The sequence below is a fragment of the Xiphias gladius genome, chromosome 11 (genome assembly GCF_016859285.1).
Source record: "Xiphias gladius isolate SHS-SW01 ecotype Sanya breed wild chromosome 11, ASM1685928v1, whole genome shotgun sequence".
In the NCBI taxonomy this organism is placed as follows: Eukaryota; Metazoa; Chordata; class Actinopteri; order Istiophoriformes; family Xiphiidae; genus Xiphias; species Xiphias gladius.
The window spans coordinates 15739026-16246322 of NC_053410.1; the positions used below are offsets into that span (position 1 = coordinate 15739026).

Genomic DNA, 507297 nt, shown 5'->3' on the forward strand with positions numbered 1-507297 from the left:
ACTTTGTAAACAGAGACAAAACTTGCCCCTGAGCATGTGTGACTCCACTTGAATGCGTAATTTTTGGATGGACAACTGTTTGCCTATGTGATTAAGATGGGCCATTGTGAATAGGCAATTAGTACATTTTAATACATTTATGCAAATGTGCCAATTATCTGCTAAATTTGTTCATGAGGTTTTTTTTACAGTCCAGTTGGCTTTCACTCTGGCATTCTAAGTATACTGATTTACTACTGGGACATAAGGTGAATACAATGAATTATTAATTACAATGAACTCACTGCATAGAAAACCAGAGGCAGCCTGAGTCCTGAGAACGAGGATAGGGACATCCACAACAGATGTGTTTTTGGTTCTTCTTTCTTTATTTAGATTATCTGAAACCAGCATATGTGAACACAAAAACAGTTAACTTTGAACTGATTCTCATTTTTTTCTGAAGTACAGTATATATGGTATTTTTTCTTGTCATCTTGCTCTAGATAAAAGTTAAAATTCAGTCCCACATTCAATTTGTAATGTTTCTGTTGTATTGTGTTTTACAGATAGCACAGTAAGATGTAAACAGACAGGAGAGACACAGGTGACATGCAACCACATTTGACTTTCACACAGACGGTAGCTTATGTCATGGTAAAAGTTTTTTTAATGGCAAAAAACAATCAAGGGGCACTTGTTAAATGATCTTTGGCAAACCTGACGATAAAAACCCCTTAGAGGCTGCTTTTAAATGTTTATTTATGCTTTTTAAATGCTATTCATACTGAATCTGACTGGGGAGGAAAAGATGAAAAGGTCTTCTGACAAGTCTACTGCATAAGGAGATTTTCATATTAAAAAAGCAGGTAGGAGCTTTTTCGTTTTGCAATATATCTTCTCTACTTATTCAAACGAAACACCTGCGGGGATAGTAATTCAGCAAATAGCCATAGCAGACCAGCAATTCAATTCTTATTCTGTTACTTTTATTTTATAAGGCCACTGAACAATGCAAAGTAATAAAAGTGACTGACCATTAATGGGTTTATTTGTCAGAGTGAAATAAATGTGAGAGAGCTTTAAAACAGGAGTGGATAATTCAGCCTGTAAAAAGGCCAGTATGTATTCGTAACTCATCAAGTCATCAATCTAGACCTCTATCGCAGAAAAATCCTCATCTTGATAGAGTCAGTTGTTTCCCTCTAGTCATTTTCAAGCCGGTTTGATCTTTCCTTGCTCTTTCATAATGTCCAAACATAATGAGCAGAAAATAAGCCAACCAGAATATCACCTAAAAATTTAGATAATTAGGAAGATCACAATGGTACTTCAAGTCTGAAAAATCTCCCAAATGTGGAAATGAACTGAAAAATAGGAAACTAAATTTGAAAGAGTTGGTTTTGGAACACCAATGGTGAAATTTTGTGATTATTCTTGAGAGAGAGAGCTCTATTGGATAACTCAGACAGTTTAAAACGAGGAACCATGTACTTCAAATACAGCAGCATAGGCAACACATTTAAAGGCAGCAACAACAGGGGAAGCACTTAAAGGGAAAAGAGTCAAATTATTTAAACGCACTCCTTTACAGAAACACATCACAGTGTCCTGCCTCTGGCCTGGCCAACCTTGGAGTTGGTCTTGCGACATAAAGCGTTGCAGATAAAGTCACCGGCCTCTATGACTTCAGCGAGGTTCACACCCTGAAAAAAAAAAAAAAAAAAAATTGTAGTATCAGTAAAAGTGCAGTGTCTACAAAGTGATGTAATGTGGGTCAGATGAACAAAAAGTGCAACCGTAAAGGCACGCTGCTCCTGGAAGTGTGCAACAGGTGACAGAAAACTAAGCTGCAGTGAAAATATTCCACCAGCAGGGGTAGGAATTGTTAAATAAATTGTTCCTGAGAAGGTGCATTCAACACCGTGGGCCTGTGCAAAGTTGTGTAAAACCACTGATATTATAAAATAAACATTTGCAGAGCAGTATGTTTGCACAGTGATCTGTTTATGTTAATGAGCTCAGAAAGATTGTATGAGTGTGGCTGATGTGTTGGGATTGTAAAGATATAAAATACAACAGGTCTGTCAACATGCACTGCGGAGACATACTTACTGTTTCGATACCCATGCCATGGAGCATGTAGAGGACATCCTCTGTGGAAACATTGCCAGACGAACCCTGAGCGTACGGGCAGCCTCCCAGGCCAGCTACTGCAGAATCCACCACACAGACCCCCATCTGCAAGGACACACAACAGAGACATTGAGCACGTCCACACGGGCTTCACCTCAGGTAAAATCCAGAAACAAAGATCCTTGTTCTGTTGAATTGTTCTACCCGCTGCAGCGTGCCCTGCCAGGCCTGCGGTCGTGTTTTACAGCTGTTTAGGAGAACTGTGGGCTTATGTCTTGAAGATGAGTGGGCACAGAATGTCCCACAGTATGGCTTAGTCATCCTCTTTGTCAGCTCAAACCACCAGCCCCACATAATTATGGCCTTGTTCCTATGAGAGGAACATTATAAATGCTGAACAGAACATTTCATATGTTCCTGATTCTCCCGGTTACTCATGTTTTTACAGCACTACTCTGCCCTTAACCATGGGGATTCACTTTCTTGCCACACTGAGAAGACATTTTTTCCTTGGCTGGATGGTGTCCTTTTACCCTATGCCAACAATACCGGGATTGTAACATTACTACTCAAATGTGCAGTTACTACAAATAATCATTAACGTCATTAATTATTTCGCAGATGTACTTAGGATGTAAGGGTCATTAGCTGCTTACAATCAATATTTGAAGGAAAACATTTATTTCTGTTTCTTTTTTTCTTTGTTTGTTTTTTTCTGACTACAGTATCAAATCTAATCTCAATATGAAAATTTATGAAGGGTTTCTGTTTTTTTTTTTTTTTTTTTTGAGCAGCTTACCAAACATGTTAAAATGCTCCTCAGGAAATCTTAGTTTGCTGCTTTGTTTAAACTAATTTTGACATCCCAGGGCAAGTTCTTCATTTGAGATATACTTTCAAATTTCTCTGAACGCAGATATTACATAAAGACATGGTGCTTGCCATGTAAGTGTAGAGCCTAACCACAAGTACAACCTTTGTTTTCACACCAAAAAATGAAGAAGCCAGACCTTCAGTTTTTCAGAGTCATTACGGACTAAGGTCTCGGGATGTTTTCCACATGTCCCTGGGATCGTCATGAGAATATCGAAGATGTTTTCCAGCTTCCGTGGCAGAGCCAGATTTCAGAGGATCCCTCAGTGAGACAAAATTAACACGCTGATCCTCTCAGTGGCACTGGGACGTGAGGGACTTTCACCCCATGGAGCAGGACATAGCAAGCTAAATTGAAAGAATCTCTATTGCCTTTTTTTTTAGAACAATGCTGCTAATTGGTTGCTTTTTCTCCAGACAAGAACCTACTTCTTTCAGGGGCTGTCTGAGCCAGCCGTAATTGCTGTTTGTATTGGCAAGGGAAGACGAGGAGGTGGGGTAGAAGGAGGAGGAGATCTACTCCGGTGTGTGCAGTGCACGAGATTTCCAGACCTTGGTTAAAGCCAGAGCAGGATATTGTACTAGGCAAAATTTTTGTAGTATAAACACAGAGTTGTAATCTACCATGCCAATCCTCTCGCTTTCAGCTGCTAACCGTGTAAGGCCAGGGGTCTTCAGCATACTGTTTCCAAGAGGAACAAAACAGACCCTTCAGCAGCGTGCCCCGTTCCTCTGGACCGTTATCGCGCAGGGATTGGTGGTCAGCAGCTCGAGCTTGCCAATGCTCAGTTAAGTTCACACTGCCCAGAAACCAGATGTTCACTCAGTGTGAAAAAGCCATATCCAGTGCGCTGTGGCTATATAAAAACAATACATTCCTGGGTAACGACACAGTGCATTTTCAAACTTGCATGATTTGGGATAAGCTTGTTGACATTCTACACGCTGAGTGGACGAGGCTGAAGATGGACATGCTCCCATTTTGGTTTTATAACTGCGTCAGAGAGAGAGAGGGCGAGAGAGAAAGACAGAGTGTGTGTTCAGTGAGGGATATGAAGCAGTGATGCTTTAACCACTGCTACATAAACTGGGAAGCTGAAGGAAAACTGTCACAGATATACTGCTGACACTTATATGACCTCTTTTCAGGAACATATAAATAAGTTTGCCACATGGAGAGCAAAGCCCAGATATTGGAGGGTAGCTAGGATATAGACAATACAAATGGTCTTAATATAGCAAAAATTCTGATCCTAATTTAAAATCCTGCTGCTTTAAAACTCTTCAATTTTATGTCTTTACGCCTGGGTGAAAGCCGTGTGGTCAGTAAGAGGGAAATAAAACCATATTTAACTTTATCACCCAAAAAAGTGAATGTATTTGGTCGGAGCTGCCAAAACTATAGAAAGTAAATCTACAGAGACAATCCATAAAAAAATAGTACAAAAACTACTAACTGGCACATTAAACATAACTGTTACAACCGTTAACGTGTTTTAATTTATTACAATAAAAAAGACCAGAAAGCTGTGTGTATGCGTCAGGCATCCTTAGCATTTACTTGAAAGATGATTTTTTTGTTCATTCTTGTCGGTTATTGTAAAGTTCTGAATGTGATACTGCATCTGATCTGTAATGGTTTTTACATTATATTTCCTTCTATTTATGCTTTATCCTCTTACATGTGCTTTGATGCTGTTCTGTCGGGTTTTTTATTTTATTTTATTTTTTTAAGGCTTGTTTGTTTCTTTTCATGTGTAACATCAACTCACCCAGGAGCTGCAGGTGAAAATTAGCCTTCTGACCAATACTGAGACGTTCACATCATATTAATGTCAATTAATTTGAGTTGTCCCTGATAAATAAATGAAAAAAGTTTAATCATGAAATTTAGTGCACAACATGATGTGATTATATATAACTGTATACTGTACTAAAAGAAAGTAAAACCACTTTTAATGTTTTGTTTTTACTTACCATCTTTTAGTATCTATAAAATGTATTATTTACTATTAATATTATTTTGTGATTCGATAGAATATGATTCCATAATTTTAATTTAAGGTAGAGAGTGGGTAATTATTTATTAATGGCTGTGATCATGTGGGGTTTTCCTCTGAAAACAGCACTTCACTACTGAAGAGTGACAATGACAATGATGATGATGTCGACAGTGATGATCATGATGATAGCGATGGTGAAGAACACCATGGTCATAATATGCCAATATTATAAATGTCAGTAATAACATTGTCATATCAATATCTGCAAATGAGGCCAACATAAGGACGCATGGCTGAACAGTGCCTCATGGACAGAGACCAAAGAAAATACTGCAGATGAATGTTATTGTTAGTGGAGAGCTCAAGTGTGAGCACAAACAGGTTGTGCTGTATTCCCCAGCTGCAGCAGTACATAATACAACAAAATCGTGGGTAAGAATAAATAATTTTCCTTGCCAAGCCTGTGAAATCTAAGTATATACATTGTCATTGTGTGACCTGCCAGGAGTAGGTTTGTAACAAAGCCCCCCAGACCTCATGAAAAAAAGAAGAAAGAAGAAAAAAAAAGAAAAGGTACAAAGACTGAGGAATGTCTTTATCAGGAACAAAAGAGGTGACTCAAGGCTGACAGCGCTGGGGGAATTCATTTCTCTCCCAGTTGGTGGTGTGGACGTCTGGCACACAGTAATGAAAAACTATGATAAAATCTTTCATTTCCATCTTGTTTATGGGTGAGCAAATGGTAGGCTAAATATTCCCGGCTGCTATTACTTTCTGTGGCCACGGGGCAGCTGTGATGAATCATTGTGAGTATGATCCACAGAGGAATTTCACTGTCCCTCTGAGCTTTTTCACTCCGCTGTCCAAAATCAAAGCTAACTTTAAAAATATTTGCTACTTTACACATGGACATTGGTGAGCTTTACTTCAGCACAGTGTTACATTTTAAATTAAACCATAATTTCCCACAAATAAATGCTCTGCTGTGTTTTGTGCCTTGAAAGAGTTGACTAAAAATCATGCTTTTTTGAGGATTACACTGAAAAAGGGTCAGGTGCAATAACTATTTGTTAATGTCAGTTAATCAGTTATTTAAATAGAAATTGGAAGTATAGTTGGAAGTCTTAATACAATGTCATGTATTCTTGTTTTATAACTCTCATAAACATTATTAATTTAATTTATGAGTTAATTATATTACTATTTATTTATTAATGCTACTTAAGCATGCAGATTTTATGTCGTAGACAGGAACGGAGTTAGAAGTAATAACTGGCCTACTTTTGTCTATTTAAAAAAATAAAATATCAGGAAATAATTGTGTGTTGTAAGTGAAAATCTTCCAGGTACAGCAAATAACTAGTTACTGTATTTCCCAGTATTAACATTAAGGTGCTTTGTCTTTAGTGGGTTTGTAACTCTTGTTAATTATTTGTTTCCTGGTCATAAAACTAGGTCCTTTTTATTCTTGGGTGATACTGTGCAACAGTGCTGCACATCTATGACGTTACCGCGGTAATTATGCAGTAACTTACGCAAACTAAAAGTCACAAGGCATAATTATCTTCAGCGCACAAGATATTAACAGTTCTGTGGAAATAAAGGGCTACCGGAGTTTCTCAAGTTGGGTCTGCAGCTGCGGTGCTGTTCATTGCGTGCTCAGCAGCGAGTGAATGAAGGGATCATTTTCCACTGGCCTTTAAGCACAGCATTGTCAGAGTTCAACAGCCAAGCGACAGATGAGTTAGAAGCCCCCCAGGGCCCTTCTATCCACCTAGCGCTCGGTTGCTTTGTCCAACAGACAGTGAATAGGTGAGCCTTTGTGCTGACCCCCTCACATCTGTTGACCCGCCCAGCCCCCAATGAGCTTCCTCATCTTCAATGACATTATGCTCCAGAGAAATGATACAGCCATATCTGCATTACCTCTGTTTTATGTCTGGATTTATGTCAGTTTTACACTCGCTACGGGCGACGAGAGCCCTTCGAAAGGGCTTTATAACCTAATTAAATTTTTGTGAGCTGTGTATATTAGAGTATATTACTGTAACAGTTAATGAAGGTTTTTTTTCTTCACTACAATGCATGTTTACTGTGATGGGAAGGCACTTTGGAAATATCTTCTGTTCAACAAGATTCTGGGATTTTTGTGTCATTGGGCAGTTTGTGAATCATCTTACTTTGTGGGGAGGCTCAGCTCATGTTTCTTAATGCCCCTCTTCCTTGTTGACTGATGGGTCCTGGTTTTCTGTGTGTCCCATTGTAACCTACACATTTGTTTCGGGCCTTCTCAAAACTCGCCGAACAGAGGATACATTCATAATGCCGTAAACTGACACATCGTCATTAAAGCTCAGGGCAGATTCCGGTTTACAGTGAGTTTCATAAACATTTTGGCAGCCACACATTGTTTTACTCTTCAGGTCCATACTCAAAATGACAACATTTGTTTAAGAGGAGATGTCAACAGTATTTTTGATATATATTATATTATTTATATAAGATCTAGATCATAGAAGCTCTAAAATACTTTAATTTGATTTCAAACAACCTTAAATGGCCAAAATAATTGGCCTAATTGATGTGACTTTAATTTCCTTTTGCCTGATTCCAGTGAAAAATAAACACTACTTTCCACTGCTCATTATAAAAATGAAGAAAAGATGCTGTTTTTAAATGTACTGCAACTTGTGCCTTGAAAATTGTCTAAAAAGATGGATTGGGAGCAACTTAACATATGATTATCCCCAGCAGGAAAAATGATTTAAAGTCTCGGAAAAGACTTATGATCTCTACAATGTTGGCAGTTACCTAAGGAAGTTGAAAGATATCCTGGAACAAGAATCACCAGCCCGACTTTGCTTCCACATCTGGCTGCTCCTCTTCATGTCATCATGACTAACAACACTGATGTATGCAAAGGCTGGGCATTTATCCATAGACGGCCTGCGGTTCTCCACAAGAATATTTCTATCCATCATAAGGAGAAGGATGCCCATGTGCAGGACTAGATGCCCAAAGAATCCTTGCCAAACCACGTGGAAACCAGAGGGAAAAGCTGCCAGATAATTTAACATGAGAGGATGTGAGGATCAAGAGGATGATGCATTACAGAGGAAAATCTGCACTTCCAACTCTGAGGTAAATGTGCCTCCTCTTCTAATCATGCCAGTATTTGTAAGCCCTCTATAAGCCTCCGCAAGATAAAGTATTGCCACTTTTCACATCTCTAACGCAAAGATCAAGATGCTTTTTTTCATACTTTTCTTCTCATAAAGATGTATGAATGAGAAGCATGACTCACACCTATCCTCCCAGAATTATCAGAGCTCACGTCTTCCTTTTCCTCAGAAAGGCATGGGACTTTTTTCAAACTTTCTTGCTCTTTCCTCGTCGTTTTCCCAGAATTCACCGGTCCCTCCACCCAACTTCTGGAGCAGCCTTGGAGCGGTTCCCCTTCATTAAAGGACTTCCATAAATGCACAGTCTTGCCAGAGAGAAAAGCACTTGTAAACCCTTACCACAATTTCTTTTAGAAAAATGGATGGATTATATATTAACCATAATTTTGGGTTTGGGGTCCAGGGAGAGCTGGTTTGTTTGTGTGTCTGCTTGTATTTTCTTTTGGCCCTTGTTTTTCTCTTTTGCTCTAACTGTTAATGTTTATGTTTATGTCTTTTGTGTCTAATGATCCTCTTGTAAATCAAACTGTCCATCTCATGGGGTGTATCCGTGAAGTTTGAAATAATTTATATTGGACATTTTTGGATGGGTTCATCTTAGCTTTACAATCATCCTTTACGTCATAGAACTGCTAAACCTATGAAAGTACGGAGGGTCAAGTTGAACAAGTTGATGCAGTTAGGCAAAATGCAGTAAATGTTTTAATAGACGGTTTGGCTAATGTCTTATTTTTGTTGTCGAAAACAATTAAAAGTAAGTTCTAGTTTGTTGAAAGTCTTAACTAAATCAATAGAGCCTGTTTTCCCACTACTTCTACTACTAGCTCTACTTTCTCTTCTACTAATAGTTATAAAACTCATATAATACTAATGATCATAACATAATCAATCATTATGGTCAGGAGTGATAGTATAAGTAATAGTTTGTGGGAAGAGTGGGTATATTGTATGAGTTCTTACCTGAAGTGCAGTTAGGATGTTGGGCAGTGCTTGCCCGTAGGTGTCATGGCAATGAACTGCTAGAGCGCTGGTGGGCACCTCCTTCATCACACTCTGCAGCATCTTAAACATGGAACCTGGATTACCAACACCGATGGTGTCCCCCAAGGAAATCTCACAGCAGCCCATTTCGAATAACCTCTTTGCCACCTAGAGAATAGTAAAAATGTGGCAACGATTCTCTCATTAAAAGGAAGATGTTATATTTCATCGATAAAGACAGTTCAGTCTGCAGTTACAGTAGGTAGTATGAAGAACCTGCGGCAGTAGTGGATTTTTAGTGTTAAACATTAGTTTCAAAATCCTAACAGAAGTTTATTCCTGCTAGAAAAAAACACCACCTCATTACCAGACAATTATACGTGCTGTTGAGATAAGAGCCTGCTCTCCTGTAGTTTGATGAAATGAGCATCACATCATAAATTCATTGTGCATATAAAATGAGAAAAAAATGCATGAAGATGCATGAAGAAAACTGGCAGTAACAGTTACCTAACCTTGAACGACGTAAGCTTCCAGTCTACAGTATATGTCTACAAGACCTGAGTGTAGTGAACGTTGTGTGGTTATAATATTTCAAAATGAGCATTCAGCAACACTTTCTCAACTGAATGTCTCAGTAAACATGAAGGCGTAATAGGAATGTCCAAAGCTAATCTCACCTCAGCAACTTTGGAAGGTTCAATGTGTCCCTCGTAGGGGCATCCGAGGGCACAAGAAACATATCTGAAAGAGGACAACATCTGTGAGAACTCGAATGGGTTTCTGTAACAATTGATAGCATGTGATGGTATTGACTAACCATAAAAACTAAACAACTGCTGTGGATGGAGTAGCAATTCCTGTAACGTGGAGAACTTCAAGCTGCTGATTATTTTATTATTGTGTTTTTTGTATTCCTGGTAACAGATTTATACTGTATGTAGGCCACATTCACTGAAATAAAAATCACCAGTCTGAAAAGCCAAATATTTCACTTTTGCCTGTTGGTGTTAGATGGACTCGCTCAGTTTAAATAAGGATAAGGATAAGAACATTGCTGTTGATTCTGATGTTTTTTGGGCTTTTTATTTTGGCTATTCATCTGTTTATCAGCGAGACATCTCAAAGGAACACAAAAAAAATTTTGCACGAGATTTGGTGCACAGATCGGTGATTAGGTATTGATGGCAATCCAAACCTCAATTCTTTGCCATTTGTAAATTATTAAACATTATTTGGCTCTTAGAAAGAGACAGTGTTTACACTAATCCACTCTTGTTGTAATGTGTTTGTCTGTTTTGGATGAAAAGGTTCATCTAATCTAAGAAAACATTACTTTTCCATGTTTGACAAAAGGCACAGCTATGTTCAGTAACTTACCCTGTCTGGTTTGCTCTAATGTCCATCTGGACTTGTGGTTTTCTAATGCATAGATACAGCCTGGTGAACATCTGGAACTTTGCTATAAAGGTATCATTACTGAATTGTGTGTTTTTCTCCTACATACAGAAACAGTATTTTCAACTGTTTTGTTTTCATTTGGAGTAAAAGAATAAATGTGATATTCAGAGTAAAATCAGAAAGTGTTTCCACTCATTGTAAGTAACAATTAATATATAGCCATTACTAACCCGCGGACTGGAATTTGTTGCTCTTTGGCAGTGTTAATGACTTCCTCAAATCTCACCATGCTTTCATCAATAGAGCAGTTAATATTCTTTTTATTGAAGGTTTCAGATGCTGACCCAAACACTGCCACTTCAGTAGCACCAGCTGCAACCTTAAAACAGGAAAGAAAAAAAAAAAACAGCAACTTGTGAAACCGCTTTGAACACTTTGTTGAGGTTACAATTACATAAGTGCAGTAATTATCGGGCGAAAAAGAATGTAGTGCAAACAGTTAACTCAAATCGGCAATCATGAGTAAACAGCTATGGTTTATAGCAGAGATCATCAGACTGAATTGAAAATTAATGCTTACAGCGTCCTGGAAACCCTGCATGTTAGGCGTCAAAACAGGGTACCGAACGTGAGGTGCTCTCTGGATTCCTCTGAGTACGTCAGTGTGGTCTGCCATCTAAATGAAGGGGGTGGCATATGATGTAGAAAAATAAACCTTTAACATCATCTGAACATGTTCCTGAGAATACATCAACCTGCACAAATGTTTTCGGATGCTTGTATGCAGCAGACGATCAGCAGCAGAATTCATTTTTTATGTCGCATTTCTTAGTATTGACAAAACATGTTGCCATTTGCTCTTTTTCAGGAAGTAAATAATGGAACAGTTCATGGTGAATATCTTAAAATAGTCTTTCCAAATTTTCTTTACAAGGATGCCAGAGAAGCAGATTTTCCTCAGTAGTTATGCAGACAAGGAAGAGAGCCTAATAAATCACTCAGCACCCTTTTGCCAACACAAAGAAGAGTAATTACCTGCGGTACCCACTTTGAAGAGACAAAGCTGGTGGCCTCGATCACAGGCAGGCCTGTTCGTGAGAGCATGTCTATCAGCTGGATTTTCACCCCTGTCGGAACAATTTCCTGGGGGAACAATGAAACTGAAACAGCTCTTTCTGGACTTGATTCCACTCAAGATGGAAGATACAACAAGCAGATATTTGGTAGATTTTATTTATTTATTTATTTATTTTAATATGCTGCTTGCCAATCACATTGACACCTTTATTCACATGCTGAATCTTGCACTTGCTCGATAATTATGGATTTCTCAAAATATATATATATATATGTATAACTACTGGCGCGCAATAAGGAAATGATAAAGCTGTGACATGCTAATCAGAGTAAACTAAGCCAGGAGTCGTGTCATCTTTCCTATTCAATTTCAAAGAAAATGTGAAACATATGCTCCTGGCAATTATGGCACACAAACCATATGTTATAGATTGTTTTAAGTATGACATATATAGAAAAAAATGGGGGGTTCCAGGGGTGATCGTGTATAGTAATACAAATCAAGGGCGCATATAAATGAGATTCCTTACTGAAATGACAGGGTATACCTTTTCATTTTGAAGTCCATCTCTCGGCCCAACCTCAACAATTTTAACAAACTCTGGATACTCATGTCCTGTAATGGTCTGGAAAAATATCAAAGAGAAAAAGAAAATAGAATAAGGAGAGGAACAGCATTCAACAGGATACTGAACGCAAGCACTCAGTCATCCTTTTGGTGTGGGATGCTCCAGGACATGTCATTTCTAACGACTCTCTACCTCAAAGCCAGATGAAACCTGATAACGAAAACATACCTAAGCTTGTCAGGTCATTGGGATGCAAACTAAGGAGATGTTTCATAGAGAAACAGCTGGGAAAGAAGCTAAGGGTAACACCACGTAAACCACAAAGGATATTCTGAGGATCAGGGTATTTTTTTGTTCTGGAGCTCATACTTCTAGAGAAAAAGCTCTGGATGAGCTTAAATGTAAAACCTCAACAGGGATTCAATATTACACAATTTATATAACATTAGCTAACTTCTGAAACTGAGTGATAGTGACATTCAATAAAAACACCAGGTACCTGACTAAAAACCGCCTCACTTTCTCATCAGCTTTCGTTCATTAGGTAGCAGAGAAAACAAACATGCTAACAGATTTGGCAGCTTACCACTGTTATTGCTAACAGCTAATGGGGCAGGAAATGTGAAAAAATGGGAAAAAACAACATCTGTTTAGAAAATGTATTGTATCGTCATAGACTAATATACCAAACGCTACAGTAAAAGTAACAATATAGGGTTGCAACTAATGATTATTTTTAGTAATCTGATGATTTTTTGCAATTAATCGATCAATCGTTAGTCTCTTAAATGTCAAAAATAGTAACAAAAGGACCTTTTTTATTCCCCTGAGACAAAGGTGATGCCTCAATTTGGCCAAAACTGAAACAGATTTAGGTTACTGTGATTTATGTCAAAGAAAAGCAGAAAATCCTCACATTTGATAGGCTGAAAAAAGAGAAAAATGACTCAGACAATTAATCAATGATCAAAATAGTTGTCAATTATTTTTCTGTCAATCGACTAATTGAATTATCAACTAATCGTTTCAGTCCTTTTAGGACTAGGATGAACAGTACTGTGGTATTGCTGATTCTTTGAGGGTAACAGTTGAAAAGGAAGCCTCCAGAGGTTGATCAGAACAGCTCAGACTCAACTGTTCGAGAAATGTGCAGGCCTCAAAACCAAAACAATGAGCTACAAGAGGCTAAAAAGCTACATACTATAGATGCTTCTTAACTGATTAATTAATATAAACTTAGCATTTGATCAGTGAGTAGTATCTGATTTTAAAGAACGATTCTTGGCAGTCTGTTACTTCACTTGGACGAAACAAATTTTTCTTTTTAAATCATTATCAGATAATCCTGCCTACTGGAGTAAGAAGAAACAGAAGTCTGCATCTATTGTCACATACAGTCAATTCAGAAAGATAAAAAGCAATTTACCATTCTTATTCAGAGAGAATCCCATGCATCCTTAAAAACACAGTAGTATGTAAGTAGAGCAGAATTTCAGCTGAAGAGGACCATTACATAAGCAGCACGCAGCATCCACGCTGTCATCACTGGCTGGCTGCTGTGCAGCCTCTCTGTCATGAGAGAGTCATGTGGCAGAGCATGTGCAGCAGATTAGAAACAAAAAACGACGACGCCCACCTTCTCCTCCTGCAGCCAGCGTCTCAGCCATGGGTAGTCCTGGATGAGTTGCTCATAGCTCAAGCAGTGCTTCACTGTAGTGGGTACGTTACCCATCCGAATGGCTGCTGTTCAGCCCACTGCACCTCCGTATCCTCCTTGACTAACCTGCACAGACTGCTGCGGCTAATATAGCAAACTGAAGCGTTAAATCAATATGCTAATGCAGGCCCGGGTGATGGAATTAGAGGACGCCTGCAGAGGGTGGAGGATGATTCAGCTGTTGCCATGGCAGCCACATCCCTAGCAGGGAAGGGATCAAAACAGAGAGGGATGGGGGGGATAGAGAGTGAGAGAGAGGAAATGGTGTGAAGCAAAGTGGCAAATGGAGCGATATGGAAGATTAATGCTCTACTTTGGACTGGCAATTCTTGTGGAAGCATTTTGAGAAAAGATATAAAATGTGCATCCAAAAAAGGGAATGCAGGTGCAGGACAGGAAAAGGGAACAATAAGGAAAGAAGAGTCTGCACAAATGATTTATTAACAGGCTGAGTACTGAGTGCTTTCTTCACTGTGGAAGCATTTAAAACAGTACTCACTAAAAAGCCTTACAGCTGACGTTTTTATCTTGATTCAACAACAAGATTAGATGCACATTCACCTCCCTGTTCTAGTGAGAGCTGAGGGCTTCAGGGAAACATGCTGCTTTGATTGATCTTCTGTGACCTAAACAGTTGAGGGGTTTCCATTGCCAGACGTGCCACTGCTGCCAATGTCAACTGCATGGTGTAATAAAATCCCTTGTTAAGCCAGGGCAACATTTACCAGAGAAAGAGCCATTCTTCTGAACCCAGATGTTAACAATAGAGGGGCTCAATGAAGTCCTAACATTCAACCATCTCACTACGCTAAACTGCTCTGTGATGAGAGACCCCTACCCCTCTCACAGGGGAGGAAGGCGACTCACATGATCAGCCCTGAAAAAGCCTTTTTTCTAGCAGACTTCAAGGTTGATGTCTATCAGTTGCCACCCGCTAAAATTTAACATGCCTTTTGGTGTATTACCTCTAATCATTTATTCACGGTCCTCTTACATACAGACAAACATGGAATGCAGTGGTATTAATGATTGACTTTTGAAGTATAGAACTTTTAAACCTGAAAATTACAGCAGTTTAGTAGTGCCTCTCCAGAAAAATACAAACAGATCAGTATCACCTTATCATTTTAAAAGTTTATTGTTATAACAAGATGTTTTCACATTATAACAAGATACTTTTGTCTTATTACAACTTACAAACTTATCACTTCATAACAAGAAACGTCTCTTGTTATAGCAATATACTATTTATCTTGTTGTAACGTGAAATGTTTCACGTGACAACAAGATAAATTGGTCTCGGGCAGAGGTGGACTCCGTGATACTATTTGTACTGAGGTTGTGAACTAGCACAGTATCATGCACTGTGCACAATAACAGAATCTCACCATGTCTCAGCCAAAGCATGAGGCAGGACTTATTTAAATTGTGCAAAAGACTCATATTCCTCAATTTATCTGTGCTCCACACACCATTTCCTCATTCGAGTTATAACAGTATAGGCTAAGAGATCACGTTATAATGTGAAACGTTATAACAAGATAACTGTTAATTATATCAACAGGAAAAGTTTCTTGTTATGACGTGATAAGTTTGTATGTTGTAATAACATGAAAACATCTTGTTATAACGATAAACTTCTCACGTTATAACATGATACTGATCCATTTTTCTTTTTCTGACGTAGCAGCTTTATGATCCTGTAGAAAATTTTTTTTAATTCATTCGAAATAATTTCAGGGTTTTAGTGGTTATTTGGGCTGAAAATTCTTTTCAGATGGCTGTAAATTTGTGCTTTAAAGACATCAAAGCTCAGAAATAATGTAAACAGCAAATTTTGCAAAAGCACTAAATTAGTGCAAATTATTTCTATAATAAGTCTGCTACCATAAAGCACATGGCTGGGTATACTGTATGAAGAACCTCTTAAATAAATATGTTATGGAACTAATTTTAATGCAACAATTCCTAATAATATCACAAAGTAAGGTTGAGAAACCTTTTACCACCGTAACAAATGTAATTCATCATTTATATTTGCTGTCTATTGTCAGAAAAACAACTTGTCTTTTCAAGGAAAAAGTGCCTTCTCAATGTTTCTTTTTCAGTCAGTGATAACTGCGTCAATCACTTAAGCCTAACCGGCCTTTTAACATTTCTACTTTCAAGGAAACTCGGCAGCTACAGTTTATCTTGACAAATACCAGCTGCAGAGTGTCAATTTAAAGAACTGGTCTTCAGGGGCTTTCCTGCATTTAGGAATCAAAGCAATGCAGGTGAGTAGAAACTTTAATGTTAAAGACGTGACGTAAGTAGAGGAAGATTTGACATTTTACAGAAAAACGATACCTTGAAAAAGTTCATCTGACATCTGTGAGAAAAAGAAAAATAGTTTTTTGTAAGATATCAGATAGATATTAAAAGTTGGGTGTGGTTTCAAGCTAACACTGATATGTGAAGCGTCTATAATAACATCTTTCTGTAGTTCATACATTATTTTGGTATCAGAATAACAAAAAATTTGAGATTACTTTTAATGTAATTGTTTGTTTTAGAGTGTACACAGGATGGAGGATTCTCAGGAATCTCTGTGTCAGAGTTTGGCATTTGACACTCAAATCAAATGTTTTTTTGTTGTTTTTTTTCTATCACAACAGCATTCACAGATTTACATCTTCCCAAACGTCAGAAATCACTGCCCATATGCTTGTCTTGTACAGTGAAGTAAGGTAGGATAATGAAGTGTCACAGAATGAAAGTTCAGTCTAATTGCCAGGCTACTGACAAATAAAGACAACTTCACAAACTTTAGGATGTTTTCTACAAGATTAAACTCTGTAAATGGACAATGCTTTTTTTTAGATCAGGCAAACAGATATGCCTTGACAGGAAAAACGATGTCTCTTCACCAGTTCTTAAGCTGTCTCCCGAGAACAATATATTTTTCACATGAGGGTTTTGGAGACCAAGCAGATGATGACTGCTTCGAAATATTAAATAAAAATCAAACAGTACAAATGTCACAAGATGTTTCTGCACTGGAAAACGTTGCATATAAAAGAAAGAGACTATTCTCTTTTTTGTACTGAGAAAGAAACAGATGTGAATAACAGTACTTTATGGAGTACAGGTTTCGGCATGGCATGAAAGAGGTTTTAAGCTCTCAGATATATACTGAAAACAAAGTGGGAGAAAGAAAACAGGAAGCAGATTAAATCAATTTTCATCCTCCATCCGTCTTCAATTTCTACATCATGGATTCAACTGGACTGTAACAACAAGAGAGTTCTGGTGCTGAGCGAATTGCACATTATCATCACCCCAGAAAGCAATAATCATGACATAGTCTTTCATACCCAGGGATGATGGAAGGCTTTGTTGGCTATATAGCCAGACCGATTATACCAAGTCCTATAGCAAACGACCACTTGTTGGTGTATAATAGAAACTGAATCATGCTAAGACATCCTGCACAAAAACAGCAAAGAATTAACACATATAACAAATCCCGTCTGGTGTAAGGGAAGGCATCAAGCCCATCTCGTGTCCATTATATCCAACTATGCACCAAGAGAAAAGTAGCCACCAAGACTTTTTTTTAAAAATAAAATGTAAAGCCTTTATAAAAATAGCAGCCTACCTTACAGTGTCTTCAGGAAGGCTGGCTATTCCGAGCCAACTTTCCACATCTCCCCTTAGAGACACCATGTGTGTTAAAGATTATCCTCGCAGTAATCACACCACAGAGCGTCCCGCGTCACAAAAGCCACTGACCTGTGTGTTGGGTTTGTGTCCACACATGATCATAAACAGACTGTTGAGCACTGATTTATAAGAGACAATTTCTCCTGCTTGATTTAAGTAACACTGTGCCTCTCAGGATGAAGAACATTAGTCTATATTTAATAAAGAGTGTGATCAAGAACACTTAAATCCTTGCCAGTTAATAATCAATAGTCACTCATTCTAACATGCTACAGTCTCACAAAGACACAAGCCAACACTACATTTGTCACAGACACATTCAAGCGGATTGTTTCTAAGAGCCAGATATTTATTGTACAGATTTTTATATTGTACCGTGGAGGACTTCACAGCTGGGTTATGGCTCCGGCTGGATCATAAAGCTGAGAGTTTTTCTTCGGTGTGTACAAATCCTTGGTGGGAGAAATTGAATTTCACAGCAAAATTTACAACAGGCAGAATTCACATGAATCGGGTTAAGTGGTGGCTGTTGACATCTATATTTGCGTTCTAATTAGTAGCATGTTTTGGGCATTATTTTATGTTAGTGTGAGAAGATGACAGGCCAGATACGGCAAACATCAACCTGGTAAAGTCAAATACATTTTTCTCATGAAAAGACGATAGCTGAGTCCAACAACACTTTTTGATACCTTACTTTAAACAGTATAAACACATTTTTCTACAAAAAGAAGCCCAACACTGTCAGAGTGAAATATTTATGGTGGACAGGACCCAGCGTGGGACAGTGTATTTTTCATCCTCCCACCTTTCTTCTAACACTCAACACAGTGTATTGTGCAGTAAGGTGGAAAATACCTGAAAACCCCCCATTCAGATAGCCCTAAATATTATCTTAAATATCCACTCTTAATCCTGGGAAACTTTTGCTCAACTGTTGTGTGACATCAACCCAATTTATGAATCTATAAAACCAATAAATTATAGTCGCCATTATTTAAAACCTTTTACACAGACAAGAGGCCTTTAAATACCTTTCAAAAGCTATTGAATCAAGAGGCTCTTTTAAGATCGCTAAAAGATGTGCTATTGTCTGTCTTTAATCAGCTGTAGAGATGTTACTCAGACACTGCGGTAGCTGCAGTGCTGCTGAGTAAAGTAATACCGTCATATTTCCTTTATAAACACAACTAAATACCTTTAATTACCTTGACAGTGATTACGATTAACTCGGACTCAGTCTATTAAATTCAAAGACTTGGACAAGAATGGGCTTTTTCTGAGTGTTTTCTTTTTGAAGACAACAGAGCAGCAGGTTTTAATTAAAAAAAGGGTTACCTTTACAGAATGACTTCTGTTTTCTTTCTGTCTTGCTTTGGTTCTTTATTTCTTCCTTAGTTCATAATTGTGCCCAGATATGCCATATTCCTCTGATGTACCCTGTTTTGGCTGCAAATTAAACACTGGTTTGAAAGCTCAGTGATACAATAAATCAGCATGATTTGGTTTGTTTTTTTTCCTTTGAAACTTTTTTTTTTTTTGAATTTTACGTGCTCTCTGGCATAAACTGTACAATAGATGTGTGACAGGAGGACATAACTAACCTGCACAAAAAGGAACAGCTCAGACATTGTTAGCATATCATGACAGAAGTTCTAATTTCTACTGAGACATACCCACAAAAGAATCCTGAGAGACTCATTTGATTTCCTGGATTCTCATGGAAAATATGTTTCATAAATGTTGGATGCAAAAGTAAAAAAAAGAAAATGGAAAGCCCAACCAGGATTTACTTTAAAAACACCTGCATGTAAATCCATTTTATAGCGTTATACAAAGTAAACAGAAGGTTTAAATTATAATTTATATGAATGTATTTATTGAATTATCTTGGCAGTGCTAAACAGTATTGGATAACGAAATTCACCTAGCCCATACATTTTAATGCACATGTTAAATAAACACTAAGAGCACAAGATTTGGAAATGTAGAAAAGATTTAAATGCGCAGGTGCCACCTCTAATGATAATGGGAAGTGACAGTTGAGTTCACAAACAGTCTGTTGTAACCCCAAGAACCAAAAACCCTCTCTTCTCTGGCTCGGGAAGCTAACGTGCATATGTGAATAACAAGCAAACATAACGGTGTTTCTGCGTTGCCCTCTGTGAGGACACATTCCTGGCTGGTCCTGCTGCAGCCTTGTCATACCAAACAACATGTAAAAATGTGACCCATATGGTCTCCCTTTTCAAGAGGGACTGATTGAGCTGTATGGAAGTCATAGCCCACCCACAGAATACAAATAAGGAGAACCATATGTGGGGAGATGAATTAGGTAAACTGCACAACATTTTTATTAGATACAATTTCACTTGCCTTGTGGATGGACTGCAAGGTGAGATTTTGAAAATAAACTTAGAGTGGCAGAAAGAAAAAGATCTCTGGTTAACAGAGGGTAAATCAATGAAACATGGAACTACTAAGCCAAATGGACGATAACCATTATGTTGTGTAGTTGTAATAAATTGACCCAAATGTGATCAAAGTAAGCATCATGTCAGTCATCTGACCTGACAACATTCAAATTTTAAACTCAAAGTCACAAATATAACCAGAAGTGTGCCTATACAGCAGCTGGCCTATTTAAATCCACTAAGAATGTGAACAAATGTTTAGTTTCATAGATTATGGGTATGTCCTTGCAAATCCAACTGTTCTTTTATGAAATACTGACCACATTTGATATTCGTTTCAAACACAGATGTCATCATTCAGACAACTTGTCTACTACTCAAAATACTATGAATACACAATAAATAAATCATTGATGGGAAATCAAAGTTACCGAAACCTTGAAGTAGTTCAGGAGCCACTGGCATAGAAAAATATGAAATGTAGTTTTTACTCGTTTGCCTTAAGATACTATTTCCCTTTCAATATTTCTGTTTCCTACTTTCACAAACTGTGGCTAATTATCTTGAGTTCCTTTGAATTTTAGAGGCTTATAGACTATTTATCATAGATGACTGAGACAAAACTGCACTAAAAGTGGGCTTTAATCATTATTGAAAAAGAAAACAGACTGCAAAGAATTGCAGCTTCTGTGATTGAATCCGTGATACTCATTTGTTAGAGTAGACGTCTCTGAGCAGCCTCCAAGCACGTACACCTTTTTCGGTGGTCTGACATGATCACTGGCTCGTTACAGCAGCGTTTTGTTTTTGTTTTGCAGTATTTGTCTGTGTATTTCCCGCCGGTGATGGTTTAGATTAGATACAAAAAAATGACCTGAATCATCAAGCATTTGCAACTTTTGACAGCCAGCCAGTCCCGCCTCTTAAGAGCTTCAAGATGATCTCTCCTCACTAAATATATCACATTTGCCGAACAAAAGAACATGTTCTTACCAGCCGCTCACATGGACACGTCTGTTTTCTAAATCAGGTTAAGAGAATAAACATGTTTGTGTTAGAAAGAAAATTTAATATCAGTGCCTGGAAACACATCCTGACATTATTTAAGTGTGTTTATGTAACGTCAACAGTATGTTTTGACATATATGATAAACCTGAGAGCTTGATGCATGAATAATGCACAAGAAACCCTTCATGAAAAGTAAATGGCTATGGGTTGTGACCCTTTTCCAGCTTGTTTCAGAAGTGGCCGCTGGAAGTGCTGATCTGATGAATGTCAAGGCACCTCTGACTCTCTGCAGGCTGTTTTTGACCACGGGGTCTCAGAGGAGAAGGGGCCAATGTATTAATCTACCCTGAGGATGGCAATTGTTACCCTTTCCTTTCATGTGGTGAGGAGGTTGCTGTCGAGAGGGCTGTGTAGTTTTGGAGAACTTAAATAGGAGCTCATTCACTGCAGGTCCTGCGTTACAGAAAAGGAAGAAATGTAGTTGAATTGGAAAGAATCCATGATATTAAACAGTAGATGGGATTGTGAAGTGCTAGGGGTAATAGTGCCAGGCAACAGGCCACAGGAATGCAAATCACCCTTCAAGCCAAGAGTTAAGTTAGCAGGTGGCCTCTTCTATTCACTGAATGTCAACACTCCTTTTAGATGCAGCCCACATAACATCTGGGCAGGCCAGCCACTGCTTTTAATTAAGTGAAATACAGTCACTCAATGTTCTGCCATGTCAGAGAAAAAAAAAACGTTATAAAAGTGGGAAGGTGGGGGGAGAAAAAGTGCAACAGTACATATCCTGTGTTCAGTGAAGGTCAACACAGTTGTGTAAATAAATATTAATCCTTAACCTAATCCCTACATTTCCAAGACCATTGAAAATCAGTGTGTAACCAGAGTACTTCTCTGGAAATAGCACGCTCTCTCGCACTCCTCTGGAAGTTCTGCTTCTCATGAACGAGAAATAAATGTAGCAACGTTGGTTTATTTTATGGTTTCCACTTTGTTTCCGTGGGGTGATTCATATCTCTGACCCAATGGCAGCATCCGAAATATGAGTGTGCAGAATGCAAGCAGGCACAGGTGAGCCATACATATCCCAGAAATCATGTGAGGGATAGTATCTTTCCCCCAGTATCTGGAATGGATTGGTTACACAATGATACACTCTCCCTTTCTCCGCTGGCAGCAGAGACAACAGATAATCACCCTTTTGAGGTGGCTTTGGAGATCACAGCACTGCTTTACTGCTAGCACTGTACCACTTGCATTACCACTCCCCCAAGAGTTCGTCAAAAGGCTCAAAGGGTGGACCCCAAGTTTATATCATACTTGTCAAACATTTATAAATCTGAGACGGTAGTCCGGCAACAGTGTGTAAAACATCTGCATAGCTCCAAACAGAAATTTGAAAGGACAACTTGAATTTAAAAAGGCTGGAGGACTTGCAGCTGGAATTGGGGGGGGGCTGATATACCAGAACTGTATGCAGAAAGATGAAATGCATTTCTGCATATAGTTTAGGGTGATAAATGGAGTACGAAAAGCTGTGAGGTCAAGTGAAGGAAAAGCGAAAGATAAGAGTTTTCAAGTCGTACATTTATTAAAATACACAACACTCTACATTATGGTATACTTTCCTGAAACAGAACTACAATTAGTATGGAGCAAAGACGTTTGCAGCTATGACAAATCCACAGAGGAACAAGAAACAGTGTTTATGGAAGAGAATTACATTAACATTGTGTAAAAAAAATTACATAAATAATAAAGCATTCATTAGTGAACACTCAACATAATAAGAATTTCATTCCAGACTGATATAATCCCCTTCTGAGAACACACTCCCTTATAAAAAAAAAACAAAACAAATAAAGCTGACATGGAAAAGGTGAAACAGTATCAGTGCTGAAAGACGGTGACGGCTTGAAAATAGCTTTGGGCAGTGTGGTTTATATTTGAGAACACTCACAGTTTTTTGTTTTGTTTTGTTTGGTTCTTTTTTTTCCAGTGATGCAATTTGATTTTAAATGTTTCCAACAGCCTGTTCAAGTTGTGATGTTAGTGCTAGTAGCATCATCTTGAGGTCTTCCTTGTTTATCCATTGAATTTGTGATGCAGCCCTTTGTGACAGTATTCCGTATGTATCAGTCATTTAAATTGTTGGTCCATTATGGAAACAAACAAGTTACAAAATTAGCACTGAAGAAAAACACAACACCTCTAGATAGCTCAGTGAGCATTTATAGCACATTTTATACTGGAAAAGGGGAAAACAAGCAGAAGGGGAAGTGGCCTTATGTATCATGATGACTCCAGTGAATAGTTTACTCATAAAAGTTATCATACAGATGTAACTAAGATGGAGTATATGCCAACGGACACAAAAGTTAAGAGATAACTGGCGTAAAGTAAAATCATTTTGTCCTAATCATTTAAATATCACAATATTCAGTGCTATTAAAAAAAAGAAAAATAAATTAGGTAATAAAACTTTATATACATAATACTGTACATCACATCACACCTGCAGGAGATGTGTTTTCCAGCGATTCCCGTTAACATAAATTAAAGTCAGCCCAGCCACTAATGGCAACCACAAGACCTAACTACCATATTTCTATATTTCTTGAGTATAACATTTGAGCTGTCATCAAAGTAAAGTACTGATATTGCGTTGAGCTTGGTTGGGGCACAGCATGGCTTTGGCACATTGTCAGGAAACATTAAATGGACCTATAAATGAGAGCATAAGGTTGGTTTGAAAGAGGTGCGAGAGCAGTGAGTTTCAAATGAATTACAACTGCCACGAACATTATAGTAGCTTAAAACGTGATTTTATTGCAGTACCCATGGGCATTAAACTCTAAAGAATACTTACCAAGGTCTGCACAATTGCATGATTAGTTGCGTTCATGTGTGCATTGAGTGGAAACGAGCATTCACCATCACAGTAAAAAGCAGCATAGCCCTCAGGAGCAATGATCCAATCCTTGACAAAAAGAGGACAAATTTGTTTCCTTTAATCATGACACAGGATGTGTGTTGTCAGTGTCACCATATCACCTGAATAAAAAAGTGTGTCATTCATTGTGTTATTATCATGTGTTTGTTATGTCAATGTTCTGTGCAAGAGAAGTGAAATCATTTTGTCTTACCTGCCAGCCCAAATCTCGAAAGCTGACATAAAGTTCATGCTTCTTACAGGCTTGCTTCTGTTCACTGGTGTTATAATCTGAAAATTAAGATTGCTTATTATAACAGAAAATAATGCTTCTTTATGTCTTGCTGTGTGCTTACTGTAGGAAAATTAACACAATAGCTACACAGAAGTCTGTAGAACTCATGAACAAATGCACCAAAAGTATATACGGTACTGCACAAATACACACATATGCAAATATGCACTGGGGATCTGTACATTAACATGATGCGATGTGAGAAATGTTTCCAGGCAATGTTAAACTATTAACAAACAGTGGATGTTAAAACAAATTAATTGGTTCTTGAGTCACAGGTGTTGAGAAGCTGTAACTGTAGAGCTGCGGAGAATCATCAATTTATACAAACGTCAAACTGAACACGAGGATAACAGTAATTCATCCATCAGTGTGCTAGATTATTAATTGTTCCTTGAAAATTATTAATGATTAATGAAATGTACAGCACAGTATATTAAGGACTAAGCCACTATCCATTATATCTGTATCACTCTGAGTACTAATATATTCACAGCAATGTTATTTCAGTCGGATACAGCTGACATGCAGATCAGAACTGAATGCTGAATGAAGCCTCCTTTGCTTCCAAATAACAGATTTTTATAACATTTAGTTGTTTTCTCCAGAACAAACAAAAAATCATTTTGCAGTAGGAAGCTATCAGAAAGATTAAAGCCTAAAGCTGTGCAAGTGGAAGTTCCTTCCAACCCAGTTGAATGGCCCCACAGTATATATACATATTTCAAAGATAATCAAAGTATTTTTTATTTTTATTTTATAGCAATCTGGCCAGTAATTATGGAGATATCTTGCTGAAGACATTTAAGTTGGTTTGTCTGACAGACAGATGGACAGCCTGATGGAACGAGAGCGGGGCAAATGGATGTGGTTAAATGTATATAATTTAGAGATTTAATGTCTATAGGGCAAAAGAAATTACAAAAAAAAACCTTCGTAGCATTTTAACTACATCCTAAAAGTGCACCTACCTCCAGTTTTCGGTGCCCTAGATGATTCTTGTTGAGTAGTAGATTTATTGCGATTGTGGTGCTTCTTTTTCCCACCAGCAGCTCTGACAGAGCGAAGCAACACCCCACTGGCCTTGAAGAAAGCAACCAGGAATGGCTGTTTGGACTGGGGCCCGTTCCTCCCAATGATTCCAGCAGATTTTAAGTTGATACTTCGTCCTTTAAAAATTAGCAGGTAAATAACACTTTCAAAACAAAACTAAAGAAAAAGTGGATATTTTATCATTTTATGACTGCTCTCAAGGTGAGTCTGATGTCCAGCATCTTTACAAACACAAAAACTAGGTCAACCCATTAATCTTTTTTGTGGATTTATGGTTATTGGTGGTAAATAATCACAATCCATAGACTGTCAAATTCACATGTCACATTTGTCCTGAAGTCAATGAAAACATAAGTTTTTAATCAAATGCAGACATTGTGGATTGTCTCAAAAGATGAACTTCCTGACCCTTTCTAGATTCCAAGAGTCTGAAATAAGTCTGGGAAAGGAACAAATGTCAAATTCATAGAAAGAAAAAACGAACTTCACTTGCCATCTACAGTCTCCACACAGAGCTGCAGGCCCAGGTTCTGCTGTGGGTTCATCACCCAGTGGTTACTGGTGGCCGTGATGTCAAACACCAGCCAGCCCCCATCGGATGCCTGAACGTTTTTGGAGTCGAGCAAGAACGTCTCTGCATCTCTGAATGTAAGAGAAATCAATGAAACAAACATCTGCATTAAATAAACCGTAGTTAAAATGATGCACACTCAAACAGCTTGCAAACAGCAGCTGCTATTACACAACAAAAACATACACTATGTCTTCTGATTTTATAAAATATATCATAGCCCCGTGAAAATGACTTTAATAATATTTTGTCTCTGTGGGTATGTTGGTTTTCAGGATTATTACTCCTTTGTTTCAGACAGATGGTGAGATGAATGTGGTCACTTTACTGCCACATTATAAACAAATTACAAAACATCTGTACCTGCTAAAGTTTCCTCTAGAACAAATAAAAATGGCCTGTGCACCCTAATGCTGCATAGCTTTAATGGGACACAAAAAAGAAACCATGTGCTTCTTTGAGGGCATTTAGACTTAATTAAAGAGGTCTTAACCAGTTAGACTAGAAAAGATAAAAGAGGTATCACTGATTGATCACAAATGGATGCTTTAGCCCAAACTCTGTAGCAGAAGCCAGAATCTGATTGGCTTTTATTAGCTTCCTTATCTCTTTATCCTCTTGAAACCAGACATTTTCCTCTAAAAAGCTCCTCAGTATTGAAAACTGGTGATTTGGTGTGTAAAAATAATTTGGTCATTTTTGGTACGCCGGCTTTGTGGTGGAGATAAAAAGAAAGAACACCACTATTGTTGAAGAAGCTGTGTATTGTAAAAAAAACCGCAGAGTTGTGTGGTATAATGTGCCAAGATTTCAGCTGTTTGATGGGCAAAACTTTTCAGGGGTTATGAACCTTGTATATCAACCCTTGTTTATTATTAACATGAGCCTGACATAAGGCATCCATCAAGCCTAAGTTGAAAAAGCCCCGCTCCGCAATTTGCATTGGATTCCTTTCAAGCAGCAGATCGGATAAGGCCTATTCAGTTTTTGTGGTTACGTGGTGCTGGTCGGAGGGAACCAAGATTTTCCATGGGGCCTCAGTAGTTCATGAACTAGTCATAATAGTGTTTATTACAGGTGTAATAAAACTCAGCCTCCTGTGGAATTCCACACACGGTAAATCCTTATGAGTGACTTACTACTGAACTTCCTCTTTGACGTGTACAGCATTAAGCTTACATCCTGTGATAATTTGGTTTCTGTAGGTAAGAATTCACTATTCTCATAGCCATATCCAAGAGGGAAAATTATTATCCTGCCCCTTAATCTGTGATTACTGGATGTACTGTTCCACAGAGAGTGGATACCAAGGATAGAGGTATCTAGGTAACACCTCTTTTTAGACTTTTTAGTCTTTTTTTAGTCCGTTTCCTGCAAATCCTGTTTATATGCCACTAATCTCGTTAGCAGTGTATGTTCAGTAGCGGAGTTCAGTACAGGACGTTTATATAGTGGAGTGAAAGGAGGTCAGGATGGTGTGCAGTGAATTTTAAAGTACCCTAAACTGTAGGTTTCAAATTGCTCCAAGAAAATCAGCTCTGCCCATGTCTGAAAAGAAATGAAATGCATTCAGCATGTTTGTTAGACCTCAACAATAAACACATAGCATTTTGGAGAGAAACAGCGACTGTAAACATAACTTTGTGCTGATTACAAAAAACTCTACAGGGTATTTTTAACGCCGGCATCTCGAGTTCAATCTCATACTCATACTAGTTGTGGGGAATACTTCATTTATTTAAGACTAACTGCAACCTTTACTTAACCCTAACAAAGTGATTTTTAAAGTACTGACAGGAAGTGAGGGGAGAGAGAGGCAACAAAAACCCCTGGCTGGACATGGACTGAGGACAGTGCTTTCAGAGTACACGGTCATTATCTTAAACCCTTAAAACGCCCCGACAACGTTGCTTCAATTCACCAGTGAAAACATAACTATACTTTAGTTTGTGCATGAGTGGATCTTGAAGGAAATAACTGACTGAAGACCCTTGGCTGTGACCAGATTGAGTATACAGTATTAACATTTTGTCTGCTATGTTGAGGAAAAACATAAAAGAATGAGTATGGCTTTTAAGAGCTAACAGTACTCATAACATATGAATTCATTTTGGCTTGTTAAGTTTAGGAAACCCTTGAGAAAAGTGATTGTTTTAAAATCACGTACTCCGATATTGTTTCAAAGATCTCTAGCTCTGGGAAAGCATTGCTCTTCTTTGTGAATACTAACTGAAACATACTATTCCCTATGAAAACTTGTGTGAAAACTTATACTGAGCAGTCTTCCCCTTTAAGATGGCAGAGTCCATTGACTTGGACCTTTTCAAAGCCCAAGAGGGCCATATCTCCCCTTCAATCACCCACACACATTTTTGGCAAGCAAATGTGGGCCCACTTTTAAGTACACCCTTGTGTATTCAGCTATGTCATGGTTTAAACTTCCGGTATATTGTTAAGACAGGCAGGTGGTGGGCATAACAGTGATCTCGGGAGCACCCGAGGGAGCCCCCTTCCCCCCTAATATGGGCCCCCATGGTTTCATCTGGGACACGGCCAGCTTGGCAGGCAACACAAGACGAGTGATAACTGATGGACCTTCCAAGCTTCATAAGTGGCCAACTTGCTAATGGAGCTCTCTTTATCCGAGAACTATATTTGTAAGGCAGACATGGTGCGAATGAAGGAGAACAGAGTTGGAGATAGAAGGACGTTCTGTGTGAGTGGAAAGTTTCAGCCGCGCAAGACAATAGCTGCGGGACTATTTGCCTTCTTGTAACTGTGAAATGAGATAACTGCATGGGATCAAAGTAAAGCTGAAGTAACAGCTATTTCTGCTTTCTCTCACTCAGTGTGCAATTGCAGACAGGATGATGCTGTGTGCTTTGTGTGTCACAGCATTTCAAATAACTGATAACCGGCTCGATGCAAGTCCTCAGCCCTAAATTCTTTTTTTGAGATGTTTTATTCCGCTGGGACCGATTGATTTATATGAGGCCAGATGAATTTTCTGTCAAATGTCAACGATCAACATCCATTTATCCTCAATAAGTGATGCCCCTAAAATATCGTTCACTCAGTGGTGCAAGAAGTATTGAGATCTTTTAAATGAATAAAAGCAGCAATACAAGTAAAAGGTCTGTTTTCATAATTTTACAAAACTACATTAGCAGCAGTAGCGGTTAAAGGTACTGATTAGACAACATAATGGCCCCTGTCAAAGTGTTATGTTATATCACTAGACTCATTACTGATGCACTAATGAGAAAGCAGCATATTAATGCTTTAGCTGTTTGAGGCAGAGCAATTTTTAATTACTTTATATATATTGTTAGTGGGGTAATCTGTAACAGTACAACATTTTTTAAGTTCATCACATGTTTTGAATGTAAAATCCAAACCTGCAAAGTAACTAGTAACTATATCTGTCAGATAAATGTAGTGTAGAAAATAAATAGAATATTTGCATATGAATTTTGAAGGGGTTAGTATAAAGTATAAAGTAGCAGAAAATGGAAGTAGGCTCAAAGTTGTACTTAAGTAATTGGACTTACAATCCACCACTGCACTTTGATCTTTGGTTTTGGATGGTTTGGTACTTACTTGTTTTGATATTCCTTGATGACTTGATATATGGCAACCTTCAGAGTAATATTGTCGTAGCGGGCATGACTGCGATCCTTATAGATCCGAAACTCTGCAGCGGTCACCGCCTCTCCATCTGGGATCTGAGTCAGATCAAAACGGAACTCCTTGTAGTGTCTTCGTTGGTGAGAAAAATCTTTATCTTTCTCCACTGGGAAAGAAAATATTTTATGATGAGTTTTATTTTTACTGGCTGCAAAGCTGGGGCTACACTGATCAAAAAATATGGCTATGCCTTCTGAACCGCTGCATGTGTTGCTCAAAAGAGAAAATATGCCAGCATTAACGCACAGAAAAAGAGTAATTTATTACATCTTCTTTTACATTCCAGGTCCAATCCAAACATTTTGACTACCAACAAAAGCACTTTCCAGTTCATTAAATCAGTCAACTGAATACAGGTAGCAGTTCACAGACAGGCACTCTACTGTGTGCCTAACTGCATTCTCTGGCCATGATGAATGGGCTGTCAGTTAAGAAAAACAGGCTGATTTCAATTAAAGACACTTTGGTCTGATTCTCAAGTGAGAGAAAAGACCAGACAGGATTCTACAACGTCTTGTGAGTGTCTACTCTGACCTCATTTCTGACCTTATACTGACCTCCTGTAGGTATCATACAATGCACTAAAAGTGTTTAATGACCCTTAACCTTTAAAACTAAATACTCCTTATATAATGAGCAAGGTGAGATATCTTATTAGGTCTGTAATTCTTGAAAATGTTTACAAACTCATAACGTTTAGTTATTTCATATTCTGCTGCGCTGACAAAAAAAAAGAGTTGTACTGCTTGGTTTTTCAAAATAAAGCCCCTCAATAAAATGACTTTAATAACTGTATCAAGCAGCCTCAGTGTGTCAACATTATCAGCTGCTGACCAAAGATACTTTGATGCTACTAAAAAGTGACTGCCAACTGCCTCGCACCCCTGTCCGGTAGCAGAACATAGGCATGTGGCCGAGATCAGTGCATTTTCTGACATCTGTGGTGATATGATGCAGTGCATTTCCCTGATATTTTATCAAGAGAGAACGCCTGCGGTTACTTAGCACAAAGAGGTCAGAGATCAGTTCTGGCTTTAACCCACAGAGCCTGTTCCATTATATTAGCCACAGGCAGTAATCTGAAGCAGAAGTGCCACTGAGAGCGTGGAGCATTTAACTTTCGAATAAAGATGAAATAATAATGACCTCACTCCCTGGTAAGGGTGAGCCGCGTGCGTTCTTGATGTGTTGCATATTAATTGGATTCAGCTTGTTCCATATTTTGTTAATAAGATTAATAAATTATTGTTTTGTCACATCGTTACATCTTTATTCCTCTCGCATACTATCTCACGTATGTATCTGACTTTTTTTTAAAATAGCTGACTTCTTATTTATACTTACAGTGGGCATAATAAACCGCAGGAGATCCCGCATAGATGTTTCTAAAACAGCTGAGGTCAGTAGCTATATTTGAGTGTACTGTAAAAAAGACAGAGCCCCATTGAACACTTCACTGACAGTCCCCAGAACGAGAGCAGAGCTTTCAAGGCTGACAGTGTACATGCCCTGGTATAGTGGTAAGTGGAAACAGATGGGCTCAGGCCAAGGTGAGGGATTATACTCCCAAGAAACTCTACACAAATTCACTTTTACATGTTTTGCTATGTGTTAAAGAAAATAAAATCCTTAACAATACAGTGCCGACATTATGTAAAGTTTGTTCATGGTGATTCTTTTAATCATTCATTTAGGATTCTGCAATGCTGCATCATAGTCCACTTTTGAGTAAGTTTCCATGTGGTATGCTTAATATTTCACTCGAAAATAACAGAACAATAAATGCTCTGAAGAACACAAATATGACCAACAGGGCTACTGCTCTGTCTTAATGACAGAACCAGGAGAAATACAGGCATCAGTCAATATCACTCCCCTCTTAACAACAGGAAATCATTTAGACCAATTTTCTCAAGGTCAGACAGTCATCTGATAAGTTGCTCTGAACTGCAGGGTTAAGGGTTGCAGCTACTGAACAAACACAATCATTACACAGATCAGGTGCTTTTTAATAGAAAGCAGCACAAATTGACAAGGTCAATATGTTTGGCTTAATTCTGTTAAATACAAAATATTTCACCCAAAGCTAAAGCAACGCGACACCTCTGATAATGACTGATGTCTGAAAATGACCTTACGACACATTCACGTTTAAATGTAGAAAAAAAACTACAAAAGATGAGAGGAAGTCAACAATTTTCATGTATATATATGGTTTATAGGGCAACATAGCTATGATGATTTAAACGAAATGTACATGTGTCAAATGATTTTGACAAAATGAATGAAATCCATGTGCTGATGTATCCATGTACAATACAACAGGCAGGTCATACTCGTTTATATCGGCCCAACTATTGAAAGCTGACTTTCATGCTGGAGCATGCCTTTATATTCCCTTCCCTTAGGTTTTCCACTGAGTTAAGATATTATAATAAGAGACTGAGTTGGAGTTGGGATTTTTTTTTCTTAGAGACCTGGATTTTGTGACGAAATTGCCTCACTCCTAAATGTTAATGAAATCAGGAATCACCTGCATCTGATTTCGATGACTTCCTTCATCAATTCGGATTAAATTAAAGCAGGTGGCAAAAAAAAAAAAAGAGGCTACTTTAATGCCACTTACCTAAATTGACAAAACTCATAACCATGTCGGCGTCGTTGAGAAAGCTGGTGTCCTGCGCTGTGGTGAGTGCGGGGCTGTGGCCTAACAGAGGGGCCGCACGGTAAGGCTGTGCCACGCGGGAGTATCCGGCAAGCTGGGGGCTGTAGTAACCTTTCCTGGAGTGCCCTTGAGCCTTGGCACCGAAGCTCTTCCCTGCGCCCTGCTGCACCCCCACCTCCTCCTCCTCAACGGCCATTGCGTTGTACAGGTCGAGCATGAAGAGCGGCGCGGAGGACGCCTGCTTCCCGGGAGAGAAGGGCCTCGGGCGGTGAGGCAAACCCAGGATGGAGAGGATCTCTCTCTGGATCTCCCTGCGTTCGTGGTTGCGCAACCTCCTGTAAATAAAACTGGAGTGCACATGGTTGTCACTTAACCCGCAATGGGCGCAGGACAGAAAACTCAAACAGCTCCAAGCAAGTCCAAGTACGGCACGGTTCAAAGGTGTAAGCGCTGTCATCTTGACAAATAGCTCACTCTGGGATGTGAGCTTGAACTACATCGCACTCTGTGAGAGAAATAAAGCAATTTATATCTCTGCCATCATAGATATCATAGACTCTCCATATTTGCCAGAGGCACCACAACTTTCACGGTGGTAACTGGAGGCTTTTTTTTCTTTTCTTTTCTTTTTTTTTTTTTTCCACCAGTCAAGCCTTCTTACAAATGAGGTATCAGCTTGCAGAAAAGTCGCCGCTACTCTCCCGTGCGCGAGGTTCCTCCAGCACTATTTACCTCTCCAGGGTCCCATCCAACGTCTGTGCCACACCAAGTATTTATGGACTTATGACCCCGTCCCTCACCTTACTCCTCAGTGATGAAAAAAACACGTAGGTACGCCCATAACGTCGAGGGATAACCCGGAGTTTCCAGTGGATGAAATGTGTGAAACTGTGTCAAAACCGACCAGAGAGGAGCTCTCGACTCATGCCCCGGCTCGCACTTTTCTTTTTCTTTCTTTCTTTCTTTCTTTCTTTTTTTTTTCTTTCTCCCTCGGAGTGTGTACTGGGGCTAGTTGCCCTCTGAGTCCATCCCACATTCAACTTTTGTTTTTTTTGCATCCACCTCTAGCGGCCGCAATAAAACTTCAGCCCAGTCCCATGATGAATGTGGCGGCTCGGGAGTGTAAAAGGAGACACTTGAAATCCGAGGAGCCCGTCTTAACGAGTGAAGGAACAATGACAGAGCCTTTTAATCACCTCAAGTCATTGAAGTCCGCGCGTTTTTAGGAGGGCGCTCTACTGTACGGGCTCATACACGACCCACTGGGATGCTGTGAAAATATATATTTTTGTTAAATACACCAACAACCAAGGAGGCCGGCCTGTAGTGTGCTTCACCTAAAGGGACACTACAGTGCAATCCCAATTCTCATATAGGAACAGATGAGGGAAGAGATAAAAAAAATTTAAAAAATACCACAAAGATTGATAAGGACACTGAAAATTCAGTATTAGGAATCACAGACCCACTGCATGTCTCTATATTCTACGGCGATTTCCATCTTCATGATTATATAGATTCCCCCTAAAGAGCGAAAACTTACTTTGAGTATAGAAAAGTCACTTCAAGCCAAAGGGCCTTTACGCAGAAAGCTCCATTCTCAGAGGAGCCCTGAGTAAACAGTATGTTGAAGTACGTGTGCCGGGATAATTAAAAACATAAATAGTCAGAGGTTTCCATGTGATGAGTGGCTGCTGTCCAAAATGAAAAAAAAGGAAGCTTTTACTTAGGGCGAAGTGACTGCCGGACACGCCGTGTATTGCCATGTAGCGACATCTAGTGTACAGCGCCGTAACACTTCAATTGTTATTTCTGCAGTCGCCCTCTTGCTCTCTCACACACGGACGCACACAGACACACACCGCCTACAGGGGCTTTCAGCACATGTATCCAAGTTTCCTATTGCTGTGTCCTTAGTGGAAGACCCAGGTGATGATCCCTCTCTCTCCCTCTCCCTCTCTCTCTCTCTCCTTATTTTTTTTTTTGTTCCATAGCTATGATGACACCTCATCCTTTTTGATGCTGCAGTCAAAATGGAAACATCTCACAGCGCACACCGCACCCAGACTTTCCAGGAGACAGATGAGATGGATGATGTGATGGCGTCCTGAAATAAACCTGGAACTTAAAGGCAAAGGCACTGGACAAACTAAGTTCAAAAATCATTAAGATATTTTAATTCCAGTTAAAAAAAAAAAAAAAAAAGAAAGATTCATACAAAAGTCACACAAACTAAAATTACAAGAAAAAAAATGACAAGATATGTCACTGCTGAAATACACAGTCATGACTCTTTTATAAATAACAATAAAATACCTGCTACAGTAATGAAAGGTAAGCCTGTGGAACGTAAATTACATAAAATTTCAAACTCAAATGTCAGCATGTTCTTAGATGGTGGGACACCAAACATTTTTCTTCGTAAGTGGAATAAAATGACATGTGAACGAACTGGTAATGTAATGGGGGGAAAGTATTGATTTATCTTCGATGATACAAAATTAGCTGTTGTAAGAGGTTTTCATGACAAGTGAAGTGCTTAACAGTCAAACTGGATGCTTTTGGAACACAAGCTTACAGCAGCTACAGGAAATCAAACTCAGCTATGTGCTGAAACATGCCAATTTCTGACATAATGTACGGTGAAATTACTGAACATGAGAATGTATAGATTATAAAAGTTTTGAGTTGTTTTTTAAATTTTTTTTTTATGTAACATATAGCACCGACTCAATGTGTTGTGGAAATTTAGACAGCGATAAATAATGAAGCAACACCAGGGGGCAATATGGGAAAATGTACCAGCCATACTGCCCAGAGGGAGACCCAGACATAGATTTGGTACATGAGTTCAAGATGCTAAGATGAGATGTATTAAATGGAGCCAACTATTAATTCTCTTAACGCCATTAAAAAACCTCAAAGCATGTTCAAAGACATCTAAATAATAATACAAAATACCAATAGATAAAATATGATAGGATCTAGTTCTGTTGACTGTCTGAGATCACATAAAAGGTGTTAGAAGAGGTCCGTTCTGTTTCCAAGACAGAGAGAAACTGTAAAGGTGAGATCTTCCTGAGAATGGCTGTTCCACATCATATCTAGACTGGTGCCTGCGGTGGCGCCGGGTTACGTCAATAGTTTGGCCCTTTGCTGTAAGGATCCCGCCTCATCATGCTACCATAGCACATGGATGGATCACACAGCCCAGGCTGGCCAGGGATGCCAGGATTACCACTTTTACCCTCTGCTCCATTAACACCAGGGGGTCCAGGCTTACCTGGAGGACCTGGCTTACTGTACCCCTGGGGACCCATTGGACCTGTGGAGATGAAAATACTAAGGCTTGATCAGTTCAAAGGAACAGTACACAGTAATGACAGGTGACATTAAATGTCAGAATTTTGTACCTCATTAGCTTCCACATGGTTTTCTGTAAATAAATTGAATGATAAATTCGAATGATTAGTGAAACTGAATAATTAATCCCATTACTTACCTGGAGGCCCAGGTGGCCCTTGGTTTCCAACCATGGTTCGACCAGCATCCCCCTTCTCACCCTTGAAACCTGGATCTCCTGCAAGCACAAGTGTTCTTGGTAGAGCATCCCACACAATAGATTTAACAACATACTGTTGACTAGATGCTGGTTTTACCTTTGAGCCCGTTAATACCAGGGTGCCCTGGCAGACCCGGGTGGCCTGGCTGTCCCCTGGAACCACTAAGTCCAGGAAGACCCCTGAGTCCTTTGGGCCCAGCTGGACCTGGAGGACCAGGATGTCCAGGCCGGCTTTGGCATCTAGTGCAGCTACTCTGCTGGTTGCTCAGCAACAATGAAGGCAGCTCAGCTAGGGTGATTGACAAGGAGAAGATTTTAGATGTGTGTGATGAAAACACACACAAACACATCATTTCTCAGTCTCTAACAATACTCACTCCGAATAATGTCTCTGCAGATTTGCCGAATGTGATTGTCTGACATTTCACTTGTCTGTAATAAAGTAATGGATCATATGGATCTCCAATTAATGTCAGTTCAATTTTGTCAGTCAATCTCAGACATAACATCATGATTAAAAAAAAAAAAACCAAACAAAAAAAACATTATCAACAATAAATTGTTAACACAATGTGTATCACACATACAGATCTTCCTTCAGGTCCAGGTGGGCCGGGTGGACCAGTGTTCCCCTGCAGTCCTCGGGGGCCAGTTGGGCCTGACTGACCCGGCTGTCCAGGCCGTCCCACTTGACCGTCTTGACCTCTCTGCCCTGGATCCCCTGTTGTCCCTTTCTGGCAAAAATACAAGCCCAGCGTTAGCGATGCATATGAAAATTCAGGTTGGATGGAGGAATAGTAATTCATGTATTCATCTTAACATACCTCTCCTTTTAGTCCTGTTGGACCAGTGGAGCCCTGTCAATCAAAGTCAGGGTAGGTCATTAAAACTACAGTGGGAAGCACTGAAAAAGCAATCCAACAACGATCCTCAAAATGTGTTGTTTTAATGATGATCTGCATTTAGATTTTTATTAAAAAGCACAATGACAGGCATTCATGATATCGAAATAATAGAAATATTAGGTGCAAATATTGTACAATTTGTTACGAGTCAGAATTATGACTGCTGAGTAATGACCAGCTGAAGTCATCATTTTGCTGTAGCACCACCTACAGGCTAAAGAGCGCCATATTTCTGCAGGATCACTTGGGATATGGGACCATGTCGTCTAAATTTGGTCACAGTTGCACAGTGTGTTCAAGAATGATGGGAATTTAGGTCGAACAGGCCATGCCTCTAATAACTTGCCAGCATATTATAGGAGTGTATAGATGTATGTATGATCCAATATGAAAATGTACCAAATTGGGTTAAGACAGGGTGAAAATAATTTTGCATCTAAAATGGAAGAAAATCAACTTATAGGTCATAGAAAGTGGGTTTGACCTTTATGGATAGATTACATATGAACTGGACCAAGGAATTCAGGAAAACAAGATTTTTTCTTCTAAACTTCATAGCTCACAAGTTTTAAGTGAAAAATGTATTTTTTTAAAAGTGCTTTACAAATGGCCACAGGGCGGCACTATCGACTCTCAGGACTCTTAACAACTATTTCTTCCCTGGCCCATGACTAACTTTTCCAACAAATTCCATTGTTTACCAATTATTAGATACACTGCTATTGAACAGACAAATAGACAGATAACAAACTTGGTGGAGGTACTGCACATACTGTTTAATGAATACATTGCCCAAGTTCTGTTTAATGTCACTACTTCACTCAGTACTTCAGACCATGAGACACCATCTTTCAAAATTAATTTCTGACTCTCTTCTTATCATAAGCTAGAAGCCTGCACATCATGAAAGAAAAGCAGAAATATTTGACTAAAAGAAATATCTTTGTAGGCTTTGTTTTTTTGCATCCTAACTGGTTTCCTTATTAGTGTTCATGTTTCATAAGTTGCCATCATACAACAAAGCTGATCAAAAGAAACTCACGTGATCCCCTGGCCGACCATTCTCTCCTTTTTCACCTTTCAGTCCCTGGTGAGAAAATCATTGGATAACCGTCGCAAAAGAAAATGAAACGTGTTTTTCACGCAACAGTCTATTCTGAATGTGCAGCATATAGAGCTGTAGATAGTACTGAAGGTCAAAACATGATCATTGATGTATATTTATCGTAGTATTTATGGGTGTTAATGTGGTTTAAATGCAGCACATTAACACCCATTAGATTTGATTACATTAATATGACTGCATGTCCTCTTTGCATTCCAGCGTTGATTTTGTCCTCATGAAAAAAAATTATCCAATGCAGCATAATGGAGAAACCTTGACGGAAGTCAGTGGAACAGCAAATGTCCAGTTATACTTCCAAGAGACCAAATACAGCTGACGCATTACTGTTTTCCAAACCCAAAAATTATTTGATTTTAAGTTCCACACTGTGAATTTAACAGACCAGTGGTAACGACTTCTTCAGGACCAAAATTTGTCTCAATCCAACACTCGATGGTGATAAGTGACACTTATGTTTATTTAAAGCTGCAGATGTGCTCTAAACCTCTCAATATGTATTATTACTGAAGATTAGCATTACAGACGTCAATAAGATCATTGCACGATCTGCTTGTGTGACTAATTTAGGGTTAATGGCAGCGTCATTTTGTCTTGAGTCTTACCATCTCTCCTCTTTCACCTTGATTTCCCCTTTGTCCCTGGAAAAAACATAAAGACATTGTTTATAATTTTATATATGTTTTGCAGCAGAAAATCAACCACCAGTTCCAAATGATTAATAGAAAAAATATATTGTCAGAATACATCCTTATACTTTATATCACAGTGAAGACTTCTCACATCTGGCTTATTTAAACATCTTTTGTACAAATGTCCAAAAATAACATATGGTAACGAAATTGCCTAGACAAACTACTACAGTTCTTGCCTAAAAAAGCGATTTTGATATATTTCAGCTGCTGATATTGAAGTTGTCTCATTATTAAAAATTGACTTTCTGGCAAAAGTAACGTTTATAACTAAATATCAGTGAAAATGCTTCATATTTTCTGTTTGACCAGACTGGGTTAACCCTGACCAGCAAATGAAAAACAAATTATGAATCTTCATTAGCACAAATCATATATCTGAAAAGACTTCCATTGGATGAAAGGTGGAGAGGAAGGGTCACAACACTGGCAGGAAAAAAAATCACAGCAGAAATACCTTGCTGCCCTTCAGGCCTGGCATGCCCGCGTAGCCCGGCTGACCTGCTCTTCCTGGTTCCCCTGCACGCCCCTTTAAAAGCAATTATTTAAACACCATTCATTCAGAACAAGAGCACAGATTATGTTTATACTGTTGGACGTAAAACTTTCAAAAATATTTTGTTACATTGTGGATAAATACATTTTTATTTATTCACTCACAGCATTATTGATTCAATACATTCTTACAGTGTTTTAAGTCTGAGACAAAGCCAACTGGTTCATATTAGATATTTAAATGGAAACATACCACAGGCCCTGGTGTTCCTTGTACACCTGGACTTCCACTTTCACCCTTATTTCCCTTGATTAAGAAATAAAACATGTCCTATGTTACAGAAAACATACAGTGAAATAATATCCAATCTACATCAAATCACTGACTGCAGTGCTGTTGATATTTTCACTGTTAACATAATTCATTTACTCGTTGATGCATGCAGTAAGTTAAGAATTTCAGGAATTTTTGGGATATTGCAGCTTGATGTTTAATTGTGTTTAGTCAAATGTGTTCTTTTCCAGTTGAACAAACCTCAAGCTCAACCATAAAATCAAAGTATTGCCTGCCCGTCCATAAACGAAGTTTTCGCTTTTGTGCCATTTACCGATACGCATTGGCTTGTTAAAGGCAGATCAGCTAATGAAAAGTGATTATGAAACAAAACTCCAAGACCAGACAAACCCAGAGTGTTTATGTTTCCAATAAACTTCCACTGACGAAAGCAGTAGGACTGGATCATCGATTGATTTAGCGCTGCCGGTGTGGCCAAGAGATCCTTACTTGTGATGAAGTGTATTGAAGAAAAACAGGGACCAAACAAAACATGTAATGCTGCTGTTTTGGGAATCTAATGTCATACATTAGATTTAAGTTGACTCTAAGCACAGTGTAGTGCAGTTAACCAGCTGCCAACAGCTGGTTAACTGTACTACTAAATCATAACAAGGCTCAGCCTGCAGCTTGTGTAGATTGAGCTGCAGCATTGACTTTTCTGGGTCACAGTTCGAGTCAGTGCACTCACAGCCCCAGGGATGTAGAGAGGGATAAATTCCCATTATATTTAGTGAACAGTTGATCCTTTTTAAATCTTTTTGATGCCTGTTGGTAAGATGAAAGTCAGTTATTATTTCTGCTGGCTTCACTGTAGCTTTGCATCACTAACAATACAGCAGTCTGAAGAAGCAAAAAGGGGATCTTTTAATAGGCACAAATGATTACCTTGGGTCCAGTTGGTCCTTTTAAACCAGGTACACCTGGTAAACCCATCTCGCCCTGCAGGAGAGTGTTTCGGTAACTCTTCAGATTCAATATTAACACTTTGGTTTGCACTGAATTTATGCACAAACAGTTCAACAGCTGTCAACTTACAGGCAGTCCAGTCAATCCTTTGAAGCCCTTTGGTCCAGTCGAACCAGCTTCCCCCTTAAGTGAGAATCAAATCAGTCTACTGTTATCACAAAACTCTTGGGTGACACTTATAATCATGATCAGTGTGGTGGCTGCCCAGTTGAAACACATTCTTCCTAAAACAGATTTGCCAGAGCACCAAATCTTTTCTAGGAACTCATCGGAAATTACTGATTCAGTTTCTTTTGCACATCTGTTTGGAACTTATTACCTTTTGTCCATCCAAGCCAGCAGTTCCTGGCAATCCGGGTATACCCTGGGAACAAGAAAACAGATAATACTGTAATGCAGATCAGTATATTAGAATATAAGAAAACGACATGGATGGATATGTTTGTAATGTTTCTTTTTGTATATTAATCCAGTCCAGGGTAATGTCTCCATATTTTAAAGATGCTCTACTATGCACTAGTATTATTTGCTTCTTGAGGTTTACAATATTCAACAGATATAACATTTTTAAACTGCCTATGTTTTCATATTCAGTGTATCTAAACAGATACTAAAAACAGCATGGACGTCTACAGGCTCCAGTTTACTTAATTTCACAGTTCTGAAATAATTTCTTCATTTTGTCAGGAACAACTGAAGCCAGTTGCTCAATAAAAGCAACTGATTAAGCAGGTCATGGTGCAACACGAAGTCTGCCAAAATGCTACACCCCCTCATTTATATTTTGTAATATAACCACTCCATAAAAAGAATGTCGTGTTTCATTGCCCAGTCTAAACTGCATCACTTGGTGCACCAGTGGAGCACTGTCTAAACTTTAATTAGCATGTCAAACTGTATGATCCTTAGATGAACCATATGTGTTGCAAGTGGGCTGTGCTCGTGTTTTATTTGCTGATAAATGCAATAAGAAAAAAAGGATTTGTTATTGAAATTGTACTTGAGGAAAAGAATGACAGCAGATGCGGATTTATAAATAAATATTTTAATACATTGAAAGTTCATTCGGTTCAACACATGCAGCAACAGTATCCTGGAAAGCCTCTTTAGTTTTTTGTTTTAGTTATTTTCTTCTGAGATAAATGCTTGCAGATGCTTAGTGGTTGCCTTGCACAAAAGTTTGAGTAACATATGTGCATAGTGAATGGATTAGATATGCAGGCAGAGGAACAGAAATATAGATGGAGCTACCCAGACACTCAGACTCAACCTATGGGTGGAGAAATCTCTGTACTGGGGCCCACACTGAAGTGCTAATTTCGTCTTGTTTTAACTTGAGGAAGTACAGTACTAATCCCGTTTCCTTGGACACATCGCAAAGTCTTTTGTTCTGTTGAGGAAAAATGGCTCACAGCCTTGTGGAGTGACTGACTCATCTCTTGTAGACCCATCTCAAACTTTTGGAAGACACTCATAATCATGATCAGTGGCTGCCCAGTTGAAACACTTTCTTCCTACAACAGATTTGCAAGAGCAACACAGCATTCCCCCGACGAGTTACTTTTACTGCCTTAGATTATAGCCTGAGCCTGCTTGTTGCATAACAGGGTTATCCTGGGATGAACTACAGGGGAAATACCCCTAATTTTCCTGGATGTCAGGGGTACTCTCTGCACAGCTGACAATATTTTAACACACTGCTGTCTTGCTACGGTAAAAAATGTAATGCATCTGTTTAACAAGTCTGTTACTTACAGTATTATTTCATGTCAGCTACAATTTGTATAGCATTTGTCAGTGAAGAACTTTGCGAACTGTAATGTGAAATACCACACACATATAAAGATCCCCTTTGCTTGTTTCAACATGCTTTGTTGTTTGAACTTTAACACAGTATGACTGTCTCTTTCATATGTCATTCCTGCACAATTTGCATTGCAGTTTGTATCAAATCTTCAATTTCTAGGAGTCCAAGTAAAGATGTAGGACAATACTAACAGCACTAGCGACCAACAAAATACCAAACATGTGCACTGAATACTATCTGTGTTTATGACTCACAGGATGGCCTTGCCTTCCGTCAACACCAGGAATGCCACTGGCCCCAACTTCTCCCTTAATACATTGAACAAAAACATTATTAATACATTTCATTTTCATCCACGTTTCTAGGTATGAGCCTTTAAGTTGACACATACACATCACTGTCTAATACATTTTATAATTCACGTTGGATTTATTAAAAATGACATCTATTTAAACCATGAAGAGCACCTTTGATGTTTACTAAAATTGTCAAATGGGGGTTGGGAAAAGACAGAAGGGGACACCAGCATCATATGACTCTATTTCCATGGTTGCCAAACATCAGCAGCACAACTTTAGGAAACAGTAGGGTCTTTTGAGATTGTGCAGACTGAGCCAGTCTCATGCCTCTATAATTCCCCTAATCGCAGAATGAGTTTTGTAACGAAGCTTATTCCATACAGTCAAACAAACTGACCTTTTGACCAGTTCCCCCTGGATATCCATCCTTTCCATTTCTCCCAGGAAGGCCCTGAAATCAGAGGAAAGGATTTTACACAGAATTATAATGGCACAGGAGTTTTGGATTTGATTCTGAATTGTTTTATACATACAGGTTTTCCTGGATAACCAGGTGGCCCGGGAGGTCCTATACTCCCCTTTTCTCCCTGGAAATATCATGCCATCCAAGTTACAGTTGTTATATTTCCTTGTGTCATGTTCAGTGACAGAACTGTTTTTCAGCCTTAAGGATCATCTGCACGCTTACCACTTGGCCAGTTTTTCCTGGTAACCCTGGAGTTCCTGGGGATCCTATAGAGCCCTGAGAATTAAGAGATGTAAGTTATCATTAGATGTGGTCTAAGAATAGTTCCTGCTTTTTATCATCTTAGATGGTCTGACTTATCTGGACTTTCAGACAGTGATGAATCTGCCATCTCTCATTTGAAAGTATCGTAGCAAAACAATTAAAAAACTCCTCGTCAGCCAGATAAAGAGGCTCAAGTTATACAGTGTGGGACAAGAGCACTTCACAGACCCATTGTAACGTCTGCATAGTCACAAATATGCAGTCAGTGTTTGACATTAGTGAGCGATTGACGTGTTTCACTGCGTCATTCTAGCGTTTTAAAGAAGCATGATTTTGGAACAGGGAGGGACATTACATAATTTGTTTTCTCCAGTTTTTTCTCCAGCATTCAAAATTATGCTAATCAGCTGAAGAGGGAACAAATCATCGGTCAGTGTAAAAACAGATTACATATTTATTACTGGCTGGCTCAGGGACTTTTGTGAGAGAAATCATTTCTATTGTGGCCTCATTTGCAAAAATATTTTGTATATAAAAAGACATTATAGTCAATGAGTAGATACATTTCTTTCCTCCAGTTTAAGCTGAATTCAGTGTTTAGTCAACAGACAGGTCCCAGGAACACGTATTCATTGTTCCATTGGTATCAAAACATATATGAAAAATCTCTCCAGATGCGGCAGTCACAGCAATTCTGTTTGCTAGTGAGATTCCTTCCAAAACAAATGAACCATGGTGAAGGAATTCAGAGACTCAGGGTGCCACTGACTGGCAGTGCTGCAGCAGGGCAGTAAAGACCCAAACATGGAAGCCAACTGGTAGTGTTTGTGCTTTATTTGTCTTCATGCTGCATTGAGTTTTATTGTTTAGTTGGACTGTGTTCAAATGCTAAGCTGTGTGACAACATGGATCATAAAACTTGGATAGGTGCTAGCATAAGTAGTGTAAGCAGTCACTGGTGTGTTCTCACATTTCAGGTGTGCAGGAGAGCCTGCTTTCAGTAGGCGGTTGTGATTTGGACCTTTCACTAACAGGCGTGCTCGCTCCCCAAAGCCGGCCTGTGGGTTTCCAATTAGGAAAACCAACAATGTAGTTACAGTGTTATCGATCTACAGAGATCATTAGCATAGACTGGATGCCCACATAAGTAGCTATTAGGTGTTCCTTCTTAGGAGATGAATGACTGCGGTCATGAACATGTATTCACAGACTATGAATACAGAAACATAGCTAGTTTTTGGTGAAGTGGCTAACAGTCTTTCTTCCTTTAGTGTTCTTGAATTATGTACTTCTGACTTAATTTAGGAGACATCTCATGTTTCCGCTCTCTAGATCCTATGCCAAGAAAATGAGGGTACACCCTTTGGGGGTCTGACAATATGGGAACGAGTTTGAATGTTGTAGTTTGTACTTTGTAAGTTTGTATCCAAAGAAAATCTTATACTCTAAAAGAGGATTCCCTCTAACTTCAATAGAATTATTCAGGTTGTTTTTGGATTTTGGTTCTGACACATTTCAGCTCACAGGTGCTTTGTCCTTGTGGCTAATATGCCATTGCTGTCTTTGACACTGTTATCCAGGTGAGGCACCAATTACTGTGGTTGCTACCTCAGATAGAAGGTTTTCTTATCTTTCTAGGTTTTCCTACGTATTTCTTACAATCTTGATTCTTTGGCTTTGTTTTCCTGTCATCTACTGCTTTTATTTATCGCAGTGGTCTGCATAAATCATCACCCCAGCCTTGAATGTGAAAGACCTTTAGCTGTCAGGTTTTTATCTGGTGAAAGAAGATTATTCCACATTTTACTAGGATCTGTTTATACATATATCTTCTCCCAAACAGAACGAATATTGGAGCAGGTGATGTGCACTGCAGCCAGGTTGGTCTCACTGGATTACAAAGTTTTATTTCTAACTGATGGCTTCCAGTTAGGGACATACAGTCCTCTCTGGCTTTCTGGGATCTCATGTTGCATTGATTTATATTATTGATTCACTTGACACTAACATTGATTCACATCTTCATATCTCTACCTCAGATCTTTCTGTATTTGGGAGGCTAAGGACGAGATGTATGCTAGGGGCAAAAAACAAGGCAGCAAGAGAAAAGAGATACACCTGTGGCTCCCGAAAAATAGCCAAAGAAAAAAAAAGGAGAACTGTTTGTGCTCACTAAGGAAATGGACAGAACAAAAGTCAGGAAATATGAACACATTTAAAAGTCTCTGATGGCCCTCATGCTCTCTCTGCAAAGTGCTCTTGTCCCACAGTATAGAAGTTGTATAATTTACTCTCCCAAGGGATCTGGCTTTATATTCATAACATATGGTTTCTAGAGTGATGGATGCAACAATGTTCAAGCTGATGTGTCTAGCAGGGATTTCCTGTTAATCCTATATTTGATCTCATAAAAAGAAGATTTACCGTACCTTGACAATTCAGTGTGTTTTGTACTTTTCAAATATCACTTTCTTTCAGCTTTGGTCAGTCAATACAATCAGCAGTTTGACTAATGCCTAACTTAAACAACAGCTCCTAGAGGATATTCTGTTGATGATAAAGATACGATACGGTATTACGGGGTAGACATTGTAGGTAGCATATTATGAGTACTGAATATCACTACCTGCTTTCCTGGTTGTCCAGGGAATCCTGGTATTCCAGGCATACCCCTCTCACCCTGAAATTACAGACTTGTATTAAAAAATTGGTCTCAAGTTGTCACATATTAGTGCTACGGCATGACAATGAAACCCAATGTGCCACAAGTATGCTTTTTGAACTTCCTACCGAAACACCGGGCCTCCCTTGCTCCCCTTTGTACCCGTCTGGCCCACGTGGCCCCTGGCAGAGGTAACAAAAGAAAACAACTTTAAATTTTTCTGTTCTTGATGCTGAATTTAATGTTAGAGTATAATAAGCGAAACTTTCATTACCTGTACTCCAGGTGGACCTGGCAGCCCTGAACTCCCTCTAACGCCAGGAATACCCTTAAATTTAACCAAAACAGGACAGGAGCAACACACACTTGGTTAAAAGTTTGAATCCCTTCAGCTTTGTGAACATTCTCTGAGTGACTCTAGGCTGCGGGGCAGATTCTTTCTCTGAGTTTCTGATCATGCTCCTGAACATGTGGTTCACTTTTGGTTGGTTTTCATCACACAAAATCACCACTGTGCTGCCACTATTGCTAGAATCAGATATGTTTTTTATTTACCCATTGGAAAAATAAGTAAATAGGCATATTTACTGCCATGTTTGAGTATTCTAATGCAGTCCTCACTACGTAGAATTAACAAGCAGATATTGTCACGGCCGAATTGGGTACATTAGCTCAAATGGGTGTAGCATTTTCTCAGATCCTGCTGTGGATGCTGCTGGGACAGTGTCATTGGCAGTTATGTACTGTATGATTGTATATTGAACTATGTAGTACTCACAGGCTTACCATCAGCACCAACAGGTCCAGGCTGACCAGGATACCCAGCGTTTCCTTGTTCTCCCTATAGAAAGTGGAATGCGGTAAATTAATTATGTGTAACTAAAAAGAACTGTAAATCCAATCCATTTAAAACTTCTCTGGAAACAATATGCTTTTTCAAGGTTAGAGTGTTGAATTAATTACCTCCGCCAAGGATGTTATATGATCACCCATGTCTGTTTCTTGGTTTGTACGTTTATTTTTCAACAGGATCACACAGAAAATATTGAATTGATTTGCAGTGACGTTGGTGGAGGGATGAGGCATGGGCCAGGGAAGAACCCATTAAATTGTTTGGCAGATCCAGATCATATCCTTTAAATTTGAAAATTTTCTCTGAAGTCTGGTGTATGTTGTTTGACATTGGCCTTGGCAGACTTGCATTTTCCAGTTTAAATATAAACCATCTAATGTTAGATGCTCTTGAGCACTACGTGGGGTTATAAGGAACATCTGTGAGCCAGCAACAGCCCCAGCATTTTGGATCAATTACTAAATGTAGTAAAAGAATTGCAGTGACCTTATAAATACAAACATGCCTGAAACCATCTAAGTTTTATTAACAAAGTGTTTTGTTGCGAAGGTAATATCTCTCTGAGGTCCTTGTGTAAAGGCTTTTATGACCAGGGCTGCTATTGTTTGGTCGATACCCTGCGATCAATAAAGACTGAGAAGTAGGATTTATTCCTTTGGTTGGGTAATTTTCCATTCTAACTGGTGTTTATCTTAAGCAGTGGTCTGGTTTGTTTTCAGAAAACAGTATAGTACGACAGGATCTTACAAGACTTACCATGACTCACTCACCATGGCACGCCTAAATTTGCCTGATGTAGAAAACAGGCTATTTGATGCATCCAAAATTCTTAAAACTGTACATTTTCAGCAGGTAATTGTGTATTTAAGAGATGTAAGTGCTAAAGCCTCCCACACAGCATGAAGGAAATCTGTGTTTACAGGCTGTAATGACTGTAGGTGGATTTGATCTGTTGGTTAGGTGCAGCCTCATGTGCTCATCACATACTTATCTGGCACAGAGAGCAGGATTTAGATCACGTGGTAATTCAGCACACATTTCCTCAAGGCTAAGCTATATGAAAGAGAGAGTGTGCTGCTCTCACTCCCAAACAGAAGCCATTTAGTCTCTTTGTCATTCCTGAGTTTAGACATAAACCAACATCGTTAAAGATTAAGTTATTTCTCTCTCATTTAATCTCAACCACCACTGTTTGAAGTAAATATTTAACCAGTTGTCTGAACACCAGGGTGTGCTGAAGCAGGAACACACTCTAATGTCTGATATCCAACTGTGTGAGGTTACTGTTTTGTGATGTGGTCTTCCGTGTGGCAATATTTTCTTATTCGATATATAAAACAACAACATGACACAAGACAAACAATGAGAGGAAAGAGATCAACTGACCTTCATTCCTGGAATTCCAGGGGGTCCAGGAGGACAAACACAAGGTTCTTGAGTGGGTTCGGTGTAATCAGGACTGTTGGAACACTGTAATGTAGAGGAATAACTAGACATTTTGTACAATTTTCATTATTATGAAAATGTTGTTGATTAGTTGACTGTCTGATTTTATGTCCTAAAATGTCATATGCGTGTGTATATATATGTATGTATGTATATACACTTTAGGAGCTGTGAAAAGAGCAACAATGACATTTTTAAAAAAAATGCCTTTTACATCATATATAACCTGCCTTCACTGTGTTGCGCTGAAATAGATAACTGAACTTGGAGATTCCATTGCAAATAAACCACTGTAAAGCATAAACACAGAGAGAGGAGGGAAGCGGTGGTGTTTGGCAAGCTTTTGTCATTTTAGGCTTCTCATCTTGTCTCATTTGATATTTATATCCAACAGCTTCAAGTTAAATACAGTAATTTGGCACTGGTTTTGTGATTATAGAAATTTCCAAGTCACCATAACAATGGGTCCTTGCTTCACAAACACAGTTAATGCCAGCAGACATTAAAAAAATATACTGAGTGCAGTTTGTCTGAAGCTGAGCCCTGGGCCCTCGTCCAACAAATTATTTTATTCATAAACAGATGTGACTGAAAATTAATATGCTGAGTTTACACCTTCTCTAGACAATAATACAATGCACTGTACTGGTGAAATATAAAGCATGAAGGCTACATTTCATGCCACACAATATGAGGTTTGGAGGTGACTGATGATGAAATGACTGGCTGTACCTTTCTGCCGTGTGTTTCAGAAGCATGTAGCTGGATAAGGTGTGAAGAAGGTGAGAATAAAGTTATCTTTGCTGCTTTTGGCCTGAAAAACAAGTGTGGAGCCCAGAAGACTCTTGTACTTACAACTCCAGGTATTTCACATGCAGTCTCTCGGTTATTCTGCTCAGGGTCACAGTAGATGCGAAGTTTCTGAATTTCGAACTAAATATAATTTTTTAAAAAAAAGAAGAACTTCTTGTTAAAAACATAACCTCCACTGCTGGAGACTCCAAACAAGCTAACAAAAAAAACAAACTGTAATATGGGGGTAATTTTGAAACATTTAATTCAGTTTTATCAGTACTTCGCCACTAATGGATTCAAATTGCTATTGTATAACTGTTAAAGGAAAGATAAGTGCCCTCACTGGGCACTGAGCAGCTACATGTTGCCAGACATCCCTGACTGGTTCTGCAGCAACGACAGCATTCTTCCAGTATTTGATATTTTGTTGATGTTGGTAGTAAAATGGCTCCAGTACATCAAGTGTTTCACTTCAGTTACCATGCGAGCAGAAACATAAACATCACATATTATTTATATTATTTCAAGCCTCGTCAAAACATTTGTGCAACTGCATGATTGAGGGCATAAATCAATCTAAAACAATATAGTTTACATTTTGTTAACAGTGGCTTGTATTAAGTTTGAAACACGATAACAATGTCTGGTCTGGTCTGATGGTTCTTACTAATGTAATGTTATTTATATTTGTATTGTGGTCAAATCAAGGTGTACTTTTAATGGTCCAGTTACAAAAATCTGTTTCCAGTTAGAAATTTGTTTGTCTACCTGATCCTTGTAACAGTGGGCCAGTACACACAATAACTTTTACATCATATGATGACAATTAGTGTAAATGGATGTATTGTGCAGAACTTGTTTTTTTTTCCTTTCCATAACATATCATGACATAAACACGTTATATGTTTGCACGGATGTATATATTTCAATGTTCAGCAAAGTTCACACTATATAGCCTTTTGCAGAGCTAATTACAATGCAGCACAATTATGATTTATTACAGTACAGCATTTTTGGCGCAAATGATGCCAACTGAGACAAACAAAGCAAAGATTAATAAGACCTTGGGGAGAAAAAGACAAATTTTTTCCAAGTTTTTTATTATCCACAGAGTTTAGCATGTCTCTTAAGAGGATTACTGTTGGATTACTTCTCTGGGAATGTATTTTATGAAAATAGGGTTGCTGATGGTGATAAACTTACTGGCACTGTTGTTTCTTTTCTGACGTATTTTCCAATTTGGGTTTTTCCGTTGATGAAGATGCCAACTGGGGGCTCCAAGGACAGAGTTTCTATTTCCAGGTCATCAACATAAAGAGTAACATCCTCCTCAGTGACCAGCAGCCGCAGCTGGTGCCATTTCTCATCAAACAGCTTCTTTTGTCATTGAAAAAGAATAGGAAAAAGTAGTCATTAATACAATGGCACATCCTGGAAGTGTTCTAATAAAAGCATTAAAGAACAAATAGTAAGACAGAAAACATTAATGGAAAAGGGTGTGTAAGTTTTTGAATAAAATACAATGCAGATCCGTCCAACAAAGTTCAATTATATGGTAGTTTTACCTTTTCAAGGGCAGGGACATACTGTAATTTGTTAACCATACAGATGTACAGTAGCCTTTGCTTTTGCAAAGGTTAAATAGACTTTGGAAGCTCTAAAGGCTCATACAAGCCATGAGAATGGGAGAATTAGGGTTTATTGGTGAAATAACAAGTGTTATTTGTGTCTGAAATGAAATGCTTAAACCTTGGAGGTGCGTTGATTTTAAACAGTTTCTGCCAGAATTATATTATATAAAATAATAAAAAGAGGAAGGTAGAAACAGGCAACTGTTTTACCCCAATGTGGGCAGCTTGTCTGCTGAAATGTACATTAATTACCTGTATCATACAGTATGAATGTGCTTTCACTTCGACAAGTTACAAGCATTCATACTGAGACTTTACAGCATAATTGTGTCAATCAGACCGTTAAAGGTGTATTCCAGCAATTTAGTATTGACTCACAAGATATCGTAGCTTTTATTTTCTGGTACAATATGAGTTAAACTGTCCAAAATGTTGGATCCTACATTTCCCATAATGCATCTGTAGTGTGTCTTTGTTTGAACCTTTCTGTCTGGTAATCACCCACATCTTTCAAACTCCACGCTCCCAATTTGTAAAGCAGACTTCCTGTAAAAAATGTGTATTCTCCGAGCCCCAGTGTAGAAAAAAGCCCTGATGACTCTCAGGGTTATTTTCTCAGGGTTGACAAAACTCCTGCAGAGCCACATTATAAACATGTTTTGGCAGGCTGTGTAGTAGTACCTGTGATACGTAAACTAACCTTCAGGTGCAAAATATATTTCCCCTTTAAGAGTATTTCAAAGGGACAATACACAGTGTTACGTTACCGTTGTTGTCTGTTGTGAAAATGTAACCGTTTGCGTTCCACTGGGTGCTTTACTGGATGTGGTGAACATGACGGTGCGGTCCAGTCCATTTAGAGTCACTGCCATCTGCGGTTTCCCATCACGTGTCTGTATTCTCCACAGGTCCCACTCCTCAACAGTCACAGATCCTTTATACCTCAGAGTGGCCACGAAAACATACGATGGTGGCAGGCCATCAGGGAAAAGGTTCCTGATTGACCAAATAAAAAGTCAGTCAACTTTAAATACACCGACGATGATGATGATGACAAGTATAAAAGCACGATAATTACCGTGTAGCTTCACTCAAGTCAACACGAGGCGTGACTTCATAGGCCTTAGTGCCGGAAAATGACCCTTGTGTCTTCTTTGTTTTTTTGGCCAAATTTAAATGTAACAGAATATCAAAGCCCTTCTCATCACGGGAATCTACAGGAATTCTTGCCGGGCAAACAGTCTCTGCAACAGAAAACACAATGAAATACACAAACATAGGGACAAAAAGAGGAATAGATAAAATCATGGGAACAATAAGAATTATGCTGACAAATGGAGTAGTCTGAGCTGAAGTAATACCACTGATACTGTCATGAAAATGATATTTGATATCATGATATTTGAGCAGAAAAACACTTTAGCTCCAGACACTGATCAGCAGCTGCTTACCTTCGCATAGTTTCTGTCGTATGACCTGTATGATCCTGGAAATAGCTTTGTAGTCCTCGACAGAGAAGACGTAAGTTGTAAATGGCTGGTTTGCAATGTCCTTCAACTCGGCCTCTTCTGTCTCTGACCCGACACCAATTGCAAACAGAATTACTCCTTTTTTCCTTGCTTCTGCTGCTGCTTTCAAAACTTCATCTTGAGACTTCCCATCTGTGAGGACAACAGCAATTCTGGAAATGCCTTGTTGGCCACGCTCCGAGAGGCCAAACAATTTGTCTGTAGCGAACTTAATGGCTGTGCCTGTCCTTGTGTTCCCCCCCATGTACTCAATGGACTCCATCGCTTTGATGAGGTCATTGGTGGAGGAGTACTTCCCCAGAGGTATTTCTAAAACGGGGTCATCGCTGTACTGGACGACTCCAACCTGGGTAAACTTCTGTCCAATGTTGAAGCTTGTTGTTATATTGACAAGCCATCGCTTAACTATTTCAAAATTGACATCCTCAACACTCCACGAGCCATCTAGAATAAAGACCAAATCACATGGTGCGGTCCTACAACCTGAAGCAGACCGAAAAAAAAACATTTAGCAGCGTATGATAATGGTTTCGATAAATTACATTTAAGTTGGTGGAATACATTAATTAAAATGCATTTACAGTACATGAAATCACCTTTGCCAGTTGTATGCATTTGACAGTTTTTAATGAATTGACAACAAGCGTAACAAAGTGTGAGAAAATGAAGACAGAAGCACTCTTACTTCTTATGTCTTCATCTTGAGCTGCGCTAAACAAATGGAGAAGCATGAAGCACAGGCATCTTAAGACACAATGCATGGATGTCGCTTTGTAACCCATTATGCAGTAGTACCAAGTTCCAATTGTGCACCTACAGGGAAAGGGAAAAACATGCTTTGTATTGCAGGGAAAAAGAAAAGGACAATGCAAGCATTTGTGATGTGTGGTCCCTGATTTATTTTTGCCTAGACAGAATTAATGTATTGAACCACTTTTTTTCCATTTTCGAGATGGTTTGTTGCCATTTATTTTGGCTCATCTCGTCTCCATAGACTTTAAGGCCAAATGGCTATGTTGCCAGGCTCTGGAAAATATGAATTAAATCTAACAGTAAATGAATCAAGCATTGTATACGCATGCAAATTAGCAGCATTTGTGCATTGAGGTCATGTTTTCTCTCTGGATAATGCGCCAAAGGTGACCCTGAGTGTTAGATGAGGGTGATCTGATAAAGCTCCACATGAATATGTATGACTCAAGCGTGACAGCAGGAAGTCCATGCATACATTTACCCTGTAAGCATTTGAGATGAATCATTTTCAGACATTTTTTACAGTTACTATTTTTTGGGTTTTTTTTGGTTTTGTGACTCAACAGTTCATATCATGCTTGATGCATTTAATATTGATCCCTTTTTTGAAGAAATAATGGATAAAGATACAAAACAATAATCTGAGAAGAACAAAATTGTTTCACTACTTATGGTTTTATCAACTGCCCCAACAACGATTGTGTGTTTCTTTTCATAAAACTGTATTATTTGATTTTTTTGGCAACTTGGGGGCAGTGCAACAACACTGACACATTATCAACCTGTAAAGTTGATATGGCAAATGTATTATTAAACAGTTCCTTATTTACACATCCAGCCGGCTACATAAGAATTCATTTGGAGTCACATGATTTTCCACTTGTTGAATGTTAGTCCAATATTTACTTTCATTTTATCTCTGTTTCTGGTCACCACCAATGCCTGGGGAAAATATTTGGATCTTAAGTTGCACTATGTTCAACAGGTAGTCACTAACTTTCTCTATCTTCAACTGAAACAATGAGCTGAAAGACGCTAAAAAACTCTGTAGAGCTGAGGGGAACTGCAGGGTCAGGTGATCATTAGCATAATGTGACATTACGCAGAGTTATTAGATTAAAATTTATTTATAAAAATACTGATTAAAGTGGCTTTAAACTCCAAGTTAAATGCTTCTTACTTACTTGCGGGGGCTTGTGATTTTGACATTTTTCCAGTATAGGCATCAGCCACACTTAATGGTACACTCAATTCATGTTGTCTTTCTTATAGTATTAAACCACAAAAGGAAACCATACAGGGCACCATACTATGTTGATGACCCTTAAAGAGGCTCTCAAGTGCAAATCCTATTAGCCCCTGTTTGCTTTTTCCTGAGTTATATTCACTTCTCACCTCCCGCTGCTCCCACACACATGGCTACACACAAATCCCTTAATTCGCTTGCTAACCACTAATTTATCCCAAAACTCTGCATCCATCCCCCATGTGGCACAATCTGTTTTTCCAATCCGGCTACACAGCCTCGAACCACCTCAGTGTACCTAAGCATTTTCCTTTCAGGCCTCATCTACCACATCTACACATGGCACTATCAGCTTTACTAAGTAAACAATTCGCTGAACCCCTGACCACAACTGCCCTTAAACCAGTGCTCACTGTTTCCTGTGTGATTATCAGCTGTTTCCTCAAATCTGCTGACATTTCCCACCAGAAGTGTCATTTTTGGAGTAAGATTATTTTACAGCCCTGGCAAAGTGTTTCAAAACGTTGGCATGTCTGAACACATTGGAAAGTGACATTTTGGGAAGAAGTTAGCTAAACAATTTGCACATATGATTCATCTCTTGTGGTTTGCTGCCATTTTTTACCAGTTATCCACAGTGCCAGCTCTACTAAAACAGTCTCGCTTGTGCTGATGCTCTGCCCTACAACCATTCTGTTTTTTACCTGACTGACTGACTCAATCCGTAATGCTTCCGCTGTTTTCCAAAGGCTCCCCACTCTACACCCGTGCACCATCAACCTTGATGCATTGCTGAGTGCTGAATAAACTGAATAAAATTGAAATACTTCACCTACACTCCAGAGACTCAAAACAAAGATTCCCAAATCCCAATATAACCTCTATGTTATGTGACAGTCAGATTAAATGATGGTATTCTGAAGCCCCTCGTGTAAAATATCTAGTTATGGCAACCTGACCTATCCTAACAACAATTTCTTTGTTGTTAGGATAGGTCAGGTCATTTGACAAAGCACTCAATAATAACCCATGTGAGCGCTTTCCAGATCTGGCATCTCCATCAGTAGAAAAATTCACTTTTCAGAATTTAGCCGCTGAAACGACTTGATTAATGTTACCAACAGTCAATTGTGGTCTCTTAACCATGACCACAATTGACTGTTGGTAAGAGACAGGATGCAAACTGGTCTCTGATGCTGTCTCTGATGCTGTCGCTCCAGTGACAGCATCAGAGGCCTTGTTCATCCCACCATCCACACTGATGAACATTTCAACAAACAACATACATCATATTTCTGTGAAAGCTGGTACAGATATCCATGTTGTACCAAACAATGTATCTCAGTGACTTTGGTGATACCCTGACTTTTTCCTGTAGTGCCATCATGAGGTCAAAATTTCAATTTGTCCATGGATTGCGTGATTTAACGCAAATGTTCGTATAGTAATAAGCCAAACTGAGATGGTGATCATGGTAAACATTATACCTGCTAAAAATGAGCGTGTCAACATTGTCATTGTCAGCACGTTACCATTTAACTCAAAGCAGCCTCGCAGAGCTGCTATATGGCTGTAGACTCTTAGTCCCGTTCGCATAATCACAGGAGGATAATGTCTTTTTCTGGTGAGAACAATCTTGGATATCCAGTGCTGTTCTAAATGTTAAAAGTTTTTCCTTTAACGTCAATTAATGTCAAATACAAAACAATGCTACATACGCGCTAATTACTGTTTCTTGAAAGTTTATCTTGGTAACAGCTGAACACTAATATCACTGCATGTGCTGCAGACAACATGCAGCATTATAGTGGAGGATAATGATGGTTATATTTATGCTCATGGATTGAGAGATGAAAAGGGACATTGAGAACCAGGTAAGACAATGAAAAGAGTTGTATTTACATGTGCAGCTAGACAGTTGCATGACAGCAGACATTTGATTGTATGTAATTTCTGTTGCTGCTCTATTCAATTATCTTATACAGTAGTTTCCCGCACATGTAAGAAAGAAACTGCTGACACCCTAAAAGGAAGCAGCTGCAAATGAAGAACAGATATGCTGCATACAGTATAAGAAACAAGACTTGTGGAAGGAATTTGATAGAAAGGAACTGACCATACACTGTATTCATAGCTGTTTCTGATTGTGACACGTGATGGTCAACAAAACAGTGGCCAGGATGTAACCTTTGGCCTCCCAAATGCTTCTATTCCTATGCAGCCAAATAGGGGTCACACTCTTGAACATGACTGCATTTTTCCACTGTGTAAACTCAGTTTTGAAGTAACACAGCTGAAGGAGGCGTTAAACTGCAAGCCGTTTTCCTCAGAATTTTTCCCCACTAGAGAGCTTGAGGAGGCTGTTGGAAAACACCCTCACTTGCAGCATCCAGCCAGAAAGACTTTCCCGTCGACTGACTTTCCCCAAACTGAGTATTTCTACACCTCTGCTCGAGCCAAATGGAATTCATTTACACCATCAGACAGCGAAAATCCGGCTGTGGACAGTGACCAAACACATGTAGTCATAATGAAGGGAGGCAACCTTCATCCAGGAATAAAAACGCAAAATTACGTGTGCTGTGTTATAATGCTTATAGTTGGAATGCATGCATAATGCAACAGAATTAACAGGTGCACTTGTTTTGTAGGTTAGTACCAGACCCCAGTGATCCCTGATGTTATTGGAGCAGCACAGACACTTTGTACAGTTCCAGGTTTTGGTTATGGTGATGGAATAGCAGAACTGTAACGCTGGTATGTAGAATATTTATCTATACAAATGTATTGTAAAAATAACTAAAACATGACAGTTACTCTGGGTTGAGTGATGTTTGTTGCAGTACTCTGCAGACTTAATATGTTTTATGTGAGACTTAGTTTAGTAGCAGTTTAGTTCCAGCTGGATGTGCTGCTCTGGAAGCTGCTGAACAAATGATTTCTCACATTTCACCAAAGAAGATTTTATGTTCAGGGTCAGCAACACTGAGTAAACACAGATTTTATCCACAGTATCAGACCAAAGATTTTGCACTTACCAAGTTAAACCATCTGAATTGTTGAGCTCTCTTCGTTTTGTGCCTATAATGTTTGTGCTTTTGTGTTTTTGTAATGCAACTTCAGGCTCTAGCTCCACTTGACCTGCTGAAGTTATAGTTATCTGTTGTAAATTTGGCAAAAGGAAGTTGTTCCATTCCCAAAACAACAACTGCTGTTCAGTGTGAAGCAGTTGCCACTATCAGGGGGATTTATTGCTGCCAAATTCTTCAAGCAGCAAGGGAAAGCCAAGCCCCAGCAGTATTCTGTAGAATTCTGTTCAGTTAACGCAAACATTAAATTATGTCTTGTTCACAGAGGTCTTATTGCTTTTCAGCCAACATTCTTTCGGATCCCTGATATTATCTTCTGTAGTCACAAAGATTATTGTTCTTCACATGCATGCGATTTTCACAACCTTAAACACTGTATGAGTACAATGCATGCAATGCTTTGGTGCCCCATCCAATACGCCTGCACAGATTCAAGAAATATGTGAGAAAAATCAATTTACAACAAGTGAAATGGCCAGGAAAAATCTTGATATGATTCCATTCATTCTCTGTGTGACAGTAGTACAAACCAGGGACTACTAACTGAGCTTAACCCCTCCAATATGCAACTGCTGCGGCACAGAGTGTAAGACACTAAAGTAAATGTTGACACAGTGGTAAACTGTTACAAATCTGAACAGTGTTTCCACATCGTAACACACGGCACACTGAAAAATAAATTATATCAACTAAAATCAGCCCAACAGGTTCACTTTAATGATAAAAAACAGCTTCCATAGAATGTTACACTCTGAAGTTAGCTGTCTGATAATTAACGAAATATGACATCTGTGTCCTTATGCATGACCCACACCTGCAAAATGCAACTCAGCATCTCTAAATTTCAGAAATACAGCATGATGCCTGAGAAAAATCACCCAAAGAAAGCAAAAAGTTACCGGTAAGCGTCCAAGCCCTTGTGTGAATCCCTGTTAATCCTCTCATTGAGAGCCAGTGATCAATACTGTTCACAGCCCTGGGTTAACAGAAACTGACTTTATGGGAGAAGTGCACATGTTTCTCTGCTGAATGAAAGCCTCCCCTTTCCAGCAGCTCTGTCTGTCTCCTGTGTTTCTGCCCCCCCCTCAAACACACACACACACACACACACGCACACACACACACACACACACACACACACACACACACAGACAAACACACACACTCCGGACTTTTACTGGCCTACAGCCACCCTCAATTACCATGAGTGGAAAGAGACGCAGATAAGGAGAGCATGAAATAGTGTAGCAGACAGCCCATCTCTGACTGTCCAAAAGGAAAATAATTGTAATGAGCACAGCTTCCTTCCAAGTGTTGAGGATTTGTATTGTGTGTAGGTTGCTAGGGGCATAATGAGAGAACATTGAGTTTTCTGGATGCACAACAAGCACAGATTTTACTATACTGCAACACATATACTATAATGTTCATGGTACCTTCAGCAGGACCTGAAGTGTTCAGCAATGCATTACACTGCTCTTCTGTCATTCCACTTCATCACCCAAATGGACAGCAGATTATGTTCTACAAGTCAGGAATGAACGAGGTGCGAAAAGCTACTGAAGTGCTTTTTCTGCACAAACAGCTGGAAGTGATTATAAATACAGAACTGGATCTGCTATCAGTAGAGCGGGCAGATCTCAGTTTGATCCACTCTAACAAGTTTTATCATGTTTGTACTCAGTGGCAGCCTGCTCTGCATCAGTGAACAAGAGCCCCAGTGTTTTCAGGCTCTCTTGAAGGCTCCAAAAAGCCAGATAGTGCACTGAACACAGCACTGTACAGCACTATTTTATTCAGTTAAAAATTAAAAGAAGGCTGTGTCGCTAACGACGTTGCAGTAAATAAGATTGTATAAGATAAGTCATTCAAAAGAATGCAAAAAGGAACTAATTTTGTCTAAGAGTCAAATGACAAAAAACTCAAACTTTCATTACATTAATTATTATACTTCCAATTGGTTATAAGCCTTATATAAGTCATCTTGAATCCTTGCTTGGACAACAAGTTTCAACTAATTAAAGTTTGAATTTATGATTTTTTTCATTATGTGAAATTTTCATTAAGCTTATAACCAGAAGTGGGAAGTACATTTACTCAAGTACTGTACTTAAATGTGATTTTGAGGTGCTTTTACTTTGTACTTTTAATGTTCTAACACTTTATACTTGTACTCCACTACATTTATCCAACAGATATAATACTACTATTAATTACTTTATATATAATACATACAGTATGATCATCCTATAAAATCATGCATTGTTAAAGCATATCAAATATGACCAGCTACAGCATTAACATGCTGATTACATCTTAATGCTTCAGCAATAATAATCTAATACTGTAAAATGCATTATATTATAATATAACACATCTGAAAGAGGCCATTCTCCTTCACAAGCACTTTTACTTTTTATACTTTTAGACTGTGTTGCTAATACTGGTGTTTTACATGGGGGGTTGGGCTTGACTTTTAATTAGAAAGAACATCTTCCTCCAGCACTGCTTATATCATACCTCACATGCACAGGGTAAACACAAATCATCATACATCCCTGTGACGAAACCTGAATATCACGTAACAGGCTGTACTAAAGATGCCATCCGATGTGATCTTAAACTGAGATTGAGCTGTAGTGGTTTCCCCGATGACAGCCTGGTTGACCCTGATGCTCAGCACACTCTGGTGGATCGCACAGGCAAATACTGAGTTGGTGTTTGGCGCTTGGAGCCGGGGAGTGGTCAACCTGCTGGTGAGACTAGACTTTTCCAATGCTGAGTAATGTTCTGTCTCCATAGACTGGTCTCTGGTTTGTAACCAACAGGAGGTGCACATGAAGGAAACCCCAGGGCAGAAAATCTGTGCTCACTGCGTTTTCCTACAAGAAGCCACTCTGGTTGTCTTCTAAGGCCTATGCACTCATCAATATACAGTAACTGGGAACTGTGGTCAAATCTCTCAAAAATAATGTTTAGCTAAATTAGCCCTATGCAAGGAGAACATGACAGATTGTTTTAATTACAGTTTGATCAAGTAAATTAAACTCTTTTGTTCTTCGATAAAGTCTGTTTAAAACTTGCTAATTATTCATAGTTGAGTCATTATATTAATGTGTGGAAAGACGTGAAATAATTTGTTTAAATATATTATGCAATTCAAAGTTATGAAAGCCAGGGCACTACTTAAGCAAAACAAGACAGCTTTAATTATCTTGTGCAATCAAATCCTAACAAGTGCATGAGCTCTATTTATAATGTGCACACATTAAATCTGTTTTTCAATTGCTCCCGTCCTCTGTAATACAACCTTTTTTGCTTGATACAAAGCAATGCCTTCAGCTCCTCATTACCTCATTACATGGTGCGGGTGTATGATGTGTGTGCAGTTCAGTTAAAAAGTGATTTTTTTCCCCCGAATTATTTCATTTGAATAATTGTCCAGTATTTGACATGAAAAAAGCAAAGATTTGAAAAAAAAAGTCTGTAATATAACTGAACTTTGTGTTACCTGTTCTTATTTTCAACACAGCTAATTATTATGTGACCCCTTAGGTTCATCTTGCAACCCCGTTGTGTGGGTCCCAACCCCTAGTTTGCAAACCACTGGCCAGGATCGAATACTCAGAACATCAATTTAGTTGCACATCACATGCTTTTCTGTGTATATGATGTATAAAATGTGCACTCCAGTTGCATAACGAGCATCAAAACAGATGTAACATGTGCACATGTATGAGTAAAGTCAGTTAAAGAGCTTTAAATATTGCCAGAAATCCACTCAGCTGATGACTACAAACCTCTTTTTGATAAAAAAAATTTGCTTTCAGGCCGTCTTTTGGGAAAAAGACAGATCAAAGATGCCCTAAAATCAGTTAAAAAAACCTTTTTTCTTTTTGTCTTTTCATAACTGCAAGTTAATAACTGCTCCCATTGCATGTCCCCACAGCGTCACACAGTAGGAATAAAGGCCTTTAAACAGATTTTTGCGTTGCCCTTAAACTCATTTTCCCTCATGATCATCAAAAGACTTTTTCTATTTGTGCAAAACTCAACCCCAGAGAAAAAAAATCCAGTCTCTTGTCCGTTTTGCTTTAAACAAATATGCAGTCGGTTTGCACACATGATGAAACTGTGAATTCAAATAACAAGGAGGTAAATTAACCAGAAAAGGTTTATATCATCTGCCCACCCAGCAGCGTCTCATTCTGCCGATACGTTAAAATGTGTGAATGTGGTAAAAAGTCGTTTCAGTATAGTTCATGAAATCTAGAGTTGGACCTAACAGCATCAGCGCTCTGCTCACTTTCACTTCTACAAAACACAGTAACACATTTGAATTATTACTTACATCAACTAACATTCCCAGTATCTGGCAGTTGTTCTGAAACCTTTTGAATAACTGCCTGAGGACATAACGTATAACCTCTCTGTCTAATAACCTCTGAGTCTGTGCCATCACTTTGAAACGCTATATTAAAGGGTATTTTTAATCAGCTCACTTGCACCAAGCTAGATTTATCATGATCAGTTGTAAGGTTTGCCACGGAGATAAATTTTGAGCGTGTCTGAAGCAAGTGGGTGAGCCCAGAATGAAAATTCAGAGGATAATCGTGTATTAGTAATAGTTTCCATGACAGAGGTGACCATAGCATCCTTTGATGGAACAAAACAGAGCAGCATGGCACAAACGATGCAGCTGTTGCAGAGGGGTGGAGGATGACAATCTACAGTCGGTGGGCTTCTCAGAGGAAACAAATGTGAGCCAGGAAAGACACTGAGAAGAGCCACATGCAGAGCTAACACTGTTTCTCCCTTTAGAAATGTTTTTCCATTAGATTTGAGCTGTGGAAAACACACAATCATTGTTTTTCTCAACCCATTAATTCCTTTCTGGGCTGCAGCATACATTGATCACAAATCAGGGAACTGCCCCGGACAGGGCGTCGGCCCATTGCACGACTTATAAAGATAGCCAGGCACGACACCTCATACCTTCAAGCAATGTAGAGTCTCCATTCCACCTGACGGGCAGGTTTTTCAGCTAGAAAGTCCACACAGGCCAGGAATCAACCCAGCTCAGTGTTGCTGTGACGCAATAGTGTTACAACAGTGTCTACCAAGCCACGATGTGGGAGACAATGCTGTGTGTGTCATTGTTAGTTCTCATCGCTACAACAACTTCTGAAAAAAAAAAAAAAAAAGATGCATAGGTTGGGGGTCATTAACTTTTCTGTTGTAAACTCAACTCATGTAAACTCTCTGTAGTCCAATGAAACATAACTAAGATTTGAAAGAATTTAAATTGTTACCAGAAATCATTACAGATAGGATTTCCATTTGCGAACCTTCCACTTGGGGAAATGCAGAAAACTCATCTGTCTGTGAAATAAAAATACTACATTCTCTTATTCTATTATAGCACACCATTGCACCCCCACTCTCAAAATTCAGGGATCTGGGGCCAAGATTGGGTGTTTTAAAAAAAAAAAAAAAAATAGTGAGTGTATCTTTACGGTACTACAGTGGGGGAGAAAGACACTGTATAAAGAAAATTCGATAAGAGCAGCAAAGCTGTAACAGATCCTACATTTAGGGTCTTTACGAACAATATCTGAACTATATAACATCCAAGTTATGAAGAAATTTTTAATTAAAACATACTGACTGTAAGTGTCATAAAATCTGTACTTTTCTACAGAACGGCTACAGAAAATTCCTCGAAAATGTTTTGTTTTAGTTTTTTTTGCCTTTCTGCCTGTGCACTGGTTATGACGCTGGCTCACAAATTCCATGCCAGATACAGCTGTGATCATGAACCTCAAGCAGGCTTTCATATATTAGTCTAAAATAAACAATATCATTTTTGGATTTTTATTATAAAGAACAGGTGTTTAAAGACAACTCAGGCGGAAATCAGTTAAAATAGAACTATCAAATGAAGACGGTCTTTTTATACAAATACATTTTGTTTCCACTCTCCTTCTAATCACATAGGAGCTGTTTTTGTTCCCAGAAGTTCAGTTCAGGTTTCAGTTGCATATTTACATGAAAATTTCAATTTATTTGAACAAACACATATTAACAAAAACAGTCTATCATGTTTTCCTCCTTTAAGCTCAATATTCGATTCACTGTCCACATAGACACGTTCTTCCTCTATGGGCGATTCCTAGACCGCTGCGGTGCTGGCGGAGTTGTCCCAATGGTGGCATTGACCTGAGGACACCCAGAGGTGACACAGACACCTGGAGGTCCTCTGAGACCTGGATGGCCCCTGAGCCCAGGCCGGCCTACATGTCCTCTCTCACCCTGCTTCCCTGGCCGGCCATTGAAAGCTCTGCCAGCGCGTCCACGCTGACCTGTGATTGAGGCAGAAATGTTGTTTAGGCGTCAGATTTCCCAGTTTACTCAGTTAGCTGAGTAAGACAAAGTCTCGCAGGTTCCAAGAACAGAGCTTAACAGAGAAAAATCATTTAGTTTTTAGCACACTCCTCTTACAGTAGCACACCCCCCCACCCCCTGGATTTGAAACACAGACTGACAGCTGAATATAGTTTGTAAAATGTTGCATGGGGCCCAGATGTGGACATTGAATAATGCCTCATTATCAAACAACATTAAATTCTGGAAGATGAAATTACCTTTTGGTCCCTGATCTCCAGTGTAGCCAGGTAGGCCATAACCCTTGGCTCCTTTGTCACCTTGCTCTCCAATGTCACCTGGAAGCCAGCCACAAACACAAAAACACACACACATGCACACAACCACATACAAACACACACACACATACACACACACACACACACACACACACGACACACACACACACATGCTTTTCTCTTAGCTGGAATGACACCAGAAAAGGATGAAATGCTATTCCACCGGAGTGAGCTCTACTCAAGCCATTCGTGTTGATTAAAGACCATATGTGATACTGAGATCATTGTTAAATAAATGTTTGAAACACCTCGTAAATATCCTTTGATTTCATCTGCTTGGCACGGGAATGTAGCATGGTTGTGACATCAAGCTCAGGCCATTAACCATAAATTAGAGCTGAAAATGTACGTTTGCCTATGAGTTTTACAGCGCTGCTGTACAGCATTTAACTCAGCAGGTTCATAGTTTGGTTCATGATTAAAGGTAGTCACATGGGTTCTTTCCAGTGGTGGAAAGTATGTTAATTACATATTCATACTTTCACTTCACTTTATTTTAGAGGGAAATATTGTACTTTAACTCCACAAGATTTATTTGAATATTATTCTTTACTCGTTTCTTTGATGATCAAGATTTTACATGCAAAACATGATGAGCTTATATGAAATGAGGCATTGTTTAAGATGAAACTACCCAACAGTATATAAAGAAATTACAATGCAGGTGAATGTAAAAATAATGAAATTATACAAATATAGGATAAAATGACACTCTGAATGGGGCCATTCTGCATAATGAGTGCTTTTACTTTTTATTATTTTTGCAAATGATACTTATGTACTTCTACTTTAATATTGTACTTCCATAAAGATGGGGGACCTGTGAGAAGCAGATTTCAAATTTAATGGTCCAAATTGACGCAGCAAAAGCCAACACATCCTGACTGTTTGTCCCTAACAGTAGTCCAGCTCCAAAAAGTAAATGGGAAACTACACATCCCATAATTCAACATTATAGCACCTTTTGTTAGATCATCACTACCTGGCAAAATGCCCACGTCTTTCAAACTCCATGCCTCAAGTGTGTATCACAGGCTTTCTGTTAAAAATTTGTAAAGTCCAAGTGCAGGCCAAAATAACCCCCTGATGACATTACCATGACATCACCAGGGTTATTTTTCTAAGACGTGACAAAGGACCACAGGCAGAGTAGGACTTGCCATAAATGTAAGTGATTAAGGAAGTAAAGTGATCATGGCGTATAAAATCGGTGGTGTGATCCTACAAGTGAAATTTGAGGTGGGCAGAAAAACGACTCCAAATGAAAGATAATGTTGCTGCATGTATGCTGGATGTGTAAATAAGCTGTTTGTGAACACGTTTGCCATATCAGTTTTATACAGTGGTAAACTGTCAGTGATGTTTTTATAGCTTGTTCCTCTACCCCTAAGTGGAAAAAAAATCTGTTAATGCAAGTTCAATTCTTTTCTAAAACAAGCACAGGTGAATTACAGGCCTGTTGTTAATCATATTCATAAATATGATAAACCTCACGTCAGGTTTGTTTTTCCACACCTGTTTCTCCCTGTTGGCCCAGTTCGCCGACTTCTCCGTAGAATCCTCGTAGGCCCACTTCTCCATCAACACCATCATTACCAGGGTTACCCTGACAACATCATCGATAGGAAAATATACCTTTAATCTTTTGTGTGTTTTCAGTACAAACCTTGCAGTATTTTTTTTCTTTTAGGTGCTTCGTTCCAGTCAATTAATTAAAGTTCAACTCTTCCTCTTACCAGCTCTGTAAAAAAAAGTCTGAAAAGATTTGTCTTCATGATCATTCAATACTGTGTTGGGAAAACACTGTACAGTAATGGTACATCACTATTCTTGGTTTGGCTTTAAATGCCACACCATGAGGTTAACTGGCTATAATCTAATATATTGGAATATTTTTATATAGTAATGGCTTGAAGAGCATTTGTCAGCCTGAGAGTCATTGTCATTAAAGAAGTTGTGGAACATGAGCTGGCACTCAGCTCTGCACTGTATAATAATGTGGAAAAGGCTTTCCAAATCCAAGGACAGCGTTGATACTCTCCAAAAACCATTCAACACAGACCAAGTGTCTAGTCTGTGACTCCATATTTGTCCTCATAGAGACGTGGAAAATCGTAATGTTTTCATTCCAAGCTTTTCTGCCAAATATTTTGCTCTTTTAGTCTGGTCCAGACCCTTGCAATGTGTTTGCATTTTACTGAGCCAGGGATAAAAAAATCGAACAATGTATGGAGAACGTACTGCACTCCAGCAGTGTGCCTCAGCTAAAGTTCTGCAGGAGGTGAGGTGATACATAAAGGAATTATTTTATTTAAAGGAAAAAAATGTCCCTAGAGTGTCGATGCAGGCTGATTAACCTTAAACAATGAACACCAAAACTGTAAAAAAAAAACTCACAGAAGGTCCAGGGGGTCCCTGCTGTCCGGGGGGACCAGGGGCACCCATGGGCACATCCCCATAAAGAGGACAAACTGCAGCACATGTCCTCTTCACTGAGTTGGCAAAGGTTGACATCTGCTCCAGCACCACTTTCTTACAAACCTCGATCACGTGTTGAGCAGGGAGGGTCGGGCCCTGTGAACAAATCATTACCACATCCATCACTGGAGGTGACCCAACTGTGGGACATGTAATATGGAACTACAGGACAGGGCATGCTGAAGCAGAGCAGTGGCTGCCTCTCAGAGGAAATGCAGTGAACGAATGAAGCCAACAATATTTCCTGAGGCTCATTATGGATTTATAGCCAGACTAAACAAAACCCTTGCTGTGAGTCACTACTGACTACACGCTAATGAGAAACTGTTTAAATGTGTTTTTTGACACTGAAGTACTTAATACTACTGCAAATGATTACGCTGCTGTTTCTGTGCCATCATTCACGGATAGATGAGGTTATAGCCAATTATAGCAGAGACTGAAGAGCAGTTTTTAAAGCACTACTCTACTCTATACTCTAGCAATGTAATTATTGTTGTATCAGCCAAAAACCAAAAAAGATTCAGAGGCTTGTATTTTACTTACTGGTGGACCTGGGGGCCCCTGAAAGCCGTCAGGTCCCCCTTCACCTCGAACCCCCTTGACGCCGACAGGACCTGCACGTCCAGGTGGGCCTGCCGGGCCGCGCTTCCCCCGTCCTCCCTGGGGACCCTGCTCCCCACTGTCTCCAACCTACAGAGTGGGTTAACAACATCAGCAGGACTGGACTCACAGCCAGTGCATCACTCAGAATACAATGAGAAATCAGTTTTGCATGGACACAAACTTATTGGAAAGCAGTATTATCTGATGGATTGATATTAGATTTTCCAGACTATTCAGTTTGCAAACAATGTGATGAATGTAGCATTTTCTAACCAATAAAGTGACCTAATTCATCACAGTCAAAAAGTTATGAATTATCTTTTAATCAAATCAATTATCAGATTGTTGATGAGTAGTTGCCCTTGTATCTGTTCTTGCTACTTAACATTGCCATTAAAAGTTTCTTTAAACTGTCAGTTCACTTAAACCATACCTACAGTATTTTTTCAGTGAAGGGTTTACCGAGACTTTTGAGAGGTAATATGTGTCACTATCATTGTTAGTGATACAATCTTTTAATAAAAAAACACAGTTTTATGTTTTCAATTATGCTCTACCAACAGAATCATAGCTCACCTCTCCTTTTGGGCCCTTAAGTCCGTTTTCTCCCTTTAAAAAAAGAGCAAATCCATGTTAAGAAAAAAACATGAAGAGGATGTAATGACAAATAGAGATTATGAAATGTTTAAGGCAGTACCTGTGCACCTTTAACTCCTTGGATTCCCTGGATTCCTGTGTCACCCTGCACAAGGCAAATTAAATTAAACAGTGTTGGGAAGCTTGGATATATTTGCTATATCAGGATTTCACAGCTGTTTAAGAATAAGAATAAGACAGAGTAGACAGGTTTTTCATTCACTGGTGAACTAGAGCATCTATTGAATGACCACAGCAATACTTAAAGTAATTTTAGAGTCTCAGTCAGGCCACAGTATACATAGCTTTTAACTGTCTGCACCATGAAGGGGCATGCTGTACACCACCAACATATGGTATGCAGCAGGCCCGTTCTTCACTAGTGATTCTTCTCTATTGTCTGTGTACGACCAGCACCCTACTGCATTATACGTGTGCGGATGGTTTTGGATTTGGATTGTATAATGGTTTCTGTTTTTGTTTTGTTGTTGTTGTTGGTGTTTTTTTTTTTGTTTTTTTTACATCAAATTTCAAAGTGGGAGGAGTAGCAACGTGCATTGTTGTGTATGCACGTGACACTACAACCAGAAGTTGTCAAAGTGTAGCAAAATCTGTCAGCATTTTGATGATTTCTTTGCAGTGAACTTCGCTCAGTGCTGGAATCAGTTGTTATGGCCATAAAAGCAACATGGGGCTGATCTGTGTGGGTCTCTTACACCAAACCTGTTGATCATTCATCATCACATACACAGTTCCTAGCCCTGATCTCGTTTTGGTTCGTCTACACAGGTCAGGGACCAAATGGGACATGGGACCAAACTATAACTCATGTTCATCCCACATCCGCTGTGGATTGCTAGCTTGTTGTGAAAAGGATATCAGAATCAGGGAGAGAGCAAATATTTCAGTAGGTATACATGAAACATTATTTCGTATCTGTACTTCTGCCATTCAACTTTTTACAGTAAATTCTATATTAAATATCTCAGGCTCTCTGATAAAGTGGAATAGTAAAGTGTCAACAGCCAAATGTGAGTACTTCTGATTGTACCATATGTTTTGAATGATCTGACTTCCATTTATTTTTATAACTAACTTTTACTTCATTTTAAAACAGACCATTGCCAGCTTTCTACTCCGAAAGGCAGTTTGTTTTATCTTTTTTTTATCAGATTTGTTAGTTCTACAGCATGCCACAAAAACATAAACAGCTGATCAGTGGTTTCTGCAAGAATATCTGCCCCTTTAATCAGCGCGGCATGTTCTGTAAACACCAATAACAGGTCCTGAGGGGGAGTTCAGTACAGGTTGTGACCTCCTGTCCAGGAGAATAGGAAAGACTGAGCCAACATGCCCTGACAGGGCAGCTACTGAACTGAATCACAGAATTTTTTATTGTGCCTCTTCATTGTGGTTTATTATGAGTTTGCTCACAGATGAAGCTGGGTGACAATATGGCAATCAAAAGTCTAGTGATAAAACCCGGTTTTGGAAGAGAACCCACATGCACGTACTAAATTTTAAGTGGCCCATTTACCCAGTAAATAATTCCTGAATAGCTATAGTAATTTTGCCTTCATTTTATATCCGTAATGGGTAATGGATGAAGATGTATTACCTTTGGCCCTGGTTTTCCTGGCACACCCACATGTCCCTGTGAAGAGATGACATGGTTTAATTACTTGAAGAAAACGAACTAATGTATGGAAGAGTTGGAAAAATTAAACTGAAGCACTTACAGTAGGTCCCGGTGGGCCAATAAATCCAGGTCTTCCTGGCTTTCCTGCAGAACCCTTGTAACCTCTTGGGCCCTCAAGAATAAAACATTTATTAAACCGACCTAAGGGGCTGCTTTATTCTTTGTCGTTTTCCTTTAAGAAGGCAAACTACTTTACATACAAAATGTGTTATGTGCTTGTCTTCAGTGATTGAAAAGTCTGAAAAAGTAACCTACGGTTCGGCCTTGGGGACCCATTTCTCCTGCTAGCCCCGGGGTGCCTTTCTCCCCCTGTGAAATACACAAATAGCAATAGATTTATCTGCCAAAAACTACCCATTTTTACATTTATTTACAAAACCAAACAAGATCAGTGAGTTACCTTTGTTCCAATTTGTCCAAGTTTTCCACCAAGACCTTGTGGTCCTTGATAAGCCTGTGAGGAACAAAAGAAAACATTTATAAAAATACAAGTGCGCTGCTTCCAAAATTCAACATAAGGACATTATTATAAGCAGAGTATAATACCTCTATTCCTGGATCGCCATCTCTGCCAGGTAAGCCTGGATCTCCAATAATGCCCTAGGGAGACGTTATCATTATTATAAAACAGACAAATTATTTTGGGTGTGTAAGTCAGCACTCTGGGTGTGAGGCGCTGGGTGTGTCATCAGTGGATTACCTTTGGCCCGATGGTGCCAGCTCTGCCCACAGGCCCTTGGATTCCCTAGTTTTCAGACAAAACACGTATTCCTCAAAACTCATAATAATGCATTTTGAAATCTTTGTAATGTTTGTAAATCCTAAGGGACATATAATTTTCATGTCATTATCATGTGATACATACAGGCCTCCCCTTCTCTCCAGGAGCTCCCCTCTCTCCAGGATCTCCCACAATACCCTGTGAAGTTATAATTTGAAGCAACTGAAATTAAGATTTTACATTATATGCAACACATTTGATTCATTTGGCAACATGGTGAACCAGAAAGTCTTCCTTCATATACCGTATAATAGAGTAAGTTATCGTTGTGGTTGAGGCTCTTCTTTCAGTGACTCACCATCTTATGTTAATATAGCTCAGGCCCTCGGGTCTCAGCCAGAATCCAGCCACATAAACTAACGTTGTTTATGGAGACGGCACAAAAGCCAAAAACATAGCTGTGTTCCAGTGTTTTACCACATTAAAAATGATTTACTGGTACTCCGTGCTAACATGAGGGGATTTTGAAGGTGGCAGACACAGAATTAAGAAAGTCTTATAAGGGAATCCCACAACCACCCACCTGCTTTCCTCTGCGCCCAGAACGCCCCGTTTTACCGGAAGTCCCTTTTTCTCCCTGTAAAGAAAAGCATGATGGAGTTAAATCACAAAATCGATAGATAAAAAGAAGACAGAGAAAGGAGGAAATATGAATACCTTAACTCCTTGAAACCCGGGAATCCCTTCGTATCCTTCTTTGCCTTTAGTGCCCTTCAAGGACGCCAAAATGTTAGTAATACAGTCATTACATAATCACCAGCAAAAGGGTTTACTACTGAGTCTGAAACTTACAATTTCTCCTGGTTTCCCAGTCTCTCCAATGTCTCCAGGTGGTCCTTGAACTCCCTTTAATTACAGTCAAGATGTCAACATTAAACCCTCTGAGTTTTCTATAAAGTTATAAAACTTTAACAACAAACTGCACAGAAATCCAATAACAAGTTTGTAACTTAACAAACTGGCTGCAGAATTAACCAGGTCCAATTAAAACCTGAACCCAGCAGAGACGTTTACCTTGAAGCCCGTGGCCCCTTTTAGTCCCTTCAGCCCCTTAGGACCTCTGTCTCCCTGTTAACAAAATATCTCATTAAAACACATTTGTAACATTTCAGGGAAAAGAAAATGAAATATCTGAGTGCAATAAATTACCACTTGGCCCCAGAGTCCTCTCATTCCGTTCTCCCCTTTGATACCTTCTTCACCCTAAGGACATGTGTGTAAAGTTTCATTAACGTATTTTGAGAACAAGCCATACTGAAGTGTGGGCCTGGCATATAAAGGCCGATCTTACCTTGGGGCCTGTCTCGCCACTGCTGCCATAGTCTCCTGTGTTTCCCCTGATCCCCTGAAAGACACATTGTACTTGATCACAAGACTTAAGCTGAAACAATTTGTCACTGCATCAACCACCTTGTGACATGGAGCATAAAATGTGAACGTTACAAACAACAACAAGACTCTAGCAGCAAGTCAGTGCACCTGGGCAAGTCAGCAAATACCCCCCCCAAACCATAAATTGTTGTTTTTACACCTTGGGTTTTGTAGAAAGTACAACAAATGATCTATAACATGTTAATTCATGAGCTTTGGAGCAGCAGTCAACACTCAATGTCAGCACCACAACATACAGAAAGACATAACTTATTACACAACAAATAATCATTCCAAAATTCCTAGGTGAACAAAAAAGAGCTGCACTTACTTTAAAAGGAGCCTGGCTAGCTGTTACTAGTCTTTATGCTAAGCTAAGTCAAACAGCTGCTGGTAGTAGCATTATATTTAAAGGACAGACAAGAAAATGGTATCAATCTTCTCATCTAACCTACTGGAAATGGGGAGAAAACCAGTTTAAAGATTAAAAAGCAGATTAAAAAATAAGGTCGCAACCCCTAAAGCTCACTAATTGACAAGTAAATCTTGTTTTCTTAATCTGGACAAAACAAAAGTGTGAAAAAAGACAATGTTGGTTAAGTGCAGGTTTGTTAGCCAGGCTAGCCATTTCCCCCTGTTACCAGTGTTTGTGCTAAGCTAACCAACCCCAGCAGCTTCGTATTTACAGCACAGACATTAGAGTGGTATCGATCTTCTCATCTATATCTCAGCAAGAAAGCCAGTAAGTGCGCTCCCAAAGTGCCAGAGCATTTTTTTAAGATAAGCTGTGAAAATCATACAATAAAATGAGGATGATTAAGTTTAAAATGTGAACGTGCTATAAATTTCAGTCACACTCACAGTAGTCACATTAGAGGGAAAATAGACTCCAGCCTTTTCAGCAGGATTTAGGAAAAATTAGTCATTAACACGACACATGGACCAGTATTGTTTGCACAGATGCAGACTTCCTTGGTAGTAGAGGGACAAGTGTTTTCCAGTTGGCTGTATGTTACTGATTCAACACACAGATTAAACTAGGCCAGGATGCTTTGTGTCGTCAGTTTATTTGACCATCTCACCTAACAGTTTTTAAGCAGAGTCAGCTGGGCGGAGGCTAACCTCAGAGATGGCCGACAGTATGGCGAGAGGCATGACCGTGAACTTTACGATGCTTCTAAGGCGTGTATAGCCCTGACGAGAAAAAGGACCACCCACGACTTGAGATGGACAGTTCATATATCTGTGCCAGGAAATGCCCTCCTCGGATGCCAGCAGAGGAGGAGATAAACATGTTGGGGCTCTGTGCTTCACAAGCTGGCAGTGCGTCAAAACTCTAACAAGTTACACAAGACAGATGTTTATTCCCAGATGAACTACAGCTGCAGTTCAGGACATGAATACGTAGCACGTACAGCTCTGGAAATGTCCTCTGAATGTACGTTGCTCTACAGGTATACATTTTTAAATATCAGACCATCAAATATGTGTAGAAGAAATCTTCCTCCTTTAATCACATGTTTTCTGGACTGTTTTCAAAAGACTGTCAGATCTGCCCCAACATCACAGTAACTGCTAAGGATCAAAGAAATTAACAGGTCATAAATTTAAAGTGGAAATAATCACGTCTGCGGGTCTATGAAGGGTGCAAATGTGAGTGTATTTGTTCATTCAATGATCCATGTGTAACTCCTACACAATATTTTGTTCAGTATCATTTTCTCAAACCTTTCCTCTCATTCACATTTTGGTCTTCCTGTGGTGACTTAATTAGCCTTATCCACAGAAATAAAAAACAATTATGAAACAAGTCGTCTGACAGATTTCAGCAGACTGATGCCACTTATTATCAGACACCACACCAGGGTATGGTTACTCCTCAGCTGCCTGGTTTTCCTGTGTGTGTGTGGGATTCATTACATTTGGCTCAGTTTCTTCCAAATGGAAAAGCAAAGCCATTACAAATCCCGTGATCTTTTGCCAGTTTGAGTGAAATCCTATATTCTGTCTCTTAAGATGCAAACGGCTATTTCAGATCTAAAAAAACTAATTTATTGTTACGTCCATATTACTTCGTGTTTATCTTGGCCTCCTCCCTAAATCTTTTACAAAGCGGGCATGAGTTGTCAAACTATGAAAGGAGCCCTTGTGTTTACTATCGCTAAGCACTTCTGTTTCCAGATCTGTTTCCATCCTGTCGTGTCTCAGTTGTCCTTCTATTGCCATTTTCCACAGCTTCACTGCTGTCTCACAAATGAAAGTTTTACAATGTCACAATTCAGTTTAACTCTTAATTGTCCAGCAAGAGGAAGGAGATCCTGCTCATACTAAGGTCACACCAAATAAACACACCAGAGCACACATCCAGTGGGACATAAGGTTTGATGTTTGCATGACTGAGTGATATATTTTTATTTATTTACCCAGTTTCCTTGTCTCCCTGGGTCTCCGGGTTCCCCTGGAAGACCTCTCTGACCCTGCAGAAGAATAAAAAAATATGTCAACAAAGACTCAGCTTGTCTTATCGGTGGGTTCCACCAACCTGCACTGTACAGGTACATTCACCTTTGGCCCTGGAGGTCCCTGAATGCCTGGCTGTCCATGCACACATTTGCAAGATGCTCTTCCAGCTGTTAGACCGATCTCTGCGTACCCCCCACACTGCCATGGACAAATAAAGAGACTGGTTTGGAAAACTCCACACACATCTGTTACAGAGGGAGTTAAACAATGTAGAATCATAGGTAACTCACCACACTGGAGAGCTCACAGCAGCCCTCTGAATAAGCCTGGTCTGGGTCACATGACACATCCATCTGCTGGAGGTCCACCTGGATAGAAAGAGGAGATCGTATGAGACATACAAGTTGTAAGCCAAATCAAGGGAAGCTGAAATATAACTTAAGATATATAGGATTCCAAGCTGTCAACATACAGGCACAGAACGATCTCCTGCAGCCCGCTTGACAATGGAGGTGTACCCTCGGCGGATGACTGGTCTTGACTCATCAATGGATTCCGCACTGACCTCTTCACAGTCTATCAACAGCTTCACCTGGCTGCCCTTCACACTCAGCGCCAACTTGTGCCACTCTCCATCAAACAGTTTTTCCACACCATGGAAGGTCCTCAGCATCTGGATCCCATGGGGGCTGGTGTAGAAGAAGTCTAAAGAGCGTGTGTCGCCCTGGAAACGCAGGCCGACTTGCTCTCGTCCCTCGGGGTCGCTGACCTGCCACAGGTTCCAGGATTTCTGGGCAGTTTCCTTGGTCACCTTAAATGTTGCAATGACTGAGTAGTCGGAGGGAAGTCCATCTGGATACACATCACTGTGGCACAAGAGTGGGGTTTAGAGAGCTGGATAACATCATACAGAGGCTGCTTTCTTCAAAAAAGAACAATTAAAGGCTTTTGTGGGAACATGAGGGTTTTATTTTAGAAGAATGTGCATAACTTGAAGCAGAGACACTTTATGCTTAAATTCCACATTAGCATATGAGTTGGAAAGAGTTTTAATTTCCACATTTGTTTTCAACTTTTTTTGAAAATGCACTTCTTTTCAGACTACCATTTAATATGAAGAAAGCACAAAAAGCACTAAACCTTGCATTCCTTGTCAAGCAAAAAGAATTGAAAGAAAAACTAGACTAAGTGACCTACGGCCATGCTAGCAGCTCTGTGAGGCTGTACCTCCGCACAATGGTGCTTTGAGCTAATTGCTCACATCAGTGTGCTAACATGCTCACAATGCTTACATGCTGATGTTTAGCAGGCGTAAGATTTACGATGTTTACGTGTTATTTTAGCATGTTAGCATGCTAATGCAGCCCATTCAGATATTCAAGTGTGGACTAAAGTGGTGGAGAGATCGACATGCCGACCTTGCTATCCCTAGAGCGAGGCAGCTAACAGTGTACTTTTGAGAGACCTTAAGTAATAAGATGAGTAAATATATTTATGCTGTTTAAGTATTATTATTTTCCAGTTTTGAATATTTACAGATTTACTTTCAAGATATGTACCATGTGCGTGTGGATGTTCTGGAAAAGCTCAGAAATGAGAACTTATTAAAGAGCAACTTAACACCCCCTACAAATCTTGTTTTTTCTAACCTGCAGGGCTTTAACTTCTCACCTTGCTGCATTAATGTACAGGTGTACTCCAGGGCCCTGTGACAACATTGTTGTGTGGGGTTACAGGTGCAACCCGGCTTTTCAACCTGGTGTTGAGTTACCCTTTAAAGAGTAACTCAACACCAGGTTTGAAAGGTTGAAAGTTTCAAGTCTGTTTCACATCTGACCACACACAGCACCACCGATGAGATTGTTTGGGTGTGTTCAGATGTGTGCTTAATTGCACCCGTAACTATACATGACAGTGATGTCACGGTGTACTGACATGCTGTGGAGTACACTTCTACCTCACTGCAGCCAGGCGAGAAGTTAAAATACTGGAAATCAGCAAAAAAACAGATTTTCTGTTACTGTTTAATAATTTTCCAGTTCCATTGAAATTAACTAGGCTCATGGAGTCTGGCACTGTACCTCATGGTCTTCCGTAGATGGATGGAAGGGTTGACGCGGTAGGCCACTGCCTCAGGTTGAGAGCCATCCACCCTCCTCACTCCTCTCGACTCGGGAACACGAAACTCCTCCAGGAGATCAAAACCTCACAGCACAAACACTGAGCTTAGTTTGACATCACAGTGATTCAGCATCAAAGGCGGTGGACTACTTCGAAATCTTATGTCAGCGCTGATGATTTTTTAACTAGTTACATTACTCATTGTCATTAATAGTGCCATCTCTTCACAGGTACGGTGAGGTAATTTATTAAACCCATTAACATGAAGAAGAAGTTTATTTTCTTTCATGAGTTGAATTAAATGGCTGAATTACAAACACTGGGCGCTCTGGGCTGTAGTTTGAATGAGATCAGCATGGCTTTGGTCTTTCCTGTGAGGTCAGAACGTGTGGATAGGAGCTGGTGAAAGATTTTGATTACAAATGTTAAGATATGGAAAATAACTCAGTAACCTAATAAACTAATCTACAATAATGGAAAACTTGATACCTTCTACTGTGGCATGTTAACATATTGTTCCTTTGATTTTAGGTAGAGTGTAAATGTGCAGAGAGACTTTTTTTTGTGTGTGAAATCACCTGCTGTCTATGACCGAAATCTGCACTCATATCTCACTGAAGATATGTTTTACCGTCATGTATTACAGTCAACTGGCCAACCACACCATAGGTAGGAAAAAAACATTATGTTAACTGGTTTATTTATGGTAACAGGAAGACTCGGTTGCAGGGCTTCAAAGGTTCATGCGCACAGCTTAACCCCAGTGTGACCTTCTCACCTCGGGAGTGTCTATATGGGTACTGAGAGCAGTACGATGTTGTACGATACTGGGTCAACATTGTGAAGGGAAATAATGGACTATGAACCAACAGACACTGACATCTGCTGGTCATGGTGCTGTAGTACAGTGTTTAAACTGGGAAAAAAATGAAGTAATGGTTTAAAATTATTTTTAATGACATATGTGATTGTTGTATAAGATATTTTATATAAAAAGGTGATTTAAATGGAAACTTCGTGACTGAGGTTAGAAATCTCTTCTTGCAAAGACAGCAGCAGCACATATAACATGTCCACCTGTGGGCAACTATGTAAAACCAGTATATTGTATGTGAGTTGGATCCAGTGTCAGGGTTATTTCTATGAAGCAGGAAATATGATTTAGTCCTCAGTTGAGTATGAAAAAGACTGAAACTTACTTGGCAACTTTTGACATTGGGCCAATCCCAAAAAGACAAAGAGTGCAGCAAACACCAGCATTTCTTTGTAGGCTGGCATTTTCAAATTTTGGATGTCAGGGGCTACAAGTGCCTGCAGTACAGCAATTAAATAAATCAGTAATTCAATATCAGATTCATTGATATTTGTGTATATAGTAGTTCAGTAGTACAGGTCACTCAAATTTGTTCCGAAACTGTACATTTCTAATGTATGCACAAATATTAAAGATTTAGAAAGAATAAAAGGAAGGGGAAAAAAACAACTGAGAAAAAAAAATGTAATGCCAATATTCTAATAATAATCGTCCTAAACTACTGGAAAATCAAATCAAAGCTAGTGAAATTTTCCTTTTAACTCCTTTTAAATATCAAATATTTTAATTTCTTTGATGCAATATGACCACTGACTTTTTATAATCACATTATTAAGATTATCTTCCTACGAAACCTACAACCTACCTACAAAAGCAATATTAAAAGTTTTGTCCATTGAATTGTTTTGTCATTGCAAACGTTCTCGAGTTTTACCAAATTAGAGGACACAGTTACACTAATCTGCATTGTCCTGTTTGATTACCAACCTGACATTATAGACAAACCCAATTTATGTAATTTCCCACTGCCTTTATTTATTTTAAAAATAAAGAAAAATTACAGAGCATATGAGAGTTACTCACATATTCTTGAAACAATAGTCCCAGGGCTCCTGTAGATGGATCTTTTCCAGTTCCTGGTGTGAGGATATATCCCGTCTCTAAAGTGTCATCCCCGGGCCAGTGTTTGAGCTCAACAGGAGGACCATTCAAACTAGAAGCTCTGGGTCTCAGACGAGCCTGGCTCCTGAGCTCCACTCCACCTTTGGTCCCCAGGGGATCTGTCTCTCCTCATAGGCCAGTTACACCTACAGTCACTACAAGATAACACAGTCCAGTAAACTGAGTCATCATATGAGGGAAGTGAAGTTGAACACACCAGGGCCTTTATGTAGCTTAAAGCTGTTACAAGGAGAGATTAACGGTTATGTTGAGGTATATGCCTATACTTCAGTTTTTGTTGCCGTCAAAAAAAAGTTTTGTGTATTTCTGTGCAGAGCTTTTGTACGTCTCTTTACACATCCACTGGTAAAGGTAGAAAAAACTGTTGTGGAGACTATTGAAGAAACTTTGTCTATAGTTGCTTTAAAAAAAGTCACACGGTTTTAATGTATGTTCATTCAGGACCGTGTTTTACCATCTGCAGAATCTCACTGAGAGAAAGGTGTAGTATGTCACAGCTAAACACAAGATGCTCTGCAAACATTCCACCCAGAGTAAACCACACCTTCAATCTAAAGCACCACACTGGAACCAAGCATTAGGCAGTAGGAAGATCGTGGGAGAGGAGATAAAGGCTTCAATAGATGGATACAAATAGAAAATAATAATTATTCAGAAAGCAAAGGTTCCTAATTTGGTTTTGTAAGAGATAATGGCTATTGATCTAATTGACCAATTACCCAGTAATCGATTTCCCCTTTCTTAAACCTGCGTGAAACACCCTGGTGACCTTTAATGCCCATTAAATTATTTTAGTTCAGCAGCATGAAAGGGAGAGACGTGGGAGACAGAGACAGGGACAGAGATGAAGAAAACCCTAGCGTTTACAGCCACAGCGGCTCTGTGAGGCTGTACTTAAGCTAAATGCTAAGATCAGCATGGTAACGTTCTGATGTTTAGCACGTTTACCATATACACCATCTTAGTCAGTATGCTAACATTTGCCAATTAGCACTACACAAAAACTACAGCTATGGCTGATGGGAATGTTATGATGTTTTAAGGTATTTGGTCATAAACCAGTATTGAAGAAAATTTTAATTCTGACCAGATGATGGTGCTATATGAAAAGTTAAGTAATAGGCCTCATCCTATGGGAATCATGCATGTTTGTAAAAAATTTCGTGCCAATCCATCAGGTAGAGATATTTGAATATTACACTGGATGGTACAATGTTGACCTGATGTTGGTGTTAGAAGAAAGGTCAGGGGATCACCAAAGTCAGTAGGATTCACCCCTTGGAAGCCACAATTGCGTGTACCAAGTGTCCAACTATCCAATAGCTGCTGAGATATTTCAGTCTGGTCCAAAGTGGTTGACTGACAGTCCGACACTGCCATCGCTGCTAGCATGACTAATAAAAGGAACTAAAACCAGCAAAGCAGAGAGGACTCTGTGGTTCACACCAGTCTCTGGTGTCTTTCTGCAAGCAGGTTTATTACAAAGTAATGTTACAGTAACAATTTCAGCTCTACCGAAATTAACCATACACTGACATGGATGCACACGAGAATGTCTACATGGAGTGTCACCTCGTCAAGGTCAATGCACACATTGCTGTGAAGTGGTCAAACAAAACAGGGACTGCAGCTGCTGACAAACAAACAGGACTTGAAAGCTTCATGATTACAAGAATTCTGCTACTTGTCTTAAATAGTGTTTTTCAAAGGTTTCTGCAGTGCTTATGGGGGTTTATTGTAGTATATTGCATTGCCCTTTAAATGCATGTTGGCAGTATATCATAGCACTTAAACAGATAATTGCAATGCCTCAAATGGTACCATAATGCACCATCTACTCCAAACATCAGCATACATAAATTATAGTACATTCAGTAACTCTCAGCGCTATCCTGCGTGTTGCCCTTCATTAGTGTGTAGAAATGTTAGTTTACCGTACAACGTAGTCATTCCCAGGTTTTCTAGTGTTCATCAAACCTCTACAGGTTTTGCATCAATAAAATAAAATACAATAAAAACAATTTGACATTTTTCACAAAAAATAAAATACATTAAAAACAAATACACAAGGCCATTAACATTCCATTCTCACATTAAATTAAATCATATTGCCTCTCAACAGAATATTTTACATCTTTGCAACAATTTAAATAACACTCAACACATTTGCAGTCTTTTAAGTTAGATATCTCCAGTGTCCGTTATGTGTTTAGGGTGCAACTAGCTCCTGGGTTGTTTTTTTTCAAGGCCACCGACTATCGCTTGGATCCCTTGGCCAGTTTGCTTGTGGGAGTGGCTCTTCTTTGAGGAGTGGGGATCTTTGAGGGTTTTCCTCCACGTTGGCGGGAAGCAGGGCGTGGCGTCGCTCTAGTAGACTCACCAACTGTCTCAGACACATCTGAGCACACAGACTGGATGTCTGAGATGTCGAAGTCAGAGGCGTCACTACCTCTGCGACTGCTCCCTCTGCTTCCGGCTTTACTTCCCGGTCGGCTGGAATATCTTCTTGACTCTAGAAACATAAAATCAACAACAATAATTAATAATTTCTAACAATAAATAATGAACTACTAAGAATGAGCCCACAGTTAAAGTTCACCATGACGGCGTGCATTCTTAAACCTGCAACAACTTTTGTTTTTGTTCTTTGTTTTTGTTTTTTTGCTGTGTAAACCATCTAGTTGCTATCTTTATCTTTCTACCGTTTGATGCAGGGAAGGTAGTGGTTTATCAGCATAAAGCAATAAATTTGCAGGCCCAAAAATCAAAACAAGGAGCTGAAAGATGCTAAAACGCTCTGTAAGATGAACTGCAGAGTTGAGTGATAATAATCTGTAGATTCGTCACTGTGGTAGTCATGTCAGCCATTATTAATATAAAAATATTGATTATAGCAGCTTTAATTAACTATCTAGATTAATTACTGTGTAGTCTAATGGGGACTTAATACTGATCTTTAATTTGGTGTATCCATTAAGAGTAACAGTATTTTGTAAATAGTTTTTTTTTTTTAAGAAAAGGATGATGATGTTTTTTTATACTCTGTATCTATGGAGACTTATCACATGACATAACTAATCAATGGACTAAGGAAACTCACAACAGCCTAAGACACCACCCTGTTGAAGGCAAGATAACAGACAACCTTTGGTGAATAAAGAATGGCGTACAGGGGAAGAGGTGTGCAACATGTTTACATGACGTGACTTCCTCCGAGCCTCACCCTGGTCTGCACTTTTTTTAAAAATTTAAATGTATGAAAATGTTTGTTATTCAACAGCAGCTACATTGTTTCAATTCCTTTAATTCTCTTTCATTCAAACACTGGGAAGGAGCTGTAGGGTTGCCCCAAACAACTGAAATAACCAAATTTTTCTTGGAAATATAAATAAAAAGAGTTACTGAAGTTGCTCTCTACTCACCACCTAGTGTTTGTGTTCGAGCTTTCAGTACAGCAGCGCTGATCAAGGTTCCCTCCTCACCGGACTGAAATCCTTTGCCTGACAAGTACCCAGGAAGACGTAATTTGCTGCCTTGGACTGGTGTACTCTGCAAAAGACAGACCTTTAATTACTTCCATTTGTAATCAATTGTTGTTAATTGTGCAGTATAGGGACAGTGTTTTAGAAAAGAGTCCTTAACAACTGAAGAACGTAACAAGTTCTGCCAAAAGCACTATAAATATTACTGAGTTAGTTTTAAATTTTATGAAAAATCCTTTTAAAATGCTTATATTTCCAACAACTGGGGCATTTCTTTTAGAAGCAGTTAGTGTTTGAAATACTGTATGTTAAACCTGCAGAGTTAATAAATCGTTAAACAATCATACATGCATAGATTTCATATAAAGTTGTTCCTAATATAGTGGCATTAAAATGAGGCAAGTATTTTTTGTCTGGCAAGAATTAAATATCCAGCCCATTAGTAATCATAGAAATTAAAGTTTGTAGACCCAACTGAAATCTCTTAACAAATAGAACTTAAGCTCTGTATAAGTCCAATGTGTTTCAGGTTTCTCATCACAGAATAAAATAAAAATCAGTAAAATCAAAAATACTGTATATATGAGGCTAGGTTTACGTGCTTTATTGTCTCTGTTTTCATAGATATGCAGTAGATTTCAGTTGGGTCATAAATCTGAAGTGTTCCACATCTTTTATGTGACTATACCTCTGAGGATGAACCTTGGCTCCCGAAGGAGTCTGATGATTTAAGAGGAGTGGAGGGTTTGCTGTTTGTAAGCCAGGGCTTATCATAATTGCGGGTTATGTGTTGGGGAGTCTGGGGAACAATGGCAAATCAAAAAACACAGACATGGATTCACAAATCAAAAACTACAAGAAACACTAGATGGAAGAAACACAAAAAATAAACAGTAAAGTGATTAAATTATGCAAAACAAATAGACTAAGGCAGATAATTGAGAGTCAAATCATAGTAGGGGATGATCAATCTACAGTGTGACAGACAACTAAACAACAACTGGCTCTCACAGCAGGGTGGAGCCTCTCACCTTGGGTGTACTGGTCATTGCTGGGTTTGCTGGGACTGGACAGCTCAGACTGGAGGTGGATCTGTTGGGGGAAGCTCCTCTGGACGACGGCCCAGATCTCCGACCTCGGTAGCGGAAGCTCGCCATCACCTGGGTGGTGCCCTCTGGGAGGATGAACTTCTCTCGCAGCTCTACGTTGGTCCTGCCTTTAGCTACAAAATCACACTCCAAGTGAGCCATATTGCATAAATACAACTATTATTATTTCTATAAGCATTTCTGTCTTGATGATGATTTGAGTTAACACTTTATTTTCCACTTTACGTTCCTAACAATTTCCCAGTAATTTCCAAGGAAGTTTCCTGGAAATAACTGTGTAATTTGGTCCTGATTATAGGTTAAATAGAAATTGCCTTGAAAGAACTGCTCCATTTTTATTCATTATTCATTTACGTATAGAAACTTTATTTTTCCTAAATGTCTAACTGTCTTATTGGCTGTGGAGAAATTTCACATTTTGGCACTGTCTCTATTTACCCTATGGTTAAAACCACATTATTCAGCGATTTCCAGGAAACTTATAAATAAATTATTGGGAAATTATTAGGAAGATACAGATCCTGTAAAATAAAGCGTTACCATGATGTGACAGTCGGCTTTTAAATAAGGCAGAATATTTAAAATGAATTAAAAGTTGGGATTTAAATACTGAATAAACAATGAAAACAGAAGACTCGTGCAGTTTCACATCTCATCCAACAGAAGTCCAAGTACTGGTGCAACAGCCGTGGAATAAAAGCTTTGTTTCTTAACCAGCAATAAGTCTTTGTTTGCTCAGACTGCTAATCGAATGGTGGAAAAATTCAAATAAATCAATCCACACCACAACTGCCCATATCAGAAGAATTACTAAACCAAGGAAACATAAATACGCAGAATAAACCAAACAGACTTTGCACCAGTTGTGTTACAAACAAACTGGCTTACATGCAGTTTTAATCACTAAGCCACACTGTCAAACAAAGTAAAAGATGCAATTAATACTGTTTCAGTTTTGTTGTGTGTGTTATGTAGAGACAACGTAATCATTTTTCCCCAATGACGATGCTAGACAGTTTTATTTTTATATTGTCAGCTAAGCATCTCTTGAACCCTTCACATGGTTTTCAAATGCTTGTTTGTTTGATTGTCAAGCAAACCTGAAAACTGCAAAAGAAGCTCGGCTCAGAACCGTTCTCTACATGCTGAGACAGAAAAAAGAGCTATTTTGGCACATCAAGTCCCAAAAAAAGTGCCTTTGAGAAAAGTGACAGCAGGTGATGTGACTCACACGAACAACTGCATGCATTAAAACCAGCTGGAGATGAATCACAGCTGGCTGTGAGTGGAGCTGGTTCATAGTATGAGAATGCCATTCATTCACAATGAGCGCTCAGACACAGCTACAGTAGTACACGCCAGGACCAACACAAGCAGCACACACTCGGATGTGCAGACACACATACCACTGGTGGGTTCATGGAGCAAGGTGAGTAAGTTTGAGATTTGCCAACCTATAGGAGACTGAGTAATTGAAGAGTTTGATTCCGAGCGCAACATTTTGCTCCCGTGGTGATGAACTAGAAGAAATGAAATGTTCAGCAGGAGGAAGGTTTCGCAGGAAAAAAAAGAAATTGGTAATTAATACAGTAGGTAGCAGAAACAGGCACATCAAGTTTTTGGACTAGACGTGGTCACAGATAGGATGTTTTCATACTGATACACACATTGTATGCAGGTGGCGGATTAGTCATCAGTACTTAAACTTTACACATTGACTTGGAGTTAACTGTTCTCACTCTCTCACTCTCTTCTAAGAGACCATTTGAGTCTCACTTTGTTATTTCAGTCAGTTTTTTTTTTTTTTAATATCTATTTCATTTTCAAAACTAGGTAGGTGTTGTGTTAAGATTGTAAATAGGTAGATGATAAATAACCACTGAAATGATTCCAAAATATAGTATAAATCGGTCTAACAGAGAGAAAAAGGAAAGACCGTCACAGAGGTTATTTTGTACTTATATTTAAACTGAGGATTAGGCTCCTAAGCTCTCCAAAGCCTTTGATGGATCTGGAACCAAAAATACTAATCCTTTAACTGTCAGATATTCTGAATTAATGTACTAAGTAATAAAACACAGAATTGACACAATAATCATTTAATAATATACACACACACACACACACACACACACACACACACACACACACACACACACACACACACAGACAAACACACACAAATATATATATCTCACACCATTTTGGTGAAAAGAATATCACTGATTCTAACTGAATTTTCATTCTGTATCTATTAAAATATTCATAAAATAATCTTTAGTGTCATAATAATTTTCATCAAGACTAACTATCCATACAGTGGTAGTACACAGAAATGTTTTTGTCATCAAAACTTGGACAGTCAAAATCTGATTGATGGAGACCTTAACTTCCTAAAGAGATGCAAAATGGGTTAATGACCCAAACTGTAATAATCTTGTCAATTTATACTCTCATAATGGCCAAACCATTTCAACACACCCTACCAAAGAAAAAATAAAGGAATACAGAGGTAGAGCTATGTGTAAACCTTACATCTTTCAGTGTTTTCAGGCAGTGTCTCATTTTGACTCCATGTGGTGAACTTTTGAACTCACCTCGACAGGGGTCGTTCTTCACCAGGAACTCATCCAGAGCCATCCAGCCGCCTCCCACCCGCACCATCACAGTGCTACGTAAAATACGCACCAGGCGAAGCTGCTGAGAGTCTCCAAACTACGGCCAGGGAAGGAAAACAGAGAGGGGATGTAAGCATGACCTGTGTATAGGGACTCTCTCACTGCAGGCTAGAAGCTGTGCGACACTGGAAACCAGAGTGATGTGGAGAATAAAATTTATTCCAAATAATGAATTCATATTTAAGTTGTGTGGAATTAGGTAGCTTTAATCAAGAAAATCTCATTAAGAGGCTACAATTATGCAACCATCAAAGATGCTTTATGTCCACCTCTGATTTCCTTTACGTGGTGCACAGGTTTACTCAAACAGGATTTTGACACAACATCAATTTTCAGTTTTCATTCTTAAAGACACAAATTACACAACGGTCAATCCAACTGGTTTCTTTTATTAGTGTGTGCTGGTGTGTATCAGTCTACTAAAATCAATGTAGATCCCAGTCAGGCTCTACATTGATATCTGTACAATGTTATTATTTAAGCAATTTCTGCTCATTTGTAGTTTCAGGGTGTAATAGCCGACTTTATTCAGACAGTGTCTGGCTTCAGTTTGCTGCCGTTACTGCAGGTTGAGCTGTGAAAAAAACATTAACTGAAGGCACATCATTATACCACCAGGAGGCACTAGTGTATAATAATTTGCCTTCATCTTTCCAACCACACATACCAAACATTATTACACTGGGCATGTTATGGGTGTGAATGGTTCAAGCTTTATGAGGTGATACGAGAAGTCAGCCAGTTGGATATGACCATGAGCATTAGCACAAAAACATCACAAACACAGCTGCATGCTTTCTGTCAAAAACAATTCCACATCATGATCAAATGGACAAACAGCAATCTCCTGCAATCCAGCACTTTGTTGCACTTTCTACAACTACGACTCAAATACTCAGGATGCACTGACACCAATGCAGATCCAATGCAGCTAGCTCCAATGACACACCGATAACAACATGAGGAATGGTTCAAATCATTTCTGTCTAATTCACCACAGTGTGAAACGCAGACATGACCAAACACTGATGACCCTCCACTAGGTGTCATTTATATCATGTTATCTCTTAAACTGGTCAAAATCCTGCACTTGTATGATTATCAGAATGATTTAATGCCATTGGTGATTTTAGTGATCGAATACATTAAAGGTGATGATGATCTGGAGGAAAAAGAGGCACAAGAAACATCTTAAGAATAACCATTTACCAGAATACAGCTTTCCAAAACTGCAACGTGTAGGTGGGGGGTAAGATTTTGATTTTCCCTGTTTGCTATTGTCTCATCGCCGATTAAGGAGTCATGTAAGCAGTGAACCAGACCAAACTGTCAAAAAGAATTATTTCAATTCATTGTAGTGTGATACATCAATACAAACTAGTTCATAAACCACCACTAATGCCCCTATCCCCGCTCACTAACATTATTCAGCTTAATCCAACGAGCTTCACAAAGCATGTGGCATATGAACCCATATCAGTCATGAATTTTACATTGCAACATGCAGCCTGTCAAGATATATTAACTCAGTAGGTAAAATGAAAAGTAAGGTATTCATTGAAATCATCAAGGTTGCCCAATTATGAAAATAAATAAATAAACAGTGTCAGTTACACAACAGTGTGTCAGCCAATGTTGAGGTAAATCATTCCCATGATTCTGAAGCGCCAAAGGCAAGCACACAGAAAGCATTATTTTCCCAAATGCCCAGCAGATGAATTTAGGACCAATAAGAAATATGGGCTGAAATGGTATTGGCACACTAATATTGTATTCTCTGAAACTCAAAAGCAGATATATAAACATTTACTACTCTACTTTTCACCTGGATGGTCTTCTTTTACAACAAAACAAAAACTTATGTCATCAGGACCGAAAACACATCTTAGGCCAATGTTCTGTGTGGATTAAATCAACTGGCCATAGATCTTTATTTCTACTTCTGAGTTCCAGTCTGTGAACATCAGCCAGGAATCGGGGCAGAGAGTGTTAATTGAAAAGCAAACATGGTAAATGAAAAAGGGCGTAAGGCTTGATAAGGCACACAACAGAAAGAAAGAAACAGAAGAGGACACTGATATGTACCTGGTTTCCAAGGTAGAACTGATGATGCGAGGAACAATAAAAAAATGGAAAGGTTAGAGTTTTTAACGACACATTTTTCAGCATATTCAACACTTACCATCACAAAGATCGCCCCGTGAAAATAATTACTTTAGTTTTTAAAACCTTTTATAATCATGTCATGTGTATTTGAGGAAAAAGTGAATGATCTGGCTTTTAAATAAGCCCAACAAGTAAAAATCTGCTTACCCGGTATTTGTTGGCACCAATTTGCTCCACTTGGAATCGTTTTGGACATTTGCATTTTGCCACTTGACGAGTAACCTACAAATGGAGAACATTTTGTTGAACCATGATTCTAAAAACCTGAGCATTTGAAATTCAGGGCATGAGAGTTGGTATTACCTCATCTTCAATTTTATCTGCATCTGTTAGTGGTTTGTAAGCGTCTTTGTTGGGATGAAGAGCAGCCACAAACTCATAGTAGTCAATGTAGCCATCACCATCTCTGTCAAATATGTCTGCCACAGCGCTCATCTCCAGACGACTGGTAGGGAATTCTATGGAAGGGCCATGAAGAGTTAAAAAAGAAGCATTTTGCTAGTAGGGGTGCATGTGGTTCAGTTGTGACTTCGTATGTTGGACACTTACTGGAGGAGAGAATGCCCTCTATGAACTCCTGTCGGGTCACCTTGCCATCTTGATCTTTGTCGATGCGGCGGAAGAAGTCCATGACACGAGACTTCTTATGGTTCATCCAGCGCATGTAGCGCTTCCGCCACACATCAAAGTCAAAGTTGGCAAATTCCTTCAACTGCACAGAAAAAATACGACGATATGATATGGTGAGATGAACGACAAGGAAAGGACAAATCTGCAGAGAAAGTGTGCTTGCAATAATACTGAGAGCAGGTCTGAGTGCTGGGTTACCTCCTCCAGTCTGTCCAAGGCATCATTAAGTTTCCTCCTTCTGTCCAAAGCCAGCAGCCAAACGTGCTGCCACTTAGTGACCAGAAGGTTGACCCGGGGGTTCTTGGTTTCAATGGGAACTTGTGTTGCTGACGCATACATCGCTTGTGTGGGAGAACGTTTTCCTGCCAGGGAAAACACAAAAACCTTCATAGTGACTGTACTCTCACCATGTAATCAGAGGAGCAGATTAGCAATGATATCATTCCAGGTGCTAATATGGGACAAGAGGAGGATGTCACGTCACCCTGCAGTGACTCAACACTTGGCCAGATGGCTGGTGTCACGCTCTATGAGTGGTATTTGTGGGATACATACTTCCAGTTCTTCCTTTGTCAAGCACAGGGATCTGAGACTGGATTTGGGGCTCCACAGCAGCCTTCCTTTTGTGTGTCTTGGTGATTTTGTCCACATCTGGTTGCTTCCTAGTCATTTCCTCCATGAATGCCTACAGGAAACAGCAACAAGCATGCTTCCAGTTTCTATCATGTACTTTGCAATTTGCTCATCAAAACATATAGTCAACATAAAAAACAGTTTGAATGATTGAAAAACAGGATTTTACTTTACCTGATGTTCTGCTATGAGGCTTTTGACCTCTTCGATCTCCTGCGGCAGCTGCTCCTTGTCCTTCTCGTTGAGGTTGGTCTCAGCCCACTGTAGCCAGGTCAGCAGATTCTCCAGCAGCTCCTGAGTGGCTAACAGCTCCGTGAGAGCCGTGGCCAGTCGCTGCTGGTGCTGCCGGGCCCAGGCCTGCACCTGTAACAGCAACATTACACATATTACATATACTAAACGGAGACAGAAGAGGGTCATATATGGCATCACATGTGTGAAAATGTTACGCTAAAGCTACATCAGGCAACTATCCACACCACCAATGTACATGATAAAAAAAAGGTTACTTAAATGCCCAGAAATCATGTCAGTGTCTGTTAACCGCACACAGAACCTGCATGTTTAGTGGGATCATGATTGCTTTTTCAAAATGATAACAAAATGGACGCTGTTTTGGAAGCAATGTCTATTTAAAGGAACTCTTTTTGTGTAACTTACTAGCAAATCTAAATCAACAAAACAATCTTCCCGATGCAACCCCATGTTTAATGATTTGAGCAATAAAGGCTGGAGTGAGTCTTCCTTATTGTAGCTTGAAGCATCCAAATGGTGTAATTGTGCCCTTTAATACCTATGGGTGTGACGGATCAGTAAGGCATGTATGCAGGCATGCAGCTGTGAACTGACCTCCTCAAACCGGGCTTTAATGATGGTGTTCCAGTGTTTGATGGTTGTGATAGAGTCTGGATGGCAGATGCTCAAAATGGCCTCTCCCATACTGGTTGCTTTATTTAGAGCCACTCGTTTTTCCTCCAGTTTCTTCATGAACTCCTTAAAAATAGCACATGGAAAAGAGTTTATATTTGCGACTGGATTACCTTCGGCAAACATAAAAAATGACGCATTGCTTGCTTATAAGGTTGTTTTAATATTGGAGTGAGGCAGAGCTATTTCAATCAGATGAAATCATAGTTAAGAAAAATATCCAAGATACTGCATTATTGGCATGGGAGATGACATGGCATGTAATCTTAAATGTTTACTCAAGCAAGATTTAATCAAACAAAGAATGGCAGCATATTTCATTTCTTTACTAAGACTTTCAAAATATACAATGTAAATATAAACTAGTTTTGCCCAAGATACAAAAAAAAAAAAAAACAACCCATAAATATTTGCATTTCTTGCCTTGTGTTGTTCGATAAGCGCCCGCAGAGCCTCCTCATCGTCAGGCAAGCTGCCATGGAAACGCAAACTCTGCTCTGCCTCAGCCAGCCACTCCAGCAAGATATGAACAGTAGAGTGAAACTCTTCAGCCTGCAGAAAGAAAACCCAGATCATGTCAGACTCGTAGGCTCGGTTTACCTTCTATCTAACGACCGTAGGGGCTCTACAGTACCTGACATAGGGCCTGCTCCAGTCGGGCCTGTTTGGACACCGAGAGGTTGCACACGGTCTCCCAGCGGGTGCTCAACTCCTGCATCTGGACTTTGACCCAGGAAGAGTCATCGTGACTGCTCTCAATCAGCTCCCTGGCTGAACGTTTGAGGGCCTGAACGCTTACTGTCCTCTTTCCCAACTCCTTCTGGAAAACCTGCAGAGGACAATCAGCCCGAACACAACATACTGAAATGTGACATCAAAAGTTATCCAGCTGCTTCGAAAATTACCTTTACAAACATAATTAAATATTACTTTAGAAAAAGTTTCAGTTTTGTCCTAGATGTACTAACTAAAAATGTTTGCGTTTTTCCAGGCCATCACAGTATATTTGATTAACTAAGTTACAAAGATTTGTGCAATTCAAGCCTTTTAACAGCAATAGTTTTCCCGACACCATTACTGGACAGAAGACTTCACAGAACACAAACTCTCAGTGGAAAGGTACTACAATGCTAGCCCTTCTGTTGTCAAATTTACAGTCCAACCCTGTTGTGTAGGAGTCCTTTGTCTCCTATTGTGATAAGAAACAATCGGTGATGAAAGGAAAAGGCCATGTTAACGCAGCAATGAAAACCTATCCTGGTTTTCGGAGTTAGGGTTTGATGCTGCCACTAAACGACTAGTAATCAACTAGCAGATCATCAAATGTGGGACATTCTGTGTCCTTGGTCTGGTTTTTCTACCTTGTGGTTGTCTATCAGGTTGAGAACCAGGTCTATGTCTCCATGTACGGGCTGGTCCTCAGCCAGCTGAGGCTCCACCTTGTACAGCCAGTCAATAAGAGCCTGGAGAGCATCTGTAAACTGGCCAGAGAACAACAGGGCCTCCTCCAGCTTGTTTTGTCTGCAAGAGCAAACAAATCATTCACAGTGAATGAAGAGGTCCTTAAAGATACTGCAAATAGTCTGACAAGTAGTTAGTGCGATAAAACACAGCGACAAATGTGGGAAGATGTATCCGTACCTTTCTACTGACTTGCCACAGACAGTGTCCCATTTGTCCCTCAGTTCACTCAACATGTCGTCCAGCTTCTGATTATCATCCTGAAGGGAGGTCTTGTCTTTCAGGGCCCGCCCTGTCCGAGTGGTGGTGTCGTACACTGAGTGTTTGCTCCCCAGAGCTTTCTGGAACTCCTGTATATGAGAAAAAATGTCGTAAGAGAGCTCATCCCATTCCGGTCATTCCAATAAAGTAATTTTACTGTCTTCAGAAAATGAAAAAGCTGACAAGAATTATGTTTAGAGGACTGCTGTAAATCAGTATCTTTGGATGCACACGGTTAAAGTGAACCTTCTCAAGGGATTTTCTTTTTACTACTGTTGGCATGCCAGAAAGTATGCATAATCTGTGTGTGTGTGTGTGTGTGTGTGTGTGTGTGTGTGTGTGTGTGGGTGCGTGTGTTTTGCAATTAAGAAGACAGTATTCTGTGAGGGAAACAAAAAAAAAGGGGGTCAAAACTCAAGAGCCACTGCTCTACCCCTAATACATTCGGTCCATCCGAGGATTATGACAGGATTAGCACAATCTCCCCACACAACACTGCAGAGGAAACAATGGGGACTGGATAGTCTGTAACGCAAGCAAATGCAAGACTAATGCATTCTGTAGATACTGCAATTCCTATAAATATCTTTTACTGTTGGATTTATATACTTCCAACTCTCATATATCACTTAATCTTAAAAAAATATGATTTGTTAAACAGCTGTCTCATTATTCTGGTTCGTAAAAAATGGTTTGGATGTTGACATTGTATTTGTTAACTGAATGAAACTCAGCTGTAGATGCTGTCAAAGGCCCATGGCTTTTGTTCTTTTCCCGGTAAATTGCAATAAGACGATGCTCAGTCACCTTGTGCTGCGCCAGCTGCGTCTTGATTTTGTCTGGATCATTAGCAATTTCCACCTCTGAGTCCAGAGTCTTCTCAGATTCGTCCAACCATTCCATCAGTTTATTCCAAGTTTCATGGAACTAATGAAGGGTAAAGAAACGAGCACAATTCAAAGCATTTTGGAAAAGGTATGATTTCACTTGATTTATTGCAGAGTCCTGTTTAATGTTCACATGATTAGGTTTTCAGGCCCAAGGAACATGAGAGGCCCACGCTAATGAAAACACTGCACACAGAATATGAAACAGGCTTAATATACTATTTCCAGAGCTTTCCAATGATAATAAAAAAAATCCTAACAGCAGTGAAACAATTCCTATTTCAAACCCATTATAAATAGGCAGAGAACAGTACCTGTTTGGCCCTCTTCCTGGTGTCATCCAGCAGCCGACCTCGCTCAACAGACCTCTGCACCAGCTTCTCCCAGCGGCCTTGCACGCTGAGCAGCAGGTTCTTGATCAGGACCACGTCCTGTTTCTGGCTGAAGTACTTCAAATGCGTTCCTGTCTTGTCCAGTTCAATGATGTGTTCTCTGTGGGAGTTCACCTCCGTCACAAACATCTGCACAAATGCAGTATGCCGAAGACAGGAGTAAAAGGGAATACAAGAAAATTACACACTATCATGGTAGCTGAATAAAGACAGAGTTGGATGAAAATGCTTCAACTTGGCAGCTCAAAAACTGCCTTTTTCAAAGAATAGATAAACCAATCATGCACAAACACTGAAAAGACATTCCTTGTCATCAACATTTCATTTTGCTTCATAGACGGTGTAACCCTCCTCTCTGTACAAATATTACCTTATGCTCATCAATCTGAAACATGATGGTCTCCAGTATGAGGGAAGCAGGGGAAACCATGTTGAGGGTCTGCTCTGCTTGGGTCAGCCAGTTGATGAAGTCCTGCAGAGAGTTGTGGAAATCCGTGGCCAGTGTCAGGGCTTCTTCTAGTTTTGCCTGTAGACACAACACATCATCAGGGTCCATGTATAGTGATGGAAATAATCGTGTTATCTTTTCTCTCTAATCAGAGCACTATAATACCTTGCATCACACTATACAATGATGAAAACAAAATGTCTTGTTGCTACAACATTTGAAGAAGAGGGGGAAAAAACCATTGTGCTTCAATTGTGTCAAACCTGACCTCTACTTAAACGGAGGAAGTTACAATCTCTGGAGAGGCTGATGGTGAAGCAAAAATGGATAGATGAGCTTTTAATTGAATGAGAGAAACGTCCACAGTGTCTCCACTGCTGAAAAACATCCGTTTGCTACAGCTGTGGCCACTGGCACAGGCTCATCACATGGCAGTAAAGGCTATGTTAATGACATTACAAACATGTTGAGAGCTCTGAGTATTAATATGTTTCCTTCATATATTGTGAGTCATGTTGAGAGGCTTGGTGAATATGGAATAGTAGTTTAAATCACTATGTACTTTTTTATTTAAATGCTGGGTTTGTGTTCAACTCACTACACCAGAAAAGTGTCACATTGCTGCAGAGTCGTTTGGCCAGCAGCTTCAACTCTGTGCAGCTCTAAGATTCACCAGACTTTACATTCCCGGGAACAGGACCAACGTAAATAGGAAGCAAAAGTAAAATGTTACAGTGAACGTTCAAACAGCCAGAATGAGGAGCTCCATATCTGGAGCGAGAGTGGTAAGGGAGAGATGATTTATCTTTTTGTCATGTAAAGGGTTGTTTATTTATTGTAGTAACAAAAGTGAGAAAATGTTGTACTAATGGTGTAACATATAAATAAGAGCAACGCTGTGACTGATGAGTCTTTCTTTTGGCTCAGATATTAGTTTAGCTCTATTGTTTATTTAATGCACTTGTCGACTCTTCACTATGGCAGCATATGAGACCTGACCACTTTTGTCCCATGCTGGCTCAGACAGCAACTCGCCTTCTGTGATCTACGGTGAAGCCACATCCTGTGTTTGTTCTTGCCAACACTCTGTCCTCACACCATTCATTATTGGCACTGGAATTAGAGGCTTTCAGCTGCAGAGTCATGGCTCAAGAGCATGTCAGCGATCTCTGACTGGGGCCTAAATCTCAAGTTGTGAATCATTAAGCTAAGAGCAGTGAAAGCCATTCAGTGACTCCATACCTTTCTTTCCGCAACCTTCCCCTGCACGGCTTCCCATTTCTCCTTCAGGTTGGTGAGGTCCTGCTCCGTGTTGCTGTCGGGACCCTCGGCTGTCATCATGAGCAGCTGGCGCCCCTTGTTCAGCAGCTCCTGATACAGCTCCTCCTTCGCCTCCAGGGCAGAACACAACTCCTGCAAGACAACACACACACAATCACACGGAGAGAGTGACGCTTTCGTCAAACAGACTAAATTACAGTTGAAGACAGCTCTACTTTTACTTTTGGATTCTGAAGTGTTCAAAGTTTATGTAATGAATTTGTCTGTGGTTAGTCCAAATCCAGTCCAAAAATGGTAATGAATGAACATAGTGAGGCACAGAGAGACTCTCAGCGGCATGTTCCCACAAACATTTAAACTGTATAATGTTACTAATTTGATTGCTTTCAAGCAATCCCTCTATCTTTGGTGCTTCTTTAGGGAGAGCTCACTGTGAAAGTGTCTTGAGTTTCTCCTTTAGAGAGAAGGAAAACAAAGAAGGAAAACATTCCTAAATTCATTATAGGCAGACAAGTCTGAATCAATTCGAAACACTTTAAAAGCTTTTTGTCATCTTCCGCAGGGGGATGCAAGTAGTGTATTTTGCAGCGTCATTTAATTTTCACACTTCGGATAAAACACAGAAAAGACACAGTCGTCTCCTTACAAGCCCTGCCATCTGTATGCGGCCTTTCATATTGTTAAACACATACCAGATGGGCGTTAAGCTGCTCCCTGGCCGTGTCTGGTAAGCCTCCCACAGCCTTTGATGCCAGCAGCTGACGTTCTGTGTCTTTCAGCCATTGCTGCATATCTTCTATCTCACCATGGAAACCTTGGGCCTACAACACAATACAACCTGAGTCAGGACAAAAGGTGTCACACCCACTCATTGTTAGTAACCTATGGCTCAGAGAGGAGGATGTCGGAGTTATTAATTCCTTGGATTCATTTAGCTACCAAAACAGCAGTAAGATTAAAAAAACAAAACATAAACATAGTGAATAAAGCTTTGATTAAAAAACAACACAAAAATGAGTACACTTTTCTTAACATTAACTGTTAAAAATGTTAGAATTAAATTGAAATGCAACCATCTTTGACTGGATTTTTTGGCTTCTTTTTAAAAAAAATAAATACTCTCATCTTGAAAAAGTCTCTCATTTTAGCACAGATTATGCGTTTGAAGAAACTCTTTAAAATTTCTTGAATAAAGCCAAAATCCAGGGGATATTTCTGTCCCTCATATCCTCCTTCACATTAAAGCAGCCTACTAAATGTCAAAGTTATGAATAGAAACTCCACAGGATGCAAAAGGAATGAGGAGGGGGAACAGATAAGAATCACTCCTCCAAAAAGAACTTTATGACTTTGACTTAACATACTTGTGCCCCTGGGAGAAAGGCTTTAATCACAGCTTATTAAACAATAAATAATGATTAATGAATTCCAGGTTTATCAATTCCAGGTTATTTTTATACCTGAAGCAGAGCACTCTCCAGCTGTTGCTTCCTCTGCTCCGTCTTCTCCAGGATGGCTTTCCACCGCTGGTTCAGGTTCTCCAGTTTGGTCTGCAGACCAGAAGCTTCCTCACCGGCGCTGGACTCCACCAGATCATTACCAGCTTTGTTCACCGTCTCAACTGTCGCTTTATGAGCCAACACATCAATCTGGAGAACCTGATGAAAGTAAAGCAGCAAGAAATGGCAAGATGTTGGGTGGACGGATCTGAGGCACAAAGGACCAAACTAAATCTGCTTGGATGGGCTGCAAACATAATCAAACAGATGGGATTTTTTAATTTCATTCATATTGACCAGTACTTACATTTGAGTAGAAGATCATATTGGAATAAACTATTTAGTAAAGGAGGATAAATCTACCGCCTTCTTGTTCTGTTTCCATGGATTATATAAAAAGTACAGTCCGGTGTGGTGAGCACACATTTACTCTGCTACTGATGCTCATTTGCTAATCCCATGGTTGTTTACTGAAACTACTTGTTTGAATTTGCACGAAAGAAAAAAAAAAGAGAAGAAAGAGGAGGATTGTCCTACATGGTGCTTGGCGAGCTCTATCTCAATGGCTTTGGGGTCTCCTCCGGCCTTCCTCTGCTCATTGAGCAGCTCCTCGGTGTGGCTCATCCATGCCAGCAGCTCGTCCAGCGCATGCTGGAACTGGCCCAGAGCGAGAAGACCTCCCTCCAGTTTGTGCTGGATTAATGACAGATTAAACCATTAGATACTGCAGCGAGTGAAAGCACTTGACATGCATACAACACATTCCTTGGAGACACTGTTGTGTCCGACATCATATTTGTATGAAACTGCAGATGTATATTTCAAGTAGCATTCAAAAAGATTTATCACATACTGATTAAATAGCATATAGCTAAAATGAAGAATCAGTGTAAAAGGAGATTTTCAAAAATATTTGCTTTAATTAAAAAAAATAAATGATGTGATTTAGATTGAATGAGATTGATTTAAAACTCTTTGATATCTCAATTTGAAATGACTTCTTTCCCAGTACGTGTTTCCCTCATCTAACCTGTCGGCTGATGATCTTCTCATCCAGGTTGTCCCAGAGCATCTTGAGCTCAGACATTGGCTCCTGTATGGCGCAGCGATCGGCCTCCTCCGTCACCTTCTTCAGCAGGAGGCCCGCCTGGTGGTTCAGGCGCTCCATCTCGATCTGCAGCTGGTACGCCTCTCCTTTGAACTCCTGACAAAACCAGGGCATACAGTGTTACACCCAATCAGTCAACAGAAGTACAAAGTCATACAGACAATACCAGCTTTGCCTTCTCAGCACAGGATTTGTATTATTGTACATCAAAGCAAATGGGACTACTTTATGAAGGTGTGGTTATAAAGCATCTGTGCCTTTACAAAACAGGCCAATAAGGGCATGATATGAATCAAACACTCAACATAAACACATACTGCAGTAAAGTTAAAGATGTAAATTAATTAGCCAGAGTAGAAGTCAATTATCATATTTTCAGAATGTTGTATCTTTACACAGAAATACAAGACTGTACCTTGAATTCTACAATCTGCTGCTTGACAGTTTCCAGGTCAGTGCCCACTGGTGACATTAAATCCAGTTTACTCTCCAGAATATCGACCCAGTCAAACATTCCCTGCGTACAAGGTGGGAAACCAATTGTTACTGAGAGAAAACAAAGCTTAGTGCGCGGGGAGTTCTGTTTAACACTTTGTGTCATGTTATGTAATAAATCTTAGAGATGGTCTGCAGTAAATCTATACGGTTTACAAATTAGGTAAACAAACTCGATAAAAATGAAAAACAAGCACTGAAAACAAATATTATCATCTTAAAAGAGTGTGAATTTGATCTTTAAAGTTAAAGTAAAAGCAGCTGTGTGGAAGGTTCCTTTCCCACCATAAAAAGATTTTAGAATAACTTTATATACTGGAGTTAAAGTGTGAGCCAGATATAGAAAAGCACTGTAATTGGTGTTTATTGTTTCAAAATTAATAGGTCTAACTTTAATCTACTGTAATAAAAAAAAAGCACTGTAATCTGTGGTTTCATCTGAAGGCCTTAAAAACTAGCTGACTCACTTTCAAACACATAAGTAGTGCATGTTTCTATGAACAAGTACCTGTGTTTCTCCCATTGGTTATACAATAGAAACAGGTAAAAAAAACCCAGTTATTTTAAAAATTCTGAGGTAACTTTTTGAGGCTCTTCAACAAAGTTACGAAAAACCCATAAAGACTTTTATTGCGTTCCCCTTGAAAATCCTTGAAGCAGTGATCAAAGTACCTGCAGGCCGTCTTGAAACTGCACAGCAGCCTGCATGGCTTCTTCCAGTCTCTCTACTCTCTCCTTCCAAGTCTTATTGAGAGTCTCCCACGCTGAATTCACCTGGAAAAATGTCACGAGTATCACCACGAGCCAAATGCAGACAAAGAAAAGTATCTGAATGGACCCTCCAAAGTATCAGCAAATGAAGAGGAAAAAAATGTCTTTGCAAAGATGGTTTTGAATGTAATCCGTTACCTCATCAAGACTTTTCTTTATCACAGGTTTATCAGGTTCCCCGCAGGCAGTCATAAGCTCTGCCCCCTGGTTTTGAACCACATCAAGCTCTTCCTGCAGCCCATCGATCTCCTCTTTAAATCCCTGTGGAAATAAAAAGCGGTTTTTAAAACAAAGAAATGCTCCTCACTCTTAAATATTCATTGGTTGATTCAGTATTTTTATTTTGGGGATCTGTCTACCTCCACAAACTCCTGCTGCTGTTTGACGACCGAGGGATCGACTCCAGGCTTCTCCAAATCTCTCAGCAGGTCCTGGCTGTCTTTGATAGTGACGATGAGGGCGCAGTGGTCACACCAGAACTTGTCTGCCAGGTCCATCACATCCAGCAGCTTCGCCTCCCGCTCCTCCTGCAAGGCCTGGATGTCGTTCCACAGGAACACCATCTGGTCCAGTTTGTCTTGTACAGCTTGTGGGAGAAACGCAAGCAACAATTACAGTGAATGTAAAATGAATAAAACACACATCTCACTGCATGAAAAATCCAAATCCAAACTAAATTTAAGATCTTGAGCTAAGATTTGGAAGAATGATTTTACTTGTTTTGATGAGGCTTTGTCTTTTAATTGTTTTTATTATGTGCCCTTGTTGACCTTTTATTATGCAATTTTTTTTCAAAAACAAAAAAATCACTGCTTTATTACACAAAAAATGTACTGCAAAAAGAAAAGTAACGAAATAATATTCAAAAAATATTACAACATGATATATTTACTATACCTTTAGCGGATATGTCCTTGTCGGCCCCTTCAGAACGTGCAATCATCTCCTCGCCTCGCTGTCGCAGTGTTTCATAAGAAGGCTGCAGTTTCTCCAGATCCACAGACACGGCCTTATTCTCAGTAATCTGCTCCTTGATCTTGTCCACCTCCACTGAGATGGACGGAGGCTGTCGCAGGCGTTCAGCGATCCGTTCCAGGGATTCCAGCATGGGGTCAATTTTATCGTGGAACTGGTGGAGAACGAGGAGAAGAATCACCTCAGTTTGTATGTTTTATATGAGCAATCTCATTGAAGAAAGCTGGGAAAGTGTTTGGCTATCCTGTTACAGAAAGACACTTTATTCATCACAAAAAACAAGTCCATAAAGTTCATTTGTGAAATCCATTTGTAGACATAATATTTTGAAAAAATAAATATCTGCATGCAAAGTAGAGCTGAAACGATTAGTTGATTAATCGATTAGTCAATTGACTGAAAATTATTTCACTATTTTGATATTCTAAGTAAAAATGCCCAAAATTCTGTTTCTCAGTTTCTCAAAAATGAGGATTTGCTGCTTTTTTCAAAATCAAGAAAATAAATAGTAATGAAGAATTGAAATTAACTAATTATAAAAACAATCATTTGTTGCTGCCCTAATACAAAATTATCATGTTTTATAAAGTTTTAGACTGTAAAATATGGTCATCATGTAAAAGCAACTACATTATAGCTACTATGATCTTTGTTTGAACCAGTTATTATAATAATCTATTTTCAAAAATAGCAAAAAGGTTTAATTATATCAGACAATTTTAGCTTAATTGCAGATTTTCAACATTTAAATATGTAATTTCTTTAAAATGAAATCATGGATGGACAGGACCCATGAAAACACTGTCATATATATTTTAAAAATAGCTAACATTACTTCAGAAACACCTAATAAACAACTGCTTCTCACCTGAGTGGATTTGGAGATGGCCTCATCCAGAGTGGCAGCTCTCTGCTTGACATCAGCCTTCAGTTTGGTGTAAAGTTGGTCAGTAGCTGTGTACTTCTCTCTGATGGGCACTCCCTCCACTGGACTGAGTTCAAGTAACTGAGGCCCGGTCTTATTCATCTTGTCAATGTGGGGCTTGTGCTCGGCAATCAGCTCTCTCATTTGCTGGAGAGGATATGACATGTTCAGTTTAGTTTTTCCATCATTTGAATGAAAGTGTTACCGAACTAAACTGTTGGATTCTCACCCTGAGCTCCTCTTGCTGCTGCCTGAGTGTTTCGTACTCGATGGCAGGTGGGGGCAGCTGGCTGAAGGTGGTCAAGGTTTCTTGCAGCCACGGCCACATCTCCTCATAGGTCTCCCAGAACTGACTGGCCAGAGACTGGGCTCGCTCCAGCTGCAGACAGCGCTCTGAGTTCAGCTGACTCACGACACTGTACTTCTCCAAGAGAGTCTGGGTCTTGGCCTGATTGAAAACCGAATGGATCCTTTAACTTATGTGCATATTCTTAATGAATAAGTGCTTGATTCAAATACGAAATCAATTCTTTTCACCTTCAAGATTTCTTTCTCCTCTGGATTTTTGCTGTTCATGATTGCCTTTCCTGTTTTGACAATCTCATCCACAGCATCTTTGTGCCTCATGATGTCCATGGAGAAAATCTGGAAAACCGGTAGGGGGAGATTGGCTGGATGTTACAAAATAAACCACTGTGTTTACTGTACTTTGTTGAATAGGGCCTGTGTCTAGCCATATACACACGCACACACAGTGTGACGGACTAACCTTTTGTGCTTGGAGCTGAGCTGTGTTTTGGTCTTGCTCCAGCCTGATCTCACCCATTGACAGCAGCTTTCTCTCAGCTTCAGTCAGCCAGGAGAGTTCAGTATCTGCAGCCTGTTCAAACTGCAGACAGGCAAAAATACTTGGTCTCTCATGTTTTCCATAGACGAAAACATTTCAATTTCTATTTAGAAAATACCATAAAACGTTCAACTTTTACTTTAGGTAGAAGAGGAAGAGTTAAATGAAAAAAGAGAGAAAGCGAAATTAGAAATAAGCTGTTTATTAAAGTCCCTGTTTTACCTGCTGTGACTTGAGCATGTCAGCGTTGATCTGGTCAACCTGCTGGGTGACGGTGTCACAGAAGGCTCTGTACCGCTCATTATCCTCAGTCACCAGCTTGTCCAGACCCTCACGAGTGTGCCAGGGGATCAGATCCAGGAGAGAACTGCTCAACTCATTCAGCTTGTCCATCACAGATTTTTGGTCTTTGGTCTCCTTCAACAAGGCCTTGACAAATTTGTATGACACATAGAAAACACCAGTTGAAGAATAATAATTGCAAAGATGTGTTTTGAAAGCAAATCCTTGTGTGTTACAGGTATTTCATGTTAGAGATTACATCTGGTATATATTTCTTTAAGAGCATATACAAACTTTTATTGTAAAAAGACTTACCCTCTGCCTGCTTTGTGCATGGATGAGCTGCTCGCCCACTGGCTCCTGATCAGCAAAAGCACTGATCTCAGCCTCTACTTTCTCTAGCCAGGAGCTCAGGTGCTCATGAGTGTGTTGTAGCTTAGAAGAGAGACTCAAAACACACTCCAGTTTCTTCAAAACATTGTCACTCATAGAGTTGATCTCTGCATATTTGGTTTTTATACCGTCCAGTTTGCCTTGGATAACAACCACCTCATCACCTATGAAGGGAAAGAAAATTATTATATTTTAACTTAAGGAGTTTTGTATTTCTGCTGCGGTATGAGGAGGTACAGCACAGTGGTAATCTTCTAATCTAATCTAATCTTGGCAGGAAAGCAAATAAGCATATCTCCCAAAATGTCAAACCATTCCTTTAAATAGATGGCAGATGGGAAAATGCCAGTGCTTAGATTTTAAGAAATTTTGTCATTCACGATTCTGAAAAAACTTTGCCTATCGTTGAGCTGTCCCTGAATAAGACAAGAAACCTTATCATGTGTATTACAGAGCGAGAACTGTTTGCTGATATTCAGCTGTATGAACTGTATCACAGTCATAAAGTCAGACATGCCTGTTGTTTGCTTCAGTAGCTCCAACCCATTAGAGATGGCTTGGTCAACATTCTTCTTCCTCAACTCAATATCACTTTGTAATGCCTGAAAACCAAAAAAAACAAGCTTGGAAAGGTATTGAGAGTGACACAAAACTTTCCAGTGTAAATAATGTATGACACACAAATCACTAAAATCAACGGAAACATGATTGATGGAGCTTAAATGAAAGGAAAAAATTATGCTTGGCCCGAGGAGGAGCGTATACCCGTTGTTCTGCCAGCTGCTTTTCAAGAACATCTATTTTGTAGTCCTCCACGGACACTTCACCCAGCCTTGTGTGCTCCTCATTGAGCCAGTTCATGAGAGCCACTTCATCCTCTCCAAACAGCTGGGCGTTTGCCAGAGCCTGCTGCAGCATCTCGGCTTTCCTCCTGCATCGCTCCTGGAGCTCTATGTAATTGGCCTGGATGGCGTCCAGTTTGCACTGAACAAACTCCTTATCATCCACTGAGCTCACAGTTTTGAGCACCTGACCCAGACTGACGGCCTGAAACAGGTCTTTACTGTGATTCATAATCTCCTCCTCTAAGGCCTGACCGCAAGGGACAGGAAACAAACCAAGGAAACAGGACACAAACAGAAAACACACATAAAACAAAAAAATGAAACTGAAATTTAATGATAAACAGAATGGTAAATAATGAAAAGCACAAACTTAAAGTAACAAGCAAAGTGAACAAAACTGAAATTAGCTGAACATTGTGTCAAAAACATCCAAAAACATATGCTAATGATGTAAATGATGGATATTACCTTATGTTGAGAGATCTGATCTTCCAGCTTAGATGTCTCAGTACCAACTGGCTCAGAGTTGGCCAGGTGTTTCTCTGTGGCGGCGAGCCACTCGCTCAGGGGCTCCAGAGTCTCATGGAACTGCTGAGTGACCACTAGGATACTCTCTAGTTGCTTGTGCCTAACACACAATGGATTACAAACAGAGTACAGTCTTCTTTTTCACATGGACAGACTAACAGGCAAGTTCATTTCTACCAATCCTATTAATAAATATCTATTATTGTCATGTACCAGCAATATTATTGAATATAAATAAAGTTAAATGGTGCCTGTATTCATCTATTTCCATCATTTAGTGTCATAACTTTTCTTTGGTCGTGCAAATTCTGCACAACCTTTTAGTTAGACTCTCATCTCCTCGCCGAGCACTTTGAACTGACCATCTTTAAAGGAGTAGCCTGATATTTTGGGAAGTATGCTAATTTGCTTTATTACAGAGAGTTAGATGAAAAGATTGATACCACTCCTACGTCTGTAGACATGAATCTACAGTCAGCGGCCTGGTAGCTTAGTTTATCACAAATACTGTAACAAGAGGGAAACAGCTAGCCTGACTCTGTCCAAACATAACATAATCTGAATACAAGCACCTCTAAAGGTCACTCATTAACATTTTATATGTCTTTTGGTTGAAGTTTCTGTGTTAAGCTAAGTTAACTGGCTGTTAGCTGTAGTTTCATATTTACTGTACAAACGTCTCATCTAATTCTTGGCAAAGAAGAAAAGTGGTGCATTTCCTAAAATGTCGAACTATTCCTTTAAGCTTCAGCTGAAGGAAAGTAAAGGTGACTTTAGGAACATGATACTCTTAAGAAGGTTTAAATATTTCCAGAACCAAATCTAGGCAGAAAAACACATTTAAATGGGTGCACAAAATCGCAATGCTTTAAATCTTTGGAAAACTTTTCTTTAGTAACATTTAATTTTGAAGAATTGCCTTTACAAGTGCATTAACGTAACAGGTTTTTACACAGACCGGTTTTCAGCCTTCTTGAGCAGCGTGTCCCATCTCTGCCCCAGGCATTCGATCTCTTTTGCAACTTTCTCCTTATCTGTAGACTCTGCCAGCTCTGCGACCTTCCCCCCCTCTTTTTTTATCAGCTCCACTGTCGGCTTTCGGTCATCCAGCAGTCTCTGTAAGAGCTGTCAAAGGCAAACAAAGGACGAGAGTTATTGAGCGCCTTTAACATGCTCTGACCGGGAGCATCGCTTGGTGGTGTAAAACAGTAAATCTAACAGGAACAAATTAAGTGTCTATTAAAGTAAAAGCTTTGTGTTCCATGCTCTTGTTTAACAATGGATGTCAATTAAATAAGATGAATCACAAAGTCATTCCCTGGAATTTGTAGTGTTGAAATGGAAATATTAAGATAGAACTGCTGGTGTGTTCTGAGTATATTCCTCTTTGCGTTTATGTGTTTGTACCATGTGATACTGGCTTACTTTCTGCTCTTGTATCTGTGCCTTGACTACTTTGAACTCTGCAGATGGAGGTTTTTGATTGGCCATGAGCTCCTCTGTATCAGTCAACCAGCTGAGCAGGGACTCCAGAGCATCCTGGAACCTCCCACAATGCAATAGGGCTTCATGAAGCTGGGCTGAACGTTCAGCAATCTGTAGAAAGCATGGTTAAATACAGATGTCACCTGCTATATGGCCAACTTAAACAGTAAACCAGTAACTTATCAAAGGATACAACTATAACTAATAGCAAGAATTAATGACTCATTATACTGCCAATAAATCTTCACTAATGACCAATAGTCAAGAGCAAACATCAGCCAGTCAGAGCAGTAGTATATAACAAATAACCTTTTTATTGAGGGTATTCCACTTTGCGTTGACACCCTCAAGGTCATCTTCAAGCTTCTTTGTGCTGGTGCCTTTGCCAGCATTCTGGATCAGGCCCTGGCCGAGGGAGTGGATGTCTTGAAGCCGCGTCTGCAATGGATCAATGTCCTCTTTCTGGAAAGCCTAAAGACAAATGAAACAAATCAGAATAAATATTTTATAAGTGCTCAAACTACAGTGTCATCAGTCTTATTTGGATGTTCATTCAACCAACTGGATTACTGTTCCAACTGTTTAAAGACCCATGATTTCAATGATGCATTACTAGTTTTTACCACATTCTGAAAATGAAGTATTTGACTCATTCTGGACAGTTCCCTTTTCTACAGGGATTTTAATTTCAATAATTCTCTCTGTCATGACTTTAGCCTCTAAAAATCATTTTGTCTTGAGATTTACACAAATCTGTTCTCTCAAATATCAGAGGACGCAACAATAAAATTAAATAACATTGGATGATCTAGATCTAGACTTTATAGAATAAAGTAAAGCTGCAACCATTAGTTGATTAATCAATTAGGGGACTGATAAGAATAATCTGCAACGATTATGAGAATCAATTACTCATTTTAGTCAGTTTTCATGCAAAAATAATGATAAACATTCTCAAATGGCAGGATTTGCTGCTTCTCTCTGTTTTATATCTCAATTAACATTTGGGTTTTGGACTTTTGACCAGACACACAAGATATTTGAAGAAATCACCTTAGGTTCTGATTGACCTTTTTTTCACTATGTTCTGACATTTTATAGACATAATGATTAATCAATTAATCGAAAAAATAATCAGCAGTTTAGTCGCTGATGAAAATATTCGTTAGTCGTAGTCCTTGAAAACACAATCCTGAAACACAATTGCCACGACATCACCTCAGGTTTAGTGTTAAAATCCAGCTGACATAAACAATCTCTAACCAGTCAGCAGCTTCCAAAAGGACAGACAGGGCTAACTGCTAAAGCTCAGCTGAGCACAATCACACAAACAGACTTCCAGGCTGAACTGGTAAGCAAAACCTAAATCACCAATCATGTAATCAAATATGTAAGAAAAGCCACGCCAGCAGCCCGGAAAAACTCATCTAAAAAGACGTATCATCTAGTGAAACCTGCTGGACCAGTTAATTAGCAAAACTCAGAAATGACGGGAGCATCTATTTTGGCACCTGTGGGGAGAAATAACCCATAGGGTCCATTTCAGGACACGTAGCGATGTCACTCAGTAAGGCTTCTATCTCGTGCTCTCCTGTGTGCTGGAATGCCTGTAAACTTTTAGGCAGACAGGCCTCCACTGACTGCAGAAACTCTTCTAGCTCCTCCATGTTGTATTTGGACGCTCCTTGTTGCACATTACATGGTTTTGATTGCTGGCGGCTCTCTATGGGCAGAGTTACAGAGTTTCCGTATGTCTCAGGCTCTGTCACCACCACACTGACCAACTCACAGTCATCCTGACATGACACATCCTCTAAAAGCTCAGCGGTGGATATCTCATCATAGTCTGTTAAAGTCCTGGAACGCCATCCGGAGCTGTCGTTTTGAGTCCTGGAGGCTGACCCTGAAGATGACCTCCCTGTGGAGTATTTGCATTCTCCATTGCTCAGGGTATCCCTTTCATTGAGCTCACCCACACCAGATTCTGCCTTTCGTGGCTCCTGGACCAAGCTACTACTGTGATAAAGAGACGGGTTGTCCCTTGCAGGTGAGAAAGGAAACTCCTCCTGCCCTGAGCTGAGCGATCGCAGAGTTTTCAGGTCCCCAGACATATGCATCGCCTCTGAAGACGACAGGCTCCTTGTACCGGGGCCTGCTCTTTTGTGGGGTCGATGAGCATGTCGCTCCCTCTCCACAGTAGGACTGTACAGACCTGAGTCCTCTTCAGATGTTAGTGAGCTGGTCATACTCTGCCCTCTCCTGCCATTGATCAACCCAGGCCTCTCCACACTCCCAGAGCACAAGGTTCCACTACGGCTGGCATACTCGCCCAGATTAGTGGGGGCAAAAGTCCGCCATGACCTTCGATGGTGAGGATGGTCCTTCTTCTCTCCTCCCTGGAGTCGTGACTTGGGCAGCACCGTATCAGTCGCCCTGATTATGTTCCCATTGAGTTTAAGTCCATCAAAGACCACACGCTCGTCCAGCAGGGCAGGCTTTCGGCTTCGAAGCTCAAATGAACTAGAAGCAGAGAGAACTCCATTTCCACACAGGCTGCTGAGGTCTAACGTGCGGTGTGTGTAAGGTAGGGTGCCTGTGAAGTGCCGGGAAGAAAGGCTGCCCTTAGAGCCCGAGTCTATCTGCTCGTTGAGCCGGACGGTGTCATAAATGGATCTCTGGGGCACATAGCAGTCATCAATGTTCAAGTCCTCCTCCTCCCCCTTCCCTACACAGGAAGGGTTTTGTCTGAGGCAATCTGGTCTGCTCAGCGGTTTGCCCATGTTAAAACAACTGTCACCACTCACTTCCAAAAGAAAGAAAAAGATTAAGGATGTAGTGAAATCCTTTGAGGTATATGTTGCTTTAGTGCACACGGAGTATTTTAAAAAGGAGCACAATGTGACCAATTGACATGGCAAGCAACTGTGTGCGATATAAAATTTTTTCTCCTCTTTTAAATGAGAACTTAACAAATAAATGCTAAAGGGTTTCCACTTGTTTTTCAAAATAAAATCTACAATTGCGTGTGGAGATATACAAAAAAAATAGACACAATTAAATTTATCTAAACTTGAAAAATAAAAACTTCAGAAATACAGATATGTCAAACAATATAAAAAAACCAATGCCAAAGAAACACTAGGACTGTTTAGCAGCTTCATACTCCATATTAGGAATGAAAATCCAGTCTTTCGATACAGTCACCTATCCTAAAAATATTCCTCTAGGCTCTTCTCCTTCCATTGCCAAAACTTAATTACTAGTCCTCTGGTCCAAAGTGCTTCTTCTTTTTCCCTGAAATCCCTGTAGCATCCATGAAAGCTAAAGGAAAATCTTCAGTGCAAAGTGAAAATATCCACATACAAATCCAGCACGCTCTACCAAAAACTGTGGGCAGCTCTGAGGAGAGCTGGTACTCCTGGATAAACAAAAAAGCCTGCCCTTTCTCTCTCATCGCTCCACTCCCAATGACAGACACCCTCCTGGCAGAGGGTTTCATGCCCCGCCCCCACTCATTATTCAGACAACATCTGCCACAACTCCATTTGTGCTCAGAGCCGCTCCGGCACATGTTGATTGGTGGACACATGACCCTTTTTTTTTTTCCCCCTTTCTAATTCCCCCTTATGTCTGCATGGCCCATATGACTTCACTTCTAAGCCATCTTCTGCATCCTGACACAATCACTCACTTTTCTTCTTCTTTTTCTTTCAGTGACTTTAGGAATGGGGAGGGGAAGCAGCACACACCAGCTTTTCTACTTCATAGATAAAAAACAAACAAACAAAAAAAGAAAACTAGACCTAAAAATTAGACCAGCAGGCAGCAACAGTTCCCACTCTGATGAAATCACACTATGCTGAAATAGATACACATTTTCCCTTTTCTCTCTGTTTGCCCTCTGTTTTCTTCCTATGGACAGTTGCTGTGGACCCTGCAGATATTCTTAATTACTGTGGAATGCTGAGGGGGCACAGGTCCCAGGTAATTTAACACAGACGGCTCTGCCAAGTGCATGAAGGGTTTTTTTTATGTCCAGCGACCGGGGTTGGGAGAAGAAAGGAGGATAGAGGAGATAATAAAAGGAATTTATTTTCCTTTTCCAGTTTCTCCGATTTTGTCAACACCACAGTAGCTTGGTGAGGAGCTGAACAATCCCATCTTCTTTGTCCAGTTTTGCACGCATGAGAAGAGACGGAGAGAGGGCGCTGGCAGAGATAAATAAGCAGTTAAAGATATGGTAGGATTTTAAAAAAGGATGTTCAGCCAGTGAAACCTGCATACTTTTTTTTTTTTAATATCCTGGCTTTTAGATGAATGAATACAAATGATTCCTTTAGTCATTTTCCTGGCTGCTGCAGGTCCCTTTGTCAATGCTGTCGCATATATCTTTGGCACTTTGTGAACTTCACATAAATTCTTTTTAGGCAATTCAGAACAAAAGTTGCAGAGACCAAAGGTTGAAGAGAGGACACATTTTTTGGTCAAACAACTGAATAAAGCTTTTTTAGCAGCACCACTCTTCAGCCTCTCCAAACATCAGGCACAGAGGGGGGTTTTTTCATTATCGATTAATCTGCCTATCATTTTTCTTGATTCATTAATTGTTTAATCTTGTAAATAGTCAGAGAATAGTGAAAAATGTCCATCACAATTTCCCAGAGTCCCAGTTGACATATTTAAATGCATTATTTTTCCAGTCCACAGTCCAGAACCGAAAGATGTTCAGTTTACCATCATAGATGACAAAGAAAACCCACAAACTTTTGCAAAGGTAGAACAAACAATTTGGGGCATTTTTGCATAAACAATGACTTAAAGAATTATTGAATTATAAAATTTTTTGCCAATCAACAAGGTACCACTTGCTGTGATTGATTCAGTTGTGATCCAGCAGAACAAGCAGGTTGACACAACATTCGACTTCTAATTAACAGGTTTTCATGTCATTGTCACAAATGGGCTATGGGAGTGATTGTTTTCAAACTGACCTTCTGGTTTTTAGGTCCATATGAGGACTGCTTTAACACTTAAGATTTAGGTCTGCAAAGACTAGAAACCTTCGATGGATGGAAAACTCAACATAATTGCCTCACAGCAAAACAATGTGTACTCTACCTGTACAGAAACTGGCCCATAGAGGTTTCATGTTTCACTTTCAGGAGAGTGTATCATCTCAACATGGAAGTGAGTAAGCAACACTACGTGGTCCCATTGACACTTTTTTACCATCAACTTCAATAAACCCGGTTAGCTACAGTATGATTCAGAGGATAGAAATTCCTTTTTGAATTGAGGGACACACTGATGTAATGTCTGAACTGTGTGGAAAGAAACCCCCGCCAACCCCCAGTAGTGTTGAGTCACTAATGCTGCTCTTTAAGGTACACATAAAGGTATACATACACCAGGACTTCCTCAGTCAAGCTTCCACAAATCTTGTGGAAAAACAAGAGTAAACACATGAAGTCAGGCGTGTCTCTTTCAAAACTTGACCTAAAATGGTAACAGCACATGAAAGAGATGGATCCAAGCGCTGTCTTTCTCTGTTTATTTCTTTCTCACCAGTCGCCAATAAAACCCACTTACCTAAACCAAGAGTCTGATCCAATGAATATATAACACAATATGACAAAATCATGTTTTCACGCTGCAGCTAAATAAAGAAACAATTCAAGTTTTGCTGTTTTTTTGTATTGGTAGTATTGGTGTACATGAGTACAAGGGGATTTTTCCACCAGCAGCTGAGGCCGTATATCCCCTTTCAACCCAGACTAGTGACAGGACAAAGAGGGGGGTAAAAACGCGCACCATGACAACACCGCTCAGCAACAATTTGAATCAATCACTTCTTTAATAGTTGCCCCGCAAGGCCTTTAAACTAAACTCCACTCAACAAACTGACTGATACCTCCCACCCCCTCTACCCCAATGATATTTTAATCCATGTAACTCAACAAGGGGTTTGGATGTGGGCCTACTATATGAGTAAGCACCCTCTTAAATGAAAAAAAAAAATCCCTTGACCTACATCTTAGGATATATCTGTGTCATTTGCCTATACACTGCTGTTTACATTGCTTTATTGTAATGCTATCTAATACTATAAATGAAGAAGTGTTTCATAATTTCTCCTCTAAATATAGGTTAAGCCGCTTTTGGAAAACTCCACAGGAATTTACAGGCTTTTAAAATATTTTGCATCTGTCAAATCTTGCTAATGCTTACCCCCTTGTTTTATCCCTCACTGATACCAACAGAAGCCTCCATGATTTTATAGACAATATAGAGAGTTAGAGCTGAAAACAGAACATTAGCAGGTAATTTAACTAAATTACACAACTTTTAGCACAAGCTTTAGTGGGCGCTCAGCCCTGCACTAAATATAGGGTTTCAGGACATTTTAAACATCACTAATCATCACTTTACTAACTGGTAGCTATGTCAAAAGAGTCAAATTAACACCAGGCTACTCTAAGCTTAGAGCCAGGGATAATGTCAGGCTGTGAAGGTTCAGAAGTAAAAGAACAACATCAATGTTAAGAGATCAGGATGCAGGCCCAGCTTCATTAATGAATCAAGTGACACCCCGCTGGCAACCACCTGGCTGTGAGGGTCCATCCCTCCTGCACCATCATTACATATGGGCTGCAGCTCTTTTGTTAACAACAGATGTCCTGAATGAACCGGCAGTCCCCTGAGGATTGCCACGTATGTAGCAAGAGTCCTCAGTATAGAGCCTACTTGTAATCAGCCCCAATGCAAGGTTTTGAGGATAGACAGCATCTAAAATATTATTTGTATGTTTTAGGAAAAATTTGGGGAAATGTATAAGAATACTTGAATTGATTACAGCCTTTAGTCTGGATGATTCATATCACAATAGTAGCATTTCTCAATAAGTGCCAATTTGAAATGCAAAGGGGGCACTTAACAACGAGGAAAAAAGATAATGATGTGACTTTTATGTTTAAAAACCGAACTTCTTAATAAAATCAAATGTATGCATGTTACACTTTTCATTATCTAATTTAAGTCAAAAAGAAAAACCTCTCTGGAATCTCTTTTAATGTTGCTATACTGTATGTGAACAAATTGTAAGAGTAAAAGTGTTAATTATAGTATCTGTCTAGACATTATTGCGAAGAAATATTTAACACTCTGAGAAATCATCCCGTTATTCCTACTAATCCTAAATTATTTTAAATATTGTAAAAATTGTGTTAGTTTAAAGGTATAGAGACAGCACTATCAATGTCACACTTGTAGTTAGGGCAGTATAGTTAGGGCCAAAACTGTCTAAAACAAAGGTGGCATGTTGAATGTTACTCTTCAGACTGGCCTGAAACAACAAGAGCTTATTACTGATGTGCAAAGCAAGCTAAACGGGACTCAGTGTGTGAGGAGATGCAAAGTCCCTCTGGGACAATTACATCCTCAAGTTCGCTACTGTAGCAACTCGTACTGATCCCCTGAGAGCACAAAACGAACAGGTGCAAATGTAATGTAGAGCAAGCTGTTAACATTGACCTTTCTGCTGCTGTGATTTAACATATATTCAATCATACAACTCATTCACTTTTTTGACAAGAGGAATGAAAATGAAGCAAGCTGAAATTGTGTATGTTAGCCTCTGCAACAAGATAAATGTCAAACCGGGGACACTGTACCTTAAAGGCCTCCAATTGTTGGTTGATGATGTCTGTCTCCATGCCGACCGCCTCTTGGGACGCCTCCTTCTCCACAGCTCTGCTAAGTTTATCTTCCATTTGGTGGAGTTTACCGTACAGTTCCTCTAGCTTGGTGAGAGTACTCTGAACCTGCACTTCTCTGCCTTTGGCTCTGTCCAACAGTTTACCACACTGCTTACTCAGAGTATCCAGATCTCTCTTCAGGCCTAACAGGTCAGGTGAGGTTTCAGTCTCCAGCATTTTCTTACAGCTGTCACCAGCATTTGCTGTGTTAGCCATTAGCTCTTTCAGCTTAGCCACAAAGCTCTGGATGCTCTCCTGCTGTTCTTTGAGAGTGGCCAAGTCAAGATCAACAGGAGCCATGCTGTCCAGCTCATCATCCAGGTCTGTGAAACGGGTAAACATCTCACGGATGCTGTTTTGGAACTGCCCAATACCCTGCAGTTTACCCTCCAAGACTTGGCACGTCTCCTCAAGCTTCTTGTTCAGGGTGCTGTAGTCTTTTTCAATGCTGTCAGCCTGCAGTAAGAGGTCTGTCACTCCATCAGCATCTGGGACATCTACTACAAGGTTCTTGGCCAAGCTCTTCAGGTGCTCTACTTGGTTCTGCACACCCTCTAAACTTTTATGTTGGGCTTTCATGTTGGTCAAGTTTTTATTGCTGTGACCCTGCGCTCCCTGTGATTCATATGTATCTACCTGCTTCTTAGCTCCCTCAAGCTGTCCCTTTGCCTCTTTGTAGGCATCATTAAATTCTTTAACTATGTGTGAGATCTTCTCCAGGGATTCCCTCTTGCTCTGCAGACCCTCCTCTACATTGTCCACTCTTCTGCCAATGCTAGCCTTCTCCTCTTTTATATCATGAGTGCCTGTGTTGGCGAGCTCAAGAAGGCTATCTGCAGCCGTGTTGAGCTGCTCCACCATCCCTCGGTGCTTGTCAACATCCTTCTGGAGAGCTTTAACCTGAGATAAGGAGCTCTCGACAGCAACGGGGTCAACGGTGAGTTTGACTCGGCCCTCGCTAGCTTCACACTCCTGAATCCATGAGCTGAGCTTCTCTGCATGCTCCTGATACTTCAAAGATCTCTGCAGAGCATTCTGGAGTTTATCAGCCTGCTCGGCAGAGCTCTTCTTCACATCCTCCCAGTTGGAAGAGAGGGTATTGAGCTGCCCTTGTATTGCCATCTTTTCTGCACCATCAGTGTTCTGCAGAAGCATCTCCCCTTCCCCAATGATTGTGTTATAAGCCTCTTCATGTTCACTGAGAGCCTTCTGGAGTTTACTGTGCTCCTCCAGGGTTTGTTGCAGGATGTCCACTTTGGCAGAGATAGGCTGGGGCTTAGACTGCTCCTGGAGCTTCTCACCAAGCCATGACTGGAAGTCTTTTGAAGACTGATGGAACTGCTGAGAGCTGGCAAAGGTTGAGTTCAGCTGCTCGATCCGTTTTGCTAAAACAGTGAAATGAGGCAATTATTGAGTTAAATGCTGTAACACTTTTTACACAAAAGTATAACAGAAAAGGTAGAACCAAAAGGTAGCTAGGAATAGTGCTGCAGCTGACTTTTCTAATTCATTCTACATTTCTGATGTAATTCAGTCATTAGTCTCAGTTTAAGCCAACTAAATTCCATTATACGTAAAAAAACTTGTAAAAAAAAAAAATGATGAAAAAGTTAAATGGAGCCTTGACCAGAGTTTGAATACTCCACAAGAGTGACTGTGATTACAACAGTTTAGCCTGTCAGGAAGTTGCTGTCATAGAATAAATATATTCTACAGTGATTCAACACGAATAGAATTATTTCTTCTTTCCAAACATTACAACACTACATTATTAGGTTAAATTACAAGGCCAACCTGCTTTCTCTTCCAGCTGTGTGAAAGGCTTACTGACACTCTCCAGCTGCCTGGCTAAGTCTGCTTTCAGATAGTCCTCAGTCACCATCGCCGTGAGCTCTGCGTTGATGGCCTCAGCTTCCTTCAGCTTCTTCCTCTCCTCTCTGAGCTGAGCTGAGATGTTATGGACATCCTCCAACTGCTTCTTCACAGCATCGTGCTGCGTGCTGTGGCCCTGATGGTCAGTTAGCTGATTTTCTAGCTGACTGGCAGTCTGACTGAGACTCCTCAGTAACTCTTGAAATTGCCCTGTCTTCACCACAGCTTGGTCGATGAGACTGTCTCGCTGGTCCAGCTGTCCCGTGAGGCCTTGCCACTTTTGGGTTACGGCAGCGAGCTGCTCCCTCACCAGCTTCCAGCTTGAGGGGTCCTGGTCCTGGTTGCCTGAGGAGCTTAGGATGGCTGAGGCAGCTTCCTCAAGTTGCTCATACTGAGGTTTACGGCTCTTAAATTCATTCTGGAGGATCTAAGGGAAAGGAATCGATCACAATGAGCAATCTATCAGAAAAATAGAAGAAATACTTATTCTAAAGGGATGTAAAACCCTCAAATCATTCACAGCAACTTTCACCATGCTTACCTGAACTTGCTGCTTCTGCATTTTAAGCATGTTGGGGTCTATCGAAAGGGGTCCAAGGACACTCATCATCAGTTCCTTCTCTGAAAGCCACTGACCAAGCTGCAGCTCAGTTGTTTGGAAGATGTCCAGATTCTTGTTGGACTGCTCCAGGTGCAGCTTCCTCTCCTCTACAGAGCCACTGATATCCGCCCAAGCAGCATCTGAGCAGGAGGGAAGAACAATCACACCAGTCTGCATTAGTCAGCACAATAACACCTTTCCATCCATTGTCCTACTGTTCACCTAGCAAACCTCCCACTGTGTAGGACTTGGCACTATGAATGTGTTAATTTAACTGGTGTGGCAGAGAGCAGCTACTGAGACAGGCCCACATTCTATTGCTATATATGTATTGGTGGGTAGACAACAAGATAGACACCAGGAATATAGTTGGTCTAATATCAGTACAGTATGTGCCATTTTGTAAAAGCCTTTACTCAAACGCCAGTGCTGTAATGAGATACATTTCATGGATGGGACTCAACATACGTCTGACAGTTTAATTGACAAAATTACCCAGGGCCATCTGGACACAACACCTTGGTGCATACCTATTTCTTCAAGCATCTGCTTCCATTTTGCTGCCTCTGGGGAGTTTGGATTAGTCTTAATCAAGTCGACGAGCTTCTCTCTGAGCTTTTGGAGCTGCTCCTGTTTTTGCTTCATGTCGTCCTCAAATGCCTGAGAGAATAACACAGATTATGAAAAAAGTAGTCTCTGAATCCTATGATTTCCTTAAAGCGTGTCATATGAGTACTTTATTTATTCACAAGAGAAAAAAGTCAGTGAGGACTGCGTGCAGTTTTGGAGCATAATTATATGTAACAGTCCATTTGATGAGCAACAACAACAGTTCTGTACCTTCTGCTGTTCAAGCTGTGTTTTCACTGAATCTTTCTCTGTGGCTGTATTGTTCCATGATGCTGCAGTCTTCTTCATGTCCTTCAGCCATGTCATCATGTCCTCCGTCTCCTTTTGGGCCTCTTTCACCTCCTGCACCGAGCTACTCAGCTCTTTGACTCGACTCTTTAGCGTTTCCCCGAGGTTCGCGTATCCCTCGTTGACGAATGACATGTTCTGCTGAATTACCATGAGCTCTGAGGACATTTAAAATAAGTCCATTAAGATTCCTTTCTGGGAGTGTAGTAGAGTGACATATTGAAGTAACGATAACAGCGAGGCACCATTGCCTTACGATACAGTATGTTCAGAATAGTAGTGGGGAAAAAATCTCTAACTCCTTGCCAATGGAATTCAAGAATACAATCTTCGATGTAACTGTAATCTTCACAATAAGTTATAAAAACGTGCAGGAACTACTCTTACAGTACTTGTTCTTAAGTGGCATGTGTGAGTGTTTTAAGAAAACTTGTGCACTGAGCAATACGAGCTTTACAACAGGGGGAAAAATAAGCAGATGTTTAATTTAGGAATTATAATGCCTTATTCTGATTGAACCTGGAGTTTAAGTGTTGCCCAAATAATAAAAAATTTAAAAATAAAGCAAAATTGTTTACATATATTTTTTTCATCATTTAAGTGTGACGTGCATACCCCCCCCCCCCTCTTTTTTAAGATATATTATTTAAGTGCGTACTTTGGGACGACAAATTCTCACACTCCGACAGCTATCTCTGAGACTTTATGCAGTTCGCTGTCTAGGTGAACATCCTCCACTGCACCCATCAGTTTAACTTCAGCTATAACAGAATTCTATCGTCCACCTCCATGACTGTCTCATCCCCTTGACCGTCTCCCATTTTAGTCATTGACCTCACTTCTTTATTTCTGTCACAATGCTGCTCTGTAATGTCAACGTGTTGGCAGCTGCAGTAATAATTACTCGCTTTTTTTGTTCTACAATAATTCTACTATCACTGCCAAATTTTATGTTATGTATATTCTGATTTTCAATGGCATGACTTGAAACTCGGCACTGTGAAGTTCTGCTTTTTACTCTTGTATTAAATTTTTGTGAATGAAACAAAAATGGTGCGGTGCTTGGACCCTTACACAGCTATTTGGGGGCGCTGACTATGCAAATGATCAAATTTTATAAACACACACATACTCATGACAAGGTGGCATTCATCAGGTTGAAACGGGCAATTTCCAACAGGTTTTTGCAGTTAAGAGGGTTTGGTGAATCACACTTAGAACAAGCATTATGGAAAAAAGTAAGAGAGGTTTAAGATAAAAATGTTCCTGCATGAAGCCCAATCTATGTAGTTCCCATCCCATGTGTGGGTGTGAGTGTGTGTGTATGTGAATGGGTGTTATGGGCCTTTAAATTTCGATTCATTTATGAATAAGCTTGATGGAAACTTAAAACATAAATAAAATATAATACATTAAAAATTAAAATAACTCACCCCTATGTTTTGATTGAGGCTTAATTTCTCAACTAGAGCAGTAAAAAAAACCAATAAACTCCCTCTGTCTTAGTGGCCTTGCTCCTGTCACTCTAAAACTCATAATCAGAACATACTGTTACAGTGATTTTCAAAAGTTGCTATTTTTTTGGCATAGAGCCACCACAGCCATAGTAGTGTTTTGAAAATTGGCCACAATACCTACACAGCCGACCACAAACACTGTATTTTCACAGCAGCATCCACATACACAGTTAATTACCTTTATTAGTTAGGTAGGAATGGCTCGCTGGACCACCACCATTAGTAAGAGCTGATGCAAAGACATAAGACAAAGCTTGTGTAAAAAACAGGCAGACTGACAAAGATTGCTGGCAAAAGATTGTTCCATGGTCTCTAATGGTTAGTTATTATACAATACTCAGAAGTGCGCCCAAACACCATGCTGCCAATTCCACTGAATGATTCAAGCATATGACGTTAAGTCTACTGACGTTTACCTGACTTGTTAGGTGCCTTTGTTTTGGCAGGGGATGTGAGGAAAGTAATGAGACTACACAGCGCTGATCCTTTACTGTTCAGGTCTTGGACAACAGGGCCTTTGGATGTCCATTCATCTAATAATCCCTGATGAAAGAATGATCAGACAGATAAATGGTATATACTGGCATTCATATGACAAATGGCATCTATAACACATGAAAGTAAAAGATGATGTCTGAAAAGTAAATTTGAGAAACAGGATTAAAAAAAAGAAAAATGGGTGACTTCAGTTTTTGCATTTTCTCTTCTCGAAGTACATTCAGTATCTACTTCTGTGATTTTTTTTATCTCTAACATCATTGGAAGAAAATAACATTTCTCTCCCAGATCTGTCCTGTGTGAAAACGTACGATCCATCTGTCAGTAGTTGGCAGAGAAAGCAGGTTGGGATAGTGGGGAGTATAGGGAGGATAGTCTGTTAAAACACACGTCTATCTATTGCAAAAACATAAAGATGTAAAGTATAACATCAATGGCTTCTGTTCAAGCATTTTAAGAGCAGTTAGATAAAATATGTATGGGAGTAACACTCTCTCTGTAGCAGACTTTTTATTTATCTCATGACTCACAGTGACTATCCGCAGGTCCTTCTCCAGACTTTTCTCACTGCTGCTTGGCTGAACTGCAGGTACTTTCTCATTGGTCTCCTCCAGCCACTTGGTGAGCGCACTGGCTGCAGATCTGAACTCTCCCAGCTGCTCCTGACAGGATGATACCTCTTCTTCTCTGTAGTAGACAATAATCAGTCATATCATGCATCCATCTGTACATCACCAACATTAGATAAACAGTAATGTCAAGGAAAGGAATGTACCATTAAAAGCAAAGGTGGAAATACGAAAACCCTTTTTTTTCCCTCCCTGTGTCTCAACTTACTTTTCTTTGACAGTGTCTTTAAAGGTGGTGAAAATATTCGAGAGATTGTCCATCCTGCTCTGGATCTGGGCTTTGTTTCCATCAGGGCTCATTTCAGAGAGCTCTTTGGACAGGGTCTGCAGCTTCTCCAAATCACTGGCATGTTCAGCCATCTCAGCTTTAGTACTCTACAGTGAAATTACAATAGTCAGTCAATCTTTATAAAAGTGTATAATCAAAGTCCATCATCAATATACTTACCTGCATTAGCTGAGACAGTTCATCGAAGGTTTTCCCTGGCCCGTCTGTCTCATGTAGATCTTGCGAACGCTTCACGACAAACTCCTGAACTTTATCTGCGACCGTCTCAAACTGTTCCACCTTATCTTTCAGCTGCTCCAGTTGGGAAACTTTTTGCTTGTGTTTGTCGCAAGCATCAGTGAAGCGCTGAGAGAGAGCATCCATCTGAGACTGCAGAAGCGCAGCGGCAGTGGGATCTGCCGTCTCCACAAACTTCTTCACCTTGGCTTTCATTGCTGAGATGCTGCTCTGGCGACTTGCTATGTCCTGCTCTAATGCCTTAAAATTACAGGATGGAGATTGGAAAAGTTTTAATACATAAATTAGGGTGAATATTGAGCTGGTGAAAAAAAATTAAACACTTAAAGCTTAAAATAATAGTTAGAATTAAAACTAATAGTTAAAATGGTTACAGTATGTAGATATTGCGCTGCTGAAATCATGACAAGAATACACACTGCTTCTTTGCTGAGGATATCTCCAATAGATGCAGAGTCTAGGGGAATTTGTCCTTTCTCTTTCACGCTGGCCTCCACTCCCTCCATCCATCCCATCATTGCATCCAAACCATCCTGGACACTCATGGAGCGAGTCAGAGTGATCTGCAGTTTCTCATTTCGATCACTTACAGACTTAGATAGGTTGTCATAGCGCTCCACTATGTCATCTGCAACACATGGAGACAAATGAGGTTATGTTTCTAGCTGAACAGCATCCCGCTGTTTGGGACACGCTGTAAGATAAACACTTCAAAGCAAAGCATAAACCTATTTGGCATTTATGAGTCACAAGGTTTTGGTAGAGTAAAAGCATTTTTAAATGGAGGTCAAGAAACAGTGACTGGGGGAAATGAACACAAATGAGACAATGTAAAAGCCACAGATATCTTGCGGAAATTGTAGAGAAGAAATGGTGGACACTTAGTGGTATGTTGACATTTTTGCGTGCTACTAAGAGAGAGACTGCTGGCTTAATGACCTTGCTACTTGATGACAAGTTGCATGATGAACATTTTGTAGGAACACATGGTTTTTTAATCTTAAGCTGTACTTTAAAATACTTGATTTTTGAGGACACATAAAATCATTTAAATTCTCAGATATTATGTAGACGGTGCAAAATCTGCTCCCCGCTTTGATTGCTCCCTCACCTACTGTCTCCTGGATCTCATCTGGGTTGCTCAGCAGGTCTCCTTCAGATGTGACCAAAGACTCGACTGTTTTGCGAAGTGTTTCAATAGCAGTCTGATGCCCTGTCATCTGACCTTTTAGGGCCTGTGGATCAATAAGTAAGGGGAAGTCAGAGAAAATAAAACTGCATCCAATTAAATACATGTCCTCTGTCCAAATTTATGCGTTAGTGTATTGGTTATGCATGTCACCAGTTTGATGGATTGAAGATAAAAACAACAGAGTGATGTTGTGCAAGAATGTCTGGAATATATCTATGTAATATGGAGTCATTCCACAGATAGAGTTAGATGTACCTGTCTGCCTCGACTGTTAAACTTACAGAAAGACTTAGGATTTCTGCAATGATTTGTAACCAAAGCCAAAAGTACAGTGGTCTTTGGTTGGCTCACAGGCGCCTCTTATCTCGGCATATCAATGCTGTAAGTCACTACCTCCCCTCAGAGAAATGTTAAAGCTAACTGCAGCCAAAAGCTTTGACAGAGACAGCTCTGTCAGCCTACGTTCTTATCCTCTCGTAGGAGTATGTAGGCTACAAATAACCAGAGTTAAATTACACACATGAGGTTGAATTTTTAACACACAGTTAAAAATAGCTTTGTTGTACTTAAGTCAGTGGAAATACTGTATATGGTAAAGCAGGTCTATTCTGCCATGACCTTATAACACAGTCAATGCTCCAACTTCTGCATGTGTTACTTCTAAAAAAACTATCCTTTATTTCTTTACTTGGATTATTCATTACTAACAATAATTCACAATGAATTAATTGCTTATAAAAACAAATTTTAACCACAATTAAATGCATGACATGGGAAAAAAGATCAAAAAAAGGCTTCTTCATATGTCCCCTGTGTTGGCCTCAAGAATTAGAGAGGCCTCATAGAAAATATGGAAAACTTACACCAAGATCAAAAAAGACCACAATCTGAGATAAATCTGAGCTTTTTACCACAAAGTTCTGAGGTTGGGCTTTATACCAACACTAGACCTAAGCAATACAGCCCTGGTTTGCAGTATTTCTTGCCTGGGTCTCTTCCAGCTGCTTCTGTAGTGTTTGTGGGTCAGCTGCTATGGCCTCCGATTGCTGCTTTCTCGCCTCCTCCTCTGAACTGTTGAGCCACTTCAAAAGACCAACACTGCAGTCGTCATATTTCTTGTATTTGTCAACCACATCTTTGAGGTTGTTGCCAAGCTGATTGCACTGAAACAAAGGAAATTAAATTATACTGTGTGAGTGATAAGATATAACAGAAACCAGATGATTAGGTAGACAGGCTCAATACATTCAGATAAAAATGTCAATTTGTGGAAAACTCTCACTTTCTTTGAGACTGACATTTTCACAGTGCTTACAGAGGAGTGTGAAATCTTAATTAAGCATTACACAGCTTTTTTTGATTTTTCTGTAAAGACAAATGCTCCCACCCAGTGGCAAGAATAGGCTACTGCAGCCTCTTAAAGTTCATCAGATGAACTGCGGGCTAAAATACCTGTGAGTGTAGTGTTTTGTATCGACTTGCTGCTGAGTCCAGCTTATCCTTGACAGCAGAACAGGTTCCTGAAGTATCTACGTAAAGCGGAGCATTCTTAGCCGCAGGGTCACCCAATCCACAGGCTTTTGCTACATCCAGCACTTTTTGTCCTGAAATGGTGATGAAGCGGAGGTCCCCTTTGTGAGAAATCACATCTTCTGAGAAGCTCTTCTGTCGCTGGAGTTTGTCACTGAGGATATTGAGTGATCCTGCAGGAGCGCCCAGCCCCTCGATCTCTCCTTCCGCCTGGTTCAACCAGCCCTCAAACTCCTCACAGTCATCCTGGAACTTCTTCAGCTCCTCCTGGGCGCACTGCACCAGCTTCATCTGCTGTTCAGCCTGCGTCAGTGAGGCCTCGTAGCGTCCCTTCAGTTCCTGGATGTTCTTCTGCAGTTTCTCCTTCTCCTCTGGGGACAACATGTTGGCTTGCTTGTCGAGCAGAGCCTGAGCTGACTGGGTGGCCATGATCAGATCCTGTTGTTGAGACAGAATCTCCTGATGACGAGTCTGTGGGAACAATAAAGACTTGAGGACACAGTAGCAATACATATTCCAGCAATTATTATTTTATTAATATTTTTTAAACATTTTAACATAATTTATACTAATTTTTTCTTTACTATTTCTTGCTTTTTGTCTTTACTGGCTTTAAATGCTGGTCTGCATTGGGTTTAAGATTCCATTCAATTTTCCTGTTTCTTTCATTTTAAATTTTGAGTCTGCTTCATACTATTAAAACCATATTCTTATCTATTTTATTGACATATTTCATAACCTGTATCTACATTTCACAAAATAATCAATTTCTTCATCTCCATCTCTTCCAATGTGAAATGTCATATTTTAATTTAAGCATTTTTCAGATAACAAGATTTAGTAACTCTTTAATTTTCTAATAAAACAGATTTTTTTCAACTGATTATTATTGGCTTTTGCTGTTTAACAGACTTAGAAATGTATTATACTTTACTTTAAAATTTCTGTATTTCATTGCTACTTGTGTCTTTCAACTTTAGATTTTACCATGATGATCTGCCTCAAGTAAAGGCCTGGAATTTTGTACTGTTGAGGGGGAAAGTCAAGTGCCAACATGAAAGTATTTACTACCGTGGAACAAACACTGAATGTTTTTGCAACAAACTAAGAATACCTTGACCCTGTCATACTGCTTATCGAGGTCCATGGAGGCCTCGTTCTTGCCACCGGTCTCTCTGCCAAAATCTTTTTCAGTGCTCTGTAAAGCGTTTCCATTGGCATCATCATCCTCCTCTAACAGTCCCTTGGCTGAGGTTTCCTCTGGCAGGTTTCCATTCTCTTTCTTTATATGGTCAGTTTGATCCAGGCCCTTCTCGTTTTCATTCCCTATGTTGGATATCCAGTCTAGAAGACCTTCAATTTTGTTCTTACTTTCTTCGAGCCGCTCAACAGCTGCTGCCTGAAAAGACATATAGATTGCATATAACTAAATACTCAATAGTGAACAAAATCAATATAATACATTCAATTTAGCAATATGTTAATTATACTGTAACCAAAACCATAAATTCTGATGCATAGCTTTTACATACAACACAAATGGAGGGCAATCTGACCTTCTCACTCTCCTGTTTTATGGCTGTGGTAACAACCTTCTCCAAATCTTTCCTGGACTCCTCAGCCCTCTGGTTGATGAGCTTGGCTTTGCTTTTAGCCTCTTCCAACTTGCTCTCAATGATGGCAATTTGATTTGGCATCAGCTTGTTCCGGTTTTCATCCAGAAATTTATTAGTACTAGTGATCACCTCATTCAAGGCACTGGCATTTGTCAATACGTCTTTTTGTAGAGCCTTGAGATCAGAGAAGCATAAAGCAGGAGAAATAGCATAGGCATGGAGTAAAGCAGCTTTTGATTGGCGGTAACCAACTTGGACACATTATGTGCTTCTTAAAAGCAAAGAAAATGTATTTCAAACCTGATGCTCCTGCTGGTACTGCTGCAGATCTGTGACACACTCAGCAATGTCAGCCTGTTGCTGATGACCAATAAGGCGGTTCTCTGTCAAGGTGAGATTATCACACACCTCCTCCAATTTCTCTGTAAACTCCCTGTGCCTCTCCAATAAAGACTGACACAAAAAATAAAAATAAAAAACACCACGTTAATATCACACCTGAAAACATGAAAACAAGTTATTTAAACACATTCACATCCACACAGTAAAACATCTGCATTCAACAGTATTCATAAATCCCTATATTCTGAAGTAGCTCAACAAGAACATCAAAACATGGGAGAGCAAACTATTCAAGCACACAGGGGTAACATGCAAAATCTGCTTTAGAATACATTTTCCTTAATCATAATAGAGTCAAAATCTAGTATGCTGTAAACATGCTATTTCGCCATTCGCCACTTCGGACTCGTGATGGTAATAAGCACAGGAGGACATAGTGTGTTAGTGGGTTTGTTCTGTGTGAAAGTGTTCCAACAGAGAAGTTGCATTTTGTCCACTGTTAATTGCTTGCTGCTGTCTTGAGGCCTGTAGAATACAACCGGCAGAAAGGTTAGTGGGCAGGAGTGATCGAGCATTTGAGCATGCAATGCTGTTATTTCTCATAAACATTTAGACATTGACAGTAAAACCTCCCAAATCTGAATCCTGGAAACAAAAGCCGATAATTCATTTCAGAATATACTGAACAAAATACGCTGAAATATTTGGTTAAAAATTTAAATGCTGGGATGCCATTGAGTTCTCATTACTTGGAAAAAGTCTAATTTTCGGTTAAAATCCATGAAATTCATCAGTTTCAATATTTGTATTTCTTGTCTGATGTCTGAGGTTCAGATATCTTATTCCACTATAATTTGATTACAAATAATGTCAAACCATATCTGTGAAATGTTTCGTCATTCACTGTTTGTTTTTTTTAATTCCAATCCATTATTTATACAACCAATGCTCAGACCAGTGACAGGGCTTATACAGGATACTCTACAAGGACTGTAAGCATTCGTTACCAACTTTAATTTTCACTTAACAACCCAAACATGTACACACAGTTGTTTTTTCAAGGAAACCTCTGTGATATTTTATAGCATAGCCATAGGCAGACCTTCTCCAGGTTTTCCCTCTCCCTGGTGTCCAGTAGGACATCCAAGGTACTCCTGTATGTATCAAGCCTCTCTGTCTGGTCCCTGAAAGCTCGCTGAGTGGTGCTGAGGAACTTGAGGAGGTAGCTGCTATGAGCTGGAATCAGGAACTGAGCGTGCTCAGAGATAAAGCACTGGATATCAAATGTGACATCCTCTAACTTGAGCCTGGCTTCTTTTAGCAGATTGCTCTCTGTGTCCTGGAACAAGAAAAGGTGGAAATATGCTTGGTAAGTTTCTGTAGTTACTGCAGATATTGAATGTTTTTTAACTGGACATAAAAGATACCTTGTTCTGCTGAATCAAATGTTTCAGCGTGTCCATGTCACACGTGTTCAAGTCCACGCCCTGCATCTCAGAGTTATTTTGGATGAGGCCCGCTAGTTCATCAAGATCACGGAGATGTTTCTGGTACGTTGATTCCAAATGTAGCTAAAATCACATTTAAATTAGTCAATAGCTGATGCAATTTTTACGTCATTGTAATTTAATTTCTAGCTATGAACACTGACCTTCTCTGTTTCCATTGCTTGAATTAGTGAGTGACTCTTTTCTTCACACAGTTGTGAAACAGCAGTAAAATTTGGCTCTAACTCCAGATATATTGAGGTCAAATCTTGGTGGATTTGTGCAGGGATGTCGTCATCAGCAGAACTTAAGAGCTGTTTGGCCTTCTCAACATCTACTGTCAGAACACCAGCCAGTCTAGAAAGTTGGGACTCCAAAGACTGGACACAAGAGCAGATTTAGTCAGTACCTAATGCATGCATGCAGTAAATAAATGAAAAATTGATGATTATGTGATATCAAATTATTAAATATTACATCACAGAGGACAAATGTAATTAATTATTTAATTTCTAACCTGACATTCCTCTATTTGTATCTGCAGTTCTTCCATGTTGCTGCCCAAGGGTTCCTGGATTAAAAGGCCTTTTCTGACATCATCTAAAACATCAGCGTGATCCTGCAGTCTCCCAACACACTCCAAATAATCCTGGATGGAGAACCGCTATGGAAAAAAAAACACAAAACAAAATAGGAGCAGATGTTATTTATGCAAAAACCTAGGAGACTGAGTGCTTAGCTTCACACTGAAACAACATAAAATGCACCTTATTTTTGACCTCCTCAACTTTGCAGGCATCTGAGTTGGCAGACGACTGAGGAGATGGTCTGGGACCATCTGCAGCAAAGTGACCGTCATCTGCTGACCCCTCATCCTCTCCCTCTGAGCTCTCCTCTTTGATGCTCTCCAGCTTTAGCTGCCGGTCCTCCTGAGACTCAACCCCCAGAGCACTGTTTAGAGTGTCCATCACTTCCTGAAGCATTGAAAGGTCTTGGCTTGAGGAAACAGTCTTAAGAACCTGCAGTAGTTGCAGCTGGATATTTGGAACATCCGACTTTTCTGTCTCCTCATTAACTTTCTCTTCCTGCAGTATCAATTTTGGGTTTTCTTGTTCTTTGTTGTTCAAACTGAGGGCGTTTTGCTCCAGCAAATCAATGCAAAGATCTGGGTGACTGCTCTCATGTGGTGTGTCTCTCTCATGAAAACTGCCTTCGTCTAAACTTTGTGGAGTATTCTGAAGTATAGCAATAGTGTTTTCAATGTCTTGAGTTTGTGACTTTTGCAAATCACTGACATTAGTCCCCTTTGTAATAATTTCCTCCTGGTCATCTACACGTGTCCTTACAGCATTAGAAAACACTGATGGAGCTGAAGAGGCAACATCAGATGTATTGCTGCTGTCTGACAGGAATTCAGCAACTACCTGTGGATTTTCAGAAGCATGCATATCTAATATATTCCTGTCTGGTAGAGTATCAGATCCTAACCCTTTTCTCATTCTAGTTTCAGACTGTCCTGAGTTGATGTCTGATGATGCAGAAGGTGGATTTAAACAGCAGACATTTCCATCAATATATGCATTTTCTTTCTCATTTCCTGACACAGAGATCTGCTCAGAATTGCTATACATTTCCTCATGTTGCCTCTCTGGGGAAAGCCGCTCTGAGTGTAACTCAATGTCATCTGCACCACTGTGCTTTGGGTCTAACAAATCCTTATTAGTCAGAACTGTTTCAAGAGAAACTGCAGTGGTTGTTGGAGTGTAACACTCTGCATTTTCTATATCGCAGCTCCTATAAGTGACAGTATTTGATGCAGTGATTTCACTGGAAACAACAGGTAACTGAGAGGAGGAGTTCAACTGTTGTGGAGGTCTCTGACCATTTTGAGAGCCTCTGGGCTCTGATTCAAAACTATAATCACTTTCTGAATAAAGCTGTGCTTGCTGAGGTAATGTGATTCTGCTGCCATCTTCTGTAATGTTTTTGTCGTAGTTACAATCACCCCTGGAAACTGAGATAACTGCACTTTCAACCAAATCCCTGGATGATGAGTAATCTATACTTGGAGTTGGCTCTGTGTCCAAAGGTGACTGAACAGCACTTGTGTCATTCTCCATTCTACTTTCCTCAGACAACACATTGTGATGAGATGAGGGCATGTCTAAGTCGCATTCAGTAACTGTCTGATTACCCAGTTGGGCATTGTATCCAGCGATGAAAAATTCATTATGAATGGGTAAACTGTCAGATTTACAAGAGTGATAAGTCGGGCTTTCTGGATCAGTGTTGCTGTTGGAGGTTCTGTCACTCAGACTAGATGGACGTGACTGGATGGTTGGAACAGCGTTTTCTACCACAACACTGGATACATCGGCTCTATCTGTCGGCTGGCTATTGATTAAGACCTGTGAGTCAGTGCCTTCAGCCAGTAAAGGCAATCTGTCTGTGTGATGAATACACTGTGCAGTAACCTGACTCCATGAGGAGGGTGAGATCATTGGAGTCTCATGACCCCTAACTGAGGGAGGGGAATTATGTAGATAATTACTCATCTCTTTTACATTTCCTCCTGTCACACATTCTAATGCATTTCCATTCTCTTTATCACCTTCCTCATTTGTGAAATCATGAACCATGACAGCAACCTTGCTTTCAGTCAGCTGCTGCGTGTTTTGAGCCTCATTTATATTAATTAAACCCAGATTACGATCAACAGACATGGACTTGCTGCAATGTTCTTCTGGGTAAATGCCAGCTTTGGGATCTAGGTTGAGGCTCTTAGGAGCATCAGTAACTAATCTAGACTGCAAAGACTCACTGATACTAATGGAGCAAACAGACCTTGAAGGCCTCTGCTGTTCCATTGTAGGAAGAGCGATATTTGAGGATATGGATCCATCTGATAGTGTCTGTTTTAAAACAGACATTGAGCCCTCTTCATCCCCTACAACACCTCCCTTTTCACCTGACTGTAGGTCAAGCAGTTTCAGTATTGCCGTCTCGTCAACTAGGCCCTTATTGAGAGCTGCCTCCACGTCATAATGTCTCCCAGAGGTAACATCTAAAATGCCCCCTTCCTCCATTTGTGCTTTCAGAAGATGAATGGCATAGTCTCGCTCATCTTCACCCTCCAACAAGTCCTCAGAGCATAACAACTCAGCTGGGTTAATATCGATATTTCTTGATGCACTGCAAAGTGACTCAGCATTATAGTGTGGTAGTGTATGATAGCAAGATTTCATTGAAGACTCAGAGTCATACATCCTGAATGGTGAGTCAACATCTGTGCTTTTCACAGAATTTAAAGTGGGGAGGACTGACATCTCTACAGAAGTTGGAATATCAAGACCTTCACTAACAGCACCTCCAACATCAATTTGTAATCTATTTCCACAAATTCTCTCTACAAATTCACCAGCCTTTGTCCAATTTGTGTTGTTTTGAAACATCGTTTTCTCTGCATCAGACTCTGTGGTATCGGAACATTCCTTGAAAGGATCTTTGTCACATGCATAGGTGTTTTCATCAAAGGTCATTCTTCCATCAGCCGAGGAAACAAAATCATGAGGATCAAATGTGTGTTGTGTCTTTTCATCAAAGGTAATTCTTCCGTCGGCTGCGGAAACAAAATCACGAGGATCAAATGTGTGTTTTCTGTTCTCATCAAAGTTAATTCTTCCATCGGCCGCGGAAACAAAATCATGAGGATCAAATGTGTGTTGTGTGTTTTCATCAAAGTTTATTCTTCCATCGGCCGAGGAAACGAAATCACGACAACCAAATATGTGTTGTGTGTTTTCATCTAAGGTAATTCTTCCGTCGGCCGCAGGAAACAAAATCACGAGGATCAAATGTCTGTTGTGTGTTTTCATCAAAAGTAATTCTTCCATCGGCTGCGGAAACAAAATCAGGAGGATCGAATGTGTGTTGTGTGTTTTCATCAAAGGTAATTCTTCCATCGGCCGAGGAAACAAAATCACGAGGATCTAATTTGTGTTTTGTGTTTTCATCAAAGGTAATTCTTCGATCAGCCGCAGAAACAAAATCATGAGGATCAAATGTGTGTTGTGTGTTTTCATCAAAAGTAATTCTTCCGTCAGCCGAGGAAACAAAATCATGAGGATCAAATGTGTGTTGTGTGTTTTCATCGAAGGTAATTCTTCCATCGGCCGAGGAAACAAAATCATGAGGATCAAATGTGTGTTGTGTCTTTTCAAAATCATGAGGATCAAATGTGTGTTGTGTGTTTTCATTGAAGGTCATTCTTCCATCGGCCGAGGAAACAAAATCATGAGGATCAAATGTGTGTTGTGTGTTTTCATCAAAGGTAAATCTTCCATCGGCCGAGGAAACAAAATCACGAGGATCAAATGTGTGTTGTGTGTTTTCAAAATCACGAAGATCAAATGTGTGTTGTGTGTTTTCATCAAAGGTAATTCTTCCATCGGCCGCGGAAACAAAATCATGAGGATCAAATGTGTGTTGTGACTTTTCAAAATCATGAGGATCAAATGTTTGTTGTGTGTTTTCATCGAAGGTCATTCTTCCATCGGCCGAGGAAACAAAATCATGAGGATCAAACATGCGTTCCGTGGTTTTCATTAACTCTTCTGTTTCCTCATTTATGTGCAGCGGTATATCTAAATGTAACTGTTCTGAAGGATCACCAACATTTAAAGTGTGAGAGCTTACATTTTTATCAGTGTTTTCAGAAAATATCAAATCTTCAAGGAAAATTTTAACTGTTTTACTCAGCTGTCTATCAAGTATTAGGATCCTCTTTCCTGACCCTGGTTCGATGTAACTGTTTATCATTAGGTAGGAGATGAATAACTGCCTTGACTCTGCGGGAGTAGGGATGTTGTCAACTTTTAAGCAATCTGCAGCATGATAGCATCCATCAAGTGTGAGTTTTTTATACATGAGCCAAGATGAAAACTTTCCATTAAAGTGATCAAAATCAGGAAACACATCAGGAATTTCTATAGATTTTAAAACTTCTGCTGTATAATTGTCAATCAAACCACTGTGAATGGCGGAGGTGATATCTACCATCTCCGAATTCTCTGGAATGTAAAAAGCTGCTATTTTCTGCCGATTACTGAAAAGTCTGCTGGTAAACTCATTGGGGGTGATTTGTTGATGACAGTGGAATGAGGTGGACACAGTTTGAATTTCCCCAGAGTGAGGCGACACAAGTCCCATAAACTCCTGCTGATTTCCAAGCATAACGAGTGTGCTGCTAGAGCTCATCAAATCACACTGAACAGCTGCATCCACCTTTAGCCTGTAGTCATTTTGGAGGTAACCAACATCCTCTGCCACCTCACTGGTTACACTCTGACTCTCTTTGGGGTCACCTACATCACCCTGAGCACCTAATAGCCTTGATATGGTCTCCTGATCACTTAAACCATCACAAACAGACCTCAGAGGGTTAATATTCATCCCTGGTGTCAGTGATCTATTTCTGCTGAGGCAATTTAATATCAGTCTATTGACCTCACAAGGTTCAGACTCCTCCTCAGGTTCTAAGAGTGACACATTTTCAGCGCTGCTAGGATTTATCATATCCTGACAGGTCTTTTGCCTCTGAAGAATCTTTACATAGACAGAAGCAGGTATTAAACCACACTGAAAAGCCCTCTCCAGTGTTAGTGTGTCTCCTGTGTAGCACACCTGCACTTGATCACTGACTTGTTTGACCTCTATCATCTTGATGACCAGATCATCACTCGTGGGCCCTTCCCTTGCTGCTGCTATGTCAGAGAGGGACACAGAGGAGACATGTGAACTCTGTATGCACTTATTTTCATCACTCAGCCCTGGCATGTGGTTCAGTGTTGACTTGTAAATGAGATCTTGTTTGAGAGCATCAGGGGTCATGAGTTGGGCCTCTGTGAGAGTGATCCAAGTCATCTGATCAGCCGGGCAACTGATGGTTCCAGTCCCAAGTCCAACAAAGCCATCAGGGGATTTAAAATCCTGCTGAAGATGAAAATATGTCAAATTATTGAACCTGTTTTGACATCAAAATCTGTGAATTTATGTAAAATTAAAAATTTCAAAAGCAAGACAAAATCTGTACTCACCACCACACAAACATGGGCATGTTAAAACATCATTTGCACAAGTGCAAGACTGCATCAGGGTTGCAACAGGAGATTGACGGATAATACATTTAAAGCTATCATGCATCTGGGATTGCAGTTTCCAACATCTTGCAAAAAGAGGGTTGTTAGTCACATCACATACTGTAGGGTTATGCACAGTATCTGTTATCCTGTGCAAATCTAAGGGAACTCAAGCACATCGATAATCGCGAACGTCAGACCAAAGCCGGGTGCAACTAAGCATGTTTACAGCATATTAAGATTTTCTGTGTTTCAATTGTTCAAATCTTTTCTGTCCCTAATGATCCAGTGTAAGAGAATTAAATGAGTGATGCAAAAGACAATTGCTCACACTGTACTGAGAAGAGGAAAAAGGTTAGTCATGCAACTGAACATCAGGTGGCATTGTTTTCTAACACATTATAAGACAAAAGTACAATCCACTCAATTGAACAAAGTGTCCAACCTCTTCTGCAGAGGTTGTCTGATCGGAACACTGTTGGGAGAGTTCACTGTAAGCTTGATTGAGAGCCTTCAGCTGATCCTGGATCTTCTCTCTTTCCTCTTCTGTCATTCTGTAAGACAAAGAATGAGGCTGAGATTTTTAACAGTGGACAAAGTCTTCTGCATGTCGGTCACAGCAGCTTTGCTTACTTGTCACTGTGTTTGTTCAGCATCATTTGTGTCGCCCTCAGTGCTTCTGCAATTTGTTCCTTCTTAGTGACCATTTCTTCAACTGACACCTAGAACATCAAACAGTGAAATAATAATACTTTATATGGGGTACAAAGATTCTTCTTTACTTTTGTATGTCTTTGTATGACTACATTATTGTAGTCACTAGTATAGTCAACAGAGACACATAGCTCGCAAATACTCAAACACATGCATACAGTAGAATTGTTTTTAAAGATTGAATCACATTTTTCAATTGATTCATTTTTATAAGAAATGTATCGATTATTGAATAGGACAGACTGTATACTCAAATCACGTGGTCAAATATTTACCCCTGCACAAATTAATGCAATCCAATGGAACAGCTGTGTAAGAAATATGAACTTTTTCAAACTTAAAATTCGAAATTTCGAGGCCATGATCTGTATTTATTGTTGTATTTGACTGTAATTAGCCTAAATATTTTTTCAATCCCTAAAATGAAGGGAGAGAACATTACAAACACTTTTAGTTTGTTCAGAAACACAATGGTAGAAATGGCTTCATAATTTAACAAAACAAAATTAAATTAAATAAAATAGGAAGTTCAAAGCTATCATTATTACAATAGTAATTGTATTGTAATTGTTGCTTTGGTATTCTGTTTATATTCTTGTGTACATAATAATAAATTAAAAAATATTAAATTCAATTCCAAATTCCACAATTGCTGCCCAAATAAACCTTACTGACGATTTTTTTTTGTCTACTAAAAGCATAATCTACTAATTGTTATTATTATTAGTAATCATAACAATAATATACATTGTTTTTTATTATTACTGTTGTTGTTAAATTATTATTCATAATAACAACAACAATATTAACACAGAAATTATAGCAATTTTATTTACACTAAAATATTTTAACTGTGTAATGTTGTAACTGTTTGTAATATTTGTGAAAAGAAAAATTAAATGTCCAATGCAGATGGTCCAGATGACAGCACAATATTGATTACATAAATGTATTGAATAGATGGCTAGATGGTTTAATAGATAAATACTTTTAAACTATTTAATATATAGAAAATGTAGCTAAATTTTAGTCTTTGATTATAATTCATACACTGGCCACAGAGATGCAAACCAACCTTAACATAAAGAGCAATATGTAAAATATGCCCGTGCTCTAATGTTACCTTTTTGGCAATTGACCATAGTACATTTGTAAAGATTTGTGAACTCCTTTGATGCATTAATCTATCCTCTTTTCTATTGTATTACATTGGATAGATTGAATATTACAAACTAGCATTGAAAACCCATTCCTTCAAGATCACCAAACTGCTTCTCAGCAATATTCTATCCTATCATAATTGAAGTGTTATGGTTATATCCTGTACAAATTATGGAAATTCCAATCTTTTTGAAATTTCAATTGAATAACGTCAGCTTTGGACCGTAAGTATACTGTATGTACACTGTATGTTTCCTTAGACACACAGGGCCAAAAATCTGAACTGTATTTTAATATTTCCATAACCTGTGGGGCTAATATAATTTATGAGTCAGTGAGGTTGTTCTGAAATATTAGTGTTTGTGCAACTTCTTCATTTGGTTCTATTTAATCAATTGGAAGTGATTGAAATAATCAAATAAATTACAAAATTCAAAACATTAACCATGCATTTGTGAGCCAAGTAAACAGGGGATATAATAAAGTAATTACAACCACTACCTGCTGTATAGTGTAAAATATATTTAATATACATATTACATGAATCAGAATGTAGAGTGTCTATTTATTAGAAATGATACACTGTGAGAGCAAAAGGCTGTGATATCATTTGGATTAGAAAAATACTCCTCACCATTAAACCAAAGTGTTCTCTAAGGTACAACAAATGTGTGGCAGAAAAAACAAATAGGACACACGAGGAACACCAAAAACGATACAAATTGTTTACCTGGGGTTTATTAGAAGCATCTGTGTTGGCATTGCTATCTTTCAGAGCATTCCCATCATTGTTCAGGGTCTGTTTCACATTGGACATCCAGTGCAAAAGTTTGTTAACTTTATCACCGTGCTCTCTCTTCTCCTCATCAACAGATCTCTGCAACGAAAACAGGTGGATTTTCAACAAGATTGTTTCTTTGTTACAAAAAAAAAAACCTCAAAGTGGGAATCCTAAAAGGGAGGGGCATTGCCAAACTACATTTATAATCAGACTCAAAACGCCAAAACTCAAGAATCATTGTCAATTGCATCAAACATGGTTTTAAAGTATGTGCGTAAACCATAAAATAGCATTCAACAGAAAAGTCAACGTAACTTCATTGCCAAACACAAAACCAAAGAAAATCCTATTTGCAGATTTGATTTTATGCTATGGACAACCATATATTTACAAATTTGTATTGCTTATACGCCCAAACATAATGCAATGTTGATTTGGCTCCAAAACCAAGAACATCTGTAACCTCTAGTAAGCGTAACCCGTATGGCAGTCACACAGGCTTCTTTAAAGTGCCTCTCTGAATGTGATTCTTCTCCTGGTCTTTGGACAAGTGAGGCTTTTGGTGTGGAACTTCTCATCTTTGAGTACAGGCAGTTACTTTGTCAACATGGTCACTCTGAATGACTTCCCCAAGCGAGACTCTATCATGAGTGTCGGGATTTATCAATCCTCCAGTCAGGAGTTGGAACTCGATACAGCGAAAACCGGCATCCTTTGGGAAGAGGTTATCCTGAACAGCCTGGGAAATAGACAAAGTCTTTGCAGTCTTGGGGTTAACAATGCCATTAAATGCCTGCTCAAACTGTTGGAGCTGCCGATTCAGTGGCTCAACTACAAGACCTCTTTTGAGAGCCTCTGAGACTGTAACTTTCTCCCCTGAGGAGGGGTCGCAAATACCTCCAGTGCGGGCCTGGTCCTCCATCAGCCTTAAGGCAGTAGTTCTATCAGTAAAGCCCTCTTGAAAACCCTGAATAACTGAAAGCCTCTTCCTCCGAATGATGTCCCAGAGACCAGCAATTAGGCTGTTAACATCCTCCATAACCATCCATTGTTGTTTGATACACTGTTTTTATCTGTGTGATGCCTTGTTTGAAATACTTGTTACACATTTCTTTGACCTCTTGTGATCATTTGTGTTTCAGACAGCAGTAAACTATTTCAGTTAGAATGTTCTTGCATTTCTCCAGTTATTCTTCCATCTGCTGGGACCTCAGCTGAAGGAGAGAGTTTTCTCTTTGCTTTTGCTCAGCTTCTGTTTGGGCACGTTGCAGGTTTTCTTTCAGTGTTCTTACTTCAGATTGCAATGAGATGCTTTTGTGTAGTGCCTCAGCTTTCTCCCTCTTAAGGATTGTATTCTCAGGTTTTAGATTTGATCTGGATTTGTCAAAACTATAAAATACTTCTTTGATAGACACTTTATTTTTCTGAAGCTCACTTTCCAGCTGCAATATTTTTGATCCTGTGACTTGTCTTTCTTTGCTCTCTTTAGCCAATTCATCTTTACTCCGTGGCAGGGCAGAGCTTAACTCTGAAACTTTAACATTCAAGTTCTCTTCTCTCCTTTCTGTTGCTTTCTTATTGCTCTGAAGAGCGTATATTTCCTGCTTTAGATTTTCTGTTATTTTCTCTGAGCTGCTGGTTAACCTTTTAATACTGTGCTTATGTTTGAAAAGCTTGTCTTCTAATGCCTTGATTTTATTGAGATGTTTTTGACTCTCAGCAAATTTTTTTTCCAGTTCTGCAATTTTTTCCTTTAGTATCATGTTAATTTCAGCATTTTGCCTGTGGACTTGTTGATTTACTAAATTCTTTTTAGCAATCACTGAGTTCCACTCTGTTTTCAGGGTTGTTATTTCTTTCTCATAATTGGCAATATCTGAATTGAGTGTTTTAATTTTCTCCTCCAGTTCAGTCATTTTACATACCTCCTCACTGTAACCTTGTAGTTTAATTTGAAGCTCATGGGAGGTCTGGGATTTCTTTTATAGTTCCTCCTCAATAATTCTGACCTGTGATTTGGTGCCCTCCACCTGCGACTTAAAGATTTTAATTTGCTGATCCTCGCTGTCAATGTCGACCATCACCTGATCAAGTTTAGCTCTTAAATTCCTCATATTCTTTTCCATCTCTGTATTTATCTGTTTTAACTGATCTACCTTCTTTTGCAGTTGAGAAGCAACTCATTCATTTTTTTTAAAAGTTCTGCTTCAAGGTTTTTACATTTGAGTCGGGACGCCTGCTCAGATCGGTTCATTAAAGCATTTTCCTCCTTAGCTGTTTGAAGTTGCTGTTTCCAGCTCTTTATCCAGTCTAACCACTTTATCTTTTGTTCAGCAAGTGATCTCTCTTTTTTCAATGACTCCATTGGGATCTGAAGACCTCTTATGTCACTGTCAGATGAGACATTCATCCTTTTCAGCTCATTGCATTTAAACCTCAGCTCATCTATTTTTGCCTGCTTTGAAGCTACCTCTTCTTCTAAGTTATCTTGTAAATATTCTCCTGCTCCATGGAGCTTCTCTTATGCACTTCTCCTTGAGTGATCTTCATCTGCTCTTCAAGGCCGTCAACTTCTGTACTTTGGAAGAAAGTGTTTTGTTCCAGTGAGGACTTTGCTCTTTGGAGAGATCTGATTTCCTCTTGTAGTTCATTCATGGATTTGTTCATGTTCAGTGTTTCCTGCTGGAGCTCATCCGATTTTTGCCTCATGTTGATTCTCTCAGTTTCCATGTCATTCTGAATTTTCTTCACTCTGTTATTGCTGTCATCCAGGCGCTTTTTATAAATGTGTGCCTTCTCCTCAGCCATTTCTGCTCTTTTCTGGACCAAGACTAGTTCCTCTAGTTTCTGCTGCAAGACATCCACCATCATGCTTTCATTTTCTCTAACAGCACATGACTCACGCTAACTGTTGATTGTCAACTGACTGTCAAACGCCAAAGGATGCTGAGTCATATAATTTGCTTTAGCCTGGACTTGACTTTGCAACTCTTCCTCAGTACATTCCTCCAGGTTTATTTTTCTCTGAAGTTTGGGGCTCTGTTTCTTAAGATCTTGGCCATTATTTGTTTTCTTTAAGATATCTTCTAGTTTCCTCTTAGCCAATGACCCCTTGACCTCTGGCTGTGAAATTAAACGTTTTGTGTGACTTAACTCCTGTTCACAGGCATCTTTGTCTTTAACTGCTATCTCTAATTTCGTGCCATGGTTATGAACGTCATGCTCAAGCTGTGATTTCTGAAAGTTTAGATCGTCTATTGTCTTCCATTGTGTCTCTACTTCTCCTTCCAACTTTTCCAGCTGGGCTTGTTTTTCAGCCAGCAAAGCCTTCTGTTTGTAGATCCGTTGTTTAAGTTGACTAATCTTTATTTCCCCTGCAGCTTTTTGGAGTTCCATGCTCTCTGTCCTTTTGGCATTCTCTACTCATTCAAAAGCTTTTCTGTTCTAGAATACAAAAAAATAAGTCATCCAGTGCTTCATATTCAATTAGAAATTATAAAAGGAATTGCATGAATATTTTACTTACAAGAGTGCTGATACAAAATATAGTAATCTCTCCAGGAATGTGAAATTTCTGCATGATGCTTTAGTAAGCTAGAAACACTGTGGAGGTTTGAAAATGTTAACATTCACTACATTTAACAACAGGCACTTCAATGTATTTAAAATTATTTTAATAGCACTTTTTACTAATTTGATAACTTCATCCTTTCCCTCTGACCTCAAACTTGTAACAGTCAGGTTTTCAGCAAACCAGTGTGAGAATATGTCTCAGTACCATTAATCACAAAATACTAGACAAACTCCTGGAGAGGCTGTATTTTTCCACAGAAAGGTCAACATGAGAAAGCTTTTCTTTCAAAGAATAAAAATGGTTTCCCATCCCAGCAACTCCACCACCAGCACTAAGGAGTTACTCTATGTGTAGACATTCACCGATTTTCTGCATTTTCTTTGCTTCTTTCGTGCAATGAGGCACATTATCTTCACTCATGATGAGCTGACCATATATATTCAGAGATGCACCCTCAGAGGAAGTCAAGAAGTCAAGAGGGGTAAAATACCGTGGGTGTAGAAGGCAAAGCTAAATTGGCATTGTAAGTTTAAGCAGCCACAAGCCCCAAAATTCTAAAATGTGCTGCATAAGCAACTGTGAATGCAGAAAGTATGAATCTCTCACCTCTTCGTCTTCAGTTCTCTTCAGTGTTTCACTGGCAAACTTCACATACTGCGTCATGAGAGTCACAAGAGCAGTGTAGCGGGTTCGGAGATCCATGAACTGTATAAAATGAAACAGTAAAAACAAGTCTGTCATTAAGCATTTACTGTACATAGGGCACAAATCCTGTCCTACCAAAGCTAAATCAAAGATCTACCTCCTGCTGAATGGTATCAGAAGAGCTCTGCATCCTCCGTTTCTTGAGAGGAGATTTGTGTTGGGAGTCAACCATTGCTCTGAAGGTCATCAGCTGGAGTTCATAATCCTAAAAAAATCACAATAATCACAAAACAATCCTACATATCCCTGCAGGGTCTGCAGGCTGAAGTGGTCTAAATAATAATTTTAAAATTCAACGAGTTGAAATAAATTAGTTTACCTTAATGGCAGATGAGTACTGCTCTGAGTACTTCTGACACTCATCAATTCTGCTCTGTTTTTGTTCAATTTCAGCAACAAGGACCTGAAAAACAAAGAAAATTTTAAATGTATATTTATAAAACTATACTGTCTTTATGTCAGTGTGAGGAAATTCAATCTTGTTCTACCTTCTGTTTGTTTAACAGCTCAGCCAATGCCTTGCTATCATCAGGTTTGTTTTCTTGAGCCTTTAGTTGGGCTGCTTCCATTTCTCTAACCCATTCATCAAGACTACTGTAAGAGTCTCTGTAGTGTTCCAGAGATTTGTTGATACCATCCAGGTCCCGAAGCCTGAGAATTAATGGATAACCTCAATGAAAAATACTTACGCTTTTAATACTTGCAGACAAATGTTGTAATTTTATTTTTACAGCGCAAAAAAACCCTCAAAAAAAAACACTAACCTGCTATCAATCTGGGAGTGAATGTTCTGCCATCTTTCACTCAGCTGATCAGCTTTCTCCTTGTGCCAGTCGAGGTCAAAGTCACGCTCATTGTGGGCCTTAAACATATGGTCACTGATCACTCGTGCTTTCTGCAGCTCATCCTCCATGTCATGGAACACCTCTTGCCTCTCATCAATCTCTGTTCGCCATTGCTATAATCAGAAGGAGAAATGATCACTCGAAAAGGACCAAAAACTTCGCAGATGTTGGTGAAATTTTTTATCCAAATAGTGTATTACCTTAAGTGTTGAAATGACATTCTCTATGGACTTGACATCAGAGTTCATGGCATCTTCCTCATAGAGTTTGGATTCGTAGACTTTAACTAGTGCCTCTGCACTCTGGCTGTGCTTCACCACTAAGCTCACCGTTTTCAGTCTGCGAAACAAAAGGAACATGTCTTCAATACAGCTACGAAATCCCAGTGTAATTACTTTGGGACAATGAAGGGAATGTCTTACTTGTCCATATAAATGGAAGACATGGAGTGCACTTGGCTCATGCTCTGAAGGAGGACGGTAAGTTCAGACGAAAGCGTTGGTATGGACGGAGAACCTGCAGCCTGTCTGAGGAACAGCTCACACTTCTCCTTCATGACATCAAGATCCTCCTTCAATTTATTCAGCTCTGCCGTTTTCCTCTGGAAAGTGCCGTGTAGAAAATGATGATTAAAATAACGACACCAGTAAATTCTTAAAGGTGATAAACGATTATTGATACCCAGATGTGTACCTCATGCTCCTTGATGCGCTGGAGACTCTGCTCCAGGTCGTCCCTCTCAAGTGGTGTGCGGATTTGCCTGATCAGGTGTTCTTCATGGGCCTCCAGATGCATGCGGAAGTTGCGTATTTCTGAGATGTAATTATTGTACACCGACTCCTCGCGTTCCTCTGTTCCAGAAAAATATAATTAGTAAGAACGCTGAAAAATGCCAATGTAAAAGTCTACCTCCATCTGCAAATCACAAATATTTGATAGCCGATTACACATGATAAAACAAAAGGAATGTAAATCCTGCATATATTATAGACTCGCACATTAACTGACAGTAACAGGTTACACCCCTAGGTGGCAGCATCTCCACTGCATACAGCCAAGTAAGACATGTTGCAATGAGACTAAATCAATAGCAATTTCTACAATGCTAAGGTGGTGATATACAAAAAATAGGAAAATGGCTTTAATAAAATGAGAACGTTTGTTTTAGAAAAGGGGAGGGGGGGTATATGTAAATGAATGTGTCCATCTTTATCTACACAGATCTATGTAAAATCACAACCTATCATTAAAAGTATTCTGTATTACTTTCTCCAGATATTCCACCCTATTTAAAACCCATAACCACATATTAAAAACATCCCAGTATTTAAAAAAAAAAAAAAGGCATAATTCTAAAAGGCTTTGACTGAAGGCTTAAAAGGCTTAAGCAGCCATGTGTTTCCCTAGCAGCCATGTGTTCAATATACACCAGCAGCTCCTTGTTGGGAGGGACAGGGGGGGGGAATCTGAGCCTTGCCTCTCTCAGCAGATATGAGCAATTCCTGGTAGTATTCCTTGCAGGCCGCGACGTCTCTCTCTAGCTGGGCGCAGTCTGCCACTGTGAACACCTCAGAATCCTCGCTGTCTTCCAGGAACTCGTCGAAGTGGGACTGCAGGTTGGTCAAGACCTGCTGATGCTCACCTGGCAACATGGTCTTTATCTGGATTAGTTAGAGAAAATTAAAGTGGAAAAAGGACAAACACGCATTTGTATTTTTCTTGGAATACTCATCAAAAAGGAGTCTGATGATAATAAATGATCATCACTTTGAAAAGTGGGTGATTGAGAAGAGTCTTAAAAGGAAAACAAAATAAGTCAAACATACTGAGGCCACATTCCAGTTGCGGATGGCTCGTATATCAGCCGTTAGATAATGCCAAGACACCACACTCTTCATGTTGATGTGGGAGTGGTGCCACAGTGCCAGGACATTCTGGTATAACTGCTCAGTTCTGCAGGAAAAACAAGAGGCATTAATAATGTATCCCAACAAAGTCTGGTCAGTGGCATTTGAACTCATGAGTTTACTTTACTTTTAGTGTAAGTGCAGTGTCGGAAATTCAAGACACAGAATGAATCCTAGAATCTCACCTCGTTGCCATATCAACAGCCTCTTTGTTGGGTGGAGGCACGGTGAAACAAACAGAGGGCACCATGGCCTCATTCCCTGCTGGGTTGATGACTTTCCACTTAGCCCGGTGAGAGTTATTGGCCAATACACACTCATCATCTTTATAAATAGTAATCTGAAAGAGTTGTGATATAGACACAGCATAGGTTTTTTAGGAAACTTTGAAATACACTGAAATTAAATGTGGTTTAATATGGCACAGAAAACTGTACCTCTATTTGACGATAATCACAGATGGCTTTTACAGGGATGGAGGATCTCACAGGGCTTTCAGGGTTCCTGGGTCTGAGCTGCACAATATTTTTGGCCCTGCCCACTAAACCAGCTACAGTGCTGCGGTACTGAAGGAGCTGCTCTTTCTCATCCTGGGAACACACAGCACCATTACAATGTGTTTCCTTCCTTTACTTACCTTCACATCCATGCACATTTGATTTCTCTCTATGAGTTTACCATGGACTCCTGAATGAGGTCTTCCAGTCTGTGTAGGCTGCTTGTTTGATCACAGCTGTATTTCCTTTGAATGCTATCTTGCAGGCTCTTAAGGTAGTCCATGGACTCTTTGGCATCACTGAAAAACTGCACAGGAGAAAAGAATGAGAAATTAGCTGTGTCTAATAAATGCATTTCTGCATTAACTAAAAGATAAGCAGCACCTCACCTCAAAATAAACAGCATTCTCCTTGAGATGCTGTTCGACACATGAGCAGAGCTGTAAAATCCAGCTCCACTGCGTCTGCATGGCAGCTCTGTATGCCTGGAGGAGAACCAACACAGAAATAAGACACACAATATCCAGGTGTAGTAGCTGGAAAATTACAAGCTGAAACAGCACTTCACAGTCTTTTAATCATTGTGGCAGCTGCAAGATTGAGACACTACTGCTAGTCCAAAATTTGGAATCTAGTTGTCACACTGATCGCAGAGCTGAAAATAAAGAGACAAAAAAAGGGCTTACTTCAATAGTTAGCTTGGCTGGGTGGTTCTTGAGCATAAGGCGTTCTGCCTTGTCCTGCACCGACTTGATCGCTTCCTCCTTTTCATCCAGCTCCCTCATCAGGTCCTATACAAAGACATTAAGCTGAGTATCTCTGACATCCAGCCGTGGCAAGGGACCAGTCACTCCATCCTCTCACACAATCTCATATCCTGCCTTACACTGCTGCGTATGAAGCTAATCATTCAGGCAACAATGCATAGACAAATCCCTTCAATGACATGATTGTTTTCTTAAATGAATGCAGCTGTAACGTAGCCAAGCCTCTACAACCAAAACAACTGTCTGAACAAGTCCTTGTTATTCTGTCTGCATGGATAATTTCACAGACTATAGTTAATTAAAAGACTGTTTTAACAACAAAAAAATAGTAAATGACTTACTGCATGGTAGTCTCTTTTCTTGGAGATGTTGCTGTTGCGATCACTCCAGTCAAAGGCAACCTCCTCTTCCTCCTTCTCATTCAGCCAGATGAGCTCTTGAGTTGCCTGTGACACAAAGTCGTGCAGGTTTTCCAGGTGGCTTTGCCGCTCCCTTGAACAGCTCTGAAATGAACAGGCGTCCATATATTCAGACTACAAATTACACATATATAATTAAAGCTTTTACATAACAGCGCAGATTTTAGATTATGAATGTTGAGCTCAAAAGATAACTTACTAATAGGCTTTCATACTGCTTTTCTAGTTTGTTCAGTTTGTCTGAATAAGTTAGCTTCAGGGGAATGGTCATCTGAATCTGAGAAAGGAAAAACATTTTTTATTTCTTTTAGTTTCCTATGCAGGAGCGAAGATTTAATTCAGAGAGCGGAGCAACTAAAGCATCATTCAGACTATCATTTAGGCTACAGAATATGTTATAATTATTATTATTATTGTTGATGTTTCCGCTAAGATCACAAGACGGAGAGAAACTCTGGAATCCTTACTTCACTCAGTTTGGCATCTTTAAGACTCATCTGAAATTCTTCAATGGCTCTATGTACACTCTTGTGGTTCTCTAAATGCATTTCCACACTTGGCAAATCAGATCCCCACTCGGAACGGTCCAGCTGCACCTTCAAGCAGAACAGAAAAAACAGATACTCAGTATCTTATTTTAAGTGCGTACAATTATAGCTACAGTATATTATAAACAAACTGATGATGACTGCTCACCTGGATCTCTTCCACCCAGTTCAGGAGTTCCTGAACATACTTCATGTTGACCTCCTCTTCTGTCATATTGGAGTCTGCCAGTGAGGATTTCGGTAAGGGCTTGCGGATCTGCATGTGTTTCAACTGCATGAGGCTGCCTGGGTCCATGCTGCCACCACTCCCCATGTAGCTCTGGACTGAAGCAGGCTGCAAGGCAGGGGTCAAGGACGGGGTCAGGCACGGTGTAAGGCTAGAGGTGAATGTGGACCCAGGGGTACCTAGCCCCCCTGGGGTGAGTGCAGGAGTAAGGGCTGGTGTCAGGTTTGTGCTGAGGTTCTGGGAGAAGCCAGAGTTCAGGCTTTGGGTGATGCCAGAGATCATCATTTTGGTTTGTTCTGTTGTCAGGGTTCGGCCTTTGCTGTACACAGAAGAACACTCAGCTCTCAGGGTTAGAAGGTCATCCCGGAGTTTTGATACCCTGTATTGAAAAAGGAACAACCATATGAGTTGTCTTAATGTATGCGAAAAATTCAGTCTGTCATTTTTGAACGGGGATCTACTTTGTACCTTTGGACTAGTTGATCCGCAAAGGGGAATTTCCCATCCAGGAGAATTTGGATGTCCACCACCTGTTGTCTGAGGATATTCTCACATTCTAACAAGTAGCCAGCTATCTCAGCTTCATGGAGGAACTGAATTCCAGACTCAAGACGTTTTGCATCCTTAGCAGAGGAAAAAAAGAGACTGAAAACTCAGGACAAAGAATCTACACTTAGTACTATTTTGTCATAACTTATATGAAGTCAAACATTGCTTGCACAGAACTTACAGACTGTAGGGCTGTTTGTGCCAACGCCAGCTTGTCCTCTCCGTTAACACAGTCCCGCTGGACCCTGTTGGCAATCTGCTGTAACATCTCAAGCCTAAAAAAAAAAAAAAGATAAAACAAATGATGATGCTGATTAAGATACTTCATATGTTATCACTTCAATAAAAACAAAAAAAGCTTTACAAAAGCCAAGCGTGCACACTGTAACCCCACCTGGATCCATAGGCAATGTTGTTATTAGGAAAGACTGAGCTGTTAATCTGTTAAGGTTCAGTGAGGACAGTGTCACTGGAGCCAAAGCTGGTGAAGCTGCTGTTGCTAACAGATGACATCCTGCTCAAACAGACCATCTTCTCCCACATGGTAAACAGCTATTGCCATTTCCCACCACTCAGACAATCGCTGTATCTCATCCTAACCATCCATCTGTAAAGGATCCCAGCCTCAACTTAACCTTTACAGTTTGACTGCAAGATTCGTAGACCCAACTGATGGAACGACTTTCAACTTCCTCATATTTATAGTGTCACAGCCAGGTGAGGAGTGTATAAAATGAATCCCACCCTGAAATAATATGTTGCCCTTAGGGGATAAAATGAAACAGCAGGTTGAGACGGTACACCTTCATAAGAACTGAGACTGTATAAAGCTTTGCGAAACTGCTGTAATTGTTGTTTCAGCCAGTCACCACACCCATCATTAATGCTGTAAATATAATGTGTTTTGAAGAAAGGACTGGAGACGTAAACTTGTCTAAACTACTGTTATCAGAAAATTTCCAAATCCATAAGATGACATTTGAGTTTCCATAGAAATAAAATATTCTCTGCAAAAAAAACACTGATGGACACAGAACACCAGATAGAGTTCAAAAACTCGACAGAGCCTGCCATAAGAAAGTGGTCAACCTATAAAATATCAGAAAACATCTTGACTCAAGCACGCTACGACATAAAATGCACCTATTTATGTTGTTAACATTTTCAAGCTTGTCCCTTTTTAAAGTAACTAGTTACTAGTAATCATGATGGTCAAATGTGATTTTGTTCCTGATCTGCAGTACATAAAAGCACCTCCCAGAAATACTGTGTACAACACCTCATAAATATTTTGATATAAACCATATCATAGAGTGCAACGGTTCAGAAAGGGGATATCTACTTTAATAAGGAAAATCACACTCTGACATACAGCACTAACCTTCAGCTTCTGGTTTCAGTAGAGACATTATTGAGCTTGCAACATGACACCGTATACACAGGCTTCAGAAAACGTCATGCTGACTCATGTAGTACCTTTGCTCCTTTATCTATATACCTTTCACTGAGAAAAGTAGTACTATCCAAATATTACATGGTTTAGATCCCAGTGTATGGCCTCAAACACACACATTTTGTCATGTTAAACACCAGCTACATCCCTTATGTAGTGTTTGTTAAATAGTGACTTTTTGCAGACACGTAACCCATAATATTAGGTTAAAAAGACAATGAATATTAGACTCTCAATCCAATAATGATGGGTCAGGTCAAGTGTTAATATGCTTAGTTTCCCTGCATACCTTTCCACCTCAGGCCTCAGGCTCTTCTCTCTTTCCAACATGGCAACAATTAATTTACCCCATTCCTTCTCCACATCATTGGGGTGATGACCCTGGGGTAAGTGTATACGTCCAAACTCGATCCACATCTACCAGATTCACCACAAACACAGATTGCATTATCATCACAATGTGTAACACCACAAATGTTGCCATGTGAAATTAAAGCAACGTGCTCTGCTGTTTTGCATTAGCATACCTCAAGCATTTTGTAGAGATTTTTGATTTTTGTCTTCTCATTCTCTTTCACTGGGATTTCATGTTCTTTAAACTGCAGATACTGTGTATAAAGTGCCTGTAAAAGAAAGCAGAGATTACACTAAAAATGTAGTTTTTCTACTCTAAATATGTGTCCATACTCTCTAATTGTCTTTAAATCAACTGCAGAAAGTGCCTTCACTGTTATAAGCTAATGAAGTCTTGCAGCAAATGGATGTTGCTGCTCTCTCATATCCATCAATATCATTTTAAGTCTCAGTTACAGCAGATACACGTCGGCTATTTGAAGCAGGCAATTATCCTTCACCTTTCAGACATTATATGCCGATTATAAAAGCACTCTGCAAAATGAGACAGCTTACGTTCAATATATGCAAGGTAAAATAAAAGCAAATATGCAAAATGACGTTTATTTGTTGTAGTACAATACCTTGAGTTCCACAGGGTTGTTGGGGAATGATCTGTCTGACATTATGGCCACATTGTGTTTGATCCACTGGCTGAGGTATTTGATCATGTTCTGGTATTCCACCCATTTGATATCCACATCCTGTTCAGATCAAAAGGATCATCAGCAATAAAACAGTTTTCTCCATTTTCACTCAGATTGGGGGGGGCGATACTGGTGGACCAATGCCATCGACTTACATTAGGATTGATTCCATCAACACCATCAGGTACTTTGGGGAAGGCATCGTACAGTGTTGAGACATATGTGATGACTGATTTTTCGTCAGGAGACTGAACATCTACATCTGATGAAGGAAGATAAAAACCGAAAGGTCACACATGCAACGCAGGAGCTGTACTCAGAGGAATTATTCCTCAAGCCAAAATCCAAGCTTCACTCCACATGATTTAGAGCACAACAGTGTTACAAGGGTTTCACAGTGTTTTCGGAGCCCAAATCAAACAGGACAGTGTGTATGGGCCTCACCCTCGGGGTCCAGCAGTCTGGCCACCCCCAGCTGTTCAGCTACACAAAACGCTTGCTCTAAATTTGATCGGTTGGTCTGTGTTGACACACGGCTCATGTCAACCAGGTCTGGCCTGCAACAGAAAGAAGCAGAGAGAGGAAAAGAGACTTTTAAGCTAAGTATGACAAGACAATCCAACTAAATCAATACCGACAAGATACAACACTGGAAAAGCAAGCTATTAGATCTGAAAGAATAAAATTAAAATCAGGATATAATGCCAATGACACCAACATTTTTATTCCATCCAATTAAACAGCAAATGCTCTACTGTTACGCAAAAAATGTTTCTTAAGTTTCTTGTGTGTTATTTTACCTGTATTTATGAATGAGGGCGTTAAATAGCCTCCCATCCCTCCAGGAGGTTGTGAAGTTTTCACATCGTACGCCTACATAGCCGTCTGTTATCTGTTTGGACCAGAGCAGCAGCCTCTCCTTGGCTGTCATGTCCTCGGACTCCCCTGTCACGTGGATCTCCGAAATCTGTCACAAAGACAAAAAGAAAAAGATGTTTCAAAATGCACTGACATTAAATGTGCATTTAAGGGAGCTTGGTTCAGGGACACAGAAAATCTAACCCACAAACCTGTGATGAACTACTCTGTGACAGTAAGACTTTACCTTTACTGATACTGTCTATTTTATAAGACACAAGATATATAGGAGTGGTAACAATATCAGCAAAATGTAACAACACCTCAAATTACAGCTGTAACAAAAACTACTGTGTTGAAGTGACTCAGCAAAGACTCACAAAGTTAGTAATTATTGTACGAAGAAGATTTTCCTGTAAATAATGAAATATAAATGTATTTTATTTCATAATTGACAAGAATCAGAGGATCATTATCTAGCTCACGAACAGCTCTGTTCATACTTTAAACAAGGAAAATGTCAGCAGGCTAGAAGTAGAAGTTCAAGATAGAGCTTTGTAATAAATAACCTAATAGCTTTACAGCATACAAAACAGATGAAGAGTATGATAACATAAAATAAACAGTGCCACATAAAACAGGATGTGTTCCACAGTATTTCTGGCACAACAGGTTTTAAGCACATTTATGACATCTTAACAAGACACACATTCAGTGATATTGAGTCAAGCCTTTGTAAACTTTATTTTGCTGTAATAAACATTTCAAACGACCAGAAATAATACTGTTTGCCATGACATCTTGAAACGTTTTTTTCTATTTTCCATATCACAAAAAATTTTCCTTCACGGCATGTTTTGAACAAAAACCAAGAAGCAAAGAAACAGAGAACAGTTTTTACAAGATGGCCATCATAAAAACAACGGTGAAAAACAGAAAAGCAATAACAGTCATGCATACAACACGGTGACAGCAGTCTCAGCAGGGTTTTCCAGACGTCCCTCTCCCCAGCAAGTTTTCAGGATCCTCCTGGGGGATCCGGAGGTGTTCCCAGGCAAGATGGGATATGTTATCCCTTTCAGCAAGTTTTGGGTCTATCCCAGGGTCTTTTCCCATTTCGACATACCCGGAAAACCTCCAAAGGAAGGCACTCAGGAGGCACCTTAATCAGATGTCCAAACCTCCTCAACTGGCTCCTTTCGATGCAGAGGAGCAGCAGCTCTACTTCGAGCTCCCTCCAGATGTCCCAGCTCCTCAACCTATCTCTAAGGCTTAGCCCAGGCACCTTATGAAGGAAACTCATTTCCGCTACTTGTTTCCACAACCTCATTCTTTCAGCCACAACTCAGAGCTCCTGACCATAGGTGAGGGTTAGAATGTAGACTGGTAAATCCAGAGCTTTGCCTTCCGGCTCAGCTTCCTCTTCACCACAATGGTCAGGTCGTCTGCATTACTACTGACACCAGACCAATCCGCCTGTCCATCTCACACTCCATTTTATCACCACTCGTGATTAAGATCCCAGGATACTTAAACTCCTTCGCTTGGGGCAGCAACTCACCCCCAACCCAGAGGGAGCAGTCCACCATTTTCCGGCAGAGAACCATTGCCTCAGACTCAAATTCACTCCTCACACTCGGCTGCAAACCGCCCTAGTGTGCGCTGAAGGTCACGGTCTAATGCAGCCAACAGAACCACATCATCTGCAAACAGTGGAGACGCAATAAAGAGGTTCCCAAACCAGACACTCTCCTCACCCTGGCTGCACCTTTAGATCCTGTCCATGAATATCACAAACAGGATCAGATACAAGGGGCTACCTTGGTGGAGTCCAACACCCACTGAAAACATGTTAAACGTTAAGAATACAGACACAGCTCTCACTTTGGTTATACAAGAACCGGATGGCCTGTAGCCGTTGCCCCAGTACCCCATACTCCTGCAGTACCCCTCACAGAGTCCACCAGGGGACACGGTTGTAAGCTGGTCCACTTTTCCACAGCCAGGACGGAATCCACATTGCTCCTCCTGAATCTGAGGTTTGACAATTGGTCTGAGCCTCCTTTCCAGCAACCCTGGAATAAACTTACCAAGGGAGGCTGAGCAGTGTGATACCCCGATAATTGGAGCACACCCTCCGGTACCCCTTTTTGAAAATTGGAACCACCCACTGGTCTGCCACTCTACAGATACTGTTCCTGACCTCCACGCAACACTGAAGACAGCCCAACAATTTCCCGACCCTCAGCATCTCAGGGAGTATCTCGTCTATACCCAGCACCTTGCCGCTAAGGAGCTTCTTGACTACCTCAGTTACCTCTGCCAGGGATATGGGTGAGGCTTCCCCTGAGTCTTCAGACTCTGCCTCCTCCACAGAGGACGTGTTGGTCAGGTTCAGGGGTTCCTCAAAGTGCTCTTTCCACCGCTCAGCAGTTCTCCTCCCCCGTTGAACACAGCCTGAGCAAAGCCCTGCTTTCCCTTGCTGAATCGTCAAATGGTTTGCCAGAACTGATTAATCGATTATGAAAATAATTGGTAATTAATTTTCTTTCTAACTACTAATCCATTAATCAACTAATCTCTGCAGCTCTACAACTCACAGCTCAGACAACATTTAAACAAACACACTAGACTATCCAGATTCTACAACTCTAAAGCCTGTGGCCTACAGCCACAGACACAAGGTTGATTTAGTCCTTTTAGTCCATCCAGCTGGAATCCTAAAATAACAACTCTGGCAGTAACTAAGACTTCCTGAACAAGGGATGGACTAGACAAGCCAGGATAGCCTCAACCTTCCTACAAATGTGCCTAGTATAGAAGTCAAAGAGCTGAACCTGCCCCTTAGACAAAAATGTTGAGTCTGTCTCTACTGGACAGGCTGAGGTTTCCATACCACACCACAATAAAAAAAGATAAAACAGATTCAATAAGACTGCGATAAAACAGAGCCATCATTGCGCTGTTATACTTTGTACAAACAAAATTGACATGAAATTCAAAACAAAGTTTGCTGTCAATAGCCACCCCAGGATATTTCTAATTACCAACCAGGATGATTTCAGAGCGTTGTATAACAAGTGAGAGATTTCCTGAAATCCACAACCATGTCCTTTATTTTGTTAAAATAAAGATGAGAAAATGATTGTTGGCACCATGATACAAAGTCTTTGACTATAGCCCCATGATTCCGTTCCTGCTCCCGTAAAAGACTGACATTCGTTGTATCATCAGCAGATTTTATAATGTGCCGATTTTCATAAAAAGTCTGGCAGCCATTAGTGTAAAAAATATAAAGGACACATACACTATAATATCAAACATAACAATCTATTCTAGTTAGATCACTAATAAAGATAATTAATACAAACCATTTGTGTTGTGAATGTATTCAACAAAACCAAAGCTTGACCAATAAAACTGGCTGCTATCATTCCAAAATCGATTGCCAGATCTTACAGTAAGCTCTTAAACATAAGTAACTGTTTTTTTCTTATGCTGTATATGTGTGAGAGGGAGGCAGCACTACTCCTTTCATCTCTTCCCATGGGTCCAGATCTTTGGGCTAAACTTAACAAACAAAATACTGTCTGGATGTAACTCACCTATTTTGTCATTTATGATCACTTAAGAAAAACAAAAACAGCTTATTTTCCACCAAAAATAATCACTTTTCCATTATACATACGGATATAGGTCAAATTTATTTGGTTCCTATTCCTCTTTCAACTTGTTGTCCCTGTACTTAAATACAGATGAGCAGCATAAATATTTTAACACTAGTTTCAGGTAAATCTGATTATGCAGCCAAAATCCTACTTGTGATGCCTGTGGTGTAAATACAGTCTATAATGTGTGATTTTTGAGTTATTGTGTGTAAAAGAATGGCTGTGAGTACAGAAAGAAAACACCACAATGATGATGTAATGTTCAGCTCTACAAACCATGGACCATGCTGATAGGGTATAAAATTAGGTAATGAGTAAATTAGTTTTTCAAACTGATATATATTCACTGAAGTGCTTTACTAGAATGATTTAAACTCCACCCTTGCAATGTTCAAATTGCATTTAACCTCAATCAAACCCCTTATTATTCTATCATGAATCACACCAGTAATGGCTATAAATGACATGTTATCAGTTTACCTCGTGTTGGGTGGAAATACGTTTGGCAGGAGCTGGAAGATGTGTTACGTAACCAGAGCAGGTGTAGGCCCTCTGTCTCCTCCTCCTGTGTGCTTGAGAGCCCCATATAATCTTGGCAAATGTTTCTTCACTCCCAAGTCTGTCATTACCCCTCACAGTCCGTAGCATGTGCTCCACTGCTCCAAAGCTAACAGCTCTCCTTAACTGGCGCCGTAGCAGCTTCTTCACGAGCAGACCATCCTTAGCTGAGACACCTCTGGATGTTGTGTTAATACAACGAAGCTTTTCTTCTACAGTTGACCTGCTTCTATCTCCTTCTGTCAGCTCTGGAGAAGACCTTCCCAACCTCTTGGCAAGAGTTTGATTACAAGGATCTCTGAGGATTAAAGCTGGTACCTCTCCAACATAGACACTTTTGCTGATGCTACCTTGCCTGAATAGATGTTTCTCCACCTCTGATGGTTTATCCAGCAATTCTTGTTTCTCCTCTCTGCTCCCGTGTTTGCTGTTCTGAAGCTCTGCACTGTCCGAGATGGCCCCACTTATAATGGCTTCACTTCCAGGATTCCTGAGAGATCCAGCAGGCTGAAAGTCCTCTGATTTCCTCTTCTTCCTTTGAAAATAGCGGCGACCTTTGTGCCCTTTAGATTCAGGCGTCAGTGGAGCTTTCTTGGGGTCAACATAGCATTCCTCTTTAGGGCCTCGAACACAGCCACAGATGTTTCCCATTGCTGACAGTCATACAGTCTCTTATCCATGGATAGTGTCAAAGCTGAATTCAGGAAAAGTATCCAGTGATGTCCACTTGATCTGAAGAGCCACTATCCCACTGACAGAAAGCCATTTTCACGCTGTGCAATGAGCACACAATACAGCCCGGCAGCCAGACATAAACCTTCGCTTCACTCAGAGTAGAGTTGGCTCTTTCCTTTTGTTGACGCTCAGAGACTCATAGCTGAGAACTGGTTAGCCACTCTCTCTCTCTATGTCACTGCATTTCATTCTTGCCCACTCGCTCTCTCTTGGATCTCTCCTCTGACACTGGAATCCTTTCTGACCTTTGAAACATTTCTCTGGCTTTGCTAATCCAGCACATACGCCATAAAAGCACACGCAGACATGGCCCACGTGCTCACAGCCCTCAGCTGAGCAAGAATGAAAAAGACTTGTGGACAGACCTGTTTAGGGCTGGCTAGTCTGCTTTAACTATACACTACACATGCACGTCACAGCCACTTCTTAGGTTTCCTAATGTTTGTGTCTGTGATGAGGGGTGAAGGGAGGACAAGTTTCAAACTGCAAGAGGATGCCATGCTGATGGCCATCTATTATGCTGTGAGAAATTTTGGCTCAGCAAGTTTGGCTGCATGAACCAGACAGAGTCCCAGCCAGTCAGAAGGGCTTTGAAAAACAGAACAGCGTGGGTCAACCAGAGCAGCAGAAGCAGAGGCAAATCCAAGCTGGACAACAAAGTGCTTTCACTTTGTCTATTAATCAAGCTACATACAATGGCTGAGCTAGAGGTGGGGCTTAAGTCCAATGGTTTAAACAAACACTATTATCTGAACAAATCACCACCACCGCAGTTCACAAGGGGGCAAATGCTCTGACCAGGAAGTGATTCACCGTATAAAAACCATTACAACAATTATAACATAACAGTGACTGACAAAGTGCGGCACTAGCCCACTGCAGAGGAATCTATCGGTACTTTTATTACAGGGGGAAAAGGGAAATAAGTAGCAAGTGAAAGAGTGAACATAATGTCACCACACAGCTCAACTAAAAATAACTGTCACCGTGAGCTTCCAATATTTGAACGTCAATGAAGTTTCCCTGAAGGTCAATGTCACCTGACAGCCAACACAGTTTAAACTTCAGCTTCTATTTAGGGACAGCTTATGTTCAAACTATCAAATACTGGTATAATTTGCAATATTAGATTTTGTTTGTACATGTTATATTTCAGTAAAATGTTGGCTTAAAGCATACAATATGATTTACAGCCTTAGTTGTTACAGTTTTTTTTAATGACAATGTTATAATAAAAATGAATGAATGACATGACTGAATCATGAATATGTGTTTGTGTTAAATAAGTGACAGAACAAGAGACATCACACACAGAGACAGTGACAGACAATGAGGGCAAAACAAAGAGACAAACAAGCACAGACACACCTGACAGCAGTGCACTGTCACCACCTATACTAAAATAAACATGACACAGTACAGAGAGCACACTGTAAAAATACACCATTCTCAAGTGTGAATAATAAAATAATGCCAGCTTTGTGTAATGAAATCAACTTCTTATCTGTACAGGCATGATCAAACAATGGATACTGTATGAAATTCAAAACTTCAAAAGTGAAACAGTAAACCAGCTATGAGGAACAATACACATACCCTGTCAGTAATATCACTTTATATAAGTAAATATTTAAAAATCAGCCAGTGGAAATAACAGAAGCACATACAGTAAGTGCCAAAAACAAACCCTGTCGTTTGGACAAGAACTGATCCTGATACTTTAGGCAAAGCCAGTCGTATAAAAATATATAATATAATATAAAAAGAGCGTTTGGTTCATACATGTCAATCTGATGTGAGCCATGCTTATATAATAACGCCAAAGGTGTATACTGTGACTGAAGCTCAACATTTTCTCCTGAAGTGCCCTGCTACCTTTCCAAAATCAAGGGGAAACAGACCCATCACTGCTGCGTCAACTGCTCAAGGGCTTGTTTGAAACTGACAGCAGCAGGTGTTGGCATCATCACCGACGCTACCTGTCAGCATGTTCGAGTCCATGTAAAATTATATTAACTACCCACCCCCCAATTTATTTACTGAGAGCATTGGTCAGATAAATGCATGCTTGTTTTAAAATAATATACTAACTCATTCTCGTCTCAATCAGACCTGTAATTGGAATATTCCTTTTACTAACCCACAACTGAGTCACTTGGCATGCACCAAAGATATGAAAAAGCCAACGCAGGACTGTCAGAGAGAGAGATAGAAAATAGGAGTGTAAATGAGAAGTAGTTTAAAGTATGAAATGTTTGTGTGCTATTAGATTTTTTGTAGATACTCAAATCCGGTGGACACCTGGATACACCTGGCATGTACACACAGACCAACTCACTTGACATGATTTGTGTCATTCCAGCAAGAAAATGATTACTATTCACAGAGAGAATATTCTTGACACCATTCAGGGAAAAATAAACTTAGCGAAGAACACAAAAAACATCTTGAAAACATCACAATTATCCAAACTGCAAAGCTTTTTGTCCCGTAAAAAAAGAAAAACTGTAGACTAAGTAGGCTTTGGGAAATAATGAATTACAGAGTACAATACTTTTCTCTTTTGAATAACGAAACATTTCAGCTACTATGAGCTACCTTTAACTTGTCAAGGTAAAACTCAAGCTGAATCAAATATTAAGTAAGACAGGTAAACTGACGTCAGATATTTCACTATAATCTCCAAGGAGTAAGACAAACAAGCACAGACACACCTGACATGATGTATGATGCACAGCTTCGACACCTTGTGGTCAAAAGTAGAAACATCTATTTTATGGGTGTTAACTCATTTTAAAGCAGGCTATCATGTAAGTCAACAGGCAACAAGGACGTTTTTTGGTTGCCTTCAAATAGATTTAAACCCCTAAAATCTTCTGCTTTAAAATATCTAACAGATCAGAAGTGTATAGGATGCAGAGGTTGACAAAAGTTTAAAATTAACAGCCATCATGAGAGTGACCTAATCAGATACATGTAATACAAATAAATAAAAGTAAGTAATAATCCATTATCTGGGTAATAGATCATCTTAATTACTTGGCTGTAATAAGAATTTCCAAACCATTATATGACAGCACTGACCTGAAAGTGCAGAATTATGGTCCAGATCAATCCCAGGGTCAGCTTTGGGTTACCATCTGTGATGTCGTCATTCCTGATATTTACAAGTTTGACCTGATGACAGGAAACACATGATTAATACATGCATATATTTATATCTCTATATGTGCAAGACCTGCTCTTCAGTTCTAAATTATGGTATTTACCATTATATTTGTGCAGTGTATTCAACAATAAATATGAATGTTAACGTAACTGTCCCCATGTTGCCTCATATGCCTCTCGTTTAACAAGCACCACAAGATGGCACAATAGTCATTATATTATGTGACAGAACACTGTTAGCGTACTCACAGTGTGGGACTGAGGTGACTGAGAGAGCCTGAACGTTAAATGTTATAAACCTGCCAGAACTGTTTTATGTACCACACATCAGAGTGAAAAATGATGCGTATTTGATGACATTCTTCACATAAAACCTGACACAGAAAGTACAGTCTGAACACAGTCCTGGTTTAATAAAGAGATGATTCATCTCTTGCTCCAGTGTCAGCCTGATCATCTTTAATAACTGTGATCAATCAGCTGCAGGGGTACATCTAGGAATTTGAAACAGTTACGTCTTTCTACAGAGGACGCGTGGATGTATTTGGTATGTACTGTAGCTAAAACAATAGAACGACTCATTTGTGACCATCTTTGAATCCTTTGTCTCAAGCCTTACGTCACATCTGGCTACGGCTCAGCCAGACTGTGTTCCTCATCACATCCTGACTGTGGTGGGGGAGGGGAGGGCAATCAAAGCTTTTTGAAAACCCCACTGATGGGATTTGTAGTCAGCGCTCCTTAAATGCTGCTATTACTATTAGTGGCGAATGAACTGAGTGCTAAAAATGCGTGGGGAAAAAAAATTGTGTTGGAGAACAGGCAGTATCTGTAAGTAACCACCATTGAGTGAGACTGTTCCAAGTGAACAAATCTGTAACAATACGATGAAACCTTCAAAATACAATGTAGCTGCACACATTATGTATACTCTTCAGCTGTAACCTATTATATAATTCAATATTCTGTGTCCAAGTGTGGACCTTCAGCTGGGCACTGCTATGAATCCATGAAGAAAAATCCATGGTAGAAAAATGATTTTTTTTCAGTTACATCACTGTATGATGGATTTTGTCTCAAGTCTGACAGCAGGCTGATTTCCAGTATTTTAATGCAGCAGCCTAAGCTTTCAAAGGTTTATGAAAATGTTTGCTCAAATTTGTTTGGGTCCTTAATCAAAAGTGTGACAGCACTTTTAGAATAAACTTGGACTGATTCTTACCTGCCGCCTCTTTAAATAGTCCAGTGCTATTTGTACATTCTGGAGTCTGTGGAAGCGCATCCTCCCTCTCTCCCGAGGCTGTGGACACAAAGAGGGAAGAGGAGCCATGTAATCAGGTTCTTCTCAATATCAGAGGACAAATTGTAAAAATGATTAGTAGCATAGAGGACACAGGACATGCATCTAGGTTCTTACCCACTGATCTGGTGAGGTAAAGACTTAAAAGAACACACAGAAAAACTCTACCCACAACAAGACTGGCCATTCCTGCAATTTCACTCAAAATCGGTGCATACTGTACACAAAATGTACCATCCTAGAGCATTTTCCACCATTTCCATCTATACAAATTTGTTCTGAACATGTCATAACTGATTAAGTAACCTAACCCTCTCGATAACCCACTCTGATAGCCAAAGGTGCAATTAAAATACATTTAAATTCAGTTCTCTGTGCTGTAAAGATTAGTAAAATGTTACATTATATGATCTGTTGTGGCAAATGCATGTGGACAGTCAGTGGCCACACCATGAGGTAATGAAATGGAAAATGCACTCAAGCCAGGATGCAGCAGCAGCAAAAGACTTGTGCTGCATTCAGCCGTATCTCTATGCTGATAGTAGGAAGATGATGACAAATCCTACTCATCTCAGTAACAAAGCAACATTTAATAAACCCATTTCTTTCATTCAGTGAATCGCATTCACTTATGAAGCCATCTTGAGGCTTAAAAGCAGCAAAATACTCAAAAGCAGCAGATGAAAAATGTACCGATGCTGTCATAGGTTTGGAGAGCTTTGATTGTATGGCTCAATGATGCACAAAGCTAGTGAAATGGATACAAAAAATTTCCTTTATTATTTATTGCATCTTTTTGATGCCTTTGCAAGGTCAGTATGCCAAATCTCAAAAAGCGCCATAAGAAAATATGAGCAGGAAACTGCCTGGGTCTTTGGATCATGTACACATTTCTCTGCATCGTCATTATCATCTGGTCATGTAAACAAAGATTCTGACATTATTTCCTGATCAAAAGAAGTGGCATTATGGAACATAATCTTCCACAGAAATCACAAATTTAACAAATTGGAAAAAAGGAAAAATACTCTATAAGTCTATAGAAGAACTACAATATCTGCTAAAGCAAATATGTGAGACTACAAAGAGACAAATCATACAGTGGGATTGTGGGATTGTTTCTACACTTCTGTTAGCTGGCCACAGCACGCTCTGAATTAGCTTGTTACAAGGGGGTGGAGGGGGTGAGCCACACGTACCCCCTTATCATCATCCACTGTGTCTCCATGCTGCTCAACTGCACATGCTTCTGTCCCACTCACCAACCGCAATGTCTTCAGAAAATCACGCTCCCTTGGCTTATAGGGAACACATAGGGGAAGAAAGGAGGACATGGACACACACACAGCGGCCAAATCAAAGGAAGTTAGACAATGGGCAGAAAACGATCAAAGAGGGGAGAACAGAAGACCAGGAAAGTAGGATGTAAACAGAAAATAGATAGCTACTTAGAAGATGAAAGTTAGTCACACTGGAGAGGGAGTAACTGCTGGGATTCCTCGTACAGGAATACATGCGTTTTAACTATACAGTAAGGGACATAACAGCATGATAACATTATGTAACTCAGGACTTCACAAAGACTGTATCAGAATACCTCAATATAAGATGAAATAATGACATAAAAAGAAATGAAATAATACAGCAAATAGCCTGCTGAATAACATGCAGCACTTCAGTACCATCTGTCTTAGGCCAAGGCACTACGGCTACATAAACTGTGCAGCTATACGCTCTATATGTGAGGGGTTAGACACATGCACATACTGAACTATACAGAATTTGAGCCCATATGATTTAAGTCTAAAAAAGAGGCTAGAAAATCATTACAGTTCTGTACATTTGGTTAAAATAACATGTGATTTGGTCATTGTTTACTTTCACAATCCCTATTTTTTAGAAAATAGTTCAATATTTTTGGTCGAATAACAGATAGAAAGTTATCTCTAGGGCCATTGGATTAACACATTACAAGATAATAAACCTAACTAAAAACAAATTTGAATGACATTTGTGAAAGGTTTTCGCTATTTATCATTTCCTGATCATTTCAAGTTTTGACTGACTGGAAATTCATTATATAACCATTACCTTGACAACTCCAGCTGTGCTTTAATCACCGTAACAGCTTCCCGCACTCAAAAGAAACACTGCTAATAATTGTACTATGGCTATTTTATAGAAACAATGTAACATGTTCATGCTGGCTGGTTGGCTTTCAGGTGCAGTAATGTTTGTCTTCTGAGTACCAGTAAGAACAATGTTAGCTGACATGACTTTGGATGCACAGAAGTGCAGCCACGTTTGTCTCCTGAGGGTCCTGAATTCAGGACAGTCTCATAACCAGCAGAGAACCCACAGCATTATTACAAACAGAAGTTTGAATAACTGCTAATGTAACTGGTACTTAAATACACTTCTCCAGTGGAAACAAGCATGGTGAGGTCTGTAGCAATTTGATTATTCTTGTATTCTTATTATTCTTGGACAAACTGATACATTGGGGTTGTTTCTACAGACATACCAGCAGTTTATGTTACCTATTTTCAAAAGTAACCTTTAGCAGTTAGTGAGTTAAAAAAGCTAGTTAGCAAGTTAAACTCTGTTAATGATTGATTATTGGCTGCCAAGAACTTGCTAGAAACTCCAGTGGGCAACCAGAGAGATAGTTTTCCCACTTGTTAGATTTCCCCTGCGTGTTTACATCTTTTTGACTTAAAAACAACAGCTTTTTGTTGGTACTGTATTTTGTATCCCATTCAAATTTTGTTGCCACTTGAGCATCACTACAACTACTGTCGCACAAAGTGCCCCATCTCTGAATGTGTCCTGACTGCATGTACTGGATATGTAAAGCGAGGCATACTATACCAACTTATTTCATTTATCACTTACACCTAGTAGCACGGCAAAACTAATCATGATGATGAGCACATAAGTTAGTTTCATTAATGTCCCAGAATGGACAAGGAAGAAGACGCAAAAAAAAAAAAAAAAGATAATCCTTTGATATGTTCAAAACCTGCATACTATTCTCAAAAAATGTGACTATGTGAGTGGGTTTTGGTGAATGCTAAGTCACACTAGATCTGCTTACAGACCATCAAATCCCAGGATTCCCTCCTACCATCAGTTACATAAGTCAGAAGGGCACATGCATTAATAAGGCAAAGCTGTGACAGACTGCTCTACGTGAAGAACAGCAGTTCTCTCACTTCTCTTATTGGTGTCTAACGACAATCTGAATACTCTGTGTTTTCACAAGACTGATCTCAATGGAAATTGCTCTGACTCGAAGCTCAATAGCACTGCCCAAATTCTACTTGCACCAAAACATCTTAAGTGTTTCTTAATTATGTGAGTTTGTTTTGAGCTCTTATCTCTTTACGAACGACTGACGATGAAATTTAAAATAAGAGAAAAGCGTTAACTCACCAATGTGTCTCCAGACAAAACCTCCAGCAGTGAGATCAGGTTATGTCCATCTCTTAAGTCTTCGTACAGGTCATTTATATGCTTCCGGACCTATAGACACGAGGAAGAAAGCAAAACGTGAGGAAACTGCAAATATCATATTGTTATTACATACCTGTTCATTATAACAAATATAGTTATTCCACTACTCTGCACTTAATCAACATTGGTGTTGTTTTGAAATCTCTGACCGCAGTTATTGAATCACAATAATCTAATTTGCTAAAGTACAGAAACCGTGAACCATGAAAGTCCCCCACATTCTTAGACCTGGCGTAAAAATACCTCACCCATTGCCTTTGATGTTTCTTCCTTGTGTTATTCATTCAACTTGTTGGTGTTCGGTTTCAGTTTAAGCCCAGTTTTAGAAAAACACTGTTTTAGTTCACATTTTACAACAAAAATGTTTTTGTTTTTTTATTTTATCTCACAGATCTGTCTATTCTGAAATGCATATATTATAAAACACTCTGAATAATAGTGTGAGCAGCATATCTTTGTGACACCTTATCTAAGCACTTGAGCAAGGCACTTAACAGCTCCAGTCCTTCCAGCAGGCCCATCTCTCCTTCCTGTCCTAAATACCACGCCTCTGAAGTCACCCTGCTGCCCGCTGACCTGCTTTCACACAGGGCTTTCAGCACTGTAATCCCAGATAACAGCCACAGCTGTGGAGCCAAAATAGACGTGCACCCTTATGTTATTGGGTCAGCCAAACAGACCCCAACTATTACTCAGCACCTCTGGTTTCTCATGGACTGTGCGTGTGGCCTGCTGATAAAGACCTAACGATAGGTTAAAGACGCCTGAAATATGACAGTCAACATGATATAAAAGGTAAAAATCCTATTAAACTGTTAACTGAAGTTCAACAGGTTCAAGCTACTACAGAACAGAGCCTTTGTTTTTTATGCACATGTTGCTTTTAATCTCTGTAGCTTCATTGCATGTGTCATGTTATGTTGCAGAACTGTAGACATAAAATATTATTTTCTTATTTCTTATGCCAAGATTGTGACAAAGTTTACATAATGTGTCTCTCATGAAACAGCGCGAGCTGCAGCTGGCACTTCCTGATGGCAGAACTGGAACCAACAGCTCCTAAGAGCCCCGTGCATCCCTCTAATTATTGTCATACTGGAAATAATAAATACATTCCGTTATGAAAACATCACACGCAAGTAATCATAAAACTAGTCATCAGCACTGATCCATGGGAAGTCCCATCCTCATCAAGTAAAGACAGATCTAGTAGGCAGAGACCCTTAAACTATTCCTTCAGGAAAGGTTCATGGCACACACTCAACTTTGAACATGATGATCAAAGACCCCAACCCATCCAGTAGTAGTAGAAATCCATCCAGTGGTTACTGAGAAAACTGTCCCTCAAAACTACAACTGCCAAACACATGGTGGCATTCCAGAAAAAGACAGGGGATCATCGAGTCTGTAGGATTCTTTATCTGGGAACAATCAAAATGGTGTAGAAATCCATCTAGTCTATATTGAAATATTTCACTGGATATGTGAAAACTTTGCCCTGCTGGTGGCCTTACAGGAAAGGTCAGAGGATCACCAATATCAGTGGGCTTCATCCTTTGGAGGCCATGAATATCTGTATAAAGTTTTAATAGCAATCCATCCAATAGTTGTTTAGATATTTCAGTCAGGACCAAAGTGGTGGACTGGCCAACTGACCAACATTGCCATCCTTTGACCCACACCATAAACAGAGCTAAAATTTGCATATGATTCACACCACTGTTGTCCATTATCAAAGCCTACCATTAGTTTTTGATTAATTTCCTACCGTATATGTATTTCATACAAGGTATGAAAATCAAGAGTTTCTTAAGATACTAAATTTTGTGTTTTCTTTTGATTCATGTATTTTACTGTCACATGGTACTGCATTTGCATGAATGAACTATGGACTTTCTTAAAAAATCTTCTTGATGAGACAACTTGAGAAAAAAAAAACACATTTATTTCATTGCTCATTGCTTTCACTGGCTCTACAAATTAGTAGTGACCTACCAAACAAAATGAGTAGCATCTAGCCATTGTATTTTTGGGAGTTACTGCAGCTTAAAATATTTCTGTCAGCTTGGCCCCTGCTGCTGTTCACTTTTATCTCGCAAGCCAATGACGGCTTGAAAGATATCCAATTTACAAGATTCAAGGCATCAACTACTGTGTCTATATAAATATCAACCAATCTCATGTCTAAAGATGTGAAGCGATTGACTGAATAAAGTCTCCTTGATTTATAAATCACAGAACTACAAGTTTATGCTGATTTTTAGTGGTAGCACTGATTAGTGTGCCACTGAGACATGAATTCTATAAAGTATGACATTATATATGATTCCCAGGTAGTGATTAGTTTTTTACAAAGGCGTATTAGATGAGACATGCCAATGCTTGTCTGTCTGTAAATTCCATCGACAAATGAAGAGACACAATTAGCAATTCAAATTCCTGAGTCAATAAAAGACAACCCGTTGCTGTGGCAGTGTAGAAGCACACGTCCCAGCTAAATGACTTTTAACAAAATGTAATAATATCTGGGGAGGAATGTTAGTATGTTAGGACCTAACATGGAGAGTGGTAATTGTTATTACTGCCAATACTTCTCTAATGGGTTGTTTAGAAAAAAATGTTTTGCTGATTGTTGTGGAAAAAAATTAGGAATTTTAACCATTATTTAAGTTTAATCTCTGTATTAATGAATATACTTTTCACATGAAATATATGACACAAATAAATTATATTTTCAGATCAGTTTTCATACACTAAAATTCTAAATTTTAGATGATATTGGACAGGACAAACAACCAGCACACATTAGTTCTTACCTTTAGCAGATGCTGATTTATCCATTTTGTGAATGTCTTCTTCTGCACTCTGTCTCTTTCATCTGAGGAAGACAGAGAAAAAAGAAAAATTTAATATTTCACATTATAAAGCTTTTCACATTATAAAGTAATCATCATAGGTCTTTGGGCAACACAGATCTCTTTTTGTGAAGGTTGTCATTAGAGTAAACTAATTCTGTTCTGTGTAAGACAGTTGTGTAGCCTATTAGGCTGCATTGTGTTTAATGGACCAAGGGCAGGGCAAATTACACAATGCCGTTTCAAATAAATAATATCTCAAACTAGAGACCATCTTGCAATGGGATCACACCAGCCATGTTGCTTGAAAAATTTGTAGTAATGACAACTGAGTACTCATGGGTTGGAATGTCCACATGTTCACAGGCATCGTGGCTGGTAACTAATGTCTTGGAGCGGACAGGAATGATTGAAACTGGGAAACAATGATCGTGACTTGAAACATATGTGGGGCGGGGGCCAATGGCCTCTTCCCTGCTTCCAACACCATTACTTGCAGCGCCCTTGCTTGGACCACACCCGTCTTCAAACTTGGCCTTCATTTGCATCTCAACTACACACACCTGTACAGTTTTGTGACTGCATCTTGCACAGATTTTGTCACCACTATCGCGGTGACAAAATCTGTCTAGAGACAGACAGACAGACAAACATGGTCTCAAAGACCTTATTGTGTCATTGTGACACAAAAACACACACACAGGCTCACAAAGTGAAAACAATATCAGCCCAGCTGTGGCAGCTGGTAAAAATATATAGAAAGACATGAATAACGTTCTTTTTTGACAGGTGAGCATATTAAATTTGCTCTTTAAGGTTTTGATTCATTTGGAATTTCATTTTAGTAGTTGAATCCCTTGTTTTCTGTTGCAAACAGTATATGTGAAATGTTACTTTTGAATTTATAGTTTCAATGAAAGTGATGTAGAAGGAAAGGAAGGAAAGACATACCAAGACTTCAAGTCCCTATGGCTAAAAAGACGGCTGCCACTTCCCAGAGACTGAAATGGCATCACTCTTTCCTACATGCTGTTGACCACATTATGTTTTTGTTTCCCATCACCATAGTGACCACATGTCATGCCACCAGCGACATATGTGAGACCAGGATGTAAATGGAAGCAATTAAAAAGGAAAAGGAAACATTATTCAATCTTTTTTTCTTGTACTAGCAGTAGTAGTAGTATAATGAAGAAAATTAACAGTAACTCTTACATTATTATTTTTTCTTGTCAGCATTATGAACAACCCCTAATTTTTGTCACTGTATTTTTCCTTAAGATTGTCCTTTATCCAGTGTCAGATCAGAGCAGCATTCAAGCCAGCCACCACAGTCGTGACTCAGTTCACCGCTTTCACGTGTCCCAGTCTGCCTGACACAACTCCTCTAAATTATCCTCAGTGAACACCAAAAAAATTGCGTACGATCGATCACATACACAACAACATCTGCCGCCTAGGTCACAGTTAGTTCACTGCTAATAATGACGCTGGATGACAACCAGCTTTTTCCTGAACTTTGACCATAGGACTAACAACACAGATAACCTCCTCCCTTTAATGTCCCTCAGTACGGATTACAAAATAAGTTTCGCTCAAGGATATCTTGCCTACTATTAGTAATGAGCAAGCACAGACATGAATAACCTCTCAAGGAAATAACAAGAAGCAGTAAAATAAATACTGACCCATGCAGCACATGAGAGTTACCAGGTGAGTCCTGTGCTCCCTCTCAGTCTTCAACAGGTATTTCATTCTCTGCACTAGCTCCTGAGGGCTGTCAAGAGGATCGTGGTTCAGGTAGACGGTTGCCATGTGGATAAGCAACTGAGGAAGGAGTAACAGTCTTCTTGCCTGTCTGCCTGCTTGCCTGCCTCTAGGGCAGTCGTGACTCCCTTTCTCATCAAGCATCCAGAACAAGTTCTGTCAGGTTTTCCATGGCTACTCACTATTTTGAGTTTCCACGCGGTTAAGTGTTTATCTACAGCAGCACTCAAAACCACAGAAGAAGTCTGTGCTTCTTGTAAAAAGAAAATAAAAAGGAAAAAGAAGAAAAGTTCTCTGTTAACTTGTTTCAGGGAGGTTCCCACTGACTGTGGCAGGATACAGCCAGTTTATTCAAGTTGTTATTTTAGAGGAATGTACCATAATTTGTTCTGACAGCATGCAACATTTGATTATTGAAAATACCTTATCAGATATAACTTGCGCAGTATAAACAAGCTCAACTATAGACCTCAATTTTCAGGGGTGAAGAAGCTTTCAGATCATCATCTCTCTATTGTGCAGCTGCCAAGACTCATCCAATTTTTTTTTTACATCAGCAGAAACAACTGAGAGCACATACAGACAAATAACAATCAACACTCTTCATAATACAACATGAAAAAAATACCAAAAAAGGCCTAGTAATCTTTCAATGGAAGTGGCTCAATTCAGAGTTTTTAGTGGAATTTTACTTTTTTTTCTGATCAGTATACTGAGAATACCAGTTACATAAGAAAGCTAGAGAAAATGAAAATATTTCTGACAGAGTGGCATCTTTTTTCATTCGAAAGTTGGTGTGGGTAGTCATTCTTATATAATGGACATGTCTGAATTATCAAAAAGCCCGAAACACACATTTCCAGGATAACAGGGGTACCTTAAGAGCCCTGTGACTATAATCTCTGCAGATTTTTACATTTAGTTCATCTAAAAATGGTCGATGTGTAAAAGCTGCTGAGAATTGGAAAGTGGGTTGGTCCGCCAATTATTTTGTATGATGGTCTAGTTCAAGGCCTGGCATGAAGTTGAAACATCGAATAAAAGAAGGAACACCCTGGTCTGTTAGAACAGTCTGACTAAAATGACTCTATAAAACTGATCAATGAAAGAATCCGAACAAATAAGGAAAGTAGTCAGTCTTCATATTGACAGTATGATGCTTTACCAGCAGTGCTGCTGTGTCATTGCCAATGTCATATCTGTCAATGTGACTCTAGAGTACAGCTGAATCACAGAGAAATAAAGCAGTGCAGTCTGCAGTAGGACACCAATTAGATGAGTAATGCCCATATCTAAGCTCTCTGCTGCATAATATATAAACCTCTTCTGAGAAACTCATTAATATAGATTGGCTGGGCAAGTATTCAAGGAAATTCTCCAGCTCAGAGCAAAGAACAGGCTGAAAAGAGGGTCCTCAACCAGCTGTCAGACATGGTCAGCAGTAGGCTACTGTGCTTCACATATGGCCCAGATTACTGACAAAAGACATGCTGAATACATCATATCGACATCAGCCAATGTCAGATGGTGAGACAACCAACTTTTCATTATTTCTGCCTTCATGTTAAAGCTTTAACACTAAAGATAGAGACAGAAACAGAACTAGGTAGCAGGTTAGAAAATGCTGTGAGATAAGTTATTTCTGTACCTGTGCTTCCCAAAAAAACATGAAGGTGAGTTTAATAGTACGGTGCCCTCTTGAGGATCTTGTGAGAATAAAAAGTAAGCATGAGCTCTGGTTTGGTGTCAGTCCAAAAGAAATTGAATTCATCCAGCTTTTAAACAGTGGTTGCACATTATTTGGTCATAAGAGGAAAGCAGTAGTAAAGATTAATAAAGATCAGATATCAGACAGAAAACGAAACAGGCTTCTCTTTCTAACAATAACAAAGACATAATGTCAGATCAAATATGATCCTACACCCATTCTCCTGATGTTGCGAAACCTTATCAGCTTAATAAATTTCATTCTGCTTATCACATCTAATAAATTTTGTGATTATACTACTTGGATTTTAACACCTTTTACCCATTTGATTAGCTATAAAAAACTCCTACGGTACAAAACTTTGTCTTATGATGCAGATTATGTATTTTATTTATTACTGAAAATTTGCATCTTTTCTCATTATTTAGATTTGTTTTATATGCCTAACAAAATGCATTTCTCATACAGCCACAGGAAATTACTCATTCGGTTTCAAGGTTTGTCTGGGTACAGCTTAGAATATAACCAACAGCTTGTGACCTTTGACTTTAATGGGTTGATGTTTGAAGGATCACATAGAAAGACTGACTTACAACCTCTCTCATGTTACATCTGCACTTCTTGACATTTGGGCACTGTCCAAAAAAATTTCATCATAAAGTCTCCTTTAGAGATGCAATTTAAAGTCAAATTGGTAGTAATTAAAGTATTATTTACTGTAAAGTACAGTGTGCACGCCTGTGTGTTCCCTGACTACAGACTAAGCCCAGCACTAGCCAAGAGTCCCCCACAGCATTCAAACAGAAAGCTATAGAGCTCCTGAGACACTTACTTGTAGACCTCAGCAAAGCACATGTGCATGGCTATTAATAGCTATGACCCTAACCCATGCTGCCCCTACAACTGCAGGCCACATAATCTGTGCCACTTAGGTGACGTCCTTCATTTCCTTACATAAAACATAGATGACTGAAGTAAATGTTTGCAGTAGAGTTGAATTTATAGTACAGGTGTCTTTTATGTAATTGTGGATAGGGCAATAAGTCTGTTTCCTAGTCTTCTCTTTTGGCTTTTGAATGTGATTTATCCATCCCAAAGAACATTTATTAGATGATTATTAGATGCCAAGCTCACAGTGGAGGAAAAGTCAGGGGATCACCAAAATCAGTAGGATTCATCCTCTGGAGACCATGAATATCTGTACAAAATTTCATGACAATCCATCCAATAGTTGTTGAAACATGTCAGTCTAGATCAAAGTGGTGGACCAGTCAAAAGACAGACATTGCCTTCCCTCAACCCATGTAAGTAGCATGGCTAAAAATGGTCTGAGGCAACTTACAGATTGGTCACACTGATGGTTTAGTGTACATTGCCCATTATAACAGAGACCCACAGGACCAATGACTCAGCACAAAATGGCTACCCTCTTCCACTGAATTTCAATAACTATGTTGTGAATGTGGTATCTGGTTAGGTGATAAACAAAAAAAAAATTTCACTACTCTCTGGGATGTGTTTGGCTAGTACTGATTGAGATTAAGAAAATGACACTTGTGTATCTGCATGAATGACAGTTACTTAATTGTGTCCAACGACATGGAACAAGACTGTTGGAAATGCAACCAGCAACAGAAAAGTCTACAGCACTTCACACTGGCCTGTCATTTTAACAAGATTCTTTGAATGAGATCGGATAAATTGATGTTTTCCCAAGAATGTCTGGCACAGGGGGCCAATGACACCCTTGGCATCTTGTTACATAAGGATGCCTAAAATATCCTCACATTCTGAGCAGAGCAGAGTCAAAAAGTCCTAGCAATCAAAATCCAGCCTGTGTAATCCTCTTGACCTCGTATGGGAGGGAAATCAAAACAGACATAAAGACTAAACTGAAAAGCCCTCAACCTTTCAGCATATGACAAGGACTTGCTAAACATTCTTGCTAAACAGCATCTCTTGTGTAATAACCAGCTCAGTGAGCGAACGTGTGTGTACCTCTGCTTTGTTTTGAATGCAAGGCCATGTATTGGATAGCAGTGGCAGAGATTTTGAAGTACTGGTCTTTGTCACTGTTATCCTGATCAAAATTAACATCTTACACCTCTGACTGAACAGGCTTCACTTTAATCAAATTCTAAAAATATATCTTAAAAGTACACATCAAATAGCTGACTATCACATTCTGTGGTTGCAGATGAATCCCTGGCACAAGGTAATCTCCTTCATAGCAGCATAATTGAATGTGATGCTGGGTACACACACACATTCAATGTAAAAGTATCCAAAATGGAAAAGGTTTGCAGCACCCTACAGCTCACCTCTAGATCTTCTTAATGCATCATCATGACGAGCAATCTGCAAAACACATTCTTTACTCTTCCATTGCTTGTAAAAATTGTAAAATAAAATTAATTTTTTAAGTGGGTCTTGATCTAAGCTTTGGTGTGTCACAAGCCTTTTTCATTTAGATCAAAAACCATGTTTTGTAACAAGACTAACAGTGCAAGTCTACAGTCATGCTAGCAGCTCTAAACTAGTACTAGCTGTACTTAGGGACAGCTAAATGCTAACATCGGCATGCTAACATGCTCACAATGACAATACTGAGATGCAGATGTTTAGAAGGCATAATGTTTACCATGTTCACCATCTTAGTTTGGCTTGTTAGCATGCTAAGATTTGCTTATTAAACAGCAAACACAAAGTACAGCTGAGATTGATGGGAATGTTGTTAGTTTTATCAGGTATTTGGTTATAAACTAAATTAGAGCTGCAATGATTACTTGATTAATTGATTAGTTGATCAACAGCATATTCATCAGCAACTATTTTGCTAATCGAATAATCGTTTTGTTTTGGTTTTTTTTACCAAAACTGTTAAAAATTTGCTGTTTCTGGCTTTTTAAATGTGAGAATTTGATGCTTTTTCTTTGTCATACATAATAGTCAACTGAATGTCTTCGATTGGTCAGACAAAAAAAGACATCTGATCACCTTGGACTGTGGAAAATTATAAGTCATTTTTCACTATTTTCTGATGTTTTATAGGCAAAAAGAATTATCAATCGAGAAAATAACTGGCAGATTAATCAATAATGTTCATTAGTTGCAGCTCTAACCTATAGTACTGTACAAATTTTGACCTGATGATGGCACTATATGCAAAGTGACGGGCTTGCCAAAGTCATTAGGATTCATCATCTGAGCACCATGGTTATCTTCAACAAATTCCATGGCAAACCATCCAACAGTTGTTCAAATATTTCATGAAAAATCAAAAATGCCAAGCTCATGGTGGCTCTAGAGGAAAAGTCAGTAGGATTCATCCTCTGGAGACCATGAATATCTGTACAAAATTTCATGACAATCCATCCAATAGTTGTTGAAACATGTCAGTCTAGATCAAAGTGGTGGACCAACCAAAAGAAATACATTGCCTTCCCTTGACCCATGTAAGTAGCATGGCTAAAAATGGTCTGAGGCAACTTACAGGCCGGTCACACTGGTGGTTTAGTGTACATTGCCCATTATAACAGAGGCCCACAGGAGTGGTGACTCAGCACAGAATGGCTACTGTCTTCCACTGAGTTTCAATAATTATGTTGTCAGCGTGGTATCTGGGTAGGCGGTAAACAAAAATACGATGTGATACGATGAGGGGGAAATACCTGTACAAGGATTTTTGTCATTCTTTGTAAGTGAGGATACTATAGTCAGTCTTCTCAGAAGGGTAGGGCAGTGTCTGAAATATGTGACTGGAACAGCTCAGTAACTGAAACAGGTTGCCAAGCCTTCAAAGCAGCCCTCCCACTCAGCCTTTGCTCTGTCTTAAGCCTAGAGACTAAAGTAAAGAAGACTCCAAGAAAAAAGGTACAATGCCTGAGCATCTGTGCAGAGATTATTATTATCATGTCTCTCTTGTTTTGAGCCACTGCTGCACATCATTTTCAGCATTCTCCTCTGATCAACATTATATTCCTCAACTTTAAACTAAATTACAGTGAACTGTGGCTTATGCAAATTTTAAAAAGTAAATAAAATGAAAGTACTGCACAGGCCACTATTTGAAAATACATAGTAGGTACTGGAAATGCAGTAGTGAATGAGTATATGGACAAAACATACTGACTAATTTTAATGTGTGTGGTGCAAACAAGAGCTGTCTTCTTAATCAATCATGTTACTGACATTTGTTTCATTGAGTTTCGGGCTGTTAAGATGTAATACTCAATATCCCCACCAGTGAAGCTGAAATTAAGGTGTGGCTGGCAAAGTACCAATAGCCATGAACTGTCACTAAAGAGGCACTCAGCAAAGTTGAGGAGAGGAAAGGGTGAAGCAATAATGACAGCTAATGGGACATACATACACACTAGCAGTACTAACATGAAGACTCACACAGTTGCTAACACTCCAGTACTAGCCTTCAAATGTGCAACAGCTGCAACTGCCACATTTATGTGAGTATTTACACATGGTGATCTGTTTTACTCCCCTCCTCCCTCTCACTTAGATTATGGAGAATGCTGATCAAGATTTATAATTTAAGGTAATCCTGTTTACATTTTTAGGGTGTTCTACATTTACACAGTGTGCTAATCAACACCAACACATCTCTGTTTTGAAAAAACACCACAGAAATGATGGCTAAGCACTGCCAAAATAGAAAAAAAAAACAAGAAATTTCATAGATACCCACTTTAAATATATTGTTTTTTCAATATCATCTTGTATAAAGTTACACCTTTCAGCCATGTTGAACTATTTAGGAGTAGTTCTTCTGACTGGTATGTGCATAACAGCACAGAGCTGTATCAACTACAAAGAGGGGCTACTTTAAGAATTCATATTTTTCAGACAAAACTATTCTTGACCAGCCCAATTAAGATATCAATGTGGAATAAACATGAATTCAGAAAGTTAGTAGCTACTATAAATTGATGATAGTACATCAGCAATATATAATAGATTTGCTGAATAGTTTGAGGTAGTTTTCGCATCTGGCAATAGAATTTTGAATAATCTTCTCTGTAAAAGGCAAGAAGATTTTTTTTTAATGTTATTCCTTATTATTTACAGATGGATGACAAATTATAGGAAAAAACAGCCTAAAGTGTCTCAGTAAGGTGTTGGGCCACCACAACCTGCTAGATCAGCTTCAGTGCTCCTTGAGATAGCTTCTATAACTCTCTGAAACTTTACTGAAGGGATAAACACACTTTGTCTAAAAGATATTCCCTCATTTGGTGTTTTGATTATGGTGCTGGAGAGCGCCGTCTAACACAGTGTAAAATGTGCATGGAAAGGCCATAGCATATGATTCACATCATTTTTTCATACTCATCAAAACAGTCAGTGACCCCCCGTACCCTTTACGGGAGCATCTGCATTTGTTATGTTTCTCTCCTGTATTCAGGTTTTTCCTTTAATTTCTCACCAGTCTGTAACTTAACTCTCAACCCACTTCTTAGTAATGGGCACTCAAAAGAATTAATTCAATCAATCAATCAATCAATCAATCAACAAATAAATATATCATGTAATGTTATTTTAACCATTAGCTCCTGATATAATGCGATTCATGTGAGCATAACAATTGTTTTAAAATAACAGCTTTTATGATGTGGAGCTAGATGGAGATGATCATTTCTTGTCCATCCAATAAAAAGTGGAGAAAGGAAATCTGTTTCCTGCTGCAAGTATGGCATTGCTTCCTAGCATCTGCTGCATTCAGGGGAGAAGGGTGGTGCCACCGGAGTGCGAGAGGAAAGGCTACAGAGCATGAGTCAGGGGTGGGACTCAAAAAGATGATCTCATGTTAGAGGAGCTAAGCAAAGCTGTGGAATGAGGTTCAGTCATGCTGGTCTTCCCATCACCATGACAGCATATAAATATAACATTTAGAAATACAACAGTGAGCAAGCATCACACTCACGTACAGAAATAATACAACTGCATGGGACTGCATTACAGTTATGTTTCATGTTAATAATATTAATCAAATGTATTCCATGTGCTATACATCGCTAAAAAATAAATGCATGAACAATATATGATTCAAAAATAAATAAAAACTATATTTCTGTACCTAAAGATGGATTGGAGCAGTAAAAAGCTTTCTGAGATCCCTGGATGGATTACACTGCCCATTTTAAATGAGGCAGTGTAATAAGTCTTTTGACTGGAACAATGAAGGGCTTGGCAGCAAGAACAATATTTTAGCATAAGTACTCATAGGGTACTGTGTATTTACTGTTAATGGGTTTCATTTTTTATCACTTTGTTTTCCATATCAAACCTTGACACAGTGATGGACAATAACAGCAAATACTCGGATATTCGGTTTCTGATTGCAGATAACTAGCATTCTGATCTGAGAACACATGTTGGTGAAACCTATAAAATGAAAACAGGAGCAGCTGTACTCATAGCTTCAAATCAGATTCGGCTAGAGGTTATTGTTAGATTAGGGAGCACCAAGCTGATCTTGAGTTGGAAACCGATCCAAAGATCTAATGTCGTTTATTTGCCATTGGTACTCAGCACCTCAATATCTGGCTGTGGTAGGTGTGAAATTGCACTTGATAATTAAATAGCCTAGTGATTATATTATCTAAATCAGATTTTTGTTCATATTTTTCCTAAACCAAATCCACTATATGCTAGTTCTAAGCCATTTTTTTCCCTGATAATCTACTAGAATGGAAAAAAAAATAAATGAAAATTAAATCCTACTTGCATTGAAGAAATTGTTTAATTTTATTAGAAAATGATTGGGCGGCAGGCATAAAGTGTACGAACTCCAAGTAATATGTTCATGCATTCTCTCTTCTTACCAATCTGAAAGACAAAGTTTAATTAAAACCTATTAAACATGTTCCTATTGTTTGTAAACAATATAAGTTAGTGGGTTAGTGCTCAGTTTTTGGGAGCCTACAATGGCCAGCTGTGCATGACCAATATGCAGTATGCATCATTAATCTGTAGGCTGAATTAGATGGATAGAGACCACCTCCAAACTGTGGCTCCTTGACGTTTAAACATCAATGAAAAGCCAATCAGGAGCATCACCACCATCAGTTTGACACATGAACAAGTCTGTGGAACTTGGATGCTGCTCACAAAAAAACAAAGTGTCTTTTGTACAGTAGCAGACGGTCTCCATAGAGGCAGCCTACTGCATGTGTGGGCCACTAGGCCATTTGAATGTGATGAGTAGGCTGTCGACATAGAGCAGAGGGGTTGGGCTGGGCACGGCCCAGGAGGCTGGACAAAGGCAGTGACTGTGCAAAAAACACAATGCTCCCTCACTCATGGCTGTGTTTGACAATACAAGATAATATGAGTATAAAAAGGGTGATATTAATAATTATAAGGTATTCCTTATTGTATCTACAGAAATCCCTCTTGCCATGAGAGATTAAATCATAAGGCAGACTGCAGTGATTCACAGACAGACATGTCAGAGAGCCAGTGGGAGACCACACCCTCCTACAACACACAACTTTCAGAGCAGCCATCCTACAGAAGGGTGTATATTGGTGCTCCTTAAAGGAATAAAATCTTTTTTCACACTCAGGAAATTAGCCTTATGGATGTGCTTCTGAAAAGAACTGTTGCGTTTGATGTCTAGCTGGTAGCAGTGTACCTTCCTGGGCATTTCTTTTCACATTTATCTTTTAAGAAACTGTAAAAAGACCCCTAATTAATCAAATGTAAAAATCACAAATAAAAATCTCCGTATGTGCACAGAAAAGCAGATCACAACCCTGAAAAACAAAATGTTTCTCCGGCTTAAATTTAAATTTCGCGGTATTTTCTGCAAGACTGTAATCTCTCTCAATAAGCAAAACATGCTCATTTGGGTCCAGTTATATATATATATATATATATATATATATATATATATATATATATATATATATTCTCTACACTCTAATGAAAGTATTAATGCCATATGGCATCTCAAAAACAAAATGAACTGCAAGAAGAGCTGACTGAACCACCAAATGTCTAATCCATTAAATTTTCACAGATGTCAGAGGATGATCAACTGTTGGGAAACTCTAATGGCTCCATAATGCTGACGACCTACCAAGCAGGCTCTGCTAGAACAGTGTGATCCCATATAGCCTCTATCCAGTACATTTAACCGTTGTATGTGTCTAAGAGACCATGTCTTTAACTCATTCCTCAAGTTTATAATCTTTTGTAAAGCCTGCATTGAATTTCAGCCCGACCTAAAGCAATTCCTCCGTAAAGTGTATTATTAGCTCTAATACCTAATTAGTGTGGCATTCTTACAGTTGGAGCAATAAGAACCACATGCATGCTCTCAGTCAATGGCAATTGTTATGCTTAGTCTCAAAATAACATCTTAAACTCACATTTCTTTTAAGAATAGCTCAGATTTTCATAAAGTACTTCCTTGATCTTGAAATTTGTCAATTTATCTCTAATGGTCAAGTTCCCTAAAGGTCACAATGGAGGTGAACAAGTGCATGTGTCACATCTCAAGTAACATAATCACATGGCACTCAATCACCACAATGAAGCACATACATTTTTGTCTCGGCTTCTCTCTTTTCTCTAGAAACTGAGGGCTAACATTATCCCAGAGGTGTTTGATGACTCCTGAACCAAGCCAGACCACAAATTACAGCAACCCAGATAAACATAAAGTCACCTAGTGCAGACAATGACAATAAGTTACAGTACGTTTGCCTAAACTTACACCGTCAAATATGAAAAGGATTCATGCCTATATCTGGATTTGGAGAGACAAAGAAAAAACTTCTTCCCACTTTATAGCTGGCCCAATTGCTGTTCTGTTTACTGAACCCTTTGGTTGTGTTTGTTTGGTTACTGTTGATGATTTTCGTATGAAAATGTGTCCCTTTGATACTCTAAGCATCACATGGAGAGAAGCCTGGAGCTCTGGGTGTTCCCATCAACTGCAAATAAAACATAAGTAACAATTAAAACAGGGATTCTTCCAGCACTTCACCAGTGCTCTATAGAAAAATGTCTTGGCCTTTGACAAGCAAACCACTTTTTAATGGAAACGGTAAATACAGTTTTACGCCACTTTCCCGACTGGGAAGACAAATTTACATCGAGAACTACACTGTTTTAAGACGGTAGAAGGTATTTGACACTGATGTAAAGATAAATTTCTCAGCCTTATCATCCAGTCATACATGCTCAAATACATTGTACTATGGTATTGTACACAATAACTTCTACAAGCTAAGATCTAACTTTCTGAAGCTTTCCTCTTACATAAAATCAAATGTGATTTTATTTTTGTAAATCATACTTGTGTAAATTTGCCATCATCTCACTCACCACTCTCCAGCATTATCAGACACAAGCATGCAGTGCACAACTGTGCAAAGAAATTTTGAATTGTACATGTCTATAAACTAGCTATGGTCTCCTTCCTCTCTCCTTAACTGACCCCTAGTAAATAGATTTTGATTAATTCTTTCTGCTTCAGCACTCAAAGCTGGAACTTTTTCCCCCTGCGATGGGGAGCCAGATATAAACAAAACTGGTGGAAACAGGGTTGTAGGAGAGTTTGCTAGAAGTAATGATTAGCCTGCCTACTGATCTCAAGGTTCTACCTGGATTTCTCCATAGCAAAAACAAAATCTGTGCAGAATAAAATTGATAAGCAAAAAAAAAAAGACACCAAATTCAGTCAATTTTACTTAAGAAACAGTCAGCGTGATGAATTGGTGAAGTAGATACGGCAAAGTAAAACATTAGAATTTTTGTGAGGCTACAGCGCTTCCAAAAACTTTGGAATTTGTTGGTAAAATTATCTAGAAAATACAAAAGAATGCCTTACCCTTCATTGATAAGTTCATTGTTCATGCAACAGCTGACGGTGAGTCAATTGTCTCCGAAAATCAATGCATAACATGTAAAACTAATCACAGAATGGTAGTTAGTGATAGAAGAACACAGGAAAAATAAGTAAGCTCATTGTGTGTCACAGCTCCTCTGCCTGAAGACAACAGCTACGGATTCCTAATGATGCCACATCATATGATCCCATTAGAGTCCAGTCAGGGCGTTTAAGCCTTATACCACAGCTGACTGGCCCTGCTGGCTACAGTGCTCCGACAGCTGAGAGAAAACGCTCCCGGCAAGCATTCAGTACAATAGTCCACAGTATATGTCATTTATTGTTCTGTTGTTTTTACTTTGTTTGCCCGAGCAAAAAGGGAAACACAAGAGTTAAAACCGCTGTTGTCAGTTTGAATTCAGCTCCACTGGACCTCCTCAGGCCCAGCCTCAGAATGCATGTGCACAATTTTGTCAGCGAGCTCTAGCTGTCACAGAGACTCTGATTAACATAGATCTCTTATGTGTGATTGCTCTAATTAATGAGATAGACCCAAAGGGAGCAGCCACATGAAGTGACATGCGCCGCTGGTATGAGCTAACGCCTCATCCTGCTATGTCATTGTCCTTTCTGCCTTTAGACACCACATAGGTCCCCTTCGCAATCTCTTCAATCAGTGATATTTCTATAGGCGATCACCCTAAAAACATACAAATACATTATTTACATTGTGAAAGTACAATATACTCAAACAACAGGCTTGATTTCTCTGTTTAGAACTTACAATTTGACAATAAACAATGCAGACACTGTCATTGTCGAGCTTGATGAAATGTTTTTCCAGACATATTTCAAGCTAAATATTTTCATATAACAGCTAAACAAGAGAAATAATACTCTAATCTAATGATCAGCTGTGATCATATAATAAAGCCTTTGTCTTGGCTCCTAATATTCTGCTTAAACGTGATGTCATGCAGGAAATATTCCCACTTTTTCCAGTGCAGGGATAAAGACACTAAGACCAGCCAGTCACCAGACAGAGAGGGGGCAGGCTGACATTTACCGAGGTGTCAAGCAGCAATCGGGCAATATCTTCATCGTCCAAAAGCCTAAACAACGTCCAATCGGCACTAAGCCTACCTTTGTATTTTTCCAAAACATCCTCATACGCTTGGAGGTATTCCTGTTCGTCCGAGAGCACATAAGCCTGCGGTGCGTACTGAGCCATAACCCGGGCTCCACAAACTGGACATTCACCAGAGGCGGACAGGGACACAGCGTGTGTGTGTGTGTGTGTGTGTGTGTGTGTGACACGCATGTATGTGTATTGCTGAGGGCTCGAGAGAGATCAGCGCTGTTGTTGCACTAAAGGAAACGCCCTAGATCCCTCCCTTGTCTGCGGTCTGTCCAATAGGCGACACTTCCTCTCTGGAGTTCGCTAGATTGATAGGAGGGACTGCCGGACGTGCTGCGCTGCCTAAAGCTGTCTGTTTTAACAAGTCAATTAGCCCAATACTGAGTGTAAAATTAAATTACAGGGAGATTTAAACATTGCTCTCTTATCACAAGAGGGCAAATCTCACCAAGTCTCGCCCCCCGTCTGCGCGATCTCGCACCAGTGAGTAAAATAACGTGTCAACCGGACTGAATGAATCGCCCGGTTTTAACGCCTTTCCCCCATCAGGCGTGTCTGTACCGGCTCGTAACGCGGACCGCTCTCCTTCTTTCACTGCCGTCCACCTGCCAGAGACTTTGAACATCTCCGGCACGTTCGCAAGGCTTGCAAGGCGTGTTCGCCGCCAAGTGGTCCATCCGCTGTCACTGGCGGCGAACAGGTTCCGGTGCCCCGCAAGCTTTCCCTGGAAATGCCCCCCCCCCACACCCCCCCGCAGGGGTCCGCGGGGCGATTAGAGGCTGCGTGGCCGGTCGCGCGTTATTTCTTACAGGGGGGTTTGACAGCGTTAAAAAAAAAAGTGTCAAAGTCTCGTCATACAAGCCTGTTATCAAGTATGACTCAAACAAGAGTCCGTGTCAGAGGAATTCATGTTTTGTTTTGTTTGTTTTTTAATCTGCACCAACCTGACCAGCTACTGGTTGGATGAAAAGTAACACAGAGGTTGGCTCAAAGAAAAATTTAGCTTGGTTTTTTTTTTTTTTTTTTTGTTTTTTTTTTAAATTATACCACATACCCAATGAACCCTTGGTTAATTTGAAAGCGTCACATACGGAATAAGAACAGACCGAAATACCATCACATGCACCAAAAAAATCCACCGCACCTCAGACCCTGTGCTTATGTCCCCAGATAACACTGGGGGGGCCAGGAAAAGACACGGCTTAAAAAATCGCAACACCATCATGTAGTCCCCATATACACCGATTACTGCAGCATAATCGAGCGCCGTTGTTCTCGTCACTGTACTTTACTATCTGGTAACCGGACAACAAGGGGTCAGCCCCTCACCTGCGATCCTGAGCACGGCTCTCTCCGCCGGATCCAGCACGGATCCTCCCTGGATTTTCCTCTTGGACCGCTCGTGCCTGGGCAGGTTCCAGGGCAAAGTGTCCCCGGGAGCCGGCGATGCCGACCCGGACTTCACACTGTATTCGTCCTCGTCTGAGAAATCTGCCGAGGAAGACATGGAGCAGTGCAGGGAAGGGTTCCCCGAACTGGAGCTCTGTGAGACAAAAGAAAAACGGGGGGGAGAAAGATCAAGAACAATGCTCGTCGTGATTCCACGCGCATCTCAGCCGAAATAAAACGAGGAGGCAGAAGAGGAATAACAAGCACAGATCGGATTATTTCGCACCATCGCAGGTCAAAGCAGGGAATGGGGGCGCACGTTAGGTGTGCGGACGCTCCGTGACATGAGCCACTAGCTCGCAATGATCCATAACAATAAACGGCTGAGCCAAATAAAGGCAATGTGAAATCAATAGTATATGGCTCCCCCGCCAGGTCAACAATAAGACTTACCACTGTATACATGGAGACCTGTCAGCTGGAAGAAGGAGGAAAGGAGAAAAAATAAATAAAAACCCCAATCCTATTTGTGCGTTATTAGCTTCCACCCTTCAGCCACACTTCTCGTGCGTCAATTCCCACAGAGTGCCACGCCCTTTGAGGGATGCTCCGGCCACGAGTTAGTCCCCTATCGCAGCATCATGGATGTGAGGTGATGTCAGATCTCCGGAGGGCTGAAGGGATGGTGCGCCGTGTGCTGTCGAGAGGCAGAGCTGGACCGTGATGGGAGAGCAGGCTGCATGTGTCTCCGCGTCATACCCGGTAGCCAACAACAGCGGCTCCGGCAGCAACGCTGGCGTTAGAGCGCCATCCCTGCACAAAAGGTGCTGGGTGGCTACTGATACCTCAAAAGCTGGGTGGGTGGGGGGTAATAAGGGGACACGAGCTCCCACAGTTGTCTCGTGGCAGGACGCACATTGTAAGGGTCCACACTGCTGCGAGGATTTCTGGACACAAATTACATAAGCGCCTACAGTGTAGACGGCGTGTGGTAACCAAAGAGGCTAAAGTGAAAGCATGAATTAGCCGAGAGGGTGGAGAGGACCAGGGGTGCACACAAAAAAAAAAAAAGAAAAAAGATTGCACTCGGTTTCAGTCGGTTTGACCGGGTTTAATGCCAAACCCGGTTAAACCAATTTAGCCACAAAGACACCTGCAGGCGTTTCCAATTCCATCTACATCTACAAATAACGCAGTCACTCATACTGGGGGATCAATGACTTACTGCTCAATTTTTCCTGCCGCACCCTGACGCACCTGAGACTGAGCAACCGAGCAGACGCAGGTAAACACGACCTGATGGAGCAAGAGAAGGGTGGGGCGCAAAATACCTGTATGTTGACACTTCATTTGCTTAATGATAAAACACTATTTAATGGGTAAATGCGACATAAAACCGAGGGCAATAATCCCTGCCCTAATTATATTTAAAGGTAAAATCTGGATACGTGAGATGTAAATGTGGCTGATAAACTTGAAAGCGTCTGATAGTATTGCTGCAGGGGCAAAGAAAATCGTCTCTAGTTTTAAATAGCAGTAGTAGTGGGAATCTGTTTCAGACTCAGCGTGAATCTGCAGGAGCTGATGAAAGCAACACACCGCTAATATTAGCAGCCTTTTCATCGTTGCATCACTTTTCATCAGGATAAAACTCAGTGCTGAAAAGGCAGCTTAGTGCTCCACGTTTTTATCAGCTTTCTGCTTATTCATAATTCCTCCTACTAAAAGGAAAAAGAACTCTACGGTCCGAGGAAAGTTAATGCTCGCTATTATGAAATAATGATTCGTTTTGGCTGCTGTAGGAATATGTTTTCCTCAATCTTTTCCTTGCTGTCTTTCTTGGAAGGAACAAAGCCCATGGGGATAAGAATGGTTGAAAGATTGAAGTCCCTCCCTCTTCACTTAATACACGGCTTATCCTCTCTATTAGGGAATGTACAAAAATTCTTTATTCTTTGTTAATGCCCAATATTCTGTGTTCAGGAGCTGTTGCTGTTAAAAAAAATGGACATAAGGACACCATAGTTTCCTTTCTGACTATCTTTGTCAGTAACATCTGAAAATACAGTGGCTACAGGGTATCCCTCAGTGAAATAAACCCTGAAAGAACACTTTTAATTGTCTACCCGCTAAATGTGCAGGTCCTATTAAATACATATAAGAGGAGCACAGATATCAAGCTGCATTTATAAAATATTCACTTCATGACCATGTTGTGAATAGACTGTGTAGCCGGTAGTTCCCGAACACTGGTACACAGGGTCATTAAAAGAGATTATCAGTGAAAACAACACAAAAATAAGTTTCGCCAAGACAAGGCCACCATTCTGGATTATTCATTTTTTTACAGATGCAAATATATCATGAATGATGCAATGAACGAGGCTGATCTAGGCCTGCACTAGTTTGTGCTGGTCTATTACATATTAAAGTCTGCTCCCTTCCAGCACTTCATGGCGCTCTCATGATTCCTTAAATCTATCTATCTGCTATTATTACGATAGCAGATATTAGCAGGCACAGGATTGCTTTTTTGTGCACTGCCACATTAAGTATTTAACCTGCAAAAAAAAAAAAAAAAAAATTGCCTCAATAACATCTGAAACATTTTTGATTTTTTTTTACCCGACAAAATATTTGATTTAGAGGTATCAAAAACGACAGTAACACATTTACATGCAAATATGTCTCCTAAATATTACATTCATACACTACTAAACTGTTCCCAATGACATTGTGGTTGCAACATAATCACTGGCTGGATTACATTCAGGTAGTTGTATATAAACTTATTTTCTGGGAGACAAGACTGACATATGATAACTCTGTTGTGATAGGTGGCCGTAGTCAAGTTTACATGTATGTGGTTTGCTGACAATGGCGATAAGAAAAAGCACCAAACTGTTTGTCTCTGTTGCAGTGTTGCAACACAACTAATGGAAGCATGACATTGCAACAGCTTCGCACAGATCAATAGGTTCCTTTGAACATAGTCAGTTTCAACATCAGCTTCATGTCAAGTCTTGTACCAAATTGGAATTTCATACAACAGTAGTAGCTTGAGATGTTTGCGGTAGGGATAAAAGTTGGATAGTATATTTAATGTTCTGGATACAATAAATGACATCCAAGTATTAGACATGTCCAGAAACATCCAGAGGCTTGGTGTTTTGATGATTGCAATCACTTTCTTTTCTCTGACACAAGAAAAAAAATATTCTCAGATTAGAGTAACAGTACATACAGAAAGCCCAGCAAACCCGGGAGGGGGGGGGGGGGGGGTCATGGTTATGGCCAGTCTTTCTTGTCTTTCTCCTCACCTTACGATTTGACTGCATTATCTGAAGCTGATAAAAGTATTGAATGATGATGAGGACAGTCTCATTTGGAAGCAGAGCAGATAATTCATAGGGTAACATAAATATTCAGTTATGAAAACCTAAAGGCCTCAAACTGTGGTGAGTTAACAAAAAGCTAAGGTCTTATGTTTTCATGACAAGGTGGTAAATTGTTAAAGGCCTTAGAATGGATTAGGGAGGAAACGTACCAGCATGCCAACTATGATGACTACAAACTAAGGCAAAATGAACAGATATCATGGAATCTGTCAAAATGGAGGATTATGATTTGGAATTCAAACTGGAAATCAGTAAAATCAGAGCTGATACAAAAATAAACTCTATGTTTGTACATGTTCTCAGGTAAATACCTGATAAAAACCTGTGCATCATTCACCAAGTAGTGTGAATGATGCACAGATTCACGATTTTAAATAAGTTAGTTGCGCTGAGATTTTTTTGTTTAATATACGTAATACTGTTTTTTTAATACCAAGGCTGCTACACCTTTAGAAATTGTACATTAATGTAATAATACAGGAGCACAGAGGTCCAATTTTAATATAAACCTTCATATCAAGCAACAAATATTTTTTATTACACAATACTTGTATTAGGCTAAGTGTACTGTAGTTTTATTCTTAGAAATATTTAGGATTTTTTGCCAAATTACTTAAAGTAAAAGTAGATTACCTACTGGAAAAATGTTAAAAGATTCATGACAAGTCTATAGGATCTGTTGTTAAAGATGTGACTCTGGAGCCCTGTTTTTTTTTGTGCTAAACTTGCAGGTTTATGTTGGATGAGATCAGCTAAAACCAATGATCAACATATTTGTCATATAATGATTAGTAGCTAAACGATACACCTTCGGAAATAAGGTACTAACACGGTAACTGTTCATTTCATGGGACCTGTAAAGAGACCATCCTTCAACGGCACACCCAGGGTACAAGCCCTGTAGACAAACACTTGCCCTGTATCCTGTAGCAAGTTACCGAATCCTTACCAGCTTCAAAGGCACAGTGGTGTCCCTGTGGAGGGGAGCAAGCAAAAATAGTATCACTTTATCATCACTCTTATTCATGGCTAGAATTAAGGGGGGTACCTACAGGTTTGCGTGTGGGGGTGACTTGTACAGACTGGTAAAATTCTGGTAGGACTCTCTTCTTCACTTTGCGTTTTCTTAGTGTGGATGATGAATCGGGTTCACTCTCAGCAACCTCGACCAGATTGGATTTTTCCTCTGTCACTCGAGCATGTATGCTCCTTCTTGCGTGACGTGGACTGTGCCTGAAGCCCTGGGAAACATGGACAAATGTCAAGCAGCCAGCAGATTCTACTTTCAGCAGAATGAGCGAGAGAAATTAAGACCTTCATTGTAATATGAATAATAATTGTGATGCAATTCAGGCTTCTTAAGCTAGGGAGGCACTATTCTAGTATGACCTAGATTTCGGAGTCAGAGTTATTGGAGAAAGATGATACAGCAACTCCAGTCACTACACAAAAAAGCAAACATTTCAATGTAACATTCTGACATTTCAAACTATTGCCTTCTTCTATAGACCCTGTCTGAGTTTTTCTTTATGAACCGTTGATTGTTGGACTTGATATGTTTGAAGGTAACGACCAGGGAGACTGTTCTTCCACATTAAGGCTCAGCAACCGTCCTACCGCTGTGTCCTTGAACATGATACTGAAAACCTACCAGCTACCGCAAAGGAGCTGGTAGTTATTCAGTGTCCTGTGGTTCAATAATATAACCTGCCAAGGAAGGCAAGCTTTGGAGCTTTTGATTTTGGAACAGAGAATTGCAAATATGAAAAAAGGAAAACCATAGGCATCAGTGCATTAAATGTAAATGTTACCTATAGCAATAAAACTGATAGGCCTATATGGCACTATCCATAAATAATGGGTTTATGTGTTACCCTTACTTTCCACCAACCCCTTTTTAGTTTTAGTTTTAAGGAAATTACAGACAAATCCTTTCCATTCAACAGGAAGATCAGTTATCAGGTGTTTGCTAAGACAGCCTTTGCCATGATATGCAATTATTAATTTTAACAGGCCAAATTTACGTTGGTAATCGTTTTTAAAGTCGTTTTAATGCATTTGATATATTTCCAGGCTTTAAAATATCGTATTTTATTTTGAAAACAGTGTGCGTAAAACGGAAACAGATCGACTGGAGCTGCACTTGACGCATTAAGCCAAGCATCTCACATGAAGGCAAACAGTTTAGGGATCATACATTTGAGTAGCTTTATATCGGCTCGCTTAGAACTCCGTTTGAAGCAACGTGTTTTCCGAGAATACAATGGGGAGACTTTCGACCCACCTTAAAATATGAAACTGCAAAATCACCTACATTATTTATTGATAACACATGCGCATTGCGCACATCATGGTCCCTAAAATAGCCATGCAGTCCTCGATTAAAGTCCAAAGAAAGGGGCTTTTGGGTGAAGCATTCGTCATATTATACTTGGAAAGACCACGTAGCCTGCATAAGGCTTCAACACGTTTAAAGCATCCTTTCTCCTGGCTATTAGATATCAACGACAGACTCAAGGCCATAATGTAAAAAGTTCATCCTACCTCTGATCGAAAATGGTGCGTTCGGAGGCCAACTACAGGAAAGATAACAGATGTTATGATCTGGCATTTACTATCACGTATGACATGTCACATATTAAATACACGTTCGTCTGGCAGATTAATAACTTCGACATATTTCAGGCTACATTAACTAAAACCTCAATTGCCTTTACACAGATTGACACCCTCACGAGAGTTTGTTTGCTCTCACAGCCCGGTCTGCAGATGTCTCATGGCTACTGACTGTGGCTGCGAGCTCAAGCAGATCAACGGAAAACAGACCAGGAACACATTGGAGACATTCGTGTCGAGACATGAGCCGGCAGGACGAGGAGCCGCGGCTGGCTGGCCTGCGCTACTCACCGCGGCTCTTGGAGCGTCCGGAGAGCACCGATTTTATGGGATGTTTCCCATTACGGAGCCTGCGATGCCAGCAGCAGAAGAACAAAATTGTCGCAATAGTCCCGAGCAAAAGCAGCAACAACAGCAGCACACATTGGATACTGTACGGCCGTAGCAGGACCAAAAACGCCGCAGCGATCATCATAAAGCGGGACGTGGGACGGATCCCGCAGCCTCAGACAGCCGGCTCCTCTCCCGCCGTTATATCGCCCAAAGCTGAGGATGAGAATGGAGACGCTGACAGACATACGTGAAGCATCGCACGGCAAACCGTGTCAATCGCGTAGGTTCAAAGTAGACAGTCCGGACTATTGATATCATTATTGTGAGGCACAATGTATGACTCAGCAGAGACGCAAGTTCTATTTATTTATTTATTTATTTATTTTTTTCCCCCCGACGGGGGTAGGGAGAGTCAGCAGATTCATCCGAGCATCGCGGTGATGTGCTGCAGAGCCAGCAGCCCAGACGGATCATGCTGTAACAGTAATAACAGATGTGTCTGTGAGACTCAACGGTCCACTCATATTGTGTTAGGGAACACATTTTGTATTCTTATACTATGATACACCTCGCTTGACATGGTCTATTATAAGTGCATTTTGCTGTAGAGGCTTAGTATATCCCTGTTCAACGTAGCCTGCTGCACCGGCAGGCCCCGCATGAGGCAGGTGCAATGCACAGGCACTTGCAGGATTAGGGGGGGGTGGAAAACCAAATCTAATCATAATCCAACATAGATTATGTCAATTTTTGGATGAACTGATATCATGTAGAGCGTTTTTTCTTCGGTCAGATGAAAGACTCAGGCAAACAAAGGCTGATGAGAGAAACAAAGTTTTATTTGCAATTTTAAAGGGGCAATTCTTCACCCAATTGAAAAGCCAGAGGCTGACATTGATAAGTACTAAATACAGTATGTTAGTACCATATTGTTTATGTCAAGATGTGTCCTGTTATGCAAGAAACCAATATATCATACATTGCATTTGTCAATACATTTTTTACATGATTCAAAAAAATTGAATACATCATGTTACCATACATGATTTATTGGAATGTGTGTATTGTATATGGTTATTGTCATATAGTATATATTCAGTACTGTAGCATTATTAAGCAGTAAGTAACAGATTTGTGTTATTCTTAGATGTAAGAATAGAGATAATTAAAGCGTATGTGGTGCATAGTATTTCATGTATGAGAATTTATGCTGAGTCACATTGTGTCATGTATGTTAATATACAGAAAATTCAGTGGCCACATAATTAGGTCCACCTGCTAAATCTAATACAATCCAATACAACATTTTAGCCATAAATCATACCTTTACAATAATAATAATGTTCAGTGTGCCTGGACACTATCAGAGACATATTAGTTCAACTATATTGTTATCATTGAGGTTGTAGTTTGCAGTGGTGTTGAAATGGACTGCATTATACTGAGAGATCGTTTTAATGTTGTGTCTACCCCATTTACATACATGAGAGGGGGAGAATACTAGAAACATACTTCAGTAAAATGCAGCCCAATGCAACTACATTGCTAACTACAGCCTCTGTAATAAACATAGTTAAATAAACATCTCTCAAAAAGTCTGAACAAAAACCGTCCATTATGAGAGTCATAGAGATAGAATATGTGGCAGAAGAATTGTACTGGATTACACAGGATACAGAGGGTGTACCTAATAAAGTGGTCAGGGAGTGTATCTGCAAATACAATTAACTGCCATGTGTGGTGAGTTTTGAGTATGTCTACATGTGTTCTTATTTGGTCCAATGCAAACAATTTATTAGTTCATTAATTTAACATTTTATTGTAAATATCTAACGTTTATGTAAGTGATGCACAGTTTACTCATACTTACTGCAATACATGTAAATATATAATCTTGCAGAAATACTATTATAGTTTGTGTACACACATTTTCATGAGCAACCAGACACTTGCATGGCGCTGCAGTTGTTTGCTTAGCCTACTTTTTTCTTCTTCTTTTTTTTCTTTCAAGGGTTCCTGGTTTGATTCTCATTTCTGTTTGTTCTGTGGTGTTTTTCCTGTGTTCATATGAGTTTCAACACACAGTTCGAGAAGACTAATTTAAAGAGGTTTTGGATTGGATGCTGCAAATCACTCACAGGAATGAATGTTTTGTTGAAGGTGCATAGTCACAACATGACCACAAAATCACAATGCATTTATGTACAAAGCATTTTTAAAAACATTTATGCACATACAGCTATTACTCCTGGATGGCCACCTATTTTTATTGTATAGAAGTCACATACAGTATCCTGTAAACACAATTGTGTGCAGTCATATCAGTGTCACACACGTTACGCTTGATTTCAAATATGACATGCATGGATACACAATTATGCACGGCTGATACATTTCTCAAATTAACGTTGCAATTAGTTAAGACCTACGTGTAGCTATTCATCTGTCTGGGAGAACTAGAACATTAAGACAGTGGTGGTTTGCGACAGTTTCACACTTCGGCCCGAACAACTATATACACAGGGGGGGAGTTTGTTCTCGCGTTCGGTGTGTCTCACCAGCCAGTAACCCCGTCCCTGTGCGGCACAGCCAACGTAGAAAAGGAGCGCTTCAGATACCGATACGTCGTAGACCGGACTAGCTGCGTTTACTTTGATTGGGGATGTTGTAGCTAGCCGCAACCCTTGTCAACGGAGGAATCCGCAGAAAAAAAGAGGTAGGTAATGTGATGCTCGGCTACATTCATCTGTTGGTTTTAGCCATATTTGATCAAAACTATCCTGAGTACAACTTTAGCGTGTGTACATTACTTTAGCTAAGTGGGTTAGAGCCGTTGCAACCGCAAGCGTCACAGAGCTAATGTTAGCTTACAGGAGCCCGGACAGTTGGGACCGTTCTGGATTGCTGTCAGTGTAAAGTGCCCATTTCAAGATTTCGCTTCTGATAAAGTTGCTGAACAGACCTAGTTGATAATACAAACCCGCCGGATTGCGGGTGAATCTGTCAGCGACAGATTAGGATACTTACGTCGGTGTCAAGTCTGTTTAAAGTAGCCAAAATACGAGTTACCTCAGTGGATTGCAGCTAAACGGCCATTTACGTTAAACTCAACACAACCCATTAAGTTCACTGTGGCGCGTAATTTCTTCCTCGCTCGTCCATCGGCGTGATGTTGAGCAGCTCGGCGCTCAGTGCTGCCACTGGAAGCCTGCGGCTATATTGCAACAACACTATCGATTAAGCGTTGTATGCCGTTGCAATTTAGCTTCCACCCATCAGTGGCAGCACAAAAGGGAAGCGCTGAGTGGTAAGCGATGAAGAAAATACGCCCCCATGTTGGATTTTACATGGGTTGTATTGCATTTAATGGATATGATCAGCATTGCACTGGATTAAGTCGTGTTTTTGTAACTTAACACAAGCCAGACATCAACGCGAGGTCACCTGAGCGGTTGCTGAGTATAATAACTACACTCCGATTGATTTTTCCAACGTTTCAAGACTTGTCATTTGACCAAACGTACCTTACTAATACTGCCAACGTAAGCCTGATACTAGAGCTATATCTGGGTAGCTAGCTGACCCTAAGATGCCGTTATCGTAAAAGTCTGGCTAAATCCCATGCATCCGTTGCTATAACTAAACAATATCAGCGCATTTATGTTCTGTTATTTATGCCTAAACAGTCTTTGCGCGGTTAGGTGGCGTATTGAAAAGAACGGTTACGGGCTGAAGCGTCAAAAGTTACATTTGTTTGTTGTTTTTACCACAGATAAATGTCTTCTCCGGCTCAAGCAGACGAAGATGAGGTGGAAGAAGAAGTGGAGTTTGTATCAGTAAGTCGTGTACATTTTACCTATCTAAAAAAATCAATAGGTTCAAAAGATAAGATAATCGACTGCAATTGTTTACTTTCTGTCTCTTGACAGTGATTGGACTATTTGTGCAATAACACCTCGATCTAGCCGGACAATGAACCTGACAGGCCATTTTACTTCATTCACGAATATCACATTTGACTCACTGAACAAAATAAGCTTCATATTTCATGACTGTAGCAGTGATTCAGACATAGATCACCTCTGTTTTCCTGCGCTTTTCAACCTTAAGAAGCCACCGTTTTGACATTGTACAGGGTGTGCAGACGTGTTTGATAAATTCAGGTTTGTTTTTATAACACAAAATGACATGGTGTCTTGTACTTGCTTCAGGAGGGCCCTCTCAGACCAGTATTGGAATGTATTGATCTGCTGAGTGATAGTGAGGATGAGGGATGTTCATCGTTAGCAGGAGCAGTGAGTGGCTGATTAGAGCACTTTTTTTATTAGATTGTGTGAATACCTAGTCTAGTCTCCACCTGTCTCGAATTGTCTGATTTTGCTCTGCCGTCTCTGTCCAAAATAGCTCGAAGATAAAATCACCCGTCACAAAGCACGTGTTACGTCTACACTGGACAGACTAGCTCACCAGGTGGCGCTAGAGAAAAAGGAACGAGCAGATAGGTGCAGAGCGTTCAAGGTAAGGACACTTCAGTATAAAATGAGCTGCTATCGTTTGTTGCTTGTTAGATTGTAATGAAGCTGTTAATTGTTCGGAGGTGTCTGTATCAGACCGTTGTCTTCAGTTACTTTCTTCATCTTGCTTTTAAAAGCAAATGACCTGTGATCGTCACTAGGGCACATTTTTAATACAAAAGGCAAAAAAAGGTTTACGCCAACCTTGAAGTTCCAACTTTCAAATTTTATGTAATCATTACTGAAATAATAATTTATTCTACTAGTGTTTCCATCCAAATGTTCACGTGCATTCAGCACAACATCTACAGTGACAAATGAAATTCGATATGCCTTATACATTCTGAGGGATCTACCTTGAATCAAAATTATATAATCACCCTTCAAATGATAAAATAGATAAAGAGAGATACGATATTATCGAAACATAATATTTAATTTATTAAATACTCTGCAAAAATTGTCTTCATATACTTATTCCGCTGGCAAAACCTCAGTAACAGTGTTATAAACAGCTGTTATTTGCAGTTTTTAATTTAGAGACAAAATGTAACTTTAAAAGCTCAGTAGGAATTTTCTGTGTGGTGTGTTGGTATATGGGGTCAATAAAGGCCAGTTGTAGCAGCAACAGTGCCACCTTGTGGGCAAAATGGATAGAAATCAAATTGGTGCAGGTTATAGTACCAGGATGAATAAACAGCTGTGTTTTCAGTCCATACAACAACATTATAGTGTCTGCACTTAGAAAACCGATATTAAACACTGTTGGGTTCCGCTGTAATGTAAGGCATGTGTAAAAAAGATAGAATATGTGCTGTTATTGTTCATCTCTTTATTTCTCTTTGTCAGGAGAAGCAAATCTTACAGAGAGCTCATGGACAGCAGGAGTTGGCTTTTAGTACTGCAAATGGAGTTAATCAGGAAGCAAAGCGCTGTGTAGACATGTGGTTAAAGATGCCAGGTAAATTTTTAATCTGGATCAGAAATCTGTTGCATTGTCACTGACATTGTCACTTGTAACTCTGTCAGAAAAACTTGAAGTGTTTTTCTGACATGTGCTGTTTAATATTTTTACCAGTATGTTTTTTTTTTGTGCTGCTGCAGTGACCTAATTATCATAGGGATTGATTGATTGATCGATCAATCTAGGCATGCAAATGAGACACCAAACTGTTACAGTGCTACTATGTTGTGTCACTTGATGGATTCTGTGCACCTGGTTATATTGTACCTCTGTGTGTATTTAGGTCCTCAACCTGGAGTGATCGCTGCTGGTTCTGGAAGAAGGCACAGACCTACTTCTTTCCCCAGAAACAGTTTAACTAGACACACTTGTCCAGTGATTAACTGTGGTCGAGTTTATGACAATGCATCCCTCCTTGATGGGCACTTAAAAAGGTGATCATTTTATGGTCAATTCAGTGTAGGTATAATGCTTTGAACCATTTTCCTGTGAACAATTTGTCATATTTTGAAGTAAAATATCCTGTGTGCAGGTTTGATCATTCCCCTTGTGATCCAGCTATCAATCTGAAGGGATGTCCATCTGAGCTCTTTGCCTGTGTTGCGTGTGGGCAACATTTTCAGACCAAAGAAGCATGGAGGAAACATCTTGAGACTAAGGTTCATGCACACAAGACTCCTGCTCTGTGAATGTTTTATCAATTAGTTTTGGATAGTCATAGTTGACTATTGATTTTATTGGAGTAAAATAATTCTAGACTGTTCTGTTTTGAACCTTAGGTGTCCTCATCTACTGCTGATGCTCACAGGATCACTCAGACCTATCAGCGGATTGTGTGTTTTGCCTGTCCGGCCTGCTACCTTCTCTTCAACCTCCGAGATGAGTGTCTTCAGCACATGTCAGCCAAAAACCACTTCACAGAGGCACTCGCCATGAATGGTAAAGGTTTATTGAACAATTTTATTTTCTGTACATCTTCATTGAAACCTTACATATCCAAATCTCCTAATCTTAAAGAAAGGACTCAGGAGGTATAGCAAGATTTCATGTACATTTTACTTTTCTCTTCTTGTTAAAGAACCCAGAGGGCGAGCACTGCCAGTTCCTGTCCCACAATATGTTAAGAATTATTTCATTGCTTTGTGCAAGGATACAGCGTTCAATGTCCGATGCTCTTTATGTCACAAAGTACTGATGTCGCACCAGACAGCTCAAGCTCACTTTAAGTAAGTTTTTCTTTTTTTTTTCTTTTCTATTTTTACATTAGTCTGGTATGAGGTGTTACATTTTTGCATAGCAGACACTGATGTTTGTTTAAAATTTCTGTTAGTCTTTTTTGTGGAAGTGACTTTTACTGTTTTTTGTTTTTTTTTCTTCCTTATTTTTCTGCTTCAGTGTGTACTGCAGACAAGGCTGTGCCGTGGCCAAGGCTGATAAAACAATAGTGCAGGTGATGAAACAGCTGCAAGTGCGAGGGCAGTGCTCTCTCTGCTGTAAAATCTTCCTCAGCCAAGCTGAAATTGAGAGACACAAAGAATCGGCCCAGCATGATGTGGAGGTCAACCAAACAATGGAGAAAGCACTTCTTCAGTACTGCAGGTTTGGTGAAATTCAACACACCCAGAGGGCTAAAGAGGCACAGGGGAAGAGAAAGTCCACTGGCTTTGAAACACCTTTTCAAAAACACCAGAGGAAAAGTGATTGTGAAATATTTCCAGCCAAACGGCAGAGACATAGCCCGATCGTGAATGGCAGCACAAGTAGAAACTCAGCAACAGCATGGTACTGCGAGTGTGGACTACAATTCTCAGAGGAGGCTGCGGCCAGTAAGCACCTCCTGGCTGTGAACCAGATTTTCCATCAGTGTGGTGTGTGTGGCAAACACATGGGAGAGTCTTCAATTACCCGCCTGCATATGAGTCGCTTTCATGGGGGAGCTCATCTCTCCAACTTCCTCTTCTACTGCCGTAAGTGCAGAGTGGAAATGCCCCGGTATGAAGATATCCTGTCGCACGTGTCAGAAGCTCACAGCGGACACACCTACTTCACTGAACAAGAAGTGTCTGAGGAGGTCGCCACAGTCATCGACGCCAAGCCGTCCACCAGCAAAGAAGTCCCCCTTCATTCATCCTCCAAGTCCATAGTCCAGCAACACACAGTAGAGCCATCTACTTCAAAAGCAGAGCAAACTTGGATGTGCAGGATGTGCGAGGATATCTTTGACTCAGAAGCGGCCGTCCACAAACACTGCCGTGACGTGAGCACTCACAGCTTCCAGCGGTTCATCTGTGGACACTGTCCTCAGAAGTTCTTTAAAGAGTCCACTGTACGTAGACACTGTATGAATGAGCACAATGGGCAGATAAAGAGCTCCCACTTCTGTGGCCTCTGCGACAGCATGCAGTTTGAATCTGAAGGCGAGTTCTTGGAGCACTACAAGAGTCTTCACAGTAAGGACTACTACTGTATGGATGATGTTGAAGTTGTGCAGCCTACTGTTGCTGAAGGCACCAGCCAGCTTACATGCCCATGCATGGGTTCAGAAAAGAGTAAAGAGGAAATGAAAACTACATATACACAATGCATGAGGAGTCTGGCCGCTGAAGGAAAATGTCAGTATGTGTGTACTCCTTGTTGTGTATCTATGCCTTCCTATGCCCAGATGAAGACTCATGTCCACACAAAACATGCAGCCTTGAACCTGGACAAGACCTTTGATGTAGAATGCAAAGCTTGCCAGGAGAGTTTTACGGGTGTACCGAGTTTCCATAAACACTATCACTCACGACACTGTACACTGGAACCCTGCATGAGCTCCAGGACCTGCAAGAAAGGCATGAAAGCAGAACCCACCACTGTAAAAATACTCCATGCTGTGGAGATCAAACCAGACAAAAATGGTAAATCAGTTTACAACACATTTTTGGTATATTCTATCTATGTTTGCATACAGCATTTAATTCTCTTTTACAGAGAGTGAAGACGAAACACGGGGGGAGGTTCTGAACATCTATCAAGCCAGCAAAGAGAGTGAAGCAAATGAAAGTAGGCAATAAACAATACATAACCAGTGTGTAACTCAGGCCACACAGAAAAATAGATAAGTAAGCAAATGTGTGTGAGAGAGAGAATTATTTTCCCAAAAACCTATAAAATATAACAAACGAACTGGTATTGCATCTGTAAGCTTGAAGTTATGAAATGCCTTTCATACTGTATATACATGTATAATGACTTACTCTTACCTCCACCAAGGAGGTTGTGTATATACCCATGTTGGTTGGTTTGTTTTGTAGTTTTATTTGTCAGCCACATTACGCAAAAAGTACTGAACTGATTTCCACCACACTTGGAGGGATGGGGCATGGGCTAGGGAAGAACCCATTAGATTTTGGGGCAGATCCGGATCATCTTTTTATGAATTTGATTTTTTTACACATTTTTAAATTTTTGTAAGTAATAGTTTGGATGTCTTTAAGTATCTAATAAGTACAGATTTTAATGAACCAGCTGCGCTTTTCTTTGTGTTCTATTACAGATGGTTCAGATGAGGAGATGAAGCACGCACTGTCTTTGATTGAAGACGAAGCAAGAGAGTCAGCAGGTACATTATAAAAGAATATGAATACATAAACTCAAGATAATAGTGCACTTAATAATGTTAATGACGTGCATTAAAAGATTAATCAAAAGCAATAAAATGTGGACAACTGGAGAGAAAAAAGAATCTTACACTTGTGAAGAAGTCAACATAAGATTTTCTCAATGTTGTACAATGTTGTGGCAATTTGCATTCTTTTATTTCTGTGTTTTTTTTTTTTTTTTTTTTTTTTTTTTTCACAGAGTTGGAAGAAGCTCTTAAAAGAAGTCTTCTGGAATTCTAATGACCAGAAATCTTTTTGTGACACAGTTCATCAGACATTATATTGAAATGTTTTGTACAAGGTAATTGTGTTCAGAATATATTAAATAAATGTTAGTCGTTATTTTACTTTTTCTACGTTTTTAATCATTTTTAAAATCAATATAGGACATCGCAGGCTTCATTTTAGAAATCCTCTCTACATCGAGTAGAGAGCACCACCCAGATATTACTGTCACTGGCAGATCCCACGTTTTGGAAGGTTGGTTTGCTGTCGATTCATGCACAGTCCTCTGTTTTGAAAGACTCAGCACTTCAAGTGTGTCGACACATGTGCTATAGATGGCGTTGATGACACTGCAAGATGCCATAGCTGAACTTGTGACCACATTCCTATGTGTGTCTCCAGTTGCAGTCTATCTTTTCATTGCAGGCATGGAATCCAGTGTATCTTATGCAGCAGACTTTCCTGAAGTGCTGTCACACAGGTCCTGAACTTAATGTGATGGAGTGTTAGCTCATTCTTCTGTTATGCTTGCCTGGGGTCAGCAGGATTAAGAGAGGCATTATTCCCCCTGTGCTAAGGAAATGTGATAGTGTGATGACATAATCTGGAGCACAGGGTACCATAAACACTACAGTGAAAATATTACCCATCTGGATGAAGATAAAAAATTTAGGATACCATCAGGGGTCTGTTTTTGTGCTTGTGCGCTGGCTTGAATATAAACAGTGGGAGTCCTGTATAATTTCAGCATCAGTTCTGGCAGAAGCTCTTTGGGCTCTGTTAGTTTCCTCATGTTGTCTTTAAAAGGATTATTGGAAGAATTATTGAGTGGATTAACACGATTGCCATTCAGACATATTTTGTGTTGCTGCCTTTGTAATTGGGGTATACATGTATTTCCAAAATAGGTTTCATTTTCTCTCTTGCATTTTATTTTTCACATCCTATTTGTCACATGCATAATTTGTGATTATTTCAAGTTTTATTATATGTCAAACAGATAATGAAGAAAACTGTCCAATATACTAAAATAGTTTTGAGATAGTGGCCCAGTTGATGAACAGAGAGTGTTTATAAACTCCTGAAGCAGCTGATGCGGGACTGGTTGTGGTTATTTTACCCTCGATGTTGAATTTGGCAGCAGCCGCCTAACTACAATTTCAACCACTGGTCAGAAACCCATCCAAGTCTCATTCAGCAAGTTGTGTAGGACATGACAGATGGATCTGGGTGATTTGTTTGATGATCCATAAAATCCATATACTTTATGATATCCTAGTCAGTGATAGAAATCCGTGTCATCAGTAAAATGTTCCAAGAGCAGATTCAAAGTTGAAGAGTTTTTGCCCTTTATCTAATTTATCAGATATGTTAAGAATGAACAAACGAAAACCCAGTCATCTCAAGCCCACTCTAAGCCGGGGTTTCCAAAGCCATAGTAATGAGTACTGCAACAGAACCAAATTCTGCTTTAAAAAAACAAAAAAACAAAACACCCTTACCTATAGACATTTGTGAAATGTGAAAAAAGTGACAAATGTCAAAGCAGTTATATGTAAACATCTGTAAATTAAACTAAAGCTTAGTCTAAGTATTCTTGAGGACCCAGTGGGGCTTCTCAGGGACCTGTGGGGGTCCTCGGGTCCGACGTTGGGAAACCACTGATCTGTTCCGGGCTCCTCGGGAAACTTCTACGAGGAGCGAGAGAAGGAAGTTGCAGCCCATGTTAGGAAATGTTCTCCCTGGGGCGTTACTGTTCGCCGGACGGCTCCGAGCGCTGAGCGCACACGGGATTCGGTCTTAGGCGTGGATCGTCATCACAATAATAACAGTAGTGATAAAAAAAAATCATTCACCATCATGGCTCAAGCAAAAATCCAGGCGAAAATGAACGAAGCTCCCTGCAGCAAGTTCAGCAGGACGCTGTCCATGGCAGATCGCTCCGGACGACTCCTGGAAAGTTTGGATCAGCTGGAAACCAGGTACCGTCACGTAACAGGCCTTGATATGTGCGGTACACACCGTATACTCGAGGAGCTGTTTGGACGTTGTATGGCTGCTCACGCCTCTCACAACTTCAGTGAACCCGGCTCATAAAGCAAACGAACGTAATCCTAAGTAGAGGAGAGAAAGTGGTTGTCGCAATTTTTCAAAACTGCAGCAGATCGCCTCTGATTTAAAATAAAATAAAATTAAAAAAAAAAATTAGTGGGTGTAGGTGGGGATCTTACAACAGAAAAATCACTAGTCCCTGCACCCTAACGTGGATTGATGGTGATATTCCCATTCATCGCCTGAGCATGATAAGGAAGCCGTTATTTTTTTGCAGCGACAGGACGGGGTTGTGTAAGTGGACGGCGGTGGTTGTGACTCTTTTCTGTCTGTGCCAGGGTGGAGGCTTTACGCGAGGCAGCATCGGCCATGGAGCAGGAAAGGGAGTGCATCCTGGAAATGATTCAGTCCATACAGAACAGTCAAGAGATACGCAACATCTGTGCTGGTGAGGCTGCCGACTGCGTTTTTAACAATGACTTTACAGGAAGAAGAAGAGAAAACAAAAACTACAATGGATATGGACTATAATGGTGTGTTTTTAATCCACACATTGTTTGTAGCCGTTGTAACATTGTGATCCAGTGAGGTTATGCTCGGAAGGTCGTATGATAGCTGGGTGGTGGTGCTGAAGAACCCCAAGGGATTTAAAAAGGAACAAGGCAACATGATAGTTTTTGCATCCCACCCAAGAGAAGATAAAAGCTCGCATTAACCCTGACTCCCCCTAGTAACCCATACTTATAGTGTAATGTAGGACATGCACTTCCATTCAAATAATCATACGGTATGTATCAACTATATGGATCCCAATTTCTGATTTCCCAAATGAAGTATGTCCACCTTAACTCAATACAGTACCATAGTCTAACTATAGAATACTGTACATACAGGGATTGGAAATTAGATGAACATCCCTCCATAAACACCACCATTGTGAACCTTATAATGTATTATGTATCAATTTTGTTAAGTGTATTTCGTTGCATTGCATATACACACATGCTGTATTTAAATATATAATACAATATAATGCAATATGATACTAGAATCTTGATCTGTCAACTGCATGGAAAAAAGTGCACTAAGTGCACAGAGTTGAATCATCACCTTTCTGACACAGTCTTGAAAATTAAGTTCCATAAGTTCCACAAGCGTAGTTAATTGTAGTGCAGGTATCTGCAGTGCCATCCTGTTGGATTGCGTTGCGTTAAACTAGGACTGGAGCCTATCCCGACATCGCAGCATACAATAACCAATACCATCACATTTCACCCGACTTGTTTTTGTTTGGATGGTGGGAGGAAACTCCACACAGTAAGGATGAGGACAAGAATCCTGTTGTGAGGTGACACTTTGCCACTGCTCGGCCCCTTACAGTAGATTGCATCGATGTTCTTATTATTCTGCCCACCGCTGTATTACCACTGTATTTAATTTATTTAAGGAGCATTGAATTGTCTCTTACTTTATGTCTTCTAGGGGAGAGAGAGGAGTTAAATTTAACCGCCAATCGTCTAATGGGCCGAACGCTGTCTGTGGAGATCTCTGTTGGCACAATCAGAAACTCCCAGCAGGAGGAGGCGCTGCAAAAGGCCAGATCTATAATAGATGAAATAGTGAAAAAGTTACTGGATGACATGGACGGTGGCCGGCAGCAGCTGCTGGCTCTGCACGCGGCCTGTGTGACTGAGGCGACGCCCGTCCCCATCAACCAAAAGTTTCAGGCCTTAGTGATCAGCTGCGCCCTGGAAGACCAGAAGAAGATCAAGCAGAGGCTGGAGACTTTGTTGAGGAACGTCGAAAATGCTGTAAAGAACATCAAGATTATGGATCACCAAAAACTGGAGGACCCGCAAGCCAATGGCAGTCAATAGGACGCGTCACCACAACATAAAATGTGACTTACATGCTACTAACCTCACTCTGTCGTAACCCAGACCAGTCACTAAGGGACAAATTACAGTGATACCGAACTTTAGGGCCAAAAATACAGAAAAGCACATCTCACGAGTGAACACACATTATCATTCACCCGGAAGGAATATTAAAGTGATTTCTGTGCATAATCAAGTTTTATTTTCACATTATCGTCATATACACTTACCCACTTAATACGAATCGTTTATTATTTAAATCCACTACACCATGCTTGTTCACATACACACTTGAGACAGAAAAAGATACAACAGCATAGTTCCTCATTGCAGGTTTGTTCATTTTTCTTGGAAAATCCAGTGCTGAAAATCAACGTATAAATAAGTGACCATAATGTGTCAGTATATAGTCTACCAAGGTGATACTGCAGTGTAAAAAGCAGTTAATAGCTATTTTATATCTAGGTTGCAGTCACTGTGATAAGGAAAGTGACTTATCCAACATCTGGACTGAGGATCAGCACAAGAGCATCCAAATAACAGTGAAAGAATGTGCCTGGTGAGCACTGGTTAAGGTTAGAAAATTGCTCAATGAATCCAGTGTTCATTGAGTATCTTTTTCTGTTTCACTGTCTCACCTTCTGGATCAGGCACTTGGTTAAGAATTTGGGGAGTGCATACACTACCTCTTTGTGTGAAGGCAACACAAATCACATTAAGCTGTGGATTTTAGTTCATATTTGCACAAAGCCGTTTTTAATGTTAGATTGTGTCAAAAAACTAAATAAAAAAAACACTTTGACTAATAAGTGAATGTGTCAGGGGCGTCCTATTGCTGTAACAGATGGGAATACAGTTATCAGTTGGTTCTCTATTCTACAGCCAGTAGGTTATAACACCCTGAATGAGCGCTTGTCTGCTGTCTTCTTTTTAACTATCCAGTAACATACACGAGTTAGTCTATAGACTGTACGCTGTTAGTGTCAAAGATATTTTTAAAGTGGAGACGTAGCCAAAACAATCACCTGCTGTAAAAAGCTATACACAAAACAACAACTTCAACGGGGCAATGGTAACATAGTGCTATAGTCACATGCTAGTCAGCTATAAACATCTTAGTAAGTTTAACTATAAAGTCTTAACTCAAGGCCCCCATATTAGCTTTTTAGGAGCTTTCAACCATCTCGCATGTTCTTCCTCTATGGAGAGAGCTTGAGCAAACCCCACTTGCTGATGAAGAATGCGACTTGTTGTTGAAAGAGTTTGTTTTTTTTCTGTCAAACTAGTTTCCAGGGTCAAGACTAAACTTCCACGCCCATCTAGGTTACTTGATTAACTTTCATGGGGAGCTGAACACCATCTTTTAGCAACATTTACACTTTTGTGATTATCTCGCCCTGTTAACTCTGACCAAATGCAACTAAACAAAATGTTTAAATGTGAACTTTTGGTTTAAAGCTTGTATTGACAGAAGATAATGGTCATTTGAAATTACACACTGGATGCCGAAGAAAAAAGTAGTTTTATTTAAGTCAGATTACCGTCCAACCAGCCCCAACCTGCACAGCTGTGTGGAGCGCTTCAAGTTGTGATACATCTGTAACTGTTAAAATGAAAATCCAACAATGATTGTTGTTTTTGACAGACTGTAAGCATACATATGTTGGTTTGTCTATCTAAATGTGTGAAATTGGTTTATGAAGTTGTGTGTGAAAAAGTAGAGACACAGTAAAACACAAAGATTATTACAACACCTGAGTGACAGCACATAAGTATGGTTAGTTTTAACTTATGGTTCTTTAAGATTATATGCCATCTTAATAATAAAGTGCACTAAATCCATTCAGTCAAAAAGCAAAAAGGCAAAGTAAACAACATATTACAAGCAAGAGAAAGCTTGAGAAATAATTACACATTTACTGTGCAGGCAGTTTTGAAGAAAAATCAGCAGTAGGACTAAAATGCTTACTGGTTACTGGGGGAGAATGTAAATATGGACAAGGCATCGTGGCATTGCAACCATGGTAAAAACATTCACTGATATGGAAAAAAGGCTTACATGCATTACTTACGCCACACTTTCTTTTTTTCTCAAAACAGAACTGTTAACATACAATCAAATGAGAAAGCTTAAAATATGACACAATCTTAGTACCAATGATATATTTGTTGGACACCTGTTGGGTTGTTCACAACAGACTTTGAAGTGAAAAACATGAACAAATTCAGTCCCATTTGAACTTCATCTGACTCTGGTAACAGATCTGAGATCTGTTACAAAACCTTTAAAAAGACAAAAAAATGCATGCACATGTATTCCCAGATTTCCTATGTAATATAACTCCATGTAAAATACTTTCAAGAAATGTTAATCATTTTAGACGAGAGGTTTAATATATGATATCCCACATTACCCCACATATCTTTGTGCTTGGTAAACCGGTGTCGTTCAGATAATGAGTTTTGGGGAAAAAACTGTTAAAAAAAAAAAAAGACTTGATGCAGAGAAGGCAATGACATACAGTTCACAGCTTGCTGTAATGAGAACTGAGAATTAGTTTGGGAGATCTTTTTTGGAGTATCCTCATGTAGTGAGAAAAAACGAGATTTGCACATCCAGGCCCACACAAGCACCTCAATAGAGAAATATCCAATCCTGATAGTCAGCTTTTTGTAATACCTTCAGAGAGCAAGAGTTTACGTTCTGCTCAAGACACCTCTTTCAGTCTTTTGAATTCTGTATTCCCACCCCTTCTCCCTTTCCCCCATTAAAAAGGGAGCAGGATGATATTAACAAAATAGTAATACCTGATAAGACATTACAGAGGGCAAACCAAAAAATAAAAACCAAGGTCTTGTACCATGATTATGTTTGAAATGTTAGAAGTATAGTGAAATGGAATACAAAGGTATTGGAAATGATTGATTCTTAAGGTAACCAATTAGTTATTCAAAGCTGTACTAAAGTTAAAGAAAAGCTAAGTTAAATATGAAATATGACAAATGTAAACAATTGAAATCAAAACATAGCACAATAACTGATTGTGGCTCAAAGAGCAGAGTATCATTAATTCAACTCATGTTCTACATCATAAAGTCCGAGACTTCATGAAAGTCTGAGAATTTGGTGAACAAATCTGTAAATAAGTGGATTGTAAGTAGACACAGGGGAATATTTTGTGACAAGAGTTATTGATATTTGGTTATATACAGGAGCACATTCTATTAATTCCATGTTACATCCAAATCACTGCAGTGTTAATATTTAACTACAGCTCAGAAAATGGAAATTTGGCACTATGTCAACACTTAAGTGAAAATATCGCTCAACACTGTTGTGATTGTACAAAAATACTTCTGCACAGAGAATTAACTCTGGATTCGATATTGTTTTGTCCATGATAAACAGTATAGTCTGAACCATATTCTGTTGACAGTTAGAAAAATATGGTACAAAATAATCTGTGTATCTTCTACAATGCATGCAAACATATTGCACGCTTGAAATGTCAAACATGATTGGGCAACCAGGAGCAAATGTTTTCACAGAGCAAGAGTGCAACTTTTGCTGTTCCATATTTTGATGAGATGCTTGCAAATCAAGTCACTTTTTTTTTTTTTTAAAACCCACCAGTACTCACAAACGTAACTCTCTTTTTTTTTGAGGGGTTTCATTAAATTCATGACACAGCATAATGTAGCTACAGCTGTTGCTGTTACTTAAGGCAACCACAAGGAGGACCCAAGAGTGCACAAACGTTGACAGGTTTTGTGCACAGATGACTGATGGAGATCCAAGGCTGAACCAAAGGAAATTCTACCATCATTGAGGGGATACAGATTAAACATCAGGTTATTAAAGTGGTATATAGATTAATATTTCCCAGTCTCTGTGGGCTTTGGTCTCTAAATGTGGCTACCTCGATTGATTACAACAATGACCAATCTAGTCTTAGAAACAATAGTGTGTCACTAAAATTAAAAGAATCTATCTAGAGTAGGCTGCAATTTCCAAAAGGATTTTTACTCTTCTTGGTCCTTTGTTTGTTAGGTCGCAAGGTGATGACTTCTCTGCCGTTGGTGGAGCTCTGGTTGCAGACATTACTACTTGTGGTATTAAAAACACCTTTGGAAAAACACAATTTATGATTAATGTCACCTTACTTCAGAAAAAAATTAAAATGTAACACAACAGTTGATTTACAGAAAGATTCTTACCTATTTTATTGCTTGTTGTATGGACCACCTCTGTCTCCTCTGCTGTTTGCTGTTTGAGTCGCTGAAGATACTTCTCAGCTAAGTACTTAAAAACTAAAAAGAGAGAACCGAAAGAAATGTTATGACAGTAACATTCAGAATGAGACTGTTTCACTGGCATAAGACCAGTTGTCCAAATTTTCAGTAACTCACCCTCATTGACATTAAGGTCCTCTTTTACTGAAGCTCGATAAAATCTCAGCTTAAGTCTTTTAGCCAAAGCTTCTGCTTCTTCGCTGTAATGCAAGTACAGAGAATACATATCTTGAATAAATGGTAAGGTATACTGCTTTAATTACATTTCACAGTCATTACCATTTGTCCTTGATATTCAATGGCTTTACTGTTTCAGTGTGATTTTTGCAAAAAAAAAAAAAAGAAAAGAAAAGAAAAGAAAATTACTTTTTTATAACAGTCTCTTCCAGGAGGTCAATTTTGTTCTGCACTAGAACTGTGGGAATATCTCCAACCTCTGCCTCCACCTTCTCCCTCCAGCTGTCAATAGCCTGAAATGACTCCCTGTCCGTGGTAGAGAAGACCAGCACACATGCTTGCGCGCCTGGAAAGCAAGACACCGTGACAACAATTCATGTTTCATGCTGTTAACTCATTTAAAAAAGACCTAATTTATTCTGATGCAAGTATGATGCGTAATTCACCCTCCCTGCGGATGTAAAAACTCTGTCAACTTTAAAACAGCCCTACAGGGGATTTACTATTTAGGTATGTTTGCAGTGCTGTTTGTGCCAGAGCATGTGCCTTGGTTAAATGCCGTACTGCCAGTAAACCATAAAATCTGTGTGAAATAAAAACTTAACCTCAGCTGTCAGTGAGGTCAGTGACCCCAAGGCAACAGCATTATATTTGTCACAGTTGTTGGGGTCTTACCACGATAATAGGCCTTGGTGATAGCGTCGAACTCCTCCTGCCCAGCGGTGTCCCAAAGCATTAGTCGGACCTCTTCGTCATTTACACTAAAACGAGGAGCAGGTAATGAGGGAAAAGTATGTAATAATTTCTAGATAGCCTAACAATAGCCTGACCAGCACAGCACTTTAGTGTTTTTCTGTAATATTCATGTAAGTTTACCAAACCTGCACTTGTAAGAGCTATATCTTGGAGACAGAACATTTGAACATTTTATCTTTACTGTTTCCTAATTAAATAAAATTAAAGTTATGCACCTTATGGGATCCTGATTATTGTAAACTAAAAAATCCTTTATTATTTAAGATGCAATTGTTGTCTGTAAATACAATATATGACTTAACTGTGGCACATCACAGCCCAGTAGTAACTTGATATAAAGGCTATAACTGATAGAGGAACAAGAACTTCTGTGAAACAAGCTACTTACAGTATCTGCCTTTCCAGGAAGTCCACTCCAATGGTCTTTTTGTAGTCCTTAGTGAAGATGCCCTTGCAGTATCGTTGGATCATACTGGACTTGCCAACAGCTCCATTGCCGACTACGACCACCTTGATGGCCACTTCCATGTCCTCCTCCAACATGGTGGCGATGTCTGGCTGCTTTTCTCAGTTCCACTCCGCCCAGGTAGTTTGAGTGATGTGACACAAACACATATACCACCTGAAAGAATAAAATAATTCAAACATTGATGTGTGGCACATGTTGAGGTACTATAAGTAAAACATATCCAGCTGAAACAGCAGCACGAGCTCAACTATTATATTGTCTCGTATTATTATTATTTAATACATCCTGATCTGGATTACATTTGAAGCCCCAGTGTCACTGACAGATATCTGTGTATTAATTAAGAAAATATGCTCAACTATAAGTCTGTTATTGTTTAATGGTTAGTCGTGAATCTTTGAATCTACAAAACTTTTATTCTGATCTGCCCAACTCGTGAATACAGATCAACTAGTAACATTTATAATAACTGATCTATGACATAAATATATATATATATATAATATATATAAATCAGTGGTTACATCCCATTTTATTTGAAGCATCCCAGCTCAGCACTTTTTCCACCAAAAAGCAGCTCTGATTAAATTGGTTAGATAAAGGTGGTATGTCTAAGTAGTCAACTTTTCTTATACTCATTTATTATCTAGTACAACCAAAAATTTAGAAGATACAGGTACCTTTATATTACAAGTTGCTAGGGCTGCAACAAATGTTTATTTTTGTTATTGATTAATCTTATTTTCCAATTAAACTTCTATGTCAAAAATAACAACACATTTTCAAATTACCAGGGCCTACAGCAATTGCGCCTTCTGTTTGGCCAACAGTCCAAACTCTAAAAGTATCAAATTTCAATTTTTATAGCTCATCCAATTTGAAATTATGTTACTTTCAGTACTATAGGTTACCATAAAAATTTATCTAGGGAGAAGGCACACTCTAATAAATGACTTTATATACACAATGACAGGAGTTGTCCTTTAAATTATTATGTGTGTGCTCGAATTGAACAAACCGTTGTAAATTTTACAGGGAACTTGTTCGGAGTGACTGGGCAATGTGTTTATTCTTCCATGAGCACTGAGAGCAGCAGACTACACATAGCAACCAAGTCTTCCACAGTTATATGCATGTAGCTGATGAGTGCAATGCTAAACAACATATTGTGGGAAAGCTGTTCCCGATGGACACTGACAACCTACCGTGTGACAGTGGTGTCCAACAGCCTGTCAGGATTTGAGTCACAATATGTATTGCAGTAGAAGGTATTAGTCATCAACCATAATAGAGCTGCATGATGCAGCAGTTGTTTTGACATGAAGGCAAAATACGGGTTACATTGAAACAGCCTGCTCTTTATTTATACACTCTTTTCATGTGGAGTTTTACACACAAAATGTATAGTCTGGATTTAGATTTCACCTCAACAGGCAATCTCAAAGCTGTACTAAAGTTAAAGAAAAGCTAAGTTAAATATGAAATATGTAAAATATAAACTGAAATCAAAACATAGCACAATAACTGATTGTGGCTCAAAGACCAGAGTATCATTAATTCATATTCTGGTAACAGGCAATCTCTATAGTTGATCTCACTCATTTTAAGTGAACACTCAGGACCCCCTTCTTTCTTTCTTTCAACTTGCCATCTCACAAACCAAGTTACACATTTACAGGTCTTTCAAATCTCTGCCTAATTATTTCTAGACATGTAGTTTAAATTTGTTTTATGGTCACAGAAACTGAATCAAGGTGGGGAGGCTTTGAGGCTGACTATGTACTCTCTAAAGGTTATAGACCACAGCACAACATAATTTATATTTGGAGTAGAGCTGACCACTAGTCTTAAACAGTCTGCTAAATAACACAATGACTGAAAATTTAATTTTAAATATCATGCTGTTAACATTAATAGGGTTGGGCAATTATTTATTGTCTAACACTGTAATCATGTTTTATACCTTGAATTTTCTACACAACGTGTTGTACAATCCAACAATACAAAGTAATACATCAGACTTCTCCCACAATGATTTCTAAAATACCTAAAAATGCTGGCTGAAAAGGTCAGTTCCAGTTTGACTCCCCATTATCTCCAGTATGATAAACACCAATTTGATTGTTAAACCAGTTGAACGGGTCATTTTCCATACCTGCACATATAACTATCCTATCTATATTTAGGGTCTTCTGGTTATCATATTTTTTCCACCTATAATGACATCAATACCCCATTCAAACCATATCTATTTTAAAGACATAAGAGAGAATCTCAAGTTTAGATCTGTCCTTTACATAACATGGTAGCAAGGTATCCTGAGCATTACAATGCACATATAAATGAACTCTGTTAAATATGTAGAAGATAATAAACCTAAAGATAAAACCCCTCCTAGACAGTGAGTCATATTCACATGCTCGCCGTTACTTTACCCAGGCCTCAAGGTGGGGCACCGTTAAGGCCAATATTTTAGGGCACGGGAGAATAAAAATATTATAATGTCATGAGGTGTAACTACTCCTTTCTGCCGAGGTTTACTGTTGCTGTAGGTAAGGTAGTATTTCCAAAGCGTGAGAGTGGAGGGAAGTCGTTAGACAACTTTTCATTGGGCTTTATTGGCCCATTTTAGACTCCCTCGCCTTGGTCAAGATATGACCTGTTGAATAGCAGCTTCAAGTACCGAACAGCTGTTAGTGTAGCCCGTTAAAACTGATTGAAGGAAACGTGCCGGTCAGCGAGGATTAAAAGCTATGAAACCCACAGAGCGAGCAATTTCTTACCTGTTAAAAATCACGCTGCGAGTCATCCGGTGTCCGCCAACATTAGATAAGCTAAACAGCCAGCTAACCCACAATCACATATCTACAGCCTCCCTTTGCTCTACTCTCTGGAAAGAGGAGATGCTAGTGACTCTGGTGCTAAGGTTACCTAGCTAAGGTTAGCCACTTTTCCCCGAGAAAAGAACCTTCTGCTCCTCCCGGTAATGATATCTAGCTAATATCTGCACAGAGCCAGTGTTCTCCGCTTCAAAGCAGCAGATAAAGTTTAATTAATGTCGACAACTGAGTAAAATCTGTGACATTTACGGGATGAAAATTACTATCTATCGGCATTACTATCTATCGGCAAGCCTACGTTTCAGCTAACTACGTTGCGCATGAGAGTAGCTAACCAGGCAACTGACCAGCTCGCTAATGTTTGTTGCTAGGCAGCAGAGCCAAAGAGTGCCCATTGCAAGAGAGTCGACATGAAACGCACGTATCGACTTAGGAGTCGTGAGAACACTTGTAGTTCTCACGACTGTAAATGTTGAAGTCGTTCCCATGCCATTAAATGTTTAATGACTCTTTCCTGATTATGATATTTTCTCCACAGCTATCATATGTGTTATTTGTATGTTTTTATATCTGTTGCCGACTCAAACCCAATGCCCCTATCCTCAGTGGGGGAAGAACTATTCAGAACCTTCCTCCAATGAAAGTATCAATGCGAGAATAAAAAACAAACAAACAAACAAAAAAAAAAATCTCCAATTCGATCTTCATTCAAAATTATTCTCAAGTAAAAATACAGAGATATTAGCAAAATGAGGGTAGCCCTCTTTTTCAGTGAAGCCGAGATTACATTAGGCGGCAAACAAAACAGAGTAAAACAATGAAATACATAATAAATATACTAAAAAATATTAAAATAAGTAGGCATAATAAAAAGAAAAGAAAATACAGACATGAAGATACAGACAAGAGGTAATAAAATTTGTTAAAACAGTTACAAGCTGGGGCAGGGAGGTCTGTGATCATGGTTTTAAATTGCCCATAAGATATTTGGGAATTCAAACAATGGGCTGACTTTTCTAATTCAGACTGTGCTCGGGGGAATTTGAGCATAAGCCAGTCATCTCGGCAAGTTTGATAAATCCCAAAGCTCCAGTCCAGCAACATTGCAATATAAGGTGGTAGCTTCCCAACAATGGCCTTATAAATAAACCAGTGTTTGTTTCGCCTCTCAGCCAGAGAAGACCGACCAACTATGTCACAGCGAATACAATGTTGAGTACCATAGCTGTCTATCACAGACAGGAAAACTGCTTCAACAGTCCTTTTTCTGCTAAACATAGGGGAGAAGGTTTTTCTTTTTCAGTGACAGTAGCCCTTTTTTGGGCGCAGTTTACATCATTAGCTTGTCAATACTGATTCATCAATGCATAAATAACATTTTAATGTTCGAGAAGGAAGTAGTGTAGTTTTAAGTAATTTACACACTGTAGATATATACACTCAGTGTACAAGGACACCTAGCTAAAACCAATGCAGTCTAGTACAAGAGTCCTCCCCTCATGAAGTTTATATTCAGTTTTTGTTGAAACTGTGTTAAAGAGGTGTTCGTTGACGATCGTTTTGGCAGGTGTGATGTGGCCCCGTGAGGCCGCTGAACTGCACTGCAGTAAGTTGGCAGGCGTTCCGATTATTTTGTCCACCCCGTTCAAATCAATGAGGAGAGGCAAAACATCCGACACATCTCTGTGTATAGTGCAATACAGTTCAACGGCACCACAAACTGCAGCCTCCAAAACGATCAATTAAGAAAAGGTTCTGAATACTTCGACTCATCGTGGGTTATTTTTTAACCTTAATCTGAAATGTAGCTACAATAGAACAATATTTCCCTCTCAAACGTATGGAGTAGAAGTATATTTTTTTTCATAGCATAATATACAGTAGAAAAATTGAAGTTATTTATTACATGGAATAAGTGTACTTAGTTACTTTCCACTACTGCCTATATTTGACAGCTCCCCGCTGCAGAGTTGTGGGAGTGTTATGACCGTCGACTATAAATTTCTTACAGTAATTTATATAAATTGTTAAATAAATTATTTACAGTCTATGGTTATGACCACTTATTGGGAGTCATGCATATCTATTGAGCTCATGGCTTCACAGAACAACCGAGATGATGGTTAATAGTTTTTCAAAGTTTCCACTAACTTTGATCATTAATTGCAGAAAGCGTCTCGATAGATAACGACGTAAACCTTGCCATGTATTAACAATATATTATAGAAAAAAAAATCATGCATTTTAGTTCATGGGTAAACCCACATCTTCTGGGTGCGTTTGTTATGTAGTACAGAGGCCCCCGCAGGTTGGTGTTGCACCCGGATCGACGACGACAAAAGAGTCATAAAAAGGACCCAATGTATAAACCACGACTTATTTTTAATTGGAACCCCTCCGGATACAGGCCTGGTTTATATGTATTGTATAAAATTAAAAAAACTTTCTAATGTTTCTATGGAGGTCGTCATCAACGGCAGAGGTACGGCGTGTCGGGCGGAACGACTGAACGAGCGTCCACACGTACGACAGGCTTTCTCTTCCTGAGTAGCTTGAAGTCGTCACAGTTTACCCGCGTTTGTTGAACAGCCCACCGTGTTTGGCGCCATTGACTTTAGAGGCAGCTGTTCTATCGTCTAATCGGTAACGTAACGACAATAGCGCAAAGAAAATTGTTCTGCCAGTGCTGCTTGTGTGGTAAATTCTTACAGAGCTTGGTCGTCTTCAAGTCAGTTTCCCAGGCGGTTTTTACTGTATGCTAGCTAGCATCTCACTCAGCGTATAAGTTGTTGCTCTGCGTTTGGGACATGTGTTGTTGACTAACCTAGCTAAATAGTCAGCGTGAAAGATACAGCCTTGTTACCATTAGTCTCTGTTACCGACTAAATTAAGTCTCAAGGCTGTTGGCCTGGACTCACCGCTCCATAATAAATCTCTAGCGAGTCAGATGAGTCGTCTTTCTGGTGGGCTCACAGTTGCCTGAATAGATTGTGTATCCATACTGGAATCAACTTCGTAATAGTCTTTACCGAGTTTAGTCAAGGTCAGCTTTCTAGCAGGAGTAGGGTGAAGATGCCTTATGCGAGCATATCCTCTCCTCTCTCTTCCATACTCTATGACCGTTTCTCTTTGGACTATTACGATTTGTGGTGCGTGAATTAATTTGTAATGAGACTAGTTAGTGCCACTTCTGCACAGTTTAAATGGCACAAAGTTAGTAACAGAGCTTAGGCAGTACTTTAGTTATTTTGTTTTTCTAAACAGGGTCACAGCAATCTTTGACATGTCAGACCAGATAACATTAGGGTCAGTGGATTGCTAATTGTTAGCAGTGGACCTTTATGCATGAAAAAATTAGACACACAATTCTTCTTCAGTATACCATGTTTTATTCCCCAAATGCCTGCTCCCCAGTGAAGATAAGATAGCTAAAACCGTTATAAACAGAAATAAAGCATGGTATTTGGAGAAGAGTTGTGCAACTTAATTAATCTTCATGAACTTGTATTTAGGGTTGCAGCTAACAATAATTTTCATTATCTACTAATCTGCCAATTATTTGTTTTGATTAATCTTGAAGTCTTTGAAATATCAAAGACTCAAATATTATATATCAAATATTAAACGAATAATTGATTATCAAAATAGTTTCCGCTTTGTTTTCTGTCAGTTAATTAATCATTTCATCTGTACTTCTAATGAAACTCACGCTGATCTGCAACACACGGTGTGTACGATCTCAAAATTGAAGTTTGTAGTTGCACCAAATATGCCAGCAAGGTGACCACTAGTGGACTATTATCTATTATTCTTGTTTTCCCTTACCATCAGGCACTATGCAGTTTTCTGACAGAAAAAGGAAGTTGATTACCAGCCCTCATACAGAGCTCTATGCACATGCTCTGCAGTTCTATGGGCGGCCTCCTCTTGAAAACATCTCCCTCTCTGAATTTGAGACATTTGCTGTGGACAGACTGAAATGTAAGTCCTTGGTTTCACGTCAATCAAATTAAATTTGGGTTATGAAATTTGCTGTAAGCATTATTTTCTTTGATGTTGTGAAATGCGTTCTTAACATGTTACAAAGGACATGCTATTTACGATGTCTTCTGTTTATGCCGCTGCAGTATTGAAGGCCATTGAGAATCTGGGAGTGAGCTACGTGAAATTGTCAGATGACTACACAAAGAAACTGGGGATTGAGTCTAAAAACCTGAACTTTCCTTACAGACTAGAGGCTGTGAGTATTTTAAGCGACATACAGTGAAAGTCTGCAGTGCTGCTTTTGAAAACTCTTATAAGTTACTGTGTGGCTAAGCTCCAACCTCAAAGCTTTACCATACAGGGATTTCTCTGTATTCATTTACAAGGTGTTGGCTTTCATCCTGAACTGTAACACTGCACTGATCTATGTTGGGAGTTAGAGCTGTAGGTGAGGGATGGCAAGTGCTAAATGAATGAATGGATTGATTTGCAGTGTTGATTTGTCTGGCTTTTAGGTTGAGCTTGTACAACTAGAAAATGTGTTGTTGTTTTTTTTTTGCATGAAGTCATAATCTGTATCATTGTAAATATTAAGGGTCGGAACTGCCTATTTATACATGTGTAACAATTGTTTGGAGAAAAAATGTTTAGTCTGCTACAGACAGACAAACACCCGTATTAAAACACAAAAGAAGCAATCACTGAGAAAGTCAGTGGGCAGAAAGCTGGCTTCTTACTTCCCATGACGAAGCAGAATTACAAAAGCCATGTAACACAATAAGCTAAATTCACAACAGCTAGCAAATGGGTATTGATAGTGAATTAAAATTTTCTAAATTGTTATGGCTTGTAAACATAACTGAAAGTAAAGCCTGTGATGACTCGCTTCTCTCTTGTGCGGAGAAAGTCATAAAACGCCCCTGTCAAACACTGTCTAGAACCCATTCGTAGTTGTTACTGGTTTCTGTTAAACTAAAACAGCAAATCAAATTAAAGTAATTTTAAGAATTCCATTTCTGTTGTTTAAATCAACGTATTGGAGAATGCATACTCTCCCAAATGCATCTGAGTATGTTTATTACTTCTGATGTTGCCTCAATATTCAAATTATATGAACCCTATAATTATTATTATAATCATTACCCTATATTATTGTATTATATGATACATAAATGGTAATTTTTCCAACCAACAATCTGATATAGTGTTTACCCAAAAATAGCAGCTGTATTATATAGTTTGTATGTAAACAAATACTAGAAGCCTACACCTGTGGCATGTTAGCCACTAAATTGAAGTTAATCCACAATCCCAGCAACCTAGAGGTAATTTGGGGATAACAAAAGCTAAGAGGTAGTTGAGAGACAAAAACTAATGTCACTTCTATTAACCCACAAGGATGATAAAAAATCTCAGATTGGATCAAGTGAATATGAGAAACGAAGAAAGGATCACATCTCCCACTTCATTCTCAGACTGGCCTACTGCCAAACGTAAGTAAAGTCTGTCATTATATTTAGTATGTCGGTTGTCAAAAAAAATAAAAATACAATTGCTATGGAAACAAATGAGTATTATTCAGTTGCAACTAAACAAAATATTTATTTTCAATGGTATCTTGCAGGGAAGATCTCAGGCGGTGGTTTATACAACAGGAAGTTGATCTTTTCCGCTACCGATTCAATGACCTGCTGCCACAACAAAAGCTTGAATTCCTGCACAGAAATAATCTGCAATATGACACGGTAAATATCTGGAAGTCTTTATATTGCCTGGATTAAAGATTTTCCCTTGTTACCTCAGGGTTAAATTTGAAACTGGCACCTCACCTCTATACATTTCAGTGAATAATGTTGTACATTACATTCCCAGCTTAAGCGCTGGGTGGGTAGTTGGAGACAACAAGCCAGCAAGCTGTACAAGCTGCCTCCATTCTCAATATAGTGGTATTCAGTTGTATTTTCACTAGATGGAGCTGTTTAATCAATGTAAGGGGACCCATGCATGTTAAGGGTTTTCTTGAATGTTGATTTAAAAAGTTTAAATTTTGAAAGTGTGTGAGTTTTTTTTTTTTTTTCTTGCTCTATATTTAAATGTGATTGCATGTGAGGATTAAATCTCTAATAACTGTTTAATTTCTTTTTTACTTTAAATGTGTCTGTAGACCCACCTAAGGAAAGCATGCTGCATGTTTTCTTAAAAGGAAAAGTGGAAAAACTATTAAATGATTCATCAACACATAAATTGTCAAGCATGGATGAAAACAGTGCATTCATTGATAAATGAGGTTTGGTTTCCTTGAGCCTCAACCTTCAGTGTATTAACACTGATACAGTTCTGCCTTTGCAGCTCCTCACTGAAATTCATCATCCTGATCAATAACTTTTCAGATTAGTGTTGAGGAGAAGAAGGCTCTGCAGGAAAAACTTGTCAACTCCAGTTACGCCGTCAGTGGAATCACTGTGGAGGATCAGGACTTCTACAAAGTGAGTTACTCATCTTTGTCCATTGAGACCACTAGGAACATTAAATGCTTATGCCTCCACAAGACAATATTACTCTACAGTTTCTAGTCCTTTAGTTTCCACAAGGTGAATGAAAGGTGCAGAAGCCAGCCACCTAGACATTCTGAACTTTTTGCACTTTAATAAGGAAATGACAGTTTTAACTTTTGAATCACAGTCACCAGGAAACGTTCTTATTTTAAAATCACCCTCTCCACTGTAATAATCTTCAATGGGATTCTTCCATTTACTGTCAAAAGCTCCAATATTTCCAGTTGAGGGTCATTATTAGGATCATGTTTCTGTAACTCTTAGTTGTTATGTTTAAAGTTGCATTTAAAACTGGAGGTGTGGAGTTGAAAAGTTGTGGCATTAGCTAGTCAGGGAACACCTCAAAAAATATTCTTTGGGAAATGTAGGATCTCATGTTTTTGGAGCTTGACCCATACTAGGGACTGAAGGTCAGAGATCACTGACACTGCTGCTCCAGGTTAAATCAGTCTCTTGTTAGTCCCCCATATTTATTGAAGTGCATTACTAAATTGTTGGAATAACATTACAAACTGATGTATAACAGGTTAGATGATTATTTGGATAAATTAACCTTCTGTCTACATAATTTGGGTCCCATTCAGAGATGTTGAGATATTAGCCATTACTTGGACATATTAACCACCATCACTACATGTAACAACTCAGGTCATACACTTTGCAATCTTCCAGTATGACTTCAAGTGTAAAATAAGTTGAGTAGAATTTACAGAAAAACTTAGGAAGTGTTGTAAATCCATAGGTTTGTGACTTCTGCCTTTGGTCCAGTGTTAGGCCTGGAATAATTACCGCAAGAGCTTTTTCAATAGTATCAACCATTACGTGTAATCATAACCTGCGCAAGAGCACCAGTCAAGGAGGGTAGTGAACTTTGAAGTCTTAAAAATAAAATACTGATTACACTAAAGTAAAACACTGATTTGTCTGTTTAGTTTCCCCCCCCTTCAGCTCCTCTACCTCCGGGGCCAATATTTTGTCAGATAGAGTCAGACCATCTTATGATATGAAATAAATTAGCAAATATTCCTCCCTCAGGCAGTTTAAATCAATTTATTGGAGAATGCACACTCTCCCAAATGTATGTGAATATCTTATATTCAATCTTAAAAAATGTTTTGACATAATATTGTTGAATCATTAAATATTCACACAGTGGAGGCATCTCTTAAATCAGTATGAGTGGAGAGCTTGAAAAATAATTGCCTGATTGACAGTTCACTTTCATAGCCTTTCACAGCTGAACAGATTTAAATCTACAGTTTGTCTATTCACAAAATGAAAAGGAAAGGGGAAAATGTCATGGCCTGCTACTTGACTTTAAATTTACATTTTATTCTTATTGCTGACAGTCTCTTCATTGAGACAATCTAAATTGTTACACTCACTTTATTGAACATCTTTAGAATAACTGTAATTCCTTGGGTCACATTTTAAGCAACCATTAATTAACTATTTATATCTTTTGAATGCATTAATTAATTAAAACATTTTTCTCTTTAACTCTTGTTTTATTGTAAAGGTTCCATTTCAAGATGCCCTGGATCTAGTGCGAACAAGGAAAGTGTACCTCAAAGCAGGCTACGTGTACATCCCTCACCAGGACATTGTCACCATTGTTCTCAATGATTTTCGTACAAAGCTATCTAAAGCTCTCGCAGTAAGTGTTAACAGCTCTTCATGTTTTTAGAGAGGATGAATACTAATGGATATTATGTATAATTACAGAAAGCTCAAATACGACTGAGAATGTGTACTTGAGAGAACCATGACAAATTTAAGCGTACTTCACTGCAGTCCATGGTATAAACAACTAGCACAAATTTACCTTTATGTATATAGTATGTGTATGTACAGGACTTTAAATCTATAACAGCAACATCTAACAATATAATAATTTAATATAATGCAATCCATTACAACTATGACCTAAAAAAAATAAAAACAATACCATAGATTTTAATCAACACCTTTCTTACCCAATACAACCGCTTCACTTTACGATACACTATCACAACTACTAAAGTGTTTCTGTTATGTCCACTCCCTGTGCATGTAGTTTATGTAAATGCATTTTGTGTGCACAGAAAGCCTGGTTGCATGAGACATATTATTAAATTGCAATTGTGGCTGTTCCCTTCAGAGCCCCCAAGAGAAACTGGAGAGACGCAGGGTTCAAATGAGGGGAACAAGTATGCACGCATGACATAAAATGCCTGGAGGGAAGACTGGGGACAGCGAGTGTGAAAGTGCTTATTGTCCCTAGGGGCATGGTAATTTTTTTAAAGGCTTTGGAAAGGGGTCTGTGAATTCACAATATCAGGACACTTTTGCATTGCACTGAATGCCCCAAGGGATGTGGAACATGATGTTTTGGGAACTAGAGTCATTCTTTCTAATACATGTGCGGAGACAACCAAGGTTCACTTACATCATGGTGACGGTTTCTGACTGGGGAGCAGGCACATCCATGATCAACAACCAAAGGCTGTGGCACTGTACAGTTCATGAGTTAGGCTTGTTCTATTAAGGAGGTGCAAGAATTTTACTGTGTAGGGGATTTACAGCCACAGAGAGGAAATCATTAAAATATTCCAATTTAAAGACCTGGAAATCGTTGCTGTACTGGTTGGAATCAGCCAGCCATAAGTGTGAATTTTATACCTGAAGTAACTGTTTTTTACATTATACATTTTATTATGATACAGTGTAGTGGTAATAGTGGCAAAGAGAAGGGTTGCATTGGAAAAGCCATTGCTAGATCAGAACAAACACATTTGCACAAGAATTATAGAAAAAAAAGTTTCTCCATGTTGTCCAGAGCATCAACAAATGGTACTGGTACAGGAAACTGGGAAGGCAGGAAAGGCAAAACCACATTAATTAAACTATTTTTGAATTTGTATTGTATGGTGGAGAATATATAGGATCAATATGAAGGATCAGTGTTTGCATAATTGCATAACTTTGTCTGAAGTTCATTGGTCATGCATGTGTCACAGAAGAGTTAATTGAAGCCTTAGGTTTTTTAATTTTATTTTTACTGAATGGAGTGGATACGCACCAGACACACTTGTCTGATTTGCATTTCATTTGCAGTTATTTTTTCGGAACCTACAAAGTTTATGTCAGTATTTAACCTACTTCATAATGGATTTGTATAAATCCTCATATAAAAGTATACATACAGTAAGTAATCCAAATAGTGTTGGTGTCTGGTAGACAAACTATGTAATGGTATTTCTAAATGACCCCAAACCTAGTTTGACATTTCTGTACTGAAATTTATTGTTTCTTATCTGCCAATATATACACTAATACAGATATATCTCCAATAAGCTAATATTGACGGATATATCAGGCTAGCTCTAATACCTATGCACACATACATGTCTGTCATGTGTTCTCCTTTGGCTTGATTTTTCCAACTAAAGAACAGTTTGTCAAAAGAGACGTCAGATGCATTGTCTATCCAAAGCAGCTGTTTGAGTCGACCTTGAAACTGGCAGTTTGTTGCTTTGTGGAGAGAAAATTATTTGGCATTTTGAAAAAAAGGTTTGTTTTTGATCTGTGGTTGTGTTTCGTTGTCCATCCCTTGTATTTAACTGAGTAGTCACTTTCAATCAGTGTGTTTTGAGGCATTGCCTGTATTCGTGACAGAGTGGAATCTGCTTAGCCGCTGTGCCTATTGACACACTGAGGTAATTATTAAAAACTGAGCACTGGGCAAGTTAGGTGAAGAATCCCCATGGCTTGTTACTCCGGGAAAACTACACTGGCTGTAGAATGCATTCTAAGTGTCCAAATAATGATTAGATTAGGTGCTGTTCATGGTGTAGTATAGAAAGTCATTGTCTCTGTACCAGTGTTGTGGGCAACATCTGCTTGATTTGCTAAAAGCAAAAAACATGTCCATGTCCATTACAGGAGGCCAGGCAGGATTAGAATAGGAAAAACAAAAAAACAAATAAAAAGACAACTCGGTCCAGTTCAGACATTCTCCAGTTTCCTGGTAATTATCTGGACCACTAAATGCGGGAATGGAATAATGCTCCAAACCTATTTTTCTTGTAACTGTGCCATTGTGACTGTTTCTGTGTTACTATAATGGTTATTCTCCTACACTGGGGACAGCAGGGGGACATTGCCAAAAATGTGCCATTAGAAAGGCATGAAATTGAAAGCTGCTTCTCCATATGACTCTAGTTGTTGGTTTGATGTTCATTATAACAGAGAATATACAGTGTATATAAAGCCTTTTTTTGGTTGTATTCTTAAGGCAGACCTTGAAATGGTCGAGACTGTTGCTGGGTGGAGTAGTGTTTATAAAGCAAAATCAATTAGACTAAAGCCTTTTTTGTTAGGGAGGAATGTGTGTTCATCTGTAGGTTTGCTTTTGAATATTAAAAAATTCAATCTGACTCAGAGCTGAAAAAGTTCACATCTAGCTAAAATAGACTGAGACAGTGAAAATCAATTGTCAGTAGTTTTATTCCTGATCAATATGGTACATTTACTTGTTTGGTTAAATTGTTTACCTTTTTCTGATCAGTTTGAATAATTTGGTTCCAAAAAATATATATGTGTACTTGAGTTTCATTCGACCCGCCTAAGCCATTGCCTTGTATTTTATTGTTCTGTGCATTACTTAATCTATGCCCTTAACCTGCAATGGTAGGCTGTTCTAAACCTTTGACCCACACTGTTTACCATCACTCATGTGATGCCCATCTCTCTTCAGTTGACAGCCCGCTCGCTACCAGCAGTGCATTCTGATGAGCGGCTCCAACCACTCCTTAACCACCTCAGGTAAGCAGCAGGATTAATAACTTTGTTGCCATTTTGCCAGGACTCTCTTGAAAAAGAGATTTAGCAGGATTGATCTTTGGCACCAAGGAGCGCTGGGGGCTTCTTGCTGCTCTGAGTCAAACCAATCTGTCCCTGTAAAAAAAAGTCCAGATGTTTTGGGAACTTATGGTGCCTGGCTACTTGTGTACCATCATCTATTCCTATTGTTAATTTAGTTAGTCTTGAAGTAATTAGGACTAAGCAACATGTGCATCATCTGTCGTACAATTTCTCATGCATTGTATTGTATTGTGGCTTTTTGGGGTGGATTACTTAATTGATTTAGAATTTTAAAACATAATGCATTTTCATGGTCAGATAATAAATAATAGATTAAACAGAGCTCAGTATGCAACCCTCAGAAGTTGAATTCTGTATAGTTGGAGTACCTGCTTTGTGTTGCACTGTGAGCAGACTGTCATCAGCGCATGTGATGTGGACACGCTGCAAGTGTTTTTCCATAAGACAGAAATGGTGCAGTAAAAAGTATTGCTTATCTTGATGCACTAAATCTGCATCTTGTTTTATCAGACCTACATTGCAGTATTTAAAACTGTACCCATTAACAAAACAAAAAAACACCTTAAATGTCCACATACTATACTTAACATGTTTTATCAAACAAAGGAGCTGCCGCTAACTTCTGATACTAGGGCAGCACCTCTTGTAGATACTTAAATTTAAAAACCTTAAATATGTTCACCATTGAAAATGAATGTGAATTGGCAACAGCACCCAAGTTTGCATTAAATGGTAGCTTAATAGCAGCAGTCTTCATTTCGGCTTCAAGAGTAAAGGAGTGTGACTCAAAACACAGTGAGGGTGTTTATCTTACTTTAGATAAAATTAAGAACATGAATATAGGGGTGGAAGAAGTCATGTTGCCTGATTGTTGATTGGGATTAGTGGGCAGATTGTTGAGATTAGTGGGCAGGCCACTAATCTCTGTGGTGGGGGGAACACAATGTGATATGAAGCACTGCTGCGCGGGACTCACTGGATTGCCAAAGTCAGCGACTTAAAAATCTACTGATTGAAGCTTAGGAGTTTCAAGTTTGTTTAGCAAGAGGTTACATGTAATGTATTCACTTGTTTTTATTGCGTTAAAGTTTTTGTTATTTTAGCTGTGTCCAGCGTTTAATGTCTTGTCTGTTGTGTTAGGTCTTAACCCGATTTTCTATCCAAGACTTTTTTCTTAGACAAGACTGAATTTGACTTGAGGAAACATGCCTCAGAAAATCTGATCAGTTTTCATGGCGGCCCCGATTGCCTCTAAAATTGCATTCATATTACTAAAGGAATACAGTCTAACTTGTCACAGTCCTGATATTTTCACATTTTTTTCTCATTTTAGCCATGCCTATGTGGGACAGGATTACAGCATCCAGAAGAATGTCGGCAAAATTTCCTTGGAACAAATTGATTCGGTGAGTTGCATTGACCATTTATTCTTGAAATGTCAAGTTCAGGGTTACATTTTGCCTGGGAATGGGGGGTGTAAAAGGGGAGAAATGAGGTTTGTATAGTAGCACTGGGCCCAGAGCTAGGAATGACTAGAAAGTGCCACATTAGTTTTAACCAATCAGTTCGCATTACATTTTACATGTGGTCAATAGAATCGAAATGGATATTTACAGGTACTGATAAATTATAGTATTTTATTTTTGCTTGTTAGCCATTAATTGTTGTCTGCCTCTAGCTTTCCGGAAAGTCCTTCCCACTGTGCATGAGACAGCTCCACCAGGCTCTTAGAGAGAACCACCATCTCCGTCATGGAGGCCGTATGCAGTATGGCCTCTTCCTCAAAGGTATCGGCCTCTCTCTCGAGCAGGCGCTGCAATTCTGGAGATTAGAGTTCATCAGAGGCAAAGTGGATGCAGACAAGGTAATGTTGACAATATTAGTGCTATATTATAATAATATAGGAATGTGTTGTCACAAGAAGATCACAGTCAACTAAATTTTTAGATAATAAAGACACACATGACAATTGACAGCTGTGTTAATGTCCCAGTGCCTTTCCCTCTCCTGGGTGCTATTCAACAGTTGAATTGGTGGTGCTAGTTTATTGGTGATGAAGTGATCCCATCAAAGTTGTATGGAAAAAAGAGAGTTCACTGGTTTCATTAGTTGCACACAGTACCATGATGAGGCTAATGAAGACTTAAGTGGTTGTGGGCTCAATTGTTGTGTCTATCAGTAGAAGTCAGAATCACAGTAAAGACATTAAAATTGTTATACATCAGGAGAACCACTGCTCTTATTGGGAATAATGACAGGAGATGCCACTTGATGGACCAGAACGGACAGAATTTTGTGCTGTGCAGTTTGGTAGAGATGAATTATACTGTTTATTCGTGTTGTAATGCTTTTAATATAAATGTATTGGAAACAAGCCAGAACTTCACCAACATTTCTTTAAAAGTTCTGAAATGATTTTGTTGTTTGCATTTCTGACATCAGTAGCTGCTGCATTAGGTATTGTTTCCTCAGTTAGGCCATTAGGTAGCTGCAGATTCTGTATGTTGTTACACAGTGTGTCTGACTTAGCTTGGCTGGAGTACATGGCTTTAAAAGTCTGGTCTTACAAATTTAATGCATTTCGTTGTTGACTGTCAAGAAAAAAACTGCTTGTTTAATAGATAATTGCTTGGATTGCATCAATTTGCTTTAACATACAATTCTATACACTAAGGACTCACCTTGGCTGGCCTGTCTTAGAAGTCAGATATGGCTGATTCAGACTTCCCTGTGGTTTTTGAGTATTCTTTTTTTATTTCATTTTTAAATTATTCTCAATCCTCACTGCAGCCATTTAGCAAACATGAAAATGAAATTTCACTTCAAGTGAGTTAACTTTATTCTTTGCCATTGTCTTTAGTAGTAAAAACTAAAACTCATCAAAATATATATTTAAAAAAAAAAAAAAAAAACCTTGAGGTTACAAATAATTGATTTTGACTTGTGCCTTACTCACCCATCCCCGACAGCATGTCAGTGATTTTGCTCTCAAAGGTTCCCTGAATAAAAACCAAAAACCACCAAATAAAGCATGTCCTAAAAAATTAAAAGCCACATTACAATATGAAGAGCTTTATGTCACACACAAGTGTGTTGAATTTTTGAGTGCTCGTATAAAGATGCATTATTAAGAGCATGCAAGGCGCCAAGAAATCATTTAATTGTGCTGAGTTAAATAGACCAGTGCAGCAGTCTGGCACAGCAATGTGTGTGGATGGGCTTTGATCCCCAAGCTATGTTGATGTTAATGACTTGTAGTAGTACAGTAGATCACGTGGTTGGCATCCCTACCATGTCACTCCAAGTAGTCTGCACGCTTTCCAGTCTGAGGATGTGTTTTGCATCAGCCAGACAAATTGTCCAGGCATGTCATGGGACTATCTCGAGCCTGTTTCCTGCTGGTGGCACAGTTTTTAGTATTAATGAGACACATTAAAGAATTCTGACCAGACTCTGATGTGCAAAGATACATAGAGAGGCTTTCATGTTTTCAGCTGTTTTTAAATTCAAATACTTTGCACTTGTAAGGTTGTTAACATCTCTTTGCTGAGTGCAAAAGAACAGCTTTGTAGAAAGAGAGAGCAAAGTATACTAACATGCAACTGTTAAGAGGCAGATGTGGCCTAAATTTATACAGTGCTAATGTCAGTGACAAAGAGGTACAAGCATAAAGCCATGCCCCAAATCCTTAATGAACATGGTGTGTGACTAGGAACAAATTCAGGAGGTTGGAATTACCACTTTTCTATATTAAGAAATTTAGGGAGTCTAATGTCGAACATCAATTGAACAAACACAAAACTGCATAAGTCAGTATGGGAAACTAAAACATAAAAGCCATAAAAAGCTAAAATTTGTCTGAAACATTTTACAATTTCAATCAAATATCAAAAATGTTTTGTTTTGGCACCATTTAAGAGAAGTAATTTGCCTTGCCCTTACAACATATTATAATATCGTAAGGGTTTACCTTACTCTTTAAGTGCCCTGAGATAGTGTTTGTTATGATTTGGCACTTAATACTAGGACAGGAGAAAGGGAAGGCATTAAAATTCAATAAAATTGAATGGAATTATATTGAATGTTAAAGCCTTCACTTTCTCCTGTCGTAGTATCTGTGATTGGCGCTGAGTTAGAGGCTCATGGCAACTACAGTACACTGGATTCATGCTACATCCCTCTTTGGTGCCCCATTTCTGAGGTGGCTTGATTCCCATGTACAAGCTCCCAGAGAGAGCGCGATGGGCTCTGCACAAAGCCCAGCTCTTGTTCCACAGCAGAGGCAGCAAAATGGTACTGACCAGATCGCAGCGCTCACAGTGATGTATGTGTTGTGTCAGGGAATGCACTTTGTGGCCGGCTACACAAAGCCTGTTCGTTAGTATGCGACTTGCACAGAGGAAAAGATGGGAGGCAGCGATGCCGAAAGGGAGGCCTGGAGGAAGAGGCGGTGCAATATTAGACTACAGGGAGAGAGAAAATTGATAAAATCAACTTGTTCAACCCATTTTTCTTGCCACAGATGTTAGCCTATTCGTTTGGAGGAGTGTCTATTTGTACCACATTTCAGTGGGTTGTTTTGCCTCAGGGCAGGACTGCTTTGAACTGCTTGTTTTACAGATGTGAACTTCAGGTTAATTAATTTCTACTAACTGACACCATGTATCACATTATAGGTTTGGTTTCCTCTGGTCTTTTCCAACCATAGAGGAGATTCATTAGATGAAGCTTTATATGACCTGCTCTTAAAGTTTGACTGCAAATGTTCACCATGTTACTTTAATCACTGGTATCTTCAATACATTTCAGAGTGGCCCCTAGCTCCTTCTTTGCTGTGGGTATGCCTCACTTTGGAAAAAGAAGTTTTTTTACTTGAAGAGATTGAGGATTTTGTGTTAGTGAGGTTTTTTTTTTTTTTTCATTTCAGAAAGTCCTTAATATTCAGCTGGATAGTAAGGCCATTCTTTCATCGGGATTTAGGAATTCATTAAGCCTCCAATTTAAAGTTCATAAATAAATGAATAAATAAGAAAAATCCAAATCCTTAAATAAAAAGTAAAGTGGTTAATACATCATTACTGATGGAAAAAGTCTAGAGAATTGTTCTTAGTTTTACTGCTGATTCTGAATATACAAGTTGTTCAAGTGGCATTTGCTTTCATTGAGAAACTAGGACCATGCGGGTTCATAGCTGGTATTAGCTTATCACAGATACAGTATATCAGTATAATTTGTCTCCATTGTGTTTTTGTTTAAAATCCTACTTGTTCATTGTGAGTAAATGACCATTTTAAAAAGCAGTCACTTTCTTCGTTCTGCAACATCAAACCTCTTAACATCTGTGCAGTTGCAGTATTTTCTAGTCCCTCACCTTTTATTCTTTTCAGGCTGTGAAAATGCCTGTAGTGCAGATTAAAAAGTATTTTAATGGTATTACATATAAGAGGGATTGGTGCTACAGGCACATCAGTCACCATGGACTGAGCCTAAGAAACCATGCCAAGTTTACACACATGCAAGTACACACACGTACGCAGTCCCTTTGATTGTGTCCTATTTCTCTGTCTCCATTGCCGCAGGTTTTTGTGAATGTGTCCTAGAGTGTGGGGGGATGTTGCAGTGATGTAGCCCCATGAGCCAAGATGTGCGCTAGAAGAGCTGTGGCTCTGCTCCTTTAATACATCTTTTGTGTTTGTGTTCAGACTCTCTACTCTGATTTTCTCAATTCCATCAGTTTGGAGGTCATCTGTATTGAAGTATATCCAGGATTATCTAAAGTGTAGGCTGTAGTGTAGGTGATTAGAAGAAGCACTGAAAAAATCATGTTAAATTTAAAGGAGTTGCATTGAATATGAGTAAAAATGGGACAAGAAGAGAACAAACTGCAAACTGCACTGTAAAGCATCTCAGTGCTGAGGGGACTCGGAATACTGTTTCAAGGGGAAATCAAATGTCAAAAACAGTTAATCTGTTATTACATATTATTTTCATTTTTTTTAGAGCTATTTGCAATTAATCCCAGTATGTATGAAATGGCTGTTTTGTTATCTGCTGTTCATATGAAATTTTATGTTTGGCAAAAGCCTCAGACCACCTCAGTCTTAGCAGTAAATTTGAAAGTTCAATGCCATATCAACTCTAAGTGTTTGTATCACCTTTTTAGATCACATAGGATCTTTTTATGTCCTTTTTATTTCACCTAATACATATTAAACACACTTTATTGCCAGTGGAGTTCCAGGATTCATTTTAATAGAGTAGGGGGTTCTTAAATCAGGAAACAGCCTCTTGAATTCTTAGAAGCTCTGCATAATTAATATGTGATTTACTGTACTTAAAGAAGATTTTATGGTTTTTTTAAAATTGCCATTGCAGCTTGTCACATCAGCAAGTTCAGGGTTTTTATTGCGACATTAATGTGTTATGATGGGTGCAGTCATGGTGATTGTGATCTGCCACTGTCGAAGCACACTGTTTGTATTTTACTGTTTGATTTTTAGAGGTAGGGTCCCTGTAATTCATTTTTAATGGTTGCACAGAATTACTGTACATATAAAAGGAGCTCACTGTGGAGATTTCATAGAATGACCCTCATCAAAAAGTATGAAGGGTGTTTCAGTTTGGAACAAACTGGGCAGAATATGGTATGAAGGTTCGCAGAAGTCTGGCACTTTAAAGTTTATTCATACAGTTCACTTGTGTCTTTTGATGTTTTGCTTTTCGGGAGATCATATAAAGATTTTTCAGGATAATAAATCAGGGACTCACATTGTTTGTATTCAAACCCTGGAAATCTGGTCATAGATTTTGTGTGACACTGAATGCAGCCTGTCAGTACATTTGTTTGTCAGTAATAACTTGGAGCTGTACTGTAAATCAAAAAAGGGCCAGTGGAAATTTATCCTAATGAAATGTGGATACTCAACTTATTTGTTTATTTATTCAGCTTTAAATACCATAAAGATGTTATACAAACCTGTGGCTGCAACTACTGATCATTTACATCATCAACTATTTTATCATTTTCTAGATTAATTGTTCAATTAATACAATGTCAGAAAATGGTGACAAATGTCCGTCACTACCTTGCTCATTTTATCCAACCAACAATCCAACACCCAAAGATACTTGGTTAGCAGCAAAAACATAAGAAGTACAACGATGATTTACTTACGTAAAGTATTTGCTCTACAGAAAAATGGCCTCTGTGACTGACATATTATCATATAATACATTACTAGATTGTTAATAGTGATGCATCAGTGAGTAAGCAGCATTTTACTGTTGTAGCTGGTTGAGGGTGAGCTAGTTTTTACCACTTAGGATTCAGTTAGTTAGTTCAGCCCAGTGGTTCCCAACCTTTAGATCAGCACCCCTCCAGCAGGTCACAAAACAAGTCTGAGGGGAAATGGAATGGGAAAAGAAAGACGAAAAGTTCATATATGCAATATCAAGTCTTTAAAAAAGTACTTAAAATTCTGTCAGTCGACCAACTCTAGCTCTACACTGAACAAGCCCATATTAACATTGATTTTATACAAGCCCATATACATTTAAACAAGAGTTGGTAATCAACTTTCCCAGTGACCAGTAAAATATTAAAGTGCTACATTTTTAGGTAGGAATGGTGGACACATTGCCCTGAATACCGGTACTTTATATTGGGATTTATATTTCTTTATTCAAAACATACTCTTAATATTGTATCAAGGGACTCTGCAGGACAATGGACAAAGGCACTGAGAGAGAAAGTTGGTAATATTACGGTATCCATAATTCAACTATGTCAAGTACGGCGACACCTATACAGCAGATTCTCTCTAATAGCTCTATATTTCATTGAGGAAAACATCCTGTCAAAACTGACATGATATATGAGAATGTTTCTTTTCACCCCAACCTTGTCCCTCTTACACTCTCATCCTCACTAATGCCTTCTCTTCCTCTTTGCCCTCGTCTCTTCCTCTCTCCCTCTCTGTAGTTTGACAAAGCATATGCCTACAGCATCCGCCATATGTTTGGCAGAGAAGGCAAGCGAACAGACTACACCCCCTACAGTTGCATGAAGGTGATTTTGTCAAACCTACCCAGCCAGGGCGACCATCATGGTGAGTCGACGGCTGCTGGAAGAAGCCATTACCCATGTGATAAGCCACTCAACTCTCAATACTAGGCTTTTCGGTTATAGAACTTGGCTTGGAAGTAGTGACACAGCTGACTGTGGATGTTGTCATTACCAAAATCTACTTTTCACATGCTGAGCATTGCAGTTTCCTCTTATCGGTGAAACTAGCGATATGGTATCTTAATTGTTTATTTATCTAGCAGATTATTTTAATTCATTTTCATTTTGTTCGCAGGATGTCCATTTCGTCACAGTGACCCAGAGCTGCTGAAGCAGAAGCTTCAGTTCTACAAAGTGTCTCCCAGTGGAATCAATCAGGTGGGTGTTGTCCTGTCTCAAATGGTCGGGCAGCCCTCTAGCCATTCTCCCCTGATCTCATGAAGTAAAAAATGTATTAATTTATTTTCTCCAGTGGGTTTATAAAATCTGTGTCAAGTTCATTTAGAAACTGGTAAATTATATTACTACTCACCCACACCCTCAGTGGCTGAGAGCAGTTGGTCTTAGAAGTTGAGTCTTAATAATGTTTCCTCTGCAGTATAGAAAATAGACAATTTGAAAGTAGTTGCAGCATAGACCTTTGAAAGGCAGCAGTGAAAATACTGTACAAATTAAAACGATGCCCTGATGATGGCGCTAAATGAAAGTTAATGGATCCCCAGAGTCGTCATTTCCTGCAATAGTTGTCAAGATATTTCACCCAAAACCACATGTCAACTTTATGAAAATGCCAGAGAAAATGATATTTTACAGGATAAGTGAAAACCTTGACCTCCTGGAGGCGCTACATGAAAAAGATCACCATTGTGATGAGGATTCATCCATGAATATCTGTACAAAATTGCTGCTTTCACAGGATGACCTACAACATCTTCCCGCAATCGTGGTTTATTTCTAAAATACCTGAAATGTAAAAGCTAGTTGAGGCAGTAATAGTATGATCAAGCATCTTTTGGATGTTTGACTTGTTGTTTCTCTAACCCCCCAAGGACTGTTTAAAGTAAAGCTCACTAATAGGAATTGAGGTACTAATATCACATATCAAACCTTTTATTACCACTCTCACTAATCTAACACCAGCCATAGTGGTTGAGCATGCTGGTGGCATTATCATGCTGGGGGCAGCCTTCGGGAATAAAGGAAAAAATGAAGGAGCCAAATACAAGCAGATTCTTCAGAAGAGTCTCTCTCTTAGCAAGCGCTAAAGACCTTAGATTTATTTTTTCAGCAGGTAAGTCACCTTTTGTGTGCAGTCACGCTAACCCTACAGTGGTTTTAGTACAAGAATGTGAGAGCCCTTATGTGACCCAATCAAAATCTGGGTTTCAAACTGGCCGCTCACACCCCCTTTCCTTTTCACAGAGCGTCAGAAAACCAGGAAGGGGAAAAAAAAGGAAATCCTAAAATTGAAAAGTACCAGAAGACGTGAAGGTGTAATCATTGCCAGCGGATATTCTACAAAGAGTTGACTGAGGGCATGAATATTTAAATTAGCCCAAATAAACCCTTGATCTGTTTTCATTACATTTGAAAGTATTTCCTGAAGGATTTGTTCACTGCTGTCTTTATGATTTATGAGGGATTTTTGTGTAGGTAGTTGACCAAAAGCCAATTAAAACTATTTTGATTACAAGACTGCAAAATCTCAAAATGTTGGCAGTATCTTGTATAATAGTTTAACAGTGTGGGAAATACAGTTAAAATTTCTAACCTGGTGTCTTTGAACTTATTTTTCCTCTACTCTACCTTTTTTTGCAGATCCTGGAGCTGGTTAAAGGAATGCACTATCAGCTGGCATGCCAGAAGTACTTTGAGCTGACACACAATGTTAGTGCAGATTGCGTTCGAAGTGGGGAGTAACTGGGGCTACCTCTGTCAGAGGCAGGGGTTTGGTCTTTACATCTCATGCATGAAGGCTCAGGAGAGAGACCCAGAACTGTCATCACACCCACCATTAGCTGGATGTCATAGCCACTTAATTTTTATAGGTTAATTATAGCATTCAGATCTATTTTGTCCCCTGTGGATACTTCTTTAATCTGTTTAAGTTTGGAAGCTTGAGTCATGCTTGAGTCATGCTTGAGACAAGGTCATAGACATTCATGATGTCTATGACGATGTCTATGATGATTGTCTACACACCTTAATCAATGATGTCTAAGGTGTACCAGTTATTTTGAATTCTCAAACGGAAGGCATCAGAGATCATCTTGGGAGGGAAAATCATTTTACACAATTTACCTTTTAGTAAGGTAGATTTATCTTCTTGAAGTTGATCAGTAATTACACAAACTGCCTAAAATTGTGTCCACGACAGAGGCTTGGTGTGTTCATATCACAACATGTTCATTGCCATGACTGTAACTGGTTAAAAGCAGTACCTTTCATTTACTTATTTAATACATTCAAACCTCTGCCTATGACACGTAGAAGTCATTTTTCTCATGGAAGGTAAAAGGTTTTTTTTTAATAAATAATTTAAATGCTGTCGTTTAAAGGGAGCCCACAGCATGTAAAAGCAGCCACTGTGGCCACAAGTAACAAATTAATGGTAAATGCAAACCGGTAGTAACATCAGCAACATGTAGAGAAGAGTTATAAAGTTAGCTAACTGACTCAGTGATGTCAGTTACTCAGCAATATCCATGTAAAATCTGCTAACATTAGCCACCATAAGCTGCTGGTCATACCAGACCACATAAGACTGTGGCAGCAAAACCTCTGAGTTCACTGAATAGAGCAAAAGTGTGTTTTATTTGTTATGAGTTCAACTTTGTAACAGAATGAATGTGCTATTTCTTCCTTCAAAACATTACATAGCACCACTTTAAATTGTCTCGTGAATATAGAAGACATGAAAATCCAACTGTATATTTGCTTCTAATACAGTTGTAACCCTGGGCTCCTTAGCTCGCTGACTGGTCATTCTTTTTAATGAAAAATGCAGGTGTCGTGTTTGCTCACAGTCATTACATTTACATTCATTCAGGCCATGCAAACAGTTGATGAAAAAAACAAAGATGTTGTGTTCTGCAGTCATGTGTAAAATGAAGTAATTTGCTTAACAGGACAATTTATACACATTAAATTCACATTCTATTGATGCTACTAGCTGATCAAAGCAATGATTTAACAGAAGTAATATAATATATTACATTATAACAGTTAAAGTGCTTAGTGCAGAATTCTTTCTTTCTCACTAGTAGTTCAACAGGTAGAAACAACAAAGTGAAATGTCTCCTTACTGAGCTTCATTTAGCACCTGGAAGATGCTGATACTGTTATTGTCTACAACTCTGTCGTAGTAATTTAAAACATTAATTCCTGCAGTATGAAAGGTTTTGAAAACATCAGTCACTACCAAATAACTGTTTAAAAACTAAAGGTCACAGAAGGAGCATTTGGAAGAGCAGGAAGTTCATCTGTAATTGATTCATAGGTTTTTACTCATCTTCAGTCATTTTTGACATTTTTTTTTCTGAAAGAGCATTTAGACTTTTCACTTTGCGCTGATGGAATAGTTAACTGGTGACTTAGCCGGCTAATTTGGCTGTGAAAGTTCTCAATTATTGTTAATAAATTAGTAAATTGTTAGTAAATTAGCCATGAATTAGATGTTGCATGATCATCTTATAAAAGGTGACATACTAATTTGATTTCCTCTTGACCTACCTCTCCTGTGTTCTCTCCTTTTTGAGCAGATTGAGGAGGCCAGTTTTTCGCTCAACCACCCGAACCAGTATTTCATAGAGAGCCAGAAAGTTTTGGGAGGAGGCAAAGACATTAAGCGGGAGATGGAGACTCCACAGAGGTCACAGGAATCCTCTGCTTCAAGAGGTTCCACTGCAGCACCAGACGCAGCAGCAAACTCCTCCCAGGATTTGGCTGAGATGACAGAGGAACTGGACTGTTTCTTTCAAGATGCCTGATTTTTTTCTTTTTTTTTTTCCTTTTATAGATGTATAAGTACATGTTTGTCTTTTCTATGTGGGCTGACGGTTTAGGGTTGGTCCATATTCTGAACTGAGTTGGATCTGTATCTGACATGTAAAGTATTAAAGTTGAATATGAGTTATCTTTCATTTTTTTAAGTCCACTTTAAATACTGCATGGGTTCACGTTAACCTTTAAGCGACATTTTCATAATCTCAGCATCACACCAAAGTTGAGTTTTCTACCTGGTAAAATTCCTTGTTCATGTCGGTGAAGCTGCTCATTCATTTTTCTGTTTAACCCGTGCGTTAAAAGTAGTCTCTCTGCGTTTTCTGTCTTTGTTTTCACTCTGGTCTGAACTCAGATTGCTTATATCCAGTCTCAGTGCACAGTGTTTTGGCAGGGACATGGTTTTCTGGGTGATGACTAGAACATATCCCAGCTGTCTCAGAAACAATGTCATTGTATTTGCTGGCAGGAGTATGGATGAATGGTGGCAGGAGGATGGATGAAAATAAACAATTTCCACAGTTGTATTATGCCGCTTTGGAATATTGCCTCGTAGTGCACAATGCAATTTATTCAAAGCATACGTGGTCAGGATTTATTTCCTTTCTCTTATCCCTAACTTCTGAATGCGCAATAATTTGTGAAAAATGGTGGCTGTCTGAAAGTCAAGAAGCTGTTGCACTGCTGTGGTGTTGGTAACAGAGACTGTTCCTCTAATCTCGGTTCTTTGGGAGGTACTGTTTTGAGCTCTTATCTCCGCTCTTACTATGCATTTTACAAGATAACCAACTTTAGAGCCAAGTAGAGGTGCTGAAGAGTTAGACATGAATTATATGAATACAAATGCGTTCTCCAGGAGGCCAAAGGAAATTTTGAATGATGAAGTAAAAGCCTCTTTCTGTAATTTAATTATTTAAATCTTAGTTAATTTCCCAGATGGTGTCAAATGTTTAAAAAAAAAGAAAAAAAACTTTGCATTTATGCACATTTGTCCTCCGACTTTTCGACGCATTCAGACCATACTTCATCACTGTCTCTTGCTTGTAACATCAGAGCACAAACACATGGCCTGCACCAGAGCTGCACATAGCTGGAATTAAATTAGGTCTTAAAAACCAGGCATGGTGCTTGACATAGAGAGGATTTATTCAGTATAATAAGGCAACTGGATAACAGTGCGCAGCCGGGCTGCTGTCAGCAAGAGACCCTTGATGTTTAATATTTGGCAGAGCATGACTACATTTGACAAAGCTGGCACTTTCTTAGACTGTAGGCAGGCAATTGACTAGGACAGTGTTTATCTCCTCCGAACGGATTTACAATCATTAGTCATGAACTTGCTTGCTTTCGTCTTGCGATTTGTTCTCTTCCTGTGCTCATTGCATGGGCAAGAGGTGTTCTGGGGATGGTGCATTATCCGAAAGAGCGAGAAATTCAATCCAAGACCTAACCGCAACATTTGTTTCATGAGCCTGACATGGAGGCTGACGTGCAGGGTGAATCTGTATGCAAGGATGTGCAGTGTAGCTGGAGTGATTTTTTTTTTTGTTGCAGCTCTGTGAATGTGTTGCAATCTGGAGCTCATAAATGCTGCAAACATAACATTCTCAAGTTGATTTGCATTGCATCCATAAACAAGTAATGTCAATTCAAATACAAAAAGGAACAAAGAGAGTAGAACTTCAGAAAATATATAGAGAAGTTAGTTACGAGTGCATAAAACAAAGCAGTTGTTGCTATATGATGTGAAAAGTGCATCAAAACAAATCAAAAGGTCATTTGTCAGCAGTATTGAAAACTCAACATTGACTTCATTGTACATTTCTATTCAGAGCAAGATGTTTCCCTTTGTCCTCTTCCTAATATAATTTCACCCAGGGGAACAAATCTGCAGCAGTTTGATTTGTTATTTAGTATGCCTCACCAGAAGCAGCTCTAGTTAATTTGGGGGATTTGTGTGCATTTTGTTTTCTATTTATTTTTAAGGACTAGATAACACCCCCCATGCATACTTGTACGTCTCACCCTGGAGCAGTATGAAAATGAGCACAATTTATTTGATAACTATCTCCTTCCTCATTTCAGATCTCATGAAAGGTTGTGTAGTCATGATGAAGTATTAGCTTTTCAGTGGGAGGAAGAACAGATTATTTTGAGTGGATTCTTGTCAAATTAGCTGTGCTGCAGTCACCGCCTTCATCCTCACTGCACTGGAGTCGCTGCCACACTTGGAATAAATAAAGGTAATAAAAATGTTTGAGCAGATATGAAGTAAGGACTGATGGAGTTAAAATTAGGAGAAACGTAAGCTAGAGTGAGTGTGGTGTACATTAAAAGCCTGGAATTGGACATGCTGCTTTGTTTTTTTGGGGGGGAAAAAAATACATAAAACTCTTTGGGAAAGTATTGCCTTCTTGGAACAAAAGCCATGTTTGGAAACCGGGAAGTTCAACAGGAATTGAGTCTTGTAACTTACAAAACACAAAGATTTATTTAGTCTAAATGCTCCACTGTCAAAAGTTTGTGCATTTGAACATAGTGGCAAGAGGCTGGCATTTCATTCCTTTACTCTCCAGTTTCACTTAAATGTCATCCTAATATTCTGAGTTCACCTTCCACCTCAAAGTCCCACTGGGATGTATTAAACACACAGTACTTGGATGTTTGCTGGCAAAGGAAGCAGGACATAAACTAATTTGCCATAAAAAATATTGCTTCTATCTGTTAACGACAGCCTGAGGATTATATCCAGAAACATAAGTAAAATTAAAAAATGAAAAGTACTTTTCAACTTTAACAATCTCATTTTCCCCTGAGCACTCATATTACTCATTAGAAATGGACATTTATTAAAGAAATTGCCCTGGCAGATCACTTGAGAGAGATGAGAGTAGGCTGATCATAGAAATTATATAAAAAGTATATATATATTTTTATTGCTAAGCATTGTGTTTCCAAGATTAAGAACTTTGATTATCACTTATATTTAGTTTCCTCTTCCTCTTCAACTAAAGCAAAATGATTGCATTTACTGTGTCTGAAATCCGTTACTGAAGAGCATGTAGATGCACTGAGAAAGTGAGCAGGGGTATTCACAATGCTCAGTCACACGTTTGGTTCGGAACTCTGCTCTTACTTACCCACTTTAATTATTTGAGTGATATGACTACAGTTGTTGTCTAGCTGTATGACCGGTGGATGTATAAAATGGACCAAATTAATGCATGTTTTTGGGATGTGGAAGAAAACCAACACAAACAAAAGATGAACGTGCTGGGAACAGACTTTGTGTTCCTGCTGGGAGGCGACCTTGATGCTGCCTTTGGTTTAGAATATAAAAATGAATTTAGCGGGAAAATCAATCACCGCAAACAGGCGTCATCAGACTAACTGTCTGAGCCCGTGTCCTTCCTACAAAGGTTTTATACAGTATGGCGAGGACGCACCGGCTGGCGTCAGTCCATTGGTCTAAATCCGGAGATCCACGAGTGTCCGTCACTGTCTCTTGGTGACGTTGCGTGGTATTGACTGTAACACCAGATGGACGCATCAGTTACACTCCCATCAGCATTTTGTCCGATGCATGTGAAACCTGGCACTTCTTGTTATGATGCAGAGTGTGATCTTGGTTTACAGGCACAAAATTAGCCAGGAGGTGTGACAACCCTGTTGATTGTAAAATTGGTGGTAAACTTCCTGCAGCTGTATGAAAACTCCTCATTATTCCCTAGGGCATTGTTTCATTAACCTGACAGATGTGTGAGCTGCTGCTCGTGTGATTAAGTTAGCTCTCAAACTCTTCACTCTTTCTAAGCTTCGCCTGCAGCCGTGCTGTCGCTTTGTGTTAGACTTTATGTTGGACACAACCTGAGTGAGTCCCTGCTTCTGCTTGCTTTGGGAAAACGGGTTTTAATCACTGCGGCAAAAAAATCAAGCTGGTTTTACCCTTCTTCACACTGCTGTGGATCAAACTGCTCAGTAAACACTGACCATCTTTTTGAGCCCCATCTACTGTAGAGTTTGCCCGACAGAGGAGAGAGCTTACATTTATATCTTTCTCTCTGCAGTTATTTTTCCCATGAGTTATTAAAGCTTTGAAGACAGAATTTAATGAGATCATATTGCTGCATATCCACATTTGACTTGAAAATGACTTGAATCTTATTTGGCTGTGTTTACAATACTCTCCCTCTTATTGCTTGTGAGGTACTTGTGGTTGGATTATTGTACATCCCTGACTGTGGGAATGATCACAATAGGAGTTTGACCACATTTCAATACCAAAACCCATTTTTTGTACATTCAGACTGCATCACTGAGACGATAAACCACATGTGCAATAATAGCCAGAGAAGGCTTTAACAGCCAGACTTGTACTTGATTGTGAATGAAATATGAAAAAAAAATATAGAGGAATAGTTGAACTTTCTGGGGAATACTCGTCTAACTCTCAGCAAGAATGCAAAATGTTTAAAAAACTATTCCTTTAAGCAAAAATACAGAATCGCAGTTAGGAGCTGTTTTTTTTTTTCTTTCAGATTTGTCCCTTGGGTGTGCAACACAGTGTCGATTATGTGTTAATGGCTGCCTCTCTGATGATGATTCATCCATAATTAACTGTGGTTTTACATAACACAGACTAGAATATGAGTGCCATGTTGGGGCTGAATGGCTGCTGTCATTCCAAAGAAAAAAGTCTTCCCCTCACTACCAGTTAAGTGGATTCTGTCACACATATTAAAAACAAATCTGCAGCAGAGTGTTACACATCAAAGAGGAACCGGAAAGCAAACCCTCTTGTTAATGGAGGGAACTGTGGAAGTGGGGACTGTGGGATGTTGGGGGGTACATAATGGTCCTGACAATCAACCAGATGAGTGCCCGTCCCTTTTCCCTGCAGGGGGTGTTGTTGGAGACAGAGCGCTGGAGCTTGTTGATGCTTCACGAGCTGACACGGAGTTAGCGGTCGGAGCAGACGGGTGATAAGAATCCAAAAGATGGGAACGCAAGGGACCAGAGTTAAGAGCATTCCCCCGGATATACTCTTTGACGTTGATGGATTGATGAGCCGGAGCTCGCGGAAGTCCACCAGATTGCCCCCTTGTGATTGATGAATATAAAATGCATTTCCCCCCCTTATTTTCTATGTTGATGCCCTCCTGAAGGGGTTACGTCCTGGTAAATCCCAGCCAGGTAAAAGGCTGTGAAAGAGCATTTTGTCTCACACCATCCATTCCAATTTGAAGCAATTTGAACATTTAGATGAAGATGTACCTTATATCTTCTTTTGTAAGAGCTCATAACTTGCTATTACTAGAGCCCATGTAGCTGCTTCAATTTCATGTCGTCTCTGTAAACGGTTACAAATTCTGCCTATTTCAGTGACAAAGGAATGTAATGCTCTACCTTTTAGGCATGAAATAAGACGTGCTTAGTGACAAAAAGTAATGCCATAAAAAGAAATGTGAGGACAAACCGTCCAAAAATCATTTGCGCCATTAAATCAGACCTGTCATTGAACATTTATTAAAAAATAAATCATTTTTTAAGAAATGATCTATTTGAGGGGGAGAGCGGGGAGAACAGGGAGCTCTCCCCGCTCTCTCACAGGTGCATTTGGTTAATCTCTTTTTTGTGGTTCATAGCTTCAGCCCCCCTCCGGGAGCTGGGACCTTTCACTAGTGACATGCATTTTTCATCTTCACTGGGTCTCCTGCAGCCCTCACTGGAGAGAATTTCTGTGTTCCCCAAGCCCCGTAACCATCTGTAGTTTGATGTCTTAGCCATGGTGGTCTGCACACGTGTGCAGATTTGACTTCACAATGAGACTTTCTTTTGCTTTCCTAAGTACATCACTGTGACCCCACGGCATAATGTCGACACCTCACAGGACTTAGGGGATATACAGGGTGACTGATGACTCCATATTATTGTAATCAAAATGCCCTTGAGCAACAGAATCTATTTTGGCCTTAGCCCTTGAAAATTTGTAAAAGACAATGAAATCAAAAATAGAACGGCAAAACTGAACTTTTAGTATACTTTATCACGTGATCACATTCACATAAAGTTCTGCAGTATTTTCTTTTAAAAGCCTACTAACATTTTCTTGCCATTCACACATTATGGTTGAAAAGTATGTCTGAAGGGAAGGACTGAGAAAAGTGTTAATTAGAAAATGTCAGAGTGGCTCTGTATGCAGTTCTTGTATTGTTGCATTTTATTGGATCCTGAAAAACAATTTGGACTAAATTCACTTGAGACAAAGTGCTAATATAGCCCCACATGATGCCACACTGATAAGGTGAGGTCAGTGCTGGTAATTGACTTCAGCAGCTTTCTGCATCAAACCTTCGGGCATTTTACTCAAAAAACAAAGCAGCACTGAAGGAATAATTCAGTAATATCTCAGCAAAAAGCTTTTTATTTTTCGTCCTGCCAGGGGAAAAAAAAAAAAAACTTTCTCTGCAGTTATTTTTCCCAAGAGTTATTAAAGCTTTATTAAAGAATTTAATGAGATCACATTGCTGTATATCCACATTTGACTTGAAAATGACTTGCATCTTGTTTGGCTGTTAGTAACTAAAGCATTTTAGCTGGCAAGCAAACAAACACTAGTTAGCAAAGATAGCCAGCTATTTTAAGTTTAGCATTAGTTTGTTTGACACAGTGAATTACACATCTACAAAAATCCAAGACGTTATTTCATCTTGGCCCTTATGGGAAATGAAGTTAAAGATGAAAATAATATTTTCAAGATGGAAGCCTGGCATCTCTGAACATCCGAGCAGTTTTCGATAGCTAACTTAGCTTAGCATTAGCTTTAGCACACAACAGTGTGTAGTGCAGTATATGGTTGATTAACATTATGTGCACTGGCTGTGTGTTGATGATGACAGTTAGCTCCAGCTAGGCAGCCATCTGAAAAGACTACGCATACTGGACCAATTACATGGATATGCCCATCTCATTATCATATACGCATTAAGAAAACTGGAAATGTGGCGAGGAATAGGGGATTGTCTTGGGAAAAATAAATGATTAAATGTGAGCCAAACGCAAATAAACGTTAAGACTAAATAAAAAATAAAATGAGCCTAGTGAAAGATAAATGAAAACTTTGCGTATTTACTCTTTTATTTATGTTATCAACTGAATGGTGTTAAAAGAAAAAAAAACTTTTTTTACCAATTGATTGGAAGGTAAAGGCTTAGAATTATTGAAATAATATTATCTATAAAAGAACTCAGTTATATTTTTGGCTTGTCTGATAACTTTTTATCACATTTTGTCAGTTTCGGGCTCCATATGTGACATGAGTTATGAGTTATGTCTGACGTAATGGATAGCGGCATCAGACTAAATGTGCAACATGTGCTGCAAAGTGAATGTGAGCATCTTCTTATCGTGCACTCACTCATCGAATGTGGCAGAGTTGACACATAAACTCCTTGGAAAGCAGTCGGCTCGGCATGCTGCAAAATCACATTATGTTTCCCTGTAGTATGTGAATGTAAAGTACCCATTAGTTTTTGACCCTCAGTCCCTGTGAAAAGCACTGACTGTCGTTTGCAGAGATGTGACAGGTCTGACTAAGTTCATTTGTATGGCTTTAAAGAGTCCCCTATGGAAAGAGCGGACTCTTGTCATATGCTCTTCATTAAGGTACCAGGGGACAAAAAGAGTCAAACATGACCTTGACTGACAATCAACTGCTGAATCAATAGGCGACTGTTTTTTCATGTGGGCTAGATGGATTACCTTGCACTCTGTGCAATAGTTGCTGTAGGTACTTTTGTCATCCAGATCAAATCCAACAACTGTGTATTATTTCCTTGTCTGTGAAAGGAAATACAATCTAGGCAAAACAAAAAGGCTTCATTGGGGACGTCCGTGACTCTGAATCTCGACAGCTACATCACAGTCTCGCCTGTTGGAGGCATTTATCTGACATGGCATCATGCATTGTAAGTCATGGGGGGTATGAATTGCAGAAAAAAAGCTAAAAAAAAGACCAGAGATACCTGTGGTGCCGTGTTCTTTTACAGCAATCTTAGATATAGTTCCTAAGCTGAATGGACCTGCTTGGATTTCTATGGTTGATGCAGCTCACCTGAAATAATGACTCAAATTTAGTTTACATTGTGAAACGGTACAAAAGAAGATCAAAGCTGTAACAAGAAGCAGTGAAGGAGATGGAAAAGCTTACTGAAAATGAGAGGATCCATGTAGCGGTAAACTGCTGAGGGTTAGAGTGAAGTTCATTTTCACCCCTGGCATGTCGCACATGTTGTGTGAGAAGTAACAATTTAAAAAAAACAACATGCAGAACAAATGTCACATTTTTACACTTATATTTACTTTCACAGTTTTAGGATTATAGAGCGGCGCTCTTGTGTTCTATCATGTGCGGTTTAGAAATGAATGAAACTTCCTCTATAATAATACCATAAATGTTCAGTACAAGTCCGCTGCATAATATTTCACAAACCATAATTGCTCTTTTATGTTGCTCCAAAATAAACTGCCTCAAATAGACAGGTGTTTGTGAGTCATATGCAGTTCCAATGAAACAAAGGCTTTTTGAGTACACTTGACTCAGAATAATTTAGATAAATGAGGAGTCAAATAAAAAGAATCATTGTAACTCAAGACATTATTGAACATCATTTTATTGTATACACTGGTAACGCATTGAATGGGTTTGTTTGAATCTGTTTAAGAGAAATGTTTTACACACTATGGACAGCATCACAGAAATCACCTTTGGTACTGAATGAGGAGCACTAAATCCTGAAATCCAAAATTTTGTGTGACATGTACATATGTCTGATTCAATGTAGATTTAGTGGGAAATATACATAAGCTATGCGTCACTCTAGCATCATTAGCTAGAATACTGAAGCTTATAAACACCTTGTACTGTTCACTTGTGCCTTTTGTGGTCTATAGAAGCCCAGTTATCAAGGAAATATGTTTATTCATAAATAGCTATTTGTAATCTGAATATGGTGATCTATTTAGCAGCTTGTATCTGCATTATGCATGAAAACACTCAGTGGGAAGAGATTTCAGACTCTACTGTGTGTTTGAAGACGTTATTCAGAGAGAATTTGTTGATTTTTCCTTGAGAGAGACTCAAGACAAGTTCAGACCTTGAGTCCAAACAGTTAAAAATCATAATAGTGGATATCTTTTTTTTTTTCCCAGTGGAATACTGTATTTTATGGGGGACAAAACAAACAAAAATAAGCAATGCAATCCTGCTAATAATGTTACAAGGACAGCTACGTGTGCATCAAACCAGCACTGGATTTGTTTAGATGTTTTGTGAACAAGATGACTTCATCGGTAGAAAAAATAGCTATCCCAGTTCACTTGCTGCTTAGTTTATCCAAATGCACAGTGCAACACAACATGTCAAAACTCATCATCTCTCCAAAAATAGCTCTAATGAGCTAGGGAGCAGGCTTTTGTGCAAAAGGGAGCTAAGATCAGTACTGTATACTGTAGCACACAACTTCCTAAAAACTGCAGCTTAAGCTACACATCCTCACCTTCTGTCACCTGGCTTAGCTCCCAGCCAGCTGTAGCAGGGGGAAACAACATGGAAATCATCAAAACCCGTCAAGAACTCTGACTCTGCATACCATTTCATCACAAGTGCTATGCTGGTGAAGAGACCCTTTTAGACTTGGGTGATTATAAGCGCTCATTTTCTATTCTGGCTCATCAAGCAGCTGTCTAAACAGAGCTCAGTTTACTCAGGTAGCTGTCCCTGGCTGGGGGGAAATGCTGTGTGTTAGAGTTATTACCATGCAGTGTTTTGCATCATTGAACATTTCTGGGCACTAGCCTAGATCCTGACCCACTTTGGTGTCTTTGTGTTTCCAATATTTAGATCAAGTGATATCGAGGAAGATAAACGCCATGCTGTCTAACAGGCTGTGTGGAGTGTATGTCATGGAGCAAATGAATTAAACAAATGCCAGAATCAAGGGTGCATGTTTTGATGAAATGACTCTGCTATACTGTTGAGTGGATTCATGAAATCCCTTTCCATCCAAAAAGATAAGAAACGGATTATCTTCTGCTCTAAATCTGACTCGTTAGGCCCGCAAGCTGTTCAAGTTGAGTATGTTGCGAGAAACCTCGAGATGTGCTCGGTTTACGAGACTATCAATTTATTGTTTTGTGAACCAAAAATGACCAAACATTTGCACAGGGGGATGCCGGTATTGCTTCTATCAGTCTCAAGTGTTAATCACCGTGTACCATATGTAGAGCTGCAGACGGCACTACTCATTATGGCTACCAGTCAGAAATTGACACAAGGTGTGAGCTGTGACTTGCTGCTTAAGTATATTCTGGAGGCATCTACGGGTTGGGCTCGTAAAGTAGCTGTGACATTTGGCCAGAACGCCAGCAGTGGGCTCGACTAGCTTAATGAACTAACATGTTCATGTTGGCAGCACTAAGTGAACCATTTATTAGTGAGCTGGGAGCAGACACAGGGTGCACTCGGGTTGGTAATGACAGCAGCCACCAGATGACAACACCTCTCAACACGGCTAGAATAAGGTGCAGTCGTGTGAAGTTTCTCTCAAACGTTAAAACGTTAAGTGTGTTTACTTCAGGTCATTCCATCGGTCGAAATAAAAAAAATGTTGTTATGATAAAACCGAAAAGAAGTGACATAATGCTAAAATATAACACTTGGATGCTTTAGCACAAGGTAAAAGTTTTATTGTCCACGAGGAATGCAACTTCTTGTTGTCTTCGTGACACATAACAACCTGCAACACAAATGAAGACGGAAAGTCAAAACAGAGCAAAGCACAAAATGTAGGCAAATATTGTAAGTGTCAGTTTGTAATTTTAGAGAAATATGCATATTCTCTTCTTGCCAAGAGTTAGATGAGAAGATTGCTACCATTTTCGCGTGTACGGTAAATATGAAGGTGGATTGAGGAGACGGTTAGCTTGGTTGAGCGCTTGAGTTGAGAGTGGATGGCCAATGTCTAAATGTCAAACTATTCCTTTCAGTCTATATAATAATCTGTACAACTCTTTCCGTGTCAAGCGTGTTGACATCTGCCAGAATTGATTCTGAGGATGTATGATAAATGACATTGTGCCCTTGGTGTGCAGTAGTTTGTAAATGCTGCGAGCCTTTGAGCCCCGAGTCTGACATTTTGGCTGGGTGTGCATCAAATGCAATACGGCAATTCCCCCTAGATCCACTGACTGTCTCTTTATGAATCCCCCGGTTATAATGTGTCAACACTTGTCTGACACCCAGGGGTGACATTCTGTATGGAGATGCAGCTTTTAGCCAGAGACAATCAGCTTGTCCAGGAGATGGAGATGCTGTAGATGGAGACAGACTCTCACTTCACACTCTGACCTCAACCTTTTCAAAATAGCTTTTAATGTCTTGTTAAGGACAAATAGGTGCAATTATTCGAGAAAACAAAGCACTGAGTATGAGAGTTGGCGCGAAAGGGTGTGCAGCCATCATTTATTTGTTCACACAGCCATTGACTGAATTAGTGAGTACAGCGTGTTGCATATCTGAGGATGTTTCTCTCTCTCTCGCTCTCTCTCTGCCAGTCTGAACCCATAAGCAGATGGTATCATTAAATGACTGCAGAATGTGTTTGTATCAGCTTGAGTTGTGCAACCTCTATTTTCAGTCCTACCTATTTATGCATTTTTCCACGTTTCTTGTCTCATTACTAAGCCAGTGAACACTGGCAGGGTAAGATTTAGTACACTCCTTAGAAAAAGCACGTTCTGAGATAGACACTTCTTAGCTTTCTCGCAGAGAGACAGATGAGAAGATCAACACCACTGTCATATTTGTACAGTAAATATGAGGCTACCAACAGCAGACGGACAAAATCTACTTAACAGTACCTCTAAAACTCATTATCAAAATGTTAGATCTCATTTGTTTAGAAAGTGTAAAAACAACACTTTGTGGTTTTATGGGGGTTATGTGTCAGGCTATTTCTTGGCAGGGAACAGTGAAATCCTTTGGACAGAGCTAGGCTAGCTGTTTCTCCTTCATATTTTCTATATACATAAGGGTGGAATTCATTTACTCATATAACGCTTGGCAAGAAAGCGAATAAGAGTATTTCCCAAAGTGTAGAACTATCCCTTTAAAGTAATGTTCTGTTTTTTCAAAACCTTTTGCTCATTGTTACTTACAGTCAGCATAACGCTGTCCTCACCACCATCCCTGCAGAAATGTTGAATGTGTACTGTGCTGGAAACATTTTTCTAAGAGCCCAGTGGTCAAGGAAACTGTATTCTCAAAATATCCAACCTTAACCAGTTATTTGGAAGCCTTAATAATAAAAAATATAACCAGTTATTACATGAAAAAGTCCATTTAGTGTCTTTTTTCACAACTACGTTCAGGTTTAACCTGTGTTAAACAGCTTTGTATACAGTGGGATGTAAAATGTGACCAGACATGCAGACCGTCCAAAACAAAGCAAAGGGAAGTTTTTTCTTGTGGAAGTTATAAAAGTGTTTTATTTCTGTGGCCACACTTGACCGAATGGTAAAAGCGTTTCCAGAAAAGCTCTCAAATATTTATAAAACAGTAAGACACAGACTAAAATCCCAGAATTTTATCTTCAGTCCAGATCAAATCAACTACAAATACACTGACAAAGGTTATTCTAATAGTGAAAAGTAACAGTTTACAGGTCCCACCACCTCCTTACCTGCGAGTCATTTGTCAGTCTTTGCCATCTTGTTTCATGTTTCAACATCTTTTCTCTCCAATCCAGTCCAAAATTTATCTGTGTACAATAAACAGAAGTTAATAGAGACAGAATGTATCTTTACTTTTTCACAGGAACAGATGTATAAACAGAGAGGATTCAACACATAGACTAATGCGTACTTTATTAAGAGTGTTGTGGCTGCATAAACAGTGTTGCCAAAGGTGATAAACTTGGCAAACCAACAAAACAAACAGCTGCCAGTTCTTTATTGCACCCAAGGCTGCAGCCCAGGACTGCACTAATGGACAAGAATCACCATGGATCCATGTGTGGACTGATGGCGTGGAAATGTGAAGACAGCAGCAAAGTCTTTAAACACCTTAGAATCCATTCTTTGTCCAAAACAAGAAATATGTACAATAAGTAATGGATCTTTTTTTTAAAATCCTCTTTGTAATCTGAATGTGAGAGGAGTTTTATCAGTGGCATTCACTTTAAGAAATGCATCAACATCCGTAGCAGGCTTTGGGATTTCAGCTCTTGGCTGCATTCGAGCTGGCGGCCGGCTTGTTATGAAAATGGATCTGAGAACGCTTCTGGCAAAGGCTGCATGAACATCACTGGCATACACACGGCTTCTAGCAACGCTGATCTCTTCCAGCTCATAGGTGCAAATAAACACCACAGTAAGTTTTAAGAAACAAGTCACAGAGGAAACTTAGGACACAAAAGGCTTGAAAATAGCAAATCACGAGTGCAACTACTTACAATTATCCAATTACAACCATTTATTCAACATCATTGTATTCTCAGCAGTATCTTAACCTCTCCACTTGTAACAAAACTGGACTTGGAATTAATCAACAATCCTCTGTGAAGAACATGAATCCCTCTAAACAATGGTGTCTGAACTGCTTTACGGCCGTGTTCCCTGAAATGTCCTCTGTGAGCACGTTTCTTTCTATACACGTATTTAATAAAAAATGCATTGCTGTCGCTCACTGCTGATTTGCAGTAATGTTGTCCTGAGAAAAACAGCCTTGGAAAACAAACATATCGTAGACATCTTTGTAAATTTTGCATTAAGGTGACAGTAATTCTTCCTGTAACCTCAACGGTTAATCTTTTCCAACGCACAGACAGCTTCATAGTTAGGTGCCTCATGGAGAACAACTTGAAATATACACCAAGCTACTTTCCTGACTGATGGAGGACCCGGACATGTCTGATGGCTGAGTACAGTCCTCGGTCCTCTGGGAGCTGGTTTCTGTGCTTTCCGCCCTGGAAAGAAGCACAGGTAGACAATAGCATTCTGCAAAAAGGCAATGGGAGCATGATGTGAGTCACGTTACATTGTTGCAGAACGAGAATATATTGCAGTGGGACTGTGTTGAAATTGTACAATTCAACTGAACAGCACTTCAGCCCAGTCTGACTACAGCAGCAATGTTTCCTGCGCTTCAATGTCAAAACAGCTCAACCCACTATGATGGGAGGTGAATCAGAAGCCAATAGCTTTTTTTTTTTTTTTTTGGCTCATCATTATGTAATAGTATATGAAAAAGAGAGATGGACACAAATGGAAACTTGTGTTTTTATTGCAGTTTCTCTGTCGAAAAGCAGTATTTTTTTTCTAAAGTTTTGATAAAAGTTCTTTCATTAAGTCTACAGTTACAATGCTTCAGCCAAAAAAAGGCTGTTCCTCCTGAACTTGTTCTTTAATTAAATGATGTTTCTTTTGTGGAAAGATCTCTTTCGTTTCACGCACTCAGAATAACTACAAAGCCCACACAGTTACTCTTGTGACACTTGAGACTGTAACGTGTTAACTACTGTTTGCAAATGACTATCGACCGACTCTTTGTTCCTGATGAATTATATCTGGTCACAGAATGAAGAATTAACTTCAGTGAAGCCTGTTGTAACAGAAAAAGTCTTAAGCTCTACATTTGTAAGCAAGTATTTTATTTTGATGAAAACTGATGAGAGGGCATTTAAGTTGAAAAGAAAAATCCTTAAACTCTGAAAGTTGTCTCACTCAATCCTATTACTATGCTTTGCAGCCATCCTTGCAGGCCACTGAAAGTGACGACAACTTGCTGGGTTTGCGGTGAAAATCAACAGATTTGCTTCAGTATATTACAGTTAAAAAAAAAAAAAAAAAACTAATCTCAGCAAAAATGCTGGCTTTTTGTGCATGTAACAAAATAGAAAAATGACTTATCGCCGCCTTACAGGACAAAGATAAACAACCACTGATGCTGTGTCTTGAACTTCTGGATCGGCTTTGTTCATAATTCTCGTTGTGCATTATCAGCACAAGTGTGCAATTAAGGGGGTATGCATTTGAATACATTTTCAAAAAGAACTGCACCTTTGGGATAACGTTAGTGGAAGAGCATGAATTTTGAATACAGGTAGGTCACCATGTATCTGTCCGTGGGGATTATGGAATAAAAACTACACGCACAGTGATACAATATTACAGAATGGCAGAAAGAAAATGTGCAAATAAATGGTGCAGAAGGAATAAAAAAAAAAAATACATTTGTTTGACAGGAAAGAGGGTATGTAATAGAAGGTACTATAGGTAAAATAAATATTATTTTCAATTACTACAGTGTATTGCAGAGTTCTTCAGTTTCTGCCACTGTGAAACTTAAACTGTGAAACTAGTCATTACTCTGTTGTTCCACTAAAGACAATTAACTATTTCTAAACACACTGCAGTTTTAGTGAGATTCATTTTTGTTTCTATTATTTTAAATGCATGTCCATGCTTTATTGTGTTTTTAATGAGCTGTCAGAGCTATAAAAACTGCGTACTGTAACACTTATGGCTGATGTAAATGAATGTAAATGAGCTTTAATGGCGACTTTATGAGAGATGGAAATTGTATTTCAACCCTTTATGAACAGTGTGCATGCAGCGAGCCGCAAGAAAATATTACTCTTCACAAAACAGTCACAAAGCATAACTGGAGAAGTTCGGTAGTAAATTATGATTTGAGATCCAAACAAAAACTTACTTGTTTTAACTTTCGGTCTTTTCTAAACAGTTAGCTCTGAGTCTTAGTAAACCTTTGAAGTCTTTGCTAACTGGTTGTAAGATGAATTCAGTCAGGGAGGCCGAACGCGACAGACCCGCAGATTTTCCTGTTAATTACGTCTCATTTAAGTGTTGAAATTAAACTCACTGGTGACTGCCGACGATTTCAACAAACATGCGTACAAACCATTTGCATACATGCATACAGTAGAGCCTGAGACAGTGTGACTACACTCCTGGTGAATATATACACTCACCTATTATATTCCTCTCTGCTTTGACCAAATCACACCATAGGGTGTTTCTTTATCTACAGGAAAAAGCAAAACAATATGATAAAGAATATGTCAATCCTATATATCATCAATAATAATCAAGTATAGGCTAACAGACTGCATGCAATGTGTACAATACATAGCACAGACCAGTCATTACATTCCATCACTGTGAAAAAAGTAAACCGATTCAAGGTGTTATAAATATCATGACATTTTATGAGGAGTTTTGAGCAAATTTTTGTAACTTATTTATATAACTGAGGTGATGTTTAGTTTGCTGGGCATTATTTTAGTGTCTTTTTATTAAAATTTATTATTTCTTTTATCACAGTTTAGCTGAATTCCTGGGGGCTTTAGGGGCTTTAATTTCAACAGTACATTTATTTGGGGTTAAAAAGGGCAGGTTTACTTTTTTTTAAGTGGAAGTTAGCATTTGATGATTGAATTAGTATTATTATTAGGGTTACCTGCTTAGTGTTTAGTCTTCCTTTCAGTCCCGTGACCTACACTCTTAATGAGAGCCAGGCTTCAGGTGTACTAATCACAAAAGAGAATTCAAATCGCTAAATGGACTTCAGCGCTGACGTTTAAGGCACGGAAAATTACAGTGCATATACAGCTTTGTCAGGTTGAATGACAGAAATGCAGAAAGAGGTTAGCAGAAACATTGATGAGTTGCAGATAAAAGACACTACTCACTGAGTGTGCTGTTTTTTTTTTTTTCACTCAGGAATAACATTCTAGCAGAGGTTGAAAACAAATATCTACATCCTGTATGGCCCATTATGCTCTTCATGAGGCGGCTTCAAACGCTGAGCGCATTTAAGGCATTATTATGATAATATATGAGGACTTCTTACCTCTATTAACTCCATATCATTCTCAGTGTCAATCAGAGTCTGTTTAATGATGTAAAACTTCAGAGAATGGATTAAAAAAAAGAAATGTATTAGTTTCTAAATGAAAAAGTGATCAAAGATTCAAGGACGACTGAGCAGGAATATAAATAATTTAACAAATAATTCATTCGGGACAGGTCGGTGGGCTTTCTTTATGAAACGAGTTAGCTGTTACCTGAAAGCAGATGGTAAGTTTTAGAAACAAGAAACTCAAATGGCCTTGCTTATGTTAACAAACTGTAGAAAAAATACCAATTTATAGCTCCATAGCCACCTATTTAGAAAGTCTTACACACTGTGTTGGGGTTTATGTTGTTTTTATTAAATACTTTATGTACAAATACAGATTACACACAGAACAAAGTACGCATTATAAATTATACACTGTATATTGCTCACTGTTTCAACCCAAACAAAATAAAATGTGGTTTTCACGATTACGATCTCACAATCTTATATCATTTTAAAATCACAATGTAACTTAGGCTAACTTTAGTCTGTCATATCAGCTCATTTTTAAAAGAAGTGTTTGGGACATTTAGTAACTTTGCCTTCAAGTCTTCAGTTCTGGAAAAGGTTTGGTTTCCATCTGTTGCCTTTCATGGAGTTTATCAGGTCCTTTGTTTTCAGAGCAATGTGTGATTCTCTGTCTGCTACCATAATAATGATTTTTGCGAATCCAGCCACAGTTGGAATCAAACAGGAAGTGAAGCCTCTGCAGACGAATACAAATCTGCAGCTCCAAGAGACAAATTTAACCAAAAAACAAAAAACAAAACTGCCCTTGATTTATTTTTACTTTGTCAAATAATGATTATGTTTGTGGAAAAAAAACTCAAGAGGCCATTCTGGATCTCACAAGGTTAAGTTTGCGCTATAAGGCATTAGTCTGGAAAAGATCCACTTAAACCAGACTGAGCCCACAGTCTGTGAAATGCAGAGATAGGTGAAGGAGATGAGAAAGGATGATTTTAAAGTGGATGTAAGCGTCACATTTGCTCCCCAGCTGTTGCTGGTTAAAAACTCATCCTGCCTGTAAATGAATTTTGGGTGACCTTAAATGAGCTAAGCAGGGTTGGTGTGCTGATATCTTACACTGTGAAGAATTAGGAAAAATGTACCGTAGAGTGTGCCCTTGTAAGGGCATACTCCAGGGTATTTGTGGAATTGCAGGGGCAACTCAGAAAAAGCGAGGGGAAAAAATGGACTTTTACTAGTTTTATGTGTCTTGTAGTGTGTCACAGTAGAAGTCAACTGACATGGGATGTCTCGCGATGTCCTGCCCGACAGGCTAGGGTGGGGCTTTTTTTCTCTCTCCTAGTCTGACAGCTGTGGTGGTGTGTTCTGTGACGATGACCCAAGCCTCCTATGTACTGCAAGCAAGTTGTGAAAAGCAGAACAGCTCTGATTGGTCCAAGTCCAACATGTCTCCCATGTGTCTCGGTCAAGTCACGGCGAAGAAGTTATGACTCATCTTGACTGACAAGAATATTGTGTAGTCTCTTACAGAGGGTTGGCTAGTAAACCTTGATAATCACTGCATTAAAGGCAATAAATGGAGACTAATTTGTCAAAATCTGAGATATAAAAATCTGCCGTTTAATGTGAAAAATCTAAAATAACGTTTTTTTGGGGATAAAGATGGACTGGGGGGCATTTAAACAGCCAATTTTAAGAACAACTTTCCTGTACATGGGTTTCTTCTATGTATTTTTCATAAAATGACTCTATTCTTTATGAATAAAAAAACCAGGATACTGCAACAATGTTAGATTTTGTGGATTTATGTGCTATATGGGGTTATTTTTTTATTTCAATTTCTGAAGAAGATGGACAAAAAAGTAAACACTACAACATTTTATGAGGAATTAAAAAAAAAAATATATAAACAGTTTGAAATTCGAGGTCACATATCTGGAGCACCCTCAGTATCTACCATAGGGATGTTTCCTGTAGCCCCCTCTTGTCAGCCGTAAAACAGGGGCTTTGAGACTAGGACGGGTAGTCGCCCACTCCTCCTCTGCAAAAACAGTTAAAAACACATTGTAGAAAAGCGCTGCATTCACTGTGCCGAGAGCTCATGCCACAAACTCAAACTGTGAGCTCAGCTTTCTCATAACCCATTTCACCAAAGACAAGAAAATTCAAATGTACAAATTCTATCACAGGTGCTACAGAGGCTCCGCTCCATAGAAAATTAATTTCATAAACTCTTTGCCCTCTGTTGGACCAATACTGAGATCTGACTGTCAGCAGCTCCTTCCTTAGAGCCAAATTACATAAAGATGGCCACCTCTGCTGCATGGCACATTGCACTGCTTCCAAATAAGAAAGTGTTTATGGAGCAGAAAATCAAATCATTGCCCCCTTGGTTTATGTTTGGGCCGACCTCAACACCCCAGTGCACAATTCATTGTGCTGAAAATGAATGAGCCTGCAAACCTGCAGTGGCAACCAGCTTATTGCGGCTGTTGTGACAACCTTGTAACTCCACTTTTGGTGATTTTAACATTTTTGCTTAAATTGAAGCTTTACAGGTTTTATTTAAAGGTTTGAGGAAATTTGAAGACTCCTTTGCTTATGAATTTAATCTGGAATGGGCCTATGAGGGCACATATCCAAAAGGCGAAACACTCCCTTACAACAGGCATTGGTTAGCCCCCTGAGCTTCCACTGGCACATTTTACTGTTTGTTTTTTTTACTGCCAGGAAGGTAGGAAGGGTGAAGCATGCAGGAGCGGCTCCCTGGGTGAGGATGATTATAAGTGGTCTGGAACCACAAGGCTTTTCCCTTTGTTTCCCTGCTGTGAAACATATTTTAAATATCAGCGCAACAGTGGTCGAGATTGTGTGGCCAAGAGTTTTTTTCTTGTCAGGAATAGTCTAAGGAAGGTCCAAAGTTGTTTGCTAAAGTGTTCCTGACTCATGTTTGGATCAGTGATGTTCAGCCCACAGTTCTGCTAAGTAGAAAATAAGCGGCTCTTACCATAGTTGTTGTAGGATTCATCACTGGTTCCATGTCCATATTCGTAATATTCTGAAATGCTAAATCAGAGTGGAAACATCACAGTCAAAAAAAAGGCACATTTGTTAATATTTTTGGCTTTGTAAGATGTGGAAGGTTACTGAAAGACTAATTTCAGGATAGGGCTGGAATTTATCTATATTTTTCTCATAATCAATGCATCCCAATACAGTAAACAAACAAACAGACACCGGAGGCTGTTATTGTGCCTACCATGTCTACCATGCCCAAAAGCCCATTCATTCCTACTAAAGACATAATTCTTTAAAAATGGGTCACAAATATATCACTTTAAAAAAAGGCTGAGTAATTTCCAAAAACAGCTGGACACTGTTAGTGCATTCGCTGGGGACTATTTTCAGCTGCGGATTAATACACATTCAATGCTTCACAGAGTATTTACAGCAGCAGAACAATGTATGCGGGATTATTTATGGTGCCCGCGTTGCCCATGATGTTCACTGATGTGTTTTAATAGTTTCTGGATGACAGTGGAGCTCTATGGCACAGAGGAATAAGCTATTTTAGGCCTGTGCTACACAGGATGTGTTAGCTGGATCAATTCAATGTTGTTTTTTTTTCATTTCTTTTCTTGGGATTTGTTGACAGTAAGAAAAATATAAAATATCAGCAGACTTATTCTTTAACAAAGACACAGGGTGCTTATTAATAGTTCAGGCTTAATGTTCTGAGTAAACAAAGTAATTTAAGTGGAGGTCTTAACTTATTATTAATGAACATATATAATGATGAAATACGGAAACATGATGATGATCCATAAGACACCTGCATTTTTCACATGCTGTGCTGTAAGTTACAGTGAAAAAAAAGTGTTTGATTGACTAGAGAAGGCTCTTTTTTTTGTTATCCAGCATTTCTGAGTAAAAAAAAAAATCACCTCTTTGACTGATTGCTGTAGTTATCCTCATAGGCTCCGTAACTTTCGTCATCATATTCTCCCCCATATCCATCATCGTAGCCCTGCGAGGAAGCAGACTGTAAGCATTAAAGTCGACTTGTCTCCTCATCTTTATCAAGTCTAACTGGTTAGAGATGAATATAAAAACAATCAATGCTTAGTTCCACAGGCAAAGTCCATTACTTTGTGTCCATCATTGAAGAGGAAGCAGGGAAAATGAATGTCCAGCAAAGATTATTGATTGAGGTTTTTAGGGGCACATGTCTCACCAGTGAAGCCTAATGGACACCCTCTGAGTCTTAACAGCAATATTGATCTCAACTATTGATAAGTAACTACTCAGGAAGCGAGCACAGAAAGCCAGCAAGTAACTACAGTCAAGTTCAATAACAATAAAACGGCTAAACAGCATGCAGCACAGAGTAAAGGCCTCTTCAATTTATAAACAATTGTATAGATGTTTTGCACGTCTCTCCTCCAGCCACCAGTTATTGGTAACCACATAAAAAATGAAAGACCCCATTCCGTGCAGCTGTAAAGCAGGTAAAACACCTATATATTACTTTTGTGTGTATATTTCTCATAAACACATAGCGCTGTTTTCCTCTTCCAACACAGAGGGAGTTCATTCTGTATTAGTCTTGCATTTTACAATGACAATGTGTAATGTAATTTCATTATGTAACGAGAATGAGTTGTCAACATGCAGTTGTTGTCCTCGTCAGGGCAAAAAAAATGTCTGCAGTGTGACGGCTACTCTATTACAAATCTCTGTGTTGTGTCTCAGACTCTTTTTTTTCCCAGCCTGTTAATCCAGTTAGTGACTCGTTACATCTACAGAAAACACTGTTCTCAACCCAGTTATGCAAGTAACCTGGTTTGGAACAATCCAAGTAAACATTAAAACTCGTTGAGAGAAGAAAACCCACAAGGGCTGCCTAAGAAGCCTCTAATATCAAATACGCTAACATTAAGTTGGTTACTGTGATGTGTAAACATGTCACTCCTTTCACTTTTTGTCTTTTGTCTCAATCTGCATAAACCATATAATGTTCACACAACATGACAAATTCAGCAAGGGTTGCTCCGTCTTTTCCTCTGTTCACTTCTGGTGGACTCAAGGATGCAATTTCCACTCGGGACTGGCTGGACGTGTCCCCCTCACCTGTCAAAAAAAGTGAGGTCTTTTGCCCGGGGTTTTGCCTGTCAGGCAACACTCAGGCTGCTGTGCCTTCTCAGACGAGGTTGTCGGAATTTAGATGGAACACTATTTATCATAAACGATTGGGTCTCTATCAAGGGAACTAAGAATGATAATAGGGAAAGTTCAATAATAAAGCAGTAATTTCTAATTTTTATATAATTTTCATACCACTACCTTTTTTATGAACTGCACAACTACCAGGTTCATGATAATTTGTTATTTGCTAGATTAATATATTCATTTTACTCCCCAGTTTTAAAACCAAACCTACACCTTTGATCTGTCTGAAGAAAGTACCCCACACAATATCCTGTTACATGGTTTATTCATGACAGTAGCGGTACCAATCTCAGCAGACCAAAGGTTCACGTAAACAGCTTAACCTGAATAACACCATAGCTGGAGAAAGTCCAAAGTGTGTGCAGAACGGTAAACTTTGCTATTGTCTGCTCTTGTAATTGTTGGATCCTGCTCATTTAAGGAGGTTTAGTGGAGTTTAAAGTGCTTATGTTTCTTTTCTGCCGTGATCTAATCTCTTCTAATCCTTTCCAAGCGTGATGTTTCAAATCAAGCTCCGCCATGATACATACAAGTGTTCAGCTCTTTTCAGAGATCGAATACATTTTAAATCAGAAGAATAAAATGTGTTGAAAGCTTCAATGGAGCCGGTTTATGCCAGACATGGTCTCAACAGCGCATTATTCCTCCACATCTACCTGTAACAATAGAATAATATCAGTTTGCATTAGGTGTGGTGTGCTTTCGATAATGCTTTGTGGCACAAAAGCAGACACATCAGTGTGAAGGACATCAAGTACATTTATGTGCTTGATGTACTCTCCCTCTCCTGTCGGATAATGCTGATTCAAACAGCTCTGGTTCCTGTGTGGCTTTATTTGTGTGAATGTGAATTTGACTAAATTAAAGTGAAGGATTATGTAAGGGATTAAGTTGTTCAAGGGATCCAGTACTTCTCCTTTTCTTGCATGAGTCTTTCCCCTGAAAGGCAGAGTCAGAGACCTGCATATCTCAGTAATTGACCATTTTGTTGGCAATCCCATATGACAAATTGCTCCACACTGGATAACTGTAAAGCAATCAGTGGATTAATTTCAGTCAAATGTATTATAAAAATAAACCGAACGTTACGATAGAGAAATATGTGAATGTGAAGTCACGTAAAGCTCGGGTTTAAAAAGGGTCATTTTGACCAGTGAACCCTCATAATATTTGTGCAGCCTTTAGATGTATATAAAAATGTCAGTGTTGTTCTTAGCTGTACAAAATAAATAACTAAATAAACAATAGACACACTGGATTCATTTGGACACATCCTAGCCCAGCATACTGTTTGTAGTTGTTCGTTTACTGGAGAGATGTGTGTGCGCTCAGCTCACCATGAGGAAGGTATCAATACAGTTTTCTTTATTGACACCTTCCTCATGCTGCTGCTTACATTTTCTGACACAGCAGTTGTCTAGTTCCTGTGTTTGAATCCGGGAAATGTTATTTTCCAAGATACACTTTCTAAAGAACTACTATTCCCATATTTTACTTGACTAAAACCTTAGGTCACCACTTACTGTTGAGTTTTATTTTATACTTAAAAGCTGGTAAATGCAAGTCAAATTGTGTTAGACCGAATTCTGGGTAATATTAATAATTGTTACGTAAGCAATGGACCGTTTGCTAAACCCAGCTCCTGAGCAGTGATTGTCCAGACATAGTTTAGCAACGGTAACTAGGCTTGGCAGGTCTGTCTATGGAAGTAAAATTGATGTCAAAAGATTTGAGAGAGAGAGCACAAAGCAATTTCTGAGAGCAACTCAGTCTGCAAGTCAACATTTGACAGCGCCCGGGCACAGATTTGTAAGAGCAGAATTACATTTGAGCATGCAGTCCTAATCATGTGCGCGCTGGCTTCTGAGTCTGCTCTCTCAATTTTCTCCAGCAGTTTTGACGGTTTCCGAGCACTTGAAATCACAGGAGGTTACTTGCCAACCATTATTGACTGGCAAGGTGCAACAGGACACACCCACATCTGGTCGTCAGGGTCATGTCTTCTTCACACAAGGAAACAAGTCAGCTTTTGAAAATTTTGCTCCCTGTAAGTAGCAGTTGGCGACAAAATGACCATTTAGGACACCATGGGATTTACATATTTTATGTCTGCATGTCTTATCGTTTCGTCAACAGTTTCAATTATTGTGGTCGTGTGGATCTGCACTGTACACTGAGTTATGGGGATCCAGCCGATCCCCTTACCATCACCTAGTTTATTCATGCCAGTATGTCAGAGTTGCATCATGCCTATTCTGAAAATGCTGTCATTCCCATATTTATTTATTTATTTATCTGTTGTTCTAACCATTCGTTTTTTTAATCCCACATGGAGTCGGATCAGATCACAGTAAACCGAACCGACCCAATATCAGGCTCCCTAGATTTCTGAGGGCAGAATTCTACTCAGAGGTTTAAGTGAGTCTCATTCATAAATGTTTTTCTCCTAACGTGCAAGAAGACAAACCTCTTGCACGTTCAAATCATTTGTTACGCTCACAATTGTCCCTTGTGCATAAGTCTAACTCTGACCATAGTGCTAATAAATGGTCTGTTGAAGCAGTACTCTTCGTTTGGCATCCATTTTTGAATTAATTTCGAAATGATACTTCAGATGAACTAGAACTGTATATGTTCAAAAATGTATGATGACAAATTAGACTGATGAGATTTGTCATGACAGCCAGGCACAACCAAACTCTGAATGCTGAGGAAGACAATGAGATGCGGTTGAACACTCTGGAAAAAATATTCATATAAATATGAACATTGATTTATTTATTTATTTGTTGAAATATTTAACATGGACAATACAGATGAACAATATTAGGTAGAAGCTATACAACAAATGTAATGTATGCTCAAGCCTTAACAACATTAAGCGTCAGCTTAAAGAAAACATTCAATATTCGCCACAATGGCTTCTCTTTCTGCTGACCGTAGTACTATTTTGACATACAATACAGCTTGCATTCACAATTGGACAAGGTACCATCTGTAAATAGACAGGCCCCTAATTAATGAGGCTTGTTTCCTCTAGTTTGACACTCATCTTTAAAAACAATTAACACTGGTCCTTTATAACAAGGCGGAGGAAATAAATCAAATGTTAACACAAGGGTGGAGAGTCCTAGCTCATTGTAATTAGGATGGCAAGAACCTAAAGGCCCTTAGCACTGTGCTTCATTATCAATTGACAACCTGTATGTCCCCTGACAGTGACTGATCTTCGTAGGGAGCTGCCTGTGAAAGCCTCTCCACGCAGCAGAATGGGGAGGAAAATGAGATTTGCAGCCTTTTGTCTCAGTGAATAGATGCTACTCTTCGCTGCTTTCTACCTGTGCAAATTCAATCAGCAGGCACCTTTTGTTGTGTGTTATACACTTAAAGCGGGAGATTACTTTTGAATCTATCTACTCCAATTGTGCCATAGTTATATTTGAGAAAAGGGTAAATTATAGCATAGGAAATAATGATGATGAGATTGAACCTTGATTACTTTAGTGACATTAAACAATATCATGTTTGTCATATTGGCTTTAGGGAGGCTGAAGAACAAAATAAACAAATCAGACAAGGCGTTCTCACTATTCAAATATTATTACTTGGTGTGCTTGCAGAGTTTAGTATTAGATGTAACTGCATCTGTTTGCTTCTCCCCTCACCAGCAGCGTCGGTCCCTGACGATACAGCTGAGGCCACTGTGCTTTCTACCCGAGGTATTCTTCTATTAAATAATCGAGTGGAAGTGTGTGTGTCATAAATCTGTTTTAATAAACAGGGGAGTTCTGCATGGAGAATTTCCATAATTAATCTAACAAATGTGAACTCAGCAGTGTACCTGAGTCCATTGTTATAAAGCAATTACAAGAGATGTGCATACCGTCTTTAAAGGTGGCCGGAGAAACTGCTCTCCTTCAAGAGATATACAGAACCTTACAAATCTCACGCATCTTTTATGTTCAAGAAATAGATGATATGGGGAGACTTTTCGCCCATTTCAAAAGGATGTCCTTTTGCTTTTTTCGCAGTAGATAGATTAGGCTTTTTTTTTTCTTCAAAGCCTCCCAAAGCTCTGTGTTTAATCACATTATGGCATTTCCTGCACAGCCTCGGTATGGTTGCAGGGCTCAGGTTTCAAAAACCAAGCCATGTGTTTCAATTTTTACCAGCGATTTGTACAATTCATTGTCTGCTGTCAGGGACAGAATCCTGTATCACTCTCAGATTCTTCTCTTCATCGGCCCTGACATTAAAAGATAAGATTTGATCCAGACGGGTTTTGATCTTTAACATTAAACTGCGGCCATGGTCCCAGTCTATACAAAATGTCATCCATCACATCTTTAATCTGCCTCTGCTCTCCCCTTGCACTTTTCACTAGGAAGAGCTGTTACTGATGACAGTGAAATGTCTCACTACTGCTCTTTCTAGGGGATTAGTAACATTCATTCATTAACGCTTGTTTAAAAAGTCACAAAATCAGGCTTATTAGCGCAATTCAATAGCACCTTCATCTTCTCAAGTATACCTCAGCACTACATCTAAAATGACATACTTCAATAATTACAAGAGGCAGACTGAAATACCGACTCTCTCATGTTTCAGACTGAAACTAAAACTAATGTCTGCACATGATCTGCAACAACCTTAAGCAGTATACCAACTCCAGCAGTGCTTTAAGTGGAAGCCGTAAACCTTTTATAAATGCATTGAAAATACATAGAATGAAAAACAGTGCCACATCGGATGACGTACTGTACTATAAGAGCTCAATAGTGGAAAGACATTTTCTCTGGTACAATTGTAAAACAATTAATAAAACTGTTTTACAAAAAAAAGAAATTGGCTGATTGCTGAAATAACTGATAACTTATCAGTGGCAAACAGGCCTCTTTTGACTGGATAACATCTTTATTTTAAGCACTTTCACATTATAGTACAGATGAGAAATTCCTTGTGCAGCCTTATGAAGATGGGTGGCTGACTGCTTACTTTTTTTAATGTAATGAATCTGTCAAACAATTGTCAAATACTTTAAAAAAGCTACGCCATCGTTACGTGTTTATATTTTTAATAATGTTTGCCTCAAAATGTGTTTATCAAAATGACCCGGAAGCCATTTCATGGTGTGGTACATTGCAGGCACCTAATGGTAAACCGCAAAGCAAGAAACAGCCTCGTGCTTAGGTTGACCAGTTATATACTGTACCTTGAATCTTTGAAGCCAGCTCGCACTTAAGTGCATCAGAGAGACATGTACCAGACACACAGGAGAAGATTTGGTGGCACTTCTGTTGCGATATGTTAACATCTTTAACCAGAATTTAAAGCCTGACAATTGCCAATCTCTGGATAAGAAGGATTTCATACGACAACAGGTGACAAATCTGTTAAAAAACAGTATCAGCCCAGAAAGATGAGACTAACAAAATAATGCTCACTTCAACTCGTAAAAATATCTGTAGCTCACCCCATTTACGCATACTGAAGTCTCTCCACAGTGAAGCACTGCAATCCACTTCACTTCTGAATCGTTGCTATCCGTTACGAGGCACAATAATGGTCACTGTCACTGTATTAGTTTTACGACACTGACAGCATGACAGAGTCCATTAATCACTACAGTCTCCAGAGGAACCTCTGTTGCATGATGAACTGCTCCTCAGCAGATATTTATGGGAACCCAAACTGAGGCGTAAACATCAGTCCGTCATTCATTCACTAAACAATGATTGCAAACTACAGGATGCATTTATATGTACATGTGTATGGGCTGGTTATGAATAAGCAATCCTATAAAAATTGGTTTCTGGCAGAAGATGACATAAAGGCACGAGGGTCAATGTAACTCCAAAATGCTGCGATGCAGGAAACAAAAAAGTGGCTGCATCAAAGATTTAGTCACGTGATAGATTTCTGTCATACTATCTGGTGTCCTTTTTAGAATTTCAGTATAATGAAGATAATCCACGAACAGTATATTGGTAAAATGTTGCAGTAAAATATCAATCAAGTAGCTTATAGCTTTTAATAAAAAGGAGGAACAGAACTGTATCCTCAAATACATATTTACATAAAACTACCATTGTTTAGATAAATATGAAAGTGGAATTAAAATGATTTGATCCAAAGAAAAAACATTTCCCCCAACTAATGGATTAATAATTACTGGTAATTAACTATTTAAGCCCCTTTCAGACATGGACCCCTTAACGTTAATCTGACGGCAATTTAATATGCTTGTCTCATGTCTGAATAAGCATTCTGGTCACTTTTACACAGTCACAGTGGCAATCTTATTAGGAGAGACCTAGTAACATTTCTGCAACACTTAAGTAACATTTAAGTTAATTAATAAAGAAAGGGCTAAATCATTTGCTAAAACAGCTGGACTCTCTAGATTTTAGCAAGCATTACTCAAACAGGAGTAAACTGTGTTTTTGTTGGGGACTTTTTTCAGCTGCGGATTAACACACATTTCGTGCTGTAGTAAGTTTTTACAGAGGCATTGCCCATGTTCATTGTGACGGTGAAAAATGTCACCGAGTGCAACGGTGCGGCTGACAGTTTTTAAGAGTTTTAGGGACACAATAGATTAAATAAGCAGAGGAATAAGATGTATCAGGCTTTGTATACACTGATAATACTTGTTGGTAGGATCAATTTATTCTTGGTTTTGTTTTTTTAACGGAATTAAAAAACTCCAAGGGAGATCTCGCCTGAGATTTTGCTTTTGGCAGGGCTGCTTTATGTGGTCTCAGTGAGTGATGGCCAGCAGTCTGTGCCCCTGAGTGGTAAGAGCTAACTTGAGTCATCGTACAAGGAACCGCACTCTGTGAGGAACAAAGAAAACCGAGTGCTGGATACAGCAAGGTGAGATTTGTGGGAGAAGGATAAAGAGAAAACAGGATGTCATAAATTACAAAGCAAACAATGATATGTGATAACTACCAGCTTCCTCATGCTTTCCATTGGAGTTTTAGATCAATACCGCCCTCGATTAGATGCAATTATGGATATTCTCACAGCATCTCTTTTATGAGATAGACTGACAGTTTGACAGAGTCCATCAGTCAGCGGTCTCCAGAGAAATCTATACGATACCCATACAGACTACAGTACATACAGTATCTATCCAAAGAAAAATACAGGATGTAACAACAAAGACGCATCTACTGCTGCTGATCTATTATTGTGTTTCAGTAGACTGTACAGTGCAGGATTCTTGTAGTGGAATAACAACAAGCAATACAGCAGTGATTAAAAAAAACAAAACAAAAAAACCCAACCAAACCTGGTCCTTGGCATAAAGAGGTCTTGCTACATTCTGGAAACATGCTCAGAGAAAAATGTGTAATGTAGTAGAAAAAAATAGCAAAGTGAGATATGAGGAAAGAAAATGTTCAGGACAAACTCATCTTTCCATAATCCCCTAGTCTCTGCGCTCCCACCCTCCTTTCCAACCTCCAATTACAAAGAGAAGAAATGCCTCGCTTTCTCACTCATCAGAAATACACAGGCTCTACATCAGAACTCAATTTGGTTTGGTAATGAGACTGCGCTTGTGCATTTCCCCATGCAGACAGCCCAATCTTCAATTGCCAGCACACATGGGGGCTTTGCTTAGCAGGAAGGCTCTGAGGAAATAGACTGGTAAAAGTGTTGCCTTTTTTCATTTGGATGAAACTTAGAGCTCACCTTGTGCAATCTTTACAAAATGACCTTGGGAAATTTCCAAGATCTGAGGACAAGCATACTTTTAACCAGGGCCTCGATTCTTTTTTTAATATGGATCCCAGCATTATTTTAAGTGAAGTGAACAAATGTTTGAAGGAGCCCTGGTCAAGGCACTACCTACAGCCTTCCGGGATTTGTCCTGGTGCCTTGCTGCTGGTACCAAAAAAATCCATAAAGTCTTTACCGTCCCTGTCAGTCTCTTTGCTGGCCCTCTCTGTGTGTCTGTCACTCGGGGTGCTCTGGCCAATCACAACCGAGTTTCAACCCTCAATGACTGTCAGAGCGAGTGATGGAAAGATTTGTCGCTGTGAGCAGAGCCCAAAGCTGATACATCGCAGTCTAAGATGACTGAACCTGAGCCAATCGACAGAACTAAATTCAATACGTACACTGAAAGATATTTGGCTTGCAGCTTTTTGTGGACAGGGAAAGCCAGCTGTCCCACACCAGAATGCTTCTTCTGTTGGAGAAAATTTATAAAAGTGGCGGTGGTGACAAGCAAGCTCAGGGGACGCGACACTTTTAATAGGCAGAAAAGAACTATAGAAACTAATGTATCCAATTAGCATAATTAATTGTTATTCATTGTTTAGTTAAGTATAATATTTATCTGCAAATCTGCACAGCAACATAAACAGGATGAAGTGAAAATAATCCCTGCTTGCAAATGCATTTCACTCACTGATAACCCAACTAATCAACAAAAAGATGAAGGCGATGTAACGTTCACTGGGATGGATTACTTACCCTGAGCAATGTTTAAGTCAAGTGAGGTGATTTTAGCCTTATGCTGATGTAAATGGAAACCTAAGGGCTGCATAGAGGATCCAAATTCATTACAAAATGTACAGTATGCTTTTAAAATTGAAGTTAATTAAATAAAAAAATATTTTGAAGTAATTTCCTGCTTGCCCTAATTTCTCAAACACGTCCCTGAAAGCCTTACCTCTCCGTATAAAGAAAAACTCATCCAGATCACATGAAAGGGGATTAAACCGAGTCTGATTTACACACAGTTCAAGTGAAATTACTATCAGCTATACTTCTCAGTGTGTGCAAAGAGGATTGGACTTACATAGTCGTCATACGATTCATGTGTGACTGCTAACAGCGGGACCCTGTATCCAGCACTCCCTGCCGCCCCCCTGGCTCTCGGAGCTTGTAACTCCCTTGTTAAAACAGTCGTGGGAAGTTTGCTGTGTGTCGCTGCTGCTGTCCCCCGAGGTGCTGCTGCACTCCTTCCTGTGCCCCTGTGGCCCCTGGTAGAGCAAACAGGAGGGCAGACATGGCATCAATTTGCCCATAAGAGTCTTACTTCACAACACGTGTAAATAAGCTGCGGTGGTTTCAGTGAAAAAGTGGAATTAAAACAGTCAGAAATCTGTTAAATCCCTCTTATTGCTGCATATGTGCAGGCTGCCACAGTTGGAGGTTGGTTGTAACGTCTGCTGGCACTGAGGCTCATCTCGTCTTTCTCTGCTATGAAAACATGCCCGTAAGATGCAGCGTGGTTATTTCAACGACACGATGGAGCTGTGTCATGCCCGTGTTTGTCCAAAATCACAGCTCCATCTGCCTGAATCCACTGAATGCACTCAGCTTGCAGTCAAACAGGTGTAGTGTGCAAAATGAGCACAGACTTATTTAGTATTGACCAACAGAAATACATTAAAGGCCAAAGGACTTGGGCAGGCACCAAGAATTTAGGGTGGATTGTTTCTTTTATGGAATTGCGCCTGTCCAGCAGCAGGACTGCACGAACACCACAGGGATTGCACGGTGGATTTAGTGCAAAGCAAAGCCATCTATTGTCTGCTAAGTTACATTTTAACAGCAGCATGATGTAGGTGGGCTAGGATGCGCTTTCTTCCTCTGGCACATCTTTTACTAGGTGGTAGCTCATTGTGATCCAAAAATACAGGCACTCAAAGGGGAATTACTGGTGCATATTTTTCATGGAGATTTACAATAATCGCTTATCGGTGTGCCATAAGGAGAAAATCTGGGTATGGAAGTGGTGGTGGTGACTTTAAATTGGGAGCGTCCCATGTTGCTGCTGGATTTAGAGCATCTACATGTGCTGCCTGAATTAGGCCAGGCTGCCATGGCAAACTGTACCTGCTCACTCCTGGGGGACCACCACGGCTCAGGTAGATTACGGACGATGTGCGCTAAAAACGAACTATACAGGCGACTGGAAGAGGTAGGCGTTTCACACGAGCTGCTTCATGCATGGCTAAGCCAATCAGATGCTCAGTATCATTAAGTTTTGCTGTGGGTGCTTGAGCTGCAGTACATGGAAAACAAGTAATATTTGTTTATCAAGAGGACATAAATGGAACAAAATTAAAAAGGAAAATACTGTTTAAAATGATTAACTACAACATATGGAGGAGAATAAGTTTATATGAAATACTGAAATGTCACCTTCATGTCACCATGAAGGTGAGTACTTCCTTTTTTATTCTAAAAATATTTATTCGTCATTCATAACACTGCACACTAAGTGCAAAATTACACATCATATTGCAATTAATAACAAATCTGTATAAAGCCGAAGCTGCTGACTCCTTTTGTGAGATTAAAGGGGTACTCCACTACTCAGCCTGTAACAACAGTTGTATTATGTCTTCGGTGGCTCATGGGAGCTTGCTCTCTTGCTCTCCCTCCATCTCAACTTTATGTGGAGAAACAACCCATTAACAGAAACCAGGGGGATGTCTCTACATAACAAACGTTAAAAAAAGAGCACGGATGATCATTTGATGTTTGATTTTTATCAACGAGTACCAAATACACGGGTTTTAAGTTTGCATATTTAGATTTGTGGGTGAAGTATTTTGCCAGTACTATAATTAAATTAGTCAAATACATTTCTTGAAGCTTATTTTTTTATCATAATTGTTGAAAAAAAACTTACATTTTTTAAAGATATCAAAGTCAGAAACTGTGCTCTCGCTTATGAATCTCATAATGTTTTTCATAAAGATTCTGCGCGAACAATGTCAAAATAAGAGTTTCTGTCATTCCTATCACATGTATGTCATTCCTGTACTTCTAAAGAAGTCAGGGTTATCTTGGATTTGGCTCGAGACTTTGAAGTTGGATCAATTCTGATTATTGGTTTTGTTTTTGTTTTGCTTTGTTTCATCTGTCGCTTGCAAGTTCCCCAACATTATGAGAGTGCAACACTAAATCGGTGGAATACCCATGTAACTTTTTCCCGATATAGGAACAGTGAATACATATTCATTTTATAACATGTGCAACTGAAATAATTCAGTCTTTACAACATAGCCAACGAAGTTTGAGCACAAATTTTGGCTTTTGCTGCTGACGCACTTTGAGGGAAGATTGCCACATTTCCTCCCTCGCATCTTTTTAAAAAAAAAAGGGTACCCTTCAGAATTTCTCAACGTCAAGAAGCCTTGATTATTGTTTTCACAAAAATACTCAGCTTCTTTCGGGCCGGCATTTTACCCAGCTGTAACTGGCACTGTACCTTGTGGATATTGTGGTTGCTGGTCGTACGCTCCTCCCTTGTGCACCCCTCCCTCTGCTCGACTCGTCACCGCCATTCAACAGGGAGAGCTCTCTCAGTTGCTCCTGTCTGATCTCGTCATTATAGTCCTGCAGGAACAGAAAACAGCATGTCTCTTTAAAAAACAAAAACAAAACAAAAACAAAAAAAAACAAGGAAATTTGTCTTCTGACTGCAACAGATGCTCACAACAGCAGCAAATGTCATCAAATCAAAATGATCTTGAGACACACAGGAAATATATGGCGTTCCAGAGGGGGGGGGTTAGTAATGTAGGAAAAGAAGATTCACTGTTTGCAGTTTCCATTTAATAAAAGAGAAAGAGGGAAAAAGCATTTTCTCTGTTTCTGTTCTGCAGAACTAGTGTGATTTTCTGACAATAAATTGCCTCCTGGATGGCTGGAAGACAAAATAATGTCTAACCTACAAAATCAGGACAAGATTTCCAAGTCGTTTCATAAACATTTATGTTGACAGCAGAGAGGACATAAAAAGGAAATAACATTAAAAAAAAACTCCTCTTCTCCCTTTAAAGGAACATAAAAATATTCTTTACTTTTGTTGGCACACAGCCTGTAATTGATGGTTCCAACAACTTTGTGTGGAATATTGTTATCTTGTGTCTGGACAATTATTCTCAACCTGTTATCAAACATGATATGGATCAATACACAGGAGCAGAGGAGTGGAAAAAGCAGTATCCATTATCTTGTCATTGCTGAAAGCTAAACAGGCTTATTTCTCAGAAACTCTTAAGCCAAACCCACAAGATTTGCTACACTGGACAAAATGTTTTTGTAATGACAACAAAGCAATGGCGGAAACAACTGATTTCTTTGGTTGTCTATGTTTTCGACGGCCGTGTTTTGTAGCTTTTTTGCTTGGTTCCCGTCTGCATGAGTGGGTGTCATGCACTGAGAGCAAACGAGCCCAAAAACACTTACCTCATCCAGAACAAATTTTTTAAAACATGTAGAGCTTATTACAGACAAAGTGTGACTTTTTCGTCGTACAGTAAGTTTCAGGAAATGTCAGACAGCATGAGAGTTGAAAACAGTTTCCCCTGCTTTAATCATCACTCGTTCATGAAATACGATTCTGTCCAGAGTGCACTGATAAATGAGGGACTAGATAACATTAATGGGTGTGCAAGTTCTGCGCGAGTTAGATTACAGCTCACATATACAGTGTACTATAACATTCTGGCGAACTACTGTCACATTTTCTTTTTTACAGCCTCCTTCTCATTCTCCTCTGTGTATATTCCATTATGTTTTATCTATAAGCCCACCTACACCACACTTAGTCATGAGCCACAGCAGAGTATTTGCCCACTCTGTGATTTGCATAGTTTTAACACTGAATGTAATCAAATTTTCAACTTTTTCTAAGATTTAAAGAATTTTGAAATGGTGAAACTAATTTATTGTCTAAATGTGTGAAAAATAACTCCTCTTGTAGGTTCCTTATCAGAGACCAACTTTAGCAAAATCTCTGATCACGCTTTTCGTGTAATAATTCATAATTCTCTTCAGGAGCTTTTATTCAGCTCGATAATGTTGGTGGGTCTTTTCAGCATGAGCTGCTCATTTTCAGCTTTAACCACGATATCTCAGAGAGTCCCTGTCCCATCATAAATGTTTTTTTGTACATGTAAATGTTTTTTTTTTTTGTAAACTTGGATGTTTGAGCTTTACTGTGCAGGATGATGTATGTGCAGACACTAAAATTCTTTTTCGAATTCTTCTGCTGAAGGAGGAAAGTTTCTCTGCGGTTACCTTGAGGAGGGCATAAGACATGTGCATATGAGCGTGATTTTGTGACATCACAAATTGTTTGGAAGCCAATTGTGGTTCGATATACAAGTGCGATGTGGGAACTTAATAAATGAACTTAAAAATGACTTTTCAGTGACGCGATACACATTCCAGCCAGTGGTTTCCCACTGTTCCACCGATCAACAGGTATGTGCCAACAATCGCACTGAAGAAGAGGAATGCAAGCCAGTAAACATGGAATTAAACACTGCAGGTTTCAAACTTTTAAGAAAAATCATCTTTGAAAACGTTTTATGAGGAAGGAAATGCATTCAACATTCTTGTTAAACCTCGAGGATACACAGAATGTGTCTTGGTGAGTCACAGTGAATTTAAACAGGGAAACAGGGGCACCCTTGAACTTTGTATATTCACAGACTCCAGATTTTTCAATGAGGGAACTTTTTTTTGTGAAAATCAGACACAAATGATTTCAAACGTAGGCATTTCAAGTATTTTTACATGTCGTAAAACATGTCTGGAGGGGAACTTTAAAATCCCGACTTTGATCTTGGACTAAATGGTACCAAAACTGTTTGATATTCTCCTACACAGAGCAAAATCTTGGATCAATGATGCCAAATTAGGCATTTAGCCTTTGTTCAAAGGTGGACTGTAAATATGTGACAAGAAATGATGGGAGAGAGAAGGGAAATGACGCGCAATAAAGATCCTTGGTCAGAACCGAACCAGTGACACTGTGATCAGAGTAGACTGTATGGTATGTACCGAAGAACTGCATATTTCTACACCTTACACATGTAATACCAAGCTTCAGCATCATTTTCCTCACACAGTAATACTCTACCCTGAATTCTACATGCAGAAAGTGAAAAAACAGGTGGGAGAACATGCAGAGGATGTCACCTTCTCACAGCTCTTCACCTAAAACTAAAAGGATACTGTCATACAGGGAAAATATGATGAACAGATTTTGTAACTGAAATTTTTCACACCCACGTGTCACGGAAGAAGAAGAAGAAGAAAAAAATAAATCCTCATGCTAGATTTTCAAAACATTTCCAGACATACTGCACACGTGTGCTACTCTTGCTAGTGAATTAATAAGGCCCACAGTGTTCTGTTGGTTTGGAGGAGACTGGCAGAGCTTTTAATTGGAAAGTTGGCAGCTTATCCAAAGCACAACAAATCTACCATAGCTTGTAAAAGTTGACTGTTGACAGAGGCGTTAACGTGAGTATACAGAGATAAACCCCATGCTGAAGTTTCTCGGGTCAGAGTGTTTGCTCACTGAGATGAATTCTGACCATGCATGACCTTGTACACAAGTTTGACTTTTAACACACGAAGCATGGCGGTACCGGTCACTCTTGTGTTGGGGTCGACCTGCTACACGTCTCTGTTACTGGCTGTGTTGACCGATTTCCTGTCTTGTGCATTTTGTCTGTCTGTCTGTCTCAGTGATATGAGTCTGTTGGCTAAAGGACCCTATATTTATATATCCTTTGACTTTTTTCTGGTAAGAAATACACACTAACATTTATTCTGCATTTTTGGATAATCAATCTGAGTGGATTTAATCTTTGAGTAAAGGAGATGTTGTCAAGCCAGACCTCCCCTGAAACCTTGAGGCATCAAGTGATGTGATTTTACTGTGTAAATACATTTCTCCAAATGAAACAAAATATTAAACAGAACAAAACAAATCAATGCCAGTTTTTAAATATATCTTCTGGCCTTTGTTGGATTGCTAATGTGGTCTAAGATTGTTGTGTTCCCAAACATGGTGCATTTTAGGTGAACTCAAGCTAGCTACAGGGACTATTTGATCCACACTATTTTTATTACTATAATGAGATCGCTATTATCACATAACATGTCAGATGGATGTACATCAGGAGATGCACTGGTTTCTTTGGAGGACAGAGGTAAGGATTCAGTGATAATATACCGTATATTCAGAGACTGAGCAGATTTATGGCACATGGTGTTGGTGATTGAACTGATTTCAATTTCCAAGAGCAAACAAAATCTGTGTCAAAATGTATCTTGTATTAGATCATCTGATGCAGGGGACTCCTAGCGTCCAGATCCATTTAGATAACCTCACAACCCTCTCATATCTAAAGAACGGCATGTTTCGGAAAATGCTCTCACACAGTTCAGGTCGTGTCATGTCCGCGTTGCTGGATGGGCTTATTAAAATGCGTTCCCTTACATCGCTGGCACACAGGTCTACATTAACATGCAATTTGCAGGGACATATGATTTCACAGACATACAGTCATATTGCAGAAATGGCACCCTCGCACAATAAATATGTTTCACTCCTTAAAATACACATACACAAACAAATGGTTCTGACTAATAGTGTCAAAGGACACAGTTTATTATTATATTTATTCAAACTGTTTCAAATAAATGGGATAGGAGACTTAAAGAAGTCAAATTTTATTTTGCATGTTGCGTATTTAGATTCACCACTTCACACCTCTTGGAGACACCATTAATTGTTACAGTGCGCAGTAGACGTGGTTCATGGAAGCACACAGCACCGAAAAGATGCCAGGAAGATGCCAGCTTCTGTATTTTCTTTCATCTTAAGAGGGACTTTAAAATCTTCATAGTACACGCTGTCTTGCATAACAGCCTCCTGAAAGATGTTCTTATCCTCCTAAAAGCACATCAGGCTGGTTGACCCAGAGGCACAGACGCAGCGGGAGCTGCTTATTTCATTTCTTAACAAAAGAACTCAGCTGGGTGTAGATCTGAACTTCAATTCCTTATTTGGTGATACCAAAAGTTTACATTTATTAATCTTCATCTATCCTGATTTGGACTTGTGCATTTCAGTTTTTTGTGCTGTCTCTTGACCATGGATGCTTTGATATTAAATACAGAGAAGGATCGGGGCTATTATTTCTACTATTGCACAAGTATAATAAAAATAGTTTGATACTTTTCCCATACCTGTGATTTGAATATATTTTTCATACTGTGTACTTTTCGAGAACCCAATCTGCTACTTTCAATGTTAACTCAACACAAATCGCAACTCCCTCATTCCACAGCAAAATTGGCCCTGCATTGTTAAGCACACCTGCACATTCTGGATCTATGCTGAAGATAATAATGCAGATAATGACGTGCATTAAGTATTCTCCTCTGCAAACCCAGACCAGCCTTAAGTGTTGCTGCACAGGCCTCTTCACTGGGAGCATGTGGATAGAGTAAACTGCATTAAAGGTAAAAACAAGCAGACCTGTGTCAGTTCTAATAGCAGTCATAATTTGTTTGACTTTATGCAAAAACAAATTACTGCCACGTATCTTGTTCAAGCATCTGTGCCATCCTCTATCTGCCAAAATGCTCCCCATCGCAGTTTGGCCTGAGATGGCCACAAGGTCATCCAGCTGAGAGCAGGATCGCCTGTCCCTCTCCAGTACTTCTCACTCTCAGCCTGTACACAGTAGTCCACTGATTAGGTTCCCGTTTGCTTTTTTTTCCCCCTTTCTCTGATGCGTACTATATCTCCGAGCTGACAGGACCAATAGCATTTCTGTAGTCAGATTTTGCTTCACGGCAGATCTGAGTGCTCCCATTAAGACAAGCTTTGTTTTCCCAGTCCTTTCAATGACCGATAAAGCTTGCAGTCAGATAAAACTGCACTTGTGTGTGGCCTGTGTGTTCTGTTTCTGCTCAGGTCTAAATGAATAACACAATACACACTAATTAAGCATCTTAAGTTCTGATTGGAAATGGTTGCACAGCTTGTTCATATGATAAATATTTGAGATTTATAACAGCAGACACGTCTGCACATCACATAAGGGGCGTTTTCATATCAGATGAAAGGCGTGTGTATTTATTTTTCCTGTTCTGTTGAATGTGGGAGCTCAGCAGGAAGCAGGTTTTGTTAAATTATAGGGGTGAGATGTTTCTTTTCAGAAATCATGAGGGTGATACCACATAAAAATGCATTTTAGTTTGGCAGAAGACAGAACCCGCTTCAGTTCCCATGCTTTGGTTTCACATATGCAGTAGCACTTCCCAAGACCCGTAAACAGACTTTGATGTGTAAAATCAGTGGAGATCCCCTTTAATTCCAACCGTATAAACACATTTACATCACTCAGCATGTTGTAAATATAAGAATTACAAGTTGACAATATTAACAAGTTCTTAAATCCATGTGGATAATTTACAGCCAAAACAATCCCCATTAGCACTTCACAAATGACTGTTGTTTCATATGAAGTCATACTTTGACAACACGCTCCTAGTGCACAGTGCAGCAATAAAAAATAAAATAAAAAAAAGGCAGACAGCAGAATGCCACTCTCAACCAGAGGCAGGAAATATCTGTCACTATGGATACTGACAGATGCCTGTTGTGTTACATTATAGACAGTTTATTTGCAATCCTATGAGATCCGTGAAGCAGCGAGCATATGCTATAGAATAGGTATGGTCTTTATTTTTTTTATGTTTTTATTGACACGTGTATATAGAATAAGGTGCATTTAGGGACAAAGTTATGTTTTCCCCTTTTCTGAATGCACTAAATATTCTGGGGTTTGGTCCATACTCACCATGAAAACACAATGTTGGGAGGGAAATGTAGGGTCTGATTAACAAACAAGACATAACAAGACATAGCCCCTGCTTTCAGTTTAGATTAGCCTTTATCATAATAAATCAACATTGTAGGGTTTATTGTCCACTTCCACCTGCCACTGACTGGTTCCGGTCGTCCTCGAACATGGCAAACAGAGCATTCTCATCCACAGTAATGATTTTTAAGCCACTTTGTCACTTTGTGAAATATAACTGAATTGCTTCCTTCATGGTTGCCCTGCTTCATTAGTTCTCCTGTCCGATTTCAAACTTTTGCCTGGCCTAAACTATCTGTGCTTATTGAATGTGTGCACCTATTTAAAAAGAAATGTATTACAGCCAATCCTGTGTGCACACTAATTAAAAAATGTAGGTGCAGTTCTGTAAGAATAATCTTGAATACAATACCTCCTCTTTTCTCAAGGTACTGTAATGAAATGAGAGCTGAGACTCAGCCTGCTTATTCACAGTAGAATTAAACATCAAATACAATACAAAAAAAGCCCCTGCTGATCTTTTATTGATGTGGATCACACAGTGTGAAGAACAGCACAAATGGGACACTGATTGCTGAGAAAATGCACATCTGGTGTGCACTTACAACACCAAGGTAAAAGAAGGATTTCACAGAACTTGTTTTTACATTTAAACATGTTAACAGGTCCAATATGTCCTCTGGATGCAGGCAACATGGTACAGCAGGGGCTAGTTCTCTTTGTAAGGCCAGGTAGTGAGTAAGGAGACTCTGATGGTGTGATGACTATTTTTATATCTTTGGTTTTCACTTTACTAATGTTATAGCAAATCTAAACTAATTACTCTAAACTTATTAATAACCCTGTATTCCTTTACTTGTTTTTTTGGCAGACAGTGCAAAGTAATTTGTATTTGGACGGGTAAGAACTGCTCAGTGCAGATGCAGTATCATCATCCTCCTGGCCCAGTGAGCAGACATGCGTTAAGAACATTGGCTCAGTATAGGAAGACGCATGAACTCCATAAAGTAGACTCATGCTGCACAGTTCCTCTATTAGGCTTGTCACATTTGCAAAGCTTGATTAATATTTACAGCTTAGACTCAGCAAGAGTACACAACATGCACATTAATTATTGCGAAGTTCTCCAGGCTATAAGTTGCTGGAGTCTTGCGAGTTGTTCCATACTGCACTTTAATTGCTGAATACATTATTTTTAATCTGTAAGTCTGTACTGTAGAGCAGCAGTTGTAATAAAAAACTTGTATCTTAAAACGCTTATATCTTGGTCATATGTAAACAAACCCTGGATATTCTGCAGAGTACTGGATACTGTAAACTAGAAGCTGTTTGGTTTGTGTTAATAAGCCTGTTGGAGTCAGCAATAATGAGTGATCTTCATATATGACATAGGAATAAAAATTAGAGGGAAAAAAGAAGGTGAAGTATTAAACTTACTGGAACTAGGAATTTTTTAATCTCCTCCAAGGCGTGACTCATGCGGGAATAGGCCTCTCCAGGTGGAGCAAAGACTTCAATTAAAACGTGAAGATCATTACTCAGATGGGCGTATTTGGCCTCCCCGCTTTTCCTTAATTCTTCCTCCTATGAAAATGAGAGAGAAAGTGAAAGATGTGTGTCCATAAAAGAGAACCCAAAATTCAAATGATTAGCATCCATATCGTCTAATAATATCACTATATTAAATACCACATTAAGCTTGTTTGGATTAATTACACTAATTACACTAATTACATGAATTACTTATTAAACTACTGTATAAGGACATAATCACTGAACTATTTGGAAGTCAGTTTTCTGTATATTGAACTTTGCAGGTTGACAAAACAAAGCAGGTAAACAGTACAGATGTTGAATGACTATGATGATTATTAGTTGATTTTATCTTCAGAATGTCTATTTTACAAAAACTAAATACATGTTAGGAAGCTTGGACAAATGGTTGTTGCTCTACCTGCTGAAGGTTAGATTGTCGGTGAGATTGTACTTCAGCCTGCTACCATGGTCACAGTGACAATGCTAACATGCTGATATTAAGCAGGTATAATGTTTACCACGTTTGCTATTGTAGTTTATTGAGTTAGCATGCTAACATTTGCTAATTACCTCTCAACACAAAGTGCAGCTGATGTTGAGGTAACGTTAGTAGCTTTGCAGGTATTTGGTCATACACCAAAGACCTTTCACTAAAATCCAAAAATGTCAGCCTCATGGAGGTGTGAAGAAAAGTCAGGGGATCACAAAAGACAGAGGGATCTGCCCTCCAGGGACCATGAATCTCTGCAAAAAATTTCATGGCAATCCATCCAATAGTTGTTAAAATATTTCAGTCTGGACCAGGGTGATGGACTTGGCAATGCCATCGCTAGAGCCATGCTGCTAGTTTGGATACAAATCTACATCTACCCAGATGGGGTACTTCTGCTCTAAAATCTTTTGAGAATGAAGAGATTTTGATGTGACTGACACACAGCTCCACTTTTTTTTACTCATTTCATCATAATTATCTCTTGGACATGCAGGGGACAACCTACAGTAGCGTTTAGTTTCAAGAAAAGGAGACACTTGGGCAATCACTACATTCATCCCCAGGAAGGCACTTGTACCACATTCATTCAGACATTTCTGAATGATGTGTAGCTGCTAGACAGTAACTAAAGCTCATCCGACAACTACAGAAAAAAACAACAAGAATAACAGACTAGATAGTAAAGCTTTGTCATAGATTCTGGCACCAGGGATGCTGTTGGTGAATAGTTTTCTAATAGAAATTGAAGTTTGTGATTTGTGATTGTGTGATTCTGTGTCACATCCTGCGACCCATACATGGCATTTAGATTAGTCATCTTGATGGTCAGTAAATGAATTGGTGACCACTTGTGCCAAATGGATGTGGGAAATCCTTATAAAAAAAAAAAAAATGAAGGAGAAAATGACAGAAAAAGTGCCCTTAAAAAAGAGTAAGAGAAGTCATTAGTCAAAAATGTCAACTACTGTATATGTACAAAAAACAAGGTAAAAAGGTCGGAGGCAGCAGACTGAATAGCTTATGAGGAACATGTGTGCAGCGCAGGGGCACCTGGTGGACAGGTGGGGTATGACAGGTTAATTAAATAAAAACAAACATACAAAGAGACCTCTCTGTTTGTGTGTGATTAATTTTTCTTTTTAATTAGGGGGAGAAAGAGGAGGCGGGAGGGGAAGATGATGTAGACATCACCATGGTGATAAAACATACAGTATATTAAAGCAGCAGGTGCAGTGCCTTTTCAGATAATTTTTTTTCATTAATTCTAACATTACTCTGTCTGCATACCAGGAACATAATTGCTAAGAAAAAAAGATTGGCAGGGTCTCCACATTCGCTTTATCAAATTAGAAATTCCATCATAATTATCTCCATAAATGGTGCTAAATAACTGCAGTAATGTAACAGGCCTTTTTCACAGCAGACATTTTTACTTGTTATAGCAGGAAAATGCAGGTGCAGTAAACATAAATGATACATTCCACTCAGGCACTCCAGTTTTAGTGTCCTGCGCGCGTGCATACTTGCTTACTGACATAGTTCACTGGGACAATTACAGTAAATGGCATGGGCCATCATTAATGCTGTTAGTTACACCTTTGCTTTTCCTGCTGTGACAAGTTGAAATATTTGTGAAAAGGGCCTGAAGGGATTGTCCAGTGGCGGCAAACTCCACCCACTGACGAAGACTGTGAGATACAGTTGAAAGCCCCAGAAAGAGGTAAATGGACCTTGAGACTATGTTGGTTGGTCAGTCCGCCACTTTGGTGCAGACTGAAAAATCTCAACAACTATTGGATGAATTGCCATGAAATTTTGTACAGGTATTCATGGTATCCAGAGGATGTATGCTAATGACATGCTAATGATTCCCTGACTTCCTTGTGCCACCTTGAGGTTGACATATTTGGTTTTTAGTTAGATTTCTCAACAACTATTGGATGGATTGCTATGAAATTTGGTACAAATATTCATGTTCCCCTAAGGATTAATTGTAAGAGCTTTAATAATCTCTTAACTTTAATCATCTTAATTTTCATAAATTTCACTTAGTGAATACCTGTCAAACCAATAACATTCTCATCAGTCTCAGCTGTGTTTACTGCTAATTAGCTAGTGATACAATGCTAACATGCTAAACTAAGATGGCAAAGATGGTAAACATAAATATTATACCTGCTAAACATTAGCATGTTAGCATTTACTTTAACAGCATGTTGGCATACTGATATTAGCATTTAGCTCAGAGCAACACTGCGTTAGCGTGGCTGTAGACTCTTATTCTTGTAAAATAAGATGTCCTTACTAATATATCATTCATTCCGTTGCTGTACAGTTTGCATAGCACAATATAAAACCGTGCTTACAAGTGCTTTAACAATGAGTTCAGAGCTAAGGACTCAGAAGATAAATTAAGAAATGAAGCAAAAAATTTGCCTGCTTAGTTTGGATGGGGAAGAAAGGCGCAGTGACCTTTTAGTCTTAACACATGCCCCAAGGGGCCCTACCAGAGGCTTCGCACTGGCTTTAAGGCCTTAAAAGATCTGTACTATAGCTCAGGGCCAGTCCTAACTGTGTTTTAAAAGGAACCAGTTCAATCATAAAATTCTTTATCCATTGAGCAAATAATTGGAAGTGATGTAAGACTTGCAGTGGAGACGTTTCTCCCACTTGTACTTGTACCAGCTGCTGCATTCTGAACAATGTAGGGATTATTCAGTCGTCTCAAAATAAAGACAGTTAAGGCATTTCTGTCTAAACCTATATTCATTCATTCTGCACTGCAGCAGTTGGGTGCTGAGTGCCTAATTGCTCACGACACGCTTGATTCAGAGAAGTGAGAGTGCCACTCATACTCTCCCAGCCAATCTGGGGATTCAAACGTTTGTCCTTGCAACACAAGGCCGTTCTCTTCCCTCTGGTAGAAGTCAGTTTTAATTAAAATTTGCTCCAAAATTTCAGCAGGCTTCACATTCTCTGACAGAGAGCCTACCTAGGTCATTAGGGATCAGACCAAAACATGCAGATGATTGTGTCTCTGAGTTCTTTCAGTACTGATGTTGAGGTAATGTTAGTAGTCACTGAAACGTTTGAGAGACTGTCTTACGGTAGAGAGCTATCCATCATTCACCATGACTGCAGTATGCCTGTGTGTTTAAACAATTGATATTATATGTTTGAGGACTTTAGGAACTCAGAAATGAAAATTCTCTCTAACCTTGCAGTGTTTGCTTTGAATAGTGGTACCCATTCTGGAGTCAGAGAGGTCAAACGAGGACTCTGCTTTAACACTATGACTCAGCACAGTGTTAAACAGGCTGATACCTTCGCACAAGGTGTAATATTGACCATATGGTCTAATATGAGTGGTTGGGCTGCTCAGATGCAAATTTTCAAAAGCTGAGATATTAACTCGCCACTGGACTGGTGCACCCAAATGAGGAACTGGATGAGATGGCAGAAATGTGTGATGTCAGTGTTCTTCTGCGTGTCATGGGACTTTGGCTATCTCTGTGCCACGCTGCCATGTGACCAGCTGCTTTGAATGGCAGCCAGCCTTTCAGTCACAACCTTAAGGCATTAGTCTCAGGTTGTCAGTCCTTCACACGCGTTTTGACTGTACACAAAATCAATATCACAGACTGAAAACACCAAGCTAAATCCAATTGTTACAGCCATCCTTTGGTGAGAGACAACAGTTAAGGGTCTATTGTTTTTCCTCAGTGCTGCACCCAGCATGTTTCTTCCTTAGACTGAAACTGATAGTTGCAACGCATGCTGTACAGTGCAGAATCTCAACCTAAGCATTGCATGCATGTAAATATGCTTAATAAGTTATATTGCTAACAGTTTGGCCATCATTAACATTTTAGCACCTCTCTACTTAATTTTAATTTTAAACACTGAAGAAAAGTTAATGCAGCACATGAGTAAAGTGAATGGACTTATTGGCATAAAGCCAAATTTTTAAATGAACTCTTGCACATGGCTAAGGCACATCCAAAAATCTGGTAGCAAAGAAACGTTACAGGGCTTTCAGCCACCGTCAGAATAAAGACTTTCAGTTTTGAGATTAGGCCTGAATTGAAATCCACGCGAAAGGTATTTGTTTGTAGCCACACAATTACTGAGGAATTTTTAGTTTTCATTTGGTTGACTGACTGTACCTTTTTATGGTTAAATATGGAAGTTAACGTAAGGTCTACAATTGGATGCTGGAAAAAAAACTGATAATTACAGTATATATCAGGTACAGTACATAATATAGTATAACAGGTAAAAAAGTATGAATGTTTGCATATATATTTTTATATATCTTTGCAAGGCCATGAATGACCTTTGAATATCAACTAACATTAACAAGAATCCTTAAAAGTGCTCAGAAAAAATGGAAATTCGAACATTTATATATTTCCATGACAACTGGGCAAAGTCTGCTGAGGAAGACTGTGTTATGCGATCAAAAGCTCCAGAACAGGTACCGAAAGGACCTTGTGGTGAGATTACTTATTCAGCTAAGTAAACTGCATTTAGTATTTACAGGTGCCAACTAAAACCACACTGATATGTTTAGAATAGTTGTAACAGCATCTGCAGTATTTTCCCCTGTTTTTGACGTACTGAAATGCAGCTTCAGTTTCACCGAAGAGGTGGAAAGACTGCAAGTGTTTTGCCATGTCATAATGACTGAATTGGAGGCTATAGTAATAATAGCGATGTAACTCTATAGCAGCACACTGAGAACTGTTATGAGCATGAATACCAGATCCAGCAGGATCCTGTCAATGTACATGCTCGGATAAGTTTGGCTCCAGGGGAACACAAGTCAGCAGGATAAATGACTTTGACAAAGAGATTCATTACTTTGCATTCATAATTGACTGTTACAGAATATGCCATTAAACAACACATAGAAAAACATTGCCTATTATTTTCTCCTACGTATGTTTGTCAACTGAAAGCTGTTCCTTTTTACCATGGGTGCCATTCACCTCAGTTACAGCTCAGATGTTCTTTGTTAGAATATTCTTCTGTGCTTTGGTGGAATTTCAAGCGCTTTTTTTCTGTAAATCTTTCCATTTGATCTATATTTTGGGTCAGACACACAACTATATTTCGACGCAAATCAATATCTTTCTTACCTTGCCTTTATCCCTCATGGACCCTTTGCCGAGGATGGACATCTTCACTCCCGTTTCCTCCTGTAATCTTTTCATGGAATTTCCCCGTGGTCCAAGAAGCTTCCCAACAAAATTAAACTGTGACAAAGGACAGAGAGAAGAAGCAATCATACTCCTTATCAATGATTTCAACATACAGCATGTAAGAAGAGGACAAATAATGAAATGACTGATTTGTATGAAAATACAAATATTTCTGAAGCAGTCTCTCCCTTTATGTCTTGGATATAAAAAGAATTTGATCCATTTGAGAGAGGTTTAACCATAAAATATGCTTGCTGGCCATTAGTCATCTATTATCAATATAATCTCACATTCTGTTCACCATTCATCATGTTAGAAAAAGCTGTAATGTGGCCTGCAATAAATCAATATAATTGTGCTCTGTATGTACCACATTAAAGGTGAACGGGACTCTCAACGTGTTCATCCATCCTTTTGCTTGAACTGTGCCCTCTATAGTCATGTATCTTATTGGCGTTTAGGGTCATGCATGTCCTGCCGAGAAAAAAACAAAACAGAAAAGGGAACGTGGGCTCAAACCAATAACGTTCCTGGGACTTTTTCAGAGGTCAGTGGTGAGATAAAGTCAGAAATAATAAGTTTCTTCACAGTGGGAAATTAAGTAATAGTATCCAGATGACAAACTATCAGATTCAAGCCTTGGGGCTGAGAATGTCATTTCCCTCTCGCTGTGCACCAGCTAGTGTTCATTGAGAAAAGTAGCTCTGGGTGGTCGCAGGCACAACACTGCTGAGAGGTGAAACTCATAACACATCTGTAGTCAAATGGGTTGTTTTTGAAGAAAATATGAGCAGAAGACCAATTAAAAAATGGGAAAAAAGAGACTTGCCACTTGAAACAAGCCCATAAAGGCTACTTATACTATCTCATGCAGTTTTTAAAAAAAATTGTAATAAATGGTTCGACCTTCGAGTGTTTGCTGTCGGATGAGATAATAAGAGACCACCTCCAGTGCTGAACAGGTGGTCAGCTGACCACTACAACATAGTCCGGCCAACCCTAAAACGATATTAACCTTTTCACAAAGCAGCCGCTCCCACTGTGGCTGAGCGACTAATAACTTCACTTCCCGCTGTGTGGCTGCTGCAACTCAACTCCGACAAACGCACACTCAGCTAATTTCATGAACAAGATTAACATCATGAGTGAATGCTACATCTCAAGTTAGGCAGGCGCCAGGGACACAGAGATGAAACCATCAAAAAAGCAAAGCATCCCTACTGTCCTTGCCTGTCCTCTGATCTGAATGATTAAGGCACCTTTTGTGGACACCTTTCGTCACAGGGGTTGCTTTGACAGGACTATCCTATACTGTAGCTGGCAGGGAGCTTGAGAGCAGATGGTGGCTGCGGCTACGTCGAGAACACGCTCGCTGGGCGGTAGAAGAAGAGTGGCCTGTTTTCATTAAGCTAATGAATGTCTGGAGCCACTCTGCTGCTCCATGGCGAGCAATTTGGGCTCCAGAAAGGGGCATGATTCGGTGTTAAATGAGGTTTGAAATGATGCTATGTGCCCCCTGCAGTCTCAACACTGATAACTATGCAGATATTAGAAGAAGGAGTGTTGTGAATGCAACAATTATGCACAAAGACATTGTAGACATTGAACAAATATTCAGTGATAAAATGAGTACACTCGATACTTATTTGTATTTCACAAAGAATATATTCTACATTACGGACAAGCATTGAATGAGAGCTTTTCTGGAGGATAAATTCTAATATATTAATCTGCTCAAAAATTCTAAATCACCAATTTTATGAGGTTCCGTGATGGGTACCCCAAAGTCTAAGGACGAATCTGCAAACCTGCTACAGTAGCTGAGCAAAGCACCTCTCACAAGAACCTAAGTGACTGAGGCCTGTTTCATAGTTGTACGTTTGAACAAGATTACAATGGGTTTTTTTTAAATCTCACAACTGACATGTACAGTGGCCTTGAGAGCTCAATACGCTGGAACTTAAGAGAAGCACATAGAGTAAAATGAGAAACACATTCACCACACTGACAAATGTAACATGACGAAACACAGAGGAAAAACAGAAAAGTCCTGCTAATACGGAAAACTCAAGCAAACATTTAAACGTTTTTTCCCTTAAAAATGTCAATACCAATTTTACATATCAAAGTTTACAGGTCTCTTGGGGAGTACTTCTGCATATGTGAAAAAAGGTTGTATAAAGCCTATTGTCTCAAGTGATGTCACTTGAGTCAACGTAGGTTGGGTTTGGAGACTACAAGATTTAAAATGAAAAAAAAAGCTGGGGGTGTGGATTTAGGAAGAAGTGAGCTTACCAGACCTCTCTAGCCCGCTGCTCCTCTCTGCTTGCAGCTAGTTCGTGGCTACATTAGCTGCTACCAGCATAACACACCTGAATCTCTGAGTGAACTGTTGGTGGTTGAGATACATTTTGGGTAATATAGGAGGAACACGTGGAATAAAAAAGATAATATCTCTAGTTCTGCTGCATTTATTTTGATCCCTTAAAAAAAAACAAAAAACAAAAAAAAAAACCCTTTCATTAGTCAAATACTGTTTTAGGAGTATAATGCTAAATCAGTGGAGAATGCTTTTAAGATGCAGTACATTGAGCTCTGATAGTCACCTTAGACAGGACCGGCTTTGAGGACTTGAAATGTAGTGCATCTGTTGTATGGTACAGGTAAGCCCTGCATTGTTATATGTAATCCATTTGTATTCCTTCTTTTATTTGGTTGTGCTGATGTGTGGCTTTATAAATGACCTTTGTACAGCTATGTTTAAAAAAGGGTTTCATAAGCCCCAAACTTTAATATTAAAGAAAAAGGAACAAGTCTGGAATCACACCTGTCATTGTGGTTGTTTTCCGTGTGAAAACTGGAGCTATCTGTGACTGAGACTTGACTTCATACTCTCTGTAGACATTTAAACCTGGATATAATAGTAACTGTTCACACACTCAGCTGATCCTACTGAACCCAAATTTATATTTTCTTTTTTACAAATGATGAAGTGCAACATAATGTTGGTCCGATCTTGATACACAATCTAGACAATAGTTCTTTTCAGAGGCATAATGGTGGAAAGCACGCTGACTAATCCTCTTGAAATGGTTTTACACCTGTGAAACACCACAACCTCCCTGAGCATGAAGTTGTTAATTTTCATATGGAGGTTGGTGAGTGAAGCACGACCACATCTGGCTCATCACATACAGTATGCAAAAACAATATAACCACTGTTGTCTACAAGAGGATCTATTTATTTGATGAAAGAAGCAATGTTTCTGCTGTAGGCTGCAGCATTTATGACATACCATGTCACTAATGTGCCCCACAAGGCCTGAGATCTCTATGAACACACAATACCAACTCAGTTGAGTGTCAAAGCAGCACACAAGAATATTTTTCCCTACAATAAAAAATAAAATAATATTACTATGAAAGGAATTTCTCACATTTAATGATGCTATATTTAAAGTAATAAAAAGTCATTAGATAAGAAAATCTAAATAAAACAGCAACGCTGAAAGAATGCACTCACATAAATAAGAATGAATGCAACCTCAGTATGATTTTATATACCAAACCTGCACGTTTCTGCGCTTTGAGTTCCATGGGAAGCATGAAAATACTGAAATTTTGCAACTTGTCAAGGTGCTGTAATACTGCAGATCTAATAACAAAACAAATTTTTAACAGTTCCAGTTTGTAAAATGTGCATGTTGGCTGCCCTTTGACGCAGTGAACTGAGGCCAGTCAAGATTTGCAGATGTCCTGAGGCACTTACTGCCAGGTTAGCGAGCTGTGCTATTGGGGAAGTCCAGGTCCTGTCTGATAGGAGGATTAAAGCCTTAGGTAGAGGTTTATAATTTGATGACAGCCAGGGATGACTGGGCTGTGAGCCTGTCAGAGGAGTGTGTCCTATCAACTCCACAGACATTAAAAAAAGCAGATGAGTGGTTGTTTGGTGCGTGTCTGACAAGCAGTGGAGACTTACTCTTCATCTGGTGAGCTTTTCAGAAAGGGATCCAAACCAACTGAGTGTTTAAAGAGAGGCTGTGTTAATGCCTGTGTTAATGCTTGGTATCAGATATTAAGGTATGACTTTACTCTACAAATGTTGTCTCTGTTGAGGATGTTTTTCTCAGGTCAGAACATTAATAAATCAACATCCGATACATATGCAAGCAGTCATTTTGTATTGGGACACACCAATCACCACAACAAAAATATTTAGAGAAGCAATGCATTTCCCAGAGATCAGCATAATGAAACCAGTTCAAATCCAAAAAAATGTGGAAATAGTTGTGCATTCATGTGCACAAGGTGACAAAATGACCTAGATCTTCCCGCATCTTTATCCCAACAAACAGGAGCAGAATGTCCTAATAGAAATGTCACAAATCTCATTAATATGTTAACCCCCGAACTGTCGCCCAGATGGCCTACACACACACAGACAGTAAACAAAACAAATAACACGATTACTGTAAATTCTAACAAGTGACAAACAAACTTTGACAGCCTGTGTGTTTGCTGTCAGAGCAGCAGCTACATAGATCTCCTGTTGGAGCAAAGAAAAATCAGTTTTGTACAATCTGAACTCTCTTCTTGCAAGTCTCTAACAAGCTATAGCCTTTTAAATCACAAATGACCAAAAGAAGTTATTTTCTATATTGAATCTCTCCACTTGTTTTAATGGGGAGGCAGGGTTTTTACAAATACTGCCCAAAGTATAACAGAAGAGACGTATGTAGTGAACACTTTTACCGAGTCTCAATTCCACACTATGTGCCAATACTAGAATGTTTACATTACATACAAGTCTTCATGTACATATACTGTTAGTATACAGGACGTTATATACAGGAATACACAATTTTTTCTCCATTACTAATGGGAAATATTGACACGATCGGCTTTAAAGTGAAAACAAAATGCCTTTCTAAACATATATTTCCTTATTTTTGTTTTCCCAAGTCTTCCTGTAGTTCTCTCACAATTACTTAAAATTTACTTTTATTTTCTCCAGCTGTGATCACCTCCTTTCTGCTGTGCAATTCATTTTAGGACAATAGTGTCAATCAACAGCACACTTAAGAATCAAGTGAATCTATGCTGCTTGCTGACATTCCACTTGATTTTATCACATTAGAGTGAATTCACTATGTACTGAAAACCCTGTTTGAATTAGTGTCTCAAATAGAGCTGGGACACAGTCAGTGTGGGGAGGTTTTGACATGGGGAGGCATTTTATCTTTATTATATCTCATGAGCAGCATTGTGGCAGACAAAGCCATCTCACAAACACTGAGTCAGTGGGATCCCAGAGTGGAACTGTGATCCTATCATACAAGTGCTTAATTTTAATTCACAATCTGCACTCCCTCTACTGTATTCAGCACTTATCTAAGCAAAACACCTTTCCACATGATAGGCCTTTCTTTGGGACATTGACATCTCTGGGCAGAAAAAAATGGAATTTGTCTATGGGTAGAGCACAGCTGTTGCACTATTTAAAGGTTACAATAACCTAAGACTGATAAGCTCGAAATTGTAGCACCCACAAGGACAAAATATAATTTAATGTGTTGTGGGCTGTGTATGTACCAGCAGAATGAATAGTTAAAGCAAATACCCTACAGAGGTAAAATAGCTTGTTTAAATTTGACAAGAGCAGAAAAATTCCCATTTTGTTTTTTAACTGAATAAAATGTATTCTAATTAAAAGGGCGAAAATCATTTTTATAACATTCTCGTACACATGCAGAGTAGTCCCAGTGCGGGACTCAGACTTGCAGACAGTATCAGACATTGAAAATCCATTTCATGCCCCAAGGTTATGAGATGCTAATCAAGCTGTCTCATTAAACAGCAGAGGATAAATTCTAGTTAAGCGATAATGAAAGTGACTATGCTGATTATCTTAATCATATTTTTGCTTTAGTAAATAGTGATCTCAGCGCACAATTTCAAGACTTCCATAAGCGCCCTGTGAGAGTATAATTTGTTCACATGTCAAAACGGGACAGGTACAGATTTACCTCCTCTTCTCCCTTTGACTGCGAGCAACCCTGTTTTCAAGGTTTCATCACTTTTTCATGGGTGATTAAAGAAAGAAAGTGATGTTAAGGTCACTGGAGGAACCCTTCAAGGCCAGATCCCTTTATCTTGACAGGCCGTGAAATGACAACAAACCTGACGCAGATTTTAAAGACAAAGAGTGTCGCCCAAAACACACAAGTATTGCCCTGTGAATGATGCACACACCTGGGACCAGTCTGTAAAAAGATGCATCATCCTTCCAGACTTTATCCAAATGGATCTGTGGTGAAGCAGCTGCAGCCTTACCAAGCCAAATTCATGCATCTTACACATTTTCCTGTGCAGTTTCATTAAAATTAAGTAGTTAGTTTTAATCATACATATATGCAGACATACAGTGGTGGAAAAGTAAGTACGTACATTTACTGCACGTAGGTACAGTTATGAGGAACTTGTACTTTACTTGAGTATTTCCATTTGACTTCTACTCCCCTACATTTCAGAGGAAATACCTCAGTTTTTAGGCCACTACATTAATCTAATAGCTATATTTACTTGTTACTTTTCAGATTAAGCTTTTACATAAAAAAAACATATAATCAGTTTATAAAATATGATGCATCATCATGGATTAAAGAAAGCAGTATATGAAGTAGTTAAAATGAGCTCTACTTCAACTAATCACAACAATAAAGTACCTTTTACATTTTAATATATCTATAGTAATAATACAATAATATAATTATATAACTCTGACAGATGTCATATTGCATAATGAATACTTTTACTGGTATATTGTGATGATAATACTCCTATACTTTTATTTAAGGAAGATATTTATTGTAGGACTTTTTTATAGTGTGTTTTTATGCTGTATTATTACTGCTTTTACAAAAGTAAATTATTCAAACTTGCACCACTGCTGACATTAATTCTACAGTTTTACTGACAACAGCAAAGCCGAGGAAAGCATGAATCCTTTTTTTTTTTTTTTTTTGCAAAAACAAACCTTTGTCAGCTCTCACCAGCGGCTAAGATACAGGACAATATGCCAATCACAGTTCTACAGCAGTTACAGTTGCAGTTGCAACCCCTAGAAGTAAGTGGAAAACGCTGAAATTTAAATTCCTCAGATTTATTTTACAGTGCACTCAGACTTTAAATACATAAACATTGTAGTTCATTGTAATTATTGTATTATAATTAAAGATCAGATGAATTGTTAATTGTGAAGTAATGTATTGAGGTAGGTGGTCAGGGTTGGTTTTGTTTTTTGCTGTCAGATCCAGCATTTTACGTCCATTCACTTCATACAATGTTTAATTCACCCAAACTGTCTGCTGTTGTTGAACTGCACATCACTGGCACTAGCCAGAGACTAAAACCTTTTTTATAGCTATATTTGGTGCAATAAATGTATGCACTGTCGCCACTAAACAAATGGTAAAATGAAATTAAATATTCCTGTGATATGTTGTGTTTGCATTGATTTCCTGTCATTGTTATGATAACCTGCATTTATATGTCCACACACACAAGTGTTGTGTTATTTTGTGCGTTTACTCTTTCTTTGTGGAACATATGTATTATACTTGATAACCCTGTGGGGTCTTAATGAGGAGATATGTGCGCGCCTGGGGCTTGTTTTTTTGATGTTATCATCTCTAAAATTTACCTTAAACAACAAAACTATGTATTATAATAGAACAGGACTTAACAGGCTCTTTTCTCAGCAGACATTTTGACTTGTCAGAGCAGGAGAAGCACAAGTTGAACTGATAACATGACATCGCATTTCGGCGTGTCAGTGAGCCAGCGTGCACAATACCGGAGTCGTGTAACTGGCCAATGAAATGCAGCCATCATCAATGTTATTAACAACACTTGCACTTTTATTGCTATGAGATGTCAAAATGTCTCCAGTGCAAATGGCTTGCAGTATGTGTCTGTCAGTGAACCATAAAGAAGGATTTCATCAGTACTGGCTGTTTCACTGTTAGATTACATTAATCTTCTATGTGTCACGATGTCAAATCTGAAACCATGCAGAAGAGTTCTCCCAAGTAATAATTTAATTACTTTGCATTTAATTACTTTGCAGCAAGGTGACAGTTGTAAGCTCGAATGAGCACTGTCAGATATTTTATTCTTTGCTCTGTCACCGGTGACACTGAGTAAGACTGGACATTATTGAATAGTAGACACTATTAGAATATAATGTGACCCAAAGTGTGGCTCCAATGTGAAGTAAAATAAAATCCATCAGTTTGTGCCTCTCAGTAGGGCCAGATGTCAGAGTACAAAAAAAACATATTGATCAGTGAAAACTGGCAAGAATTCATATCTGTGTAGCCACAATGTACAAACATTTCCATAGCAGTAAGTGCAATATTAATATTCATCTCTGGTCTGTAAAAACAAATAAATAAATAAATGTATATATTCTTTTAACAGAAGCGTTAAAGAAAACTGATATGAACAGTTCATCTGTGTTCTGTATCTGCCATGCAGCTGTTAAAAACTGTTTTGCGGGTGTTATGAATGTGTTAACATTTATTCTCTCACAGTATTATTGAAAAAATCAAAATGAATATGTGGTATAGCAACTGCTATTTTTGTCTGAAAACATATGTCTAGTTTATACTTGAAAACTGTGTCCTTTGGTGTCAAATTGTGTCAAGTACGTGTTTTGAACTTTGTGAGCTATTTACAGAGCGCACCATCTTACTCATCTTTCCAGTCTTTGCAATACTTTTTTTGTGTTTCTCACCCTCTTTGCAGGGCGAGCTCTTGATCAAAGAGGTACCTCATGTGGCTAATTAACCATTAACTGAAAGTGCAGTGTTACCAAGATGTACAAGATAGTGACACTGCAGTCTTGTGGGGTGCTGACTGTGCAATTAGGTCACAGAAACTGTTGTTGGACAACCGCTCCGTCCCCCTGGACTTCACCGCTGTGCTTACTTTGCAGACTTGGCACTATTATTCTCATTATAAAGAACCAGGATTTTGAGCCTGTGTACCGTACCTGTGATTTTCTTTTTTTATATTCATAAGTATGTTGTTTCGCAAGACTTTTTTTTCCCAGTTATCTATCTCAGTGGTTCTCAGTTTTTTTTCTGACTCCAAGCTCCGCTGGTTTTCAATAAACATCTAATCAGGATCTGACTTACACCTGGGACACCAATTCAGTTTGGGTCTAAAGTTTTTGAGCTGATGGACGCCTACAGTACATGCACTTTATGTGTATTTACTTCTTCACGCCCATCCTGAATCCTAACCTTAAGATAAGACTCATGACCAATACTTTTCAAACACTCCTGGAGGTCTCAGGAAGAGCCATTCCCAAAATATAGGAGGTATTTCCTTGAAAAATGCTGTAATAAATGGACAGAAAATTCACCTTAATGACAGTTCCTGAACACAGCTTAATCACTTTCTCAACGCTGATCCTAAGGAGGAAACAGCAAATGAGTTTCTAAGGAGTGTCCTGAGGGGTTCACTGGACTGAAGTGTGCTCCTGAGGCACAGTTAAAAGTTCCCCTGCCCTCCTGAAAGCCCCTTTTCTCTAGTCTTTCTCTAAGAAGACAGACAAAAATCAGTAGACTACATTTAAAACAAACATCATACGACCGTTAAGTGTTTCTGTATCAGCACAGTTGCCCCAGCTCCCCAGTATGGTCCCAAGAAACAGCTGTGAGATGTTCAAACAAGATGTTGGGGCAGGACTTGCTACCAGAGCAGAAGTGATTCATTTCAAATAAGCACATGGACACAAAACGTGTCAGAGAGTGCGAAAGCAAGGAGCGGAGCAATTGTTGACCATATATTGTATGTTTGAGACTTTAGGCGGAAGAGCTTGCTGATGATGATTGGAATATCGTTGCACGTTGACACTGAAGTACACACCTAGAACCAAAGTGTTGGTTTAAAGAAGAAGGGGCCCCTGCAGGTTTGATATGATGGGAGGTGCTGGCTAGGTCACACCGAAACCTATAATCATATTTGGTGGACAGGAAATTTAAAGAGCAAAATAATTTCAAGGAAGAGGAATTTTGATATAAACATTAAAAAGGGTTTTTTTCTGGTGTAGAAAAAATACGGCATAGATGGTAAAACATTATATCCAACAGTTTTATTTTATGGGAACGTAAAATTAATAGTCATTAGCTACTCATGGATGCCAAGTATCCTGTATCATCGTATACAGTTAGTTTTATTAGACTACTATGCACTGATAAGCAGGTGAGAGCCAATGAGTATCATTTAACGAATCTACCAAATCCGTTTGATCATATATTTCAGAATTAGTAAGATACCATTGACAAGATTTTGAAGGGTTTCATGTAAAACAACAACAACAACAAAAATGAAAACAAAATCATTCTAACAAAACTGGCACACATATTACAAATTCATATTAATATTTAATTTTTTACAATGTAATTTTTTATTGTCCTCTTGATAAATGACTTGAAACATATGACATGTATGTAATAAATGATGACAGCTTGATGCAGAGATATATTGTATTTAAAAGAAAAAATCAGACAGTAAAGCATATGAAAAAAAATACAGAAAAGAAAACTACTCCCTTGTAGATAAATGTATGAGCTAATGGTCTGGAACTGATCTGTTTGTCTACCTACAGTTACACAGTGTATGCAGTATGTTATGTCTTTGCAGAGCAGGACAAAAAAAAAATCAATAAACTACTGTATATCAAAATAAGTTCTGTGTTGCTACACTGATGCCATTATTCTTCGCTGCCTGTTGCATGGATGTGTAAATGCAAAGCCAGTGGAGCAGCCTTCCTTGATTACAGTCGCAGTAAAGCCTTTCGGATCTCCGCAAGCAGCTGTGTGTTGTTGCCTAGCTGCCCAGTGGAGCAGCCTCATTAGGCTACATTTCAAACCTGTCAGTACTGACATTGCATAACTCAGAATACCGTGTACAGTGTCACACAGTGATTTATGGTCACTGTTCTTCACTGTACCCTTGAGTGCTTTAGTGCAGTAAAAACTTTGTTTTTTGATTACGACATCAAAATAAACAGACGCTGCCTGATGGCTTTCTATTAGCCTGCTGGAGACTCAGAGGGATTTTCAGTGCCAAAACTATTAGTTGCAAAGGGTGGAGCAGGTGAAGCTGGAGTGCCCAGACTTAGAGGCTCCGTTCACCGATTGACAATTAAAATTTATGAAACAATATCGCACACATACACAAATGTAGCCCTGCTCCTCTTCCATCCTGCCTTGCAATTTGACTGCAAATTTCCATTACTGCACAATTTCTATCCTAGAAAAAAAAAAAAAAAAAAAAAAGGCAGCCAAAGAGGTGCAGTGTGTTTTTTTCAAGATAAGATGTGGTTGTTGTGCTCTTACCTTTGGATACTGTTGGACTGGAATGAGAACTCTTTCAGAGAGCTTGGTATTTTTATTGCTGATGATATCTAGGTATTTCTTCATGTCACCATCTTTTCTCAATTCATCCCCTTCATACTTTTCAATCTCTGCAGAAAAAACAAAATAAAAAAACAGACATGAAGATAGTCAGCTTGTTATGTAACTGAAAAAGCATCAGTAAACATCTTCAAGTCTGCTCTGGAGCCAACAGCAGCATGACAACCAAACAGTGTAATGTTAGGCTGGGGACAAATTAGGAGGAAATTTAACTATGCATTGTATCACACGGTGAATATTATTTTTTATTATTTTTGTTTTTGTGTCTCAGCTGTAAATATGCTCACATTGCAAACTCAATGATATCAAACTATCCCGATGACTCCTGACACGTCCTTTACACCAGGCCCTTTAATCTCAGATCCTGTAATTCCAATCAAAATAACAACAGAGGCAAACAGTCACACTCAGTTCGCTGTGCCTCCCATCACTGCACCGAGCTCTTGTGGGCTGTCAGCAGTCTCTGATCCCCGCATAGCAAAGGGCTTAAACGGATGTCGGATTAAACATATAAAACATTTGATAACAGAGTCGTTTGGGGTTAAGATTAGATCTGTGAACTATTAGGATCATATCTGCAGATCATATGATCCAATCAAATTTCAGTATTTCTCCTTATAATCTACAGGATGGGCAAATCTTGTGCAGATTGGCCCAATAGTTCTCTTGTGTTGCCCCAGCCTTACTGCAAATAGGAAAGAGGAGAGGTGGATATTGACTGTCCAGTTCAGCTTGACAGGAACACCCTGAACACTGATATTTCTTGACTAATGCATTTTATAGCACTTGTGCTGAAACACTCACAATATACTAGGCTCTTGAGAAAAAAAACTATCTGTTCTTCATCTTGCGGGGATCCTCCTCGGTTGCTAATTAATGCTCAGTGGAATTACAATTATCAGTCTGCAACACACTCACTGGACAACAAAAGATGTTCCTGAACAAGACCGAGAACAAGTCACCAAGCACGTCTGAGCTGCTATAGTGAAACTCAAAAGTTCATTTAGGCTTGAGCATTTCACCCTTAATTGAGCTGCCAGCAGTCGGCGGACAAAGCTTTGAGGGTAAAAAAAAAGCTCTGGCTGGGACAACTAAATGGCTAAAAAAAAATGTTCACTAAAGAAGGAGGTCGACTAAGTACAGTAATCCATCCTCATAAGTGTCCGAATCCAATTTGAAATCTGTTTTAAACATCTCAGAATCTGACAAATTATCAGTTTGTGTGGAAACTGTGTTGCCATTTGGGAAAAATATTCTGCTCTATGTTCCCAGTGAAGTGTCCATCTGAGACTTTTCATTGACATGACCTTCTGGACATCCATAACTCCAGCTTAACGATCCATCTGTTCCAGGCAATCCCAATATTCACTCATTACAGTTTCTAATGGCCAGGGGTTTCAGTTGTACACCATGAGCTGTGGTCATTTGTTTGATATTACTACTGCCTGTAAAATCACAGAGACCAAATACCAACTTGAAATGCGCCAACTTCTTCTTCTTCGAGACACAGTCTCTCTGATTGGGCCTGATAGTCCCAGCAAGATCATTTAAATTGGAACATTCTGTTTCCACTTTATTGCAGTTTCTCTCTAAGACTACTTTTACTGAAGCAGCAAAACTCTCTCAAAATCAGAGGTCCTTAATAAAAGGAGAGTGCAAATGAATGAATGTGAAAAATGCCTTTTTAGGTCATTAAGTGTGTAGGAGTGAGCGCCGGATGGAAGAGTCTTAACTAACAGAGATATTTGATACTAAAGTTTTGTTCAATACTTGTCAGGACTGCTTTCTAGATTAGACATTACCTGCTAAGCGCCAGCATGTTAGCATTGTGATTGTGAGCATGTTAGCATACTGCTGTTTGCACCTCTAGCATGGCTGTAGACAAGCCTGTTCTCCTCGGAAGAACAACAGCACTAATGCTAATGCAAGTAACGCACACAAACGCAAAACCAAATATGTTTATGTTCAAGTGAGAAACTCCTTTAGCGGCCCTAGGGACTATGACTCTTCTTTGTCGGGAGCAAAGGTGGACGTAGTGTGACGTTATTATATAGCCAAAAAGTCGACATACAGAAGAGTACGTTGCCTCGACAAAACATTGGAGCATAACACCGGAGACTGCTGTCTGTTTCCTGTTTACTAAAGACAGTCAATTTTGGTTTCTTTTAACCGTGACCTACAGTGGTTATTATTGTAACCATGACGATAAAGGTCCCCTAACCTTAAAAAAGTAACTTTAAACCAAATCCATGGTGTATCCCTAAGCCTAACCAAGTTGTTCCTTTGCCTAAACCTAACCACGTCATAATTGTAGCACTGCCACATCAGAAAATAGTTTTATTTTTGAAGCGGTGATTTGTTATGCTTTTGGATTGACACAGACAAATGATGTCATCCTATCGACAGAGGCTTCAGGTCAGAAAATGCTTCTATGTGTCGTTGTGGAGGGCATGAACAAGCCACATATTCCTGCATAATTTCGAGGACTTGTTGCTGCAGATTCTTGTTAAAGTTTTGGTCTTTTAAGAGTTAGCCGCAGTGAACACACTGACACTATACCTAATGCAAATTTAGAGACTCAAAAGTATATTTTCATTTCAATTAGTAAAACTCATTCTATTAAATAAGGCTCATTTAAAAGTGCTTTTTGTGCTTACTCTAGAGTCCCAGTTCCAGGTTTCATCAAGGATTTATTTCTTGATATCCTCATAGATTAGTTCTGGACTTTTAGCAGAAAATTTGTTTTGGATTACATTTTCATTGTGAAGTGTTTAACTTTCAAATGGGCATAATGTTTATATCATTTGAATAAAGTAATGATGTTTTTATAGTCCATGAAGATGATTATACTTTGCAACAGTGCATAATGGGAAACACTTTTATTCTGGTCTACAGCTTGCCAGTGAACTCAGAAGAAGATTGTGTTTGTGAGAAAGAGAGAGAAAAAGAGAATAAGAGATGCAAAAGGGAGGGAAAAGGTGGAAAATGAGCTTACAGTGTATAAATCTGGGGAAACGTTCACACTGGTATCATTGTTGTCAAAAATGTCGTAGGAAGTGGCGGGAGCCTAAGGATCAGAGAAGCGAGAATGTGCTTTGAAGGTCACTGGTTTCAGTCCACACACAGGAGGAAAAAAATCATCTCACTGGGGGAACTGAATGAGTAAAACACTCTCAGTGACTATTCTGGTGCTCTTGATCCCCTGTGATGAGCTGCCCAAACTGCTTCAGTGGAGCTGCTCAGCGGCCAAGAATGAAAAAAACCTGTGGTTTAACTGGGCAGCTCCCAGATAAATGTGTGCAACTGTACGAGTGAGGAGACAAGGTTTTGCTGAAAAAGAGAAAATGTGCTCAGTCAGCCTGCCATGGCTTAAGGTTAAATACTGTACATCTGCTTTGGTCGGTATGCAGCAACATAGAGCATCAACACAGACCGAGGAACAGTTTGAAGTTCAACATTGAAGTTTCAAAAAAATATACACAAACCTATAATAATTTAACATAATTACAGTAACTTAGCACTAGTTTCTATTAGATTTAGTAGCATTTTGATTTACTATTTACACAGGCTTTTGAAAAAATAGCAACCTGCCGTCAGTAAAACCATCCGCACCACTGGAAAAAACTTGGATATAACTCCAAAACAGGGTATTCTTGGGAACCAACAAAATCATTTTGCCTTTGAGATATGCCATGAATTCATTTATTGCGATGGACTGTGTTGCACTGATGAAGTAAAATCTTTCACAGTGCACAGACTTGAATTCCAACAATCTAAATTCAATGGAACCTCCAGTACAGTTTGCTAAAATAAATATCAAAGACAAGATCACAAATATAAATGTCTTACAATGTTTGAACTCTTATCATTATAAAGTAGAGTTCATGCAGTTCAATAAAATGAGAAGAAAGAGAATGGGAGCCGCATCAATTCTGGAAGATAGTATGTTTACTACTTGGCTGTTCGTCCTCACATTGTAGCTTTACTAGATTTAAGATATTGTTCGCCAAAAAGCCAAAGCCACTACAGCTTGCGGTTTGTCCTAATGCTGAGTAGAAGCCATTTGTAAAACGTGTGTGCTTTCAACTCTTAGATGATGTTGGTGAGATCAAATTGTCTCTTCCTACTCTGCCGGGGGGGCTTGATGTTTTTTTCTGATGGGTCAACAGAGTAACATGAATCCATAAAAAACTCACACATTAAAATACAGCCAAAGCTTGATAAAATGATTCACCACAATGAATCCAACCAAAATGAATATCTTCAAACATAGGTTTGATTAATCTCCACACCCCTGCACTGTCGTGCGACAAAGGGACTTGATGAGACAGCACAGAGGATGAAGATGAACCTCATCACACCCAAGAGTGCAAACAAACTCAGGATGTCCTGGAATTTGACATGTGCTCTGAGTAGACAGATAATGCACACGGTAAGCATCCTCCTTTTTGTTACTCTCACCTTTTATTCTGCAAAGCTGGCAAAAAGCCTGGAAACCTTGAATAACCTGCAAACTAATGGACGGACATTGAAGAAAACTACAGATAGTAAATTACTCAAAAAACATACTTGAAATCTCAGCTTCTGCCGGGTTCAGATGCTGGAAGTTGTATTTTGGCTTTGGGCTGATTTGGGTAAGTTACAGGCAAACAGCACTTTTCTGCTCGTTTATTTTAAGCTTTTCACAAAATCCCCCGTAATCTGTTTTTAAAGTTGTTAAAGTTAAGAGAGTCATTGTATTGTTGGTCGATATTAAAATACTCCTCCAAAAATGTTTTGATTTACACCTATACTGAACCAGTCAATACTGAACTGAGTTATTATTACTTTAAAAACAAAGGCTTTGTCAAGTGCTGCCATTAGCCTGTCGACAGCTAAATTATTCACTCATTTCTTCTACCCTCTGAACGTATATCTACAATGATGACTTCAAGATGGGAGCAAAAACGAATAAATCTAATTATGTGTTATTAATGCCGTTTCGGTTAGGGTTTGGGGGAAGGTTAGTCTTAGGGGTTAGTCAGTCGAGAAATGACGTGGCGTGAAATGACAAGTGAAAAGCAAAAAATGTGTAGTGATAACAAACAAAATGACTCAAGGAAATTAGCGTGTTATTCATACACCATTTGGTGACACCAGACTGAATTACTCTCGAAATAAGTGTTTGCTTGTTCACATCAAACATAGAAAAGGGTAGCAATGGCACTCCCCTAGGCAGGTTGGACCCGGTGGGGGGAAATGGACAATGAGACCTGCAATTAGATTTGCCCTTTTTCAGTATGGACTGATGAATTTAAATACATGGGGTTGGACCTATGCGCCACTGTTTGGCCACATGCTGTTTATGTGGTTTTAACTGAGCTGCACTGAGGCAAATTGCATTCAGTCGTTGACACAGTGATGAAGTATTTAATCTTCAGTGTAATTATAATGCCATCTTCAAATTCTCTGCTGAATGTGCAATGGAAAGTGAAGTGACAAAGTAATTATTATTCACACAAATGGCATATTAAAAAAAGCAAACAAATTATCCACATTATCATCATGATGGTGTTTCAGTTATCATCTATTTATCACAGCTAACAATGTACAGCCCAGACTGGTTGGAAAACATTCCCCAACTTTATCTTTGGCAGACAACATGGTCCTTATCTGATAGATAACATATACAAAATACATTATTATATGCATATTGGATCAGTTTTAATATGTATAATATGTAAGGTGTTTTTATCTTTTATAAATATAGTGTAATGTTATTATACATGTTGTATACAGTATGTGACTTAAATATACGTATAATTTACTATTTTGATACACCTGCAGAAACAGATATGCTGTATTATCTTAGGACACATGACATATAGTATAGTATGTTTGAATAGTACATGGTATTTGAGGCTATATATTATATATAGTGGATTTGAAATGAAGCCATCAAGATGAATGAAGCATAGTCCAAAAGTGACTTCTAGTCTGCTTTTTGGCTCATGGGCATTATACAATACCCCAGCTACTGCTGCTATCTGTTATTGACAAACTGAAATTTTATTTATTTATTCTACATTTTAATCTGTTTGTACAGCAGGGTGCAGGCATGGGTTTGATAAGGAGGAAATGGACATTAGGTAGGGGGTGGATAAGGGGACAAAGGTGATATATATTTTTATGGATGCACACTTTTGGATTTTTCTGTTGAATCTTCCAGAGGAAAATTTCAACTAAAAAAAATCAAAAATAAAGATAACATGGAGCACTGCAAAGTAAATAGTGGTTGATTCTTTTACTTCAATCCTGTTGACGTTAGTTGCCAATTGTTGTTTGAAGTGTTTCAGCAGGGCCACGTGAATGAGACACAGTATACCTGCAATTAAGCTTTAAAATGTTTTGTCCTAATTTCATCTGTGTTTTTGATTTTCATTTGGTTGTTTGATATATAATGGATTCATGGTATTCACATATTTTTCAATAGTTGATATTCATTTCCTGCAAAGATTACAGCAGATTATTGTACAGTGATAAATATTTATGCAAAAACAGCCATGACTGATTGATTAGTTGGTTGGTTGGAAGATTCATTCATTCAATCACAGATGATTGGTTTGGAAATCTAATCACTTTTTCAGCCTTAATTTTGTTCACTTGGCTTTCTGCTCCTTGCATTTTATTTTCTTGTCTGATGGGACAATCTGTGTAAATGTAGTTACGGGTATGTTGGATGGAACAACACACATTAAAAGTTCAGGGAAAAATGTGGAGGCTGATATGCTTATAAAACCCTGAGCACACACTGAGTAAAACAGAAAAACTGATAAATTGGTAGTTTTCTGCAGTGCCCCCCCCCAATTAATATACTATGTGAGGTTGTGATGTCCTAGAGGACCAAACATACATTGCTCGAATGGTTGACAGCTGCTTCAAATTTGCCTCTAATGACTGAAATGAAAGTAACTTGCTTAATACATTCCAATGTATTCGCAGTATATGAAGAGCTTTGTATAATAAACATCATAGAGACAGTAATTTTGCTTCTTTCGTAAAAGTCCAATGTCATCATTAATGCTGTATTCTGCCCTGATTCTGCTTGTCATGTTTTAAAAATCCCATTTCTGTCTGTCCCTTATTACTTTATTTTGAACTTTCCTGTTATATGTGAATATTCAAGGGGGCACAGTAACATAATCTGATATCTAATATCTATTGTCTGGCTGCTGCGGCGTTGGCTCATCCACTCATTTCTGTTGCTTGAAATGTTCGTGACCTTGGAATTTAATCTTATTCGACCCATGCGCTCATCGTAAGTCACTCTCGATAAGAGTGTCGGCTAAATGCTGAAAATGTAATGCAATGTCTCACTTTCCTGAAATGTAACTTTTGCGTCCTTTTGATAGGTCGTACCGCATGGGGTGGTGTTTATCTGACGCTACGAGCTGGGTCACTGCTGGATACTGAGCGGGCCATCTCATAATGGACACGCTGAAAATGTGAGCAACAATTCATAAACAAGAGAGCGAGGGAGATTAAGTGAAAATCAATTCTTAGTGTTTCCAGACAGAGCTGCACTCTCTGGTGAAGCATCATCCAAATCAATTGTAAGAATGTAAGACATGTCTCTTTTAATACAAGTTGTACTTTCTTACTGAGCAGGCAACTTGTGTGTGGATTTATGTGTTGAGGAAAGTCTACTCTCCTGCAAAAAGTACTTGTTCATTGATATTAGTCTGCTACATGCATATTCAGAGTATGGAATACGATTTATATCTCCTTAACAGTCAGTCATTAAAGCTTACCATCTCAGTTTCTAATTACCGCTCTGTGTTATCGGGCTGACTAAAGCTGAGGCTAAAACGGCTGCTGTACATTGCAAAGGTTCTCGCGCTGTCTGATTAATTTTAATAAAAGTTAAAGGATCATTGCCCAAAATGTGCTGTGAGCTTGTTCCTGACAGACCATTTGTTGAGCATTTTCGTTAGCCTGGAGTTAGTACCACAGACTTAACTCTTACATTCATTATACAAAGCATGCAGCAAAAAAAAAAAAAAAAGAGAAACTGAGACTGTGCTTAACTGCTGGCTACCTCATCGCTTTCTAAGAATATTCCCAGAGAACCACAAGAAGGCGCAGCTGAGCGCTGATGTATAAATCTGAGCTCAAACAGTTTGGAGAAAATGAACATGATGAGTTAAAAACCCAGATACGATGAGGATTACAGGGTTTTTTTGAGCTCTCGCACCGTGGTGTTTCACATCAAAAGGGGAGTCTGCACGGGTAGTTTAATCTGCAGTTCAAATATCTAACTCAAGGACTCTTAAAGACATTAAACTGGCAAAAAAAAAAAAAAATGAAATTCAATAAAGTGGAAACACTGTAAACTTAACAGATGTGAGGATTTTCTTAGGTTCTTCTCTCTTAGGTTTTACTTTACATGAGTCATGGCGTTGGTCCTCCTCCATATATATATATACTTATCTTTTATTCAGAGAAGCTTACATCGTTCGGCTCTCATGAAGGTTAGTTTTTGTTTACTGTCACTGTGCCTAGCAGCATGCGTGAGGACATGTGAGATATCATATACCCTCTCAAAATGCTTAGTGTCAATGTGACAATATAAACCAGAGCTTTTGATTGTAAAAAAAAAAGGGGGGAAATGTCCCCTTTACCCTAAAAATGGAAACACAGCGTAGCACACTCTAGCCTTAGTTTTTGTCATTAACCAATATTCCTCCCCCTCTCCATCAGACATCTCACTGCATCCCTGTCTGCTTTGCTTTCCACCTCATTAATAATCCCATCGGTTTTCATGGCAAAGCTGAGCTACTGTACGTGGCATGTAGGCGAGTACTGCAAAGAAAACCACTGGGATCAATTAAAGGCTTCCCTTTCTCGTCTCTTACTTCAACCCACTTTTAAAACGACTGTGCAGTTCTTTAGTCAGAGGCAAATTAAAGTTCATCACATGAAGGAATTGACTTTTATGTGTCAATCTGAGCAATCATTAAGCACTTACTACACTAAAATGAGCTGACTTTGAGTCCAACAAGGAGCAGTTTTGAGGAGAAATTGGGAAGACTGGTTGAAAACTAACATATAAAGTTATTCAAATAATCCTCACTGTTTTATTGTTACTTTCACTTTCAAAGAAAACAAGTAGCTCACACTCCCATTTGAAAGAGAATTATCTGCACCCAGCCCCTGGAAGAGCTTTGTCTCACACTGCTTTAAATATCTGCTGAAAGAAAGACAAATGATTTTAGAGGCAACAATAACTTAAACACATAACAAATCCATTTCATAAATAAGGAGCTGTTATGGTAAATCCATGTTCTGCAGTTTACTGTGCACATTGTGAATAATGCAGGATTACATGCTCTTGTATTCAGTGATAAATAGCTGTGAATCTGTCAGCGCAGTTTATCGTGCTGTCCACTGATATGCATGATTCTGTATTATACATGAGCATAGACTGACAAAAACGATAGCAACTGTGTGAAAGTGGTTAAAATCATGAACATTATTTCACAGGCTGCCCACAGCTGATTACGTTGAACATTTTCAGAGTTGACATTACCACTAACTGAACTGACAGTTTATTATATTGATTGTTCACTACTGTGTATGATGAATGCAGTTTTCTGTGCTGACCTTGCAACCTTGATTCTTTTCAGGGAAATACAAGATATTCTATTGCAGTGTATTACAGCGGTTTTTGTGTATAGTGTTATACTGTATTGTAGTAGACTGTACTGCACTGTATGGCATATTATTGGGAATTGCGAGTGAAGTGCAAGTGTATGTTAGTATTTCACAAGACCTGCTTTAACTGAATGAAATTAATAAAAAAATGAATTTTAAAAAAGTCGGTGGGTGAATGCCAACACAACTCCATCTTAACATGCTAATTGCTGTTCACTGTGGCAGATATGATAGAGACAGCATTTTTTGTTTTTGTGTCTTGGCTATGTGTGTCAGCCTTGGGTGAATCTGGCAAAACCTACTGTGTGCCAGATGATCCCATCTGCATCACGGTTAGCGACACGCACGGGACTGTCAGGTGTCTCATCAACACATTTCAACAGGAAAGCTCAAGGGGCAGAAGCACCAGAGCATAAACACTGTGTCCAATCAGAGCACGCTAATCTAACGCACAATTTGACTTAACTCTTTTAGCAAACATGTCAAAAACAGTCTTACTTTAAGACTCTCAAATTGGAAAATCTGGAAGAATGGAGATTACAGCAAATGTTAACATTGAAGTACATTTTACATCTGATACACTATGTTTTCATACAAGGGTACAGTACCAAGTGTTGTGTTTGCTTACCTTTTAGTATTCTAATGTAATTAATGTCCTGTACGCCCACGTGGGCTGAGCACCTTTGCCAGTATGAAGAAGTACTTTATATGCTGCAGGCTGGACCTGATTATACTGCCCCGCTGGACAAACTGTGACATTAAGGCAGAGGAAAGACTGTAGAACATATGTCTCCATGGCAGCGAGTGCCTTCTGTGACCTTGATGACAGTGTTGATGTAAAGAGAAGGTGACTCTCATGCTAAACTAAAATCACCTAAATAGTTGATTTAGCAGTTTTTCTTTGCCATATTAGAATCTATGCCTGCCTTCACAAATGATATTGGCAGTTACTAGACATTTCAGCCCGCGCTGTATGTCTCAGGTAGAGTTCTTAAAAATATCAGACTGATGACGACATTTGGTCACTGGGCTTAGTTTCTTTTAGCAAGAAAACTCGGGGAGGATGTCAACTTTGTGCAGCTTGTTTTGGTCCGATAAAGAAATTACAATAGTACACTAATTGGATATGAAATCACAGTGTTAACATAACAATCCTAATCTTCTTCTATTCTATGCTGAACAGGCATTGTAATTAGTCCTTTCACTATTTCCCCCCTTGAAGCCCTAGAGAACTGCTCTGTGAACAGTCTCAGTTGATTTTTTTGGGGGTGTCTGGTGCCAAAGCTTGACCTTGGGTTAGAATGAGAGGTGATGACTCTCTGACTTTACACACACTTTACTTCTTTTTTTTTTTTTTTTGGTCACCGCCTTTCTCTACTCGATGGTGGAAAGCCTCAGAAAAGTTCTGCACGGGAGCCACAGAGCAGCGTCTACATCAAAACGCCCAGCGCAGTGAATTCACCGCCATCAAGCGAGCGTTAAGAGTCAAGGGCAATGTGTTAAAAAAAAAAAAAAAAAAAAAAAGATCACATCAGGTCAGCGTACTTCCCCCGAAATGCAACGCAATGGTGTTTTCAGTTGTAGGGACCGTGGCAAAAAAGGCACCGATAAGCAAGTCTACAACGCTGAGAGTACAGTAAAAATACCTGACTTACCTTCTGCAAGCAGCCGCACCGCATGCACAAAGGAGGGGTCCAAGCTGTTTTTCTCGGCCACTAATTCAGGTAAGTACTTATCTGGATGCATTGTTATCACAGCCGACCTCTTCACCGGCCGCGCAGGTGAGACTACAGGACTGCTCGGCGTCGGAATGCAACTATAAACCTTCCCGCTCCTGCCGTCGGTAGCCCTCACTCCGCCAGTCCTTATGAGCACCACGAGCAAAAAAAAAATTAAAAAAAAACCCTACAAGAAAACAAAACAAAACCAAACAAACCCAAACAAAACAAACAAACAAACGAAACAAAAAAAAACAAACAAACAAAAAAACCCCAACTGGTCGTCCTAGGTCTCCGGGATGGTGACTGGAGGGCGAGTTGCGATTCAGAGGTGTGAGCCCATCTCTGCCACCGCTGCCTGCTGCCTCTCCTCGGCACCCCGCCAGACTCCCAGACTCACTGGGTCTGCAGACCGCGCTGCTCCCCGCCCCTCAGCGACATTATTGGCCATATTCTGGGACTGGCGCTGCTGGGAAACAAAGACGGTCCCCGCTGAGCGCATACCAATTGGGCAACGTGCTCGGGGGAGACGGATGAAGAAGTTGAGGTCGCAGGTGGACCGGGCTTTGGCATTGGTCCCTGCAATAATCTCGCTCCAAAATGGTGGATTCAGTTGCTTTATTAAAAGTTTTATGCAGCTTATGCTGACAACAGTCAATTATGAAGAAGAAGCAAGAAATTATAAGGTGCATTTGAGAATACTATGCAACACTATAAATGTAGTCTGGCTTCAATGGGTTAAAAGAGACATTGGCCTATAGTTAAGTTATAGTTATAGGCCACTGTAAACTTGTTATTCAGCACCAGACCATATTATAAAGATATCGTAGTGTATTTTTAGTCAGGGGAATTTGAAAGGCTATCAGCAGAGATGAAATTATAACTGACTCTGATGTGATAAAGATTAATTATAGCTAAATCAGTAATGTCATACTAGTAAGAGATAATACCTTATCAACGGGAAACATATCTTATCCAATTACTTTCTCGATTCAGCCGAGGCAATCCGTAATGTAAGGTGGCCTGTGAGTTTCTACTCGACTTCCCAGAGTTCACCACAGAGTAGCTTGTCCTTCCGTCAAACCCAGCAATGCACTATATGGTCACTGGCAGTGCAGCCTGAGACAGTAATGGCCTCTGTGTGGCTGTCCATGGTTCAGAACACCACCTGCCTGGCTGAGATTTCTCCCGCTGCTGTTGCATCCCAGGCTATCATTTTTTCATTACATGTATTCTAATTTAAAGAGTACCAAGAGAGTAAACAACATGACGTAATTACTTTCTTTAACTGGGCTCCCTTCAGTCCGCCCTCGCAGCCTCAAGGGTTATAAGACCTGATCTACTCCAACATCTCTGTTTAGCAATTCCGAGAGAAGTTTTGCTGTACTACTATGGAGTGAATGACTGTTTGGGATCTTAATGAAAAGCTCGGCAAAATTATGCCCAACTAGTACCTTTCTGAATTGAAGTTGAAGGGAGCAACATCAGTGCTCTCGTTTCTTGTTTCCCGTTTGCTGTGGATTTGAGTTTGGCTAATGTATACATTTCTGAGGATATCCCCCCGTTTGTTTTCTCACCCAGTCACTTGCCATCCCATTCCCATATACAGTCATTTTGTTTAAAGCTCAATTAAAACAAAACATGGTCACACGAAAGAAAGTATTTTCTTTCGAAAGTGACATACTGTAATTTTCTTTATTATTTACAGTAAAGCACATATGTATACCGTACCTATACAACGCCCTTATTTCATAATAAGATGTTTTTCAGTTTATATTTGTTGGCTAGTAAAAGAGCAGTGCTGCAATCCCAGCACAAGAGTCAGAATAATGTAAGATTTTCTCTTCCTGCCCTCTAAATGATTGGAGATGGCCTAAATGTGGCTCAAAGAGGTCGAGTCAAGAGGAGCTCTTTCTGTTTGGTAAGTGAATTACTTGACACTACCTACCTAGAGAAGTTTTAATGTCAAGTGAATGCTTCATTAGGTCCTCACGGAAGCAGCCTCAGTGGTGTCAGCATTGTCAGCATGAACGTTTGCACCTCATACGAAATGCCTCTCTTGTCTCCTAGCTATGATATTGTCTTGAATCCTAAAGTCATCTGCAGCGCAGCATGCTGGCTGCCTTACTTAGTCACAAATTAGTTTTGAGCAGAGGAGCATGGTGAATGACCAATTCTAGCTCTACTTCAACTTTAGAGAATATTCTGACTGCGCTGATCACAGTCATAAAGACTGCGGGGGGACTACAGACACTGGTGTTAGGTGTGTGAGAGTTGATTTTTTTACATTACTTCTGCTTCTTTTCCCATTATATGCACCGGTTTGGTCGAATGATTTATTGTTAATATTAAAACTCTTGTCAGAGTAATGACACACAACTACATTTGTAAAATATAATATTTTTATTTGTGAGGTGCTCCACTACACATTAAGGGCTGACTATTTCAATAAAATTGAGACAAATTATATAATTTCAAAGTCTGTGGATGTGCACCAAATTTTAATTATTCTAAATCGAATTGTAGCGACTGTGGGTACATGTTGTGATCATTCATTACCTGGAATTTCCGAACAGTTTCTCTCCATTGACCTAAAGTGTCTTGGCATTAAGCATGAGTATTTAGCATGAAGTTACTGTGCAGTAGATAGTTTGTTTGGGAGACTGAAAGATGTGTGTCATATGTAGGTTTGAGACCCCAGAACACCCATGTGGATTCATTTTAAATGCTATTATAGACACTATTTGATTAACCAACATTTTTTTTTCTCTGTACATCTGTATAAATATTTAGAATTACCAAGCAGGCCTAGAAGGGGCCAGTATTGATCATAACTTCACACTTGCATGTCCTCGCCACTTTTTAAAATTAACGATTCAGTTCTCTCTGAAATGAGACACAACTTTATTTTTCGGCTTGACAGCCTTGAACAAATGACTTGGCCCGTGGCGGCCGTACTGTCTTTGAGTTTCATGCTTGCTGGACCTTCATTGATGTAATTTTATTCAGTAAAATGATTCACAATCCTGCCAACATCACGGTGGTTACTAATGGTACTAATGGTAATGATGATTATGTCTGTTATTATATATTATTATGTGTTTTAATCTTGTAATCCTATAGTATGGTTGTAGCTTTAGACTAAAGCAGGCAGACTGAAATAACAAAACAGACATAAACACACAGAATGTGGTCCTTCACTGTGATGTTGAAGGAAAGGGAAAGAAAATATGAGCAGGGAAAGTAGCTTGCACAATGGTTGTCAGTGCAGAATGAAGACTTATCAGACTGTTGCATGTTAATTTGGACAGAAAGTATTGTGATCGACTCTTACAGTGTATTTTAACTTAGACACTTTATATCGACACTGAAAACATTCCAAGTTTTCCAACTATGATTTACAAGATTCTCACAGCACTCTAGTGGCCAAAGTGCAACATTACACACTTCACTGCTACAGCCATGTGATGCAGATAAGCTGTCAAAGGTCTGATTTCTCTGTGTAGTATCCCGGTTAACTAGCAGTCTTTTCCTTTATTACCAGAGGATCTAAGACGTGCCCCAACTCTGACTGCCTTCTAATGTTGTGTTCATCCCTTCTTTCTTCTTTTAAAATGTACTTTAAAACTCGATTTAAATTGTAAATGTCTGAAAAGCACTTTGAAACAACCTTGTCTAAGAATTATGCTATTCTTTTTGCCCTGCCTGTGCTTTCTTACAGTCTGTGTATTTCTACTTCTTTGCCTTGTGTGTTTAGTCATTCACTTTCAATATTCCGTGTGAAGATGAAGAATCAAAATCCATCATGTCTCTATTTTGTTAAGAAGGGAAGTGTTAAGGGTGATGGTGACTCAGACTATTATGTATTCATTGATTTTTAGCACAATTCAGGGTCTGGTGCTGCTTGTACTTGCATGGAGTTCAACCCTTTTTATATGTGCTAAGGTTTGTAACTTTATGTATCACTAGCGGCAGCTGTTCTCACGTTGCTTGTGGATGGTATAGGGTTTGCTGTTTTAAACTTTTAATTGTTTTTCAAGTCACGTTTCCTGCCTGAAGCTCCAGTGTGAGATCAACGATTAACGAAATCAACAATCTTTTGCTTTGGGACACCAATACCAAGAATTCTTCTAAACTCTGTAACCCCCCCCCCCGTCAAGTGATTTATTTCCCTATAACTTGAAGGTGGTGATAACTATGTGGCCAATGCTGAAAAGGCTGGTCCTATGCCCAATGTGCCTGCTATGCCAACTGATAAACTCTGTCCTACCAAGCTGGGCAGATTAAACTAAAACTGTGTTTTTAAACTTTGTTTTCAAAGTAAAATTCTATAATGACGATGACCTTTATAACATAACCACTACGAATGGAAATAAAGAATACAGTAGGCTAGATACTGTACATGTGTAACACAAAGTAAATATACATGTAACAGAGCTGGCCTGTGAACTAGAATAGGAAGCCAGCGGGGTCCCCAACCTGTAAACTTTATGTTTATTTTTGTTTTGTTTTTGTTTTTGTTTTTTCAGTCAAGTTTGAGTCTGAGGAGGAGAGAGATATGAGGAGCACCGATCATGTTAATGCCTATGGACACACTAGATAATGAGATAGGGGTGCAAGTCGCCCTCATCTGTTCAACATCAAAAAGCAATTTAATCAATTTCAGAGTGAGACAGAGCAAGTGAGATGGACTCTGAGAGACTGAAAGAGCTAGGGCAGGACTGGGCAGATCGCAGTTTTTCTCTCTAATATGATTTGGTATTTATTTTCGATATAAACAAAAACAAGTTCTGTTTTGAAGCCACGTCCATTGTGTACTTGGGGTGATATTACTTTTTTGTAACGGCAAAATGAAAGAGATCTGATCGGGTAGAACGAGATCATGCCTTGATGCCTGATGGGACACAACTCAGACAGGTTTATCAGGCCTACTTGTAGAGGCTTATCATGACCGGTGCCCTGTGGATAGGCTTCAGCTTTTTAGCTCGTCTGGTGAATTTTTGTTTTCTGCCTTTGTTTCTTACCAGCCCTGTAAAATAGCTGCCAGTATGACAAGTATACTTATCCATGCAGAGAACTTCTGGAAAACAGACACTACATTCCTCTCTACGCTGACCTTTTACTTTAAGATGGTTATTCTTTAAAATTCAACATTCATCGAGTAGGGCAACTCGGATTTTATTTTGAAAGGTTTTACCGGAATTATGATGTTGAATTATAGTAGACTTCACATTAGTGTGAGGACGCAAGTGGCGAGGAACGGGAGCAAAAATACTTGTCAAGTCCCGCGAAACCACGTGAGTATGGCGGAGGGTTTCTCCCCAGGGACGAAGTGTGAAGATCGGGAGAGGTAAGAAAAGTCCGGTGCATGTTACCTCAACCAGCTGTGCCCCACCAATAGCAGACTAATCAGCGTTGACAACTGTTTACTGTATCGAATAAACGGGTCCAGAGGATGTTCGCACGTGTCCTGCGATGTAGTGCTGGAGCCAGATCAACGCCCCGGGGCATGTGGGAATCACTTGAAGCTTGCACCAGATGACTGAAGAAATCTTCCAACACGAACCAACACGGAGCCACAAATGAGAGAAATGCCAATAGCGCTTGGATTACAACTACAGTGAATCAGAGTAGTTTGACGGAGGACTCAATGGAAGTGTAGACTGCATGTAAATGCATATGATTCAGTCAGAGCTGCTGCAGTTATACAATGTTATGGCTTGGCCAGACAGTTAAATACTCACTTGAAAAGTACATGTTTACATTTTTTTTTTTTTTACCTGGGCGGGTTAACTATGATCAGTAAAGGCTTGGTCAGAGACACAATGGCTTTTGATGGAAATGAGGTGGAAAGGGGAGATAATCGGTCGTATTAATGATAATCATAATAGGTCAATTTCAAGAACAAGGAGGTAGAAAACTGTGAGGGTGTTAATTTGAAAAAAGGCAGCAGAAAACGCTATTACACGTAACTAAAATACTGAAAGTGTAGTCGCACTGCTGAGGAAAAAAGTCGAATGTTTACCTGCAGATGACTGATAAGGTCAAGTTTCGAAGTTCATTTTTGACCTTGCAAACAACAGCCGACAGAACAGTCTCACCTCAAGGTCCATTTAGTAGCTTTTCCGGAGCTTTCGATCACATAAACTGATCTTGAAAAATGTTCAGTGTATCTTAAAAGGCTCTTCCAAAATATTTCGAATTGGTACAATTTTGAATTAAAACAATTTTTGGTTTATTCTAGTTTTGGGTCTTTTTTTTCAGTAATTCTTCTCAAATTGTACTTTGGTTTCTTGCTCTAAATCATAAAAAGTCTACATGAAATGGAACCCTCTGAATTTAGGTGTTTATAGTATTGATTGTGGCTCTTGGAAAACAGTGATTAAACATTAACGCACAGAGAAGAATGTGTAGACATTAGTAAACCAATATTTCCTCCGCTATGACTTTTGTGAAACTCCATAATCTAATTTGTCTTTTTTTTTCCTGCAGGAACTTAAAGATGTCAGCAGTGGTAGTCGTGCATGGTGGGGCGTGGGCCATACCAGATGAACTGGCAGAGGCCACTGTTAGTGGAGTAAAGGCCGCCGCTTGTGAAGGGTTTTCTGTGCTGGACAGAGGAGGAAATGCAGTGGATGCTGTTGAGGCAGCTGTGAGAGCTATGGAAGATAACACTGTGTTTGGTGCAGGTACACAGAATTATTCTTAACGTGTGAAACAACAACCCACCTACCTGTCCAGACAGGAGACAGCCACTGTTCACCATCTTCTTCATTTATTCAGTCAGCTTTGTCTGTTGTACACTGTCTCCATCTGCTGGTGGTGATCCCAACATCCACATAGACCCCATTAAGAATCTGGGTCAGCAGAGGTGGTGTCTGATTATGGCTCATCTTCATAATCCAGCATTAGTCCCAGTTGGAGTCTGCAAAAAAATTTAATCTACATTTCAGATTATGTCTATAAACTAGTCTGTCTTGTCCGATATATCTTATATTTGCACATCTTGCCAAAGCACATGTAGATTTCTGTCAGTGTGAACACATTTTATGCACCAAGCGAGTCAATCAGTGATGGATCAGTCGTTAGTAGTGTGCTCTTTTGCTGCTTTCTTACTGCCTTGTCACATGTGAAGATGTAGCAGGACCAAACAATAGAATACATGGTAACTGATGAGCGTTTTAGTTTTTAACCTCTGCACATAGTTGGAAAGAAAACATCTCCATTCTCTCGCCATGTTTCTAATGCCTGTTGTTGTTAGATTTTATTTAGTTGCTCAGCACTGGCTAAGGCCCTCCAGTTTACATTAGTACTCAACACTTTGCTGGCACCATTAGCTGCCTCAAATGTTTGTGTGAGCCGTTGTTTAAGTTACTTGATGATCGTGACATTTACTTACAGGACATGGAGCAGCACTAAATACTGATGGAGAAGTGGAGCTGGATGCCGTTATCATGGATGGATGCACACTTGCCAGCGGTGCTGTGTCTTGTGTGAGGAACATTGCCAACCCTGTGTCACTGGCACGGGCAGTGATGGAAAAGGTGTCAATCTTAAATGCTCTACTTTAGTCTCTCTTGAACAGAAGCAGAAGATCACTGATGGTTAGAAAGGCTTTGATTCAATTACTGATCTGGCTCCTTTTTTATAAATGCTTCTAATGGCAAACAGCGTTTGTGTGCAATGAGCTGAGTGGTTTTACCCAATGATGAGAATGTTGTAAAATACATTTTCTATTTTAACTTTTTCTTACACCTTTGCTGCCGTGGAAAAATGTCAGACTGCCCACATCATGTTGACAGGCAGAGGTGCAAACATGTTTGCAGAGAGCATTGGTATGGTCACAGTCCCCACTGAGACACTGGTGACTGAGTATGAGAGGAAAGAATGGGAGAAACACAAGAACTATATTACTGGAGTAATGGAAGATTTCAACTCTCAGTGGTAGGTATCTGCCGAATTTAACTTCAATTTCTTTATAAATCTGCACACATAGAGCACACATATTTCCAGCCTGGATAGCCTGACAATATCCTGAAAAAAAAATTAATGTACACTACTAAATATAAATGCTCTACTGTAAAGCATTACAGCTCTCCCCACCTTATCGTTTAACTTACGTGCTGTTCACTTGCAGTATGGAGGCTTCTGGCACTAAATACACAGCTATAAATTAGCTCATGTACAATGCCACACATGGTGGATGTACATTGAATGTGCTTGTTTCTGATTCTAGGGCCCATGATACTGTTGGGGCAGTTGCTGTGGACCGTGCTGGTAATGTTGCATGTGCAACATCAACTGGAGGGATCAGAAATAAAATGGTTGGCAGAGTAGGAGACTCTCCGATTATTGGTATGACTTCATTAACTCGGATTTCCTTCAAATAGCAGGTTTACTCTGTCAGCTGCTGTTAAAATCAGAATAAATTGAATAAGAAGTCATCATTACAGTTACTTAATCCAAACAAGTTATGATTTCAGATCCAATTTATAATTTCAGTTACAATCACAACTTTTTTTTCATTTTTGTTGAGTTTAATTTATGTTAGTATTTGGGGACACATTTTTTTTTTTTTTTTTTTTTTTTTAAATATGTGATTTAATGTTTTTTTTTTCCACCTCATGCTCTCTCTTGTAAATTAGGCTCTGGAGGATATGCAGACAACTTGAGTGGTGCAGTGTCGTGTACCGGTCATGGAGAATCCATTCTTAAAGTCACACTGGCCAGACTCATTCTTTCACATATGGAACAAGGTAAAACATCATGCTTTTAAACTCTCTACATACAGACTTTATCTGATCTTAATATAATTTGATGTCACCACTTGTGTTTTTAGGGATAATCATTGAAGCTCCAAACAGTGAAATTATTGAATGAATAAGATTAAAATAGCGTGAATGCTTAATGAGTTTAGTATAATTTAGAGACATTGCAGTATTGTATTAAGCTTGTCATAGTTATTTATTTATTTATCTTGTGTGGCAATGCAGAATTAATGCAGGTGTTGTTTTTGAGCAGGTTTGGATTTGATGGTATGGTTTCAACTATGGCTGCAGTTATTAATTGAGGAGTTAGTTAAATGAGTGTGAAGAAATTAGATAGGCAGAACTCAAGGAATGAAATGTGGTCCTACCTGTGTAGTCTGAGTTCCCACTGTAATAAAAAGTTGGCTGTTTTAACATTCAGGCTTTCAATAGCACAGGTTTGCAAGTTTTCAGAAGGTCCTTTTTATCTAAAAAATGGCAGCAAGCACAGTATTATATGGATATTTTAATCTGTTTTCATATTTTCTTCTTCCCTCATGCAGGTAAATCAGTAGCAGAGGCTTCACAGTTGTCTCTGCAGTACATGGGGGAACGTGTTCGAGGTGCAGGAGGTGCGATTGTAGTTTCTCCATCAGGGCAGTGGGCAGCCACATTTACCACAGAGCGGATGGCTTGGGCAGCTGTGGAAAATGATGTTCTGTGTTATGGATTAGACCCAAATAAAAGATTACAAGAGCAGTTGTCCAAATAACAATTCAGTTTTTTAGTCCTTATTATTGTATTTAACAATATAATAGGGAACTGTATTTCAAATGTGTTTTGTACTCATTTACTATGGTTTGGATCACTTGACTTGGTGGACATGTGCTACTGTTGTCTGCAGCAAAGTTAAATTAGTAGTGTTTTCTTCTGTATAATCTGTTATGTCAAAGCATACTGTATATACAGTGAAACATAAATTGTAAAAGGTGGAGAAGATAAATATTACAGTACACAAGTCTCGAGACCCATTAGTCACTGGAGCAGCTAGTCCATACATTTTACTAATTTATCTTATTGCATATGCAAATACAGGATGTCTGCTTTACTTTATTAAAATTTGTTTAAAAGTAAGCTTTTTTCCTCACTTTTTTTCCAAAGAACTGCAGGACCAGTGGGTCTGGAAGTCTCATTCTTGAAAGACTGTAGGTGCATTAGGAAAGATCAAAATGTGGATGACACATTTACATTGAATGTGCAAGTAATCAGAGGTGTATCTGTGTAAGTGTCGTCACTCAAATTTGATGGACCATCAGTATATGTCAGTATTCAGTCTTTGTGTGAAGCTCATTCTGAAAGTCAGAAAGAAAGCCATCATCCTGAGAGTGCCTCCCATTTTAGTAATTATTTGCTTGATTGGGTATCACTCAATAAAATGAGCTCTTAAATCTGAGCCGATTAATTGATACAAGTACTGTATGTCTCTGAAATGTATCTGACTTTTTTTTTTTTTTTTTCCACCAAAGGTCACTCAGTTTTTTATTTGGCCTGCAGCATTGTTGGTTTGGTTTCACCCTTCGAAACAATGGCTGCTCAACCAGAGACACTCTCTGTATGCAAAACTGATTCAGAATAAGAATTACAAAACAGGAACTCCAGGAATTTAAGATAAGAAGGAGGGCGGCTCTGAATGGCTTGCTCACATGGTGTATTTCATTTTTATAGCAGTGTCCTCCTAGACTGGATAAATCTTTCTATAGCTTATTAATTTGTTTCAACTTTTGGGTTCTATAAGTAATAGAAATGTAGATTAACATAATTTTAAACAATATTTTAATTTTCTTTCCAGGCAACAGAATGCCAAATATTTGAATGTGTCACTTTAACAAATGGAAGTAAATTAACATTTTTATTTTTTTTTTCACCTGAATAGCCTCCTTAAATTCCTCTTTCCGCCACGGAACGGGACTGCTGAATGCTTTTGAAAAGTTGACTCAGATAAACACAGTTTTCTCTTCAAGGCAGCTAACCGGCCTAAACTCTCGTTTTCTAAGCACGAAGACTAAGAAGCTACCTGCTGTGCGGACCAGAATTTGGGTCAAAGTGTTGCGTCTGTGCTCTCCGCTGCCATGCTACCTGTAAACACAAGCCACGTGACGAGCGACGCTCGCCATTCAGGGGCTTTGCAGCACCGGGGCGAATGACGGCGGAGTTTGAGGAAGTTACTGGGAGCAGCTGTGCTAGTATGTAACCTTACGCGAGTTAGATACGGCACTGCAGCAAGAGAGGGGTAAGAGTTTTATATACGTGAACAAAGATAAATCTAAATATCGAAACGGCAAGCGTTGGAACGGATGCATGTGGGCGTGCTTGCCTAGCAGCACTCAGGCTACAAACAAACTTGGTATCTAGAAGGCCTGAACTAACGCGACTTAGCTAGCCTGAATGACAGATTTAGCATCGAGCTGTGTAACTAAATATTCACACATTATGTGCAACATATTTTAGCTTTCCCGGCACACACGTTTATTGATGCAAATGCCGTTTGTAATTACAATGCTAAAGTTTAAAATAGTGAGTTGCTATAGGTGGTAACTTCCTCCATAAGTTACCGTTATGTTAGCTTGCTAACATACGTTAGCAGCGCGTTTTACAACGGGTTGTTGTTAGCCGACCTATCACGTTAGCATGCTAACTAGCAAACACCTTACTGGCAGAACCTGGCCACACGTACTCGGTGTTTCATGTGGACACTAAGTTATATTAGGTGATATTAGATCATCCCGCCTAGAGACCCGCACCAGTTTTTGAGATCTAAGTAGCTAACGTTGTTGGTTTATTCACTGCTCAGTTCTGGCCTGCTCCAGTTGTGTACTTTATTTAAAAACGTTAAGTTACAGATCATTTAACATTAGTCTCACTCTTAAAAGGCTTTCTAAGTTGGCCATAGGAATAGTTTTCTTGCACTTGCTTAAATATAATTCAAGCCCATCGGCAGTGCACGATTTAGGGCTATGTAAACATTGATGAACCACGGAAATAGCAAAAAAAAAAAAAAAAAAATGAGGAGCTAGCGACGTTGCTACAACGTAGCAGGACAGCAAACCATGTAGCATTTACAGCTGGTAGAGACAACCCAGAGGCGAAGTTTTAAGCTGTCTGTCACACTATGTACAACAACTTTGAAATTTATCTAACGTATAGTAATGTATCTAATCTAACAGTTATAAACTACAGACAATACAAAAGTACTTGTAACGTTGTTAATACTGTATGCTTACCTGTAGTTATATCGAGGAGTTGTCACAAACTAGTTTGTCCTTCGAAACTGGTGAATATTTGCTCAGATCCTCACCGGCTTGCTTATATTAGACCATAATGGTCCCCTGAGCCTAGTCAGATACATTCTGTGCTGCTAGGATGCTGCACATGATGCTGGATAGCTGTCTCGAAGCATTAACAACATAATTTAACATAATCAAAATCAGTTACTTGATTCCTTTTTTCCCTGCACTCTGTCTGTGTTGTTTTGATACAGGAAGGCAGCAGCATTCATGGATATTGTGGACACCTTTAACCATTTAATACCCAGTGATCAGTTGGATGACTCCCTGATAATAGGTCAGAATTTGGAGTGTGAAGCCAGCAATGAGTTTGGGACAGATCTCCGACTGGAAGATTCACTGAAGAACATGCTCAGTGACAAAGATCCCATGTTTGGATGTGCAAGCTCTCAGTTCAATCTGCTGGACAATGAAGACTCTGCTTTTCAGGTTACTGGCACCACAGGTATGCCAACAGACAAGATATATGGTAAAAATGTCTAAATGTAGATTTGTACTGATTCCAGACATTGATTAAAAGCTGACTAACACACAGTTAGGTCGTTAAGTATTGGGATCGTAACACAATTTTGGTAATTTTACCTCCGACAACACCACAATGGATTTGAAACAAGGCCATCAAGATGTGATTGAAGTGTAGACTTTCAGCTTTAATTCAAGGCAGTTTAATAAAAACATCACATTAACTGTGTAGGAATTACAGCCATTTTATACATTGTCCCTCATTCTCAGGCTCAAAAGTAATTATACAATTGACTGACAGTCGGTTTCGTAGCCAGGTGTGGCCTGTTCCCTCGTTATTTCATGACAGTTTAAGAAGATAAAAGGACTGGAGTTTATTCCCTGTGTTGAATTTGCATTTGGCAGCTATTCCATGGAATTCTCAATATGCAGTCCAAAGAGGTGTCGGACGAAGGAGGCGAAAATTAGACTGAAAAAACAAAACAACCCTATCAGATAGATGGCAGAAAATTACGAGTGGCCTAAATCAACAATTTGGTATATTCTTAAAAAGAAGGATTGCACTGGTGAGCTCAGCAGCACCAAAAGACCTGGAAGGCCACAGAAGAAAGCTACAGTTGATGATCACAGATTTCTTTCCTTGGTAAAGAAAAACCCTTCACAACATCTAGCCAGATGAAGAACACTCTTGAGGCGGTAACGAAACAATGTCAAAGTCTACAATCAAGAGACGCTTTCATGAATGTAAATACAGAGGGTTTTACCACAAGTTGCAAACCACTGGTAACACTCAAGAACAGAGAGGCCAGATTACACTTTGCAAAAAAAATCTAAAAAAGCCTGCTCAGTTCTGGAACAAGATTCTTTGGACAGATTAAACTAATATTAACTTGTACCAGAATGATGGGAAGAGAAGAATATGTAGAAGTAAAGGAAAGGCTCATGATCCAAAGCATACCACGTCATCTGTCAAACATGGTGGAGGCAGTGTTATGGGTTATGGCATGGGCAAGTATGGCTGCCAATGGAACTGGGTCACTGGTGTTTACTGATGATGTGACTGCTGATAGAGGTAGCAGGATGAATTCTGAAGTGTATAGGGCTGTACTATCTGCTCAGATTAGGCCAAATGCTGCAAAACTGATAGGATGCTCCTTCAAAGTACAGATGGATAATGACCAAAAACATACTACGAAAGAAAACCAAGAGCTTCTCAAGGTAAAGAAATGGAATATTCTTCCCAGGCCAAGTCAGCCACCTGACCTCAACCAAACTGAACATGCTTTTCACTTATTAGGGACAAAACTGAGGGCAGTAAGAGCCACAAACAAGCAGAAACTGAAGGCTGCTGCAGTAAAGGCCTGGCAAAGCATCTCAAGGGAAGAAACTCAGTATTTGGTGATATCCATGGGGCCAGGATTTCAGGCAGTAACTGATTGCAAAGGCTTTTCATCCAAGTATTAAAAATGAACCTTATATTTATAATTATGTTTTGTCCAAATACTTTTGAGCCTATGAAAACGAGGGGCTTTGTATGAGAGTGGCTATAATTCCTGAATGGTTAATGCTATATTTTTGTTCAATATGACTGATAAAACAAAACACCTAGGCAGGTCTCCTTAAAGTTGATCCGCAGGGAAAATCCTCACTGTCAACAGTGAGGACTGTTTTTATGCAGACACTCTAATGTCAGATATCACATTCAAGCAGTGTTTTATTTAAGTATTTAAGCTAAAAAATCACAACACTAAATGGTTCAAAGCTGAATAGATACAGCAACTGAAAGCAGTAAAATCTAATAGTGGTTCAGTGCATTTGTTTTCATTTCTATCAATTTTATTATAATTTCAAGGGACAATATACAATGATAGTGTCATTGTAAATCTGCCATACACTTTTTTTTTTGGTAGATTATGTACCCTTCATATTGATACACAGGGAGATAAGCTACACTTTTTCTTTTGCCTATTGTTGGCAGGTCTCACCGATAGTTCAGCACCCAGAGGTCTCAGCAGTGAACTGACGGCTGCAGAGACCACACAAGTCAAGCGACCTATTGGCAGGCAGAAGAAACGCCCACGTAATTTAGTATACGGTAAGGTGGTGCTCGTTTACATGTCTGTTTCCACCATATGAATTCTTTAAATTAGAGATGGCATGACCCATTTGTCCATGTTTTGCTTCTTCATGTCGAAACAGAATATAGTGGTGGACAACAGCCTGCTAACACAGCCACCAACACCATGACCCGAGGACGACCAGGAAGGAAACCAGCCAACAGGCTACAGAAGTCATTTCTCATTGAGAAAGGAGTTAAAGGCGCCCAACTAAAGAAAGAATTAACTCTGGGAGGGCGCATCAATGTTAATGATCTTGATGGTGGATTATGGTTGAATCCTATGGTTGTATTGAGACGACTGACAGTCACAATTGGCGGATTCAAGATTGAGTTGCTTCCAGGACCCTCTTATACACAAAATGTTGATACAAGTCAGTCTGCATGCTTTGAAGATGGTATTGGTAGGGGCATAGGTTTTGCTGTGTTGCCGGATGATGCTGTCAATGTACAGAATCCCATACCTGAGAATGTGGCAGAGACGGTTGTAATTGAGAAGAGCTCTGCTGCTGATGCAGCCCTTGGGCTGGGGCCGTACGTGAATCCTAATGATGTACAGACATCTAATGGGACATTAATAGGGAGCCCCTGCACGCAAGAGACAAAGCTTGACAATCAGAGTGTTACAGGAAAGCAAAAGCCAGACAGTAAAGGAAAAGATGACATAAAACAGCCACAAAGCAATGAGAACAACAGAACTACTGTTAGTAAGACTGATGGTAAGGAAAAACAACAGACTGTGGCCAAAAGTCTACTTAAGTCTAAACAAGGACTGACTTCTAACAAGAATAAGGACTTGGTTTCATGTAAACCAAGCAGCATGATTAAGGAGCATAAAGTATCCCAAAACACGCCATCAAAAATCATCCAAAGAGGTGACCTGCACAAAATGAAATCTCTAAAGGAAAAGAAAGAGAGTGCACCGTTGAAAAGGCCTGCAGAAAACCCCCAAAGTGAGTATGCTACTAAAGTGCAAAAGATACAGGCCACAGGAGATAGTAAAGTGAAGCCAAAATTACCAAGTCCACCTAGCTCAGTAGTGAAGAAGAGCCCATCATCTGGCAGCCGTGTTGGTGAGCAGCAGGCACAAACCAAACACGCTCCTCCTCACAATACCTCCAAAGTTGAGACTGCTCAACCAGCGCAAGGTCGTCAAAGCCATACATTGAAAGTGCCCGAAGAAGGGGGGCAGGAAAAGCCCAAACTGAAAAAGCCAGAAAAGATCCTTCAAAAACAGAAAAGTAGAACTGCAAGAAGCATCTCTGTGGATGAGCCACAGCTGTTTATTCCAGATAACGCTCCTGCTGTGAAGAAGGAAACAGCTGAGGAGCAACCTGCTAATAGTGAGACTGTATGGGATGGAAACAACTGTTGTGGTCTGTGCAAGAAACACCACAATAACACGTAAGTGTTGATCTTCACCTAAATATAGAAGTATTATACAATATAAAAGGAATATTGTTATATTGTTACAGACTTACTTAGTGTATGTTGTAGATTTAACTTGACAGGGTGAAACAGAACTGTGAACAACATTGAATTGATAGTTCTCATTTACTCAGCACAGCATTCAATATTTCAGGGATTTTGAGACTTGAGGTGATAGACATGATGGAGGGAAGGTGAAAGCTAATGAACCACAATATATGCACATACTGCCTTGCGCTCTGGTACTCTGGTGATCAACACGATCATTTGCAAACACATCTTTGATAACAGCCGTACTTTGTCTAGGTTCATGGTAGGCTGCGGTCGCTGCGACGACTGGTTCCACGGTGACTGTGTCGGTCTCGATCTGACAAAAGTACGTGAAATGGAGGAGGAGGACCAGATGTACGTGTGCTTGAAGTGCTGTGAGGAAGAAAGCAAAAAGGTGGAGCCTGAGCTCCTGAGTGCAACCAGACCGGAAGTTCAAGAAAAGACTGAGGTACAGGATCATAAGCTGCCTCCAAAGCCCAGACCAGGACCCTCCCAGACACTCGCATCAGGGGCGGTCAGACCAGTAAGAAAGGTAAGCACTTTCGCCATGAGTTCTTACGATAAAAATGCTTGCTCATGCATTCAAGAAATTTGTCTTTCACGTGAAACACAAATTGTATTTGTTCCCCCAGCTAATTCATCCTCAGATATTAATCATAGCCTGTGTTACCACTACACAAGGGTTTGTGGTCTTTTTGCTTTTACTTTGCAAGAGGCTTGCACATGGGTGTGTGGTTAACAGTGTACTCACCAAAGTTTAATACATTTTACTGCACATAAAACTCACTGAATTTTTTTTTTAACCTTTGGCTGAGGGGTTATGATATTTCATATGTTACCTTTTTCACGTTTGAATTTCGCTGGTATTTTCTTTCTTAATGACGGGGAATATTAATAATATGACTAATGTGCTTTTCGCACTTTCCTCTGAAAATAGGATCCTGACAGAAGGCAGTCCGCAGATGTTAGAGATGCAGCTTATAGAACAGGTAAGTTATTACAATTTTTGTAAATAAGATCAAATGAAGACCATCACAACATAGGGTGACAACAGGTTTTTTAATTTTAAATTGAAACCTTTCTTAGACCTTTTATACTGCCAATTCAGATAAGATAAATTTCAGCACTAAATATGCTCAAGACTTTAAAAAAAAAGTTCTGTCAACAAAATCAGAAAATAATTACACTTTAGGAGTCTTCTGAAGCCAAATTCAATACTGGAATGCTACAACTACCCATACGCTCGTGACTGGTGAGATTTGATTGCAATGTGGTGGTACATGTGGGTGTAGCCTGTTGCCAGTGTAAAAATACCAATGAAAGGCCGTGTATATTTAAAATGATACAGGCAGAAATTGTCTCCTAGCTCAATGTTTATATTTCTAAAACTCAACAGTTGAGTTTGAAAACATCAAGTGAGTGGGGAGTCGCAAATACTGTTGGGCATTATTAACAAACAAAACCAAAAAAGAATGAGGGACTCTTAAAATAGCTGCCCACAGTTTAGTTGTGTTGCTTCTGTTGTTGCTGTTTGCTTCAATATTGGGAACCCAATTTCAGTGTCAGTGCAGTTTGTCTACACATTGTTGTGGTCAGATCGGCTTGCTGAAGGTCATCCACGACTACATCTACAACTTGCTTGCTTTGCATTCTTTGTTCAATACAGAACAAAGGGGGGAGAAAATCTCATTATCCTTTCTTAGATATTAGACAACAGTGAAAGTGAAACATTCTCCATATCAACTGTGTGTGTATGTCACATTCTTGTATCATACAATTTTGTATCATAACTCTGCGTTGAACCTTTAACTATTTTGTCATCCTTGTTTTCAGGTTACTGTCACTTGCTCATGGGATATTGTCATTCTGTCCTCACAGGCATTCAGCTGAAACAAGAGGCAAAAAGTAAGACTTCAGCTTCAAAGAAACCTGTGTCTGTGGAGGCAATCAGGCGAAGTGTGCGTGATTCTCTGAAAGAAATCCTTATACAGAGGTAAGAATTTCATGAGAAAAAGTAATGAAAAGAATTGTATAAATGCTGAAATTTACATGGCATTCAAAGTGTTTTTATTGAAACACTTTACAATTACCTGTTTGCAACACACGTGATGCTTTCTGCATTTTAGGTTGAAGGAGTCAGATTTAAACATCTCAGTGGAGAGGGCCTCTGAAGTTGCCAAGAAGACAGAGAGAGAGCTTTTTCACCTGTATAAAGACACTGACAACAAATACAAGAACAAGTATAGAAGCTTAATGTTTAATCTCAAAGACACTAAAAATAATGTAAGTACCATTTTAAATCAGGCATGATTCACGTGTAAGGTGTCTTGGTGTTATATTTCAGTTGTAACATAAATGTAGTTCTAAATGCTTTATCCTTATTTATTTTAATTTATTTTTTAGGTCCTCTTTAAGAGGGTTCTCAAAGGGGAAATTTCTCCTGGTAACCTAATTCGACTGAGTCCTGAGGAACTGGCCTCGAAAGAATTGGCTGCTTGGCGACAAAGGGAGAACCGACATGTAAGAATTGCTTAAGTCTTTGCTGTAGATTTTTATTGCGTAAAATTACCCTAGCTCACGGTAATTCACCTAATAGTTCATAATAATTCTGATGTGAAAGTTAAGCTCAGCAATTATTTTAGTCCTTTTTTTTTAATGTCTTTTTTTCTCTAATGGATGCTTGCATATTGGAAAGCAAAATTTTCAGTAGTCCTCTAAACAGCAATAAGTTGCTGTCGTTTTACAGACGATCGAGATGATTGAAAAAGAGCAAAGAGAGGCAGAGAGACGACCCATCACTAAGATAACACACAAGGGTGAAATTGAAATTGAAAGCCAAGAACCAGTGAAAGCACCTGAGCCTGCAGAGGTAAGGGACATGTCAAATATTACTCTGCATTATATATACAGCTAAAAGTGGGTGACATGCTTGAATTTCATTTTCCCCCTCTTCTCAGCTGGAGCCTCCTCCCAAAGTGACGGAAGTCTCAGCAGAACCTCCAAAAACTCCAGAGAAGAAAGCAGAGAGTATCAAGACGGAGAAAGACACTACTAACCAACACAAGTCTCATTTATTTGACCTACATTGCAAAATCTGCACAGGTAAACCCTGAAATGAGCAAAAATCCTGATCTTAGCCATGAAACTCTGTCTTTAGCAAAACTACTTTATCGATATCACTATTCTTAGTTACTGAATTCTTACTTTTTTCTCCTATAAGGTCGTATGGCGCCCCCTGTGGAGGAGGCACCTACCAAAGTGGTCAAAGTTGCTACTACAGTTGTCAGGAGGCAGTCCACCAGAACAGAGGAAACAAAGAGCACAACCCCACCTGCAATAGACGATGACCTGCACCTCACTGTTTTAGAGGAGAGCTTTAGAAACGCTCAGTCAAGCTATGAAGGAAGGTAAGTCGTTATTTTCTGCTACGCTGCGTTGTTTTTGTGTGTAACTTGTTTCTACAAGATTGCACCATTGCTATTATATTTGTCACAGGTCAGATCATGTAGCTGGAAGAGATGAGGAGGCCGCTTTCCTTTCCAACCTGAAGTCCCTGTGGCGAGGATTCATTCACATGCACTCTGTGGCAAAGCTTGTGACAAAAGCTTTCCCAGTCTCAGGCATTTTGGACAACTTGACTGAGGTAAAGTGGACACAACTGAACATATGTAGAGTTTTAATAGCTGTTACAGTACTGTCGATAAGGTTTCTCTACCCCCCAATAGGACCTTCCAGACAGCATTCAAGTTGGTGGGAGGATAAGTCCACAGACAGTGTGGGACTACTTGGAGAAGATTCGGGCAAGTGGAACAAAAGTGAGTTGTTATCAGCTTTCCCTCTTAAAATGATCATACAGCCTATAGCTGGGTTCAGCCATTAAATACAATCACCCACAATTACATATGGTTAATTGGGATCTAGAGCAGCTCAGGCTTAAGTCCAGACATTTAACATTCAGATTTGTAATGTCGTGATGCATTTTAGAGCTGTTGCATTGAATCCTTGTTCTACTTTACTTGTACATGGATGGAAGATTTTACTGACACATGCTTTTTCTCATTTTAAAGGAGGTGTGCCTGATTCGCTTCTCTCCTGAGACAGATGAAGATGAGATCTCCTATACCCTTTTGTATGCCTACTTCAGCAGTCGTAGGCGTTTTGGGGTGGTGTCCAATAACCTGAAACAAGTGAAGGACATGTATCTCATTCCCTTAGGTGCCACTGAAAAAGTTCCACATCAGCTTGTTCCCTTTGATGGGCCAGGTAACCTGAACGCTTTTCACCTATTTCACCTATTTTCACGTGGATAATTATTTTCTCTTAGTAATTTACACAAACATTTCTGATCTTTCGAACTTAATTAATCTTTGAATTTTACAGGTTTAGAAAACAACCGTGCCAACCTTCTCCTTGGACTCATAATACGCCAGAGATTAAAAAGGGATTTTCTTCCAGTGGACGTGAGTGAAACTGCAAGGATTATTCCTGAAATCAAGCCCATCACCGTTTCCACTAAAGAAACCAGAGCACCAGAGGAGGAGGAGAAATTTTTCCTCTCTTCCTTAACTACTACGCATAAAAAAGAGAAGGATAAACCACTTAACACTACTGAAGATGTTGATGCACCAATTACAGAGGCCTTTGAAGAACCATCTGCATCAGAGGAGACCAACAATCAGGAACCACAAAAACCACTCCGCTTTCTTCCAGGTGTGTTAGTAGGCTGGGGTGGGGAATTGCCACCTCTGCCAGATGTAGGAACAAAACCTGCTACTACAGCAGAGGACACCCCGAAGACCCCGCCTGCTCCGAAAACAGAGGCATTAACTGGAAACTCAAAAAGTCCAACAGCTGCTGCACCACGAGAGCGCTTTGTCATCAAAAAGAAAGAGGCTAAACCTGCTAAAGCTGAACCGGAGCTCTCCAGCCCGACGGATACATCTACTGCTAACAACTCATCGGGAAAAGATGCTGCAGTGGTGACCCATGGTGCGCACATCTCTCTGAAAGATAAGCCTCCAGATGTATCGACTGAAGCATTCCTGGCAAGCTTGTCAACAGCCCCTAGTGGGACTGAAACTAGCAGTGCTGCCTCAGCAAACAAAGGCGATGCTGGCCTTTTGTCTGAAACTGAAAAAGGAACGCCTGAAGGGAATTCTTTGTCATTATCAAAATCCCAGGCTGCTTCAGATCACACAAATAGCTCAAAACCTCCTTTAAGTGGAATATTGAAAAAATCCTCAGCATATTCCAATGTGGATGAAGATAAAACAACGGTGCTACAAAAGGATAAAGCAAGCCAGCCAGTTCCTTCAAGTCCTAAACCTGTTACAGTGTTGAGCAGCACTAGAAATGATCCAGTTACACCATTTCACCAAGGATATTTACAGCTTTCTCAGGCCAAGAACAAGCCTGAGGAACAAAACCAAACTGCTATTCAGTCGTTTCCTAGTGAAAAGGAAGATCCTGGCATGTCCCAGACTGGTGCTGCAGTAACTCCAACAGCATATCCTCCTGCAGTGCAGGGACCACAAGCAGCGCCAGCTTTCCCAGCAAACAACAGTGCAGCACCTTTCCCAATGCAACAGCAACAGCCTCAGGTACTTGGCAGCTACGACTACCCAACTGGTCCTCCTCCTGACACTTTCTCCGCCCCTAACACCCAGGATCAGAATCATAGTACGCCATGGGCTCAGGATGGCACTGAACAAGCTCTTCCTGGACTTCAGTCACAGAACCCTGAGAGTCACTGTCAGCCATCTGAGCAACCTCCAACCCTGCCCAAAGACTACAAGCGTCTAGAAGAGCGATACAGTGACCCGTGGGAGAGACCCCGAAACACAGAGGACAGAGACCACCACGGGAGACACAGCCACCACAAGGAATCCCATCACGGGAAAAAGAGCCGACACCATGACCGGGAGCGGGAGAAAAAGCACGATCGCAGCTATGATGACAAGTACAGAGAGAGGAGTAGGCACCATGGACACTCAGATGACCGTTATGGTGAGAAGAGGAAAGAGAAGCACCACAGTGATGACTACAGCAGCCGTCACAAGGACAGACACAGACATAGACGGGACTCTGATTATGAGAATGGACGGAAAAGTTCAAAAGACAGTTACTCATAATGATGTTGTCGTTTTTTTTTTTTTTTTTTAAAAAACCCTGCTAGCGAGCGTTCAGAGCTCTAAGAAGGACTGTTAGCTTGTTGGTCACTTGGCTCGTTCAAACCACTTCAGCTATATTGGCTACTAGTGGAGATGTTTGTTTTTTACACCGGTCAGCAGCTTATATGGCATTTCCTTCATATTATTTCCATTTTATGTTATTGACAGTACACCCAAAATGAGATATCATTTCAGTGGGACTGTGGAGATCATCATAGAGAGATACTGTTCAGACCAAGAAGAACTTTAATATTGGAACATTTTCAAAATTTTAACCTTTTTATTGTGTATGTCTTGTTCATATTAAGCCGCTGTACTGACTACAAATGATCAGTAAATGTTTTCAGTCTCGTGGTAAAATACACCACACGTGTGGACCATTTGGTGAGAAGTTCAAGTTGAACTGAAACATTTGGAATGAATGTAACAGAAAACATTTAACTGAGGATAGATCTAAACAGCAGCTTTGTTTTCCTTTCAACTTAATTTCTTTTAAATTGCTTAAATATTTTATAGCTTACTTTCTATTGAAAAAGTATGTACATTTTGGCTTGTAATATACATTAGAGATGAAGTGTGCCTTTGCACTGTGTGTTTATGTACAGTTGGTAATAAAGCTAATCCTTTTTTATTGTTGATTATAAGAAAACTTCTTGTATGTCTTTGTATCGAAGGTAAAAACCTGAAAACTGAATTTATATGGTATTATTACAATGATTTTAGACAGTTGTTATCTACGAAAACAGACGCATCTGCCAAGGAATCAGACATAGGAACTTTTATGATTTGTTTTTGAAATTTGTCCTTTTCACAGTTCTGAGTCACAATTTACCCATGTCCCAGTAAAATCACTGTACTCCATAAAAATGTCAGGTGACAACTGAGCTGTAAAGTGTTGAAGGAACAAGTAGTAAAATACAGTTTAGTGTGAACGTTTCTTTTAAAAAAACCCGGTAACCTAACTACCACCAAGTGTTACACAAGTCTCCTTACAAATTAGTTTGTAGCAGGGCATTATAAAACACAAATGATAGCAAGCTTAACATTTTGTCAGGAGGGGAATTTTCAGCTATTGTAGATGGAAGGAGTTACATTTTAACCACTATTCATTTCCTTCAAAAACATTAAACCCTTCACTATTTTTGAGAAACAGCACCGGCTTGGTATCTTCAAACAAATAAACATTTCTAAGATTTCCTTTAAAGCCCTTTGAAAACAACCCAGAAGTGACAATCGATACATTTCTGTATAATTCAAACCCTCCAAAGTAAAGCTGACCCCCATAGTTCAAGGCCACATAACGCTCAAATGGGTCCACATCTTCAAAAAGGATTCTCTTGCTGTCCAGGAACACCTGAATGATGGTGCTGTTTAAAGATACAGAAACATTATGCCATTTGTTGCAGCAAAGTGTGAGATTTGTGAAGGTTAACGGGAGGGAAAGTCTCTCTCCAAGATTGACTGCGATTTTGAGGTTGCCACTCTCAAGTCCAACTGCGAGGTAGTCGTCATCTTCGTGTTCGGCCTTTCCCATCCACAGGATCAAACTGACATTTGAGCTTGTGCGGAAGCTGAAAGAAACCTGTGTGTATTTTAAATTTCTTGTGTTATATCTCGGGTCCCAGTATTTAACATACGAGTTTCCCACAAACTTGGGAGTGTCTGTGGATATTTCTGTGTCACAGTACCTCCCTCCCCATCCTAAGGGACATATGCAGCGGTACAAGGTCACGTTAGATGGAGTGCACAAGGAACCGTGTTTGCAGACGTTGTTTGCACAGCTTACAGACTGGTTACAAATAGAGCCAGTCCATGATGGTGGGCATATACATGTGAATGAATGACTTCCTGTTGCCCTGCAGTGACCTCCATTTTGGCACACCCTGTACCCACATGCTGTCCCATCCCAGTCCCCTATGTTTGCTCCACTTACTGCCCCCATCTCTGTTAACTCAAACTCGTGTCCGTTGAGAATAAGTTCTCTTAGGCCGCCAGTGAAGCCCATTGGTTCTCCCTCAGTTGCCTCCGTCGAGACGAAACTCAGGGTGGACGCACCTCCGACAAAGATGTCTGTGGCAACGTCGAGGGTGGTCATCCCTTCAGTCACATTCTCTCTAACCTCCTTGTTATCCAGACTGAGGAAGCCTTGGTGACCAATTCGTCCAGCCTTCACCGTGTGCCAGGACCTGCCGCTTGAGTCCACTTGCTCAACAGACTGCAGGATGTGGGTGCCATCCCCCAGACTATATCGCAGCTGGACAAACCCAGATTTCAAGGAGAGGCAGAGAAAGTCTCCTGTAGGAAGAAAATGAAACAGTAGAACATTTTATAATAAGTTCTGTAACCTAAAAGGCTCAGTTCGCCTATTTATATGGTAGAAAATAGTTCCAATGTAATCTGTTCACAGCAGTGTCTGGTGATTATCCAGAGTTAAAAGGACATTACTATTTCATTTTTTTAAATGTAACCTTTAAATGCTCTGAGCAACACGCATCTCCATCTTAAAGCTTGGAAAAATAAAAGCTAGATTTTCTACATGCCTGGATACTACAACAGCAGTGGCTCAGAGCCCTTTTGGCTGGTGAACCATAAAGATGAAGCAATGTCTGCTTGTGACCCCTCCTCACAGGCTGAATATGACTTGGGATTGTTTAACCAAAGACTTCTTTCCTCCTATGAGCCTCGCAGAGCGGCATGGAATTATTTTTAATGACCTAAAACCACGCCCATATTAACTAGTATCTTTTATTGGTGAACAAAATATAAATATTTTTCTTCCAAGACTTCATTTATTTTGTTTTACATTTATCTTGTGTCTTCTCGGTTGGGAACAAATGCACTACATTTACGTGAGAAAATGTGTTTTGTTCTGACACTTTAATTTTACTGTACGTTGGCATAGTTTTTAGGAAGGTCCGTCGGTAGAGTACTGCTACTTGTGCTGTCTGACATTTTCTATAATCCCTTTTACATTGCACATTACATAGTTAGTTGCGCCAGTGACGCCGATTGAGCTAAGTATTGATTTTGAATATACTTCTATGTTAATATATTATTTGTTACCTAACATACTGGTAGTATCAAGGCACAAAATGATACCAATATATCAAAATACCTCTTTCCAGATGCCTCTTGGCATGAAATTGTTTAAAGTTTAATTCAAGGAGATTTTGTTCCTTTGAATTTATAGAATTATGGAAGGTGCCCCAAAATTGCATTATATCATCTACTCAATGGAGCGTATTTTCAGAATTAAGTGCACAGTTTCTATCATGTATTATTCTTTTGTTATATTTTTGAAAGAAAGAACGATTGGTTCATATAATCTGAGCCACGGTGGCAGGACACAGTGATCCTGTTTCTTACTGGCCAAAACACTGACATTCTGCACAGTAAACATAGTATGTTGTCTATTAATATAAAGCCTGTCCTAAATATGGAACTGAGTGTCCTCACCAGCTCTGGCACCGAGATGCTGTGCAGTGTAGACAAGGATGCCATCAGGTGATAAAGGCTGGAACTGCAGCTGCAAAACAGTCCTGTGCCTCATACTAATAGGTGCGAATGACATCCATGAAGACAGGTTGCCACTGAAGAATGGATCACTGATGGTCACAGCTGAATAGGCAGAACAATAAAGCAGTTAAATAATTGAATAGCGGGGCTCTTGTCTTATTAAATAAATAAACAACATATATAATGATACAGTTAGGGTTCAGTGATGCGACCTTTCTCGCAGTAGAGCCCCGCGGTCCCCAGGGGACACTGGCAGGTATATCCAAGTGGGAGAGGGATGCAGGTGGAGCCGTGGGCACACAGAGGAGGGGGACTGTGCTCCACATCACACACAGACACGGTCTCAGAACAGAGCGCTCCCTTCCATCCAAATGGGCACTGGCAACTGCAGACGGACACAGTCAGACACTGTGAAGAGCTTGTAGACACTGTCATTTCCTTTCGCTATACTTGCACTGTGTAACTGATTTTCTCTAGGTTATAGCGGTCTAGTCACAAAACATGGAGATATACACATAACGTAGAGGTGTCGGGTGCATTCCACTCAACAATAAGGCCTTCATGTGTTATTCATGAGTGGAATCATTATAAATAATCAGAAAATGAATCCAAATATTGTATTTTTTCCCCCCTGCTCACTACACAGATGAGCCGGAGTCCACACATGTCCCTCCGTTCCTGCAGTGAATATGAACACACGGCGTGACTCCACACTGGCCCACACTGCGCCCGAAGGCTGGATTTCCTGCAGGCTGCCCCAGCACTTGGAACTTTCCTTCTCTTCTTGTACGAAACTGCACATCAAAAATGCACCCTTTGAAAAGAACAAACACACCGACAGCAAAACTCTATGTCAGAGGGATATCTTTCATTCATCTGATAGAGGATCATCAGAGGAAACAACTGCCTTTATTTTGCTTGTATGACGATCAAAGGTGCGCACACCAAAACGTGATTAAGATCTGAATTCCGTTTCCTGCTCAAATAAGGCCAATAAAAAGGAAAACACTCCTCATAATGTGTGCAGTGTTTGAGATTAATGTCTTTGATGGCTGTTTATTTTATCATGTGAGAACACAGGGTTTTATTTCAACGATACACACTTTAATCTGCACATCTTTATTCAATGTTAACTCTTGATTTTGATGGAATAAAGGCTCTACAGTTCAAACCCAAGATTTCAGAGGTTTTAAATCCAAGTTTTTTTTCCCCATCATCATGCATCTCCCTCATAATATTTACTTTTTGCTTCCATAATTCAATTTTATCAGGACAATATTTGCTTTGGCCTGTACCCGCAGAGCACAGGGCCTTCTATAAATACAAGGCCTGAGCACAAGCCTTGTAGTCATCTGCACATGTAGACTCCCTTCACTCTGCTGCATTAGTCACTGGCATAAACAGGATGCAGGGGAAATGTCATGCTCATTCATGAATATTCATGGCATGATGCTGTCTACTTGGCGGACTCAAGTGAAGGTTGCAGTGCTGCAAACGCAGACTGTCGAAAAGCGGAGAGGATTTACGAGGAAGATTATACTCCAGAAGCTGGTTATTTTGTTTTAGGTGCACACACCGACTCTGGTAAGAGAACCATGAAACCGGAGCATCTAAGTCTGACAATTGTACTCTACAGAAAAGCCTTAAAGTAAAATGTTGAGTAAGTTTGTTTTTGCAGAAAACTTTTTCCGACAAAATTTTCAAATTGCTTTAGAATAATATTTTCTACTAAATTCCTATGGCAAGTTATTAAAAAAAAAAAAAAAAAAAAGACTGGAGTTGAAAAGGTTCACAATATTTTAGCAAATCTAATAAAATGACTGCATCAAAGGACCATGAAATCAGAGGTTTTAAATAGACAAGTTGGACAAAGACATACTTCTCCATTTCTTGTTATTTGATCAACAGCTTAAATTGAGTAACTGATTTTTTTTTTTTTTTCCCCCCCCCAGCAACCACGCTGCCTCCTCTGCCACCTTTCCACAGGGGAGTGTGGATCTGTTGATAACTGGGAGTGAAGTGCATTATCAGTGTGTTCACTGCCAGCCATCATGATTAGGGCTCGAGGAAGGTCACACAGATCTGATTAGACGCTCACGAGTTCTCATTACACCCCGAGCAAAAAGGTTATGGTTCCACCAGTGTCGGATGGCTCAGGTACTGCTTACCAGTACAGGGGACTATGACGGTCTGACACAGCGCGAGCAAACAGATCCTTTCCTATAGCTGATTTGAATTTTGAAGGTTCGTTTGGTGAGCAGAAAAAATGAATTATATGCTAATAAATAATCAAACACACAAAATCACTCCAGTCTTCAAACATAAAAAGCTCTTGTTCACCTTAAATGGATCTGCCATGGCATTTATAACAACAAGCTTCATTGCTATAGTGCAGAGATTGCTGAATGTGGTTATGATGATATTCATAGCTGTTGTCATCATTACGGTTATGGGAATTTTGCTCCACAGCTCCACACATTAGCAGGCGCAATGAATGCTCTCCAGAATACATTCCTACACCTTGTTCGAGTGACATATCAGCAGTGGAATAGATTTGCAGATTTAACTGTACGGGGTGTGAAGTCATTGAAGGGTGCAGACGCAATCAGTCTCAAAGCTCTGTCCTGGACTCGCGCACAGTCCGAGCCTGTAACTCCCTTCTCATTAGACACCTTCACCTCTGCTTACAGAGAGACAGAGATCCTGAGAGAAACTCCAAGCCCCAGTGCCTTTACTGCGGACAACAGTGTTGGGGCCGTAATGAAGCCGCAGCAGTCTTACCCTGAAAGCCATGACGGAACCTGGAGCCAAATGGCAGGAGTTCAGGGGTGTACTCATTATATCCGCCTACATAGAGCTGGTTGAAAACATTGAGGCCCACCAGGGGCCCTGGAGACGATCCTGTCCTGTTACGTTGTCCGTCAACCTGAGAAAGACATAGTAAAATGTCAATCCTACAGCTGGAGTCTTGCATCTGTCAGCGTCAGTGTGGGAGCTCAATTTTTTTTTTTTTTTTTTTTTTAAATCTGCCAAAGCTAAATGTATGACCTCGGACTGATCACTGCATTACTCAGTCTGTGTCCAATTATTAGCCACAGCAGGTACTTCAGTATAGTTCCATTCTTTTGCATTTGAAGAGACTAAATTCTTTGAGGAATCGATTCCCCGGGGGATCTCAGCCCTTCGTCTGACTCGACAGCATCTCACTGCTCCTGATTTTTCAACCACACTTGCATTATGCGAACATCCTGTTCTGCCTGATCATTGGAGCGAAATGATCTGCTGGTACAAGGAAACCTGATGTGTTCCAAGAAAACACTCACCTCACTATAACACCATTTACCGGCCTACACCACCAACACCAGGAAGGATAAATCTAAAGTGTTTCTGTGTGTATGTACACGGTGCAGTATATAAACTCTGTACCATATACAGTCAGGTGACAGATTAAAGGGAAAGGCTGAATAAACAAGTGGAAAGAGGGGTCGTGGAATGATATGATGAGATCAACTGAGGGAATATCGTTTAGAGAAGTGGTTCCCAACCTTTTTGGCTTATGACCCCTTTTGTATATAATTTATATGACCTAAATCCCATCCTTCTAGACTACCCCATTGGTCTATTATTCATTCTATACATTAGTTTATCTTTATATATCTGTTTGGGCGGTCTGGTTAGATTCTAAACCGTAATTTGTTGTACTGGTACTTAGTGTGTGTAATGACAAAGATGAATCTAATCTAATGTAAAGTGACACCTCATCACAGGTTATGGCCCTAGTGTGGACAGGAGCATAAGAAACCCAACTAAAGAGTTTATTTTCCTTGTCTGATTGTTTAATTTAAAGTATTTTAAAAGGCCCGTAGAGGCTGAATCATTCAGTATTTAGACCTCACTAGCTGCTTTCCTTCAAATTATCACTCATATCACTCACATGTATACAGCATGAAAGCATGTAGAGTAACCCCAAAAAATGACACTTTTCTAATCATCAACTCACCTTCAGCCATCCTGTTTTTTTGAACCTTCCAAATGTAACTGTGTGAATGTTGATCTGGTGGTTCAGGCGATCACTGACTATGGCTGCCACACCCGATCCGAGGTTGAATCTATGCACAACTCGGCCATTTCGTAGTCCCAAAACGAGGAAGTCATCTCCATCATTTCCTCCAAAATACACAAAAAGTTTGCCATTAGCCCAGCAGTTTTATATTATATAATAAGTTACATTTCCAGCTCAAACTCAAACATTAAAAGTATTTTGCTTTCAGTAAAAAAAATCATCATAAACACTACATCAGTAGCAACCATTTAGAATAAATAATACATTTGTTTGCTTAAAGGTGAAATGTACATTACCATGTGTTTTATGACATATTTTGCTTGTGTACTTGTTTAATTTTGTGTAACTTGATCACTGCCATCAAAGAATTGACTTGTTTCAATATTTGGTGCTGGTGATCAAAGACGCCACTTCCTTAAATCAATTACCACGTGAAGTGTTCGTATTTCATCTGTTCTCATACTGTGGCTTTGAATTTGTACCAATACAACCAGTGCTGCTCACTCTCTTGACAAGTGTTTCATTCTTCACATTGCTCTTGTCTTGTTTTTGTCTCAACCATGATGAATTGTACTCTGAAGAGAAAACAAGTGCAGGAGATCCACACGATCTTGTGTTTTTTTTCCTTCTTCTCCTCCTTTTGATGAAATATGCTGGTGGCAATGAGGCAGTGGTTACCTGCTACCAAATCTGACCGCACAGAGAGGAGATTCTAATTTAACGTGACGGCTGCTGACAGCATCACAGTGCCCCCACGCTTCAAAGTCTGTATAAGGAAATTAATACTCACAGTTTTGAGATGCTTGGCACACATGTTCATTTTTTCCTAGCAATGCCAACGTGTTTCTTTTGAAAGTTAAGAACAATAACAGTTTAGCTGGAAATCAGCTAATTGCTGGACTCATTATTAATGTCCCAAAATCTGCAAAGAAAGAAAACCCTTAGGAAATCCTCTTGATTAGAGGCTCTCAGAGGAGAGTGGAAATCTATTAGGTAGCACATTACCATACACAGCGGATGAGACCTCTCGAAACAGCAATTGCATTTCTTTTAAAATCCTTAATGAAATTTGACAACTAAAATCCAACTAAGGAGACATCTCAAAGTTGTTATCCTCTTTTCATTTGACTTTTAGAATTATTTTAAATTGCCGAGTGGGTATCAGGATTTTGTTCACCTTGCCCTTTATGCCCAGCGAACAGGATCAGGTTGTCTTTCACAGCTGATGAATTGTTGGCGAGTGTGAACTTCAGCTTGACCTCGTAGAAGAAACTGAGGCTCGGGATGGAGGAATAAGCCATAAAGGAGGTATAACCAAACTCATCACTTCCACCGAATCTGGCACGAGTTATATTGATGGCTGCAAGACAAACACATTTTCAACACATTTAAAAGATGATATTTGTGTTGAAATGTGACTTGGAGGTTGGATTCATCAACTCCCTCACAGGCTACCAAAAGATGGCACTATTGTTACACAATACATACAAGGGGTTAGTGAAATATTTTCTTTTCTGGATACTATTAGATGATGACCTGTTTTAAAATACTATCACCTCTTCAGTCCTTTTCTATTTTCATTAGTACCTGTTTAGGAATGGTTGTGGCAAGCAAGCATTGCTTCATACCCAATGTTCACGACGGTAGCACAATAATCCAAGTGATTCAATTACAATCTCAAGTTTACTTATTCAGCACGCATGGTTGATTCAGTAATGCTCTCTCATGTATTCCATCTCAGCATACCCATCTACTTGATTTTACTCTGGGGGTTCAATGTAAATTTCCCCTTGCTTATTCAAAATTACATGCTGCTGTGTATGTGTGTTTTGTTTTTTTTTTTTTTTTAAACACAACAGGAATAAAACACAAAACTGCTCTTCTTCACTGCCATCATCTTGCATATTTTCCTGCAGCCCCAGGCGATGGCTAAGTGGGGTTCAGAGCTCCCCTCTGCAGCTGCCCTCAGCTCTGTTTGGCTGCTAAATTATTAATAAAGCTGGAAATGCTTCTATTATCATTTATAGTCTGGTAGAGCTGCATTTGCCTATTGTTTCATTGAATGGCCACAGTGTTACAGCTACAGCTTAATTTTTAGGCTGTGGTGTGTTTGAATTTAGCATATGGTTAATGGTCTTTTTGCCCTGTAATAACAACTGAGCTATGTATATGTGTGTGTGTGTGTGTGCTTTTCCCACCTGTTCAGACCAGATATGAATATATAAACCATCATTACAAAATTAAATTACATTGAATGTGTTCATGGTAGGTTACCCCTCTACCCTTTAGCAAATTTTAGATGACCAAATTTGATATGAAACTATTCTGTTAGTCAGTGATTGTTTTATACTGCATACTATTTGATCTTGTAATTATATCATTTTATCAGAACTTGTTATCTAAACTGATTTATTTATAAACTATTAACATCTGCCATATTACATAATGGATAAATGGGAAGACATAATAACACGAACTGTACTATCAAGTGAAAGCCAAGAAAAGCTCTGTTTTAATGACTAACTTTGTGATCATTACCTTGCTAACATTTTCACATCTTTGCGGCCACAGTTTTCTAAATTTACTACAGTAAGTATCATTATATTTTTGTATATGGGATGGTTACACAGAAAAAGGACAAAATAAAGTTAAATAAACACCTCTGACCTCACAAAGTGGATATTAGAAGTGTCCATCCACCATGTCTACATCTAACTCAATGGATCCTGAAAAATTTGAAGCTCCATATTTTAAAGATTTACCTTGCGGGAAGGTTTAATCTTTATTAAGATTTTACCATTGGTTGATTTTGGGCCCATATTTACTGAGTAAATCTGTAGGTTTTTGTTGATCATTCAACCAATATTCAGACAGCCACTTATACTCAGGCATAAGGCATGAGCATAGTATTCAGATGTGTTAAGACAATATCAACAGAAATCATTCAAGCTTAGGTATACATTTAGGTGTTAATACTCATAGTTTCTGTTAGCTAAGTCATCACTCTGCGCCACTCTGAAATACTCTTTAGTGCTGGTGAAGGTAACTAGTGCTTACAAAACATAATATTAACAAAGAAGCTTATGGACTCCCTCCGGGAAATGCATCCGTGGATTATAATACCACACTCTCACTCACATAATATTACATAGTATTTCCACTTTACTGGGTATTTGTGCAATATGGTGCAAACGGCAGAAGGAGCGGCAGAAGAAAAACATAATGACATGTGGCACCGGATTGTGAAATGCATTCTGACAAAAACTGCATGTATGTGGTGCGCATTTTAGCTGCCACAGAGCAGCTGGGAAAAAAACATCTCTTGAGAAGCTGCATACAGTATATTATTATTCTTTTGACTCTCAGAACAATGCAAGGTTAAGAGAAATTTCACTAAATCAATATTAAACTGATGAACTGGTGCAGAATAATGCTGCACAGTGTTTAAGCACAAACATAAAAAACACCTGAAGATGGACTGCATAAAATTTATCTTTGGAAATATAATATTCCTAAAAAAAAGGGGGGTGTATTATATAATTGTGTAAGTATACTTGGCTGTTACTTGTGTTTTGATTATGCAGCTGTGTTGAATCAATGTTAGCATTATTTTTCTTACTTTGTGCGTTCAGACCTGACAACATTTGAAATTAAAATGATAATCGCATTTACAAGTAGTAGCACTGTGCTAGTATTGCTGTATATTGCACGTGTAGTGTATCGTTTTCTCTATTAATTCTAAACATGAATCTTTAACAGGAGGTATGGGCAACTCGTGCACAAAGGTAGACCATTAATAATTCTGAGTGAAGTTATCTTAAATATCCATTAATGTTTCATGAACTCAACTCTTGAGGCATCAATACCACTTCCTAGTCTTCCCCTTCCTCCATTTCCTGCTTGTTCACAGATCAACCACATCTATTAATGTTCACATGGGTACTAGGAACTGAAAATATTACATTTAGTAAAGATATATCACTTTTCCATGTTTCCTGGTGAACAAACAACTTAAGCTTTTTTTCAAATAGAGAAAAAAAAACAAAAAAACGGAAAAAAAAAAAAAAAACAATTACTGTGCTATCACTGGCAGTATTTTGCTAAGGATACCACATGAGGAGAAGTTCTAAAAGTACCAAGTACAAAAAAGCCCTGAGAGGCAATGAGACTTTAGGAGTGATCACTTCTCACTTTGATCTTATCTGACGATATCAGGATTAAAATTCAAATGTCAGCTATATACTCGGTGTGACACTGAAAGGTTAGATTACTCTGTTTGGGATGTGGGTGCTGAGAGGCTGACAGGGGCTGTGGCATGGCTGAGCGACTTATATGCCAAGCACCCTGCTGCTCCTACAGTCAGCTTAGTCAAGCAAAAACCCTTTGTTTCTGAGAACCACGGCCTGTGAAGCTCCCCTTTTTAATTGTATATCTGTTTAGAAAATATAATCATTTGAAGCATTATAAAACAGAAAATTACCACTTGCCATCATTTCTAGGTCTACATAGATACATAGATATATAAGTCAGACTTTGTTAGCTTTCCGTGACTGCCCTTTTTTGACTATAGTCATGCTAGTAGCTCTGTGAGGCTGTACTTAGGCACAGCTGTGCTATGAGCCAAATGCTAACATCAGCATGCTAACATGCGCATCAATGACTGTATGGTGATGTTTACCATGTTCACCATCTAAGTTTTGCCTGTTAGCATGCTAACATTTGCAAATTAGAACTAAACACAAAGCACGATATTTGGTCATAAACCAAAGTATTGGGCAAATTAAAATTTTGATGTGAAAAGGGTGCTAGAGGAAACGTCAGCGGGCTTCATCTTCTGGGGACCACGAATGTCAGAACAGAATTTCATGTTATTCCAGCCAAAGGTTAGTAAGATGTTTCGGTCTGGACCACAGTGGTGGACATCCCCAGAGACATGCTGCTAGCATACAACTTGTTTTTACAGTCAAATGCAACGAAAGTTGTCAAATATTTGGTTCATGTATTCTGTTAATTAGTTTAACAACTGCTGCTTGTAACTATATATTTTTAATGACTTGGCTTAGGTGGAGACAATTTATAACACCTGTTTTGTTTTTGTGTTTCAATATTTCAATAACTCAGTATGTAACACTGTACAGATCCCATCACTGTCTTTTTGTTTCCATCGTAGGTTAATGCATTGCTATTATAAACTGATCTGAACAAGGGTCAAAATGCTAACAGCTCAGAAATCATCATTCGTCCCGGTTAGCCAGTCATCATTTTATGACCCTTGATCAAATCTCTCTCTCTCTCTTTATTTATTTATTTTTTTACAGCTTAATATATGCCAGGGTATTGTGTTTTACAGCAGCCTACAATGAAAGGGAAAATAAGTGACCACAGACAGGCAGAAGTGACAGCGAGCTAGCTTATTAACATTTGTGGTAATCTACGAACACATAAACACACTGCTATGGTACAGCTGAAGCCTGGCATTTTTAGAAAAAAATTCTCAAGAAAAGTTACTTTGAGTCAGACTGATGAAATTACAGCTGTTTGGAAATAATAAGGTCTTATGAACTAAAAAAGGGACTTGGAATATTCAGCAAAGCAGCCGTGAGTTTTGTTTTGGTTATCAGACCTTAGCTGGAGGAAGTCGTTTATGCTTTTTCAGCAGAAATTAGTTTCATTAATCCCTTTACTTAACAATAGGCTCTCATTCTACCAACTGCTCAAGGCTCTGATTCAACAACTTTTTGCAGATCAGCCTCTTAATAAAGCTGCTAAATCTACACTGCATTGATCTGTCTGGAGCTGTTCTTTGTAACACTTACGTTCATCACACAGTAGACCTTGTCTTCCGTAGGGGCAGAGACACACGGCCTCCAATGGCGACTTTGGGATGCATGTGGCTCCATGACCGCAGGGGTTGCGCTCACAGGCATTGAACTGGCACAGCCGGCCTGTGTAGAGCGGGGAGCACTCACAGAACCAGTCCTCAGCATCACTAAATGTGTATATATAGAGGGAGACATTAGGCCAGAGGTGAGAATGGACCATGACATTGTAGCAACATGTCCAGATGCTTTATAAGCCTGCACAGTGGCCTGGTGAGCACACAGGGAGAGCATTGAGGATAAAATAACCCACACTGCAATGCATGAAAGATTTGAGAAGATGTTTAGAGTAAATGTGTCCAGCCTGATGGAATACTTGTGATATTTGAGATCTGCTGAAACACAACCATTTGAGTGAATGTAGAGATAGTGGTGGAGAAGAAGAAAGAATCATGTTAAGGATTTATTAATTCTAGTGGCTACTACAGAGGCAGAAATGACTTTACATGTTACTTTTGGTAAAGGTAAACACAAGCATTCTGAAAAATAAAAGCAGATAGCAGATGAGTAGTAGCATGTCAGAAAACTTACAACCAAGAATTGTACAAGATTTTCTGTGTTTTATTTCCTCGATTCATATGTGAGGATGATCTAGCAGGCAAAATAATATCCAGACAGAGACTCTATAAAATGCTCTAAGATGTGTGCAACTTTGAAAGGTATAATATCAGATAGAGGCAGCATTGCTGGGGTTTCAAATCTATAAATTAATAATGTGTTTTGAGCATTAGAACCGAAGGATTTATTTTTCTTCTTGAAAAACTGGCTTCTTGAAATGAAATATTTACATAGGTACTTTCTACAGCAGTATGACTTTATTGGCACAAGTTACACACTGTCGCTGCCAATTGTGACCATTATTTTCAAAATAACAGTCACCGAAGGAAATTGTCATGCATTGAACAGAACAGGCAGTGTCATTTGTATATTCTTTGACAACCTGCAGGAGGAAGAATCAAATATTTAACGGAGAACCTCCTGGTGGAGTTTCAGTGCTTTGAGTCCTGCTCATTTGCCCCTTGCATTGTCAGATAGTGTTTGTGTTTAAATACTAGTGACACACACACACGATGCGTGGGTTTCCCTCCTGATGCTCCAGTTTTCTCCCACGGTCAAGAACACATGCAAGCTGGGTGAATTGGACACTCTACATTGCTCCTAGGTGTGAATGTAATTGCGAATATTTCTGTCTGTTTTGGGTGTGATAAAGTGAGTATTTGGCGGCTCCAGCCCTCCATAGATGGATGGATACACAAATTAAATATTTACCTCTAACTGCGGTAAACTCTTTGAGACAATATTAAATATGAATGTAGAAGACTTTACAGATCTGATAGTATAGATACTGAAAAATTAGATCATGTTTACAAACACTGAATTAACTGAGTAAATCAAGGTTCAGTAAAGTTCAGAGGCAAGAATTTTCACACAATTTTAAACTTGCCTCTATGTGAACATTTTTTTTTTTTCAAATGTGGTGATTGTGGTTTAGCTGAGGATCTATCTATGTATTTCTTTTCAATAAAATTGGATTTGAAGTGCAGCACGGCTCATGTGAGTTTTGCTGAACAGAGACACAAAAAACAGCTCATGATACAATGGAATTACTCAAAACAATACTGACCTTGAAACATTTCAATACCTTCATTGGGTCAACAACTGTTCCCCTCAGATGTGTTGAAAGCAGAGTCTAATTAACAGTATGGACAAGAATCAGTCAGACGTTTTGCCTGACATGTATTTGTGTTTGTTATAAGGGATACTAATATCTCTGCATCCTCACAGAACCATTTGGTTCCTCAGAGGCATAAATAAGAAATTAAGTGTAATAACTAAGTTTAAATCCTTGTATTAAGCATTTATAAGCAGTATATAAACATTAAATAAGTGTTTCTGTAATGTAGCTGTACATTTTTAAGTGTTTCTTAATCTACAGTATTCATCAACAATTATCCCATTATTACAACTGTTGTTTACTTTATTATTCATTATGTGTTTATATACCAGCCTCCACTTATGCAAGAGTTATATTACATATTATATTATAAATATATTATTATAGTTGTTCACAAATACATTAATGAGCACTCAGATCTGTTTACAGCTATGATAAAAACTCTGTTAGGAACCTTTTTATTAAATAGGAAGTTTCTAATTTGCTTATAAATGGGGGGAATTAAAATAAAGTGTTGTCAAGTTTATGTACTAAACCACAAGTAATTTAAGGGCAGATAAAGCAGTAAAAATGAATTGTCAGATGACTTCTATATTAGCACTACAGACAGGTAGCAGATGTTTGTGGCTTAAAAAAGGTAAAGTGTAGATAGATCAGGGGAGGGAGCATGGTCGAAAACACTTTCGTTTTAATTGGCCTAATCAAACACCTGATGTGTGGGGTGACAAAAGGTTATTTTAAATTACCTGGAGGCAATCACTTTGATTACTAAATTGTGGTAATGTTTGCAGACTAATTTGAATATGTTAGTCACAAATGCATAAAGTTGGTGCTCGTCATATCTCAAAGACTGCAGTGCTACAGCACACAGACTGGATAAATTATTAAGGAGGACTACATTTTTAATGTAATGAGTACCAGATAAAATGATGAATAATTGACCGGTTATCCTATGATATCCCTGTCAGCTAGAACAATAAGCTGCATTTCTCTGGCCACATGCATTTCTCAAATTTCATCCCTTTTAAGTTATTTACAGAACACTTCTTTTCAAGTGCTTATTGGTATGCAAATACACTTCAGCAGGAAGGCACTGATGAGGCTCTGCTGCCATGGCAGTCTTCAGTTCTCTGGATGAAAGAATTTAGTCCACTTCATCCTTTGTTAAAATAAAAAGGACCACTGGGTTTAGCCGATATTATTTATAGAGAAGAACCGCTTTGGTACTGAAATGCCATTTGCTTTCCAGTAGTGTAAACAGCCAGTTGGATCCTACTACAGTTATACTACAGACACTATGATTCTTGGTTGGCGGGAGGAAAAATCCTTTCAAAGACGACCTGTTCTTCCCTCAATTATTTGTCATCTGAATTTTAATATGAGCAAAGGGATGAGGTGGGATTTACACATGGCATCCACCTAACGTACTCAAAGTCCTGTTTGAGTAGATGGCTGTTCGATATTTCCCTGACCTCTTCCAGGCACCCTTGCAAACATTCCTTGGTCGTGAAAAAGGGTGATGTCTGCTAAGTCTCCATAGCAAAGTCTTTCGAAACATGCTGCTGTAAAAAAGGAATACTTTAGATGATGCTTGAAATACAATCCTTATAGGAAGGAGGCATAAAGCATGAGGGAACTTTTCTTGCAGGATCAGCCAGTATTTCTATGGTCCAACCTAGAACATACTGTACTCTGCAGAAAGGCTTGAAACACAAGGTATATTCACATGTTCAAACTCTACTTTTTTTCTACTTTTTTCAAATGTACCAGTATATTTATTCAAGCCTCTTTTTTTTTTTTTTTTTACATTTCTAAATTCCTGATACACCAACTTTAGAGGGAAAAAAATCTTAGAATACATTCTCATGTCTGAGAAATAAAGTTGACTAACACTGATTTAACATTTTTTCTCTTACACAGGTTCAGACAGATGAATTGATTATAAAATTGATTTGCTTCAGACAGTTTTTTTTCAGATCTATTTTTTTCTATAGACACAAAACTCATCCACTACTTAGTCTGCATGCTCTCCGCAACAAATAGGCTGTACATAGGTAGCCATCATCGGGTTAAATGATGTGAAGCTCTACTTGTATAAAACATAAGTAGCGTTCGTGGAGAAAAAAAATCATGGCAAAATGTTGAGCCGTATTTTTGCTGGAACTAAAACTGAAACAAGTGCTTAAAAGGACGAAGGGAAAAAAAAAAACAGCTCAAACTGTCACTTACATGACAAAGGGATGAGGGACAAAAAAAAAAAAGTTTGAAAGAAGGAAACATAGCCATTAAGTGAAAAAGGGTGAGCACGCTGAGACTGGCTTGTGCTGGATGAATACAGTAATGAATAAAATAACGTCATTTTTTTTGTCTATACTGCAAGACACTTCCCTGTGGAGAACAGATTCCTTTAACTGGAGATCACAATGTATTCCCCACAAGCCACCTGCTGATGATGTGTGCCTGCACGCACGCACCCACGCACGCACGCACACTATACATTTATTCAATTCCCTCCAATCCTTGACACAAACTACAGAAGGTTGTGTCTAGTGTAATTACTTTTATGTTTTGTTTTCTCCCGATCACAGAAAGATTATTTAGCACATTATGTCTAATTTGGGCACTTACAGCACATTGCAGAAAATAAATATTTGATTCCTACAGATTCCTACAGGCCGTAATGTATGTCCTCTGATTAAGTATAATTACCATAGTAGAGTCTTGCACATTTTTATAATGGTTACAAGGTGACGGTTTGGGTTATACCGAGAAAACAAAATAATTATTTATTTCTTCTAATGAATTTTGAGACGTTATTACAGACTCCGACTTGTTATCTCAAATAAACTGTTAAATAAAATTCAAAACCAAACAATCTACAGTAAACTGTATGTCTCCCATTCACAACTTAGTTTCAAATAAGAAATTAGAGGTGCTTTTCTAAAGGCCTTATTCAGTCAAATCTAAAGAAGCTGGTACCCAGAACAGCAACCTCTGACACTACCAAGATGCAGAGCTCTGCTCCAATGACTGTTACACATGCTCTTGTTTGAACCTTATAAGCCCAGATAAAATTTCCAATAAAGTAGGGCTCATCTGCCTACTCAACAGTCAAAGGACAAGGCTGGTGATTTTTCTATTGTTTTTCTATTTGACCAAAATCATATTGACTCTACTAAGTACTGCCTGTTTATCTAAAGCCTTATAGAGCTTATTTCTCTGTTGTCCAAAAACTTTTAAAAACACATCATTTAGCCACATCATTGCACTGGGTGACACGTCCCCTTCATTACAAAAAACATGGCCTGGATAGTTTATTTTGAGTTGATCCCACTTACACTGTCCTACTGCCGTAAATGCTCACTAGAGCACCAAATAAGTATTAGTCAGCTGCTGAAAATAGCCCTCACTTGATGGGTGCTCAGAGTGCAGACCTCCACCAAGGCCAATGTCAAACAACACACACAAGATTTCAGACAAAAAAAAAATCAAAAAATTCAAAAGTGAATTATCCGGATCTGCCCCAAAATTTAATGGGTTCTTCCCTGGCCCATCCCCCATCCCTCCACCAAGTTTGGTGCAAATTGGTTTGGTAGTTTCTTCGTAATCCCGCTGACAAATAAACCAACCGACAGACAAAAAAACCAATAGACGTGGGTGAAAACGGAACCTACAGGGACATGGACTACACAGTTTTATCAAACAGGAGTAAATTGTTAATAAATGTACAATTTACTCCTGTTTGATAAAGTTTGCTAAAAACCACAGTTACCAGCTGTTTTAGGAAATTTCTTAGCCTTTTTTAATAATTTAATTATGCAATTACCTCTTCAGTAGGAACCAGTGGGCTTGGGGGCTGGGTGCCACAGGCAGGGTAGGAATGTTGGAAAGTATTGAAAGACTGATTAACACATTATTGGTTTTGGTCTTTTTATGGAATAGGTTGAAAAAAAACAAAAACACTGAATAATGCCAGCCTGATCCTTGAAAAACATACCGTCATAGAAGAACCATGGCTACTTTCAGTTACCATGACTTCTACTCAGTACTAAATACATGTATATGTGACAGTGCAGAATGTTCATGAGGACAAATCAAACTACCTCAAGACATCTAAATAACATATTTCAAAAGCAAATTTCAATGACCTATTCTCCTCCTGTTGTATTGTACTGTACTTTATTTGGAGTAAGAGGTCTAAATAAGAAATCTGCCCATTTGTCATATTTCTTGTTCCTGTATGGTTTTCATATTGAGTTATCTGCGAATTGTCCCCGAGTCATTTTTACTAATTGTGTAAGTACTATCTAGTTACTTTTAAGCATGTCAAGGTTACACAGTGACTAATTTTTAAACAAGAAAGTCTCTATGTGTATAAAAATAACCAATTTGGACCAAAAAAAAAAAAACCATCGCACAGTTGTTTTGAATATACTTGTCCTCCAAAATTCAAAGACACAAAAGCAATAAACTTTGTAATGAGCAAGTTTTCTCAGGAAACATCCTTCAGGGACTGCAATCACACACAGGATGATAGCAATGTTTGTTTCTCATGGTGAATTGAAATAATTGTATCTTGGACCTTGAGTTATTTCATAGGTACTTTGAAACAAGTATAGCTGGAACTCCGATTAAGATAAAATTGGTTTCACTTTCTGTGTGAACGACACTTGCAGGCAGTGAATTGGAGCATCGGGAGAATTTACTGTTAGGTGGAGTTCTGTGTGCCACTGAAGCTGGACCATCACAGAACAAACAAGACACCGTCTTTACTGCAGCCAATTAGCAAGAAGAAATTCTGCCTATGAGTTCTGCTCTGTGTGTGTGTGTGTGTGTGTGTGTGTGTGTGCGCACAAGTCAGTCCTCTACTCAGTAACACGTGGATCTATTTATTTTATCTGTGTGTCAATCTGTTTCAGCGGGGAGGTCACAAGAGGTCACATTCTGATGCAAACTTTGAAGTAGCTATGATCAGCTGTTTTATATGCACATGAAAGGTGCTGCTTGATGACAAACCCGCAGACAATTATAACCTGAGTCTGCAGTTGCTCTCAGTGTTTCAGTGTCTTTCAGCTCAATGTTTTGGTTTCACGGCCCGCAACTTTAACGTTTTGGATCATTATCACTGCTGTCAGAGTCGTTTTTTTTTTTTTTTTTCAGATGCAGCAGGCAGCTGTTTTCAGAAAAAAGGCTCTAAAAACAATATGGGATAGAATATCCACCTACCAGCACCGCTAATACTCACTAATTAACACATCAAATCTTGTTTGTTTAATCTGCACGAAAAGTGTAAAAACAAGGCAATGTGGTCTTACTTGGGGTTGTGTGTCAGACTATCGACTGGGTGCAGTAATTAACATATTAATAAAACACGCCAGTAAACACACAAATATAAAAATATCCTACATTTCGTGATTTCTATTATTTTCTTTTACAGAATGTTGCTGGATGAAGCATACATGGTCTCAAATCATAGTCCCCCCATCCTCTAACCACAGACAGGATGCTGCCACCTGCTCTCACAAAAGGTTCACTGCAAACCCAGACAGAGGCAACAAAGGGACGCCATCAGCATCAGCACCCCAGCAGGACAATCATAGTCAGGTGAACAGGGGATCGACGTGCAAGTGACACTGCACCTGCCACAACTGGTCACAAGTGCATCTTTATGTGGATAACATGGGAGGAATTCTGCAGTTGTATATATTTACATATTTGTCTAATTAAGGAGATAACGACATGTTGCATTTCATAACTGTCTGATTGTATAGCCTAAAAACAGGTGTTAACATTTTTTCTCTGATGAAATACCTTTTTTTTTCCTAGTGTTCTTGTTTGTTACCGAGCAAATGCAAAGTACTTACAGCATGAGTCTCTGTGTGCCTCTTGGAAACAATTTCTGCTTTAACATTTCTATCTGCTGTACTCACAGTTGGTCTAATGACATGGTCTGTGCAGCCCGCAGCTGAGGTTTATGTATGACACACATATCAGGCATCACAGAGCTAGCACTGAAGAATAAAAAGGCCATGGTCCTTTGGTGCTGATTGCCTGGCTTTTCACATTGGTGTCACTTAAATACCTAATATGTATGTATCATCCACCAACCACAACCCATTATCCTCTCAGGTTCAACGCAGATATTTCTACATGGCTAAGTGAACAGAAAACCACATGACAAAGGGGATAGCGCCGAAAATCGCCCCAACTGAACCCACAATCAAAATCCTTATTCATCCTATTATATTGTGGCAGTGCAATCCAGGGCGACTAACAGAATGAACGGAGCTCTGTGAACTCCTGATGACCCCTCCATGCTGTGCGGTTCAAGAGGATACTGCATTAACGTGTATTCATCACACAGATAATTGCAAGGCCCATTCTTTCACACATGACAAGCCAATGTGACCACAGTGCCACCGGCTCTTAATTGGTATTCTTAGAGCCATTCGTATTCCAATATTCATGGAGCCCTTTTTCATTTCCTGTTTAATAAATGCAACTGTTAATTGATAGTGTCATAACACAATGAAGGAGACATTTAGGGCAGTTTTCTGGATTACCTAAGGTGAAAGAGTAACATATGTAGTTAATGCATACTTAAAAAGAAAGCCAAAACTGCTGGTAAGTGGGGTGTGATGGCAGTCTGATGAGCTGTACTAGATAAAGATGAAGGGAGAACAGATCTTAACATAGCTGGCCCGGCACAAGGGACTCACTTTGGCCGAGGGATTACCTTTACTGGGCAATCAGAATACTTGAGATTTATCGAAAGAAGTGGGAAGGAACATGACATGACTATCTTATTCCATTAGTGTACAGATACTCAGGGAAATTGTCAATAATCTGCCTTACTCTATTTTTAGCAGTAGTTTGCGTAACTGACCATACATTATTACATATTTCTATGTAAAATTAAAGGTAAAGAAAGACTACAAATCTTTATTACTTGGTACATAGTCCTCTGCAAGAAAATCTAATTTGTTCATCCCTGAGTCCAAGTGAATGTTTCTGCCAGATGTAATGAAATTCCCTCAGGCATTCCTGATATATCGCGTTCACAAGAATGGGACAGACATGAAGCCACAGTGAACTTGACCTTTGACCTCCAAAACCTAATCAGTTCATCCTCGAGTCCAAGTGCACATTTATGCTAAAGCTGAAGAAATTCTCTTGGGGAATTCCCGAGATATCGCGTTAATAAGAATGGGATGTACGGACAGGCAGACAACCCGCAAAAATCTTGCCTATGGCCACGGCTGTCGCCAGCGTGGAGGGATAAAAAGATCTGGTGCGCAACTGTTGCTGACTGGCTTGTTCCAAACTTCACCACAAACACTTGAATTATGCATAATGCATATCAACATGCCTAGAAGACAAAAAAGAATAAATTTAAAACTGTAGAAATTACAATTTTTTTTTCACCCTTTATTTGATAAATAATAAAATTATATTGATTTTCTGCTGATACTGAGTCCCAGTCCAGTATTTCACATTGCACAGTTAGCCTACAGTAGGCCTACACTCAAATTAGTCCAATGTACTGTATATAAGATAAGCTTGACAACTGAACAGCTCTGGTGCTAGGATGAGGAGCTGTTGCCAAAACTGTTTTTTTTTACTATCTAGCTGACTGGGTTAGTGTGTCTTCAAAGCTCCCAAAGCACAGCCAGAGCTCCATTTATGTTTTTAGAGATTGGGAAGTCAATTTAAACTGGAATATATATTTCTGCGATGGATGCTGTCTGGCTCTGACAGTCCTGCATATTGTGTCACATGGGCATGAGGAAACAGAAGGTCTACCAATTTTTTTCATGACCTTTGTTTATTATAGCATAAGCATATCCAGTAAACACTCCTTTCTTTTCTTTGACACATGCACGTCAGTAACACTAGTTCTAGGTCACTAGGCCCTTTTTTCTGTGCTATGTCTTACTATTACAGAACAAAAATATGTTTGAGAAACTATTTTATATTCTTAGCGGCTTTCAAGTTCAAAGAGTTAAGTGATGTTTAATTAGTGTAAAAGGTGACCTAGTACCTGACACAAGTTCCTCCATTACGACAGGGAAGGTGTTGGCAGACAGGCGGGTCACAGTTCTTGATGTTTCTCCCTCTCACTGCCTCACCCACCAGGTAAATCTCTTGTGAGTTGACCTGGAGTTCCCTGATGCAGCCAATGAATCTCCTCGCTCCCTTTGCACTCCCGTCATGTATCTCCCAGTGGGACGAAACATCCCCAAGAAATATGGGTCCAAATGTTCCCTGCAAAACAACGGTTGCAAACCAGTGATCAGTGTTACCGTTTGGTAAATCACACCAAATCACACAATATAGTCCCCACTCAATTATGAACTTTACAGCTAAACACCAGGTTCTCAATATGAATATGTGTGAACATTATTATTACATTATATTCATGTATATTAAAATGAACAAGAAAGATTAACACTATCAGCTTTTAGTCCGTTACTCTCCAGCCAATATTGTTTTAGCATAACCTAGACGAGAAACTGGAGTTGTAATCTTTTCTTTTTTCAGGCCGTCTGAATTCATATGATAATACAAATCTTGATACAATGAGAAAGAGGTTAAATATCTAAAAAGAAAATGCTGCAAGCTTTCTTTGATGTGCAAGGTAATTAGGTAGAATTAATGTAGATAAATTCTGTGAACTTGCAGCTTATCCCACCATAACGGTCAATTTAACAGGCGAAGCATAATCGTGTCTGCTACCAAAGCAGAGCTGCATAAAAAAAATTTAGCACAAGACCGTTTCATATTAGCACTAAATTACATATATTTCATTCACAGCAGTGACCGCAGGTTGTTCAAATGAATATTGAATACTACTTACTGTTTAGAAGGTTTACATAACACTTTCATAGTCACACCATGCATGATGATTAATTTATGACAAATCTAGAAAAATTAATTAAGACAAATCAACATTTATCACAGCTCCATTACACATTCTTACAAATTATGTAACGTGGTGACAGTGGATTTCAAAATAAACCTCCCTTGAGTCAAAGAGATTTTCTGTTTAGTACATAAACAGTTATATACTTTATAATCTTCCATTTAGATGTTGCAGTTTATCATTAAATTAAATTATATAACAAAGATCACATTTAAATCTTTTCCTGTAGAAACACAGACCTTTCCTCGTCCTATGGCTCACTTCATTCCCGGTTAAGAATTAAAGCTACTTCAACCTTTAGCTGGTTCATATCCAAAATAATGTGGATACATTTGAAATTTTTTCCATCCTTATAGCATTTTATGATTTTTTTCCTAAAACTTGCCAAGCAAAACAACACAAAAACACTTTCTTTTTTTGACAGTTAGCAAAGTCGATACTGACTATACTCAGTGTCCCTATTTAAACTTATTGACAAGCATAATTTCATTTGATCACATCTGCTCATGGCCGACATGAGTGCTGGTTGTCATTCAAAAAGTTATTACACTTAATACCTTTCACAATGTAGACCTCCCATGTCATGTCTTCAATGGTTGAGTCACACAGATTCTGTTGTTATGGGAGGCTATATGTCAGAAACTCTAAAACTTATTTATGTGGGTCAAGGCTCAGTTCTTGCTTGACTTTTTTTTTCTCTGCGTGCTTCCTTTGGCTATGCTGATGATACCCACCTTTGTGTGGGACGAAATGTAGGATAAAAATCCTTCATAAAGAATAAAGCAAAGATAATATGACTTTTCAAGGACACTGAACATATCAAATTACACTGAATCTTGACATTTTCAATTTCACAAGAGTCGTTATGAAAAAGAAGCAGTCCTATCAGAGTCTATATGACTTTCATATCCTTCCAATGTAACATTTGTTAGGACTCCATGCTGGTGCTGGAGGAAAGGCGTTGGACAGCTGCAGTGGAGGGACAGTGAGGTGGTAGACCACATAATCATTTGAGATGTTGGCTCAGTACAAGTGTTAAATGACATAACTGCTGCCTAGCTGAAAGCCTATAAAAAGACAAGGATGAGAAGCTTCACAGGAGCACGTATGTATTGTCGCCGCAAAGTTAAGAGCCCTAAAACTATCTTTAACAAAGCTGAAGATTCAAATAAAATAAGCAGCTGTGGCTGGATACTTTTACAGTGAGCTAAACCATATTTTATGTGATACAACCAGCTGTGAGCCACTGGAGCTGCATGATGACGATGGACTGATATGGAATGACTTTATGATGCCTTCAAGTGTGTTTATGAGAAGAGTCCATTTGAAAGACCCACTGATGTAATATTCATGACTTTGTAAGTGGACTCACAGCAGCACTGAGTTCACGAGTGCCGTATGCTGATTTTTGAGTTCTTTTTGAAGACAGCTCTAGTCAATGAGGCCTCCATTATTATACAGTATCTCTACATATTCTTCTTATACATATTTAGATTAGATTAGATTAGATTTAAAACAGAATTCAAAAAATATTCTGTATTTAAAAATCTCCTTTTTCTCCAGTGTAAACTGCCAAGAATAATTCTGGCTTACTGACTTTGCAGTCCTGCATCTCTATTGTAATTTTAGATATACAAAACTGCACTGACATCTGCTAAACTGTCTGATAAGCTTCAACAGTCTAGTGTAGAAACTGACAGTAGCTAACTTCATGAACTCTCAATAATCCTAGACACAGGCTACCATGTGAACTTCACATAGTAGCCTGTCTTCTAGGAGCTCGTAGCTAGGATATTAGCTTCTTTTATTGCTCTATTCCAACATGTGGGAGTTTTTTTTTGCAGCTTTTCCTACTGCATATAATGTTAACCAAATTCGCTCAAAGCCCAACTGGTGAATGCCAGCTCTCATTTAGTTAAATTTGACTGGCGTTAAGCACCATTTAAAATCAAAACCCAATTATTAAAATATCTTTAAATGTTGGTAATACATTACTCTTATATAAATAAAAGCTGGTAAAGGTTAACCGGCAACCAGTGGGGAATATAAATGTAGCAAAGATACTTGTGTTATTAATGTGTTAAGGAAAAAAAAAAAAAAAAAAACAAAACAAAACCTCTTGGCATCTCAAATTAGAAGACCATAAATCACACTGAGGGTGGGGGAGGCATGTTGAGCCTGAGGGAAAGTTGAACCCCTCTCTGCGTCTTTGAAAGTGAAAAACAAACTTATTAATTTAATAAAAAAATACAGGTGTTGTTAATCAAGTTAATGAGCCAGAGTGAAAAGACCAGACTGCAATTAACGAGTGAGGACTAGCTTAGTGCTACTTACATGCTTGCAAAATGTCATCTTGGCAAATAATGTAACAGGTGCACATGTTTTTATGGGAGTTCCTGTTCTTCATTTATAAAACAACTGCTGTTAGTTAGAAACTGAGTGCTAGGCTGGCTTTGATAACATACGGTTAATCTATCATGATGTTGCTCTCACGAATTTTATATTTGATGAAAGGTATCAATAAATATTGTAAAAAAATCCACAGTTTAGCTGTATGTTCAAAGACGGCAGATTGGAGCTTTCAGATCATATAAACCAACCACTAACATTATTTACAGTATCCTTTAAAAATTATTTGATATTAGTGCTGATAATACTAGATTATTAAAACCAATACCAAAACAAAATCTTCTTTCAATAAGATATTTCAGTTTCCTTTTATCACCGAACAAAAGCCACATTTTAAAATGTTCTGGCAGTTTAAAATGGCACAGTTAGATTTTAAATCAGAAAATTGTCTGATCAGAGGCTGATATACTTGATAATACCCATACATTATTGTTGGTATCAAAATGTAAGCACTACATGTAGTGAGTTTGCTGGAATATAAAGAAATAACAGGGTTATTCAGAAAAAAGATCAAACTTCCTCAACTTTTGCCAGAACGTAACACAATGTCATCTGGCAAGTTGCTGTGGTGGCCAATGGTAGCCTGCTTTGAAAGGTGAATGCTGTATTTCTACTGCTTACCCCATTATTGTCATGGCAAAAGGTAAAATGAATGTGGCTGTTATAACTTTTCAGGGCAGTAAAATCTTTCCTCATAATACGATCAACTGCTGTGCAGTGATTTTAAACCGGATAAGCCTTCAAACTCGGAGAGCTGTCCAAACTGTAATTCCAGGATTATTTTCATGTTATTTTCATAGCATTCATTATGTCTCCCATGTACCGGAAGCAACGTCCACCAGCACTGCCCCTTTCATTTTTGTAACGCATGACATTCATGAAAAGAGCAGTGAATAACTGGTTGTAAAGGTTGCTGTTTGTGAATAAAGTCATATCTGATGCATTTTTCTTTGATTGTTTACTTATGGATGCTGGAAGTCATGCATGCCAAATTATATTATTGTTTTAATTAACATTTTAAGATGTCTAAGGTAAATTGTACAATAAAAGGAAAGATATCAGAGACACTATTAGGGATTAGAAATGCTAATTTGAGATAATGGCTGTACAAAGGGTTGATTTGACTGCAGGCAGGTCAGGTTACCTCTGACACAGGATGCGACACGTACTCCTCACAACGCTGAGCTGTGCCATTATCTGCAGCTATTTCAATCATACATGACCCTCCTTGTTTGCCAACAGGCAGATTGTATCTGTTGAGGAAGAACAGAGGGAGACCAGGGTTAGTTAGAGAGGGTGCTCTCCACATTATCTGATAAACACAATAAATCCAGCAAAGCATGAAAAATATTCTGATGGAGAGACACACAGAGCAGCCACAGTAATGAAGCCGCTAATGTGACCACTGAGACTATATTATAAACTGACTTTGTATGACAACATATACATTACACACTCTTTTATGAGAAACTTTATGCACTGGTGCATTTGGATGGAAGCAATGGTGCATTTGTATCCAAAGCTACAGCTCAAACCCAAGAGAGACAACAGAAATAGAGAATGTCTTCCGCAGCTGGATTTAAATAATAAAACCAGAAATAGGTTTCTGCCCAGTGCTGCAGTGATATTCTGTAAGTTTATGTGTTCCTCAGCAGATATGTAATTCACATAATAATGGCTGTAAAATCCCTACCATGACTGCGATAACCAGTCAGAACCAGTTTAATTTACGAGATCGAGCTCAAGTATATAATATGCATAACTATTTCACATATGCTAATAATAATAATAATAATAATGATGATAATAATAATAATGATAATAAGAAAAACAAATTAGCCACAAAAAACATGATGATGAGTGTAAGTGCTAATTATGTCATTCAGGATTAATTAATGATAAAAATGAGGGCACAAAACCAGATATACATTATAAACCTAATGAGAAGGAAGACAATTTTATCATTTGACCCTGTGTCTCTCTCAGGGGAAATATACAAATGTAGTAGTCATTAACGATGCAGCCATAATGTTAAGTAGCTGGTCTACTTGTGTCATATTCCCGCTATGGCAAAGTCAAGTGATTCCCTCTCTCCAATTTATCATTGGCTTTTACTGGCAACATACAATAGCAGCTTCTTTACAGGGCTGGGCATTATGCGAAAGGTTGCACACACTGCACCACACACATAAAACGCGATTCTGTTAGGGAGCATTCTACATGATGCACTTTTGTTCCATAGGATTATTCATTGTTTGCCTGTACACTTGTAACACAAGTAATGTGTTGCTTATCTGCAAATCAGATTCTGCAAAAATCATTTGTCCGTGCTTTGTGATCACACTTCTGTTGATGAGGAAAAAACCCTCAAATGTTTGTTTTAATGGCTAGATGGAAACAATCAGGGTAATTGCCCTCCTGCTAATTTGAAACAGCCTTCCAGGACGTCTCCCTAAGGCAATCACACAAATACAACTCCAGGTAAGACTAATTACAGGTATGGAACTCAAGAAAGCTGTTTTGTAGACACACACAGATAAATTAAGGCACATTTAAGAATGCAAACGTGAAATGCAACCTAATGTCCAGAGAGGACATCCATCACCATCCTTGGGGTGCCCTGTGTGCTTCTGAGGTCATTCTCCCGACATTAGCATAACAGGACGTGATCAGCGGGTGATTTCAGAAAATTACATTTCCCCACTGTTTACTTTCAAGTCACAAGAACATAACAGGATCCTAATGAAAAGACTGAAATGATCCAATATTCACAATATTAACAAACATCACAATATTGTCACAAAACTCTGATGCCGAAGGCATTTGAGGCATATTTTGGTGCTTAGTAGAGCAGCTTTTTATTTGGCCTGCTAATGCTGCAAAGACTGCCCCTGTGAGACATGGACAGCATGCTCACAAAGCAAACAGGATGATGTTACTTGATGAACTCTCATGAGCACATTGAATGCTCCACCAGGCAAATTTACATTGGTCTTGCTCGCAGGCAAAGATGACTATTTTAAGAGATGCATTCTGTATGACTATTTTACTTGCTCTAGTACTATATACCTAAGAATATGCCCCACAGTCCCACATCATCATCAGCACCACAACACACACAGACATATAAACACAAAACCACAATGGATTCTATTACAAATAACAAACAAACATATGAGTGAATCAGAAGTAAAAAGAGGCTGGGGTTTGTCTAACACAGAGATAAAGCACTATGCAATTTCTTATTGGATCCCCGTGCACCGTTCACTGCTGGGTCTCATAGGACCAACAATAGCAAATTCCCAACTTGAGGTAAACAAACAAAAATGTATTAATATTTCATGTTCTCCAAACACACAAAACCACAATATGGCTGTGATCATTTTTACTCAATCATCATTTATGCATTTCTTCATCTGGCTAATGCTCTAATCATAAGTGATTTGTCATCTCTAACATCCTCATTTAGACTGTCTGGTGTGTGACTATTTCACTGCAACTGCAGCACTGCAACTTTCTTGCGGATCCCCGCTGAAATATTACGTGCAATGTAATGGGACCTTGCAAATATTTTCAGCACATCACCTTTACACAAAGGTATCTGTTAAACCTGATGGTAGGTGTTTGTCTTTACAATCCTATTTGAACAAGCTTCCCTCACAGTCCCCTGCAAAAAATTAATAATGAGGGAGGATCATCATTAAAATATTACTATTGCATAAAACATCTATAAGTATTGGCAACAGATGGCAGTAAAACATCACGCACTGCGCTGGTGCCCTTGCAACAGTTTTCACTGGCTGATAAGCAAGATGTCACTTTTTTATGGCTTATTATTCTAATGATATTTCAGATTCTTACAAAAAAGTAAATGATAATGTGGAACATGGTAGTGGTGAGATTATAATTTGCAAGTCACTTAGTGATTTAGAGTCAAGAATCTATTAGTTCTGCAACTAGAGAATATGCTCAGTAGAGTTTCATACCTGAGAGCAGATAGAATGTAAATGGGTTACACATGTTACATATAAAGGAACCACCACCTATTACTTTGATATTCTTTTTAGCACGACAGGTTTCAGAGTTAAGCATCAGATATGACTAAAGAGAAAGAAAATAAACCCTCCATATAATCATTTACTATTCCGAAATGTAACATCGCACCGAAGCAACTACTGCAAAAGATGTCAGGACGGATCTGTTTGTTGGTTTTTCCTTGAGTGCAACAAGCTCTATATCACACCATAATCTACACCTACATTGACAGTAATGCCTGCTCTGGCTCTGGTGCAGTGACTTTCTCACACGAAGCACTGCAGCATTTGCTGCATAATTTGTGCTGTGACTGGCAAGCCTCAATTAATTTGGGGAGTCTGTGTTCTATCATTATATCTCCACCAATACAATTAGACAGCACACAGCAAGCCTCTTGGCATTGTGGGGCTTCACAAAAGAAATTCAAAGTGAGCAGGCAGGGCAGCTGGTTGCTTCTTCAATGAATCTTTTATGGCAGTACGTATCAATACAACACTGAACATAGTGTGACTGACATATGAGGCGTCAGATTTGGCATCGTGTCAAGAGGATGTGGATTTAAAAACAAAATGCTCAATATTAAGACCTAATTTTTCACCCTGTTGCACACATGCCACGAAATTTTCCCAAAATAAATGTTCCCTTCCTGATAAATCTTCCAGTACTTAAAACACAGTGGGAAAGTGCTAGAGATGGGTTCTGTCCACACTCTTAGTGTAATTGGGAAAAAGTAATGAATGACTGTTTACTAATTACTTTTCCAAATTGCAAGGGAATTACTTCACCCATTGCTCAGATAAACCTTAATTACAGCTGTGATTCTTTTAGTTTTAAGTTAGCTATAGGTCTATATGCATACTCATATGTGTTTCTGACCTGGAAGTCGAACTCAGAACACTGAGCTTCTCATGTTTTTGTGACGTTAATTCAAAGAACTCGTCCAACGATCTGAAATTGGCTATTATTTTGAAATTCTTTGCTTCTCACAGCACTCCTCTGTTTTCTTCCTCTTACAGCAGCGGTTGCTCGGCAACATTTCACAACCTCATGTGTATTTTTACATCAAAACAATATTCAATGGTCAGTCAATAGACTATTAAATATATACGTTTTCTAAAATTCATGAAATAACTGTTAGAATTCCATATACAAGTAGTAGCATGTTTATAATATCCTAGATGCTATGTCCCGTGCTGTGTGCAGCTTTAAAGCAGGAAAATACACTGCTTGGGTGAGACTTGAGGCAGGTGAGGCTGGCTGACTCAAAAATTTGTAACCTACGTGAAAACACAAGTTACAAACTTTTAAGGAGACAGATTCCGCTGTAGGAGTGGAACGGCAGGACTGATAGAAAAGCTGTGTTGGTTTTAGTAGAGTTTTGGAACGCTGAATTTCTACTTAAGCCTACTTTAATTATACATAATGAGCTCATTTGCAAAGATACACATTTTTTTTTTTCCACTTTTGTCAAAGTCTGAGAAAATAACAGTGGTGAGGGTAGCAGGGTCATCTCAGACTGAGCTACATACGTCAACTTCTCAACAGAAAGCGTTACAAACTTGGGAATAAAGTTTAAGGACATGGGGAAATCTAACGAAAGTCGTTACTGAGTTGCATTATAGGAATTTTAGGATCCAGTTTTCTTAGAACTTGCTCTATATGTAATAGAAGTCAGGACATCTGGGCCTCTGCTTCATCAATCATCCATTAGTCATAGGCTTGATTGATTGCTCCCTGGTTCATCTTGTCCACATGTCAAAGTGTCTTTGAGCAATACACTGAACCCCAAATTGTTCCTGATGAATGTGTACAGGGGAAAAAAATGAGGTCGGTGAAATGACTGTAATGTAAATTCAGTGTTTAAGCACATTTTTATTGGAAAAACGGTGGTGGTGCACGTGTTTTTGGTTGGAGTGAGAGCATTGTGAATCAATTTAACAGACATAAGTCAAGCAAGAAACAAATCAAGTCAGAATTATAAAAAGACATGCAACAATACTCTATCCCATCACCAGACAAGCATACAGGCAAGCTACTTTGGGCATTTTACTTTCTTTGATTGAGCATGACATTGACATTTTCATAGCATCCAACTAAGAAGTTTAGAAAATTGTGAGAAAATTGCTGATGTGATGGCCAAATATTCATGCACGGCTCGTAGTGAAATGGAATATTTAGTTCATTTTAAACAGATAATAATGTGACAGTCTACGAAAACATCAGCATAAACATCAAACCCATGAGTTGCTAGACACAAAATCCTCCGTCATTAAAAAGAACATTCCCAGTAAGTAAGAACCATATTTGAGACTTGAGACACTTCACCCATTCCTTTGACTGGAGAGACACAAAGCACCCATAAAAGTGGTATAAATTTGAATAATAGTATGTGCCAGGGACGCGGAGTTTACTTATGACAAGGAAAAAAATGTGATGCCACAGAATGCTATGCATCATCCTTGTTGATCTTTGACTGTGTGTGAAAGACAATGACTCCAACGGTGCATGCTAAGCACAATGGGATTCGGCCAATAATGTACACAGCCTCACAAATGACCTGGGGAGCATTTGGAGTCTGCCACTTCAAAACTTTAATCGCAGCAGTATTGCCCCAAAGTCCTCAAAGGAAAACTTCCCAACATCAAAAACCAATCCAACAACAAACATATCCTATCCAAATGAAAAATGACACAGCTTACCCCCTGCACACTCCCCCTTTGTGGAATTATATGGCAGTACAAGGCATTTCAGTACTGGCCTTTTGTCTTGCCAACTTTACAGTCCACTATATATTGGAGTGCTACAAATGCTTTGTTAAAAAAAAAAAAAAAATGCGGTTAAATATTTCTAGAAGAAAACATAATTTAGAGTTCCTGTGTTATGGCATTGTTATGTGTACTTCACAATTACATTAATTCTCCCTGTCTATTATGCATTCTTTCACTGGAAAACACAACACACCGGAACATCATTACATTAAAAAAATCGATATTGATAGTGTGGCTAAATATATGTAAGTTACTGCAGTTTTAGACAGCTTATAAAGTGGAAGTATATTAAATGCAAGCTCTTCTATACTCATTTTAAAGAATGGTCTACTTAGTATTTTTCATGTATATGGCAGCCTGTTTAGATTGTTTTGATCGTTTTAGTGCCATTGTGCTCTACAAAAGCCGCTCTATAAAAAGGAGAATGTTATTCATTCAGTTATGTTTACTGTCAGAACAGGCTGCTAAATTCTTGAGTGAACATTCACAATGTTTTTCATCCCTTTGTTGGGGTTGATTAGCAAGATAGAGTTGTGTAAGACTGTTGAACAACGGTCCTCTGGGGATCAAAGAGGAAAACTAAAACTCCGTCACTGGGTTTAATGTTGAAGTTTGGTATACATTCAATTTCTAATTTATTGAGATACATTACCTACATTTTGTTCACACTGTAGGGAACACCATGTAGAGCTAAAACATTTGAGAAGCAGTAACACCTGTGTGACCACCCACTGGAGGGCTTTTAATGTCATTGAAATAAGCCCTCCACGTTGTTTAATGTATTGTTTGGTACTCCTGCTCTTAAGTACTCGTTGCAGCAATTATGTCATTATCAAAACTACAGTGCAAAAAGGCTCAGCATGGATATGCATGAAGAAAGTGAAGTGCTATACTCTCTCACGGTATGGTACTGCCAAGTTGAACAGGGGTGTCACACCATCTCTTTATGTCAACAATGCTGCATCAGCCAAGCGTATTACATGAGCAAGTCAAAATGGTGTATCTGTATTTGTATGAAATCAAAAGGCAAGTGTTTCCTTTTCCCGATGTTCTGTGTGTCAGCAGAACAGCGCTTGACTATTCATGACAATGACAATAAGATTGGTGGGTTGAAAATAACAGTGTGTGAGTACTGAAAGAGAGAAAACAAGAAGAAAAAAGAGGGAGAGGAGTCTGTTACAGTGACATCAGGCAATTTGGATTTTCCCTGTCTGGTCACTGAAGCTTGGATTATTTACAGCTAAATACAACCACTGCCCTGCACTGCACAGATGCTGACGACAGCAAGTCGCAGCAGTTGTGTTCAGTGCTGCCTACTACCATCCAAGGAAAGCAGGTATTCACTGCTCAAACATGACTAGATGATCTCATGCGCTCATGTGCATATGAATAAAATTGCTGAAGCGATCAGGAAGAAATGGAGGCAGCAGCAGGGCCTCTCTCATTTCTCCCACTGGCTCACTCTGCCCCACGGTGCCTGAGTTGTAAGCCTGTGTGCGCACTTCGGGGACAGAAGATCAGCTGTGCATGGGGAAGCATTGTGATCAGACCCATTTGGATGAGGCAATCAAGCAGTGTAAATGCAAATGCATGTGTATCAGTTTCAACATTTGGTACCAAATCTTTTGCCAAATACGTAGGAGTCGACTGTTTTTCCCTGATAATCCAAACGAGGAGCTGCATTTGTTGCTTGTAACTTTTAAGGAAGAATCTGATCCAGGGAGGTGCCTTAAAAATTAAGTCTAGTGACAAGCACAGTTGGAAGAGATAATTGCTTTTGATTATTACATTGTTATCTAACTAAGCTACTTTCATCTGACTCCGGCTTTGTTACTGCTGTGCAGTTCATGCACTGTAAACCAGGTTCCTGGGGCACAACATAAATGCTTTTATTTACTGGGTTATGCTGGATTTTTGTTATACAGTCAATCTAAAGGTCTGTTATGGTCTATTGTTTCTTAGCATCATAATGAACATCATTTTTAATTTAGTTAGCAAAGACAGCATTCTATACAAAAATAAACTTCATTCTCCACTTACATACCCAAAATTATAACCCACCCCCTTAAATACTTCATTCAGCCTTGCAACAATTGGTTGACAAAAATTGCTCGATCTAATTGAATTTGTGACGATAACTAGCTATTTAAAATGGTATGTGAATATAATTGTACTGCTAAATGTAATTTAAAGTTATGTAAATGTTTTAATGAATTGTGCAGGTTTGCATTTGACTTTAGACATTCAACTATGATAATCTGGACAGGTATGCAGTGTCATGACTACACTGATGAATCATTGAGCTGGGTTGGCTCTACAAGGCCTCATCATGTATGCATGAACTTTTAAAATTTGGAAGTAAAGATGCATCACAATATACGCACAGTGCAACCTATACTAGATCAGAATAATTTCTAAATAAGTACAAGACCACCAAGGGGTGGTAACAGATATATTCTGAAGTAATGTTTTACAGTTTTTTTGGGTTTTTATTTGCCCTTTTTTGCTTGGTCAAGAGTTTGTATCCATAATCTGACAGTAGGTAAGCTATACAGTAAGATGAACAGTAAGCTATAGTTGTAATTTAGAATATATGTTTACTTGTGCAAACTTAAAGAAGGTAGAAGTTAAGTCTATTTATTCCTGCAGGATTAGCACAACCATGTTGAGAAGGAAAGTTCTGATATTAAAACTCAGTTACATTCAATGGGATACAATCACCAATTTGTATCTCATTGTTTCAGACAATGAATTATGTCTGTGCACAGTTTTCTGAAGGAGACAGCTGGCTGTTAGTTCTCAACATGCCAAAAGAGTGCCAGTGCACTGGGCAGTTTTCTTTGTTAATGTGACTTTGACATTTTGACACGTCAGGCACTGCACAGTTGCTGAGGTACACAGAGATCCATCCAGGGCATTAAAGTTGGGATTTCGCCGTTGGGTTGAGCTTTCATTGCAATTCTGTGTTACCGTAGAATTCTCTGATCAGCACTGATGTGGACAGCTACTGGACACCAAACTTTCTTAAGGTTTTATCAAGGAGACCGTCACGGAGACATGAGACGTGTAAAAATCCCACTGAACATAATCAAAGAAGGGAGTACTTCTCACTGCATGCTTTGAAGCATTTAAAAATAGGTACATTTGCACATTTTGAAAAATTTTATTAAAGATGAAGTTTTTATATTATCTCCATTTTTGTTTTGCCTTTTTTTGGTGTGGAAATTTTAATGTTTACAGCATCTACCTCTGGTGGCTTAATTACAGTGCCAAATACGGTATTGGGACTTGCTTCTACACTTCCTACATTCATAAAACCAAATCTATTACTCCTGCTTTTCCTCCTTTTCTTAAAGTAATAGATAATAGCATAAACATCATGTTCAGTACTCATTAAAAAAAGTGTTATTCCTAAAACAGTGATCGTGAATTTGGCAATAGAATATAAGGGAAGAGAGAGGAAAGAAGGAGATGCATATCATACCGGATTGTGATTGGCATCCATCTGTTATTGTTGATGTTCTGGCCTGCAGCTGCATTCAAAACATGACTGCCACCACACCCAAGTTCAGCAACAGGGGTTCCGTCTTGAAGGAACACATGAAGGAACTGATGCCCAAAGTTCTGCTCCTGAGCTGCAATTGTAAGAAAATGTAGTTGGTAAAGAGTCTCTTTTTCTGTAATACCAAATTCATTACATTATGTAAACTACAATATTTATGACATTACCTCAGGCTTAACATTCAAGTTACTGGCTACATAAAATGTGTGAGGTTCGAAACTTAAAAAATGAAATGAAAATATTTCTAAAAGATGATGATGGACATGGATAGAAAAATAAAATGATTTGACATAAGCATAGTTGTAAGGATGGTATGATATGATATGATATATTATTTTTGTAAATCCTATTCCATCTGACCTGCTCAGCAGCAAACAGAGTAGAACCTGATAAATGTCAATGTGTTGAGTACAAGGCCATAACCTGCTGTGATCAATAAACGACACATGAAAATCCCAGGGAGGATTCCTGCCTGCGGACAAATGCCATTGCACAGCCAATGGGTATGTCTCTGTTTAGACAGGAGTTTAGCAAGAACGTAGTTCACATTGCCGTGTGCCCCACATGACATGCCAATATGCACACAGGGCACAAACAGTGAGATGTTGCTAAGAATAATTCACAACACTGAACTGCCCCAGACGTGATACACTCTCTAAATGGTCTACGGCTTTAAGGACAGGTTCTGTCTACATGTAATACTAATCTTTTTTTTTGTTATAACCAAGAGAAAACTGCCCAAAGGGCTTGAATAGCACATTTGAAAGGTCTTGAAAATCACCATCAGTTCTTAATAAGGGACAGAGGAACTTTCCACTTTCCACATACTTCAACCTGCAAGCTTGTTTGTGATGTTGCAGGTCAAATAATGGCTTGGGTTCCCATGAAACCATTCTTTTGAGCCACTGCCATGCATCAAAGAAGGTACGTGATTTTTTTTTTTTTTTTTTTACAAACATTAGCAGGACAGTCATAAGACAAGAAGAATGGTGGCATAGCTCTGCATCTTATTGCCACCTACACTGTTCTCGGGGTAGGAAGAGTATCTGGGAAAACAGCTTCACCACATGGAAATCAGTGTGGTGGGTCTCACTTTTCTCCAGGCTCTGGTTCTTGATTGCAAAACAGGAGTATGAACTCAGTCTGACAATTAAGGCCAGAAACTGTTTCTGTTGTTAAACAGGACGCCATTATTAAAATACCACTTCCCAGAATCCAGCATATTATATCACAATGGGGGTTTCTGCCAGGATAGAAGAGTCTCTTTGCAAGTGAGACACTGCAGCGGTGGCCCCACATACAGCGGCAGCATTAATCCTCCCACACAAGCTACTGGGGTCTTCAGGAGGGAGGTGGAAAGCTAGTGCACACCAGTCCCACTCTGCTGTCTAAGATGACATGAGCAGAGGGCAGACAACATAATAATGCAGCTCTTTGAGGGAGACAGAGATAGAGAGAGAACCTGCCACTCTAGTGCCACTGTTGGGGAAAATGTGGTTGCAGGGAACGGTGCCCTGTTAGAGAGACCTAAAATGTTTCAGTGTTTTCAACGAGGCACATTTCAGCTGAATTAGAAAGAGTGACAGGGGGCCACAAATCCACAGGGAGCTACTGAAAAGGAGCAAAACAAACAGGGTTGAACCCTTGGATTTCACAGTGACATTGATAATTGAGCCAGGACTGTCAGAAACTGGCCTGGTGCACAGTTGCTCACTGGGCTAGGACTTGGACAGAGGTGTGTCGGCTGCAGAGAAAGTCTTGTGTCTTCGAAAGGCTTGACATGTCTGCCATCTCTCAACAAGTACAGGCATGGGTGGAAGATTTGGACACGAAGATGGCGCAAAACCGAGCTTGTTGTTTCAAGGCTGCATGGCAACTGATATGAAAGCTCTGAACAATTCCTCTAGGGTAAGAAGGGCATCCAGAAAATCCCCATCTCTTTGTTGGAGGGAGGCTATGCCTAGCTTAATATGCTGCACTCTGATAATGCATTTTCTAAGCTGACTTGGCGATCTTCCCTGTCATAAGACTCAACGGGGATGCACTTAATAGTGCCATATTACTAACCGCTGTTGCCGAATTGACCACCGGAGGAATATCGTGCTCAGATAATCCACCGTTTCATTATCCTTTTTCTGCGGAAGGGTATGACTCTTACACCCTTACAAAAGAACAGCAGTAAGGACAAAGTAGAAAGTAGAATTGCATGAATATATATTATATACATACACATACACACATATACATACATATATTTTTTTTTATAATTTTTATAAAAATAAAAAACTAAATTTTTTATTTAGTTTGTTTGCATCCTACTTCAAGTGACAAAATTTCACTGTGTCATTCAGTAATTTTATGTCTATAAAGGTTGACTTTGTATGTGAAGTTCTTCAGGGATCAATTCTTGGTCCCTTGCCAGCTGGCCACATCATCCAGAGGCACAGAGTTTGTTATCATAGTTATCCTATCTATACTTAATTGTACACATTCCTGTCCTTTAGAGATACAAAAATGGAAAACCCTGCGTGGCCTTGCTCCACAGTACATCGCTGGCACACGTATCAATACAAGGCCATCAGGACTGAGGTCATAGTTAAAGGTGGTGTTGTATTGGACTATATGATATTGAGAGTTATTGAGGGGGCAGAATATTAGAAACCCCTCTGAATATAATGCATTGCAATCCAACACCACCACTAACTATTAACTCAGTGCTAAAACATATCATTTATATAACACTTCTATGACAGTGTAAAAAAAAAAAAAAAAAAAAAACAACAACTTTTGTTTCCTTGCCTGTTTGAATGTAATGTTTGTGGCAAACTGTATCGGCAGAGGGGCAGAGCTCAGGAGAGCAGCTGGAGACCATACATTTTATTTTCCTACCACAATGAAGATGCAACACGAGTAATGCCAGATTTTATTGCATGTGTTTGTCCTTTGATATTTTAATATTCACCCTGTTAGCTACAGGTGTAATAATGTCTTTGGTTGTTTCTACAGGGTAAACAGGTACTAATTTGTCAAGTCAAGCCTTTAGTGTGTGGCTTGAAATTAGGGCACCTAGTGTTTCCTGCGAATTCGAAGAAACAAGGCTTTATATCCAAACATTATATCTAGCAATTACTTTTGACACTATCATTTTCTGTCTGTGATGTGGTTAAAGCACATTTTTAAGAACACTTTTCATATGTGTTAAGAACTTTTTCAGCAAAGCTTCAACATGTAACGGAAACATGCATCAGACATTGTGTTATACTGTGAAAATATTATGAGTGTCAGGGACTGTTTTTAGCAGTGCATACATTTCTTGTCTTGTGCCTGAAAGAAGGAAAATCTTGAAATGTAACTTGAGGTAACAAACAAGCAAAGATGCAGTGTTTAGTACTTTCATTTGATGCTTATTTTCAGAAAAGAAGGATTATGACTCAGGCAGCGAGTCTTCCCAAGTTTTTTGTAGTAGGAATGGAGCATCAGCAAATGAAGTCTCCTTAAACAGTGGGAAAGACTGAAATGTGTAAGCATGAGGCTGTGATACCAAAAATACAGTAAATTTACTGTACATGTACTGTATCTGTGCCATTCTTCAATTATTCTGCACAATTTCACATTTACAAAAATTTTAAACTAAACTTATGGCAATTCTTTGACAAGAAAAAATGTCTGGTATTTTACTGAAACCTTTTCAAATATGTTTTCTGTACATCTGGTAATCAAAAATTACCCTGATATAATAGAGAAAAAAAACCAAACAATTAAAACATGTTCGTGTGGATAAACGACAAGTAAAAACATAATTATGCTTGGCACATAATCATTTCCAAATTAATACCAAATTAATCACCAAACCACAGATTCTGAGTATGTCTGCAGTCAATGAATGTGGGGGCAAAGACAATGAAAAGCTCACAGACAAAACGTCCTTCTGCAACAATGAACCTTTTCAAACCAGTAGTTTCCGCTTAGCGCCATAACTTGTTTGTTGACAAATATTATTTACTATGGATGTCAATGTTACCCCGTCTTTTATTTTTCTATTTTTTCTTCTGTAAGGATATTGTTCCCCACTCTCCCAGAGGCCCTGTTACTGTGCACCAAGCCTAACAGAGCGTTCGTCCTTTTGTCAGTGCCTGTCACCTGTTCTCTTTCTTGCTCTCTCTCTGTCTCGCTCTCTCCTCTCTCACCCCACCTCCTTGCATTTCTCTTCTCGTGCTGACAATTGAAGTCCAGGGGGAGACTCACATGTTTGCTTCAGGGAGAGGTGTAAAAAGGGGAGCGGAGAATAAAGAGAAGGTCTGGCAAAGAGATTCTTGGCATTTCAATGCATGTCTTTTGGTTCTCTTCTGATTAACTTTGTCTGTTTGATCTCTGGAGTTTTCTTTTTTCAGTTCCTATCCTCTGATGTGAGAAACATGGTGCACTATAAGCCATGAAGCATCACTAGATAATAGGCACTCTGCCCTCTGTATTTGCTTTCTGAACGTTCATCTCTCTTCATGACATGACTTACAGTTTGGTTTCTGGCTCACACATGCTGCGGCAGTGAACTATTGTAAATGTGAATGATAAGAAAGAATAGGACGGATACTAAATGAGTTGAACTAACCAACCTAAAATGTGACTATGTTTTTGTATTTACAGTAGTGTTCACATCAATTCTTGAGTGTGGTGAAAGCTGGGGAGGAGTGAAGACACCGTCAAATTGACACAGCAGTCATTATTTTTCAAACTAATCTATAGAGTACATCTGTGAAGGCTTAGACAAGTGACTTAATAGCTACACAGCTACTGTAGATAAATGATGGCAGTGGATATACAAGGCAACTTGTGACAGGGTGGAGGTGAAATGGTTTTGCTTGACATCAGGCACAATCTAATTTACCTGCCACATCACATCTGATACCTCACCTCAGATATTTTCCCAAAGTGATCTTCTTTAGCTAGTGCCACTCAGATGTTCTTCATCTGTCCGTGGTGAATTCATATTTTACATTTTTTAAAAATCTTTTTATACCCAAAAGTTATTTCAAACCAATTTTTATTTTCTCTATTCAAAATAAATCTAGAAATAACAATACAAAACACATTCTATTACAGAAATATACTGTAAGCGTCCTTGTCTCTATTATGTAGCTCTGAAAAGCAAACATGAAAAGTACAAATGTACTGAAAAGCTTTTCTGGGGATAAACGTGACTGAAAAACATACACCTATGTTCCTCACAGCTGTCTTCTTTTTGTTCATGTAATGTGCTGTTTTTCCAAAAAAAAAAATCCCAACATAAACATTAATCCAGGTATAGGGTAGCATACCAAAAGCTGTGCTTTGCAATTACTTTGCTCCTCTCTTCTTAAACCTATCATTTGAAGGTTTCAAATATTTCTTGAATAATGTCTCCTAAACTTTCCAAAACTCAAACCACTGAATTCTATAACAAATGACTAACAGTCTAGTGCAAACACACACACAGACACAGACACATATATAGGGGGGCACAGGTATATTTGAATGGAGAAATGCTTGTATCTTTTAACATATTGAATAACCTCTACATTTAATTGGAAACACTTTAGATTTTTGATTTACTCTAATTGGGCACCTGTGTCCAACAGGATACTGTACATTTGTGTTAGAATTGATACTACCATTGTCTATGTATATTTAGGGCTTAGTTGGTTGACCTTTCAAGTCCACCAACTTCATAAAAAGCACAAATTTAGAGTTCTATTAAGTTCTGAGACCAGGCTAATTAGTAGCTCCTTAAATACAAAGATTTAAATCTTTGGTGGAACACTAGCCATCATTGGAGGCCAGTGTCAGATCAGAGAGAAAAAAAGTCAAGCTATTAATACTCTAAGGAATACAAGCCTGTGTTATAGTAAAACTAAGAAAAAAAACTTAAGTAACCTTTTCGTTTCATTTCTAGAAACTGAAATGAATTGTTCTTGGTCAGTTCTTCCCAGATCTACTGTATGTTAGAAAACACAGACAGTACTAGCATCAACTATTACAAAATAAAATTAACTTGCTTGAAACTGCACACAATGTCACTAACATCACATGTTTTGAATTTGAGTTTACTGCTCACCACCGAAGTTTGTCAGTTATTGGAGCCAGACAATCCAAATTTTGATCTGAACCCTGTGGTGTACTGCAATGGTTAATAGCTCTGCAAATGTAAATAAGAGGCCATGAAGCTGTAGAGCATGTCACAGATACGGGCTGGATCTAGATTACAGCAGAGGGATGAATGTTGTGATGTCTGTGCCCAGTTGGTGCAGAGTCAGTCACCTGTGATCACCGCACGATGCATGGCGGTTACAGTTCTGCTAGACTTGCACCTGACTTGCTGTGGTGTCACACGGGGACAGAGATAGCTTCACGAGATCAAGGTGGCTGCAGTTTTTTAGCTCGAGGAGCTGCAAAAGTGTTCCACTGAGACACACAGTCAGAGTAATTAGAGGACCCACAGCTCAAGGCATTCGTGCAGTGGCTTCACCCCTAAGCTGGCTAGTACTTAATATATGCATACATACTCTGAACAGTCATAGAATACACATAAAGCTGGATAAATGGAACAAAGTTCTCATGGCTCAGCTTTCTGAGTTCCTAAAAAAATACCACAAATCTGTCCAACTCCTCTCCTCACAAAACAATGCTCTATTGTTAAGAGGGTCTACTCAGTGGCTGTCTGGACTACGTATCCAAATCTCCTCCTGTAACAAAGGGGGGTGTGCATCTGTGTGTGTGTGTGTGTGTGCAGGTGTGGGAACAAAGAGCTAGCAGGAGGCAGACGTACAATGTAGAACTCATGGTTGACATAAAGGGTCAGCCCAATCCTCGCTCCCCCATGTGAGCGACCAGCTCTCACCCGATTATGAGAATTCCTTTGTTTGCTTTTAGGTTACAGCTCATGTTGCTGTCCCAAAGTAACATCTTTATATCAGTCCAGTGATATATAATATTTATAATGTTAACAACTGATATTGATAAGAATGCATATGTCTTAGGAAAATTATATTGCATCACCACAGGCAGCTACTTTAATTCATCTATTGTGTAACTGCTGTTTCAGCTCAGATTTAATTCTTTGTGTTTATTTTTTTCTGTGGCACCATAACTGTTGCACCGGTGCTTGCTAGCACTGAGAAACATTATTTTTAGCTTCCCATTGTAATCAGCCGCTGATAAACACAGCACAGACTGACATGTCATTTCTACATTACTAGTTGGCAAAAGATAGAAGAGGTTGAGATCGATAATAATAGTGATAAGAAGCCTAACAGTCACAAGAAGGCAAGTTTTTCAGTCAAGAAAATTTTCCTTATTCACAACATGTCTAGACACCATTATACAGCTGGGCTTACATCACATAAATGTTTAAGAGCACAAATTTGTCGGAAATATCTTGATCATAGGATCTGTTTCGCCAATCACAATTTGTTGAAGGGATGTTTTGAAAACATTAATCCAAGGACAATATCAAATATGATATTTAATAGTTTGACATTTTGGGAAATACGCTTATCTTATCTCCATACCACTCCCTTTTCTGTGCAGTGAATATGAGACTGCAGCCAGCAATCGGTTAGCTTCGCTTCGCAGAAAGACTGGAAACAGCTCGCCTGGCCTCGTCTGTACCGTGTCTGGCCAAAAAACTGTCCAGGACCCACACATTACCTTCTTATTACAGATACAACTTTAATTGATTGGATTTTTTTCAATGCGTTGTACGAAAGTGATATTGCCACATAAAATGTTTTTGCCCTTTCAATATTTTGCACATTTATGTACTCCAGACAGGATTTAGATTAGTCTAGTATATTAAGACCTTTTAGAACTGCTTTTTTACAGTATAATCTACTGTATGTCTGTAGGATGGCAGATACTGACTAGAATCCTCGTTAAAATGCACATTTATCCCTCTTACACGGCAAAGCAGCAAGATACTGTTCTAACCACTAAAAACATCATTATTTAAAGCACTAGGAGAGCTTGCTGTATGCTATAAAAAACAAGACATCCCTTGTGTACTCACACAAGAACATACATAAGGAAAAAGCCATATGAAAACATAATGGGCATATAAGTATGGACATGCATATTTTCCCAGCGTTTATTTATGCTTCCTTTCACAGTGTTGCAGTGCTTTTAAACATTTGAAATAAAGAGATTGTACTCACTGTAGAGGATGGTGCCCTGTGCAGAACTTGTTTTCACAGTCAAATAGAGAATAACAGTCATGTCCTTGACAGTAGCAGGTAAAGAAGACCGGAGAAGGAATGCAAGAGGCTTCAGCTCCAAGTAAGATGTGCCATCAAATGAGGGGATATATACTGTGGTATCTAGAAACAGAAATTACAATACAAATTGATGAAATGCATTAAAATTGAATGTGAAAAATTAGTAGAATCATAATGTTCCTTGGAAAAAAACATTTCAACACATTTGTACTTGACAATTTTATATGACTGCACTTATATCTAAATGAATGCTATACAGTGCTTTGGTTAGTAAACAGAACGATAGGAATTGGCTGGTGTTTGCCTTTGCAGCACTGATAACTTGCCTGAGAGCAGAGTCAGCAGGGCCCTGTCAGGGCTGTGTGCTAGTGAGTTATTTCCCACTGGATGACAAAGGGGCATGACTTTAAGGAGAGGTGGAGGAGGTAGCCGCTCAGGTCATCAACTCCCCAATCCAGTGATGATCTGTTGTCTTTTACACAAAGGACATTGTACACCTGGTAGATAGCTTGCTGTTCAGGTGCATGACAGTCGATTCAAAATAGGCCACCCTGGCCTCAGCTCAAGGGATTCTAATTTCAGAGTCCAGTTCTCAAGGAACAGTGCAGTTTATTCTCAGCAGAGAATTGATAATGTACAGTGTGTGTAGGGTTTCAAAAATTCTTTTTTTTATTGTAAGACAACTATGAATATCCTCTCATGACTCTAACTTTATAACTGTATTTGGCGCTTTAATGCTGGATCAAATGGAATTTTAAAGCAGACCTGTGAATGACTGACAAAATTTAGAACAGACTAGAAACTAAATGAAAAGCAAGATAAAGAATATGGACAAATTTAATGAAGAACATATAGTAAGTGGTGGTCTTAAAGTTTCCATGATCAGCTTTGCAGTGGCAGTGGACAAACTGATGTTCAATCAGTGCCAACATTTACATGCAGGAAGAACTTGCCTGGAAGTAGCCTGGTTTTCGCTGTTAAAACATGTAAATATCACAACTCAGTTTATAGGTTCATATTCTCTGATTATGTGAAATCAGGTTAAATGCTTTTTGGCATCTGTGCAAACTCAAACGAACACACCATTACACAGCATTGCTTCAAAATGAAGAACAATGCACTCTTTTGTGACCATATCTATCCCATGTATTGTAGCCTTCTATTGGTTAGCAGTTAGGAGAAGGTGGCTGCTTTACTGATGGACTGCTTGAGCTGTGAGTCCGACACCACTCACGGACAGTTAGTTCAGTGTTAGAGGGTTTATTTGTGGCAACAGGGATAAAGCAATTCCTGGATAGCAGTCATTCTTATCAACAGGCTATCACAAAAAATGGCCTTAAGGAGGCTATGAAAAGAGGCCGAGTTATATAGTAAGTGAAAATATCAGTAAGGTGCATTGCAGGGTTTGACAATGAGGACTGCTCAGTTGCCTGGGCGCCAGTAAGACGCTGATTTGGTTGGGTTTAAATGATCAGTCACCAGACCAACCAACGAGAAGAGTTTCCAAGTCATACCATTTCTCAAATGGTCATAATCCTGTTATCTTCGCCCGTGTGCCCTGCCACTTTCCACTCTTGCTCTTTTCGCAGGCAATCAAAGTGGCTGACTCCTCCGAGCTGCGCAGAGAATTGTGTGGAGCAGACAAGACAGCCAATACTTCAAATTAAAAAGAGAAAATAAAACAGTGTTTTTTTCTTGTTGTGGAAGAAGCGGTTTTCTTGAGCCGAGAATGATGACTCAATCCTGTAACATTTGTTGGCAATTTGTGATTTAGGCAGATTGAGCTGGCTCATTTTTAAAAGGCACCAGCAATTACAGCAAACACACACTAAATGCCCACAAAAAGAGCTGGCAGTACCAAGCCAGTGTGTTGGCAAAGCAGGAAGCTGACAACCCCTCATTAGGTCCCACTAATGTCATACACAAAAACAGAAAGGCTCACCACCCTAAAATCTCTTTCAGTTTGCTTTTTTAAAGAATTGGTTGTCATTTCATCTGACAACAGAAAAAATTCTCTCTGGCCCTCATCTATGAAAATATTACCTGCAATTTATATTTCATAACATGATTTTTGTAATAATTCAAGTAACTCTTGTCATTTTGCTTTTGAATCTTGTTATACATGCACAGATAAAAATGTATTTATATTGTTCAAATAGAATGAGTTATTAGTGAAGTTTTATTTGATTGGAGAGGGTAAAGGCAAAATATCAAAAGGAGAATTTAGAAGCAAATATTTTGGCAAAGCTATGTACTGAAATAGGTTACACCAAACCAAAATGGCATTTTTAAGGGGGAAAAAAGTACACAATTTTGTTTGGATTAATGTCTTGGTTAGGTAAAAGTTGTTGAAAAGACAAAGGGGACACAACTGTGCTCTTAAGTTTCACTTTACTATTCCTTTCTGGTCATCATCCTATATCTCACCTTAAAATATAAGGGAAGTAAGGACATAAGGTAATGAGCCATAGAAGGAGGTCATGATCAATACAGACAAAGTCTGAATAATTTCCTGCCTCACTGGTTTCGTCTTTTAAGCCAACTTCCTTACCTTGCAGCCATTTACTCCATAACTAATTTTTGTGATCACTTAGCTTTCAACTGAATGCTTACATACTTGACAGAAAGTCTTTGGCAAGGTCCACGACCTACTGTCTCTTCTTTGAAGAGACAATTTATCATAGCTTAAAACTCTGACATGCCCAGATGAACTGGCTTTATCTTGACAAAACCTGTCTTATGGTTGGCTACTTGATATCAAATACTCACTCAACCACCATGTACTGGCCTGGATTACAGTACACCCTATCAGAGGTGAATCCCCAGGGTCCAAACATAAAGGAGCAAGACTCACAGCTCACACATCAAGCTTCTCATGTGCAGGCCACACATAAGATACCAACTATATCTGACTGACAAGTAAATCTGAGAGTTTGGGACTGACAGCTTTCATGGGTTAAAATGGAAAAAAAACAACAAAAAAAACTATACCACTGTAGTGATTCAGTTGATGTTGTGATATATCAGACATTCTGAGTGTAATACTAACTGAGAAAGGTGTGTAGATATTTCCTAGTAATAAATATGACAGTATGACACCTGACATTTTAGCTACATATGGAAGTTTGAAGCTTTACTGGGTATAAGGTTTTAAATCCAACACTGACTAGAAAATATAGGATCTTTTCATCTACTAGATGCCTTAACGCATATGTAAAAGCCTCATTAGGGGTGGGGGCTTCAAAATTAGCTTCAGCTACACACACTTTATACATTACATCTTCCTGTGTAACAATGTTAATCTTGATTGACTGTGCTAAATAAACAAACATAAATAAATAAATAAATATATTATGCACTTTTATAATACTGGAATTCAAACGACTAACACTAGTTGTGGTGTGTGGGACTTTTTCCTAATCTGATCCATGGATCTAAGGACAGAGGATGTCATATCGTGTACAGATTCTAAAGCTTTTAATTGTCTGTTTGTATGTTCTTCATTACAAATCAAGTCAAATGATTAACTAATAGATTAGATTAGAACATCTATAACTAACATTAATTACATCAGTAACAGATTAGACCTTCAACAATAATATAAGAGGCTGCAGAGACAAATGCACAACCAAAGCTGTACCTTAAAAACATGCTGTATGACATGTCACCGTTTCATCTAAGACACAAACAAGTCACTGGGTAGGATGACATATCTATAATTAGCTAAGAGCAAGGATGACTTGCCTTATTGTTCTCTCGTGGCTATTACTTAATTCAACAAGATGGGAGGACGAGGCTGTCACCCAGCAGAGTTGCAGTAGCAGTACACATTCACAAACTTCATCAGCACATGAACAGCCGCTGGACTCTGTCTGCGGGAGTATGAGAACTAGTGGTGCAAGGCACAAGACTGGATGAGTGCTCATATGAGATTGCACTCTGTTAAACCTGGGAGACTGAACTACTTTGGAGGAACAGCAATTCCACAAACTCAGCAGAAATGACTCCGAAAGGCCACTGCTGGTATTTAAAGGCACATTTTCGGAGTGTGGCAAGTTTAGGGATAAGCAGGAACTTACTTTATGGTTAGGGAAGGAAAAGACTGAGGAAAAATCCCGTGTTTTTATTACTGATTAGCAAAAAAGTAAAAATAAAATTATACATTTGTGAGAATGTAATATCAAATCAAGGATAACAGCTGATTCTTTTTACAGATATGAATGGTGGTGGGACTTAACTGTATGTATGCATAATCACATCATATAAGTTATAATACATCTTTGGCTTATCAATTAGAGAGGTAAATGATTCAGTTAGTAAGGTTAGCATTAAGCTCACAAATCGTCACACAAGCAATACGTTCATGCAACTGGCTAATGTGTTGCAGTAACGTGATGATATTTTGTGGCACACTAATATTTACCCTTCTCTGAGCCTGAAGGCTACAATGGTGAGAAATAAATGAATGAATAAATGAGTGAAATAATCACTAAATGAATCATATTCCTTGTTCTCTAGTGGCTGTTTAGATGTTGGTTAAAGCATCTTTAATAATTGGTTTCTTTAAGCAGCATCTCTGTCATGTAAGCAGAGGGGGGCACCGCTTTCCTTGACGTAGCTGTCTCCCAAGGGAAAAACAAATGAGAATGCAGTCTTTAGAATAGCACCGTTTTTTGTTACAGTGCCTGGAGAGACAAATAACATTTCAGTAGATTACTGAAACACCTGTACATTAGCATTTTTAGAACACATGGCAGAGGTGTCAAATAAGGGTGTCAGGTGCATAGGGCTGCTTGAGCTATGTTAATGATTGTTAACATTAGCTTTGAGTGGCATTTTGTCAGATTTCCATGTATTCTGGAAATACAAGACTAGGCAATCTGCCTAAATCATACACAAAGCTTGTGAAGGAGAAAATCAATCCATCTTATATTACTGAAACCTTTTGTAATGCTAATACGAATTTCCATTGCTCGAAATATTCTCCAGGCCCAAAATGTACAGCACATTTGACATTTGGTGGCCACTGTTATCCAAAGTTCATTATTTCAAACCCATGACTGAAAGAATTGTTAGTGCAGTACTATATATGATTTGCATAAGAAGGGAAGTGTGTTTTACGTAAAGGAGCAAGTGAAGAAAAAGGGAGGAAGCAAAACCAAACTAGCTACAGGACTCCTTCACAACTGAAATCCCTGGGGGACCTTTTTCTAATAAGCAATGATATAACTCTGAATTTTTTTTCCCCCACAGAACATTTTTTGTTATGTTACAGTTAACTGACTGTTCACTATGTTCTGCCTCCCTTAGTTACTGTTGATACATCAAGCTTTCCATTCTTGCCTGTGGCAAATTCTGTATGTAGTTTACAGTGAGAATAATGGTACATTTACCACTCAAAATTCATAGCTATTTTTGAAGCAATTAATTACATTACTTACTTAATTCCAGACAAAGATATGATAAAAGCAGGATTCTTATTTCTAACCCCCGATCATGGATTTTGCAGAATGAAATGACAGTTGTTGCTGGCAGGTTTTATCAGTTGTTGCTAAGAAGAGAATTAAGCTAATGTTAGCTAAATGAGTTGGTTGAAACTGCTGCGTCCGGTATTCTTTTTAGCGTTTTGTGCTGACTCATTTTAAAACACAGATCTTGAAAAACTGTCTTAATTCTGCACTTAAGGGCCATAAACAGTTTTGTATTGTAGCTAATATGAGCTCATTTGTAAGTATAGTAAGGAGAAATGTAGATCAGACTGAAGGTTAAGTTACGTGTTTGGCAAATGTAACGCTTTTCTGGGCAACTTTGGCTGGGGTACTGAAGTATAAAGTTCCCCTAAATCAAATAAAGAGCAGGACGGAGCCGCTAACGTTACCATAAATTCTGGTAGCATCCATTATCAGCTTCTAGACTGTGGGGAAAAAACTGCACAGTGGATGTGCTAGTCATGAACAAGGCTTTTTTATTTTTTTCCAGTGTAGCCTGTATCCCCACAAACTAGTTATTAATGACATGCTCCTTGGCCTTGGAAGAAATAATTCAGTACTACTATGGGTAGAAGTTAGCATGGCATGCTAATGAAGCACAGTTTAAATTCGCTCCTTATACTTTTGCTCCTGTTTTAAGGTTGGAAAAAAATTGGGACAGACCTTTCGTGCCTAGTTATAAATGCTAAGCTATGATTGGTCACTCACTGCTTCGGGGAGGGGTTTAGCAAACAGTTTGAGATGATTTGCATACCAGTCATAATGTACCTAAATCCTCCTACATAGTAAACACGCAGTTACATGTAATTAACTATTACCATATTTAATCTGTCCGAGGTACCTTTTTAATCCATGCTGAAAGGATTAATCATATACTGTAGCTGGAGTGCAGTGGAGTGAACATGGCAATCACAACACAGCATCTGTAATGTCTCTCAGTTGTGAGCAGCTTGGCTTGCCTTTCCAGGCACACGTGCAGTTAATTCACAACTCTAGTGTTACTTCTGTGGTCACTGACAGAGAATGACTACACGAGCCATCTACAGGATGCTGTCTTCTTCACTGTCAGATCGTATCACACAAGGCAAGAGAGGTAGAAAAAGACGTCAGTAGCTATATCATAAGTGCAATGAGAAGAAATCTACGAAGGAAAAAATCCTAAGTATGTGTGTCAAGTACTGCTGTCTCGTGTTGGAGTGGTTGCTACAAAATAAATATTTTTGGTGGGGAAAGGGATATGAGCTGTAGCTGAATGTTGAGCTAGTGCTGCAAGGTCGTATTCTCATTCTCAATGAGTGTTGGAGGTGAACTTGGACATGCAGTGATGGTTCAAGCTGCTTATAATCTTTCATTTCATTAATCATATCCTGAATAATTCACATCACTCAAAATTCCTAATGCACTTGACTCTGTTCTCCCTCACAGTGAAACCTATTAGCCAAAGAGGCTCAGCATATATTAACCAACATAATTTGTTGGCTGGCTCTCGATGATACCATTGTGGAGGTCACAGTACGGTAGGTTTTTAAGCTTTTTACTGCTTGTGTGTGTGTTTTTTGTATTTTGTGTATAAAAAACTATGAGGCACTGTCAGCTGAAAACATAAAATTTACAAGCCTACCTTTCTCACAAAAAGTTCCAGTAAAGTGAAGCGGGCAATGACAGGAAGGCAAGGCTCCATCGGGCAGCTGCAGCCGATGACATGTTCCTCCGTTACGGCAGAGACCGTCACGGCAAACTTGAGGTTCATGCAGAGGATGTTTTGGTGCTTGTGTGGGAACTGCCACTGTTGTTATGTTCCCTGTGTCAGGGGTGGTTGATTGAGTTGACAAACTTGAGGAGCTTGTCGCGGAGGCTTCCATGGCGTACAAAGTATATCTGTAAAATTAGACAAAACTTTGAGTAGATTAACAGGCCAAAAATCCGAATTTAACACTGCAATTTTTTGCTTTTAAGGATTAAAATATGACCATCCAACCAATGTGAGGTAAATATAATGCAGTAGTTTAACAAGTAGACAAATTTTTTGCAAAAGAAGATAGGAAAACTCAAGTTTTATGTGTCACAATAAGTGGTTGGATTTTCCCCAATGCATCAGAGAAAGCAAAATGTTACTACTGGTCCTTGTGTTGTACTAAATGATTTTGTGTCCATGTGTTGTACTAAGTGATTTTTCTTGGGTGGTTTTTTTGTGCTTGTGCACAGAAAAAAAACAACAAAATTAAATCTGAAGAAAAGATCACGATGAAGACTTTACCTGCATTGGTCTATGTTGCTGCCGGTGATGGCATCAGATGTGTAAAAGCTCCTCATGTTATTGATTTCAATTATTTCAATGCAGCCAGTGTAGTTGTGGAAAGGTTTTGCTTTCTAAGGGAAAAAAAAATTTAGAACGTTTTTTTTGTTTTTTATTATGATGCAGTTTTAGCGATATATTATTTAACATTCATATGTTTCAGAACCTTAACCAGTAGTTAGTAGAGAAACCAAACAGGACTTGTAAGCCTTACCTGATTGGGTAGATATTGTTGCGGCAGACCTCCTGTGAAGACATGGTTTGTGCTTTGTATCATGTGTCCAAGCCAGTAATTACTTGCTGAACTTTTGATTTTCTCAAAGCCGGAAAGAGTTAGCTCTGCTTCACAAGGGGTCAGGTGTTGTCTGTGAAAGAGTATGAACACTTGTTTTTTTAAATTAAATGTTTTCAACATGTCACGTCAGTTGGTGTTAACAGAAGAACTGTTTTGTACCCAGGGGTCTTTCAGTCATTATTTTCACATAAGCATAAACCGCTCAGTTCTCTCCCTTTAGAAGGTCACAGATTTCACAGAAAAAAAAAGTTCAAAAATGTCCATGTATTCCTATTCCTAAGTTAAAAGGAAAGGGACATTCTGGCTCTGATAAGAAAACACTTTATCCCCTTTTAAGAAATAAGGTTTTCACTGATATTATGACTTGTTTGGCACAAAAGTTTGAAAAGTTCGAGCAACAGTAATGTTCTCTATGGCTGAAAAAATAACTTCAAACCTTAAAACTAAACGAAACCATTATTGCAGCTACAATGCAGCGCTAAATTAAGTGCTGCAATCGACACTAGCAACTTCCTCTTGTAGATAATATTAAATGATTATTTTTAATGTGTTTTGACATTTAAAAAAAAGTATGTCTGTAGTTACAAAATAATCACTCAGCCATGTTGCTATTAGTTGCCTGAGAAGCAGAGTGAGTTATCAGATGTCAAGATTTAAAGTTTGTGGTAAATGTGTGTAGTTGTTTTGTTGACTCTGTTGATACATTCATTAATCACAATCCTTTTCTGTGGTGCTACTGCTGAACTCCATTTCGTTTCGTTCTAAGTGTCTTATGATCCTTGACACAACTATTTTGGACCCACCCCAGAGCCATTCATAGAATTCAAAAACTAATTCTCCATTTTGAAACAACAGGGGAGAGCAGATAATTACCTAAGTGCAGATTCTGGACTAACCGTCTGCAGCTTGAGGGTACTCAGGCCACAGATGCACAGTCTCCTCTTCAGTGTCTCCTGATACTCCTTGTTCCCCGAGTGGAACTTAGGAGGTCCATGAAGCAATCTAGTCTGATTTGTTAAGCTTTGCAGGCTGTTGCATATGCCGGCTAAACACTCGGGGCACTAACTCCGAGCTGCATAAGTCCTTCCTCTAGAGCCAGCATGGAGAACCGGTTAATTTAGAAGCAGTCTGCCAGAGCGGCCTGGCCAGCAGCCAGAGGGCACTGTGTTCACTGTCCTTGAGAAGTCAGCCCCACTGGGTTTCTATTTAACATATTGAAAAGCGTCTTTGACGGGAAGATATATTAAAAGTCTATAATGAGTTAGGCAGTGACGTTGAGGATGGCCATGGTGTTGTAGCTCTGGGTCAAATCAGACAAAGATGGACGGACTCGGCCGTCAGACAATTACAAAGTATTTGCTCTGTGACACCAGAAACCATTTTTCCATACTCCCAACCCTCTAGTTATGAAAGCTCTCTTTCTTGCAATGTCTCCAAGGGGTTTGTACAGAACATTATGATTGATTCATATTGCTGTTGTATTTTTCTTGCAGGGAAAAAAAAAGAGGTGGGGCCCTGTAGCCTCTTAAACCTGATTTGCCTTTCTGGATGCACTTGCATATTTAGGGCAGTGCAGCTTTCTGCCAAGAAACATGCAACCTTCACAGTCAGCTTTGTTTCGACAGGAAGTAATTTGCACACCTTTGACTCAGTGTGTTCATAATCACCTTCAGTACCTTACCTCTTATCTGTGCTAATCTCTTTTAAAATTTCATCTTCACAAAACCTTAATTTATTTCTGTCTCAGCCTTTCAATCTTATGCCTTTTAGATAAGTTTTAGAAAAAAGACTGTGTTTTGCAAATTATTATCTTTGCCCAAACAGAACTTCTGCTAAAAAAGATAAAATTACCTCTTTGTGCAATGTTAAAAAGTCTCCAGACTCTCTCCTTAAATGCAAAGTAAACTGATTTGATACGAATTGGACATTAGCCACTTTGTTTCAGCTTCCAGCTCATACATAATAAACTCTGTCTCTCGAAACTAAACTAGAATCTTTCTCATGTCAGAATGTAATGGAAAGGGCTGGCTGCAAGATTGTATATGGGCTTAGGGACAATATAACTAAAGGGGCCACAGCCTCACTTTAAATCATTTAAACATTGATTTTGTGCTCAGCTCTTGCTTGTTAATCTTTTCGTAATGAAAAACTGCAAATGAAGACTTTAGAACAGCCAATAAAACATGGTCAGTGATCACTAATGCATTTTAATAGGCACATTCTGACATTTATTTTAGTTCTTTAAAATGTAAGCCTATTTGCCCATTTGTAATAAAATCTAAATTCTCAGTCTGGTGATTCCTGCCAATTATGTGTGTTCCTCGGTATTAGTTACAGCCCTTCTATAGAAACAATTCTGCCACATTTGAAATGAGTGGATAACTAAGGATCAGGTTAATACCACCTAAGGTGCTAACAGTATTTGAACAAATTTGTATATTACTAAGACCTACTGTAACTGGCTTATCGTTGTTAATGTGCCTCTTTTTTCTCAATAGAGAATGTATTCTTGCCTGAAGCAGATACATGACACACTGCATCTGGGTTGTCTATCGGATGTCTATGTTAATACACTCTGTAAATTAAAAGCTGCAAAATGAAATTGTAACCTACGTACATCTGCTATAACATTTTTTCAGCAGCATTTCTTTTTCTGTAAACAAGCTGGGCATGAATTGACCGCAACACAGATCTGAATATTCACACCCAGACTCACAAGGTTAAATAAATACCAAAAAGAACATACCTTATATTAACAATGTGAACCATGCCATCATCAACCCGAATTAATGTACTGATCTGTGTAATGTCTTCCTCTTCATTACAGCAAAAGGCATACTGAAACATTTGACACATGGTTTAAAACTCAGGCAACAGCGGAATTTCATAGGTAAACATATATTTTCTTAATGTAGTTACTATAAACCTAAAAAACAATCATGAATAATAACTATTTCACTGGGGCTTTACCTGTAAGATTCCATCCAAGACAAAGAGTTTCATGAAAAAGAAATCACCATTACCGGGTCCTTGGTCCACATAAAATATAGTTCCCTGGGGCACTTGGGTTTGGAATCTCACAGTAATGTTGGTGAGTGCACTGAGGTCAATACCCTCAAACTCCAGGTATGAATTCCCAAAGTACTGAGCATAGCTTGAATCTAGGAAATAACAAAATATAGTTATAGAAGCTGAAGGGGGGGGGTAGTAAACAAAAGCGAGACAGACTGCAGTTTATGCATCTCTATTGAAAATTCTGCTGAGATTCTCTATTGATCTCTGAAAGAAGAATTCAACTTTTCACTCACTCACTTCCTCCACGGGGAGGTCAGGGAACTGAGTGAGATATTGAACAGCACCCTCAGAATTATTAAAGATTCTGACTTTGGATAAGGACACCGCGGCAGGACAGATGCTTGTTACCATGGAGGCTTGAATATGGACTTTCTGCTTTTGTTTCTCTGCGGCTGCACACACTACTGTATGTTGCTGGATAAAATGTAAATGTGACCTGTATACATCAAATAACCTTGGCAACATAGACTGAATAAAGCTTAAAGAGACTAGCGCACAGTGCTAGGTGATTTATTGTGGGAAGTAGAGGCAAAAAGTAGATAATTATTATTTTGAAGGCAGAACAAAAGGCTTTAGGGGCTCTTGGTAGCATCACAGTTTTTCCTTTTGATCACTGTACAGGCATACTGTAAATAGTCTTATTTGCCAAAAAGCTGTGAAGCATGCAAATGGCACTATATTAGGCGAGAGAGGAGTCTTGGCTGAAATGAACGTATTCATACAAGTTTATTACATGGCTCATTTTATAGTGGAATAACTTGGCTTATATCATCCATGAGAATGGGCAATTACGGGGTATTTCAGTAAAAGTTCGACTGCCCGCCAGCTTAGCAGGGGTAGTGACGCAGACAAACTTAAAAGACTGACTCAGACTGTCATTGAAGGCAAGCATTAAGGGTGCTCATGCTCAATATATTTCTCATTTGCAAGAAGTAGTGCAATTTGTTGTAGAAAAGTCAAACGGGAGAGCCTGTTAAAAATTAAAAGCATCCTGGTTGCACCTGTCTCATGCTCTGTCTGTTTTTATATGGAAAAAAACAAAAACAAAAAAAACCTTATTGCACTAGAGAAATCAGCAAAGCTCCTTTAAAATTCTTGCCATGATTAATCGGGCAGCTGCAAGTGAGACCTTTATCAATATTTGTTACACGTCAAGTCCTAATAGGCCAGACCCCCTCAGATCTGACATGGGGCCCCTCAGGGCCTTTGGCAAACAAGCTAACCTAAATACCCCAATTTTCTCCGGAGAGCAATACGACCAATACCCTGAGGAAAATCCCCTGACAAAAAAAGTGAGAATTATCAGGAACAGACCCACTGTGATCTGTGAATTAATGAGGATAAATGCACACAGCAACAATGCTGTGCTGTCTTCTGCTTCACTCCTGACAATCGGTTTTGCCAATGCTGATGATGGAAAATTACCCCTCAGAGACCAAGCTATTCATTAATTTTAAAGCCTTGTTTAGTCTGATGTAGTCTTTGATGCAGTCTGAGGCGGCTGCCAGGAGGCAGTATCATGCCTCATTAGCAGTTAGCTATGGTCTCTCTTTGAAAGGTCTCCTGTTTTTACTGCTACCTTACATTCTCACACTAGATTTCTCATCCACAAGTCTCAAGTAACTAGGTGGACTAAATCTAAATTGCAAATTTGTACATTATTAACTGTATCTTAATTTTTTTTTCACTTTTCAATACGCTTTTATGCACAGTATCAGTATTTCTTTTAGTGTTAACATAATGCTGACGAAGGAGTTTGTCACTACTGTACTCTGTTCAAAAGCTTTTCTAGTTTCAATAGAAAAAAAAAAGTTGTCTCAGTGGGAATATTCCTTGATATAAATCTTTCAGAACAGATATAATTAGGGCCAGTCTTAATACACGTCCATAAAAGAGCTAAGAAAATTGATAGGAGTCATATTTAGTGTAATGTCGAGAGGTTGACCGCAATGTTGCATCACAGACTAAAGCACAAGGTATGCCACTAGAAAAATAGATTTGGAGAAATGTGAACTTAAGATCAATTAATATGAGGACAGACTTTGGACGGCAGGATATAACTGATATAGACTTAATGTCCCATTTACTTTAAAAAAAAGCCAGGATGTAAGTCCTGTTCTGTCCCTGATTTATTGGTTAAGGTAATAGACTGACTGATTGAACTTGTCACAGGACAGAGATAAAATACTGCTGAGGACCATTCTTAGACCCTTGTAATTTCAGAGCCCTGGGGGAAGGCAAAAGGTCATTCTGTACCTACCAAAATGGCAGAAAAAGGTTTTATATTCAAGCTTTGTAATGTCAGAAGATTTAGTTGAATATTGCAGTTTGCTGAGATACACTGAGGAATCAAATCCTAAATATAATGTGACCTTTTTTCAGATCTAGTCTCTAATTACATCTTTGTTGTCTGGCTTTAAAAATAACTGAAGAAATTACGCCAAAACACTGCACTGACTCTTACTGCACAGGAGCACACAGGCCATAAAGTGCAGCCGAAAACGACAGATTTTTTAATCTCGCCCAGCCTTTTTCTCATGAAAATGCATAACTGTGCAAATCATGCAAATGCTATTATGAATCACTAGTAAATCTGTGTCACTGAATATATCAAAATTGTTACAGGCACACTAATCAGGTACTGCCACCTCAATTATTAACAAACTATAAAAAAAAAAATAAATGCTACCATAAACTTGTGCTGAACAGAATACAGGCATGCACGTTCAACTGGGCCATAACAAGGTGTCTGACCCAAAACAGGTCGTGCATGTTTAAAATGACCCTCTGGCTAAGTTCTTACTCATCAAGCAGATATCTGGGGAGCTTAAGTAATTTCGTTTCTGCTACACATGGCGGCAAAAGATAACACCTTCACTTGAACTGGAGTGATCACTCCAAGGAGAGTCAACCAAATCGTGGCTTAGCGGCAGTAAGCCTTCCTCCACCAGCAGTGCGCTTTCCAGATTCCCATCAGCTCTTGTGTTGTATAGCTAAAATACTGTGGAACTCGGCATTGCATGTACAGTGATGAAAAAAAAAACCCAAAAGACAATCATCTCCATCCGTGGAACACAAGTTTGCTACTGAACTGAACTGAATGTATCTTTTACATCAAGATTAAGACATTAAAAAAAAGTCAAGATTCTGACCAAATTCACATGTTCTAGTAAGAAACTGTATCCTCTACTGTCAGTGTACCATATTAATGATCTCCCCTGTGTTTAAATTCTCATTGACTTGGTATATTTCAAAGGTTGTGGAGCAGTCTTAGGTTTAAAGGAGCACTGTCTGAGTCTATTTCAAGCAGCACCAAGGGCACTGCATGTGTTTAGATGGTGACCTAGTTAGATAAACTCACGAGTTTCTGGGTCCTCTTACTTTAAAACTTATTTACTTTGATTATGCACTTATGTGTAAAAAGAGTAAAGAGATGTTTCGGTGTGTAGATGCTGGGGTTTGTTTTTCTTTACCAGTGTCTCGTGTGTAAATTTAACCCTCTCTACACCGATGTCATATGCACTGGATGAGGGCTGGATCAGGTGCAGCAGGGGAGGACTCCATTATGTTTGGCCCACAGTGATTTTCCGAGTGTCGCACTGAATTGGTTCAAGCTCGTCTGTGTTCAATAGGTCTGTTTTACAGCTCCGTGAACAGTTTCAAAGGTAGACAGACCTCATCTGTCAAGGAGTAACAATCTGCCCATTGCTCTGAATTCCTACTCTAACATAGATGACTGGAATCCAATACCAATTTTGTGTAACATATTCTATTCTGTGTATCATTTAAGTTTTAAAGGCGCCAAATAATGATTGGACTTACCACTGTTTGAAATTATTGTTGCATTCTAGTGGGCATTACACACCTAGATTTTAACAGGATTTTTTTTCCACAACTGTACCACAAAGTATAGCATTAAGGTTATAGGTGTTAATCAAACCTAATATATCATCACCTGCTATGTTCCAGAGGCTCAAAAATCACATTTGGAGAACCAGATCACTGGGAGTCTCCTCTCATTCAAAACTGGCAACCTTGTGCGGCAAAAACATTTGATAGGAAGGACAAGTGAAGGATCGGTTTGTAATTTGTAAAAAAAAAAAAAACAACAACCCTGGACCATCATTTGAACAAACTGGTTGGTGTAATGGCTTATCACTTAAAAATACTTTAGTGTCGCTTTCTTGCACACGATGTTAATAAAAGTAATAGTATAGTAATGGGAACTATGGCTTGATTGAGAAATGTTAACTTAAGATGATACACTGCCGTACTTCAGCTGATATAGCACTAAGGTTATAGGTGTTATTCTTGGTAGCAAAATAATTTTCCATTGAAAGGATTATGTTTAACATTAAAAGTATGCAAAGCCATACTGAACACATAGGCAAGTTAGAAAATGTGAACCATAATTTAAACTGAAGCACAAGTGAAACTTCATAAATGTATGCAGCCTTTGAAGTTGGGCATACGTCTTTCACAATTAAGGACTAAACTAAATTGTATTTCTATCTGCTTAAAAGAGAACTTCAGGATACTGCAGCCTCAATTGTAGAGAACCCAGTGGAGAAAGCAGTACTCAGATCCTGTAGCAGTTCAACAATGTAAAAATACTCCATCACAAGTAAAAGTTCTGCGTTCAAGTTCATACCCAGTAGACACGCAGAAGTACGATAAACAAAAATTACTTAAAAAACCAAAGTAAACCTATTCCCTCCACAGAAAAATGATCCCTATTAGTGTTCTGTTATTATATAGTATATTATTAGATTGTTATTACTGATGTAACAACGTGTAAACAGCATTTTTATGTTGAGGATGATTGAGGTGGAGCTAGTTTATCTACTTTAGATACAGTTAGTTAGGTTAGTCCACTGGTTCACATCCATTGGAGTCAGGGCCCATCCAAAGGGTCACAATGTAATATCGAGGGGTCATGGGATGATTAATGGGGCAGAAAAGACGAAAAAAAAAAGTTCTGCCAAAGAAGTTTGTACATATTTTATTCTCTCTACTTTTTTCCCTTTTTTGTCAAATACTGGATCATTTTACCTCTTTGGACCTCAAGCATTATTCAGATGAAACCATGAGAGGGGAAATGTCTCTCTTGTCAACCTGCTCACAACTCATAGACATCTGAAATGTGAAAAGGGGCCACTGCTTTATAAGGAGTCACAAGCCAAAAGGGTTGCAAAGCACTTTTTTTTTATCTAAATAGTACATTGTATTGTATGCTTGTCATGTTTTTTTAATGTAAAATTTTAATCTGAAATCTAAACAGCAATTTGAGCTGCCAGAATAAAAAGTACAATATTTCCCTCTATAATGTAGTGGAGTAGAAGTATAAAGCAGCATAAAATGGATATACTCAAGTACCAAAACTGTACCTAAGTGCAGTATTGTGTAAATGTACTTAGTTACTTCTCATCACTGCATGTCCATACACGCATGCACAGAGCGGTCCGTACCTGTGGTTTGCTCAGCTGTTGGTGCCGGGCTGGGTGTTGGCTTTGGCACTCTAGGTGAGGAGCCGCGAGTGATGTTCTTGACTACAGTCGCCAAGGGAACAGCATCCGTAACAGGAGGCAGGCAACTGACCTTGTTGATGTCATCTACACAGGAAAATGCCTCTGGACATGGACTCGCCAGGCAATCATCATAGTTGTGCTCACAGTTCTTCCCCTGTGTATTTAAAATAAACAGCGTTTAGATGTGTCGTCTAACTCTGCAATGAGATGCTAAATGGGATTTAATGTTTACAGCTTGAATAATAAAGTTTGCATCAAGTAGGCAGCATGACACTATGTAACAAAAACAAGGCTTTTTAAAATTTAATAACTATGTGATGCAAACAACTGATAACTGACAATTCAATTTCTGAATATTTTCATTTTTATCTGCAACATTAAAATTCTTGTTTTCTACATGACCTTTTGGGGTGTAAATTGTTTATATAAAGCAGTAGTAGTAGTGGCAAAAAATATCAAAAATGTAACATGTTCTGCTGTCATCTGTATGAGAAAGGCATCACATTTTCATGCATCAAAAATGGAATAAAAATGAAGATTAGACAGTAAGCAAAGTAAAAGGAAATCACACATTTTTAACAGTGCCGTGCTTTAGTGCCTAGAGGAGGACTTGAGAGTTGAGGGTGCATAAGGGTAAAGGTTAATAAAAAGAAAGAAAAAAAGATGAGAGATGGGGAGTAAGGTGGGGAGCCTCACCACAAATCCAGGGCGACAGAAACAGGTGTAGCCATAGCCTGGATCATTCTGAATGCATATCCCCTGGTTGCAGGGCTGTGGAAGGCACTCATTAATGTCATCCTCACAGTGAAGGCCTGTCCAACCTGCCAGGAACAAAAGCCCACAGAGTGCCGTGGTGAGTCCAGGCTCTCCCACTTCCACCCTCTGAAGTGAATATCAATCAGATTCTCCTACATTGATTTGCTTCTTTTTGGGTTCACACGCATACACAGACAAGAAAAGGCTTTCACTAAAGAGTAAGATGCCACACACATTTTAATGAGCCGAGGCGGTATCGTCTTTTTATCACTGTCTTTTTTAGTACTGTATGACTACAAATTTCTCCCTGGAGAAAAGTGGATGACTTTTGAATGGCTTTGAGGCACAGAAGCTACAGTATGTACGTATTATGCTGACCTTTAGCGACACTTTATATGGCCCCTTTCAATTAAATATGGGTGCTCTTTAAGTATTAAGATGGTTTATATATGGTAAACTGTACCCCAGCACATCTGGGGCAGAGTAAGAAACTGAGCACTCTTGTTCACTTCCAAAAATGTCTTGCCATCTGGGCTATGTTTTAGAAATCTTGTTCATGAGCAACAAAGGTGTTTCCATAATAGGTGTTATAAAGGGAAAAAAAACTGCTTTTTGTTACCTAATTTCGAAGTAAATGGACAAACTCACAGGATCTCTGAGTAACTCACCTGACCTGCAGTGGCAGACGTAGCTATTAATAAGATCTTGGCAAATGGCACCGTTGTGGCAGGGAGCCGAGCAACATTCGTTAACATCCACTTCACAGAAATCCCCCATGAAACCTGGTCGACAGCTAAGAAAACATGTCATACTTTAAAGCTGTGGCAGTCGAAAAGCACTCTCACTTCCTTCTTGTGGATCTGACACACTGTATCCGGGAACGGCTTGTTTTCATTAATTATCAAAAAGTACTACAAATTTTTTTTAGTCAGCTGGTGCTTCTTATTTCAAATTATGTTAAGGCCAACAAAAAAAATTTTTTTTTGGAAACTTTAGACTAAAGTGGGTTCACTTTAAACTGATGAGCTGCAGTGGAATGTTTATGCACCAGCTCACATATACCCAAGTGCCCTGTGGTCCCATAAAGTGGGATGTGAAAAAAGATTTTACAGAAGCTAAATAAATACAAACTTTATAGCCTGCTGGTTTGTGTGTTAGGAATACACATTATGCTGGGGTAAACACTCACAAATATTGTTATATTTAAAAGAGGCACTGCTTTTTATAATTTATTATCTCAAGTCCTGTATAATAATCTTAAAATGGTTCTGCAGGGACTTAAAAAATATCCGGTACTGTGTAGTGACTTTACAGTGACATCATCAAAACTTGAATGTTTTACAATAGTACTATAGTAGCATGATGTTTCCGTGACTTAATGTTAAATTTATAGCAAGAAACTTTATTGACTTTATCATCAAATGACTTCCATTCTTTATTGTTTTAGTAAATATTGTATAATACCTACGGTTTAGTGGCCCACTTTCTGTTGTATTCAACAGTATATTTTCCGCCTAACATATCAATACAAGTGTGATAACTGTTGAACTTGATTTGTATACTTTTATAATACCGTCTTTAATTACATTATTCTCTATCTGTCTGTTCATCGGGTAAATATTCGTAACAAATCCACAGATAAACAGTGACACTTCCATGCTAAAGTATTACAATACCAACTGAATGAAGTCCAGAGAAAACACTTCTCTCATCAGTTGATGTTGCCAATGCACTGCTCTCAAACTATGGGCCCTGATTGTTTAGTCCATAGTTGAACTAAACTACTGCCCTCTATGTGTTAATGGCATTAATGCTAATTCATTTCTTTGACAAAAATCTGATCCAGCATTGTTAAGCATGCCAAACACTATGAAAAAAAAAATCACTGCGGAAAACTCAAGTGAAGCTCACAAACTTCGAAGGTAAGATAACAAACGTGAAATCATAGACCTTTTTTTGAGGGGAAGATAAAACAGAATGGATTAATTCAGCAATGCACAAAATGTACGGGTAAACAAAGTGGAAATATCTTGGTGTGGTAATGGTTTTCTGTTTTGAAGCTGGCGATTTGCACAGGATAAGTTAAACCTTAAGCAGAGAGAGGTACCACTCAATTCTACAGATGTCATCCCAAAGGCTTTAAGTTTTGTAGAAGAGCAATCACTTTCCAGATGGACAATGAGCCTGATCATGCATCAACAACGGGAAAGAAAAAATGGAAATTCTCATTCTCCTACAGTCATGGGATTTCTATTGTAAACTGAGATCTGTGAGGCACAGTTGATTTAATCATGTAACACTACAACATCAAGCGTTTCATGCATAATCTCTTGGCTGACCACCATCGTAGAGAAAGAGTGGAGTGCTTTTGAGGCCATTTGGTGAACAGGTGCAGAACTGAATGTGTACCACTTCGCACACAACATGCAGATAAAATAACAGTCTTTATTTCATGTATTGTGGATGTAGTTTGGACAAGAAAACATTGCATGACTGATTTTATATTTTAAACCATTAGTCCGTGTACTAGGCCTTCTCCATCCAACTGGAATAAAGATATGTGGAACATGCTTGCCTCTAAAAAATAAAAACCTGTTAATGTGATTTTAAAGTCATAGTCCATGTTGTAAATATAAATAAAAATTTGGAACCTTCTGACATTCACCAACACATCTTTTAACTAAAAATTTAGAGACTAACAATGGACAACAGCTAAATCTGTATTAATGTTTTCTGGTAGTGTATATATCACAAATACATAAATAAATAAGCAAGCAATATACACAATGTATCCACAAAGTAATAGACTGGCAAAAAGTTGGCTTTCCATCAATAACTCAAACTCGTTAATCTCTAAATGAGGCAAATAACCCGTTAATAATGCACTAGTATAACTAATAGTGTAACAAATTTAATTTTATGTCCAAATCCAATTGAAATTCAGCAAAAAAAAAAAATCCTCTGTTGTGGTGGGAAGTGCACATAATGCACAATCACCCTAATGCAGCTCAGCAGGACATTAAAAGACATTAATAACTAGAAAGTCTTTGTATACTAACTCTGTCCTTAGTGAGCACATTTATCTGCAAAAGCATTACATACAGTATATTGCCTTCTTGTAATAGACACACAAATAAACCTACAGTGAAGGGGACATCATAAAAAATGCTAAGCTGAGGCAGTAGGCAGTCCTATGCATCAATATATAACACTATAAAGAGCAAGAACCTATTTGGAGTTGTGGTAGTCTGGGATACATTAAATCATGACACTGAGCTTACAGCAGCACATCAGCATAAGGATAGACAATGTAATTAACTGCAAGGCATCCGGGGAGCTGCTATGTCAAATCTGCACACTCTTACTTCATACACCTTGTATTCAGACACACTTCATCACTCAAGGGAGAGCAAGTCAGCAATTAAAACGTAATGATTCACTTGCAACCAACCTGGAGGACTGCTAGTGTATGGGAGTACACAGATCTACCGTAGCACCCATTCATGTGAGACAAAATGTATTTTTAATTAGAGACAAACAACATTCCTGGGACAGAGACACGGATTTCAACTCTTAAAGATGCAATTTTAGATTCTAAAATATTCTTAAAATTTTTTACCAGTTATGATACTGCGACTCCCTAATATTTTTGAATTGACCGTTCTTTAGCCCCCTAACGCTTCCCCTTCTCACACAGCATATACACAGTTTACAATGATAATGGTATCAAATTTACCATAAACATTTTTAGTAATTTTTTTCAACAATAGAATTCAGGGACAGGAAAGAAAAGAAAAAAAAAGGCTTTTCATTTCTAGCTGGTGACTGTTGCTCGCAAAGTGTATCAGCTGTGGCTTGTTAGCTAGTTAAGCTAACATTGACATTAGCTCCACGACTTTGTCATAAATGCTGTTTCCACCTGCCCTGTTTTAAAATGACAACTCAAATATGCACTTGATGGCTAGTTAGAGTAAATCATATCAGACTAAAACAGTAAAGCTAAAGCGACACGTACTAGGTAAAAAAAGCATCATCACCAGTTGGTTAGGACATGCAGCATTGTTCTCGTATTGCAGTGAAGAGCTAGCTCCTTGTATTATAAGTATGATAAGGATAAATGTCAGGTTAGACCGTTATATCATTCTAACATAACCCCATTTGGTTGCTTAGCTAAATTACCTACTTGTTTACAATTTTAAAAAGTATGTTTTCCCTCTTAATATTATAAGAGTAAGGGTTTTAGGATTAGGACTAAACAATCTGTCCAGGCTGCACTGAGCAGGGCAAGTTGTTCCAAACCACTCATATTAATGTGACTCCATCCAGGGACAATTTTTCGGGAACCTTACATCAAAACAATAAAAGACCTCTAACAGTGGACCAACTCACCTGCATGTAAAGTTGGATCCTTCACCGTCAAGGCAGGTGGCTCCATTGAAACACAATGAGACATTAAAAGCAGCCTCTTTGCAGATGTCTACATCATTCTCACAGGTTTTCCCCGTGTAACCATCCAGACAGAAACATGCATATTTATCAATGAGATCCACACATGAGCCTCCATTTAAACAGGGACTGGAAGCACAGTCCTGTAAATGAAAAGACATCAATCATTTCAGAGGTGAGGCACTGTACCAATACTACTAAATATTTTGAGTGATACAACCATAATGCCTCATTCACCATCTGAAATACATATGTGTGGTTACAAAAAAGAAAAAAAAAAAAAGAATACAACTTTGGTTTAGAATGAATTGTTGATAAAGTAGTAGTTTAAAAGGAGATGATCTAAATGCTGCTCACAGAGACCTTGTAAGCAACTCAGTGTTTCATCTCTAGAGTCCAGCACAATCTATGTTTTAAATCAAATTTAAATTAAATTCGGCAATAAACTAACCACTTTCTTTTAATCAGGTATTTTTACAATGCTTACATGATCCTCAAATTTCAAATGACTTATCTTGTGGAAAAATCAAGGGTGATCGATACCAAAGGCCATACACAGATTACAAAATTCTAGAGATTCCTCTTGACCACCCAGCAGGTTTACTAATTAAGCTCAACTCACGTCGATGTTTGTTTCACATCTGCTGCCAGTCCATCCAGATTCACACAGACAGGAGTATGAATATATTCCATCCTTACAGCTGAGAAGGCCACAACAGATGGGGTCATCAACGTTATACAACCATTTGAAATGAACTATAAAGCATTCATGTAGGTCTTTTGCTATAGTTTATGCAGAATCCTTAGAGAGAGAGATAATCTTTTGAATGAATGTGGATTTCCCCCTTCCATGGAATTAATGACTATAATTTAGAGACCACTGAGACAACCTGTAAGTGCATCACATTAGCACATGTGACATACTGTATATGTCTCCACTCACTGCACTGGAAGGGACTGTAATTAAAAATAATTCCATGCCATTTCTGCACAATTTGCAATGTGTCTGTTTTAAATGATGGAGAAAAATCTGTACCTCCCATGAAGACAAGGCGCTGACATGCATTCATCGATGTTGGTCTCACAGTGGAGCCCCATGAAGCCATCAGGACACAAGCAGTGGTATCGATTAGGCGCATCAATACATCTCCCACTATTTTTGCATGGGTTTGAAACGCACTCATCGATGTTAACTTCACACCATGCCCCTAGGAAATTAAGCATATTTTAGTAAGAAATTACATAGCAAACAACTTAATAGGAGAAAGGTCTTTTTAGAACTTCAGTAGCCAAACTGCTTCAAAAACGTTGATTTAAAAAAAAAAAAAAAATTACAATGGGATGTATATAGTAGTGGGAACAGTCAAGAACGTGGACAACCTACCTCAAAGTTGGAGAAGTTTCTAACCTCATAAAATCTGTACAAGTCTTTGTAAACTAAACAGACATCACTCTATGCGCCACGACATGGTCCCATTTTTACGATGTTTTGTTAGTTTGACACACAGAGGAATAAACTGCAGTGGCTGTGTTTAATGCAATGAGGGAATAGGCTGACAAAATGCACAGCACTTTCATGTTTTTAACAGTTTTTGGGTGCAGTGGAGGTCTACAGCACAGTTAATCTACTGTGTATTAATCCGTGGCTACAAAGAGTTGTCACGGTAAATGGATGTTTGGTTTTATTTTCATTTGATTTGTTTTTTGTTATAAAAAAAAAAATCAGCCTTATACTTATCCGTTGTTACAGTATATACCCTTTAAGTCATTAAATGATTATCTGCAAAACTGTGCATTCCACTGACTAAATGAATGAATGAATGGATTCATTTAGTAGCTACAGTGAATGAGGAAACAAGTTTTACCCCAGTAATAATAAAGTGTATTCTTTATAGTATTTTTATTTTCCAAACCTTACACTGAAAAACTATACAATATAAAAATCAATTATTATCTCAGGCTAGTTTCACAATGCATTTGACACTTCATCAGTTTATTTGCAGCGAAACATCGGTTAGTTTCTTGCTGGCATTAACTTTAACTTACAGCATCCACAATTAGTTGATTATCCAATTATTTGATCAACGCCAAAAAGAATTCCCGACAATAGTGATAATTGATTCATCAATTTAAGTCATGTTTTTGCCCTAATGGTAGAGTGCTAATAAGAAGTGCAGCACATTTAACAGAAAATAAACTACCGGCCACATTTTTTTTTTCAGGAACCATGGTCCGGCTACTTTGGATAATCCACTGAATTTTCAGTTTCCAGTGAAAACTGTTCACAGTGAGGTCTGAGATTTTTCAGAAAACAGACATTGTCTGTTGAAATACAAGTTAATTTGGAATTTTTTAATGTAATGTTTGTCTGCTGTGAGCACCACAAACAAAATTCCATTCACCTCCATTATGCTGTTCTTTTTTTTTTTTTTTTTTTAGTAATTTAGGTGACTTGCCCCATTAAAAACATTTTAGAAATATTTAACAAAATTAAGAAAATCAATTCTTGCTCATAAATAACAAGCTGGAGAAAGGCTTTGAAAAAAGTGAAAAGTATTAATTACATATAAACCTAGTCCACTAGAAGAACTGAGCATGTTGCAACAATAGCTGGCCTCTGTGCTGTCCCCGAGAGGGAGCGAAGTGCAGCACTGAACTAATGGGAAATTGTGTCATATACTGTACGAGCTGTACATCCTTACAGCTATGACTACTACGTAGAACTACTACACAGTCCAATGTCTATGAAGGCACAATCCATACAAACTGCACTGGACACAATGTGCTAACTCAAAGGGAACACATGAAAACAACTTATATCTTCACTGTCCATCAAGATAAATCCAACGACTCACAAAGTAAGTGAGCTTACTCGGAGTTGATGATTTTCCTTATTTATGCAGACCTCACAAAAATAGCAACAACATCACAGAAGAAATGAAGGGGAGGGGAGAGCTCATGCTGTGAGGGAAACACCAGACAACAGAAAACGTCAAAATAAGACCTCCTTCCAGCAAATCAGAACACAAGGTGGGAATCACACTGATGATGTTTATAGCAGTCTAAATTATAGCAGGCAGTGCTTTAGAGAGATCCACAGAAGATGACTATGTTTAAAGGAATAAAAAATAAATGAATGGGTGGTGGCTAATGCTACAACCAACAACTGATTTTCACTTAAGTGGTAAAAAGATTATTTACAAGCCCTAAAATCTATTTGAGACTTCCAGGAATCGAGAGATGAAAAATTTTGACTGACCCATCGTTAATCATTTGGTTAGCTTTTTATCTGTGGGCTGAGACAGATGTAAAGAAACACAGTGACAAGGGGAGTAAGAATTTATTTGTTCCCTCCCGTGTTTTATCATGAAAGGGAATAAACAAACTATCTTTAGGGTACACAAATCTATCACGTTCTCTCGTTACAGACTGTAAAACGATTCCTTTCTTGTCCTAAACTGATAACCTTTTTCATTTAATCAAAAGGAAAGCAAAACGGCAACTGGAAAATTCTGTTTATGGCTGAGTAGGTGACAATGCTTGATCCCAAAAACAACAATAGAGCTGCAACAGAACATGAACTATGGATAAAATGATACAGAAGTCTCAAATGATGAAATAAGTGAAAAAATGACGGTAAAAAAATCTCATTTGACAGACATTTTTATGACATATGTATTTCACATTATCCTTAGACTGATGCTCACATTAAAAACACCCATGTATCTTGATGTTTTTATTTAGGTCAGAAGTCATATGACTTTAGGTTCTGGGCTGAATCCTAAATATTAAGAGGACGGAACTGTTAATGAGACACAGAATTACATGTTGAACATTTAATTCTGCAGACTGGTGAATGAGGGTCTGGAATATCTTAAAAAAATCCTAATACTTATTACGATAAACAATTACTAGTTAATACAACTAGACTACAAAGTGGCATGAAGCTAAATGTGTGCAGTTAAAATGTAGATTGACTGCTTTCTTGACACATTGACATACTGATACTTCTGTTTCTGAGACAGTACTCGAGATATTTTAAGTATTAAGCCCCAAAACACACGTATAAGTCATGTACTAACTCTGTCCCACAGTAGCAAGAACTGTCTCGGTTTTATAATTGATACAGTTAATAGATGTACTATGTATTAATACATGTTAGCACAGGAAGTACATGTTACCCCATTCACATTAAATGTAAAATACATTTCTAAAGCAACAGACCTATGCAGAGGTTCAGCGGCAAAGACAGATATAATGGCAACATTTTATTTATCAAGTTCAGCCAGCAGAAGATTTACTGAAGCCTGAACATCAAAACAACACCGAGGGGGCCAGAACATCATCATCCAACAATGTGCTGACTGAGGAAGTTTGCCACAATGTGCTGATTGCACTGTACTATCACTCAAGGGAACATGCTCCTTGATGATGGGTGAAGAAGAGAAAACAGAAGGTGACGAATGGTGTGCTTAAACCGTGATTTATATAAACAAGATTACCCATTAATCATGTCACTCTAATGACTTCTGACCTCAGTGCCCATGTACAGTTAAATAATACATATTGGGATTACTGAGCCTTTTAAACCAAATAACCTAAATAAGGATGAGACAGCTGAGATCTCGGCAGCTGCCAAGACTGTCTTACAGAATAAGTGTTTCTCAGTGTGAGACATGGAAAACGAAATGACAATGTATAGAAAAATGAAGCATAATTACACATGATTAGGTTAGAGCCATAACTAAAGACTGTTATTTTAATGAATATGGATTCCTGACTTGCCAGGATGTGAAGAACACCACAAGATAAAAAATTACCTATTTCATCTAACACTTTTAAAAGAAAGTGGGTCACACAAACTTTAAGAGAGGTTAAAAAAATAATGATAAAAGTGGTTGGAGGTGTCAGAAATTTAACTAAAACAATTTTCTGGCTTCTTGCTTCAATTATTTCTCAAAGCTACAACATGTTACACGTATAAAAACCTTAAAAAGTTTTGCTCAGTGTTGAGAAGAGAGGGTAACAGTAAGAGCCTTTAGACAACTCCTTAGCAAAAAATTGCAATTGGCTGATTTACTCTAAGAGCAGAAAATACAGATGCACTGACTGACTCACTAAACAAAAACTAGTAGGAAAATTCAATATGGATAGTCATGCAGGTGGGAATGAAGTGTCATCATAGCTTAATCACATCTATGAAAGTGTGCAGATATAGCACTAGACTGATTTATTAGTAGGCAGCTTCAACTGTTACCATCAAAATGAATTATGGCATTCAATATGCAAAAAACATCCCATGACTTTCCCGATGGCAGGAGCAAATAATGTGAAAACACCATCAATTGACACAACAAGTTACAGCATTTCAGTGATAGAAGAGATGAGCCATCAGACCATCAAAGCAGAATAGCATTTCAATCAATTTCGATCTGGCTGCAAAAACATGATGTGCTGAATCACCCTAAGAAGGCAAATTTGCTATATGACTAGAATAAAAAGAAATTACAAACAAACAGCTACAGTAGCACCACGAAACAGTTTGTGTTCCTGTGAAAACTTGCAATGCTGTTACACGTTACCACAGCAAATATTTTCTATGAGTTCTACTCGGTTTGAGCCGATCCAAACTGTATCCTCTGGCCGCTTGCTCTCTTGGGGAACCCTGTTTCCTCAGATGAGCTTAGAGCAACAGAAAAAGTAATGACTTGTACTATGCTGTGCGTAGGCCTAATAATAAAAGCTGCTTCTGTGGGAATTGGGCCATGTGTGTCAGGTTCTGCTCTCCAGAGTAGCAATACCTCAGAGATTTCCCCCCTCTCTCAACTGGGGAAGGATAAATTGATGATACAGTGTGGAAGACAAATGAAATTAATCTTCCCAGTACCTGACAGGAATCGGCTTTAGATTTAGGACACACACACACACACACACACACACACACACACACACACACACACACACACACACACACACACACACACACACACACACACACACACACACACACACACACACACACACACGCTCGATATCCATCTGGGTGGAAAATAAGACAAATGGATTGAAGTAAAACAACAATAGCTTTGTGAGACTTAAAAGGCTGATGAAATGAAATAGAGGCAACTAACAGACACTGAGAAGTTTTCATCAGATAAAACAGGTGACATTAATTTATCTCTTGTTAGCTTTACTGAAAAGCAGGCACTGTATCTTGCAGAGGCAGGCGGGCTAATTAAAAGCAAGCATTGTGAACTAGTTTTTTTACACTAAGCCAGATCCATGTCAGAGTTGCTTCAATAGCGTGCGGCCGCAGCAGTCATGATAAGCTTTTTTCGGCTCTCATATTGATCTCCGTGTCACGAAAGGGCAAAAGAGCTACCTGAGTATCCAGGGCGACAGACACACTTGAAGCCCCCGGGCGTGTTGATACAGATGCCCTCGTGTAGGCAAGGTGAAACTTCACACTCATTCACATCCAGGTCACACAGCGTTCCAAAATAACCAGGAGGGCAAATGCAGCGGAACCTAGGGGAAGATGTGATAACACTCAATCATTAAGAAATAAAGTGAAATCCAGTGAAGACCAATGTGTCAGACGGTAAGTACAGCATACTTATATGTTTAGTTCTTACTGTTACTTTAAAATAAGCAGAATCTTTTTTTCTGTAAAAACTGCACACACACTTGCAGAATTAATTACTTGGAGAAAAACTGTGTTTTTTTTATGTATGTGTGTGTGTGTGTGTGTGTGTGTGTGTGTGTGTATGTGTGTGTGTATTCCAAACCCACAAACTCAAGTGCAGATTAAGACTTTTTTCATTTTCAAACTCTTCATACAAAAATGAACAATATGACAGCAATGAACTTTCCCAGTGTGTAACTTAATTTGAATTGTGTTTAATGACTTATTACTAAATGGAAGAGCTTAATCTGTGCAGTTTACTCAATTCAATTGCTTCCCTGCAGCTTTCGGTGCGTCTAATATCCCCTGACCACACACCTCAGAGGAGATGGTTATCCTATTTGTAAGTGAGATGATTAGAAAACATGTAATTAGACACCTCTGTGTGAGGGTGAAATTTCATCTTTTCATTATTTGAAAACAATTTTTTTCATCAGTAAGCCATTTTCCCCAATATCAAGTTTCTGTGATAAGCCACACTGTATTTTCATTGTCATGTGGCACTACAGACTGCTGTCTCATTATGCAAACGTTAAAGGCTGGACAGGTCTGAGACCAAATTATCAGAACAATCAACACTTTCCTTATTGCAATCTATTACCCCGGTGCCTGCTTACAGTCAATTTGGTCTATAGCAGTTACTTTAGTTTCATAAGTAAAAGCCTGTATTTTACATAAATAGATGGGAAGAGACAATGTGGCCCTTGCAGAGTCAAACTCTCAGTATCTTAAGGAAAAGGATGGGTAAATGTAAGACAGCAATGGCCCAGTGAGTATATCAGAGTCTGATTCATCACCACAGTACAGATGGACTCGTTCGGCTTGTTGGGTCAGGGAGACGGAGATAGTGGCTTGCGAAGTGCTCGTGGTGGGCAGCGAGGTTAAAATACACCTGATGTGAACTCCCTGGACTGTGCAATCAGAGGAGTGCTCTGCGCACGGGCCAGGTCACATGGGAGCAAAATCATGACGGGAGACAAACTGGAGACAAACCATTTAGGACTCAAATTGGCCCTGGGACTCCTCTACCCATCTGTCCGACTAAGTCTGGAAGCCCCGGGGCTCCCATTAAGCACAGCAGAGAGAAGCACCAGTGGAGTAAAGCTCAATCTAGATACATGATGTGTTCTTGCTGAATTCACTCTCTGTCTTTAGAATAACAGCTTATGTGTGTCAAGGATGAAGACAGGCTCGTTATATAAACCGGAACACTTTGAAGAGGAACACTGCAACCTCCTGTGTTTTCTTTGGAGAACAGTTTTGTCCGTTCACCTTTAAAAAACAAACTTATGAAATGAATTCTGCCTGGTCTTTATTGATATGTGCAATTTTTAAAAGCCCACAGTGAATAAGGTTCAAAGTCATAGCAAAAAAGGAGCTATATTCATACTTACTTGTTCACAAGGTCTTGACAGATGCCAGCGTTGTGGCACGGGCTGGAGGTGCATTCATTGATGTCCTCCTCACAGTGAAGGCCAGAAAATCCCATTTTACAATCACAGCTGGAACAGATATTTTGTCCCCAATTAAAAATAAAAGATCTATCTGTTTCCTACTGACACCATGCATGAGTGAAAAAAATCATTAGGAATTTAAAGATATTAACCGAACAACATATTTAGTCCGACTGCACGTACAGTAACATTATGACTAAACAAACCTAAAGCTGGCATGACAAGAGTAATTAAGAGGTAAAAGGTAGATTTTTTGTACACAATTCGACTTACATTATTAGTTTTATCTATTAAATAATGTGAAGAAAGGGCCTGAGTTCAGAACAAATCTAATAGCTCAGAGTAATCTACCGTCAAAATTACGGTATAATGACCTGAGACCTGTACAGGAATGAAGGTTTATAGCACTGATACTGTAGATTAACCAATGCTTAAAGTCCATCACTACAAACCATGACATTTTCTCGCCTCCTAAGAAATGAAAAGCTGGTTATGGATAACACTATTTACCTGTAACTGTTGACCTGGTCCACACAATTGCCCTGGTTTTGGCATGGATTTGAGTTACACTCATTGGTGTCAATTTCACACCAAGTTCCTTCAAATCCTGAAAGATAGATGAGATGGCCATGGATCAGCAAGCCCCACTACATCCTGAAGACATCAGGGCCGATGATAAAAAAGGCCCCAGTGAGTGCTGTTTTAATGGAACTAGTAGCCCCTGTAGCATATCTCATCTTCCAGCTCTCAGCACTCACTGTTTCCCCTTTGAGAGTGTGTAAGTCTAATAATACTTTAGTGCCACAGACAGATTGGTCTGTGGGTTAGTGGTTTGGGGTTTGGGAGGTTTCTGTCTGTGTGTGTGTGTGAGAGAGAAAGTGAGCTAGCAGGGGGACATCTTGTTAAGTTAGGGTAAAAAGGGGAGGCTAAGCCCCAGAGCTCTTTTGCTCTTGTTCATTAGGGGGTTGAGGGGCAGGATGGCCAAGCAGATCAGCATGGATGTTTTGTTGTACTTCTGACGGCTGCCCGGGAGCCTGTAATGTTCTGCCTGGTGGAGGTATTCCTCTAGTGCTTGGTCTGGTCCATATGATGGTTTTTGGCTGTACAAAACAAACTGCATTACTCAGTGTTATGAAGTAAAATTAATTCATGAATGAAAAAATTATAAAGAAACCCCAAACACCACAATGTATGGATGCAAATAATGGCCAAAAAGATTTGAATGTTATAAGCAACTGAAAAATGTTATTGTGAAATGTTATCACTTCTAAATATGTCATTTATTTAAATGCCATTGAAGTTACTGAGAATCACTGAACTTATCGAAATCCACAGAACACATAGCACTGAAATATTTTACGTGGAAAAACCATCTTTCTGAATTTACACTCCACAGACAGTTTATAACACTTTTTTTTGTTGACATTGTCAGAAATGTGTGAATTCAATGACATGCGGGCGACAAATTAAAGGAAAAACCTGAATAAATGAATGGAGAAGCATAGCAAATGCAGATGCCTCCCCACAGGGCAAGAGGGGTCACTGAAAGGTTTGATGAGTATGAAAATGATGTAAATCATATGCTATGGCCTTCGCAGTCACCAGATGAGGGAATATCTTTTCTAAGAATGGTGTTCATCCCTCCAGTAGAGCTCCAGAGACTTGGAGAATCAATGCCAATGAGCACTTAAGCTGTTCAGGCAGCTCGTGGTGACCCAACACCTTACTAAGACACTTTATGCTGGTTTATCCCTTAATTTGTCACCCACTATACAGAGAGGAGTTTCTAATTTTTTGAACAACACCATTTACATATATATGAGGGGGGCAGAATATTAGAAACACCTTTAAATATTATGCGGCCCAGTAAAAGACCATCAATAACTATGACTTCAGTGCTAAAACAAAAAATTTAATTATAACCTCTGTGACAGTCTCATTGACATCATGAAAGTAAACTTTATGGCAGAGTTGTTGTGTTGGATTGTATTAGACCTATACAGGTGTACCTAATAAAGTGGCCACTGAATGTATGTGGTCTGAATTCCCCTCTTTGAAAATTTCAAGTATACTTAACGTTGTACAATATCCAAAAACCATATTCAAACTGCTCAAATTCAACAAGAATCATTCAGATCTAAAAAAAGTCAAGTTTAGTCAGAAAAAGTCAGCTGATTAATTTGGTCAAATTTAGACAGTAAAATTAAAAGATATGACGTTCAGACCTGAACATCCAGGATACCATAAATAAGCAAGTCTAGCTAACTGATTCTTTATGGCCATGATTTCCCCCCATACTACTGATTTTCAGCATTCTATGACTGTTTCTGCCATTGCATCTGTCGTCGTATGAGAAGTAACACAGAGATACCATTTCCTGAACAATTCTGCTATCAAACTGCTTTATAACTCTGAGCTCAGACTTTCAAAGACAACTTGTGTGCTGTCCCTGCAGAGCACCATCTGCCACCATTAATTAAATGTGGTACAAGCATATAACAAAGGGTTAATAAAACTAGTTTATAATGAGCATTTGTGCTGTTATTGTTCCCTTGTCCCATCATACTACTCCCGCTGCTTCAAGTTAGAGTTATATATATTTGAACTAAAATGGGTTTCGGCTCATATAAGTAGTAATTCTCAGCAGAGAGAATAACTTTTATTAAGAATGAAGAGGTTGTTTAAAATTATTTTTGAGAGAAGCACATGTAGTTTAAGCCTAGTGAGTTGGATAAATATGAAGAAATGCTTTACTTATATTATATTTTTTAAGGAAATATGGATGCACTAGTATTAATAAAAATCTTTTAACTACTGATTACTACATGATAATACCATAACATGAATATTCCCATATGATGGTTTTTTCCTATTTCTGAAGTTCACCATAGAAGTCTGAGGGTCTTCTGTACTGTTTGTGATGATACCATAAATCAGGAGGTAACACTATATAATTCTCTGTAATAGGGCTGTTAACAAATATTCTGAATTTGAATTACATAATTGAATAAGAAAAAAAAACGACATTTCATTGTGAAAATGAATAATCGGGGGGGGGCTAGCACAGCTGTCTGCCTTGCCAGTTCTTGCATGGGCCTGGAACATTGCACTGAATGCACTGCATTACAGACAGGAGTCACACAACGTCACATTCACTCATTGAAAATGAGGTGCAGGTTAAGCTAAAACGAGCCAATAATTCCACAACAACCATGTGGTAATGATGGCAGAGAGTTCACAACCCAACTTGGCTGCAGAGAAAGAGATCTTGGTCAGTAGATGGCAAAATCGGGGAACCTAAAGATAAAGTTGTGTGCAAACTCTGTAAGCTGCAGTTAGCCTACCTTTCCAGCACTAGCAACCTGAGGGCACATCTCGAAAATATGCATCCAAGTAGTGTTTGTTTGCCCTCTTATGGATATAATGCACAAAAATAGATAATCACATGGTTCAAAACCACGTGTTTTTTTTGAGGAATAATCAAACGTACTTTTTGCTCAATTTGACAGCGCTACTCTGTAATGGCAACAATTTTTACCTCCAACAAGGATGTTATGTTTCACCTGTGTCTGACTGTCGGCTTGTTTGTTGGTTTATTTGTAGGCAAGACTACGCAAAAAATACTGAGCGGATTTGCAACAAACGTGGTGGAGGGATGTGGCATGGGGCAGATCTGGATCATTTACTATGAATTCTCTTAAGTCTGGTTTGTGCAATTGCAGTACTTTCAAAATCTACTGGAAACGACAGGTGGCAGAGAATTATATAGATCATCATTTTCTCTTTTCAGATGGATACACCAAGTGGAAGCCATTATTTGTGGTTAGCTTTCTAGCCACATTAAGCTCAGTACTGTTGATTGTTAAGTTTTATTGAATAACAAATTGCTTAACTGGATGGGGCTCTCCAAACAACTCTCACTGTGCATTTTTAATCAGCTGAATAACCTATATTGTATATCATTACGTTTAAAAGGAAGAAAGGAAAATTTCCAATACAACTAGAGTGATGCTACCCTAACTGACGCAGCTCTGCGCATCTTGGGACATAAGAATGAGAGGGAATCCATGAGACCACAGAGAGCACAGAGCATCTGGTGAATTATGGGACAGCACAGGTTTCACAAGTGGCCTGTCAGTCAAAGCAATGGTGGAGCACCTTGGGGACTATTTCGAATGTCACTGGAATGTAATGTATCTTCTGCCACTAAGCAGTGACTGGAGGCTTCTCTTTGACAGAGTACAGAGAGGGATACCCAGGGCGCGTGCTCACGTAGTCATTCCATCATCTGGCAGGAGCTTCAGTATGTGATCACAGCTCCTGCCAGTGAATGTCTCCAAGGAGAAGAAATTGTGGGTAATCCTTTGTGGTTTGTGAACTAACTTTGATGGATCTTTCAATAGAAAATATGAGTGACGTCTTCATTTTAACTGTGTGAATTTGGTTTGGACTGTTATATTTGTGACTATAGTCTTCTTATCAAAGTTGCTGTCAGTCTGATGTTAACAGTTTCTCAGAGAGGGGCAATTTAAAATTACATTATATTACCCACTGTGCAATATAGATTATGGGTTTTGTCTGTGGTGTCATCTGTGGGCTGTCATACATTACATCAAATGTCAGACGTCACTTATCACTTAATCTGTGTAATCTGAAACCTAAATGCATCATCATCAAGTTTTTTTTCAGTTGAACTGTGTTGAGTTCTGGTCTTCCAAGTTTAAATTTTTATTTTAAGTTGTTGAGCCTCTATTTGGCCAATCAGTGTAATGTTTTAAATGACACAACACAGTAAACAAATGCAACATCCCTCCAAGATTAATCAAAACTGGGTCACGGGGTTCTAATCCAAACTTAACTAACAATAACTGAATAATAGATGATTGAATATTTCCTTAAGGTGGATGATACTGACTAAGATATATATAAGATACACATCAATTAAAACGTACAATGAACACAGGAAGCTGAACAGATTTCATATCTGTAACGGCCTTGCTTGGCGGTCGCCAAGTGGCCTGTCAGCAAGAACAGTACGCTACCGTCTATGACTGAGCATAAACTTCCTTCTATTACAAGGGAAATTAATGACTAACATTATAGTACTGTATGTACCATGATTTTGTGCAAACACTGTGGCAATTTGAGGCGCATATTATTATATATATATATATATATATATATATATATATATATATATATACATATATATATATACACACACACACATACATCTACATAATATACACATATACACATACACACACACACACACACACACACACACACACACACACACATACATATATACACACACACACTCACTCACATTGATTAACAGGTGACACTATATGTGGTTTATAACAATTATTGACAGATTATTTTGATATATTTCTAAAAAGACAAACATTATTGAACATGAATAAAAGTTAAGGCAAGACAACAAAAATCTCAGATCTCTATAACTGAAACTATGCATTCATACCCAGTAGACCCCCTGACATCAGTGTGGCCCCTAACATCTGAAACTAAACCTCTGTGCTTGGATATTACTCATAAAATTAGTATATTCTGTCATCACTGTCGCTATTCTCCAAATATTTACCATTTGGGTATTTTTACCTGCTGCGAAGTGTTCAGGGATTAAACATCAATATGTTAAAAACTACAGAGGAGGAAAGCCTCTGATACCACTGTGTGTCCATTGAGGCTTTTTTCTGTCTGGAAACAGAGGTCTCAAAGCTAAAATGGAAGAAAAGGACCACCTTTTGCCCTCAGCAGTGGAATATCGCTAGCATGCTGAGATTTTTTTTTTTTTCCACTGAAGGGGCACGCTCCCATACTGAGACTGAACACCTGCTACATTTTAATATTTTCTTGCCTCTCTGTGTGCCATCACTTTAAGAATATTAGACCAGATACTAGTTCTCCAAACGGAACTGTCATTAACATGCTATGAGCTTGCTTAAAATGCAATATGCACTGTAAAAGAACTTGAATTAGACCTAATTCCTTACTTCTGTTAATAAGGGTTTTTTTTATTGTGATTCCAGAATATGTTATACATGAAAGGGAACAAAAGGAGGTACTCAGGTCCCACTTCAGGTAGCAATAATGAAATCAAGAAGAAAGCACACATTGAAACACGATAAAAAAAATAAAAATGGGTAGATAAATATAAAGTGTAAAATGAGCAGAGTGTGAGGACAGGAATAGATAAACAAGGTGGCCAAGTGGGCTCAAATTGCAGCAATGCCCTGACATGAGACAATCGTAATCATAGCAGCAAAGTGTTCAGTAAGATGAAGCAATTGTTCAGGGAGATTACAGAATTTTCCGTCTTAAAGTGCAGAATTATCACACTCAAAATGCATGTCCTGATACGGAGTAATATTAATCATAGTAGCAGTCGTTAAGTGAGATGCAGAAATTGTCAGTCTCACAGCATCTGGGAAGAAGCTGTTCCTCAGCCTAGTGGTTCTGGCCTTGATGCTACGTAGACTCCTGCCTGAACGGAGGGGGACAGATAGGCCATTAGCAGGGTGGGTAGAGTCCCTGAGAGATTATGCCGGAGGCCTTTTTCCTGGACTTGCTGTTGTAAATGTCACTGATGGTGGGTGGGCGGCTGCCAGTGATCCTCTCTGCAGTCTTAACTACCCGCTGCAGTGACCGCAGCAGACCAGTTGCCGTACTACACAGAGGATGCTCTCCACCATACACCTGTAGAAGGAAATAAGGACTGGAGGTGCCAAGGCCAATGCGCTTCAGCCTCCTCAAGAAATAGATGCGTTGGTGGGCCTCCTTCACTATGCTGGCAGTGCTGAGGCTCCAGGTGAGGTTATCAGAAACGTGCACCCGCAGGTATTTAAAGCAGGAGACCACTTCAACAGCTGCTCCCCCCATTTTGAGGGGAGGGGGAGTGGTAACAGTCTTCCTAAAGTCCACAATCATCTCCTTTGTTTTCTTTACATTGATGGAGACCACTGATTGCTGAGAGTCATATTTCGCACCACTGCCGGGTCATCTGCAAATTTAACAATGCGATTCCTAGGATGCTCGGCTGAGCAGTTGTAGGTCAGCAGTGTGTACAGCAGGGGGCTCAGGACACATCCCTGGGAGAAACAGATGAGATGCTGTGGATTCTAATGGACCAGGGCCTATTTGTTAAAAAGTCTAGTACCCTGTTGCACAACGATGACATCAGTCCAACTAGTGTAAGTTTGTCTATCAGGCTTTGTGGGATGATGTTGCTGATTCACACTGAGTTAAAGTAAGTCATCATTTATTGTACAATGAAAAGTTTTTTCCCCTCATGACAACTTTTACTGTACTGCTTGCAGTCACAACCAGTCCAGGAACATTGTTCCTCAATATGACCCCTGGGACTTAAATGCTTTATAGAACGATAGAGGAAGTGTCTGAGGTAAAGACCTACAGTATCTTCATCGTGGTTTAATTTTATTCAGAGTGAAGACCATCTGACTCTGCTGAGACTACAGTTATTAAAAAAAAACACATAAGAGCTTCCATCATGTAACTTTTTAATGCTTCCGAGCCGGCGACAGCCGTAGCCGGAGGCATTATGTTTTTCGGGTTGTCCGTTCGATTATCTTGAACGTGATCCCTCCGGAACGCCTTGAAGGAATTTCTTCAAATTTGGCACAAACATCAATTGGACTCAAGGATGAACTGATTAGATTTTGGTGGTCAAAGGTCAAAGGTCAAGGTCACTGGGACCTCACATAACATGTTTTTGGCCATAATTCAAGAATTCATCCTAATTCACACTAATTATGACAAAATTTCGCACAAATGTCTAATAGGATAAAACTATGAAGTGATGACATTTTATATCCAAGAGAACATCATAATGTTCTTCAGATACACTTAATACCTTTTATTAAATTCCTTCAAAGTCTTCACTACATATATTAAATGAGACTGGACAAACATGGATGTAAACTGCAACTTGACTGTTTCACGGAGGCAAACGGGGGTAAATTATATCAGAAAAAGGGATTTTTGGAGAATGGAAAGTATATGCGAATAAGACAATAGTGTTTTGTAAATAACTTAAGCTGGTGAGTTAAGAAAACGATCAGTTGGACATTTAAGTCATCTCAACTCACGATTATATGAAAGTGATAATTAAACAATATGAACTTGAAACTCAATAAATTAACAAATTTCACTTTGTTAATAATAAAAGTTAAATAATGTAATTTATTATGAGATTTTATAGTACAAATGATGAGCATGAAAATTGTACTTTCCTGCTAAAGTTAACAGAACTTTCTCGCATTGTAATGAAGGACAGATTAAGATTCAAAGGTAGCACTCACTCACTTTTGTTGAAGTAAGAGACAAAATTGAATTGTTGGCACAATTTCAATTTTTCTTTAAATTGTGATAATTTGCGTTTCTGAGGCCTAATAACTTGTAATTGTTATTTAATCCAAAGAATATATAGAATATAATTTGGCATTTTTACAGCGTGGTCACTGACCGCCTCTCTCTTTCATGGACCATTATTCTGTGGGAGAGATTGCTTTGATCGCAGTACTTGTAGAGAAAATGTTATTAAAGAGGCTTACTGTCACAGTATATTGACTGAGTTCCATTAAGCCTAGGTAATGAATCAAAATACAACACATTTTACATATTATTATAAGTATGTTAAATGTAACTTCTATGTTGTATATGCTGCTGCTACAGTATCTCAACCAGGACACTTCTTTAAAAGAGATTTTTAATCTCAGTCTGGCACTTTCCTTCTTAAATAAAGTAATCATTATTGTTATTAAACATCTTATGATAATAATAATACAAAGCAAAATAGTAAATGTGGTTCCCACGAAATTAATTTATATGATTAGAATGCATGAAGATCATACAATAAATCTCGATCTAGAATAGCACACTATAAAACACAAAAGATACAGTAAATTCAGCAGACAGGGAGTATGTTTTGTAATGCAAGCCCAAAAGTTTCAGTGCATTAAGTTCTATATCACTATTCAGAGAGAAGGAAAAAGGTCAGTGATATTCACATACAGTACATCTGCCAGGGCATTTTCCTTATAAATTGAGACACATCTACTATAACTCATATTTCCTACCTCCTCTATAAAAGAGAATAATCACTTAAAAATGAATGAAGCGAGGACGAGCTTTTCCAACACTTCTCTGGCGACACACATTCTCAACACATCTTTTTCAATATCATATTAGGTATGTGTCAGTTCTCTTGTTGGCACAGCTTCACAGTAGCTCATTAACCAACTGTTTGGTAGGACACAATCTCAATCTTGTGGAAGGTGAAGGCTAGTGTAGCATGCCATGCAAATAAAGGGGTTTGTTCTCCATCTGGCTAGGAACACCTCTGGGGATATTCTGAGCCATGGAGACCAAATGGCTTTTGCATGTAAAGGGACCACACAATGCTTCTGAATTCATTCACTATACTGCAAGAATCATATTTCTCAACTTCCAATAGACTATAGGCATACCAATTGTCCCCCTGTCAAATAGCTCATTTTTAAAACTGAATAGGCCAACCTGTACCAACCCAATGAAAAGGTGGTAATGGGCATAGGCACACTCTAAGGCATATGAAAATTACATGACATATTATGAAGTCCAATAAATCTAAACCATTAAGTGCTGCAGTGACATGGTGTTCTTTGTAATGTTGAAATACAAAAATGTGAGACATTATTCCTTTTAGTCATCAAACCAAATGCCATTTCAAGGCCCTTTAGGAATGTGGCATTAACGCTTTGTTATTGCTTTCCTGCAAATGAACATTGTCACTAATCCTAAAATTATTATTACTATTAATCTGAATGTTGCAAAGCTAAAATCTGAGTCATCACAATCTAATAAAAGGCTGTAATGTTTTCAGATGTCTTTTGTGCAAGTCTTAATTGAATGTAGTGATACGCTTTACAAGCCAGCTGATGGTGTGGTTCATCACTTCACCTATTCTGCACTTGAGCCTGTGGTGTTCATCTCTGAAAATTTTTCTGAAAATGATATGAATTGACCATGTGACAATTATTTGCTATCTGTGAGATAAAGTCCCGTAATAGTACAAAGCACAAAATGGCATTTTATAGGCATCCTTTTCAAAGATACGTGGGTAAGTAAATGAATAAAGTTGTAGTTTTGTAGCATTGCAATATGACACTTTTGGACTGACTTTTGTGTTTCCGCATCTAGTGCTAGTTGTAATGTGTACTGGATTTTCTATATTTGTGGATGTTACAGTTTACATGTGCAAACTGTTCAGCAAATTGAGAAAAGGGCACCCAAGCCTACAGACTGTGAGAACTCAGAACTCAGAATCAGCTTTAACTCTGCCTTTTACCATAACCTGTGTTGAGTGATGCTAGGAGTGGTTGTTTCCATTGTTGTGGTTGTCGGCCAGTAACCCTTGCCCCAACCTCTACCCTAACTCACCCATTTTCAGGTAGCTCTTCTATCAGGTTTGGTACTCCCTGCTGAGGCTCCTCATTAAGAGGAAAGTGGAACATCTGTGCTGGTCAGGCAAGATGACTTAGGCCTCCTGTTCAGAGTGGCAGCGGCGACTCAATGCTAGTAAGAACAAAAACTTCCCACAGGAGCCCTCTACAATCAAGAGAGGATAACTGCTTTCCTTACATTTTCTTTTAAGAAGATTCTTTCAGCTGGCTTTGGTTTGGCCTCCAGGTTCTCAAAGTATACCTTTGTGACAACACTCATTTCCATTGTGGCTGTGTTTTACAAACCACTTTCATGCTATTCCCAGTAGGCACCTCTTAATGGCTGCCTTTTACAGTATTTCCTTTTGAATTGATGAACAATAAAGTTGCCACATCACTGCTTTATAACACATTTGTTACAGCAAGATTTGAGAAAACTGATCATTAAAGCCACTGTTTAAGTGCTTATCTTTTATAAAAGAACCCTGCTGACTGCCATGAGATATTTTCATAAGACTAGCCATGAAAAATATATGAATATGAAAAATATAACAGTGACCATCCACTATCAGAGTATTAGTATTGTCTCCTGGGTGCCTTCGTATTAGATACCAGTGCCTCTTCAAACAAAAACTTGCTAAACAGCAGCATGCTGCCAGAATCTAAACAAACGACCAGAAACACGGATAAATACATATCCAAAATGGATAAAAAGATTTTTAGGAAAAAATTTAATAGTTGAGCATACTGAGGTAGTATATTCCTATTTGTAAAAATATAATTACAATAAGCACATTGGTAACATTGTCACTGAGAAAGGTTTTTAGGTTTTATCAAAGGTCAACTAGTTTCCCAACCCACCTTCAATGTAAAAAAATTGCAGCTTGTAAACTACAGCTCAACCGATACTAGATTTTTGAGGCTCTTATCAATACAGATATTTGAAATTTATAAAGATTCATCAATGATATGGCCTATACTTATATTTCTTACATTAACACATAACACACGCTAATATTTTATGAAAGAGATATGCACTGAGCATACATACATACATATATACACACACACACACACACACACACACACACACACACACACACACACACACACACACACACACAGACACACAGACACACACACACACACACACATATGTAAATATATATGATATATATAATGCTAGCCGATGTATCAGCCCAGCTGATTCACTGGTCTAGCTCTAATAGAAACATTACAATATCAGCATGTATAAACCACTGCAGTGACAGTTTGGCTATACTGCTGACTCACCCTCTACCTAAACATACATCAAAATAGATCCAATGTCATCATGTCAAATTTGGCTAAAAAGCAAGGAGTATCAGATTCATGCTGCGACTGCACCACAACACCACCTCTATCTGGAAAATACACCCATAGTCTAGACAACTGATGTAATGTATTCCATAATACAGCCTCATTAACAGCACACACCTTCATGTCTATCCTGAGGCATGTTTTATCATGGTGCAGCTGCCATGATTTCCAACTGTGCGCATGTATAAGAGCACACACACTCTGTATTTGAGTGTGGACCATGTGGGCTCCAGCTCGCTGCAGTCGAAATGTGTACCATGTGACAATTGGGCTGTACAGCAACGGTGGACCAGAGAAGTACTGTTTTCATTGTATTACTCAAGATTATGATTTAAAAACCAATGAGAAGTTTTGTATTTTAACGCAGTTTTGTTGGGCACATAAGCTTGTTTTGAGTAGATATTTCTGCCGGACTGTATTTTTGTGCCAAATACACAACCATGGTGTTTGACTGAGACGCGTATGATTTTAGGTAATATAAATAAATGAAACTCCCTCTTCTTTATTCAGTTCATTTAAGTATCCTGCACTTCTCCCACACACCATGCAAAATAGCAAATGAGCACAACGAAAAGCCACAGAAAAAGTTGCTATTGGGTGTTTATTTTATAACAATTTAACCTTGATAATATAAACTGTGTGGTGTTCATCTTGAGTGTTTGGGATAAGATCTGCTTATGGCATTAAATCTGGCAGACATGGGCAGACAATTTCTAATTTAATTACGCCTGGGAATAAAGTATTGTGTAAAGCCAACACATTTTCCTTGACAAATAACTTACACCGAATGGTAAATAACAAGTCAGTAAAAATTGTTGTACCAGGATCAAGCCATTGCTTGTATAACAGCTCTGTGTTTGATGAGTAGTAGCTATGTAGGATGAATTTATGGTGAATAATAATGGAGAGTAGTGAGTCACAATGCTTGTGTGAAGTGAAAACGACCAAGCCCACGCAAAGCTCTTGGTGTAATGTATGCAGCCAGCACCTAATTTCCTATTCCTCTCCAAGGAAGCCTTCTGAAACTAACCCAGCCACTCTATTTATATCTGGCAACATCTTTTCATCTCTGCGCTGATAGAGCCATTAGGTACACCACAACCCTATAGCATCTCGACCTGCACACTGATAATTTTGAATGTTAAAACACGTTCATCGTTACTTATCATTTATAATTGCTCAGCTATCAGGGAGTTTTTATTGATTAAACTTCCTAAAGGCAACAGCAACTAAATAAGTGGCCATTTTCATTGCTCCACGACTAACATGTTGCTTTTTTTATACATTGACAGAGATTGTGAACTGAACATGAAACAGATTCATGTGCCGAATTTCAGATCTGTGCGTGTGTGAACTCAAGTCTGACTGGATGTGAATGCCTGAGTCATTTATGAATGTGTGCTAATATCTAAATAAGGGAAACATTTTCATTTCAATGTTTTTACAACAACAGTAGTCTGATTTTGTCTTTACTATAAATACTCAGTCACTAGTTTTAGCCTTCTGACTGAGTCCATATCTGTTACTATGGATTCCAACTGTGACAAGTTTTGGTCACAAGAGACAAATGTGATCAGACAGTCACAAGAGACATACAAGCAAAAGCAAACAAGCTACAGAGTATCTTTAGCCGTATTTTTGCAAATTTGGTAAAATATGCCCATGTTGCACATACTTTGTGTGCGCATTATTTTTAATGATCATATGAATAGACAGTGAAGAGAGAAATTTTGCCTCAAGAGTGGTTTGAATGGTTTCTATTGATTGTTTGATAATCTCTTTCACCGTGAAAACGTGTCATTTGAATCCATTGTCAGAGACATGAATTCGAGTTGACCACAGCCACAACCCTCTGTGAAGGATCACACTACCATCTTTCAATAGCCAAGTTTGCATATGGTTTACTCCATGACATTTGGCATGTACTCACAAACAAAACACCAAAGGACTGGCAAAATCAGCTTTTGTATATAAGGATATCTTTTAGCATGAAGGACCTCCTTTTATAAAGCTAAAAACATATAAAACATAACATGCATTAAAAAATTAATTTGTAACTGTATTGTATTTTTGGATCTGTTGGGCCCTAGCCAGGTAGTATCATGAAAATTGGGAAATTAACAAAAGGTTCTAAAAATTTTTGGTCAGTTCTATATTGTGTTTGCAAAACTACATTTTATTGCCAATAATGTGGACCAGTAAATCAGTAATGTGGACATTGGACATTGTGAGTTGTGTGTGGAAAACTATAACAATATAGTAGTTGTTCATTTGGGTTTATTAGAATATTGTTGGTGGAACCTGCTAGTCTACTTAGTGTCTCAGAGAAAAAGTGGAGATGGAGCACATGCATTTATTTGATTTCAATTTATGGTATTTTGAAATTTTAACAGGCAAAATGTGTACAATTAATATACTTTGATATGTACACAGTTATTGTTTTGTTAACATTGGTAGAAACGTAGTTAAAGCAGCACATGGCTCTCACAATGCATATCTGTGACTACCTTTCATCCATCTCCTATCCTGCTAATTGCTATTTAGAGTGGTAACACAGTTTTGAATGGTAACACTGACTGGTCTTTATGTCAGTACATTTCCATATGTCCACAACATGGCAAATGGTAAGAGGCATGGTTACCCAGATGACTTGTTTGGACAATTAATGAGTGACAGAACGGAAAATGAGCGACAAAATTATGCAAAAGAGAAGTAACTATTTAATCAGAAATTCATTGCAATGACATGCCAAGTATACTAAGTGCTAAAAAGTACACATTATTCTAATGGGATGTAGCAAAAATAACCTATTGTATGCTTTAGGTTAGATTGTTTTGTATAAAAAAATACTATATTTATACACACACACACACAAAATATACAAGGCTGGGCGTTGGCTTGGTCCTGCCATGTATTGCTTCTATAAAAAAAATCATCATGAGTCGGTATTATAGAGTGTCTTCACATCGAGGTTAGTAAACTAGCAGGTGATTGACAAGAACAACCCAGCTACCCCTGGGTTTAAACTGGTCTTGGTTATTTATTATCTGTCATCAGGAGAAAATCAAACCAAGATTAAACAGTAGGGAAGTTTTTCTCCTAATGAGTAAAAAGGCCAAAAGTCACGTGTCTGGCTTTGTTGGCCATTCTTTGCAAAAATTTGAATGGAAAAAAAAAAAAAAAAAAATCAGTACACTAACTTTCTGGCAAGCCAGATTTGATCATGTTATTTACCACCCTTTTTAACCCATGACTAGCCAATGACCAGATTCAAGCTACAAGGACTATAAAATCCTCCTTTGATGGCAGCACAAAATAAACGTCTGATTTTTTTGTATGACTTGATCACTTTAAGTCATCCCTGTAGGAAAACTGATTTTATGTAGCACATTTTTTCAGTGTACAGCTCAACATATGATTTATGTGCAAGAACACAACAGTCCTTGTCTCTGTTGATAGCGTAACGTTTTGGAAAACCTCATACATTTCATAGAAGAGATACAAATGATGCGGGCTTAACTGTGTAGGGAATATTTTTCATCTTCTTGTCTTGCTAGAACCTTTGATCTATGATGTATATGTTTAACTTGTGATCTTTGAATAGTGTTTTTTGCCATTTTCAAAGTACTATCTACATACAGTAACCTTTGAAAAAAAAAAAAAAGATGTAGTTACGCTTTAAAGTGGGCTAAAAAAAAAAAGCACCATTAGTATGAAGCTGAGGCAGTGTGTTCACTCACCAGCTGGGCATCTGCAAGAGGCTGTTCCATTGGAGCGTGTCAAACAGGTGGAGTTGTGCAGGCATGGATCGTGAAGGGGGTCACAGGGGTCATAGGGCTGGTTGCACAAGGGGCCGCTGAAGAAGGGGGGACAGGTGCAGGAGAACTCCCCAGGTATGTCTGACTCCTGACACTGAGCTCCATTTAGACAGGGCCCAGAATCACACTCATTCACGTCCTCTGCACAGTCCACACCTGTCCAGCCTGGCAAGCACAGACACCTTGGATACACCAGAGAGGAGATATGGCACTGTACAGGTCAGTTTGACATAAATTAAAAGGAATCCCAAATAAATAAACACTTATAATTATTTAGTAGTTTTCTAAGGGTTAGGGGTGTCACATTTTTTCTGGCACAACGGTACTAAAAATGGATATAGCAGCAGTACTGTGGGAGTGCTTCAGATTAACTACCACATACCATACATGCTTTTTTTTTTCTTCAATACAAATAATCCACGGCACATTTTCACACAGTGTTACAGTACATGTATTGGCACTGTACTCCGGGATCTTTGCATGAGACAGAGTGGGGAATTTACAGGTTAATTGTACTGCTGGTCAGAGCAGCTTTTAATTCTGGACAGCTGAATGTAGGACACAGGAGGTTAGAGCACTGAGTGGGGATTAAATGGAAATGTATGCATGCTAGACGGGGCGGCACAGAGACACAGAGAGGAATCTGAAGTTTCTGCTCTTAGAGCAGGTGACTATTCCACTTGGTGGCAGTGAGTACCCGAGCACTACGAGCCACTCCACCTTGCGTTCCTTTCCATCCCCCAACTTTTCCACCTGAAGCAGTTTTACGTCTCCTCAGCGGGAGAGGGGCATTAGCTGAAGCACAAACACCAGCTTTTTCCTCCAATGAGTCACAGATCCCCGGAAACCCTTTCATGCTGTGAGCCATTGATTGACTCATTTGTTTTACCTGCCATCTGCAATTCATTATCTCCGCTGCCAGTGGAAGGACATATTGCTATCTCTGAACAGCTTCTTCTTCTGCATTTATTAAGTGAGCGATGCACCTCGTGAGGACAGCACCCTCGAGCAAGCTTGCACACCTACTTGTAGCCGTTGAGAACGTCTGTGCAGGTGGCTTTGTTTTTGCAGGGCTGTGATAAACATTCATCAATTTCTTGTTGGCAGTACTGCCCCTCCCAGCCAGAATGACACGCACACTCGTAACTCTGGAATACAAACAAAAAAAGGGAAGCACTATTAGATTATCACTGAAATATAGGGGCACCTTTAATCTGCACTTGTATAGTAATTTAAGCTATTTAGAGCCTGGTTTTTATAACAGCAATACACACCAATGAAATATAACTAAAAAGCACTGTATATACTTATGGAAGCTGCTAATTAAATTGTTATGGAGCAGTCATAAGGCATTCTGCCACTTATTTTTTTTACTTATTTCTACTTGTTACATTTGAGAAAACAAATGTATTAATGCTTGATATACTTGATTAAATTCATCCCAAATTTCTTTAAAAATATTGCGGAATAAAACCTCCCACTCACAAAAAGATCTCTCCTGTGAAAATCTGTTTAAACTGTGCAAGAGTCATGCTTGTCTTAAATTTTCACATTACTGCTATGCAGATGTATACGTCCTACCACCCACCCTCTGGATAAAATGCAAGCCTGTTTTTTCCATGCCATTCAAGGTATATGATACAAGCCTTTATTGTCAAGCATGCAGCACTGTCGCTGCATATTTTGTCTGGAAAGGAATTTTCATAGACGAGCAAACGTGTAATGTGTTTGATTAAGATTTGTCAGGATTTCTATATAGGGCCGATGAATGTTGTTTCTACTGCACATTAAATAAAAGCATTATATATATATGGTGCACCTACCCTTGCTAATCTTTTTTTTCCCCTCCATCACTTGTCCTTTATTTCATCACTGCAATCTGCATTATGATGATGATTAATCACGACACAGGAGAGGAATGGTTTGTTGTCTATTACTTTCCAAGGAACTGATTTAATTTAAATTCCTCTTTGCATACAGGATGAAGGTAGTCATATGGTCAAGGGTTTTTCAGGATTCCTCATTGCCAAGATCCTGTCTAAAGGTCCTGGGTGCTGCCGGTTGAATGCATGCTAATCTGTATTTCATACACTGGAGGGGAGCCGTTAAACTTTGTCTGATATAATTTGTACACTGTGGGCCCTATGGTGGTGGGGGGAAAATACCTTCATCTCGTGATAAATTAGATACCTCCAGGAGACTCCAATTCCTTACCCCTGGCAATAGAACATAATCTCATTTTTGCTGCTAAGTCACCTTCAGGGACCGCAATTCCCCCAAATAAGCTAAAGCTCTGTGGGACACAGTGTTCAGAGAGAGGAATAGCTGTACTGTAAACAAGACTTTGTGAGGGGGTTTCCAAAAACTGTCTTTATTTGAATGATGAGTTGAGAAAAACATACATAACGGTGAAACAGAGAACAGTGTAACTAGAAAAATAGTGGTTGAAATTTCATTATATCCCTCATATCATACCCCATTCCTTTCTTATGCAGTGTCCTTTTGTCTTTGGATTTAGAGTCTTTAGTTTAGACTATAAAATGTTTTAACCAGGATTCTGTGCTGGGATAATTGTGAAACCTAGTCGTAGACTTCCTTGTAGACGGTTTCATAATATACGGAGGAAAAAGGAGCATCTGTCCTTCAGCTTTCCGAAAATTGCTACAGCAGCACTTTCTGAAAACCAGTGTGTCTTGACAAACACAAAAGAAAACACCCTAGTTTGCTTCTGGAAGGGATTATGGATACCACAAAGTTACCAATGAAAGACCAAAGTTGGCTTTGTTGACATAAGCGTCCATGCCAGTATACTTTGTTTAATAAGTGAGTGGAGAGTACAAAAAAAACAAAGAGTTTTTTTCCACACACTGAGATGTGTGTGGTTTAGCAATCGATAATCTGACTTTAATTATTTTTGACAAAAGGTGAATTTTTGGATTTAATACGGATCATTATTGAGCAGTTGCTATGGAGGAAGTTCACTGCCATGAGCTGAAAGCTTAAAGCTTGGTTTTGAAAATCTCAGAGTTAATTTTGAAAGGTTGAAGTTTGGCATTGAAACTTTTCAGAAATTAGTTTGTGTTTGTGACAAAAAAAAAAACTACTTTGTTGTTCCATAATAACTACTGTGCTCATGAAAGGTGCTGAAATGCATGTCAGAATAAATTTGGTCTTTTTTCTTGGCTCCTACAGGTCTCACAACCGAAACATGCTGTTTTTGTCAAATAGATCACATCTTTCTCACATACATTATGCACTAATTTTCAAGAAGACACTTATTTTAAACCAGAACATTAGGTGTTGACTATACACTAAAAGGGTTTTGTCTTCGTCAGACTAATAAAAAAAACCTAACACTTTATCTATGACACATCTGCTTCACAACTGCAATCTGTTAGCAAATAAGCAGCTGTTGGAAAAATGCCCACGGTACTCATTGCACAGTTTGTGAGCAGCATGCAGCTCCCAAGGCCTTTTTGCAGCTGCAACAGATCAATATTATTGGCTAAAAAAAACACTTGAATGACTAGAGAAGTAGAGCTGAACCTTGCAAAAAGAAACTCTTAAATGTTCTTTTAAACCCAAGTGTGGGCATCTATATGAACAAAATTCAGTGCAGAAGGACCAGCACACACATAATGTACTGAGAAGAAGTCAGTCAGAAAGTCACTTGATCTTTGATGTGAAATTTACAGCGTGTATTTCACACACTCAGCTTTTATTTATTGCTTCAGCAAACATTTACAGAGAATCAACTGACCCCACAGCCGAAAGGCAAACCGGGCCTGTGTTGTTTATTCAGTTCAAACCGAGCTACGTTAGCTTCTGGCTAAGTGTATTTTTCAGAAACAAGACAAACCATGTCCTATGAGATGTCGTTTTTCACACTTGAGATTCAACATACGCATTCATAACTTCCTTTCTGTATCTACACATGCTTTACATAGCAAGGAATGGCAAACCTTGCTACCAGCACTGGTAAATATACTGTAATGCAGAGGGGCTGAAAGAATGTATAGTCACTGAAAGGTTATACATTAATCTAAAATAAAGAAGAATCAACTATGCTTTCTGTATTTTTATGTATCTATCTGTATGTTAATCCTAAAGATTACCCTTTTTTTTTTAAAGGAAAAACTGATCCAAAGGAGCTAATGTGTATTGTTTTTCTAATTGACAAAAAACACACATTCTGCTCAAAAGATGGACACTTTGATGATTATGCACTTCATACCTGATATGCATTTTATTTCGAACTATACTTTGATACTCTTTTGCTCATTTTGGCACATTAAGAGATCAGCCCACAAGGCATAACTGCCATAATTGACATCATTTGTCTATTAGCAGATAATATAATGAGGTGCATTCATTAGAAATTTTTAAACATTTGTTCCGATCCCATTTCACCCATACACCTGAAAACTTTAAATGTAGTTGCATTTCCTCATGCTGAACAAATTTCCCAATTACACCAATAAAGTCTGCCAGATTAGCCTACAATATACACACCGGATCATTGTTAGCCTGTAGACCCCAGAGACATATAGGCGTATTTTATTCTTTTTAATGATATACCACTATTTATGCTATTGCAGTTGTTTATATTTCTCTTCAATAGAAATGCTTTTAAACAGTAACTGCATGACAATCATCAAACAGGCAGTATACCCTATGTGATTTTAATGAAAAACTGTAGTGTTTGTCAATGAGTAACCCACTGTAGGAACTTACAGGGCAGCAGGTCATTTTAGAGCATTTCAAAAGGCCATTATATCACTCTGTGAAAAGTGTGTCTACTTACCAGATGGAGGTCCTTACAAATGGAGTTGCTACTGCACAAACTGTTCACGCAGTCATCGATGTCTTGCTCACATCTCAGCCCAGCATAACCAGGACTGCAAAGGCAGTAAAAGCCATCTACAACTGAAAGAATATCAGTAGGACAGTTACAGCAGCTTGCATCATAAATGAATTCCCTCAACTCTCAGTAGGTCCTGCATCTCTACACAGGTAAATGCTGATTATCAGCATAAAGCATAATCACCCACTGTGATTCATTTTTTTTAAATGGATAACGCCATTAAGATAATGGCTAAATCTATGTGACAGGTAGCCTACTACCTCCCTCCCTTCAGTGTGATGGAGCTGGACACACTAACCATCTTTAAATGAACCTGTCTGCAATGGCCATTGAGTCCTCTTCTCTCCTACTACTTTTCTCATCGACCGTCTGTCCTTCTCTTCTCAATGAGAACCTCAAAAGCCTTGTCATTTGTTTCCACACTGTCAACGCACTTGCAACACACTGAATGAGGGGAAAAGCAGTGTAACAGGAGAGAGAGCTCTTTTCAGGGTCATTCTTTATTCAGATGTTACAAATGTGCCAATTTCTTCTATCAGACATTAGAATCTCCCACGTCTAATAATGCATTCCTTCCTCTCTTTAATTATAAATGATTTTAAAGAGGGATGCATCATTCTGTTTCTCCAACACAACACCGGTGTACAGGCAGCCAGTGACAGAGGTAATTGTAGTTCTTAGAGGAGTGAATTTATTACTTCCCCAGTAAGGGTCCCAGGATTCTTCATTATCCCAAAGATTTACCACGTAATCTATGCTGTCACTCTGTCTTGGTGTGTGTAGCTGCTATTACTCTCATTAAATGCTTTAGGTCCTGGGTGGCAGCAGCATTACTCATCTCAGCCACTGTGACTATGCAGTGCTCTCCCTGGTGGCTGGCTGGCTGGCTGGCTGGCTGGCTGGCTGGCTGGCTGGCTGCTGAGCACCGGCCAATAGGTCCTACAGGCCTGCCTCACTGACCTAAGGCGAACTGGCTGCACTCAAGATTAGTCAAGACAGTTGGCCAAGGTTTACTGTAGCACAGTGAAGGACAGGATGCTCTTAGATAGTGATTCACTGCCATCACTGTTTTGTTCCAACAAAAGCCAGTTGAAACAACATTGGCAGGATTTCAGAAAGGCCATGAAAGCTGGGAGGTAACACTACAACACAAATATTTTGCTACTGAGAAATCTAATTTGACTCTGCACAACTGGTGCACAATAACTGCATGTATTTTAGAACAAAATATTTCACTTTGTTTTGTGCAGTTTCCAGCTTTTGTCCTTCCTAGTAAATGTAAAAATAATGAAGTGAAATATATTATAATCACTGACTATGGTGGTGATAAGGAATCCTCAACTTTGAGACCACTATTTTGATCAATGAGATTTTTAATAACTTATGCTAGAGATGGAATACATAGGGGAAAAATCTTATTGGATAGACACAGGAGTAAAAACAATGTTCTGCCTCGAGCTTTGATTATATTAATTTCGTCATTTATCATCCATTTTTCAAATTACAACACGTGCTTAATTGATTCCCTTTCACAGTTGTGTAAAGAAACTAATCAAGCCTGCTCCAGCAGGTAATGTCCTAGATCCTCACATCAGATAGAATAACTCCACTCTCATAACACCCTTATTAGCTGCAACGGTGACCCAATTGAAAACTGCCTGTCACACTCTAAGCAAGCAAAACAAAATTTGACATATTCACTGTGTGTGTGTGTGTGTGTGTGTGTGTGTGTGTGTGTGTGTGTGTGTGTGTGTGTGTGTGTGTGTGTGTGTGTGTGTGTGTGTGTGTGTGTGTGTGTGTGTGTGTGTGTGTGGAGATTTGCTTCAATCTTGAGTGTCTGTTATTAAGCATTTTGGCAAGTTAGTCTGTTTCATACCATCATAGCAGAAGCCATGAAAACAGGGGCTAGAGCTGCACTCATCCACATTGATTTCACAGCGGGGGCCAGCGAAGCCCCGGCGACAGTGACAGCGGAAACCCAAAGGGAAATGGTCCTGATCCAAGTCCTCCACACACACTGCACCATTCTCGCACGGATTACTGGCCTCACAGGGTAAGAACTCACAATTATGACCTGGAGTGGGGCAAAGAAGCACACATAAGATGACCATCAAGTGGACGAGAATCTGTCCAAAAATACAATGGAACTGTAGACCTGGGAATATTAAACATTAAACCCATATTGTATATTTCTTTGAACCCTACCTTGAGGTAGATGCTGTGTCAAGCGTACTCATTGAACAGAGAGACAAACAGCCCAAGAGCAAGACAGACAAGAAGTCTGACAAGTGCTCTAGCAGAAGCTGATTCTGGGCCACTCTCTTAATTTATTTAATCTCAAATTACTGTAATTTTTAGAAATAATCTTTTCTTTTTCCCATCGCAGCTATATGGTCAAACAGTTTAAAATGAACTTTTTTAAACTTTTAAAACTAATACCTGCAGTTTTGCTTTCATCCATTTCAGTGGCTGAACATTAGAAATGAAATGTCAGTGAAATAATATTACCGTACCTAAAGTATTACAATATTATTTTGTGCTTGTGACAAAACAATTACCAAATGAATAGTCTCTGTCCTTAGTTCTGATTGGCAGTCATGTTTCATGCTGATTTAAATTAACTGATAACAGCACACCTGTGGCGTTCTAACAGTCAGTTTCATTACTAATGTGCCTATTGAAAATTACCATTCGCACTATTGAGAGTTTTGTGTCAGTAACTTTGTTTTGTCTATACTGCTAGAAGATTGCATGAAGTAAACATCTGTTGAAGAAAATCACTCCTCTCAAGCACATATAGGAAAGTCATGAAATACAATTGAAGGGAAAGAAAGAAAGTGCATGCATAAAAACAAACTGTCTTAACACAGTAAGCGCAGCACATCAATCAGGACACGCAAAGCACATTAAATGAGTGAACAACAAATGCTGAATGTTGGAAAACGTGCAAAAATAGCCATAACACAATCGTTATGTGTCCTACTTCTAAAAATTTCTGTGTATAGTCACATGAAGAAAAATGTAGAGAATAAATAAAAAGGACATTCTTGCTGCAAAAATCAGTACACACACACAAAGACACACGCACACACTGTTTGTATACAGTGGGGTACTGACTGTAATTATGTAGATTATTTTAAAAATCCTGGTGAAATCAGATGCTGATTTGATGAGGAATTGCTCAATCCAAGTGGGTTCTGCATGTTTTGCTCAAACTAAATGTGAGGCACATTATGGCTTTTGGCTGAGCCAGCAGGATGTAGCAGCCTGAGACCCATCAGTTATCTAAGAATTTGACAAATTCAGAAAGTTTAGCTCTGACTATGTCAGTTTATTACAAAGAAATTAGCCGGAAAAATAAAAAAAATGCGGTACTTGTACTATGACATTTTATTTACACTGACATCATTTCATTGATGTCAGTGTAGGGCACTATTATTTTCAAACACACAATGCTTTCAATATTCTTACTTAACTGGTCATTGTATGAGAAGAGAAGGATATTAAAGCTCTATGACGCAATATTTTGATATAAAAACTGAATCAAATGACTCTCTGTAGTGTGAAAGGGTTGCCAGATCTGCCAATCTCACTGAGAATCAACATCCCACTCTAAACCTGTTTGCAGCTTTTAGTGTTTTGGAGCTCCACAAACTCCAGGACTATAATACAGCAAAGTTTCCACTGCCAAATCCCTTATTTTGTGGCTAAATTTGGAGATACTTAGTAACAATGTATGCAGTGTACATATGTAGACTTGGAGAATGGTAGCAAGCTTGTGTATTAATTCAACAAAGGTAAGAGAATGTATATTTGCTTCCGGCACACTTTGCCCCTTAATTGTGTGATCTTTAACAAGGAAGATGAATGAGGTGCCAACTGGGTCTGACAACAATCTGACACAAACAAAAGGCGTCTGCTTTTGTAAGATGTAGCTTTGACACAGCAGTAAAAATCCTCAATTACAAAGTTGAGTTCAGCTGGAGGTTTGTGCCAGATGTAATGAATTCCTTCCAGGCATTCCTGGTATATCATGTTCACAAGAATGGGAAGGACGTGAGCTCACAGTGGCCTTGACCTTTGACAACCCAAAATCTAATCAGTTCATCCTTGAGTCCAAGTGTACATTTTTCTGCCAAATTTGAAGAAATTTGAATTCCCTCAAGGCCTTTTCTGAGAATGGGATGGAAGGATGGATGGATGGATAGACAGACGGACAACCTGAAAACATAATGCCACCGGCCACAGTTGTTGCTGGCGTATAGGAATAATAAAAGAGAAATTGTCATAGACTCTCAGATCATCAGCAATCTGAGGTAGATTCTCTGTCAGAGTTTATTTGTATTTGGTTTTCTTTACAGTTCCCTCTATCTCTGACAATGTAACACAACCTCGTCATAAAGGGGCCACGACCATCCCTTACAGTAGAAATAAAGTTTCATGGGTAAGCAAGTGGGCCTCATTTTTACCATACTTTCTATAGTCCTTTGAATTACAGCTGAAGACTTCCATTTTCATTTTCATCAGAGCTCTGAATCTTTTTTTCTTATGCTGTCAGTGTCTCTTTGAAGTGCCTTTTTGTAAATTCCATGTGCCTTGTTCAGGAGTCATTTCCTCTTGGCCACTCTGCTGTAAAGCCTAGATTTGTGTAGTGCTGCCCTGACTGTTGTCCTTCCAGGCAGATCTCGCAGCCAACGAGCTCATTAGATCTGTCAGAGGGGTCCTTGGGTTTTGACCGAGGTCCTTCTTGACTGGTTTTCTCGGTTTGTTAGGATGAGCGTGTCTAGGAGTCTGCCTAGATGAATGTTTTTCGCATTTATTAATAATGCAGACTTTTGTGCTCTTGTGAAATCAAACTACCAGAATTTTATCTGCCTACAGTTCCTTAGATTTTGTGGTAGTCTCTCTACTCTATTTCTATTTCTATTTACTATTTATCAATATGGGACATAAACAAGCTGTGCCAACATCATAACATCATTAAAAATCTTTACGATTATTATTTAAATTTTCTTATCTTTAATTATCTATTTATGCAGGTACAGGTGGAGCAGTACCAGCAAAATCCTAAATCTACTTTCACCTCACTGTGGTTAAAGAGTAACAGCTGATTAAATTCAAATTTAATACATTTTCAATTATAGTAACAAATTCCTATCCTATCCAACCTGCAAAATATAAATACTAAATCAAGGCTACTCCAGCAGGTAATGTCCTAGATCCTCACATCAAATGGAATAACTCCACTCTCATAACACCCTTATTAGCTGCAATGACCCAATTGAAAGCTGCCTTTTATATATATATATAAATAAATACATAAGGTTGTGGTAAGACAAGAATTAAATGATGAAAATAGGTCTGGCTACAAACATTGATCATACATTAAATCAGGTCTTAGCTTTTCACCATCTCCTCCTCTCTTGTAAAATTAAAAAAAAAAAAAAAAGTGACACTGAATCTTTTTCACTGTTGGTAAAAATCATCATTATTTTTTTCTATTGATATGCACTGATAATGCCGTACAGTGACGCCAGCTCTTACTACACGATAGAAGTTGTCACCTGTGGGGCAGAAGCACCTACCGCAGCTTACGTCTCACTAATTACTCAAGTTTTCTTTACGTAACTACAGGTAGCAAATGAAGATGTACTAATTTTGTTCAGACATGTGAAGTGAATTCAGACAGGTGAAAATGATAGTATGTGAAGTTAATTAACTTTGCTTTGCTTTTTGTCCCCATTCCCTCAGTGCTCATTACCTTTAAATGGAGCCACACATTGGCAGAAGTAATTACCAGGCTGGTCAATGCAAGTGGCTCCATTCTTGCAGGGGGATGAAGCACACTCATCAGTGTCAAATTCACACTTTGTACCTTTAGCAGAAAAGAAGAAGAACACAGATTGATAAATATGTTATAGCGTAAGGTCACTGCCATGAATGTTTGGCAGTTAAAAACGAATCAGTGTTCGAACATATCACTGTAGGTGCTGTAAGTTAAATCAATATAGAAGCCGGGCATTTCTGTCTTAGAGACGCCAGCTTGTACTGTTGTCCATACTACAGACTTGTTAAAGAACTAAGAACTAAGAACAACCACAACCTTTCATCTGAGCATGAACATGAGTTGAGAAAACAGCTCCTCTGTGGTCATTAGCTTCAGCTCTGCAGCCAGTTTTATTGTTTGTAATGCACTGTGACTCATGCTCTGTGGTAATTATTAGAACTTATTAAGAAAAAGTTCAAATGGTGTTATTATGTTTGAGTTTTATGGGTGGAAAATGCATTCTTTGTTTTAACCTAGAGTCATTATTCATGTACTTTTAAACAGGTGGCATCACAACACCACATGCGGGGAAATAATTATTCTGCAAGACGCCAGGTCTTGTGCAACAGTATTAAAACACTCTTCTGTCTCTACACTACTGTACTTTGAGGAGCTGCTGATGGCTACTGACTTTACTTCAAAACATACCTGTTGTACTGCAATACATAAATTATGAATAAAGATGTTATTGTCTAGATGTGTTGTTTTAACTGCTGACTAACAAAGAACGAAAGTAAAGCAATCATTTTCCAAATGCAGGTAAGGTTTAACTCCACCTTTGTCAAACAAGAGAAATTACACATGGCCAATTGCATAAAGTAGACACTGCAGTGTGGTCCTTAGTTATCTGACATAAGGCTTCTAGTGCCAATTCATAAATCTTAGCATGCTAAAATGCTAATCTAAAGTGGTGACCAAAGTAAATATCATACCTACTAAAAATCACCAGTTAGCATTGTGAGCATGTTAGCATGCCCATGTTAGCATTTAGCTCAAATCCCTACTCTGCGTGGGTGCACAGCCGTAGTCTTGTTAAAAAAAAAAAAAAACCCTTACACTTTAAAGTTTCATAATTGTTAAACCTTTTGAAAAGTGCGGACTCATTTTTGGTACCATGCTTTGCATTGTTTTTGTATTGGAATACAATACAAAACTAGGTACTGGATATTTCCATATCTTCCAATATGCGAAGGATGTCATCCACATGGGTTCATATTCATTGCAAGCTCCATATCCAGTGTGCATTTCGTTTATGTGAAAAAATACAAAGATACTCCTCACCAGAACTAACCTGTGAAGCCAGGCATACAGACACAGCCATAGCCATGAACAAAGTCAACACACGTGGCATTGTGGAGGCAGGGAGAGGATATGCACTCATCTATGTTGACTTCACAGAACTCGCCTGTAAAGACATGACATTTAACAAGGTCACATTTTATGACTCACCGTCAGTTTTCAATTTTCCTTCCACATAGTAAAATATACGTTGTATTTGACTTAAAGCCTCTTCGTGTAGAATTTGAAATTTGATCACTGGTGACACTTTGAATCCTTTGGTTGCAGTATTTTAGAAAGCTGTCACAAACATTAAGTCAACCAGATATTTCACATGCACATTTTGCAACGCAGGCAAAATTAATTTGACACTGATATTTTGTTTCGAATATTCAACAAATAGAGGATTTAAATTCAAGTTTTAACAGCTATACAACTTCCTCTGAAAAAGCAACATTATTAGTGTATCATCTTTCTGTCCAAACAGCATGCTCTGTGTAGCTGATTTATATTTATTTCTATATTGTGTATATATATCACTCTGAAAATAGAAAGCAGATCAGCTGTTTACAACCTAAGCCAAAAGAAAAAAATTTTTGTACTATTTCGCACATTTAGCATTTACCTTGATTCAAAGTCCTCTTAGAATGACCTCCTCCACATTATATTGTGTTTTTTATTGTGTCTATTTTGGTCAGGTGCAAAAAAACCAACTGCTTGCCAGATTACCTTGATATCTGGAATGGAGATGAATGATTCCCAGAATAAGAATTTGGTGATTCCATTACTTTTTTTTTAAGAGTTGATTTTCCTTCCATTTCCTTAGATTGCCATGATATTAACCAGAGAAATTAATGCCTCCCAGAGAATAACTATTTTCAGTTTTTCTTTTATCTAAATTTTCCTCATTAACTTCTTCTAGCTCCGAGCTCAGGCAAGTAAGGCAACTTTGTACACAAAATGTTAAGATTAAATGGCTGGACTAGATATTCATGGTCCCCATAGGATTGCGATTTTGTGACCCCCTGTTCTCCATAATTTTATGTGATGACCTTTTATGAAATTCGGCTGAGATATTCAGGCTCCCGCATGGATAAACTCTGCTCTGGCCCTACCCTAAAGATAAACTCAACATATTTAAACTCACTACTGGTAAGCACAACTAGGGTCAACCAAAATCTTTTTCATGAATCATTTCTCATGAGTCTCACTTCGTACATTTCATAAAATAACTTCTTTTTTTTTTTAAATCACTATTGTTGATTATCAATGGATGATGTCACAAAAATAAAACCAACTTAAAACCCATGTTTATTATTCTGTGGTAATTATTTATACAATTTATAGGGCATCAAGGTTGAATGGAATGTAACCAAACATTTCACTTGCCATAAATCCCAAAAACATGCAGATTGACAGCCAGAGTGTAGTATAACTTTCCCTCTTGCCAATACATCTACAGTCCCACGTGTAGTTTGAGGGGAAGTAGAACAAGAGCTATGACTATAAAACATTAAATTCAGAGACTGAAACTAGATGGATCCAGCTCCAGGCATGAAAAGGTTTATGTACTTTAATATAATTTCCACAGTTCAGCTGTGGGCAGAGAGCTCTTGCACCCTTTGCTTTTCCTGAAGTCTGATCAGAGCCAACGGTGTTCCAAATTAATCTGATCCGTGTTTAATAGATATACAAGTAGGTACATTTTCAAGATTTAACTCTTAACTTCAATCCCCATACATTTGAAAGAATTCAACATCACATTAAGCGATAATGCATGTAGCATTAGCAAGAAGTTCTGTGTGTCATGGAATATGATGTTATACCATACTTTATGTGTAGCAGTTGATTGGCATTGAAATAGACAGTGATCACTTGGCCAAGCAGACCCTGAAAGACGCATTTCACGCCAATATGTGCTGAACACAGCTTGGTCGAAAAGTTTCATTGTGACAGCAAAATCAGCAATTTATAAAATTACATGAAACATGGACACATTGCATTTTAATTGAGTTATTATTTTTTTAATTATTATTTGACCCCAGTTAGTTTTTCAAAAGTGCATGCAGATCACTTGAGGTATGAGGCGCCTAAAGAGCTGCAGTTAAATATTTAATTTAGCTAAATTTGAAGTTCTGCCCCTAAAAGTCAGATTTTATGAGACTACATTACATGAAAATCATTGATGTATACTATATAAGGCCTATATTTTCTCTAAATTTAGATCAATTAATTTTCATATTCTCTTAAATCATTTGTGTGCCAGACCCTCATATGCAGTAGCAACAACATGAAATCTGGATTTGATCTGATTTCAAACCTGCCACACGCATTGGTATGAAGACTTGCACTGAACTTGCAGTTCACTCATCATTTGTCATATAGCAGGTTGTGCAAACAAACATAGCCATGGTAAGATTCATATAAAGTACCTGTGACTCCTAGGGGACACTGGCAGCTGAATGAGTTGAGCTCATCAATGCAGGAGCCTCCATTTCCGCAAGGCTGGCTGAGACATTCATTCACTTCAATCTCACAGTTATTTCCTGAGAAAGTATGAGAGGCGCACAACATGTTGACGTATTGTTGCTGTGAATAACATGTCACTCTAACTCACAAAGAAACACTTCAAATGGCTTTCACTTACCAATAAATCCAGGTGCACAGAAGCAATTGTAGCCATTCAGAGTGTCTTTACAAATACTCAGGACTCCACACGGCTGTTCTTCACAATCATCAATGTTTATGTCACAAAACTGTCCTGTGAAACCTGCAGAGGGAGCACAGCTATCCCTGTTAATAACTCTGCCAAGTAAAGATTTCTAGTAATGACCGCATAGTTAGTCTTTAATGATTATTATTAAACAACAAAATAACAATTTTATTAGTTGATTTTTTTTTTTGGTCTTTCCTTTCCTTCTAATGCACAAGTAAATGATAAGATGTACTATTAGTACATTAGTACTATTATAGTATATTATTAATTAATGAACAAATTTTAATTCCTGCTTTAAACACAACCTTGCTGCTTGACAAACATACACGAACCATGTGAGAATTCATGCCAAACACTTTTGAACAAAATTATTCAGATGTGATACTAAGTGATTTATAAAATGTAATTACAGTAATGACTGAAATAATTAATTATGGAGTTTTTGACCACTAGTAACTATGGAGCAATTTTTTTGTGAATGGGTCCCTGTTTCATTTTGATCTTCAGCACAAGGACACATGTTCAAGAGAGCTACACAATATATGTTTCATTTTCTCACAATTTCACCGCTGAACAGCGGGTGGCAGTAATGTACCTGCCAAAGCCACAAAGACAGAGAAGAAGAAGACTGCTAGCTAGCAAACATGGATGTAAACAATGCAGATTTTAAAACATTCAAAAAATGGATTTTGGTAATTTTTTTATGAGGGAGGACTTGTGTAATATGTTTGCTAGGCTTAAACAAGACAATATATTTTTTGTAATAAATACTGAATGCTAACACACAGTAACTTTGTTTACGAGACAATTCCAAAGTCTAGCTTTAAACATAAAATCCATATGTAACACAAAGCTGAAACTGACATTTATTTTAATTGTAAGTGATGGAATTTATGATTGTCTTTAAAAAAAAATTAGAAATTTTTGTAATCCTAAGAATGACGTGTAGTTGCTTAAGTCAGAAACTTTTTATAATTTGCCTGTTTCTCTGTTCTTTTCGACTGTTTTACCTTCTCCAGTAATGCCGCATTTCACATCGGCCATTACAGCCACCAAAAACTTAAGAAAGAGCTTGGTAGGTAATTATTAAAATTGGTAAAACAACAAAGGTATATTTAGGAAAGTAATAACCTGATATCTCCATTAAACAACATTTTAACAAGTACACTAATTAGCAAGTATTTACTATTTAATTAGGCAGTCACTGAAAAATGCTATGCTATTTTCTTTATACTTTTTAGCTATGGTTACCTTAATTACATGTACCTAGTAATTACCTGTGAACTACTGCAAAAAAAATGTGCAGCAACTAAAGTTAATTTCCTTTTTTAACTAATACAATCTAATGATTTCCTCCAAAATATCCGGTACTCCCTGTTATATACACTAAGAGTAAATGTTATGTAAAAACTGTATATGCCTTTGATAACAAACAATTTCTTTGATAAAATGCAAACAGAAGACCACTGGATCCTAAGTGGGCAAACACACATTCCCAGCATCATCGCTGCTTTGAAGTCAGCTCACAAACTGACGAACTGAGCCCTGACTTACACATTTCATAAGGCTGTTATGTGTTGTTGCTTAAGGCCAAAGAGATTAGACTCCCACTGAGAAGGAAGCTGAACAAGTGAAAGCATCAAACTGAGAGGGTGTCTTTACATGATTCATTTGAGGAATTTCCCCCATTTGAAACAAGCCCCTGCTAGATTTTGAACTTACCTGGTAAACAATCACACTTGAACCCTTTTGATAGATCCACACACACTGAACCATGTTGACACAGGCCATCAACACAGTGGTTTATAGGCGTTTTGCAGTGCGGCCCAGTGTACCCATGTTGACACACACATCTATAAGTATTTGCCAGCTCCTCACACAGGAGAGTCCCCTCAGGGTCGCAAGGATTTGACACACATTGGTTCACAGATGCGGAGCAGTCATTGCCATGGTATCCTGTAAGAGGTGGGATCAAAGAAGTGATTGATGTGCTGTGCTGTGTACAGTATCCTCCTGCCTTCCCACGTCTGGCAGACATCATGGATTGTGATTCCACGTAATGCTGTCATTGCCAGTGTTTTTCCTCCCTGCTGATTTACATATTTTATCCAGCCAGAGCATGAAGCACTAAAACCATGGAGGGATTTCAGCATCAGTACACAACCTGAAGGGAAAAAAAAGCTGTGGTGTGTGGCTTTTTTCACCAATTGTAACTAATTTGTGGATGTGTACATGCGCTTTCTATTGGAATTCATTCAGAGTTAAAAGCTTTTACTGTGTTACCACAATAATCAAAAACACTAATATGTTTTCACATGCATTAAGGGATGAATTTACAAGAGGGACTGATATAGAATAAAAATAGAGCAGCACATGACACACTGCGGTTACAATGATTATATAGATTAGTATTACTACAACATTGCATGTCTACATTTCTAGATGGAATTACGGCAGAAATTACTAAATCGCCAAACTTGATTTATATCGAAGATGGAGCTTATGAAATTAACTAACAATCTACTGTATAAATATGTTTGTTTAATACCTGGATGGCAAATACAATGTATTTCTCCAGCTAAGGTGTGGGAGCAGGTTCCTCCATTTTTGCAGAAATCAACATCTGATGCACATGCAGAGACAAATATGGAGCAATTCTTACCTGAAAGGTAAATAAGGGTTGAACTTGTTTGTGTTAATTGAGATTAACACAATTTAAGAAATAAAGATCACATCACCAACATAATGACACATATCAATAACCTGTCATTCAAAGGAGTTTGACTGCAGAGAGCAACAGCCATTAACATGATGAACTAGCATGATTGGGTATGTGTGTTTTTGGTAATTGAGCCGGTAGGGGTGATGCTACTGTATAACTGCTGAGTGTCTAGCACCGCAAAAGGCAAGTACACTTTATTTAATCTAGTTTTCAATCTGTTTATAGTGTCACAGTACAAAAACTCTGAATAAAACTGATGAGGTTACATGAAGGTTACATTCATATAACACTAAAATATAAAAATGGATACAAAATGAACATATATTAGTAATATTATTAATATACAGGTTGGCATTTTGTCAGCTTGAATCATTTATGTCCCTGTGCTGGATTTAATAAAAGATATACAGCACTATACACACAATATATCATCTTTGGATAATTACTTTGTCCTATATTCAGTTTCTACAGGAAGAGAAAGAAAGCTATCTTTATACTCAATCAGCAGCAGTCACCCTCAAATTGGTGAATGAGCTCTTACATTAGACAATGGGACCACTTTGATGGTTATCACTGCTGAGGAGTCATCAATCTGCACTATATTCATTAAAGTCTAAACTATGAAAATGATGACTCACCAGCAAATCCCAAAGGACAGATGCACTCATAGTCTGCAACCAGGTCAATACATGTGGAATTATTGGCGCAATATCCATGGACACATTCATCATAGTTGATTTCACAGTTCAACCCCCCAAACCCTAGTGTGAAGAAAAAAAAGAGTAAATCTCATCAGAGATGGCATGTGAATGTCAGTAAACACCAGACTAGAAATGATACTACTTTGTATCAAATTACACCCAAAAGCAATGTATTGCGGTTGTGAATTTTTAAATGACTTTTCACTGGACGTTCATCACAAATAAACAAGTGCATACGGTGGAAAGTAGACTGCGCCACCGTCTGTATTAGAGGAAATAAATTATATTTTTTTTCATATTGTGTCTGCCTGATTAATATTTTTTCGTGCTGATTAATTCTTAGTTATATCAGCACATTTGATATTTTAAAAATAAAAGGTTAAAGTCATCAAGTAAAAGTGAGTGCTGTCAATTTCTGACATTTTAGTTCCCCATAAATATATTCCACCGCATGGTCACGCTACAAAATGACTATCATTAGCACTGCCACACACTGCAGCTACAGGAGGCCCATGACTAATGCCTGGCTATCAGCACCATCGGTGCAGGTCAAATTCTCATCATTTCTCAAACTGACCATGGAACCAATTTCCACCTCTCTCCATGTCATAAAATTTGACAATTATCCTGACTTCATTAAAAATGCATAACAGGCTTCACCCACAATTAAAGTTTAATCAGAGGTATGTCTAACAGGTAAGATGTCAACTGGACGAAAAAAAATTATCGGAAAAGTTGCTGATATTTATTCCTTCTCACTCAAACGATGCAAGTGACAGTTTCTGAAGGAATGATTTTATGTAATCGGAGAAATTTAAAAGAAATATATTTCTTAACCTTACGGGTATTGAACTGCAAGCCAGGAAATGTGAAAAAAATCATCATGAATAAAAGGTAGCAATCAACATCATTTGCTCCAAGACAAGTTCTGTTGAGAGTATACAGATTTTATTCCAAACGAACACTACAACTACCGAGTTCATTGTTTAGTTCCTGCTCTTCAGCTAAAGTTGTGCTAATCAGCAATAAAAATTATTGTTGTGTTTGGTTAGGACGAAACTCTTTTAGCTCTCAACCCTCTATAGCATATGGCTGTATCAAGTCGAGGACGTGGAGTTGGGCGGAGGAGGAGATAAGGACCGAGTATCCTCTCCAGCTGTACCAAAACTGTTAAATCCTTGTTACATGAAGGGAGTTATCTGCTTTTTTGTTCAAGACAGACTCAACCAAACCCAGTCTACAGATAAGAAATAGTCTGTACTGAATGTAATGTGCTAGAAATGGTCTCTGCATTTGGGAGTTATAATTTATCAATATTACATGTGATATTTGATTGTCTGTATATACGGAGACGTTTATTTTTTAAAGGGGAGAGGAGTCTGAGGAATAATGTTTCAAATCCATTTTGTGCGTTAATTAGTTCTTGAGTGGATAATATAGATAATGATCAAATTTCTCTTGCAGCTGTTGAAACGATTAAAAACAAACTCATAATTATTTTAACAGTTGGTCCCATCAGAAGAATGGAAATTGGTATTAGTGCTCAATTAACTGCAATAGGAGATCTGGTTGAGTTTATACATATTATTAATTATATATGGGATTTATATACCTAGTTAGTGCAAGTAAAATCTGTATGTGTGATTTGAAAAAAATGTCTATCGAAGAGGTGTAGCTGCATTCATATCTTTTTTTTTTTTTTTGGATACTTTCTAAGATTGGTTTTTATTTGTGTGGTTGTTGAACATTAGGACCAAATGGAAGAAGGTACTCGCTTGTTGATTTGAGCTGCAGCTGCAGTGGAAACGTCTTTTCATCTCTGTTTGACCATTTATAGAATAAGAAAAACACCACCAAAAAACAGAATGGAGAAGAGGACAGACGTGACTGAATGTTTTTTTCCATTTAAACCGGGGTCATAACTCCAGGGCTGAAACCAGATGGTGATACACTTAAAAACCAACCAGGATCTGAATTAAAGACATAATCTTATCATCTCAACTATTGGGGGAACTACAGTAATTGCACTGCGACTTACCCTCTGAGCAGAAGCACTGATACAGGTCAATGCCATCCACACAAATACCCCCATTCTGGCATGGCTTTGACTCGCACTCATTTAAATTTACTTCACAAAATGATCCTCCAAACCCTGTAGCACATGTCAAAATAAAAAAACTGTTATTGGAATCTTTTTGCCTGGTTTCATTCTTCAACCAATTAGGATCAGCATGACTTTGTTTTCACAAACAAAAGGTGGTTTTCAAAGCTTGTATTGATTCAAAGAGCTTGCTGGGTACTCAGACTCAGCTCACTGGATCATTTAATCATGTTTAATAAGAGCCAGTCATTGCCCTTCTGATTTATTACATTAAACAAGTCAAATCCAGTGATTTTTAAGATCAAATTGAATCTATAAACAAACAGAACCACGTGAAACGCATAGCATGCATCAGTGCACACATGTAAATGCTCTCACACCATACACCCACATGTACACACCAACATAGTCCTTTAAAGAGAAGAAATATGTTAGTGTTCAAGTCACATTATTGCTGGTGCTGCTCAAGCGGTATGTGGGTTAACTTCACACTTAACTACCATACACATTTGTTATGTGTGTACAATGTGAAGATTCAACATGATCTCACTGGATTGCATTCAAACAACACGGCACTTTCAGGGACATTTTGCTTGTCATTTCTTCGTATTTTGAGCTTTTCGCCATTTTGGTTAGGGTTAGGGTTGGGGGAGGGTTAGGGGTTAGTAAGCAGAGAAATGACATGGCTTGAAATGACACACGCAAAGCAAAAAATGTAGAGTAATAACATGTCAAATGACTTAAGGAAATTGGTGTGTTATTCACACGCCATTAGGTGAGACCAGGCTGGATCATTTTACACAGTTAGCCAAGGACTAAACGGAGCGTAAGCGTCCTGGGATGCTCTTCAAAATTAGGCATGTAAGAAAAAGAATATAAAAAGAACTGTGGTGGAATCCGTCTTACTGCAGAATAAGCAGGTTTCCTCGAAAAAACAAACAAACTGTAGCGTTATACAAACACAAGCAAAACTGCAAAACAGAAACAGCTGCTGCTGATGCAAAAACCTGCTAGATGACAAAAACTCTCTCATGCCAAGAAGGGCTTTTGATGTAACAACAGCTTTTGGAGCTCAAATAAATTAATGGCAAAAATAAGTCTTGCACTGCAAAGCTGTTCCTTTGAAATAAATGCTAATGTAAAACAAAAAGATAGCGCTGTCAAAAATTGTCTTTGGGGTTGTGAAAACATGATTATTGCCTTGCAAAACCTGCTCTTCAAGAAAGTTTAATCGCTTACAAATTTAGGAAGAATTTCCCAAGCAACCTTCATAACAAGACAGTACTGTATTTTCTTCTCTTTTTTTGATACGTACAGTATGAATCATGCAAGATCACATATTAAAAATCCACCATTCTGAGTTCATCCAACATTCTCAATTCAAGGAATTGATTTGGTGGAAGCACTACATCCTAGGTCAAAAACTTGACAACATGGGATATACGCTATGGTGAGGAGCGGTATGAGTAACATGTTTTGCAACACATTAGGATTTAGATAATATGGATGCGAAGACTGCCGACCTGAAACATCTAGACGAGCCAGCATCTCACAGTTTGCCCTTGAGAAGTGATCAGGGGAGAGCAGTTCGCCGCAGGTTACTTTCATTTACATAGGAAATCACTCACAATCCTTCACACTGACATCTGGCGAGCATAAGTGCAACAGGAGTAATGAAGTTATGGTTATTGATTGGGTAACATGAACTTCTACGTAACAGCTGTTCATTTGAAAACAGACAGCAGATCTGGTGTGGAGTAGTGTCGACTGAATTATGACTGGTTCGGTAGGCAATTGTTTTTTTATTTCAAGTATCCTAACTCCATCCAGGAATAAGCTGCGTGACTTCCTGTGCATGTACACACAGTATTATACTGTCACTTACTGCACATACAGCCTTGACTTGCAAGACTCTGAAGCCTGGTTACCCATGGCAAGCCTTGGAGTATCTAAGAGGTCAAGCCTCTTCCACTTACTCCTGTGTTATCCCCATCACTGCCTACAGCTACTGCTGTGATAACACTGTCATCCTCACGGGGAGGAATCAGAAAGTCTTGACTGACACAGAAAATATTTTTTTTGCAGGAATTGTCGAATTTAATCAACATAAGATTATCAGATGGCTATGAAGTTGTAAAAACAGTACAGTATGCCCCAGTGCTGGGACTATTTCTCTTTTTTTTGATACATGGTCTAGTAAGACAGCAAATAGCACACGAGACAGCCTCTTGCACAGTCTTGATCTAATAAAACAAAAAGGGTTTGTTTTTTTTATTATTATTTACAGACAGTAAAGCTGATTTTGTGTAATACAGTGAATCAGCATGAGAAAAATGCACCCATTTTCACTCTTGCCATATGCGAATTTTCCTCCTGTTAATGTACCTGCATGACAAATATAACAGCCATTAAAAGGTCTCGCTCACCTCTTTCACATGTGCAAGAGACATTCTGTCCATCCTTGGTCTCAGTGCATATTAATGCGTGTTCACCGCAGATTCCAAATGAGCAAAGGTCAATATCCACGGAGCAATCTTTCCCCTTGAATCCTGAAATCAAAATGGAGTTAACAATACAAAAGGGAGAAATCCAGTAAAACCTTGGGTAACAAGCAATAAGGACTGAAATCATAAAGCAGCAGTAAAACACATTACGAAGCACATATTTATGTGGCTGTATGTTTTATTAGGTAAAGACACCTTTTCTTTAGCGGATTAATGGGGGTATTGATTCTTCCCTGTGCAATCCACCTGCTATGCAGTATGCTAATTGAGTAAATCATTGAAAGAGACCCACCCTACCAAACTGATCTATATCACATTTATCTGCCCAACCAAATGCACAACTGCATGTCACTGATAGATACCCATGTCAATACCTATTGTTGTAAATAAAGCACAGGCAGATGGTGTGACTGAAACATGTGTTTGTACAAACAAAGATGACTTAAAGGGAGAATCCTAAAATAGATGACTCTGTATCACATGCATGTGCCCATTAGGTAACGTCAGTCAAAAAAAAAAGACCTGCATCTTACATTTTGCATTTAATTGCTACATTTGCAAAGAGTGACAGACTATGAAGTCACAGAATATGAGTTTTTAAATTTCATACTTATGCTAACCCAAAACCTCTTTAAACCTGAAGCCTCTAAACAGGAAGAATGTGCCATGTCCACGTCACATTCGTCTGGGTGCAGTCAGTGTCTGCAAAGGAGGCCTCACTCACTGGCAAAAGAGTGAAATATTTCAATGATCACTTCCTAGCGCAAATTCCTTTTATCAAAGGCATGAATGTACACACAGAACATCATTTATATGAAATAATATAGCATGTTTAGCTGTAAGCAGTCTCCATTGTCTTCAAGTTGTAACCTGTATCCATAGCAGCATACTTTACATCAACACATCTATCCAGATGTTTGATGACCTTCCAACTACCCTTTTTCCATCATATTATATATTGCCTTGACTAGTTAATGGACAGCTATTGCCTCCAACAGAGTGTTTCAGAAGTGTTTAATAACCAATTGTGCATGCAATTCACTCTGAGGTTAATGTTGCATGAAGGAATGTCACATTTACAGTGTCACCATCTCCAAATGGGACTCCCTAGTCTGTATGACAGCTACTAGTGGCTCAGCCCAACTCGGCTGCGGAAAGAAAGGCAGAAGGTGAACTCATTGTTTTTCATTTTATCATAAAATGCACAGTAACAAGACATACTATGATGTTTTGTTGAAAACATTACACTCATTTACTCATCACTCATGTTCAGTGGTTAATGATAACAGCCATGGGTCTTAACTATTCCTTGGCTCTGACAACTGCTGTTCATCAGCGTATTTAGTCATTCTCATCAACAACGTTCTGGTTGCTTCACTGAGCTGAAAAAGTGAAAATCATGTTCTTGGAAAGAAATCACCAAATTCAGTTGTTACTTTTAAGTCAGTTTGATAAATCAAATGAGAGTTATTGCTATGTACAATTACGAAGACTGGATTTAGTTTGTGTAGTTCATTAGCTCCACCAGAGAGGTTATGCATTCTGGCCTTATTTCTGTGTGTTAGTTAGCAGGGGAAATACAGAATTCAGGGAAATTTGGTGAAAAGTCAGGTGATGGGTCAAGGAAGGAGCAATTAGTTTTCAGTCCTCACCAAAAACTAATAAATCTACCACGTGCCCATGTATGAAGCATTCATTTTTCCCTGGGTGACTCAGTTTAGGAAAATACATTTTAAGGTAATTTCGATTTGCAGCCAAGCAGATTTTACAACAGTTTAAATGTAACTGTTTCTCGCCCATTCCTCCTAAAATTCCATCTCACCTCGCTATATTTTTGGTACATAACTTTTTTGGATGAGCCGGTGGAAGAGTCATACCAAAACATTTTCCTGGTATTGGCTGTAAGGCTCTTGTGCCTTTAGGCTTAAATAAAATGTCGTACTTGCTGAATGTGTTCTGCTGTTGTAACCAAATTTAGATCATTATAAATCATGCTGCAAAAATTGGTCACAACAGCAACATTATGATTTTAAATGGTACTTACTGTGTGGTCATGAGTCTGACTCAGTGATGACCGGATTTAGGCATTCTCCAAAAACCCTCACTGCCATCAACTAATTAGCACCACTGACAATCACTGTGTGTTTTTTGATGCAGATCAAGATGCAGATTAAACTTCTGCAGTTGTCTGTGCAACCTTGGCTGTAGTATCCCTGAGAGTTTTCTGGTCTTTCTACCATACAACTGGACCACACATAGATCTGAATGCAGGATTGGAAAATAGTGATAGTCTTTTCTGATTCTTCGTGTGTTTTTTTGTATGTTCTTTGCAGGCAGAAGCAAACAAACCTCACAGACCATTTATCTAATTGAATTTCTGAAACGATAAAGTGATCAAAAACACCTGTCTATAAATCTGTCAGTGAAATTACAACAGGAATGGAAGCTCTACTGACACACTGGTGTTCTGTTTCTGCCCAAATCTAATTTGAGCAAAAGCCAGAAAAAAACAGTACGAGCAGATTATTTACAGTGATGCATTTGTTGTGTCCATAATGTCATAAAAACACAGCATGTAACAGGTGCTGTTCATGGTTCAAGATAGTAAATGTTTTAACGACTTCACCTACATTTGTGTTGATTTATTGTGCAGTAAAGCAGAGGCGTATTTGGCTGAGGGAAAGGCACTGAGATCTAAAGCATGACGCACAGCAACAACAAAACACTGGTGATATCTTTTCCCTACGTCAAATTCAAACTTAAGTAGGACTTTCAAAACACCACAAATGTAAAATATCCTGCATAACCTGTGAAATTCTTCTACCTTTGTGAAATATATAAATATATAAAGAAAATGATTTACCAAAACTGACTCATTGCTTAGTGCCAGAGTGTATTCTGTGTTCTGTCAACACCTATGTTTTGTGGATTTTATTTGTCAAATATTTGCCTGTCAATCCTGTTCTGGGGATTGTGGCTGTTTACTATTGAATGTGACATTGGACTTGTAATGCCAAGTGGGCTGGCTGTAGCATTCTGACTTGTGCAATCAAGTGGTGATTAGGTATTTTATTACCAGAGGGCATAATAAAACCAGCTGCACACTGACGAATGCAACACCTCCCTCCAATATGCAATGATTGTGGACCTTTCTGGAACATGTGTTATAGAATGTCGAACATATATAAATTTGTAAAAACAGGTCATTGAAGGACAATGCTGAAAAATAAATCGAAGTAGGGAAGTCATGATTAAATGCATCAGTGCTTAGCAAGACAAAAAAAAATGGGTGCTGTTTTCTTAACAGGATTTCCACCTTGATTCTAGAAAATAAAATGTGAAGAAATATTTTTTAAATTTTTTCTCTAACCCCTACCCATGATACAGATTTATTACTCCTATTTGCTTCGTGTAGAACATTTTTGGATGCTTATTTTAACGGATTTCTAAGCTCCATTCAAACTCTCAAAAGACTACTGTAACTGATTATTCCTGTCTTTGCCATCTTAAACAAAACGTGACAAATGATCACAGTAAACAAACACGTTTTTATGTAAATGAATGAGAAATGAACTTTTCCCGTGTTCCCAAGGTACAGCGTACATAAATTAATAGCATGATATTTTTGTAAACATGCTCAATAATACACAAGTAGTTGGTACTTACCAAGAGGACAATGACAAATGTAGTCATTTATCAGATCCATACACAAGCCTCCATTTAGACAAGGCTGCGACCAACAATCATTTATATTTGCAGAGCAGGTCCTTCCTGCAGGATAAAGAGAGAAACAAATAAATTCTACTTAATGTCACCTGGAATACAGTTTAAAATATCTCTCTACTAATACATTTCGCTGTCACTGTGGAAATTTAATAATTATTGGAAGTTATGAAGCTTGAATGTACAAATAATATTTTTAACCACAACAACATTCAGGAAACATGCAGTACAAATTTCTGTTTATTTTCTAAACAATAAGTGGCACCTGGTTTATTAAAGACAGGGCTTTATTTCATGAGGCAGCTGATTACCTCTGATTCTACTGGCTCACAGTGTGATTGAATGGTTATGTGCTCAGCATGTTGAAGCTTGTATGCATAAATGGTGTAACCTCAATTTTAGTGTCCTCCGGGCAAGAGTTAGATATGGAACTGATTATAGATTTTACTGACAAATTTAAAGCCTTACTAGGCCTGGCCTCTGGCGCTATGTCAGACCTCTTAGTTTTTCTACAAGCCAGAGAGCTCATAGAGAAAGCCTGACATCCTCTGGCACTGCTGTTCAATCTACACCAAAGGTAATTGTACTTTTGCCATCATGACCCCATACACTGGCAAGCAGTCTGTTAATCATGTACTGTAAGATACTCACATAATTAGGCTGGTCTGCTCACTGTACCTCAGCTACCTGAGGTATGATACTGAGCCAGCTCCTAATGTCAGCCAATATTAATTAATTTACCTGCTTACTCATTACTGCACCACTGTTCAGATTAGACATTAACATCACTCATGGCTAAGATTTACTATACAACGGGCAATGGTAGCTATCACGCTGTGCTAAATGCCCGAGAAATAGACAAACTATTTTTTAAAATACAAAAGCTCACAAGGAATCAATTTTAAGAACTTCTTTCCAGGTGAATTTAGTGTAATTCCTAATGTATGTGATATTTCAAGTATAGAAGTCTGCAGGCTTAAGTTATCTGTTACATATTAATGTAGCTGATGTCATGGTTATCTTTAACTGAGTCAATTTTGCCTTAAAAACATCCGTTAGAAATGGCAAAGGTATTATACATTGGATTTACATTTTTCAATTTACATTTATCACTGATAAATTAGCTGATTAAATAATTCTTCGGCAATACAAGTGGGATATATTGCTACAGCCCATCCATTACTGCAATGAACTGGGGCAAAGACAAGATTTTTATGTCACTATAAATCTAGTTCTTATGTAGAACGATTTACACATGTAGATCACCTTTTGTAGTACTATCAAAGAGCATTATGACAATTTAAAGACTTTTTTATTCACACAAGTGCTATATGTTTAAATATCAATCATTTCTATGTATCTACAGTAATTCAAATTTTCCATATACTGTAATTCCATATGTTACTCAACCTACATATTCGCCCTGACCACTGACACATATTAAATTTCAATGTGAAAACTGTACTTAGTGAATGCTTCATATTTCTGTTTCTAACACCTCAATATTTAAACACTAAAACCTGATAAAAGCTGATATTCCTGTGGCCGGCCATACTAAAGGCTTTAAATAGGTTCTCATTTGCGTCAGATGGTCTCATACCCTCAAACCCTGGGGGACAGTGGCACCGATAATCACTGATTAGGTCCACACAGGTGGCACCGCTTGCACAGGGGAAGCTGTTACACTCATTTGTTTCCAGTTCACAGAGGGACCCTTCAAATCCAAGCATGCAGCGGCAGGTGAAGTTATACTGCTGGTCCAGGCAAACACCATGTTCAGAGCAGTGATGGCCAACACAGTAATCAATGTCCTCTTCACAGTAAACGCCTGCGTATCCTCTGGGACAAAGGCAGCTAGCAACAAATTGAAGAGAATTTCTTAATACTGTATAGAGCAAAAGGAATTCTTTGAACCCTCAAGGAAGAGAACAGTAAATGTCACAGCTTTTACAATCATTGACATTCTGGTGCCTGAATGGCCTGAAGACATCAAGAGTTCGACACTCACCTGTAACCATCAATCTCATCCACACATGTGGCTCCATTTTGACACCAATGTTGAACACAATCATTGACATTTAAACTGCAGTTCTGACCAGACCAACCAGGCGTACAGATACAGGTGTAGCTACTGGCATTACTCAACACACAGCGTCCTCCGTTGGCACAAGGCTGTCGATAGAGGATAGAGCTGTTAGATACATATGTCATAAGAGATATGCTGCTTCATGTGTAAAATTGAAATTGCTTCATCTTGTATGGTAATATCTTATATTGGACTGAGCACATTCTGGTCCAAAATATAACCATGATTTTACAATGCAACCTCTAACTATTTCTTGCTCCTGGCTGCCTGAAAATGAGCTTCATTACAGCCACATGACACACTCATGAATACTGATTCATGCTTTGTACTAGATTCACTCAGTATGTACCATCAACATCATGTCTTACAAGACAAGATCAATGGTCATTGAGGGCTAAACCTCCCAAGATTTCCCTGTAACAAAAAGATACGCCTGCTAGCTGGTAAATGTGTATGCAGTGTATAGTAGAGGGGGAAACAATGGGGCAGAGGGAGAGCTGGCTTGTGGCTAGGTGTATAATGCTGACATGATGGCATTTCTGTAAGGGGGCCAACACAAGCCTTGCTCCACAGTGAGCGATCATCTCCATCTGTCATCCGAAGAAGCTTCCTTGTTCAGGTTCGGTTGTTTATTTTTTTTTTTTTTTAAAGGAGAGGGTTGATTCATCTTTACATAAAGAATCCTGCACATTAAAGAATACACACATTGCAAATCTTCAGCAGCACTCATCCGCGTCAGGTGGCAGAGGCCTTTTCAGTCCCTTGTCCCCGTGTGCATGCCAAAAGCGAAAGCCTGACAAACAATGACGCGATTCCAGCCTTTTTCCACCATTACTGCTTGAAATTGTGAAACCACGTTCAAAATTTAAAAAAAAGAACATAAAAATGTGCTTTAATGATTTAAATATGCAGCATATGGTATACACTGAATATACTGTATACTTCAGCCATACAGTCACTTATTAGGTGTTTCTGTATGTAGAGTTAGGTAAAGGTCAGAATCTGTTACTTGATTACTTTTGTTTATTGGTTCCTCTATGTTTCACTAATTGCCTAATTTCAAAAGTCACATGTGAGCAGAATTCCCTCATTAGTCCACAATTTAATACAACTTTCTTCCCGGGTAAACCAACATACTGTGCAGCTTCAGCACCAGCTGACTGCTGTGTTTATGGATTATCGCATTTGTTGTCAATATTCCTGTGGGATTTATGCTTATGTTTATCCCCGTGTACAACAAAGGATTAGCCCACATTTTATAAAGAATATACTGAATTAATATTGGATACCTTCTCACTTAAGTGCTCAATGTTACAATTCAGTGTGCTGTGACAGTTTGCAGATTTGTCCTAAGGTACTTTATATAGTAATTTTCTTATACAACATGTGAAAGCATAACCCATAAGAGACTGTAATTTCCCGCATTTGTATGCCAAAGTGCCACACTGCTCATGTCGAAATACATCCACAATGTACCATCAGGTGAGTTCAATGCGGACTCTGTGGTCTTATGTGACAAAAATTATATGTGGAGACTCCTTTAAATAAAATAAGGTGAGGAAATTACATAAAACCTCATTTATTTGCTTGCTATGATTCCCTGCTGTTATAATAATGTTGCTGCACCGTTGCAGAGAATACAGAGAAATTGCTTGACGAGAAATAAACAGAAGATTGTTTGTTCTTCAACCATGTATGAGACTTATGAGGAATAATTAACATGTGGATACAGAATAGCAGATGAGGACAAATAGTCCGTTAAGATATTTTTACTCACTCGAAAGTTTTGAGGGCAGGGTGCACGGCAGGTGTATTCAAGACCATCTGGGAGATCCAAACACTGAGTCTTTGGCGGACATGTGTTGTTGGGCAGAACACAAGCATCTATGTCAACTTCACAGTTCTTTCCCTGAAAACCTGCAGGAAAAGATTTCATACAGTTAATGTAACTGATGCAACACTTGACCAGCAGAAAGTAGATCTGTAATCAGTGCTGCAAACCCATCTCTAATATAGGTCTCTGTACCAGGCCATCTCTTCTACATATTTAATAAAAAAGGCCGAAATTGGGCCAATTGTGGGTTGAGTGGAGGATTGGCCCCATTTTGCAGCATAGACAATGTGTCACAGTGAATCCCTGAATTTCTATTTAACCTGAGCCTCAATTTAACATTTATCTTTAGTTTGATCAGGCAAACTTTAGTTTTGTGCTTCTTATTTTTCCTGTGCTTTCTCATCTAATCCCTTAAATTAATGCTGTAAGCTTTAGGAGAGTTAACACTGCATTATTTTGCCTTGATACTTGTACCGTTGTTGAGGACATATGTATTATTGAATTGGTACAACATAATATATTCAGTGGCAGGTAGGGCTTAAAAAAAAGAAACGGCCAACAACTTATAATTCAACCCATGTCTTAAGATTTTGTTTGGTTCCGTGGTTCAGCACTCTGCTGACTATTTCACTACGTCGTACAAATCACTTCACCATGAGAAGATGCAGCAGATGAGGCATATGAGTGGAAGAGGCTTAGGTTTACTGAGATAACAGATGAGATTTAGTAGCAAGGCTGGAAAGCCAAAATATGCCCTGTGGAATTTTGTTACCATGGATCTTTGGCCACATCTAGTACCAGTTTACTCAGGGAGTTAGGGATTCATGATCAGGGATTATGGCAGGCTGCAAAGGCTGCTTCAGAGGCAGCTGAAAAGAGCAAGCAGTGGCCCTGGCTGAAAAGAAAAGGCACCCGCTTGTGTGCAAAGTATGGATACCTATCTTGTGTTTAAGATAGAAGATACAGCAAATATCAGTGTCAAGTCAGTGGTCAAACAACATTTTGTACTCTCTGTATGATCGACTTACACATGTAAGAGCTTTTTAGCATAAGTCCACAATGTGCAATTTAGGCTTACTGTCGATGTTAATAGTGAGAGCACGTGTGTTCCTATACACACAGACAGACCAGTGCGGATGGATACAGTCCTGATCCATACTCTGAGCAGGTGTAATGGGGGTGGCACTTGGTAACTGTTGAGCCTTCTAGGGTGTCATGGGTCTAATTCAACTTGACATCTGTGATGGGAGGTCCCCACTCAATAACCCCATTGACATAGCCATCAGCCCACCCCCTCATTCCTCAAACACCACGGGTAGATTTCCACAGCGATGCTCACCCAAAAAAGCACAAGGGACAGTTACTGTACATCAGATCTGGTGTGTTGGGAAATGTGTTAAAAAGGGAAAAAAAAGAAAAAAAAAAAAAAAAAAAAACACGCTTTTGGTGTATACATGGTCATCTTCAAAAATGTTTGCTTCAACTGGCTAAACACTGTCATTCGCCTATCAGCATTACAATTACCAACACTGCTGATATAAAGAAAGCCCTCTTTGTGAAATGTTTTTCCCTACTTAGTAAATTCCTATTTGTTAATAAAGTAGGGATTCAGTTTCTTTGGTATTATTGTATTGTTAAGTTCCTGGGTTTGAAGCTGCTGGTCTTTGAAAGAGTCTGCGAGTTCTCCCTGTGTCTGAAAAAGATTTCCTCCAGTTTCTTCCCTGAGTTCAAAGACATGCCAGTTAAGTGAACTGGAAACTCTAAATTCCCTGTAGGTATGACTTTGTTTTTTGTTTCCAGGATCCAACCTCCCACAATTCTGAACAAAACAAGCGGTACAGGAAATAAATGGATGGATGGATGGATGGATGGATGGACGGACAGACAGACGGACGACTGGATATTACTTCAAGCTTTCATTCATGATCTTTGGAGAGTTGCACCTTAGACACTTCAAGGGCTGACACAATTCATCAGTTAATGAAAAAACAGTGCCACCTCTGAATGTCACCTTAAATAGTGACTCTAATGTGCCTGGCTTTCAGCAACTGATGAGGTGAAGGGACTCTGTGACCCATGTGTCATTAACACTGGTATTGTCCTTTAATGTTTAATTGAACAAGAGTAAACAAACACAACGTTTCATTACCATCAATGTTGCATTTCCCCAAAGAACAAAGACAAGAGCTAAAAATAACAGTGGCAAAATCTTGGGAGAAAAGCATCACCTGGCCCCTAAGATGCTCTGCGGCCAGCGACATTGGTCTGTATGTGCTGTGTCCAGACACACAAACTGTGCCGTGCCCAAAACAGAGTGCTCCCGCAAGTGGTGCATCAGTTTACATTCAGTGAATGTAAATTTAGACTCAGCTGGTTTGGCACAATAAGTAATTACTGGAAAATTATATTAAAATGTCAATCTCGAAGAATTTCATTTAAATAAATGTCTGTTAAGTCACTGTCTATCGCTGAATGAGGTAGCACAATGGTGATTAAGCGTATGGCCCACTGACGAAAGTACTGCAATATTTATACATTTGCAGTCTTATGAACTGCGTGTCTGTGGCGACATTCCTGGAGAAAATGCTGTATTAAGTTACTGCTAACTCAGGCCAAACATTTCCTGCTGCTGCAGCTTCACATTAAAAGCATTTAACCGGATAAACACAAGTTGACTTTTGTTATGAAGTAGCCACAGGAAACACAATGTTATTGCCAGGGAGCTTAGCGCTTACCGCTATCCCTCATCCAAAATGCATCTGCAAAACAAGACAACGGTCATTTTGGGCATTTTTGGACAGAGGATCAGTTTAAAATATTGTAGGGAGTAATGGAAAAGTCAGGGACAGCAACAGTGAGCTGTTAGATGAAGAGCTGCAGGCGACAGGCTGCACACATCCAACTACTCAGTGAGGTAGCCAACTCTTTTCACTGTGTCCTGCTGTTCGCAAAATTATGCCGTGTGCAGCATAAAAATCAGATCACGGTTGCTCACAGAATGATGGAAAAACGGCAATTATTGCCTGCCGTCTTTATCAGAACGACAACAGTTTGTTTTGTTCCCCCCAAAATTCTCTGTCCTGTAATATTATTACCACAAATACTATAGGTGTCGCCAAATCAACCTGCACTGAAATCTTCGAGATCGCCACTTTAAAGGGCGTTTCATAACGCAATATTTGCACATTTTGATTGCATTATTGAGCTCTGGCTATGTGATTTTTCTCGGCTGCCAATAAATAAATAAATAAAAAAAACAACACTGTAAACTAATACTGTGAATAATGTGACTACGCCTTGTTGCCTCTATACTGCACAATGGAGGATGCTGCAATCAACAGTGTGTTGAGAAGGAGGCTTTTTTTTTTATGATGGCTTTTTTAAGACTGATAGTTTCATAATAAAAGGCATTTCAGTGCTTTAGTTAAACCTTTTCAGAAAATAGTAAAAACATTATTTTACATATATTAACTGAATGGCGAAAACAATTATTTATAGAAAAATATTTTTAGTAAACATGGTATACGTAAAAAATATGAATAATGTGATGAATTAAATCATGCTGACTTTTCTAGCCTAATGTCCGTAGGCAGGATGTGTCACAGTCTAGGTAGCCTGCTGGCAAAGGCTAATCACCTTTAGTTTTCAGTCTACAGAGAGATGGCTGGAGGGGCCCTGCCTGAGGCTCTGAGGCCACATTCACTTCATGTAAGTTTAAAAGGTCTGCATTACTGCCCGCTACCACAGCCAACACAGATACCACCTAAATGTTATTACAAAGCTCCAGTTATGGACACAGCCCAACATACCTGTAAGACATTGGCATTTGTAGTGTCCTAGCAAGTCAGAGCATGTGCCATTGTGCTGACAGGGGCTGGAGTCACACTCGTTGATTTCAGTCTCACACTTTGTTCCTGAGAACAAAAGTAAAAAAAATGCTGTAATTAGTTGCATTTGAAATGCATCAACATCCTCACATAGTAGAGCACTTTATTTCTCTATCTCTATCTATCTATCTATATATCTATCTATATCTATATCTATCTATATATCTATATATCTATATCTACCTATATCTATATCTATCTAGATCTACCTATATCTATATCTATCTATCTATATCTATATATATATATTTTTTTTACATAAGTCATTACATGTGCATTGCATTGTTAAAATACAACCAAAATAGTTTTGGGAAATACACTTATTTGTCAGCTGTAGTCATACCACTCTCATGTCTGTATGTTAAATAGCTTAGCTTAGCATAGAGAATGAAAGCAGGGGGGAACAGTTAGTTTAGTTAGATTTTTTTTATGTTTTGACAGAGCCAGGCTAGCTTTTCTTCCCTGCTTCCAGTCCTTATGCTAAGCTAAGCTAACTGGCTTATGGCTTTAACTTCATATTTAGCATACAGGTATAAGAGGAGTATCTATCTGCTCTAAATTCTTTCATCAAGAAAAATAAATAAACATACGTCCCAAAATGTTCCATTAAGAGTTGCCTGCAACTGTTTGGTCAACTTTTCTCCTGAAACAATAATTAGGCAACGAACATAGCTTTACTAAGATACAATAGGTGAGCCCCTGGGAAAGCAAACAGAGATTTCAGGGTGCTAGTTGGAATCACTTTCTTGTTAAGAAAATGGACACTTAATAATGAGCTTTTTCTCGGCTGAAAAGAGCAACTGAGGTGTGCTTGATAGGAAATGGGTTTGGTGCTCAGCTGCCTCAGCAGCTGCTAGTTCTACCACTTTGGATGGGGGTGGGTGTCTTCCAGCACAGGTTATTAATTTAAAATGTCCTATCATCAATAACACAGCAGCAATGACATAGAGTGAAAGTCCCTTCTTGACAGCGGCAACCTCATGCTACAGCACAAACACTATGATTGATATCATCTGCACGGTAGTTGCTACAGGTCATTATATACAAAATATGGCACACCGTGCAGCAGCAAATTGCACAAATATGTCTTGCTAAAATCTGAGAAACGCCTACGCTCATTTATGACTGTGAATAAAAATCACTAATGTAGTACTGTAGGCTCTCTTTATGAAACTTAAATGATATGAAATATAGTGATTTAAGTTTTATAATGTTTGTTTAGCAATGTCTTAAAAGCCTAGAAATATTAAAAAAAAAAAAAAAAAAAAAGATATTGAAAGTCAATATGAATTGAAGTTGCAAAACACTTCTGGCTCGTGTGCACAATCAATATTTACCTACATTTTTTTTTTACAGAGGATACTAATTTGTTAGATAAAGGTTTAAATGCAAAGCCTTTCTATTGCACATTTCAGGTGGAAAAATTACAGATGGTTTCACAATTTGTCCTTTAAGCACGCTCCTGGATCTTAAGTAGATTTTGAACTTTTACTGCATAAAGTATTATACTGCATGTCTAGTTCCCACATCTTATATCATTAAGCTCACAATTAGAAGAGAATGAGAGTGTGTATAGACAAAATATAGGCCAAGAGTTTGTTGTGTGAAAAATAAAGCCTTCCAAAATGAAACCCGAATGCTGGGGCTTGGATAATGTACCCTGAGTTATGATCTATGATAGAGTACTGTGGGGTTTCTGGGCAAAGCTCGAAATTAAATTGGCCTTTCTATGCTGCATGGCTCGAAATTCCAAAGCGAAAATCCCAAGATGCCAGAAAATGATGAATTCTATCAGTCACTAAGACCTGCCATGGTGAAAGAGACAATTTTCCATTACTGAAGTGGCAACAGATTTCAGCTTTGAACAGAAGGAAAAAATCCTGTTCATGTAGTGCAATGTAAGGGCTTATCTGACTGACAGGTGAGTGTGTCAGGACTTAAGGCTAGATGGGGAAATATGCTATAGGCCAAAACCTGAGAGCAGTGGGGAAGAGAGGAAAATCATGTCACAGGTTGTTGAAGCAATAAAAAAAAAAAAGAGAAGAACAATGCTGTGCTGTACCATTATAACCCTTATACAGCACAAACGATGTTCAGACAAGGATCATAATCTGTGTTGTTCAAAACTGTCTCTTGTCAAATAATGTTTAAAATGGAAAATGTAACAAAATTTAAATAAAAGATATTATACATATTGTATAACTGACACTTGCTTATGATAAAACATGCAAGGAGAACATTCCATTCGTCTTTATATTTCTTAAGGAGAATTAACAGTTGAGATAAGCAATGCTTCAAACATGATCATCTATTATGGTGTAAAATGGCATAGCTGTGAATGAGATAAACTGTACCACTCTCCTACAGTGTCATAGTTGCATTTAGCTTATTTGAAGGTACTGCATATACTGATCTTTCTAATGCAGACTACACACTTTGTAATAAAAAAAGATTACCCTTTCATTACTAAAATATTACTGCAAACTGTGTTTTTTTTTATTTAAATGTCTGCACTGCAGCCAGGCAAGTCTTGAATCGCAGGTCTTGTGTCTCTTGTTCGCTTGTTCCCTTGTTTTGTTTTTTTTAGAACAGTTGTCACTGATAGCTTAACAAGTTTCAGCCCTGTCCTGAGCTGGCAGCTAAATAGGAAGCAGTTTGCCAGAGTACTTGGATTAAATGCAATCAGCAGCAGGCCTTAGAAATGGCATGCAGGCAAGGCTACTGGTAAATAAGCATCAAGGTTAAAAAAATAAAAAAAAAAAATCGCCTCATCCAGAGAACTGGCCTTTGCTTAAAAACTGTGGTTGGCTTGTGATTTCAAAATCACAAGCCAACCAAAGATCTGGCCTGAAATTCTCATGTTTCACTTCACTTGCACTTTACAGACATTCAGTTATGTCCTAAGTTGTGGATGCTAGTTTTGGTGTTGTTGCTTTGAATTTAGACAAGCCAAAAGTCTTTGCAATCTCAAGAAAGAGCGTATCTGATGTAGTCTAGAGGCGAAAGGCAGTAAATCAACAAGAACTACTACTAATACTATTGCTAATAACAAATGTATTGAGTTGTAGGCATTTTCTGTTTTTCCTCGTCCACCTCCTCAGGGTGGTCACAGGTCAGAGGTCAGTTATAGAACAGAAGCCCTTAAGGTGGCCGTGATTCAGTCTTTTGAGACATTAATCAAAGCAGGTGCTTGTAGACATGGCAGTTTGAACATAAACCTGACCATTAGAGAACAGACTCCCCTCTCACTCTGTTGCCCTGCTGACTCATGTCCTTTCATGGTAAAGTATTAGAGGTCATTGAATGAACCCTAATGTGGCCCCCTCTCCCAAAATAAAAACCTCCATAATGTGACAGGCTTCTACGGTCTAATTGGAGAACAGACTGCAGCTACGTGGATATCGCAAACACTTCCACAGGAAATTCTAAATAAGTTTTTAAAGATCAATGAGATAAATTAGACTTTTTAAAGCTTTTAATAAACTGGACATATATTGAATTACTGTGTATACTGTGAACTTTGTATTATGTGTCTTGTGTTTGTTTGTCTAATTCGTTTACTGGTGTCCTGTCACTATGCATACAGTATGTTATTATTGTGACCTGCCAAGGGACGTCAGACGAAAAAATAGCTTTTAGCCAACTCAGGTACAATACATCAAATGGTACCATTTATGTTTAGTATTGTAAATTAACCCTTATAAACAGAACCAAATGTAATTGTTGTCTTGGGATACTGCAGAGTGCATGATAATGCTTTTATTATGTTTATTAGTCTCTAAATTGATCATCATACACTGTAGGAGTAGAAAATGTGAACAATTTTTAGAGCTCCATAAAGGGCCATTTTTCATCTAAATGAACGAATCAAATGACTCCAGCCTGATTATATTTTAGATTACATATTAGCAATCCTGCTGAAAACCAACAACTCACTGTTACATTGCTTCAGGTGAAGAAAGTTGAACATCTAGAAGGACAAAGAACTTTCTCAGTTGGTGGAACAATTAGAGCTGAAACTCCAGTAAATACTGAGCTTTCATTCACCAGTTTGCTCATGTTACTCTGTCTCTTTTAGATGTGTAAAAAAACATTTTGCTAACACATTAGCCATTATCCAACTCAAAGTTCATTTCTTTGAATTGGGTTTTATGTTTTTCTACCCTCTAAAAATCTAAACTAAACTATGCACAGTATGGCTTTCTATAATAACAAGGTGGCAGCAAATACTGCAGTTCCTTCACTGAGCCTTTTATACATCATGAATCCTTAATGGACACCTACCACCAATTGTAAACCAGTATTTTCTGTGGACACAGAATAAGTGTATTTATTCTAGCATGATACAACTTATGCACTTTTGATGGAATACATGAGTTTCTCATGACAGGTCTAGATTTTAAGCCATTTTTATGCCATCTGCCTTAAAACACTAACAAAAGGCAAAATAGACACATTTATAATTTATAGATAGCTCTCAGCATGAGAGCTCTCTGTCAAATGTCTTTCATGCAGACTGCAGATTCACTGTCTTAAAAGGAGTAAAATATTCAGAAACTCCTTTCTTTCGCTGTATTGCATATCTGCTTCACTTTGCATAGCATTGTGCACACATTACATTTACATGTTTACATAAAGACAAAATCTGTAAATGTCAAAACAGAAAACGAACCATTGCCAATAGCATGTACATAACTGTCAAGCTATGCCAGTTCCACGTCAGATTTTTCCCAAACATTAATCAGTCATTCCTTGCCCCACAACCCACCTTCCCACAAGGGTTTGTACAAATCGATCCATATTTTGAGATATCCTGCCAACAGACAGACGGACAGGCAGATGGAAAGAGGGCAAAAAGACACGATAAAGTGAAGTTATCTCACCTGTGAAGCCGAGGGGGCATTTGCAAGTGTACTGAGGGGGAGAGGATGGCTGACTTGTTGTAATGCATGTGGCTCCATTCAAACAGCTGTTTGGTTTTATCAGGCAGGCATTGCCAACATATTGACAAAACTCTCCAATCCATCCGGGGGCACAAACACACTGCAGTGAAACAGAAAAATATTCCAGTTATCAGTGGTGCAGTATACATTAATTTATCAGCCAATACAGAAAAAAATGTTATCAGACGGAGGAGATTGCATTAGAGCAACTATATGTTTTTTATTGTTTTTCTCTACCCCAGCACATTGGATTTTGAATTTGACAATGACTATGAGGGCTTAGTTTTAAGGGTGTACAGAGCCAGCGCAAAACTGTCCAAAATGACTGCTCTGTATATCTACTAATCAAATCAGCTTTTATTCTGTCTGTTAGGGACATCTTCATGACAGGGAGAATAAAATGAGCAGCCTGCCCGTAATGAACTACTACAATGGTTTTCATGCTCGCAGGAAAATCACATCAAAATATAAATAAAAATAAAAAACACAAAAACTAGAAATGGCCCATTTGAAGAGTGCAACACTTTCTGATTACGTCCGACCCCGGCTTGAGGAGCATCAATGCGAAGCATCTAAAAGTGGATTGTAGATTAAGGACACTCTCAGTGGTCTAATGGAACAAGACTGATGGAGAATAATTAGGAGCTATGGGGCATTACGGAGCAGTCTCAGGTGTTGTAAAAAATACAGACATTTGAGGAGAGTGAGCAATAGAGAGGCAAATTAGACCAGAACCTGTCTGTCTGAGCAAAGCGTCCACAAACTCACAATGATTAATGGGTTAGAATTGGATTACTGCTGTCTGTAGACATGTTCTACCACTGACGTTTCTGTTATTCCCTTTGTGTTTTTTTTTTCCCGTTTTAATTTCAATTAATGACGGGTTTTCCCTATGCATAGAACTTTGGAGACCAAAGATGGAAAGACCTTTTATGTTGTAACATGCAGTAGCATATTTCATGTTAAAAAACAGATGTGTTCAACAGACCATATCTATCTATTTGCACAGCATTCAGAGACAAATAGGAATGTCATGTATTAGCTGCCAGTCTGAAGCATTTGTCAGTAAAATCATCATCCTTAAGAGATGACATCATTTAGTCTTTAAAAGCTACTACATGTAAAACAAACACAAACAGATTTATGGAAATTCTGATATGCTCATAATATCCTTCCTAGAAAAAGAAAAAGGTTGCTGGTGTTTATCATATAACAGTGTCATACACAATATAATCACACACAAATTGGTTAATTCTTGCACTGCATCAAAATCAAATGCAATAATAAAGAATAGACTTCTCTAATTAAGTTGTTTTTTTTTTTTATCTTAAAGTCAAATTATAAAAAGTATCGCAAAAAGATTTTTTAAAAGTATTGCCACTGAAACAAGAGATTTATTGTGTGTAGGTATCACAGCTCTGCTTATGAATGTGTTCACCTTCTGTTTATCCTGTAACCCCCATTAAGGTGCAGCGCGGGTGGTATTTTGTGGGCTTCAGAGTATTTTATTAAGACTGAAATATTGAATTACGTACCTGAAATCCGCCAATTACACTCAAGCACAATCCCTCATTTAGGCAGCTGATATTGAGCAGCCTGCAGTAGTCAATTATTTCTTCACAATTCTTCCCAGAAAACCCTCTCAGACATCTGTTGAGAGGAGGTCAGTGTCATCAAAATCAATTCTCCCTGAGCCTTGAGCACTAACAAGCCATATTTTTTTCTTTTACAAGATACATGGGGTTATAATTTTGTTTTCTACATGACCTGTTTTTGATGCGGACCTGAGTGAGATAGTGTGTGCAAATTAGTCTTGCAGTCTTTTTGACCTGGATTGCCAAATGGGTGGAGGTAGAATATCAGGACAAATTAAGTTCCATTACAAATCAGAGATTATTATTCTTCCCACAACTGTAAAAATCACTCTTTATTTCAGTGGTTGTACTGTCTAATATGGCAAGTACACCCTTTCACTTAGTTAACTTCCCTAATAATTTTTGTAAACTGTATCTTTGATTCTGATTTATTTTAAATTTCTTAAGAGTATAAGAGCTCTCAAAATGAGAAAAAACAAAATTGTCTCCCAGGTTTCAGGAAAGAGTAAGCAACATCCAGATACTGTATGTCCATTATTTAAAAAGCCACAAAAAGCACATTGAGCTGAGGCAACACTTCCTATTATTTAGTCTTGGAGCCTTGATCAGAGTTATGTGTTGAGTGCTTAAAACTAATCAGTCTTGTAATCCGGCACAGTTTAATAACTGGATTTAAAAGACATCAGATGTAAGGCAGAGTGGAGGTCTAAAAAGTAGAAACTAATAAACATGCAGTGGACCTGAAAACATATTCATGGAAATGCAAATAGTGAGTCACCAAAAACATTTGTATCTTGTCTGTTTGAAAGCTTTTTCCCCAGGGGTGGTTAAAATATATTATACAGCGGTACTTCAAGGTATTTCTATGACTCTATAACTTCAGTTTGGTTACAAGTTTAGATTTGGCCAAAGACTAGCAGTATAAACACTACCAGGAGTTTTAGTCTGTGTTTAAGACAGGTTTCAGTATGATGATAAGTCTCAAGAGATAAGTCTCTAGGCAACAAAGGCAGACCACTATCTAGTAGGAGCCTGTATCTTTCAAGAGCCAATGAAGCAAACTGTTGTAAGATTAAATTGCAAGTCTGGTTGCCTGTCTCTTTCACTGTTTTATTAGGTAGAATGGGCCCGATGCAGTATTAGATGGTTGATAATGCTGTTTTTAAAGCTATTTTTAAAGCTAACAATTTCAATAAGAGTTGAGCAGTGTCATTTTTAGTTCATTCAAAGGATAACACTGATGCTATTCGACATTTTCTTACTGTCAACAAGTCCCACATACAAACCAAAACCAACAACGCGTTAGTCCGTCTCTCACTTTTCAAACTCCCTACCCTGCCTGTGTCGCACAGGCCCAAGCTAATTTGTTTCTACTGAAGATGTGAATCTTGTAATTGCTCAAGAGTGTATGGTTTTATTTTTTTAAAAAGGGTTAAAAAATTTCTTCGAAACACCTGGGCACTGTAGTTTTTAGAAAACATTACTCAAACAGGAGTAAATGTTGCATTTGTTCGGGGCTATTTTCAGCTGTCGAATACAGATTCACCAGCCAACAATACTTGACAGCTATGTAATAGTCATAGAGCTTTTAAGTGAAATGTAAATCGTAGTCACATCAAAAAGGTGGAAAAAGAATTAAAGATCAATATTTATTCACTCAGAGAGGTACACACATTCACAAGTGTGAAATGCCAAATGTCTAGAAGGGAGACTATGAGAGTGGACTCTAGTAGATCCCTCTTTGTGTTTCACCTGCAGACATAATCATTTCCCCGGGACACGCAGGTGGCATTGTTGAGACACAGCGATGGGCTGCACAGGTTCCGCTGCCTCCTGCATGCTGGGACCACTTTGCCATCTGCACAGACACATTCAGAGGCCTGCATACAGAGGCAAAACAAAACCAGGTCATCTATCAGCTTGGGAAAACAGGGTTGGATTACACAAAAGGCTCATTAGATTACTAACTGCAGGAACATTATCAATAAAAGAAATAAAGTCACTGTAGTAAATATGATGGTTCCTTGACTGTGTCATGATGATCACTGTTACTCATATCTATGGTTTACATACAGTCAATTCTAAGTAAGCAAGTAAATAATAGGTTTCTTATGCATTGTAACATGAGTTATTGATAATATGAGAGGATAATAAAATGCTAATGTTCTTGTAATTCAAAGTTAAAAGTTTTTGAATTTCAAATTAAGCTTCTGAAAAAATATCTATGTCAAGTAGCCGCAAGATCAGGCATTATTTTGATAAATGTCCCTTTTAGCCTGCTCTAATCTGGTATTCTTAGGTGGGTTGTGAAAATCTGTAGTGCACTTGGCAAACTATAATGAACAAAACAAAGGTCAGAGAAAGACAATTAGACCAATACTGCATTTTCTCTAGTGTATCCTCTAGAACATTACAAACACTACTGCCTCTGCAAAATGTACGACCACAATAACATTTCCAGTGAAAGGTGAAAATTACAGCAGGCATCCAATTACAAAAGGCTTTTGATGAGAGCCATTTCAAACTGGCACTTAAATATGCAGTGGGACATTCAATCAAAGGGCTAGAGGAGACAAACACTCTTTCCCTTTGCTCATCTTTGGGAGGAAATATTAATTGCTGTTGCAGCCTTCAGATAGAAACCATTTGATCTTGCTTTAAGACACTATATTCATTTTCATGTGCCATTTCTTGTTTATGTCCCACCGAGATAAAACAAATAAGGGAAATTAACTCCTCACACGCTCGCCTGCAGTGCAAATTTGTTCCTCCTGACACGCATATGACATGCAATCGACGTCAGCTCTGGATTCGCAGTAGAGGCCCCCGAATCCTTCTGGGCAACGACAAACATATCCTTTGGGGCTCTCCTCACATAGGCCACCATTTCTGCATGGATTTGGACGACAGTGTGCTTTCTTCCTCTCACAAGGTGGGCCTATAAGACAAATAACACAACACTGCTGCACTCTTGTCATATGGTGGGAACTGCATTTACTTACACAAACCATAATGTGGAAGAGCTGCCCATCAAATGTTCACAGAATCTGCTCAAAACTATTAAACACCAAGTGGCTAAAATTAAAAGTAAGATTGGACATGTATGAAAAAACTTCAAAGTAGTTTGACCAAGTCTGAAAAGATATGACTGACAGGATTTATAATCCATGGAGGAAGGGGTGATTGACATGTTATATTAATAATTCCACAGGACAGAGGCATGTTCTGGGCCAGTTCCTGTCATTATGCATGTATAGAATTCAAGAAAATATTCTTGTAATTACACTAAAGGCAACTGCACATAGTGCCATTGCTGTCAGAATGTTATCTTGATATAACTGTCGACTTCCCACACCATCACATTTACACCAACTGACCAAACCAATTAGAAAATAATCAAAACTACCAAGGTTTATATCCAGCTGATGGAAATAATATTTACATCAAGATACAGAAAAGACTAACTAACTAAGTTAATTATAGTTGCCTCCACAGTAAGTTCTTCAGTTCTTGGTAACATACAAATAGCATATCTATTTTATGAAAAACATAACAAGCTGGCCTCCCTGTATTGCCATCATTTTTGTGTCTCATAGAATAACATTAATTTTTACTACTTTCACCTGAGAGACACCAAATGTGCGGTAAAAAAAAAAAAAACACTGCGAATGTCCTAAATAGCTGAATAAATAAATTATGTTCAGCTCATTTAAAAATGCACAGTTTTCTCTGAAAGCTATAAACACGGAGATGAGTGTGTGCCCTCCTTGTGTTTTTTCCTGCTTAGTCCCTCAGATGGAGAATCGCCTCCACCTCAGGGTGTTGTGTTTCATGCTGTGTCTGTGTGTCTGCGTGTGTCTGTGTGTATTAAAATTTGTGCAACATAGGAGGGTTTGATGGCATGCAGCTGCCATCCAGCGAAGTCTACACATAGCATCCAAACAGATGAGCATTTGGGTCAGCACCACAATCAGGCATGCCAGTTGTCTGTTGTGCGATGGTACTGCGACAGACTTGCAACATAACGAAGTAAAGGGATGTGTGCCACTCATCTGTGCTCTGGTCCTCATAAGAAAACTGTTTGCTGAGGATTTCAGCTCTATCTATATTTCAAGGTTACAGCATGTGTAAGTGGGGAGAGATATATTTCTATTTTTGAAGGTAAATATTTTCCTGAAACTAGTGATTGTTGGCTGAACTGATAAGTGAACAAAGAATCATGTAAAGTGATAATATGCTATATATACACACACACACACAAGAGACCAAATAGTCTCTAATGTATGAATTTTGCGGTTTATAGGACACAAATAATTCATACGGGAGGGTATATAAGACTCTTCTATATTTGAAACCTCTGTACTAAGTACAGTAATAAAAGGAAAGTTATCGTAAGATGTATAAATGATTTCAATGGAGGATTTTCACTGAACTTTAAACTAAGTAGTCAGTGCTGTAGGCCCAATTCATAATGTAAGCATTTTCCAAGATAAAGTCATTCTGAATTAAGCTGTAGCCGGTTGTTTTCTAAATACTGCAGTACCACAACACTTTCACCACCAGCAGTCAGAGACAAGGTAATGCCGTAGTGACATTGTACGTAAAATTAGGCGGAATTCACTGCAGGTTCAAGGTGAATAAAATTTGATGTTATTCCCTGGTGAGGGTTTTCATTTTTGTGTTCTTCACAAGGTGCCTACACATTTATCTTTCCAGTGACTCTTTCTGTGCATATTTTCTTTAATCCCCCTGCTGATACAAGTGCTCATATCCCAGAGGCTCCTCATAGCCTCCTCCGTGGGCATCAATCTTACGGTGTACAACTTCAGGGCTTGCTTTTGCCTCAGCTCATTCTCCGACCGATGATGAAACTGGTCCACTAAAATTTGCACTAACACAAACTAATATCTTTGTAATGTATTATTGCAAAATTCCCATCCAGCATGTATTTTCATGAAAGAGATAATGGTTGTAGCACTCTCTGCACTCAAGTGAGAATTTCCTATTAGCGATCCTTTTGGTCTAGGTCATGGATGGCATAACTACAGAGGAAACCGCTTAAAGTGATCATGTCTGTCTGGGTCAAATTGATCACTATAAGCCGATGATTATTATAACCATTTTTCTTTATTTCTCAAGCAGATTACCATCTAATTGACATTTGTATATTTATTGCAGGAATATAAGGTAATGAAACAGATAGCTTCACTATTTACTGATTTAAAGAAACAACAACATAAAAAATAACTGAGCCATGGCCCTCTCCTGATTCAAGCCCAGTCTGAATGGTCAGGATGAAAGAATTACACTCCACTCACGTAACACACCTGCTGCTGTGAGAGAGCGGGGACGATAATTACACACTGTAAAAGTCCCAAAACGCGAGCAGAGCGGGGACAGGAGGGCAAAATAACTCACTGAGCCAGGGCGGTGTGAGTAGAGGAAGAACTCGCATGGCGCGCAACTGCGCACAGCAAGTGCACGGACACAGACAGACACAGACACGGACACAGACACAGACACAGACACAGACACAGAGTGAACCTATGTTGGGAGAGCAGGCAGGGATGGTCGTTAGACACTGTGGCAGTCCAAATAAGTTAGAGGAGAGCCTAAGCATATGACAGCTCGCAGTAGTAGGCGACAACGGTTTTAATTTCTTTTTCCATATGTCGTCATGTATGAAAAGACCCAAAATGAACACTGTAAAAGAACTACTTGATTACTATTAGCAAATTATTCAAACATTATTTGTATAGGAATCATTCTGTCCCAAGCTTTTGTAACTGTGATCACTATAAGTGGTTTACGCTGCATTTCTTTTTTTATGATCATTTGTATTTCTGCTGGCATTTATTTCTGTCACAGATCCCCATCATAAAAGACCCCGACTATTGCAGTGTTTATGAACTGCAGCAGTATGATATCCATAAAAAAACAACACTATCAGTATCTAATCAAACATTTAACAAGGGTAATATCTGCATAGATAGTCCAAATTAAACTTTAAAAAATTTGATATTACTACCAACAAAATTGTAAAAACAATTAACACCTTATACCAGATGGAAATGGCCCCATAAAGATGGTAACACCTCGCAACAAATACCCTAGAGGTACTGTAGAGGAGACTCGAATCAAAAGAAAATCTCATTTGAAACGTCCCATGAGTTTGGCTCATTATTCTGTGCGCATAGACTTTGGCCTATGAGGGCAGCCAGCGCCGGAGCAGCGACTAACTTCCAGTTGATTAATGAGGCAAATGCAGGAGAGAGGTAGAGGAAGCTCAAGCTCCACAGAACTCCCAAGAAGCTGATGGGACAGGAGGACACCATGACTATGCGAAAGCACCCAGTGGAGTCTGCTTACTTGAGAGAGCAGCAGCAATTAAAGCAAATTAGATAAAAACTGCAAAGGCAGAGGGTGCGTGTAACTCACCAAACTGTTTCTGATGTGAATCATATGAATTATCCATCTCCAACTGCACAGGGGTGGAAAATGGCATTATCTGTTTCTCAGCTGTATATTAAGTCAGCTTGGCTTAAAAAGTCCTTGTCTTTTATCAGGAAATGCATTCTGTTTTATCAATAAAACAGTGCTGAAGCCAATACAATTCTTTGACATATATTTTAGGGCCGTGGGAGAAGGAATCTAAAGCATGAGGGGGTGTAATATTCCGAGGAAAAAATTTAAAAATTCAGCGATTAAGTCAGACATGAATGTAGGTAAAATCATTTCAAAGCTCATATAACATGACATGCTATGTGGTAATTCAATGTACATCAACAAACATAAACTCTCATGTCCTTAATCATGAGGCATTCAATTCAGCATGCATTTGGCATTCACGATATACAAGAGGATAAAGGCAAAGCAATATTGTTCCCTTTTCAAAGAGTCAGAGAATGATCTTGTTATCTTCTCATTTAAACGTTAAATAAATTCAGAGTTGTTCTCTGAAATGTCTAATACTTCCCTTCACTCCCTATACTGAACAGGAACTACATTAAAAAAAGGAAAAAAAAAATTTCTACTTCTGTATGGCCTTAATCTGCTCTTGTAAAAACGGATGCCAGACAGCACTGGAACTAACCTTGAAACCACATCTCCCCAAAATAATAAACTGAAAGCATGGACTGGATTTGAAAGGCAAAGCTATGACACTTCAAGAATGCTGTCAGGACAAATTGTGCTCCAAACAAAACAATGAAACCGTGTGAAGGGCCACCTGGTGTTTTTACTCCAGAAAGTTCATTGTACACTTGTTTTTACAGCAGACAGTGAAATCCAGGGCAGCCTGAGGAGTATCCAGGCCTTGTAACCCATTAGCGCATGATACCCATTAACCTAACTGTATGTTACTGGAGCAAATGAGACTTATTGCCTAAATAACTGGTGAAGCAATAATGTCTCATAAACAAGCTCAGCAGATCACAAGTGCACCCAATGTATGAGCCTTCAGTAACTTGTCTAAATCACGGGGCAAGGAACACCATTTTGCTGCCGATGAAAAATGTTACCAAAGTGGGTATTTGTTAGCTGAACACGCCACTAAAACCACGGCCATAATACAAAGTGATTTATACTTGATTTAGTAGAAACTCGGAAGAATAAAAATCTCATTTTGAACACTACCATAAATGAGATTTTTGGATCTGCTCCATCCTCTTAAACCAGGGTACATTCAATAATGAAACATCAAAAAAATTATAAATGTTGTGTTTTAGCCACGCCTTACTTTTTTCTAGCAGGCTTACATGAGTTGGACAGTATCAACGTTCTGATTTAATACACTCTGCAGAAACAATATACAATAAATTACACTTTAATTGATTGCTGTAAACCTTTGTTTTATCAACTGCGACATGCTCAGTTAGCCAGCAGTTAAGCCCTGGCTTTTTACAACCTCATGTCACTGGTCGTAACATGAGTTATTTGATTTGAAGTGGCTGCTTCATATATTACGATGACAAATATAACATCAAGTGGGATCAGGTTTAAAGCCCATAAGGAAATGCTGATCTTTTCGTGATGTATGGCTTTTGTAGTTTTCAGCTTTGACCTTTCCAAAGATAGTCATCCCTTTGAGGCAAATGACATGGTTGTGCATTTGAAAGTGGGATGCAGCAAAAATCTTTCTCACTGCCTTTGGTGTACAGCATTAGGGAAAACTGATTGTCTGTGTATGACTGGTCTGTCGGAGATCAAACCTGTGTGATAACATTCAGAGAATTTCATTGTCATAGCGACAGACCAGTTGAATAGGAACTACTTACCAGAGACTCCTGTGTCACAGATGCATTTGAAGGACGTAGGCGACACTTGAATGCATGTCCCATTTTCACAAAGTCTTCCGCAGTTTTCTTTCCCAACGACTTCAGAGCAGTTAACCCCTAAAACAAATGGCAAGTCAGTTGAATGTTACACACAGAGAAAAAAATAGATATGCCTGTATTGAAGTTTGTGTGCATGCCCAGAACTCTGGTGCTATTTATTTGAATTTCTAAGTGAAAATATGAAAATTTAATCATTACTGTAGATAATACTGCTACAGAGAGTACATGTTGGCAGCAAAGAGATTAAGAAAGAAGTCATTTGAAATGCAAGCTGTGTTAATATTAATTGTGTTTGCATTACATGTGAGTGTTGGGGCTTTTGCTGAATAACATTAACTTGATGTGTCAGATAAATAAAGTAATTAAGAAGGTGGCTTGATTCTCTTTTAAGTCTCTTTTATATTCTTTCTGTTACTCTCAACTAATCTGAGAGTAAAATTCTGCGAAAAGCATCAATCAGATTATACAAAATATACTAACATAATGGGTTTCTCTGGGGACACGGACTTCTTTGATGCAGATGTAACTCAGTATATCTAATAACATCCGATTTACAGTGATTGCATTGTACAACACAAGGTATAAATCAATGAAGTGTAGTAATAGTTTTTGATCTAGTTCTAATTCAAATAAGAGAGCTCGACAAATGGGATCAGTGGGTGTTGTCCTTACCTGTAAAATGTGGAGGACACAGACATTTATATGATCTTTGGTTTGGATCTGTGGATCCATTGCTCAAACAGACTCCTTTGTTTTCACAAGGGTTATCCAAACAGGCATCAAACCTTTCACAAAACCTCCCAGAGTAGTGGTGGTGGCATCGACAGTGGTATGCACCTTCCCAGATGTCTGTTTGACAAACACCATTGCCTGAACAAAGTCGGAGCAGAGGAGAACCTTGACAAAGTTGCGTTTTAACAGACACGTTGAGCCTTAAGCCAAGCTTGCACAGCTGCATATCTCCCTCATGCAGAGCGATGAAGTAATGATGACCCGGGAAGAGCCACTTGGCCTCAACTTGCAAACTTTCATTGATATTGTGGGGGAAAAGGAACTGATCTTTTATCTGTCCATTTGTGGAACAGCTTTCAAAGCTGTGTTTTGAAACGTTGAGGAGTCTGATTCCATATGACTTCAGTGCTTCATCAGTAGACATCAGCAGTTTGTCTCCATGTTGCAGCTGAAGTGGGCAAATCTGTGGGAAGATGAAAGAGTTCCCACTCGACTCATCTCCCCCCTGAGAATCCAAACACTCAGAAACGCTTCTACAGATGTTTCCTATGAGAGTCCAATTCATTTGGACTGTGTGTTGTTTAAGGTGCCATTCAAGTGAAGCTTGTCTGTTGCAAACTGCTTGGCAGGGGATCATGTGGACAGCCACAACGACGGCAATCAAGTGAAACAATGATGCTCCCATGTTTCCCCTCTCTTACTATTTAATCCAAATCGATCAGGGACACTGAAACCTAATTTGTGTCTTCTGGTGAATGGATGAGGGAAACACGTTGTATCGCACTTCATGAGATGCTATTCCATGTATTCCACCTGTATGTAAGGAAAAACAAAGATTTTAGTTGGTGATTTCTACTAAACCTATACGTTTTTCCATTATAATTACATTTTACAGCTTAAAATGTGATTATAAGTACAACAATGGATACAGAGCCCACATTGCTATCATGAAGATTTTGCTTCATTGTAACTCACAGACTTGTGGCTTCAGCGAGTCTAGCAGGGCTTTTTTAATCATGTACAGTGCTGCTGACCACCAAGTGTGTCACAGCAGCCTCGGCCTCCCTGAGGTTTCTACAGAGAGTGACAATGTCAGATAAAATATTCTCTCTCCCCTGCCGGTGCCTCAGTGTCAGGCAGTGAGATGAGTTAAAGCAGACAGCATTGTCTTTTTCCCTCAGGCCCTTTTCATACGTGTGCACGAGATAAAACAACAAAGTAGAGAAGCCTCCTTGCAAGTGAAAAACTCTGCTCCTTGATCAGCTCACAAGGGCTGATATGAATAACTGCGCAATGATAAGTAATAAAACGCTGAATACGGAACACCAATATCAGTAGAAGGGGGAGTGATGAAGTGAATGAGATTGCAAGTATTGTCATGGGGCCTATGTGGGCACCCATGTGACCTCATTTACATGAGATGAGGTGGAGTATTGTGTTTCACTGAACAAATCAGATAGCTGTCACCTGATTTCTGAAGAAAATAAATTTAATTAAAATTCAAATAAGAAGGACAAAATGTGGAATTGGTTTGTATATATATACTTTTAGCAGGATATTCATTAGTTGCCACAGTGGAAGAATAAATAGTATTAATAGTTTTATTATCTATTGTTAATTTAACTTTTATTTAAAGCTGCTCTAATCAATATTTTTATATTAAAAATGAATCAAATAACTACGTCTAATGTAAAAGGAGTCTCTACAGAGCGTTTTAATGTTTCTTGTTTTTACAGCCTGCGGCTTTACTGTTTGTTTACTGCCACCCCTCTAATAAGCCTCATGTTCAGCAGGCAGCGGTTTTCAGTGAAAATGCTCTAACAAAATCCACTGTATGCTATATCCTTGATCCCAAAGGGACACGGGCGAGACTCTTGACAGTCCGCTACGACCTACAAGGCAAGGGTCATATTACTGACGCAGACCGCCGACGGCGTCACTAGGCGAATTTTTGGATTTTCAGTAGCCCTGCTAGCTTGTCTACTTGTACTGTAGAAGTTAATCAGCAAAGGGACACAACTGCAATGAGTTATTAGTGAAACTCTGTACATCAAATAGAAAAAGGAGCAAATATTATTAATCCACCTGCTGCTTCTCCATTCTTTCACCTCTTCAGTTTTGTGATTCAAAAGTAACTAAAGGAAAAAGCCCACCATCGTCCAAAAATGGCTTTCTAAGCGTCATTAATATTTCTACAAATGTAACTTTGAAACCACAAAAATGATCCCTTTAATATAGGATAATCTATAATTCCTGGATTAGGGTTCCATATTTTACAATCCTTTCCCCTCAGATTCTTTAATCTGTCACCCAGCAAAGGATTTCCAGCTGCTCTGTTCACATCTGTCTGGAGAATTATCAGATACTGCAATATAAAGACAACAAATGTAATTTGGAAGAATCCTTTTCTTCTGAAATGTGTCCATTGTAACATTATAAATAAAAACTCGACAAACATCATCACACCCGCAGCCAGCGTGATTAGATAAGTATAACAGCAGCTAGCACCAGCACCAGATTAGTTCACTCGTAGTAGTTCTAGCTTCGTCCTGCAGGTCGTAAACATCCATCGAGTCTCCTCGAGGCACACTGCGAAAGCCAATAGCTGGTGTACATACATATATAGTGCAGCATTTCTGAGCAAGAAAGCATGATATGTTCCTCAGGAGTTGGGGGAGGCCATATACAGTGGTAAAAGGAGATTGAATATTCCTGGTCAATTACAGGTGACCAGAAACACGACACCTAATGAATGCTAATGTTGCTCCATGGCTGCTTGATGTGCAAGTCAGCAACAGTTTGTTAACATGTTCGCCATTTCAATTTTATGCAGGTAGCCTGTATACAGTATGTGTCGTGTTCGCAGCTTGTGGCACTGCCCCCAAGTGGCGAACAAATAAATAAACTAAACATTCAACCTGGAAAGCTTTCTTTAGATTTAAGCCAATGTCTCATTCAATATCCTGGTCTACATAGGCAGCAATAACAATGAGTGAAGGACTAATAACATAAAACCGATACGATGTGTCACAGCATCTTATATACACAAAAATGTGATCGTAAAACGTACAGTAAATAACACTGCCAAGAATCATGTAAAATATAACATCCATGAAACTACCCAAAGTGACCTGAAGTCAACCTAAACACAGTCCAAATCAATAGAAAAATGAATGAAAAAAATCTAAAACAATTCAATAAATTAATAAGACCCACACCAGATTCTAATATGCCCAACAACATTGTCAGCCAGAGCCGTTTTGGCAGCTATGTGTAGTACTGCATACAGCAATTGGACTTTGAATTGGACACTGCCTATTAGCATAATATTACAAAGCGCTTATTCTGACCCCATCTACCAACCGTAGCAAGACATTGTTCACCTCACAGCGTTCCTGTCTCACAGAGATCTGTAATACAAAGTTAGAGCAGAGAGACAGCTGGGACAAAAAGAAGACCATCTTATATCACCATGCATGTGACAGCAAACTGGCAACGTCAACAAGCAGCATGAGTAAAAGACCCATTTTAGAGGGAACACGGTGGCCAGAAAAAAAAAAAAATTCTGAAAAGCACTGCCCTGCCAGTTTTTCTTTTTTTCAATTTCCAGAGAAATTCAGCAACAAAGAAGCAAGCATGCACAGCCTCGTGGTTTATATTTTGGCCTATACATTTGATCTTAATACTGGGTTTTCATAGTAACCTTTAACGCACTGCTAATGCTGCTAATTTGTTTTAATATAACCAAAAGTGAGATATTTAGAGGCTGTTTGCATGATGGATGCAATTTAGACCCTAAAGCACGTTCATCAAATCTGAATTGGTTCAAATTCATCTAATCTGAATTACACTCAATACTAATTCATACCACTACAGCAATCTTTACTGTTGGCCTCCACTTAAATAAACAGACCAAAGGTGTTCTGGGATATCAAGACACCTTAAAAGGTATTGATCAGTCAGGATTCAATTGCACAGAGGTGGTTCAACTAATAAGGGCCATGGGGTCAGAAGCAAAGTCATGTATATGGAGGTTAACCATTTGTCTCCCTCAGCCTCCTGCCTTCATTATAGCTCATTTCAACCTACATTTTAGGATGCTAATCACGCAGGTGTTCAGAGGGCAATGGATCAAGGGAGCTGTGCTAATCCTTGGTGGACTGATGATTGAGAGACACCAAGAGGACACAAAAAATTATCACATCAAACTCGTAGGCCTACATGAGCTTTGTTTTCTTTCATACAAATAGACTACAATGGCTGAAATGCCTGGTCGATTAGTCGACTGTGCAATCGACACGAGATTCATCCACAAAATATTGATAATCAATCAATTGTTTAAGTATTTTTTTTAAGCCAAAAATAATTGGTTTAGTGTCTTAAATGTGAATTTTTGCTTGTTTTCTTGGTCTTCTAATATAGGAAACTAAATATCTGCATTTTGGACTGTTATTTGGACAAAAAAAGTGATTAATCATGAATGAGATCAGCAGACTAATCAATAATAAAAGGGACCAGAATAATCATTTGTTTCAACACTATGTGTGTACATTCAATTAACAATAAGCCCTAGATGGGCTATTTCACATAACAAAGCTCACTGAGTACAGTTTGAACATAAACTGGGCCACATCTGAAAACATTTGCTAACTTGTCACCTTAATGAGAAAGATTACGTTTTCTTTTTTCTACACAAGCAGCAAAGTTTGGCTCATTAAGCCGTCAGTGCGATGCACAGACAGTGATGAAGATGTTGGCTAGTGAGTGAGGCACAACTGCTAGTAACAGTGTAATGGCACTTATGCAAGAATGAGGACACACAGGTGTAATTTTGAGGCAAACATTGCTGAGATAAATAATGCAACCCTCCTTAGATATGGTAATCTCTCATTATGATTTCCTTGATTCAGAACTTCTCAGACCCTGACAGCTACAGTGACTGAATGTTGTTGGTTGTTTGCCACTGTACAGTACTGTGAGTGTACTCTACTGCTGTTTGCCTGGTCAGGGACTGGGGATGACTTCTTGGAATGTCATGTCTTATTGCATGTTAAATCAAGTGGACCAAAAATATCAATTCAAGTTGTAAGCCTCCCACACTGATGAATTCTGCTTTTCTGTCATTACAGTTTTCCCAGGAACACCAACAAAGAAAGGCTGCAAATCTCTTCACCTCACTGAAGCTGCTGAAATTATTAAATGAGAAACAAAAAGGAAATCATTTCTCCACTCATCACTACAGATGATGAGGTATGAGGTAGATGAACTTTATGACTGATTACATTACAGAGTCCTTGGTCTTTTTTTAATCTCTAGGGGAGCAGGAGCGTCATTTGATACCAGCGTGCAAATCCATTCTAAAAGACCAGTCCTTTCTCTGTGAAAAATAAGAGAATCTTGAGGAAAGTTATTTCACCTGAAAAGTCTCACTGCCAAGTAAGCACAGAAGCTTTAAATCAACTGGCACAGAACTCATTTCTCTGTCCACTCACTGTGTTAAACAGTCTATTTCTGACAACACTGTGCTGACGGATTTGGTAGATGATGTCCCATTTCAGAGCAGGTTAGAGCAGAGAGAGGTTCATTGCCGTCATCATCACGTGTATTGGACTACAGACGTGTTTCTTAACACATTTACAAATCAAAACCACTGTGGCTCCAGGATTTGTTATGATGTAGCAGAAACATTACCACTATTTCATGATGTGAGAGATAATAACTCCTAATGACATCCTGCAGCTGAACTTCAAATCTATAAAAATCTGTTTATTTTTCAGTGTTCTATCACCAGCAGGATGCCACTGAAACAGCACTGAGGAGCTGATGTCACTGCGAAGCCACTGGAGGACTGATTAGCCAAACGGCAGCCGGCTGCTGGCCACAGCCGCTGCCGGACTGATGACTTGTTCTCCCTGGGTAGCTATCTGGATCATCCCTAATCAGTTATAACACTGATGAGCATCCGGGACCCGCAACCCTGAAAAACAACCCCCACATCAATTTTCCTACTCTAAATGCAGTAACTGATGCCAATGGCAAAATCAATTTTAACTCGACATTCAGGATTGTTTTTTATGAACCGCTAACATTAATTACACAGTAAATTAAGCGGTTAGCGGTTCATAAAAAACAATCCTGAAGAAATTTCACGAAAAGAAAATTTCTTTTCTTCAAAAAGAAATTCACATCTTTTTAAATTATATCTCTGAATGGTTACTAAAGCATGGGATGTTACATTTAACACGTCTTCTATCACCTACACAAATATAACTTAAATATTTTGTTCTTTCTTTGTTCCCTATAACCCCAAGGAACCTTTCAAAGAAGTGCAACTGCAGGATGTTTTCCAGATCATAACACCTCAACCATGGGTTAAATTAGGCCAGAGCCAGCAGCAGCAGAGCTTCGCCAGCAAGACTTCATCTCTATGAACTGCTCATTTTTGTTTGAGGCAATACCTTCATCAGTCACTAGGCCCCATTCACCATAGTCTATAGTGTTTCCTGTTTATTTGGTGCTCTGAAGTAGAACCTCAATAGCACAAGGCTGTACGTCTTTGTTTGTTTGGAACAGTTTTGCAGTGCTTAGGGGAATTAGGATAGTCTTTCAGCCACACGGAGCTTTAAGAGCCCGGCATAAAGGAAACACAGGAAGTCCATCTGGCAGCATGGTCACATAACATTGATCCGGTGGCTGGTAAGTATGTGGTACATCTGAGCTAACTGCACCTTGGTGTAAAAAAAAAAAAAAAAAAAAAGTTCAGCTCACTTCAATCAGACAAACACACCTTAATTAAACCTCCTACTCCTTCTCCTGGAAGGCTCTAGTGCACTTATTCGAAAAATAATCAGTCCCTCTTTTGTTCAGACTTTTTAAAACTTCTTTTTGCTTTTATATGAACTGTCACTCAGCACAAATGGAGCAAAGCAAACCAAGAAGAGGCCTTCACCCGCTAAGTCTAATATTATAAACTGATCTGTACTATACATGGACATATATATGTCATGAACATACAAGAAAATGTTTTTAAGATCAACTATAAATGATGTAAAAATGGATGTGCTGATACATAGGCAATCTAGCATAAAAAGGCTATGGTACGTCACAGTTATTTGTTTATATCATGGAGTGAGAAGAAAACCGGTAAAGTATCTGGGAGGCCTGAAGTCTCTACTGATTACCTCTGCCAAGGAGGATACATTTTCAGTTCCATGTGTTTGTTCGTTTGTTATTTCAGAGGATATCTCGTAAACCTGTTATCAGGTTTCAATTACATTTGATGGAAGGTTTGGCCGTCAGCCACGGAACAAGTGATTCGTTTTCAGTTCCGATCCAGATCCACATGTGGATCCAAGCTTTTTTTTTTTAGTAGTAAGTATTTAACGCAGCGCAACTGGGCACTTCTGAACAAATTTCATAACTACTTCATTCACGTGGATAACAAAAAAGGCACACCTATCCCAGGACTATCGTTACCTACCTAAGTTTTGATGCAGATTTCAATCGCTTTATTCTTCCCAGACCTACGGTCCATATCTAAACAATTGCAATTCTCAAAATTGTTTAAAAAAACAAACAAACAAACTGAGGATTATGCACCCGTGTTGAAGACATTTGCTCTGTGTGCTTTTCGTGTTGTACCATACATCTGTCAACCTACAGTAACTGTAGCAATGAAGAGGGAAAATGTTTCTCATTTCCATGTGTTCTCTGCTGAGGCCAATTAGCATCATAGATCATATTATATAAATATACAGTGTTTGATTTCTCATCACCTTGTGCAGTTTACTGTAGGAGGACGCTGTCTAATTCCTTTAGGCACCCGGGCCTTTATGTCTACTACATCATCTCTCTGTATGTCTGCATAGAGATTCAGTAGTCAGTTTATGCTGATTTTATGCTATGTTTTTCTCTTCTGTGTTAGTGTACTGTCTGTGTCTGTAAAAAAAACAAAAAAACTGTATAGCAGACTGTTCTTTCAGCTCCCAAATGGTCTGAGCAGGCAAGTCGGAATATCACAGCCTAAGAGGGTTTTTAATCAATTATGCTGAAGGAGTCCACCTGCTCCGGCCTGGTCGTAGGGGTGAGGGTGAAACTGCCAGAGACTGGCCAAAACACGGCTTCTTAAAGCCGGGGTAGGACTGCAGCCATGGGGTCGGCATTAGACAACAGCTTAGCAGTCGTAACTCCGCCGACGCGTCTCTCTGCCCCCATTCTGCAAACGCGAGGCCCAGGATTTACTATGGACGGGTAATCTGACTTGTGGGGCGCACACACGGACCATCTGCTGCTGGACGCAGGGCGGCACGAACGCGTCTCTGCTGACCGGCAGCTGCACTGTAAGGTTGCATCGTGTGTGTGCCGGTGGGATGCATGCTCACCGTCAAGTCGAAAAGGTGTTGGGCCCTGGGACGGCGACTTGTAACATCGCTGTGGAGAGTTTTTTTTTTTTCTCGTTCGGAGCCGAGGCGAGTCTCTCCCTGGGCAATGTGACAGCTGGGCCGTTCCAAGCGCGCAGAGGACGAATCACGCCGCCGGGGAAATGTGATCAGAAGCGGAGGCCCGAGGGCTGGAGATGGCCCTCTGGGGCAGGGCGCGGCGCGGCGCGGCGGGGCGGGGCGGGGACACAGCCTGACTGATTGATCATTTAATTGGCCTTAACTAAATATTCATTAGCCAAGCGGGGTCATTATCCGAGTGGAACAACGGAAGATCTCTCAGTGAATAAAAACGATGTAGTGCCTGTGGTGTGGAAAAAACAAACAAAAAAAGCAAAAAAAAAACAAAACAAAATTGACTGGACTGCCTAATCACTATAATTGGGCCATAGCGGACCTGGATTTGGAAATACATTTAATAAAAACCAAGACCCAAAAACCTACTTTACCCGTTTACACAATGAATTGATAGCTATTTCACGCATTACCTAGTAAATAATACAAATTATTATCAATACTTTACCATGCACGAGCTACCGCAATTGCTTGGGCTGATAATGAGATAAAGATTACACTCTGATCACTAATGCAGCCCCTCTGAAACTGGAATACAGTGAGATACCCTCTTTCAATGGTGCACTGGATTAAAGGAATAGTTCAACATTTTGGGAGACGCATCTATTGGCTTGCGGGTTGAGTGTTAAAAGAGATGACTGATACCACGTACCTGTCTCTACGATAAAGCCCCAGTCAGCCGCTGGTTTGCTTAGTTTCAGGCAAAAAGATTGGAAGCAGGAGGAAACGATTGGCCCGCTGTCCAAAAGTAACAAAATCTACCTACCGGTACTTTTAAAGCTCATTTAACACAATATATCCCACCTGTTCAATTGGCCCAAAAAACCGAAATGTGAAAAAAAACTAAAAAAAAAGCAATAACATGTTAATTATAGGCAAGAAAGCCAAAAAAAATATTTCCCAAATTGTAGCTCTGCTCCTTTAATTAATGCCTTCTGACCCAAACTGCATATTGGTTTGGTTCCATTTCACAGTTCACTTCTTTTTTACATCTTTTTTACATCACACACACGCAGGAAGAGAATGATTCCATAGTGGGATTGTTTTTATATCATATTTAATGTTTACTTGCTCTGGAAATGTTTTTACTGCTTATGTATGATGTTTTTTTGCAGTGACCTACATCCCATTCACTGTGCAGCTACATTCATACCAGGGAGCTGCACTGCAATCAGTCTTGCGCTGGTGATTTCTGAGTAGCAGCATAAGTAAGGGGGTTAAGGGCCTTGCTCCAGGACAATTTGGTGGCAGTCGCCGAGGGAGAGGAAAGTGTTGGCCATTTAAATTCCCAGCCCTAATTCCTCTGGCTGGCAAGGGAGCCAACCTGGAGACTGTCCATTCATAAGCCTGTTGGTGGACGGCTACCACGGTCTGTCCAGGAAAACCACCGGTGTCCCTAGGAGTCAGAGAGACATCCTCCATCTTAATTTGCAGTGGCACCAGGTTTCCCTGACGTCATCTATGAAGGTGATAGGTCAACTATTTCTTTTTTGTTTCATGCAGTAGGAAACAGTATAAGGGTGCTGTATTCATAATAACCCTCAGTGCAGAAAGCAATTACCAAAAGCCTTGCATTGTTACTATTAAAAACTGTTCATCCTTTAAAGTAAAACAAAATAAGTATTTTCATTCGTAACTCAAAGCAATCTGGGTTCATAAAAACGTCATAATTAAAAATATATATATATTTTCCATCTCATTTACTACAAGAAAACTGAAATGATTTTTATGGGCTCATGTCCAAAGCACTGACATGATTCTTTGACCCACTTTTAAACCCCACCAGTTGACAAACACAGAGCGAGATGACCGATGTTTTTATAAAGGTCACTGGCTTCTGTTACACCTTACTTTTCTTGATTGTTTGTTCACAGTAGGATTCACAACACATTTCATTTTTACAAGTCTAGCTTCCTTAGTGGTTTATGCTCTATACTGACTCTGCCCTCCATAAGCTTTCTCCACACAGAAGCTCTGCAAATAATAGTCTTGCCCGTAGTCAGTTTCAAGTAAATTCAGGATCAATTTTTAAATGACTGTTCTTATCAAAATACATCAGTATGAAGCACCTGCCTGACCTTAAGATTCGACATATTCTATCTCCTATGCTTATCCTGGTGAAAGACATTTAAGTTCTCGAATATGGTTTGCTTCCCCACTGTGACCAGATTAACGAGCTGCCCTTTTGCTTGTAGCATTGGCCATATTTCCTGCAGCCTTAGGTATCTTCATTAGATACAGAAATATTGACCTTCGGTGCTTTTTATGAGAATGTATAACAGAGAAAAGCAAGCATTTATCTATATAGCTCTGCAAACTACTCTCATCATTCCATATCTTCATGCACTGTACCAAGCACATGGCTGGTATTTTGTATTGCGATGTACCGAGTTCCCATGTGAGTAATTTGTTTTTACCACTGACTCCCACTTTCTATATCTGCTCACTTTACAACGGTAGTCCCGGATGAACATAGAACCAATGAAATGTGCAAATTTGAAATAATAAAGCCAAAGCGTGATCACATCATCTGACTGCATTAGCCACCCTGCATTATCTTTATCTTTAAAATCTCATCGTCACCAAACAAAAAATAAAAGAATAATTACACATTTTATTGTACTCCGATAAAATGCAATGATCCAGGCATTATATCAAGACTTGTTTGATCAGTTATGTTAAAACATTGAGATGGAGATGATACATACTGTTTCATCCAAACTGTTTAATCCTTTCCTCACACACCGAGAAATCTCCAGGACGTCTTAGTGACAAAAAAACAAGGTTACATAACTCAGGGGCAGAATAAGTGCTAATATTTTAGTATTTTTTTCATCTGGTGCACTTATAAAGCCAGAAAATCTGTCTCAAATAAGTAGTTCTAAACGTCTGAATAACTGCAGAATTTATCTAATTTAAACTGACTAAAAGTGTTGCTAACAATTAACTTTAAAAGAATTAAGCAAATCGAACAAGAGCCGACAATAATTGATCAGCAGTCATTTCTGGTACTTTTCAGCCCCTTGCCGTAGGTTAGAAAGTCTGTGGGATTGAAGCACTTTACTACAGTATATGCTGACTCAACAACTTGTTAATCAAGTCCACAGTTATGCACACACAGTCAGCTGCATGGAGCCCGCTGAGAAATACTCAGATCCCTCTTGAATATAGATATAATTAGACTGTTGTACAAGATCTTGCTGGCTGAATTATGGCCTCAGATACACTACGGAGTGTAGTGACTGATGCCGCAGTGTGCGGTCTAAACAACATCACCTGAGTGTAAAAACGGAGGTTTGACATTCAAAAGTTCACACATTTATTCCTATGTTGTGGCTTGTTTGTGTCTGAAAATATAAAATTCCTAGTTTTTCAGTTTATTTACATATGTCAAAGCAATATTGTTTTTTGGCAGTATTGTCAGCTGTTAAGTCTAACAAGCAGTGCAAATGTAAAAACATACCCAAAGACCCGTCATTTTAAGGACCTCAGGCCCAGATTGTCAAATATCAACACAGGCCCAGAGAAGTGAAAATCATGAATATAGACAGACATTACCAATATTTCACAGAAATATATGTATAAACTAAGACTAATTCAGAGGTCAAATGCTATGTTGTAGTTTTTTATCAGAACGTAAACTTGTTTAAGGTGATAACATTCAAATATTATATTTCATTTTCCTGAGAGTGGTAGAGATTAATCAACATTTACATGTAGCTGCACTTATTCTGCCCCTTATGCAACCTTTCCCACTCTTTTAACTGGGGTAAACACTGTTTATTGTATGTAGCGTATACTCATATAATGCAAATTGCAATACATTGCCCTGCAGTTCCCCAAACTGACCTACAAAGAATTTATTCCCATTTGGTTTGGGGGAAGGAAACATGTACAAAATGAGTAACTGCTGCAAAGGGAGGGAAAAATGAATCTGTGTTTACACAGTTAAGAAAATCTTAATTGCCACAAAGGAATCACATATCAAAACAGACACCACAGAGATGGTTAATGTTGCCTAGAACGTCACTTAGGGATGTAGACAGGACAAAATGTATATGAGTGGATAAAATAAAAGATACGAACAACTATAAACAAATGGTATCCTTATCCTGGCAATTTTGCATGGCAATTGCATCAAAATGTTGTATGTGTCATAACCTTTGGACATTGTCGATTTCAATATCCTTTTAACGGTGATCAATCATAGCTGTATTGGAAACCATGAATTGTGATCGCAGATTGCGCTTTGCTGTTTGACTGATTACTCCGGCCTGAGTTGACAGAGGAGCGAGGGCGCTCGAAACAAGGACACCACCATCTTTCTCCCTTTACCTCTGGGGTTTAAATATTAAACATAAAGGATGGTAGATCATTATCCCTGTCACCTTGCCTTCAGCAATGATATTCTGTTTCAACAACGACATCAAGTACCTGTTGCGTTGCATATTAGTGTGATTTCAGGTTCTCTGAAAAAAAAAAATTGTTTATGAGGCAGGTGAGTTAAGGGACCAAACATAATCCTCATAGAGAGTGGTTTCTCCAGTCTCATAATCATCGGTTACAGTTTGAAATAGCCTCCAATTAATATATTTAAATTAATACCATAATCAAGTAGGTTATTCAATAAAAGCAACTCTGTTCAGCTGACTTTGAGTGTATCTTTCATGCAGATTAAAGAAAGTCTGTAGTGGAAATATCTTGGGGCCACGCATTTAGTTGATCTGATGGAAATTATTGTCAGATGTTCTGAGGTAAAATATTGTATTGTTACATTTCAATAATGATCTTTGAGCAACACAAAGCAACAACATAACAGACTCAGAACTTAGTTCTTTCCCATTTTGCTTGTGTCAAGAAGCTATTTGAAAGTTCACAACACAATATTAAACATAGCAACAAAAAAAGAAAGCACGCAGAGAACCTTCTCAGCATTGATGCTAAACCTATTTTTGTCAGCCAAAAAGCTCATAACATTCAGTATGAAAAACAATATATTGTCTTATCTACTTGTAATTTAGTAGTTTAGTAGTTTGAAGTCTGTAAAAAGAAAAGCATTTTGTATATGTTTGTGTGACTGTGATAAAAACGAGGTTATCATGTATCATTACATAAGCAAATGCAGCGCAATGAACAAATCAAGATGAGCCGCTGAAATGAGGAGGAACACAGAACACACATGTTACCAACAAACCACTGCTAGGCCACACAGCTTTGAGAAAGTGACAATAAAATCAGTGCCGAGACGTCAATTTGCTTACACTTACATATGGTGCTGCTAAAAACTGCACAGTGCTAGGAAGGTTTGAGCATTTACACAAATCTGGATTCTGCACAGTTCTCCAGGTTCTGTCTGTCTTAAAAGCTGCCAAAGAATTGCATCATCTACCTGCATTTGAAACCTCTTTAAAAACAAAATCTTCTTTTCACAGATTTTACATGGTGCATTTTTGGCATGGCACCCCAGTAGCCTACATTTCCGCCAGAAAGAGCTCATACCATCTTCTTATTTTCAATAGCCTGTTTCCATGACAACGTTATCAAAATTCTGTTGCTGCCATCGTTCTGCATTTCAACAGAGACTGACATGACATACCAGGGTTCATTCAATCCACTCAACGTTTAAATTGAATATATTTCTTTATACTAAATAGAGAATTTTTACAGCTACACACAACATTCTCAAATCCACAGCAACACAGTGGAATAATGAAATGTTTCTTTTGAGTTGTTTTTGTGTTTGAGACCAAAATGGTAGCTGTAAAGCAGCTTTAAGGCTATAGCTGTTTTAAAAAGGAAAACTGGGTTATCTTAAATTCCACAATAGGATAGGGGAGATGTAGTTAGAGACTTGACTGCTGTGACTGTAAATAGACTAAGATATGTAATATTCTGCACCACTTCAGCAAAAACTTGTTTTCACAAACTTTATTCAGCAAGCTGGCTGATGGATTTTACGTTAGTTTAAGGAAAGCTACATTCAGAGGAATCATATTACATGTATCAAACTTTGTTGTGTCCTAAGAGAGCTATGTGAAATACTCAAAGCCGGCAAAACATAAATCATCACAGAAGCACCAGACATATCAGTTCCTCAGCTCGGCACTCACATGAAAGTCTCAGTCCATGCTGGGAAAATCAGCGAAGCAAAAATGTCACTACCTGCCTATACTGGTTTGCTTTCTGGCTGCATCCTTAAAGACTCTCCATGGCTTCATCTACCCAATCATTCTAATCCCAGCTTCATGACACACAGTGCAGATACTGTAACATAGTTTCCTTGACACAGAGTCTTATCTGTGACTTCTTATGTGAACTCCTGTTATCTGGCTGCTCATCTTACCATTGAATTAAATTTCTATGAGACGCTGGTCCTTTTCAGGGTTTTAATTAGACAAAATAATTATGTAACACATTCCTTACAATAGCTTATTAGCCATTTCTACCTTAAGTTCCGGTGAAAAACCCTTGCAAAACAACATTTTTTGGGCCTCAGCTGTAGCTTATCTTTTGTTTTGTGCTGGCATCAGATTTAGCGTTCACTTTCTTTAGGCTAATGGAATTCAATGCAACAAAATAAGCATGCCAGCAGTCACCCATAACCCCGAACCAGCTCTGGGACTGAATTTACATTGGTACAGTAGCTTTATCCTCTGTTGCTTTAGGGGCTATTCTCTCTGCCTCCCTTGCTTTGTCAAATTTCCTTCTGGATTGCATTCTAACTCATATAAGTAAGCCTGGAGATTTTCAACTGCCAAAATAGTATAAAATATGTAGTCCCCCATGACAACCCTCACGTTGCTATCATGGGATGCAACTTTTGCCATTGACTGTGCTAACATTCTTTATTCATCTTTACTGAGTGGTATTTTGCGGTAAGTGTTGCTCTGAAGAGATCATTCATTCAGCTGTGAAGTAGTTCAGATATGCACATTGCACAACTTACCATTTCAGTGACTTTTGAAGTGAACTTGAATGGGTGGGAGATGTGAAAGCAAGAACACATGCTTGTAGTTTTTTGATAGTGGCTAGACTACGCTGCCTTATCGCAGAGGTCAGTTATGGGAGCTCACTCAAGGTCAGAAATATAGAGCCATACTGAGCCTCTGTTGGTATGCTGTTGTTATGATAATTATATCAAGGTGACACTAAACATCAGCTCCAGATAAACAGGTTTGTATTGAACAATCTGAATTTTACCATAACAGGACCTGGGTCAAATTTGGTGTTTCGAGTTTCACTTGTAAGGGAGTATGGAACTTTTTGTCTGTCCTTTTGACAGCAAGATGGAAAAAGCCAATGGGAAGCGGCAGTTAATTCTGACAGTTTGTATAAGGGATGAATCCTTTGCTTCAAACAGACAGTAGGTGGCATTTATAGTACATCTTAAACATTTCACCCTGAGATCTTGTCAAACTCCCACTGGATATAGAAAATCTAACCCATGATACTTAAATAACATTGGATTTCATTTTAAATTTGTAATCTACAGTTTAGTTAGGAAACGTCTTGCAGATCTGCAAAGAAATTACACTTTTGCCCATCTGAACTTGTCCATAATGTCTCTCAGATGTATTGTACAAAGCTAAATGAAGTCCACCTTTGAAGTGTTATATATATTTAATACCACCCATCAGCAATTAATGTATCCCTGACACATTTATCCTGACCTGCACATCCAATACACCAATCCAAGTTCAGATTCTCTCATGAATATTAATTCATGTAACCCATTAGCAGAGGGGTTTCTGATAGCCTTGAGTTAATGAACACACTTTTTTTTCTCTTACTGAAGAAATAGATTTTCTTTCCTGCCTTTCTATTAAAAGAAAAAAAAAAAAAAACAATAATTGAAGCCAAGATGTAGCCGTAGGATCGGGGGAAAAGGATCAAGCACTTCCTCCTTTTGACCTAGTTATAAGACGACCTGGCCTCCCTCCAAATGACTCATTACATCTGTGGTGTGATCCGAACCAAACGTCACTACTGTCCATTACCCACAGGTGTCTTCAAGTCACTTCTGACTTTGCTCAGTCTAGCTGCAATTCCCTTGATATATTATGGGATGGTAATTGGATGGGGAGTAGCCATGACTCAGAGTAGCCGGAACATGAATCAAGTTGGACAGAGCATATCTTTGTACCCAATGATACCTAAGAGGTCATTGCTCTTGGAGTCCATAAGCATGGTTTTCTTTTTGATGGAAAAACCACAGTTCTAAACTTTTACTGTGATGCTACTATGACAGCTATTTTGAACTCCTGGGCTGCATCCTCGTAATGCTGTTGGGTGGCAAGAAACTCTGCTACAACAATGTGTTCAAAATTAGAGAGAGAGAGCGAGAGAGAGAGAGAGAGAGAGAGAGATGTTGACAATGTTTATAAACTGATGCGATTTTAAATGGTAGTCATTGTTTTGTTGCACCTGACTCCAAAGACAGTATGTTGTGTTGTTAATTAGTGTTAATCTTTAGAGGTGTTTATAAACAGGATTTTAAATGATATACTGTGTGTTCCTTACAGAGAATGACACATCACTTCTGTTTGGGGCCTTAGAGACCAAAAAAAAAAAAAAAAAAGATTAAATACAATTTATGTGTGTTGTATATCTGTCATGGCAGTTTTTTTTTCTTTTTGACACAGCACAAGGTAACTAATACTTGGATTTCTACCATTTTAGAGCAGTAACAACACTATGTAGGATAACATGATCTACATTTCTTTGTCTGTGAATGCGTTTTTAGCAAACAAAAGGAATATGTATTTGTTCATTAGTAGTAATATCAAAGAGTAATATGAAAGAGTGTGTGATCATATCTGTAAAGAGGCTATGAATCCAAGGTGCATTGCATTGTCCCTGCTGCATCCAATTTCCAGCCTTTGGTTATTCAACCAGGTGCTTGGACTGGATGAGTTGTGCCTTTGTAAAGCATGAGAGGCTGTCCACCCTAGGAGGTTCCCTTAGTCAGCAAACTGGTTCCTTAGATGTAATAACCTGTTTCTATACTGTGTGCTGCAGGTTATTTGTTATATTTCCCCTGGCGCCTCATACAATACATCGCTCAGATGAAGTTGTGTCGGTGCGGTAAAAAAGCGGCCTCTTACTTTGAATATATGGTAAAAATATTGGATGGTATTAGAGGCAAATGGTTCAGAGATTATAACGCTGCATTGATATTTGTTTGAATAATGAGTATGACGTTTTCTTTCTTCTTTTTTGTCATAACCTCACACAGTGCTTGGGGTGTTGTAGGTCTTTTCTACATCGCTGTGTTTGGAGTATTTCTGCCTTTCAATTCCCAATGAGCAATCCAAGGTAAGCTTGATAAAAATAAAAAAATGTAAACATTTCTCCTTTAATTTATTTTTCTACTGGTCTGTGCTATATTTTGTGCAAGGTAGTGAAATTCCCGGAAGACATGTATACTCAAAGGCATGAGTCAAGCTTACAACTGAAAAGTTAAATATTTAATGCAGGTTTCTATTTTCATATGCAGCATCTGAAACTATCTGTAATGCTCTCAATAATAATATCAATAACAGGGTTTAACTAGTGTGCATGCCCTTGAGACTTAATATGGTTAATCAAGAGCCATGTATCTCAATGTCAATTATTTCATCCTGCTCAGTAATCATTTCGGAGCTGTGAGGATTGAAAAAAATATATAATTTTGCAATGTTATGAAATGCTATCGTTTTGACCCATTTACCCATCCGACTTTATTTGCACAGACAGCAACATTCTCTGCATCTGTGCTCGGAGGAAGAGATTTACCCCGCTCATTGCATAATCATTTCTTTCCATTTGCTCGCTATACTTAGCAAGCAACCTGACTTGCCTCACCAACAAGGCCTGCAGACAACTCCATCCTCATGTACTGTTTTCCAAGGACTTTTTGCTTTGATGCACGAAGACCTGGCATTGTTAACATTGGGAAAGTGTGCCTCGCATGCAAATACTGCATACATTTATTATTTGTAAAGGAAAAGCAGAGTGTTACTCGGGATCCTTTCTCCTTGCTGCCTGTGTTGAAGGTTAGTTTCTGATTCTGGCTGTGCTCTGGATGCGTTTATGTTTTCGTTTACTACTAAAAAAAAAATGCTTTCCGCAGAATGTGTGCTCCAACTGAAACAGATTTTGTCCCAATATTTACCATATGCATGCTGCTTTATTGCTGTTATTTTTAAAGGCTGCTCCCTTGGCCAAATATCGTGTGAAGGAATAATGACAGGCTATTTATACAGTAGATTCATTAAGTAATATTTTGTCTCATATCATACCAGCCTATCATATCTACTTCTATGTTACATACACAGGAATTATAATTGGTATCCATTGCCATGTAATCTAAACATATGGGATTAAAGGTGACTATAATCCAGTCAAAAATCTTTTTATGGGGGAGGACAAATTATAGTGGTCTCATTTTAATCAATAAGGGCATATTGGTAATTTTTTCTTTTCTGTTTCAGACTTGCATCAGATTATACATCTTTTATTCACCAAATATAACACTTCTCATTGCTGATTTACTGTGTAAAGACTGCAAAGGCAGGGGATGCACCTCACCCGATTCACCAAAAACTTGAAAAATAAAACCTTCAGCCACTTTACTGCCTGGTGAATTGCAGATTGCAGCCATAATGATATCATGTACAGCAACAAACCACGAGCTGCAGGTAGAGTTTCTGAACAACCTCATAACTCAGAGGCTGAATAATAATGCTCTCTCACACCAAAACAAAGTGTCAAAACAAATCACAGACAATCTAAGACAAATTAATACACTGCGGCTGCATTATTATTATAATAATTATTCTTTTTTTTGCAGGCTATCTGATAATATGTTTTTCAAATCATGACATAAGAATTCAAGTTATGAATAGTTATGATAGTTAAAAATTAAAGCAAATTAAAGTAAAGCAGAGCACAGTAAATCAAAACAAATTCTAGTGCATTTGAATAATCAAAGTCCGAACTGATAATAAGAAAAACTGACGGAACAAAAATCACTGCAAATATTTAAACTCAGTGTCAAATGTTAAGTGATTACTTTCAGTGGATGTTCTTTTTTGAACCCTTTGATTTGAAAAATACTCTTTAAAACACAAGGCCTTAAATACTGCTGCAATGCCAGCAAGTGCACCTTTGCGCCATTAATCCCCCTCGCAAGACAAATGTTCTTAAAAAAGCTGCAGATTAATTGACTATTGCTTTATAGTAAATATAAATGGAGCGTGAGCAATTGAGGGAGTACAAGAATGTGGGGCGGTGTGTTGGCATTGGTCCAGCAAAGGACTTTCAAACAGACTGGGAGCCGGCTTTGCCAGGTATGGATGCAGCACAAAGGCCAACACCTTGACGTGCGTTGGTGGTACAGAGCTCAGACTGCTCAGTTTAAAGTTATGCACATTCTCTCTTGACTGGACTGAGGCAGGCGGAGTAGGAGGTTGGAAAATACTGAGAATGCGAATGAATATCAAAATCACTGAGTTAAGATCCCAGTGAAGTACACAGTTCTTTTGTAAGTAATTGATCCCTGAAAGGCACCCTTGAATGGTCACATTCTCAGCATTTTTCCTTGCAGTAACGGTAGCAATTGTAATTGTATAAAAAATATAAAGCTGTTAAAGTGTGACCTTGAATTCTAGGACATTACAGGTGAATATGGTAACAGTTTTAACTAACAGATATCACCTTGAAACTTCCCCAGTTGATTACTTACATTAAGTCAATGCTTTTTTGTATTACAAGTTTTTCTGAAATTTTATGCTTAAATATGAGGCATTATCTAATTAAATATGCACTCATTTGCATAAATATTCAGAACAGAAAAGACAAAGTGTAGTAAGATAAATACCTGAATGTGTATTGTGGATTGGGTAACTGTTATAAATAGCCCAAATTTTTTTGCCTGGAGTCTCTTGCAGTGAGGCAAGTTTGCATGGTGTAAAAAATCTTCATGGAATTACATGTTAATATGATTTTTGCAAAGCAGATAGGACAGGAGGATCCTCCTGAATAGATGCTATAATACCTCCTAGAAAAATGTTCCAAACTAATAGCTCAAAGAGCCTCTGAAGCTATTCCCAGCTTTCAAAGGTTAAGATGCAGGTACCCTTTCCAACCTATTACCCAACCCCTTCATCCAGCCTTATGTTTAAGCTTTTAAAGGTCAATCTGAGTGACAGAGAAAGGCTGCTGGCTGTAAAATTGGTGCAATGATTAAGATGATTGATTATAGTGAAAATGTAATTGACATTACCTTTAGTATGTTGCTTATTTAACTAAATGCAGTATACTGCACCATATTACTTACTGCAAAAAGGAAGATTGTCTCCAGTTTTATTGGGCCCAGTTGTAATGGCTGCTTCACCGCTCTCAGATCAAAGGTATTCAACCATGAGGGTGTGTTTTGAAAGCTTTTTAACCCTCCACACCGATGACAGAATGAGCACTCAGACACAGCCACCATCTTATGAAATACACAGACAGCATACTCCCACTCACTCTGCTCCCAGAGTCTGTGTTCTGCAGAAAATATCTCCTGCCCCACGCTGCCAGTTTAAACTGCTCCCATTGGGTTTCTGTCTTTTTCCATACCGAGTGGACAACAGATAGACATCGAGCCTCGTTCCTGCCTCAGGCCATCCAGCTACTAAACCAAACAGGACGACCTCAAAACCTCATGCATCTAATGTAGAAACAGCTTTGCCTGGCTATAAGTAGTAGCTGAATAAATGCACTTACTCATATGACTGATGCCTTTGGATGATTGTAGTTCAGTTGATGATAAGCACTCTGCCCTAAAACAGCTACGTAGATAAGATATAAGTATATATCATGCATTGGACTGATTTACACTAACATTAACGGACCTGGATTAAAGTGAACTGAAATTAACCAAGCACTTCACTAAACTGAGTTAGTGGCTTAATATTGGGTGAAATTCTCTTCCAAAAATGCTAAATAAAATGTTAACTTAATGATATATGAACATAACCAATTAAGAGCTTCACCTCACCTTACATACAGTATAATGTTGCTCAGTCGAGATACTGTGTATACTGAAGCCTCTGGATTTAAGGTTACTGCTAAGGAAAAAAAAAAAAACTGCAGCACAAGGATCTTTGACAGTTTGGTGATGTACTGTAGCTCTTGGCACAGGTATTTGTGGTTTCTGTCTTTGTGGTCTGTGGCCAAACAAACAAACAAACACATGTTAGTAACATACTTGGTAACATTTTTAGCCACACTAGCGGCATGGCTCTAGCGATGGCAGTCTTTGTCGGCTGGTCCATCAGTTTGGTCCAGGATGAAATATCCCAACTCTTAGATGGATTGCCATGTAATATGAATGACTGACTTTGGGGATTCCCTGACATTTCCACTAGAACCACTGTGAGGTTGACATTTTTGTTTTTTAGCAAAATGTCTTAACAGCTATAGGGGTGGATTGCCAAAACATTTTGTACAGATATCCAGAGGCTGAATCTTAATGACTTTGGCAATCCCCTAATTTTCAGTCTAGTGCCACCAGCAGGTCAGTGTTTTTTTGCAGAATCCACTGAACTATCTTTAAAACCGTGGAAGAATTGGCACCAAATTCTGAGACATTGGTGGTTCCCAGATGATGAACCCTACTGACAAAACCCTTAATTTTGACATTTGTGGATTTTGACTGAAAATTCTATTGGATGGTTGCCATTAAATTTTTTTTGTTCATGACCCCCTCAGGATGAAATCTAATAACTTTGGTGATCAGCCGAGTTTACATCAGGCCAAAATTTTAATTTGTCCAGTACCTAGGTTCATGAACAAATACCTGCAAAGACAGTCCCATCAGCCTCAGCTGCACTTTATGTTAAATGCTAATTAGTAAAGATTAGCATGCTAAGGTGCTAAACTAAGCAGGTGATCATGGTAAACATTACACCTGCTTAAGATAAGCATGTTTGCATTGTAATTATGTGCCTGTTTGCATGCTGATATTAGAATTTAACTCAAAGCACTGCTGTGCTAATGTACAGCCTCACACAGTTTCTCTCAGTTTTTTTCATATTTGTGTTGGTAAATGGAATATCTGATTTAAAAACCCCAAAATACATAGCAACCTTTTGTTTGTAGCTTTTCAAGAGTCAAAACAACCTTACATTTTCTGTTTGCTTGTTTGTTGTTTGCTTTTACTCCGTTGACTTGGTATCTCCCTTCCCCTAGATGTCTTCAATGAAAGATACAAAATAAGGTTGACTTGTGAAAATCACAGCACTGCATTAGAAGCTCAGAAAAATTAGACATTTAGCCCCTGTCTCCTTACACGTTGATCACAGTAACAAAAAAAAGTCTGTCGTCACAACGTTAAAAAAAATTGCCTGGTTTGCACAAATGCATAATTATGATGTGGTGCATTTGCAGGGAGCAGAGAGAGCGGAGGGCATGAAGAGGACCAGACTGAATTATTTTATTTTATGAGCTCTCTAAGAAAGGTTTTGCACCATAAAATCAAGATGTACACTGATTAGCTACGTTAGCTTGTTGACCTGCCCCTGTGACTACAACTGCTCTCAACAAACACCTGATTTTGTTTATACGAAGGTCAGCATGTAGGCTCAGCATGTTTGTTCACTATAATCTAATTATGATTGACTGTGAAATAAATTTGATTATAGAACTGCAGTTGACAATCTTCATCATAAAAAATGGCTTAAATTAAATGCTTCTTTATTTCATGGTATTATACTTCATATTGATGGTACATTTTGATAGAACTGGTCAGATATTTATTCCTACAGCAGATTTTAAGTAGAGCTTCACCTGCTCACTAATTATAATGAGGACTAACTGTGACTGGTTGATAAATATGTGCAATAGTTGGAACAATGTGACCTTTTGCAAATATAAATGTCTCTCACAAGACATTATAATTGGCTGCACTGGATACCACGGGGAGCACAATTAACGATAGCAAGCAAGTATCTTTGTCCCTAAACAGTAATATGATGGAGTGAAAATAAATGATTCAAAGATATGTCTTGGTGTGCATAAGATAACAATCACTCTATACATTACAGTATATGTACAGCCTCTGCTGATTACAAGTCATTCTCTTGAAATAGATTAGACACATGCTGCACTGCAGAGGTTAAGCAGAGCGCTACACATGCAGGAAATGACAATGTAATTACTGGGATGACTGCAGCATCTTGGAGACCTGCTTTAGCTCAGTACACAGCTGACAACAAACAAGCTCAGCCCCTAAATATGACTTGTCATGCCTTGGTAGGAGAACCTGCGACACACAGCAGTACATACAAGCTTATCACAATCAATCAGATGTTTGGACAGCATCGTAAAGACATTGTAAGGGACATCATAACTCCTTTTAAAGCCACCTCTGTTTTTAAGATCTGTACAACAGGAAAAATGGCAAGGAAGTTCTCAATGTTGTTGTGGATGCTCTACATTTAGAGTGTGTAAAGTTTATAAGATAAGAATAAGAACACTATAATGTTAATTTATAAATGAGTTTTGTCTGCTTACTTTTGCTCCTCAGGAGTTTGTTGAGCACATGTAGCGCTGGTGCTGCAGTATAGCTATGCTTGAGGAGTCTGTTTTTTTTTTTTTTTTTGTTGTCAGCAGGATTTTTTTCCACTCCTACATAATTCATAACTCTGTCCTTCACTTTCATATAGTTCTACTTGAATGCAAGTCAGCCCCCTCCACACAGACACAAAAATAGATTTTAGTTCTGAGCATCCTTTTCCTGCTACGGTAAACCCCCTAACTCACATGGATTAAAAACTGACTGTGGCAAAGTGTATCACCGTGTAGATTACAGTGGAACTTGTATTTGCATAGGTACAAAATGAATTAGTGGTTTCGATATATTGTACAATGTATAACAATGTGACAATCAACTTTCCAACCATAGCTTGTCAACTGTATTGCAGCATGTGGAAGGCTTTTTATTCAATCTGCAACCCAGTGAAATTATGTCATTGAAATGTTTCTGAAACAATTATTCTTGCAAGTAAACTAGACATCTAAAAATCTTTCACTTTTACCACACCTAGGTTCTGAGCAATACTGCTTGCAGCAACAACCTTCATTTCTCCATCTTCTTAAAAGAATACCATTCTTATGTCTGCATGCTGGGTTATGTCATTTTCATTTTTGTACAGATTCAACAAACAATTAGTGAGTTTTAGAAGTGCTGGTAGGTAGTTTTGGTTGCCTTTGGACAGAGTCAGCCTAGCTGTTTCACCCTGTTTCCAGTCTTCACGCTAAACGAAGGTACAGGGGGCATCTTCATGTTTAATGAACAGACATGAGAGTGGTATCAGTCTTCTCATCTAACGCCCTGCAAGAAAACAAATTCTCCAAAACTATTCATGTTCAGCAAAACACGACTGGTTTACGATAACAACTCACAGAGGGTGGACACTCGGAAAGAAAAGTTGCATAATTCTAAGTTCTGTTGTTTACCTTATGGCATATGGGAACCACATTAGGCTCAGAGGTTTTGTCTGTCTAAATGTGCTGTCTGTCATTGCATGGGATGTGTTTCCAGAATAGGTCAAATCATGTTGCCAGTAATGTTTCAAACATGCTAAATGGAAAAAGATGTTCATATGGTCTCCCTGTCGAAATAGCTGTCCCTTTTTCTAATAAAACAATATATATGAAAGACAATTTCCTACATCTGATTGAGGAGATGGCCCTATCTTTTTCTTGTTGAGCCATTTATCTTACCAACATTGATGAATTTATAATCGTGACAATTCCTGTCGCTATAATGAAATGCCACCCAAAGATTGGCCCCTGGTTGAAATGGAGAGCAGAGATATCTACCCCAATTATTGTACAATTCCACTCCTCAGGAGATCCATCTTTCTTCTGTAGGCTCATATTACTCAGCAGGCTATTGTGTCTGCCATCGCTGAAGGTCTCTTTGACATCTAAATGAGTTTAGAACATTCCCCTTCAGCAATACTTTTTCTTTAATTGAGCACTTTACAGGCTTAGACAAGGATAGGCAAATTTGATTAAAAAGCATATTGGACCAAACCTGTATCATAAGTACCAATTACAATTTTTATTACAGTATATTATCAGGTTAAAATGACTGTTAGTCTTAGATACACGATTTTTAGACTCAGGAATTTATTGAAGGAGGACAAGCACAAACCTTGATTACTACATTACAGTTTATTAAGATTACTAAAATTCAGTAAATGGAACTCTTCCTTAAATCAGCAGCTTGAGGAAAACATGTAACAGTTAAAGTGCCTATGATTTACATTTATTTACATTCCAGTTCATTTACCTAAGATTGGTTTTCAAAACGTGCTGAACACAAGAAATATAAACTCGAAGCCACCCCTAATGGGATATGAATACACCATGGCTCCCAAGTAGCCAATTGATATAAGAAAATGTTCAATTACAATATCTCCCACAAAGGCAACACAGACGCAAACAAAGTTGCAGAACACTTCAGTATGGTTGAGACAAAAGGAAAAACTGTAGATGGCCTAAACACACTGTCCTTCACAAGCTGTTGTCACTCTCCACTGCCCAGTGCTGTAAAAATTTTGATAGGATGTGTGTCACTGGATTATCTCGCCTACATTCCCCCAGGCCTTCACTGTAGGTCTGTGACATGGGCACAGGCATTTAGTGTGACTCCCAAGTGTCACTGGCAGCACAGCAGGACCATGCAAAGCTCCAGGAAACACCATCTATCATTGTCATAAGACCAATCATCCACATCTGCAGGGCTTTCTTTCAGCAGGAACCATGACACCCATTAAGCAGTCTAGCTGACCCTGTTCTGGTATATATAATTTCCCTTTTATCTTGTTTTTTTTCTGTGGTTAATATGATCTAAATATAATCATGCAGTGTAAAAATCACTACCAAACGTGTTCACCTCTTGATGAAACTGCTCATGACCTCAGGGCAGAGTTTAAGTAAAGCGGTAATTGCCTGCTTGATATTAGGTTGGATTTGGATACTTTATGGTGCAGATAAAAGTTGGGGTCATTTGAAATCGCAATTGTTTGATTCTCCCACTTTGTTCCTCACCAGATAATGAACTGTTTGTATGATAAGATTTATTGGATATTGGAACTTCAATATTTGCCAACTATTGAGGGGTCTTGCTGTAATGAACTCTATGTAACCAGAATCACGACAGGAAATGGAACCCCTAGGAAAAAAAGCAAGTTCATTTCTTTATTGAGGAGAGGGCACTGGGGCAATGTAGGCACAGAGAGGAAAATATCAGACATTTATGAAAGGTTCAGAAAGCAGATATGACAAAGGTGAGATTGAAAGTGTCAATAAAACGCTCAAGCTCTCACTGAAGCTGATAAAGTCTCGGCTGAATCTGTGCTACTTTTAAAAATTCCTACTCCTGTTTGAAATATTGTGCACATAAAGTTAACTTGCTCACTAAAACATAGTTTCAATTTACTATGATTAAAATAGATACAATATAGTGAGATATGGGCTGAAGCTGGATTCAAGACACTGCAGATGATTAGCTCAGTATCATGTTGATTTGATCTGAATTTCATACAGTAAACACCGAACCACTGCTCTGCACCCATCATGCGATTTGACTACACAGACATGATGATATTATAAACAAATAACTACAATTCGGATAACAATAAACATTTTTACAATGCCTGCTGTGCCAGAGTGTGCTCTAGCCATTGATGTGCACATTCATAATGAAATACATATAGACAGATAAAGTCAAAGTTTGAAAATGCATGTTCCCATTATACAGATGTGTAGCATGAGACTATAATATATTTTCTTGAACAACTTATAATTTTCTTTAATTGCATCTTAACAATAAGCCCATAGCCATTCATTGATTCATTCATTATTTGTGCAAACTTATTGTGGTGAATCTGACACAACCTTTCGGGTCGCGGGCTGCTCTGTCCAGTTATTTAAGGTGAAAATGCTTGGCAAGAAAAAAATCTGAATGGTGTCCAAGTTAAAATTCACTAGCTTCAGTGCCTATTTCGCCGAGAAGTTAATTTCAGTACACAAATGAAATGCATGCTGTTCTGCTCAGTTAAAAAGTTTTCATGCTTGTATATCACTTACACAGCCTTGAGCTCAACCATGACATCCAGCAACAAAAGGTAAAATTACTGGTCAATCAAAACTGAAAATCCCCAATCTCACAGCACTGACTGTTCTTACAAGACATTCACAAGCCTTATAATACATGCTGAGCTTTCTGCCCACACTGCTCCCACGTTCCCGCAGCTTGTTAATGCAGATTCCAACAAGGAGAACCCTAGGCTTTATTCTCTTGGTGCAGATCATGAAATAGGACGTTAGCTCATTCGGTTTGATGGAGCTTGCCGCTTTGGCTTATCCAGTGAGATAGTGCCTTGGCCAATCTCTGTGCAAAGATGAGCTCTGGCTGTACACATCTGGAATAATCCACCTGCACCTCTGGCGAGACGTTCAATTCAGGGAACACAGCCATCTTTCCCCTGACCCGTGTCAAAACAGCTTATGAGCAGGATCATGCATCATTTTCTTTGGTTGTCCAAGCAGGAAATGGACAGTGTCACCATATGTGTGAGTCATTTGAGAAATCCAGTTACATCACTGTCCCAGCATTAGAATTTTATTTCAGAAAGAGTGACGGCAAACATTTCTTAATCCCAGGATATGAATGTTTTCTGGCATGCATGTTTTTTTTTCCTCTGTTGTATTCTATTTTGAAATACATGATTATCATTTAGCTGAATATATATCTTTTATATTCACTGAGTTACATTAACTTGGGTGGACGGTGTATATCAATCATAAATGAGCACATGTCTGCAGAAGACAGCTGTATTGCCCCAAGCAGGCGAATAACTGCTCCGTGCGCTGTCCTTCTCTTAAAACTTGCTGTGAGGGGTTGTGTTGAACAGCAGAGCAAGAAAACATCCTCCAGCCTAACACCCATAAACAGGATTGATGTCTGCGACCAAGGTGGTTGACTTTATCCAGTCGAGCTTGAGAGGGATCATTCGGCTTCATTGAGCTGTGCTGAGGTTTTGATGGAATTGTTTTTGCAACAATAATTTCTTTACCTGTTGCCAGCCATTATCACCGGATGCCATGTAGAGGGAGGATGAAATGAGAGCTAGTACTATTAGCTCAAAAGCCACATAATGAGATACCCCGTAGCTCGGGGCAGCGGTATATCTTATTTGAATAGAATTTAAGTTAAACTAAGTTTATGTGCTCCTTACAAGAGATGTGATGTAAACTCTTCTCTTCCCAAGGTAGGGTTTTATAACAACACTTCCAAAAAATTGAAATTCTGTTAAAATGTGGATATGGATGGCTGCCCAAAACATGGCCTTGGTTTAAAAATCTGAAATGGGTCTTTCTAGTGGAACTATGACTCCATCAACATTCCCATGTATTGGATACTGCCAAGGTCTGAAACAAGGGGTTTAAAAAATATCTATTATAATAAGTAAGACTTGATTTCTAATGTTCAGTAATAACACATTTCAGAAATAGCCAATTCCAGTATTCATAGTCCAATTTATCTAACATGACTTTTCTACGCTCAGTATTAAGGAGTAACCTCTGAACAGCATAGCTGACAGACACAGAGCAAAGACAAAGTAAAAGAAATGCCCAACAATATATGAATCTCAAGTATCTAAGAATGAAAACCCTTTTCTTTCACTACAGGTTCATTTTTAAAACTGTGTCTTGGGTTTCCATATGTTTTTGGTCAGGAAAAAAGAAAGCATAAATCTGTTTCACACTTTGCACTCACATCAAAGTTAAATGATGCTTACATTATTTGAGGCCTTAAGAGGTATTTGACTTTCTCCCAGGGGTTATGAAACCACTTTTGTATTTGTTTAGCAGTGTGGTGGGAGGTATTAGAATTGCACAATATTGGAACATAATGAGGGAACACTATTTGCACCATAGGATGCATCTGGTCGTGTAAATATAGCCTCATATTCCTTGGTAGCTACTCAAAATGCATTGCAATCGGATTGCAATCATGGGACCTATTGTCTTTCATGAGTTGGGCCACCACCATCATGTTAAACAGTCTGTGACAGTCGTTGCAATTTGAATGCAATTTTTTATTTCTCCAGCCGGAAGCCCATCTGGATTGAGTAAATAGCCAAAAGAAAACTCAAATTTCTTCTTTTCTTTTGCTCAGAGGTACAAGTTATGTGCTATTTACATTAACTTAGTTACATTAAGTTATTATGTCTTATTGTTAGGATTCTGTCATTAACTGTCTCATTCGTGTATGTTCATTTACAGCAAAAAAATTAAAGATTTGATGTAATATCGTAGCACAGACTGCAAATACTTAATAACTGACAGATGAATATATGTTATTACATCATTGAACAAAGACACTTTCATTTATTTATTTTTCAGACAAATTAGATACATTAGATCTCCTTGATCTTCCTGATTATTGTTCGGAATACTCTGGTTAATGTGGCACTTTAGAGATTTTATAGGTGCCAGTGCACAATCTACAATGAGACTTGCTATCATCTAATATTCACTTATCTGCCAACTGAAATGTGTTTGGTGTTTGTGGAGAGGCAGGTGCAACGGTTTGGCCAGCGTCTCAACTGACTTTCAATCTTTGTAAGCGACATTTATGCATTTTGTGTTATAATGTGTAGCCTCAGTCTGGCTCAGTTTCCTCACTGCTGGGCAGGCTGTGCTACTGGAGTGTGCATGGAAAAGAGCCTGTGGTATAATCTATTGCCGTAACGGCATACATCCTGCATTCAGACATCTCCCACTCTCTGCATATCCAAAGAAGTTGTTTAAGTGCTACCTGCCGCACTTATTCAACACCCATTCGGGACACTGAAGAAAAGACGGGATCAACTATTTATCCTAAAACTCCCTCTAGAAAATGAAGAACCGAATGAATTTTAAATACATAATTAACCTACATTCTGTTGTATTGCCTCATCGTATTATTTCCAGAAGATGGATGTAACGGAGACAGAGATTAATAATACCTTTTTTCTACTTTTCTCGACTCATTACTGTGCCACAGGAATGTGGATTTGTTGAATTGCAAATATTATAAAGGTTCTATTCAAATTTGATACCAGATGAAGCATTATCAGCAGATTTTCTATGAGAATGAGGGCACAAAAACTTCACTACTTAAAAGCAGAAAAGCAAAAGTTTAAAGTGTAAAGTGCAAAACCTTTGGACTTTACACGTTTAACACATCAAATGACGCTTTGACTCCTACAGTCTCAACCACTGTCTTTCTCTGCATCTCTCTCTCTCTCATTATCTCATTTTAATTTCACACAGGACCCCACAAACAAAAGCTAACAAGTTTTTCTGTCATTTAATTGTCATTAGTGCATTGGGTAAATAGATTCTGGAGGATGCGAGACTGAAAAGCTACTGTATATAATTAAGTAAATGTTATCAATTTCTGTAGTAGCTATTTAACATTGCTGATTCCATGTCCTGAGTGAATACTTGATTGTAATCAAAAGGGCCTTATCTAATCACTGCATTACAGATTAGAACAAGTTATGCCAAATTAGGCTTCTAGCTGGAAGGTTTGGAACAGCCTGCCCCGCGCCCAGCAGTGAGTATCGTGTTAAGTGTAACAAAACACAATCGATTTGAGACTATGAAAAGCAGATCTGACAAGGTGATCAATGGAAATCCTTGGTACTAATGAGACAAATGTTGGTTTCAGGGTGGTTTTCGGGGAGATTTTTCAAATATCTTGCTGAGATAAACTTTTCACTTAAAGCAATTTATGCTTATAAATAATTAAAAATTTAAAGGATGAATCCTACATTGAGAGGGAATATACAGATGCATTTTCAGTAATATGAGCACAAAATCCACTGCTGCAGTGCTTTGTGTTCTACATGTTTAGTGAGTGATAGCAGCTAGAATATCAACTGATCATGCAGATCATGCAGAAGCAATCATACCTCTAACCCACAGTGACATGTTTACTCTGAAGCTCTGAAGAATCATGAGCACAAGTGTGCTGTGGCTGCAGCCTCGATCACTAATGCACCATGTGATGAAAAGGGAACCCTGTTGGGAAAAAAATAGCTTCAACAGTAATATTTAGACTAATCTCAAGCTTGGTTGTTATGTTTGTAATTCACCTAAAATTACTGAGTAATTTTGTAATTACTTAACACTTTAAATAGATAAAGGGAAAAACCAAAAAACTGATGGAGCATTTTCGGTTGTGTATCTATGATGGCATATTAGGGCCACTGTAGGTTAAAAGAAAGAAATAAAAAGAGAAAAATTGTGAGAAAACACTCAGAATTTCCAAGATTAGAGTCATAAATCTACAAAAAGAGACTTGAATACTCTCCAAGATTATAAAGTCATACATTTTCGAGAATTTTTTTTTTTTTTGTCAAGGAACCACAGCCCCATCACATCAGAGATTTAACCAGCAATGTCTTTGCATTTGTCAATTGCGTTGTAGTTCCTGATACACAAAAGCAATCATCTCATCCAAATCAGTATGTTGTTTTCTTCTGAATAGGCCCAGTTCACGGCACTGTCTCTTTAAGGTCTGGATGCTTATGATACTATGGTGATTCTGGGCTAAGATCACAAGTATTTCCTTTTTGCTAAATCCGATTGCAAAGTATAATTTGATTAGTTCATCCACTGCAGGCATAAGATGGCAAGCGGCAGCGTCTGTGTTGTGATGAGGTTGATCCAGCCTTGGGTTTTTTTCTCATAGATTCATGACTTTCAGGTTTTTTCTGGCAGATTTATGACTTTAGAATTTCAGAGAATATTTGAAGCTTTTTCTTGTAAACTTGTGAGTTTTTTCTCTTACATTTACCACTTTAATCTCAGAGAGTATCCAGGTTTTTTTCTTGTAAATATCTGATTTTAATCTCAGAAATCATGAGTTTTTTCTCGGAATAGAATGACTGTAATACACTGTTTTCTGTATCAATTGCTGAAAGGATAATGAATAATTAACAAGAGCTCCATTTAATGCTAGAAGAATTCTGATGAAAATGCCTACCCACATACCTAAAGAAATTTATACCCAACATTAATATATATTGGAAATGGAGTAGAACACATTAATATAGATAGGTATTTTCAATATGGGTCGGTTTAACTGGTCAAATGTCATTAATGTAACCTGGGTTTATGAACATTGCTGTCTAGTTTCTAGACGGCTCCCTGAGTTTTTGCTAGGTCATAGCCTATTTACAAGAGAACTACACAGAATGATTCAGATATGGAAATGTGATACAGATCACTGAAAACAGTGACAAGTAAGTGGCTTCTGTGCAGCGTGAATAACAATTCTTTTCAGCTGCAAATGACTACTTTACACAAGATGAAAGTGTTGTGTTGTCATACTGTACTTACACATGGCATCATCTCAAGAGTGCCAAATTGTGTTAAGCCAGTCATTTTTTTTTTTTGACATTACTTCTGTAAGTCAGTTAGCTGACTTTACTTTTTTCTACTTGTGCTATTACTCTGTACTCTGCTGTTAATCTACGTTTTAGTATGTGACAGATAAACATTTAAGTGCTTTTATCACAATGGTAAAGCAAGGAGTGAACATGACGCATCTCACCAGGAGAGATGTTTGCTGCCTTCTGTTTCTGGTTTCCAGTGGCTGCTGTTCAATAGAATTCACAATTATTTTACCCATGTAAACAAGTTGGTAATGTCTTTAAGAACCTCTTACGTGAGATCCTGGTCTTTATTATGAACGTATAAGGACACAGAAACAAAGAGAGAGAGCAGTGTCTGTGTGTGTCAGTCTATCACAATTAAGTTACTTTAAAGAGCAGTCTCTCTCACTACTTTTGGGCTTTTTGGCTACGTAAGAGGAGAAGACATTTTCGCTTGAAACTCACATTTGTTTTCTGACAAATTGTGGGTGAATGTCACGTGAATGTCAATCCTGCTTGGCACTCAAAAGAAAAAGCTCTGAGCAGGTGCATGCAACCCTTGTAATCACCTCAGCAGGAATTCTACACATTAGTAAAGCAAAGAAAAAAGGCACCTTGAAAGAAACTGCTGTTGCATTGAAGCTTTAAATGTAATGTAACTGGAAAATTCCAGCATAGTGTATTTTTATTCATTTACTTATTTATGCTTATTTTCCATGTTTTCAATTTTTATCTTGATGAAGAGCTATAAAGGTTTTTATACCTGTGTTTGGGAATGCCACACACAAACATACATTTAATTTTTCAAGCATTAACTGTTGAAGACTAGTCCCCCCCTCCCCAAAAGAAAGGAGAAAGCCAGTGAACCAGGCTGCAGTATTGTCCCCATTCTGACTCTATGCGTTTTATCTTCCTTCAACAGGTATTATCTGTTTACGGCTCCCACTCCTGGGACCCACTAAATATTGTTATTTTAGCACTCTGCAGCCTCTGAGCTGTTCAACAAGCTTCAGTTTTCATTGGATAAAAGCTAAATGTGTTTGTCTCCTCTCTGCCACTGGAACTCTAGGAATGAATTATAAACAAGGGATCCAAACCAACCAGCTACAACACAACGTTTACACAACTGCATGTAGAGTCAAATACACCACTCATCACCACCTGCCCACAACTAGTTTACATTAAAAATTAATGTCCCATTATACCCCCAGGGCCATTGTTGCTAACCTTGGTCCAGATACAGACTAAACTGTGTCCTCGGGGACGGACCCATGCCACCTGGAGTTACTTGGCTGACCTAAATCCTTGGCAACAGTGGTAGTGCCTGCTGTGACTCACCTTCTGTCTTTTGGTCTTAGCATATAGCAGGCAGACTCCCTGCTATTGTGTATGTACTGGAGTCCTTTTATGCAGCCTTTTGTAGCCTAGTATAAAAAGTAATGAACTATATGGTGCCCTAGATTTATGTTTTACCTTCAGAGAAGCCTGTTTTCACTAAAATGAATAGAGGGTACTGCATACTAAAAAATCTCTCCACAAATATTGCTGATGAAAGGCTTTTCAATGTCACACTTCCTGCTCCTACAGAAACTTAATATTATGTTCCTCAAGGTATAATGAACATAGAAAAACCATAGTGACATAAAGGTTCAAAACGATGGCGGAAATACAGAATATGTGTTGTATATATTATATGTACAAGTTATTTATAATAGTTTATATCTACAGGCATATTTATCATTATATTAATATGCATCCAATGCATGCTTGTTAAATTTAGTTTTAAGAAAAAGAGTCTGCAGTGTTATTCTCATGTCCTAAAATTGCTCAAATAATGGGATAATAAACTAGAATGATTTGCTGTTGTCTAGTGCATCTTATATGAATGACAGGATGACCTAAATAAATAAATACAGTGGACTGAAATTTCAAACTTTCTCTCTGAATTGTGGAGGGGTAGAAGTGTAAAGTAGCATTAAATGGAAATAACCAAAGTATCTCAAAATTGTACATCACCTGAGTAAATGTACTTAATTTGTATTCTGCCAAGGCACCAAAGTAGTAGGATTCAAACAAACAAGCTGAATATCATCTGCATTATAAAAATGAAATGTGATTTACCTAGAATGAACCCTTGAGGAAATTCCACACTTACAGTAACTACAGATTACAAGGAGGTCTCTAAGCCTACAGAAAACTACCTTGAATTGTAAAAGACTCCAGAGCTAAGTCAACAATAATAACATATTTTTTTACATCAGTTTTGATCAGCATTGGTCAGGACTGTGATAAATTGCATCAAAAGAAACTCTTAGGACAAAAAGAGCTTGTTTGGTCGCTAAATGGAGGTCATTGGTAACTTACGGTGACGCAGTCTTTTTCTGGAATGTGTGGAATACTGTTAATAAATCGCTGATGCTCCTCAGCGCTATCTACGGTGTGAATTTGACTGCATTGAGTGATATAAATAGGCATTTTCAAATAGATCTGTGAACTGTTTGTAAGTGAGTGATTAAGCAGGCTTCTTAAAATTACTGGACAACAGCACATAAAAAATATTCAAAAAGCTACAGTGACCAGAGACCTATTGAGATTTTGCTAATAGCTGTCAGTCACCTTTGCACGTGACAGAGAGCTAAAAATGTGTCTAACCTGTGATTCTTTGATATAATCAAATTTCTTGCAGAAAAATGCAGCATAATCTGTGTTTCAGAGGTTAGGTTTATGTCATGAACCTTTATGAAAAAAAGATGAATCAACAATATAAAAATGATATATTACTCAGTACAACCGTCTTATTTATCCTCAGAACATCATTCTTTTGATCTCTGAAATGGCTTCCAAAAACTACTGAATAAATCTGCTCTTCTCTGCAAACATTGCCAGCTGCAGCTCCGAGGACACGTACAGCATTCCTCCATCTGGCAGACTACTAACCAGACAATATTCACGATTTATCACCATCAGACAAGTTCAAATGTATTCTTAAGAAAAATTTCTACTCTCTACACTATGTGCCATATCTATCAATGTTAATGTTTACCATCCAGATCCTAAATGAGAGTAATCACATTCAATCAATTTGGAAAGGGTAAAGATGGAGAAAAAAAACTTGTTTAAAAGTACTCGTTAAAGATAATGTAAAAGAGTTTCCCATTTCCTGCAGTTCTTCATTGAGGTGAGCATTGGAGTGGATAATTAAATGTAAACTGCCCAGTGTAATTTGTCATGTCATGTGAAGGACCCAAGGCATTTTCACAGTGAGCAGATGCTACTCAGCAGTTCTGTAGCAAAATCTTTCATATGGGTCACGGTTTCTTTTGCTTTTGTTCATGCCAGATGGCTAAATTAGAGGGTTTTGCCTTTCAAAACCACCTTTGTGCACGTTTGAATAGCTTTTAAGTGTAACATTAATGAGAGCCCAGAATATACAGGTGGCTTTGAGCAAAACAGTTGACCCCAAGTTGCTTATAATACTGGCCAGATACTGGATGTAAATATACTAGATAAAAATGAAGCACAGTGTTGCTGGAAAAAGAGGACAGTGGAACTAAATTCTCCCTTTAATATAACAACCTATTATATAAGCAGCAGTTGGCATTCAGCTTGTCCATTTATTCTTAAATTGATGTAACATTTATTTTCCATTTTTTTTGTGACTTCCCCTTATGCTTTAAAAAGGTGTGTTTCGCTGCAGTCAAAGAGAGTGTAAGTGCTGTTTTCCAATGCAAAAAAAGCATTAACACATTTATGTCCTTGTTGCACCAACGGTAGCTAACAGTTTGAGTTTTATGTTTTAGACATTTTTTGAAATAATAACCTTAACACTCCTTCAAACTCTTTTGGATTTTTATAGATGCTGTATACAAATGAAATTAATTTCATGGGAACGGAAAGAGGAGATTTGATTGGTTTCTACTGAAAACACGTCCATCATACTGTGTCATACAAGTAAGCTGCATTCCTCTGGTCACAAAACCTACAAAATTCAATTCATCCCCACAAATCTGAAATATCAAACCACATCCCTTGGACTAAATTTTGCAGTGATTCACAAAAATAAAGCCATTAATTTCACTATATTTAATAGACTGTTTAGCAAATAACAAACAAGGTGACAATGTTTGGATATTTTATTTGCATTACTTGATTATTGTAATGCAAATAATTCATGTGTGTTCCTCATTTCCTCAAAAGCAGGATATGTGGATACTATGAGTATTACTGGACAGACTGGGAGAAAGTCGAAACTTTTTATATCATAAATTACAATATATGCAGAGAAATTAATTCGTTGACATCTACAATTTTCACCTTCATGTAGAATAACTGTAAATCTAAAAAAAAAATATTTTAGCTCAACTGATTTCAAAGTGATAGGATATCTAGATTTGCACTTTACAGTACAACAAAACAAGCAAGTTCTCTTAAATATTAAGACTATCTTTATTGTAGCTCACAGCATGACAGATGCACGGAGGATATTTTAAAAAAATTTCTTCTGATTTACCTTGCATAAGATACTGTAAGCAAAAGATGTCGCTTGCTGTGAAATCTCTTTTGTCACCTTGTGTATCAATTACAGAGAATCAGCCTGTGATCACAGTTTGAGCGCTTTTACACTTTTATTGCAACACCAAAAGGAAATGTGGAAATTAAAAATAATCTAAATTGACACATTCTGAATCTTGCGTACTGACTATGATTGTTCTTCTACTCGGTCATTTGCATTCAGTCACCTCTGACTGGCAAATAGCCAGTAACAATGATGGACATACATGTTTGAAATTAAGACCTGCTTGACCATCTGTTCATGGGTGGCTATTATGGATATATGGAGTTGCCTGCAATCTCAAGGGAAGACATGTAAAAATGTATAGAGCTCTGCACAATATACCTCCCCATATGCACACCAATCAAATAGTCCTACTATTAGTTACAGTATGCTACTTACTGCCAAGTCAGAAATAGCTTTTAAGTTTTTGTAAAAGGTTTTGTGGATTCAAACTGATCAAGGGGTTAACTTGACAGACCCAGAGAATATTTCTTCAGTAGAAAGATGTTCCAATATAAACTGCTCTTTATTCTCCATTCATGTGTCATCTTCATATATGTGTTTGCAATCATGAAAAATGTCCAGTAGCCAAGCTGTATTTTGTTCTACTGTCCACTGTTGGTGGAGAAAGTATTATCTCTGCCCAGACTATCATCTGTTTTAATCTGTATGATTGTTGCAAAACGACTGCTGTAGAAGGAAGGCGTAGGAAATGTGAGAATCTGACATTGATGACTTTCTGAATTCAAATTTAACTCTAGCTGTGCTAAAAATATCTAGACGTGATGTCAGATCATCTACATTTGACCAGATATGCATCAATTTAAACCACCGTACAACTTTAGCTTTTTTAAATGTAGGTTTAATTTTAGGTTGAGCATTTCACAGTGAATAATAAATGTTCTGACTCTAGATTAAGTAAGCCTTTGGCCATCTTTTATCCTGTTATCTTTTAGTCATTAGGCCCTACAGACCTAATTTGTCAATCGTGCCATAGTAATCCCCCATCTTAAAGATTAGTGGTTGTGTGCGGGCAGAACATCTGCAGTTATCGATCCACCAGACTCAAATGCCCCTCTGATCCATATCACAGTAAGGCTTTATCAGTGACATACAGAGATTTTCTGTGATGCTTATAGGCTCCACTGAAGTTTAATGCACAAATGCCTAAGAGGTTATTAGAATATGCTACTTCTCTTTATTGAAAGACAATGTAACTTTTGCTGAGCGGTGGCAACAGAGGCCCCTGCGGCCACAAGCAGCAATTACAGGACGCTGGCGCAACGAACTCTGTTGGGCTCCGAGTCCGACCGATTAAGCGTACTGGAAGAAACCTACCTCTAGAAGGCAATAGCTCATGTACAGAAAACAAAGCCTATCAATCGCTCGGATAACAAACATAAAATCATCATCTCAGTACAAACCAGTAATCACGTTGCCCACTCATGTCAAGTTGGCATTTGGCTAATCTGACTGACTGAAAACATCTGAATCCACAGCAGTTGTGTGCTAGAATTTTGGTGCCAGGAGCTAGTCTCTTTGTCTCTTCCATTGAAGTCCGTACTGAGAATACCGAGCTAGCTTCTTCTTAAAGCTAGCTGAAGATCCGGTGGTGTGTGACGTAGTGCCGTAAAGCATGGGAATGAAAGAGGCACCATTCTCCCCATTACAAGTCAGAGTACCGTGAAAATGATTTTGAAGCTTTTATTTTGAGGTAAAATACTGTAGTTGCATAATGTTGGTTTAAAGCAGGAGCACAGAATAATAAGATTATTATTTAAATGATGTAAACTAAGGAGTTGGATACATCATCACAGAGTTTGTATGCATTTTATTGCCCTCAGTGGACTTGGCTTATAGTCCTTGTAGATTACTATACTTTGCACGTTCAAACTGCAGAAAATTTTCTAAAGAAACTTAGTTGATTTGTGCTTAAATATTTGACAAAGTCACGGTGCTTAAGGGTATTATGATATGCACTGTGAAGGCTGTGCAGAGCTCGGCTTAGTAAGGATAATAATGTGTGCTTGTACGCCAGTCAGTATGGTATACAGTATATAATAAGTCAACTAAGCACCAAATTCCAGTGTTCTCGGCTCAAACTTTTCACAAAAGCCATATAGCTTGGTCAGGAGAATCAAACAAGGTGCTCCCATGATGAGTATTCATCAATATAACCAGGTAGAGCAGGGAGCACGAGGCTCTGATTTCCCTCAGTCGCTTCTTCACCTCGTCAAATCTTTTGTCCTGAAAGAAAAAAAAATTTTGGACTCCCCTTAAAGCTAGAGCCTGTCCATTGGTCCCATTGCACCTCAATTATACCCCAAATCTCAGGTCTGCTGATTCTGACTGGGTTTCAGAGTTAGCGTTTGGAGCTAGCTCTAGTTTAGCAAAGAGGACTGCCTCTTAAACTCCGTCTTGAAAGCCCTTCAAATTGACTTATTAGGAAATAATGTACAGTAGCTTACTGGTTTATGACTGCTGCTGGTGTTGTCTAGTGATAGAGGCCAGCAGCTCTAAGTCAATATATACATGTTCGTGTTTTCAAATTAAAAGTTTCACCCTTGACCTTTATCCCTCTATTGAAGACCCCTACGAGGAACTGCCTCTTGTTAAACTTCTTTTTTTTTTTCTAGCTAGCATCTTAACTTTCATATAAAACACTGTTTTCATTCCCAGAATTCCATTGCAGGCAGACTTGGGTCAGGACTCCATTACAACACAATAAAACCTTTGTGGTCAGATGCCCTGCTCCTTTCCACAGTGACACACTCTTTGGAGGAACAAGATGCAGCTGTTCCCACAGCAGTGTCAACTCTCATTTTCTCTATTTATACACCTGTTTTTAGGTCCCTTCTTTATTCTCTTTCCATCTCTTGTCTCCTGTTGGGGCAGAAATCTTACCAGTGATTAATTCGTTGCTATTTAATTGCAGAAACCTGAAGCCACCTCATAAGATGCAGAGAAAGATTACAGAAACCATTAAACATTTCTCCAACTAATGACCCCTTTAAAATGAAGTTTATGTGGCAAAGGAGAATTCCAAGCAAATTCACGACAAAAACACGAATAGTCAAAAGAATCATAAAAAAATATAACAAAATTTAATTTACTGCTGCTGTTATTCTAGAAAATACACCACTAGATTTATGTGTTCATGTTAATTTCAATGTTTACTTTTATCCCGATTACAGTGTTCCCTTTCACCAGGGACATCATAGCTGTGATATAAGTTGTCCAGTGTAAATACAGCTATGGCACTGAATTTTTAGAGTTACCCTTCCAATCTGACATGGGCATATTGAGGACACTGTCACAGTTATACAGTATTATTTGTGATGTGACCTACTGGAAATATATCTATAAAAGCTACGCCTCTTTAAATGTTCAGCATAGAGAGAAGCAGAGGGCATGTCACATGTTTACGAAAACCGTAAAATACTTGAGTAAGGCTACCATAAGAAATATGCAGGAAGAACGTCCTTAAAAAAATCTGCTTTTTTTTAACAATGAAAAACTATAGTGAAAACACTATAATTATATATGCATTTAATTATATGAGTATATTTCTCATTTTTAAACAATATATTATTTTTAAACAAAAAAGGTGCTTTTTATTTACATAAAAAAAGGGGTCTCCCAATGATTTCAGCCACAGTTTATTCACTAATGTGTTATTCTCTCCACCAAGGACGTTATGTGATAACTAGTGTTTGTTTGTTTGTCAGCAGGATTATGCAAAAACTACTGAATCGATTTGCACTGAACTTTGTGCAGCATGGGTGAGGTAAGAACCAATTAAATTTTGGTGCAGATCAGGATAATTTACTATGTATGTTGTTTGACACTGGCCTGACAGAGGTCTGCATTCTACTGTGAGTATTTATTACTCATCAAAAAGTGAGCAGTTTTAAACTAAATGCTGTAGTTAAATATGTTATTGTGTAAAACACTGGTTAATAGGTACATGGGAACATTAGCTAGCTATGGGTAATGATACTACACAACCTTTAAATTCTTGCAGAGCAATGCAGTTATATGAGTTTGAGAGAAACGGAAGTTTGAGACAGAAGCTATGTAGTTACATATGTGATCTAAATACGTCATTAGTACTGATTTATATTTTTGATCATATATTTGGCTTCACATAGTACTTTACCAATATATGTACTTGATATGCAATTTGTAGTTAGTGTTGTAGGCTATTCCATATATCTTTTTTTCCTCACCACATTACCACATTTTCCCATTATTTCCCTAAAATCCCACTGAGAAGTTTCAATGAGCAGACTTCAGACTAAAAAAATTCACCTTTGAAATGTAGAACTAACAAAATAAGTGATTTCGTCCAAATGTGTAGTCAGAGGGAAGATTCCTGTCAGTTGCCCTATTTTTCAATCTTTTATAGAAAAAAATGAAAGGTGCATGAAAAGAGTATGCTTTTAAAAGCATAAACTTTTAACTAAAACTACACTACTTTATTAAGATTGGGAAAAATTTAAGGTTAAACCTAGAATGGAACTCAATAAGGAACATATCCCTGCCAAGGCCACTGTGAATTCAGATTCATAGTAAATGATCCAGATCTGCCCCAACGTGTAATGGGCTCTTCCCTGACCCATGCCCCATCCCTCCACCAAAGTTGGTGCAAATCGGTGCAGTACTTTTTGTGTAATCCTGCTGGCAAATAAACCAACAAACAGACACAGGTGAAAACACAACCTCCTTGGTGGAGGTAATAAATTGATGTTGGTAAGAGACAGGACACAAACCAGGGTTTTTGGTGTCAAAGTCAAACACTATGGATGCACAACAATGTATGGTGGCAGTATAATTGATCAGAGAAAGGACAGTCGGTATTCACAAAACTACAAGAGGCCAGGAAGACTAATCTACTGTAGATCATTTTAGCCATTTGAACAAATAACCTTAACTGCTGTTTTTGTGGTGAGGACAGCTTCCAGCGGGCCACTTGTGGAACTATTCCTTAAGGCACTTTGGCAGTGGCATCAAGTTTTGGCAGTGGCTGTGGCCACATGGCTTGCTGCCTTCTGTTGGAATCCAGGCTAAGCATAATGTATGCCCTCCATCACAATGAAGCGCTTGTCAATGGTTGATTTCTAGCTCTGTGACATTATTGGTCAGACTCAGATCTCACCACTAAACGGTTTAAACATGAATTTAAGGTAGCAGTATGAAGAACTGAAAGAAAATGTAAAACCCAGAAGAAAAACCTACAACGTCAGGAAAGAAACCCTGCAGTTGCATTATAAATTATAAGTTACACCAATAATTTCAGTTAATGTTGGAGTTCATGTATATTTTTGTCTCTATAAATAAAATTATAGCACTTACACCTACACTAACGAGTCATGAAAACACACTGAATTTAAATTAATTTCATCACTGTCCCGAGTTGACAGACCGACACTGTAGGACTGCATAATTATATATATATATTATAATGTTCCCTTTTTTGTAAGGCCAATGACTCACTGGCAACGTAGTCTGTAGTTTCATATAAAATATTAATGTGTCTCTGCCAGTCTTTTAGGTCTAGCCAAGTTAACACTTGCAGCACACCTAAACCCCATATCAAACAGCAGCAGCTGCAGAGAAGCCCCAAGCCACTCCGGCTTAATCCAATTTGACTGGCCATCAATGTGGGCGATGCTGGAGGGAACATTATGTTAGGTGGATAGAGCTTTTTACTCTGCATTAGTGGAAGGGATTTATCAGTTCACTTTTGACTTGGTTGTGAAAAAATAAATTGCTCAAATGCTAATATTTATGTTGTTATGTCCTACCACAGGGTCATTTGAGTGATAAAATGAAAAATCTGGCATTCATCAATATTAGTGACATACAATGAAGACGATGGGTAGAAATAATGGGTCTATGCTGACAGGTGGTTTTCATATTTTCACACAAATATTTATAATTGGCAAACTGAAATTGTTTAAGAAATATCTCACACTATTGCAAATTATTTTATTTTCCCTCTTTGACCTTGAAATGTGATCGGCTGATTCTTTTTTTTTTTTTTTTAAGGGTAGATGCACAAATTGGACAACCTTCCATTTCTGTTGCTTGGATGCTTCACAGCCTGCACATAATTTGGAAACTGGTGAATTGTCTGAGGAGCCTGAGTTCCAGTGACAGAGAAGGTGCAGAAATAAGCTTTTAGCTAATCCATGCCAAACATATCAGACATCTGTCACTTGCAGTGCCGGCTAGCCTTCTGCTTTTCAAGCTCATTTGGCACTTGAAACTAAAGATTTCGGAGACAATCTTCAGATTATGCTGCTATATATATATCTCTCTTTATACTTTTTTGGTGCATGTACTCTATTCTTGCTGCCA

At 38.9% G+C, this 507297-nt stretch overlaps 13 protein-coding genes and 1 long non-coding RNA gene across 50 annotated transcripts; 5 read left to right on the top strand and 9 right to left on the bottom strand.

The window, feature by feature from the left end:
- Positions 1–1580: 1580 nt before the first annotated feature.
- On the bottom strand, positions 1581–13933 carry hmgcll1 (3-hydroxymethyl-3-methylglutaryl-CoA lyase-like 1). 7 transcript variants are annotated; one of them, XM_040138421.1, is made up of 10 exons: positions 13826–13933; positions 13737–13757; positions 12181–12258; positions 11591–11698; positions 11136–11231; positions 10786–10934; positions 9835–9898; positions 9134–9322; positions 2095–2220; positions 1581–1685 (listed from the first exon to the last, which is right to left on the bottom strand). In XM_040138421.1, exons 1-10 carry the CDS (start codon positions 13931–13933, stop codon positions 1581–1583), a joined length of 1044 nt encoding a protein of 347 aa, XP_039994355.1. The 7 variants fall into 7 exon arrangements, with proteins under 7 accessions (XP_039994355.1, XP_039994358.1, XP_039994354.1 ...); XM_040138424.1 differs by lacking the exon at positions 13737–13757 and having other exon boundaries at positions 10900–10934; positions 13838–13933; XM_040138420.1 differs by lacking the exon at positions 13737–13757 and having other exon boundaries at positions 13838–13933.
- Positions 13934–22652: 8719 nt separating this feature from the next.
- bmp5 (bone morphogenetic protein 5) lies at positions 22653–33139 on the bottom strand. Its single transcript, XM_040138405.1, has 7 exons — positions 32214–33139; positions 29501–29693; positions 25823–25971; positions 25248–25445; positions 24196–24272; positions 23919–24029; positions 22653–23773 (listed from the first exon to the last, which is right to left on the bottom strand). The coding sequence occupies exons 1-7, from the start codon at positions 32707–32709 to the stop codon at positions 23624–23626; spliced, it is 1374 nt and encodes a 457-aa protein (XP_039994339.1). The 5' UTR covers positions 32710–33139; the 3' UTR covers positions 22653–23623.
- Positions 33140–34481: 1342 nt separating this feature from the next.
- On the bottom strand, positions 34482–58193 carry col21a1 (collagen, type XXI, alpha 1). Of its 4 annotated transcripts, none has more exons than XM_040138369.1 (29): positions 58072–58193; positions 52770–52790; positions 52007–52567; positions 51634–51799; positions 51323–51551; positions 50128–50301; positions 48985–49062; positions 48070–48153; positions 46609–46671; positions 46105–46158; positions 45959–46012; positions 45795–45848; positions 43127–43180; positions 42972–43025; positions 42836–42889; positions 42394–42447; positions 40652–40696; positions 40402–40455; positions 40252–40305; positions 39283–39336; positions 38992–39063; positions 38448–38483; positions 37762–37806; positions 36639–36671; positions 36402–36548; positions 36192–36246; positions 35912–36103; positions 35755–35832; positions 34482–35577 (listed from the first exon to the last, which is right to left on the bottom strand). In XM_040138369.1, the coding sequence occupies exons 1-29, from the start codon at positions 58115–58117 to the stop codon at positions 35390–35392; spliced, it is 2853 nt and encodes a 950-aa protein (XP_039994303.1). In that variant the 5' UTR covers positions 58118–58193; the 3' UTR covers positions 34482–35389. The 4 variants fall into 4 exon arrangements, with proteins under 4 accessions (XP_039994303.1, XP_039994302.1, XP_039994301.1 ...); XM_040138368.1 differs by having other exon boundaries at positions 50128–50298; positions 52770–52897; positions 58072–58180; XM_040138367.1 differs by having other exon boundaries at positions 52770–52897; positions 58072–58180.
- Positions 58194–63135: 4942 nt separating this feature from the next.
- Positions 63136–77327, bottom strand: zmp:0000000760 (collagen alpha-1(IX) chain). Its single transcript, XM_040138387.1, has 26 exons — positions 77249–77327; positions 76010–76133; positions 74401–74794; positions 74219–74296; positions 74031–74126; positions 73889–73942; positions 71386–71439; positions 71244–71297; positions 71109–71162; positions 70887–70940; positions 70752–70805; positions 70618–70671; positions 70179–70232; positions 70014–70058; positions 69860–69913; positions 69714–69767; positions 69569–69622; positions 69354–69425; positions 69233–69268; positions 67676–67720; positions 67555–67587; positions 66919–67065; positions 66292–66468; positions 65410–65500; positions 63817–63894; positions 63136–63534 (listed from the first exon to the last, which is right to left on the bottom strand). Exons 1-26 carry the CDS (start codon positions 77325–77327, stop codon positions 63332–63334), a joined length of 2292 nt encoding a protein of 763 aa, XP_039994321.1. The 3' UTR covers positions 63136–63331.
- A 2162-nt stretch (positions 77328–79489) lies between these two features.
- Positions 79490–177605, bottom strand: dst (dystonin). Of its 5 annotated transcripts, XM_040138360.1 has the most exons (100): positions 177491–177605; positions 162978–163039; positions 160081–160170; positions 156568–156645; positions 155262–155354; positions 147159–147325; positions 146803–146915; positions 146514–146620; positions 146296–146415; positions 145846–145941; positions 145608–145735; positions 144047–144140; positions 143785–143939; positions 143239–143695; positions 143010–143138; positions 142742–142819; positions 142465–142626; positions 142043–142147; positions 141746–141841; positions 141538–141663; positions 141297–141449; positions 141045–141199; positions 140779–140905; positions 140430–140613; positions 139646–139803; positions 139375–139553; positions 139153–139291; positions 138872–139065; positions 138596–138758; positions 138427–138510; positions 138205–138312; positions 138009–138107; positions 133778–133924; positions 131806–131894; positions 131618–131726; positions 129610–131023; positions 125803–128618; positions 125553–125699; positions 125200–125415; positions 124976–125119; positions 124651–124887; positions 123507–123659; positions 123147–123380; positions 122705–122989; positions 121513–122061; positions 121047–121223; positions 119980–120103; positions 119288–119496; positions 118791–119108; positions 118551–118717; positions 118244–118400; positions 117632–117758; positions 117394–117444; positions 115621–115856; positions 115311–115440; positions 114721–114920; positions 114102–114606; positions 112224–113692; positions 104863–105024; positions 104494–104664; positions 104027–104193; positions 103009–103168; positions 102461–102787; positions 102213–102297; positions 101618–101859; positions 101243–101449; positions 100943–101062; positions 100711–100818; positions 100403–100621; positions 100117–100320; positions 99171–99402; positions 98633–98859; positions 98412–98534; positions 98175–98276; positions 97423–97524; positions 96930–97103; positions 96437–96592; positions 95861–96058; positions 95093–95221; positions 94362–94532; positions 93042–93197; positions 92594–92800; positions 92200–92319; positions 91312–91481; positions 91032–91191; positions 90305–90499; positions 90094–90222; positions 89593–89736; positions 88918–89106; positions 88666–88795; positions 88309–88472; positions 88030–88192; positions 87784–87938; positions 87628–87702; positions 87400–87417; positions 85234–85351; positions 82559–82749; positions 82216–82326; positions 81468–81594; positions 79490–80557 (listed from the first exon to the last, which is right to left on the bottom strand). In XM_040138360.1, exons 1-100 carry the CDS (start codon positions 177576–177578, stop codon positions 80301–80303), a joined length of 21462 nt encoding a protein of 7153 aa, XP_039994294.1. In that variant the 5' UTR covers positions 177579–177605; the 3' UTR covers positions 79490–80300. The 5 variants fall into 5 exon arrangements, with proteins under 5 accessions (XP_039994294.1, XP_039994291.1, XP_039994290.1 ...); XM_040138357.1 differs by lacking the exons at positions 124651–124887; positions 124976–125119; positions 125200–125415; ... (1 more) ...; positions 125803–128618; positions 129610–131023 and adding exons at positions 84043–84156; positions 157908–157943; XM_040138356.1 differs by lacking the exons at positions 124651–124887; positions 124976–125119; positions 125200–125415; ... (1 more) ...; positions 125803–128618; positions 129610–131023 and adding exons at positions 84043–84156; positions 157845–157943.
- A 10050-nt stretch (positions 177606–187655) lies between these two features.
- znf451 (zinc finger protein 451) lies at positions 187656–194690 on the top strand. 14 transcript variants are annotated; one of them, XM_040139912.1, is made up of 13 exons: positions 187656–187941; positions 188994–189057; positions 189433–189516; positions 189626–189739; positions 190585–190696; positions 190983–191133; positions 191232–191358; positions 191479–191638; positions 191778–191925; positions 192095–193599; positions 193673–193744; positions 194238–194303; positions 194543–194690. In XM_040139912.1, exons 2-13 carry the CDS (start codon positions 188998–189000, stop codon positions 194581–194583), a joined length of 2640 nt encoding a protein of 879 aa, XP_039995846.1. In that variant the 5' UTR covers positions 187656–187941; positions 188994–188997; the 3' UTR covers positions 194584–194690. The 14 variants fall into 14 exon arrangements, with proteins under 14 accessions (XP_039995846.1, XP_039995847.1, XP_039995853.1 ...); XM_040139913.1 differs by having other exon boundaries at positions 187656–187937; XM_040139914.1 differs by lacking the exon at positions 187656–187941 and adding an exon at positions 187957–188133.
- Positions 194691–196211: 1521 nt separating this feature from the next.
- bag2 (BCL2 associated athanogene 2) lies at positions 196212–200008 on the top strand. The gene is made up of 3 exons (XM_040139359.1): positions 196212–196550; positions 196959–197068; positions 198103–200008. Exons 1-3 carry the CDS (start codon positions 196429–196431, stop codon positions 198495–198497), a joined length of 627 nt encoding a protein of 208 aa, XP_039995293.1. The 5' UTR covers positions 196212–196428; the 3' UTR covers positions 198498–200008.
- A 15-nt stretch (positions 200009–200023) lies between these two features.
- rab23 (RAB23, member RAS oncogene family) lies at positions 200024–207462 on the bottom strand. Its single transcript, XM_040139358.1, has 7 exons — positions 206976–207462; positions 204112–204345; positions 203643–203728; positions 203157–203313; positions 202908–202990; positions 202716–202808; positions 200024–202623 (listed from the first exon to the last, which is right to left on the bottom strand). Exons 2-7 carry the CDS (start codon positions 204264–204266, stop codon positions 202490–202492), a joined length of 708 nt encoding a protein of 235 aa, XP_039995292.1. The 5' UTR covers positions 204267–204345; positions 206976–207462; the 3' UTR covers positions 200024–202489.
- Positions 207463–209541: 2079 nt separating this feature from the next.
- On the top strand, positions 209542–231023 carry prim2 (DNA primase subunit 2). 3 transcript variants are annotated; one of them, XM_040140173.1, is made up of 14 exons: positions 209542–209729; positions 210864–211013; positions 211160–211272; positions 212415–212509; positions 212641–212761; positions 213407–213502; positions 215091–215228; positions 218310–218377; positions 219771–219843; positions 220116–220301; positions 226419–226545; positions 226798–226880; positions 228321–228389; positions 230264–231023. In XM_040140173.1, the coding sequence occupies exons 2-14, from the start codon at positions 210869–210871 to the stop codon at positions 230489–230491; spliced, it is 1542 nt and encodes a 513-aa protein (XP_039996107.1). In that variant the 5' UTR covers positions 209542–209729; positions 210864–210868; the 3' UTR covers positions 230492–231023. The 3 variants fall into 3 exon arrangements, with proteins under 3 accessions (XP_039996107.1, XP_039996105.1, XP_039996106.1); XM_040140171.1 differs by having other exon boundaries at positions 209543–209675; positions 230264–231022; XM_040140172.1 differs by having other exon boundaries at positions 209666–209773.
- Positions 231024–249398: 18375 nt separating this feature from the next.
- On the bottom strand, positions 249399–300523 carry khdrbs2 (KH domain containing, RNA binding, signal transduction associated 2). Its single transcript, XM_040139808.1, has 9 exons — positions 300424–300523; positions 288998–289125; positions 277524–277640; positions 271791–271937; positions 263924–264051; positions 261497–261680; positions 251397–251479; positions 250460–250518; positions 249399–249493 (listed from the first exon to the last, which is right to left on the bottom strand). The coding sequence occupies exons 1-9, from the start codon at positions 300512–300514 to the stop codon at positions 249399–249401; spliced, it is 1032 nt and encodes a 343-aa protein (XP_039995742.1). The 5' UTR covers positions 300515–300523.
- A 5197-nt stretch (positions 300524–305720) lies between these two features.
- On the top strand, positions 305721–310323 carry si:dkey-103j14.5 (isoaspartyl peptidase/L-asparaginase). 2 transcript variants are annotated; one of them, XM_040139049.1, is made up of 7 exons: positions 305721–305783; positions 306979–307175; positions 307888–308030; positions 308267–308430; positions 308723–308841; positions 309132–309242; positions 309797–310323. In XM_040139049.1, the coding sequence occupies exons 2-7, from the start codon at positions 306989–306991 to the stop codon at positions 310003–310005; spliced, it is 933 nt and encodes a 310-aa protein (XP_039994983.1). In that variant the 5' UTR covers positions 305721–305783; positions 306979–306988; the 3' UTR covers positions 310006–310323. The 2 variants fall into 2 exon arrangements, with proteins under 2 accessions (XP_039994983.1, XP_039994982.1); XM_040139048.1 differs by having other exon boundaries at positions 305731–305836.
- On the bottom strand, positions 309827–311405 carry LOC120796332. The gene is made up of 3 exons (XR_005708366.1): positions 311159–311405; positions 310382–310436; positions 309827–309934 (listed from the first exon to the last, which is right to left on the bottom strand). It is a non-coding gene; the product is annotated as an uncharacterized LOC120796332 (long non-coding RNA).
- Positions 311368–322770, top strand: phf3 (PHD finger protein 3). Its single transcript, XM_040139047.1, has 16 exons — positions 311368–311523; positions 312772–313022; positions 315018–315134; positions 315239–316559; positions 316890–317166; positions 317572–317623; positions 318513–318627; positions 318761–318917; positions 319038–319154; positions 319381–319503; positions 319592–319736; positions 319855–320041; positions 320130–320277; positions 320360–320449; positions 320702–320897; positions 321015–322770. The coding sequence occupies exons 2-16, from the start codon at positions 312788–312790 to the stop codon at positions 322763–322765; spliced, it is 5031 nt and encodes a 1676-aa protein (XP_039994981.1). The 5' UTR covers positions 311368–311523; positions 312772–312787; the 3' UTR covers positions 322766–322770.
- Positions 322771–322776: 6 nt separating this feature from the next.
- Positions 322777–472003, bottom strand: eys (eyes shut homolog). Of its 8 annotated transcripts, none has more exons than XM_040139039.1 (51): positions 471775–472003; positions 463334–464206; positions 462602–462718; positions 457067–457263; positions 456078–456205; positions 454266–454380; positions 452671–452830; positions 447710–447814; positions 443844–443983; positions 441989–442152; positions 441581–441834; positions 439924–440028; positions 436180–436302; positions 433691–433804; positions 431590–431712; positions 430778–430852; positions 429952–430185; positions 428161–428283; positions 427946–428059; positions 425527–425640; positions 424170–424283; positions 420285–420482; positions 418349–418470; positions 414571–414692; positions 413467–413726; positions 398415–398511; positions 397845–397952; positions 396148–396293; positions 390802–390973; positions 390388–390466; positions 389709–389908; positions 385988–386112; positions 385260–385384; positions 384504–384717; positions 378931–379121; positions 378707–378798; positions 375880–376030; positions 375627–375739; positions 374991–375247; positions 367821–367982; positions 359557–359707; positions 350414–350522; positions 345979–346202; positions 336200–336372; positions 331561–331743; positions 330321–330487; positions 329102–329246; positions 326960–327134; positions 326533–326705; positions 326261–326422; positions 322777–325099 (listed from the first exon to the last, which is right to left on the bottom strand). In XM_040139039.1, exons 2-51 carry the CDS (start codon positions 464076–464078, stop codon positions 323907–323909), a joined length of 9153 nt encoding a protein of 3050 aa, XP_039994973.1. In that variant the 5' UTR covers positions 464079–464206; positions 471775–472003; the 3' UTR covers positions 322777–323906. The 8 variants fall into 8 exon arrangements, with proteins under 8 accessions (XP_039994973.1, XP_039994972.1, XP_039994974.1 ...); XM_040139038.1 differs by having other exon boundaries at positions 430778–430891; XM_040139040.1 differs by lacking the exon at positions 433691–433804 and having other exon boundaries at positions 430778–430891.
- Positions 472004–507297: the final 35294 nt, after the last annotated feature.

Coding starts and splice junctions, on each gene's coding strand:
- khdrbs2 (XM_040139808.1), bottom strand. CDS start 300,514: ATGCATCCAGATAAGTACTTACCTGAATTAGTGGCCGAGAAAAACAGC. Junction 251,480..261,496: donor ATGAATCGTATGACGACTAT/GTAAGTCCAATC, acceptor GCTTCCTCGCAG/GGCTACGATGATGGATATGG. Junction 250,519..251,396: donor TACAGCAATCAGTCAAAGAG/GTGATTTTTTTT, acceptor ACTCTGATTTAG/CATTTCAGAATATTACGAAT.
- bag2 (XM_040139359.1), top strand. CDS start 196,429: ATGGCTCAAGCAAAAATCCAGGCGAAAATGAACGAAGCTCCCTGCAGC. Junction 196,551..196,958: donor TTGGATCAGCTGGAAACCAG/GTACCGTCACGT, acceptor TGTCTGTGCCAG/GGTGGAGGCTTTACGCGAGG. Junction 197,069..198,102: donor GATACGCAACATCTGTGCTG/GTGAGGCTGCCG, acceptor TATGTCTTCTAG/GGGAGAGAGAGGAGTTAAAT.
- prim2 (XM_040140173.1), top strand. CDS start 210,869: ATGCAGTTTTCTGACAGAAAAAGGAAGTTGATTACCAGCCCTCATACA. Junction 215,229..218,309: donor AGCTATCTAAAGCTCTCGCA/GTAAGTGTTAAC, acceptor ATCTCTCTTCAG/TTGACAGCCCGCTCGCTACC. Junction 226,546..226,797: donor CAGCCAGGGCGACCATCATG/GTGAGTCGACGG, acceptor TTTTGTTCGCAG/GATGTCCATTTCGTCACAGT.
- rab23 (XM_040139358.1), bottom strand. CDS start 204,266: ATGTTGGAGGAGGACATGGAAGTGGCCATCAAGGTGGTCGTAGTCGGC. Junction 203,729..204,111: donor TTCCTGGAAAGGCAGATACT/GTAAGTAGCTTG, acceptor TCCTCGTTTTAG/TGTAAATGACGAAGAGGTCC. Junction 202,809..202,907: donor GGACCTTAATGTCAATGAGG/GTGAGTTACTGA, acceptor CTCTCTTTTTAG/TTTTTAAGTACTTAGCTGAG.
- si:dkey-103j14.5 (XM_040139048.1), top strand. CDS start 305,790: ATGGCGGAGGGTTTCTCCCCAGGGACGAAGTGTGAAGATCGGGAGAG. Junction 308,842..309,131: donor AGGAGACTCTCCGATTATTG/GTATGACTTCAT, acceptor CTTGTAAATTAG/GCTCTGGAGGATATGCAGAC. Junction 309,243..309,796: donor TCTTTCACATATGGAACAAG/GTAAAACATCAT, acceptor TCCCTCATGCAG/GTAAATCAGTAGCAGAGGCT.
- col21a1 (XM_040138367.1), bottom strand. CDS start 52,866: ATGGGTTACAAAGCGACATCCATGCATTGTGTCTTAAGATGCCTGTGC. Junction 39,337..40,251: donor AAGGACCAACTGGACCCAAG/GTAATCATTTGT, acceptor TTCTTAATCAAG/GGAAATAAGGGTGAAAGTGG. Junction 36,104..36,191: donor CTGCAGAGACATTATTCGGA/GTGAGTATTGTT, acceptor CAATCACCCTAG/CTGAGCTGCCTTCATTGTTG.
- bmp5 (XM_040138405.1), bottom strand. CDS start 32,709: ATGACAGCGCTTACACCTTTGAACCGTGCCGTACTTGGACTTGCTTGG. Junction 25,972..29,500: donor ATCAAGGAATATCAAAACAA/GTAAGTACCAAA, acceptor TCTTACATTCAG/AGATGCAGAGACGTTCTTGC. Junction 24,273..25,247: donor TAGGGCACCGAAAACTGGAG/GTAGGTGCACTT, acceptor CTTAATTTTCAG/ATTATAACACCAGTGAACAG.
- hmgcll1 (XM_040138421.1), bottom strand. CDS start 13,933: ATGGGTAACGTACCCACTACAGTGAAGCACTGCTTGAGCTATGAGCAA. Junction 12,259..13,736: donor AGCCAGCCAGTGATGACAGC/GTGGATGCTGCG, acceptor ATATTTTTCCAG/ACCATTACAGGACATGAGTA. Junction 11,232..11,590: donor CTTCAAAGTGGGTACCGCAG/GTAATTACTCTT, acceptor CCCTTCATTTAG/ATGGCAGACCACACTGACGT.
- znf451 (XM_040139912.1), top strand. CDS start 188,998: ATGTCTTCTCCGGCTCAAGCAGACGAAGATGAGGTGGAAGAAGAAGTG. Junction 189,517..189,625: donor GTTCATCGTTAGCAGGAGCA/GTGAGTGGCTGA, acceptor TGTCCAAAATAG/CTCGAAGATAAAATCACCCG. Junction 193,745..194,237: donor AGAGAGTGAAGCAAATGAAA/GTAGGCAATAAA, acceptor GTTCTATTACAG/ATGGTTCAGATGAGGAGATG.
- zmp:0000000760 (XM_040138387.1), bottom strand. CDS start 77,327: ATGCCAGCCTACAAAGAAATGCTGGTGTTTGCTGCACTCTTTGTCTTT. Junction 70,806..70,886: donor CTGGGAAACCAGGAGAAATT/GTAAGTTTCAGA, acceptor GCGTCCTTGAAG/GGCACTAAAGGCAAAGAAGG. Junction 69,768..69,859: donor ATGGCGATCCAGGAATAGAG/GTATTATACTCT, acceptor TGTTCCTCACAG/GCTTATCAAGGACCACAAGG.
- phf3 (XM_040139047.1), top strand. CDS start 312,788: ATGGATATTGTGGACACCTTTAACCATTTAATACCCAGTGATCAGTTG. Junction 317,167..317,571: donor CGGTCAGACCAGTAAGAAAG/GTAAGCACTTTC, acceptor CTCTGAAAATAG/GATCCTGACAGAAGGCAGTC. Junction 319,504..319,591: donor AAGCACCTGAGCCTGCAGAG/GTAAGGGACATG, acceptor CCCTCTTCTCAG/CTGGAGCCTCCTCCCAAAGT.
- dst (XM_040138360.1), bottom strand. CDS start 177,578: ATGGCTCAGTACGCACCGCAGGCTTATGTGCTCTCGGACGAACAGGAA. Junction 142,148..142,464: donor AGAAAAGAGACTACCATGCA/GTAAGTCATTTA, acceptor GTCTTTGTATAG/GACCTGATGAGGGAGCTGGA. Junction 92,320..92,593: donor CCAGGAAGAGGGCCAAACAG/GTACTGTTCTCT, acceptor ACCCTTCATTAG/TTCCATGAAACTTGGAATAA.
- eys (XM_040139038.1), bottom strand. CDS start 464,078: ATGGGAGCATCATTGTTTCACTTGATTGCCGTCGTTGTGGCTGTCCAC. Junction 396,294..397,844: donor TGTCAAGACCTTGTGAACAA/GTAAGTATGAAT, acceptor ATCTTCCCCTAG/GTTCCGCTGCATTTGCCCTC. Junction 325,100..326,260: donor GCATCTCGGTGCCAGAGCTG/GTGAGGACACTC, acceptor TTCTTCCTACAG/GAGACTTTCTCTGCCTCTCC.